The sequence below is a fragment of the Calypte anna genome, chromosome 6 (assembly GCF_003957555.1).
Source record: "Calypte anna isolate BGI_N300 chromosome 6, bCalAnn1_v1.p, whole genome shotgun sequence".
In the NCBI taxonomy this organism is placed as follows: Eukaryota; Metazoa; Chordata; class Aves; order Apodiformes; family Trochilidae; genus Calypte; species Calypte anna.
The window spans coordinates 13,282,584-13,776,684 of NC_044252.1; the positions used below are offsets into that span (position 1 = coordinate 13,282,584).

At 46.0% G+C, this 494,101-nt stretch overlaps 21 protein-coding genes, 1 long non-coding RNA gene and 1 other non-coding gene across 38 annotated transcripts; 14 read left to right on the forward strand and 9 right to left on the reverse strand.

Moving 5' to 3' along the window:
* Positions 1-7,560: 7,560 nt before the first annotated feature.
* Positions 7,561-11,565, forward strand: PCBD1 (pterin-4 alpha-carbinolamine dehydratase 1). The gene is made up of 4 exons (XM_030452998.1): positions 7,561-7,653; positions 10,326-10,457; positions 10,817-10,897; positions 11,388-11,565. Exons 1-4 carry the CDS (start codon positions 7,651-7,653, stop codon positions 11,484-11,486), a joined length of 315 nt encoding a protein of 104 aa, XP_030308858.1. The 5' UTR covers positions 7,561-7,650; the 3' UTR covers positions 11,487-11,565.
* A 1,312-nt stretch (positions 11,566-12,877) lies between these two features.
* SGPL1 (sphingosine-1-phosphate lyase 1) lies at positions 12,878-43,205 on the reverse strand. Of its 4 annotated transcripts, none has more exons than XM_030452996.1 (15): positions 43,083-43,160; positions 35,373-35,538; positions 34,535-34,594; positions 33,385-33,452; positions 31,594-31,741; positions 29,911-29,990; positions 28,333-28,461; positions 21,709-21,797; positions 20,140-20,245; positions 19,567-19,665; positions 18,433-18,582; positions 17,941-18,179; positions 17,196-17,342; positions 16,023-16,143; positions 12,878-15,923 (listed from the first exon to the last, which is right to left on the reverse strand). In XM_030452996.1, exons 1-15 carry the CDS (start codon positions 43,083-43,085, stop codon positions 15,783-15,785), a joined length of 1,746 nt encoding a protein of 581 aa, XP_030308856.1. In that variant the 5' UTR covers positions 43,086-43,160; the 3' UTR covers positions 12,878-15,782. The 4 variants fall into 4 exon arrangements, with proteins under 4 accessions (XP_030308856.1, XP_030308854.1, XP_030308857.1 ...); XM_030452994.1 differs by lacking the exon at positions 43,083-43,160 and adding an exon at positions 42,242-42,418; XM_030452997.1 differs by lacking the exon at positions 34,535-34,594 and having other exon boundaries at positions 43,083-43,205.
* An 18,134-nt stretch (positions 43,206-61,339) lies between these two features.
* On the forward strand, positions 61,340-72,221 carry LOC103531997 (microsomal triglyceride transfer protein). Its single transcript, XM_030453718.1, has 18 exons — positions 61,340-61,670; positions 62,412-62,593; positions 62,764-62,907; positions 63,354-63,461; positions 64,057-64,173; positions 64,931-65,070; positions 65,339-65,492; positions 66,071-66,228; positions 66,812-66,977; positions 67,431-67,538; positions 67,656-67,868; positions 67,971-68,185; positions 68,753-68,850; positions 69,899-70,020; positions 70,458-70,685; positions 70,983-71,107; positions 71,404-71,574; positions 71,857-72,221. The coding sequence occupies exons 1-18, from the start codon at positions 61,604-61,606 to the stop codon at positions 71,999-72,001; spliced, it is 2,661 nt and encodes an 886-aa protein (XP_030309578.1). The 5' UTR covers positions 61,340-61,603; the 3' UTR covers positions 72,002-72,221.
* A 3,180-nt stretch (positions 72,222-75,401) lies between these two features.
* LOC115598518 (steroidogenic acute regulatory protein, mitochondrial-like) lies at positions 75,402-79,064 on the forward strand. The gene is made up of 5 exons (XM_030453197.1): positions 75,402-75,420; positions 75,865-75,957; positions 77,670-77,805; positions 78,313-78,472; positions 79,047-79,064. The coding sequence occupies exons 1-5, from the start codon at positions 75,402-75,404 to the stop codon at positions 79,062-79,064; spliced, it is 426 nt and encodes a 141-aa protein (XP_030309057.1).
* A 2,202-nt stretch (positions 79,065-81,266) lies between these two features.
* On the reverse strand, positions 81,267-112,965 carry ADAMTS14 (ADAM metallopeptidase with thrombospondin type 1 motif 14). The gene is given in 23 exon segments (XM_030453198.1): positions 81,267-81,580; positions 81,965-82,069; positions 82,518-82,647; positions 83,363-83,570; positions 83,671-83,803; positions 85,040-85,205; positions 85,893-86,056; positions 86,560-86,643; positions 86,762-86,885; positions 87,057-87,190; positions 87,583-87,758; positions 87,946-88,094; positions 89,353-89,466; positions 89,586-89,718; positions 90,862-91,005; positions 91,151-91,256; positions 95,774-95,930; positions 97,300-97,383; positions 104,499-104,698; positions 105,394-105,550; positions 112,107-112,513; positions 112,894-112,932; positions 112,935-112,965. Coding segments are annotated over 23 exon segments (3,459 nt in total).
* A 10,784-nt stretch (positions 112,966-123,749) lies between these two features.
* On the reverse strand, positions 123,750-141,361 carry PALD1 (phosphatase domain containing paladin 1). Its single transcript, XM_030453511.1, has 20 exons — positions 141,245-141,361; positions 134,380-134,577; positions 134,163-134,265; positions 133,836-134,015; positions 133,601-133,756; positions 133,328-133,488; positions 133,079-133,154; positions 132,443-132,603; positions 132,258-132,354; positions 132,047-132,151; positions 130,486-130,581; positions 130,134-130,268; positions 129,298-129,414; positions 129,032-129,211; positions 128,472-128,669; positions 128,023-128,163; positions 127,537-127,608; positions 127,290-127,430; positions 125,238-125,393; positions 123,750-124,083 (listed from the first exon to the last, which is right to left on the reverse strand). Exons 2-20 carry the CDS (start codon positions 134,562-134,564, stop codon positions 123,934-123,936), a joined length of 2,610 nt encoding a protein of 869 aa, XP_030309371.1. The 5' UTR covers positions 134,565-134,577; positions 141,245-141,361; the 3' UTR covers positions 123,750-123,933.
* A 3,997-nt stretch (positions 141,362-145,358) lies between these two features.
* EIF4EBP2 (eukaryotic translation initiation factor 4E binding protein 2) lies at positions 145,359-147,777 on the reverse strand. The gene is made up of 3 exons (XM_030453430.1): positions 147,604-147,777; positions 146,890-147,069; positions 145,359-146,800 (listed from the first exon to the last, which is right to left on the reverse strand). Exons 1-3 carry the CDS (start codon positions 147,740-147,742, stop codon positions 146,769-146,771), a joined length of 351 nt encoding a protein of 116 aa, XP_030309290.1. The 5' UTR covers positions 147,743-147,777; the 3' UTR covers positions 145,359-146,768.
* A 136-nt stretch (positions 147,778-147,913) lies between these two features.
* Positions 147,914-147,985, forward strand: TRNAE-UUC. Its single transcript has one exon. It is a non-coding gene; the product is annotated as a tRNA-Glu (tRNA).
* Positions 147,986-148,736: 751 nt separating this feature from the next.
* On the forward strand, positions 148,737-157,030 carry LRRC20 (leucine rich repeat containing 20). The gene is made up of 4 exons (XM_008497705.2): positions 148,737-148,923; positions 150,128-150,277; positions 151,912-152,079; positions 156,472-157,030. Exons 1-4 carry the CDS (start codon positions 148,842-148,844, stop codon positions 156,621-156,623), a joined length of 552 nt encoding a protein of 183 aa, XP_008495927.1. The 5' UTR covers positions 148,737-148,841; the 3' UTR covers positions 156,624-157,030.
* A 2,721-nt stretch (positions 157,031-159,751) lies between these two features.
* Positions 159,752-162,114, forward strand: NPFFR1 (neuropeptide FF receptor 1). Its single transcript, XM_008497667.2, has 3 exons — positions 159,752-160,042; positions 160,859-160,958; positions 161,316-162,114. Exons 1-3 carry the CDS (start codon positions 159,853-159,855, stop codon positions 162,112-162,114), a joined length of 1,089 nt encoding a protein of 362 aa, XP_008495889.1. The 5' UTR covers positions 159,752-159,852.
* Positions 162,115-162,886: 772 nt separating this feature from the next.
* On the forward strand, positions 162,887-172,388 carry PPA1 (inorganic pyrophosphatase 1). Its single transcript, XM_030453492.1, has 11 exons — positions 162,887-162,999; positions 163,190-163,254; positions 165,926-165,979; positions 166,351-166,470; positions 168,064-168,150; positions 168,440-168,566; positions 168,766-168,893; positions 170,066-170,151; positions 170,372-170,441; positions 171,529-171,568; positions 172,074-172,388. Exons 1-11 carry the CDS (start codon positions 162,936-162,938, stop codon positions 172,103-172,105), a joined length of 873 nt encoding a protein of 290 aa, XP_030309352.1. The 5' UTR covers positions 162,887-162,935; the 3' UTR covers positions 172,106-172,388.
* A 250-nt stretch (positions 172,389-172,638) lies between these two features.
* Positions 172,639-176,942, forward strand: SAR1A (secretion associated Ras related GTPase 1A). Of its 2 annotated transcripts, none has more exons than XM_030452853.1 (7): positions 172,639-172,740; positions 173,272-173,346; positions 174,406-174,525; positions 175,031-175,096; positions 175,286-175,389; positions 175,579-175,710; positions 175,938-176,942. In XM_030452853.1, the coding sequence occupies exons 2-7, from the start codon at positions 173,289-173,291 to the stop codon at positions 176,052-176,054; spliced, it is 597 nt and encodes a 198-aa protein (XP_030308713.1). In that variant the 5' UTR covers positions 172,639-172,740; positions 173,272-173,288; the 3' UTR covers positions 176,055-176,942. The 2 variants fall into 2 exon arrangements, with proteins under 2 accessions (XP_030308713.1, XP_030308714.1); XM_030452854.1 differs by lacking the exon at positions 172,639-172,740 and adding an exon at positions 172,889-172,969.
* A 406-nt stretch (positions 176,943-177,348) lies between these two features.
* Positions 177,349-179,374, forward strand: TYSND1 (trypsin domain containing 1). Its single transcript, XM_030452855.1, has 4 exons — positions 177,349-178,359; positions 178,439-178,572; positions 178,660-178,842; positions 178,938-179,374. The coding sequence occupies exons 1-4, from the start codon at positions 177,371-177,373 to the stop codon at positions 179,147-179,149; spliced, it is 1,518 nt and encodes a 505-aa protein (XP_030308715.1). The 5' UTR covers positions 177,349-177,370; the 3' UTR covers positions 179,150-179,374.
* A 526-nt stretch (positions 179,375-179,900) lies between these two features.
* Positions 179,901-185,418, reverse strand: SPOCK2 (SPARC (osteonectin), cwcv and kazal like domains proteoglycan 2). 2 transcript variants are annotated; one of them, XM_030452856.1, is made up of 11 exons: positions 185,105-185,418; positions 182,981-182,989; positions 182,727-182,772; positions 182,313-182,427; positions 182,111-182,213; positions 181,914-182,022; positions 181,713-181,832; positions 181,408-181,626; positions 180,857-180,919; positions 180,610-180,747; positions 179,901-180,494 (listed from the first exon to the last, which is right to left on the reverse strand). In XM_030452856.1, exons 1-11 carry the CDS (start codon positions 185,300-185,302, stop codon positions 180,346-180,348), a joined length of 1,269 nt encoding a protein of 422 aa, XP_030308716.1. In that variant the 5' UTR covers positions 185,303-185,418; the 3' UTR covers positions 179,901-180,345. The 2 variants fall into 2 exon arrangements, with proteins under 2 accessions (XP_030308716.1, XP_030308717.1); XM_030452857.1 differs by lacking the exon at positions 182,981-182,989 and having other exon boundaries at positions 179,911-180,494; positions 185,105-185,392.
* A 981-nt stretch (positions 185,419-186,399) lies between these two features.
* On the reverse strand, positions 186,400-221,258 carry ASCC1 (activating signal cointegrator 1 complex subunit 1). 3 transcript variants are annotated; one of them, XM_030452767.1, is made up of 10 exons: positions 221,203-221,258; positions 219,179-219,303; positions 217,879-217,978; positions 216,850-216,947; positions 215,208-215,386; positions 209,474-209,610; positions 207,216-207,335; positions 203,499-203,623; positions 201,645-201,724; positions 186,400-187,041 (listed from the first exon to the last, which is right to left on the reverse strand). In XM_030452767.1, the coding sequence occupies exons 2-10, from the start codon at positions 219,288-219,290 to the stop codon at positions 186,898-186,900; spliced, it is 1,095 nt and encodes a 364-aa protein (XP_030308627.1). In that variant the 5' UTR covers positions 219,291-219,303; positions 221,203-221,258; the 3' UTR covers positions 186,400-186,897. The 3 variants fall into 3 exon arrangements, with proteins under 3 accessions (XP_030308627.1, XP_030308628.1, XP_030308629.1); XM_030452768.1 differs by lacking the exon at positions 221,203-221,258 and adding an exon at positions 220,624-220,823; XM_030452769.1 differs by lacking the exon at positions 186,400-187,041 and adding an exon at positions 198,915-198,938.
* On the forward strand, positions 220,874-227,819 carry ANAPC16 (anaphase promoting complex subunit 16). Of its 3 annotated transcripts, XM_030452774.1 has the most exons (5): positions 220,974-221,034; positions 221,660-221,842; positions 222,749-222,906; positions 225,540-225,614; positions 227,434-227,819. In XM_030452774.1, the coding sequence occupies exons 3-5, from the start codon at positions 222,765-222,767 to the stop codon at positions 227,547-227,549; spliced, it is 333 nt and encodes a 110-aa protein (XP_030308634.1). In that variant the 5' UTR covers positions 220,974-221,034; positions 221,660-221,842; positions 222,749-222,764; the 3' UTR covers positions 227,550-227,819. The 3 variants fall into 3 exon arrangements, with proteins under 3 accessions (XP_008495891.2, XP_030308634.1, XP_030308633.1); XM_008497669.2 differs by lacking the exon at positions 221,660-221,842 and having other exon boundaries at positions 220,874-221,034; XM_030452773.1 differs by lacking the exon at positions 220,974-221,034 and having other exon boundaries at positions 221,387-221,842.
* Positions 227,820-233,757: 5,938 nt separating this feature from the next.
* Positions 233,758-235,271, forward strand: DDIT4 (DNA damage inducible transcript 4). The gene is made up of 2 exons (XM_030452770.1): positions 233,758-233,884; positions 234,141-235,271. Exons 1-2 carry the CDS (start codon positions 233,788-233,790, stop codon positions 234,614-234,616), a joined length of 573 nt encoding a protein of 190 aa, XP_030308630.1. The 5' UTR covers positions 233,758-233,787; the 3' UTR covers positions 234,617-235,271.
* A 3,351-nt stretch (positions 235,272-238,622) lies between these two features.
* Positions 238,623-257,650, reverse strand: DNAJB12 (DnaJ heat shock protein family (Hsp40) member B12). Of its 3 annotated transcripts, XR_003987720.1 has the most exons (10): positions 257,463-257,650; positions 253,966-254,140; positions 252,488-252,633; positions 249,081-249,266; positions 247,392-247,471; positions 246,179-246,288; positions 243,037-243,209; positions 241,873-242,024; positions 240,472-240,517; positions 238,623-239,187 (listed from the first exon to the last, which is right to left on the reverse strand). XR_003987720.1 is itself a non-coding variant. In XM_030453619.1 (9 exons), exons 1-8 carry the CDS (start codon positions 257,593-257,595, stop codon positions 241,903-241,905), a joined length of 1,125 nt encoding a protein of 374 aa, XP_030309479.1. In that variant the 5' UTR covers positions 257,596-257,650; the 3' UTR covers positions 238,623-240,517; positions 241,879-241,902. The 3 variants fall into 3 exon arrangements, 2 of the variants coding, with proteins under 2 accessions (XP_030309479.1, XP_030309478.1); XM_030453619.1 differs by having other exon boundaries at positions 238,623-240,517; positions 241,879-242,024; XM_030453618.1 differs by having other exon boundaries at positions 238,623-240,517.
* A 332-nt stretch (positions 257,651-257,982) lies between these two features.
* MICU1 (mitochondrial calcium uptake 1) lies at positions 257,983-362,602 on the reverse strand. 3 transcript variants are annotated; one of them, XM_030453615.1, is made up of 14 exons: positions 362,521-362,602; positions 361,056-361,153; positions 348,601-348,762; positions 336,407-336,593; positions 329,623-329,785; positions 319,257-319,300; positions 305,862-305,927; positions 304,527-304,641; positions 295,602-295,684; positions 291,813-292,010; positions 272,194-272,331; positions 267,045-267,153; positions 260,620-260,709; positions 257,983-258,826 (listed from the first exon to the last, which is right to left on the reverse strand). In XM_030453615.1, exons 3-14 carry the CDS (start codon positions 348,759-348,761, stop codon positions 258,666-258,668), a joined length of 1,515 nt encoding a protein of 504 aa, XP_030309475.1. In that variant the 5' UTR covers position 348,762; positions 361,056-361,153; positions 362,521-362,602; the 3' UTR covers positions 257,983-258,665. The 3 variants fall into 3 exon arrangements, with proteins under 3 accessions (XP_030309475.1, XP_030309476.1, XP_030309477.1); XM_030453616.1 differs by lacking the exon at positions 305,862-305,927 and adding an exon at positions 305,557-305,562 and having other exon boundaries at positions 258,629-258,826; XM_030453617.1 differs by lacking the exon at positions 305,862-305,927 and having other exon boundaries at positions 258,629-258,826.
* A 1,198-nt stretch (positions 362,603-363,800) lies between these two features.
* LOC115598548 lies at positions 363,801-366,717 on the forward strand. Its single transcript, XR_003987721.1, has 3 exons — positions 363,801-363,962; positions 364,674-364,842; positions 366,251-366,717. It is a non-coding gene; the product is annotated as an uncharacterized LOC115598548 (long non-coding RNA).
* Positions 366,718-367,647: 930 nt separating this feature from the next.
* MCU (mitochondrial calcium uniporter) lies at positions 367,648-451,627 on the forward strand. 2 transcript variants are annotated; one of them, XM_030453361.1, is made up of 8 exons: positions 367,648-367,839; positions 438,209-438,278; positions 442,269-442,439; positions 443,127-443,231; positions 445,570-445,730; positions 446,191-446,394; positions 448,415-448,531; positions 449,704-451,627. In XM_030453361.1, exons 1-8 carry the CDS (start codon positions 367,720-367,722, stop codon positions 449,713-449,715), a joined length of 960 nt encoding a protein of 319 aa, XP_030309221.1. In that variant the 5' UTR covers positions 367,648-367,719; the 3' UTR covers positions 449,716-451,627. The 2 variants fall into 2 exon arrangements, with proteins under 2 accessions (XP_030309221.1, XP_030309220.1); XM_030453360.1 differs by having other exon boundaries at positions 367,693-367,839; positions 449,700-451,525.
* A 5,288-nt stretch (positions 451,628-456,915) lies between these two features.
* Positions 456,916-479,503, forward strand: OIT3 (oncoprotein induced transcript 3). Its single transcript, XM_008497675.2, has 9 exons — positions 456,916-457,136; positions 460,745-461,119; positions 461,600-461,710; positions 465,539-465,661; positions 468,573-468,695; positions 472,450-472,610; positions 472,697-473,112; positions 477,340-477,439; positions 478,851-479,503. The coding sequence occupies exons 1-9, from the start codon at positions 457,073-457,075 to the stop codon at positions 479,046-479,048; spliced, it is 1,671 nt and encodes a 556-aa protein (XP_008495897.2). The 5' UTR covers positions 456,916-457,072; the 3' UTR covers positions 479,049-479,503.
* Positions 479,504-480,695: 1,192 nt separating this feature from the next.
* Positions 480,696-493,437, reverse strand: PLA2G12B (phospholipase A2 group XIIB). Of its 2 annotated transcripts, none has more exons than XM_030453462.1 (4): positions 493,077-493,437; positions 487,595-487,671; positions 485,968-486,133; positions 480,696-484,028 (listed from the first exon to the last, which is right to left on the reverse strand). In XM_030453462.1, exons 1-4 carry the CDS (start codon positions 493,306-493,308, stop codon positions 483,910-483,912), a joined length of 594 nt encoding a protein of 197 aa, XP_030309322.1. In that variant the 5' UTR covers positions 493,309-493,437; the 3' UTR covers positions 480,696-483,909. The 2 variants fall into 2 exon arrangements, with proteins under 2 accessions (XP_030309322.1, XP_008495898.1); XM_008497676.2 differs by having other exon boundaries at positions 487,583-487,671; positions 493,077-493,435.
* Positions 493,438-494,101: the final 664 nt, after the last annotated feature.

Here is a 494,101-nt window from a genome sequence, read left to right on the forward strand (position 1 = left end):
ATGGCAGACTTGATCACTGGTCGTAGTGATTTGGAAAATAAGGCAGGTGCTTTTTGCACCATGCTTACTGCCAATGAAGATACAGGCACCAGTTAAAGAGGAGGAAGATTCTGGCCTGTTCTCCACTTTAATAAGCTCTAAAATATCTTTTCCTGGGGTACCCAGGAGGGTACACAAAAATGCAGCTGATTTAAGATACCTCTTACTCACATAAGCCACTTAAGGCAGCAGATCAGCTGCAAGCATTAGGCTCAAGGGAAACAGCTTCACTTGCTCAATTGTGCATCAGAAGAGACAGCCAGGTTATCCCAGAGCACGTGGCCAGGCAGGCCTGAAGCAGCAGCACCACAGAATCTGTATTTATTTACACATTGAGCCTCCCTTGTAAAATGCTGATGAATTGTGATCCTTGAGAGAAACCCCCCCTGTGCTGAGTGATGCTGCTGCCAGTGCACAGAGGTTGCTTTTTGATCCTGCCAGCTGAAGCCCTCTGTGCCACTGCAGGCAAGATCACATCTCCCAGCTGCACTGGGACTGCTGAGCTTTTTTACTAACACAACATGCTTGATCCAGGAACAGGATTTTGAGGAGACACTGTTTTGGTCTCCCTGTTCTTCTGCCCTTGGTCACTGGTTCTGATCCTGTCTCAGCTCCACTTCAGCCAACTGTTCCCTCTTCATTTAATTTGCAGGCAATTTGTTTGAAGCCATAGCCACCACGTTGGATTAGAGAGGAAAGCACCAGCAGATGAGGTCTCCTGAGCCTGACTCCCCAATATATCCTTGCCTTGGAAAGCCATCCCATCAACAAACACTGTCTCCCCATCCTGTTCCTCACTACCTCTGTGACCAACATGAGAACCAAGCTCTCACAAGGACCCTCTGAAAGATCATGGTTCAGAGCAGTCTTACAAGACACCCTCTTTCCAGAAAAAGTCAAGTCTCTTTCCCAGCAAAGTCCTTCTGAGCACCACTACAGTGTCACCAACATCTTCACTGTTCACGGGGCCTCAAGCAGAGAGCAGCTCCATCCAGGGAAACCTTTCGTGCCACAGGACATGAGCTCTGAGGTAACAACAAAGGGCAGCTGACACCACCAAGCCACGTGCCCAGGAGTTCACGGCACCAGTAATTCCCCACTTCATGTTAGAAACAGACACCTTACTTTCTCCTTCCTCCCCATCAGCTTCAACACTCTGCCTTTACAAGGCCATAAATCCAGCCTACATCAAGTAGCAATTTCCATTACCAGCTCAGGGTTCTACTCAATCTTCTACAGCACCTCAGAGGGATCTAAGTAGAGGTCCAAGAGCTGAGGCAAACCTTTCCAAGTAACAGGTCAAAAGGTCCCTCCTTTTGAGCCCAGAGCCCCTCTCCAAGATACAGTCATGTCAGGAAGGAGATGGAATTAAACACAACTCCATTTTGCTGGAGCACATCAGCAAACTTCCAGCTCAGGCTGGGAATCAATGACAGTTTGTACAATTTCACCTCTCCCCTTCTTGCCATGCCTGCTGCAAGAACTCTCTATCCTCAGGCTTTGAAGCAAGCTGCTATGTTATTTAATTTGCTACCCCTGATGGCTGAGACACAGTGGCATTTTGGTTTCTTAAAGACTGCTGCATACACAATTTCCCCATTAATTTTTATCCTGCTCAAAACAAATCATAGAATCATAGAATAGGCTGGGTTGGAAGGGACCTCAGAGATCATCGAGTCCAACCCTTGATCAGCTACCGCCACAGTCACTAGACTATGGCACTGAGTGCCATATCGAGTCGCTTTTTAAATGTCTCCCGGGACGAAGAGTCCACCACCTCCCCAGGCAGCCCGTTCCAAATAGTGCAGGCAGCATGGTCCAGTGGTCAGTCCCACTAACATCAAGAACAAGCAAAGCAGATGAATTCAGTGTGTGAGAACCCATACAAACTTATAAGGCTGGGAAAGAATAGAGGTGATCACATGTAAGAGAGTGACATCATTAGAAGAGTAAGTTTAATGCTAACAAAAGGAAAAAAAACAAACCAGCACCACACTTGACAAGAATTTCATACGTGAGTTTCTGCCATCAGTTTCTGCACCAAAAAAAAAAAAAAAAAAAAAAAAAGGAAAATTTGTGAATGTATTGCCTCCACACCACACTCCATGCCTGGACATTGCCCCCTTGCTTCCAGCAGCGTGACACAATTCCCCCAGACTACCACCCTTTGGAGAAGGCCAGAGAAGAAGGCGAGCACCCACTGAGGGCCTCAACAGAGTCCCACAATCTGAATCTGTGAGGGACAAGCACACCCAGCAGGGGACCAGATATCACCAAATCCCTCACCCCTCCCTCTGCTCGCTCAGCCCTGATCTGGAAACAAACCAAAATACTAAGAAACATCTCCCAAAGGCAGATCTGGGAAAATAAATTCACAAGTCTACTGTAGAACAAAGTTCCTGGAGTTGCCATGGGGTGCCTTCTACCAACCTCACCATGTGCCATGACCCATAAGCTGCCTCTCTCTGTCCCCTAGCAAATCAGTGCCTTAGCACATTTTTTCTCCTCTCACATATCACCATCTCCTGTACTTTACAGCCACTGTCTCCTAAAGCAACCTCACATGTTATATAGCTCATTAATCTCTGAGCTACTGTTTTCAACACATTTGGCTTTGAAGCCTGCTGTTTCTAGTTCTGATCAAAGAAGAGTTGTATGCCCAAAAGCTTCTCTTCCTTTTCTAATCCTGCCTTCTAATCCTGCCCAATAAAAGGTCTGTGCAGGCAGACCTTGCCGCTACGTCCCCATCCAGAGCGCAGTCCTACCCCTACCTCAAGGCAGTTTGCTGCAAGAGCAACAACTGGGAAGCTGGAAATAAACCCAAAAAAATATTCCAGGATTTGGAAATAGCAATGGTAACCACAGATCTGTAGCAGTCTGGCTGGAGAGACAACCTCAATGCTTACGTATGCACTGATGCTTTGGTGCACACCAAAGGCTCTGGAGGTGCAACAGGTTGGTCACGAAGGTCCAGATGAAGAGCTGCTTTGCTGAGCCCAGACGCTCTACAGCAAAGCTGGCAACGTCTGCAACCACTTCTGGTTTTAGGGATCAGCTGGGTTTCCCAGAGCCCCAGCCCTGTGCCTCTTGCCAGGGGCTGCGGTTTCCCGGAGCTCTCCCGTTTCCCAGCGTTTTCCTGACCCCTAGTGACCAGACGTGGCTGTACAGCAGCCGCTTCCCATGCAGCACCCAGCTCTCCCCGCATAAACAAACTCACTCTTGAAGAAGGGAAAAATGATTCGTATAGATACTCACCCTTCTCAACCCCTGCACATTGTGCTAGAAAATCCAACCTGCTTTAGCAAAGAAACTCAGATTTGGACTGAAAGTCAGGAAAGAAGCTGAATGCAAGGAGCTTCCCTTAGGCTGGGCTCTGGCTGTGCCCAGGGAACCCAGGCTCTGTGATTAATCCACCAGCAGGCTGGACATGGGATGAGCAAGGGATGAGGAGAAGGCAGGTTTGATGTATCACCTTCTCCCAAGGCAAATGCATCCTGTTGGAAGGAACAAAGTGACCTTAGCAGGACAGCAAACAGCAAGATCTCCCCACCATCCAACAGACTCTGGGGACCTGCAGGACAGGACTGTTGACACAGGAATGCATTAGCTGCAAGGGCCATGGCATCTTGTTTTTGTCATACCCCTTAGTTTCAAGGACACCGAATCAAACCAGGATAATTCTGGCTTAACTTGTTTTCTATACAAGTGGTTATGCCACTTTTATTGCCATTTTTTTCAATATAGCCTTCTCCAAGGGTACCTACATGCTGCCCAACATCAAGGCCCTTCACCTAATGCACTGTGTGAGACCAGAGAAGCTCTCACTTGTACCAGCCCCTGATTTATTCTGTTCATTGTGCTGAGACCAATTCCCAGCCTTCGCCTATTTTGATAAAACAACACTATGAGAGGAAGTATCACAGGAATAATTAACGATTCATCTCTATTTATTGGGCCCTTTTGTCAACTTAAACTTGTCACAACTGCCATAAATCCCCTCCAGTGTTAACAAACTCTGTAATTAAATCTATTGTACCACAAGAGTAATGTTTCAGATTCCAGCAGAGCAGTTAAAGACGAAAGAGGTTGCCGTACCGTGGCTTAAAACACCCTTTGGGGGCTGAGGTTTAGCAGGAGATTGCAACCCTGTCCCAAGCTACTCTGTCAAAAAACATGGACACAAACTCTGAAAATGTATTCCTGGTGAATTCCTGAGTCACTGCAGCTGGTTAATTGTTTCTCTGCTGACTAAACAGTTGTTCCTCCCTGCTCACAACACGAGTTTCAGCCCCATTACAAAAGAAACCTCAATGCCATAAATACATGGACAATTCAACACCCATCAGGTAAAAACTGCGGGTTACTGACAGTCCTCTTGTCCTGGGTCTCCCCATTCAGGGAAAAGAGGTGAAGCATAGCATCATCCCTCCCAAACATTGGGAAGAAGAACAGGTAATGGTGCTAGAAGGGGAAGAGCCAAGCACACCAGTTAAAGGTGAAGCAAGCAAACAGCACAACCAGGATTTTCTAAAGGCCTTCTCAAAGGAGGAGGGACATCCTGACCCTGTTCCCAGCTGGAGCCAGAAGCAGACCTGGGAAATGCAAGAACAAAGCAAGCACAAATGAAGCTTCTTCCAAAGTACAACATAAACCAAACACCCAGCCCTGTAACCGTACCCTGCTTGAGATAAAGACTCCTTCTGCCAGTGCCATCAGCAAACATCCCTCTGCCAAGTCAGCAGCTCTGCTAACAGCCCATCCAATGCAAACTTGCCTTGCAGCAAACAAGACAGCAGAAGTCACTGCTTTCCTTGCTGGTTAATCCCATTTGCCTCCTGTGAGGGCCCAAAATGCAAAATCTGAGTGAATTTACCATGACCTGAATCATGTTAATGCTAAGCCCACAGAGCAGGGCTTCCCTAGGGATGCCAGGAAAAGCACACCTGTAGGAAGACGACATGGAGCACATTTTTAATACTGTTAAGTGAGGAGATAGCACAGGCTATAGGGAAATAAAATTTAAAAATAAAATAGAAGAGGACAAAAAAATAAATAGAAAAATCAGATCACATGGAGAAAAAGAAACCACCAAAAAAACCCCTCACTTGTTGCTGTGTTGTTGTGTCTTAAGCTCCTGCAGGGAGCTTCCTTCTGGAAACAGCAAGGATCGAGGTCTCCACAGATTTTATGTGAGTCCAAGCAGCCCCACGTTGCACTCAGCACTTTCATAAAAGGAAGCTTGTATCGTCCTTCCTTCAAACAGACCATGAAAGTGTTTCAGGGAACGTGAAACGAGGAAGAGAGGGATTCAAAAAGTAAATCCCGAGCTGGGAGATAGTATATGGACACCAGCCAAAACAGCTTTGGGGGTCAGGTGAACTTTATTCAAAAAATATTGACAAAACAGGATTAATAATAGGAATTGAGCCCCTCAAAATACACAGAAGCACTGCATACGTGTGAGTTGAGCTACTGACCTAGGCCAAAAATGCTCAGCTCTATATTAGACAACAAGAGAGGAAAAAATAAAAATAAGAATCTGTTGCCAGTGAACCCGCATGCACCTTGCACGGGTCTGCTCACTGCTCTGAGGAAACACCTTGCCCAACATCACTAGATTAATCGTGAAATGAAAAATCTTAAGAGTTGCATCTCACAAAGAGAAATTAAAGCTGTGCAGAGGGGAAGCTTCATGAATTTAGGGGTTCAGGCATCAGAGTCAGACAGAAGATCCTCCGAGCCACAATTTCACACCACAGACCGAGGAAAATCTCAGCTGCCCTGTTGACACTTCAGCAAAAGCACAGCCCTCTGCAAGAGATCTCTCACACTTATAGCTGGCAGTTAAAGCTTGATTTGTAACCTAAAAGAGAAAATACCATTACAAAAGAGATGGGTAATCAGTAGACACATTATAATTAATCGGTTTTCTCACAGAAATTCTCACCTTTAATGAGCTGACGAGTCTCTCACTGCTCTGTACTGGCAGCACACGGATTAGCAAGGAAAATAGGAAAAGAGGATCGGCTCCCAGCTGTGCTGGCACAAAATCCAACAGAGGCTAAGTGGGGTGCCGTGAGAGATGGGGCATTTGCTTTTTCCCCATCTCCAAATCAACAGAGAGGGACTGACACGTAGCTAAGCTGTATTTGAAGCCCTGACAAGTCCCCATCATCAAAAGAGCCATTCCATTTTCTAGAGAAAACGCAGCTGAGATCACCTGTACATCACTGCTGTCTACAATGCCCATAACTCCAGCTCCTACTTCATCACAATATTATTGTTTCCTTTATCTCCTGCTTGTGCCACTATTTACAGGGGTGCTTATGGTGATCAAACTGCCAGTCCTGCAATTTAAACTTATGGCAAGAAAATATTCTGCTGGCTTTTCCCAACCTTACAAACAATCCCACCTCCCGATTTCATTGCTGCAAACCATACAGCACCGCACCTCTTCTCATCCATATCAAAGCTTCCAGCTTCGTATATCTGCACACATTTATTTTCTTTTCAGGTGCTGCATTGCTCTCTCAGGCTTTTTTCCCTGGACAGATATTCACAGGGTCTCCCAAGACACAAAAGATGCTCGGTTTTCCTTTTCATTACCCTAGCAAGCAAATCTAGAGAGAAAAAAAATAGAAAAGAGAGAGAGAGGAAAAAAAACCCAACACCACACACACACAAAACAAGGAAGAATTTAAGAATTTGCTTCCCTCTAGCTTGCCTGCAAGAGAAACAAATTATCTCTGTGGCACCCATGACCCCCAGCAGTAGAAAACAACATTTACAGAACAGTAAATAAAAGAAAATTGTGTCACAATATATATATTTATAAAATCAGAATCAGTTGCTTCGAGGGTAAAGAAAGCCCTGAGGGTTCAGCAGGGTGCTGAATTTCTGTCTCCTTCGTACATCAGCACAGTGCTAAATCGTTCCCAGCACTGGCAAATCGCCCATGACGTGAGTGGGCTCAGCAGCCGATGAGCTGCAGGACACCGGGGCCTGGACAGAGAAAACAGGGAGCAGCGCAAGGCGTCCGTGTGGACACGGTTCCCTCAGCAACGGGAGGAAAGACCTTAAGAGGGTTTGGAAGCGTCGTGCCACACGCACGAAGACACCCAGCACTCGGTGCACATGCTGCGATATATCCCGGGCTGCTCCCAGACAACGCAGCCCGCAGCTGCAGAGATCAGAGGGCTGGAAAGGCAGAGGGATGTGCAGCCAGGATGACTGTCACATTCATCACACGCGTGGCCAAGAGCACCCAGCAGCGCGGATGTTCAGTGCCCCTCTCCATCCCTCTCGGCCTTTTCCTTGTGCAACATATTCAGAGACCCTAGAGGAAGAGGGGAGGCCGGCTCAGAGCTGGGACCATCACCAGGGGACCTAAGAGGCCCTTTTTGAGCATCCCCCAAGCCCCACGGCCCCGTAGGACCCCGCAGGGGTTGCCGAGTGCCGGGCAGCGCCAGGCAAGGCGCAGGCAGGAGCTCTCCGGGGGTGGACCCGGCCCCCCGGCCCCGCCTCCCGCCGCCCCGCACTGCCCAGCGCGCCACCGGGACACGGCAGGGCACGGCGTGAACCGGGACCGGAGGCCAGGGAGACCCGCGGGCCATGGTAAGTCGCTGCTGGAAAACCCGGCTGTTCCTATGGAGGCGGCGGCAAAGGAGGGGGCTAAGGAAGGTTTCAGCGGCAGCTCCGGCCTCGGAGCTGAGGGAGGAGGAAAGGCAGAAGGGAGCAGAGCCCCGCGCTGTGGTTAATCAGTAACGCGGGAGCTCCTGCGGCTGCTGCGGAATTACCAAAGCCAGCGCTCGCCGGGTTCGGTTCCTCTGCCAGGGGGAAGGAAAGGGGCCCCACGCAAATGCTGTATGACCGCCCCTCCCGCAGCCCACCCCGGTCTGGTTGGAAATGGGATTTTTTTCTGTGGCAGCAGAGGGGACAGGAATGAAAGACCGGGGGCCCAGTGGTGTACCTCAGTTCCAGCCCCACCTGCAGGTCCTGATAACACCAGGACTGTCGCCTTTACCTTCTCCTAAGTTACAAGTCACCCTTAAAAGGGAAAATGTTGAGTTTGGGCAGAGAGGGTTGTTTCCTCTCCAAAAAGTCCAAAGCTGTCCCAGTTTCCCATGCCGGTCCCTTTGCCTTGCTTGCACAATCCAGCTACTTGGTTTCCTGCTGGGGAAAAAAAAAAGAAAAAACCAGTGCCTTGGCAGTTGAGAGCCAGCGAAGCATCACAAAATAATTACATTTCCCTAATGAGAAGAGTGTGTTCTAAAGGAGTAAGTGCACATGAAAGCATTAGCGTGCCAGACTGACAAAAACAGCAGGCCAGCCAATGGATGGAGGAGGAGGAGGAGGAGAGGAATCGGGGTGTCACGGCTCGCAGGGTGCTCTGGGCAGAGCGTTGGCCAACACAAGGCATAGCTGGAGGAGATGGCTTTCCCTAGAGTTGGCCAAACATCAGCCCAGCCTACTGGTTCCAGGCTCTCCAATAGAAGCGGGGCCTGGGAAAAGCCCCAGGGCCCATCTTCCCATTTAGTTCAAAACTTTCAGAAAACTATTAAACTTCATCCCTCCTAAGCAGCCTGATTTCTTGCCCTGCTCCGGGGGGAGCCTGGCTCAGCACCCATCCCCTTGCATCCATAACCCTCTAATCCAGTTCCTTTTTTTTAGAACCGATACACAAGCAGGAGCTTTCACAATCCCTGGTCCAGAAACCTGGCTCAGCATCTAGCCCACTCCCATCCCCCAGGGTGCCCCCTGCCAGAGCCATCCTCCCTCCCCACGTTATCCAGTTGCTAAGCTACCTGTGCCTGGCTTATCGCACCATCGGCACAGAAGGGCAAGGGCCAAGGGTTTATTGTGCTGAGCTGTATTTACTCACCACCTCCCTTCCAAATCCAGAGCTTGGGAAGGGACGGGGTTGATGTTAGCAGACACTCTCCATTTGGTGAGGAGAGACAAAGAAAAAGCAGACAACTTTCTCCAGGTGTAAGAATCACAGCTACACAGACAGGTAGGCACCCACATGGCCCAGCAGCTTATCAGACCCAGTAACGCAGGAATCAGCTGTAATCTTTCCAATTTTCCTCAAAAGAACCGACAAAAACATCAGCTCCCTACCTGCCTCTTTGGTTTTGTACAGCCAGCAAGTAGGTGAACTAGAGGAAAGGATGATTTACCTTCTTTGGTCAGCAGCCCCTTGAGAGGCTTTGCTTGGGCATTGATGCTCAGGGGCAGCATCTTAAACAGCTGAGCAAAGCAGTGGGCTGTGTTTGTTTGGACTCAGCTAACCTTCCATGCTTTGCTCTACAGCATTTTAAGCAAAACAAATTGCAGAGAAATGTTGGGATTTTCATCATTGATCCCCAAAAAATCCTCACCCACTCTAAAGTTCTGATTACCCGATAAGGAAGGAATTTTAATTTCCAGAACATAATCTTACAGATGGAGCAATACCCCTCTGCACCCATTCATGCCTTCCCCACTGAGCCAGAAGATGAGCTGGTTTGGGTAGCCCCTATGCCTAAGAATTCCATTTTAGTCTCATCTTAGCCCATACTCACTCCCTAAAGCCAGAACTGCTGCTGCTCCCCCTCTATTCCTCAAAAAACAAATAGCAACCCTGCCTCAAGAGTGGAAGACAATGCTAAATCACAATCCCTCCCCCTGCCCTCTGGTTATTAACAGACAGAAACAGCCTCTTAAACTCTGTTGTAACACCAGGCAGATTGAAAAGGAGCTGAACTCAAATTCCATGTGACTCATCTCTGATTCACACCACTTCTTTCTCCTCTAAAGCAGGCTCCCAGTGCAGGTGACCTGCACATAAAGCCCTCCTGCTTTGTAAAGGTACTTGGCAAATCTCAAGCAGTTCTCAGTTCTAGAAACCATCACAGAGCTTCAGGGTTGTTTTTTTCCAGAAAATGGATATGTAATGTGTTTGGGAGCTGAGCCTTCCACAGCCATGGTTTCTTAGTACTTTAGGTTATACTCAGTACATGTATGCACTGGAAAAGTGGTCTAGATTGCAGGTCAGAGCACAGAAGTGACAAGCTGGACTTCACCCAACCTAGGCACCTGCACCATGTACACAGGGCAGTGAGCAGAGGACAGCACTGATACCCTCTATCATCAGCATCCCCAGTTCAGGTCCACACACACCCTCTAACCTTCCCACCCAGCCTGTACCTGCCTCCGTGAGCCCATGGGATGCCTCAGTGTTTTGAACATCTGCTCATCCTACCACGCTGAGCTGCTCCTCTTCCTTTTCCCTTCTGCTGGTTCAGGCAGGAAAAGCCCACAGGCTGAGCGCGGAGGAGAGGGAGCAGCTGCTGCCAAACCTGAGAGCCGTGGGGTGGAACGAGGTGGAAGGCAGAGATGCCATCTTCAAGGAATTCCACTTCAAGGACTTCAACCGGGTAGGAGCATCAGTGGTACAGTTTTACAATGAGGGAGACCTGGTTTGCAGAGCAGGGAGTCCTATCTGCAAGGCTCAGCCAAAGAAACCCCTCTGTTTCTCCTGAAATGTAACAGCTGAGAGAGATAACCTGCCCAAGACACCAAAGTGCTCAACCCAGCACATAGTTTCTCTAAAAAAAGGGCTCCCCAAAAAGAAGAAAACCCATAGAGAACCCCAACAAAGCTACAGAACTTCCCAACTTTGCAATTTGATTGAGCTACCTAGAAACGTATGGTGTAAAATTATTAGCAACCGTGTGAAAAAACCTTGCAGGGGAAGCAGTACAGAGCTAACTTTTCCTCTTAATACACTGGGCAGGCCTTCGGCTTCATGACCAGAGTTGCTCTACAGGCAGAAAAACTGGATCACCACCCCGAATGGTTCAATGTGTACAATAAGGTAAGAGGGATGGTGGGAGCAAGCAGAGCTCTTCCAGGGAACACATCCCTTTTGTGAGGCATAAAACAGCAGCAGCAAATGCTGCTCAGATGAGTGGGACTTCTCAGGTACCATTCCCTTGGCACATGACAGACAGCCTACAGCTGTTATCTGCAGATACTTCTCCCCCTCCTTTTATTACCTGTCCAGCTAAGCAGTAGCTATCTGCCCGCTGGCACCAGGATTGCTTTTTCAAGTCAGTAGGAGGAAGGGGAAAAGCTTCTGGACAAAGAGCACCTGAAAAAGGGGCACAGCTGGTTGCTGTAACCAAGGCAGACTGGCCTGTGGCCAGGGCAAGGCAAAATAACAGATCTTACCCACCCCAGGAAACTGTGCTAACAAACCTAGAGAAAGTAATAGTACTACCTGACTCATCAGGTGCAGCACTAGGGGAAAACTGTTCTTGCTCTTTCTGCCAGCAACACTTGGTCAGTCTGTCTGCTTGATTTAGGTTCACATCACCTTGAGCACCCACGAGTGTGGAGGCTTATCAGAGAGAGACATCAACTTGGCAAGCTTCATCGAGCAGGTTGCAGCTTCTCTCTCCTGACCAGACAGACACATGAAGCTGAGGATCAGCTCTCACTGCCACAACCCACCTCTCATTCTGGACAGCTGCACCCAGAGCCTCCTCCCTCTTCCATGCTAGTTCCCACATCCTGACTGCTTAAGGCGATGCCAAACTCCCCTCCACAGCTCAGATGGATGGAGGCATTTTTTGGGCACTGTGCACATACCCATCTCCGATCTTGCTGCTTCTATTCTTACAGCCTTCCACTCTGACACTTCTGTTCTGTGTGTGCTACCAGCCCACAAAGCCTCTGGGGCTTTCAGCAGGTGTTTGCTTTGGTGTTTTGTTGTTTGTTTTTTTTTTTTGCCAGGAGTCATGTTACACAATCGCAACAGTAAATCTTTCCAAAGCCTGACCCCATCCAGCCATGCTTTGATTCCTTCTTAAAACAGGAATATATTCTCTACCTACATTATGGATAGTATGGTTTCTCCCTCCCATCCCAGCAACTGTGATGTGCAATTTGGTGATTGCCATAACTTCTAGCAGTATTATAAGAAGGCATGTGATCCCATCCCTGTTGTAACCTGCCTTTTAACAGGATACCAACTGAAAATGTTTACAATAAAGGTCTTGGTTAACCTGATGTCAGTTTTGGAAGGAGGTCTCATTGTCAATTACACCAACAGGTTTTTCCAAGGCAGGTACTGGCCTGACTGCTGTCAACAAGAAGGTGTTTCTGCCATGGAAAACCTTCTTGACAAAGCAATGCAGAGAAACAGCATGTGCCTTCACCGGCCTGCATGGGCTCTAAAAGAGAGTGAGGTTACCAAAGCCATAGCAATCAGCTAAAAACTGCTTGTGCTAAAATCAGAAGTGTACCATAAACAAGGCACAAGCACAGGGAAGGCACAACAGCAGTACCAGGGCTCCTCACAGTGGAGCAACCTCCCAGAAGAGGCTTCAGGTGGATTTGGTGGGGTAATCATCACTCCAGTAGCACAATGATCCCAGCATTCAGGGAGTCTGCAGCCAAATTGCTGTGTTTTCAGTACAAGAGGAACAATTTGCTGTGAAACCAACAGCAGCTACTTTCAGTAAAACAGCCTGAGAGAAACACTACAAACTCCCAATTCAATTCTTTTGGATTTTTTTTCAACCCGTTTAAGTTGTGTAAAGTATGAAAAGAATATCCATAGTTCCTAAATGACAATTCTCAGCACCCTTGAATATTACTTGCAAGATGTAGCACGAACACCGCCTTTAGGCTTGACAAAATAAAGCAGCCCTCAGGCAGTGTTAACACAATTCATAAACCATTTTCCCTGGCACAGACCAGGCTGTGCTTGTGCAGAGATCAGGAGCAACAGGTCTCCATATTCATTCAGATGAGCACTGAAACAGAAAAATAAGAGTGCAATGAGCCTAGATAGCTGAATGCACCATTTTAATACAAACTAGGCCCACTTTTACCATCTTTTCAGCTATTTCAGCATACAGTTTTACAGTAGCAAATTACACCAATACAGAATACTGCCATCAGATGAACTCGTCCCATTTCTTCATTAAAAAGTCAATGTGCATTTATTGGGCAAGATATTGTGTTGTATGCAATCCTTCCACTCCTCCCTCCCCCAAAAGTCATCAGAAAAGTGCAGATGAAATCCATGGCATGAAGACACACCTCTCTTCTTGGTCCATCCCATTGGATATTCTTCAGTCTAGAACCTAAGAGCACGCAAATCCCTTGGGAGTGCTTTGTACAATCAATCAATTTAATGTCTCACTCAGAAAACACGACAGTCAGAAATCTCAGAGGAACAGTCACAAAGATCCCTCCAAGTATAATGTACCATTCAGTTTCAGATCATAATCCAGTCCATAAAATTCTTCCTGTTTGTTTTCTTAAATAATTATACAGCCTGTTAATCGCACCATTTTTCTAAGACCATTTGGCATGATAAAGGAGATGCAGCTTACATGTTAGGTAACAAGGATAAATAAAGACTATACACCAGTAAAATTCCAGTGGCCTGTTCCTAATCAGAAGATTACATTAACAGTATAGAACAAATACACATAAAATAATTAAACCCACAAATATTACTAGTAAGTGAAGCCCAGAATGGAATACACTGACTTACAAACAACATCTTCAAATGCATCCAAAAATATAAAATGGAGCACTGATCAGTTAGATCCAACTACTTCCTCAGAGGAGAATGAAACCAGGGAAGAGGAGGGAGTTTTTCTCTCCGTAACCCCACCCCAGTCCGCCTCCCCTTTTCTCCTTTTCTTTTAAAGCAGGAACAAAAATAATACCTCCCTTTTTTTTTGTTTTGTTTTAAATCTTGGTTCAAAAGAGAACCATCACATTAGCCAGACACTCAGGACTGTCTTCAGAGTACAGCAAACTCAGAGATCAGTAATGGTCACATTGGCAAGTCGGTAGCAGAATTAGTAGGTCCAATATGAATGCTGCCTGCCAGACCTGGTAACACCATCAAGAAACAATCAGGAAATTCTAATGTGATGCAGAAGGGCTCAGAGACATGCATAAAATCATCGATTTACAGGCAGATGGCCAACATATTTCTATCTCCTGGCACTGAAACTAAACCTGTTAAAAAGCAAGTGTTCTTCCCAGAGTCAGCAGACCCAGGGCTGCTGCCCTGCTTTGTGCAGTGGCTGGGAAGTAACCTTCTCAATGAGGTGTAGCTATCACTTAAGTGTGCCAGTGAGGGACAGCTTCAGGCTACCACAAGCCCACCACGACAGAGAGACAGGGACCTTCAGATGCCCTGCACAAGATTCTGCTGACATGGCACCATGTGTTGAACTCTGCCCAGGAAACTCTCAGTAGCATGCAACAAGCTGGGAGGAAACCCACGGGAAAGCCCTGCAGGAGTAACTCCACAGCTGTTAATTAACTCATATTGATTCCAGCTTGTCGTTAAGGCCACAACTGTTTCCCAGTTACACTCTCTCACTGGAAAAACAGCAGAGAAAAATAGGAAGGGTAAACCAAGATGCCCAAGGCTTGCATACCTCCAACCTGCTACACCTTGCCACCTACCTCGCAGAGCTATACCAGCATTTTTGTAATACTGTGAAGGGATTTGGCTCAATACAACTTCTGTTCTACCTTGCAGGCCAGCACACTTTCTCTAAGGCCAGTCTGCCTTTGAGGTGAGTTTTGTTTTGTTTTTTTCAGTATAGTACCATAAAGAAACAACCGCAGGAAACGCTGCAGTCAACAGCCGAACCCTCAAACCTTCCCTGGCATCCCACAAAAAAAAAAGCCAGAGAAGCATCAAGGCACAATGGTGAATGCCCTTTTGACAATGTGCCTTGAAAGAATCAGTGCAAAGAGCAGATTACTAATATTAGAAAAGTCACCCTTTTATCCTAAAAGACTGTGGTAAAAAAAAAAGGTCAGCGTTGACGCCATGAAGCCCCTGGCCGTGACATGAGCCAGGCCCTGGCTGACTCTACTACAGCATCAGGAGATAGTGCAAAACCTTCAAGTTCTGAACAGTGAAATCACTGGTTTGCACATGAATTGTGCAAGGAGCAACAAGCACTCTAGGTGGCAAATACATGACCTCTGGGAGAGGCAGGGAAGCATAACAGTTACTAAATACCTAGGCTTTTCAGTACCATTCAGTTACTCTCCCTGATTGGTTTCTATTCCTCTTGTTATTCAAACCAAAAGATTCCAGGAAAGGATTTTGTGCTGGGCTTTTTTCCCCATCAGCAGATATTGATTGCAGTCTCACCGAGATCTTCAGAGGGGATTTCAAAAAGAGCACACGACCATCTTTTCTTTGCCAATTTATCAGCTTTGCATTATATAGACAGAAGGCTCCCCAGAACAGCCTGTTAAATGCAGTAGCTTGGAGGAATACTTAAAAGAAAACAAAATAGTCTATTTTTCTACCTTTGACTTCTGGGAAGATTGAAGCTTTGGAACACAACATTAGAACTCAAATGTAACACTTGGCTGGACACCGGCTGAATACCAGGTCTGAGAAGAAACAAGGAATGAAATGACACACAAAATACCTGAGGAATTTGGAGTTGTGGAATGGACATTCAATTCACCATCAATAGTCATGATAAAAATAGGCAAGGGAAAGGAAAAAAAAGCCCCAAAACTAAAGTTGGGCATGAAAATGATGTCAATTTCAGGAAGAGACTTAAGATGGAAGTTTTTGAGCTCAAGCCACCATCAGACCTGCAATTGTAGGAACAAAGGCTTACTGCAATCTCTGCCTCTGGGAAGCCTTCAGAACCACCCCTGTGCAGTTGGCAACTCAAATCATTGCACTTCAGTCAGTGGTGGCCGGGAGAGCCATTCATGTGCTTTTCACTGCAAGGAACATCCGTGCTGTAGAGGCCATCCAAGTATGCCTGAGAAATCTCAGCTACCAAGCTCCTGTCGGGGACGGACTGGGCCATTCCATAGATGGCTCCCTAAGCAGAGAAGAGGAGGTGGTTACATAGGATCCTTAATGCCATCAGAGAAACATGCTGACCCCAAGCACACCAAACACTATATGCTGGCCTCCTCACCATGCCTGTGGTCTTGGCACCAAGGTCCTGCATGATATCCTCAATGCTGTGCTTGACATCTTTCAGGAACTCTTCAGCAACACCGGGCTTTGTGTGCAATTGCGTAATGCAGAGATGGATGCTGGACAGGAAGGGGAGAGAGAAGAGATTAACCATCTCAATTTACATCTCCTTTACAGCTCCACCTTTGCTCAGCAACAAACAGCAACTCAGGCCTTCCCTGTACATGTATCTCTTTGAAACAACATACCAGTAGTAATAGTGGGTAAAGACAATCCACTCCCAACTAAAGGTAATCACTGCAAAATACTTGCTAGAACCAAGCTGCAGAGTTCAGCTCTTCTTTTAAAAAGCAGCTACTCCTTCCTTCCTGACTTCACCATACACAGTTAAATGTCTGTAATTTTCTTACCTCATTCCAGGTACCTCTGGTGAGAAAAACACAGCTGGCTGCAAGCCCGCTAATTCTTGCCATCCTTTTCTTTCCCTTCCACTCTTAGATTAAATAAGCCATCAGCCACCCACAGGGTGGACATTGGCCTTCACCAGGAAGAACAGTGCTAACTCACACAGCTGTTGCTTTCTGCTCTCTAGATTTCAATTAATTGTAACTACAAGTCCAAAATTTTTTCACTGCGGCTACATCAGTGAGCATTTGCTCCTTTTACCCACAGGTAACAACCTACCCACTCAGGGAAACTCTCTGAAAACCACTCACTTTACACTAGGATGGAAAGACCACTGCAAATGATTAGCCCCTTCACTGTTATTTCAATTAGTTTCATCTGCTGTGGGCAGCAAAAAGATTCTAAAAATAAATAAATTTGCAAGCCCTCATCTATCATTATTATCTAACATGAGGCAAAACCCTGGTTATTCATATTTTTCTGCTTGTATTAGCCAGAGGTAAATAGAAATGAAGCCTCAGATATGTTCTCTGTCAGGATCATTAAAATTACCATTGCCTCATCCTCACTGCAGTAATTGCTGTATATCAGCAATCACAAAAGTAATTCTCTGCATACGAAGTCAACATACAATTCATCAGATATGGACAGCACCACTCAGCAAATCAAGAGTTACGTGGCCTGACAACAACCATCTTGCATATCCTGCCTATACACATCACTACACTGGTCTGCTGTGATATCTCCCACTTGACCACAAACACACCTGGAGGGGAACTGTAGGACATTTAAGTTCCATCCTTTTGCAGCTAATAAATTAGATAATCGATAGATGTCAAAAGTATCCGAACCAATGGAGAGGACAGACACCTCAGGTTTTCCAAAAATGAAGATGCTGTCAATTTTTCTCAGCCTTGAAAAGAAAAAGAAGAAAAGTGACTGATCAGGGTTTTGGGAGTCATACATTCTGTCCGTCTGGAGCCTTAAAGGAAAAGCTACAGAAGCAAACAGATGACAGAATACCCCTACCAAAAACTAAAACATGCAACCAGCCCAGGTCATTGGCAAGAGGATTCAAATCATTAGGGGCCCTGAAGTGAACTCATGAAGAAATGGAAAAGAGGGAGGACAAAGCAGCAGAGATTAGGCTTATCAGCTCGCATAGCAACACAAGCACCCCGACCAGAGAGAGTGTAGCACTTCTTTTAGCATCTTCAGTAAGTACTTCCAGGTTCCATCTTAGCCAGAAGAAATTCTCAAAGCAAAGTCAGCTAAATAAAGATGCCTGCACCTCATGTCTCCATGCCCCCAGGCTACCCAGCACAGGGAAGCAACCTGGGCATAAACGAAGTGCCTGCTCCCGTAGCTGTCTGGTGGATCCCCATCCAGCAGGTAACATGCCACACCTTCTCCGGGGGAAAAGAAATCGCAAGAAAAATAGAAGCTGTTTGGAAGGAGGAGTCCAGAATGGAGTTAAAGAGTGTGATCAAAATGCTAAGGTGCCCACATACTCTGATTCGAGGAAACGAGCTGTTTTAATGATCCTCTTGGTAGCCTCCACGTAGCCTGATTCCCCTATGTGCATCAGAGTTGCCCAGCACGCAGCTATGATTCCACCTGGCCTGGAGCCTGCCACACAGGGGGAGGCGTATATGCCCCCTTGCCAGTCGGGTGCTATGAAGAACTGGTAGCTCCTGTACTTCTTGTCGCTGTACAGCACCACTGAGGAGCCCTTGGGAGCGTAGCCGTACTGCAAGGGGCACAGAAAGCATTAAAGAGCAGCAGGAGGACACAGGAATGAGTGCATCCAAACACTTCCTGCATGCAGTCACCAAGATCCCACTCGCCCAGACCTCGGTGTGTTGCACAAAGCATCTGAAGAGGGCAGCCCTTCCACCTGCACCTCAGCGCTCCCACAACACAGCAGAAGCATCTGAAAACACTGATGGCATCAGGAATTGCTCCCCAGAAAGCATTGGGAGAGCTTTCTCCCTCCTTCTTACCTTGTGGGTATCGGCAGAAATGCTGGTCACACCTTTTACACGGAAGTCAAACTGATGCTTCAAAGGAAACCCTGCCTTGTCCATGAAAGCAATAAGAAAACCACCCAGGCAGGCATCAACGTGGAAGGGGATTTTGTACTTCAGTGCAAGCTGTGTGGGAAGAAGAGATTCTGGTGAGTAACATGCAACCAGGTGAGAAAACTCTGCATTTCACAATTAAATGTTTCCTGGACCTTTTCAGACCATTGTGCCACCCTCAAGCTGTTGAGGATAGGAGATCTGGAAGGGTTGGCTACTTGTGGGATGCCTTCTCCTGCCTTCCACATATCTGAAGGAAAAAATTTTCACAGTTTGCTCTATTTGCCAAGGAGATGCAACAACTTGGTTTGAAAGGAGTATCCACAAATCAAGTATAAGGGCATAATCCAAATGAAAAGAAGGTCAGAGGCCACAGCTGGTTACATACAGAATAAATTACTGGAGCACAGAGAGAAAAATCAAGAGGCATGACCAAAAAATAATAATTCAGTGTTTTGACTCCTACTTTATAAGTGCATTCCTCCAACTTCTGCATCAACTTTGCTACAACCAGTAGGCCCAAATCAAATCAAAGTGGACTATTTTGCTGTTATTTCCCCTCATATATCAAACAATGAGCCCTTCTGGTTGGTGGTCTCACAGTGGATGCAGCTGAGCTCCAAGTCACATACTCAGACACAAACCTTCAGTTACAGCAGAAGTGTGTGGCATGGGCTTGAGAGTTCAAAGACAAAGCATGCAAAAAAGTTTCGCTGCTTTGCCTTGCTATGACACACTGCACACACCAGCCCAGGTCTGAAATCCAGTCCCACACAAACAAATTTATGACACTGCCCAGAGGTAACTTCTGGTATTTAAAGCTCATTTTCTCACAGCATTTACAGAATGTAAAAAAACCAGTCCCACATTCCTTCTTACTTCCAAATTGTGTCCTGCTGTTGGTTAACACCCGACTTAAGGGCAGTAATTCCCTCCCAACCAGTCTGCTACTCCCATCAGATTCACTGTCTGGCATCCCCAAACCCCTCTGTTCTTGCACAGAAAGATATGCTGGTTTTACTCCTCCTGCACCCAGAAGTCCCAGGGGCACCCTACCTCTGCCACCTCTTCAATCGGGTCCATAATTCCATGTGGGAACTGGGGAGCAGAACAGACCAGCATGGCTGTGTTCTTCGAGATAGCTCTCCTCATTGCCTGAAGATTTAAAGAGAGAAGATGCTCACATTCCATTTACCAAGTGCCACCCTGCCAAAAAAGATAAAAAGTGAAAACATGCAGTGTCTGGTTTTAAAAACCAACACACAAAAGCCTACAGAAAACAAAGCCATGAGGTACAAGCATCAGCAGACATCAACTGAGTCATTTAACTCATCCACTTGGAAATTCCTGAATGCTTTTGTTTGCTCTTATCTGAAATCCGGGGGCTTTTTTCTGAGATACATAAATTATTTGATTCTAAATCAATCATACAGGACAAAGGGATGATTTACATCCAATTAATTTGAACAAAACTTTATCTGCAATGACAGGCACTCCAGCCATTTTTCCTTATTTCCCCTCACTATCCATTGACTCACTACCTGGACAGGTACATTTCTTACCTACCTACAAGTTATTTTCCCACATTAAATGCTAATTTCCCATAGAGAGTGCTGCCTAAAGTGATACCTGAACATCCACTTCCATAGCCTTGGTCAAGGGTATGTGAATCAGCTTCATCCCAAAGTAGTGTGCTGCCTTGTCAAATGCTGCATGAGCACTCACTGGCACCAACCTAGGAAAGCAACAGATTGCATATGTCAGCACTGGCAGCACCCAAGCCTTACAGGAGGGGAAAAGATGGAAAAAAATTAAACTCTTAGATATTTCAGTGTGATAGGTTAGAAACAGGGCAATTCCATCTTTCAACTAACAAAAAAAAAATCATACAGGCTGAAAAAAAGAAATTGGGGGAAATTGGGGGAAATGGTCTCTGGGACAAATGAGAGGCTGCGTGTTGTTCTGAACAAAGATGATTGACCCTTGATCTTGAACAACCCAGAAAAAAACTATTAAAGTAATTCTATTCCACTGCATGGTCTTCTGTGAACTATTCCCAAGAAATTTAATTTTTTGTTGTAACAGACTATATTATAAAGTCTCCAACCAGCTACCTTCCCTGAGAGGGGCATATGACAATACAAAAGGGAAGCAGCAGCATGAATGCAACAAAAGAACATAATATTTGCTGTCTCCCATCTCTAATGGCAGTGGCTGAACAGCCTTAATTAATCTTGATTTCTGAAGCATTGTATCTTTACCACAGCTTTTACTAGCATGCAAAAAAATTTAAGGCGAGGGAAGGAGGGAAGGGAGAAGAGAACCACAGGAACTCAGCAGAAGATGAACTGCACAGTACTTCATCTCTCTGTTTTAACCCTGTAAGTCATTAACTAGAGAAACATTTTTGATGTGCTGTCTAGAAAAAAAGCACATTAGAGACAGCAGACCCTCTATTAGCAGTGTAATGATTAGCAGAGTTTCTTATTTCAGTTCCAACTAGCCCAGCTTTAGTCCCAGAGTTTTCAGGTTAAGCCCTCTTTGATCTGATTAAATCAAACCCATTAAATACTTCAAAGGGGCTGACAACTTAAGAGGGGCCCAAAGCACGTATGAGCAGGGTCTGCTTAAAGCAGCACACAGGTATTTTCAAAATTCACCTGGATGGCACAGCTACCACAGGCTGCCAGGAACATTCATGCCTCCTCAGCTGCTTAGAGGCTCCTGTGCTTTTGCACTTCTTTTGACCCCACTTTCACAGAATTCATAGAATGGTTTGGGAGGGACCTTTAAAGATCATCTAGTCCCAACCCCATGCTGTGAGCAAGGATACCTCCCACTATACCAGGTTGCTCCAAGCCTCACCCAGCCTGGCCTTTAACATTTTCAGGGAGGGGGCAGCCACAGCTTCTCTAGGCAACCTGGGACTCACCACCCTCACGGCTTAAAATTTCTTCCTAATACCTCATCTAAATCTCTCCTCTTGCAGTTTTAAACCACCTCCCCTCATCCCACAGACCCATGCCCTTGTAGCCCCTTCAGGTATCAGAAGGCCATTTCTCTCCTTCAGACACGAAATGAAAAAGAGGAGGTGGTAATGAGTTATGAAATGAAGGAATATTGGCCTCTAGCAGCCACCTGCACTCAGAAGAATAGTAAGTCCCAAAGTGAAAACGAAACTGTGGAATTATTGCTCACATTTCTGGCTGTTTGATGCCTCTCTCATAAGCCAGGTCCCGGTACGCCTTGCAGGCCATCAGAATGCTCTCAGTCCCCCCAGATGTCATCTGTTGTGAAGAAAAACAGCAAACAAGAAAAACAGCCACTTACATGAATGTTGCAGAAGAGAAAAAACAAAAAAGGGGTGTTGCCCCAGCATCTCTGCCCTGAGATGTTTCAGAGGTAAAAGCAGCAGCCCAGGTTTTCAAGGGCAGCAGCAGAAGCCACTGAAGAGTTCTAAGGTAGCTTTCTGGCACACAGCTTGAAAGTGCACAATTCAATAAATGTTGACTCCTCTATTTAAAGGGAAAGAGAGAAAAGGAAAACAACAAACTCCAACTCAAAAGCTTGACAAAAGGGCATCCATGCTGGACCACCACTAGTTGGCAAACCTGACTGCACCTCACGAAACCACTAGTGCAGACTTAGCTCTTGGATACCTGGGGATCATTTGTCTGGATTACAGATTAATTATGCCACGTATACAGAAACAACAAAGTTGTATTAAGTTAACTGAAGTCCAGCAGGGTTTATTAGGTCTGGAGCAGTGCCATGCAGAGGCAGGGAGCCAGCTCAAGGTTGGCACTGCTCCTGAGCTACAAATCCTTCCCAGAAAGTGCAGCACTGCAAAGCACAGACCTTCCTCCCACCTTCTCTCTGCCGAGGCCAGCCTAGGTCTGGTCAACAGCAGGACAGGGCTTGTAAATCTTCAAGGACTCAAGATATTTTTGACCAGAAGGAATTTATGCATCGCATTCCCCAGTAAGACCCTCAGTGTCCCACAATCCTGAACTGCCCCAGCCCTTTTTAATCTGACCACAAGAGAACCAGGGGACATCAAGAGATGGAAGAGAGGAAGGTACACACAAACTTTTCCATTAAGTTCACTACTGCATACCAGAACTCAGGAGCTGTTGCAAATAAATGAAGGAAACTCCTCAAAGGAAGTTAATTCCTCAAGTGGGAGGACTGTCTCTTGTTGGACAAAAAAAGCATGTGGGTATAAACCTTCCAAAGTAAAATTTTAAGTTAGTAAAATAAGAGGGTGGTTTTTCAAGCAGCCTGCAGGACTGACTGACTGCAACACTGAGTGAGGATGGGAGTACCTGTGACATGCACACAGAAGTGTAGTTTAAAGTAATTAAAAGCTACTTGTAGCACTTATGCAGGACTACTTCTGATCCTAAGAAACACTGAACCAACTGCAACTTACCCCTTTAGCTCTTTCCCCCCATAAAATCCCAAAAACCAAACCACCATAAAAAGGATGCAATCACATTTGCATGCCTTATGACAACTGCTAGTCTGCATTCTGCTTTGCTTTTTTCCCAGCTGATATACCTGCAAACTCCCAAAATGCAAAGGAGCAGTATGACTGCATGACGACTGAACATGAAATACAAAGATAAGGAACAAAGTTCAGACACATAAAACAGACTGCCACATTTGTTACTAACAAGATCCAAGCCAGCAGCTGCTGCCACCACAGGCAGTGTAGAAGTGACTGTCACAGCACAGACACTTTCTGCTTTTTTGGTAGTTTAAAAGCAACAGCTGTCACAGATAAACCCTGAGAGTCTCACACTGGATAAAGAAATCATTACATTTATTGTGAAGCAAATAGATGGTAGCAGGAACACAATGTCCTAAGAATTTTATGGGCTGTGTCATTGACTTCTCAACCTTCATGTGGAAAGATCTGTGAAGCTGTCAGCTATTACCTTGGGGGGGGAACAAAAAAAACACCAAAACAACCAAAAAACAAAACAACCAGCCACTGTAACATAGATTGCTTTCCTGCAGCTGGGTGGGAGAAAAGGAATGGGATTATTGCATATTTGTAACACTGCTTGCAAGATTGCTTATAATATTGCAATGACTGAAAACTTTGCAAGGCACGAGTTGGGGATTCACATTACTGAACACCAGACACTTCATGTCACCAGGACTGCTCCTTGTGGAGCACACAGTCCCTACCTCTACTCTCTCCTAGATAATTTGTTCCACAAGGAGCAGTCTCCATACAGTCTTATTCCCGTTTTGATCTTTCCACCAAAGCACCAACATTTTGTCCTCATATATGGCAAACTTTTCTTCACAATCTGACTTATCACCTGCATGGAAATGCTGAACCACACAGTTTTGGGGAGGTTGAGTCAGCAGTTGCTCAGACACAAGTTGAAGAGCAGCATCCAGGATAAACCTTTATCCACCAAGACTGGCACGCAGATAAACACACAGACAGCTTGTTCAGACAGCTGAAAATCTATGCAAAAAGCTGAATTTCAGCCAGACCATTCCTAAATTGGCATACTGGTAACTACATGAGTCCTCACCACAGAGATGCACCAGAGCAGCTCCATCTCCTGCAGCACCTTTAGCCTGGCACAGCTACCACAGCAAAAACCCTTTTGGTCCAGAAGTTTATACCCGCAGAGGGAGTCTGCTCCCGTTCAGGAAGCTTTGTCAGCACAGCTATCAACAGCAAACTTGTTCTGCTGTAGCCAGGGCTTGAATCACTGTCACAGGATCCAAGTTCCCCACGGCCCACAGCAGGTGGGCAGCAGGCCAGCCTGCAGTGATTCAGCACTGCCAGTGGCTTGCACAAGGGGTTTTTCTCTTGCCTCTAAATCACAAGTCCACAGGCTCAAGCAATGCCCCAGGAAAAGCGGCTGGAAATCCTGCTTCAAGCAGCTTTGTAACCCTGCCCTATCTTTCAAAACCAGGCAAAGCATGAGGAAGAAGGAAGCAAGAAGACTTTTTTTTGTTCCTATTTTATTTTTTATTACCCAAATGGGAGAGGAGAAAGCACTGGGAAAAAATATCCCTCCTGCTTTCTAAATTCAATATACCCCTCCTGTCGCTCGCTCCCGCCTTCAAATCCCAGTGCTCTGGAACCTCAACATTAAAACAGCAATAACAGGTACTGTCCCTATGCTAGGATTTCTTTGGCTGTGCCACTTGCATGTCACTATCAAACTGTCAGACATAAAGAACCACTTTACTTCGTGCTCTCTAAAGTTTTACTTGAATTTTCACCTTAGGAAATGCATTTCTTCAGACCCTGGAGACAAAGCTGACCAAAAGTTTCACTGACCTGGACCACCCCATGAATAAGAAAACAAACTACAATTTATTTCTAAGGTAGCACCTCAGAGTAAAAATACACCACAATCTACTGCATGGTCATAACATAGTGGCAGGCTCACATAAAACCTCTGTAAACCTACAGGTTGTAAATTCCACTATTTGCCTCCCTCAAGGTGACCTGCTCACTACAGATAAAATCCGACAGATCTAAAAAGTTTAAGCCCACCCCCAAGACACATCACTCACATTTCATTGTTAAAAGTGCTACCTCTAATGTGCAGCCAGCTCTGCCACAAAGTTTGAAAGCCCCAGTATTTGGGAGGAAGAGAAAAGCCAGTGTCTACAGGAGGCTAGGTTTGCATCTGCTGATTTTGCCTCTCTCAGCTACAGAAGTGCATAGAAATGCATAGAGACTGACATCAAATACACACACGCTTCACCCACACAGCCCCATACAATTTTCCCCTGTACTTCAAAGCTGCCCTTTCTTTTTCAAAGTTCAGAAAACTACTGGGAAAAAAATAAATCATTGAAGCTTGAATAAAAGTGATGATTTCTTCCCAAATTAGCAGGGAAATCGACAGTGCCAACACTGCAAAATAAATCACCTCATGAACAGGAACATATGCACACATCAGACAAGAACCAACTCCCCCCCTTCCTCCTCTCTGTTGAGCTTTAATTAGTCCTTCCAAATTATTGCAAGAATTTGATTAGAATCTCCTGGGAGCCAAAAAAAAAATATTCCTGTCTCTCTGCTCTTGCATAACATGGTTAAAAGAAAGAACAAAAGCAGTAATTAGTGAGAAATAGAAAGCAATAATCTGCTGCTGAAAATTATTACTTTAAAAACTGCTTTAAAACCTGGAACATCTCTTGGTGCAATGCAAGGCAAACACATGTCTGCACACTGCCCCCCTCCAAGGATATTGTTGGTTTTATGCCCATGTTTAAAATAAGGAGAATTACAGCCCCCAGGTCTCAAATAAAGGCAACTTCGGTAAATAATGCAAGCTGCTCATCTGATTTCATGTTTAGAAATCTAAAAAGACACCAAAAACCTTTTAAGTGGAAGCAAGAGATTGATCTCCTGAGATGCTGCAGAGGAAAATGTCCACATGGCACAGGGCAGAACCATGCAGGGATCCCAAGGTTGCTGGAAGCTTTGGGAACAGATTGAATGTGCTGCTTTTCCCACACCAAGCAGCAGAATCTTAGCTCCATAAAAGGCTGTTCTGCAACATCACGAAAATGAGAGCACAAAGGAAGTGAAATTGCTTCACTGAAAAATACAGAAACTTTTAGCAGTTTTTTCCACATAGCCTAGCCACAGAGACACCCTTCAGAAATACCACCAAGTTGCATCTGTCCTCAAGGGACCATCACCAGGAAGCAACAAAATTGGATTAGGAGTCCCAGCTCCTTTAAATCAAGTTAGTAAAATCATTGGACAGTGACCTGGTACTAAGACACACTGCTTCTCAGAAATGGCAGTGATGAAATTCAGTTAAAAAAAAATTGTTTTGGTTTTCAACACTACAAGAAAGGAAGTAAACCAGAAGTCTCAGTAGGAAAGCCAGCAGCATCTCCTAAAGAGATCAATTTAAATATAAAGACAACCCACTCCATTGCACTCTCTCTGGTTCAGTCACCATCTCTCTGCTTTACAGCCTCAACAGTTACTGACGTGTAACTGCAGCAGTTTGAGTAACCAGCTACAGCAGGGCCTTCCAGAGACAGAAAGCATAGCATGAGTTTGAAAAAAAATGCTCTTTTTAAATAGCTTTGTAACTGTTCAAGCCTCCAGAAATAATTTTGAAATGCCAGGTGTGCTTTGGGGAGAAGAAAATAGGAGAAGTCTTTGAACCCATCTACTTAATGAGCATGTGTCCTCCATAATATCCACCCATGCGGCTCCATCAGTGACTGGCAACTCTGGACACTCTTCACAGTCAGGAAGGGCAACATGGGAGGAAGACAAAAAGTCCACTGGAGAGACTCATTTGGACAAGATAATTACGGGGTTGCAATTAATCTTCTGTTTCCGGCCAATCAACTTTTCAACCCTCCCTCTCTGCCCACAAATGGGAATGTTCCACCACCCAGAGCAGGCTGGATGCTTGGTGTTTGCTCTGCTTCTGCCTGGATATCACAGCACGCTCCTCAGATGGGAAGAAGAAAGGAGCAGAGGGAAAAAAAAGGATTTTCCAGACAGCCTGTGTGGAGGTCTCAGACTGTCCGTGATCACCAATTGTTTTGAATCTCTCCTCTTAGGCAATTCTAAATGTCAGCAAAAGAGCAAACAGAGCCAAGGTTGACATTTTTACAACACAAGCTTTACGTAACAAAAACTGAACATGCACGTTGCAGGCTTCAGCAAGCAAAGTCCTCCAAGCACATGATTGTCACAGAGCTATCTGATTCTTGTACCAATTGATATCTCAACTGTTGATGAGTTTCAACAGCTTTAAACTCAGCCTCTCCCCCACTCCAGGGATAATCACAGCAGTGCTCTCAGCTCTGCAAACCAGATGGATATATGGTGAGGTTAAATGTTTTTTAAAAGCAGAGAGGTATGTGCCTTCTCCATGCTTGAAGGTGGGCACCTCACCTTTTAAATTCTTGTCTCAAGGCTTTCCCAGAGTTCTCTTCAGCCACTGCTGTCCTTCTCCCTCATAGCATATTTACAGACAGCAATACACCCAGAAAAATCTCACCTGGATTCTTCTCACAAATGGAACCAATTCCTCAGAAGTTATTAAGCAGCCTGTTTGTACCATGCACCAATTAAACAAGGAGAGATTTTGGCCTAAGAAAGTCAGGATCTGTACTCAAAAGCTAGAGCAAGAGAAAGGAAAGTACAAAAGTATGGTTTATTCTCAGAGCAATAATTCACCATGCAAGTTCACAACCCTTGCTCTTTGAAATCATCAGTTTAAGGACACAAACCTGACTCTCACTAGGAACTCTTAACAAGGTTTTAAAACTGGTTTCCACCCTAGCACACTAGAAGGCCACATAAGCCTGGGACAGCCTTTCCAGCTGGACACTGGCAATACATGCCATGCCTGTATCACCAATACTTCAAGCCACTTGTTGGTGACCAGCCAGGCAGCCAGCTGGCCTGGTCCTCAATCTGAGCATTCTGGCAAGCTCACAGATTTCCAGTTCAGAGAACTACTCAAAGTGACACTGCTCTGTTCATCATCCCCCACTGACAACCAGCCAGGCTACACTACACTGGTTCTTTTTTTCCAGGTGCTGTCAAGCCTGTATCATTTCAGGGTGTTAAAAAAAAAGACTAAATTTTCTTTTCTAAAGAACTTCCAGAGTTGAATTGTCTCCCATAAAGCTTCACCAATAAGAGCTATTAGCAACCATGTTTTGTACAGGTATATTGGTTAAACCAGAACAGGTTTAACCTCAGCTAGAGAGCAGAAGGTGCTTTTATACTTAAATCCAAGTCAGACATAATCAGAATGTTAATGGGAAACTTGAAGACAGGCTACTTACAGCACCACAAGAGTTGGGGCCCCCATGGAAGAGTGTGCAGACAATCCTCACTACTTCTGCTTCCATCTTCCTCAAACCAGGGAATATATCTGGATGGAGGGGATTACTCCAAGCAAACTCCTCGTACACCTTCAGAACGCAAAGACAGAAAAAGCTGCAAATGACACACAGAATTATCAGTGCAGACTTGGGAACTCAACATATACACTCTGTAGGTGAATTACTTGCATTTACCTACAGACAGGACTGCAGATCTCCTTGGACTTCACTCCTGCTGCAAGTAAATAGCACAATTTGGGAAGCTCTGGCTGAGAGGAGGGGATAAAAAACCTCAAACTTGTATTTCTAGGGCATTCTAGCCTCTGGAATGATTCTATAACATTGCAGTATTTCTTTTTGTAAAGAAAGGTTGAGTTGTTCAGCTACTTTTTTAAAAGAACACAATGTACACCCTAGGATGGTTTTACACTATGAAGGCCACCAAAAAATACACTTTGCAGAACTAATTTTCAAGTTCAATATTGAAGAGGAATTCTGAAGCAGCCAGAAAAGCAAAACTGCCCACCCACACTGCAACAAAAGTGTCCATGGAAACCAGTATTTCATGCTTATTCTGCAACCATGGGCTCATGGGATAAGGCTGGAAGAGGCCAGCTCCAGCCTCCTGCAGTCAAGATCAAAACGCAACTGCGGGGCCATTGAAAGAAATACAGCAGAAAACCCTGCAACTAATCAGTACAAACAGAGAGAGTGTTTCCACAACACCCAATCCAAGCTGAGGCCCCTCTAGGAAGTTTTATGCTTCCCCAGAAGTGGCAAAGAAACATCAATAAGCAGAAGGAAAACAGCAATAGAAGCCAACAGAGTTCATTACAGCTGTTATAAAAGCCTTTCCCAGGAGCAAGGCAAGACTCCCCTTTCTATCAAAGAAAAAAACACTCCTAAAGTAGCTATATCTGAAAAGAGACCTTGGGGCTGTTTATATTATTTTCCAACCTTCTCAAAGGGAAAAGTTCCTGAGTAGGTAAACAGACCTAACAAAGACGCCACTGAAGCACGTAAATGTTCCATTGTTCTAAGATCTGGACTGCCAAAAATAATTTTACAAACTTTTTTGCCTAAACCCAGAGAATTCAGTTTTTCTCAGTGAAGCTGTTCCAGTTCCCTGGTCTCCCAGTAACAGGACAGAGGATGCTTTCACTCCAGCCATACATCTGCCAGGGGGCTTGCTGAAGCTGATCTTTGTCAATTTTATACCTACCATTCTCTGAATCAATCAGTACTGCTTTCCAGTCCACTTGTAAGAGCTTCTAACTCAAAGCAACATCTTACCTGATTGTATCCAAATTATCTCTACATGGGGTTTTCACAGGGATAGCCACTTGGCCAGTTTTACACTGTCCAAAATGCTTTGCCAGTAATTCCCCCTACTCTAGGCTCTGTGGTCATAGTTGGGCAGCCTTAGCTTCAGATCCTCCCTATTTGAAAGGTACTGGAACACTGTTGAGGGCTTTCTGATCACCCTGAAGATGCTAAAGATACCTGCAAAGATGCAAAGTTAGACTGCTTGCACTTTACCTTCACTAGCAGATGCGTGAGTTTCTCTTCACCACTGTACACAGTCCCAGAAACTTTCCCATCCTGCCAATGGATGTCTCCTGAAAGAGAAGGAAGAGCACACTGCTTGCAAATCCAGACATTCACAGAAAACATCTGAAAAAAACATCTAGAAGAGCACAGAGAAGTTCTCCCACTAGCTCTACAGTCAAGTCTTCAGCTTTTGAGATTTCACTGCTGGGGAACAAGTATGATTTTTGTGCCACAGAAATAGCTGTGTGAGACACCAAGTTTCTGGTATCACATATCCTGTGAACCTAGCAAATTGTAAGTCATGACCGAAGAGTCAGCACATCAACATCTAGCTGCAGCAAGCAGTTATATTAATGTGTAATCTACTTAATCCCCACTCAATCTCCCCAAAATAATGTCCAACCAGCTGAGTGGTTAAAGTGGTTTAAGTTAAAGCCACTTTCAAAGAGAACCTATCACCACTGTAAGCTCAGAGGAGATGGAAAGGCCAAGCTTGTATTGCTAAAACCTACCATGCTGGGTGCTTCAGATAAATTCCACCTAAAACAATCTGTCTCTGAAGGTTTAACAAATCTCAGTCAACTCAGTCAACAGTTTAACAAAACTCAGTCATCAAAGTGTGATGGCACTTAACCAAATTAAGCATTTGCCTCCAAAACCACCAGCATTGTATTTCCACTTTTTTGGTTATATCCTCCCTGCCCTTTTAGCCTCCTTCATAATACTCAATGGCATCAGCTTCACAAGGTGAACATAGTAACAATCCAACCCTCATTTCACAAGCTACTTTCAAAGGGGAGTAGAAACATGAAGAAAGTAGGCCGGCATTGGAAAAGAAAAAAAGGAAAGAACCTGGTGAAGGAAGGAAATAATAATTTGAGGGAAAACAGACAAAAGCTACATAAGCAACACATGACAGTAGAAAAGAAGTTAGTTGCTACAGGATACTTGACTGCAAAACTGTTCATTTCTGAATTTGGACCAGATGCACTGTTCTAGCAGAAAATTCAAAGTATTTCTGGAACTTAGGATAGGAACAAGGCAGTTGTGTCTTCCCCTGTGGACAGCAAGTCACCTGAATTTGCACATTACGTGTATTAGGTACATGAATCAGGATGGAGATATTTACAATTAAATTTCAGACACTGGTTGTGCAGTTCAGGCCAGGAGGAGAATATCATGACTTTGCCTTCCTAATATGGCATTTTCAAGTTGCAAACAATTAGGATTTTGACTATAAGAGACGGTCTTGGAACTTCCCTAAAAATCCTGCTCTAAAGTTTTTTATTATGAGTATTCCCTGGGTTTTCACAGAAAACACATTCCTGGTAAAAGCTGAACATCAACTGCTCAGAAATGTAATAAAAATGCATTAAAATAATCATCTCCATATTTCTCTTTCCCTCAGCTCTCCCATCACCAATCTGCAACTCTTGGGGAAGCAATGAAATTTCACTGTAAATACCCAAATACAGCATTAGAAACCAGTATTAGAAACCATTAGTCAATTCCAGAAGGATAACAGACAAAAACTTGCAAGTGAAGGAAAACAGGGAAGAACATTTGAAGAGGAAGCCATGAGCACGGGTCATTAGATCTCATTTAAGAAAGTCTAATGTTACGTCTGCCAAACAGAGCCAGCTCTGCTGCAGCACAGACTGACACTCATACCTTTGGAGCTGTACTCTTTCATCTTCTCCAATACTTCAGGCTGGCTCATGCCTTGTTCTGGCAGCACTTTGATGTAATCCTTTTCATCTTTCAGGAAGGATAAACTGGAAGTGACATCATTCAAGGCTTCATCAATCTTCTTTTGAATCTAAAAAGAAAGGAAAACCCTATAAACAATGGTACTGGCCATATTATATTATTTATAACTGTTAAATGCACACCACCACCACAACATTCAGACAGATTATAACTGGGTACTGATGAGCCCTGAGTGCTTTGAGACCCTTTCCTCAGTGCTTGTGAAAATGAAAGCTCAAGGCAAAAATTATACATTTTTATCCACTGAACCTTTTTAAGGCATCATTTTTAATCTATACAAGTCTTCATTCTATTTTGCACCTCATCTCCTCTGCCATCATACACACAGTTTAGAAATTCATCAAAACAGAGAGAAACAATAAAGAAATCTCCCCTACAGGCACAGTTATGAGATTTCTTTCTTCCCACCCACACCTTACATGCAGGATGCCCAGAGTTCTCACAACACATTCCAAAGTAGAGATTTTTTTTTCCAGGCAACCCAAGTGTTGGGATACTATCAGCTTTAAAGACTTCTGGAGACTGGAATGTCTCAAGTCAAGGGCTCCTGTAAGCAACTGGTATCAGCCTATCAAAGAGCAGAAGCAATACACAGAAATGACACACCAGGAGTCCTCTGGCACTGGAGAGCTTAACAGCACTAGCCCTGAGAAGGTAAGAGTGGACATAATAGGGATTGTGTACAAGGGGCCTGGAAGATTTCTTCTTCCAAAAAGCAGACAAAAAGCATGAGAACAAGTCTTAGACTCAAAGGTTACTTAAGTCAGAAGGAAAAGTTGGGGCACTTAACATGACATAAGGGGAGATGCTGGTCCCCTACAGAGGGCTGGGGGAGAAACTTGTGAACAACTTCCATGTCTGCAGCAAAAGGAAAAAGCTCCTCTGTGCTACTTTCACTTGATAAATTTGCCTATAAGAGGCCTGACAAAAATCAAAATAAGAGGCCCCCAAAATCAATGTGTAGATCTGCCAACACATCAAGCAGAAAGGGCAATCATCAAGTGTGATATCATCATATATCAGGTCAAACAAACCAAGCTGAGCAACTCTCAACCATTAAGTTGTTAATGTGCTAAATCATGCTGACATTTGTAGTTTCAAATTTTTATGGAAAAAAAAGAGCCCCACAACAAAAAAAATCACCCAAACACTTGGGAGACAGCTTGTCTCCTTTAAATGATTACACAAACTTCTGGTAATGCTGTGATATAACACTAACTACTGCTAACATGTATTTGAGCTCTAAGCTAATCATGGTCTGTCATCTGATTAAAAACTTATCTTTATGTGTTGCACAAGAAACACATGGCTATCACACACTTGCTCAAGAATAAGACCTTGTTTCAGAATACCAACTCAAGTTTCATCCTGTCTCATTCTTCCATAAATAAAAAATCTGACAAAGAGGAAACATTAGTGGAAATTCTGTAGCTGCACCTACTGATTCTTGGTTAAAAATAAAAAAAAGTGGCATCTCCATTTTTTGCAATACTATGACAGAAAAGCAAGGTAGAAAATATAATTTTCATTAAACCAGGTGGCAGCAGAAGACCTTCCAGACCTACATCCTTAGATGACTATGATCACAGCCACACAACAGCAAAGATGCACAGAACTGTAAGCTCTCAAGACAGCACTATGCAGGCTGAAGCAAGGATCTGGGATAGTATTATGAGGTGTTCGAATACTTACTATAGCCCCAATAAAAGGCATTTTTCTTAGGAGTTTAAAGAACTGTTTTTTAGTTCGGGACGCTAAACCTGAAAGACAAAAGGCAGAAATCAACTTAATATAACTAAGAAATGAAGATATGGACAGGAACCAACAACACTTCCAATACAGCCCCTTGATACAGGCTCAGTATTTCTGAGGCTAAATATTCCACACTAAAATAACACAACAACATAGTATCAGAGCAAAGTTCAGAAATGGACCAGGATACAGAAACACCTGGCATGCCAAACAGTAGCCACCTGTGGGAACCAATAATTTGACTTTTCTTACATCTAGTGGAATTTGTATGACATGGAATTTTAGAGAGAAGACAAAGACTCTAGGATTTGCTAAATTAACATGAAACATGAAAACACTCAGCAATGTGAAACAGGCTCCCAGACCAAAGGAGGAAATAGTTCAACTGTAACTTGACAAGAATTCACCCCGTGCGTGGCTATTTGATATAGGAAACATATGATGTGACTGGAGGAAACTCAAAAGAGAGGGAGAGAAGAGGGGAGAGCAGAAATTCCACCACAGTCTAAATATTGTAATGAGAGAAGCCACTAATCACAAACACCAGGAAATTCCTGGGGTAGTGCTAAAGGCAGAAATGAAAGCAGGATGACAGAGATGCTTTACAGCCAGCAAAAATTCCTTTTGTGTCCTACAGGCATTTCAATGGAGCACCAGTGGTTACAGGATACTTACACCAAAAAATAACTGCACAGACTTTAAAAACCAACAATTTAATGACTTCGCCACTTTATCTACATTTTCCTCACCACTTCATGTATATTTCACTCCATATTTATTTTGAAAAGCTGCAGAAGGACAGTAATTGCAGTTTGATACCTTTTGTAGCAAATACTCATTATGACTCCTAACAATAACATTTCTATTGCACATTTCAGTGTGCACACTGTTTCATTAATAACTTCCACAGTGAGAGAGGACTGCAAACTCCTGAAAAATTCAGGCAATCTAGTCAGATCCTGCAGCAGTCAATATGTAAAAAATCCTGCACAAAATATTCATACATTAATATTCATTCGTTATTCAATCATAATAATAATACAACAATATTCATTCATTAGCCAAGAAGCTAACACAACCCTGTACTGACCAAAAGCTTCATATTGTTTTGTTTCTTTCATAGATGTTCCCACTGTCCAGCTAATCCTGTCTTTAAATAGAACAAAAGGCTGGTTCAGGAAGAGAGATGCATATTAGTAAACCTCAAGTTAAAAACTCAGCTATTTTTAACAAATTGACACTGGAGTATATAACCCTAAGGCCTGTGGGAACCACAAAGTACCATGTTCTCTGAGAGCAAGGTAGCTAAATGTGACCACCATAGAATCAGAGAAAATTGCAGATTCATCAAAAGAAATCTCACTGTAAAAACTGTCAAGATCGGAAGCTGCTCAAAACAGGAAGATGCTTCAGGAAAAAAAAAAAAATCACACAACAATACAACACACAATTATCTCAAATATTCTGAGGATGAAACATGCCTCCAACACTGAATCAAAACCATATCTCCTCCCTCAGCAGGAAGAGAAATAATCACAAGCAAGAGTTAGGCAGACACTTGTTCATCCATGACTAAGTTCACAAGAACCCAGCTCTCAGATAAATTTCTCCAGCTCTAGAGCAAGAAGAGTGTGTTGTGGCAAGTTAATAGTTTAGCCAAAAGCAAAAAAGGAGTTCAGAGGAAGGGAAGAAGATGCAGGCACATTCCAGGCTGGCCTACCACACCCTCCAAAGGAATGGAGGTGTTTTATTGATCAGACAGACCTTGACCTTAATTTGGCAGAGGGTTTTGTCAATACTGGTTGACAGTAGGCAGCCTGTTTTAACAAACAGCTGTCATCATTCTATCCTCTTCCTCTCCCAGACATAAGAACAACTCTGCCCCCTTACCCCCAAATGTAAGAAAATCCCCCATTTCAAATACTTACTCTCAGACTGGAAGAGAAAGCCATGCAGCCACACACTTAGAAGAGTAGAAGAAAATGTCAGCCCAATCAATTGCCAGGGTTCAAGTCCATCACATTGGGCATTCACAAAGCTTGTTGCTTTCTCCCAGTACATCTGGAGGATTTCTTTGTAGGGAATAAAGGCATCCTGCACACAAACAGCATCAAAAGGTCTATGAGTCTATTGTCTGTAAAAAGGGTGCTTTTCAGTACACAGACTCAATGCTTTCCTTAATTCCTGTAAACAGAACAGGTAGCAGGTGGCTGTCATTCATTTCTAGTCAAGAACTACCAACAAAAATAGGAGAGATTTCAAATATTCAAAGAGAAGAACCAAAGGCAAACAAGTAAGATGTGAAAACTTCACAGACCCAAAATTCATCATCAGATCTCACCATTGCTCCGAGAAGCAATTATGTTAAATCTCATTATTTTTTCTAAGGAATTAGACAAAATAGTTTTTCTATTATTAGGTGACGAATGAGGAGTAAACTACAATACACCCATGAGAGAAGCCACCATTCATTAGGCACCACCAAAACAGGTTTATTAAGTACTCAGAGCTGGATCTTTAAAGATGTAAGTAATCAGCAACTCCTTAAGTTTAAGATCTAATTATCTAATTTCCATACAAAGGGAAGACTTAAGAGACAAACACTGCTGCTGCCAAAAAAAAAAGCACCTCAGAAAACTGTGACTCAGTAACAATTACAATGTCAAACCAGCTGTTCTACTGTCGGGACAGACTTCAAGTACCTAAATCAATATATTCAAAGCAGTCTCTTCAAGAGTCTCAAACGAACAGGGTGGGGAAAATGGATGTACATAAGGGGAAAAGGTCTTCAGCACAGTTTTGTGGAAAGAGGTTTCTAGATATAAGTATCATGCAGGTGACCACACCTTGTTTGGAGCTATAACCAAAAAATAAATACTTTGGTGATTTGTTACACCTTACAGATAAAGGTTTAGGCATTTTACTTCACTTTTTTAAAAGCTCTTTCAATCACTCCCAGAACACTTTTCCCAATCCATTTACCCTTTTAACCTACCATCAAGCCTAGTTTTCCCCCATTTTGCTGGACAGGTTTTTTTGGGGGGGATCCTCAGCACTACAAAGCTTCAACCTCCAAACAAGAGAGAAAGTACCAGGGGCCTTTAAAAAAATTTGTTAATAAACCTGGGAAGGAATACATCCTTGATACTTAGACTGTCAAACTCTTGGTGGATTTAGAACAGCTTGCAAAGATGGCTATAAATAAACCACAAATTTAAAGCTTTTCAGCACCCTTTACAGATCTCACTTATGGGTGAGCAGCATTTAATTATTTTAGGTTACATTTCAGGGTAACATGTCATTTCTTTGCAACTGGACAGGCTACAAACAGCCTAAGATAAGCCAAGTTCTTCCAAATAATCAATGGGAAAAAGCAGGATTCCTTACAAAACAAAACTACTAATGAATATTCACTACTTTGGAAAAGCAGCAAAATGCATAAAATGCAAGAGAGTTTAAAAATATTTAAGCAACCCAAAAATAAAGCTCAAAAATTCCAGCAAAACACCAGTATCAACCCATGGCAGAGGACTAGTGGCGCCCATATCCCAACAGAGGCTGAAGGACACAGACACAGGGAATTAAAAAATAAGTCAGTTTTTCCAAACACAGCAAATACCAGTGGTGAATCTTACATCCTATCACAGGAATAAGCAAACCCTGGGAAAAGCCCTTCTGTCCTCTTTTTTCCAGTGCTCTGGGTCCATAAATTCAGCCCACTCAACTCTGAACTTCAGGTGATCCCAAGCAAGGCAAAATAATTTACATTAAGTTTGCCCCAAGCTGGAAGCACTGATAACATGGTAACTCAATGCTATGTCCAAATGTTAAACAAATAAAATATTATTTTCTTGACATTCATTCTAAGCCATTTCCAAATTTCTTGCCCTTTCCAGCTTTAGAAACCCGAGATCACCCCACAACAAGCACAGTTTGGAGAGGTAAAGTTTTTTCTATATTTCTCACTTTCTCCTTCTTTCATTTATTTCATTCTTACAAGAATTTGAAGGATGAGAGAGATCAATTTAGAAGGATACTAAAAAGAGGAATTAAAAGAAAAACAGAGAAAATTGGCTTGGAAGATGAATTAGCAATGAAACAATTTCTTGGCTCCCTGGCTAATTAAGCACTCAAGTTTTTTAACACACCTCTTTGTCCCAAAGTATGCAGCAAGATGACAGCCCTCTGCTTTCCAAATTACCAACTTAATCCCAGAGAAACCAGAGGGCATTTAGAAGCTCACATTCAAACACTGTTTTTATTACACCCAACAAGGCATGACTGCAACCTCACGGCTGCAGTCCCAGACCACTTTCTTACTTTACAGGGAGGAGGCAATGGTAACAAATATATTCCCCCTACATTCAGTCAAACCATTTGAATCCCTTCCCCAGCAGGCCTGACAGAGCTGCTCACAATAGAGTAACTCAGAATAACCAACAGAGTGTTGTTGGGTTTTTTTTCCTGATCAGCTTCAGCCAAAAGAAACTTCTGTCTTGTGCAGTAAGGGGTATGCTTCCAGCTTTGCAGGATTATGGCATCCATTCACCCCTGCTGTCACAGCTCTCCCAGCTGGGCTAAAGAAAACATGATGGCCTGATTTTAAGCCTACCTACAGAATAGAATTTCATATGAGACAATAACCTACTTATTTTGGAAGACACACCAAAAAAAAAAAAAAAGTCCCTTCACATTATAGGAGAGTATATTAGCTGTTTTTCTCTTCCTTAAGAGAAACTTCCCCCTCACAAGCTTCAGAAGACACAGGGTTATTTTAGAAGTAGTTTAAAAAAAACAACTTACGGATCATGCTAAAAAGCATGGGGGAAAAAATCTCCACTGCAAGATTTGTTTTTAATTCTCAGAGCATTAAGACAGACCCAGGTATCAGATAAAATACTAATTGCTATCATTAGGACTTGCAGTGCTCATTCGTATTGATATTAATGCACTCAGCAACTCAAGCAGTTTACATATTGAATTTTTAGCTACACAGATTAGGAATACATCATTAGTACTTTATTTCTAAAAGCCATTAGCTAGCTGAGCTGGTTCCAGGGATAGCATTTATGCCACTACAAAAGAGAACAAATTAACTGCAGTAATGCTCTTCTGTCCCAGATGATAGAAAAGAGGGGGGAAAAACGCCAACGAGAGCAGATTTTTTAGTTTTGCCAGAACAGCATTTCCTCAGTTGTAAGTTTTAGGACTCTAATAAGCCTAAAAAAGAGAGAGAGAGAAAGAGAAATACAAAGGCAATAAACTAGAGAACCTCACACTTCTGTTAAAACCGCCTCCTGTTTCTGACACTGTAAAGCAGAAGCACCGTTAAAAGCCTACCTGTGGGAATAAAAAAAACAGGTTTTATCAGCAGAATCTTCCTTCCCTCGGGAGAGCATTTAAAGCGGGCCAAAGAATAAAAATAGCTTTTAAGGGCAAATTTATTTCAAGCAATAGAATGAGTTTTAGGCTTACTGCACGAGTAGGAACTGCTACGATCAAACCACATCCTCAGCTTCCACTTGAATCCACACATTTCCCCAAAGGCCCCTCTGACCACTTCCCTGTGCCCAAACCTGAGTGTTTGTGTTTCCCATTTGTCTTTCCTCACTTCAGCAGAGCCAACAAACAAGGCAGCACAGTCGTGTGGTAAATCAAGGCAGAGGGAGTTTGCTCAGAGTGACTGTCCCAGCCAGGTCAGCTCTGATGAGGGTGACACACAGAACACAGGTATTGCCACTGTAATTAAGGCCATGCTCCTATGCAACTAGTTTTTCCTAGGAGTCTTCCTGACTAAAACCGCACAAACCCAGAAACAACACAGCAGGCTTCATTTCTTTATTCTTCTCCTAAGAAGAAAGACTTCAATTAGCCACCTTGTTGCCTGCACAAGCTCTGGCTACAAAGGGCACAACTGCAGCCTCACCCTGTGTATCTCCTGGACTTGCAGCCTTCAGCTTCCCACCGGAGTGCCAAGGAACAGGAGCAATGAATCCCTCCTCAGTCTCAGAGGGTGCTCATCACTCCATGTGCTTCTAGTGTTTTGATTCACACCCCAGAAATGAATGTGCTTCTTCATCCCTCCCTGCCATCCCCAGCGTGACAAGTATCTTAACGTAAGCATCAGGAAGATAATATTTGTTAGTCAGCTGCTAATAATACCTCAAGGTTTAGACTGCAGTGTTTCCCCTCTGCCCCTTCCCAAAGGATGTGGGGGCACAGCAACACCAGATACAGCATCTCTCAGAAATCAAGACCCTCTATACATATGGACCAGGCTATATGAAAGAAAAACACATTCAGGACATGCCCATCTTACCACAGCTCCCTCGTACCACCAGCTGCTTCTGCATTTCATTTATTTCCACACCACCTCCCCCCCCTTTTTTTAACAGAGGGCTGGCAATGGTTGGGGTTTTTTTGCTGTATGTAGTGTATGCAGAGTGAACATATGCATATTAACCCACATATTAGCCCTAACAGTTCAAGGGGAGTGGCTGGATGCTTCTGCACAGAAGCAAACAAGGCAGCAACTCTGAGTAAGGCCTGCAGCATCCTGGCTTCCACTGCAGATAACAAACAAAATTATCAAAACAAGATGGAAAAAGGCAAATTCGAGACTCAAAAAATGAGTAGTTTTTAAAAAGTCCAAAAGACATTAAAAATTAGGTGCCATTTCAAATTTCACTTAACCTAAATCACACACAAGATGTTCTTACCTGTTGCTCCTCCTACTCCCTATAAAAAGCAATTTACAGAAGCTAAGTTTCTGCAAACATCTAGGTACACTCCAGATAGCACAGACCTCAAATCTCTTAAGAGGCAGGATCCACTCAATAGATCCCCTATGCAAACCCATTACAGATCTTCTCGTGGGTCACTGCCTCCAAAGAGGTGCAGTTTCTGCAAGGAAAGGTTCTCTACTGGCATCCACAATGATTAGAATAAAATAAGCACTCAGTTCCCTTTGTGTTGGGAGTCATCTGGACACATTTGCTCTTAGATGCAGATCAGGGTCCTTTCTGCATGCCTTCTGGAGCACAAAATGGACATTTATTTGAAACATTTTGTGAGCAGCTCAGTGGCACGCAGAGGTGCACACAGCATTAAAAGATAAAGTCTTCTTGGGAGCTGTATGAAAGCAGACAATGGCATGGCAATTGTTCTTGGAAAGGGCATCTGTGAACAAAGGCAGCACCAAGACCTGGCACAGCTTCCCAGCAGGGTTATGCAAGCCTCCAACAAAACCCCTAATATCAGCACAAACTGAATGTTGCTATTATACATCACAGGCCTTGTTCTTAGGCAACTTTGACCACAGGATCCTCAAAGTCTATCTTCCCAAAACCCTTCGGCCCCTGGGATACCTGATCACATGCCCTTCCTGATACATGGCATGGACTGAACTTGGATGAGTTAAGAAGGGCAAAGGAAATGGAAACGCACAGAACACAAGGGATTCCCAGTGACTTTCACCTGCAAACCTCTAGGAAACACAAATCTTAAGAATTAAAAGTGTATCACAGTCACCACAGCCAACACAGTTGCAAAGAGACCAACACAGTTGCTACAACATCAGCCCACAGAATCCAGATCTCAGTTAAAGATCATGGTCCAAGGACAGTATGAAAATGTACTTCAAAGCCACTATCATTACACTAACCAGCAAAGGGCCATAGCCTTTTAGCCTGTACACAGAGATTTCAGTGCTAACCAGTCCAGAGGAAAAAAAAAAAAAGGACTGCTAATACTTGAAAGGGAATGTCTTTGACCACCTAAAATGCAGGGAAGGAGAGCAATAGATTTAGGTCAAAAATACCTCACTATTTCAAAAAACAAGAGTGTGAACACATCAGGCTTTCTGGCACAGCCCTCACTGAGCACCAGTCTATAGTGGGACACAACTGGTGAAAGAGGAGATCAGATTGAAACTGTGGCTTTTTATTGACAGAACCCTGTGTCTGCCAGAAGAGACAACACCACCTCAAAATCCTTACAGGAGAGCAGTCATAGCAAGGTTCTGATCACTGCCACACCACTCAAAACACATGCACTCTACAAATGCTGTGATTAGATTTATCTCAACACCACCAGACAGTGGAAATATGCTCTGGAGAAACTAAAAGCAAGGAGCAAGGCATTGTCTCAGATCTTCCCCTTAACTTAGGTTAGCAATTCATCTATAACTTAAAAGGGCAGCAAGAGGATGGAAAACTCCATGTGATTATCAGGTTAGAAGTGTGCAGCCTATAGGAGAAGCAAGACTTTTCCTCATCCAGGCAAGAAAATTCTCACAGCCTCACAACCCTTTTTGCTAAGGGCATGGGAAGGATTGCAGGGTTTAACCACAATACAGGAAAAATAACATGTACCAGTGTTTCTCCAGACAAAGCATCAGTCCCAGTACAAAGGCAACTTCAATAGCTTTCCAGGAGCCAGGAACCCTATGTAAAAGCTGACATCTACTTTAATGAATAAAACAGCAAACCTGCACAGGTTTTCTATACCCAGTATGTAGCAGCATTCCCCACAAAGCCTTGGCACAGAGAGACAAGAACAGCCTGACCACGCAGCATGCTCCCAGCAACCCCAGGCCAGTCTAGACCACACCGTGCACAAGGTGCTCAGTATTTACTCATTTCCAAGAGCTAACATTTGGCAGCCAAAAGCAACTGAAACACAAGCCCTGTAAGCTCTCGGTGCTTGTCCAAGGCTAGGCACACTGACAGCCACAAGGCACGCCACGGGCCCTGCCTCTGACCCCCACACAGGTGGTGACACAGAGGTGGTGACACACCGGCTGGGCATGGCTCGACGCCAAGGTGAGAAGAGGAAGCAGCACTTGAGTGCCTGGGCACTGACAGCCGCTCCCTGCAACCGAGTGGGAAAGGCAGTCGGTCATAAACATGTGTTTTCCTCAGTCATGGTACCAGCCATGATTTCGGGCAATTTCCTGGGGCGGGGGGGGAGAAGACAGCACCCCTTTCAGGTTTGAAGACTCAGCTAATACATGCCATAGCACCGTGTGCCTGTGCCTGTATTGTGTGCCAGCTGTATTTCAAGCAATCCCAGTTGCAACTGAAGAGTTTGATTCTCTAGTAATTCTAGAGAAAAAAAAAAAAAAAAAAGAGAGAGAGAAAAAAAAATAACAAAGAAGTAACAATAGTAAGTAAACAGGGTCTCTACTGGCCAGATAACTTTTAGCAGAACCTCGGGCACCTTCACCAAAACTCAGACCAAACAGAAAGTGCAATTTCCACTCCACCCCACCGAAATAACCCCACAGAGCCCTCAGAAAATACCCTTTCTGACCCTCCCCGGCCTGAAACGAGACACCTGTGGGAGACAAGGGAAGTACTGCACGGCTTAAGGGCACAGCACGGGCCGCCCACAGCCACCGCCGAGGGTCGGGGGGTTCCCGGCAGGAAGCTCCCCATTCCCCGTCCCCCGCCGGCGGCCGAGCTCGGCCAGACAGCCCCTAAGAGGTGACCGAGAGCCCTCGGTCCCCCGCCGGACAAGGCCCCGGCCTCACTGTCTGAGGGCCGGGACAGCGCAGGCCGCGCCGGGACACCCCTATCCCTCACCCTTCCGTCCGCCGGCCGAGCCAGAGCCCCCCAGCCCCACACCTCCCCGCTCACCATCGCTGCTGCTACCGCCTCCCCCTCGGCCTCGCAGGGTCCCCGGCCCGGCCCCCGCTACCGAGATTTCCCGGCACCTCCCCCCGCCGCTCTCTCACCAAAGCGCCCCCTACCGGGCAGCGCGCACCCCCGCCCAGAGGGAGGAGCGGCGGGAAAAGAAAAGGGGGAGCGGCGGCCCCGTCAGACCCGTTTGGTGACCTCCCCCCTTCTCCATTTAGAGGTTGTAGAAATGCCGACTGTTGGTTAAAAGCCTGGGAAAGAAAAAGCCCCCCCCCCCCCAAAAGGAGCTTATAAGCCCGCCCCGACCCTTGCCCGGTGTTGACCCCTCGGAGCTCTCCGCAACGACCAGGAGAACTTCCCCCGAAGAGAGGAGTGCCCGAAAACAGCAGTTTGGGGAGTTCACCAGCAGTTCTGAGAGCTTGAGTCCTAATTAACTGCTACAAAACAGCCCCTTGCTCCAGCAGAACCGTGTTAATACACAGTCACCTTCACTCATGACAAATACCTGGTTAGCACAAAATCAGTAAAAGCCCAGAAGAAGTGTTATTCCTGTTAACCAATTATCACTTTTACAATAGATTATTAGATGCACTATGTTCTTGTGGGGTTTGGGATTTTTGTTGGGTTTTGGTTTTGTTGGGTTTTTTGTTTGGTTTTTTTGAAGAAAGTTTTAGTTCTGTGCAAAATGTAAGGCAGGAGTTACCAGGCAAAGCAACATTAAAGTCTCCTCTGGGTAGACCCGGTGTTACCCCATGGAACAAACATTGGGTGCTGGGCTTCAGGCTCAACAAGTAAATATCATTTAGGGCTGCCTGCCTACAAGCATAGCAATTTTTAGACATCCAGGGCAAACACCACCTGGTAAAGATTCAAAGCATGGGGTCTGGGGTTTTTTTAAGTTGTGTCAAGCAATTTTAAGAAGAAATCACATTATTGAGTTTCAGTTGGACAAGACCTATGACAGCCATCTAGACCAACAGCCTGACCACTTCAGGGCTGATCAAAAGGTAAAGCGTGGTATTGATGTGTCTTCCAAATGCCTCTTAAACACTGCCAGGCTTGGGTTGTATGGTGACCACTCCACATAGACTGTTCCAGTGTTCGACCACCCTCCTTGTAAAGAAACGCTGCCTCACATCCAGTCTAAACCTCCCCTGGTACAGCTTTGAACCATTCCCAACACATCCTGTCTCTGGGAGAAGAGCTTGGCACCTTCCTCTCCACTTCCTCTCCTCAGGGCAAATACCACAGTAATGTTTGGCCCCAAATCAATGCATGAACCTGTGGGGGTCAGCAAACCTGCAATTATTCAATGCTCCTTGTGTTCGTAATAAAAAAGACTCGAGACTCCTTGTTTCAAGCTTCCAGACCTATTAAGAAATTCAGATTCACTAGCCCAAAACTGAAAATTTCTGGTTAGTCACTACAAAACGGATCTTGGTTTTAAAGCATATAAATCCATGCACATTTGCTTGCACAGACTCAGGTATGGCTTTTTATATCACTGCATTAAACCTTCTGGGCTTCTTGTTACAATGTTTTGAAATGGCAATGCAAATATCAGTATTGGTATTTATAGCTAGCATAAATATTTAACTCTATGCTGCTTTAAAAATGGTAACTGTTTGTGTGGGTTGTCTCAGTGCCATCCAAGCTGCCTCCTCGCAGAAGATGGCATCTTACACAAGTCACCAGACAGCAGTTTTATCTAAAGAAAACTGCCCTCGTGGGATTGTTTTTAGAAATACTGATAGATATCAGATGTGCTTTTCAGCAGAAAAAGAAACAAACAGATCTGTTACTAACCCACTATCAGTCTCACGAAGATCTTCTTTGCATGTGCTTGCCACACAAGAAAGCATCTATTTAAGACAATCCCAAAAATGTTATTTTTAAAATATCCTTAAAACAACATTTATGTCTAAGCAGCATTTGGCTCCCAAGGTGGCAAGAGAAAATCTCACTTGTTGTCCTTCAACCCTGAAAAAAAGCCTCTTAGGATTCAGCATTGCAAGCCTTGCTAATCTTTACACCACACACCTTCACATAAAGCCAGGAAGCTGAGAGCTTGGTTTGTTTAATCTGGCTAAGAGCACAGGTAGAGGGGAACAAATATTGTATCTCACTGTAAACCCATGGCTGAGAGGAAGGGACACACAGAGGTGGGAGAGGAGCCATTTGAGGGAGAGGACAATGGTGGCACAAGAACAAATGGGTGTAGGTTGGCCCTGAACCCATTTAGCTGTGAACTGCAAGGGAGTTTGTAGCCATGAGAGTGCAGTGCTAAGGCCTGGACAACAGCCCCAAGCCAGAGTTGACCTATAGATGAATCCTGTCTTTTTTATTAATAACCTTTGCATCAGTGGGCATTGTATTGGGTTATGACAGTAGTTATGCTGCTGTCAGCAGCTAACTTTTGTATCAGGATGCTGATGCCAGCAATTAACAGCCCAAAAATATCATTTGTGCTGACTCAGCGTCTGGAGACAGTATTTTAGGCACCCTACCACCCACTCCCTGGACTCTGGCCAAGTCTCAGTCTTGGTTGGTCAGGGGGTAAAACCAGATAGTTCTGCAGAGCAAAATATGCAAGACATTCTGATTTGCTGTTTTTTTAAGGATAAAAGGCACCCTCTTGCAGTGACTTTGGGTGCCTTACCTATGGGTGGACACACCACGCAGGACTTTCTCATTTTCCAGGAATGTCTCTCCAAACCCTCACTGCAACCAGGGCTCACCAGCGACAGTGGATCCAGATGATGGTAACAAGTATGCAAGTGGTGATGTATCTTTTTCTTAATCACTATCCTTTCTCTTATATAGTAATGATTTGATGCATTACCCTCTATTTTTTCTACTTGCCTGCTTTGAGTGCTTTGTTCTGTATTTTTCTTATTGTGTGGTTTGTTTTATTTGGTTGTAATATTTGGTTATCAACAGTAAAACAAGTCTACTCTTTTCACTCTGATGTCTAAGTTTCACTACCATCCTCAATAGGCAAAACAGAGAGCTGTGAGGTTCTGTAACAGCCTTTCCATTGAGTAGTAACCACTTACAAGCCTAAAAAGCCAGAGCCACTTCTCCAAAGCATGTGTCCAAAAAGGACCAGCCCTTTGTCTGAGCTAAGAACCTATCTTGGAACTGGGACACTTACTCCATGGAGATTAAGTTTTCTATATTAATTTAAAGCAAGGTTTCAATTTTTTCTGGTCCATCACGCAACCCAGCTCCTCCATAGCCCAGAGAGAAATAACTTTTCCAGTAGTCAGATGAAGACAAGAAGAAAGCACCTTGTCTTCTTCTTGCAGGTGGCAGGACTGATGTTGTGGCTGTCCCAAAATGGTTGCTGTGACACAAGGAAAGGAGTTGCCTTTCACAGGAGTAACTGGACATGACTGAAGTTCCTGACCCTCCTTTCAGTACATCTCTGCTGCTGCTGGTCCCAAGAAGGGCTGGGAAGGGGAGACTGGGGCTGAAGAGCAATAACAGTCAGGATGCTTGTGTGGCCTGAGCTGACCTAGAGCATAGTGCAGAATAAGACCAAGAGGATAGGATAGGTTTTCTGGAAGGTGATCTCTGAGCAGCCTCCCAGCAATACCAAGAGGTCCTTTCCACTGTGCCAACCAAAATGCCTCCCAGCATTGCCCATGCTAAAACAGAGCCTTTAAAAGAGGGTGCAAGAGCTATCTTAGAAAAGGGGCTGGAGAGTTAAAAAAAAACAACCCAACAAAACAACAAAAGGAAAAAAAAATCATACAAGGGTGAAAAAAAAAAAAAAAAAAAGAGTACTGTTGATCCTCTCTGCCAGAAGGGCAAGGTTGCTAACATTACACTGGGGGGGGGGGTAATACAGGTTACATATTTATGAGGAAAAAAATGTCATTGAGACCAGTCCAGCAGGACTAAATAGTTAAAGGGCTGATGCAAAAAGTCAAGTCTGAAAGAGTATGAAAAAAAAGGAGAGCATTTTCCTCTTTCCACAAAAGTAATGAAAAGAGCAGATTATAGCAACTTTCTGAATGGAACAAACCCCTCTTTCTTCTCTCAGCCTTAGCTCTGCCAGCTCACTCCTGGAAGCAGCAATAGCAAGTTGGCTGAGAGGAACAAAAGCAGCTGTGATCCAGGAACACGAGCCAGTGCCTCTGGGTTCAGGTGTCAGCAGCACCCTGGCTTCAACATACATTGCTAAGACACCATCCCAAGGCAGAAAGTGTAGATTTAAATGCTTTTGGTGAGGATTTTAAAGGGATATTGCATTATCGATGTAGTTTATGGTAGTAACAGCTCCACCTATTAAACCACAGTTTGCTTATGTCTGGAAATCCAGACAAGAAGGTATGGGCTAACCTTTAAAAGACAAGAAGTAGTAACAGGAATTGAAGTAGATTTAAAGTTCTTGATCTACTACCCATCAGAGAGCTTCTGTTACAGATAGAATTACTTCCTCTGATTCCACAGGACTTAATGATTGTTCATATTTGCCATTTACAAGCAGTTTAATGTTGCCTACCTAAGCGTATCACCAACAGCACATTAAGAAACTAATCAATGGGTAAGCCATTAGCAAACCTCCAGCCCTAATTCTCAGACAGAAAGAAAGGTGCAAATAACCCTGTGCTCCTACAAGAAACATTGCTCCCCACTCCAACAATGGGAATGACAACCTCTGCTCCAGCCAGTCATTGCTTGTAAGAGATGAAAATGAGAAACGCATTGGCTTCCTAGAATAGATCACAATGCACATGTTGTCTCTCACCCCAGACTCATTTCCTTTCCATGCATTCCATCCTGATTAATTAAAGACCACAGTATACAGCCCTGGGAAGCTGGAAGCAGCTGCCAGGAATATTGAAAGCACCAAGTAGCTGTCAAGTCAGCAGATCTGGGCCTCCAAGTGTTCCTCCACCCTGCTGTGCTGGGTAAACTCTGTGCTGCACTGCCAGGAATCCAGAGCATGCAACCCAGGAGCTCACCCAACCCTTCCCCAAAGGGTCCCAGCAGGTTCACATGAGGATTTGAAGTTCACAGCTGCAGAGCAGGAGCATGGAGCTGCTGGTTTGGTATCAAGAGGACATGCTTCTGAAGTACAGAAGCAGGGTTGATAAAACTAGACTCACTTGCATTGCCTGCTAATATCATTTTAGCTGGGGCTTGAGTTGGGATAGAAGTAGCCCACTGATCAGCTTCACTCGTTCACAGGAAGTAAAAAGCCCAAGGAGGAGCTACCCCCATATTGGTTTTACCCATCCTTTCCCCCAGCCCCCATAATCAAAGAACAGAGGCAGTATCATGCTGAACATCCACAGAAGTGTCCCTGAATAGTACAGAGCAGATGTAAGTCTGTAAGCAATTCATCATCGATACAGGTAATCTCAAAAAAACCTGGTGATATAGCTAATTGCAGTTAATTTTAGGTAAATTAGTTAATGTAGTTAAAATTACAATTAATTTTAAGAAAGAATCTGACCACTATTGAGAAACAGCAAGAAGCAGCAGCAAAGCTAGGTAAGTTGAGTGTTCCCCACAAGTGGTTTGTGTGGATCAAGATTCATAATTCCATTCATGACATTAACACAACCCACATCACACTTCTCCTGTCATTTGGTCTGTTTTATAGTGTGGTTCTGTACAAGTCCTGGGACAAGTGAGAGCTCATGCTAAGAAGGAACATTTTTCTCCCCCTATCACAGCTCCCATCAGGTAGATGCCCACAACACATGCAAGCCCTTAGAAATCAGCCCAGTGGTGCCAGGTCACAACTCATCCCATCAGATCCCATTATAACCCCAGATTGCCTCAGGGAAAGCTGCATCAGTGCCCTTGTAAGATTTGTTTGCTGCATTGCAAACACTCACATGGGTGCAATGTGTTGCAGAGGCTGAGCCAGGTATAGTACACCCAGCCTGATTGCTCCATGAATTTTTTTTTTTTTTTTGAAAAGCAATAAGAGAAAAGCCAGAGTCATTAACATCAGACACCATCTACCAGGAGCTGCAACCAGGAAATGTTTAACTCTTCGAATAACCCAGGATGCTGAATAGCAGACTGCAACATCTGTTTTCTGGACAGCCTGAGAGTTTCTTGCAAGTGCTGACCCTATCACTCCCAGACCAGACATTTCTGACAATGTTCATGGCAAGAAAACTTTAGGTTTCCTTTCAAACACCCACAGGGGAGGTGTTGAAGGGTCAGCTGGGAGCCCTGTGAAACCCCATGGCAGCACTCCAGACACATCCTAGTGCTACCCTCTGGTGTTCCCCAGCCTTTCCTGTTAACACTATTCCTCTGGGACTCTGTCCTTGTTCCTGTCCTGGTTTCATATCTTCTTTTGCATCGCTCCCATCTCTATAGGTCTGACAATTGCCCTGCTCAAGACATAGGTTTATTTCCAAAGACACAGAATTTATTAAAGCCCAGTGGCATAAGAGCACAGAGTGGACAAAACGGCATCAGTGTAAGCACTCTGTCTTTCTTGTGCATGTGATTTTACCATCAAGCCCTACCTCTACTGACCCAAGAAAGCCTCTAGACATGCACTGGGGGGCACCAAAAGTTATAAAGGTCGTAGTGCTGCTAACAGACAGGTCCTGGCATTCTCAGATGCCCCAGCACAACATCACCACTCGCTCTACTAAGAATGCTCTGGGTACAGGAATCTGGAAGAGCCCTCACCCAAAACACGGAGCAGTTTGTTTGCATATTTACTTTACTCGTGTCACCCTTTCAAGGCATCACTGGAGCCTGAAACATCCACAGAATCAAAAAGAACTCACCTAGGAATGTCACCTAACAAATCCCTTCTTCTCCCATGGCTTACTGCCCATCCTCTGCTCTGATGGGGAGCAGCTTACAAGCATCCAGAAGCTGGCAGAGCCCAGGTTTTGACCCTGAATTTTCTTCCATGGCTGCAAGACTTCAGATGTCTGGGTTAAGTCATCTGTGAGGTTTTCCAGCACTATGGTTTAAAAATAATGCTCAAGGAATCACATATCACATTTTTCTTTGATTGCACAGCATAGGCTCCATGCAAAGCACATCTGACAAGGCCTGGATGAGATCCTCACACTTTCACTTGTCTTGTAACAGTTGGTGCTTGCACAAGAGCTTTGACAGTTTTTCACCACATTGAGCACCAGGATCCAGGCCAATATGGAGCAATTCCATAAATTATGACATCCTGCTGCATGCTGGCTTCAATCAGCTATTCAAGCAGCACATTAACATCACTCAAGAAAAATCAGGGGGTTTGGTCTTTTTCTCAATATTACATTAGGTGATTCGGTGGGAGCTGCAAAATAAACCAGATTTGTACAACCAAGATGACAATTCCCAGTGCGTTGGCAGTAGTTTTACCACTGGACAGAATTAGCCCAATAAATACCAAAAAACTTGGCTACAAACTTCTTACCTTTTCCATTGGTAGAATAAGTTCAGCCTGGGCTGGAAGGGAACCCAAAGTGTTACCAGACAATCAGACCACAACTGAGACAGCTTCTAACCCCTTTCCATCAGCAGCTGGTGGAATTCTAATAAAACGTTGCCTGCCAATGACTAGGTGGAGGCACTGCTCACTGCCAGGGGCACCTTTCCAACCAGATTTGACTTACTTCAGAACCTACCTCACAGTTCTGACTTCGGGGTGGCTGTAGTAATATTTGCAGTTTCACCTTGCTCTTTCAGAGTTACAGTTGTTTTCCCACTCATTTCTTCAGAGATCCTTGTCAGTGAATAGCTCTCTAGCTTCTCTCTGGAGGCAAAGGAGAAAGAAGCAATAAGCTCATGCTCTTCAACATGGAAAACCCAGCATTTTGCATGGGCAAAGGTTCTCTAAAATGCCATATAGAAGTCCCGTATTTGTTTCTTGGTTGTTTCTGTCAAGAAGACATACTCGGTAACAGGGATATAAAATATTGACTATCCCATATCACACAGCAAATTGAGCCTCAGCATGGTGAATCACCCACAAAGCTGATGGCAAGATGTCAGCTAACTGCCCCACATTTATAACAGTAAGCCTCATCTTGGAACACTATTTTCTGTCATCTTCTACATGTGTTCAAGCATAACAGTTTATTATCTCCAAGCTTCACATAGCTGCGTTCCTATAACACAGATGTAACCACTGTATTTGGTACACAGACACATAACAGCACATAATAGTCACCTTCCCACGTCTAATGACAAGCAAACTACTCTCAACAGCCCCACAGTGAGAATTAGCCCAAGAAGATGGTATAATTGCTTCTTGCTATCTGTGTGGCACAGAAAGCAGAGCTTGGATTTCTCCCACTTCATTGAAGTGCCTGGGGTAGGAGCAGCATTATCTGTCACTGTTAGAGAAGATTCAGCAGTAGGACCTTCCTGACTAAGAATGGGCTGTGTTGCCTTCAGAAGTGCCCCTTGCTCTCCTGCTCACAGCAAAGCAGCTCAGAGGTGACCAAACTGCTAAGCTGATCTTCATACTTTAAGCCCCTCAAAGCAATGGAGGAGGAACTTCTGCCCACATCACACGTTGCAGTCTGCCCAGAGGCACCTGGAGACTCCAAACCCACACACACACAGAAACTGAGGATGCAAATCTAAAATCCCATCTTTGCACATCTCTGCAGTCCTTTAAGGGGGTTCTCTGGTCTGATAAGCCACAGCCTCATTATTGCAGCAAATCCACACAGGCTTCTGGCTAAAAAAATCCTCCTGTACTTGCAGTTCCTCTGCATTAGCATCGCCTCACTTCCAGCAGCCTCTAGGCACAAATGCCTAACACACCAAACATTTCCATTTCTTGCCAGGCTTTCAGTGCCATACAAAGGCCTTTCGAGGTCTATTATCTTTTACTACAGTTTCCTTACCAGTCCTGATTGCTCAGCCTTCATTTGTAAATGCTTTTTCATCTCATCACACCGTAGTAGGTGCATTCGACCAACTCAGTTCATACTGAGAATTGATACACCTGAGAGCTTCACCATCTGGATTTACACCACAATTTCATGAGTCAAGACTTCATCTACAGAACAGTGGGTACCCAGCTCTGGAACAGCATCATCTTGACTGAAAGAGCCTCTAAAGAAAGGTGTCTCTCCTTCTTTTGACCATAGAGGGAGCTGACTTTTCAGTGTTAGCCTCTGGAAAAAAAAAAAAAAAAACACAAAACCACAAAAAAAAAAAAAAAAAAAACCACCTACCGAAAAGCAACACATCAAAACAATCCAAGTCCCAACATACAGCTCAGAAATTTTACTGGTCTCACTCCCCAGCACAATACCCAGACCTCACACAGAGAGGAAGAAGGCAATGTGGATTAAATAATTAATGCCCCTGGATATTGTTTTCCCCCAGCCTACAGGGGATCATAGAGGAAAAAAGCACCTCCTTAAATATGATTGATTGCTCTATGCTGGCAAAACAAGAGAAATGAGGCAGGAATATTCTCCATTGTTCTTCTGGGGTTTTGTCAAACACCAAAGCTCCTGCATTTCAACGAATGATAAATTGCTTTTAAGAAGTGATTTTTATGTCAGAGAGGCATGTTATTATTGATTACTCTAATCTCACACTGGAAAAGAGTCTTCATACCCTACTGTTTTTTAAACCACCCTGAAAGTCTAGAGGTTGCTGTCTAACAAGCTAAGTTGGATCTTCCCTGTCAATCTTATCAACTCTCATTTCATTGTAAAAATTTAAATAAAATGCAGCAAGCTTTGGCCTAACGCAGCACCACTATCACAGCTCTTCCAAAGAGAGAAATGAGATTCTTCAGCTGTACTTGAGGCTTGGCAAGCATCATATGAATTCTAAGCAAGTTCTGGCTTTCACAGAGCTGCATCCAACACCATATTTGATGGGTAACAAGATGTGTCAGAGCCAGGAAAACTTCCACAATTGCTTTTTGTTTGAGGAATACCAGTTTAAATACCAGTAAGAGACCCTCTGGGACCACCCCCTACTTGGTTCTCTGTCCTCACTCTGCAAAACAAGGTGATGCTTTTGTTGACAGCAGAGATGAGGAGCAACTGAAAGGTGACCCCAGCATGAGCTCCTCTGGCCACTTTGGAGTCTGTTCACAGAGCCTGCTCTGGTACCTGCCCAGCAAGACACAATGTCTGGCTTCCCACAATATGGTTAGCAAAGTAATTTAGTAGTTACATCCCAGCATATAAACAGAGACATCACTGATGATACCATGGAAGCTGGAAAAATTAATGGCCAAGTAGGACTTCAATGTGCACTGACAAAAAACCTTGTATGCTTCTGTGAGCAGCATCTCTGTATTAAGTCTCAGATACCAGATGCCATGAAATGACTCCCAGCACTTGCAGAAAGACAACCAGCAAGCAGAGGAGCTCCCAGCATCTCTCACTCAAGTGTAATCTGCTCCCTTGGCATTAATCAGAGTAAGGAGTGACCACCAGAGTGGGGAAAGTTGCATGATTTTCTAAAAATTTTCTAAAATTTGTCATTGTGTCATCAAAAAAAAAACAAAAAAACAAAAAAACCCTAACAAACTCTTCAGCTTGGACAGAACAAGGCTCTTGACTTCCTGAATGTCAAGGGACCTCAGCTCAGGAAACCAACTGATTACAAGAATAAAGCACCTAAATGCTGAAAACTAGCCACTGCATTTGAACAGAAGCAGCAGCAGAATCGAGGCTTTTCTATAGTGTTTCTCACAAAACACCATTAAAATTATATGTTGTGCATATATTATTTTACAAGAAAAGGAGAAATGGTAAAATATCAATTATGCCAGTGATGCTCTGGTCTATTTATGTTCTCTTAAATTCTTTTCACTTGAAGCATCTCTAAAAATCCTGTTGCTTACATTGAACTTAACCAGAACCCTGTCTGCAGACTGGTGATGATCTACCACTCAACCTGCAAGCAAGAAGAGAGTTCATCTCCTCTGCCATTATACAGCTACATCCTAAAATAATGAGTGTCAGCTCATAGCCTTTTTTTGTTTGTTTTGGGGGGCTTTTTGTGTTGTTGTTGTTTTGTTGGGTTTTTTGTTTTAATTTCACTGCATGAAAAGCTGCTGGGGAGGCTCATGCCTTAGGCACCTCGGTGGTATTTCATATCTACACCACACAGCTCTCAATCTGTGCCTTTTCCTCAGTGTTGCTGGGCTCAGCTCAGCCCAGACACATTTCATAAGGGGATCAGCCCTTTATTGACCAAAGGACACATTGTCCATCAGCATCAGGTGGATGCCCACACTTTGCAGTGCAGATTTATCCTCAATGGACCATTTTCCAAAGTAAATCAAGTGCCTTAATTTCACTGAATCCAAGTTGCATAAAATGGCTTTTAAAGCAACCTGTCTTAATACACTACATTTTTAAACAGCTAGTGGGTAACATTTCTTCCCTCCCTGTAAATGTTATTCTTTGACCCTTGGAGAAAAGTATTAAAGCAGCATAGCAAAGATCTTGTTAAGCAGCAGCTTACTAAATCAAGAATTCAAATCAATAGCATAGGCATAGCCTGACTTAAAAACCTATTTTAAAACTAAATTAAAAAGCAGTTGCATTGCCAATTGACAAGATTAGAAAGGTTTCCCTAGCAATTGTTGAGATTACAAACTAATGAACCATGCAGAGAGAAGATGGAGCACAGGAGGCCAGGAAAGGGAAATGTATGTTCATTTGCACTGTTGGTTTTTAACAAATATGGTCACGTCTCAAGGACTTGCAGAAAGCATTGTAAACTTAACAAAGAAAAAGTTTCCTGGATATTTTTCATTTCAGCTAATGCTAAGGAAGCTGAAGTCTTAAACAAGAGCAGCAGGAGGAGATTAAAATAACTGCAAGAGTAGTGGCTTGAACAAAAGGAGTAGGACAGGCTCCTTAAAGCCAGATCTTCATCCATAGCTCCCAGAAGGTAAAAAGCAAGCATACAGCAGAACCCTAACTTGGGAAGCAGTCTCCAGGTCAGCTGGTTATCAAGGGTCTATATAGGGATAGAGCAGAGGTCTGGAAAACAACTTGAGAAGCAGCAAGAGAGGATTGCAGCCAAGAAACCTTCAAATTCCTCCTATAAAGAAGAGAAATGACTTTCCAGGTCAGCTGGGGCTAGGGTTCAAAGCAGTAAGGTGAAATTGCAGCAAGATGAGGCATCTCCATAGCAGTAAAGCCCTGGGACAAATTCTATACAGAAACTGAGAAAACTCCCATCAGCAGAGGTTCTTTACAAAGAGGTCAGACATTCATTCATCACACCAGAGGCAGGCACAGGGAGATGGGCCAGGCAACCTCCTGAAGTTAATCCCAGCCCTGATTCCCCCGAGTCACATAAAATACCAATATGCATTAACACAGTGAAGTCTTCCCTTCAGCTTGTCAGACCCAGGGAGACATAAATCCAGCTCCTACCACCTCACTGTGCTGAGGCTCTCCCATCTATTGAGCCACCCCAAGATGCAGATATGGTGAACAACCAACAACTCAGGGGTTATTTCACATTTCAGGCAGGAGAAGTGGGGAATACATAAAAGAGGGAGGATTTTCTGCTGCCCTGAGGAGTGCATCCTAGCAACCTCCACACAATGAAGCACAAAGCACACAGATAGTGCCATGCAAAGGAAGGGTTTGCAGGCCTCCCAGCAGAGCTGGTGCTGAGCAGCTCTTTTCAGACATCTCATAACAAACTCTGCACTGGTGTGAAGTGTTAGGGGTATAACAAACTCTTTAACTGCTTTTCTCTATGCAGGCAGGACAATCTACATTTTTTTCCTAAAAGAGCAAGCTGGGAAGAGAGAGGCTCTGGCTGTCAGAGCCAACTTATGTATCTTCAAAAAGGCTGGCCTGAGACCAAATATAGGACAGAATCACAAATAGCTTCAAACGTTTTGAAGCCCAATATTAACTACTGCCACCTGAGTGCGTTTGAGTTTCTTTCACTTGCCTCTGAATATCATTTGCTTTTTAAATAAGTAACACAGGCACAGTCAGATACTTTGGTGCCCTTGCTTGCAGAGCAGGCAATGACGGACTCTGCAGGAATAGGTATCACCACCTAAGCTGTTTGTCCTGCAGAACAAAATAAACCTGCACAGGGTTGCTTCTGAAATGTCTTTGCATTTCTATGATGAACCCCAGTGGCAGAGTTTGACCTCAGGTCCATAATATACCTGGCCCAACAAGAAACTATTGCCCAGCAAAGAGCCCAGGATACATCCCACCTACCTCAGAGAGCAGTGCAGGGAGAAGCAGGAGGAGTATGCGGAGGTTTTTGTAACAGTGAGAGGAGCTCCTTGGAGGATCCATAGCCCCATGCAGTGCAGGGGGATGAGCCAGGGTGACCAGGTACAGGCAGTCTCCTCACCAACAAGGTCTGTCTGGAAGCAACCGAGGCAGTGTCCTCATAAAAGGCTCCATCAGCACTCTCCAGCATGGCAGGGGCATGAAGCAGCTTTGGGCCCATCCAGGAACAAGAGATAAGGGACAGACAGGGAAGGCACCAATGCTACAGCCCTGAATGAAGAGAACAGGTAACCTGGAAGCTGAGCTTAAATATGCTCCTGGGCCCATGGGTGTGGGTCAAGGTCCCAGGTGAGGCTCCTTGAGGCTGTTAAGGCTCATTAGTACCCTCAGCTTTGCATTGGACACACGTGGGCCCATGGTTCCTTCCAGCCAGAATGCCTCCTATGACCCCAGCACACCTGGATCTTACCTGCACCTCTCCATCCAGCAGCTGCTGAAAGGAAGGGTCTCTCTGTGTGGAAGTCTCTCATAGCTCTAATAAAGTGCTGCATACCTTCAGAAGAGAGCAGCAGGTCCCAGGGAGCTCCAAAATGCTGAAGAAGATCCTTCTTCAAAGTTTCTCCATGATTTCCCATGGAGGAGTCACCTCCAGTGTGGAGGAGAGAGGCAATGCCTGGTTCAGATTAGAGGTGCAATAGGTCAGGGACTGGGGATGGATAATTTAGCTTCTCCACTAGATACTTGAGCACTGGTCTTTAAAGAATTGTTTTGACCTTTGTAGGATGGCAGCTCAGCTGCTGCAAAAACAAAGAATCCATCAGGTGCTCACCCTGTGGGAGGCCGTAAAAGCAAAAGGAGGGGGGGGGAGGCTACCAGGTTCTCTTCTCCACCTGGTAACTTTTCCTGCCTGTCTGAGCTGAAATGACTCTGAACCACAGGCCTTGTCAGATTTCAGGGGTGTCACTTGTCTCCCCTCTTGGAAAGGGCTCTTTTACTAACAGGTGATGGTCCACTACCTTCTGTTAGCAACAGGGGCCATGTAGACCTGGTTGAGACCTTCTGTGTCACCTGCATGTTTCCCAATCAAGTACAATTACCATGGAAATTAAATGAGGTACACCACCATTAAATTTCACCCTGCCCCTAGCTTGGTTTTCTGCAAGCAACCTGATTAGAAGCATTCCAATTAAATGAAGCAAGGTGGACCAAAATTCAGAGAAGGTCCTGTCCTGCCTGTTCACCACCCCACTCCTCACACCAGCCAGAAGAAGCTGCCCCATCACTTTTTTAAGCCCTTTTTTTTTTTTTTTTTTTTTTTTTTTTTTTTTTAATGGGGGATATGGGGTGTGATTTCAGGAATTCCAAGATATGTTGGGAATCTCCTTGCTAACGGGAGGCTTAAAAGATCACCTTGCTCAGGATGAATTCTGCTCCCCAACCCAGCCTTTGAGCTTTCCCCTCCCAAATGTTGCATCCATGCAATTCCTATCCCTTTCTATGTACAAACCCATAGCCTCTGGAGCACTGCAAGCCCCTCCCCTGCAGTGCTGGAAATCTGCCCTCACCACTAAATGCCAGTGCCTCCAGCAACAAAAGCGAAGGGACCTGACCCAAACTGAGAAGAGGTTTGGCACAACCATTTTCTCCTCCTTGAATCACAAGCCCAGTCCTGCCTCAGCACACAACTGAGCTGACACAGTCCTGACTCAGACACCCTGGAGAAGCACAACAGTGGAGATGAATCAGGATTTGTCACTGTCTGCAGAAGAAAGGCAAGGAGGACCATGGCAAAAGACCATGGAGAAGCTGGAAGGAGAGACCTCTGCAAATGGAGAATGAAGCACGACAGTGCTGTCCTCTCCTGCCAGCAGCTGGATCTTGTGGTAGGGAAAAGAGAGTGATTGGGATGCTGGACAATGGGAGCTGAGGTGGCTGTGGCAGCTTCTGGTACATAGTAGAAAAGATGATTGGCATCAGGTGGGAGGTAAAGCTGTTAGAGGTTATTATATCCCATCATCTACCATTTTTCACAGAGCTAAACAGCATTTCACCTGCTTATCCTGGCACTGCTGAGTGTCTTCCAAGAAAGCCATGCTCCTGGCTTTAAGGTTGCCAGGGGATAGACCATACCCTGATTTCCTCAGCAATTTTCTCCAAAGCAAATCATCCTTGCTGCTCAGGAAATGTGCTGCAGCAGTCACTGACTCCCTCAGAAGAATGACTCTTCCCCTGCAACCTTTGCTCTTTTCCATTGGGTCACCCTCTAGAGATTTACCCCCAGGGCCTGTTATGTTCTCTTGTTATCTCCTACCTCCCCCTTTATCACACCTATCTGAATATTTTAACAGATGGAGTTTTCTTCACTGGATTTCAGGTCTTTTCTAATAATTCCTGAATAATAAGAGAGTGGAGTGTACGTGTAACAAAACATCACATGCAAGAAATGGAAAAGGAACAAAGCCCTTAGGTATGCTTCCCTTCCCTCCTCCCATCCACGCCAAGGTGATCAGCTGCTGGAAAGAGAGCTGGAAACTCCCCAGTCAGCTGAGTTCTGCACTGGGAAATACCCAAGATGAGGCAGTCCCTTTCCCAGTTCAGACTCCTGTACAGTAGCTTCCAGCGGTATTCCAGGTATTCCTCTGGGTAAGGAGTGTTGGGAGTCTCCTTATTCCCACTCAATGTCTTCTATTACAATCTGTGCTTGATAATCCCCTGAAAACACCCACAGGTCAGGGCTGGCAGCCTATAGGCATCAGTGCAACAGTCCCCATTGCCACTGTCCTGGTTTCATCTAGGCAAGTTCAGACTCTGGATGACCACCCTTTGCCAAAGTCCATCCTGATATCACACCTGGGTGGTGAGGTCCTGCCTGGGACACTGGGGCACGGTGACACTGACCCTCTCTGATCTGTTCTCCTGCCCCATGAGTTTCACAGCTGCAGCATCAGGTCCTGCAGCCTGACTCTCCTGTGGCAATTTGCAGAGCATCGAGCACTGGCAACCAGGATTTGACACTGCAATTCCAGCTCTAAAGCTTGCTTACAGGCCATTTCCAAGGGAATCTAGAACAAGGCAGCAACACAGTGCCCAAAGAAGAACGTGAGATGATGGAGAAGTATCCTTGACAGTGCTACATTAATTTAATTTTTAGAAGAGGTTTCTCTGGCTAGCACCAGGAATATAAAACATCTGATTTCATCAGCTTTACTCTTTCACAGCTTATCTCAGGGGCAGAAGCAAGAACTGGATCTGGAGGAAGAGAAACCAGGTGAAAACAGGCATTGAAACTCTCCACAAATCCCAGCCTCCCACCCAGCACTAGCAAACCCAGAGAAGTTTTCTCTCTGGGCAGAGAAGTTGTCACAGTGACTGGCAATGCCACATGTCAGAAAGCAGGATTCATTTCAGAGTTACACATCAAAGTCTGAGAGAGGTATTAAATTCTCTACATAATTGATGGAGTTAAATAAATACCATCAGAGGGAGATTAGTGTCACTGTAAGGCAGTGCCCAAGGGGCACATAGCATCCTCCAAAGACACCTCTCTCTTTTCACTGCCTTTAGAAGGGCCTGGGATGGTTGGTGTAGTGTAGAGATGTGATTTAGGAAACCAGAGATAAATCCCATACCTGGTGACTTTCCCTGCCCATTGCTATTTTGCCATGAAGATAGGATTATAACAGGAGATCAAGAAATGACAGCAAGACACCATAGTCCTGGAAGGACTCAGCAACCAAACCTGCCAAAATTCAGTTTCAGTTTTAAGGGCTTTTCACAAGCTATTTCAGTTTGCCTTTCCTCTCCAGGCTGCAAGCAGTCTGGAACTTTGTTTTGGGGACTTAGGCCCTCAACAGCCACTTTGCTCTTGGAAATACTTAATTTTTCCCCACCGTGGCTAAAGTTTTCTGTGTTCATCTGGACTTCCATCCCATCCCCAGTGTGCTCTGCTCACTCAGTGCACAGTGGCAGAGCAGAAGTCCCCCGTGTCCATGCATCCCAAGAGGAGAAGCTGATACAGGCAGACTCTCCCAGCTAATGGTGTCACACCTTGTGGGGTACATCTTGAGCAGCCAACTCAAGGATAGCACTTAATGATCATCATTGAGAAGGAAATTATTGAATTTAATCACATATGGTCCAACCATAACCTAACTCTACCACCTGTTAACCTAACTGTACCAAGTCCAGTGTTTAAGCCATGTTCCTAAGCACCACATCTGTATGTCTTTTAAACACACCCAGGGATGGTGATTTAACCACCAACCAGCAAGAAAGACAATAATAAAGAAAAAGCTTCCAACAAAATAGGGGGTGTTTTTCCATAAAGATCATCAAAGGACCAAGTATAGGAAACCTGTATCTAGACTTCCCCCAGGTAGCTCCCAGGTGGTGGATCTGCCTTGCTTTCCAAGTAGTGGCCTGAAATCCCAGGCCAGATGCAGAGCTGGGATGTGCCCATGAAAATAAGGTAACATCAAATCCACTGGGCTTTGGTCCCACTACAAAATGCAGATCTCTTCCATAATGACCTTACTGTCTCTTAGACCTCTGTACAAGAAGGGTGAGACATTCTCCCACCCCCACCTCCAAACAGACTTCACAGGACCCTAAGCTACATCATCACATTGTAGGGATTTTGGTCCTTTGCCTTTAGGAAACAATTTAACTCAGCAATCAGAAAGTTCATGCATGGGGAAAAAAAAATGCACAGTGGGTGGTCTGCGTGGGCACAGCCAGGCCCTAAACTCTTTCCCACGCTGATTTTGGGGGGCCATCCCCTTCACAGTCCTGGCCCATCAATGGGCTCTCCCCATCCCCCTCCAGCCTAGCCCTTTAAGTAACTTGAGCCTCTGGGCTGCAGATCCCAGTCTCTAAACTAAAAGGATGGAAAAACCATGTTTCCCCCTTCTCCCTTCAGACTCTTTTCTTGTAAAAACAACTATTTCTTACCCTTTCCCTTCTGGTGGGAAGAGATGGCTCCCCAAGGGACAGAGAAGCTTTCAGAGCATCGCCCTCCCCTATAGCAAGGTAAAATGGCAATTTCTTCCCCCACCCCCCAACCCCAGCTCCGTTTTTTCTGCAGCTTTTCACCCCTCACCCGCTGCTCTTTGGCAAATCCTCAGCTGATTTTCAAACCCTCCCTGGCTGCTGGGGGTTGGTGCAGAAGTTTAATTATTTGCTTTTCCTCCGGTGCGTAAGGCGGGGTAGAGGGAGCAGATTGGGCCCCATCGCCTGACGCTGCAAATCTTGCCCACTTTTGTTGTGGAGCCCCTCTCCCACCCCCTTCCTTCCCCAGCTCCCACCCAGCTCCCAGAGCCCACCATGAATCTCCAGGCAGTTTCAGGATACATTTGCCTGCTTTGCTTTTCCTTCCTAAACACGACAAAAGGTAAGAGGCTTCGGGCTGCATCGGGGCTGGGGACACAACAGTGGTGCCCAGAGGTCCTGAGAGGTGGGATGCTCATCCCAGCACACAAAGAGCCTCCTGGGGCATCCCAGTCAGAGCATCTCCCAAGGCAGGGAAATTTGGTCTGGTTGTGAGGAAAATCAGAGAGCTGAAGCTTGTTAAACTGCATGCAGTGCAGAAATATAAACTTTTCAATCTGCCTCATGGAGGAAAGCCCTGGGGAGGGAGCTGGATTTCAGTTGATTCCTTTCATTTGTTGCTGTAACAAGAAGTAGCAAAACTATAAAACATTTCAGAAGCCCAGCAAATGTGTCAGATTGACAGAACAGCTTCAAATGGCTTAAAAAAAAGAGATTAGAGTGGTTATGTCATGGCAAAAGTGACCCTCCCCCCTACAGTCATATTTTTATATGAACAAGAGAAGAGAATCCAAATAAGTATATAAATATAGATATATAATTCTAATAAATAATTCTAGATATATATATATATATATATATATGGGGCAGCTTTAGCTTAAAACTCTTTGGTTTAATCTTATATATATATATATATATATATATATATATATAAGATATATATATATATATATATATATATAAGATTAAACCAAAGAGTTTTAAGCTAAAGCTGCCCCATCAGCTTGATTTTGCCCTATCACAAAGGGGACAGCAGGACTGAGATGTGTAACCACAGACCTTCAACATGTGCATCTTTCCTCAGGGGACTTGCAGCGACTTTCTTTCCAGCCAGGAACCCTGTATCAGTACCACTATTCCTTGGACATCCAGCTGGACCATATGTCCCTGCCATCCCTGCAGGGAGCCTGGCTGCAGGCTGAGGCCTTGGTCCAGCTTCACCAGCTCTGGAAGGATCAAACTGGGGAAGAATTGCTCCAGATGCAGGTACCCGAGTTGGTAAAGTCATGGCAGGTGGGGACTCCTCACCTCCTCCCCTTTGTAGTCCAAGCCACCGGAAAAGTTAATTCTGTGACCAAAAGACCATCTCCTGCATGTCAAATGTATAATGGGCTTAGAGCTGATGTCTTTGGTCACTGTTTTCTTGTATGTCATAGATCTCTGACCTGAAAGCCCAACAGAAGCCAGAAGAGCAGAAGAGGCAGGATGGGGCTGGAGGTCCCCCTGCAGAGATTGTGCTGAGCCAGGAGGCACAGGCAGAGCTCCAGCAGCCAGTGTTCATCTCCTGGAACAATGGAAAGGTCAGCTGGACATCTGGGCTTGCTCCTTCCCTACAAAGAGCATTCCTGCTTGTATCGCAAATTTTCCCAGCTACAAAGCCCATGTAACTCCTGCCCCACCTCTGCTTTCATAACAGATCACAAGGAATGGGACAGGGTGGAAAATGCAATGTCCAGATGCAGCCCCATCCTCCAAAGGAGCTTCAGGCTCTTGTGTTGAAAGGTCGTAACTATGGGACACAAGCCCCTATCTGACCTTCTTCTCTAAGGTCTGGCAAAACCACAGGCAGAGAAAAAGAAGGGAAATTTTTGTGGGTATGCAGCCACAAAGCTGTTGAGGTGTAGGGTCCTCCTTGTGAAAAAATACTTGGATGTCTATAGGGCATTACTTAGATTGCAGGGGAGACACCTCTCAAGCAGGGACCCCAGCAGCATCCCTGCAGTGACACCACCTCTTGCTTTCGCAGGTCAAAGCCTTCTATGGGAACGAAGCAGAAAGCATTCTGATCTCAAATATGAAGAGAGGCATCCTCAGTCTGCTCCAGCTCCAGCTCCACGCTGGCACCACTGTGGAGGTAGGTGCCAGAGACAGGGACAAATCCTGCCCAAAAAGAAGGAACTGTGCTGCAGCAGCCCCAAAGCACAGCCAAAATACAGGAGAAACCTCATGGGCTTTGCTAATCTAGCTGACCTTGAGCTGTGAGTGAAGATGACTATTGCAATTACAGAAGGTTTAAAATAAAATACCTTGTAGATTATTTTCAGAGATAGGCACTCTTACAAAGTCACCATCTTTCCCTGGACAGTTGGAAAAATAGAGAAAAAACTCTTTCTGCCAAGTGAGATTTGTTTTCCCATCCAGACAGCAAATGGGAGGGAGATACCTCCCCTCTAAGTTCAGCTGATGCTGGAGTGGCCTGTAAATAACCCCAAAACCAAATATGCAGACACAAAGACGATGCTGATGGTGTTAGCCTGACTTTGCAAAACAAATTTCCTGCTCAGGTGGACTTGGAGCTTATCATGCCCTCAAAAGCAACCCACTTTCCAGCTTTTTGATTATTTTTCTACTGATTAATTTGTCCTTTGTGGCTGCTCTCTACACAGATCATTTTATTTGGGCTTGATCAAAGCCAGTCACACTTACCCTGAACCCCACTTGTGTTTCAGGAGGATGTCTCTGGGAGCTGCCAGGTCACGTACACTGTGTCCAACCAGTCCATCATAAAGACAAAAGATCTCCTCAGCTGCACAAAGCCAGAGCCCGGATTCACCTCTGTAAACAAGGCAAGTCCTTTGCCCTCCCTGTGGTGGGCTCAACTTATGTCAAGTATATCAGGGCTCTCCCCACAATCTTCCAGCAGGAGGGCTTTGAGTCCTGCTCCCAACTGGCTCCATCCTTCTGCACCAGCCTGGGGTGGGACTTAGACCCACACCCAAAGAGGGATGCTGGTGCTTGGGAGGGAGCATATGGTTTCCAGGTGGGAAGGATAAGAAAATATGTCCTGGCTCAACCCATCCCCAGCCTTGTCATCACTTGTGACCTGTCAGCAAATCCTTCTGGAGAAGGTGTAGATACAGAAATGTTTTCTGGCTCTCAGTCTCATCAGGTTGAGGCAGCTCTCTGGACCTCTTCTGTATTTGCATGGTTAAAAACCTTTCTATTAAAAAAAGTCACATTATTGTTACTGCTAATGCCATTTGCTGTGAAAAACCCTCACCTCACACAAGGTTCAGCATCCTCTGCTCCCTCTGGTGGCTCTTTCCAGCTGTGGAAAGCTGAGCCTGGGTGACACAACCTGGCCATGAGAGACACAGTCCGCGTGGTGTCCCCACAGCAGCCACTGCGGAGAGCCTGCCCGTGCTGCTACCTGCTCCAGCAGCTGGGCTCTCCTTGCCTGCCTTTTGCAAGAGAAGTGGATGGAGAAGTGGATGACTTTGTGGACTGGGAAGTGCTGTTGCTGCTAATACAGAGGATGAAAATCTGGAGAGAGAAGATGAGGCAAAAAGTTGTGGTTTTTTCTCCTTTCTTTCCTTTTTCAAGATTTTTGGAGTCGAGTGGCAGCCCACCAGCAGAAGCCAGTACATAGTGCAAGACAACCTCCTCCAGTCAGTGCTAGCAGAGGAAAGCCACATGCTGGCTCTAGCCCTAAAGGCCACCACTGGAGTCAAAATCAGTTCCAGGTGAGTGATGTCCCCAGCTCAGGCAGCCCAGCGTGGGTTGAGCATGGATCTCATGGAGCTTAAGTGTTGGCTGTTCTCCTGCTGGCACAGCCTGGTGCAGCAGTGAGGAAGACAGGGTCTAGCTGCCAGGCATGGCGTGGGGAGAATACCAGACACCTTGTGACAGCTTCCCCCTGCTTCTGCAAACTTTCCTGATTTCAGCCAACCTTTAGGCCAGGGAGAGTGTAGACAACTAAGTGCTACCTGATGACTTCTTCTTGCTCCACAGGCAGCAGCTCCAGCTAGTGTCTCCTCTGATGCCCAGCCTGACAGAGGTGACTGGACAAAGCCTGGAGGATGCTCTGGCTGGCATGAAGGGACAACACCATCCCCTGAGCATGGCCAGCCTGCCCTTCAGGAGAGTCTGCACCCACTGCCCATCGGTCAGCGATGTTATTTACCCCCAAAACTCACCATCTGGGTACCTGGGTGGGCAGGAGAAGGCTGCAGGATTCAAGGCTAATCCAAGGGGGTGCAGCTGTTGAGGCAGGACGTGGCCCTGGAGGAGCTGTAGAGCAGCAACCTAACCTGTTGCCACTCCTAAATACCCATGGTAGGAGGACCCCTCTGCCTCCATTCCTCTCCTTTCCAAACACAACTGTGTTTCCATGATGGGAAGGAAGTGACCTGGTGCTCAGCAGGCACACGCAGTTGGGTTAAGATCACCACAGGCCTGAGATCAGGAAGTTATTTCCACTGCAGGTCAGGCTGGCAAGGAGAAATGAGGAGTTATTTCTTCCTCCTTGAATTCCTCCAGCTTTTCACCTGGGAAATCTGGAATTGCAACAACTTCCAGGCACAAGTCCCTAGGGGGGTGGGAGGCTGCAGTAGATGCCTGCAGTCAATCACATGAGCCCTATGGATCACTCCCACTCTGAAATATTTCCCAAATATAAACATTATCCCATGATAATTGGGGTAAAAGAGGCTAATTCCCATCTAACAAACCCCATCTTTGCAGCTGAGAGCCTACCTGAAGGCTTTTAACAGCCCAAGAATCAAAGCAGATGTCTCAAAGGCAGCAACCACGTGGCAGTTCCAGAGGTTTATCCAGATGCTGCGCAGAGCAAAGAAGAGTCATGTTCTGCAGCTGCTGAGGAAAGCACCCGAGGAGATAATGTGAGAACCCCTGAAGCTATCTTACCAAAACTGGCTTGCTATGCATGCAGAGCCCTGGCATATAGGGACATATAGGGTCATTCCTGGCCTGGGCAACTAGGGTTCTGTGGTGCTGGTCCATACACCATCCCTGTTCCAGGCATTCTTCTCAACTAGTGCAAATCTACTCTGCTTTTTCTTAATGCCCATTCTGTACAAACACTTCATGGCTGCTTTTTTTTTGCTTTTTTTTTTTTTCCCTACCTCTGGCCTTCAGAACACAACAAACCATCCAGCAAGGCCTTCTGTCAAATATCATTGGAGGGCTGTTATTTACAGACCATCCACCCGTGGCTGTAGCATCCATCCCTTGTCAGTGTAAGCACTGGGGCCATGTTCCTCTCTGCAGTGGAACACATTGAAGGGATGAGTTCAGAGCTCAACCCAACCTTCTAGGTACTATTTAATTTGAAGCTATCTGAGAGTTAAAGCAAGATGTAAAAAAGGAAAACAGAAAAGGGGATGAAGAGCTGCTGCATAGGGCAGCCTTGTTTCTTCTCCAGCTCTAAAAAGTCATGGCACTGACAGCCTTTCTCCTCTCCAGTCCCTTTGTTGTGGAAGCAGCGGTGGCTGCACAGTCAGTGGGATCCTTGGCAGCTCTCTCAGACTTCCTGGATTTCAGCAAAGAGCCCAAATTCCTGCTGGAAAAATTTCTCTATGCAGCAGCTTTCTCTCCCAGGCCTTCAGGAGAACTTCTCCGCCTGGTGTTAGTAAGTAGACATTCTTCTTCCTCCTTGAAAGCCCTGAGTCCACTATAGATCTTTCCCCTGTTTCAGCCAGGAGGGAACAGCAAGTATGTTTTCCTGAAAAAAAGGAAAATATGTTTCTGCAGAAATATATTTTCCATCTTACGGGATTATTATATGTGCTTGTAATGGGACACTGGCAATGGGAGTAGATGCTCCTCAGAGCAAAAGTACTCAGCAAAAAGTGCTTTATGTCAGTGCATTACAGCTAACAAGTGTTTAATTAAAAGCCACTGTGAAAAAATAGCACTTTATCCAATTAAACCATACATTGCCTCCTTCAAAGCAGGTAAAAACTAGTTTTTCCTTACCTTTTTGAGATAATAAATAAAACCTATTTGCATTTCTCTTCCCCCCCCCCCCCCCCCCCTTTTTTTTTTTTTTTTTTTTCCCTGTTGCTCCTTTCCTGGTGCCCAGGACAAGCTGGATGGAAAGCAGCTGGCCCCAGAGATCTGGGAAACAGGGATAGTTGCTGTGGGCTCTCTGGTGGGCAAGCTGTGCCAGCAGAAGTTGTGCGAGTTGCAGGTGGGTCCTCTTCAAACCCTCATGCTTGGATTTTTTGGAACCCCATCTCCTTTGTGGGTGCCCAAAATATTTCCCCTCCCTCTCCTCATTCTTCTTCTCTTCTACAAACCTGAGCAGGAGGTGGTGCATGGAGTGGAAACCATCCTTGGAGGGCTAAGGAGTGCCAAGGAGGAGTCTGAGGTAGTCATTTACCTGCTGGCCCTGGGGAATGCAGTGCTCCCTGAAACCATCCCCACCCTCCTGGACCATGCTGAAGAGGGTCCCCCCACCATTGCTACTGCAGCCATCTCTGCCCTGAAACGATTCTCCACTCAGCACATCTCCAGCAAGGTAGGAAATGAAGCTGCCAAGGTTTGGTTCTTCCCTTCCCATCCAAAGCCAAGCTATAAGGCTGCAATTGGAGCCACCATTTTAATTTCCCTCCTGCATCAGGTGAAACAAGCTATGAGGAGGATTTTCCACCAGAATAGGAAGAGTTACGAGAAAACGTGTCGCCTGGCTGCTGTGGAAATCCTCCTTGATAATGATCCTTTGCCCATGGACATCATCAACATCCTGCTGGCCTCCAATGAGCTGGAGATGGAAATGGCAACATTTCTGCTGCTAAAGATCCAGACCAGTCTGCGTGTCGACCACCATCCGGCAAGGTATGGCTGGAGGGGAAAGTCACATATTGCTTTTTCTCTCCTCCTCCCCACTCCAGCTGTGGCTTTTGATCCAACTGTGGCCTTTAAAGGGTGCTGAAACCACTTCTTAGAGCCAGCATTGGAAGTCCCAGCTGCAGGAGGAAGAAAACAGCAAGGCTGGTAATGTAGATGATGCCCAACCAGAGAAATCCCAGTGTCCCTCCTCATCCTGCCCTGCTGGAACATGACCCAGGCTCCTGGCTTTGGCAGAGACCTTGGAGCCAAATCTCTGGTTTGCAGGGCAGCACACAACATGTAACTGAGTTAATCTTCCTATTGGCACAAGAGGAATTTTTTTCATAGCTAAACAAAAGCTGCACAACAACATCAGACTGGTTTATCCTAATAAACCAGAGGAAAAATTCAGGGTAACCCACATCTGCTTGATTCCTTTTGTTGCTCACATTTCTTGGGGCAACTGAGAGAAATAGTTTGGAAATTTGTATTTCATCCTTTGCACAGATTTCTGTAGTGACCACTGGCATTTTCCCTCCCAGTGCTGACATACCCTTTCCCTCTTGCTTCCAGGAAAATAATGAAAGACATCTTGAGAGACCCACGGATAAATAATTACAACTTCTTCTCAAAAGCTGGCATCTCCTCCTCTTTCTCAGGACCTCTGACAGGTGACACAAGGGAGGACACTGATCCCATGCTCCCCGTGAATGGCTAAGGAGGTGCTGGAAGGCAAAAGTGGCTTTCAGAAGGGACCTCAGACTTAGAGAAATGCAACAAAATCTGGGTGTGAGGTTTCTGAGCATGTCTCCCAGCACCAGCTGTGGCTGGTTGCCATCACCTGAGATATATATGCACCTTTCTCCAACACCCCTACAGCAGAAGGGCTGGGCTACACACTTCTTCCCCATCCTCTAATTTGAAAGAGGACCTTCAGTTGGAGATGAAACCAGTGGTAGATTGTAACTGGAAGTTTCTGTGCTTTTGCCCAATAAGTCCAGATGTCAAGCTCTGTTCCTTAGGGATTCTTAATAAGCTCTTCAAAGAGGAGAATCCTTATCCTTTGATAAAACTCCTCAAACTTCAGAGAGACTGTGACAACAAAGGCTTGCTAAATATCACCTTAAATCTTCACCCCTTGGCTCTGGTTTCTGTCCCTCTTCAAAGTCTGGCCTCTGAAGCATTTATCTTTATCAGATATTTAATGGCTAACACCTGAGATCTGTGCAGGTCAGCCACCTTGACCATAGGTGGGACAGCACTACAGGAGGTGTTTGGGTTGGAAGGGATCTTTAAAGGCCACCTAGTCCAACCCTCCTGCAGTGAGCAGGGACATCTTCAACCAGATCACATTGCTCAGACTCCTGTCCAACCTGACCTTGAATGTCCTGGTTGGGGTATAAAAACTACTAAGGAGCCACAAGTTACCAAGGAGCTCTCAGGATCCTGCTTTGGGCTGTGTTCAGTGGCCTCCTTCTTGAAACCAGGCTGGACAAGCTCTTTTAAGAAACCTCCCTGTCCTGCCGAGCACCTACTTGGTGGCACCAGGCAGAGGCTTGCTGGGATCTCAACCTTGCACAAAACACGGGAGCTGATTTTTCCTGTCAGCCTTCATCCCCTGCTGCTCTTGAGTCATTCATGGTTCACCACCACTCAAGTGACTCCTTGAGAAAAAGAGACATGCCAGGGCATGCTGACAGGCATCTCTTTGCCTTTCAGTCACCCAGGACCTGACCTCCACTTTTGGGCTGGACTTGCTGTTTTTGGAGGGGGGCTTCCTGAGGAAGAGTGTCTCTGACTTCTCCCTGCTCAGCCATGGCCGATGGCTTCACACAGCTCAGGTGGGTTGCCAGGAGAGCAGCTGGGGGAATGTAGATGGAAGGGGTGGCAGTAACAACCCAACATGTCCCCTCATAGCCTCCTTGCTGTGTGTGACCTCACCTCCCCACCTGGTGTGCCCCATATCCAACACAAATAAGCAGACACAGCTCTTAATTCATCCCCCTCCATCACTGATGTGAAGCCAGACAGACTTGCTCTGCAGAAAGAACCTCCTGCCCCCACCCAAAAAAACCCTTGGGTTGTGTCCCCACTGCCATACAGTCATCAGGAATAATTTGGATGCCCCATCTAGCCCTCTCCACCACTATCCTCCTGCTCCAAAGGGAGCCTGTCCAAGGGTTGAACAAGCATAGAAACTTAAATAGATTTGCAAGGCATGAAATAAACTCCACAGCTTTGGTCCCTGCAGCTTATGTGTCTTCACATTGTGTTTTAGGTCACTCTTGAAGCCCAAGGGATGGAGTCAATGCTGGGAGAAAATGTCTTGGAAGGTGAAGAGGAGCCAGAGCTCATGGCGGGGATGTCTGCCATCTTCTTTGATGTTCAGTTGAGGCCCATCATCTTCTTCCAGGGATATACAGACTTAATGGCCAAGGTTCTGTTAAGTAGTGGAGAACCCACAAGCATGGTCAAAGGGAACCTCCTGCTGATGGACCATCACCAGGTATGGGATGGGGGGACTGGCATGCTGCCATGCCAAGTCCAAATGGATCCCAGTGCATTTTAAGTGTGTTATTCACAGTCTAAGAGTGAGGTGGCATTTCCAGAGGACTCTTAGGGTTGGTAAAAAAATGGAATGTTGGCTTTGCCATGGGACACAGGTGACTCAAATTCCTTCCACACAAGCCCAGCAGTGGGGTTGGGATAGACAGTCCCAGCAGCCACAAGTTACTGCCAGGATCAGCCACTTGGCCAGTAGCAGTGTCTGGTCACAGCAAGTTCTGCTTTCTTCATCTCCCAGGTCATCCCTCTACAGTCTGGCCTCCAAGTGGTCATCAAACTCCAAGGTGGGCTGGGGCTTGACATTTCAGCCAATATGGATGTGAACATTTGGGAGCAGGACTTGAAAACCAGCATCAATGCAAGGTCAGTGGGTAGGAAACTGCTTGGCTCTGAGGATGTGGTGTACCTGGGGGGCTCAGCACTCAGTATGAGATAAGCTCCATCTTAGGCTGGCTTTCCACAGCCCCTGCTCTTCTCCCACTGGGTCCAGACCCTCCTGATGGACACATTGAGTAGGGGTTTGGTTGGCATTAGTTATATATTCCTTTTCCACCACCAGACCTAAAATTAAGATGCTTATGGGGTTGTTTGGTGCCAGGGCATGTTGTCAGCACAAGGCCATTGCTTGGAGACCAGATCCAAGTGCTTCTGTCTCACAGGGGAAGCCTCACCATTGACTTCCAGGCAGAACTAGATGCTCCTTTCCTCCAAGCCACCGTCAGAAGTCAGATGGAGATGGAGACCTCAGTCCATTTTGACACCATGCTGAGATTTTCTGGCAGTCCAGTGCTCATGTGCCTGCAGCTGAAAGAAGAGCAGATTCCATACAGGTAAATCTGGACAGCCAGATACTGTTAAAACAACATGACAGGCTTGAGATAAAGGAGAACTTCTTGGGGAAAGGAGGGAGTTAGTGGTTATACACTTATTGATCATGGTGGATCAAAACCAGTAAAGAGGGGGTGAAGGACACCACAAGTTCATGGTGATGGGCATGAAAGCGTCATGCTTAGACCACCAGGAGAAGCCTTGACGGTGAATATGATGTTCTGGGAGGAGGATGTGGTCCACCACAGCCTCCTTGACCAGCTTGTTGTTTCCTTGCCCTACAGAGAAATCTTCACAGTTTCCAAGTCTGCTGGGAGCCAGAGCAGCACTGCTCGCAGAGGCAGGAAAGGCAACATGCCTGCCAGGGAGTTTGTCTTGCACCAAGCCAACTCCAGAGTCTGCAGCCTCCTGCTGACAGTGGGAAAATAGGGAAACCAGGGAGACTGGACAACTGCCTGCCCCTTGGGAGCTGCCAAGGGCCATTCCCAACTCCTTCACAACCATCTTTTGAAGAGAAAATTTATTCTTTTTTAATGCAACCAGAGAGACATTCATGCCAGAATAATCCTCGGGGAAGGAAGATAAAATGATGCATAACTTGTTGCAAATTATTGTCTGTTCTTTCCGCATTAAATCAAAGATGTCTGCATTGATTTGCATACAAAGACAACTCAGGTCCCTCACAACTTGATGCCATCTTCTTGTGCCTGGGGGGAATTCCCACTCTGCTGCCAGGAACATGGGTGATGCCATATGAGCTGGCAAAGCTGAAGCCAGGGAGGTGAACAGTTTGGATTTCTGTGGGGTCAGATTCACACTCAGAGCAAACTAACAAAAAACAAAACAAAACAAAACCACACAAAAAAAGGAACAAAGAAGAGGAATGGAACACAGAGAGCTTTCCCAAAAACTGGATAACTGAAGGCCAAGTTAGAACAGAGAAGTGAAGAGTGGAGTAAATGGCAAGACATCCTCCCAAAGACCATGGACCACCAGTCTGAATCCCTATTTCAAAATAGGGAGAATTGCATTGAAGATGGAACTGAAAAACATGGGAAAAGAAACTTGAAACCCGGTGGTTGCTGGGGAAGACTGGAAAGAGGTGAAGGAAGCTGAGCAGGGACTGGGTAAAGAAAAAGGAAAGAGACATTGGTGTCTCCAAGGCATTAAATCTTCCTATTACCGTTCTCATGGTGCTTATCCTCAGCAACTTCTTCCTGGTCTTGAATTTTTCTGCTTATTTTCCTCTCCAAGACAGTCAGGGCTGCAAGAAACATCCAAGGTCATAAAGAATCACAAGAGCACCAGCATTTTAGTGTTTGCAAAGAGGGGACTAGAAAGGTGACTGAAGATTATCAGGACTCCCTGCATGTAGCAAATGTCTCTGGAAGGAGAGAAACAACTACTCTGATAGGAGTGACAGAGCTGGATCTGAAGCCAGCAAAGCTCAGCTGGGCAGCCAGGTGATTTCTATCCACGGACACAAGCTGCCGAGGTGTTTGGAAAGTTTTCCCTCCTCTTCATTTTGGTTTTTTTCATTAAATAGTTTGTGGTTCAGTCCATCTTACCAGGCACAAGCAGATGCTGGTTGCTATGGAGAGCAAGAGATATGGTGCTTGAGTGACGTGGTCCTTTCTGCATTTGAGAATTTATCACAGACAGCTTGGGTAAATATTACAAAGCTCTTACTTCAGGTAACCATCCTTCAGCATGGACATTATTCAACCCAAACTGGAAAAGTTAATCAGTAGGGTCACATCTCCAGTCCAACCCCTTCCACCACTGTATAGAAGCCAGCACATCCCAGTTGTGCCTTTTGCTGTAAGCAGGTTCAAAACCTCCCTATTGAGAATCAATTTCTGCCTAGAGCCTCTCATCTTCCTTTTTGATCCCAAGTTTACATATTAATGGAGAAGCCTCTGGCCTTTCTTATCACCTGAACAGCAGTTCCCCTTCTCTTCTAATGGAGGCAGCAGATGGAGATAAGATTGCCTCACTGTGAAAAGGCAGGATTCCAGCAACAAAGAGAGACAGCAGCTTCCCTTTCCTGCTGCTATTTGGGCTCTTTTGGTGACCGCTTATGAAAATTACAATTAGCTTCACGTAAATATTATTCCTTTGCTTTGCATTCTCCTCTTGAAGTTGGATTGTTATCAGCCACAACCACCAAACATTTCTCCAGTGCTGCAAGGAGGCTTGCCAGGAAAAAGCAGTATTATTTTTTCATTCCTTCCTGATAAGAATGTGCCTTTCAAATTTTTTTGCATTTCTTTAAATGAGAAAACATGATTTTTAAGAAAAAGAGGGAGCTTTTTTTAAAAAAAATAAGGAGCCTGACAATGCAGTGCTCCTGCACTGGTTTGGAGGAAGGAATCCTGTCTGGTTTGCCATCTGGAGATACTAACTATGAGTTCTGGGGTTATGTACAGAAATAAATGCCATGTGTTTTTCTATTCCTGTTTGCCTCTTGACTGTTCCAGACACACTGGTAGGAAGACAGAGCTCCTATAACACATGAACTTCCAACAAGAACAGCATGGCCATAATTACTTTCAAATAGTCATGCTCCCAGGGACCTGCTTTCTAGGTCTGTATTTTGGGTGCCCTGGAGGTGTGGAGCTAAATGCCCCAGCAGGGTGACAAGACAGGGATGCAAGGGACCACCTCTTTTCCTGGAAACCCCCAGAGCACTGTTGGGGATGACAACAGCACTGCCAGAGGGTTCCTCAGGGGGCTGAAAACTTCTCCTGCTAACTTCTGCAGAGGGACTGGAGGCCATGCAAGATGTGCTTCAGATCAGGGCTTCCATTGCACCAAGGCTCTGTGGATTACAGAGCAGTCTCACCCAGAGGGAACCTTAAGGACACGGGGAGTACTTGCCCTGGGACTTGCCCTCTGGTTTGAACAGGAGGATCCCTGCATGGCTGGGGAGAGAAGGAGCCCTTCTCACCTTCACTGTTATGCTCAGCTTTCTGTCAGGCTCCTGATAGCAACTCTGGGTCCCACCAGCTCCCCATCCTCACCCTTTCACTGTGAGGGTCTCATTATTTCTCAGTCCCTTTGTCACACAGTCAGAATTTGGGCTGATTCAGAGTGTTTTACACACTGATGAGTTGCTAAAACCTCTTCCTGCATCTACCCCCGTGGCTACCTTTCCCCTGGACCTGCACAAATCTTAATTCCCAGCAAAACCCATGCTGGGTCTGCCAGATGTTTGAGGAGAGCTATTTGGACCCAAAACCTTTCTCAGCCTCCTTTGCTCCTCAAGCAAAGCCAGGAGGCACTCACCTGCCATTCATTACTTTTCCCATTGGTCTCTTTCTCCCCTTCTCCTTCTCTAAAGGTGATTTACAGACAAAGATTTGGCATTCAGCTGAGGTTTGCATTGCACAGTCCAAATCAGAAAATGCCACCTTGGGGTGGGGTGAAGATAATATTGCTGATGGCTGAGCTACAGCAGGCAAGTTTCACCCTACACACACACGGGTGAGGTTTGCTCACCACCTGCAGTAACCTGTGGGTGAGGAGCCATTAATGGTCAGGGAGTATGGAAACCCCAAAAGATTTCACTCCAAGCTTTAGTGAACCACTGAGCAATGGCATTACCCTAAATGAGTGCTGAAGGATGGTGCTCATCCCACCAAAGGAGCCAGGAGCTATGGTTGGAGCTGGAAATGTGTGTCCAGTCCCCTTGGAAATGGTGAGGATATTCCAGTGGGGATTTTACCAGTCTGTATTGCTACTGGAAGTATCAATACTTCCTGCTGAGCCAGTGAACCCTGAAGTCTACCGGGTCCCATCCAAATACTTTTTTCCCAGCTGCGGATGGATGTTCAAGCAGCAAGAAAGTAAAGGGACTTGGGGATGGGAGTAACTGGGGAGAACTGGGATGCCAGGTCTGATTCCTAGGAGAGGTGCCACCGACTAGCCAGCTCCTAGGGGTTTGGAGACAGAACAGCCCAGAACAGAAACCTGGGAACAGTGCTCTTTCCAAAGTGGCTTTACACAGGGAGCTGCAGATCAGCAGTGACCTCCAGTGGCTGCAGCCCAAACCTGGGGGTATGAGAGGCCCAAACCCCTCTGCTGTGGCAGGAGAGGCATTGAGCATTTTTTTTTTAATTCTTTTTTTTTTCTAATTATGAGTATGACAATGTAGCACTGAGTTTCCCGATTTGGGGGGAGAAATCTTGTCTGGTTTCACATCTGAAGATACTATGAGTGCTGGGGTTATGTACAGAAATAAATGCCATTTGTTTTTATGTTTCTCTCTGTTTGCCTCTCAACTGTTCCAGACACACAGTTCAGAAGAGGAGAGAGCTCCTATAGCACAGGCACCTCCAGCAAGAACTGCATGGCCAAAATTACCTTTAAAGTCATGCTCCCAGGTACCTGCTTTCTAGGTCTGTATTTCAGATGCCCCAGAGATGTGGAGGTGCCCAAAGGATGATGCCCCAGGTGTTGCTGGGACGTCTGCAGCAGCAGGTGATGGACCAGAGCTAACCACAGAGACCCCACACAGCTCTGAGCCAGGGGCTAGCACAGCAATGCCAGCCTCCTGCAACATTGGCAACACCTCCAAGATTGCAATCATTGGCAATTTCTGGTATTTTCTTCTCCTCTCTAAGTCATCCTATTCCCAGGACACCTTGTACAGCTCTAAGGATACCACACAGCCACCACTCCCCAAATGGGTGATAAAGCATTATCTGCCTGGCTATTAGAGCTCTCCATAGACACAAAACTAAGGCCAGAAAGTGTGCACAAAAGTGAGGGGAATATATGTGAGAGGATGGCCCATCCCCAGGACCAGCCCTCCATGGCAGCAGCCAAACCACAGCTTTAAATCCATCCAGATCTCATTCCAGCCCACGTTCCTGCAGACGTGGGACATGCTCACAGGCACTTCTCTGGATGCTATTGCAGAAGTCACTCTGGAGCAGAGTGTGAGTAAGCAGTGGAACAGTGAGACTGTGGAGTCTCCTCTGGAGATATTCAAAACCCACCTGGACATGTTCCTGTGTGACCTCCTGTAGGTGACCCGGTTCTGGCAGGGGGTTGGACTCAATGATCTGTGATCTAAGGAGCAGCAGCTTGCAGGTGTTTGCTCTTATAACCTGCCCAGCAATAGAGAAGGGAGGGAGAAAGCTGTAATGCTACAAGGGGGCTCAGCTGTGCAAGCCAGGGCAGCTGTACCAGGAGGTTATCTCTGCAGGAAAATCCAGGAGGAAAAGCTCAGGGTTTGGGCTATTGAATCTGGGAACTGGCAGAGTCCAGCCAACGAGTTTCTAGAGCTGGGATAAAACCCTCCAGCACAGCAAGGCCAAAACCCATGGGAAGAAAGCTGAAGTTTTCCAGTGAAAGTTGTCCTCCTACTACATCACTGAGAAGTAGCAACTAACCACACTTACCTCCATCAGCCTTGGGTGAAAAAGTCATTCCCTCCCAAAGCTTTTCCTACTTACTGCACTACCCTCTGCTGCAGTTACTCTGCTGCATCCAAAAGCCAATCACAGGCACCTCTCTTGCTACTCCAGTCACACTAAAGCCACATTCATAGATTCTCCCTAACACTGCTGCGACAGCCTTGGAGCTGCCAGGGAACAGGGATGTGCAGGGAGCTGCCTGCAATGCTTGCATTGTAGCTGTGGAGCGACTGATTCGCACTCCAGCAAGAAACCGATTGGCCCCAACCACACCTAATCACAAGCCTTGAAGTCCCTCCTATCCTTTATTTAGTCAAGAATCCCTTCTGGCTTCCTTGCCCAAATATTTTGGCAGTTTTAGAAACTGAAGGCACTTGATGCTAGGGGGAACAGAAGCACCCAGCCCCTTGACTACATGCAGGTGGAAAGAGTCTTTCCAGGGTAAAAATCAATTGGGTTTTGTGTTTAACTTTTTAAGAGGAGACACTAAAAATACCAGGGGAAGGACTGAATAGCTTCATGACAAAAGGAATCATGGCCCCACCACCACTGGAATCTGCAGGGGACAATTAGGAGGGAGTGGAGTAGGAAAGAGGAAGACAAAGTGTCATCTGAGGAGTTGCAACAGCAGCTCAGGGCAGAGCTTTGACCATTTCCCTGCCTTGTTCCTGCAGCCACCTGCCTGGATCCCAATGGAGATACCAACCCCAGCCCATTCTCTAGCCTGGACCTCCCCTACATTACCCAGGGGGAAAGGGCCCTGCAGCAAGCCCTGAGCAGGATGCGCATCATCTGGCAGGCAGAAACCATGCTGGTAGAGCCCCACCACCTCTTGCCTTTGCTGCTTCATGCCAGGAAAGCTCTCGGTGGAAAAATGAGTCTGGAGGAAAGATTTTCATCTTTTCTTGGAGGAAAACCAAGGGATGCAGGAGATGCCCCACACAAAATCACACACTGCTGAGCAAGACTGCATTAAGCACGTTCCCAAGCAAATCTGAAAGTTAGACAGCAGGGAAGACTCGGGAGGGGAAAGTCAGATCATTGCATTCCTAGGGAAAGCCAGGAGCTTTTCTGCAGAAATACCCAATGGATTCTGACTTTGTTGTTACTTACCACATTTGCTCACCAAGATGTTTGCTAAATTGTTTAATTTAGCTAGAAAGAAGATTAAAAATAAATAAAGCAATCATGGTGGTATTTAGATATAACAGCTTTTGATTATAAACCAAGCTGAGATTAAAAAAAGGATTGGGATGATTTAATAGCCAGGTAACCCAGTGTATGTTCAATGTTGATGTGGACTTTCTGCTCTTCCAGGACAGTGGGGGGGCCCGTGTCCAGCGCCACTCTCCCTAGGCTGGGCAGGCTGTTTTGGACTGAAGTGGTCCTGGCTGTGCCAATGGCTCAGCTGTACCAGGAGCTGTTTGAGAGGATGGAGCAAATGCCCCAGTGGAACCCAGCCCTCAGCCAGGTGAAGGTAAGGTGGGAAGGATGTTGAGAGATGCCACTGTGGGCTGACCAGCCAAGGCCTGGCATGGCTGCTGTTGCTAGCACCCCAAAAAAATCATATTTACCAGGGTTCTGATGGGTCTTTGCTTTTTTTAAGGGGGGGGGGGGGGGGGGGGGAATAAAAATCATCTCAAAAATTACTCTGTGAAACTGGCTGGTAGAGAGGAGCAGCTGGTTGTAATAAAATAAACAGGTGGTAGCTGGCTGTGTAGAGTCCTTTTCAACTACAACCAGGTTACACTTGTATTTACACACACACACGAGCACCCACACTCATCCCACAAATACATCCCACAAAAACACATTAAGAAGAGATTTTGAAGATTTTGAGGTGGATTTATTTATTTTTACATAATGTTAGAGTTCAAAAACAAACAAAAAAACCAACAAAAAACAAAAAAAAGAACACCAGAACTCAACAAAATTAATAAATATTTAAAGTTAAAAAGCTCTGAATCTTGTATGTACAAAACTTTATACATCGTTGTAACACTGGACAAGGTTCCATCACAGGAATGACTTTGTGCATTTGCCTCACCCAGGAAGATGTAGGGGACTAGATGCACCTCCTCACCCCCCCCTCCTCCCCAGACACAGGACCAAATCCCTGCTGCCCTCACATCTCTACATCCCCACACCACAACTTTCCACACACAGTCTGGAAAGAATTCCACCTGGCCCTTAAGTAAACAGCCCAGGGCTGGGTCCCCAGAAGTTCCACCCCAGGGTGTAAGCAAAGAACCACCACAAAGATACTTAAAGCAATAAAGCCCTAAGGCCCAGGGCAGCACCGACAGGGGGGAGATGAAGGGGAAGGGGGAGGCTGCAGCTGGGAATCTGGAAGGAAGGTGTGAGCATTCACACCTGCACACACGTAAGCTGCACCCTGGAGACACTGCAGCACATTTTTGGGGCAGGGGGAAGGGTTTGGTTTTATTCAATGCCTCTAACTGGGCAGGGGGATGAATCATGGAATCATGTAGAATCATGGAATGGCTTGGGTTGAAAGAGGCCTTAAGGTTTGTTTAGTTTCAACAACTAGAGACCTCCCACTAGACCAGGTTGCTCCATGCCCCATTCAACCTGGCCTTGAACACTTCCAGGGATGGGGGAATCACAGCTTCTCTGGGCAGCCTGGGCCAGTGTCTCATCACCCCTTACCATGATCGATTTCTTCCTAAAGTCTAAAGCTTTAATTCAAGCCCGGAAAAGCAAAGCAAGCTCAGTCCTAATGAAATGGGATCTTTGGCATAAGATAGAAGTTTCGGCACAGCCATGGAGGAGTTCATCCGAGGGGTGAATCCTACCTTGGAAGAACCCCAGCATCTCCTCCATCCTGTGGGGACCAATACCCCTTAGCCCACCCCCTGATACAGACTGGGGAGGCATCACTCTGTCCTGGAGGGAGCTTCCAGCCCCAGGGGTTTTTAACTTTAGTAGATGCTCATCCAGCCTTGCCTCAGAGGTGATCCAGGGCAGGAGGATGCATAAACCACCCACTTAACATCTATTCAGCCCTTTTTGTGCCCTTGGGTAACTCCAGGGGAATGGAGAAGAGAGAGGGCTGCACTTAAAAACACTTAAAAACATCAGAAATGCTCTGGGGCCTCCATTTATTCTGATTCCAGCACATACCATTCCTAACCTCAGCCCCATCAGGCTCGCAGAGGCTTGAAAAATGAGAAGAGATCCTCTGAGATGCCCCCACCTCAGGTTTCTTGAAGCTCTGCCCCAGCACTAACTCAAACAGCAGCTCAAACACTTAAGAGCTTTGCAAACGCCATCCCTAGAGGTGCCAACCTGCTCCTGTGGGATGGCAAGGGAGTGCTCCTCCCCATCAGCCCCTAATAGGAACATACCATTCCCTGCCATCAAACCCTCCAAGGAGCTGGATGCCCCCAGCTGGGGCAGGGGGCTGCACATCACCCCCCAAAGCATAAAAACCACAGCAGCCCCCTCAGGGGCATGGAACCCACATGCAGCCCCAGGCTCCTAAAGTGCTGTGCATATGTTTAGTACTTGGCACAATAATTTTTAATGGCATTAATCACCTCCCTCCTCCCTTGCACCCCCTCCCATGCAGATAAAAAAATCTTTTCTTTGTTACTGCCCCTAAAACCAGTTCCTGCCTTCCCATTCATCCCAGTTTTTCCTAAAACAGGTGTTGATGCTCCATGGTTTTCACACTCCAACTCCCCCCAGACACACTTCCCAAACTCTCCAGCCCACCCCAGGACAGCATTTTGAGCATTTCCCAACATTCTTCCCCCTCCCTCTTCGCCACTGCCCTCCTTCTGCTTGTCCCATAGCTTCCTAGCATCCTCCCCCCAAGCTCCAGGGCTCAGCCACAGAGCCAGGACCATCCTCTCGAGCATATCTTGTGTTGCTGCTTGGGGCAAGGAGAAGGAAAAAGCAACATTAAAGCACCCCCCCAAAAAAAATTTAGCACCTAGGAAGGAAGCAGCCCATCGCAGGGTTACCTGCAGCCAAGCCACTGCCAGTGTTTTTTGGCTCCTTTTCACCTTTTTTTCCGTGGCGCTGTCAAAAAACCCAGGCCACATATGGGAGGGGGAGTAGGGGTAAGAGCTGGGGGAGAGCATGAGAAAAAAAAAGTGGTTTTCCCAGGAATTTCTAGGAGAATCAGGTCATTTCCAAACCTGGCAGCTCCACCCATGAAAACCATCGCTGGAGGTAGGGAGGGGGAGAGGGAGAGGAAAAAGAGGGGAGGGAGGAAAAGGAGGGAGGTGGTGGTCCCGGGGGGGTTACCTGGCTGCCAAGCCCCTGCCTGCCTCGCCAGGGGGTGGCAGCCCCCCAGGGAAAGCAGCACTGCCAGGAAACCCTGTACTGCTGGTGGCTGATCCAGCTGGAGGAGCTGGCGTGGGATCCCCAGGGGTGGTGGGACCAGAAGAGAGAGGCAGAGTGGGGCTGGGAGCAGCAGATCCCAGGGGAAGGCTGGGGGAGGAGGTTTTCTTGCCACAGGATTCACAGCAGAGCTTGTTGTAGCCAGGGATGGAGCAGTAGCGGGCCAGGACCTCCATCTGGCAGAAGATGGACTTGTCCCCCAAGCATGGCTCCCCTGGAGAGGGACAGAGCAGTGTCAGACAGCACAGAGGGTGGCATCAGACTCCAGCCCCTGCAGCCTTCTCCGATGGTCTCAAAGGACCATGGAGTGCTCCCCTCAGACAAAAAGGTGGCAAAAAAAGGTCAAGGTGAGCAAGGTGTGAAAATCCAGGGAATGAATCAAGATCCTCAGCCAGAGGCAGCAGAGGCTTAAAGATCCCAGACTCCACAAGATAGTAACTGAGCAGAGCCATCAGGGATGCAGAGGCAGAAGGTAAAGCTCCCTGAAAATCCCTGCTGAACATGCAACCCACCTCCAGCCCTCCTGCAGTTCCCACTGGGAGCTAGAGAAGCCCTCAGGAGGGTTATTCCCTGCCCTTAGCTGAGCCAGGACACTTACTGGAGGAGATCTTGCTGACAGGGTTTTTGGGTCCATCCTGGGGCACCCGCTGTCCTTTAGGCACACCATGGTCACCAGTGTCAGTGGTAATGCCGGAGAGCTTCCCTGTGGAGAGAGCTTCAGGATGCCCAGCTGCCAGAGGAGCTTGGGTGCACTCAGAATACCTCCAGAGGCTATTTTGGTGGGGGATTTCTTTTGTGTGTTAAAGGATTGCCTTAAAAAAGAGAGCCCTTGGAGAGCACCCAGTTGCCCAAGCACACAAAAAAAACCCTAAGATGAACTCATTCCCAAGATGCCCATTGCCATTATACCCTCAGCTCATTACAGCCCCAAAACGGTCATAAAACCCAAAACCACCTACAGCAAACATCAGGGCCAAGAACACAATATTTTGGGTGGTATTTAACACTTTTTCTGCCACCAGCATCAGGGATGATATTCAACACAACCTCCTTTGCAGGCATCCCCCCTGAAGCTGAGATGGGTTTATAGGGCTGTCATGGTAAGCAGGGACCACACCCCAGATGCCACCACCTCCTCCTCCTCCTCTCACCTGGGCAGACAGCCACGTGGCAGCCCCGGATGGCCTCTGGCTTGTCACCCTCACAGTGCCCATTGCCACTCTCACTACCTTTGCAAACAACCTGGCGCTGCTGGACACCCTCCCCGCAGCTGGACGAGCACTGTGACAGACAGACAGACATCAGTGATGGGGAAGGGGAACCAACACACCCCCACAGCCACCCCAGAGGAGCATTTGAGAGCAAAAACAGCTCCTCTCAGCCCCCTTTTCTCCAGGCTAAGCACCCTTCCTTCCCTCAACCACTCATAACACTTGTGTTCCAGCCCTTTCCCCAGCTCTGTTCCCTTCTCCGGACATGCTCCAGCCCCTCAATGTCCTTCCCAGAACTGACCCCAGGATTTGAGATGTGGCTTCACCATTGCTCAGCCAGCACCCCCTGACCTTTTTCTTTTGGGTACTTTGCAGCCACTCTTCCCCAAGCCTGGAGCATTGCCTGGGGTTGATGTGACCCAAGTACAGGACCTGGCACTTGGCCTTGTTGAACATCATACATCTGCCCTCAACCCATCAATCCAGCCTCTCCAGGACCCTATGCAGAGCCCTGCTACCCTCAAGCAGATCAACACTCCCTCCCAACTTGGTGCTGTCTGCAAAATGACTGAGGGTGCACTCAATCCCTTCATCCAGATCACCAATAAAGAGACCTGGCCCCAACACTGAGCCCTGGGGAACACCACTTGTGACCAGAGATGGATCATTGTCCCTCTCACCCTGATTTCCACCCCGATGAGTCAAGCATCCACCACAAGCTCACCCTCACACTGAGCCACTCCACTCCTCCCTCCAGATCCCTCCTCACCTCCCCCCCAGCTCACCTCAGACCAGGCTCCCGTCCTCCACTGTGCAGGGCAGGGCAGGCGGCTGCAGGGCCTGCGGGTCTCAGGCCGCTGCCCCGGGCAGTATTTGGGGTGCAGGGTACGGTTGGTGCCATTCTGCAGGCGCTGCAGGCACTGCACCCCCCGCACCTGCACCCCCAGCTTCCCGCAGGACCTGCTGCACGCACCCCACTCCTCAGCCACCCAGCTGCCAGAAGGGGAATAAAAGTGTTAGAGGTGATAGGGAGCAATCTGGGTTCCCTTTGTGGAGGAAACGAGGCACCTGGGGCCAGGCAGGAAGGACCCACCTTGGCTGAGAGCACTCCTGGAGGTTACAGCGCCGCCGGATGGGCTTTGGCTTCTTGCTGTTGTCACAGAAGTTCCTGTGGACCATCCGGTTGTCGCTTTTCCGTCGGCAGCCGTACTTGGTGTACTGGATGCCTGAGGGGAAGAGGGTGGATGGTGAAGCGGGGGGTGTGGGTGTCCCACCCAACTCCTCTCCTGCATCCCTACTAGGACATCTGCTCTCAGGTGTCAGCTGGACCCAAGCAGATCCTTCACCCAGGCTTGCAGAGGTGCTGAACACCCCACATGGGTGCTGCACAGCCCCACCTCCAGGGTCCTGGGGTCAGCCAGGCTGCCGTGGCGTGCACACTCTGAAAGGGGCAAAGCACAGAATCATGGAATCATTTTGATTGGAAAAACACTTTAAAATTTTAGAGAGCAACCATTATCCTAACTCTTCTAAGGCCACCACCAAACCTTGTCCCTCAGCACCACATCTACACATCTTTCAAATCCCTCCAGGGATGGTGATTCCACCACTGCCCTGGGAAGCCTGTATCAGGGCCTGACTATCCTTTTGGGGAAAAAAATTTTCTTAATATCCAATCTAAGCCTCCCCTGGCACAACTTGAGGCTGTTTCCTCTCCTTTTATTGCTTGGTACCTGGGAGAAGAGACCAACCCCTCCTTGCTCCAACCTCCTTTGAGGGAGTTGTAGAGGGCAAGAAGGTCTCCCCCTCAGCCCCATTTTCTCCAGGCAGAACACCCACAGCTCCCTCAGCCACTCCTTGTAACTCTTGTGCTCCAGACCCTTTCCCAGCTCTGTTGCCCGTGACATGCTGCAGTCCCTCAATGACCTTCTTGTCATGAGGGGCCCAGAACTGACGCCAGGATTTGGGATGTGGCCTCAACAGTTCAGAGTGCAGGGGGACAATCCCTGCTTTAGTCCTGCTGGCCACACTATTCCTGATACAAGCTAGGATGCTGTTGGCCTTCTTGGGCACCTGGGCACACTGCTTGGCTAAAGCACAAATAATCCTTCCCCCATCCCTCTCCCAAGCTGCTCCCTCAAAAACCTGGGTCAAGAGATCTGAACTTCCTGTGGGAGACACAGCCAAGAGCACTTAGCAAGCTATGGATTTGGCTTCATTTCTCCAGATGAGTGGAATAAAAAGCAGCACATGGCAAGCCCAGCCACAGCGCTGCTGTAATGTGCCAAAATAAGCCCCACTTCCTTCAGAGCGGACTGAAGCAGGGCTAAGGGAGCACCCAAGAGGACACTCCAGGGCGCCAGCATCTCCACCTTTCCAAACCAGAGATGCCCAAATGGCTCAGGCAGTGTTGTCTAACACACCCAAGAACTCTCCCTAGACTGCTAAGAAGGGAAAGCTACCTCCTCCACACGCCTTGGAGCACTGAGACCAGCTCTTGAGGGCCCACTCGTAAGAATCCATCTCCTCGAGCAGAACGTCGTTGTTTCCTATCATGGGCAGCAGATCCTCGTGGATGATGTACCGGTACATCAGGCTGCTCCTTGCCTCCTCCTCCTGAGGGATGACCTGCAGACAGAGAGAGGACAAAAGGAGAGGGGGAAGGAGAGAAAGGAATGATGCTATGGGAGAGTTAAGAGAAAAGAAGGCCATCAAACTGAAAAAAATTGACCTCATGGTATCGTACATACAAGAGTAGGAGAAACAAACCCCAGTGCTACCTCCTACATGATCAGGTGGGCTCTGAACACACAGTCCATCCTTCAGGAATGTACCTCTCCACTTGGGGAGAAAAACACTGCCCAAATATTCCAACTCACACCCTGGGTGACATGTTCCTGAGTTTTTCTCTGAGCTGCAGGACCACAGTCTATGCCCAAAGCCAGCCCTGGCTACAGGAATGGATGGAAGTACACATCTACCCTTCCCAGGTGCCAAGGGAACCCAATCCCTAATTCCCCCCCAACACCAGGATAACTAAAATGAGACACGAAGTCACCAGCAATTGCTTCACGGAGCAAAATGCAGTTGGACTCAAAGGCAAACATCTAAGCCCTATGTCTTTACACCATTCTTGCACACAGCTCTTCCACTTGGCTACTTCATTTCCCTGGGTCTTATGCCTATGCCCTTTATCTACCAAAATCCTTCCATCACCTCCTACACCCCATCTCAAATCACCTTCATTCTCTTGTCCTTCTGGGTGATGGTGGCCCCCAACACCCCCCCCCCCAAGGATGCATCAGTCAGGCTTACCAAAACACTGATGGCCTCATGCAGAGGACCACTGGTTTTCAGGCTCTCCTTGCCATGCTCAATGGTGTATTCCCACTCCAAGCCCATCTCAATGAACACTCGGCTTTTGGCTTCTTTGCCCTTAGCCTTCAGGACGAAGTCACCTGTGGCTTGGTTCTTAACAGCTGGAGGGGAAGGGAGGTGTTTCAATGTGATTTCCTCTGACCAATGCCCTTGAAGGATGGGAATGACCCAATTAAGACTCTTTGGGTGGGAGCTGTTATTGTTCATCCTGGAGAAAGCTCCAGAGAGACCTTGTTGCAGCCTTTCAATCAAGAAGCTTACAAGAAAAACGCAGACAAACATTTTAAGAGGGCCCGTAGTGACAGGAGAAGGGGTGATGATTGTAAACTAAAAGAGGTGAGATGTAGGTTAGACATTAGGAAGAAATTCTTTACGATGAGGGTGGTGAGGCCCTGGCCCAAGTTGCCCAGGGAAGCTGTGGCTGCCCCCTCTCTGGAAGTGTTCACAGCCAGGTTGGATGGGGCTCTGAGCAACGTGATGTCCCTTGCAGCTGACTTTAAAAGGTACCTTCCAACCCAAACCACACTGTGATTCTGTGAATTGTCAGACTAAAGCTGAGGAAGAGGCAGTGGGTGAAGGGAGAGGCAAACTCCAGCACACTCACTGATGCTGTGGGATGCTGGCTCCATCTCTTCTATCTGAAGGTGCCTCGCCCCAGCTGGTATCTCAAACATCTTTAAAACACTGGCTGAAAGGGAGGGAGGAAAGACAGAGAGAAGAGAAAGAGAGGGTTTACTTGACACTTGTCAAGGTGTGAATCCATCTGATCCTGCCCAAAGGCACTATCCCAAACCCCTCCAGCTCACCTGGCTGCTTGGGGGTCTTGGCCAAAGTGCCCTTCACTGTTCGGCAGTGGGAGTTGTCTCCCCCACAGACCCCACACTTGTCATCCTGCTTCAGGGAGCCAACCTCCTTGTCACAGCCGACGTGCTGTCACCCGTGGGGGAGAGAAGACAAGTAGGTGGTCACATCCCATCACCCCACCATCCCCATGGCCCATACAGGATCAGGGAGGGGCAAGGGGGGAGCAGCTCAAGGGGGGATGCCCAAGGTGTGTCCTGGACAGGCACAGGACAGGGACAGCAGGGACCAGCTCCTCACCACACACTCGCCCCGGACACAGATGCTGTAGGGGTCTCGGTAGCTGCAGCGGGTACCGTCGTGAACAACCTGGTTCATGAACACCACAGCCCCCGTCCCCTCAGACTGGCAAATCAGCTCACACTTCTGTGCATCTGCAGCAGAGGAAAAAGCAAAGACAGTTAAAAAAAGGGGGATTGTTGGAAATACATGAGGGTGACTGAAGACAGAAACCCATCTCAGCTTGCAATCCTGAGCAAAAGCTTTATTCTGATCTTTTCTGCCCACCTCTGCTGCGCTTCAAAACAGCAGCAACCAGAACAATATCTGGGTTTCTCTATGTGACACCTGAGGACAAGCACAAGAGGTTCATTTTCAAGACTAGGCTGATTGATGTTGGCTTATTGCAACTCTAGTTTCCATCTCAGGAGCTTTCCACAACCCAGCGTCTGCGCACCTGGCACCATCTCCATCCTAGAGTGATGGCCACAAGCACAGTTTACTCTAAGAGAGAAGGTAATTTGGCTCCAGTGCCCGTGCTGCTCACCATCATGATGCTCGTAGGGCAGCCAGGTGTGCTTGCTGTTCTGGTGGGTGTAGTAGGAGTTGCGCTTGGAGCACTGCTGGGCACGGAAATCCTGGTAGGGCCCTGGGCACTCCTCAACATTGCATACTTGGTACTCATAGGTGGCTCCCGGGCAGTGGTGCCCCCCATATGCTGGGCTGGAAAATAAGAACAATGACTTAAAAGAGCTTTGGGGAGGGGGATGATCTTCAAACACAATGGAGGTGGGCACTGGCACAGGAACAGATGTCCTCATCCCTTCCCCACGGAGAAAGCGACTGTGTGGCTCTTGGCCACTTCAAGTTTAGCCCCGGTTCAGAGGAAGGAAGTGGGGGTCAAACGTACAGGGGACTGTCACAGCTCCGGCTGCGTGAGCGCACACCTCCCCCACAGGTCCTGGAGCACGAGCCAAACTTGGACCAGGAGCTCCAACCACCATCCTGGCTGTAAGGCTGCTCTGATGTCTTCCAGATGCAGTGACCCTTGAAGCACCACTGGAAGAGAGGGAAAAAGAGGGGGAGTAAGCTCCACACCTGCTTTTTCCAAAGCTCTAGGCACCGGCAGCGAGCCCTCCTGCACCCACAGCACTGCAAAACCAGCTCACAGTTCACAAAGCACAGGAGGAAGGTGTTCTTCATCCCCTTGACCATGTCCCTCCCATTGGCAGCAGGACAAGGAATGGTCCCTGAGCATGCAGCAGCAGGACTGCCCTCCAGGCTGGGTGTAGGACAAGCAAGTCCCATCAATTCACAACTGACCCAGACAAGCCAGGCAGGCTCCCAACACCTCTGTGCTTTGGATGTGGTTAGAAGAGCCTGCAGCACCAGAAACATCCTCAAAAACTAAAGCCTGGGGCACGCAAAGAACCCTCTGCAAAACAACTGCCTAGGGTTTTCTTTCCTTAACACCAGATTTTTTGAGCTCCTGAACTGGTTTTCTCTCTCCAGTTAAGAATGGCCTCTCCCTACCCATGTAGATCCTGGGCCAGGCACTGAGCTACACCTAGATGAGCCCTGGAGATGTCTCCCCACTGGCAAAGGGGGAATGAATCAAAACAAAAAGCACAAGTAGCAAGACTTTGGTAAACAAAATCTGGCACGAAGCTGCAGTGTCTTCCCATGGACACCCAGACCTGGAGTTTAACTCCAGCCCTGAGCAAAATCCAGTGGCCCTTTCAGTGGCCAGTATGGAAGATGCAGAGAAGGTTCTCAAAGGGCCTAAAGGAAGGACCTTCCAGTTCAGATGTTGCAGTCCCCTGGAGTCACCCACCAGCACTGCATGCGACCCATCTTCACACATCTCAATAAAGTGCAATTTGAGAAGTTTGCGGCCAGCTGTCACCAGAGCACTGGAGGAGGCAGCACTTTCAGAGGAATTGCTGGGAAATATAAGGAACTTTATCACATGTTGTTGGATACTTTATGCTCATCCCTCCTCCGGTAAAGAGACAGCCATAACCTAGATGGACCAGAAGCACCCACATTCCCATACCGTGCTAACAGAGCCTGAAGTAAAAGCCTGATGACATCATCAAGTTGGATATACAGTGATGTCATTGCTCTTTTGCCAGGTGACAAATCAAATCCTGCCTCTCTGCAGAAGCAGGCACAGAATTAAAACCAAGTCCTTACCTGAGCACAAACCAGGAAAAATAAGGAGCAACTCCAGACCAAAAACGGGCACACACTGCCTGCTGCTCTTGTGGGTGTCACTGTGTCCCAAAGGAGGAGATAGGCAAGGCCAGCCCCTTACCTTGCCTGGAGAGCACTCAGTCCCATCCAAGGGTGGTCCCTTCTTGGTCTTGCAGAAGTAGGGGTTGTCAGGGTGGCTGCACCACAGCTGCTTGCAGGGGTCGAAGGTGCGGAACTGAGAAGCACAGAAGAGCTGGGCTGGGACGGCAGCAGGGACACCCTGATGGGGTGGTGGCTCCTGGCCAGGGGTCCCCACTGGGGCAACGTGGCCACTAGTACCAGGTCCATACTCACCGCTGTGCAGGTTTTGTAGCCCACACCAAAGTCAAAGCGGCACTGCTCATCCATAGAGTAGTTAATGCCTGGCAGCTTGGGCAAAGTGGGCCACTGGTGCTCAAAAGGGTCATCCAGCAGGCAGTCGTAGGAGCTGCAGAGATGCAGGGTGAAGGCAAAGCAGAGTCAGACATGGAGGACTTCCCTCCTTCACCCCTTCCCCCACCTCCAGACCTCTTGCCAGATTCCATTAGGAAGAAGTATCATATATGGAGAAACATGTTCAGTCTGAAGAGTAGGCTCTAGGGAGACCTCAGAGCACCTTCCAGTACATGAAGGGGCTACAGGAAAGCTGGAGAAAAGACTTCTTACAAGGGCATGGCATGATGGGACAAGGGGAACAGTTTCAAACTGAAAGAGTGGAGATTTAGGTTGGATATTTGGTATAAATTCTTTATAGTGAGAGTGTTGAGACATCGGCACAGATGGCCCAGAACAGCTGCGTCTGCCTCATCCCTGACAGTGTTCTAGGCCAGGTTGGATGGCGCTTGGAGGAAACCAGGTCTAGTGGGAGGTGTCCTTGCTCAGGAGGTTGGAACCTTGCAGGGTGGTTGGAACAAGATGATCTTCAAGGTCCCTCCCAAACCAATGGTTTTACTGAGTTTGTACAGCTAGGCTTTGATAGCAAGAGGTGGCTACAGGGGTGACTTCTGTAAGAAGCTGCTAGAAGCTTCCCCCCCACGTCCAACAGAAACAATAACACCAGCTCTAAGTAGTTTTCCTGCTACCCTTCTTGGCCCCAAGGCCCAGAAAGACACTGCCTGTTCGTACATGTTTTTTGTGGGTTTTTTTCAGGCAGCACTCAGTACTTTATAGTCTAAATGCTAAACCACACAGCCTGCCCAAAGCTGGGGTCCACCAGCAGAAATCTTCTGTAAACTATTTCTCTGTTGACATCTCCAGTTTTGATCAGCCTGCTAACTTGTCTCCAGCTTCTGCAGTCCAAAACCAGTTCAGTCTCATGCAAAGAATTAAGCTGTTAGGAGACGAAAAAGAAAAAATAAACTCTCAAGGACCAATTTTTGCTCTTCTGGCTAAAAGAAGCAGCCACAGAATGGTTTGGGTTGGAAGGGACCATTTAGTTCCAACCCCCCTGCATGGCCAGGGACACCTCCCACCAGGCCAAGTTGCTCCAAGCTCCATCCTCGGAATGCTGAACATGGGCAGAGACACCTCCCACTAGACCAGGTTGCCATCTGAAGGGAGAACATCCCACTCCTGGTTCAAATGGACCCACCGGATGTAGCGGTTCAGCTCCTGCTTGCTGCAGCGGGACCAGTGGTACCGGTGGAAGGCAGCCTGGACCAGCGGCGCCATGATGCTCCCCATGCTGGTCTCATCAGCGCAGCGGTTGCCCTGGCCATCATGCTCCATGCCCAACCTGGTGGGAAAGGCCAGCGTGAAGGTAGGTTCCTGGGGGACTGGCACTGGCGGGAAGTCCCTTTTTGCCAATTCAGGTGCACCACCCACACTCGTCCTTCCCTTCCCTCCGAAGGGGGCAGCTGGGTCTGCCCGCTGTGACTTACACGTGGCCGGTCTCGTGGGCAATGACGAAGGCTGAGGAGAAGCCATCTTCGTGGTTGAGCGTGCAGCTGCGCAGAGGGTGGCACATCCCTGTCACTGGTGCGTAGCCTGGGGGGGGAGAGAGAAAGGGAGGGGAGAAGAAGAGAGGAGAGAAAAAACCTTTGAGGGAGGGAGGGGTATTAAATAAATAAATAAATAATTAAATGACAAATCAAACAAAAACCAAAGCCTGGCTTTGTTGCAGCTGGAGAAGAAAACAAAGAGGAGGAGCCTCCTCCCACCCTGAAATGGCCTCTCCCATGTTCCTCTTTATTACAAAGAAATAAAGAAGAAATAGAGAGGAAGGACAGGTACAAGGTCTCCCTCAGAGCCCTGCCAAAACTTTGGACTCCCTCTCCACAGGCTATGGGGGGCCCCAGCCATGCACCCCCCACCCCCAGCCCTCAATCAAGTGCAGCAGCAGTGGGGCAGCCGTCCCCTGCCTGTTCAGCAATCCCTCACCTCCATTTCCACTTATTTTATTTTTTTTCCTCACATTTTTTCTGCCAAATTCAGTTAATTCCTTGGCACTCTTTAGAATTCATCTCCCTTCTTTTTTGGGTTTTTTTTTGTGAAGACTGACCCTTTTTGGCATCAAGGAAAAGGAGGAAGTTAGCTGAATTTTCGAGTGGTCCTGGCCTCACACAGCTGGCCAAGGACATGAGATTAAAGGAAAAAATGTATATGTTTCTCATAGCTCAGCCCTAAATTCAACAGTAATGGACTTTGTGGCCACACAAGTGGATGGGATTAAGGTTGGAAAAGACCTCTAAGATCATCGAGTCCAATCATAAACCCAACATCACTGTGCCCATTAAACCATGACCCTCACCACAACATCTATATGGCTTTTAAATCCTTCCAGGGATGGTGACTCCACCAACACCCTGGGCAACCTATGCCAGGGCCTGGCAGGCTTTTGAATGAAAAAAAGTGTTCCTAATATCCAACATAAAACCCCCCTGGCACAACCTGAGGCCATTTCCTCTCATCCTATCACTAGCAACCTGGGAGGAGATACAGATATCACCCCCAAGCCCTCACTCCAACCTCCTTTCAGGGAGCTGTCTCCCCCTCAGCCTCCTTCTCTCCAGGCTGAACACCCCCAGTTCCCTCAGCCACTCCTCATAACACTTGTGCCCCAGACCCTTCCCCAGCTCTGCTGCCCTTCTCTGGACACACTCCATTCCCTCAATATCCTTCTTGTAGAGGGGGGCCAAAACTGAACAAAGGATTCAAGGCAAAGCTGCGGCAGCTGCACCACTGGGAACCCAGAAGTTACCATCATCTCAGACAGAAGGCAAAAGCAAGTGGGCTTGGGGCAGCTTTTCCCTCAATATTTCTTTTTATCAACTGAGGGGAGACCTTCCCAGGTGTCCATCTGCACTGGAACTTGCAAAGGAACTTCTCCCTTCATAATAATTTAATTTTTCAAACCAAGCCCAGACAGGAGCCTTCGAAGGCCTCACTGCAGCATTTTTTCATGGAAAGTGATGGATGCATTTCTGCCAATGCTCCAAGTGAAGGAGAAGTCCTGTGAACCCAAAATGCTGAATAAAAAACCAAACAAAACAAAGATGATCTGAATTCCCAGTTTTCATTCAATTTTCAAAGAACTGATAATAACCTCAGAGAAACCTCTACAATGACAAGGGTCTCCTCAAAGCAGCTTCAATAAACACATTTGGAGTTTTATTTATGGCGGGAACATTTTCTCTTCTCCACATGCAAGTGAGCAACAAGGCTTACTCCAACAGACAAACTAAAATACCTGTTTTGTCTAGAGTTAAAATGGGACACATTCCCAAAAGAAGAGGCTTGGGATGTCTGGATCGGGGGTGGGACAAAAGAATATGGAAAGATGGGATTTCAGGAAGGCTTTCCACACCTTTGCATCCTCACCACACCAGCATGACACCAGCAAGTCTCTTGCTTCCTCCAGATCACTTTTTTCTCCTTGATGGACTTTTCCCACCTGCTTTCAGCCTCTCTGACCTTCTACATGGGTCAGCAGCCTGCTCAAAGGGCAACCATAGGTTAGGACAGGGCAACAAATGAAAGCTAAGGAAAAGACTCCCCCACCTGGCCCTTCCCTTCCCACCTTCCAGCTTCCCTCCATTCCCAAAGTGACAATTGCATCAGTTTTCTGAAATTTCTCCACCTTGACCATGACTACTCCTGTTCCATCATGAGATGCTGTTGCCAGCACTGGGAAGTTTTGCAAACCAGCCTCTTAAGGACTTGCCTCCAGTTTAACCAGTATGTTGTTCTGGTTTACTGGCCAGGCGACATGACAGAGGCATAGGTATGAGCTATGTTTGGTGGGGATGCAGTGATGGAGCATGGTTGTCTTGCCAGCAGGGAACTAGCCTAGGCTAAAAGCCAGATGGAGGCCTGTCTCAGTTGCTAATTGGGCGCACAACTGTAAGGAGAGATGAGACATCATAGGTTTGACATTTAGGTTCCATTACCAGGTCCCTGTGACTTGAAGGACTTCATCCTCAAAGGCTTCCTTTCACTCATCTTGTTGATATAGGCTGTTTTGGCTGTTAGGAGTTGTGGTCTTAGGGGCAGGACCACCTCTGCTCAGCTTTGAAGTATGTAAGAGCAGGGCAGATGCTTTTGAATCAGCACATACACCCTAGAGTAGTGGCTAAGGAACCATAGAATCCAAGGCTGATTTGAGTTGGAGGAGACCTTAAAAAAAACATCTAGTTCCAACTCCCTTGCCATGGGCAAGAACACCGCCCAGTAGACCAGGTTGCTCCAAGACTTGTCCAACCTGGCCTTGAACAACTCAGGGGTAGAGCAACCACAGCTTCTCTGGGTAACCTGGGCCAGTGTCTCACCACCCTCAAAGCAAAACATTCCCTTTTATAGTCTAACCTAAATCTCTTTTTTCAGCCTGAAACCATTGCCCTCATCCCATCACTCCGTGCTCTTGTAAGGAGTCCCTTCCAAGCTTTCCTGTAGCCCCTTCACCTGAAGTGGAAGGTGCTCTAAGGTCCACTTGGAGCCTTCTCTTCTCCAGGCTGAGAAGAAGCCAGCAGGAATTTGCCATCACCTCAGCAACCTGCTTAGATACACCAGTGAAAATAAGCCATAAGTAAGTACTGGAAGTGCCATGGTCTGGTCCTAGCCCTGAGCTGAAGAGGGATGATAGGGAACTGAAATGATGTCATTTTGAGGAAGAGTGGGGCAGGCGTAGGCCAAGTGTTACTATTCCAGCAGCCCAAAAACAGGTCAGGTCCCAATGGGTGACGCACACCCACACCTTCTGCCATGCAGCACAGCCAGGGAGAAACACGGCAGCCATGGGGACTTTTGCAGAAAGCAAACATCCAATCCAGAGATGTGCAAGAAGCAGAGAGCCAGATCCACAGGGAAAACAGGAAGGCAGTGGAACAAGCATGCCTATAGCAGTGCTACTCCATACATCTCACAGCTCCTTCCCACCAAGGAGTCCAGACAGTTCTACCCCTTCTGTCAACAGGCCAGAAAAGGTCCTCTCACCAACGCACTTAGACACAGTCACTTTGACTGTGAGGGTTTAGAAAAATGAAATAAAACCTGGTATTTCAACCATGCTACCACCTAACTCTAGAGAAGGTGTACAAGGCAGGTCAATGGCTCAGTAAGGAGGCTGTTGGCATTACCCAGGCTTGGCTCTTTGATGACCAGCAGCACATTCAAGAGGGCTTCCAGCTTGATGCCTCCTGTGATTCATCCCCTGAACCTTTCCAGAGAGGTAACAGAGGCAAGGACAGGGCTCCTTCTGCATTTCTCCTTCCTGCCACATGTACCAGTACTCACCCTACAAAGCAGTGTGATGATCAGCATGTTCACAGCATCAAAGAGAGCCTCCTGGTGGGAAATTCAGACCTTGCTGCCAGTGTGGGAAGGAGGAGGTAGCAGGCTCAGGAGAACTGGCAAAATGACTTCTCATGATGCTACCAAAGCACCTGCATTTCTAATGTCACCATGAAATGCCAGAAGCTTTTCCTACATTTTTTTTCCATTTTTAGCTCTAACTTCTCAGACCACATCAGCACCAAGGGGGTAAAATGCTTCTTGCCATCACTCTTTCTGACCTACTCTTTGCCCCCAGGGATTATAAAACAAACACTTCTATGGCATAGAATCATAGGATCATTAAGGTTGGAAAAACAACTTTAAGATCATCAAGTCCAACCATCCAAGAGGGCCAAGAAACCAACCCATGTAAAACCAGATCCTCCAGAGTAGAGATAGGACTGAGCCCATGAAGCATTTTGTGGTATCCCATCTTTTTAATGTTATTTTTAAACTGCTTAGGGCACTTTGAGAAAAAGGGAGGACTGGTGTGTGAACCAGTGTAAGGACTGACTGAAAAAAGATTTTATATTTTTTTTAATCTGTTCAGGTTGATGCTTTGGATTAATTCTTTCTTCTGCTTCATACAAGAAAAAAACCAAACCAAAACAATTTTTTTAACCTTTTTCTTGTCCTTGCTGGCCAAGAAACAGACTGTGTTTGCATGAAATCCTCTCCCCTCGCTGGCTTTGCCTCAGCCAACTGCACATACCTGATTGAGATAAATACAGTACCTTGCATACCTGCAGGACCAAAATCTTGCCTGGTGAGGAACACGGCGTGGTCGTGGTACTCGGCGTGCTCTGGGCTGGAGCGCTGCTGCGAGTGAGCCCAGCGACAGACCTGCTCCAAGCTCCGAGATGGGTTCCCTCGCTCGATCAGGCTGACTGACTGGGTAAAGGATTCAAAATTAAGATATAAATATGGGTTAACCAGTGAGTTAGAAGGAGTTTTGGAGTCAGAATGACTTCTAAGCAGCGCTTCTGCAAAATTAGAAGCGACGAATTCCTGCTTTGTGTCTGCAAAGCATCCTGCACCTTTTTTATATAAAAACAGCAAGGAAATCATTCCAGTCACCATGACCTTCTTTGGTGATACAAGTGCTGGTGAGAGCAGTAGATAAAGGAAAGAGCAGCTGAGAAGCAAAAAGGATCCAGATTGTTGTTGCTCAAGATTAGTATTTTGCAAAATTGTGCTCTAGAAAATAGATGATGCTCTCAGGTATCTGCTGAGCTGCAGCAGTGGGAAGAGAGGTAAGAAATATTGCCCTTCCCCTCGCTCTCAAGTGGAAGCCACTGAGGTTTAATCCTACAAAGCACAAGATGGGAAACCAGAAGCCACATAAGACCTTGCTCAGGAAGCCTTGGATTTCAACAGTGGTGAGCACAGATCTCACCTTGATTCAAACCTATGCTCACCCCTGGGTTTCCAAGAGGAAAGAGGGTTTTTTTCAAGACCTAACATGACTTATTTGTGGCCCACACAGACAGCACCATGCTGAGTCATTAATTGCTAAAACAAATCCATGTAGGATAGGGGCTTGCTGCTCAAAGGAGAGCAAATTACATTCTTTTAAAGAAAATTGTCTGGCTGCCATGCTCAAATGAGCCAAAACAATTAAAAGCAACCTGAGAAACCACATGAAACCTTCCTATGCTTTTTCTGTCCCTGCCCAAGATACTCAAAAGCTGCAGTGACAGCCAGCAAAGCCTTTCAGGGCTGTCGAGCCAAGGCCAGGACATAAGAGATCCAGGTCTGGGCTTCTCACTAATATCCAAACTCTTGCCAATTTCAGAAGCCACCTTTGACCCATTGCCACTTCTGAGGAAACCCAAGAGCCAGCCACTAAAGGCTAATGGCAACGACCTGTTGTCTCCTCAGGGACCCCTCTTTGCCCTGGGGCTGGGCAACTATGGAGCTTTCCAGAACTTCAGGCTCCAGCAACCAGATGGACAAAGATTTAAGTTCAACCCTGCTCAGCACACTTGTCACTTGGGCTTCAACAGCTGACCCAAAAGGCCACACTTTTCCAAACCAGGGTTTACCTAAGTGCTAAATATTATGGTGATGAGACAGTAAGCCACAGTGTGGGCTGTATGCATGCTGGCCTAGGAGAAGCAGCAGCTGCCTGCTGTGCCTGTACAACATTTCAGCCCTGTCCTTCTCCTGCGGGGCAGGGCTTGAGCTGGGAAAATGGCCAAAAGGCAGAAACCAGCTGGAACAGTATCCCCTCCCTGCCACATCCCAGGGCTGTATTTACCTGGCGGTATCCCACCATGATCATCCTGACCAGCACGATGTTGATGTGAACCCCCAGGGACTCATCATGATAAATTTCATCCACCTAAAGAGAGGAGAGAAAGAAAACAGAGAAGTTAAGACCATCACAACTCTCAACACTCCCACACTCAGCATCCTATCCCATTTTCCAAAGTAGCACCAGACCAGGTGCAAAGATCTCCTCTCCTTCCTCCCACCACCAGCTTTTGGTTGTTTTGTTTTGGTTTTTTCCCCTATGTGAAAACCATAAATTCAAAAAGCCAAACTGCAATAAGCCAAATTTCCACAGGATGGGTGGCTCAGATGGTCTATGACATCACCCAGCCCATCAAGAGAGACAAGAAGGGTTGTGTTTCCCCCAGAGGCAGCCTCCACTGCCAAGCATCCCTCAGTGAGCTGTTGCCCCCTTCAGAGTAGGAATTCCTCAGGTGGAAGGAAATGCTTTGGATTCCAGCATCTTTGTGTTGGGTGGAAAGAAAAAAATGGCTTTTGGGGAAGAGGCAAGAGATCATATCAAAGCAAGGGATTACTCAGTTACACCAGTGAGTCAAAGCTGACCTATCACTTCAGAAACCCCAGGAGAAGACAATACAATGAGAAGAGGGAGGGCTTGTGATTCAGTAAGACATGAATCAATGTCAGCTATTAAAAATTACTTAGCAAAGGAAATAATGAACTATAACCTTTCCCTGCTGCATTTCTAAGATGAATAAACAAATTCAGCTCCTAAGTGCTCCTAAGAGAAGAGATACAGATGAGAAAGGTCGCTGTGATCTGAGCCACCAAGAAGGACACAGAGCCATAAGCCCAGGCAAGTGCAGGAGATCCTGCACCAGCCTTCATCCCCTGCACAGCCTATGTGAAAAAACACCCCAAAACCCCCTCATTTTTAGAGAACTTCCTTCTTCCCCAAATGTCTCCAAGATGAGCAGCACCACAAATGGGGTTTCAGCACAGAAGTTAAGGAAATCAAATTAAAACCATTCCTAATGCTGACTAGAATTAACATTTACATTAAAACATACTTTTTCAACTTTGTCCAAGGGAGAAATAATTTACCTTGGCTCTATCATAGCTTTCTGGACTAAAGAAATATTATAAAGATAGATTTATGGAGCTTTTCTCTTTCCTCTCTCTTTTTCTTTCTCTTTTTTTTTTTTTTTTTTTTTTTTTAACTTTAGGGATGGGTGACAGCTGCCCCTTTATTGCTTCCCACATCCAAGCCTGCCGTTTCCCATTTGTAGGCTGCACTCCTGTTTGCAATACACACGTGTCATATAACTGGGTGGAAAAGCCAAGAGGGAGAAATGAAAAACATGCTCTAATTTTTCAGGCTGTATGTCCTGAAGAGCCATAGGGCTGGACCCAGGGTATGGTTCAGGGGAAAAAGGGGGAAAACACTGACTTGGGGTTCTAAATATAAGAAGGACACGGAGCTGTAGAGGTGAGTCCAGAGCAGGCCACAAAATTGATCAGAGGGCTGGAGAACCTCTGCTAGGGAGATAGGCTGAGAGTTGGGGTTGTTCAACCTGGAGAAGAGAAGGCTCTGGGAAGATCTTAGAGCACCTTCCAGTGCCTGAAGGGGCTACAGGAAAGCTGGGGAGGGACTTTTTACAAGGGCATGGAGTGATGGGACAAGGGGAACATGTTCAAACTGAAAGAAGGGAGATTTAGACTGGGTATTAGAACCATGCAGGGTGGTTGGAACTAGATGGATTTTAAGATCTCCTCCAACCCAAACCATCAGTGATTCTACAAGTACTTTTCACAGGCATTGAGAACTAAACTCCTCAGCCCCTTCCTAGCACTGTGCTCACCTTGCTAGGGAAGCAGCAGGATCAAGAACAGCTTCAAAACAGTTCATCAAGACACAAGAAGCTGCTTTACCCCAAGATGGGATTTAATCCCCTAACACTGCCTTTTAAAGCAGTGCTAAATCCCACCCAGCACCGTCCAGCCCCTGAGCTAAAGGGTTAATCCTAAAGCCCTGTTCCATCCAGCGGGATCTGTACCTAACAGATACCAGCGACCTTTATGGTTAATTCAGAAAACAGATGTGAAACCAGACTGCCCAAGGCTATGGACTCTTCTCAACAGCCAGATATAAATAATTGATCGAGGGGGGGTGGGAAATCAAAAGGATTTGCTGCCTGTCAGCCCGTCCTGGAGTTGGTTCAAGCTGGCAGAGGGGATGGATATGGGCCCAGAGAGCAGTTTGCAGCCTGGCACTGCTCCCTCTGCCCTCTGTGGAGTCAATGTCTTCAAAGAAAATCCCTCCAGAAAATACCTTCTCAGCAAAGACCTCCAGTTAAGGCACCCACCTCCACAGACAGATGGGATAAAGATTTTCTTATTCCTCTTGCAGATGCCCAGCCTGCTTAACACAATCACCTGGAGAACAATGCTCTCCTATTTCGTTTAAAAAAGGATTTTTTTGCTCATAAAACAGACCAGGACTTAAGGCTACCTGTGTGCTAAGGGCAAATGAGCAAGAACAACTCCAAAGCCCCCGGCCCTGCCAACACCTCAGGGACAATGCCAAGGAGATTACAAAACAGGAGAGGAGCATTAAAACCCCAAGGCACCCTCTCCAAAACGCTTCGCCAGGGCAGCCTACCCAAATCCCTGAGAGTCTGGCCAGCCCTGAATCCACCACCCCAGACACCAGACCCCGACAGTCAAACCGCACCGGCAACGTCTAGACCTCGCTGTTCTTCAGGGAAAGGAAAACAAAAGAGAGAGACACGAGAAGAATTTGCCAAACCAGCAGAATAGCTGACATTTCAAAACCCCAGATCGCTCGCTCCCAACAGCCAAGTCATCTTTTAAGCTTCTTTGCTTTTATTCCCTCGCTTTTCATGCTGGCAGATTCACCTCAAGCCACTTTGCTGGAGCCGAGGGGGTGGGAACTGTGGAAAAAAAAATCTCCCCCTGACCACTTTATCAGGCTCACTACACCCTCTTACATCCCCTACAGGGACACACACTGCCACAGAAATCTCTTCAAGGGCTGACCCACATCATCTATATCTTCAGTACAGAGAACAGAGCAAAGGGGAGGTCTTCTCTGCAGGGCAAAGCTCTCAATTTTGTCACAGCTGTCAACACAACAGGCTGTGTTGTCCCAAAGATATGGCAATAAACATGTGAGGCTATCTAGGGGGTGGGGAAAAGTACACAGAATCACAGAATCATTTGGGTCAGAAAAGACCTTCCAGATCATCAGGTCAAACCATTAACCCAATTCTACCAAGTTCGTTGTTAAACCATGTCCCTCAGCACCACATCGACACAGCTTTTAAACACCTTCTGGAATGGTGATTAAATACCTCCAGGGACAGTGGTTCACCCATAATCCCAGGTTAAAAATAAAGCCAAAGGTTTGATTTTATCTTTTTTCCCTGATCCTCTCCTCCACAGGGTCTCTCTGTCCCTTGGGAACAGTAATTTGGCGGATGTGCTGGAAAGAAGCAAGTCCCAGCCTGGAGTAGGCTTTGAGTCATGGGGTTTCCCTAGTAACCCAAAACAATAGGAAAACACCAGGTACCTTTGCACCCTGACCCAACCCATGGGCAATATCCTACAAAAACTTCAACGAACCAGTAGATGATACCAGAGTTCCGAGCCAGCCCCAGCCTTGAGAGCACCAGAGGCCAGCAGGGGGAAGTCTGGAGGAGAAAAACAAAACAAAGAGCCCAACTGAATGAGAGAGACTGGAAAGCTAAGCAAGACACAAAATATTTCCTCTCCTCCCTAAGGGGTGCTGGATCCCCTCCTGGTTCCCAGTCCTTCAATCAGGTACCAAGAAAGACAGAGGAATGGCTTCCCCCAGACACCACATTGCCAAATACCCATACCAAGAGCCCAGCAGCAGGGGGGGCAGGTTTTGCTAGGGTGGACATTGTGATGCTCAGTTTGGAGATACAAGATATAGGAGCCATGCATCAAAAGAATGTGTGACCAGCAGCTCAAGGAAGGTGATTCTCCTCCTCTGCTCCACTCTGGTGAAATTTCCCCTGCAGTGTGGGAACCCCCAACACAAGAAGGACATGAAGCTGTTGGGGTGAGTCCAGAGCAGGCCACAAAGATGATCAAAGGGCTGGAGCACCTCTGCTATGCAAATAGGCTGAGAGAGTTGGGGTTGTTCAGCCTGGAGAAAAGAAAGCTCCATGGAGACCTCAGAGCACCTTCCAGTACCTGAAGGGGCTACAGGAAAGCTGGGGAGGGACTTTTCACAAGGGCATGGAATGATGGGATGAGGTGAACAGTTTCAAAACTGAAAGAGGGGATATTTAGGTTAGACATTAGAAAGAAATTCTTTGCGGTGAGGGTGGCGAGACACTGACCCAGGCTGCCCAGAGAAGCTGTGGTTGCCCTGTCCCTGGATGTGTTCAAGGACAGGCTGGATGGGGCTTGGAACAACATGATCTAGAGGGAGGTGTCCCTGCCCATGGCAGGGTATCTTTAAGGGATCTTTAAGGTCCCTCCCAACTCAAACACACCTGTGATTCTATGATTCTATGCCCACATGTACCTTCTCCAGCAAATACAGCAAAGGCATTTGGGCACACCAAACTCCTGATTTTTTATGCTAAGGCCAGCAAGCAACTCAAAACTAAAGTCATAGTCCTATCAACCTTATCATCATCAGACTGCAAGGGAGAAAGCGGAAAGCAGGAATATATTGAAGTCAGGATGCATTCACCAGGCCTGCGATCTATCTAGTGCTGCTGGTCTCAACTTGCTCCCAAAACCCGGTGCATTCCCTGCGCCAAGGAGAGAATAGTGACCTGGGAATGTGGACTGAGGCTGGCAGCCCGTGGGGAAGCTCTTAGGTGCACAAAAGGAGCAGTCATCCTCCCAGCAGCTCTCTGAGATGGATGCAGCACCCGCCGCCTGATGAAAAGCCTGGCAGCCACATTCCTGGCGACACAATAAGGGTTGTTTGGTTTCCTTTTTTAAACAAAGAAAAGTTCTGCCTGACGAATCATTTATCACCAAGCTTCAGCTGACACTGAGCTCCTAATAAAAGGGGCTGTGTCTCAGGGAAAGCCCCAGCACCTGACCTACAGCAGCGCCGAGCTTGAGTATAGGTGAGCATAGCACTACTCCCTCAGCACCCAGTGGGGACCCCAGAAAAGGAGAGGAAAGCATTTTATAAATTCTCCTTGGGATATATCTTGAGAGGAAAACTCCTGTCTTCCATGTCCCTGCTGGCATACTCCAGCCCATCTCATTAAGTCCTTTCCTTGTCAGAGGGCCAGCCAAGCCTCTCCTCCTTCCCCTTGCCTCCAACTAATGGGATTATTGTTCAACTGGGTGGTCCCAGCATAATCCTCCCCAGTACCCTTCTACTCTTCCCCCTACCCTTACACACAGGCCAAAAAGCATTTTTATCTTTTTTTATTATTATTATTTTTTCTGCTGAATTGGGTATTTTAAGGCAACCTGAGCCAGCAAGGAAACGAGGTGGCGCCAAGGGAAGAGGAGGCAGACAGAGCTCATGGCAAAGCTGGAAAGCAAATGTGGGAAAGGAAAGGAAAAGGGAAAAGGGAAAAGGGAAAAGGGAAAAGGGAAAAGGGAAAAGGGAAAAGGGAAAAGGGAAAAGGGAAAAGGGAAAAGGGAAAAGGGAAAAGGGAAAAGGGAAAAGGGAAAAGAAGAGAGTATAGAAGGAAATAACACTTGGAGGAATTATTCATTGCATACATTATCTTAGTGGAGTTTTTTCCCTGCCTTTCTATTGATGCTGCATTTTCCCCCCTTTTATTTAATTCACTAAAGTCTCCAGCGCTGCCTTGATTTGAATAGGCAGTGGTGCTCCCTTCTTCCAGCTCAGCATCCTGTGCATTCACTCCCTGAAAAGTCCTGCCTGCAGACTGGAAACCATGAAATGCGCCTGAAAACCAACCTTTTGATTGGAGCTGACAGTCCCCTAGGCCCTCAAAACCATCCACTGAGGATCAGAAAGGAGAAAATTTTTAAAAATTACATCATCTTCCACCCCCCTATAATATGGGAAGAGTCCTGGGTTGGAATGGAGAACCCTGGGGAGAAACTTGGAGGGAGTGAAGTGATGCCAAGAGCATCCTACCATGAGCATAACCCACTACAGAATCAAATACTAAAATAAAATTATAAAATTTTAAAATTCAGCCATTGCTCTTTAAAACCAACTTCCTCTCTTAATTGAGACTGGCCACATTACATTTGGCCCCCAATCCTACAAATCCTTACCCCCTTATGTTGATATTTTCCCTTCATTATTGGCAATTTGGATCTGAGCCCACCTGCCAGGGCAGAAATGGCCTGAACAAACAAGCCACCAAAAAGCCAAAAGCATCTTTAAAGCTCAGTTATTTCCAAGCTGCTTGAGCCTTTCAAACACTTTCCATCTTATGCAAAGACAGTGCTTAAATAAAAATAAACAAATAGAGGTGAGGATAAACCATGGAAAACAACACAGAACTTGGAGAGCACACCAAAGAGGTCTTTGAACGTGGACCCTATTTGCAGACACTCAGATTCAAGCAGAGCAAACCTCCTGCAAGATGGATAGTTGAATAAATACTGATCCTTCCACATCTCCCAGGACTTGAGAATATGCACATTTTTCTCTTCAAAAGGAAAGAAAAGTGGGGTAGATGGGTTTGTAACTCTCAGACACATCCAACTAGCCCTCAAGGTGGGTTTTCCAAAGAATAAGAAACAACTCGTGAAAATCTATAAAATCTCCCCCCCCCCCCCAACACTTATTCTTCAAAATAAATAACAAATATCAGTCACAAAACAAATAACCAAAAATTTCAAAGTTAATGCCAGCAACCATTCTCTTTCCTAGCGTTTACTGAGATTTTGGCCACGAGGAGATGACCTTGGCCAGGAGAAGCAGAAGCTACTCTTGGACTTGGGTGACAGACAGTGACCAACACACCAGCCAGGGACCAGGGAATGTCACAGAGATTAACACAAAAGGCTCTTCTTTCCATCACTCCAATTACCACAGTTATTAAATCCCAGAGACAGCTGTCCCAGTGACTGAACAGCCCTTCCTGCAGCACATTTCCCCCCCCCTCCTCCCAAACCCCATTTTTTCCAGGATAACAGATTTGCAGCATCAGAAGATCAGTACACCAAGGGCGGGGTGGGAGCCAGAGCCCTCTTGACAAAGCCAAGCCTTACTATGTTCATGAGGGTGAGGACGTAGTTCTGGACATGCTCCTTCCCATGGAATCGTACAACTGAGTCATCCACAGCCAGCAGGACCTCAATGTTGTAGTCGTCCTTCCTGGCGTGGCGTCTCTTGCGCTCTGTGTCACCCCCAAGCCGCTCTGTCATCATCTCCAGGGAGTTGGGAAGATCACCCAACTGCACACCAGGCACTGGGCAGGAAAAGAAACAGCCATTGAGGTGACCTGGCACTGTGGTGATGTCCCCCCCAAAAAAAAAAACCAAACACAAAACACAAACAAACAAACAAAAGACACATCCACACAATGATGGTCCTGTGCTGCCTGTTAGGTAGTGGTGGGACACCTGGGGAGGTGGTGGATAGCTGGGTAGGATGCCTATGAGGTGGGGGCCTACTTCTTGGGAAGCTGAGCATACATTCTAAGCATGCTCCATCCTTCAGAGCTTCTTCCATCCTTCATAAGATCCTCCACCCTCTATCGCATTTGATTGTGCATTTCATAAGGTGATTAAAACAAGACAGCAGCATTTCCACCTCCTAATCGCAGTTGGCAGCTAAGCTGGACCAAGTCTGGCTTCTCCTGATCCCTCTGCTCCTGACTCTGCTTTCTAACCCAAGGCCAATGTATCATCCTTGTGCTGATCCCATACACCTTGGACATTGAGAGAATCACAGAAACACATGTTGGAAGGGACCTCAAGGATCATCTGGTCCAACCTCTCTTGGTAAAAGCAGATTTTAATAACCCATATATAACTCAATAATGGTTGAGTTATTTGGAAGAATTTCCATGTTTCCACCAAAAGCCCAGTGCTTTCCTTTATTCTCACTGATGACCCAACTGGCAGCTACAGCTAGGAAAGACTGGATTTGAGGAGCCCCTACCTTCTGGGTGGAGGTCCTGGTGGGGATCAGCACCATCCTGCCGGATGGCCGACCGGCGGTACACCACGTGGGCCCTCCCGTGCTCCTCCATCTCTTGCTGCCCCCTCTCCAGGGGCTCAATGAAGAACTCATTGCTGTCTGTCCGAATCAGGCCAGCCTGGACTCCACAAAGAAATAAAGGGGGAGAAAATGCGTGGTTTTATCTCCACGCTTGTGTACATACATGCTAAATACACTCATTAAAAAGATTGATGCAGGGCGTGCAAGAGGAAAAAGCATCCCAAATAAACTGAGGATCTTGCTGATATTCAATGACACTGTGGTGGACCCATCATTACCCTTAATTTCTCCTGTAGATGGGAAAAAAAATAATAAAAGGGAGGAAAAAAAAAACCCAAACAACCAAAAAAAAAAAACCACACAAAAACCACACCTGGCCACAATTCAAGTTATGTCTTTATATGGCTTGGAAACTCCACTCCTTCTGACCAGCAATGCGTTTTTCTGCCTAACCCTGTGCATTAGGGAACACAGGGTCTCTCGTGCCCCCATCCCAATCCTCATCCTCACGCTGGTGAGGAAGAAACCAGCAATTTCACTGATGCTACTAATTGTGGTCATGGAGAGAAGGAGAGGAAAAAAAAACCATCATCTTTGCCCCGTGAAGCCCTTGGGAATTAAGGCAAGGGAATCCCTTTGGAGGAAAAGCTGGAAAGCATTAGGACTCCACCTCCCAAAGAAGGAGATGAATAAGAGAGCAAACAGTGCTGGAAACACTGTCCTGGCTACTGACCTCCTCCTAATTAATACCAAGAGCTCCCACTAAATCCCTCCTGACATCAGCCTGAGTGCTTATGCCCCACAGCGTCGATCAGCTGGGACCTCAGGCAAGGAAAATGAGGGTTGGGATTTGGCTTCCATCCCGCAGGCAGTCCCTCCAGCCCGGCATTTTCCATGCCTCCTTCCTCCAGTGCTGCCCATTATTGAATAGCTGCCTGGAAAGCACAGGCAGAACACATGGATCTGTTCTTCTAGCAAAGCCTTCAGCAGCATGTACCTACTGGAGTCCTCATCAGGGCTGGGGGATTTGAGCTGTTTTCATCAAATTAAATAAAATAAAAATATTATATATATATATATATATATTGCACAGAGTGGTACAGAGTCATGAGCTAGGCTATGTACACAGCCAGGCCAAGCTGGAGCTCTTTCAAGCCTGCCTGGGTCATTGGATCCCCCTTCACGTTCACATTCATCGTGGCACCAGCCAACCTGGCTCTGTTAGACTTCATCAAATTTCCTGCTCCACTTGGGTTTTATTAGCTGCTGAACTCCTCTGAAAAGCAGGTTTTGGGCTGATTTTGTTTCACCTCCTTCCTGAGGAATCTAAGTATGAGCAGTTGTGCTAGGATTAACTTGCCTGACACATGTGCTTTCTGCAGGAGACATTCAGATCCCCAGGGCAGGACATCTCCCACTGTCCCCAGGGAACGAGATGAAGCTCATGGCCAGGTTCAATCAAAGAGCCTGGAGCACCAGGCAAGGTGGTGGTGATGAGGCAGAGATCAAGCTAGACAGTCAACCCACAGGTCAGGTCCATTGATGGTTGGACAAGTCTATGATGCTAGAGAAGATTCAAGGAGTTGCTCTTTATTAAAGACACAGAATCCCAGACTGGTTTGGGTTGGAAATGACCTTAAAGCTCACCTGGTTCTAATCTCCCTGCCATGGGCAGGAACACCTCCCACTAGACCAGGCTGCTCCAAGCCCCATCCAGCCTGGCCTTGAACATTTCCACAGACGGGGCAGCCACAACTTCTTCAGGCAACTTAGATCAGTATCTCACCACTGTTAAGTGATCAAAGAAGGTGGGTATCCATTGCTTGACATAAAATCCAGTAGCTACAAAGGGCAGAGCACTGGGCATCAGACACAGGCCTCACTTGGCCTCACTTGGATATCACAAGTATTAATTACCCTGATGATTCCCCAACAGCTAACATGCTTCCAGCTTGCATCCTCTTTCAACCCAGCAGCAGAAGAAACAACTCCTTCCCCAGGAGGAGGTCTGCTGGGACAACCCTACCCCCTCACAGCCCTGCCATGGTGCTTTTCCCTCAAGAGAGGGACCCCAAAGCCGATTTATGGGTTTACAGTGAAAGCCGGGACCTGCTGAGTCAGGAGGAAAGCTGCACCAGGGCAAGGCTGGATTAAAATATCAAAAGAGGCTGGTCCTGAGCCACAACCAGCTTGGGTTTGCATTGCTCTCCAGCTCGTGACTAATTATATATGGCTCAAGAAATAAAGCAGCCTAGACTTTCTGATCCATGCTTTTCTCCCAAAGGCGAGAGGCAACACACCGCTGGCTCTGGCAATGACTGAGGGGCAAAGGGAGGGCCACAAGGACTTGTGTGAACATCTCATCAGAGCAGCCCAAGAAACCAGATAGAAACTACAGTGGTCACCTTGGTTTTTTACAAGAATAAACAAACAAACACGACTGCAAGAGATAAGTATGAACTTGCTTGGGATTGAAAAGAAGCCGCAGGTTGTATTTCAGCATTCTGGGAAAGTATTAAGTGTAAGGAGGCAATAAGAGAGGCCAGGCACAATCTTGGCTTTCCTTGGGCTGCTCAATACCTCCTCAACAATCAATTTGCTACCTGCTTCCCAACCCCAGTTTTATTTGGTTCAATAATACCAAATCAAATGAAATCTGCAGCTATCCTTACTGACTTACCTAACATGAGATGCTGGCTACAGTTCACAGCAAAGGAAATACCCAAAACAGAAAATGGCCCTTTGAAGACAATTTCACTGAAAAGAGGGAAAACACACTCTTTATTTTTAAGGAAAACACCAAACTCACCTTTGTAAGCTCACAGAAGGTGGTCTCTTTTCCTGCATCTACACAGGATGAGAGAGATTAATTGGCCTGGTACCAGTGTCACTAAGGGGGGACACCCTCCAGCACCCTGGTAAGCAACTCCTCCATCACCACTGCATAAAAACTCCCACAGGAATTCAGGAAATTCTGACACTTCAACGTGGCTGAAAGGTGGAAAAATCCATCAAGCTACTCCACTCAGCCAGAGAAGCAAACAGCACTGAGGAGGGGGAAATCCAGCTGTGTGCACAGTACATATTTTTCCTACACGATTCACACTTAAATTAGACAAAAATATCCCTGAAAGCTGGGCTTGAGTGAACAAAGGCATCATTGCCAGCCCCTACTCCTCTTGCATCCAGAGATTGCAAATCCAGGTAGGGCATCAGGGGGAATCACAGACCTGGGCCACCAGCAGCAGCCGGGCAGTGTGCATGGCACCAGGGCACAGTCACTAGTTTGGTGACCTCTTCATCTTCAAGGTCACTTGGATTACAGGGTATAAAGCAGAATTATTAACCACTGAGGCTTTCACTCCATGCTCGTTACTGGGCATGTGGATGAGTACTGCAAACTTGAGTAAGATACAGGACACAAAATCACAGACTGTTTGGGTTGGAAAGGACCATAATGATCAACTAGCCCCAGCCCCCCTTCCTTGGGCTGGGACACTTCCCAGTAGACCAGGTTGCTCCAAGCCCCATCCAACCTGGCCTTGAACACTTCCAGGGATGGGGCAGCCACAGCTTCTCTGAGCAACCTGGGCCTGTATCTCACCACCCGCACAGTGAAGAATTTCTTCCTAACACTCAATCTGAATCTCTGGAGAGAGCTTTGCACTGGTGAAGCTGGAGAATAACATCACCTTTAGCCACATTCACTCCACTCCCACTAAGAGAGAAGTCTTGAGGCATCTCACTCTCCAGCCATTTAAAGCAGCATCTTTTTTCTTTCCCAAAATTAACCCTACAGAGTCCAGGAGCTGCAGGGAAAATCCTTGTAGACAAAGCCATATTTTTTGCACTGGGACATCTTTGTGGGGACTGTATCTCCTTTCATCCTCTATAAATTACAGCTCCCGAGGGTTTTTATGCTCTGCTTATCTGCTGCCATCCATCCAAAGCAGGCCAGGGACAGAAAACGCTGGCTCTGCTGTTTGCAACACATTGGGTATTCGGTGCAAATAACCCCAAAAAGCAGCAGGGAAAAGTCACCCAAGGAAAAAAAATACAGTGCCTCCAGGTGAGAATTCTTCACCCATCTGGGCAACCAGCAAAGCACAGAGGAAGCAAGGTCAACTCACAGATAAAGATCATGGATCTTCACTGACTTCCGCCTTATGCTACTTTACCAGTTAGGAATTTGGTGGCTTGGATCAGCTTTGAAATTATGTTCTGGACAACAGCATCTTCCCACCCTGGCACAAGACACCCTTGCCAAATTAGAAAAAGGCCAGATTTTCACGCATGGATGCTTGCAGCAAACAACCCATGGCTGTGGAAGGTGCCAGGGGTTTGGCATGTGTGAAAAAAATCAGATCACTTCCATAGCTAAATATGGATTTAGAAAAGACTTAATGTGTACCCTCTTTTTTTTCAAGAACTCGAGGGTTGGTTTTTTTCCCCTCATTATTTATAATCTCAGCCTCCATTTATACACAGTGCAATCCCTTTGTGTACACAGCCTTCATCTGCAGCATCCCAGAACACTTCCTCTGGCCAGAAACAAGCAGCTGAGAGCAGTCCTGTGCCTCCCACAAACCCTTACCCCAGGATGCAAAAGCCTGCAAGCCCCTTTTTGAAGTTCCTGGATAACTTTAAGCAGTTCAGGGTACATCCTATCTACAAACAGTGCTCTCCACATTACACTAGTCCCTCTCTGTCACAGTCATAACAACTGCCAACCATGTACATCCCTCCCTTCCAGATGCTTTGCTGCTGCTTCTGCTGGAGCTGCAGTGTGGTCATACATATCATCCCTCTACCCCATCCCCATATGTCTGTTCTGTTTCTTGCTCCATTGGCTAAAACAAGCTCTTTTCACTGCTGTTTTGGGGTCCTCTCATTCTTACAGCTCCTTCTGAGCAGACAGAAGCTGTCAGGCTAACTGAAGCCAGAGCACCATACAAAGATGACACCACCCACAAAAACAAAAACAAAAGCCAAAAAAACCCCAAAGAAAACCCCAAAACAAAACAACAAACAAAAACCAACAAAAAATAACCCAAATACACCAAAAAAAAAAACCAAAAAAACAACACATGAAAGAGAAAAAACAACTTCTGTGTTGGATGGATCACAAAATCCTCTTCATGGAGGGAGGAGCAGAGCCCCAGCTCAAGCTCCATCCTCCTGACCTCTTTCCCCAGCCTGCTATTGCCACATGTGCTTTGCCAGATGATGGGAAATTGCTGCTTAAGGCCAGGGCATTTATTTGTTGGCCAGGGAGCAATAAGTACATTGCAGGAAGAAAAAGGAAAAAAAAGTGTTCCTCTTTTTTTTTACCCTTCTCTGGTTCTCCTGGAGTTCTCCATGAAGAAATAAAACATCTGTGAGACAAAGCTGCAGTAACTACAATGATTCAAGCCCATAAAACTTTGGGAAAGTTAAACTGAAGTCTACTTGAGATGGACCCCAACAGTAAAATAGGGTCTGGAGAAGTGAAAATCCCTAAAACCATAACCACCAGCAGCGACAGGACAAGGACTCAGCTCCTGACAGCTTCTAGCATCCCTTTGCTTACGATGCCAACAGGAATTATATCCACAGTGCAACCCGCATGCTTAAAAAACAAGTTTTCATTCCAGAGGCAGCACTACAAGATGGTTGCTTTATCTATAACAAATATTTTCAAAGCTTTCAAGCCTGCCCAAATTCGCCAGCCATGTCACTGAAAAGTTTCTGCAAATTCAGTTTCATCCAAATCCAAAAAAAGGTGCTTCAAAAGGTGTAGAGTACGTGCTAAAATTCTTGGGGGGGGGAAAAAGAAAAAAAAATCAATTTCTATACTTAGGTGAAATACATGTTTCTAGCTGTGCTGCTCTATCATTTCTTCTCCTACAGTAACACCAGGCACTGTATAAAAAGAAAGGAATGCCAAATTGTTTTCGCTAGCAGCCAAAATTGGCTTAAGGAACTCCCAGAATAAAAAAACAAAAAAAGACATTTAAAAAAACAAAACAAAAAAAAAAGGCGCCAAAATAAGATGTCTATTCCAACTGAGGAGTAATTTAAGTGGTACTAGGAGAAAACAGCAAGCGCTGGCACCTAAATCAAGAATTAAATTGGCTCAAAGGGAATTTGAAGGGCAAAGGGCCAAAGGTATCAAAAAAATGAGGCGATTCTTCAAGCATATCAAAGGTAGGAAAGCCACGGGCAGCCCAGACGCCAGGGATAAGGACGTAACAGAGCCATTAAATTAATTAAAGCGCTGCGGCAGCAAGTCACTGAGGCTGAACTGTGCTCAGCCTGCACGCCAAAAGCCAAAAGGCTCTGAGCACGTCAGCTATTAAAAAAAAAAAAAAAAAAAAAAAATTGTCCAGCCCCAAAAGATACTCAGTGGAGTGAGATGGCACACGAGCCAGGATTTCAGGAGATGCTCAAGCTCACTCTGGTGGGAATCACGGAGAAAAACTTCTGGAGCGATCCCAAGATAAAACTGGGGCGGGCCAGGATGCAGCAGCATGGCTCTGGGTACCTGGTAAAGGCGAGATGTACAGTGAAACCATATAATGCATGGCCAAAAAATGAGGTTTCAGGACACCATAAGCCACCTCTTAAGAGAAAAGCACCCCAAAAAGATGAACAGCACCAACAGCTGAGCTTACCAGTCCGTCGCAGTTGCTGATGGCTACGGCAGCGCCAGGCATGCCGGAGATGTCGCCAGTGAAAAGGCAGTGCTGCTGGAGGGGTTCCCGAAAAAGCACCTCAAAATCTTCCTGCCATTCGGCCACGGCTCCCCGTGGCACCAGCCGCCGGTTGGGCCTGAGCCGGAGGTGCAGCTCCTTCCCGAACACCGTCACGTTGAAGTAAAGCAAAGGGGGCTGGGAGGTCCCACCCGGGAGGCTGCGGGGGACGCGGTGGCGGGACGGGCGAGGGGCTGGGGGGCAGGTGGCTCGGCCGATCCCTACCGCCGCCTCCCCGGACACCACGTGTGAGAGGAACCGACCCCGGCAATCGGCGCTGAAGGGAACGATGACCCCATACTCCTGGAGTTTGCCGGCCAGGAGAAGCTCTGCCGAGACAAGGAAAGGAAGGCAGCGGGCTTGGCCATGGGCACCACCGAGCATCCCGCTCCACGCCTCGGCGTTTCGGTGGCCGAAGCCAAACTCGGGGAACCTTTGGCAAGCCACATAAGCCCAACAACTGTTTTTTTCCCCCTCCCAGGGCTTTGTAGTTTTAAGCGGGCGCCTCAAACGTAGCAGAATAAACTCGGCCTGACGTGCCCCTAGCACGCCAAGCACGCCAACTATTTCTCACCCAGTCTCCAGTTCCCCCAAATTCCCATTGAAAACCGACCCCTCTCTCCCCTTTTCCCCATCCCTCCGGGATCCCAACCCACATACCTCGGAAGCCCCTTCCACCAGGGCATGGAAGGGAGGGGGGGGGACGTACCTGGGGCGCTGCCGGCGGCCAGGCAGCCGTGCAGGGGACGAGGCAGGAGAGGACCAGCCGCAGATAATCCATTTGGGGCCGGCGGGGCCTGCGGGGCGGGCTGCGGGGCGGGCAGCACCCCGCCACCGCCTCCCCCCCGCGCCGCCGCCGCCGCCGGGGCCGGGGCCGGCTCCCGGGGCCGCAGCTGCCGCCTCCGGGGGAGGGAGAGAGGGGGGGAGGCGGTGCTGTGGCCCCCGTGTGCGGCGGGGGGCGGGCCGGGGCAGGGTCTGAGCCGAGAGGTGGGAGTTCGAGGTGCTTTACTGTGTTTTTAAACATTTTTTTCCGCCTATTTTTTTTTAAAGTTACTTTTTCTTATTAAAAAAAAAAAAAAAAGACCTAAAAGTTCTTTTGTTGCTCTTTTCTTGGAGATCTAAAGAAATTTTAAAATAAATAAAAAATAAGAAAGCCTTTTGGGCAGTCGACTACCGCCTGCCTGCCTGCCCGCCCGCTCGCCCTCCCCGCCCCTCGGCCATCCTTGCCCTAACAAAGGCGGGAGGCCACCGGGAGCCGGAGCCCTGCAGCGCTGCCCCTGCCCTCCCTATCTCCGCTCTGTTCCCTTCTTCTCCTCCTCACCCCTTAATGTGCCCCCATCCCCCTACACCCGCCCTGGGCTTCTCTTTCCCCAAAACCCACCCCTGGCCCCCCCACCTCCCCCCTACAAGGTAGAGCCAAAGGGTTTCCCAGCGCACACCTCCTGTGGTGTAGGCAAACATGGTGCCCCCAGCACCAGAGGGACACGGAGCTGTTGGGGGCGAGACCGAGGAAGCCACAAAGATGCTCCGAGGGCAGGAGCACCTCTGCTATGGAACCAGGCTGAAGAGAGTTGGGGTTGTTTATCATGGAGAAGACTCCAGGGAGACCTCAGAGCAACTTCCAGTACCTGAAGGGGCTGCAGGATAGCAGGGGTGTGACTTCTGAGAAGGGCATGGAGCGACAGGACAAGGGTGATCAGTTTCCGAACTGAAAGAGGGGAAATTTAAATGAGATACGAGGAAGAAAATTCATGTTGCCAACTCTCCCAAGGATGACCAGCTCCTTCATTTTCCCAAAAGGCATCACCAAAGCTTGGCACCTGGGAGTCACAGGGTTCCATGCATGCTCTTCATCATCAGGTTCCTCACTGGCACTCTTAAAAAAGCCAAACATATCAGGTAGTCCCCTAACAAACAAAAATGCACCACCATAGTAAAAGGGCTTCTCTCATCACTGGTTTTCACTGCAGAAGACACCCCCTGTATGAATGCTTAAAGCACCAGATAGAAGGATGCTTGACGACCAGAGCATATCCTGCCCCAAATCTCCCCTCCATCAACACATAGGAGTGCCTCCTGGTCCTGTTTGCATTTGCTGGGTCCAGCTGTTGTATGTTCTTCTACATCTCATTCTGGAAAGGACTCCAGGGCCAGGTCTGGGGAGGGGGCCATGTTGCAGCACTGGTAATACCAGTTGTGCTGGTTATGTATGGCTTAGACTTACCTGGACCCTCAGGGGAAGTTCCAGCTACACTCAGAGATCCAAAGCCTGTCCCAAGAGAGAGTGCCTGCCTTGAAGACCTTGTCATCTAAGCCATCTAAACCAGATCACAATGAGAAAGATGAGCAGGGAAAACAACATGACAGACTGCAAACTTCACAGTTCTACCATTAGGATTATTAATTTAGATCTCCTTGGTAGGACCTCAGTTAGAGCTTTTTGTTCCAGTCCAGTACTGGGAGCATCAGGAAGAGGACCAATGCTGGAGAAAAGCCACTTTTGGAAAGCCCTGCTTACCTCCATATCTGAGGGGATGCTGGTGAGTGCTGGAGGAAGGATTCACATGTGGGAAACCCCTCAGAGATGGTCCTGCTGCATTCCGTTCTGGTGAAGTGCTGAGGGAAGGAGCACTCAGTTGTGTTAGGACGCTGCCAAGGCATCACTCTGGAGATGCACATAATGATGAAGAGCTTTGTGAGGTGCTTCAGATGGGTTTTTGGGGAGAAAAGGGGACAAAAGGTCTCTTGGTGATCAAAATCCAACCAGAAAAACTCAATAGATAAGGCACAAGGTACCTCCAGAAAGGGAAATAAATAAGTTTACTTCAACTAGAGAGTTTCAAGTTGGGAAAACAGATTTCATTTCCTGATTTAAGTCTTTGCATGACTCTGTTGCAGAGTGCAATACATAATTAAACACAAGAAGTGATATGTAAGAGATATCTTTGAGTGGAAGAAAAAGAATTTGTGCTCCAAGCATTTTTAGGCAATTTAGGCAGATATGCACCCATTAGAGCATGGAAGCTGGAACAGTCCTTATTTTGACTGAATAGATTTATGATTAAATATGTAATAAAGAGTATTCTTCACTTGCGAAGAACATCCTCACAACACATTGTTTTTTACAGAAAGGGTTGAATTTCTTCATTCACAAGATCCATGAACTCAGCCCAGTCCCTCTAGACCATGAATGTCTTCCTGACATTAATAACAATTTGTGGTGGGAACAAGACCCTTAGGTGGATCTCATCTGCTCCTAGATGCTGAGATGTTAATTTGTCACACTAGCAGGGACATTGGCTCTACCTGTTGGACTCACCTGCCTGAAATATTCAGATGATCAACCCCAAGTGGATTACTGTTATCCCTGCCAACCCACCACCACTGAAAAAGGAAAATTTGTTCTTTCCAGCCTTCTTCCTCCCAGTTCCCATAATGAGAGGACGTGAGGCATTAAGAAGAAAGGCAAACATGGGCTATTTCTTGATATGAAAGCTAAACAGAGATCTGTGACAATTTCATTTTTTTTATATAGTAAATTAATAATGGAGAGGAGAGATGGCAACATCCCAGACACCTCACATACCCCAGGGGGACTTGGCCAAGGCAGCAAGGTGGGGACAGAGCCAGCCCAGCTTTCTTTCCCCACTAGGACATTCCCTCCTGCTCCTCAACACCCCATTTCAGCTGCAGCTGAGGAGAAGCAACCCCAGTAGTGACCCCTGGCCCCATCACCCCCCATTTTGTCCTTGTTTTCCCTTCTCTGCTCGCTTTTTCTTCCCCTTTGCTTCAGCCCCTCCATTCTCCTCTTTATCTCTAGCTCAGCCTTTCCCCTCCTGGCCTTCACCCCTGCCCTGCCCCTTCTCCTTGAGTTTAGGCTTAGCCTTTTCTTTTCCATTTTTTACTTCAAACAGACCTTTTCCTGTTTTCCCCTCCTCAGATGCTATTTCATCTCCAGCTTCCATTTCCTCCATCCATAACAAACTTTGTAACTCTGCTTTCTGCCTTAACATGTTTTTTTCTGCCCTGAGAGGTGCCGATGATATCTTTTGGGGGATTTTCCCTTTTAACAGGTGTCCTCTAAGTTTTTATTTCCAATTGCCAATGTGTATTCTCAAAGAGTGATTTTTATTCAGTGACACCCAAGCTCTGCCCATCCTGACCTGGTACCACCTGCAGCCAGAGACAAAGTGACTTGCTACATACCTCCACTCAGGGTCATCCCTCTGTACCACCTTTAAATGCAGATATTTGCCCCTGAATTCAATAAATACTTAATGTAAATGCTGGGAAAACCATCACATCAGGCTGGGCTTCTTAAAAAAAAAAAAAAAAAAAAAAAAGCCACTAAAAAACTGATTTTGGTTTATTTTTTTGTGCTTTATGGGAACTCATTTTTCACAGCTGTGCAATCCTGCAGGGATTTAGCTCTAATAAAATCATAGCAATCTCCAGTAATTACCTAAACTGGATTTTCTACCTATAATATCATGAGTATAGGAGCCAGGAGCTTGGGATAACAACTGGAGCGAGAAGCCAGAGCTTGATTTCCAGCCATCAGTCACTCCATTTCTTCTTCCCAGTGATTTAAAGCTTCACAATGAGTGGGAAAAGTGGGAGAAAAAAGAAATGACAAAAAAACCCAAAAGAATAAACATTTTTCCAGTGGTTGTAAACGCAGCTGGACTAACATCCTGCGAGAGATGGACCAGCATCCCAGACACAGGTAGGATGGTCAAGGGGGACAGCCAGGGATTTTTCCTGATGCCTACTCCCACCCCAGATGCAACACCCCTCCATGCATTGAGAAGTACAAAGGTTCTTGCTACACAGTGCTTGGGGTTGGGGAGACATCCCAAAGCCCACCATACCAGCACCTGGAGCTTCTAGAGGGGGAGTGTGACTGTACCCATCCCCGCTCCCAAACTAGAGGGAAGGAGCAAACTCAGCAGTGTGGGAGCAAAGCATGACCTCACCTCTCAGCCACGGGGCACTGACATCACTAAACCAGCAAATAATTCCTGCTGCAGCAGTGGGGGGCAGGCAGGGAGAGTCACTGCTCAGCGGAGAAAAACCCCCATGAGAATCTTCCCCTCCCTCCACCACCCCCCTGCCGAAGCAAGATAAAAAACATCCCTTCTTCCCAGATTTCAGCTTTCCAGGAGGATTTTTAGGCATGCTGCTAGAAGACCAACAAGGAGGGTCACAAAGGTGCCATGCTTCTCCAGGAGAAGCCCAAGCTTTGCTTTTGGAGGCAGGGAGCTGTCAGGCAAATCATCTGCAGGATCATTCCTGGCAGATCTCTCCTTAAACCACTCTTCAAGACCTCCAAAGATGGAGGGAACTTCCATCAGCCCCCAGGACATTTTTTCTTCTTATCTTGCAAAGTTTTTCCTCCTGTTTTACCTGAAGGTTTCTGGCATCTGCTGTCTTCTATATTTGGTGCCATTCACACTGCTTTTTCTTGCATGCCTTTCCTGCCATGTCCCTCCACAGCTTTCTCCAATCTCCTGACCCCTCTAGAGCTGGGCTGCTGAGCTCATGTTTCACCCGGAAGAAAATCCAATTAACCTTCCTAATCCCCCACAAAGATCCAGAGATACAACTTAAAGGCTTCTGGACTCTTTCTCCTCTCCAGAAGTGGAAAAGCAAAGCTGTGCCCACCTGCATTGAGCATCTCTTGGCATCCACTGCACCCATGCACCAGCTCAGAGCTGCAACCTTTGCTCAGGGAAAACACAAATGTCAATATCTGATACATCCTGCCACCAAACTCCTCCTATGAACACACCAAAGGTGACAGATGCTGTTAGGAAACCAAGTGGCACTGGCAGCGACTGGCAGCACTCCTCCCCAAGGCTCCAAAACATGCTGGCATTATCACCATTTTCTAAAGTGAGACTTAAGACTAAGTTCTTCATATGGATTTAGCACTCAAGAGGCAAGCAGTACATGTTGCTGTGGATTTTGGGGAGGAGTCATGACCTTTTCCAGTACCCAGAAGGGACAGCCCAGGTCTCTGGGAAGGCTGAGCCAGCCAGGATGGGAAAAACCACAGTGAACTCCTGTGGTGCAAGGTCCCATCATCATCTCATTCCATCACCAGAATACATCTCCAAAGGTTGCCAGCCTCTTTGCTTCCTTGGCAAGGCCAGCATCCCACAGGCATGTGGCAGGAGGCCAAATTATGGCAGGAAAACGGGGATAACACATGAAGGACAATGGCAAGAACCCTCAAGGGAGTGACAAATTCCCATGCAGACAGAAACCCTACACTGAGATGGGGAGGGAGCACAAGCCCTATCCTCCTGATGGCACATTTGCTGGGATCAGAAACTGTCACTCAGCCCCATCCATGGAGAAGCATCTCCCACTATTCCCACCAAGCCACACAGAATAATGGAAGTGTTCTGTACATCAAGTCCAACCATTATCCCAGCACTGCCAAGGCCATCATTAAGTCAGGTTAATCAGCACCATATCTACACAGCTTTTAAACACCTCCAGGGATGGTGACTCCACCACCACCCTGTTCAGTCTGTGCCAGGGCCAGACAAACCTTTTTAGGGAAGAAATTCTTCCTAATATCCAACTATAAATTTTCCCAGGCCTCTTCCTCTCATCCTATTGCTCCACCTCCGAGCATCACTTGCCCCACTCAGGCTCATCCTCACCATGTGTCTTCTTCTTACAGAGCCCTTGATTCCTGCAAGATATTTACCTTGGCAACCTCACAGGGACAAGCCCTGGGGGACATTTCTAGGGGCCAGTACCAACCCCCCCCAGCCCCCTGCCCACCCAGGGAGGAGCAGGCAAGCTTGAAAAATGAAACCGTCAAAGAATAAATGAGCCAGAAAGTGGAAGTTGATGCCTGGCCCTGCCTGATGGGAGATGCTGAGCTGCAAGTTCAGGGATGGTGAAACGAGGTCAGAGAGATTTATATCAACAGCCTTGGGTGGCTTCCAGCCCCCACCGTCTGCAGGGAAGGCTTGGAAAAAAAAGAGGAGGGGAAAAAAAGTTGCTCTCCTTCTAGGAACTTCTCTGCCGAGAGAGCTCCTGCTGACGGGAAAGAGCAAAATAATCCCCAAAAAACCCTGCATTTTCCAATTCTAATGCAACACGGAGCCCAACTGCAGCAGATGTTGAGCTCGGAGGAGTTCAGGCCTTTGGCTCCACCTCAGCTTAAATAAGCCCAGGCAGCCCAGATGTCTGGGTGCAGAGCTCCTCGCCAGGCTGGGAGGAAACCTATTTAATGTTCCCAAAAAATACAGTGCCTACATAGAGACTTAAAGCTGTCCTATGGCTTTGCCATCCAAGAAAAATATATAAATATATATACACACACACACACATATATATATACACACACTCACACAGTAACCTTGGGCTGTTAAAGCCTCCCCATACCATCGAGGCCCAACACAAACCAGGTTATCCGTCCCCTGTCTACATTGACCTCTTTATCAATTTTTAATCACCATCCTGCTAACATTTACTGGAGTGTAAAACTCAAATCTATTTTTTTTTTCCTCTTCCAGCTAGCCACTGAGCATTTCCCAGTCCCATGGGGGCCTTGCTTATCCCTTCAGCTCATGGTTCTGGCATGACCCCTGCTTTCAAGTGAAGCTCATCGAGCCACAGCTCCTCTTTCAGCTTGTGCTGGGGAAAATTAATTTTTCATTTACATGGGGTCAGAAGCACCAAAAAAAAAAAAAAAAAAAAAAAAAGCAGCAATATTTCCAGGGCAAACATGAGAAAGAGACAAAAAAAGCCATTTCAAGCCTGCGGGACCACGGTTTGCTCACACTTTGCTACAAGAAAATGTGTTCTGCATGATGCTCCCAATTTTTGAGGCTTCAGAAACACTCCTGCTGCTGCCTGCGGGGATGCTTTCCCCTCCACACAGGACAGCATTTGTATTGTCCCTCTGCATTTCACCAAATTTTTCTCCCTTCTTCCATTAATTCCTGTCCCCAGACCTGCAAACAACAGGGGGGGCTTGGGCCTGAAACCAGCCCTGCTCAGGGGTCTGATGGGGAGAAAACTGAGGGGGGGGAAAGGAAAGTTTACAGGGCCCAGAGGTCTGGTCTTATGCCTATATGGCTTTTATTTTTAGTATTCCAAGGCCTGGCTCTGCAAAAGCATCTTAATTACTACTATTCAGCTATAAAATGAAACAGATGCTCTCCCTTTACAGAGGTCCAAGGGTTTTGTCAGGGGGTTCTACTGAGGAGGTAAATCGTATAAAGGAAAACATGGAGATAATAATAATAAATAAATAAATAACAAATGAATAAAAGTAAAATAATAAAAGCAATAAAATAATAATTCATTCTTCATCCTCCTACCTCAAAACACCAATTGTTTTCATCAGTGGTTAAGAAATAATCCCCAAAAGCCACTGTCCGTGGGGCACGGGTATATCTGACATTTTATAGAAGCAGCTGGGTGGAAAAAGTAGGAAAATAGGGTGGGGTTTTTTTATTAAAAAAACCCAAGGCAGCCCTGAAGGTCCTGATAGCTTGGGGTGATTATCTGGGGCTGCAGCAGGTTTCCCCTTGCAGTTCCACATGCCAGTGGAATATTGGCTCCTTAGTGTATTTTCCCCTTTTGCTGTACAAAAAAAAACACCAAGACACGTGGACTGAAGCTTTCAAGGATTTCTTCTCACACATAAGAGGAGGGAGAGGGAATAAAGCACCCTGGTGGAGGCAAGAAGACCCTGAACTTCCCCTAGATCAAGCCATGGGGTTTTTACACTGGTTCCAAAAAGGTTTTTCTCTTTTTCTTTTAATGCATTTTCTATTAAAATGTTTTAATAGGGATTAAAAAGACAGCTTTTATCCCTCTATGAGTAGCAACAATTTAGTGCTGCCAATGGTCACAGGTTCATCATGGGTTTTATATATAGAAGTTATATCTATTTAATTATGCCCTTATTGGTGTTCTTTGCAAGGATGAAGATCATGCATGCAGGGCATCGACTGCAGCAAAAATCCTGGGAAAGGTAGAGCAGTGTCCCCCAAACCCTCAGGGATGGGGTGGCAATTAAAAGCATCAATAACAACAAGCTCATCTATTTAAAAAGTCATCTCATTAGCCAGTAGCAGTGCACAAGCTACCAAGGCCACCACTGCCAAAAAGAAGAGGAAAAAAAAATCATTAAATCACTCAGTGCTTTTACAACAAGCTTCCAAACTGGCCAAAAAAAGAGAAAAAAACCACAATCCCTCTTTGATGATGCTCCAGGGAATTTTGGCATGCAGGAGCAAGTGTCCCTCCTTTGCTCCAGGCTCCTGATTGGTGTGTGTGTGGGGAAATGCAACCACTGCTCTGCATGAAGAAATGAGGAGGTTTTTTTAGGGGCTTTTGTTGCCTAACCCCAGTTTGGGTTCCAGGGTTCCAGCTCCTGGGAGGGTTATAAGGGATGGTGTGAATTGGGAACAATTTGCCTTCACTGGGTCCCCTTTTGTACACACTCTACTCATCTCCTAAGAGGGCATTAAGCCTAAGAAAGACAAAAAAAAAAAAAAAAAAAAAGGTGTGATGATACCCAGAGCTGTCAGGATGCCCTGTGTGTCTGTTGGTGTCTTTGCTGTCCCTCATCCCAAGTAAGGGAATGGAGAGCAGGGATGAACACGGAGCACGCACCAGGGATCTGCCTTTCCTGCTCCCAGATCAATCCCTTGGGAAGACAGTGGGGATTTAAATCACCCGAGTCCCCTTGGCTCTATTCCCATGTGAGCCCCAAGCAAGACAATGAGGAGAGCAGAGAACTGGGGGTGTAAGGCAGCTAAGCAAGGGTCAGAAACCTGGAGAAAAGCAGTTTTGGGGGCAAAATCAGTGAAATCACTGAGCAATTCTTCCACAGGCAAAGCCAGCTCTGAAAACCCAGGAGTAATAAGGTGAAATAAATACAGAGGAAAAAGGAACAGAGGCTTGTTTCACTCCCTGAACCTGAAGCTTAACGATTGCCAGTGAAAAGTTCAGCAGCAGCCAATGGAAAATATTATATATTAAAAAAAAAAGTATACACTTATAAAAGACCCTTTGAGTTTCTTCTTGGTGTAAGTATTTTTGCCCACAGCCCACCTTGCTGGTGCCTCCACAGGGTGTAAATACATAGTTATTTTTGGTTTTATATATTAGATAAAAGTTGTATTTGTTATATAGATTATATATTATACATAATTTATAAAAGAATTACAGAATGTATAATATATACTATGACATATACCATGTATCATATATTGTGTATACCACATATTCTATATTTGCATGTATATATTGTATATTAAATACTGTATATTATATAGTCTATATAATATATACATACTATATATATTATATATTGTTATTATATAGTCTATAGATTCTATAGTCTATAGATTCTATGTAATATGATTCTTCAATAAATATAGCATCTATAATTATTCTATATTACATATTATTATATATACCTGTATCGTGCGTGTATATAGTTTCTACATTATATGTTATTATATAATGTATATTAAATAGATTTTATGTCATATATGCAAAATAATTATGCAATAACAAATATCCATTCAATATTGTTAACAAATATCAAAATCAATTTGCACAAAATTCATTTATGGCAGCAACCAGGATGGGAGAATTGCCAGGGATGGGGTCACTCAGCTCCCTGAGGATGCTGTGGCCCAATCCCCACCACTCCACACTGGGACCACCTCTCCCTGGACTCTCCCCTGCCTTGCATTGGGAGCTTCAGCTGGAGCAAACCCCTCCAAAACCCATCCAGAGCCAAGATCCAACCAGGACTCAAGGAGCTAGGATTTCCTAAGCAATTAAAACCTTGCCTAACTAAGTCAGGGCTGTTAGGCAGGACTTGCAAGGGGTGCTGCTGGAGGATGAACCAGAATGCATGATTAAGTAAAAAAGAGCTATTTAAAAGTTGTATTTTTAAATAGCTTTATTCTTCCAGTCTTCCCTCTTTTTCCTTTCCTTAAAAAATAATTAATTAATTAAAATCCCTACATTAATTACTCTTTGCTGAGCAGCTAAATGCCCCCAGCACCCCTTAGGCAGGGAAAAGGGGGTAGGGAGCAGTGGGGACACCCGAGCTCAGGCCTGTGGCTGCCTTTCCCCCAGCTGCATTCATGACTAAAAAAAGGTGGGAAAAACCAAGAGAGATGTCCAAAGCTTAAAAATATCCAGTTCTGCACTGACTGGAATCTCTGGAGTCCTAAATACAGGCTCCAAGGGGTTATGGCTCCAGATATACACACATATACACAGAGCCATAATTGCATATCTCTGCCAATACATGTATGCATATAGATATGTATATAGAGACAGTTTTAGGTATATATGTTTATATTCATATATACACACGCATGTGTATATAAATAGAAATTTTTTTGTGTTGATGCTGCATTGTTCTAGGGAGAAAGTGAGGATGGTCTCGCAAAACATGGCCCGATTCCCTGCAGCCACCAAATCCTGGGGCTGGCATCCCATCCCATCCCCCCCAACCCCCCTGCTCCCTCCCACTGCCAATGAAGCACCTGCTTTTTCATTTACAATATTTTTATTGCATCCAAAAGAACCCCAGAAACTCTCTCCCCCCTCCTAAGGCAGACATGGGGCTCACCCCTCCCACCCCTAGGTTTTGGGTAAACAGTCTTTTTTTTTTTGTCTTTTTTTTTTTTTTTCCTTTTTGTCCTCTGCCTGCCCTCCCCTTCCCCCCAGGAAAGCAGCCCCCACCCTACCCGAAGTCCCCACGGAAGGGGCGGGAGGTGACCCCCTGCACCTGCCAGCGGCCCCGCAGTGTGCAGAGGGATTTGTCCTCCAGGCTCTCCAGCTCTGGGAAGCCCAACTGGTTCAGAACCTCATAGATCCCAGCTACTGCCGCCACCTGAAAGCAGAGGGAGAAATCAAATTTAATACCCCCCCAAGGATGTTTCTGTCATCCCCTCAACTCTCCTCCAGCCCCAGTTTATACATTTCTGAAGCCTCTTCCTTGCTGCTGGGGTCAGTCGTCCCAGGTTTTGTTGCCTTTGGATCCCTTCTGCCAAAAAGCTACAAAGCTTGATCCTTTGACCATGACTGCAAAGTGGGAAGGGGTCAAAGGCTCCTTGGAGCTGCAGGCTGAGGGTACTGCCCCACCTCCAGCAAATGGAGGGGAGGGGAGGGAGGATGTAAACCCATGCGTGGAGGGTGCAGCACTGTTTGGGATGCATGATTTGGGATGCAGCAGCACCCTGGATGCAGCATTCCAACCAGCCCTCAGCTTCACACATCTCCACTGAAAGTCCATCCAGGCCCAGACACTCCCCAAACCCCACCAGGGCAATGCAAACACCAACACAATCAGGATTAGTGCACCAGGGTGGGCGTCTGCCATACCCCACTTCCTAACAGTGAGATGGGTAGGGGGGGGATGGGGACACACAGGCCACTCTCACCTCCTGCCCAGCAGATCAAGGATGCCAGCATCTTGGTGTCCCCAGGTCTCCCACCCCAGTCAAAGCCTGTCTGCTTTTATTATTCTGTCCTTTCACCCCACCATTCCATTTGGCCAGGATATTGTCTTTTTAATCTGCTGCCAAGAGACCTGAGGTGGGTTTGGGTGGAAGCAGAGCCAGCCAAGCTCACCAGGCCAGGCCAAAGAGCCTGGAGCAGGGTTGGCTGGTGGCATCCCACCTCCAGATGCTGCTGTTAGATCAAAATAAAATCCTGGAAAACTCAGGGACCATAAAGGTCATCTTGTCCCAAGCCCACTGCCACAGGCAGGGACACCTCCCACTAGACCAGGCTGCTCCAAGCCCATCCCACCTGTCCTTGCACACTTCCAGAGATAGGGCAGCCACAATCTCCCTGGGCATTTTGTTCCAGCATCCCAAAGAGCTCCCCAGGGAGCTTGCCCAAGAAGATGCAACAGGATCTGGTGTCCCCACAACCATTCAAAAATCCCACAGAAAATAAAAATGGGGGTCTGGTTCCCAGCACCTCGTAAAGATGCGATGGAACAAGTGGTTTTTGGGGTGGGTCAGGCAGGGGAAGCCTCACCTCACGCATCCAGAGGCTGAAGGGCCGCTGCCAGGAGTCCTTCTTCTCCAGATGCAGGTAGGCATTGAAGAGGATCAGGTAGATGTAACGCTCCAGGTACTGCAGGCTCCTCAGCTGCAGCATCCTCCTCTCCTTTTCATCCTTGCCTGATTTCCCCTGGAAAGAGCAAGAAACTGGATGAAACAGTACCCAAATTCAGGAGAGCATCCCAGAGGCAGCTCCTGTGCCTGGTCCTCCTCATCTCATGGGAGAAGCTCAGTGGGGAAGGACCAAGCAAGAGACCTCTTGCTCTATATAAAAGCTATTTATCCTGCTTTCCACCTCATTATCCCCTGAGGATGCAGTCCAGGAGGTAGGATTCATTTTGGGGACAAAAATAAGGAGATCCTTCCAGCCTACTCCCACTGCAACTTATTTTTATATTATTATTATACTTGTTACTTTATAAACACGTGAGCCCTGCAGTGATGCCCCTTCCAGGAATTAATAAATGACAAATATGGGATTAACAGCCAGCATAAGAACCCTAATCCCATAGTCAGTCCTGCCAACCATCCCCAAAAGCAGCAATTCCTGCAGCATCAACCTGCCCTCAGGGCCAAGCCCCACCCTCTTACTCTTTTCTTACTTAAAAAAAAAAATGGTACTTCTAATATATTATTCTAGTACTTATAATGTTATTATATTCTCTTAATTGATTTTTATTATCTTGTCCTCTTATCTATCATTTAATTATCCTATTATTTATTTTTTCTCCTGTTATTTATTACTTTCTTATATTCTATTTTTTTTGTCCCACTCAGGGCTGCAAAGGGGTAGGAAAAAAAACCTTTCCTTTGCTCCTGGCTTGCCTGAACCCTGAAAATCATGTCCCAGAAAGCTCCAAAAACTGCAAAGCAGCATCTACCCCTGTAAACTCCCTGTTGCTCCAAACACTAGCTATAGCTTAATTAAAAGCCCACTAGGGCTAACTATTAAACTCTTCTTCAAGTTGTCCGCCTCTGGAGAAAAAAAAAATTCAAAGAAAAAAAATTGAAAAAAAAAAAAATTAAAGCATTTGCATGTGCATCCCTTCTACCAGGTTGTCCATCTTTCTGGGAAAAAAATTAAAAATTAAAAATTAAAGCATTTACATCCTCCCTAGTCCACCCAATTGCAATGGGATGGATGGAGCAGCTGAGAAGGAAACATAAAATGCTGGTGGCAACAAAAGGCTCTTCCCAGGACAGAGGGTAAGGGGGGAGTGGGTGACTCCCTCCTTATCTCACTTTTCCAAGGAGAAATGGATCCCACCAGCCAGGGAACAACATAGGGCCCAGGAACACCCACGTGGTGAGACAAGGGACAAGGAGGTTGCAGGCACTTTCTTCAGGGTAAGAAAAACCAGGAGCAGCTGGGCCATGCTGGGATCCTTCTGGGAGCAGTGGGTGTTACTGGGTGATTGAATGCTTTGGGTTTGCTCTCCCCAGTTAATGGTTCCCAGCTGTTAATTGGAAACAGGGGTCGACAGCAGCTGCAGGCAAGGCCATGGCTGGTGGGGACAGGGTCGATACCACCCGGTCAGGGACAGTGCCCAGCCCCATCAGCCCTTCTGCAGCCCCAGGAAACAGCTGTGCTACTTTAAAAAAAACACCAAAAAAACCCAAACAAAAAACCAAACCAAACCAAAAAAAAACCACCAAACCAACCAAACAACCAAAAACAAAACAAAAAAACAAACAAAACCCAAACAAAACGAACAAACAAAAAAGAAAACAACAACCCAGACCTATTTTAAAAAAAAAAATCGTTTCTCATGATCTGCACAGAAATTACCCCACAAAACTGTGCCGTGGGATGTGTGGGTATGGATGGGTGCCCCTCATCCCAAGCTGGGAGGAGCCGGAGGAGCCTTTGGTGCTGGGAGCTGAGCAGGACAGACCAGCCCTGCCCTCTGCTGGCTGCACAGCACCCGGGAGGGATGCGGGGGGAGTGCAGGATGGCACCAGATGGGCAGGGTGCTGGGAGGGAAGCCCCGTGGGGATGGGGGGAGGGTAGGGAGGTGCCACTCACCTGCCGGAAGGTGCAGATGATGATTTCTCTGAGGTGGTAGTGCATGGGGGTCATGGTCTCACTGACAGTGTCCAGGGCCATGTCTACTTCCTTCTTCATCCGGTGACCATCAGGCAGGAGCTGGACCACCTTCATCACCACCTGGAGCATGGGTAGAAGCAGCAGGAGGTTCAGCTCCTCACCTAAGCCCAATTGCTCTGTCCATGTCCAGGAGAGGACCCAGCCTCTCCGAGGCCCAAGGACTCACCTCGAACTCCCCTTTGGTGTACTTGGCATCAGGCACACTCACAATTTCCTCTTCGCTCATCTCAGGCATGCCCTGGGGTGGTCAGAGAGGATCAGGACATTAGGATCTTCAATGACCCTGTCCTCACAGCCCATGAACTGAGCAGAATGTGCAGAACCCCAGCCCACCAGGACCCCAGCCATCATCCCCTCTCTATGGGCAAAAAAGCCCAAAATGTTTACTCATATCCCCCAGCAAGGGGTAAGCTACATTCCTCTTGCCTTTAACCCTTCTTTGTGGGGTGGGAGCTCCTGGGAACGGGGTTAAGACTCACCAGGGACACAACCCACACTTCTCCTGGAGCTCCTTGGCATAGCAAGAGGCCAGCAAATAGGTGTCCATCCCCCACAGCCCACCCCGTGGTCCCTTTAACCCTCCCTGTGTGCCACGCCAGCCCTTGGCTCCATCCCAATGATCCCCAGGAGAACCACAGAACCCAGGACCTACATTGAAGTGCCAGAGGGTGAGGACAGCAATCACCATGGCTGTGGTGGTTCTGCCCCGGCCGCTGGAGCAGTTGAAGACGAAGGCTGCCCGTGAGTCTTCAGCCAGGGCGCTCTTCATCGCTTCCAGCAACCGGTCAAAGTCCTGCCAGGAACAAACCCAGGGAGGTTTTATGGGTGCAGCCCACCTCTCTTCACCCATGGGATCCAGCACCCTCCAGGGATCCATCGCAACAGCTTCTCCTCCATCCCCAGCTGGCTGAGGGCACCCAAGATCTGCACACAGCATCTTTTGGAGGACCCTCCCTGCCCCAGCAAGCACCCCAACACTCAGCCTGGGCACACCACTGTAGTCCTGGGGCTGGCTGGCACTGACCACCAAAGTGACATCCACCCCACAGCAGAGGGGAAAGCCAGGGTAGGAGGTAGTGGCACCATCCCATCTCCAGGTACCTGCTCCTTGGGAGCGCAGAAGTCAGGAATGGGGATGCGGCGGTAAGACAGCCCCTGGCAGAGGTTCTTCTGCTGGCTGAATATCTCCTGTGTGGTCAGGCAGCTCTTGAACATCTTCATCTGCTTCTCTGTCTCCAGGTACACCTCCAGCCACTTCTGGCATTTCAGCAGGTCACCCTTCAGGGTAGATTCTAATTTCTGCATGGAGAAACCCTCACTTTAAGAGCTGCTCCTCTTCAATTTGCTCAGGATTTTTAATTTTTCTTTTTTTCAGATGCAGACTGACACCCCTCTCAAGCACCCTGAAGCCAACAAAAAACCCCACACCAGGTCCCAGCCACTGCTTCTGCCCAGGACCATGGTCCCCACTGTGCTTGCTGTGAGCCTCAGGAAACATAACCAAGCTGCAGCCAGGCTCCTTCCCTGCCTGCCTCTCCGAGAAGCCCTGCTGGGAACATCTGGTCTCCCTTCCCAGCCTAGCTTTCAAGGGTGAGGGACTATCAAAGCTAGTAGACGTGACCTAGGAGGGCTCCTGGAAGGGGAGACAGGCAGGTCCTCACCTCCAGCTGCTGGGGTGAAGCAGTGAGCACAGGGATCAGCTCCTCTAAGTGTCCGGGCTCCCGCATTGTGTAGATCTGCTCGTTGCCTTCCAGGACCACCTCTTCCCGGAGGCTGATCCAGACGATGCGGGCGTGCTTCCGCTTGGCATCCGTCAGGTACCGCAGGACACTCCCCAGGGTCTATAAGAAGAAGAGGGGTGGGTGAAGGCTGACTGGAGCAGGCTAGGAGCTACCTGTCCACCCCAGCGGTGCACAGTGGCCCTCACCTTGGAGCTGGGCTGCGCTGTCCCATAGACAGGCATCTTGGGCACCCTTCGGAAGTTGGCCACGCTCATCTCCTTGGCAGTGCTCAGCACATCAGGGCAGAAGCGTTCATCTGCCACCTGCAGTGGAGTAAAGCCCTGGGCAGAGGGTGTCCCCTCGCCCCAGGCATTGCAGCTGTCCCCCTCCCCCCCATCCAGAGATTCTGAAACGGGGTTTCCAGCATTCCACAACCTCTCAGGAAAAGTACCCAAACCCCTCTGACACGAATGAGCTGGGGATCAAAGTTAGACAGCTGCACTCTAAAGGTGGGAGATGTTCTTCTTGTAGTAAGACCACACTAAAGCAGCAGCAAGCCACCAACAGCTCCAGCCTCCTTCATCCCACCATAGCCAAGAAGCACCAAGAAAGCCGAAGCTGCTGCTAGACTAGGAGGTTAGGCAGGGTCTTGGGGTTCTCCAGTATCCCAATATCTGGGGTCTGTGGGGCTGGACACATCCAAGTGCACAGGGGGTCTCTGGCCACATGCTCATCCTTGACAAGGATGCCAGCAGGACACACCTGAAACCCCACTGTGGGCCTGGAGATCCCAAGACAGACCTCAAGATTCAAACATGGACATGAAACCCCAACACAGGACCTGGAGACCCAAACATGGACCTGAAACCCCAGCACAGACCCGGAGATCTCCAATCTTAGGACCTGGCCTACAGCAGGGAAACCTCCCACTTCTCCCACCCCACCGGACCTCTTCCAGGCCGAGCATTCTGGGAAGGTGCCATTTCCAGAGGGTAACAAGGAGCCACCAAGCTCCACCCTTACATGCAGGAGGGGAACTCACCAGCACTCGTGTCCCCTTGGTGATGAGATCCCCGGTGATGCTGAGCTCCGAGGAGTTCATCTCCGCCTGGAGCCGGTAGAGCTCGGGGTGCCGGCACATCCACCTGCTGAAGCTGAGGGCAAAGCCCAGGGGGTACTGCCGGCGGGGGGCCGGACACCCCGTCAGCCTGGGCTTGCACTCCTACCCAGACACAGCTCATAACCCCACCGAAAAAATCCTACATCGATTTGGGAACCTCTGAGGTGGAGATTCCCCCTCCCCCCCCCCATAACGCATATGGAAACCAAAGCAAAATAAATAGCTAAACGGTGTTTTTTTGGGTTGGTAGGTGGGTTGTTTGGGGGTTTTTTACCTGCTCATGAAGGTAGTAGTTAAAGGCAATCAAGTAGAAGTAGCGTTGAAGGCTCTGCAAAGTCCTCTGGAGGAAATACTCTTTGGTGCTGCTGCCCTGAAAGCAACAGTAGGTGAGACCCAAATGAAATGAAGGGGAGAAAACCCCACAAAACCCAATCTGGAGTGAGATTTTTTATGCTTTATATTTTCTATTTTAATGCAACATTTCCAGTTTTCCATATTAAATGATGTTTAAAGATGTAAATTTGCATTTCAGCCAAAAGAAAACCTTCCCTTTAGCCCAAGGACACACTGGGAGCAGTTCCAAGAGGATGAGATGTGTTGTTATCCTGGGCCATACACTGTCCAGATGCTAAAGGGAGACCCAGACCCAAAGGGGCTGGTTAAACACAAGGTCCTACCCCCAACCCAGACTACTTGAGATGACCAGGCAGCTTCACACCTGGGGAGAGGTCACCACACTGGTGATGCCATGGGTGGGATGCAGGAAGGCTTGTGCTCTGGGAAATACACTCTCCCCCTACTCTCTCTCTCCCCCTTCCCAGTCCCAACACATTTTCCTGGCCCCTGGCCATTGTTTAAACCTGTTCTCCCTCTGGGCAGGTTTCAAATAAACACTCCCTGTGGGTAATTTATGACAGTCATGTCCTCTCCCTTCACCCACCCTGCCTGTTCCATTTTCCCAGGGTCAGTGATGACATGGAGCAGCTTTCCTGGGTGCAGAAATGCTGGGAAAAAGCTTGGAGGGAAAACCCCCTGCCCCAGTCCCCGAGCTCCCCCCAGCACACAAGAAAATATCTGCCATCACACATACCCAAATTAACCCTAAAAAGGGAGAAAAATTTGGGGTTTGCCACCAAACATGCCAAAAAAGGCACAGTAAATGTTTTCTCCCCTCTCAGCTAACTCATTTTCCTGGTGCTTTTCTGCTCCAGCCTATTTGCTTTTGGCAATTTTTTAGGTTGCCCCTTACAACCAGGCCCAGATCTCCATGTTCAGCATGGAAACGGGAAAATTAACCTCCAGAAAATCTGGGAGCAGAGCAGCATTTCCATCTGAATGTCATCCATCCATACCTGGTGAGTAGCCTCCCAGGCCCAACATGGGAGACCATGCATGGAAAGCCATCCTGATGATTTTTTTAAAGCAAAGAGGGGAAAAAAATAAACTACAGATAGGAAAGCTTGACCTTGAGGGATTATACTTGCAGGAAAACATCTAAGCCAACAATCCCTCCCGGCTCCCAAGGACTTTCATCAGCCAGGCTGCTATGGATTCTCCTATTTTAGAGCTGATGGAACCATGACATGATATATTATTTGTCCTCAGAAGCAGCAGTGAAGCTCAAACCAGCAAGCTTTCCCCCAAACACCAGCCTGCACTTAAATAATTTGGAAAAAAGAAAAGAAGCTCAGCAACCTTCCAAAGCTTCACATCCCTGGGAAATTTCCAGCTCACGGGAAACTTTGGATTTCCAGAACTGACACTCTTCCCATCCCTGCACAAAAACAGCTCAACACATGACCCCATGCAACTGAGTGAGCCTCTAATGAGCAAACCTGGATCTGATAGTCCTCCCCGATACCTTCCAGCTTCTTCTTGTATTCGTAGATGGCTTCCTTCATGTCATGCATCTCTGAGCAGGAGGCAATGGCACCGTCCACCTTGCCAGGAGCAAGTAGAAAACCACTCAGTGAGCCCAGGTTGAGGGGGACCAACCTATTTACCCTGGCACCCACCCCAAAGGGGGTCTCACTGGAACCTCCTTACCTCCTCAACCATCTGCTGGCCTTTGGGGACCATCTCAATGAAGGTCTGGATGACCCGAAGCCTGTCCCTGGGAGGTGTTTTTGGAAGGTGGGGGAGGCTGGTGGGGGAAAAGAAGAAGATCAAACTGACTCCAGGGGTATGGTCATCCCACCACCACCCACCACCCAGGGACTGCCCCCTCTTACTCAGGCTTCTGGGTAGCTCCTCGGTGGTGATGGTGGTGGTGGTGGAGGAGGAGTGTGCCCATGGCCATGGCCAGGTTGGTCCTACCCACACCAGTCTGGCAGCCAAAGAGCAGTGCTGGGGGGGGTCTGCTGGGGTCCCGCAGAAGGAGGCTGGGGCTCTCCTAGGAGGAAGAGACAGAGGGATGGGGACCACAGGGACGTCCAGGACACAAACTCCAGGAGAACTAGCTCTGCTACTGCAATGGCCAGGATACAGGTGATGGAGATAGAGAGAAGGTGGCACCTCCCCTTTGCTTAGGGGATGGCACAGATAGAGTAGAACAACACAATGGGCCACATGTGCCCTGCATCCCCATGTCCTCCCCAGCTAACATCAGATACTGGCCTGTACACCCCACCAGAGATTCAGATCATTTCTCACAAACCCACTAAGGGAAAAGCCACCTGCACAGGGATGATGGGAGGTGAAGGATGGTCAAGGGGGACAACACAGGCTTCTCTACAGCACTAGGAATGGGATGCAACCATAGACAGCGTCAAGCCAAATGCAGGAGAAGATGGTCTCAGGAAGACACACCCTGAAGAAAACCCCATCCCAAGGTAGCCCTGTGGGCTAGGCACTTCTGTTTGGCTCACCCTGAGGAACTGGATAAAAGCATCAAACTGCTCCTCCAAAGGGGCTCCCTCAGCAGGCAGGGGCAGCCGGTGGTACCTGCCAGGCACAGGGACAGCCATCATTAGCACGACAGAGCCATGGGGGGGAGACTTCGTCCCCACCACAGTGGATGGCACTTGGGTTAAGAAGGTACCAAGGGGAAAGCAGCCCAGCTGGCAAAAGCAAATCCACTGACCATGTGTAAGAAGGAGGAGGAGGAAGGGCATCACCTGTAGGAGGGCAGGAGGAAGATGGGCCTGCGGTAGACCTCCTCTGTCACCTGGATGTCCTCCTCACTCTGCACCCGCACAGCGTGGGGCTCATCCCGCAAGCGTTCGATGTCATTGTAGACGTAGTAGACGTGATCGCTCAGCTGGGCAAAGTCATGGATCTAGTAGGAGATGGAGACCACCATCAACAACCACTAGGCACCCACCACTTCCACCAACGCCTTCATCTCGCCTTGGAGCCAAGGAGAAGGGAACACCCCAGTGCCACCTCACCTCCTTGCGGATGGCCAGCTCCAGCCTCTCTGCCCGTAGCCCCCGCTGCAGGTTCTCATGCAGGTTCTCCTTTCCGCGGGGTGTGTAGGACACGAAGTCCCCCTCCACCCGCAGGAAGACCACAGGCTCCTCCCGGACACAGAAGAAGACACACTCCTGTGAAGAGGGGGAGAGCCTGCCCAAAAGCTCTGCTGTCTTTTTTCCCCCCACCCCGATCTCCACCCTCCCAACCAACCTTGTGTCCCTCTCTCTGCAGCTTCTGCAGCACCAGCTTGAAGCCATTGAGGCTGGGTTGTCCCATCCCGAAGACAGCGTAACCACCCTTGGCTTGTCGGAAATTGGGAGCACCGCAGCTGCCAGCAGTGTTCAAGACATCTAATTTACCATATACATCCCTGACCATGAAATATTTCCCCTGCAAAACAAGGTGGGCAGAGAGAAGACGGGGAAGCCAAGTGGGTTTTTCTCATTGGTCTTCAAAATTAGTCCCCTAGAAAAGACTTGGAGGTCCTCAAAGCCCCAGGTTGCAACCGGTCTGGCACAGGGTGGTGGTGACACTCACCTGCACGAGGTAGTGTTCCAGTGTGGCCTCAGAAATGCGTCCCACTGTGTAGCTGGCCTTCAGTAGGTCATCGTGGATCTGAAACTCCTCCCTGCAATTGTACCTGTGGAAAAAAAGATCTCAAAAAATAACAGCGTAGGTAAAGATGAAAATGCAGCAATATTTAGGGAACAGAGCGCAGAAAAACTGAGGCTGCAAGAGGTTGCCAAGGACCTACGTGATGACAACAGGAGCCACTTTGTTGGTGATGATGGACTTGGCCTTGCTGTTGTGGAGCCCCAGGGTCTGGAAGGAGTGGATGCTGAGGGAACGTTGGTCCTCCATGCCACCAGCACCAGGGGCCCCGCTCTCTGGAGGAGATGCTGAGACTCCCTGCTGCGCCGCACTGGCTGTCGTACCCATCACCCACAGGCGGCTGCAGAAAAGAAAACAGGGATGGAAGTGAGGAGGAGAAATTATTTTTCAGCTGCTTCCCCCCGTGCTGCCAACAGCCTGTTTGAGAAGAAATAGCCTGCAGTGCCAAGAAACCCCCTTGATTGCACTGGACTCATCAGGAGCCTGGAGGCATCAGGATGAGGTTTCTCCCGCTAGTAATGAGCAAGTTCTGAAAGTTGCTTTTAAAGGAGCTGGTTATTCCCACACTGGAGGTGTGGTCACCCCCAGGGCATGTGGGAGACTGCAAAAGCAGACACTCCTCTGTCCCTCATCCACAGGGAGCTCATCCCTGGATGAAAGCAGGAGGCTGGCAGCAGCCAGGAGCATCCTGCCACACTTGAGTGGTCCAGGACAATGCTCCAACTGTCTGCACCAGCCAGGACCGGAGCCCGGGAACCAAATGAAGCGAGAGATGGCAAAGAAAGTTAAAAAAAAAAAAAAAGAAAACTGGGAAAAAAAAAAAAAAAAAAAAAAAAAAAAAAAAAAAAAAAAGAACAAAACAAAAAAACCTGAGGAAAACAAACTAACAACCAACAAACACCTTTCCCCACCCCTGCCCTCATTTCAACCTCCTTTGTGGTGCTTCTGCTGTGTGGGGAATATCCCTGGCAGCATCCCAAGGGGGATGGTACCTGCTTGGCAGCAATGCTTAGCACTGGGAAACCAACCCACAAAAGCTTTTTTTTTTTTTTTTGGCAGCTGCTCTGGCTGCCTCGGGGGCTGCACAGGATCAGGTCCTTGCTGCAATCCCAGGGAATGCGATGCCCCCCAGCAGCTGCAAATGCTTTCAAGGGAGGGGGGAAAAGTCTCCGGAAAATGTGCTATTTCAAGCCAGCGCATTCTTTTTCCCCTCCTCCTCCATGTCTTCCTTCCCTGCTCCACAGAAAACTTGTTGCTCTAAGCATGAATTTTCTGCCCCATTAGGCAGCCTGGTTTCTTTTACACGAAAGAGAAGGGCGGGAAAAAAAACCCCAGCTGTTTCAAGCTATTCCCATTTCTCCAAGTATCCTTCTGCTTTTCTTTCACTTAAACTGTTGTAACAAAAAAACCCCAACAACAGCAACAAAAATTAAAAAAAAAAACAACAAAACACAACAATAACAAAAAAACATAAAAGCCCCCTCTGGCTTTGCTCCAGCATCCCCATGCTGGGGGGTGGGCGCTCACACACCCACCTCAACTCTATCTTTTGTCCTTTCAGCAGTCACCCACCTTCACCTCAAATCCCCCATGGAATTTTTTTTTTTTTTTTGTTTTGTTTTGTTTTGTTTTGTTTTGTGCCCAACAAACCACAGCAACAAATAACAGACATAAGAGACATAAGGCAGATTTGGAAACAATCTTTCAAACCACAAAATGAACAGAGAGAGGAAATCACAGTTCAGTTTCTTTCCCCTCCCCAGGCCAGGCAGGCAAAAGCAAGCATTTAGAAAGTCCCGAAATTCCCCCAAAATGGGTGCGCTGAGCTCTAAAAAGCCACAAGAAGAGGGAAGAGCTGGTGCTACCCATCTGGGAGCAGCTACTGACTGGTGCTGCTGCAACTGATGGCAGCAGGAGGGTTTATACTCTCCCAGTGCCCAATCTGATGCAAAACAGGATGGGTGAGGAAGCAAAAGGCTATCTCAAGAAACCAGATTCAAATATCAGACTTGAAAACCTTACCAAATATCACTGGTGGCTGCGACAAAGAGATGCAACTGAGCCACCATCTCCAGACCAACTGAGGCAGACAGGAGCCCAGGGAGCAGCTCACCTGAAGGGTCTGAATTAGCCTAGACACCAAGTTTTTTTCCCCCAGTAGTTAAGCCCAGTTAGCAGGGGCTTGGGCAGAAAACTTATCCCTAAAATAAGATAATAGATTTATTATTGTACCTGTGTTTTAAAGAATCTCACTGTATCCAACATCTCAGCTGGGCACATTAAAATCTGAATTACTCCCAAAAGAAAAGAGCTGAGCTGATGGGACTTTGCTCTCTAGCAAAGTTAGGATGACTTCTCAGAGAAGTTAGGATGCCTGAAAGCAAACTTTGATTTGACACTGTCATCAGCCATCAGCGAGGCAAGGCACCTTTGAGCAACCCATCCCTTGCATGAAAATATATTTAAGGGGTTCTTTTCTAGGACAGAGAGGGTGCAGAACCAAACCCCCTGCACAACATCCTTGCCTCCTGCCTGCACCTTCTCCCCCAGGCAAGGGACACGGGGACAAATCCCCTGACATACCCTGCCAGCTCATCCAGAGCCTGAACATCAGGACCCTAAAAGCCAAACCCCAAGAGAAATCCCACCTGGGGCTCCTTAACAAAGAGCCCATTTTCTTACCCGGCCACAAAAGGACCAACACCCTGCAAGAGAGCATCCCACCCCAACAAACCTGCATTGTTATTCTCCAGGTGTTTTGCTTAAATTCAAAGCTCCAGCAGCCACCAGTTAATTATTCCTGCTGCCTGACAAGCCAGCAGAGCCTAGGGGTGTGAAACACCAAGATGCTTCCCTTCCACAGACCTTCCCCCAGCCCTGCTGAGCCCAGGGTGGATGGGAAGCACTGAAATGATGCTGGAGCATCTCAAGAAACAGCACAGGGGCTCTCCAGCCTCTCCCACATAAGTCATAACCACGTACCATGCTCAGCCCCCTCACCAAGATGCTCCTCTCCCATGGGGTTATTCCTGCACCCGGGAACCTGGCAAGGACTCAAAGTTGGAGCAAACAATGGACTAAATATAGTGGGGGGTGTGGGGCTGGGGAGTGGACTGCAGCTGCAGGATGCATCTGTCCCAGTCACCACGATGAGGAGGAAACATACACTTGCCTGGCCACCTTGTCATCAGCAGGAAATCAATCAAATAAATCTCCTTCTGTGCATCCCCAGGTTGTATTATAGTTGGTTTTGGATTGTTTGTCTTGTTGTGGTTTTTAAAATAAAATGAAAAGGCATTTGGGAAGTGGCAGCAACCACTGTATTCTCCTAAAGCATCCATCCCTCCCTGGGCAGCCATGGCACCGACCCAGCACGGATGCATCCGTGGGGAAATGAGGGGCACCCGGCACTGCTGACCCAAGCAGGGAGGGAGGAAACCTGGCAGCAGCCAGCAGGAAGCCCTGGAGGGTCATCACCAAACCTGGAGGAAATGCTGGAGCCAAGCACACCCCTCACCCCAGCCTGCTCTTTGGAAAACAAAAAACAAAAAACAAAACCCCAAACAAAAAGAACAGTGAAAATAAAAGAGCAGGAAAACAAAAAAACCCTTCGCTGGTGCAACCTGCGTGTGTCAGGACACATCCCAGAGCACAGGCTGCGTGGGAACTGGGCTCCTGTTGTTCCAAGTGATGCCAGAAGGAAACTCGGCTTATTTAAAAAAGTTGAAATAATATGGAAATGTGAGGAATAACGTATTAAGCCCTGGTTTATTTGAAACGTGTCATTCACTTGCCGAGCTGCATGGCAAAGAAGCAACACGACTCAAAATGCCTTAAAGCAACCCAAACGTTCTTTGCAACTGGGGAGGAAAAGGCTCTGAAAAGCCAACTTTGCAGCAGACTGCTCTGGTTTTACAAGCCTAGACTGTTTTATTATGATTTTTAAACAAGCAAAAGCACCCGCCCTTCATTCTCATGGGGTCCAGGCTCCTCAGAGAGCCAGCACCAACAGCCAACAAGTCCAACTAAATCAGTAGCATTTCCTAGAAAGTAGGGAGGGATTTCCCAATCAGTCGAACGTGGGTGCTGCCCATATTCCCAACTGCCCTGTGCTCCACCACCCTCCACTGCCAAGGAGGAGGGGGAAGTGCCAGCAGGATGCCTTCCCCACATATCCAAGCAGGAACATTGGAATAATGTTTTTTTGGCAGGAAACCCTGGACCACATCCCTGTCCTCTACATGACCCACCCCCTTCTAGCTCCTGGATTTCAAAATCTTAGCCCTGAAGTGGGAAAAAAAGTGCTGGATGGGGAGGAAGAGAGGAAGGGAGATAAAAGCACATCAAGCTCAGAAATGTGGGGTGCTACACTGCTCCCCAGCCACCAATGAGGAGGATGTTGGGAGGCACTGGGATAAGTATGCTCCAAACATGCTTTAAAGGGAATTATTAATCAGCAGCATCAAACCTTCCTGGCTAAGCAAATGTGGGGGGAGTTACAGCATCAAAGTGTCTCAGCAGCAGACCAGGGCTTTTTTTGGCTGATCCTACCTGCACCAGATCCCAGCAGCCCAGGGGCAGGATGACCTCTGGATAAGCAGCTACCACATGCACCCTCTCCCCTCCACAATAAAACCCTTTTCGAGATCCCCTGGTGGGCCCCTTTGCCCATCACATTGTCCCTGGGGTTCTGCCCAGCACAGCCAAGGCCAGGCAGGAGATGCTGAGGCTGCCTGCTGGATGAAGCGAGGGGTTTTGTAGCCGGAAAGAGGAACAAAGCCCTAATTTGCAAGAGCCAGGGCTGCCGGTGGTGCCATCAGGCAACTGCCAGCAGTTTTGAAGTCTGAGAGCATGCTGACTGAAGTTTCTTTTCAACAGCACAAGGACAAAACAAATCTAACACAACCACCCCCCTAAAAAAAAAAATCCAGACACCATATAGGATATAGGCCGGGAGCGACTCCAAAGAGACACTCCAACACGCGCACATCCAAACTCTCTCCACCAAATTTCCACACCCCCCCAAGATACTTCCACTTCCTCCCCACTAGAGGTTTTGCAGCATGATGGCAGCAGGCTGGGGGGTTGCCGGGGTGGAGACCCCCAGGGTCCCACCAGGGCAGCTCAGCACCACGAGGAGCCCAGCCAGGGCGTTTCGGGAAGGCAAGGGCTATGATTTGGTGCTATTCATAGCTAAACCACCGGCTCCCCTCCCGACCAGGGAAGGTTGGCGGGGCATCAGGAACGGCTCCGTTTACACGGGGGCCACTTCTGCAAGCCAGAGCAAGCTACAGACCACAGCTCTCTGAAGACAAGCAGCATCTTAATGCTCACCCACATCCACCATCCATCAGGCACTGGGTGGGTTTGCAGGCAATAGTGTGCTGAGCTCCCTCTCAGTGTGCAGCTCTCCCCCCCACACACACCTCACTCTCAAATAAAGCAAAATCAAGCAAATCCCAAGGGTTTGGGGTTTTTTGCTCACAACAGAGACCTGCCAGTTATTTTTAGGCTCCGTGTCATTTGTGCAAAGACATAATCACTTCCTGCCTTCCAGGAAGGAAATGTCCCACCACCACCACTGCCTGCCTGCATGCCTGCCTGCTCCTTTCTCAGGCAACGCCAGCCCAGAACCCACTGCCTCTTCCCATCCAGGGGGATTAACAACCAGGCTGTGTCCCCTTGTGCCACGTGCAGACTGCAGGGATGAAAGATGGTGCCCACCTCCCCTCTGATGCTGAGCGATGCACCGGGGAATGGTGGAGGAAAGGGTCCGGAAAAGTCCGGCAGCCATAGGAAATGCAGCTTGGAATCAGTTTCTGGAAGCTTTAAGCCCCATGAGCTGCAGGCGGTGGGCAGGAGCGTAGAGGGAGCAGGCAGCCTGTCCTGCTGGGACATCCTCAGCATCCCACAGGACACAACCCACAGGGCTCCACGATGAGCCCCACGCGTACATGCCAGTGGGAAACCCATCTCTGAGCAGTCCCAGGCTTCCTGCTCCTCCTGTACTCCCAAACGCCAAAGAGTCAAAGCCCGGCCATGGGATGCTCCCAGAGCACGGAAAAGGCTGCGGTTACATCTGATCCTCTTCCTCCTCCTCCGTCTGCGTCCTCCAGCAGGGAGCCATCCCGCAGCTCTGCGTTTCACAGCCTGCTCCCCAGATGGGTTTTGGGGGTGGAAGTGGGGGGTAAAGGAGGCAGGCAAGGGATGCAAACACCCAAACTCACTTTGGGGCAACCCAGCACCTGCAGACAGCCGTGCTGAGCACCCTGCCTGGCTTCAGCCTCCGGCGGGGCTGGCTTTCAGGCAGCAAGAGGGAGAGGAAAAAAAGCCTTTCTTTTTTTTTTTTTTTTTTTTTTTTTTTTTAAATAAGAAACGGGACTGCAAAGGCACGGGAGCTGGACGGGGCGGGGGAGGGGGGGAGGACGAGGACGACAGACACACAGCGGGGAGGATGCTGGGCCTCCAACCGACTTCTCCATCGTTCTTTTAGGGGTCTAAGGGACAGCCCGGGCTGTGGAGAAACCCTCCTTGCAGAGGTTTGAGCACTTCACACCCACACGGTGAGGTTTGTGGTCCTGGGGCAACATAAAGCTTCTTCCCACCCATCCCCTCCCCCATCCCTTTCACACGCTGGGAAATGAAGCCCCGACCCCCTTCCCCAGGATGGGAAATGAATCTCTCAACCCGAGGAAGGGACGGCGGCGGGGGGGGGGTGGGGGGGGGTGGAAGCCGGCCCTGAGGCTGGGGGTGAGTGCCCAGTATCAGGAGGGGGGCAGCCGGTGCCGAGGCGGGGGACTCCCAGTACCGGGGGGAGGGATGCCCGTACCCGGAGTGGGGGATGCGAGAGACGAGGGGGGCGAAGAGGTGGCCGGTTCGGGTTCGGATGTTTGGTCCTAAGGGCGGAGGAGTCAATGCTCAGCCCCAGGGGGATGCCCTAAGTGGGGGGTGCCCGGTCCCGCGGAAGGAGGGATGGGGGGGGGGGGGGGGGGGGGGGGAAGCGATACCTGCGGCGGCTTCGGGCTCAGCTCCCGCGCCTGGCTGGCCGCGCCGTCGGGAGCCCCATGGGGGCGGCGGGACCAGGGTTGGGGGAGCGCAGCCCCGCGGCCGCCCCGACCGCCGGAGCTTCGGCGGGGGGAGAAGGGGGAGGAGGAGGAAGAGGAGGAGGCGGAGGAGGAGGAGGGACACCGCTGCCGCTCGGCCCCACGACCGCCCCACCGCTGCCCAGCACCGCCCCCTTCCCTGGGACACCCTCCCCGGCCCGCCCCGCTGCCTTGGCCCCAAAGCACAGCCCTCTGCGGGACTACGCGGCATACTCCCCAAAACAGCCCGGAGAGACTCAATACTCAGCATCCTTTCCCCCCCAGCTGCAGCACCCACCCCCGTAAGGGACCCCCTGGCACACAGCAGCCCGAGCCCCTCAGGGACCCCACAGCCTCCCACACCGCAGCCCAGAGCCCCCTGGGAGCCACATGGCATCCAGCACACAGCCCCCCCTCGGGGACCACGCGGTATGCCCCAGATACAGCCCCTACCCCGCAGGGCCCCTTGGCACAAAGCACCCTCCAGCTACACCAATCCTTCACGACCCTTCCCGGTTTCAACCCCCCGGGGACAGAGGGGATCGGCAGATGCCACCACCCCAGCCAGGCTTAGAAGGATGAGGTCAGTGTGGGGAGCAGGGAGGCACTGCCTGCACCTCCCAAGGACAAAATGCCCATTTCCTGCCCAGAAATGTTATGGGGGTGTTGGGGGATGTGTGCAAAGGGGGTCAGGGTGAGGGATGCTGCTGGATCCAGACCAGGACCGCTATGAAATGGCTCCAGTGACCTGAGAGCAAACCATCTCCTGAGTCTCCACACTTGGTCTCACCATCTTGCAGGAGGCTCTTGGGTGAAAGAGAGGGTGTAGACCTGGAGGCATCATCTAAAACATCAACATGGCTCCAAGCCTCCAAGTCTCAGAGCAATCCCTCTTTGCTTGGGCCACTCAGACACTCAGGGAAATGAGGCTGTTCCCTATCCCAGCACTTTCAGGCACGTTGGTGGGTTCCTGCAACAGTTCTGCCAGGATCACCATCAAGATCTGCTCCTCTTCTGCTGGTTTCCATCAGAGCATGGAACAAAGCAGTGATTTGACGTTAGGATCTCCTCATTGCCAATAAGGGTTGTGTTTATTCTGCTGCAGAGAGATGTGATTTTAACTAATCCATAAAACCCCGATTCTTTCAGCTTCTTGCTGCTTCCCCTATTGCAGCTGAGTTGACCTTGGAACCCTCAGAGAGCCTTATCTAAGCAGAACTCCCTCTTGGAGAAACCCATCTAGGAATACACAATCTAGAAGTCCACCTCAAAGGACTCCATCTAGGAGAACCCCATTTAAGAGAACCCCAACCCCACTTCCCCCACAAGATGCCCATCACCCCAGTATGACCTCCTTGCTCACAGGAAGTTCCATCCCCAGCTGCCATGCTGCTCCAGGTTTTTTGGACACCAAGAGGATGAAGGAAAAAAATTGAAAAATGGCAGGAACAGGTTTGCCAGTACCGGGAAGGAGGGACAGGAATGTAAACGGAGCCTTGAGGCAGTCCGAAAATGGTAACAGCTGGAAAGCAGGGCTGGAAAATTTCTGAAGCAGGATCCTAGATACTATCCAGGCTCTGGGCCTTCAACTGCAAAAAAATACCCTCTGGTCTGCTCAGTTTTATAGGTGACCACCAGTGGGCAGACCCCAACAGAGTCGCCCACACAGAGAGGAGCAGCTACTCCAGTGTAAAACTCAAATCCAGAGCCATAAATCCAATCCATGGTGCTTTTGTAAACCAGGATTAGGGGAAAAAAAAAAAAAAATTTGCTTTGAAAACTGCCATCTTGCCCCAAAGCTTGGCATTGCATGGGCAAAGCCAAGCTCAGATGCAGGGAAGTTCTCAAATGCCTCCTTAGCATTAATTTTAAATTTTTAATCCTCCTTCTGTCTTCCATACACACACTTCAAAACTTGCTAACATTTAAGAATTTAAAAAATTTGAATTAAAAAAAGAGCAACCCACCATGCAACCATATTCCTCCATAGCTAGAAGGAAAAATGTTGTATTTTTATTTTACTATTTTTACAGAAGCTTTGCTTTCTCTTCCCAAGCAGCAACACAGCTTTCCTCCAGATTTTTTTTTTTAACCCCTTTAGGCACACCCCTTAGTAGGAATTTCAGGCAAGAAACAACCCCTGGAGCCAGAATTCAGGAAGGAACCACAGAAGGGAGGGGACAACACGCTGGTGCCTGCTTGCACGGAGGGGTTTCCTCACTGTTTTCTCTGCCCTTCCTCCTCCATGCCATTTTTTTACCCCGTCAGGCTGGAAAAAAGCAAAAGCATAATAATAAAGGAATAAAATACTCACAATTGAATAATAATAACAACAGCCACCATGGAAGGTCAGGGCAGGACCGTGTGGGCATGCAAGAGGCCCCCCCAAAACCTGGGCTCCCACCACACCACCCTCCTGGCTTCATCCCTTGGGAATGCAGCGAGGCACCGAGGCATTTCCCACACGGGGGTCAGCATTCCCCAGGGAGGTGCTTTAGGGGAAGCAAGTTGCTGGTAGGTTTGAAGGACACCCACAAACATGGGGGATGTGGCAGCTGCAACTGGAGGGAGGAGACACTCTGCTCCCATCCACCCCCCAGCACCCTTCCAGAGGGGTGGAGGGAAAGGCTTTTTCTGCACAGACACTCCCCTGGTACAGAAGATGGAATAAAAAAAAAGGCTGATTTGGTTTAAAACTTAACCAATAGTAAAATAGCTATATAGTAAAGTGACAATTGTCCTGTAGAAGGACAATTTGTGACAACGTGGTATGGGGGGGGACCCCAGGAGTGGCTTCTGGGGGTGACTGAATGGGGTGGGGGATACCTCCAGGTTGGTGTAGAAAGGCATTTAGCAACAGCATGTGTAATTGCTGGTGGTCTGTGATTTAAACTCAGCTTAAGTTCAGGGTTTATTTGCACATTTGGAGTCTGGAGATAACTTTTTCTGGATTTGCACCCAGGAAAAGTGCTGGGACAACTGCCAACATGCAGCACTTTTGCACATGGGAAACCTTTTTATGGTAAAATCTGATTAATCTGCAGAGGAAATTTTGCAACTGAGCCCCCTCCACACCCCTTAACCCTTGGTCATGACCCTCCCCAGCCCTTTGTAACACTGAGTTCTGCCCACCCAGAGGTGAGGGCTCACCCCAAATTTGCTGCCCTAGGCTTCTATTCCCCTGGGCTTTGTTTTTTTTTTTTTTTGAAAACTTGAAAAACAAATCACCTAAAGAATTTAAGAGGGGGAAAAAAAAAGAATGCTAGGCAGCATTTGCTCCAAGGGAAAATTCACCCTCTGTACCCTGAGTCACAGCGAGAAGAATCTTCCAGCACCATTTAATAGAACCAAGATCTTTATTGATCTCACTCTAACAGCAACCACTGGCAAGAGCTTTTTCTCCTCTCAAACACCTGCTTGAAGAGACAGTAAAAAAAACCCAAAACTTCTTTACCCTGACTAGCAGAGGAGCTGCCGTGGCCAGGCTGGGCACTCCCACCCTGCTCTTCAGCCCCAAGACCGGCTCTAAAATTAGAGAACCAGGAGAAAACAGCTGGGATGGGCAACAGAGAAGAAAGATGTTCAAGAAAGGGTACATTTAGAAAAAAAAGAAACAAAAAAGAGTGGTTTCCCTCCAGCTCCTGTCCTCAAGTTAATTCATCCTCGGATATTTTCTATTATTTTTTTGTTTTTTTGCTTGGAGCACCGGGCACCAGTCCCTGCATCCACACAGAATGTCTTTGCCTCCTGCCTCAGCTGCTCCTTTGCCGAGGACCTATGAGACCTCCAGCGATCTCAGCTTTAAGGAAAATATATTCATTTATATATAATATATATATATTTGTGTGTCTTATCACCACCAACCCACACGCATATACATAGTTCTACTTGCACTCACTCACTCGTGCACCTATGACGGCCAGCGAGAAGTTTGCATTGCATCCCACTGAGAGCCACCCATGGGAGAGACATCCCACTACCTTGGTTTGTGTTTCAGGTTTTGGTTTTGGTTTTTTTTTTTTAGGTTTGGATTTTTGTCTTTTCATTTTCTCCCCCCCCTCAAAAAAATAAGTGGCAACCTCCTCCCAGAAAATCAGCTGGAAGATGAGAGCTTGCAACCAGCCACTGTGCCGACCTGCACCAAACACACCCTCAAGCAGTAAATTATGGGATGGAAAGTGCAGAAAAAACTTGGCAGCATGGATACCGGCACCAATTGTCCTCGTCCCCACCGTGCAGAGCCACCGTGCCCAGGTCCTGGGTACGTGGACAAGGAAAGGAGGGAGGATGGATGGAGCAGGCACTCAGGTGGGGCTGAGAAAATGGCACTTGAGAAGGTTGCGAAGCTGTCAATAGCTCCCAACAGGCGGTAAAAATAAAAATAAAGGGGGGGGTAGGACACGGCACTGCCGTGGCACCCCCCCAGCACATACCCCCTCACACCAAGAGAGGAGAAAAAATAAATCCTATCTCTGAGGGGAGGTTTAGGATGCAGGATGGCCGTGGAGGAGAGCACCAGCATCCTGCAATGGGAGTGCCCCCAGTTCAGCTGCAGTGCTCCCAGACACAGCATCTCATCCCCTCCCTGGGAGCCTGGCTATTCCTGAGACATCCAAGGGCAGCAAGGGATTTTGCACCTGTATTATTCACATTTTTAAGGGGAGTAAGGGTTAAAAAAGAAAAAAAAGGCACTTTTCCAGAGGCACTTGTCCCCAGCCTGAAAAAAGAAGCATCACCAGTAAAGTGCCTCTTTTTTAGTACCAAAAATAAAATAAGAGTATTTTTTTGTTGTAACATATGGCTACGTGGCCCTGAGTCCTTAGGAACACAGCCCCCAGTCAAAGGGCCAAGATGGAAAAAATTTGGGTACAAGAGAGATGCAGGTTCCTGGAGCACCAAAGGGGAGGAACTGCCCGCACTGTCCTCCACTGAATGCCAGCAGGTCCCAGGGGAATCCCAAAAACCCTCCCCCTGCCCTGGGTTGGCAGCAGGTGCTGGGTTTTAGGAGCAATGCTTTCCCCCTTCTCCTGAGAGGCTGCCCAAATTTCCCGGGAGAAGGGACACAGATGTAACGCAGCTCTAGATCAGGAGGATGGGAGGTTTGAGGTACCGGGAGGATGGATGTGGGGTTTTCTTGTTGGGGGGACGTGAGGCAGCATAAGAGGCAAAGGGATGTTTTAAAAAGAAGCCCGGTGTAGATGAGGCTGTCAGCAGGTGGATGAAGGAGGAACAGGGAAGGATCCGGAAGGGATGATCCAGACAGCACATGGTGGGACCGGTCACCCTGGCAAAGGGGTCACCCCAAAAAAGAAGGGGGGAGGAGGAGGCAGGCAGGGAGAAAGACACATTCAGGGACTGCCGCCACCTCCACCTCGCCAGGATGGATCCTGCCGAGCTGAATGGGATGTGCACAGGTCTGGGGAGTTGCTGCCTCTTCCGTGGTTCCCGCTCAAATATCCATCTCGAATTGAGCGTCCTCCCCTGGAGAGAGGTAAGGGGAGAAACGTTAATCCCCCCTTCAAATTTTGTACTCTCCCCCCAACTCACCCTGGGTCGGGGGGGTCCCTTACCTATGGATGACTTCCCCTCCGTGTGGTTCAGACTGTTGGTGTCCGCTCTGGGCTCCTCGGTGGCCGCTGAGCCGGGGCTGGTGACACCAGGAATATTGGGGAGGTGACAAGGCGGAGTCTGGGCCATGGGGGAGTTGCGGCGATCTAGCAGGAACTTACGGTCGTAGATGATCCGGGTGCCTGAAAAAACGGGATATGGGGAAGGGACGGGGATTACCTAGGCACGGCGGGCGGTCACTCAGAGCTGGACAAACACCCCCGCGGCACCTGGGAGCCGGCGGCCACCACCCCCTGCCCCGGGGCAGGGAGCAGAGGCTCGGCCAACACATGGCAGGAGTGGGAATGCAGGCCCGGGCATGCCAGGGACCCGACGGACCGAAATGTCCCCTGTGTGCCCCTCTCTCTTTGCCGAGGGATGCTCCGAGCCCGGCGTATCAAAGCGGGGGTGCCGATTCCCCTCACCCCGCGGTGCGGGGCGGCAGGCGGGACGAGGGCACGGAGGCCCCCGCTCCTGCCCCCGCCAAAAGCATTGCACACCCTGCTCCAAACGCTTGTGTAAAGACAACGTGCGGCAGGCGCGAATATGTGCACGATATATACGTATATGCACGACAGGGCGCGATATAAAGGCGGCGTGTCGGTCGGGAGCGCTCCCCCGTCGCCGCCGCCCCGCCAGGCCCCACCCGTTCCCCCCTCCCCCGGCCCCTGGCTCACCCCCCGGGGTGGTGGAGAAGAGGGTCCCGCCGGGGGTGGTGCAGTAGTCCGCGGGAAGTTGCGCCGCGTCGCTGAGGGCCACGGTGCGGGTGGGGATGTCCCGGCTCTGGCTGGGCTGGCGGCCGCCGGCGGACGACATGGCCCCCGCTATTGTCCCCGCGGAGGCGGCGCGGGCGGCACCGCCCCCAGACCCCCCCGTCCCTGCCCCCCCCTCCCGCTGCCATCGTGTCCCGGCCCCGCCCCGCAGCCGCCGTCCCAACGCCGCCGGCAGGGGGCAGGCGCGGGGGCGGGCGGAGTCGCTCGCGGGCCGTCCCACGTGGTCTAGCGGTAAGGATTCCTGGCTTTCACCCAGGCGGCCCGGGTTCGACTCCCGGCGTGGGAAGAGGAGCTTTTGGGTTGGGTACCTGGAGGGCAAGGTGTGAGCCCGTGCTGTCGAAAAACCTTTTTGGATCACCCGAGCGGGTCAACGTCACCAGGAAAGGGGACGAGATGATCAAAGCCATCAAGAAAGGGAGTGCATCCCTCATATCCCAACTCTACCAATGTGAAAGGTTGGGGATCCCACACTCCAGGGGCTAGTCCGTCCTCAGATTGCCAGGAAAGAAGCTGCAGCCCCATATTCACTGATCGGGAAAGCTGGGAACCCTGTGCCCTGAGGGCCATCCCAGCCCCAGTTCACTGGGAAAGGCGACGTGTTCCCATATCCCCATACCAGGAAAGGGGGTTCATCTCCACAACCCAAATGCACCAACACAAAAAGATGGAAATTCCATAGTGGAAAGGTTACATTATCCCCAGGACACCAAGAAACGGAACACATTGCTATATCCAAAGTACCAGCCTGAAAAGCTGGGAATCCTGTCCTCCAAAGATCACTGGGAAAGGAGATGCATCCCTATATCCCAAACCAGGAATGGGGGTGTATCCCCATATCCCAAATATACCAATGCAAAAAATTAGGAATACCACATTCCAAGGGCTATACCACCCCCAGATCACTGGGAAAGGGAGTGCCTCCCCATATCCCAAACATACCATCCCGGAACATTAGGAATCTCATACCCTGAGGTCCATGCCAGCCCCAGCCCAGCCTCCCTCTTTCCCTCCCTCCCCTGGGAATGCTGATCCCGCCAGTTATTTTTAGCATCCCACTCCTGAGAGGCCGGAGCTGCTGGTTTCTCCCTCCAGCCGTGGATCCCCCCAGCCCAAGTGCATTTCCAGCGGGACCAGCAGCCCGCATGCAGAAGAGGATGGGTGAGGCGGTGGCCCGGGTGGCCAGGAAGGTGAATCACACCGTGGAGAACAAAACAGATTCCCTGGGTAAGCCCTGGCGCTCCGGGTCAGCTCCCACTTGGGGCCCAGAGAAGGATCAGGTATCTGGGAGCAGGGATATTTTTGCTGCCGTGGCCTAAAAAAAGCCACCAGCCCCCACTCTGGCTGCTCGCCTGGGACGGCTGCACCCCTGGAGAAGGGAAAAGTCACCCCCCAAGTGACCCCTCAGCACCCCCAAGATTTGAGCGGGACCACAGCGATGGCACATGACCCTATGGGATATGCCCCAGGGATAAAGTTCTTCCTTGTAAGCAATGGCAGGAGCATGCCCCGGGAAAACTCTGTTCTTCCCTCACCAGCAGTGGAGGAGACATCCATGCACGACTCAACCTTCTCCAGGGGTTTAGGGACATAGGGAAGGGGAATTGCTGAAGCTGGGATGCTATTATATGTAAGCTGAGGGCTTGCAGGAGGAGAAGACAGTCTAGGGGTAAAAGCAACGTGATTTGGGGTTGAAGGCACCTAGGGAAAACAACCTTGGAGTGACAGATGGGAACTACTGGGGCCTGGGGAGGTGATTGTCCACTGTGCACCCCAAATCCTGGGGTCAGCTCTGATCCTCTCATGACAAGAAGGACATTGAGAGGCTCGAGCATGTCCAGAGAAAGGCAACAGAGCTGGAGAAGGGTCTGGAGCACAAGTGTTATGAGGAGCAGCTGAGGGAAGTGGGGTGTTCAGCCTGGAGAGAAGGAGGCTGAGGGGAGACATTCTTGCCCTGTCCAACTCCTTGAAAGGAGGTTGGAGGGAGTGGGGGGCAATATTGATCTCTTCTCCTAAGTAACAAGTGATAGGACACGAAGAAATGCCCTCACATTATGCTGAAGAAGGTTTAGAACAATTTCTTCATGGAAATGGTTGTCAGTCCCTGGCACAGGCTGTCCATAGCAGTAGTGGAGTCACCATCCCTGGAGGTGTTTCAAAGCCATGTAGATGTGGTGCTGAAGGACACTCTTAGTGGTGGCTTTGGCAGTGCTGGGTTAGTGGTTGGACTCAGTGATGTTAAAGGTCTTTTCCAACCAAAACAATTCTATGATTCCAAGGATCCTTGCAGTGGGGAGTAATATGGGTGCATCCATGGGTGACAGCACCCAGACAGACAAATTGAGTATTAAGGGATGGAAAACAAGGCAGCAAGGATTGCTTCACCCCACTCAGGGCATACTGTAAAGTATCTGGGTCTCTCTGTGGGCAGATCTGGCCAACTGCAAGCTGATGACCTTCCCTGTTGGCATCTACAAGGCCATGAGGAGTGTCACTGAGGGCATCTGCCGCATCTCCCTGGCAAACAATGAGCTCAAGTCCCTCAGCAGCCGATTTGTCACCACCTTCAGCCAGCTGAGAGGTAAGGGACAACTCCATCACAACAGCTGCTTCCAGACCCCTAGGACTCAGCAAAAAGCCCTGGGGAGTTTTACCATCACCATTTTTCTCCTCTGCATTCACACCTTATGCCAACCACTTAGTTCAGACCCCCCAAAAAATCCATCTTTCTTTATCTTTTACATCCCTTGCAAGAAGAGGGCACTGGTTTTGCTCTCCCTCACCCTTCCAACCTCATGCCCTGCCACCTCCAGCCATCCTCAGTGGTGGCCAGACTGCTGCAGTGTCACCCATCATCTGCAAGGACTGGGCTGGGAAGACAGAGATGTGTGCATGATGATGTGTGGCAGAGACATGACATTTCAGGCTGCAAAAGTCCTGTTGCTTGTTAATTAGCCTCCTTCACCCAACATCAATGATAATTGCTCACCCTCCCCCACTCACTGCAGGAGATGGGGACAGTCATCAGAGCATGGCTAGTGCCATGGGGACACATCCCTGCAGAGCCCAGCAGAAGTGCCTAGGAGCTACTCTGCTAAAACATGGTCCTGTGAGCATCAAGAGCATCTGGCACTGTGGTTATGAACCCCAGGGACTGCACCTGGGCTTTGCCTGCCTGCAGCAGTGTCCAGGACTCTGGCATGCTCTGGTTTTAAGAGCAAGTATTTTGCTCATACCATGTGCTGAACAAGTGTCATGGTGGGGGGTGCCAGGAGAGGATTCCCAGGTTGTGCTGGAGCTGGAGCAACATCCCTGGAAACTCCCCTAGGCTGGAGAAGAAAAGCACATTGAGCAAGGGAAATCAATTTTCATCTACTAGACAGCACAATATGCCCTGAGGGAATAAAAAAATAAATTAAAAATCCTTGTTTCCTAGCAAGGGCTTTGAACAACTCACTCTCGTGATGAACATGCCAGGCCTCAGCAGGGCTGTTCCAGGGAAGACACATCCCAAGGCTGGGGACAGCCTTGTGCCAGGCTGAATAAGCCAGGACCTATAAATACCAGGTAATAGCAGGGGCATGGCAGCTTGCAGGCATATTTATAGAGCAGAAAGCCCTGTATTGCTGGAGAAGGGTGCTGGGATAACAGGATTTGAGAGCCTGTTCCTGTGCTGCTCCTGGCCTAGCAGGACCTCATTTCTGGGGGGCAAATGCTAAACTTCATAGAATAGATATTTTTCGCATATAAATCCATTTCTTCCACCACTCTGTTCATACCTCAGAAGGAGTTCAGGCATGGGAAGACAGAACATCAGCCTTAAGCCATGAGAAGCACCCCTCATGGGGTGGGAGTTGAATTGCACTGACTTAACAAAGAAACATTGCTTATTTCTGCAGCCCCTGCTTGTGAAATGCTGCACAGGTTTCATTATGAAAGGCTGAGGAAACCAAGAAACACATAACTTCTAAAAGCAGTATTCAGAGAAGACAAAAATATGATGGCAAACCAGGGAGATGAGCAAAACCACCCCCATTTTTGGCACTGGAAATCCAATGTTAGGCCTGACAGCCCATGGGGGACAGAGACTATAAAATACATTATGTATTAATTACTTTCCCATCTTCACACATCCCTTCCCCCAAAAAAAAACCCACAAAAAAAACCCAAAACCCAAAAAGCCCAGAAGAACCCTCTCTCTTTCCCAAACCACAGAGCTCAACCTGTCAGGCAACTACCTGCACCGCCTGCCTGAGGAGGTCACCTCCCTCCTGCACCTCCGGGCCATCAACCTCTCCCGCAACAGATTCCGGCGTTTCCCCGAGCCCCTGGCTGCTGTCACCACCTTGGAGACCATTGATCTGGAAGAGAACGAGATTGCAGGTGAGAAGGAGGTTTTCCAGATGGATGTACAGATGAACATCACTCTGGGGCCATCGCAGTTCCCAGGGGTGAGGCTGATCCGCATCCCTGGGCAGGGAGGGATGCTGGCTGGAAGCTTGGCGTGGGCTTCAGGGTACCAAGGGATAGCTTTGTGAGCCAGAAGGGAGCACAAGGGCACAGGAGTGCAGGAGACATACCAATTAGGCAGAACCTCATTAGCCACTTGCTTCGGCTGATGCTCGCCACACTGGACTGCCACATTTCTTGGTGTGAAGCTGTTGCAGACATAGGGAGAAAATCAAGCCCAATTCAAGCAACTCCATTCCCCATGCTGGGATACAGCTCTCAAAGGCAGCTCCAGCTGTGATTCAAAATCACCAGACATAATAAAAAATCTAGTTCTGACAGCAGAACCCAGCCCCAAGGATGCTCGGTTGTGCTGTTTGCTGTCAGGTAAAGAAAAGTCACAGGCCCACCTGAATGCTTCCCAGAGCAAATGGGAGCCACAACACTACAAAAAAAAAAACCACACTTTAAAAAAGCAAAATTAATGCCACTCATCCCCCAACCCTGGAGAGGTTGAGGAAAATCTTTTATGCACAAAGCTGAAGCCTTTGGAGCCCCCAGAAGCTGAGCAAAAGGGGCAGCTGCTGCAGGTTGATAAAAGGGAATATATTTAGTAGACAGCTTTCAAAGCCCCCAGGCTGGAGCATCCCACAGCCCAGATGGATCCCCAGGGAAGCTAATATCAAGTGCACTCAATTTTCCTGTTTTATCTGAGGTTACTTTAGCTGCTGCTTCCCGCAACATGAGTTTTATGAACAGCATCAGCTGCTCCCTGGACATGCCTGCAGGAACATCAGACCCTAACTAAGCCAGGAAAAGATGAGGGGTTTTCATATTTTTTTTTTTCCACCTTTTTTTTCCCTCTCCCACCTTCATTCCCTCCATCACTTCTTGAGCTTCACTGGCCAGCTTTGACCAGCCTTGATGCAGGAGCTGAGGCCTCCAAACTTCTTGTTTCCTTTGTGTTTTGTGCTTATGAAAGGAATACAGCTTTCCGTTGCATTTTTTGCTGCCTAAATGCAGGGCGGAAAGGATGCATCAAGGGTTGTATCCAGTTGGATTAATCCTGGGGGAGAGGGCAGCTAGAAAACCTGGCTGTGGGGCTTGGTCACCTCCCACCAGCTTCTGATATCAGACACAGGAAGTCACAGGGCAGGAATTAACAATTTCAAGACAGAATGTTCCAGGGGCTTATCTTGGAAACTAGAAGGATGCTGTCTGTCTGCAGAGCCAGGTAGGATTAGCCTATTTTATGCATTTTCTGGACAGAGAAGAGGTGGAAATTACAAAGCCAGGAGGGTTGAAGACAATTTTTGCCAGGGAAATAAAATTTTGGGTAACCGAATCACTCCTGGGTACCTTCCCCCCATATGCCCTTGGCTCATTTGCACAATGGCCTCCCGGGGAGCAGAGCATCCTGAGAGCTGCAGCTCAAATCCTTCAGATCCAAGGAAAAACATCTCCTCCCCAGTTTCGCCTTCTGGGATCATGGTGAAATCTCCTAGACTGCCCTCAAGCCTTCAAGGCTGACCTTGGACAGAGACTGAGCTCCCTAGAAGCATGTAGCTGGACTGTGGGACAAGACTTGGCGACAATTATCTTCACATGAATTTGCATTTTTATATGCTAATACACTTCAATATATTATTTATAAGCTCATATTTTTAAATACTTTTTCATCCCACACCAGCCTGGCACAACAGTGGAAGGAGAGTTAAGAAGAGCCTCCCAGCTTGAATTTAACTGGTACAAATGTTGTTCTTCCTTATCAGCCATGTAGGATTTGAGCCCTTCACACTCACTTCACTCCAGGAGAGTCTAGGCCAGGCTGTAGGAGATGACATCTTTTTCTCCTTTTGGATGTATGTACAATTCACCCACCACAGCCCCCACTTTGGCATGAGGGTCTGATGAGGAACAGCCAGCACATCTGGAAGCTCATCCAGGAGCAGTCCCTACACACCTTCAGCCAGTCCAGCATAAGAAGGAGCTGCCCTGCTTCTGCAACAGCTGTATTTAGCTGCCTTTTTATAAACTGGGAGCCAAGTTGCACCTCTTAACCCTGTAAAACAGTGAGGACCCTGCTCCAAACAAAATATCATCAAGCAAGAGAAGGATGCTCCACAGACTGTGGGTGGGAGATGGAGTTTGGAGACACAGTGGGGTTTGTTCAAGCAGCAGGAAGATTGGGTTTTTGATGCTGCAGCAGCCACGTACCTTTCCTAGCTCATCTCTGCCCTCTCAGGGATGCTGGAGGAGCCGAAAGCAGGGCTGAAAAGCTGATTAAAAACATTTGTTGAAAGGGGGCTGAGTCACCCAGTATTGAACTGGAGATGGGAGGTGATGTTTGCCAGCTGAAAGGAAACAGGAGTAAAAGGAGATGAAATAATGCCTGGCTGGCGTCTGTGGGCTGTGAAAGGTGACATTTAGTACCAGGAACTGCCCTTTTCATCTCAATGAGCTCTTAAACTTGGAGTGTAATTATATATATATTAACAGCAGTGTTTTTAACTCTTTCATTGATAACCAAGGTCATACCCAGTAGGTCCATGGGGACTTTGGTGCCTGAAGCTTCAGGTTCTTTTTCTCATTTTCCCTGATTGATGATCTAACACAGAGATGCTGAGACAGACAGCAAGGGGGATGTTGGTGACCACCAGCAGGACTGGGCAAGTTGCTGCTCTGGTGACCTGTGGCTGATTTTCTCTTCCTGAGCATCCAAAAGGGCCACTCTGAATTTGGGATAATGGCATAGAAAATGGATCTTCAGTAAAAGCCAGCAAGTGGGGTCCCATCTGCAGGCTCGGAGGAGGCTGGCAGGAGCTGGTGGCCACCAAAGGATGCAAGTGGTGCTGGTACGTGGCCAGGAAGTGTCTCAGCTGATCTGAGCAGGGTCCTTCTGCTGCAAATTTGCAGCTGTGCAGTGTCTGCAAGCCCCTCGGGGCTGTTAGGGATTGTCACCCAGCTCCTCAGCCACCTCAGCCACCCTCTCATATCCATCTCTTCAGATGCTACCTTGGTAGTCCTTTCATCTGAAGGACTGAGGTTTCACCTGAGGTTTCCCACTCCCTTATCATCATAGTCAAATCTGAGAAAAATACTGTTTCCTTTAACTGTGAAAAAGCCTCTTTCCACCCCTTTTTCTCTTGCTTAACTGGCAAAGCCAGTATGAATAATTCAGGCTTAAGGGGAGCTGGCAAGTGATGTTTTGTATTGCTTAAAGAGGCATTTGTGGCTCCCACAGCAGGACCACATAGCCGTAGGGTGCATTGTACACCCTGCCTGATCCTTCATGCTGGAGGGCAGTCACTGTGCTTCACCCTGAATTAAGCTGCAGAGCTGGGTTGTTGCCACTTTGAGCCAGGCTTGGTAATAAAATACCTTCCTTAACTCCCTAGATTTTAGCCAAGCAGGGGGGATTGTCACTCTTCATTATCTTAGGAGATCATTGGAGAGGAAGATGTCTTAAAAAAGCAAATTTTTGTGCATCAATGTGGGGGGAAATGCAAAACAATTCAGTGGTGAGATCCACCATAAAGAGAGGGTATATATCCATGTAAAGCTCAGCCTGATGAAGAATGAGCTGCTAATATGTTTGTTACAGATAATAACACTGCTTACTGGAGGAGAAAGGGAAAAAAATAATCATCAAAGTGTATGTGTCCTTTGCAGCACAAAATAAGTTTCATGGTTTAAAAATCACATAATAACCTGCCCAGCTCTAATTACAACACCACAGTTCTGCTCCAGGTGTTGGCAGAAAAAATTGGAACTGCAGATATAAAAGGGCCTTGCCATTTTGATGGCCAAACTAAAAAGCAATTGTTCTTGTTAAACTCAGGCAGATGAGATTTTCAAGCCTCAAATACTGTGATGTGTAGCAAAACACTAAATCTGTCATATTTTAATGGTCTTAATGGTTAGGTGTTAGTACCAGTCTCATTCATCCTCTCTCAGTGGATTTGAATTGGGCCCATCCAGAGACCTGTAGGTAAAGGCATCCAACCCTTTCCAATGGAAAACACCCAAGTTAATGGAATTACAGACCAGGAGGGTGCTCCATGAGCTGAGAGCCATTTTGCAGCCTGGCCAACAAGGCTGAAGAGCACATGCTCTTTCCCATTAACCTGACAAGAGCTCCTGGACATCACAACACTGGGAACAAGATACAGGAATAAACCTTTGAGGATCAGCTGGGGACTCCAGCAGGGTTTGAGTTTTTAGGACTGGGGAAACTGGAGGGCAGTGTCATGGTATTAGCAGTTGGGAATTCCTGGCAGGCATCATCAGGATGGATGCTCACCCCTGGGTGCTCTCTCTTTGCAGAGGTGCCAGCAGAGCAGTTGGCTTCCATGACATCCCTGAGGAGCCTCAACCTGCGGGCAAACCCTGTGGGCCCAGAGCTGCGGCTGCTGGTCCGGCCCCTTGTCCCCTTCGACCTGCTGCTGTCACCAGAGGAGCCCACCCACAAAGCCTGAGGCTATCTTGGGATGTCCAGGCAAGGTGTCCCGAGGGAAGACTGCCTGCACGAGTGGTTTGGCTTAGGGCAGTCCCTGCTATGCTGCTATTTGTGTCCCAAACCTGCAGCGAAGCTGCCAGTCCTTCTTTCTTCCTCAATAAAAAGAAAGGAGCGGGGCTCCTCCACATAGGGATGGCTCTGCCAGCACCTCAGCTGAGGAATCTCCCACTCTGAGTTTTGGGAATGTGCAGTTTAGGTAAAATTGAAGTGACTCGGATGTTTGGCTCCATTCCTCCCCCCTGGCCAGTGATGGTGAGGAGCCAGGGCCAGGATGGTGGGGGGACATCCCTGCAGTTTTTTCCTCCCTGGAGTTGCTGATATGGCAGCATGCCAAGTGCCTGATTAAATGTTTTCTTGTTACAAAGAGGGTGGTTTTGGTTTCTGCTTCCATTTGAATTACCAGTCGTCTCCTTGAAGAAGTCCCTTTGCACATCCCAGCAGCTGCTTACTGCAGCTCAGGCTGAAGCCTTTGACTGGATTCTGCCCAGACCTGAGCCATATTTTCCTGGATTTTTCCAGGGAAATTCTTAGCATTTTTTGCACCGTGGAAGTCGAAATGCCCCCATGCCAGTGGGTGCCCACAGGCTGCTCACCCCATGAGTGTCCCCAGAAGCATGCACCCACCTCCTGGTTGCTGTGGATCTTCAAAATTTCTACCTTGTCTCCTGGGAAGAAATTGCTTGTGGGGCTCAGGATATGGCCCAGAGAGAGCAGCTCCTGAGAGGCAAGGAGGCCACTGTCACCACTGCCACCTCACCGGTGTCCCTTAAAAGCTCTCTGCCTGCAAAAAAACAACCAACCGAACAAATAAAAACAAAAAAACCTTTAGGGAGAAATCACAGCCTTTTCTCTCAAAATGGTTTTTAAAGTATCTCCTGTGTTTACTCCTTTGTGTTTTTAAGGAACAAATAATTCCCAAAAGTATGGTCTGGGTGGGGTCAGCCAGGAATGGTTAATACTGGAAATGCATGACTTGCCATAGCCAAACTTTAGTAAAATTTAAACCCTGGTAAGTAGGGGTCTGGGGGTGCTGACAATGATGGAGGAGCAGTAGCAGAGCAGTTTTGGTCTGGAAGCAGCACACTGAAAGATCGTGCTGCTTTTCCCCACCATGACTGTCAGGGAGGCCCTCTTCACTCCCAACTACACACCCCCCCCCCCCCCCCGTAGGGACAGGCAGGAGCGCTGCTGGAGGCACCGGAGGAGAGGGGTGGTGAGGTACACACAGCCCCCCACCCTGTCTCCTTGCCCCCTGCGGGACTGCTCCCCCTGCCCTGCTTTAGCAGGTGTGATGTGTGTGTGGTACCCCGGTATCCATGGCGACATGAGGCTGTCCCCCCGCAGTCCCCCCGCCCGTCTTTTCTCCCCCCTCCCTCCTCCGTCCAATCTCCGCTGCAGCCAGCGAGCAGCCGCAACCGGCAGCGGTGGCACCGGCACCACGCTCCCGGCACCGGGGCTCAGACCCGGGCAGGGTGACCACGGGAGGGATGGGGACACCCTCTCCCCAGTGGCAGACACCTCCCACTGCCCACATGCCGACGATTCAGCCCCCAGAGCCTGGTCGGGCTGGAGGAGGTGAGTACCAAGACCTGATTTATTTATTTATTTTATTGACAAAAAAGGGATCCAGACCCCCATTTCATCAGCCCAGCCTTTCGCTGCAGTGGTTTCCTGCGAGGATGCTGGTGGGTGCCATCACCCCCTCCCTGTCCCCAGTTCTATCCATCCATCCATCCATCCATCCACCCCAGCCCCTCATCTTCCACTTCTTTTTTGAGCCCACCTGTGATTCCTCATCTGATTCTTCACCAAGGCATTGCAGCCTGAAGAGATAAAGTCCATCAAAGTTTCAGCTTCAGGCAATGTCATTACAATCCTTGCCATCATTTCTGCTACTGAAACTAACCCATGCAGTTGCTCCCAATGCTGGAGAATTGTCTCTCAGCAGCCCTGCCTCCTTCCTTCTCCTTTCTCCAGCACTCCAAAGCTTTTCCAAAGCTTTGCTGAAAACATGCTGGCCAAATCCAGGGCCTCCCCATGTGCCAGGGGAAGACGGTGGTCCAGGTGGCTAGAAAAAGCATCGTGGCTGGTGAGCAGAACACCAGCATGGGCACAGGAACCAGGGGGACACTAAAGCTGCCCATCAGGCAGCAGCTGAGTGGGACTTGACTTACTGAGCCTAAAAGAAAAAAAAAAAAAAAAAAAAAAAAAAAGCGCCTTTTTCTACTTTAAAATTTCAGCCAGGCATTGCTGGGAGTAAGTCCTGTCACAGCTGCACCTGGCTGTGTTGGGCAGGGAACCCTGAGGGTGGGGAATGCTGTCTGGAGCTGCTGCCACTCCATCAGGTGACAGAATATCATCCCTCCATCAGAAGGTGCTGGTCCCAGAGAACAGCCATAATTAAGTATAATTATCACTTTGTGTGCAAGGGAAGGGCAAGGTCTGCTCTGTCCCAGCTCATGTGCCTCAGGTATTCCAACTTCACCAGGAAGATTTTAGGGAATATCAAGGTGCAACCCTCAGAAGAGCAAGGAGATGGAGCAGCAGGACAGTCTGAAGCAGGGATGTACCCAGGGACCACATGGATACAGCTCCCACATGGATGGAGCATTGTGGTGTCAGTGCACGGATTTTTCTTCCTTGCACCATCCCTAAAAATACCTCATAAGAAGGGCTGCCTTAATTCCTCATCAAATTAATTATATAAGTAGCAAGGATATAAAATAACATTGGTATAAAATAACAATGGTATAAACCAACAATGGTATAAATTAACAATAATCTATAACAGTAATATAAAATAATAATAAAATTAATTATATAAATTAATAATGAGATAAAATAACAATGGTCTAAAATGATAATTTTATAAAATAATAATTCAGCTGAGGTGCTGCAGTACCTGCATAACCCAGAGAGCAGAAGGCTTGCTGGGGCACTGAGATCTTCCCAGCAGGACACATTCCAGCCAGGCTGGGCACTGATAAAAAAATGAAAACCCATCCCCAAGGGCATTGAGAAATGAAGAGAATAATCACTTTATCCTCTCCCAGCTTAATTTTCCTGCTTTCCCTTCTCCAGGCCCTTCCAACAGCAGCTGGCCCAACTCTACTGCAAGACAGAGCCACCTCCTGAGGGAGAACTACACCTTCTCAGCATACTACCAGCACTCCTCCCCAGTGGCTGCCATGTTCATTCTGGCATACACCTTCATCTTCCTCATGTGCATGGTTGGCAATATCTTGGTGTGCTTCATCGTGATGAAGAACCGCCAGATGAGGACAGTCACCAACATGTTCATCCTCAACCTGGCCATCAGCGACCTGCTAGTGGGCATCTTCTGCATGCCAACCACCTTGGTGGACAACCTCATAACAGGTGAGCAGGCTAGTGTGGGGTCAAATGCAAGTGGGGGAGAGAAGGTGGTGGGGAGCATCACCCACTTCCTGCTCCCCAGGCACACAGGGCCTCCAGGTGGCTGGTTGCTGAGGATGAGGGCAAGTGGTGGCCACTCAGCTACAACTGATGAAAGGTGTAATTTTATTTAGACTTATTATTTTAGTGGGGAGAAGTCATTTTTCTTGGAGATTTTGGACATTTTTTTTTTTTTTTTGCCAAATAAGTATGACCTTAGTGCTGCATGTATATATCTATTTAAAGTTGAGCCAACCTTTGTGGAGCAGCACTGATAAAACCCATCTTCTTGCATCGATCTCCCTGCACTGACTCCGCTCTGTCCTTTGACCTTTCCAAAGATAATCCACAGCATGCAGTATGGTTGCTGGCACATAACGTGATGTGGGGCAGAGTCAGTATTTATTTATTTCTTTATTACGGGGCATGATTTACTTATTGTAAATGCCTTAGGGCTGGGGTCAAGAAACAAGACCAAAGCACTTCTGATGGAGGATCACAAGGTCTGTCCCCATGATAACAGCTCAAGCCCTATGTTAGGATAGGAGGAATTACAATTACAGTATTCCTTGAATTTCTAAGAAGTGTACTATGCATTCTTTTTACCAACATTTGAGGGGGGGGGGGCTAAAGTCCATTTCTACATCAGCCAAGAATGTAGCATCCCCTTAGGAACAGAATTTAGCATCCTTCAGCTTTGATAGGGTGGACAGGTCACCTAGAGAGAGCTACTGATGGACCCAGCCCAACCATTGGCACCTCCATGGTGTCCCCTCACAGGTTGGCCTTTTGACAACGCCATGTGCAAAATGAGTGGCCTGGTGCAGGGCATGTCCGTCTCCGCCTCCGTTTTCACACTGGTGGCCATCGCCGTGGAGAGGTATGTTGGCATGGGGATGTGGGGACATGAGGACCAAGCCAGCCCCAGCATGTTCAGGTGTTCTGTCTAGTTCCCATCACAGGAAAGCTCCTAGGAATGTCAAGGAGCATGTCCCAGCTCTCCAGGAAGACTACAAAACTGTCCATGGGGCATCTCAGCAAGGTGTCCTTCCCCACCTTGGGCTGAAAACACCAAAGCTGGAGAGATCCCAACCTATCTCTGACATGAAAAGCCTTAAGCCTTATGTAAAGAGCAACCCACTTTACCCTCTCTCCCTGCTCCCTGGTCCTGGCCACCCTCCCTTCCAAGCACCTTCTCACCAGCTGCCCAAAGCTATCACCCTCTGCCCTCCCACAGGTTTCGCTACATTGTCCACCCCTTCCGGCAGAAGCTGACACTGAGGGAAGCCCTGGTGGCCATCGCCATCATCTGGCTGCTAGCCCTGCTCATCATGTGCCCTGCTGCCATCACCCTGACTGTCACCAGAGAGGAGTACCACTTCATGGTGGACACCTACAACAACTCCTACCCCCTCTACTCCTGTTGGGAGGCCTGGCCTGAGACAGGGATGAGGAGAATCTACACCACCATCCTCTTCTCCCACATCTATGTGGCCCCCCTTGCCCTCATCGTTGTCATGTATGCCCGCATCGCCTTCAAGCTCTTCAAGTCAGCAGCACCTGCCCGTGAGCAAGAGGAGCCAGAAGGAAGGAGGGTCTCCCGGAGGAAGGCCAAGGTCATCAATATGCTCATCATCATTGCCCTCTTCTTTACCCTCTCCTGGCTTCCTCTCTGGACACTGATGTTGCTGACAGACTACGGGCAGCTAAGCGAGGGCCAGCTCCACCTGGTCATCGTCTATGTCTTTCCCTTTGCCCACTGGTTGGCCTTCTTCAACAGCAGCGCCAACCCCATCATCTATGGCTACTTCAATGAGAACTTCCGAAGGGGCTTCCAGGAGGCCTTCAGGGCCCCTTTCTGCTTGCCCTGCTGCCATCGCCACCACCACCATGGGCCCTGGAGCAATGGTCGTGGGATTCTCTTCAGCACCCGCAACCGCGTCTTCACCCAGGCACGGCCCAGTGACTCGCTGCCTGCCTCCGAGTTGGTCCTGTTGGCATCACGCCACACCGGTGTCCCTGCATGGGATGGCTGAGAAGCTGTGGCCATCGGGCACTTCTGGACCAAGGGACTGTGGGGTGGGGAATGGGGATTCACCAAATAATGGGCCTCAAGTCACAATAATAAAGGTGTGTGCTGCTGCTGTCATCTCCCTGCTTCGGCTCCTCCCCTTCGCCCAGCGGTGCCATCCTGGATGAGGGGCAGCAGGGACCACCAACCCAGCCCTCAGCAACATGGGACGCTGTGCCCTGGCTGGGACTGGTTAAAGGGGGTGTTGGCAGGGCACCCAGTCCCAGCCAGGGCACAGGGTAACTCCACATTGTGCTCCACCATGCCACACCATGCTGTCCTGTCTGTGGTGGCCAAGCCACGCCGTGCTGAACCATACCAAGCTGCTGTGGCCATGCGGGACCAAGTCATGCTGTGCTGGGTGATGGCACCCCATACTGCCACGGCCACACTGAGCCACACCGTGCTGTGCCGGACCAAGCCATGCCACTCTGGATGAAGTCACGCCAGAGTGCTGTGGCCATGACGGACCACAGCGTGTGCTGCGCCGTGCTCCGTCAGACTGCCGTGGCCGCGCTGCGCCCAACCATGCCACGCCACGCCATGCCGGCCACGCAGGACCAAGTCACCTCATGCTGCGTTGGACATGGCAGGCCGTGCCATGCTGCTGTGCCCACGCCGTACCATCCCACAGCCCCGCGGCACCCAACCCCTCCGTCACCCTCGGCCCCACGCCACGCGGCGGGACACGCACTGCGCCTGCGGGAGGAAGTGCGGGGGGTGGGGAGGTGCGTGAGGAGGGGGCGTGTCGCCTGGCGCAGGCGCAGTGCGGGCGGCTGCGGCACCATGGCCGGGTACAGCGTGGAGGAGCGCGCCGCGCCTCACAGCCTGGAGTACCGGCTCTTCTTCAGTGAGTGCCCCCCCTGCCTTCCCGCAGCCCCCCGCCTCCTCCCAGCACCCGGGAGAGCGACGGGACGGGACGGGCTGGGCTGCTTTTCTGGGGGTGCCGCGGCCTGAGGTGTGCACCCCCCTATACACACACACCTCATCTGGGGCCGTCCCTGACTCTCCCCCCCACCCTTTGCCCCTTTGCCTTGCAGAGGACTCCGCCGGGCGGTACATCTCCCCGTTCCACGATATCCCCATCTACGCAGACGCCAGCAAGGTAAGATACCCTCTCCCCGGCTGCTGTCCCTTCCTTCCCTGGAAGTGTTCAAGGCCAGGTGGGATGGGGCTTGGAGCAACCTGGGCTAGTGGGAGGTGTCATAACTCACGGAGGGGGTTAGGACTAAGGGGTCTTTAAGGTCCCTTCCAACCCAAACCGTTGTGTGAAGCTCTGGGCCCTGGGGTGAGTGTTTTGTCAGTGCTTCCCGGGGAGTGCAGCCCTGAAACACCCCATGGAAGCTCCCAGTTCCTTACACTGCACCCTGATGGAAACATCACCAGGTCTTGCCCTTTTCTTGCAGTCTTGGGCTCAGGTAGAGCAATGTTAGAGAAGGGATATTCATGCCTGAAACACAGTGCTTGTCTTGAACCTGGCAAAGCCTTTTGGCTTAAAAGAAGCAGTTTTCAGTTTAGATAAATATCTACATCCACTCCTGAGGAGGCGTAGGCTTTGTGCTGTGTGATGTTTCAGGCTTGGGTTTTGACTACAGTGAGGCCAGTTTGTGCCCTGCTTGCCCAGGGCCAGTTTGTGCCTGCAGTATAATCACTAGCTGAACAGGAGATGGGGATGCTAAATTCTTGCTTGTAGCAGCTCCTGGGGGACCTCCTGCCTTACTAAAAGTGCAGCTGGGAAACCTGTCACATGAGGTGATGTGGGGCTTTTACACCCTTCTGGCAGCCAGTGATTAGACTAATTCATGTCTTCTGAATCACTGTCTGGAATGATCCAGCTCTAGGAAAGAAGATGCAGAATTGGGAGATGAACTTCTGAAAAGTACCTGGTGTAGCTTTGGGATGTGGGTGTTGTCAGAAAACATGCTGGGAAGTCTGAGGTGCTTTTTGCCTTCTCAGAAGGGAACAGGCAGATTAGAATCATCAAGGACAGCAGTGGAGCATTTTCTGTGGCTGACTGGGAAAGCAGTTTTCAAAGGCAGGTATCTGAAAGGTAACTTGGACAAGGTAAATCCAGATATACTGCACTCTGCAGGCACTGGCAGAACAAGAGAGGAAAGAGAAGAGAGGGTGAGTAAAGGGGGGAGGAGAGTTTCCACAGACTGGTAATGATTAACAAGGGAAATGGGACTTGTGTTTTTTGCCATCATCTTCATGCCAAGTCGTTAAGAGGAGCAAGTATCACTGAAGGCCACAGTCCCTGACCTTACACAGTCATGCTGCTCACATCAGACCACTTCGAGCTGCTAGAGAGCCTCTCCACAGAGCTTTTACTCGTTGTTTAGGAGGTTCATCACCAGGTATGATAGGGAGCCCACTCTGGAGCAAAAGCTTGTCCTTACTCTGTCTGGGCTCCTTGATCTTTATCCTTAGACTGCTAACTAAGACACTGAGAAGATTACAGGCTGGTTGGTTGGTTGGTTTTTTTTTCAGTCTAGGTCTGGGTTGTATTGACCTTATCTGTACCTGCTTGTCTTTACGTTGCAAAGGAATGACCTTGTGCTCGTCACTGGGTGTCTTAGACCAAGGCAGAGCTGTCAGTTGGACAGTGGGGAAGCCACAGATTTAAAAAAGATACAACCCAAGTCATCTTTCCTTGCCTGCAAAGCCACAGACACCCTGCCTACCCAGTTACAATTGCCCCATTCCCGTCTTCGAGTTAGTTATAAAAAAGAATAGTATATGCCTTTTACTTTTAAATTGCAAATGAGTGGTGACCCCCTGCAATTAGGGGCATGCAATAAACTTCTGTTGGGGAAGGATATGGGCAGAGCTGTGATGTAACAGCACTCACTGCACAGTATCAGTCTAATTATGGCACAATACAGGTGCGAGGGACTTTGCAATGCTAATACTGCTTAGTGTGGGGATTAGACACCTAATTGATGCTAGGGAGCAAGGTCTGATTTCTCCTTAAAAGCTATAATCTCTTCAAACAGCAAACGTTAAGGTGCAAACATGGTAAAGCTTGTTTTCCTCAAGAGGAGGCACTGACATTGAACTCTCAAGAGCCCTCTCATCCCAGCTGGAGTCAACAGGAGATGTTTTGAAGTGTTGCCTGTAAACTAGATACTGCAAGATGTGGTGCTCTGTTTCTCCCCCATGTCTTTATCTTTGCACTGTGCTGCTTACAAGGTCTGCCAGCTGGAAGGGAGGAAGCTTGTGTAACTGTCTTTGCTTCAAGACATTCTAGAATATTTGGGAGTGATGTCTGTTGCTCCGGGTAGTACATAGGTACCCATGTTACAGAGTAGGTGGCTTACTCTGTAAGCCTTGTCCCTTCTAAATTACCGGGGTAGCTCCTGCTGCAGCATTAAACACTCTGTATTTAAGGAGTATGCCTAAAGCCTCACTTTGTTGTGCCCAAGGTAGTTTGTATGCAGCTGTCTTTGAGTGATTTAAGCCTGCTGTTCCATAAGCTGGGAACAGGGTGGAGATGTTTGTAGGTGCCAGCTGATGGAGAATGCTAGAGTAACCTCTGTCTGACTTGTGTTGGTGAATTTCCCAGGTTTCAGCTTTGAGTGATGATATGGGATTGAGGGGACTCTGGGCTTTCTATCTGCTGTGTCAAAACTAGTGCTGGGAAGAAACAACCAAACAGAAAAAAGTTAGGGTTTGCATGCAAACTGGCTGGTGTTCATAATTACTTAGATGAGTTCCCCGGTTTGAAGTGTGATCTTGAAATATCTTGCCACTCACTGATCTTTTGCTTTTTTCAGAATGTGTTCAACATGGTTGTGGAAGTACCTCGATGGACAAATGCAAAAATGGAGGTAAACTGTGTTACAGTTATCCTACCTAAAGTGCTGGAGATGATTAGTCTATTGATTTTTGGCTTTGTTGATTTTCTCCTTCTCAGTTCCACCTCCATAATCAGAATGGTTTCTGACTTCTCCTGTAAGCCCTTGCTTGACACTAGAGGTCCAGTTTGGAGGCTGAGACTTACATGAGTTGGAATAACGTAGTATTCCTCTGTGGCTTCTGATTAAACCAAGCACCTTGCAGCTCTTAGCCCCACATGGTTCTGACATTCTTAAGTCTGCTGAGAATGAAGTCCCAGGGGATGGCAATGCAATAGGAAATGGAGTTGTCCAATATCTGCTGCAGGCACTGAGGTCAGAGATTTCTGTAACTTTTCTTCCAGATTGCAACAAAGGATCCCTTAAACCCAATTAAGCAAGATGTGAAGAAAGGAAAACTGCGCTATGTAGCCAACGTGTTTCCCCACAAGGGTTACATCTGGAATTATGGTGCTATCCCACAGGTACTGGGACTTGTCTTGGTGGCTTGTCCTTTCTGGTGGGAAGGAGGGAGGACCCTGTGTGTGCGTGTGTGACTCCCACTGTGCTAATGAGTGAAAGGTCATCTGAGGGTCTGATGCAGAACGCAGCATTTGCAGCTGCAGGTATCATCTGCTAAAGAAGAGAACCTGTCAAAAAAGCAGGGGTGCTTGTAGGTAGAAATACCCAGAGATAGCTAGTGCTGTCTAATACCCAGAGATAGGTAGGTAATGCTCTAAACAAGCTATCCGAGGATGAGCAGCTGCTGTTAGGGAGGTACCTGTCTCAGTCCTCTCTTTGGCCACTTGCCAGTTTGGTTGGATGGTAGCTGGCAGGTCCTTGTCCTTGGGTGGCACAAGGAACTGGGCAGCTGGTAGTGCTGATGTTCCAGACTGATGAAGCATAAAGAGCTAAACAGAACCTTTGTATACGGCCCCCAGGTGGAATCTTTGCAGTGAATTGGCTGATTGCTTTAGACTTTGCATGTGGACAAGGGAAATCTGAACAGATCTGAAGGCTGTATCTTTTCTGTTTCTGCCCTGCATATTGTTTGGAGCCTAGAACACACAGCTAGTCTATAGTATTGACCTGTTGGATGACAGTACATAACCAGTTCTCAATATTGGATTGAGAAGGCACTCAGAAGTCCAGAGACAGGCATGAGGCAGGTCTCTGTGGCTGCACAGACACGTTTCCTCTGGCACAGCTGACAAGGGGGGACTGACAGGCAGTGACACCTGGACACATGCTCTGAACTGCCTGGTGACCAGTGTCATCTTGAAGAGAAGCCTGATCATGGTAGTGGAGAGTCCTTCAGCATCATCCAGGTTTCAGTTCTTCTCCCCAAATGCTCTGGATGTATCACAAGGTCTTGACTGTACTAGTGATGTCCTGGCATGCAGAGATTTGGGAGGAGCATTCCTTCTCTTTATATCTCAGCAACCTCAGAGGTAGATGCTCCTTAGGATGTGGGTGAGCACGGTGTCCTTTTGCTCCTGATTGAAGATGTGCATTTAGTTCTGGAGGTGTAGCTCAAGTGGTTTCTGGAGCCTTGTCTTTCAACTTATCCTCACCACTTCATATGACAACAGCTAGAACAGGGTATGGGACTCCACATTCTTGTCGCTGCTGTAGCATAACAGCCAGTCTTTAATTGTTTAATTAAAAGGAAACTATACACCCTGTCTATCTTCCATCTCTGCTGGGCTGCTATCTGGAGTTCAGGAAACTTCTGTTAAGAGATTAATAGGGAGGGGAAGAGGCAGGAAGCCAAAGCACAGAGTGTTCTTTATAGATGTGAACTTCAACTTTATGCAGCTGTGGAACAGAGGAGGAAATCTGGACAGTTGTTGAAAAAAGGTCTGTCAGTGGGAGGAAACAGCTTAAGATAAGACCTTATAACTTGGATTCACACTGCCTTTGTGGGCATGTGTAAAGTAGTAGCCCAATCACTAGACCTGGAAGTAAGTGTTAAGCAGGCCATCATCAGTATCTTCATGACCAGAAAATAAACCTGTTTTTTTGTTTCATCTTGGAATGTGAGAGTTCTTGTTCCTATGTGTGGGGTTTTTTTTCAGACTTGGGAAGACCCAGGTCACAAAGATGAAAACACTGGCTGCTGTGGGGATAACGATCCAATTGATGTGTGTGAAATTGGAAGCAAGGTAATGCATTCTACAGGGAAAATGTCTTTTGGAACGTGTAATTAATGTCTCTGAAGTCAATTATCCAGAGACATTAGTCAATTCCTCCCTCCTCTACCTTAACAATGGGAAGAATCCCTCTGCTGCCTCTGGGGCTGGCAGATGAAATCTTACAGCTTACTAACTGCTGATGAGTGACAGCTAATTTCATGGTACCCAGCTGCTTGCTGAACTCTGGCAGCTTGCACACTGTCCTGTCAGGCATCCCTTGGATGCATCACTGCAGACAACAAGATCTTTGTCTTTGCAGGTCTGCTCTCGAGGAGAAGTCATCCAAGTGAAGGTGCTGGGCACACTGGCCCTGATTGATGAGGGAGAGACAGACTGGAAGGTAATTGCTATCAACGTTGAAGACCCTGAAGCAGACAACTATAATAGTAAGTAAGCAGGCTTAGCACTTCCCTTTCTCTGTTGAGAACCTGCAGGAAGCTTTCACGTCAGGGCACAAGCTTGTTCCTTCTCTCATTGAACTGTCTGAAATGTTGCTGTGGCTACTCCAGGAGGGGCTGAAAAAGGGCTAGTAGCTACGGAATTTGTTACTCTTACCTGGCTAACAAACCTTTTCTCCCTGGCCAGATATTGATGATGTCAGAAGGATGAAGCCTGGATACTTAGAAGCTACAGTGGACTGGTTCAGAAGATACAAAGTACCTGATGGAAAGCCAGAAAACCAGTTTGCTTTTAATGGCCAATTTAAAGACAAGGTAGGATCTTCATTATTGTAAGCATGCAAAGGCCTGATGTCCAAAACCAAAGCTTGAGCAGCAAGGGAAGACAGATGAGAAGCTGCTGAGAGAATGGGTTTCTATGAGGCTGCTGAGAGCTGAGTGCTTCTTACTGCAGTTTTTCCAGCCTACCATTCTGCTTGTTTCCAGTATCACAGGGAGAAAAAGCATAGGATTATCAGCCAGTGGCTGTTGCATATTATCAGTTTTTCTTCTAGATGACGTTCACGAGGGATCACTTCAGGGCTGGGAGCCTCCATGTCAGAGCCAGGTTGGAAGACAGCCAAGTGTATTTGCTCCTGCTCTGGAGCAAAGGCTGCTTTGACATCACCCTTTGCCTCCCTTGCTCACTGGCTCTGTTCCACTGCAGCATGTTGCAAGTTCAGTGCTCAGGAGTTAACATGTTTCTTTCTTCAGGCATAAAGTGTTCCCCCACACCCCTTGAGTAAGGCCCTGCCCTGGCAGCCTTATTCCTGCTCTGGGTGGGGTCAGATAATTTGGTGCTGCTGAATGGGAAAAATCCTGCCTCTGTGCCCTGCTTCCTGCCAGTCCTGCTGTGTGCCACCAGTGGGATACAGAGGGGACTGGAATCTCAATGCTCCAGAGCTGGCGCAGGGAAGGAGAAACCCTGCAGAGCCTGGTGTGGGAAGGGAAAGGTCAGGCAGGTGAAAATGGAAGTCTTGTGGGAGTGGAGTTGTCCCTTCAGCTGTAGCATGGCACTGGGCTGGGACATCTCCCTGCCCCTTGAGATGGGTGAAACCAGAATTGAGGCCAAGGCAGAAAGTAGGGACAAAGAACCTCTCACATGTTCCCTGGAGTGTTTTACTTGGCTCTGTGTGATAGTTATTGCTGGTGTTCCTGCTAACAAAGAAGAATTGTGTGTGCTTCCTTCCCCAGCTGACAGGTTGATGCTTGAGCATATACTACTTTTTATTATTATTATTATAAGAAAAAAAATTGTGATATGCTTGGAAGCAGATTAATTTTAAAACAGTTGCAAAGCTAGATTAGGTGCATGTCTCCTCCTGTTGAAAGAATTGCCTGCAGTGAAAGAAAGCTTGAAAATAGGTCGTAATCAACTTCCTCCAGGGATAAATTGGTGGCCTGATGCTTACGTGTAACATAACTTTTGTTCTCATCTTCAACTTCAGGATTTTGCTGTGAACATCATCAAAAGCACTCATGAGCACTGGAAAGCTTTAATAGCAAAGAAGACTGACGGAGGGGAGATCAACTGGTGGGTTAATACTTGTGGGTACAGTGCTGGTCCCTTCCCCTAAACAAGTAACCCTGCAGCTTCCTTCCCCATGCAGTGCTACACTGAGCTGCTGGCCCACTCCACACATCTTCCACTTCAACTTGGCAACTAATGATGATTTTTAACATTCCATTATTTAATACTCCTGAGGGAGAAACTTGGCTTTGACATGTTCTCACCAGCAGCTTTTCTCTTCTAGCACAAATCTGACGGTGTCCAACAGCCCTTTCTGCTGCAGCCAGGAGTGTGCAAAAGCAACTGTGGATGCAGTAAGTACAAACCTGAGCATCCTGTTCCCAACATCCTCATCAGGCAAACCAGTACAGTCTGTGTGCTACCCTAAACTTAGTGTGGGAATTGTGCATTGTCTGCTTAGAATTTCTGGATGACTGAACACAGCACCTGTTTCTGGTTAAATAAGATGGATATGGAGCTAGCCAGACATTCCTACAGAGGTTTCTCCTTGCCTTGAGTCACCTGAGAGATGGAATCCAAAACAGAGTTTGCACAAAAGGCTAAACTTCTCAACTGTAGCTTGGCTGTCAGTTCTTCAGGAAGTGCTTAAATTTCTGGCCTTCCATGAGCTTTGCAGCACAGGTCACCTTTTGGGAAGAGGTGGTCTCATTCCTGAGAGCCTTGCAACCAAGCATCTGGCATCCTTTGCAGTGAAAACCTTGAAGTTCCCAAGGTTTTGCACAATTTCAGGAATAAACTGAAAGTGCTTATAGGAGCAGGGCAGGAAAATCCAATGGCAAATGTTGCCTCAGTGTATGGAAATGGAGCTGGGAGCCAGAGTCTGTCACTTTGGAGAGGCTTTAAACCATTCTCTTCTTTTTTTACATCCTCTGGTGGTGTACAAATTAGTTTAAGTTCTTGAAGGTGCAGCCCTCACAGAGAATATGTCACCAGCCAGGGACACTTGTCCATCTTTAGTTGTTAAATATCAAGTGAAAGCTCATCAGAGTTTTCTAGGAGCCCTTTGTACTTTTGTTCTGCCATCACACCACAGGTTTAAAAAAAGCTGACTGCTTGCAGCTGTAGGGATGCTGGAGCAGTAACTGCATGTGGTGAGGAGCAGATGGCTCTGCAGCCCCTGCTTAGAGCAGAGCACCTCTGGCATGTAGGACATCCAGGGAATAAGGCAGCTGTGGGAACAAGCAGGCTCATGCTGTATGTCAGCTCACTTATTCCCTCACAGCTGACCAGCAGTGACTGCCACAGACCAATTCACACTCCTAGACCTTAAACTCTGCCCAGCAGAGACCTGTGCAGCATTACGTGGTATCTGGTGAGCTTCAGCAAGAAGGTCAACCTCCATCAGCAGCTGCTGTCTGCTAATACACTTTCTCCTTTCAGGCACCACCATGTAAAGCTGCCAACCCAATCCCACCCGAAGGTGAGTCTCAAAACTTATGTTTTATATTCCAATGCAGAGTGGAATCCTTGCTCAGCTGTCCTCTTCCTGCTGCATGAGGCAGCCGTGCCCACCTTGCACAGGAACTCTGGCCATTGCTGTAGCAGGGCAGAAGGGGGAGGTGGGTTATTGTTTCCCACCTCATCACGGGTCATCAGCCCATGAGGAAATGGATCTCTTCTGTGTAGACACAGTGGCTGGAGGTACAATGACTTCACCTCCCTGAGTCAGCTGAGCCAGAGGGAAGCCAAGCAGGCTCTGCCTTGCTGTCCTCACCTGAACTGAATCACCTGCAGAGGGGGTGAGGGTGACTTCTTCAGGAAAACAAACACACACCAACAGGGCTGTGCCAGAACCTGTTGGCCGTGTGGTGCAGTTGTTGATGGGTGTGGGAGGAAGCCTCTGTGCCAGGGGTGATGCACACAGTGCCCTGTGACTACTGAGCAAGTGGAGGGTGAGCAGAGGACTAACCTCTCTTTTTTTTCAGTTGACAAGTGGTTCTACTACGAGAAGAATTAAGGCCTGAGGATGGGTGGTGAGACAGCTGTGTCCTTCCCCCTGAGGAGTAGAGCAGAAAAATCATTTCAGTGTCAGCAGAAGACATCGTACCTTTCCCGATTAGAATTATGTGTCTAGCAGTGACGTGTTGGCTGCACTGAGGTCTTGTGGAGCCTAGAAGACATAATTTATCAAACCAAGCCACCCTGCTTGTGTGTGGTTGTACGGTGTAAAGTGTGAGGGAAGGTTGCTCACTTGGTACGTGTATGGATGCTAGAAATAAAAACTACTGAAGCCGAGGTCAGGGGTCTCCTCCATCCCTCCCGTGCCCCGGAGCCCAGGAGCCGGGGGGGGCCCAGCAGCCCCAGTGCCGGTGTCTCCTCTCTCCAGGACTCGGGGCGGCCTCGAACCCGCTTGCTGCGGACCCGCTGGGTGGGTGGGGGTGGGACTCGAACCCGGGTTCGGGCGGTGCCTGCGAGCCTGGGCCCGGGGCTCGGTCCCGTGACGTCAGCGTGACGTCAGACGCTCTGCTGACGTGGAGAGCCAGCGCGGCGAAACGGCAGTGGGCGGCCCGCTGGGGGTGACGTGTTTCCGGCGGGGAGCTGGCGGCGGCCGAGGAGGGGAGGAGGTGGCGCGGCGGCCCGGGGCAGCCGGGGGTGAGCGGCGGCGGCGGCGGCGGCGGCGGCGGGGGGAGAGAGGGGCGGGCACCGGTGGGGAGAGCCGGCGGGGCGGCGGGGAGCGGGCCGGCCGCGGGGCGGTGGCGAGGGGTGACACGCAGGCAGGGGGGCGGGGCGGGGGCTAGGCCGGAGCGCGCCGCCCGCCCTTCAGGCCGCGGGCCTCCCCACACCCCTCCGCTGCCCGCCGGACCCTCTGACCGCTTCCCCGGTATCCCCACGCCGACCCCCCTGCCCTCCGATACCCCTCACCAAGTCCCTCCTCGCCGGTCTCCCGATCCCTCTCATGAGCCCTTCCTCGACCCGCCCCGCATCACCCCATTACCCCCCCTTACCCGTTCCCTCTCGCCGCCCCCTGCTTCCCCCTCACCGCGCCCTGGCCTCCTTCCCCTGGTCCTACTCACCCCGGGTGGGGGGGTCACTCCTCTTTGCTCCCGCCTGGCTGCGGTCGGGGGCCGTGCAGCCGGGTTCCATCGATCAGTGCTGCCCTTAACCCCGATTTTGTCCCAGCAGGCAATTAATCTTAAGCGATGTCGTTCATTTTCGAATGGATCTACAACAGCTTCAGCAGCGTGCTGCAGTTCCTAGGTAATACCACCTTATCGGGGTTCAGAAGGTCACATCACAGTTGGCTGTCAAAGCTCATCTCTTTGGGGTGTGCCTGGCTCTGGCTAGTACAAAGTTTGGCAAGAGTGCTGCAAATCAATAAAGGCACTTTTTTTTTTTTTTTTTTTTTTTTTCTTTAAATCTAGGGTGAGAAACTTTGAAAATATTTTTGGAGGTATTTGGCTCTGCTCAGTCTTCCTCTTGCTGTTTAGAAGCACAAGAGCAGATGCTGGGGGCCTGTTTAGCCCAGTGCCATGCCCTGGCACCACCTAGCCAGGGTGGGAATGAACCCACCCTCCTCCTCCTGGTATCCAAGCTCACCAGAGCTCGCCTGGCTTGATTCTCCACAAATTATCCCTTCCCACACCAAGCTACCCATGGTGGCATGCCTGGGGGAGCTGCTGGCTGCTTACAGCCATCCCCAGCACCATCCATTAACTATGCTGAAGGATTTCAGAGGAGGTGATGGTCAGAACATTGCCCAGTCTCAGATGAGCTGGGTGGCTGGGCTGGCAGTCTCACCAGAGGTCCATGCTAGAGAATGGGGTGCTCTCTGGAATGCCTCACCAGGGTAGGGAGGGATGATAAAGTTGGAAACCTAAAGGAAGTTTCCTGAGGCACATGCATGCCTGTGGAAAAAAAATAATTTTTTTTTTCTAACAGAAATTACGTGGGTTCTCACACTCTGCACTTTTTCCTCAGCAGCTCACTCCTGTGTTTTGTGGGTCTGTTCTTTTCACTTTAAATACCCCTTTTGGGTGACAGAGTGAAACGTACTCTGTTGCATATGAGCAATGCTGTTTTGCACACTCTTCTGATGAGACATGCCTGGCAAAAAAAAAAAAACAACAAAAAACCCACTTCTTGTAGAACTAGAAGCCTAGAAAATGTCCGTTGTTGCAGACATTACCTTTTTTCCCTGCTGGAAGTACCAGGAACGCACAGGTGGCAGCATAGCTCTGGGAGAGGGATTCCTGTATCAGCCTTCCTGCCGAGATCAGCCTGCTGGAGTTTTTCTTCACTGTTTGTTTTCCTTCCAAGGTTTGTACAAGAAATCTGGAAAACTCGTGTTCCTGGGCTTGGATAACGCTGGCAAAACCACTCTGCTGCACATGCTCAAAGACGACAGGCTGGGTCAGCACGTCCCCACGCTACATCCCAGTAAGTCTGGTGGTGACTCAGCCCACAGGGTGGGGGTTTTCCTCTTTAATTTTGGGGACATGATGTTGGAAGAAGCCTCAGTCATAGCTCTCCATTGGGGTGACAGCTTTGAACAGCCTTATTGCTACAGCTGAGAGTGCAGCTGCACTTTGGTCACCCGAGCTGAGAGGGATTTGCATTTTCCTCTCAAACACAAAACAGAGAGTGTCTGAGGATGTGTCTCTCTTGGGGTGGGAGGGGGTTCCTCATGAAAAATGTAATGAAGTATATAGTAGATTAATAAACTTGTCCTTAAGTGGGGAGAGAGGAGAAATTATTTTCTCCTCCAGATTTTGTGAAATAACTCTGTTTCAGTTGCTGTATTCTGTGGGAAGTTCAGGGGACTGTGGAATTCTACAGGATGTCATCCCACACACTCCTCATTTTAGTCCCCAGTGAATTCTCAATTCTCTCCATGCCAGCTTCTTTCTTTCCCTGCCACATAGCCTCTATTTTTACCTTTCAGCATCAGAGGAGCTGACGATTGCTGGAATGACCTTTACGACTTTTGATCTGGGTGGACATGAGCAAGGTAACGAAGCTGCTGAGCGGGAGGCACCAAATGAGGTTAATTAATTCAGAACCCTGGTATTTTGGAAAAAACCCCACGCTTTCTGGTTGAGAGAATAGTACCAGAGAGGGTGGCTCCTTTTTGGGTTTACCTTCCCTGTTGGTTCTGTTAGCATTTTCACAGATTGATGTTTGCTGCTTGTGTCTGCAGCTCGACGGGTCTGGAAGAACTACCTGCCAGCCATCAATGGGATTGTCTTCCTGGTGGACTGCGCCGATCACTCACGTCTTATGGAATCCAAAGTGGAGCTTAACGTAAGCTTACTTTTTTTTTTTTTTTTTTTTTCCAACACCTCTGAATATCTAAATTATAATCCACAGTAATTTTCTGTGTGTGTACAGCACATTTTGAGAATCCTGTGCTTTGGATTTGTGCTTCCAATTCACGTTTTACACCAGCAATGCCGTGCCCACTGGCTTAGCTCTTCTTCGTCTCGCACGCAGGCGCTAATGACAGATGAAACAATATGCAACGTGCCAATCCTTATCTTGGGCAACAAGATCGACAGACCAGAGGCCATCAGTGAGGAGAAACTGCGGGAGATCTTTGGGCTCTACGGACAGACCACGGGAAAGGTAGGGGAGGCATCTGAATCTTGGATCATTCCATGTGTTTCCTTGCAGAATGAGGGTCCACCCGGAAACTAGTTGAGGAGTTAATGTGAACTTGTCCCCAGTATTGACCAAGGTTTTCTGTCAGTGTTTCTTTCTAGCAAGGGGTCCATTGTGCAGCGGGAAGCTCCCTGGGGTTTCCCTGTAGGGTGACCTGGTTGTGGTTCTGACTTCCCTTTGGGTTTCCCCAGGGAAATGTGCCATTGAAGGACCTAAATGCACGTCCCATGGAGGTGTTCATGTGCAGCGTGCTGAAGAGGCAAGGCTACGGTGAAGGCTTCCGCTGGCTATCGCAGTACATTGACTGACACAAGGGTTTCACTCCTCTGGACTGATCTGTTCACAGCTTCCTATGGACTTTTCTATCAGAACACGGAAAGCTTTCCGACCGCCTGCCGGCATCAACCAAGAGACTCCTGGTTTTTTTGGCTGCCCTTTCACACAGTGGTGACACAACTCTTTTCCATGAGACGGGGAGGCGGCGTTGTCCTGCAAGTGGGGACGAGCTGTCCCTTTCCGTTTGGTTACAGCAGGGCTGGTGTGATGGGGGAAGGAAAACACTGTAACAGCTGAAAAAGAGAGCACGTCTCACCACTGTGGTTAATTGACTCAAAAGAAAATAAGAAAGGAAAAGCAATTATATTTTTTAAAGAAAGTGTTAATGTAAACAGCGTCCCTTCTAACTTTTTAGTTTAACGTTCATCTTGTTTAGTCCAGAGTCTGGTTAGGGTTTTTTTAAAAAGCATATTTAACAATATTTAGATATTTCACAATTACTGAACCGAGGTTATCATGACATTAGAACTCCTCAATAAACAGAGCATTTGGGCTGAACTGAGCTGTAGGGTCGCTGTGCTGCGCCAACGCTGACTGACAGCAAGGAAGGGGCCATGGGGACCCATCCGTGCCATCCCAGCTGCTTCCACCAACGGGGATTTTCGGCATTGGAGAGGAGCGAGTGCCTGCCAGCACACCGGGTGCGGGATGATCGGCACTCAGTTGAGGGTTGTGCCATTATGGTGACAACCGTGAAGCTGTTTTGGTGGTTGTAGCATGGAAGTGTTTGCAGCATATCATGAGGTTAGTGATGTAAGACTAAACAGGTTCCTTTTATACTCGATGGATTTGATTTTTTTTTTTTCTGTCTGAAGCCTCATTGCTGTCTTGCGCTCAATAAAGACGTGTCTTTCTCCTCCAAAGGCCTGGCGATCCTCACTCCCCAGAGCACCCATTTGCTGGCGGGGTTGAGGTTGGGGGGGGGAAAGAAAACCCAAAGTACGAGGGGAAAGAAAGAACTGTCAGGGAGCAACCATCTCCCTCAGGCAGGCCCCATCCCTCTCTCAGCGTTTCACCTGGAACCATCCGCTCGGAGCCGGCCCCGCACCACCTTTAACCCGGTGCAGCAGGACGTCTTTACAGCCAGGTGATGCAATTTCGGGGTCGATACCGACACGGGGTATCGCGACAGAGCCCTCCCTGTCGCCGCCCGCGGGGCCGCTTTAGCCACGTCGCGCGCCCCACCCCACCAATGGGAACGCCGCCAGCCGCCGCACAGCCAATCGGCGGCGGGGGGGCGTGGCCGGCAAGCGGCGGGGCGGTCCCGTCCTCTCCCGCCCCCGCCGCCATGGCGGAGGAGCGGGGCTGCTGCGCCGTCAGCGTCTCCGGCACCGAACCGGCCGGCGGCTCCTGGAGCTGCAGCGGGGTGGTGCTGAGCCGCGAGCCCGGGCTGGTGCTGTGCCAAGGTGCTGTCTTCTCTCCCTTCCTGCTGGGTGGGCCCGACGCCTGGGCGCAGCGCCGTGCCTTGCTGCCCGACGCCCTCCAGCCTTGCCTGCGCCTTAGCGTCCTGCAGTCCCCGGCCCTGGGCCTCGACGCCAGCGGCTTGCGGCGGCATGAGGCCCGGCTCCTGGCCCTGGTGCCCTGCGGCGCCTTCCAGCAGGCACTGGCGCAGGTCTTCAGCCGAGCGGAGCAGTGGCGATTCGGCGGGGAGGCGGACGAGGAGGACCATCGGGCCCTGCACTGGTTCGCCTGGCTGCGGGTGCCCGGCCTTGACACTCCCCGGGGCGGCTGGGTGGCCCGAGCCAGCGCCAGCAGCCTGCGCAAGGGCGAGGTGCTGCTGGCCTGCGGTTCTCCCTTCGGTGCCCTCTGTCCCGATCTCTTCCTCAACACCCTGAGCAAAGGGGTGGTCAGCAACCTGGCCGGGGAGGAGAACGCCCTCATCCTGACAGACGCCCGCTGCCTACCCGGCACCGAGGGCGGCGGAGCCTTCCTGCCCTCGCCTGACGGACAATGCTTGGTGGCCATCATCGCCGCCTCCTTCTGCTGGAAGGGAGCCGAGTGGGTCGGACTCACCCTGCTCTGCTCCCTCAGTGCCATCCTGCACAGCAGCGCCAGCGTCCTGGACAAGTCCGGGGTGGTGGTGCCGCTGGTGCCGGGGCGGCTCGCTGCGGTGCAGGCCGGGGGCAGGCAGGACCCTCAGGGCTGGGTGGCTCTGGTGGAGTGCGGGGCGGCGTGGGGCTCGGGGGTGCTTCTGGCGCCCCGTCTGCTCCTGACCTGCCGGCACGTGGTGGAGGCGGGCGGCCCGCTCCGTGTCACACCAGGGCCCGGCCCTGGCCGGTGAGTGCGGATGTGTCCCCCACCTTGTGCCCCCACCCTGTGCCTGCCCGCCCTGACATCTTGTGTGCCGTGTCCCCAGGGCTGCCACTGTCCTTGAGGGACGCGTGGTGTTTGCCACTGAGGAATCGTCCCCCTTTGATGTCGCGGTGGTGGAGCTGGAGGAGAGTGTGCCAGCGTTCACCCCCCCGTGCTCCGCGGACACCTTCCTCCCAGGTAAGGGGCCGAGGGGACACGCAGGGTGCTGGGGTGGGGGAGCCACCCCCTTTGCACCCACCTCCTGCATCCTGCTCCCCATCCCAGGAGAGGAGGTGAGCGTGGTGGGCTTCGGGGCACTGGGGCGGGCGTGCGGCCCCTCGGTGACGGCGGGGGTGCTCTCGGCTGTGGTGGCAGTGGACGGGCGGCCTGTCATGCTGCAGACAACATGCGCCGTCCACGGGGGCTCCAGCGGTGGCCCTCTCATCTCCCGCAGCGGACGCCTCCTGGGTAAGCGGGGGGAGGGACAGCTCTTGCGGGGAGTGTCCCGTGGGTGTGCCCGGGCTGGACAGGGTGACACACGGCACTGCTCCTCTCCCCACCAGGGATCGTGGCCAGCAACACCCGGGACACAGGCGCGGGAGCCACATACCCCCACCTCAACTTCTGCATTCCCATTTCCATCCTGCAGCTCCCCATCGCGTCCTATCGCCGCACCGGCGACCCTGATGCTTTTGCCGGACTCAACCGGGCAGGGGAGGGGGTGCGGGCGGCATGGCGGCTGCAGCGGCAGCCGGGACCCCCGAGCAAGCTCTGACCACCCCGCTCCTGGGGAGGGGCTTGTGCCGGGGTCGGAGCTGTCACATTCCCTTTTTGGCCCTGCTGGTCTCAGAGCCAAGTATCTGGGTCCCCACAGGGGTTACCCAGTCCTGGGGTAGGGGAGGATGGAATGTGGTGCCTTTGCCAGCTGCTGGCAACCCCAAATCTGGGAGTTTTGGGGGTTAACTGTCTTTTCTCCTTGGAGCCATAAACGCTGTGAGTGGAAGCCCTGGTGTCTGTGGTGCCAAGCGGCTGGGGTGGTGGGGGAGTGGAGATCCTGACTGGGGCGTGGGTTGGACTTTGTGGGAATCCTGTAAGGGACGTTCCAGGCCAGGGGGTTGGGGAAGGGAGGGGTGGTGGTCTAATGGGTTGGGGTCTGAGATGGGGAGGAATGGCAGTTCTGGGTCCTGCTGTGGCTCAGGGACCTGAGGAGGGGAAGAGAAGGGTTGAATGCATTAGTTTGGGGCTGGGGTCCTGGAGGGGGTCAGAGGCTGGGATGACATTTGGGGCTGGGACTGTGAAGGGAAGGTCAGTTCCAGCCCCCCTCCTGCTAAGCGTGGGGACCAACCCCAGGGGCACTGGCACGGGGCACTCCTCACCCCCAAATCTCTCCTGAGGGGCAGCAGCGGGGCACCACCAGGCCCCCACAGAGGGATACACACACACCCCAGCAACAAGTGCAGGGTGGGTAGGTGGGGCACAGGGGGTTTTGGGGCTGAGGGGGGAGGAATGGGCGGGCAAATGTTTGACACAGCACGGGGTATTTATTTCACAGCCGCTACACAACGCTGGGGCCTGGTGGGGTCTGCACAAGCACAGCACGGGGGAGGTGGGGTGGGGATACGCAGGGAGGGGCAGCTTATCTATGGGGGGTTTTTTGTTTATTTTCCTTCTTTTTTCCCACTTTTATTAGTGCCATTTGCCCAGTTAGAGCCCCCACAGCAGCACACTGGGGTCTACAAGGCTCTACCGAAAAAATAACCCAGAAAGCTCACATTGGCACAAGCACGGCCCCCCACCCTGCTTGCCCCCACCCTCCCCAGGTGAGCACCCCCACACCCCGTCCCACACGGGGCAGGGAGGGGGTGGGATGCACCCGTTCCATGCCACACTGGCAGCAGGGAGGGGGGTCATGGCGACCCCTGGCTGGGGGGCTGCTGCCTGGCCGTGCTCCCCATGAGCGCTGCTGCTCCTCTACCAGATGTATCCACCATCGTCGCCCTCGCCCGCCTCGCCCTCCTCTTCCTCGCCTTCCTCGCCCACCTCCTCCGGCTCCTTCTCCTCCTCATCCTCCCAGCCCACGCTGCTCCCAAAGTCACCCGAAAACCCCGTTGTTGCCTCCTCTGTGGGGGTGAAGGGCACAGGCTGGTGGTCGGATCCTGGGGCTGTGGCTGCCTCAGCACCACCAGCAGGACGGGAGGATGCCCCTGGATTCCCTCCCCCCTCCCCGTTGCTCACCGCAGTCAGGGGTGCCATGAAGGCGGGTGCCGGTCAGCTCAGCACCGTGGGCGTCCACGCACCAGCACTCCCCACCGCCCGGTTCACACTGTGCCCGCCGGTAGTACCCATCCTCGTCACAGCTGGGGATGAAGGTGCCTGCAGGGAAGATGTCACCCCCCCAGAGCAGTGCAAGAGCCCCCCCGAAACTGTGGAGACCCCCTCCCCCCCGTGCCAGGGGACAGTGACCCCAGGACCCCCCACTCACCTGGCTTTTTTTTGGCGGCTTCTTGGATCTGAATCTTCTCCAGCTCCCTGAGACAGGGCGGCTCTGCAGGCCCCCCGCCAGACACCACTCTTAGTGAGGGCAGGCAGCCCCTGGCCTCACCACATATACATCCCCTCCTAGACCCTGCAGTGTGCATCCCCCACAACCCATGGTGTGCACCCCCATTGCATGTATCCCCCATGCAGCCCTTGCCCCCTCAGGCTCTGCAGTGTGCAGCCCCCACAGCATGCACCCTCCCCCTGACCCTGCAGCATCCTTACCCCCCCAACCCATGGTATCTTTCCCCCTGACCCTACAATGTGCACACACACCTCTCCCCCAGATCCCATGTGGTGCATTCCACGGCATGCATCTTCCCCCAAAATGATCTGCAGACTCCAGACCCCATCGTCTACATCCCCCCCATGCCCCATCCACACCGCATGGATTCCCCATGACATCATGGCGTGCATCACCCCGACATCATGGCGTGCATCACCCCGACATCATGGCGTGCATCCCCACCTCTACCCCATCCCACTGCCACTCACTTTCCCTCCAGAAGCAGAAGCACCACTCAGGCGCAGAGACGCGGCCGTCCCTGGAGGTGTCACAGGAGTTGAAGAAGGCGCGGATGCAAACCTCATACTTGTCCAGGTTGATGGCAGCCAGCTCGGCCGCCTCCAGGAACAGGTCTCCACTCGTGTCCAGTCGGGTGAACATCCACCCCACTGCCTCCTTGCAGCTGGCCGCCACGCTCCTCTCCAGAGCTGCGGGGGTGACATGTGGCCCATGGCTGCCCAGCCCCACGGGGACAGGGCCCCGCATCCCCTCCCCATAAAGCAGGGACATGTACCAGTGGCAGGGCTGGCGGGGAGGCTGCCAGAGCCATTCTGCTTGGCGTTCTCCTGCAGGAGCTGGAACCAGTCACGCAGGCGGTCGCCCAGGTCAGCCAGGTCCTGCCCGGTACACAGCTCTGGGGATCCCGGGGGAGTGGTGGGGGTGTCAGGTGGGGCCGGGCTCAGGGACCCCCCCCGGTGCCTCCTGTCCTGCTCACCTTGTTTGCCATCACCAGCAGGGACGTGTGGGGTGGGGCAAGGGCACTGCCCCTCACACCGCACCGTCAGCTGCTTGCTGGCCAGGCATGCCTGCTGCTCCAGCTTGCACTGCGGGGTGGCAGCAAGGCATTAGCAGGGTGGGGGGTACATACAGCCAAGTGTCCCCCTCCCCGTGGCAAGGTGCCACCATCCTTACTGCCGAGCTGTAGGTGTGGCCGTCGGAGCCGCAGACGGCAGAGAGCGGGGCGGCGTGGCAGGGCTTGCAGCCCCCGTGGCCCTTGGCACTCAGAGGCTTGATCCTGTGTGGGGCAAAAGGAGCAGGGGGATGGTGCTGAGCCCCCGGCTCGGTGTGTCCCCCCGGTGCCTTCAGCTCGTGCCTGGCCGTGTCACCATCCTACCTGTGCTCCAGTTTCTTCCGGCTGATGCACATGGCGCGCTGGTAGCCCTGCGCCACACACACCTTGTGCCGGCTGCACTTCACCTTCTGGCAGGGGTCCTTGGTGGTGTCCAGGGCTGGGGGCAGAGAGGGGCTGGGGCAGAGGAGGCCTGCAGCAACCCCTGAGGAGGCCCCGGGTGTGCAGCAGGGACCCCCAGCAGCGCTGGCCACTGGCCGGCCCAGTACAAAGCACCATTCAGGCTGCAGCTGGGCACCTGCCTCAGCCCCAGCTGCCGCTTCCCGGCACGCACCGGCTCTGCCAGCACTCCCAGCCAGAAGGGAAAAGCTGGGGCGGTGTGGGCAGAAAGCATCCTCCCCTCTGCACCAGCTGTCACTGAGATCTGTGTGACCCATCCCAAACACATCCCAGTGGTACCTTCATCCCCGGGCTGGCTGTCCTCCCAGCTCTTAATGTAGTCATCCTGCAAAGAGGGGACAGCCTGGATGAGCACGAGTGGCAGGAGAGGTGACAAGAAGCCAGTCATGCCAGCACCAGCCCAGCCAGGCTCCCCCTGTACACATGTGCATCACACACACTCCAGGGAAAAGCCCCCTCATGCCAGGAATGGAGCAAGCAGGGATGTGGAGCAGCCTCCCCCCAAAGAACCCCAACAGCCCCTTGATGCTCACCTCCACCTCCTGGCAGCATGGCAGTGGCACAACGCAGCCCACACCAAAAAGAGAAAGAGAAGAGTGCAAGAGCCTGACATCAGCCCCAGGGCAGCCCAGATCCCCCAGCCCAGAGTGACGGGCATCTGGAACAAGCCAGGAACCCTGACCTTCTGAGCTGCCCAGTGCTCCCACCACCAACCCCAGCTGCCACCACCAAGATGCTCCCTCACTCAGGCTCTGGACCTGAAATCCCAGTGAGACTTTATGCAGAATAAAGCCTTTCCCCATTGCCCCTTGTACAGCCAGAAGCAGGGAGTGGGGAAGAAAATTGGGATGGAGGGGAGATGAGGCCACAGGGAGCCTGATGAGGCTCTGCCAGGATCCCCATGGGTTGATGATCCTCGTGCTGCCACCCTGGTGTTTCAACAGCCATCCCACAGGGAGCAGGCCAGGATGGATGTGGCCGTCTGGGGAGGCAGAGCTGCTCCCCTGGCACCCCAAAAGCATCCTCTGTCTGGGGAGAGCCATGGGGCCCCCAGCCCTCCTGGTGGGTAGCATCACTTGTCCCTTGGGATGCTCAGGGGTGGGTTCGGAGATACTAAGGCAGGAGCATCGCTAGTGGGCGGGCACAGTTATTTGGGACGGCAGCTGTAAGTCGGGGTACAGAAGGCAGCTCTGGAGGGGATGTCTCTGTCTCCCGCACGGCGCCGTTCGCACCGCAATCGATAGCCCGCGTTCCAGTGCCGTGATTAGTAACACTGCGGCGGCCGGGGGCTCCCTGCGGCGCGGCTTTCGGCACAGCCGCCGGCCTCCTGCCTGCCGCACGCTGGGTCGCTCTCCCCCAGCGGAGCTGCTGGGCCGAAAACCCCACAAATCCATCGGATTTGCTCATTAATCCGTGCTAACCGCCGGCAGGGCCGCAGCTCCCCCGGCCCGACAGCCCTGGTGGCACAGCAGGACGGACCCCCCGCTTGCTGCTAGCGCCCAGGGATGGGGGTCTCAGCCTCAACCGCCACCCCCCGCCCCCTGGGGATGCTCAGAGTGGCGGGGGGGGCACATCCGCACGTGCTGTCCCCTGGGAATCCGCAGCTGACCGAGGTCCCCCGTGCGTAGCGCTGGCCTTGGCCAGACGGGGTGTTGGTGGCAGGGGTCTCCGAGAAGACGTTTACCCTGTCCTTTGCATCCTCGAACCCGCTCTGTCTCCCTCACCGCTGTATCTGGGGAGCGGAGGGGGGGCGGTGCCCCCCGCCCTGCCCACAGCAGGACACATCTCCCGGCGGCACATCCTTGCCGCCAAGGTGAACCCCAGAGAGCGTTTGAACAAAGACCGGAGGGGATGGCTCGGAGAGAGCCGCCCCCCTCCCCGCTCCTGCTGCAGGTTCCCCGGACAGACCCCCCCCCAAGGTGGGGATGTAGCACCGTGCCTCAACCCTAGGGACGCGAGGTAGGGGTGACGTGGGGCTGCCCAATGAGCCTGGAAAAAAAAAACCCGACTGCCCCATCAAATTAAGGATCGGAACTAAACGCCACCGGTGCCGCTATTAAGGGCTGCATCAAAACGAGGGGGCAGTGGATGTGCCAGGTCACTTGCAGCAGCCTCCGCGTCCTCATCCTCGCCCTCGTGTGTCGTACCCCCGCCCCGTCCCCAGGGACCACCACCTCGTCGAGCCCCGGTTGCGGCAGCCTGCAGGGCTCAGGGGAGGTGTCTGTGCCCCGACCTCCGCTGAGCTGTCACCGAGGTGCTGAGGCCACCGTGCAGCACCCCCCGCTGCCCGCAAAGGGCAGGAAGGGCCTGCCTGTGCCCCTGCCCGAGCCCCGGTGCGGTGCCTGGGTAGGGGGCCCGGGATGAGGTTGGCCTCGGCGTCAAGCCCATACCAGGGTAGCCTTGGCATCAGTCACGCCAGCTTTAGCGATGGGCACGGCGGCCTTGCCGCTGCCGAAGCCGCGGAGCATCCCCCGGGTACCGGCACTGCTGCGGGATGCGGGCAGCACCGAGCATCCCCGGCAGCATGCGACGGAGCCGGGGCCGGGTCGTGCTGCGGCAGCCGCAGCGACGGGGCGGGGAGAGGGCTCTCGGTGCCCGGCGGCGCGTCCCGTCGTCCCCCCCACACCTACCCCACCCCTCCACCGGCGGGGACTCACGTCTCGGAAGCGGTTCCAATGCTTGATCCTGCCGCCGTACTGGGAGATGGAGGAGAGCCACTGCTCGTCCTCCATGAAATTGCCGGGGCTCTCTCCCGCCGCGGCGGGCCCGGGGCCGGCGGCGGGGCCGGCGGCGGCGGCGGGCAGGAGCAGGGCCATCAGGGCCATCAGGACGCGGCGCCCGCCGCAGCCCCGCATGCTGCCGCAGCGCCGAGGGGAGCGGGGCGGAGAGGTGCGGAGCGGTGCAGATCGGCGGGAGCGGGGCCGGTGCGGTGCGCACAGGGAGGCGCCGGCGGCGAGTGCGGCCGCGGGGCGGCACCGGGCGGCACCGGCGGGAGGGCCGGGGCGGGGCCTCCGCCGCGCCCGCCGCACCTGCGCGCCGGCACCGGGGCGGAGGAGCCGCGGGCACCGCACGGCACGGCGGTAGCTCCGCTCTCTGCCGTGTCCCCGTCCCGCATCTCCCATCTCGCACCCTCCACCCCTGCCACACCCCCCTCTCACTTCCCCCCCGTCCTGCATTCTCAGTCCCTACTGTGTCCCCATTCCACACCCCTGGTTCCTGCCCCCTTCCCAGCCTGCATTCCCCATCCTACTTTCCCTGTCCCCTGATCCTGTCTCTCCTGCCCTTGCTGTGCAGCGTCCCTGCCACGTTCCCAACCTTGCAGCCCTCTCCCTCCCCCCTTACCCAAATCCCTATCCCATATCCCTCTTCCCCATTTTTCACCCCATCTCCTTCCCCTTTCACCCATTCCCTGAGATGGCAGGGTGGTGGCCACAGGGACACCTGTGTTGGAAGCAACGCACCCTGGAGCAGCTGCAGCTGGCAAGGTTATTTGCATGAGGGTCAGGGGACTTACCAGAGCGTGGTGACACAGCCAGGGAGGAAAAGGGATAAAACCTCTTTAAAAAATGATCACTGGTACAAACAGGTGCTGTTGGAGCAGCACTCTCCATCTTGACAACAGCGTGATCCCATGTTCATGGCAGCAACCAGAAACGAGCAGCAGCTGCCACCACTGCCAGTTTGTGGCAAACCAACTAAAACCCAACATTTTCCATTTTTCAAAGCTCTCATCCTCAGGTGAGTTGAAAGCCTGTATCACTATTTTTACCAAAGGGGAAGATCTATGAAGAACATCAGTCATCTTCAGCCCTCAGAAGAATTCCCAATGGTACCAAAGACTTTAGATCTTCTTTTCATGGTGAAACCATCTACAAGGTGAGTGATTTTTGACACGCACCAGAACGGTCACTGGAAAGAGTTCTTGCTGTAAATACTTTCTTATTAACATAGCCATGTGCTGGAAGTTTAATTACAGAAACTATCAGTGCAACAGGAGATAAACACTTTGTGCTTTTGAAGGGAATTATTTGGAGATCAACATCACACAGGCATGCTGCTGGAGATCCAAGCAATGCCTGACCTCAGTAGCACTAAACCATGCACTGCGGAGCTCTCCTGGGTTTTAAAATACTTATTTTAAGAACAAATTTCCTTCTTCTGAAATAAAGCCATGCTTAAACATTGGTGATGCCCCAAAAGCCACCTGCATCCGTTTTTCTAGTTTGCTTCAAGAACAAACAGGAATCAGACAGCAAACAGGCAACTTTGAAACATTTTAGGGAAAAGAGGTGGAAGGACCCTGGTTCCCCTCAAAGGGAGGGCAGGCGATCTGCGTAGGAAAAGCTGCAGGGAAGTGCCATGCTTCCCACCTGCCACCTGCTTTCGAGGAGTCGTGAGGCATCCTTGCTTGGAGTTCCCATCCAAAATCCATATCCTCCAAATCCCCATGTTACCGATGAGCAGACCTGATGCTGCTTCCGGAGAAGGTCAGCTGCCCTGACGTCGCATAGTAGCCAGAGGCATCCGAGGAGAACCTCTGGGAGAGGCACACTGAATCCAGCTGCACCTCTCCAAAGTAGAAGTTATTGAAGAGCTGAAAGAGAGGAGAAAAACTATGAGGGGCACCTAGAGAAACACAACCTGCTGGTGGTCCACGGACCTGTCTGCTCACAGTCTTGTTGTGCCTTTGGCCAAACTATTATTTCTATTATTTTCATCCCTTGAGACTGCACTTAGGCTTTAAAGCAAACAGGGTGTGAAACAGTCACCCCAGCGGCTCAAACCCTCCCTGCCTCCCTTTCTGACTGCCTCTCATTTTGGGAGCAGAGGGAGGATCTTTACCCCCCAGAGGCCACCACCTCTTGAGGTCACAGGCTCTGCAGGAGCACCGACTGAGGCTGGGGTGTTTATACTGATCCACACCACAGTCTGTAGGACTTAGAGCTACGGCTCAGAAATTCAAACTAGCAGGCTAGGGGCGCAAGGCTCTTCATCCCAGCACTGACCCTGCTTTGTTCAACAAATCCTTCTTTGTTCAGCAAAGACCCGAGTGCAAATTAATGACAGCAAGCCAACACTGGCACCCAGGGGGCGGGTCTCTGCTGATTAATCCAATCTACAAAGCAGACCAAAAAATATGACATCAGAATTTCTTATAGAGAAGTTCAGCAATATTGGTGGAAAGGCATGGTGGCCAAGTGCAAAGTGCTGCTCCCGCTCCATTAAGACAGAGGAGATTGCTCTACCTGGAAACATCAGCCCTGCTTTAGGAAAAGCTTTTCAGTGGAGATGCTAATTTCAAAACTCGGCTTAACGGGAGCGTTGTGCTTCACCCGGGGCCTGAGCACTGACATCTCCCCACCCACCGAGTTCTCCAAAATGCCCCTTCCATGTTCCTGCTGGTGTTGGCTCAACAGTCACACACACAGATCATTAATGGCCAGCAAAAGCTCTGGCATCAATTACCACCCGTCGTTGTCCTGATTCTGCCACACAACCAATGATCAACCCCCCAAAACCTCATTAGCATCTGAACAACTGCACTTCTCCTCCAAAAAGGCATCCCGCTCTGCCTGGCACCAGTTTGGGCAGCACTGCCCTTTTGTTGGTTCTCCCAAGAGCCTTCTACTTGGCAAATACCCTTTTTGGCAAGGGGACCAGGCAGGCTTCTTTCAGGACAATTCCTGGTCTGGCTGCCATTCCTCCACAAATGAAAAATGCCTTAGGAAGGTGATTCCCTGCCCATCCTCAGGGCAGGCCACGGGAGCACCACCGAGGTATCAAGGCCACTGAGCAGGCACTGTGATGAATCCAGCCCCCACTCCAGGCTGTCAGCTCACCCAGACAACTCTCTGCTCAGGATTTGGCTGAGGCCAGCAATTCCCCATTGGCACAGGACAGTCAGCACGACATCTCTGAAGAGCAGGGGTATTTCTACATGCAAAGACACCTCTTAGTGATGCAAAGCCCCCACTTGGGTTTGAAATGACTACAGCTGCAGTCAGATGTGCTGCAGAGCTCTTGCTGCCAGCAGCCCACCTGGCAGCGGACACCTCCTCCTCCCCAGGGCTGCCTGCATGGAAACATGGACAGCAGAATCTCAAAAAGGTTCTGCAATAAACATTGGGGTTAGCTCAAATGCCTCGAAGAACTGGGCTTCTCTGCACCAGCCCATTCAGTCACAGCATGACCACCTAGGAGGGTGGGTGGGAAGCCTCTGGCTCACCCACAGCTCATCCTGCCTTTGGGGTGAAGCTTAGAATCATAGAATCACAGCCTGGCTTGGGTTGGAAGAGTCCTTAAAGACCACCTAGTTCCAACCCCCTGCCATGGGCAGTGACAGAGGTGTCCTTAAGGCTTGTCTCTTCAGACCCTGACACAAGGCCCAGATTAATTTGGTCCTAATCACTCGGTTCCATATTAAACCCCAACTTGCTGCCAGTCTTCCAAGCAGGTACTCACAGAAGCCAGGCACCCCACCATGAGAGTCACACAGGTCCTCTGCCCCTTCAAGGGACACCACATGTGCAGCTCCAGGAGGCCACTACCTTAAAGCAGGACACCCTGCTGGGAAGACATTGTACCAAGCAAGCATCTCAAACAAGGAGAGAAGAAAAATTACTACATCCACACAAACTCCATTTTATACAATTAAAGATTTATACAATTAAAGATTAAGTACGTTCCGAAAAGCCTGAGTAGTTCATGTTAAGAGGACTTAGGATAAAATATCTCATTAATAAGAGATGGTAGTAAAAGGGGTTGGTCTCCTTTCTTTCCTTGTTTCAGCTGATCTGAGGAGGAAAGATGATTTCCTGCTCTCTGGGGCTTGCAGCCAGAGTGCCCGCTCAGCCCAAACCTGAACACTTGCTGCTGTCAACATGATCATTCCTATCAGCACTCCTTCTCTTCACAGAGCACCCAGGAAAAACACAAATCATTGCTCTCCATTCCCAGCGGAGGGAGCAGGTGGTGGGCTGGTAAGCAAGGAGATGCTAGGATTTGAAAAGGTGTTTTTTTAAGAGGGAGTGGGCATGAGATGCATTTATTGCTGTAGAATAAAGTCTTTGCAAACCCGAAGAAAACAAATGAAACGCTGGGATGCGCCAGTCCCATCAGCAGCCCTGGAAGTTATCATAGAATCATAGAATCATTAAGCTTGGAAAAGACCCCTAAGATCATCAAGCCCAACCATCAACACACCACTACCATGTCCTGAAGTGCCATATCCACACATTTTTTAAATGCTTCCAGGGATGGTCACTCCACCACTGCCCTGGGCAGCTTCTTAACACCCAATCTAAACTTCCCCAAGCACAGCTTGAGGCCATTTCCTCTCATCCTCTCACTGGTTACTTGGGAGGAGATACAGACATCCCCACCACCACCCTTTACTACAACCTTCTTTCAGGGAATTGTAGAGAGTGAGAAGGTCTCCCCTCAGCCTCTTCTTCTTCAGACTAAACAATCCCAATTCCCTCAGCTGCTTCCTGTAGGTCTCGTCCTCCAGACCCATCACCAGCTTTGTTGCTCTGAAATCAAACCTTGACACAAAACAGCAAAAGGAAGAGTCTTTCAAATACTTCTTTAATTATCTGCACACTTCAGCCTGTTTTTCTTAACAAATATGTGTACTTCAAAGCAAAAAGCAGCAAAATTAGTTAATGAGACAAATCCTCCCCCCAGTCCCTCTTGCCTCACACAGCCTCAGGCATACTGGGCCAGAAAGTAAACGAGAAAGTCCCAGGAGACACTGCCCAGGTCAAGGCCCCTCCATTTGTACACTGCTGAAAGTGTAGCAAACCCTTGTACCAAAGCACTTTGGATTCCCTTGGCTTTTTTAAGACCTACCACCCCCGGTGTGTCCAAGCCTCCATGTCTTTCCCAGGGAGAATGCTGCTAGAACTATTGATTTTTGGTAATGTAGCTGTACTTTGTGAAAGCAAACATGCTACAAGATTTAGAGGACAACCATAGGCATTTTTTTTTCTGCTGTCCTTTCAAGCTAGTTTCTCACAGATGTTTCTTCACCCCCTGAGGCTTCCCATGACAGAAGGCACTGGACACAGCCAGGATCACAGCCCTGCCACCGTACGGCTGAGATCCGCCTTGGGCAGAGGGGAGGGCTGCCCTCAAACATTTTCTGAGACCCTCAGAACACCAAGAGCTGGCTTTCTGTCACAAAAGCATCCTGCACTCAGGTCCTTGGGGGATTGGGAAGAGATTTCAGAAGGCCAAGCCTTACTTTTGACTTTCACTTCCATTTATCTTGGGGAGAAGCCAAGCAGCACCGAGAAAGATATTTTTATCTCCCTCTCTCCCCAGCCACCACGGAAATGCTCTGGATTTGGAGGAGGTCTGTAGCACAGATGATGAAATGCTTGCTGTAAATGCATTTTAGCATTTTTTTTTATTCTGGAGAGAAGATACCTGGAGGTTATTAGGCTCCACATGCCAATGCTAATAACCCTACACCATGCCTACTCCCCCTCCTGTCCTTTCCTGTGGATGCCAAGGGCCCACTTTTCCTCAGAAAAGGCCACAGGGAGCAGGAGGAGGCACAGGTCAGGGGCAGCCAGGAGGGAGCCCAGGGAGGGGCAAAGAACGTAACTGCCCACACAATTTCCAAAAGCTGTATTATTTAATTAGAGTGGGCTGTGAGGCTCAGCAAAAGCAGTGATTCTATGAGCCCAAACACAACAAAAGATTTAAGTCCTTGCTGTCTAAAGAATAAATAAGAGGTTGGGATTTTTGGTTTTTTTTTAATATTATGGATTAAAATTAAACGGATGGAGGTAAAGGTCAGCTTACCAAGCCAACACCATGCACGTCGTGCACAGTACTAACTCCCATCAAGGGAACAGCACTTCCCAGACTAAGTGCCCTCTGCCTCCCTGCTGCCTTCCCAAATTAAATTTCAAATGACTAAGGAAAGATCATCGTTAACTTTTAACCTCAGACCCAGCACCTCAAAGGAAACATGCCAGAGCTGTGCCCTGCCTTTCAAACCACAGCAAAAGGCTCAGAAAGTGCCCAGAGAGGACACCTGGAAGGACATGGCATTTCCCACAGGGAAGAGGCAGGTGCCCAGAGAGCTACAGAGCATCTTCTGGGGAGCAGCACCCCAAGACCTGCAGGGGACAGTGGGGACTGCAGCCACTTCGTCTTCCCCCAAAGCCAGAAGCCCCCGAGGGAAGGAGGGTACCAGTGCCAGGATACCCCATATTCCACGTCAGCCTGCAGACTACTGTGTAGGCCCCCGTGAGCCAGCACTCCTCCCTTTCCCTAATGGGGGACTGGATCCAAGGACATAATGGCACAGGCAGCAAGGAAAGGCCTTGTGGTAGCTTCCAGAAAGCTTTTCTCCATGTCTCCCCAGAGCCACTTATTCTGAGCCAGTAAGAGCCGGCAGCACACCTGGTGTTTCTAACACCCCAATTTCTCTCATTTAAAACCACTGTGTTCCAGTGTTGGAAATCCTCCTTCCTCCAGGTCCTTTCACCTCTATTATCCACAAATTACACAGCAGGGCTCCCTAGGGGGGTGACAATCCTTTTCTGAAGGGACACAGAAGCTGACGAATCACACATCAAACCTCTCGCTCCTTGAAGGAGCCAAAAATACCTCAACTTCAGACCCAAAAATACCTCAACTTCAGACCCAAAAATACTTCAACTTCAGACCCAAAACTACAACAACAGATCAAATTCTGGATCCTTCTTTTTTGTACTTTTTCCTCCCTTTTTTACCTAAGCCAGTAAAGCAGGTTTCACCCAAGTGCCACAGAAACAAAAGCAAAGGAGGACAATTGAAGCAGTTAAAACATGTTTGAATGCTGCTGTGCTCCCCAGCAGGGGTATTTGTCAAGCAGCCATCCTTAGGGGCATGTTTCCTGCAGATGACCCCCCTGGAATGAGACAGCACCTTTGTGTTCAAACCTGGAAACAACAGTAATAAATCACAGTGCTAATCCACCACGTCAGGGACAGCGGTGACACGTTTCAGCTCTGGTTATGAAGAGCAAAGATGCCAACACAAACTGGTGCTTTTAAACCACCTGTCACGGGATCAATGAGCATGGGAAATATTAATGGATTTGCCTGGAGCAGAACTGGGCAGTGGGAAGACAGAATAAGTCCAGACAAGGGAAGCGAGTAAGAGGTATTTAAAACTTCCTTCACGTAATCTCCAGCTTGCACTCAGGCTGCCTGGCCTGGATTCTGCTGCTACCATCAGGATTATTGATCAGTTTTGAAAGCCTTACGTTGCCCACGACAGTCAGCCAAAAAACAGGACACATCCTGATTTAATAACAAGTCTGAGCAGCTCTGCTCAGTCCTCAGAAATGCCGAGGGAATAACAATTCACCACAATGCCTCACGATTAAAAACTACCACCAAAGAGCAACATTATCACAGGATAAAATGCATACACACACAACATCCCACTTTGTTGTGAACTCCTGCTGCAGAAAGCAGTGCCTCAGGGTAGGGGTATTATAGATTAACAGTGCAAAACTGTCCCCGGTGAATCAGCGCTGCGGGTGAGCAGAGGCATGTAATGTCATTAGCCTGTGACCAATCAGCCTAAGAAACTCAGCTGCCCTCAGCAGGGATCCCAAGGGGGGGTGGTGGTGTCTCATTTTCCGTATCTGGAGTAAGCACTGGAATTAGCGACTTCTGAAATACAGGAAGGAAGATGCTGGCAGCTCCAGGAACCTGCAGCCAGGGATGAGCTCACTGTCGTTCCCACTGCCCAGTACACACTGAGGATGGAATACCAGCAATCCCTTCTCCTCTGTTTTGCCCAGGTTGAAGGTGTTACTTCCCCAAAGGATTCCTTCCAGGAAGGCACAGGGAGCGGCTGAGCACTTGTTCTCTGCCTCAGTGGGAGCCCACACGTAGGAGGATGGCTTTGGGCATGCAACCCAGCGCTGTGGCCCTGCAAGACTGCAGCAGGAACCAGGGTCCAGCAGCACAGAAAGAGTTCAACACAGGAGATTAAACTCAAGCTTCAGAGAAGCCGTGGGCTCTACAGCTCCATCTACTCTGCATGCAGTGACAACAGGCACCAGCTCACCTGGTGGCAGCCACCACCCCCAGCATGTCCTGATGGGGAGCAGCAGTGAATGACGGAACAATCTCGGAAAGCCAGGAGGGCCAGGAGGTTGCCTTCTATAGGAAATCAGAGTGCTACAGTGCTGTCAGCCCCTCTGGGGAGAGAAAGAAGCAAACAAAATCCCAGGTCTCTGTTGACAAGCATGGAGAAAAATTAAGTGGTGTTTCTGAAGAGGTGCATCAGCAGAGAGCAATGAAACCTGTTTGGTTTCAGACTTTTGTCACTGTCCTCAGGATAATCCCAGTGGTACACAGAGCAGAAGCAGATCCCAACACTCCAGATCCTTCTTGCACTGTCCTAAACTACAAGCAAAGGGAAGGACCCAGACAGGATCAGACCCCGGGCTGTGACTTGCCTAAATTCAGCTATTTTTCCATCTCATAAGGGATGATACATTTGAATTAATGTCCCACTGTCTGGGAGGGAAAACACTGCAGAAGAGGAGAGAACTCTTCCAAATCATCTGGCTGAAGAACAACTGCAGTACCCATGCCAGCAACAGCAGGGAAGGTGCCCAGCTCTGGCAAGCTGCTGTGTTACAGAGCTGGTACCAGCACTAAGCAAAAAGGATCAACAGAGGAAAAGCTCCTGGTGGCAAAAAACCACAGATGTATTACAGATTTAAAATAAAGATTTAGAAATGTGAAAGGAACACTTGGAAACATTGATGGACTCTAAGAGTCCACTGAACTCCAGCAAATTCTGTCCATCTGCTGTTTCCTCCACAACAGGGAATGGCAGGAGCTGCCCCAGTTCCCAGGGTTTAGTCCATGCTGGCAGAGGTCCTGCTTCCTTGTCCTGAGAAATGCACCAAACTCCTTCCCTTTTGCGACCTAAGCTTCCCTAAACTATAGCAGACAAACCCCAAACCAAATCCCCTGGCAGCTCCCAGAAGATGAGACACAACTGGGAAGTGTGTCAAGATCCGGGGAGTTTGTTCAATTAATGAACTTTTTTTTCCTTCTAATTTTAACTTTCAAAATATGTTTTCAGAAACAGTTTGGTGCCAAGAAATAAATATCTGACTCCCTTGTTATTCACTCTGGACACCACTCTGCCAATGATTATCTGTCAGAGGTTTAATTGTGCTTGGAAGGGTGCCAGCAGTAATGCAGGAGAAGCACAGGGAATGCAGGTAGACAGGCACTCACCCAGAGAGCTGTCCCTTCCCAGCATTCCCTACCTTCTCTCCAAATTACCCACTGCTTGCTCTTCATTGCTTTTTAAAGGACCACTGGCCAGGCATCCCACACCTTCCATCACAGCACAAGTGTTACAGGAGTAAGATGCCTATCTGGAAAAGTACCAACAACAGAAGAGCAAGAAGCATGTATGGAGCTCAAAGAGAAAGGTCCTAGGCTTGTACTGTGGGAGGTTTCTTTTTGATATTTTTATTTTACTGAGCTGAATAAATACCATGTAAATGCTGAAAAGCTTTTGGTATGTTCACAAAGGCCGTCACATGGGAGTTTTACATATATTTCATGTAGTAACCACAACGGGACAAACTGAAGAAAGGTCCAAAGGAGGTCATGGGCTCCACTGTCCTCTTCTTTCCTAAGGCAGGAGCAGCTGCCTGTTGGTAGATCCTGGATCAGCATCTCTGCTCCCTCAAAAGAACCGGGGCCCCCATTTTTCCTGCTCCTCCAGGACAGTGCTTCATTCTCCTTTCCATCACAAAGATCTTCTTAACACCTACTTTGAACCTCTTGTTGCAATTTAAGCCCATTATTTCTCACCCTACCACCAGGGCATGGTGGGCAGTATTCACCACTGGCAAAAGCTTCCACATGCTTAAGGAGTTTTGTCTTTCTTCTTCCCTTTAATGGCCTCCAAACATCTCCAAGTCACTCAGCCTTAGCTTACAGATGATGTTTTCTGCACTCTGATCATCTTATTGTTGCCTTCTGGGCTCTTTGCACCCATCTACAGTGCCTAAAACTGGACAAGTACCTCAGCCAGGGGCTGAGGGGTAAGCTTAATCCAAGGTTTACTTTACAGACACAGGCCTCTTATATTCACAGACCAACTCAGCTGGCTTGCACTCCAGAGAAGTCCCCCACAACCCAAAACCTGATCCACAGAGCTGGTACTGAGGCAGTTCTCCATCCTCTACCAATGTCACTGTTCCTTTCTGGACCTGCTTTTGTTCACAGCAGCCCATTTGCTTCTTGCCCAGTTTCTCAAGAACCATTTGGAGCTCTGTTCCCTCCCACTACTGTGTGCAATTCTCCTGCCTCTCCCCAGCTGGGTTTCATCTGCAGAGCTAAGAGAAGCACATTTCACGTTGCCCCTAATGCCCTCCTGACCACCACTGGTGGGAACAGGACAAGGTTTCCAGCTGATCCTTCTCCTCCAACTGCTGCCACACAAAACCTCAGCTCTCCCTAAATCTGGAGCAAAGCCATCTCGACTGCCAGAGGGTGATGCAGCAGTGAGGAGGGTGACATTCAGCATTATCCAAAATTAATCTGCCAGGCCTGACTTTTTGCAAAAAAAACTATTTGAGGACAGGTGCAGGCCTTCGTTCAGCTAAGATCCTCTGCCTCCAGGGTCCCCCCCTCTTTCATGAGCCATATCCAGCAGTGCTCCTGCCACAGCCATGATGCAAAACCTTTGCTTTCACTCTGGGTTTTGGGTCCATTTATTCCCCTGCTACAAATCCATGAAAATTCATGCACTTGAGGAAATCAAACCCTAGTTGCTATGGTGAAAGACATTCTGCAAACTAAGAAACAAATACAAGTGGCACATTTGGAGGTTACTGGATTTTTGCACATCTTTCAGGCAAGAAAAAAACACCAAAACAACCTCCATCACATTAAAGGCTCTGCTAACTTCTTGGACCCTGTCACACCTCAAATATGAGGGATTTACAGCACAACTTGTTTAAGGAAATTAATAACCAAGCACTAAATTTCTCCAGAGAAGCCTCCTCCCCGTTGCAAATGCAGCAACAGTTTGTAAGTGCCAGGCTTCAGCTTTGCTGCAGAGGTGCCAGGAAGTTTGAGATGCATCCAGGAACACTAGAACAAGGAGATCCCACCAATGTGACCTACTCGCTCCACTCACCAAGCCACCAAAAGTAGCACAGCCCAGCTATGGAGCCAGGAAATTAATTTGGACAGACCTGGGAAATTATCCAGCAGAAGGGTCACGGCATCTTTGAGGTGAAACTGTCTACTTTTGCTAATCAGTGTGTTGGGTTTGTTGTCTTTTTGCACTTAATGTGCTGGATCACTGTCATATTAAGGTGCTGCTGTAATTCAAACCCTGCCAGCTCCACTGAGAAATACTGTCCTCGTAAGATCAAAGAGGTGACGCTGTCTCAGCTGGCTGGTGGCAGAACAGAAATCCTGAGGAAATGTGGAGGTGGGATGGCTGCTGAGTGGGAGTCAGAGGCCCCAAAAGGGCTGGAAGGGACTGCAACAGTGCTCAGAAGGGGCAAGGGGATTCAGAAACTTTTCAACCCTCTCAACACATCCTCCCTTTTACAGAACTCACAGTTCCTGCCACAATGAAGTCAGAGAGACTCTTCTTTTGCAGAGGCTTCTCCTCTTTATGGTAAGGTCACCAAACAGATCTCTGGCATATAGGGTAAAATTTGCATGAACCTTCTGTGTTTCCTGCATCACCTTCTCTGTGCAGCATCTCAGCCTTCTCTCAATACCTCCAACACTACCTCGTCACACAGCTCTAAGGCCCAAACACTCCAACAAAAATACTCTCCCTCTATTGTCTACTCTGATTTTTTAAATGCCACTTCAGATTCGTTTCACCAAATGCAAATAACATGAGTAAGTCTTTTTATTTCCTGAAGAATATAATTCATAGGAAAGCATTTTCATGGCAACCCCAATTTAATCTTTTTACCCAAGATCATACAGACGTTGATCTCCAGTCTCATCTGCTCAGCTGTCACATCCTCCCAGCCCACTGCTGCTCTAATTGCACGCTGCTGAGCCCCCTCCATGCTTTCAGTGTCCCTCGGCACTGGCAGCATCAGAACAGAAGGCAAAAATCCTCTCCTCTACAAAGTGGCATTGCAGCCTTTCATTGCTGCTTTTGATTCTTCTGTAAAGCCAAGGGAAGGAAAGCGCTGGCATATTTCTGATACAGTGATGCTGCACCACAAGATCTTATTCAAACTCTTCTCAGCATTTTTCTCAGCATCCCAGTGCATATTTTGGTATTTTAAATTCATCTACTAGATGAGTTGGTGATGGTGGCTGTACACAGGGGCAGGTATTCATTTTTTTAGTACTTGGTGGGGCTGGGGTATTTTGAGGGGCTAAGGGGTTTATCCAGGTCTAGATTTTTCCTTTTTCATTGAGTGTCTCTAAATGGCACTATATAAAATATCTTAAGGTGAACTTACTGCACACCACTATCCTCACCCAGCAAGAGAAAAACAGTAATGGAGAACTGGACCAGATTTTCTAGCTCTCCACTAGCCCTGGTGGGTCAGTGAGCAAAGGTGCTTTCCCCCTGCTTCAACTGAAAGCAGCTGTGCTACTATCATTTAACACCCTGTATGAAGGCTTCAAAAGAGAAGGAGCCTCATGGAATTATGCCTAGTCTGACCCAGAAGCCTTCCCAGAGCATCCTGGCTGCTCTGCTCCTGTTCCTGGACCAGAGGACAGTAGCATGTGTCACTGCCTTAACTGATCCAGTTCCCAGTCTTGCAGCCCAGTTGAATGTCTCCCCTAATGCCCTGAGATGTACAGCTTTCCAATGCTGTACCTCAGTAGCTCAATATTTAATCTTGTAAGCTGTTAATGCACAGATCTGGGCTAAGCAGTAGGGTTAATCTTTTTCTGTCCTCAAGATTTGCTTCCCTCTTGTTTGAATGGGGTACTCCTCAGATCTCAAGTCAAAAATCGTTCCATTTTAACCCAGTGAGAGTCCAGGTGGGTCTCCTCCTACTGGAAGCCTTCCATTCCTTTAAAAATTGCATTAGAAAATTTTGGCCAGGCAGTACTTTCACATTTCTTTGCATTTTTATTTATTCACCACAGTATTTTTTTTTTTCCCTAAACAAAACAAATAAAAGGCCGGAGGCAGCCAAGCCTCATCTCCGGAGATTCAGGCAGCTGCCCCAGCTACCTCTGTGCCAGGGCTGTGCTGCTGGGCCAGCTGCAATGCAGGGCATGTAGCCACGGCCCGGGTTAACACAGGAGGGGGCCAGGCAGGGGGACTGCCAAGCCAGCATCTCCCCAAGGCCCCCCCCCCCGGCCCAACCCTGCTCTGATGGGGAAGGAGATGCTGCTGCCTTTCAGCTGTGAATTGCTCTCCAAGAGATGATGTGCTTGGTTACCCACTGGAACAAGAGTTGAGCGTGTGACTTGGATGTTCAGCTAGCCACTAGCCACCCTAGAATAAATATATATTGCTCCACATGAAGCAGTTCACAGAGCACCTGCAGCTTCTTGGGCATAGACAAGCATGATGGTAAGCATTTAGTGGTTTTTTTCACTGGAGACCAAATCCCTCAGCTGTTGGGGCACACACTCCCTTTGGCTCTCAGCACCAGCTAGGCCAGGGAGCCTTTTCCATGGATATTCTTCAGGATGGAAGGAATTTAAACTCCCAAACACAACTCATCCTACAGGATCTATTTTCTGAGCAGTGTGGGAAGGTACCGGCCTGCACAACCATTTATTGGCACAAACAGGAGCATATGTTTAACTCGGTGGAACCGTAGAACAAAGGATTATTAAATAAAATTCTGATTAGCTCTGCTGAAAGCACAATACCAGCTGGAGCCTGGGGTACCACGGGCACGCGATCAGCAAACATGTGCTGCCAGCACAGCTGCACACACACACACACACACACACACACACCAGCTCTGACCACTGGGGAACCTCTGACCACAGGGGAGCCTCAGCAGGACCAGTGAGTCTCCATCATGTCCAGGTCCTGCCTTCCAGTAGGAAAAGCCTTTGGCCTGGTCATAGCTGCCCAACAGCAGAAAGAGCAACACAACCAGGAGCTTTCTGATGTGATGCCCACCTACCAGCAGCTGTGATTTGTCAGCTTTCCAAGTGGGAATGCTGCCACCTAACACGGCTCTGGCAGAGTCTCATATTCATTAAGAGCCCATCATTTAGATCCTATAGCAAAAGTTAACGAAGCCACTTTGTGAGAGGGCAGCCTCTCTGTGCAGAAGATAAATAATGTATATAAAAGGGGGCTGGGAGGGAACTGGCGCATCCTTGCAAGGTCATGCTAGAATGCATCAGTGGCTGGCTGAGGCTGGGCTCCTCTGGAAGAAGCCTGGAGCTATTTATGACTCATGTAATTAATTAATGCCAACGGGTGTTCTGCTGCAGGCACGTGGGAGACCAAAGGGAAATACGAAGTGAGCAGGTTAGGAAATATAGTGGAGGTGGAGGAGAAGGATGACATTTCTTGCGGCAAGACATGCTCTGAAGTAATTATCAGCAGTCCAAACAGCCAGCAGCTCTTTTTGGCTACATCAGTACAAAATCAATTAAGAGATTTAAAAAATGCATCAGCTTATATTTCAGAGAGCAGCAAGAAGTAGCCATTTGAGACAGGTTTCTGAGCACCGCACACCACCAGACCCACAGATGCTGAGACCACACAGTGCAGCCCACCAATAGCGTGACCAGTAGAGGGAGCATTGTTAATGCCTTCCAAATCAGACAGGAGTTTGGATGAGGAGCATTTAAAAATGTTTTTTGGTTTGATTTTAGGTCTCTTTAAAATCTGAGGACAAGCTAAACAGAAGCAAGAGAAATGACCAAAGTGCAACGTGAAACATGGGCCTTGAAAGCAGGGTCCCTGTGGCACTCAGGGCTCCCAACATCACCACCTTCCCTTTCTGGAGCCAGCTCTTGGCCCCTGGCAGCTAACTGAAGCTCCCAGATCACATTAGGAAAGGGACCACTTCTGTGGCTCTCCTGCTTCAGTTTGCAATGCTGCAGTCTCACCCAGACCACTCAACACGTGGCGATGCTGAGTCATGACACTATGCTTGCACAGACCGCTTGAGGACAATGAGAGCTTAACCTAATTTTGTCCCTTTGTTTGTCCTCTGTGCAGAGATCAATCAGTTCCACTCCCTGCTCCCTGCCTTCACATCCCCCTCCATCCAGCGCCTAATATATTCTTAAAGCAAAACTGGAAGCCCAAATAAAGTGCTCCCTTTCCCTCCTCTGGCATCCTGTAGTCCTTCTGGGCTGTCCAACTCCCACCCAGCCTGCAGCCTCTCCCATTTCTCTTTGTTGCCAGAATATTTTCTATTGATTTATCTACTGAAGTGTTGTTCCATCTCCCTCTTATTATAGCTGCCTGAAACAAATCCCTTCACACAACAAGGATTGCAAATTTGCTTACAACCCACTGTTGCTTTCCATTTATACTTCCATTTCTGTGCTCACCTCTGGACACTGGCAGTGGCCAAGTGCCACAGCATTGTTGTGACAATGCCATCTGGGTGAGCAGCAGAGGTAACCTGCAGCTTCAAGCCTGAGAGGCTGCAGGATGCTCCTCTCTGAGCCTTTCCCACCTCCATGGGCTGGGGGATCTTGCTTCCTAGCCCCTGGTTGCTGCCAAAGCTCAGAGATCTAGTGGGATTTCCTACTGCTATCTGCTATTTTTTCTGGAGCAAAACCATGCACATCAATAGCTGAGATTTAAAAAAAAAAAAAAAAAAGAAGAAAACATAGTTGGGTTTAGCTTCATAAATATATAGATGAGCGAGTAAAACACAGGCAACAAAGTCCTCCTTTCTGGTGGGCTGAGGATCGACAGGAGCTTGAGTCTCCAGGGTAAAACAGGAGCGAAGTAAACGACAACACAAACACCCACTTAGCATTTGTGCTACATGCTCCTGATCTGAGCCTCACCAGCTTTAAGAATGCTTCTGTTAAATACTGTAATGCTCCCAATTACAAGTGATTTGGATTGTTTATTTTCTAAACAGATTTCCCCCTCCCCCAGGAAATCCGATAAGCCTAAGACAAAAGCAGTTCTGAAGAGGTGTTTCAACCTCTTTTGGCTATATGATATCCACAGCTGGCTGCATTTCCCTAATTGTTTCATACTGACCTTGAGGATATTTCGGCTGTTAAACGACTCCCGTTCCTTGAAAGATGATTTACCAGTCATGGGATTGTTTCGCTCTTCAGCTGTAAGAAGAAAAGCCACCACCAGAATGAGCTTCAGATGGGAGAACTGTGTGTGCTGTACTTCGCCCCCCACTCTCTCCCTCCCCAGTCAGCTGCCAGCTAATAAACCATCTTTGCCCAGTCCTTAGTGCAAAAAAAACAACAACTCACTTCCACTTGGATTTTAAAGAGAACACAGCTGAATATGCAGGAATTGGTGCCTCTACTGGGATCACCTGGAGGAAAGACCCTCATTCAGAGCTACTGATGGAGTAATTCTGTAGGGCTGATGGCTCAGTGCTGATTTTAATCCCACATCCTGCCAGGGTGAAAGTCAGCACTGTGAGTGCTCGCACCACCTGGAACAGCACCAAGCACCAGGCACATGGTGTGCAAGCACAATGCCAGGCATGATCCTGACTGCACCTGCACGAACCTCTGCTGCCTGCTCCGGGAAGCACATCCATGTGGTGGGTGTGTTTCTGCAGGGTGGACACACAGCCACACACACAGACACTGAGAACAGCAACCTAGGCCTGCAGCAACTGCCAAATGCCCACGTCTTAGATCCATTTCCCCAGAGCATGTCTGGATTTTTATATAATCCCTAAGTACATGATCTGTTCTTTCTACAGGACCTCTGCCTCCCTCAGTGAACATATTCAATATTTCTTTTTCATCTCCAGCATTAACTATGAATGCCCACTCACATCTGGCATGCTATTCAAATCCTGTGGCGAATACAAAGCAGCTTCTGTGGCTGTCTCCACAATGCTCTCAACGTTGTGTCTGAAAGCCTCACGGGCTTGTTCACAATATAAGCTCCCAACGGCAGAGACTCACATTTTCACCAGTTTTCAGGGCTCAATTTGAGAGCTAAGCCCCATCTTTTAAGAGTTTCTACCCACCTGAATGTGCTTATCTAACTCCAGTAGCAGTCACCCCCAAAGTCTGCCACTGTGTGTGCAGCAAAGTGTAACACAAACCATCTACTGTCCAGACAAGAGGCTCACAGAGGCAGCAACTGGAGAATATGTGACATAACCTCTCGGCCTTGCCCAGAAGCCACTGTGCCAGGGAAAGCTACAAAAAGCTGTAGTGATAACGATGTTGCAAACTCCGCACCAGAGCACTGTTTGCACAGAGAGAGCAGGGCTGTAGCATGCTGCCCCTTCCTGAGCACAATGCATCTGAGGCAGCTTTACAAAGTCATGCAGTAAGAATGATGCTCCAGACTGCCAGCACGATAATTTGGCAGAGACAGCAGTCATTGTGCACTCAGTAATAGCTCACACTCAGCCTTGTCGCTGTCTGAGTGACACCGAAATCACGTTCCTAAATCCATAGGCAATCTTTAACTTGACCACAGAGGCTCATGTACTCAAGTTTGTTTCAAAGTCACCATAATGACCTATATTATATATTTCAAGTTGTTACTGAATTTCAGTTACGGCTGACTAGCCCCAGACCTCACATGGTACTTGAATGCTCTCCTCCTAGGCCCTCATCTTATGGGTGCTACTGGGTGAGAGTGTTCATGATGCCAGGACAAAGCATCTTAGAAAAGATCCAGAAAATGCTCAAAGCACACCTGACTTCTCCAGTTCTGCTTTTTTTTTTTTTGTTTTCTTCTGGGTTTTATGTAATGACATCCTCCCACAACCTTGTAGGTATTTTTGAGAGTAAGAAAAATCACAAAATTAGAAAAAAATAAACATAAAAGCCAACAAAAGCTTTTCTTGTTCAGAGTTACGTCTTTTAAATGCATTTATCAGTAAAGATGAGAGATACACACCACTTGGATCTTTCCTGAAGAGTGTGTTCATGACTGTAGCATGCAGTTTCACCCGATCCCATTCTTTCAGCATCAGGCCAGAGGCCACGAACCTTTCCACCAGCTGATCAGCGATCACCTGCAACCTGGGAAGGCAAAAGAGGAAAAACACAATAGTGTAAACTGATCAGAAAGCCCTGCATTGTCAGCTTTCCTTGTTGCAGCCAGGGAGGGCAGCATCTGTGAAATGATACCTCTGCATGCTCACAGGGAGCAGGAGCTGCTCTCTGATGGCAAGTGAACAGAGCCATCAGGATGCAGCTCTAACACAAAAAGTTCTGGCTGTTTCACAAAGCTTCCTCCATGATCAGTTCTGTTGCACATATTTCACAAAGAAGAGCAGATTTAGCAGAGCTCGTTCACAGTGACAGATGTTATTTGGACTTGAAGGATGCCTCCTTCTACTGCCAGGAAACACACTGTGACTCTCCCTACAAACGGATAAATTCCACAGACCCCCAGGGTGGGCCTGGGGACCCTGACTCTTGGAAGACCCACTCTGCTCAGGGACTGTGACCTGCAGACTGCATCAGGCTGGAGCTTGGACCCTCTCTGTCCCAAATAAGCAGCTGTGCTTAATTCCTGGGAGAGACCAGAACATGGTGACAGACTCAGACAGCATATCCTGGCAAATGCTCCAGCGTCAGAGCTTCTGAGGAAGCAGAATCACAGGATTTAGTGACACCTTCTTGTGCAGCCTTAGTTAGGGAGAAAATCAGTGGTGTCTGCTGGGATCTGCAGGCAGACCTGTGCTAGGATAGGCAGCAGGAGCAGGCAGGTGATCAGAGCAGCAAGCTCATGTATCCTTACATTTAAAGAGATGAAGAAACTTGCAGGCTGCTGCTGTCTCTCACAAAATTTCTGCAGTGCCTGAGCCTTCCCCAAAGCAGCAAGATGTGCTAGAACATGATCTTCCCATTCCCCAAAACAAAGCAAGATGGTATTACCCTATGCAGGAGAATTTGGGCTTCTGTCATGGCATCCAAGGGATAGACAGCTTTCTGCTCCAGCAGGTCCCATCACTTGGGCAGCTCAGCTGCAGTGGGAGAGGCACAGTGTGGCCTCTCTGAGGAGCCCAGTGCTGCCATGCTCCAGATGCCAGCTCCTACCTTACCGCTGGTTTTATACTGCTCCTCCTGGTCTGACAGCCCCTGTGTGGCAATTTCAAGACTCTCAAACTACCAATTGCCATGGTTTTCTACCACTTTCTGGCTTTAGACCAGTGATTTTTAAAATTAGCAATGACAAAGATTAAATGAATATCATTACAGACAATACTAAAACAAATTAGCAGAGAATAGCTCAAGTAAAAATGGTGCTTTATTACATTATAAAGTTAATAAAGGAAATAAAACAAATTAGAATGAATTATAATGGGAATTATTTGCCATGTGGGAGGCATCACAACATGATCCCTCTCTCAGTCTTAGCCATTATATGTGCAGAAGGGTTTGCCAATCTCTAATTCTGTCTGCAGTTATGCAAGCAAAGTCAGGGTAAATCAAATCTCCTGCTTTATAGATTAAGCTGATGAAGATCATCCAGAGATCAGGAAGGAACTCCACCCCTCAGCCATGCCAGGAACTACAACGAGCTAGCAAGATGTCTTGCATGAGACAGGAAGGCACACACCTCTCTTCATTGTAAACTGCAGCACAAGACGTGGCTGCTGCTCTCTAGTATTGGCCATGCCACTGAGTAACTCTGCTTTCCAGCTGCTTTCCCCATCTCCCTGAGCAAAGCAGAGCAGGCAAGAGGTGCATGGAGATGCTCAGCAATGACCCGTCTAGCAGACCAGAAAATGAAGCTGAGTTTTCTGGAGGGATTACCATTTGTCCTTTCTTTATAATCACCATTTGTCCAACACTGTGTCTGCTGGAATTTCAAAGGAGGCAAAAGCAGCTTTCACTGCCATCCATCAACACAAAAGCACCTTTTTTCCCTCTGCAAAGCTAAATGTTTCCTGGGTGCTTGCTAACAGCTATGGAACTGTATTAGGAGAAGTGCCAAAATTAATTTGCAGGTGAGGGCAAGAGTGGCCTGGGCCAAGGATAAAAACTTAAAATCACTTAGCCCCCTCTGAGCACGTTTCTAAGCAAAAAAATGTGTTGTGGGAGAGAAGTCTGGGGGCCTCCAGGTCCCATGCAAAGCAGGAGATCTGTGTCTGGCCAAAACCTCAGCTAATGGATCTTTCTGAAGGCCAGAGCAAACATCAGCCCTTTCTTGGGGGATGGGAGCAGAGGGAGATTGTTTTCACTTTCAAGGCAAGGTGGCTTTGAAGACCACATTTCTCTGCCCTGCCAGACCTGCACCAGAGCTCAGTGACTCAGGAGAAAAGAGGTCTATGATTCAACTCTCAGAGCTGATGCTTTGGGTGCTTTCTACAACAAACTGACTGAAGGGCATTTGGGTGACCCAGTGTCTGCCTCCATTTCACATTTCCAAGTGCTTCTGCTTTGTTTCTCCCTGCACTTCTATTTGCTGGCTGATCTCTAGCTTGTCCTGGCTCTCTACCCACCCCATTTGTTTCATCTCACCTCTTCCAGGGTAGGGCAGACTTAAAAGTGGGAAGAGCCAAGAAGAGGAAAAGATTTCAATCCCTACTGCTTGCCAGAAATTCCTACATTTTCCTTTTCCCACCCATTTTCTTATCCCACTTCCTATCTACTACTTCAACACAGCCTCCAAAGTGCAGTTTTAAGCAGGTCCCCCCTTTGTCTCCTCAGCCCTCAGGAAAAGGAGGTGCCAGAACATGTTCTTTATTCCCCGAGCTCACAGCCTCCCTCCTCCAGCTGCACTGCCACGTGCTCCCCTGCTAGCTCCTGCTGTCCTCTAGCAACCGGAACAGACACAAAGGAGCAGCACTGCCAGAAAAGGAGAAGGCTGAAGCTCCGGTGGTTACTCCCCTTCCCCCTTCCGCACCACTTCACAACTGGCAACATGCAGTACAACAGTTCCTGTGTTTCCACAGTCTTCTAGAAAGCACTACGAGAAAAGATGGTGCTACCACTGATGAGCTACTGACCAAAAATGAAACTGAGGTTGTCCAGACATCACCACATCCCAGGCAGCTCTGTTTGTAGAGCTAAAGCCATCAGTCCCCGTGGCAAACAGCACAAATGCACACACTGACACCAACAGAGCTTTGAGACTCCACAGCAGCAGCTCAGCAGACACATTCCACACCCAGTGCCTGTCCTGGGCTGCTTACAGCCATAGAAACCAACTCCGTAACCAAGTCACGCTTGTCTGAGGACCTCCTGGTGTAACTGGGTTGTAAGGATAATAAAGTGCTGCAGAATATGCCAGGCTGTCTAGATTAATCTGGATTGCAGGTTGGGAGCTCAGCAGCAGAGGCCAAGTCATCCTGCCTTCTAAGTCATCTCAGGAGTATCTCCTTGGCCATCTTCTCACTGTGTGAGCCATGACACCATTATTCAATCTGACAGAATGCTACAGAAACAAATGACATCTTTCAGCTGCACCACCAGTGACTGATTTAAAGAGCAAACACATCACTGCCTGAACCAGGTTAAGAAGCAAGAATGACTTCATTTTTCTGACTGCTGACCCAAAGACTGCTAGCAGTACCCACCAGCACCAGACGAGTGTTTCTCTGGCACAGCACAGCCACAGCACAGTGAGGAGGACTCAGAGAAAGGAGTCTGGGGAACTCACCTGTCTGAGCCATCCTTCATGTGGACTTTGGCATAAAGGACGTCAGTCATGGCAGGGTCATCGTTCATGTACTCCACTCCTGCCACCTCCACAGTCAGGGGCTTGCCTCCAGTAATTTGGCTGAAATGTGAGAAATCTCTCATTTTAAAAAGGAAACCACACCTGCTTTTGAAATACAATGCATAGTGCTCCTCAGGCACACACTAAATATTTGGTTTTACTAAGGGACTTATATAAAATACATTTTTTGCTATAAACACAAATTTGAGGTTGAGTGGGACTTGAATGTTATACAGACCTTAGAGGGTAGCCAACTCCTCAGAGGAGTTCTTCTTTTCCCCTTGTCTTTCAGGCTGTTTGCACTGAAAAAACCCACAGAAAAGTCTCCCTAGCTTCTAAAGCTTGAAAGGCTACAGCTGCTATTGTGTCATCATCTCAGGAGATACTGTAAAAATATTTAAATTCATACCTCCTGTGTTTTAGACACAAATCAAGTCAACTTGTCAGTGTTCACAGGCCATCTGAATGTGGAGATCTCCATTTACATGTCACAAAAAAAAAAATCCATAGAAGCTCCTGCCTCCCCCGTGAAGGGAATCATCATGACAAAAGGTCTCTGGCTCATTAATTTTCACTGGGAAAAGCCCTGGATGTTCATTTCAATATCCACTTACAAATGCTGGAAGTAAATAGAGATGCTTTAAAATCAGCTTCAGCTAACTCTGTCAGGAAGGTGAAACCCAAAAAGTGTGCAGAATATAATACACACTCCCACATCTGCAAACACCCTGTTAAGTGTATCTGCTTCCAAACACACCATCTCCTTGCCTTCACCCCCAGAACATCCTGAAGAGGCAGGGCAAAGCTCCTTGAGACTAAGTGCTGCTGTCTCACTTAAATCTGAGGTCTTGTGGAAAGCAGAGGGAGTGTTGGGGCCAGCAGAAGCCATGAGCATGACTTAACAATGTGATCATGGGTGACTTTGCTCTAACCTTGCTTGCTTTGGCTCAGCTTTGCCCAAGGGACAGCCTTGGAGATTCTCAGCAAAGCTTCCCAGGTAAAATAAAAGAGCATTATTTCCCATTCCAGTATGTTTACTGGGAGGAAAAAAGCACAAGTGCACTGTCATGCATGTCACAGCCAGAGCACTTAAGGCCACATATTCGAAAAAGAGTGAAAAAAAGCACATCTACCTTCACACAGCACTGCCTGCATTTAGATAAGTAAATGACACTAATGAAGGTTCAGGTGGGTGGAAGGGAGCCAAAATTAATTTTCAAAGTATGTTTATTTGGGTGTGGCAGAGGAAATAATCTGAATGTTACATTCAAGTGTTGATTTCCCCTCCACTAAAGGAAATGGAGTGAAGATTTTCTCTGCTTCAGTTCAATCCCCTTGTGAGGAAGCTGCCACTTTCCAAATGCTGTGAGCAGAGCCATCCCCTGGAAACACACTTTGCATCTCTGTTCAACAGCTGAACAACTGAAGCCATCATTTAAAGGCAGATATATAGATTTTTGGCCATGCAGTATTTCCCACAGAGATCAGCTGGCAGAGCATGGCTAATTCTTCATGAGTTGAGGCAATAAATAAATTAATTTTTTTAAAAATCAGGGCTCTGGGCTCTATGTGCAAAGGCTTTGCAGAAATAAATAAATAAACTGATCCCCTAGGCCATCTCCGATTTCTAATCCAAACAGAGATAAACTAATTACAGAGTCATTCAACCACACTTACAGCTACAGCCCTGACATCTGCAGCTCAGCATTAACAGGCAGCAAGAAAGGCCTGGTCCTGGAGAAGCACTGAAAGTTTCAGGTTGATCACTTCTGTGTACACAGCTCCTCATACTGAGGAATGCATGTCAAGGACACCTCAGCATCTGCTCTGAGGCAGGAAGGAAGCAGCATGCCAGGAGGCAGTGTGAGAAAGGAGCTCGTCCCTCCCCCTGCAGCAGGCAGGGGACAACAGCAAAAACTGTTCACATAAAAATAACAGGGGAGGCCATGGGAGGAAAAGAAATTAGTAGAGCAGGCTGTCTGGGAATGCTGAGGGGCTGAGCTGTGACATGCTGGTAGGCTGTGACTGATGGGTGATTTCTACTGTTCCCGTTTGAAACTTTTCAGCCTTTTTCTAAATTTCTGGAGTTGAGAAAGGCTGTTGACCTGCTTTTCTCTTCGCTGTCCCCTCTCACAGACAGCTTACTGCTTTTCCCCCACTCATGCCCTTGGTTATGACGCCCCTTTTTTATCACTTACTCCACAAAGTCCTCTTTGCAGTGCTGTAGGAGGTCACACGCTTTCCGGATCTCTTGCTCGTTCAGAAGCACCAGTGTTCCAAGAGTCAGGTGAAGCTTTGCAGGGTTCTGGAAGAGGCTGCTGCTGATCCCATCATCCTACAAATCAGTCCATCACATATAGGTGTCTAATGCACACACACATACTGCCCTCCATCAGACGGTTAAATGCTACAGAAAGCAGGTACCAAGTTCCTGGCATCAAGTCTTTCCTCTTTTCATCCCTGAAGGGGTTGGTAGTGACTTCTCGTTGAAAGGAGAAAAACAATTTCAGAGGCTTTGCAAGCAGGCAGGGCACAGCCCCCACCACAGGCAGGCTGCTCACTGTCTGCCTTCCCATCTGAGCTGTGGAACAGCAGCCTGGAAGCTCTAACTCAGGACCCAGGCACAGCAGCACACACTCGTTTGAGGAGACTTCCAGAGCTGTCAAAGCTGCAGCTGCCATCAGCAATGAATTCAATGCAAGTCAGCACAGATTTAAAACTCGATTTTTTGTGCAATAAAGCTGGAACCAGCTGTAGTGACAAGCTCTAAATGGTCTCTAAATCCTGTCTAAACACAGGTTGCACTTCACAACACAAGCACAGCTAATACCAACTCTGATAATTACATTTTTCTTGTTCCCATGTGCCCTATAGTTTACTGAGATGAATTAAGTTTAAATTCCCTTTATAAGAGTTACGTGTTGTTGCTTGGGAAGAACTGTTCCCAGGTGGAGCAGTGGTTACAGTCAGATTTCAAAAACATGCTCTTTTGTTCTAGGATATATATAAAAATACCTCGAGGATGGTTAACACACCCATATTAAACCAATTATTTCCACTTAGTGGCCATTTCCCCATCAGTGCATTAAATAACCTCCACTTTTAACTCCAGAAGAAGCCAACACCACTTGCCAGGCCACTGAAGCCTTTCTTTGCCTGAAAACAAGACCACTGACAGAGAATGGCAGCTCGGAAGTTTCTAGCTGTGCCTTCAGAGTTTGAAATAAAACCTTTCAGATGGTTAAACGCTGCAGTACCTCAGCCCGTCAAGAGTTTAATGCCACGTGTCCCACTCAGCATTTGTCATGTCTAATGACAACATCCATCCTCTTCTTTACAGCCATGCTTATGGGCATGAGCCAGCCTGCACGGTGGCCAAGGGCTTGCTCCAGTAGCTGTGGGCTAGCAAAGCGTGGTGGTCCCCAGAAGAGAGAGAGCACAAACATACCTTCCACTGCAGCTTATTTATTGCTGACTGAACCCCCTAAGTGTGCCATGCTCATAGAGGCAAAGCAGACTGCAGCCTGAAGTAAGGATGGACTAACTACATCAGGAACATCAGGAGCAGAGGGAAGAGGAATGGCTCCATCTCACTTCTCCCCTCTCTGCTGTAAAAGCCTTTCGGCTTCCTTTGATTCATACTGCTGTTAACATGCATGACAGGACATGATTTCCCTGCCTCAGACTTTTTTCTCCAATGGTATCCATGGCCAGAGGATATTTGGCCCATCACAAAGCAACAGAAACTGGGAGAAAGTTGGATTTATCCTTGATGTGGACAATGAGTTGATGCCACTCCCACAGTGTGCACAGATGATGTAGAGTAACAAGAAAGTAGTTCACAGGTCAGAAAGCAAAAGCCTTACCCTCTTTTTCTGCCCCAGCACAATTTGTGCTGTTAAACACCAACCTGTCCCCAAAGCAGCATTTTCCCCTGAGATTTCCAACACCTGAGTGTGGGCTAAAGTTTGACAAAGCAATGAATGGCACATCACCTCCACAAGCCATGCCACCGCTGCCGGGGAGATTAGCAGGGAAGAGCCAGGCACAGGGAACAGGCTAAGACCTAGATAATCTTCCTGGTTTACTCCTTAGTATTTCAGACAGCATCTGAAAACCCTGCTTACACCCATACTTTTTTGCAGGCCAGCAGATCCCACTTCTCCCACGCATGAAACAGATGCACGTCAGAGGTAGCTCTCCCTGGAACAGGAAATGTTTCTGCGGGTGGTTTAGCAGCCCTTCATGGCTGGATGCTCTTGGCTGAGATGCAAAAAAAAAAAAATAATCTTGAACCCACTTACTCTGGTCCCAGGTGATGATATGCTACCAGCAACTGCTGCATCACCTCACAGGAAGCTGCCCTGTCCAGTGCTATGACTGCTCTGCAACCTGACCAGCCTGACCAGGCAACAGCAATGCAGAACCTGGAAATACGTGTTCATATCTTTCGAACACCTAATGAAAGCCCTGAAGGTAGGCTGCAACCATAACAGCAGGAGTGAGGAGTGAGATTCAGCATCAGAGATGGGCAGAGGAATCCACTGGGGTATCAGCCATACTCTCCTGGTGCCTCTGTCTATTTCAGCTTATGCCTCTCCCTGACACGGCCTTATCATCATCAAAAAATCAACTAATATCCAATCAGCCTTAAATTTTTTTTTCTTCCTCCCTCCTGCTACTTGGACTTTTACCTTTGCTCTCATCCTTCAGAAGAACACAGAAAAGGTTTTATCTGGAGTCTTCACCTCTCTCTACAAAGCCTGGGCACATAGGTCCTCCAAAGCTCAGGCCCTGTAGTAGGGAAGCCACAGATCATGTAACACACTTCAGGTCTTCTGCATGACAAAGCAAAGGCTCACACTCCTTACCTCTTCCTTTCTGGCTACGTTCTACCTACTGTCTTCAAAACTTCCAATATTTGCAGACAGCCTTATGATTTTTTTTTCTTAACAGCAGGATAATGCACGCCAGCTCTGTGCCCTCTTCCACCCTGATCCACAAACAAAGGAGTGAGACAGAAAAACAGCAGTTCCTCAGAACTCTCTGAAGAGCTGCAGGCTGAAAAACCCCTCCCCCATTTTCTGCTCCTTCCATTCTGAGATATAACATTTCATTAGCAATGTTTGATATTTACAGGTTGCTGTATATTCCAGCAATTATATTTCTTTTCCATGCTGCATCTGCAGCCTGTTAAGACTGCAAGCACGCAGCACTTGCACAGCCCTGAAAGACCCAAATGTGATTTTTCATGGCAATATTACTGCGAAATCTCTTCTCTTTCCACCTGCATACTCAGACACTTCAGTCCTCCTCACTCTGACACCTACACGACCGTGCAAGGAGACTTCCAAGGTCACACAGTCATCTGGCCCTCCCACTGCACCACATCAGGAATGAGCCTGTCCAGGTGAGCAACCTCCCTGTATTTATAGTAAATTAACCCAAACAGGGCCTCCCTTCAGCCCTGTTTCATTGCCCTGATGACCCAAGAGTGTGAACAACACCCAAAGTGTCCCACATTTCAACACAAGGTTCATCTTCTAAAAGGTCTTCATGACACATACACACAAAAAAAGTTAGAAAGCATATATCCATCAACATAACCCTATGCTATAAAATATAAATGAATAGTTGTCATGGTAACTGCTTCAGAGAGAAACACAGTCCCTCGCAAATGTTCAATGGCCAGAAGAAATCCTCACACACACACCTGCTCCTTTCCCTTCCTTACCATTATTGCTGAGCTTCACTCAAAGACCAGAGTCCACCTAATTCTACGTTTCACACCAGCAAATTTCAACAGGAAGCAAAGTGCCTTGTTTCTATCGCTGAAACCTATTCCAGTTTCTCCAAGTATCCTGAGAAATCCTGTTACTTTGGACGAATCTGTGAGCACCCTAATTGCCCTGCAAGGCAGCATTTCGAATTACTGTTTTTCATTAGTGATGTGCTTTGTAGCAGACCCTGCTGTGAGATAAAGTGGTGTTAGAGTGGCATTACTGGCTGGTGGAGTGATGGAGAGACACACGGGGCTGCAACACACTCCTCCAACTAACAGACACCAATATATCTTAGAAGCCTTTTTGCTAATACCAGGAGAAGAAAGGCAGAAAAACAAAGCACTGTGTATTCCTGGGCTACCACATGCAAACCCCCAGGTACCTGCCACTGACTGAATTACACATTTCAAACTAAAAATGGCAACTCTGGAGCTGATGTAAGCAGTACTGGGAACCTTTCGGGCCCTCCAGGGGGTACTGAGCAGTGTTACCATGACCTATGGAGGGCTGCAGAGATGTGACTGAAGCAGCAAGCAGGAAAAGTGAGTCCTCTACAAGAGGAAGTCCTGTGTAAGGACAGAGTGTTGCAGGAATAAAAAACACAGGATGAGAACACAGCCAGCAGCATTTACTGCAAAGATGGATAAAAGGTGACATCGTTGAGATGAGACACTGAAAGCATCTGCCTCTAACTGTGGTGTGTCCCTACACAAGGACGGGAACTAAAAACCAACAGAGGGAGCCAGACCACCACTGATAACAGCCCATGGTCCAGCACTCTCCATCCAGCCTCCATCTCAAGCTAATGTTTGTATGCCCCTGGATTCAGGGCTTTTTTTAGTAAAGGTGAGCCTTAATAAGGTACCTGCTGCTGGCTAATGGGGACAGACAATGGAGGCAGTGATATCCCCTCCTAGCCCTAAGAGGCTCATGGCATTGCTAATCCCTGGATCTGCTGGTCCATTTCAGTTGCATTTAACATCAGGTGGAAACCTGAGTGATAGAAAACTCCTATCATCAAAATAGGCTGCTGGGTGGAGACAAGGGACATGTATCAGAACTGCCAAGAAAGACAAGACTGCAAAGCCAGATCAGTTCTGCTCACAGAGACAACTGACATGCAAGTGACCAGGAACACTCAAGCAAGAACTCTGATTTCCCCAAACTGCAGATCATTCACATCCACAGCATGAAGATGTAGAAAACTAAATTTCTTCAGCTGTCCCATCTACAAGATTGTATTTTCCCCTTTAAAAGGCACAAGCAGAAGTGATGGACATGAAGGTAATAGCATCAGTCCACAAAACCCTGCTATGTGTATGCAATCAAGAGGAACTCTTATCTTTTGCCTAGAGATGTCCTCCCAGTACCCAGAGGACATGGCACTTTAATAACACCACTCCCTCTCCTCAGCCCAGCCCTCTGAGCTGACACACCACTTCTGCCAAACTAGAAGCACACTGAAATAAACCCAGAAACACACAGCTTTCACTTCATTCTGTTCCTCATTTCCCAGTGCCTAACCATTTCCTGCTGCTCAGCGTCAGGTCTGAAGGTAGGGAGGAGAAACTGTCAGCACAGAGTTTGATGGGGATGAAGGGAAGTGATTACATCTGCAGGACAGTGTGAGCTACCAAGGCATTTCTTGCTCAGCTCCAGTTATGACACCCATCTCCCTTCACTGTCAGTAACCAAAAGAAAAGTGAAATGGAAGCAGCAGCAGCACACTCGTGAACCCCTACCTGATTTCATAGTTATGTGGAAATTGTATAAAATGTAAAAAGGTCCACTCTATTATTTAGTGGCTTTCCAGCTAATATAAAAAAAACCAAACAAACCCACCAAAAAAACCCAACCCTCTTTCAAATTTTAAATATCCTCCCCCCTAGGAAAATCTCTAAGGAGAACAAAATATTTTACTAACAATTTACTAAGTAAGGTCTTCCACTTTCTAGAAGATTTCACCATAGCACTCAAGAATTTCACAGCATATCTGCCAACTTAAGTAAAAGGCCTGTTAAAAATACATTCCTAAGAAACAGAATAGAATAAGGTCTTTGAGGTAAACACCAAAAAGCTACCTTGACAAATGAAATGGCACTCTGCCAACGAGCTGCTGCTTGGCTTTAATTCTCACGTGGGTCCTTACCTTTGAGCATTTCTCTAACACTTCCTCCTTGAACTGCAGGAACTTCTCCTGGATGGTGGGCTGGTTGAGGGCAAAGGACAGGAAGTGTGTGAAGGGCTGCTTCTTACGGAAGCTCTCCAGGAGAACATCGATCCGCGTGCGGGCAGAGATGACGCCGCTGCGATGCTGCCCTGTGATCACTGCAAGGAAAGGAAACTGCATCTGTCTGGTTCCCCTGGAGCTACTGATGCCCACACAAAAAAAAAAACCCTAACTGAACTGATCATAATTTTACATTATATTTACCCATGCACTTTTAAAATATCAATATTGGGGGACACTGTGAAGGTAAGAATACTCCACCCAGATGATGTCGGGAGGTAATAAGAAAAACCTGCACAGCAGCACCTCTGCAGTGTTGGCTCTGGGCTCACTAAAGAAGCAACAGGAACTGAAACCCCCAACTGTGCGTGGAGAAATCTCCACTCAACTTAAAATGCCTGACATGACTATGCTTTCCTCTGTAAAGACAGAGGATGCCATCAAAAGTACCCTTCTGCTCTCAAGTCAGCCAGCTCTGAGTGCCTACAAAACAATAACTAAGAGTTTATCACTTCAGTGGCTCTTCAGATTTCTGGAGCACTATTTCAAGTTTCCATAAAGACAGTAAAAGTGAAAAAGAAAAGAAAACCTCTCAGAGATCAAGACAGCCTATATCATTTGTTCGTGCACTTCAAGGCACCAAGCAGAGAACACTTGAGCTTGAAAGGGAAGAACTGCCAGAAGCAAAAATTTTCTTGGCTTCCTATTATTACATGTTTTCAATATCTCTCAGCCTTCCTGATAGTCCTTCACAGCTCTCAGGAAGGAGTCAAGACCCACTTCTTGAGAAGTGCTGCCATGTCTCTCTGCAGCACCACGGGTGGATGTCCCCATCACTCACTCACTCACTCACTCACTCACTAACTCGCTCACTCACTCACTCACTCCTTACAGCTCTGTTACAAACATTAACTGTACACCCTGCTAATTATCACCAATTATCCATAAGAGGCACACTGGAGATCCACTCAAGCAGAAACCTGTGCAGGACAGCCCTTAGGAGCAATGCCTCTTTTCTTTTTAAGTCACTGGAAGTGATGAGAAGGAGCATATGGCATACAAAAGCCTGCTCTATTGGGATCAAGTAACACCAGAAAGGCAGCAATATCATCAAAAGGCTTCTCATATTAAAGCAGATATTGAAGTTTATTTCATGCATAAACATACAACAAAGTACCTCTTTTCTGGATGTATATTACAGTTTCTTATTAATGTAAATGGCAGTACATAAAACAAAGCATACTCAGGTCCAAATCTGTGATTCTCAAACCAGTCATTTAAGGACCAGAAGTGCTTTCAGAGAGACTATTCATAGCCTTAAAATACACTTTTTTGAGTTTTACTCCAAAAAACCCTTATACCACGTTATAAGGACTTACAGATAGGGGAAATAAACTCTGGAGAAAAGTGAAGTGATTTTTTCAAGGCCATAAAGTGAATCAATGCCACGTCAGGGGCAGGAATTAAAGGGAAAACACTTCCTGTCCCCACCACCACCTCTCAAATCGTGCCTGTGCATGAGCCAATGACAGAAGACCAATTTTATGCATGTTAAACTTACCAATTTCTCCTTCAATTCCAGGCTTGGGAATGCTGATGGAGGTTCGAGTCTCTGTTTCTAGCCTCTTCTTGGTTTCCCCTTTCTTCCCAATGATGTACCTGAAGGCAGAAAAGTGCCAGAGAGTCCCCCCCACAGTGCTGCTGGGCTGCTCCCCATCATGCAGCTCCAGCCAGCAGATGAGCCCTGCCACAGTGAGCCAGGCTCTGAGCTGGCTCCAGACTCAAGATATCCATGTCAGAGGGATGCACACACTCAGCTCCTTGGGCAGAACCAGGTCCAGGCACAGAGGCTTCTCCCAGGACTGTGCATGTGACCAGCCCAGGACCATGGGATGATGCTGAGCTGTGGCTCACAACTGCCTAAAGCTAAAATAAGTCAGGGGCTCCATTACAGCTCTGCCACTGCTTGCTCGTCAGTTGGGTTCTCTTTTTTCCCCCTCCTTTTCTGCTTTTTGTTTTTCCCACAGTAGCCATTTGCCAGCATCCAAATACAAAACCAGAACACTTTTCCTTCCCAGTATTTCAGTAAAAAATACTGAAATTACTGAAAATACCAGAATACTGAAATTTTTATTCAATCAATAAAACTGTCAAAAACATCCAGATAAAGCTTTGAACACTACAGGCTCCCCAGCAAACACCAGACTGGAGTCAATAGTCAGTTCCATGGTCAACAGTGTGTTTCCTCTCCAGGCTTTAACAAACTCTCCCTGCCAGGCTGCTCCCCCAAGTTCTTCCTCCCCTTCTACCACCCTCTCTGGAGCTTTCATGTTCAAGGGGAGAGATGCTCAAAAACTCCCCTGCCAGCAAGAAAGCACCACCTGCTGTCACTGTCACAGGGAAGTCAAGCACAGCACAACTGCACCAAGAAAGCACTGCCAATTTTCCCCTCCCAAATGCTAAAATCCACAACCACAAAACAGAATATGTTTCCGAGATCCAGCACTTAATCTGACCTCAAAAGATATATATTCTGCACTCAACTGCTTCCCAGCAGTGACTCAAATAAACCAGAAACATGCAGGCTCACTTGTATAATGGGCTGGGAACCTCCACTCTGCACTGGAAGCCTCTCTCAGTCTCTTCCACCACAAAGGCATCACAGGGTTCATCTGCACAGTCAGTGGGGCCTACATGAAAAAAACACCAGACCTTGTAAAAACCCTGTAGAGTCTGGCACTGCTTTATGTAGGACAAGAGTCTGACAGATACCATCTCCCAAGGTTAAATAAAGGAAGAAATGGACTCCTCTCTGTTGCAGCTCACTGCTTTTTATCTCACCCTACTACCAGCTCTGGAAAATACAATGACTGTTTCTATATGTGCTGAGATGGGGGGTGTAGGAAAGGTGTAGCTACAGCCCAGGTTACAGCTGGAAGTGGTGCAATGACCCACTGGGAATGGTCTCTTCTCCTGGCAGGGTGGAATCCCTTTCAGTGACCTAGGCAGGAATCTAGAGTCACAAAAGAATACCAATAAAAGCTGAGGATAGTTTTGGTTCAAAGGTTCCAGCAGAGCTTTGTATGAAACAGAACTTCTCACACCTTTGGCATGGAGGAAGAGCTGCACCTTCCACCCAGGGGCAGTCCAGTCAGGTCTGTGAGGACCAAACATGACCTCCAGAAAGCCATGTCATGGTTTCTACCTCCTCTCCAACACATGCAGGGATTAATTTAGGTGCCAAGCAGCTTGTTAAAGCTGTTGAACCAACTGAAAGGCAGGGTGGAACAGAGAAACAGGGCACGATGGCCACAACCTTTTCCACTTGAGAAATAACAGCTGAGCTTTTCTGTGCTCACAACTCATGCAGAACTACAACAAACATATGGACAAGATAAAATAAAACACATCAGAGCAGGAAGAATTTTGTGCCAAAAATAGGGAATGTCTTCCAAAAGCCACATTGTAAGAGGCCAGTTCTTCAAGGGACAAGCTTGCAAGGACAGAAGATCTTTAGTGAGCAGCTTCTATTCTTGCTTTATCTGCAAATAATCACCAAAAAGAAAAGCACTTCAGGAACGTGGGGGAAACAGAACTGTGGAGCTCACTTTTATTCCCTCTTTACTGGAGATCTCTCACAGCCAGTAAACAACTGAGAGTCATTTAGTTCATGTGACCTAAACTACACGAGGTCACAGGGATTCCATTCACTTGCTGGTCAGCGAGATCCTCAAGGACCAACACAAAGAATCTTCCTCCCTCTTGAACACCTCACTGCACTGCACAGGCAGGTCCTGCAGCACATGGAGACACCAGAGAGACCACCAAGAGCTCCCTCGTGTTGATGCCTTCACCTGTAGCACAGTCCTGCCTGGAGCAGCTCTCCTTACCTGCACAGAACTCCTCCTCCTCCTCCTCATGCTGGTTGTCCTGCTCCCGGATGAGATTCTTCCTGTACACTCGTCCCCCAATCCTTATCAGGGTGGGCCTCAGGACATCCATCCCACTCCTCCTCCTAAGGCAAAACAAGAGGCAGCTTTGTTAACTCAGGACAAGGAAAGGCAAATCCTGAGGTTTCCTCCTGGATAACGGGTGAGAGGCATCAGGGGAGCTCTGAGGGGCTCAGCAAAGAGCAAAGTCTGTACCTCCAAAAGAGCAGCAACTCCTCCTGCATGCAGGGGAGATCTCAGAAAGGAAATACTTTCTCAAGCCTTACATCACACATTTGAAGACTCATTTTAGGAGAAATTACAAGTACTCTTTGTCACCTTGTGAAGTACAACCAAGTAAAGCTGGGGAATTGAAGCAGTATTAGATATTTAATGAAGCATCATGGGGTTTGCCCGTGCAGTCAGCAACTGATCACCACTTTCCCTAATACTCACAGGTTTTCCCTAAAACTCAGGGCAGCCTCAGTCAGTGTGCTGTTCCAGCACCATACACAGCTCTCTGCAGTCTCACCTTGTTATTCTCCACTGCTTCAGAACAAAGAGACTTCAGCCTCTCACAAGGAATCCCCTACAAGACTGACCTCTCTCAAAACACCAGCCACCCTCCACTCTTCCCTCAAAGGCCTAAGGAGCTTGCCAAAAGCAAACCCAGTTCCCTAGATCTGCTGGGGAGGTGGGTGGGGAAGGGAAACAAAGTGCTCTGAGGGATGGTGTGAGTGGTTACACCTCCTGCCCTCCAGCTCAGAGCTCCCTGGGAAGCTGCAGGTGTATGCACATAAGTCTTGCAGGACCCTGAATTATTCCAAACTAAATAAGAAACACAGAGCATCAGGTTAAACTTTTTACAGTGAAAAGCATTTTATGGCATAAAAAGAAAGAACTGGCAGTCACCTGACAGACTTCACACCTTCAGTATTTAAATTTCTGTGTTCAATGATACTGTTAATGTTGGGTATCTCAGATTATCTTAATGTTGTTAACACAAAAATTTGTTACTCAGAAGATGTCTCCACAAAAAGCAAACAAAAGACATCTTTGTGAAGCTTCCCTGTCTGGTACAACAAAAACCACGAGGAAAAATGAAAAGCTTGCCTCTGAAAATTAATCTTTCCTGGGTGAATTTCATGGAGTGACATAAGGTTCTGATGGTTACTGCACTTCACCTCAATTGAAGCCCTCTGAAATTACTTCAAACCACCTCAACTTACGTTTAAATAAAACAGAAAGGCATTCCTGTTGTAGTTCAGGGAAGTGCAGATGTGCACTATGCACAGGGGAAATAATGAAAAAAACCCCAAACTGCTGTTGGGGCTTTGTTTGTTTCCACTCAGCCTTTTTTCTTTTTTAAATTGCAAAGCTGGTGTCACGATTTCTTGATACAGGACCTTTACACACTCGGTAGCAGCAGCACAAGAAATGCGTGACAGGGAGTCCGGCCTCTACCCGAAGAGCGCTGAGGTGAAACTGCGAGGCCCGCATCGCGATGCAGGATTAGGCCCAGGCTCCCGCGGGAGACGCTGGCCTCACCTTCACTGCCACCGGCCGCGCCGAGGGCCGAACCCTGTCCCGTAAGACACCGCTGTGTTTACAGCCCTGAGGAAGGCCCCGGGAGCGGCGAGCACCCCTCGGTCCCACCCGCGGCCCTGCCAGGCCCGGCAGAGCGCAGCCGTTGCCATGGGTAACCGCGGCCCCGCCGGAAGTTGGAAGAAGCCGAAGCCGCAGCCGCGAGCCCGGCCCAGCATGCACCGCGAGCGCGATCACGCGCGCCGCCTGCGCCAAGCCGTCCGCGAGACCAGGTAAGGGCCGGAGGGGCCGGAGCGGGGATGGGAGCGGGGAGGGGATCGCGGATGGGATGGGAGGGGAGCGGGGCGGGGCGGAGCGGGAGGGGAAGGGACACTCGGCGGAGCGGGAGCGGAGGAACCGGGGGAAAGAGGCTGGCGCCGGGGGGGGAAGGCCTCACTTACCGGGAAGCAGCTGGCTACGGAAGCCGGGGAGGAGCCATGGCAGGAGGGGCGGGGCCTGGGGCGGACAGAGCTGCGCATGCGCCTTGGTGCTCTCGAGGCAGCGGCCGTAGCGGGGGGTTATGAGGGCCAGGGGCACCGTTGCGCATGCGCAGTGCAGCAGCCGCTCCCCAGCTCGGGGTGGCGGTGCCGCCCGTCCCGGTGTTACGGGACCCGGCCTGGATGGTCGCCCCCTCCCTCTGTGCTTGCCTCAGCCTCTTTCAAAAGGCATCCTGCGTCTCTAGCTGCGTTGCCGCTGGGCTTGCGAGCCCCGGCCGGCACCATTTCAGCGTAAACCCTTCACGTCTCTTCCCCCAGGGGCGGGCGGGAGGCGCCGGGCACGTCCCGGTTCGTTGGGGGAGGTGCTGGTGCTGGTGCCGGTGCCATATCCAGGGTTTTATCCAGGCATTTCCCCTCACAGGCCGTAAGCCCCAGCCTGCTGTGAGCTGCAGCGCTGTTTTGTATCGTATCACAGTAAACAACCCTGAGCTTAACAGAGACAACTAACTGAACAAATCCTGGTGATTTGTTTTTGCCTTTTAAAACCCCATTTTCTCTGTTAAAGCCTTGGGTGCTTTCTAAAGGCCTAGCCTCAAGAATCTGGGTAAGTGTATCAAATAGGTAAAGTAATAGAAATTAATCACATGTGCGGGATAACTGGGAAATGCTTTATAAGTGGTTTGGAGGGAGCAGCAAGTGCTGTTGATTACAAGTTAAAAGGTTTTACTATCAGAGAGGTATGTGACGAGTTTTAAGTACTCCATCATGACAAACATACAGCAAATACCTCTTAAAGCCATGGCTGAGAAGAGGGTATGCAAGAGGCAACCAGGATTGTGGTATATAGACAGATGGACACTCAGCCATCATTTATTTAGGTCAAATTCAATGTTTTAAAAGCAAAAGCCCATCTGGAGTGATGCAGAGAGCAGTTGCTGTGAACACAGCGTGGCTTCAGCAGGATGCATTGCTGGAACTGGCAGTCCTGCAGGCTTCCAGGTTTTATGAGGCAGTAGGTCTTTTTCCATGTTTGTGCTCCTGGAAACAAGGCAAAGAAAAGGAAAAAAAAAAAAAAAATCTTTTTATGACCCTGGGGCGTGGGAAGAGTGCCAGGCAGCTGAAGGCCAGGGAATTCAGGCCAGTGGCCTGTGCCAGGTTATTTTTACACACGCTCCAGCTGAATTCCCAGGCCCCCTTGTCCAAGGGGTCAGACAGGGGTTACCTTCAGGTTCTGGGTGCCACCATGTGGTGTGACAGCTACATGCACCTGTCCCTCCCTGGGTGCTGGCAGCATCTCCCGTGTGAGCAGGGCAGCCCCGAGCCACCCAGCACTGCGAGGCCGAGAGGCCGTGGAGCAGGGGCGGCAGCTGAGAGCTGTGCTTGGTGGCTCTTCCTGCACCTCACCACCTTCCTCTGCCGTCAGATCCACGCATGGTTGCTGGCTTCGTGCCCTGGGAAACTCCCGAGACAACCTTCCTAATTCAGCTTTACTTCTTTTTTCTTCTTCCAGGCTGGGACGGGGTGAAATGGCAGCTTCTTCCTCATCCTCTTCAGCCGGCGGAGTCAGCGGCAGCTCTGTAACGGGGTCAGGGTTCAGTGTTTCAGACCTGGCACCCCCCCGAAAAGCCCTCTTCACATACCCCAAAGGAGCCGGGGAGATGCTGGAAGGTGATTGCTCCTGCACTTTTCCTTCCCTGCTCCTCCTGCTGTGCTGGCAGCCCCTGCAAGGGAGCTGCTGAGAGTGGCACCCAGCTGTGTTTTCAGACTTCAGCTGACAAAAGCTGGAGGGAGAAAAGAAGTGCCACAGTTCAGATACATCCCAAGGAGCCCCAGCTCTCCCACCATTTGTCCACAAGGAAGAGATTTTTCTGGCCATCACCTGTTTTTTAGCTCTATGAGAACACTTCAGACAAGGAGGGGATCTACTTGAAAGGGGTCATGATGGTGTTAATTGCTTATTGTTAGCTAATCCTTTGATGTCGGGCAGGAATTACTGTACAGATAGCTGAGGCAGGAGTATTTTTCTTGGCAAAACACATTCTGGGATTGGATTTGACTATCTTAGAACAGGAGGCAGCTTGTATCCCTGCTGGCCAGGAAATACAAGGCTTGCTTTTGCCCTTTACTGAAGTTAAAACCTCGCTGCAAAGGTCTCTGAGAGGATAAATCAGAACTAGACCTCTCTGTTAATCCTTCAGCCCTGAGCACGTTCTCCTTTTGGGCTCACTCTTGAGCATTTCTCCTGGGCCCCCTGGAGAGGGTCAGGGCTCTGATCCAGCACTGCATCTTGGTCAGTGTTGCCTGCAGGAGGACCCGGGCACATCGCTGCTGTCACCACTGCACGTCCCTGCGCTGGGTGGGGGAGGAAGTGCAGATCCTCCAGAGGACAGGGTTAAGCCAAGGTTTTTCTGTCTGCCTGCTCCTCTTAAACTTTCTGTGGCACCACACTGCTCATTTGACATGAGCCTGAAGTTCACTGGGGGAGCCCTGCAGCTCCAGTGGAGGCAGACAGGGCAGCACAGGGCAGCTGGGGACTGATCACTACTGCGTTCAAGGACTGTTTTTATTACACACCAGAGCCCATATGCCAGTCTATTGAAGTAATTATGACTAAAGGCTTGCTCATAGAACTTAACGAGGCCTCCAAACAAATTAAAATAATGAAACATTTTGTGTTAACAACAAGACAGACAACTGTTTCTCCCGAGAGAAGGGAGGAGCAAGGACAGCCAGGCTGGAGAGTCAGAGCTGGAGAGGGAAGGGTTTGTTTGGAAACAGTGTGGGGCAGCACCAACACAGCATTTAGCATCTTGCAAAAGGATGCTCTGATGCATGGCAAAACTCAAAATCTTCCCTCCTACATGGGGTTCAACTTGGGATGAGATTTTCCAGGCATCTTGTTTCTACCCTTAAGTCTTTGAAATTGCTTCTCTTCCTTGTCTTTACAGCATGGAGCTTTTACTTGACTTTGCTCCGGGCTGACCTGGCTATCTGTAACACAAAAGTTTGTCTTTCCTGGGTCACAGGAACAACTAAACACTGTCCCTGTCACATGAAGTTTTAGGTTAGCATTTAAATTTCTGAGATAAAAGGTGATAACCCATTCTTCTATCAGGCAAGTGCTAGTGAGGTGGCTGTACACCAGTTTCCTCTTCAAAACTTCCCACTAACTGATGGATTTTTATTGTTATTTTAACTATATTACTTGTTTTTAAATAAACCCTCAGGTTTTGAGGACTTTAATTTTTTAGAGAAAGGAGTATAATAGTGGCTGGAGAGCAGCCAGGCAGAAAGGGACCTGGGAGTCTGGATTGACAGGAAGCTGAACATGAGCCAACAGTGTGCCCAGGTAGCCAAGAAGGCCAATGGCATCCTGGCCTGGATCAGGAACAGTGTGGGCAGCAGGTCCAGGAAAGGGATTCTTCCTCTGTACTCAGCCCTGGTGAGGCCACACCTCGAGTACTGTGTCCAGTTCTGGGCCCCTCAGTTCAGGAAGGAGATTGAGGTGCTGGAGCAGGTCCGGAGAAGAGCAAGGAGGCTGTGAAGCGATCCAGCACAAGTCCTGTGAGGAAGGGCTGAGGGAGCTGGGGGTGTTCAGGCTGGAGAAGAGGAGGCTCAGAGGAGACCTCATCACTCTCTACAGCTCCCTGAAAGGAGGTTGGAGCCGGGGGGGGTTGGTCTCTTCTCCCAGGCAGCCATCAGTAAGACAAGAGGGCATGGACTTAAGCTCTGCCAGGGGAGGTTTGGGTTGAATATTGGGGAGAAATTCTTTACAGAGAGGGTGATCAGGCATTGGAATGGGCTGTCCAGGGAGGTGCTGGATTCTCTGTCCCTGGAGGTTTTAAAGGAGAGACTGAATGTGGCACTCAGTGCCATAGTCTGGGAACCACAGCAGAAGTGGGGTAAGATGATCTCAGAGGTCCTTTCCAACCTGGCTGATTCTGTGATTCTGTAATCTGTGCACACAGATAAATCCAGATGGATGTAATAATACTGCCTTAGCTTACCTTCTATTTAAAATGGACTAAAATTGCTTGGCAAGGCAATGTGACTGGGTATCAGCTGGGATGTCTCCCAGGTAGCATGGCCATTCCTGGTGGCACTGGGAGCCAGCTGAAGCCCTACTCAAGATTTGAGCACACAGTTCAAAAACCCAAGTGCTGGGTGCAGGGGTGAGTGTCAGAATGAGACATGTGGAGAAACCCACACCTCAACTGTAAAAATACAAGGTCAGTGACACTCAGTTAAGGCTGCTCAGTCTTAAAACTCAGATTAAACCCCCTTCATTTTTCTGTTTACAGATGGCTCTGAAAGATTCCTTTGTGAGTCTGTCTTCAGCTATCAGGTGGCTTCTACATTAAAGCAAGTGAAACATGGTAAGCACTGCGTGTTGAAGGGGGAAGATGGCAGGGCAGCACAGAGAAAAAGCTGACATGTTCCCGGGTGCCAACCACAATAAAAAAAAGAGGTGCCTTTTAAGTTGGCGAATTCACGCTAAGTCAGGCCACCATCAGAGTCCTATTGCAAGCCCTATGCAAAGCACCAGGAACCCACACAGCCTGGGTGGGAACAGACTGCACCTTCTGAAGCTTGTTTTTCCATCCCTGTGTGCTGTGCGCTGCCCTCACCAGAGGTGAGGCCAGGAGAGGAGGTTACAGGCAGGAAACGCCCACGCTCTGATCTTGGCCCAGCAATGACTGGCTCTCTGGCCTCAAGCAGAGACACTTGATTCCACCTTTGTTTCTCTGCTGAGCCCTGGTGACACTGGCAGGGTCAAGCCAAGTCTCCAGAGGTGCTCAGGAGATGGACATGCAGGTGCGTGGCACAGAGTGCTGACTGCTCCCTGCCTCCCCAGGAAAGAGCCTTGCATCTTGTTTGAACTTCTGCTTCCCTCCCGGGGCCTTCCCCTGCCTCCCAGGTGCCTGGAGCTGAACAATGGGCTTGACTGCACAGTAGCTTGTGTGTGCTCTCCAGACACTGGGCAGAGCTCAGCACCAGATCCTTTCTGCTGCTTGAGGGTCACATCCTTTCTGGTCCCCACCTCTCGTCAGCTAGAATGGCTGCTTCCATGTGTTGTCTCAGACCAGAGAGGTTTCCTGTTGTCAGTCAGTGAGGGTTGGCAGGAGGAGGTCTGGGGGCATGCAGCAGCTTGCAGGGCTGTTATCCTCTATTTCTGAACCGAAAAGCAAAGCTGAATTTCAGAACCATTGTTTCCACAGCTAGTGGGACTGGAGCAGCCAGTGTTTGCTGCACGGATTGGCACCCTGATCAGCAACAGATGTTTAAGCTGGTTTATGGAGCACAAGTTACCTCCCTGTAAGAAAGGGAGAAAGCTGGAAAAAAAAAATTGAGGTCGTCAGTTTTTGGCTTGTTTGTTTAACAGTTCCCAAAAGCACTCCGTTGCAGGAGGTGGAGTGAGAACAGTCCCTCTCTTTAAAAGCACCCACTGCTCCAGTCAGCATAAATCTTGCACGTTTTATGTCCCACCTCTTGCAGTAAATCAGCTCATACTGGGTTTTAAGAAGCAGCTGCACTGTTGAACTTCTGGTGGAGCCAAGGGCTGTTCCCATCTCTCTACCACCCCAGCTAGTTTAATTGAAAAAGGAGCCTGCCTGCCCAACACACCACTTTTCAGTAAAGCTGAGGGGAACAAGTAGTCCTGGGAGTCCCCAGGGAGGCCACCCATCTCTCAGAGGAAACCTTGGTGTCCTTAGCCTGCTCAGATCACAAGAGCCTTTCTGCTCCAGCCAGGTCCTTGAAGGACCTTTGTGAAAATCAAGCTCAAGCTGCGCCCAGCAGTACCGTGGGCTGACCGAGCTCGCTCTGAATTTCTCTGTTCTTCTGCACTATAAATATTTATGCTAAAGAAATGAGTTTCATCCTGTTTTCACCCCCTTACATTAATCAGCCTCATGCTTCCCTGTTAGGACTTGAATTTACACAGCACGGGCAGGGATGGGTAAATACTCATTCAGCACTGGATGAGGTGGAAAAGCCTGTCCCTGCTTTCTCCTGAGATCTGGTGAGGTCTTGCCATTTGCACAGGGCATCGTGTGGAGTGGGCTTATATTCAAATCAGCACAGTGGGTTTTATTCTACTCTGTTCCCTGTTGACAGCTGGGAATTTGCATGTAATTGAAAGGTTTAATTGCGCTGTCATTGCAAACCACACAGTTACCTTTGAACTTCTCACAGATCAACAAGTCACACGGATGGAAAAACTAGCTGGTCTGGTGGAAGAGCTGGAGGCAGACGAGTGGAGGTACAAGCCCATCGAGCAGCTCCTGGGATTCACTCCCTCCTCAGGCTGAGCATGTCTGGATTGCTGCTGTCAGGGAGCAGAAGAAAAACATTTCTGGCCTGGTTTCAAAACATCCCCCCCATTTATCAGGATGCTGACAGCTGTACCTGCAGGAGTGGGCCTTTTTGGGTATTTTGTTGTTTTTTTCCTAAGTAAAGCTGCCAGTAAGTGGAAATGACAGGATTTTTAAAATCACCTGTGGCGTTACAGTTGGCAGGGCTGGGTTTCTGTAAGGTAGGATCAGTTTTACAGAACTCTGAGAATCACCTTTTTGTGAGGTGGGAAGTGGGAAGGTGGGAAGGTGGGAAGACTTAAGAGTGTGGTGATGGGGAGAGCAGCCCAGTAACTCAGCCTGGCCTGTCTGGCACATTGCTGGAGGACTGGGCAGTGGGAGAACAGAGGCACAATGATCTGCCAAAAATTCTTGTCAGCCCTGACACCTGTTTTGAGGGATGAACAGAATGAGGACTGTCCCCAGTCAGTTTGTGGGGTCATAGGGTGACCCTTTCTCCAGGGGTACCTTGTGTATTGCTGAAGTTGTTTTCTCTCCGTTGCTGTTCCTCTTGTGTCACCACAGCAAGTGCTGGTAGAGCACTGTTCTCTAATGCAGAAGCTTTATCATTAATATCCTGAAACTTTTTTTCCTCTTTGCTATGTATTAGATTGCTCCATGATAATAAAATTTGTCTTTGAAACATTTTATCTTTGCACAGCTTGGTGTGAGGAGGTCTGAGGAAAGAAAAGAAACAGCTGCTCAGTCTGTAACAGGAGGTTTAATGAGATTAGAGGCAGCTTGGCTGTTAATGATGGTCAACTTCAGTTCAGTTTCACAAAACCCTCCAAGAGGAACGAAACCACACTTGTTTTATGCTCAAAAGTAGATTGGATTAAATCAGATTTTAATCCTGTTTTAACTCTGCCAGCAGAAAACCCTTCTTTAAATCCATCCATTTTAATTATCTTGGTTTTCTAGGAAACTGGATTGCTATTTTCTGCCCTACCATTTTAATGTGTTCCTGTTGCATTGCTCAGAGCCTCAACGCCCTGGTTTTGCTACCCAGTAGGACGATTAGCTCTGCACAGTTATACAACTTGTGGCTCCAGACCCCTATTTCTTCCATTTTGAACATCTTATTTATGAGGTGATTTTATTTTTACTCACTGTTTCAGTTCAGCCACATCTGGATCGAAACAGATTAATTTGAATTCATCTCCATCTCAGTTACATCACCATCAGTTTGCTTTCTCTAAAACTAAAAGGTATGTAGACACCTTCTGCATTTGTTTCTAACTAGTACCAGAGTCAGCTTTTTGTGATCCAGAGCCACAAGCCACCCAAAAGCCAGCCCTAGTCTGCAGATGCAGCCCCAGTTCCAGCTCCATGCCCCTGGAAATTTACCATACCATTTCTGAAACAGTGTTAGGGGTGTTCTCACCTAAGACTCAGCTGTGTCCCACACTGCCTCCTCTGGCCCAGAAAGTCTCCCCCACTCCTGGAGAGCTGCCAGCCCCGGCTTTGTGGAGCCTCCTGCACAGCAACCGAGTCCTTGGCCGCTATCACAATGGTGGTTGGTGTTAAACCCCCCTCCCAGATGGGGTGATTCTGAGAATAAGGGAGCATTTCAATCCTCAACTTTTTTTGTTGGTTTAGATCATCATATTTTTAACCTGGTGTACTCCAGTTTGACGAAACTTGCCAAAAATACCCCCATATCAAGAAGTTTCAGAATGGCTCTGTGCAGGGCAGCAGCACTCCCTGACTACCCCTCTCACTCGCCCCCCTGTCCCACCCACTCGCCAGCCCTACAGTGGGGCCACAACGCCACTGCCTGCAGTAGCAGCCTTTCCCTTTTGCTGCTCCAAGTGAAACTTTCCACTCCAGGAGCCCTCTGGGGAGCGCTGGGGGATGGGCGCCTGCGGCTTTCCCAGTGGGATACAGAGCACGAGCATCCCCACAGCTCCCCGCAAGCCCGAGGGTCCAAAACACTGCGGGGCTGAGATTTCCCCGGGTAACACGTACCCCTCCCCCGCTCCCCTGTCATGTGCCTTGTTTTCCAGGAGCAGGGAATAGCCCGGGCCGTGCTGTACATGGCTTGCTTCTATGTGTGCCCAGCACCAAAATAGACACATGTGCGAGACCCATGGAGAGGAAGTGAAAAGTTCAGCCCGTACAGTACTACGAATGCAAAAACATGTTGTTGGCCGCTCCCTCCTCCAGCTCAGTAAACACTTTATGTAAGGAGCAAACCAGAGGGTGAAACAAAAAAAAAACAAAAAAACACATCTTCTCAACACAGCTTTTAACTCTGGAAACTCCCCAGCTGTCCCGTTTGTGCTCTGTGGGGCAGAGCAGGATTCCTCCTGCGGGGTTTGAAGCACCGTACCCCCCCATCCCAGGGGGGGCTCTGCAGCAACGCTGGGGGCTTGGGCGCTGTTGGGAGGCTGCAGCTGGGAGGGAAGGGACAGGGGGAAGGGAGCCTGTCAGCCGGGAGCAAAAGTTGACGCAGGGAGGGGAGGGAAAATAAGAAGTTAAAAAAAAAAAAAAAAAAGCTGAACAAAGAGTCCTGTTCAGGGCTGCTGGTTGGTTTTCCTGTGGGTGCTTGCGGCAGAACGTTATGTACCGGCACAGGCCCCGCTCGCACCTCCCCTCCCTGGCTCTTCGCCCTGCTGGCTGTCTCCCCAGCACCGGGGATGGTGCCAAGGCATGCACTTACCATGCTGCCCAGCCAAAACACCCGGTGAGGGAAGGCCTCTCCCGCCACCGAGGATGCAGGGCAGCACCCTGGCGGCCTCCCAAAAACACCGGCTCCCAGCTTTTCTTCAGCGGGGCAAACGCATCCGTGGGGAGATGGATTTCACATCCCCTCCCTTCAAATGGCAAGATGCCAGCCCGGCATTTGGCATCCCATCTGCCAAAACCTGTCCACAATCATCCTTAGATGCATGTTCCTCGTTTCTCTGCCCGACTCCCTGCCTGCAGCTGCTTGTCCTGGGGGCAAAAGACGGGCCCCGAAGTTTGGCTGCAGTGCAGACCGGCCCGACCGGCGGCACGTCGGGACCTGCCATGGTGTCCCAGACAGCTCACAGCCCTCAGCTCCTGTGCTAGAGCTGGCCACAGGCTTGGAGTGTGGGGTCACCCCTCATGTCCCCATCACCCCCGGCCACGGGGCCAGAGGGGGTGCAAAGGACATCCACGACACCCCAAAAAGCACAGCCTGCGTCTAGCCCTTCTGTTACATTCTTCATGAGATTACTTGGCCACAGAGGATCACACCATCTTCTGTGCCAACCCTGGCCGGCGATCATGTTTTGAGATGACATGTAAATCTACCTAAAAGTGGCTTTTGGGGCCACAGACACACTGGGAAGTAATGAAAGGACAGGGACTGTGCCGTGCGCCACAGCAGCCACCCCATGGGGCAAGGAATTTCTCCCCCCGGCACACACGGGGCAGGGCTTGCAGGGACGTGCGCTGAAGCACTCACCAAGCCCCCCGTAATACATCTCCTCCCTTCCTCCTCCTCCTCCCCAGCCCCATCCCCCCTCCGCAGCTCTGCAAAACCGCTGAGCTCAGCAAATCCCAGGCAGGGGCCCAGCCAGGACCCTCCCCAACGCCAGCCGCCCCCGCCAGCTCCTGCTTAACCCTTTGCAAAGCCGGTGGAGGCTGGAAATCGGAGGGATCAAGCAAATCCCATCAGGGGGTGTCCCACGAGGTGCAGCTGGCCAGGAACAGGCTGTCCAGAACATTTCATCCATCATCCAGAGCCACCGCTCTGCTCTCCTCAGAAAGGATGGTGGTTCAGAGGGACAGACACGCTGCTCAGCCACAAAAATCAGGCTGGATTTACACCACAGCATTACCCAGGGAGGGGAAGCACAGGCACAACTAAGTCTGTAGTTAAAATTAGGCTTTCTAGTCCCAAACCGTTTCCAGAGGCTCTGCTGCAGCAGAGCAGCCTGGAGGCCGCGGTTGCCCTTAGGAAGGAAAACAAGCTCCCAGCCCCACACCATAGGATTATCTTATTTCAGGGAACAAAAATGATATTTCACTTTAAATCTTGCCGCCCCACCAGAGGCTGCTTGCTCCTCTGCCTACCAGGCGATGTTATGGCAAAGAAAGAAAAATATTTATGCTCAGCTTCAGGATTGAAGCTTATTTTTAGCAAGGTGCCTCCCCTGTGGTCTTTTACCTCTTTTTCATTTATTTGCCCGTTTCCCCCTGTTTTGACCCCAAAGCCAACAGTTCCTCATCTGTTTTCAGCTTCACCCAGCAAACATTTGTAGCAATGACTTGGTGGTTGTGGGGAATAAAAAACCCCACAAGCTAAATTTTGTTAAAAACAGAATACCAAGCATCATCCAAATGTTTCTGAGCCCGTGTACGTATAGAATTTGCTGTATTACCCAGACAGCACACAAATATCAAGAGTATATTTTTAATAAATAGAGTTGAGGTCTGTTCATTTTTTTTGTCCTGAAAAGCAGATCAATGGCCCTGTGTGCCACGGGTGCAAGCCAGGGCTTGTTCTCAGCTCTCCACATATCCCCACCACTTCCTGGGTTGCCAGCCACCCCCCAGCTTGGACCTCTACTCCCAAAACAGTGAGATTCAAGCCCCCCTTCTCCTTCATTCTCTGAAAAACAACTTCCTGACTGCCATGACTGCTTGTGGGGTGTCTGTACCCTCTGCACCCACTGCCCCACAGCTCTTGGGTGGGATAATTTATCCCTGTCCCCTCCATGGTGGAGGTGACTGGCAATGCTGGCATAGGGGGCCTGTCCCCCTCTCTCCCTGCTGGCGTCTGCCCTCTGATGTGTTTACACCACCAGGCTGTTATCAATCTCTGCTCAGGAAGGACAGTACCCAAGATAGCTCCCAGAACTCTTCAGAGTGTGCTCAGCTCCTCCGATAAAGCCACAGGCAGAGCGGTGGGAGGACAAACAAAGCTCTTTATCACCAATTAATTGGGCCTTCGGCTCCCCACACTCCTCAGGTTCTGGCTTCAGAAAGGTCACGTACACAGGGACAGGCACACATGGACCCACGGGGGGACACACTTCCAGATCTGAGAGCTCAGACGAGGACGGTGTCTTGCTCCTGTTTCCTGGGACCACTGGGTGAGGCAGATGGGGGTTACCAGAAGCCTGGCACTAGACAAAACGCCCCTGTCCCAGGCTGGCCATGGCCCAGTTTTTAACGTATTTCACTTCAACAGCCTCAGTTTTCTTAAGAAACCCAGACAATGCTGGCTAATGGGACACTGGCACCCTGATCATCCACTGCAACTTGGGCTTTGGGTTTGGCTTAAAAAACAAAGCTGAGCAGCAGCAAACCTGAGTCACCCACGTCCCATACCTGGGCTGCCCCCAGCCGCTCCCAGCAGGATCAGGCCCTGCCAGTGCTCACCACACAAACACTGCCTGAAAGACCAAGGTTATCAGTGGGTACGTTAAGAACAAGATGTAATAAAAATGCTCACAGCTCTGTCACCTGCTGTCTGGTTTTGTGCCAGCGAGGCCCATTTCACCACACAGAGATGAGTGGGGCAACAACGGGGAGAGGGCACAAAGTGACCTCAGCACGTCCCCCATGCTGCTACTGTCTCCACCAGGATGCGTCTGAGGCCAAATGGCAAGGCCTGAACGGCAAGGCCCTGGGAGGGCCTGCAGTGAGGCCCACGCCCAAGCCAGGCCCTGAGGGGCTCCCCAGGGTGAGACCTTGGACCTGAGTGGGCGAGGCCCAGGTCCTGAGTTGAGGACAAGGGTTGGGGCCCGTGTCCTGAGGGGCGTATGCAGACCTGAGGTGGTGCCCGAGATGTGACCCTGGCCCCGGGGAGGCAGGGGCGATGCCCAGTCCTGAGCTGCTGGCAGGCGGCCGGGGAAGCCCAGCGGGAGGGGCTGAGGCCCAACCGGGCCCTCCTGATGCAACACCCGGCGCCTTTTGCAGGGACCGGTCCGGATGGTGGCCGAGCCGAGCGCAGGCGAGAGGTGCCGAGAGGAGCCGAGGGGTGCCGAGGGGTGCCGAGGGGTATCTAGGGGTATCGAGGGGTGCCGAGCCGGGAGAGCGGGGCAGTGGGCGGGGCCTCCTGCTGTCGCCGGGCAGGAGAGACGCCGCGGACGTGCCCCGCGTTCCCATTGGTGAGTTCTGGCCTGAGGGGCGTGGCCTTCCGCAGCGCCTCTATATAAGACGGTGAGCTGAGAGGAGTTGGGTCAGAGCAGGCGGCGGAGGCGGTGCTGGTGTCTGTGTTATGCCGGGGCTGTTGGAGATGCTGGCGGGCAGCGAGCGGGGCCGCCTGGAAACGTCCGACTGCGAGTCACTGGGCAGCGCCTCCGGCTCGGAGGGAGGTGAGTCTGGATCCCGGGTGTTCCTGAGCGATCCTTCTCTGAATGACCCGAGGTCCGTCTCAGAGGCGAGGGTGGTCCTTGAGGCACTGGGAGGTGGCTGCTGGCCCCTGGGGGGGGGGTGGGTGGGGTGTTCCGCCCTAAGCCCCTGTGCCCCAGTTACACCTCCAAACCCCTGAGCTCCGTGTCCCCTCCATACCCATGGGTCCCACCCCTCCCTATGCCCCCAGTGCTGACTGGTCTCTTGTCTTCTCTGCAGAAGCTGAGTTTGCCGAGGGGGTCTCCCTGCCAGACCTGGACCTGCTGCACGACCCCGAGGATGAGCTGCTGTGCGCCAACGTGATGGATGTGGTGCAGGCAACGCTGGGCAGAGCCCCCCTGGGTGCCAAGCGCTGCTCCCGGCTCCTCATGCCCCCCCAGCTCCTGGCACAGGTGAGGACGGAGCTGCTGCGCCTGGCCTGCAGTGAGCCCTGTGGGCTGCGTGGGGCCCTCCTCGACCTCTGTGTGGAGCACGGCAAGGCCTGCTACGACGTGGGGCACATCACTGTGGACCCTGCCGTAGTGCCCACCTTCCAGCTCACCCTGGTGCTTCGGCTGGATTCCCGCCTCTGGCCCAAGATCCAGGGACTCTTCACCTCAGGGCCGGTGTTCACACCGCTGAAGCTGAGCACGGGCTTCAGGGTCATCAAGAAGAAGCTCTACAGCTCGGAGCAGCTGTTGATCGAGGAGTGCTGATGGGCCGGGCCGGAGAAGCGCTTGACCCAAGTGCTTTGGAAGAGGCAGTTATAGCACGGCCGCTGCCAGCAGCCACTGTAGTTTAGAATTAGGCTGGAGTAGGGCTGTAGGTGGAAGCAGTTTGGGCAGACGGAGGTCCCTGAGGGGCACCTCTCTGTGCTGGGGTGTCCCTGATGCAGACTGGACTGGGACCCAGGCAGGTCGCTTCACACTGTTGACAAATGTGGGATGATCGGCGGCGACTGCGCTCCTGGATGCAGCAGCGGGGCTGCTGATGGTCTCCTGTTGGCTGATTAATTGTGGAATTTTTCGTAACAAGGATTGTAATCAATGGGGTTTCTGGGGGGTGGGGGTGGGTAGGAATGAGTGAGGGCTGGGTGGTAGGTCTGGATCAAAGACAAACCCCACCTGGGCAGCTCTGTGCTGGCTCCCAGTGAGGCAAGAGGGGGGATGATTCAAAATTGCATCATGTCTTTGATCACAAGAGGAGAGAGTGGTGGGAGAGGGCAGGACCCCTCACTGGGACACGCTGTGGGCGCTTCATTGGTTACAGTTTACACTCATACACTTGATGTTCAAGTACAAGACTTCCTATGCAATCATGTCAGGGTGGTATTTTTTACTTTTCTAATAAAAGCTGTCTTAATTGTGATAACCTACTGTCTCCCTGGCGTCACTTGGGGCTGGAGAGGGATGATGCAATTGCTGCCAGCTGGTCTGCAATCCCTGTTGGCATCCCGGGGAAGCCTTTCCCTGGCAGGGCAGCCTCTGGTGGGAGCTGAAGCTTTTGGAATGGGGGGCAATCCCACTCATAATTGCAGGCCATGGGACTGTGAGTCAGGGGGAGTGAGTCAGATCCCTGACCCTGGGGAGGAGCACCTGGGCACCCTGGCAAAGGGCTGCTCCTTCTCTCCTATGGCAGCCCTTGGGACCCTCAGGGAGGATTTTGAGTAGAAAACTGAAAGAATTGGCTAAAACCATGAGGAAGGGAGGCAGAGGGTCACACCTGCCAGGAGAGAGCATTCCCCAGCTCCAAGCATGCTGGGCAAAAATGAGACCAATTACCCAAGCCTGCAATTAGCCACTCAGAGAAAAGGCTTTCACTCAAGTGTAATTAAAGCACTTGGCAAAGGAAGAACCTGGCGGAAGGTGGGGAGGATAAAACCTGCCTGAAAAAAACACATTTCCATTCAAGTGTTTATTCTGGCTCAGTCTTCTGTTGGTTTTCTCCCCCCCTCTGGACAGCCAGTGACTCTGAAAATTTTCCCCAAAAAAATCTTTGTGAAAAGGACAACCAAGAATATTTGAAACAAAGGTTGCTCTTTCATGTAAAAACCCCCTAGGAGCAACCAGAGCAACGAGCAGCTTTGGACAGATACAGCTAGAAATGCATCTTTACAAACCATTATTGTGCAAAAGGGTGGAAATGATGAAAATTTAGGGGACGGGGATGTTTCTCAGGTGGTCACATGCCCCACACCCCTGCATGTCAGGGGCATCCCTGGGCTGGGCTCAGGTGACAGTGGGGTTGTCCTGGGGCAACACCATGTCAAACCACCGAGGGGGCTGGAAAGGAAACTCCAAGCCTGAAGTTTTTTGGTAAAATTGTAGAAGGAGCAGGTTTTGGCACTGATGGCATGAGAGAGAAACAGACCATTGCTCCCCAGCCATGGTGAGGGATTTATGGTGTGGTGACAGCAGTGACACCAGCAGCTCAGCTTGGGCCGTGCAGTCATCCCCTGCTGAGGCATAGAGTGTCTTGAAGCTCTCTATATATATCCATACACACACTTATTTTTCTATATTGAGCTTCTAAACACAGAGGGGATGCCCCCCATGCTGTGGCCCCTTTGCCAGCCTGTCTGACAGTGGATGAGGGACTCGGCATCACATTTAAAAAAAATAAATTATTATTACAAGGAAGAGTTGCAGAATCACAGAACCACAGAATGGTTTGGGTTAGAAGAGTCCTTTAAAGACCATCTGGTCCCATCCTCCCCCTGCAGGGACACCTCCCACTCACCCCAGGGTGCTCAAGACTCCATCCAACCTGGCCTTGAACGCTTCCAGGGAGGGGGCAGCCACAGCTTCTCTGGGTAACCTGTTCCAGTGTCTCACCACCTGTGAATAATTTCTTCCTACTGTCTAACCTAAATCTCTTCTCTTTCAGCTTGAAACCATCCCTTCCCTTCTCCATCCCTTCATGCCCTTGTCAGAAGATTCTCCCCAGCTTTGCCATAGCCCCTCCAAGTACTGGAAGGTGCTCTAAGAACTCCCCAGAGCTTTTCTCTTCTCCAGGCTGAACAACCCCAACTCTTGCATAGCAGAGCTGCTCCAGCCCTCCAATCACCAGAAAATGCCAAGAAAACAACAATAAAACAAAAATAAGAAACCCCAAACCAAACCAAAACCCCAACACCAAAACTTACAAAAGCAAACACTGAGTGACAGGACAGCCTCTTTGCTGGGGGAGGTGCATGGCAGAACCCTCCCTGTGGGTTGGTGTGCTCCTGGAATGCCCCAGCTACCAGAGATGGCAGGTGAAGCTTTGCTGCTATTTATAGCAAAATGGCCTTTCTGTGACAAATCAGGAGGTTGGTCATGGTCCCTGGGGTTTGGCAGCTCCCTGGAGGGTGCCACTGAAGCTAAATACAGCCTCTCCTGGGGTGTGTGGGGTGGGAGGCAGAGAGATATTTTTGGGACCCAGGAGGTGGTGATAGGGCACTGGCCTGGCTCTCCGAGATGCCATCATGGTGTCAGGGAAACAGAGATTTTGGGGCACCAGCAGTAATATTTTTTCTTAATTCCAGGGTAACACTAAACCCTCATATCTTACTGATCAAAATGATAGATAGTAACAAGGACTCCTTTTCCCTCCTTCCCTGCTCGAGAAGGATGCTCATGGAGCACTTGCCTTCCCCTGCTGCCTCTCTGCCTTTGGCAGCCACTCCAATTAAACACTCAGGCTAACGAGCTGCTGGTTTGGAAAGGAGTTAATATGCAGCCCAAATTACCTGCACCTTTGGTGAGCAGGCTGAGACCAGCATGCAGAAATGCAGAGCATCTTCCATTGCTTCAGGCAGGGAATGACCTGAAATTGAGCAAAACCACCCCAACACCCAAGGTGTGGATGCACCTGATGGCAGAAAATAGTAATAATACATGTAAAAAAATTATGGAGTGAGGTCCCTACCAGTGGCACTGGGGGATTTTGCCGACTGGCAGTGCTGATTGCGAGGTCAGTGGGGCTGACTCACCCACCACTGCTGCTGGGAACACAGCACCGAGGGGAAATGGAAGGGACATGACCCTTGGTGCCTCAGAGAAGGGGAAAAAAAAAAAAAGGGAAAAAGGGGAAAAAAACCCACTCCAAAACCTCTGGCCCTTTGGTGCATGAGGAGGAACTGAAGTGGGGTCCAGCCTGCCCCAGGTGCTGTGGGAAAAGCCTTTTGCTATCTTGGAGTGAGATGTGCAAAAAGAACCACTCAGATTTGGGATCATGGATCTCAGATCTGACCCTGAGGCCAGGTGGTTCCCCCCATTTTGGGCCAGCAGCCAGTGGTTTCTGAGTCACCACCATCAGGAAGCACATCCAAGCCAGCATTTCCACCCAGGACAAAGGCAGCCTGAGCCTTCCTGCCCACCACCCTCCCCGGTGGGGTCCTGTCCAAAGGGCACCTCAGAACACCAGGTTGCTGCTGCTGGGATGGTGGCATTCTAGGACCAGTTTGAAGCAAAGGTGTCCTGCTGAGTGTCTTGCTGTCACCTTGCCAGGACTCACAGCTAATTCTGGAGACACCACCTCCTCTCCATCCTCCTCTGCCTGTCCTTCACTCTCTTGCCCCAGGAAGGCTCCAGCAACACCAGAGCCCTCAGTGGCTGGGGCTGCTGGCACAGTGAAGACACCGAATTCCACTCAGTGAGTGGCTGTGAGGAGGGCAGCCTGAAGGAGCTGCAAAAGCGAGGAGGCTGGTAGCAAGGATCTGCAGGACATCACCACAGCTGGAGCCTTTCACATTATAAACATTTATTTATAGATGTACAATTGTATAATTAATTCTAAACTGGAGAGATACAGCCTCTGTGAGCATCCATGAGGATCTACGCCTTCTCGGTCGTTATTATCCTTGGGTATCTACTTGATAAAATAAAAATAATCAAAAGGTTTTTGGCGGGCAGGCTCTGGGCAAGGAATGCCATTCTGCAACATCCAGCACCTTCTGCTAACATGACTTTTGTTTAATCCCCTCCCTGTGATCTCTTCATATCCACTCAATTCCTTCCAAAGGTGGAGGAATCATTGGAAAAAAAAAGAAAAAAAAAAAAAAGGAAAACTTCCTTAAAATCAGGTCCTGGTGGCTGTGGGATAATAAGGCTTGCAGTTAGCAGGAGGGCTGATGTATTGCAAAATAAATAAATAGCTGAAGACAGAGCACATGGATTCCTAATCACAAAGAAGTAAAACCCTCTCACCTCTTCCACATCACCCAGGAGCTGCTGCACTTTTCATTTTTCCCTCTGAGTGTGTCAGAAGATGGTTCTCAGTGGGAATGTCTTTAGACAAAAATCAACTGTAGAGTACCAAAAAAAGAAAAAAAAATAATCCAGTTAATTCCATGAGAAAGCTCTGCTCATGTCAGCTTTGTTTCAAAGAGCTGGCTCATCACCTCAAGCGCCTTCCCACCAGTCCTGCCCAACCATGACTGACTGAGAGATGAGCTGCAGAGCTCAGAGGAGGCCGAGGTCAGGTGCACCCTTCCATCTCCCCCAGAAACACTTCTTTCAACAGAAGCAATAGAAAGCTCTGTTTCTTATGAATAAGCAGTTATTTTACAGGTCTTCTCTAGGAAACACTAGAGATTGGGTGTCAAGTGCATGGCCATGTTGCAAATGGGTGTGCTGGTGGGTGAGGAACCCCAAGTGTAGGACGCACACAAAAAAAGCCCCAACAAAGGGAGACAGCTGGTGACAAGCCCTCTTTACAAAGTGACCACCGAATGCTGATTACAAGGCAAAATTAAAGCAGACTCAGCGAAAAAAAGAAGTTACGTGCACAAATAACCCCAACGATTGATGAGCAAAAAAGCATCCATGAAAATCCTTCCTGTCACTGAGGGCAATGCTGGGCTCAGCTGACCCCCTGCAGCTTCTGCTGACGCTGCAAAACCACAACGCAAATCTGGACAGTTTTCCAGATTTGTTACCCCCTACGGATTTGGAATTTCTTTTATTAAAAGCCGAGTGGCAGTATGGATATCCCAAGCTGCAGGACACCGCTGTCCTTCAGAAAGCAAAATGCAGTAACTGCAAAGTGAGTTTTGTTTTAGTGTGTCAGGCAGGAAAGTGCTGCAGAGCAAGACACCCCGGGAAGAGATTTCCGGTTTCCCTGTTTACCAAACTGGGCAGAAAACAAAATAATTTAATCATCCAACCCCTGCATAGTTTAAAAGTACAACATATATACAGCTATAAATTAATTCTAAATAGATTATATTTCCTTTTTTTTTTTTTTTTTTTAAGAGTTTTGTTTTATCACCAAATCGTCCAATTCCTCTCTCTGCTGGCAGTGACCAGTGCAGTTGCAAAGTTTCATGGCCTCTGCAGTTAGTTTATGTTATTTTACACTCTATTGTTCTCGGGGTTGTGGGATCCCAGGAGCAAGGAGGCTGTCACACGCTAGCGGCATTGGAAGGGAAGGAGGAAGACGGGCAGCTGGATTTTCCTGTCCTTATCACTGCCTGAGACGCAGGTCAAATGGTGGAGACAGGCAGAGAGAAGAAAGAGGGCGGTTGTGCGTTGCTAATTCTCCAATTTTAAAGATAAGGTTTGATTCTTTTAAATATCAAGTCTGTCACCTCGGCTCAGTGCACTTCACCAAAAGTCTTCAGGCATTTCAAGAGTCTGGGAATGAAAGCAGCAGTGGTGTCAGTCTCCAGACAATCACAAGTCACTGTTACCTCCCCCTTCCTTCCCTCCCCACCCTGTTACAGGCAGCAGCTTTTTCAGTCGTGCTATTTCCAACTGCAGCGGGGCCCTCTGCCCAAGAGCAGCTCTTTTCAGACCATGGGGACAGAGAGGGAATGAAAAAAAAGCAGAGGATTAATGTGGGTCTGTCACAGAAGAAGAGACGCAGTTATCAAAACAAGAGAGCTGGAGTATCAAGATAAGAATGGTTCTAAAACCCTGAGGATTTGCTTTAAAGGCCAAATTTTCAGACGTGCTTTTGCCCAGGAAAATAAAAAAACCAACAAACACTCCTGTTAAACAGCCGTACTGATGTCTACAAATCAAGCAGCTAGATAACCAGTGTCACCACTAAGTCTCTGACACCCTACATGGTGTCCATACAACTAACACTTGGTGCAAGTTTCACCTCCCATTTATTTTGTACAGAAACCCTGTTGTCAAATAATTTTGTAGCAGGAGGGATCAGTAATTTTTACAGCCATTCCAGCAGTATTTGGTAGGTGAAATCAGCCCAGGTAATTGAGCAGAAAAAGGACTCCAAACTCTGTGACAACTTTTTTCATTATTTTTATCCAGTTCTGCCACAGCCCAGCACACCCAGTATTCATGGGTTGCTATTTGGGCTCTCCTTGATTCAAGCCCTCCAACCCCCTGACTCTTCCAGACTCCCCCTTCAAGCTGTTTTTACTTTGATTTAACAAAGTAGGTTACTTCTATGACCTGCTGTGAGCTCTGGCCATTTGCTTTGTTCTCCTTGAGTATCCTGGGAAGGCAATGGGTCAAGGAACATCTGTGTGGTAGGAATCCATTCTCTGTATCATAGTGCATCAAGTGCTAGGGGATAACAGTTTTTTCAGTAAAGCAGACAAGAAAGCCACCAAAAAAAGGCTGAAAGGTGGTGGCTGGCTGCCATGGCCTGTAAAACACTTCCAACCAGCTGAGACGTGCACGGCTGCTGCACGGAATGTGCAGCTGACAAGACCTCAGCGAAGTCGCCAACACGCCTGGGGCTTCTCCTCTGTTCCTAGAGACCCAACACCACCAGTGCCAGAGAAAATAGGGTGCTGGGAGAGAGCCAGAGGTGCTGGCAAGCCAACTAAACAAAATCAGTTTCTCAATTAATTAGTGTATGCTTGAGGGAGAGGGATGTTTTCTCCCCCCATCCCCGTGAAATGTGTGCATCCAGAGGAGGCTCATGGAAGTCTGTGTCCCTAACTGAGATTTAAGTGAGCATGAAAAGCACTATCATGCCCTACTCCACTGCTGGGGAAAGCATCGCCAGCTCGTACTTAGACCTCTGTGGAGTGTGCCTGTGGTGACTATCCGTGCAGAGAGGCTTGAACATCTGACAGTCTGCTACAGCTGGGGGTGCCCATCTTCTGTGCTCGCTGGTACAGATCCGAGTCTCCGAAGTAGCGTGCCCGGTACAACAAACCTTCCTCTGCAAAGGGAAAACCCAGTGTTACAGATGTGATGTGGAAGGAGACCCCACTGACAGGACACCTCCCACCACGGGCTTTGCTTGGGAACTGGAGGCACCTCAAGCTCTTCAAGGCTCGCTGAAGCACGGGATGACGCTGCAGAAATGCCCCGTGTCCTTTAGGACAGGATGGGCGTAACATCTGCTGGCAGCTCATCCATCCCTGAAAAGCCTTGGGAACCTGGTGGGACCTGCCCCTACTCCCCGGAGGCACATAAGGCAGCCCACACAAAGGCTACCCCAGAGCACGGGGAAGAAGAACCACAGAGGCTTCACAGTTCAGTGCACTGGCCTCATATGGTACCGCCAGAGGCTCTAACAGCTCCTCCTGCATCCCAGCCCCTCAAATCCCACCCCAGCCACTGCTCCAAGAGCTGGGATCATCACCTGCTGGGAACTGGTGCACAGAGAATTCAGGTCACCCCTGGGACTTGGCAAATGCTTTGCTGCCCTTGCTACACTCCTTTCTGGTTCAGTGGCCAGATTGTCCCCCATGCTGCCAGGCTGGGCAGCTGTCCCCTCCTGGCCCTGTGTGCAATGCCAGTGCTGCCACCACAGCCTTCTGAGCAGGGACAAGATGCCAGATGGGACATCATGGGCTTTCAGACACAGTCTTCCAACAACTAAAATATTACACAGAGCTATTGGGGCAGGTGCTCCTGAAAATGAGATGGCTGCAACCTTCCTCCTCCACTGGAAAGCAGAGATATCCTACCAACACAGCAGGGAACCTGCAGGGCACACAACTGCTGTCTGACCAGTTCTACAGCAGCACTGAAAAGCAAACCAAAACAAAAAACCTCACGTACAGGATTTGTCACAAAGTCACTTACAGAACAAAAAAGCCAACAACATAGGAAATGTGCTCGCACCGTGGTAAAATACAACTTTAGCATAATCCAGTAAAAGACCCTTCTGAAGCTGACCTCATGCAGAAGCCAAGACACTCTGCTCCTGACCCCACACTACTCACTCTGCTGCTTCTCTTTCCAGCAGTTATTTCGAAGGTTTGCAATGTAGTCATCCTCCACACTCCTTTCCACGTTTTTTAGGTTCGTGCCCGTGTATTCATCTGCAAAGTTCTCAGATACGTAGTATATGACTTTCAAGTGCTCTGTCATCCTCCTGTGTATGTGACCCACAGACCTAGTTGAGGAAGAAGAGTCAGAACAGTGTAGGACACGCTTCAAGGGCAGAACAAAAAACTCCCAGCTCTTCTATAGCGCACAACATACCACAATACCAAACTGCTGCAAAGAGACATCACTCCTCTGCAGCCACAGACTTTAAGGAAAAAGCATTTCTGGTGGAAATGAAACACCAACATAGAGAGAGAAAACCTGCCAGGCCTCTAGCTAGGTGGGCAGAGCTCTAAGCACAGGTATAACTCTGAGGAAGATTGCCCAAGGCCTAAACCCACTTAATATAAAGTGCTCATTAGAATTTTCAGCACTAATTAAATCTCTGCAATTTCTTTGCTGATGACACCATCATCTGCTTTTGGCGGTGAGCCCCAAGGATGGTTACAGAGCTCAGAAGCTGATGCTTGTGCCATGCAGGGCGAGAGCAGCCAGTGAGGCAGGAAGGGAGCCTGGCAGTGCTGAGGTGAGGGCAGAGTGGGGGCTGGCTGCCACAGCCCCCCAGCTACCCCCGCCTTTGCTCAGCTCAGCTGAGGTATCTGCTAACCCCCAGAGTCTCAGCTTCCTCCACCACACCACACGCTGTGACCAATGTCGCTGCGGCAAGAACAAAATTAGAGCCGCCTGACACTCGAGCCCACGCTGGCGAGCACAGAGGGGACTCTCTAAAAGGAAACCTCATCTTACCCTCTTCCCCCTGGGTTTGCATTTCAGACACAGCTCTGCACTTCTTTTCTCCAACACTTGAGCAAACCTAGGGATACTCACTAGGGTGTGTTTGGAAGCTGTAATGCAGGACCTGTGCCCAAATGCTGGATTCATCAGGAAAGGCTCCACCTGGAGATGTGCCCAAAGTTCCCCACAATAAATATCAGCTGGCTGCTGCATTAAAAGCCAGACTGATTCTGAAACCAGGTATAAACATTAACTCATCCAGCTCGCCCTTCAGTCTGTCACTGGGGTTTATAGGAGTGATTCAAAGACTCCTGTATGCTTCAACAAGGTCCAGCATGAGGGTATGAGTGGTGGGTACTGAGACAGAGTGAACATGACCCAAAAACTCTTGGCATTTTTCAAGCAGTGCCTGCTGGCAGAGATGCATTCTGGAGGAAGCTCAGCTCACTATTTTACTTGCTAAGACAAGAGTCCTGAACTCTCCAAAAGATCATATTCACCTTCTGTGTACAGATGAGCTACAGAGACTACCAAGTGTGCCCTCAAAGAGGAGTATTCAGTGGCATACTTGAATTTAAAACATGAAAATAAGGACAGGACCTGGTGCAAGAAATCTGACACCTGAAGTCAGACATGGGATCAACTCAAAAAAATTCAATGAGATATTACTGAAGAGCAGCGTGGCACAGACAGGCCCACCCACAACTAGGCAGGTGTATGGCAGAAAGCCAGTTTTTGGAAGAAACTTACAAAGGCAACAGAGTGACAAATGGTTCTTCAAGACTACTGCCCTTCTCAGTGACAGCTTCACTCTCAAGAAGTGGCACTGAAACCTCCGTGTGGAATTAAGACCCCACCAGGGTCAAAAGCTTCTTGCCTCCCGCTCGTCAGGTTCCAGCTTTCTTCCAAACACCAGCCAAGCCCGGGATTCCTGACACGAGGCAGCAGGAAGGGACTGGCTGTCTGCACAAGTGAGTGAGCAGCACCACCTGCTGGCACCGGCACCGGCACCACACACCTTCTGCTCCAAGCTCATTTTTTGTTTAAAGTGCCTTTGTCACTCAGGAAGGATGATGGAGGACTGGATCAGCTCATTTGCTGCTCTTGTCCAAATCCAAACTTGGGTATCAGTTCGCTTGCTGCCACCCATACAGAGACAGGGAACTGAGGAGCAAAGAAACTCCTAGGGCTCAGGGAAGGCTTTCCTGACAGCTGACAAGGCTGGAAGCAAATCCCTGCCCACTTAAAAGCTACCTGCTGCTAAATGTCTGCTTGCCCCACAAAGTGCCTCTTTATCAATATGAAGAAAATTGGTATACTTATATAATACTTCATTTTATAGTCTAATACCCACTTGTCCTAATACCCACTGCAGAAATCACAGCTTGATACTCTTTAGCCTTCCATAACAACCCTGAACTGTGCCCTCTCCAAACCCATTTCATTTTCTGGTACCAGATATTAATGTCTTTACCTTGGACCTGAAAGCTCAGCTGGGCTTTATAACAGTAAGTAACATCAACAGCAAACATCACTTATGAAACCAACAGGGCCCACTCGTCATAACCAAATACACATAGGGAACTTCCACTGAAAATACATGCAGCTATTGTCAAGCAGCCAGAAATTGAGCCTGTTTTCCCATTCCTTGTTGGCACTGCCAAGTGAGTAAGGATGAAGGCTCATTTTCCTTGGCACCCAAGTGAGCAGATCAGGGCATTTTCACAGGATCTAGAATGACAGTTTCACTTTCGCATAATAAATGTCTGGCCACAGTCTTTCATGGCAACATTAGAATTCAAAAATAGTATTTTTTTTCTCTGTGAGCGCCTTTTACTCCTTCTCTTTCTCTGTTGCTTTGTACTCAAAATAAACTGCGTTTTTCATGAAGACCCAATCTGGCTTTTGTTTATCACACCCCAATTTAACTCTACTCCTCAATTTTTCCTGCACATGGGACCTGCATGCTGGGCTCATGCCTCTCAAAGTTATGTTGCCTGCCCCTTCCCAGGAGAGACACACCCAGCTGTGACTTCAGGCTGCAGAAGGTCCCTTAGACAAGAGAGCATCCTCCAACCTTCCACATCAAGACTTCTTTCTGAAACCAGGAGGCCTTCACTGATGTGTGAGACATCTGGCAGCAAGAGCAGTGCTGATGTGATGAGATAAAGCAGGAAAAAACCCAACCAAACAAAAGGCAGAAAAAAGCAGAGAGCCAAGATCCCTACCCAGTCATGCCACCCTGCCCTCCAGAACCCAACCCCTCCCCAGCTCAGTAAGTTTTAGTTAACAGGTACTAACGGCCTCTGGCTCAAACTGTAGGGTGGGCTGGAAACCATCATCTGGCTGAGAGCAGACACAATGATCAGGATGAGGATAGGCATCAGCTGGACAAACAGCCCAAGGCCACCCTGAGGGAACAGAAACACAAGTGGAATGCCACCCATACACGTGTAGGCAAGGATCCTCTAGCATTGCTCTCCCTCCCTCCCAGCCCCCACATAACCTCCATGCTCCTGTTTGGCTCAGGAGGAACCCAGCAGCCCACAGTTCCCCTGCAGAAACAGCACTTTGATTCTGAAGATCCAAACCTACTGCCCCTTCTCCAGATGTGACAAAGGGCTGAAGGGACTGGAAGGGGGAACCTTGTGAGTGAATTTCAATAGCCTCATGGCCTTATTTTGTTTTTCTAGAGCATATGTGGCTTCCTTTCTGCTTGTGATAGTGAGCAGAGCTGGTTGTATGGAAAGCCACCTCCACACTTCAGCATCAGTGGAAAGTAATTCCCTTTATACCTCCACCTCCTGAGCTCCATCCAGTTCCAGAAGAGTACACTTTCCCCTTTAAGCTTGACAAAAAATATTCAGGAAGTTCTTGTTTGTTTTTAAAACAATATAATTGTCTATCCCCAGAAAACAGTAATTTTCAATACCTAGCCCTGGGCTCTTAATACTAAATCTCTCACTCTCACTTCTCTAGATCAGAGGGTTTGGAGTGCCCAAGATATGCTTAGATTTTTTTTATGGGAAATCATAAAAATAGCTCATGCTATGGAAGCATCTTCCTTGGTTAATTAAGCATCACAGATTACAAACACCCCATCTTCAAGACTGGAATAAAAGGGAGAATGAGTTAATGTTGGGAGGAGCCACGAGCATCCGTATTATCTGAAAAGTGGATTTACCTTTCAAAATTACAGAATTAAATCCAAAAAGGCAACACTCATTTTGTGGTAAGGCCAGGTCCATTTTACTGCTGCAATCTTAATTCAAGGCTGCACCATTTCAAGTGTCTGCCCTCTTGGATGACAGCTATGAGAGCCCTCAAGAGAACAACTGCCATTAAATAAATCCCAACTTGGTGGAAATTCTGAAGGCAGCTCCCTCCCTATGGCTCCAGCTCTCAGCCCAGGGGAAGTGTGGAAACAAGCAGGACTGTTTCACAAGACAGCCACACAATTCACATCTTGGAAAAACTTTTAGACTCCCAGTCCCCCAGCCTGTTCTCCACTTACATCACCCTGATGTTCCCTCCTGTCCTGCCGCTGATGGTAGGTGTAGCGCATTCTGCCGTTGCTGTAGACGTGAACGTTACCTACAGGCAAAAGAAAACTCTGACACAAAAGTAATCCAAGTACATCCAAAAGTAATCCAAGTACATAACGTGGTGCTGGCTGGCCAGGAAAGAACCACAAAAGGTGTCCATGTTCCATGTCAGCCTTACCAATAAAAAACACAATAGGAAAAAGTAGTCCAGGTGCTGACAACAGGGAATTTAGTGATTTTAGAGAGACTGAGAGAAGAATTCACACAAAACAGAATTCTTTCATCACCTGAAGCCAACAAGAGGTATATGAGCCAGAGATGGAAAAGAAGTGTTCCTGAGGTGTGCTGAGCAGATACATCTCTGAAGGCAAATGGGTGGTAGGCATGAAGATCCACCCATAGGATTTTGCAGAAGCATATGAAAATTCAGGTTGGAAGTGACCTCAGGAGGTCCAACCTCCTGCTCAAAGCAAGGTCAGCTATGTAGGGAGAATACCTTGTACAGGCCTCCTTGTTTTTAACTGAATTTACTTTAGATTAAAACCAATTACAGAAAGAATGATTCTTTTAGTTCTTCCACCCTAAAAGCAGAGCTCTTCCATGTCTTGCTTTGAATGTCAAAACTACAACTGAAAAGGGAGACCAGCTGAGAAAGGGAAACCATGTGAATTTTCTTGGAACAGCAAGGAAAGGAAAAAAAGACTGAGCTAAAATAGCAACCTGCTGTTCTTCCTGAAGCAGCTTCACCTCTCTGACAGGCTGAGCACAAATGCTGCAAATGGCTTCAAGATGCCTTTGCAAGTACTTGGCGATACTGTGTTAATTCTTACACAGCAGATGAGAAAAAAGCTACCAGAGTAAATGTTCTCAATTAAAAGCAAATTATTTTTTCCAAGTTGGTCCACAGAGGTCAAATAACCACTGCCTCCGCTGCCAGGGAAATGTAACTAGAACTAATATAAGGAAGTTTTCTAAAATACCCTTATCCTTATATTAAACATGTGTCTTTTTAATCAGAATTGATCGAGTGAAGGGACAGTCACTCAGTTCTTTCCTGCTACCTAAACTATACTCAGCATTGTAGATAGAGAGGATGAAGATTTAATTTTCAATTAAAGAGGTTTTAATTATACTCTAGAAATAGCACTTGCCTCATTTTCACAGGACACAGTAGAAAGAAGGAAGTGGGCATCAGCCACAGAGAAACTGCTTCAGCTGCATGGCAGAGCAGATACAGGTTAAGAACAAGGCCCAGGGATTACCATGGTTTGTTCTGGTGAGATGATTTAACTTCTTAAATGACCAGGTAGAAAAGCTTTCTTCAAAATAGGATTATTTTTACAACTAGCCTCAAAACAAGTCACTTTTTTGTTCTAATATTCAGCTCAACCTAATAACAGCTAATGTTGCCAGCATGCAAACAAATAGCTGAGGATGGGAATAAGTCCAGCTCTGATTGTGTTACCTGCTGGATGCTGAGTTCTCTGAGTACTCATCTGAACAATTCAAAGAACTCTAGCTGTTTAGGTCACGTGTGAAGGAGAACTCTCTCTCCTCAAACTCAGCAATCCTTGCACGGCCAAACAAATTACTACTATACTGCTGCTCTGACAAAAGGAACAGGTCCCATTCAAGAGATTAAGATTTGATGTGCTTACTAGAGGGAAAACCACCACCAAAAAACATGTTGAAGAGGTCCTCGGGAGAGATGTCTGCCTCAAACCCCCGGTGGAAGTCCGAGTGACTGTGTCCATGCCGAGCAGCGTTGAGTTTCTCATCTCCAAACTGGTCGTACTGCTTCCTCTTCTCTGGGTTGCTCAATACTGCATACGCATTACCGATGGCTGAAATATTGGCAATAAGGAAGCAATTAGCTTCTTTCTTCTCCAGATAATACCCTTAGCCCTGCAAACTGCCAGGACTTGCCTTTTTCATTACACAAATGAGATCCTCAACTACCCATGTCTTCTGAACAGGCTACTTCATCGGTGCTGCACTTGTACCTGGCACACTTCTCTGGCAAACACAGCCAGAAGGAAGCCACACCAAAAGACTCAGTGGAAAAGGGCCATAATTAAACCAAGCAAAGAAGTTATGATATGGCTGGTATTAACTTGGTTTATGTCCCTAGAGAAACCTTCTCAGGTGAATAAAGCTGCAAATTCTGAAGGAAATAATAGTTGTAGAGCAGCTATATGTTTCATTAACTTGTTATTTCTTTTGAATAACTAATGCCCAGATCCTTCAGCCATAAACAGCTGCATAGGACAGCACAATTTTAGCTGACAAATTTAATTCAAAGTGGCACGAAGGGAATTCAGTGTCATCACCTAAAACCAAAACCACAAAGAATTTAAATTTGGACTAGATCACTGAAAGACACTTGAAAACCTCCCACAGAAGCTAGGAAGCAAAAACTGGCTAGAGGTTGTGTCTCTCAGCAATGAATTTCAAAACTTCCAGGTGCCAGAAGTAAGGTGCATATTTACAAGAGCTATTAAGCAGTGCCTGTGATGGTGGAAATGTACTGCAATTAAACCCCAGCCAGTTCCTCCGGTCATTCTCCTTCCAACCTCAGCCCTTCTACCAGAACGTCTGCCTGTACATTTATTTTTGTACTTCTGCCTCCACATGTTCCAGCTGACCACTTCCCCTCTGGATCAACCTGCCCAAAAGCCTCCCTGCGTGACTGCAGAGCCTGTCTTCTCTCCTCCCTGTGTTGCAAGGAGGCAAACACCCATGGCAGTCCTTGCCTGGAGTGTAAAAGGCAGGGGCAGGAGGTACCTGCCCTTTGCAGGAGATTCAGATCCAACACTTTCTCACAGACAGATGGAGGTGTACGGTTTCATCTTGGACTAGAAATTTGGAGTGTGGAGGATGTAATGTCAATACACTTGTTCTCCTCCTTGGTTATAATTAGTGCACACAGAGTTTCTACAGCCAGGCAAGGAAGCCAGATGACAAGGACTGACTCTCAGCATATTAGCTTATTCTTTCAAACTATGCAGTTCAGCAACCAAAATGGTACAGTTCAATGTTTTGTTTATTATCTGGCTTTCTGCTGTCAAAGCCCAAGAAACAACTCATTTCAAGTCAAGATTTTAACTTAAAATTAGCCAGGTTCAACTTGTTTTCCAACATCAGCCAAAGGCAGTGATGCACATTTGCCACAAGACAGACTGTAGCCAACTAGAACGACAGACTGAGACAAGGTCTCAGGAAAAAGACATAAGGCTTTATCATCTGTCACTGGGAAGATGAATGCCAAGATTTCAGCTAATCCATCAATGTAAGAAAAAATTAACTAAAATCCTCACAGCGTTGCACATTTCCCCTTCCCCCTCTGGAACCAAACAGATGGACTCCAGCGAACCCTGCAAACTAGGAGCTCAGTTCAGGGGCTGAAAGACAGGGAAGCCAACGAGGCAAGGCTTGGAGGAGAGATAACCTGACAGCAGATAGTTCTGCATCAGAGGATAAAGGGCACCTTGCTTAACACATGACTCCTGGCACGTAACTCTCATCAAAGCCTTTGGCAAACATTGTTATTTCAAATTACAGGTGAAGAAACCTGCCTTTCGCCACTGAGCAGGGATTGAAGGATCAGCTGTCAAGCAGTGGCTTACTGCACATGCAGCACAGAGAGAGCCCTGCAGATGCTCACTCTTTAATCTGACCCCCAAGCTAAAAAAGGTTCTCCCAAGTAGCTGGGGGTCAGCTCATTGTTTGCTAACAGCAACATGCTTATCAGTTACGGATTTAAGTCTCAAAAGACTTGAGCAAACCTTACATAAGATTTTTACTGCTGTATTCATGTCTACCAGAAGCTCACCCAAATACTGGATCAATACACTCACACCAGGCCAGCCTTGCTCCCAGCCCCACCAGAAATCCCATTAATTTAACTCCTGAGATGGCCAGAATCAGACCACGCAATTTAAATGGCTTAACACTGCAGAAACAGTGTAGCAACAAGTTCTGCCTTTAGCTCAACAATCATGAAGTTCCACAGCTTGCAAAGGAAAACAGAGTTCTATTTTCCGAGCAGTAGCATTTCCATTGGAAAATTACTCCTGTTTTAAGGTATCTTCCCAGGAAACACCCCTGCTGCATTTGTAGGGACAGCCTGGAGAACTGGGCTTTTCACAGTAGCACTGAAGCTTCTAGGGACCTTTTCTGAGTTCTGGATGGCTTCAGTTACAGAATCACACAATGCTATCAGTTGGAAGGGACCCTCTGGAGATCACCTAGTCCAAACCCCCTGTCAGAGCACAATCCCCTAGAGTAGGTTGCACAGGGTGGTGTCCAGGCAAGTTTTCAATGTCTCCAGAGACAAAACCTCCAACACTTCTCTGAGCAGCCTGTTCCACCCTCAAAGTAAGAAAATCCTCTTCATGTTTAGATGGAACTTCACAGGCTCAAATTTGTGCTTATTACCTCTTGTCCTGTCACTGGGAACCACTGAAAAAGACTGGCACCATTCTCCTGACCCTCACCTTCTAAATATTTATGAACATTGGTAAGATCCCCCCTCAAGTCTTCTCTTCTCCAGACTCAAAAGACCTAAGTCCTTCCTTGTAAGAGAAATATTCTAGTCCCCTTATCATCTTCATAGCCCTTTGGTGTACCCTGTCCAGCAGTTTCCTGTCCTTCTTGAACTGGGGAGCCCAGAACTAGACATGGTGCAGTTCTGCCACAGACGCACTCATATGGGTGAGCAGCCTTTCACAATGCTGAGTGCTTGCTGAGAAACCTGCAGGCTTACTACCTGACCAAAATGCTCAATGAGGGGAAGAGTCCAAACACCAGCTCTTGAAGAACAGTTTCCTACCATTGGGCCTGCCCAGCAATGTTTCTCTTGAGAAGAAACCATGAAAACAACTGCTGCCTCTGGTGTAGCACCATTTACTGGGTGCCTATGGGCTGTGTCAGTAGACAGGGGTGCACTCCAGAGCTCCATTTCACTCTGCCTGATTTGTGAGGTTGTTTTTGGGAGCCCTTTCGAGCCCAACTCAGCACCATCACCTGCGTTGAGGGCAAATCACAAATTGGAAATGTTCTTTACCTTTAAATGCCTCTGTAGCCCCTGGTGCATGGTTCTTATCTGGGTGGAATTTCAGTGCAAGTTTCCGGTAAGCCTTTTTCAGGTCCTCATCAGAAGCTTCTCTGTTTACTCCCAGAATTTCATAGTAATCTTTACATTGCTTTACCCTGCCAGGAGAGAGGGGAGAAAACATGGACAGTTAGTTTCAGCTGTGAAAACCACTTGGTACTGAATACCTCAACTCTGCAACTTCTCATGCATCAGTTTCCATTGATGTCATTCAGAGAACTCCAGTTTACTCAGCTCTAATTCCTTGGAGCATGACCCAATTTTCTTTCACAGACTCATTCCCACTGTGCCTCCATTACTAGCACATAAACACTCCCACAGAACAAGTCCAGCCAGTAAAAGTAGAAGATCCTCTCCTCGGGCAATAATATCAACCACTGAAGAATGAGATTGGCAAACAAGCTTCAGATTCATCATGCTAATATTCTGGAGATTACTTGGGAAGGAGGACAAACAGCAGGCTGGGATGTGAAGGATAGCTGGGCTATTGGCTTTTTTCCCCTCCTCCTCAGAAAATTAATCTAAATTCTTGAGGAAGACAGAAGGAGCTGCTCAGGTGTGAGCAGTCCAGCCCAGCTCATTCTGGGTACACCAGTAGCCCAGGGGTGGATTCTCCTTCTCACATGACTTCCATGAGAAGTCAGGTTGGGTTTTTGGAGAAGTGGATAATGTAACAAGATTGTCATAACTTCATGAGCCAGAGTAGTGCTTGTGCAATTCAGACCATGCCCATAAAATTAAACAAAGTTTACCAAGTGACTGTGCCTGCAGTCTTTTAACTTCCTGTATTTGCAGATGGTAGACAGGAATAAGGAAAAGCTTGGAACACAGTTTGGAAAAGAAGTGACTGGAGAAACATACCCTGAGATTTTCAAACAGGAGCTTCAGAAGTGTATTGTGCTAACAGAGTGAAGTGTCCTGCAGTGGATTTCTACATTATAAGCCTCTAAGAGAGATTATAAGCAAAATATTATCAGGAGAGAGGTACAAGGATGTCTCCTGTCACCTGCTGCTGGAGCAAAGCCACCAGCAGGAAGGCTGCCTACTGCAACCTATGAGCCACGATTTCCACCTTGAGGATCTCCAGACCATACAGGATTTTTCACAGTGTTACTGAATAACTCTAAGGCAAACATTAATGTGACAACTATGAGATGAGTGTGTCACAAATGCTAGGAAGAGGCCTATGTACCTACAGTTCTCACCCCAGTCCTGCCTTTGGGGAGAAATCTCATCCCTTGTAGACTCAACCCAGCTGCTTCCCCAGGCTGCTGTAGCTATAACTCCTCCTAGGTATGATTGGCAACTAAAACCCATTCCAGACATTTCAAAGCTAAAGCTTCTAAAACACTTGTTAGTGTTTTAAACAGACTGGTATGACATGCTAAGCTTAAACTGCAAGTTGAAGCCACAGACAGCTATGCACACACCTTTTCACTGCATCCACCTGGTCCTGAGTGTAGCCCTTGGGAGCCTCCCCACCAGCCTCTCCGTTGGCTGATGAGAAGTCTCCACTCATTTTTTTGAAGTGGGGGTTTGTAGACTCCTTGGATTGGGACTGGCTGCTGGATGACTGTTCATTCTTGTTGAGTGATTCAAGCAGAGCTGAAACAAAAAGATGAAAAGAAAAAAGCCAAAAGTTAAGAGACCACCAAGCTCAACTCAACCTTCCCACTATCCCATGAAGAGAACCCACTTTACCTTTGTCATTGCTGAGACCTTCCACCCTTTGTCAGGAAGGCTCCCACCTTTTTACCCAACCTTTCCTCTCCTGCTGCTACTGCTTCTCACCCAGATGTGAGAGCTACTGCTGAGGCACTGCCTGCTTCTCCCAACGCATACAGCCCCCACCAAAACCTCAGGTCTACCCAGCCAGACTGCCTGTGATCACCAAAGCAGCACATTTTTGCCTCCTCCTTTTTTTTCTCTCTCTCTCCATAACAGTGAAGCATTTCAGTGTTTGTGCTCTAGCAGATAATAAAGTGTATTATTCTCCTTTACCTTGAGAGTCTCCTATGCCACAATGCCATATCTTTAGAGAGCTTGGAAAATAATACCATGAGATGCCACAACACGGGGACAATGCCCTTCAGGAGACAGAAAACCACAGGACTGATTGCTGGCAGCACGGGGGAACACCCGAGTCAGAAGGATGTTCTGTTCTCCTGTGCTGTCTTACCTATGAATCTGATGGGTGCTGAAGAAACTGTGGGAACCACCTTCCCTCTCAAGTACCAAATGTGAATTGCACAGACTCAGTTTCCCTTTCCTTATGTGGGGGGCACGTGTGTATTGGGGAAACTGCTGCAGACCATGGCCTCCCCTTTGTGAGGCTCAGACACTGTCCTCTGTCCCCTTCAGCCAAGAAGGGACGAACACTCAGACCTGACCTAACCACCCAGCAGACAAGCACTGTGAAACTGAGTGAGACTCCTCCAAGCAAAGAAACATCTTTCTATCATGCATCTCCCTGGCAGTTGGATATCACCACCTTCTAAAACTATTTTTGGCTTTTTTTCCAACCAAGGTGATCTCTCCATGCTTGAAGCTTCTAAAATTTGAACATACTGCAACCCCATTAGAAAGGCACCCGTAACATGATTAAAACCAGCCCATGGTATTTACAAAGGCATCAGCAATTTGACAAGCTTGCAGTCCTTTACCCAGAGCCTGGAACTGAGGAGGATGTTCCATCTCCTCTGCACATCACAGACCTTGCACTATGGGGGAACTGTGTTCTTTACGCAAGTGCAAACAAGGCTTGCAGACCACGAGGTGAGGCAAGATATCCTATCTGCCCCTCAGAGCTGGTGGGGGCAAGAAAAAAACACTCTGTAATCTGACAGCCAATACAGGCAATTGTTACAGGGTGAAGGATCAGAATGACAGCAGGGCTAGAGAGCTGTAACTCGCTGAGCTGGGGGGCTCGGTGGGTTTTGGCTTTCAGAAAAAGAAAATCTTTTCTTACTCATATTTACACCACTAGAGAGTTCACAAAATTACAGCCTTTGCTTTTATTCCTTTCAAACTTGAAGCAAACCACCGGGCACTTTTAAACCTCATCTAATGAGGTCCCTCCACCCACCCCACTTTTGCTGTTCTGGGCTCTTTTCCCTACAGCTTGCCAAGAGATTTTTGGTGGAATGGTTTCTCAAACCAACCACAGAAATCCATGCCTGGCTATAGCTCCATCCTGCTTTGCTCTACAGCCCCAGTGCTATTGCTTCTGCATCCCAAAACTATTCTGGTCTTACGTGCAGTTCCAGCAGAAACCAACCTCATAAACTACTGAAACAGAGACTGCTGAACTAGTTTTCAGCTCTGCAAACTCCCCTCCCCATCAAGCAAGTGCTGGGAATCACTTTTCCTTGCTTATTAGCCAATATTTGTTTGACTTCTGTTGATTTTTCCGAACTCCCACGTAAAGGTGAGCAGGAGGACTTTGCCTATCCTAGCATGCCTGGCTGAAGGTGATGATTTGTGCTGAAATCTCCTTGCAAAACCCTTGGCTGATCCTATGACGACACCTGTAAGACCCAGCCAGGGTCAGAGTCTGCAACAAGCAGCTGCACAAGGTCCACATCGATGACTGTTGCCAAACCGAGCGTAACTCCGGAGCTGAGGAGATTTCCTGCGGGTACACGAACCACGTAAAGACTCATGGACCATGATACAGCTGCAGGACCTTTAACAATGTTTCCCAACTAAAGACACTACGTGCATGAGCCAGCAACCGGCAGGACATCAAGGGGAGGGTTGGTCCTTGGATGGCAGCTCAGACCTGAAACTTGCACCCGCAGCTTGTTTGGGTCTGGCGGCAAATTAGTAAACTGATGTAAACATCCATCTGCCCTGCTGCCCCCCATCCATCTGCCCTGCTGCCCCCCATCCATCTGCCCTGCTGCCCCCCATCCATCTGCCCTGCTGCCCCCCTTTCTTCCTGTCTCTCTCATGCTCCGGTTCCCTAACAGAGCACATGCTACCTTCTATTCTGACTGTCCTAGCCCACATCACTAGGGCAAACCCAACTGTTTTACATTGCAAACTGGTGCTCGCTGTCACCCAGGCCTAATTTTCAGGCAGGGCTCCTGAGGAAGAGCAACCCTTGTCAGGATGGGCTTTTCCCTGTGCTTTTTTTCTCCAAAAGTCCCTTTCCTACCCAGCAATTTCACTGAAGTACAGGCTGTGACCGGGAAGGAGAACACGCCACGGGTATGGCAGGCTGATATGCTGTGTTTAAGGGAATAGTCAATTAAATTTATGAGCTTTATAACCAGTGCTAGCCTGTGGTGTGCAGACGTAGTAGGACAGGCAGTCCTCAATTCCTCCCAGGAGGAACAGCATCATAGAATCGATTTGGTTTGGAACAGACCTTTCAGATCATCGACTTCCAAGCTGCAGAACCCAATCTCGGCAAGGTATGCCAAGCCCCTTCTCTCCCCCCGGCGGTCTCCTCGCCCCTACGCTCCCGGGGGCAGCCGTGACCGCAGCCCACCCGCCGGTCAGGCCCAAAGAAGCGGCGAGAGTCCAGGGAGGACCAGACCCCCCCATACCCCGCCCTCCTGTCCGACAGAAACCCCCCCTCACAGCCCCCCGGGTGGGACGGAACGGGCCCGCGAATGGCGGAGGGGCCGCAGCAGAGGTAACGCGCACCACCGGCAGCAGCTCCCACCAGGTCTGCAGCCTCCTCAGAGGCCTTCAGGCCCACGGGAGCTGCCCCTCCTCCCCGGGGGCGGCGGGGGACACGGAAGGCCGAGCCAGTGCCGGGGCAGCCCCTCGGGCGGACTCACCTTCCCGGCCAGCCCCGCGCGGGCCCCTCACAGGGCGCAGGCGCAGCGGCAGCGCAGGCCCCGCTCCCCTGGGCCGCCACCCCCCCCACCCCTCCTCCTCCTTCCCGGATCCCTCGGCCTGCCCTCTCCTGGCTCACCGCGGACCCGCGACGAGGGGTAGAGGCGCTGCGCCTTCTCCAGGAAGCGGCGGGCCTTGTCGGGCTGGTTGGCCTTGACGGCGGCCAGCGCGATGCCGATGCACCGCTCCGCCTCGTCCCTGTTCGACTCCATGGCGGCGGCGGCCGGGCCGGGGGGGAGGAGGGGGAAGAGGGAGGGGCTAGGCGCGTCCTGATGGCGTCACTGGGAGGGGCCGAGCCGCGAAGGGGGGTGAATGGGGGGTGCATGGGGGGGTAGAGCGGCTTTAGGGGGGAGGGGGCTGAGGGGAGAGGGGGGGACACGGGGCACGGGCCGTGCATCGGCCTCGCTTCTCACAGCAGAGGCCCCGTGATCCGTCCCACAGGGGATGCAACAGGCGTCACTTCATGCCAAAGAGGGAAGGAACTTCCTCGCGTTATTCTCTTCCCCCTTCCAAACCGCCTCGGCCCCCCCCCGTCCCGTCCCGCCCCCCACCCCTGGTGACAGCCTGGAGCAAGCACAAGAGACAAACCACCAGCCACGTCGTTGAGCACAAAACCTTTACACACCGCTTTACAGAAAGGACAGCGCTGGGCACAGAAGCCCTGTCGGCCCCTTCCCATTACAGAACAGCAATTTCCCATTTAAAAAAACAAGGGGAGAGCGCAGGGAGCAGGATGGATGGCAGAGCCCCAGCTGCTCTTACACCCATCTCAGTGTGTGCGCTCCTCTCCTGCACCTCCCACACCCAGGGGCAGCACAGGGCACTTGGCTGACCCAAATCCCGGAGTGCTCTCACCACCCAGCTGCTCCAGGCTCTGCACCTCCATTCCACTGGTGCCATCCATCCAGGAACCCCATGGCTTCTTTATCAGGAGCAACGGAAGAATTAAAATAAACGCCATGCTGTTTTATAACAACACGAAATAGAAGTGCTTTGGGTGTATTGCTCGATGCCCAGGCCTGCAGGCAGGGCGAATTGTGAAGCAGAGGTGGCAGCAGTAAGAAAAGTCCTTATCTGTTTCCTGAGAGAGGGGAATATTAAGGGGCTGGCAGCAAGCAGAAGCTGGAAATAAAACAGCCTTCAGATTCTAACTCTGATTTACAAAAATCTCCTGTTATGAAGAGTCTGGGCTCACCAGAACCCAGGGCCACCCCACCAGAGGTCGCAGCAGCGGTGCTGGCAGGGCTGAGGAAGGGAATCCAGGCTCTCCTCCCCAGCCCTGCTACTGCTTGGGTGAGGAGAAGTCCCAGGCTGTCTCCTGGGCACATTTCCACATTGCCCGCATCAGCCGAGTGAAGCCCATGTCCTTGGGCTTCTCCAAGCCTCTCATAAGGCGCTGCTTCATTATGGCCACAAACTCCTTGTTGCTCAGCTCACCGTTCCCTGCAAGAAGAAGTAAATATTAGAAACCCTAAAATCTACCACCAGCCTCCTGCCCACATAAAATAACTGTGAAGGTCATCAGCCACATGTGTCATTCATGCAGGGACTGAAATAAAAGCTTGGCTTCAACCTCCCCAGAGATCCTGCTGAGTAAGGGCTGCCAAACCACAGCATGGAAATCCCCAACACCAGGCACGCTGCCTTGCTTTGCCTGGCACTGCCACATCTTCCAGGACCTGAAGCATTTGAGCTTGAAGACAGAAAATACAAATGCAAAGCAAATGCCCAGACACCTGCAGGAGATTCCTCACTTTAAATGATTTAGGAATTTCATTATAGTACTCTAGTGAGGTTAATGAGAGTGATATTGAAAATAAGATTAGGCTGAATTGGGGCACATTCTATTCTGTAGTTGCTTAGCCACCAATAAATTAAAACCTCCAAGATTTTTACTGAGGGTGCTGGTTGGTTGTAGGGGGACAGCAGCAGTCCATGGTGTGACCAACAGTCTGATACCTGTCTGCTGAGGTGCTGATGCCTTCTGCCACAACACTGCACGTCCCCCATTGCCCACTTTGCTCCCCTGCTTATGGCACACAGCTGAAAACACCTATTTCAGCTTCTGGAGAGCAGCACAGGAAAGAAACCCACCTCTGAACACAGAAGAAATGTGAGGGACATCAGCCCTGAAGAAACAAGCCTGCCAGAGCCATCAGCTGCCCAGCTCAAAGGAGAGACAATCTCCCTGGCTGCTATGGGGGACCACATCATTGTATTTCGTGAATGAGTTTCTTCATTTGAGAGCTTGTTTTGTTGTTTGTTTTTTTTTTTCCTGCTTTACATCTGAGTGCAAATCTGGGCAGTGAAATTCCAGCAAACTATCAAGGGGCAAGTAAAATTCCTTCTGGTGCTCTGGGTGTTTGATGCATGCATGGTAATGGCTGTAAACATTAGCAGAGAGAGAACACACACACAAAAAGAGGTCTGTGCCTGATTCCTTCCTTACAGGGACTCATCTGACACCCAGTCTTTCCCCCCAAAATGTTTGTTATAAAAGTATTTAGCAGTTTCTCCTATCAGAAGGTGCAAAAGGAGAGTGTTTGTCAATGCTTCAGTTTACTCTAATCACCCTGATCATCTGGACTGAGGATTGCATCAGAAAGTGGCAATGAAGTTCAGAGGAAAATTTTACAAGAGATGCCATCTTAGAGAGGTGCAAAGAAGCAGGTGGGGCTGAAACCATGAGGGACAACAAGGAATAAAAGAATATTCATATTTACATCAGAAAGCAACAAGCTATTTATGCATCACTGCTGCTGTTGACAGCTGCCAGATTCCTGTGACTGCTGGGCACCAGCATGGCCTCTGATTTTGGCTCGACAGTTTTGGGCAAATGCAGAATTTTGCTACTTTCCAAGTCCTGAGTTGCTGCCAATGTCCTTTGTGTGGTAAAGATTCCACTAATTCTCATTAAATCAGCCTGAGACTACCTCAGTGTGGTAGCACATCAAGCTACCCCTAAGCATTCACATACTCTGCATGCCAGCAAAAAACCAACCAACAATCTTCCCAGCAGGGTACAGAGCTGCCAGTAATCAATTAAGCTGATATTTGTCCCAGGACTTTGGAGATAACAAAGTAGAAGATTGGCTCATTTTCAACACTAAAGTACAACAGCTCAATAAAATAGAGTAAAAAGTACCATGGTTGGTATTTTGTCCCTGTATTTCTTCCCCTGGCATGATTCTCACCCAGCCTGGCTGGGAGGAGGGGGTGAGGTTGGGGTCACTCACCATCGCAGTCAAAGAGCGCAAACACCACATCACACACGTGGTCAGAGAGCTCCACCTTGGCCACCGTCCTGGCCACTTGCTGCATTGTCACTGCAAGGGAGGGAGAGCACAGGATTAGATCTGCCATCCCCTGCAAATGCAGAGGAGCAGAAGACTCTTGTTCCTCCATGGAAAAAAAAAGGTGTCATGTTCTAAGAGGTCTGAGATAAACTTTGTTCCCATCCCGCTCAACCCATCCTTCAAAAACTTCAGCTTCCTACAGCAACACTGCATGGTGTATGGAGATGCTGCTGGGGAGCACCAACATGCTGATATCTGTGTGTTGAAGCCAAGCTAAACATCAGAAACACAGAGATGAAATGGTTTGCCCTCTCCTTTGGTTAAAAGAATCAGAAGAAGTGTTAGCACTACAGCAAACACTGGGTGGGAAATCTCTCCAGGCTTGATCAACAAGGCAGCTCCTTCTGATGGTGTTGCAAAAATTATACTCTGTGATCCAACTGTTGCAACAGGCTGGGAATAATAAAACCTGCTTTTCCTGTTAAGCAACCCAGGGAAAATAACTGTAGAATGAAGCTCATCCACGTTGTCCCTGCAACAGGCTCTGCAGTGAGCAGACAAGGTTTGCCTCACAGTAACATGAAGAGTGCTAAAGAGTTGTTTAACTTTGCCCCCAGACTGGCAGCTGAGCTCATCAGCAAAGAAGGGGGCTGGAGTTTTATTCACATGTGTAGAGAAGAGCAATCCACAGGGCTATCAATCTGGCAGGGTTATGCAATAGATTTTGCTGATGAGCATTTAGCTGCAGAGCTCCCCTGCAGCAAGGCAAAAGAAGGAAGAGGCACAACACAAAATAAGATTGAAACAAACAAAAAAGAAAGCCTCTGCTTTCATCCACAGCATCCTTCTGGGTTCCTGCACTCTGGTCTCTTTGCAGAACTAATGGCCCTACAGAAATTTTCAAGAATTGTGTGTCAGAAAGGAAAAAAACCAAGAACCCAATCGATACCATCAGCAGATTAACTAGAAACCACCTAAAATGTTTCTATTTTTTTTGTTTTTTAATGAATGTTCAGACTATTGGTTCCTTCCACTTATATGTCCCTGAGAGAGGTTTGGGGGCTTCAGGGAGGAATCGACAGCTACCATCATCAGATCCTTTTCCCTTATAAATCTCTTCTTTTAATAATTTAATAATGCAGATGAAAACTGAAATTAGAGAGGTGGATTTAAATACCTAAGATGCTCAAGTAATACCTGCTCTTTCCCTGTTATTACTCTTTCTGAGTTCAAATCCTTTCCTACATGAGATAAGGTAGCTAGAGTCTGCAGTTATTACTCTATACTTCAATTCTGTCACCATAAGCTGGGATATGGCTGCTGCTTCTGTGTGTCTCCTACTAGCAGCCAGGGACTGCTCTGGGGAGAGCAGAGGCAATGCACTCATTAAAAAAACCTTGAATTAATTCTGTTCCCCAGCCTTACACCTGAACCTTGCCAACCAAGCTTTGGAGAGACCTCACAGCTCTCCCAGCCAGGCTGCATAATACATGATGCCAAAGCTCTCAAGAAAACCTGGACTGCAAAGGAAATGGGAATTCACATTTTAAGCACAGGGACAGCCACCACCTCCGCACATCTCTTTCCTTTCAGCTCTCATCTTCCAAATACACACAAATTAGCCAGCAAGAGGCAACACCATCCAACAAATGAACTGTAACACGAGTGAGTGGATGCTTTAGATGGCAGCAGCCCTTCACAAAGGGCTCTGACCATTTAATTAGCTCACACTGACATCAGCTGCTCGCAGCTTAAATGACAAAGCTGCCTCCAGCTTTCCCCCTTGATCACCCCCCAGCGTCACCCATACCCCTAACCAGAGGAGAGGGTGACTATAAATTGCACAGGTATGATGCAGCTGTCTTGGATTAAATGCCATGAACACAAAGTGGCAGCAAATGCCCAAGCCAAATGGTGGGCAGCATCATGTACTCTAACTCCTCACTGCCCCATGTGCTGATGGGGGACTTCAGTAATGTGTGTAAAGCTCACGGAAAAGACAAGGTTTAGGTAAAATAATTTATCTAAACTTAGTTCTCATCTTATTTTTTCTCCTTAAGCACTGTAAGCCATCTCTCACCCAAGACTCAGACATTCAGACAGCAAAAGCAAACCTGTACTTCTTCAGGCAGCAACACCAAATTTTATTTAAATCCTTTTAAATGTAAATCTTCTTTAAAGGTGATCAAGCTTTGATACCATCCTTTCCTTCTGGTGTACCAGGTACCCTAATGAAGAAGTTACTTGCTATAGCTTTATTTGGGAAAAAAACCCTAGTATTATTTCTTTAGTTATAAGTCATGTTTTTCTGCTGAGTTTTCAGCCCCCTCCTTCCATCTTTACGGGATGTTGCATCCTCTTCAGTGTGTGCTTATTTATCTATCACAGCTGCAGCTTCACCAGCTGTAACTTGCCCTTACAGCTGCTGGTTACATCTTCCTCTCTCATTAAGCCAACCATGCCAGTGTCATCTCCACCACACTGTTCTTACTCAATGCTGAAATTCTGCAAGAATGTTATTTCACAGGGGCTGCATGACTCTGATGTGCTCAGTAACAGCCTTGGTGATTTTTATGGAGTCACGAGGAAGGGGAAAGTGTCTTTGCTTTCCACTTCAATGCACGTGCTCCAGACTACAAGGTATCTCAGTGAGGCAAATAAAATGGAAGCAAACCTCCCAAAGTAATTTCTTTACCATTTTGGAATGCAAAACAGGTGTTGTCTGGGGAATCATCTCCTAAAATAAAGCTTGTCTGGATATGGGGCTTTGCAACATCTGCATCCATCTTTCCCTGGGAAAGTGTCCTGGAGTTTATACCACAGAAAATGAGTTCCTCATTTCTCTCTTGAAAACCTACATGGCTTTTAAAATTTCAAGTGTTAGCTCTCCTTTAATGAGCCATCTGAGTAATTTTATGCAAGCTTAGTGTCTGCCACATTACTATCTTTTCTTTTTTTCCACTCTAATTCCCAGAACTGCACTGTAAGTAATGCCTCACCAAGTGCTTACAAAGAGGGCTTTTCTATGGGTGAGATCCTACCCAGATAGCAAACATCCCTTTTGTCCTATGTCCTGAGATTATTTGCATTTTTGGCTAAAATAATGGGCAACTGGGCTGCTGCCTTCGTTTCCTGACCACCAACCAGGGTGATGGGAACAGGGTCCCTGCCCTGGGGGGTCCCAGTCTGTGGAGGCAGGACACAGGTATTTTGGTCTCCCAGAAATTGGGATGTATAAGGTTGACACACACATTTCATTCGAAGCATCCCAGTTGGAAAGGTTGGGTGTCATCTCTGACAATACATGGGAGCATGAGGGAAGGTGATAGGGATCACACTGCTGGGAAACAAACAGAGCTACCAGACCAAAGGGAGAGCCTGGACACTGTTTATGTAATATTTGAAGCCATAAATAAGAAAGAAGATTTCAACACAGTTTCTAAACTAGAAGATACTCAGCATCTTCCAGGGGCTCCTGATCTATGGAAAGTTTGTCCTCAAGGCTACCAAGGCTTACCATTTCTTAAAGCTTTATGGAGAGGCATCCTCTGCTGTGATGGAACTTTGCCCAACAACTCCTTGCATCAGCACTCAGCAAGCACTGTACTGTAAAGGTGAATGTACTAAAATCCAAAGGGCAGGAGAGCTCCACACTCCTCCTGTGTGAGTACATGGACTTCCACAGTCCCTGTCCATCAGGATGCACACATACACACACATCAGTACATTGGTGTGAAGGCAGCAAAGGTGATGATGACCTGTGATGCTGAAGTGCCTCTGCAGGACACCACAATTCATAGTTCAACTCTTGGTCTCACACATTATGGCAAATACTCATCCAGGCTTTCCTACAGACACACAGAGGCTGTGGCATCGCCATCCTTGGACATACCCAAACCCTGGCTGGAGGTGGCCCTAGGTGAGCAGCTGTTGGACTAGAGGGTCCCTAGAGATTCCTGCCACTCTCACCTACCCTACATAAGTCTTCCCCAGACAACTACCAGTCTTGCCTACATGCTGTTACTCCAGAGGAGCAAGGTGAGCTGTGCCTCCATGGGGGACTGACTTCACCCAGCTCCCAAGGGAGGTTAAAGCAAGAAGCAATTCCGCACATACTGCCCCTCCAATCTCATTCTCTACCTCTTATCTAATTCCCTGCCAAGTCTGCAGCCACTCTGAACTCCTTTATTCAAATAAAACCATCTTCCTTTAACCCCTCCTGGGCTTCAACCCTACCCTGAGCCACTGGAGCAAGCTGAGCCATCTCCCCTTGCTTTGGTGTATCACTAGAGAAGGGCATCTGCACTGTGCCCTGGAACACAAAGGAGTCAGACTGTGGCTCTCTGCTGGCACCAGCAGAATGGCTGCCTGCAAAGTCTGGCTGCAGACAGTGCCAAAAAAAAAGTGCCATTCACATCCTCCTCTCAAAAGGGGAATAAGGGAGAAACTCGACACCGCTCCTGCTGCCAGCTGTAATCAGGCTGGAAAAGTTTTCCAATAATGCTTATGATTTAAGAGAACAATGGCCATTATGTTTCTGCTGAAATGAAAGATGCACTAACAAATAATCTGTGTTATTCTATGCATCATTAAAATACATACTTATGATCATTTTTAGAAGAAGAGATTTGATTCAACCCAGGTTTCCAAGCTACATCTGTTTGGCACCATCCATTTTTTTCCTCTTCAATTTTAAACGGCCCTTCTAAAATTATAAAAGTATTTGCTGCATTAGGTTGGCAGCAATTTATTAAATACACAAACTATCCCCTCCCTCCTCCCTATACAGTGAGTGATTTTTTCATGCTTGTTAGTTTTTAATAAGCAACCTTGTGAAAACTTGACTTTTGGAACAGTACACCCCATTTATTGCTTATTCCACAGCCAGGCAATTGCCAATTTTCTGTAGTATCCTCAGTAAATCAGACTTGCTGGGCTATTACCTCCTCGTGGGAAGCTGCAGAAAGGGCTCTGTGCAGCAAACACACTTCTGTACTTCATATTTTTACTTTTAAATGGAACAAAATCCTATCAGATTCTTTTAACTTTAATTCTGAAGGGTGATCTAAGACAAAGAGTACATATGATTTCCCCACACACAAATGTAACATGTTTTAGTCCCTTTGTCATTTCATTTAATTTTGCAGCTGCCTAAATATATCATCTCTAACTTTCTTGTAGACAAGAGGTTCCATTTAGTCTAAAAAACTTTGAGTTGGCCATGGTTTTTTTATTTTATTTTTAATATTGCCATTGTGAGTGTCTTAAAAAACAACTCTTACGAGATCTAGAAAAGAAAACCAATTGTGACAGAACCTGGCAGCAGAGAGATGGTATTTTTGTCTTTAAATGTATGATATTTTAAATTTTTTTTTCTTTTTTTTTAAATCAGTGTGTCAGATCTGACAATATACCTGATATGGACTTAGCTCAGAAAAGGAAACGTGATGAGATGAAGGAGGATATGGCTTGGTCTAATAAATAAAACACATGGTTATCAAGCTCCCCAGGAAACACCAGCTCTGAGGTTTCTTCAGCCAGCTTCTCCAGCCACACACAGCCTCTGGACTGTGGGTTATCTAAAGAGAGCCCGCTCTGAACAGACTTTAATGCTCAGTCTGGAATCTCAGTGGGGTTCCAGCATTACCCTTTCCTTCTCTCCAGCATATGTGAGAGCTCTAAAGGTGCTTGCCAGTACTCAATTTCAGATCAGAGAGTTAACCCTGGTCATACTGCTATTGCTATTATTCCCAGGCAAAGCCTATTTTTAAGTAAAGTTGAGAATTAGTAAGAGTTGAACAGTACCCACTGCTGGTTAGTGTCTCTGCTGTGTCAATCAGAGATGTCTAAAGAAGATACACTTGGCAAGAATGCTTCTTATAATACTGCTTGTCTTTGCCAACAGTAATTTTTCAAGTACTTTGTAAAAGGGGAAAAAATGTTGCTTCAGAAGATGAGGATGAAGAAGAGACATTGCTGTGCCTGGGGCCTGGTACCAAAGCCTGTGATACACTCACTAGAGTCATCTTGCCTCTGCATGCATCAGGCCTGAACAGTCCTGCTGAAGATATCACCATGATATCACCACTGACTAACCTGAAACCATGAAATTACTGCTTCCTAATCTATTCAGGTAAGACTTTTCAGCCTTTCCCCCCTCTAAGTCTAAACTAGGGAAGTATAAAACCTGAAATCATTCTTTATCTATGGATGTAGAAAGTTAAACCATTCATTAAAGGGAGGAATTGTGATTTTGATACACTTTAACCAGCCTGAGCTTGTTCGACATCTTCCCAACTCCAAAGACACAGCATGAGTTGAGCTCCCTCATACTTTCAGCATGTCTGTCTCTCAAGTTTTAATACCTTTATCCAGGGAAGCTCCAGCCATGTGGTAGAAGCTCAAAGCTGTGTCCACGTCATTTATGTTCTTCAGAAAAGTGAAGAAGTTCTCCACCTCTTCAAATGTCAGTCCCTAGGACAGAAAAAGACAGTCTTATGGTGATGGGAAAAGGAGATTGTGACACTACCTAGATTACAAGGACAAAGCAACTCATCAGCCCAAAGCTGTAGCCAGAGAGAAATTAATCTAAGTGCTCAAAACAGCCCCACCTTGGCACTCAAGGACATAGTTTGTGACCTGTACTTTTGTAAAATGCCTCTGCTTCCCTTCTGACCCCACCTGGCTCCCATTTGGCTCTTGATCTGTAGCCTGCCCTTGTCCAGAAGAGCAGACACACCATGAGACTGGTTGGGATGCAGGCAGACTGCTTCAGGTAGCTCCATTTATATATTTTTTTTAAGCCTGCACACTTGCAACAACAATAATGAAATAGTTCACATGCTCCAAGGTCTCTCCCAAGAGATTCAAGGATCCCTGGGGGATCCACATCTTATCTGGTGACACAGGAGGTGATATAGGAAACCACAGGCACATATGGATGTTCCCCAGTTGGCAGGATGGCTGTGGGGCTGGACTGCTTTCTGCTCTGCTCACTGGCACAATCCCCTGGAGCTCATGTGCTGGGTCAGTGCCTATAGCCACACACCCAGAGAGTCACAGAAAGGTATCCTGAGATCCTCAGTCCTACCAGGGGAGGCAGTAAGCAATCTGCTCCTCTCTGCATTGATCTGACCAGTGAGGAGCACATCAGGAGAGCAGCTGCAAATGAGTGCAACTCTGTGACCTTCAGCCGATGACACTCCACAGCACAACACAGATCCACAGAATTGTTCCAGTTGGAAAAGACCTTCAAGATCATCAAGTTCAACCATTAATCCAACAGCCCATTTTATTGATCTGTTTAGCACAACCACATCAGTGCTGGGATGAGAGCTGCAAACTCCCCCAACCACAGCCACAGCTCAAAGCCAACAGGAGAGGTAAATCACCTCCATGGTAATAACCACTCAGTCTTCCTCTCTGGAAGAGATAAATCAGCTTGTCAAGTGGAGTTCATGTTCAGGCTCCTCCTATTCTGTCTAGTATGACAGAATGATATAGCAAGATACTAAAAATCTGAACTGCATAACACAGAATGGTTCCAAGGTCTGGATGGAAGAACTCACATTCAGCTGATACTGCCAACTATAAATTTATACAACTTGCTGTAACCCTGCTGAAACTCTTCACAACAACTTTTAGTTAGAGAAGAAGCCACCTATCTTTTTTTTTTAAACAAACCCACATATCTTACAATCTTCTCATATAAATGTGGTGACTCTAGAATTCTAAGCAGAATAATTATGAAAAATGTGCAGCCTGTTTCTGTCTTCACTGTAACCTGAGCAAGCAGCAATGCACAGTGTGCAACTCTCTTGGCATTGGATTCGTGAATCCAGACCAAAAAGAGGTAGCAAAATGCACAAATGGACAGCAGATCAAAAAAAACCACAAACAAACCCCATTTACCATACAGGGATCTTTAAACATACATCTACTCTGCTTCCCAAGTGGTATGCTAAATGATGTACAGCAGAATTAAATAAAATAATGTCCTAGCAAAAAAATGATTAAAAAAATCAGATACATCTGCAGGAAGTACTACAAAGATTCCTCTGTTTTGTACAACAGATCTAGAGGAGAAAAACCTTTGCAATTCAGATACCCATCTGGATACCTCCCTGCTATGTGTTTCCTGATGGTCACGCTCCTGGCTGGGAGAAGAGTTCTGAATATGTGGAAAGCTGCAGGAACCAGAAGACATGTGGCCACCTGCAGTCCAGCAGAAGACACTGTGCCATGGTTTTGACTTTCTCTGCTTGGAACACCTGGCCTGGAGCTGTGCCAGGGGAGGTTTAGATTGGATCTCAGACAGCACTTCATCACAGAAATGAGGATATCAGACATATATCAGACATGGATATCAGATAGCACTTCCTCACAGGGTGATCAGGCATTGGAATGGACTGCCCAGGGAAGTGGTGGAGTCAGTACCCCTGGAGGTGTTTAAGGAAAGGCTGGATGTGGCACTTAGTGCCATGGTCCAGCCAGTGTGGTACAATTAGGCCCTAGGCTGGACTTGATTATCTCAGAGGTCTTTTCCAGCCTCAGTAATTCTGTGATCTGAGGTTTGCAGCAGTGGCTGCAAGGCATCCTGGCAGCTATTTCAAGCAAAGAGCCCAAATTTCACATTTTCCTGAAATTTTCCACCATGAGATGGCAGATGTTAAGGCTGTCTGTGCAAAACAGCCCCTTGTTTAGTACCAACCCTGAAGTTGCTAGGGAAGGTTTAGATGCTTGCATATGTAAATTTGTGGTCCTTTCACTAGCTGAAAAAGCAAAACCAATGATGTACAGGGCTATCCTACAAATCTGGGCTTTCACGTGGACAGAGGACCTGTATTTGTGTAGCAAAAAAGGACACACAATTATTTTACTCCTGCTTTCTTTGGAAAGCAACAGCAAGTCAAAGCCCCTATTCCTTTTGGCATCAAGGGAGTTACAGCAGGTTAGTAAACTCTGCAGATGATGATCCTGTGCTGCTACAGAAGTAGGGTAGTAAAATGAGAAAAGAAGGGGTTTGGGGGAAAATTCTTACAAAACACATTTACACTGTAAACCTCTCTGACCTACCAAGTGTTCAGTGACTGGGAAGCACTGCAGGATAAATTGAATGGCTGGGTGGCTTTAAGGTCTGTGAGGTGTGGAAAGCAAAGGGGAAGCAGCAGACAGTGCCGGCTCTGCTCCCTTTTTTATCCAGACAGAATAACAGAGCCTGAGCAAAGCAGCTGTGTGCTCTGCAGATGTCTGGGTTACAAACACCAAGCAAGAATTAATTTGCTCAGGAAACAAAATGGGAAATAAATTCCCACTTTGAAGTGGTAAAATGCTTTCTGGCTTAGTACTCTGTTCATTTACAAAGAAAACTTCGCAAGTGCATCCCTGAATAAGTTATCCAGAAGGCTCAAAAGGGGGTTAACATGATTCTGGTCAGGACAGGCCTGTTTTTAAGAAGATGGGGAAATTTAAGCTACGTAAAAACACTGAGAGATGAATCAGGGTGATCCAATAAAAATACATAAGAATACTTTAGATACAAAGGGCTGCACACAAATCCTCAAGGGATGTGGTCTTCTAAAATACCTCAGGGGAAAAAAGAACCCCATAAACTTTCATTAAAAGGTTCTCTTGAATAAAAGACAGTGCAAAGTAAGGCACCAGGCTGGATTCTCCATGTGCTAAAACCTGCTAAAGTGGAGGGCTTCAGTCCTCAATATCTCTAGTTCTGCATAAGCATTAATTTTGAGCTGCCTCAGCTGCAAGAAACAGGCTGATCTGCCTCCAAATGCTGTGGCATCCTGAATCCTTTACATCTCCTAAAATAATTAAATATCTTGAACTTGTTAACACAGTTGATCCTAATTTTGGGATTTGGGGTGTTTTATTCCCCATGGTCTAAGAAATCATGAGGGTTTCCACAAATTCCATTTCTTGCAAATGTCATTGTTTTGTCCTATCCCCTGGTTTTTCTTCTTGAAAGTACTGGGGATAAAGAAAGGAAATGGCTTGTTCTGAATCAGGTTATCTGTAAATGGAAACACAATCTGGGTGATATGGCAATGAATGATAAGGTACAAAAAAAAAAAAAGTTCTTCCTCTGCCACGGATGTCAAGGTCTTGGTGTACACACGAAAGGCAGAAAACACCCACTGCAAGTAATCTTCCAAAAACCTTCCTAATTTCTCATATACCCAGCTACTGTTCAATAATATATATATGCACATATAGATGTGTATTAAAAAAACCCCACAACAAATCACAGCAAAAGAACAGATAGCTAATAACAGAGCTGGTATTTTCTGTTAGACACACACCACAGTAAAGTATTTCTTCCATGAGAAATCAAATGATGGCTGTTAAAATTCAGGGGGATTGAGAAAGCTGACTCTGCAATGCCTTGCCCGAAGAACAAATGAAGTGACACAACCTTAGAAACATCAATGATCTCATTATAGCTGGTGACCAACAGCTTGAGAAGTGAGATTTCCAAATATTAACATGCAATGTGTCTCAGCTCTAATGCTGACACCATCTACTGATAACAGCCTTTTTTCTGAGTCTTTTTTCGTACAAAACAGAAGGGAATCTGCAAAAAACATCTTTCTAGCATCCTACAGCTAGGAGAAGCTGCAGCTCCTCATGAAACTCTGAGCATGGCATTTTGACTCTTTTATGGTTTCCTCTAGTTTTTAAGTTTCTGACACTACTTGCAGTTAATAGAGAGATATTAGCCTATGTGCTCTGCTGCTTCAGCACACCAAATTCTCCTCCAGCATCAGCAAAAGAGGGAGAAAATGGGCAAAAAAAAAAAAAAATACAGTGAAGCAGCTTTATGTGAATTGAAGGGTCCCGAACATCACAGGAGTCCAGTTAAAGGCTCCAAAAAGGGACAAGAAACTAGACACTGGGAAATACTTGTGTTTTATAACATGATTTGCATCTAAACCAGCTAAGAAATAAATGCTAGTTCTCATTTGATGAATTGCTTCTTTATAACCTAGTTAGTAAAAGAACAATTCATCTTTAAAGAAGCAGATGTGAAAATCTAATACTGAAGCAATTTGGCAGCCCATACTTGCCTTACCTGCTAAAGCATGTCCTTTTGGTACAGATATCTTATTCCAAGGTCTCTCACTCAATTAACAAGTGTAGGATCTGCAAATTTATTCCTCTCTAAAACATCAGTAATTCAAATTACTTTCACATCAAATCATAACTAAACAATAAACTGCCCAGTAGCAACAGCTACTTAATTCAAGGTCAAGCCAGGAACTAGGAACAGGTCTTCAATGTTTCTTCTGGTTTAATCCAGATCCAGAGTGTGGTTAAGCAAATTTACATTTTGAAAATGACAGCATCCATCTTAATGGGCACGCTGCCCCGGACACTGACCACTGCATTCTCAACCCTTCCATCTTCCTGCTGCTGGTGAAGTATTTGCCATTTGCAAAGTCAGTGCATCTGCCCACACTGTTTAACAGGGTGTGGGTGCTTCCCGAATTTGCCACTGACCTCTCCATCTTGGAAGTGCTTCTTGAGCTGCTTCAGCATGACCGTGAGCTTCTTGGACTGCACCCCACTGTAGGCCAGCAGCATGCTGCCGAACTGCCGCTCCGTGATCCGCCCATCCACTGGGTCGTGCCGCTCAAACTGGGAGAGGGGAAGAGAAATAAAAAGGGAGATTAAAGCCAGGCTGCACAGCAGAAAGCTCCATCCAGGGGTAGGATGGGAAAAGGCAGTGTAATAAAAAATTAACATTGAAGGAGAACTCCTAATGCATTCAAACATTCGCTTCCCCCGAGACCGTCTCTATAATAACATTTTCCCTATGTGCTAGACCTTGGAAAACCTCTCAAGAAATCTTTGTGTCTCACTCTCCTAGGTTTATCTTGAAGTGTTTGTAGAGTTGGGCTGGAAAAGGCAGGATAATTACTTAAACTTGAAACCAAGCTAGTGTCCACAGGTCTTCAAAGGGGTGAAAAGCATGAACAAATACTAAGGTGTTTTTCACAGGCACCTCCAGCTTGGATGTCTCAATAAGCATCCAAAGAATTTGGCTACTGAGTGACAAAACGGATCAAAAAAAAGCAAAAAAAACAAAAACAAAAACAAAACAAAAACAAAAACAAAAAAAAAAAAAAAAAAGCACAAGACTGAGCCAACATACAAGTATGTGAAGTATGTGCTTCAAAAAAAAAAAAAAAAGTATTTGCAGTGAGGCTGCTGTGGTTCTGCAGAACCTCCCACAAGCCTTTCAGCAAAGAAAGGTCTCCACTAGCCATCTATCCAGCACTGCTTCATGTTCTCCTAGCATTTGCTGCAGTGGAGAAGGAAAGAGGAGTTCTCCTGACTTGGGAAGGTAGTGGGTTTGGGCACCATGTCTGTGCTAGATAAATAATGCAGATTTCATTTTTTCCCTTTCCTCACCCTCACCTCTTTGTAGTTCTAGAAACACTAACATTAATTCCACAGATCTCAGCATTCAGAATCCCTAATTTGATGCCCTTCAGATTTATCAGAAAACATATGACCTAGAGGACAGTTCTTAACAAGCCAGAAGATGACATTTAACAGCAAAATTAATTTTAAAACTCCTACAGCACAACTCAGTACCACTGGCTTGTCATCCTGTTGCTCACTGAAGTAACCATTTCTGCCCCAGTCATTCTTCTGGGCTTAACTAGAGAGCTAATACAAAAGCTGGAGAGATGAAGGTGGGGAGACAAAAGCTGGCAGATCCATCAGCCTTGCTTTCCAACCCTGTGCAGGCAGAGCTCCAGACACATGCTTTTAATATACACACTCTGTATAATTTCTGTACTAATGCCAAGTTGGGGGCAAATACTTTAGTTATTACATGTCAGCCAGGTTCTGCTCTTTTCCCAGAGGGACAGCAGGTGATTCCTACTGCATTTGAAACACACAAAGTCCTCAGGGCTGGAAGTGTTTGGATGATCTACTCAGGCCAGGGGCACCTCCCAGCCAGCCCATTTCTGCTCCTCAGTACCTTGTGCTTTTGCTTGGGTGGCCCATGCAATATTTGGGAAAAAAGATGCCACTTTTTACTGGAATCTAATATAGACCTGGGGGTTTCCTCACAACACAAAACACTGGCCTTGTGTGCTAGGGAAAGGAGAAGAGAAGGTCATTTGCTGAGAAAGTACATGTTCTTCATTAGAAACCTGAGGCAGCCCTTTCTGCCACATTTGAAGAATGCAAGGGAGTTCTTCAGTCCCCAAGAGACACGAATCAGTCCTGTTTCAAAAGCAGAACTGATGCTTTCTTTTGCTGTAACACTCCTATTTTCAGCCCAAAAGACACTAATCAGTATTTTTCTTCCAACCACCTTCAAATATCCTGAGTATTAGTGGAGTGTGACATCTCATCTTTTATTAAAGGGTAACAAATGAATCTGAATATCTCAAATCAGCCTTGTAAGAGATGAATATGCTTAGAAAAATTCTTGAGTCTGCATCTAAGAGGCCATCAATCCTCGTCTCCCCACCCTGCACGACGTGGTCATTGTGTAGCTCCACAGGGTGGCACAACCAGCACAGCTCCCTGAAGTCTTGCAGATGGGGAATTAAAAAGGGCCAACTTTTGAGGTTTTTTTTAACTAGGCATCCAGATAGTGCTCAGATTTGCATTACTGAATGCAAAAAAGGACCAGAAAAAAAAATTAAAATGCTTTTAATCTTAATTTTCCCCTGACGTGGCTTCCACAAAGCCTTGTGGTGCCAGCTTCAAGGTAAGAAAGTGGGATTATTCTCCAAATGCCATGTTGAAGAAGTTTTAAAGGGAGCACAATGATGAAACACATCATTTCAGCCCAGTTTTCCTCTTTCTTTTCCATTTTCAGATGTGACCCCAAGATGTTAGAAGCAATTGTAGAGGGGTTTCAGCAAGTTCTTTGGCTCCCCTTGCTAAGACTTTTCCAAATAAAAGATGATGAAACACACCTACAGCCTGAGGATTTTGTAGCCATGAAGCTGGGAGAAAGGCAAATAAGATGCTTTAAAAGCAGCATCACTTGTAAAATTCAATGCAAACTAATTTTCTGTAGCTCATATGTTACTATTTAAAGCTGATAAACTCAGTGATCTTATTTAGTGGCACCTATTACTAAACATTTCCAGATAGAGAATAAGCATTATTCCTCCTCTGATTCACCTTCTTGGCTTCTGGTCCTTGGGCTTAGGGATTTCCTTGGTGGGAAGCTGCAGCTCGACAGTTAAATCTGAATTTTTTTCCCAAGAGGTACCTGATGCCACCTGGCACCTGCTAATTCTTTTACAGAATGAAAATGAAGCAGAGTGGCCCAAAAGTTCCCAGGCAGGTACTACTGGCATGCTTTCAACCATCACTGACACAAGAAGAGGGTGGACAGAGGGGAAAATAAAATTCAACAAGTGCTATTTCATCAGCTGTCATAAACACAAGCCAAGGCAGGCAGGGAAAGCCCTTCTGGAGGCAAACCTTCCCACAGTGTCTGTTAAAAATAGCTCTTGATATTCAGGGATGAGGATCTCACCAGCTCCAAGCAGCAGTGGCAAAATATGGAGCACAATGAACACACTGATGCTTTCTGGCATCTTGCAGAATTTATTGACACCAAAATGGAGCAAACAGAGCACCCATCCTCCTGCCAGAGCCTTGGTCTTGATCACAGCCGTAGCAAGAGCCTTGCCTGCAGCAGACCCACTGCATGAGACAGAAGAGCTTTAGACTTCAAATTCATCACTCAGCTGGGTGATTGTGTGAAAGGATAAAACAAAGCTAAAACATATCTAAGATGAAGGAGCTGAAATAATTTTATACAAATCTCCTGAAAGCACAACATCATCTTGGGACCCTATGAGTAAACCAACTCATTCCCCCTCCCTGTAGGCTCCAGAACTAGTTCCAACTTTTTATTTTCGTGGGTGGTCATCAGGTGCAGTGACAAGTCAAAACACCACACAAATGTTATTCACAAGAAATCAAAAAGCATGAAAACCATGAAAATTAATACTTCTTATTCTAGGCTTATCTCACTTTAAAATCAGCACCCTGAACAATAAGCCAAAACACTCAGAGATGCCCAAAGTCAGTCCCTGGCAGTCCAGCATTATGCTCTTCCATACACAGGCACACAGGGATGTTGATTGCAAAGGACAGCCTGGAAAATTTTCAAGATTAAATATAATCAAAGTTTCCAAATTCAAATATAATTGTCACTGAACTAAGAAAAAGCAACAGAATCACAGTGATGGGTAAAGAAAGCTCAAAACTTGCCTCCAAGCTAGTGTCAGATACATTTGAATGAATTACTGAAGGGATGAGGGGGGGAAATATAATTTAAAAATTATGCAGAAAGAGAAAAAATTTGGTGAGAGAATTCTAGAATTCTGCCTGTTTTTTTTCTGATATATTAGCTGTTTTGTTTATTCACAAAGAAACTTGGCTTCAAGTGATTTGTGAGTAAAAAAATTATTTGTCCCACCTCCTTGTCTGGGAGCAGAGGTACCACATCTGCACTCTCTTGCCTTCTTCAGTGTTTTCTGGCCAACCAAACACAGCTCACCCATCCTCTCTACTGGAAAAATGAAGGAGGGTGCAAAGTCTACACTAATTTATCTTTTTTTTTCAGTACTCAACACACAGTCTATGAACAGTGTTGAATGTTAAAATCCCCCAGGTATTTGAGAAGGCAGCAAAACCAGTGTCCTTTCCCAGGTAATCACAATCCTTTGCATTCATGTATGTGACATTGCTGTGCAGGTTATTTTTCTGGTCACTCACAGGTCAAAAAAACCCCAAAACTCACAAGACACAATGCAGGGTAGAGCACGCTGAGACATATTCCATTCAAACAAGTTCTGTGACAGCCTTCTTCCCTTCCATCTTTCTTGAAGGAAAAGCATAGAATCATCATCATCATGGTTGGAAAGAAGAGGTCAACACCCGCCTCACTACAGCCTCCTTCCAGGTATCTGTAGAGAGTGATAAGGTCTCCTCTCAGCCTCCTCTTCTCCAGGCCAAACAGCCCCAACTCCTTCAACCTCTCCTCATAGGACCTGCTCTCCAGACCCCTAACCAGCCTTAGCTGCTCTTCTCTGCACCCTCTCCAGCACACCTCAATATCCTTCCCATCCTGCAGTGCCCAAAACTGCATACAACACACTCCAGGTGCAGCCTCACAAAGGCTGAGTACAACATCTCCTCCCTGCCCCTGCTTTCACACTGCTCCTGATATGGCCCAGGCACCAGCTGGGACAGAGCAGCTCCTGTGTGTGACACTCACCATCTGGGAAACTGAGGAGGGAACAGGGGGGCCCTACCCTGTTCTGAACTGCACCTCCAAAATCAAGGCACTCAACACAGTCAGAGTCCAACACCTCCGGAGCAGCTTCCCTTCACAGCCACTTGGTGCCAGCAGCGGATCCTGCATCCAGCAGCGGATCCTGCATTCACACACCAGCCAAGGACTTAGCAAGCAATGAAACCTAACAAGCTCTGGTGTTCTCCCTGCAAGAGAGGACACCTGATATATAAAGAAATTAGCCCAAAATGTAACAGGCAGTATTTAGGTGTTCATTAAAAGTCAACATGACATGCAACAAAATCAAAGGGTAAGAAGGCAGAAGAAATGGGACATAACACTTAAACTCTCCCACTGCCAACCTGACCCAGCTTTGCTAGCCCAGCCCATATACCCCATTAAAATACTTTCTACAATCACTTAAAAGACTACCCCTAATCTTAAATACATGTTACATTCTCCCACTTCCCTCAAAAGAGAGCTCCATCAGACAGGATGAACATCTTCCTGTTCCTCTCTAAGCTGAAATAAGCTTCCTTCTAGCTTAACTTTCCATCTGAATAAATGACCCAACTCCACTCTTCAATGCATGGAGGAAGAGCTTCATCACATGAGGAAAGCAGAAGGCAAGTAAACAGTTATCTCTGCTTCCACATCCCCTTAACTGCACAACTTTACAGAAAGGCAACACAAGGACCCACCAGGAAACAGACCCATAAACCCCGTTTCCAGTCTTCACTGTTTTCCCCCCACTAACTCAATCCACCCTCTCCTGTGGGAAATCAAATGCCAGCTTCTGAGAAGCATCCAGCCTGAACCAATTCAGAAGCATCACCACAAGAAACACCTTTATTCAAAAATTCATTGGAACTTCTTAAATACAGGCACTGGCTTCCTTTAAACTCTTTCTGCCACCACCAGCTGCAAGGCTCATTGCTGGGAAATGAAGCAGCTCTGATGGATAAGGAATCATTGGGCATGGGCAGGAGATCCTCCTCTGGATCCTCCTTATACCATAGACATGGGGCATTACAAATGCTGCCATGGTCTCAGACCACCCACTTTGTAAATGTGGACCTTTCCAACCTGAGAAATACGGGAAACCAGGAAATGTCACTTAAACCAAAGGTTTAGGTTACAAACAGCATTGTGTCTCTATGAGCACAGACCTGCAGAGCAGGGAACAGTGTATTGCCATTGCTGCCACCAGACTGACCTGTCCCCAGGAGAGCAACACCAGCTCTGCAACTGCCTGGAGAGAGATGCCACAGGACACCAGACCCTCAGGCAAGGGCTGTACAACCACAAATGGATTTAAAATATTCACACTTGAAACTCGGGGTTTCTTCTTTCCTGACCTAGTATTGCATTTTTGATCTGTCCACTGAATGGTGGCTTATTTTGTTTTGCTTGCTTTCTTTGCTGAAGAAGATTATTCAAGTGATGGTCAGATCAGAGTTTTAAAAGGGATATTAAACACAAATACCATGACACACAGTACTCCTGTACAAGAATCAGCATCTTCCACTTCTTAGATTTTTATTTTTTCACTGTACTTATCTTCTGTAAATTCAATGTAGATATTTTTGAAACTCCAAACTAAGTACAACCAGGCACCTGGCAATATAATTTCCTCCCTCTTGAAACACTTATATTAGCAAAATACCTATCTATATTTGAACAGGTTCTAAATTTCTAGAAGGGCTTAATCTAGAAACCAATCAAACTATGTATTCCCTAAAATCCCAAAGCAAGCATCTAAAAAAATAAATGTGGGCACCACAAGGCAATGAAAAAATTAAATCAACAACGACTTTTGGATGGAGAGAAAAGCATTGAGGGATGATTTTTGAGCTTATTTATGCTGACAAAACAAAGAGCAGGAGCAGAAATATTGCCAATACTAATTTGGTTATGTTTAGGGGTACTTGAAAAAAGTGACCTGTTCTGAGAACCACAGTGTGTATAATAAGGAATTCAAAAGAGTCTGAGAAAGAATGATTTGTAGGGTAATATTCAGATCCACAATATGACCCTCTAAAGTGGTATTTGCTCAAAGCTTTATTTGACAGGCTGTAATACATTATTTATCTGCAAACTACTGCAGCACTGGCTGTGTTTACTCTTGGGGAGAAGCAGGCTGCCAGGATCTCTTGTCAAGTTGCACACAGAACTATGACAGGGGAAGAAGAAAAAAAAGGGGAAAACTGTACATCTTCCTAAACCCCAGCAACCTCCTTTGTCCAAAAAAAAAAAAAAAAAAAAAAAAAAAGGAGTAAAACAACTGGGGGCAAGGTGAAACGCTCCAGATACAGCCTGATATACTGCATTGGCAGCATGCAAACAGCTGCTGAATCACAGAAGCAGCCAGGTTGGAAAGGACCTCTGAGATCATCAAGTCCAACCCTTGATCCACTACCACTGTGGTTACCAGACCATGGCACTGAGTGCCACATTCAGTCTCTTCTTAAAAATCTCCAGGGACAGAGAATCCACCACCTCCCTGGGCAGACCATTCCAATGCCTGATCACCCTCTCTGGAAAGAATTTCTTCCCAATATCCCACCCCTGGCTCCAACCTCCTTTCAGGGAGTTGTAGAGACTGATGAGGTCTCCCCTGAGCCTCCTCTTCTCCAAACCAAACACCCCCAGCTCCCTCAGCCCTTCCTCACAGGACTTGTGCTGGATCCCTTCACAGCCTCCTTGCTCTTCTCTGGACCCGCTCCAGCACCTCAATCTCCTTCCTGAACTGAGGGGCCCAGAACTGGACACAGAACTCAAGCTGTGGCCTCACCAGGGCTGAGTACAGAGGAAGAATCCCTTCCCTGGACCTGCTGGCCATGCTGTTCCTGATCCAGGCCAGGATGCCATTGGCCTTCTTGGCCACCTGGGCACACTGCTGGCTCATGTTCAGCTTCCTGTCAATCCAGACTCCCAGGTCCCTTTCTGCCTGGCTGCTCTCAGCCACTCTGTGCCCAGCCCGGAGCTCCCCATGGGGTTGTTGTGGCCAAAGTGCAGGACCCAGCACTTGGCCGTGTTGAACCTCATCCCATTGGAATCAGCCCAACTCTCCAGTCTGTCCAGGGCCCTCTGCAGAGCCCTCCTGCCTTCCAGCTGATCCACACTCTCCTCCCCCCCAGCTTAGTGTTGGCTGCGAATTTGCTAATGGTGGACTCAATCCCCTCATCTGAATCATCGGTGAAGATATTAAACAGAACTGGGCCCAGCACTAATCCCTGGGGGACACCACTGGTGAGCGGCACCAATTGGATGCAGCTCAGCAGGTTGCTGACTGTTCCCTGCAGGATTACAGGGGGGCTATTCAGCTTCTTATTCTTATTTCTCTCTACAAGCCCCAAAAGCAGCTGTCCTCAGGACAACTCTTTCAAGAGTCTTACTCTTGAAAACTGAGGTAAAGGTGTTAAATAAATACCTCAACCTTTTCCTCATCTTTGGTGACTATGTTTCACCCCATGTCCAACAAAGAATGGAGAATTTCCCTGCCCCTCCTTTTGCTATTGATGTTATCTATAGAAGGACTTTTTGTTCTCCCTAATAGAAGTGGCAAGATTAAGTTCAAATTGTGTCTAATTTTTTTTCTACATGACCCAACTATATTCCTAAACTCTTACTGAGTAGCCAGCCCCTTTTACCATAATTTGTAAACTCTTTTTTACCCTAATTTTCTCCAAAATCAGCCACACCAGTCGTCTTCCCCACAGGTTTGCCTTTGGGCACACAGGGACATTCTGCTCCTGTGCATTCAGGACTTGCTTCTTGAAGTTTGCCCATCCCTCCTGGACCCCTTTGTTTTCAGGGCTTGTTACCCAGAGTACACTCCGAATCAGTCCTCTGAAAAATCTGCCCTCTGGAAGTTCAGCATAGAGGTTTTATTGATAGCCCTCCTTGCATCCCCAAGTACTGAAAACTCTTATTTCATGGTCACTGTGCCCCAGATGGCCTCTGACCACTGCATCTCCCACCAGCCCCTCTCTGTGAACAGAAGGTCTAGCAGGGCCCCATCCCTGGTAGGCTCATTTACCAGCTGGAGCAGGAAATTAACCTCTATATGCTGTATGAATCTCCTAGGCTGCCTCTTCTCTGCTGTGTGGAGTTTCCAGCAGACATCCAGCTGATTAAAGTCACCCATGAGAGCAAGGGTTGGAGATTTTAAGATATCTGCTTGTAGAACAGTTCATCACTCTCATCATCCTGGTTGGGTGCTCTGTAACAGACTCCCACCAGGATATCAGCCTTGTTGGCCTTCCCACTGATTTTGACTCACAGGGTCTCAACCTTATTGTGACTGACCTTGAGTTCTACAGAGTCAAGAGACTCTCTAACACACAGAGCCACCCCTCCACCTCTCCTGCCTTGTCTGTCCCTTCTGAAGAGCTTGTAGCCATCCATGGCAGCACTCCAGCCATGCGTGTCATCCCACCATGTTTCCATGATGGTGACATCAGAGCTTTCCTGCTGCACAGTGATTTCCAGCTCCTCTTGTTTGTCACCCACACTGTGTGCATTGGTGTACGTGCACTTCAGTTGGGCTGCTGATTTCACTCTTAACTTGGGCTTTCCACCATTGGGCTCATCTCTGGAGAGCCTGGTTTCAACCTTCTCCCCTTTCAAACCCAGTTCAAAGCCCTCCTGATCAGCCCTGCCGACTCACTGCTGTAGTCCTTTTGCCCCTGCTAGACAGATGAAGCCCATCTGAACTGAGCAGACCAGGTACCATGGAATTTGCCCCATGGTCAAAAACCAAAATTCTGCCCATGGCACCAATCCTTCAGCCACCTATTGATAAGATGGGGTTTCCCATTCCTCGCTCATCTCTGCTACTGTAGGAACTGAGGCAAACACCACCTGTGCTCCTGTCCCATTGTCTAATTGACCCAGCACCTTGAAATCCTTTTTAATCACCCTGGTACTTCTTCCATTAATGCCATCACTGTCAAACTGGAAAACCAGCAGTGGATAATGATCTGAGGGCTGAATTAACTCAGGGAGTCTTCTACTGATATCCCTCACCCGGACCCTGGGAAGGCATCAGACCTCCCTGTGGGATGGGTCCAGTTGGTACATAGGGCCTTCAGTTCCCCTCAGAAGGGAGTCACCAACTACAACTGCCCTTCTTTGTTTCTTTATAGCTGTGGTTGTAATCCATCTGGTAGATGGGGTGCAACCAGGATACCCTGGCAGATCTTCCTCTTGACTCTCCTCTACCCAGTTCTCTGGGCCCAGGGCCCCATACCTGTTCTTTAAGAGCAGCTGGGAGGGTGATGGGAGTCAGGAGGAGATTCCTTTACCTCTCCGGCCAGGGACCTGTTTTCATTCCCTCCTATCTACCTGGTTTTGCTCCACCTGCCTGATGGATCACCATCTCTGGATGAACTTCTTTTGGGAGTGAAAGGGTGTGACTGCACCAGTCAGTTTCCCTTTCACTTTCCCTAATGTTTTGTAGCCTCTCTACCTCTCCCTTTTCCTTTCCTGGATGGAACCAACAAAGGTCAGCTACATTATTTGTCAAAAACAAGTTGAAGAAACAGCTCTTAAGGCTACCAGAGCTACCAACAGTGGGAGAAAGGCAAATGGGAAGGTTGTAGAGGAGGAAATGCCAAGCCCAGCCTGAACCATTGTGGAGAGGCAGCTCTGGGCATCAGCCTGAAGTGCTGGGCAGCACAAACTCAGGCTGTCCAAGGAACTTGGAACCAGATAACTCATGTAGAGGAGCAAACCAGGACCACGAAGATCCACCTGAGATACCTGGAGCAGGCCAAGAGGCTGCTTGCTGCAGCTCCCACTCTGGGTGCTGCAAGGCTGAGCTGGCATGCAGCCTTCTGCTGGTGGCTGTCCCTGCTCCACCAGAGACAGGCAAACAGCACTGCCAAGCCCTCAGCTTTGGAAACCACTCCTGAGCCTTATAAAACTTGCCAGAGCATCTGAACTACCTAATTACTCATTAATTCCCACCACTGCCTCATTCCAAGGACTTAAGGGAAGATTGTACAGCTGGATCAGGTCAAGAAAAATGCTCCCAATGCTACTAGTAGCAGCTTGCTTCTCCTTCTAATCTTAAAAAAAAAAAAGTTCTTTTCATACAAGAAAAATCCAATCTTCTGAACACTTTCTGTCTGCTGTCCAAGAGAAGCTTAAGTGAATTAGTTGCAGGCAGGTTAAAAATGTCCATCTCTCAGCAGCTGTGCAATCCCAGCAGAGGAGGTGTTTGATAGCTGCTTTTGAGGTTTTATTGACCTTGGTGTGCCACTGCTGCCTGCAAAGAGAAAAAAATTTGCTTCCAATCACCAGCAACTTGTTATGCTTTAATGAGCAATTAAAAATGGTTATGTAAATATGGCTGTAGCTGAAATTCAACCTCATGAATCCAAATAACTTCTTCCCAGCTCTAGAAAGATCTGTATTTCACAATTTCTTGAGATGGAGCAACTAAATGAAGAAAATGTAAAGGAGAGGAATCAGTAATCCCAAAGGGAAAGGACATGTCTGATAAAGGGAAGCACTTGCCTCAATGCCAGGATGGAGATGGGGAAGAGATGAGCTACCATTTCCCACTGCTGCTTTCCTAACCCACCTCTGTTACCCCCTTTCCTGTCCTTGACAACACTCCTGGTACCTTGGCATGAGGAATGGAGCAGCTTTTCCATCCTACATGTTCATTGAATGAAAAAAGAGCAAACTTCTGGAGCAGGACAAGTTCCCAGCCCTCCTGCAGGGATACTCCCAGGATGGTGGAGCCACAAGTACTGCAGCCAAACTGTTACTCAGGAAAACAAAACTAAAAATCTCCATGGAATCGATATACACAATTTCACTAAGAAATACAGCTCTCTTGCTGCCCATTGTGAATTTCTGCTGTTTCTCCTTCACCTTGGTACTCAATTTGCCAGGAAGTTTGATTCAGCATAACAGGGAAAAGAGAGTGCCTGCATCCTGCTCCCGCACCCTTAATCCACCAACAGAAGGCAAGTCAGGATGTGAAGCCCAGACAGAAATTAATCAGGGTGCATACAGCTCTGTCTTCAGATCTTGAAAGGGGAAAATGAACAAAAGAATTAACAAATTTGTGTTCATATAGCTGAAGGATAAGGCAGAAGTCAGATACTTGCTACAAAAATTGCTCATGGAAACTCCCCAAGAAGCAGTTTCAGCTTGCTGTTGTTGTGCAGGACTTTATTTGTATTTATTTTGGGTCACACTGAAGAAGCTTGCTGACATTCTCACCCAAGGAAGCACAGCAAGTCTGCTGGATGACAAACATGTCCATTTTTTTTCTGTGATTAATAAAGGGCACTGCCCATGCTTCTGCAGTCACGGTACTTCAGGGTCCAGGGGAAGATGGAAAACACCTTGTCTTAGATGTCAGCTTTGATTTTTATCAGCTAACTGGGACATTGCAAATGCCTCAGCAATGGTTCCTCAGAAACAAAACAAAGCTTCCCCCAGCCTCTGGCCATCAACTTCTGGCTCTACCTGGCTCTTGGTTAACTGACTTGTGTGCACATAAACAAAAGCATCTGTGCCAATGGCTTATCCCTACTACCTGATGCACTCAGTGATACAAGAGGCCCCCACTTCTCCTGGCAATGAAATTAATCAAAATGCCACTCCTGAGATTTTATTTGCAGGGGTCCTACAAAAGGTTCTGCTCAGCATGCTGCACTGCAGGAGCTCAGGAGAGGATTTACACACAGTTCATAAGCCAAAGGAGCCTGCTGTTACACAGCAAAATTCTCTACTGCTACTAACGATGCAATAAATAGACAATCCAATGAAATCCTCAAATGGCTTTCCCTGCACAGCTGCTGCATCACAGAATGGTTTGGGTTGGAAAGGACCTTAAAGATCATCCAGTTCCAAGCCCCCTGCCATGGGCAGACACCTCCCACTAGACCAGGTTGCTCCAAGCCCCATCCAACCTGGCCTTGAATACTTCCAGGGATGGGGCAGCCAGCTTCTCAGGGCAACCTGGGTCAGGGTCTCACCACCTTCACACCAAAGAATTTCTTTGTAATGTTTAAACTATATCTCCCCTCTTCCATTTTAAAACCATTACCCCTCATCCTACTACTCCAGGCCTTTGTATCAAATCCCTCCCCAGATTTCCTTTAGGCCCCCTTCAGGTACTGGAAGGCCACAGTGAAGTCACCTGGTTCAAACACAAGTAAAGCAGCAGCATATGCCATAGTGGGTGTTTTCTCACCAGGTACCATGATGTTTGTTTCTATCAATCCATGGAGCACCCATCACAAATAAAGAAGATGGCAAAGCTTCTCCTGTGCATGCAAGTGATCTTCCAGCAATGCTTAAAAGCAGCAGCAGCACCTCAGTGAACCTGTAATGTCACACCCATGCCTGCTTCACAGGCACTCTTCTGGACCACTTTCTATTTTGGACCACAGGACTTTCTCAGCTTGACACTGAGTACCTCCTTGCTGTCACTGCCCTTGGTGTGAAGGTGCCACTCATAGCTCTGCAGCCACTCACTTGTCACTGCTTAAGGCAGAGACCCAAGTTAGAGCTAAGACACAATTTAAGAGGCTGCTTGAGTGTTTTTACTTGATCTCAATCCAACAGCTATGTTGAAGATGACCATGCAGACAGCCAGACATGGTCTCCCCATGCTCACTCAGCTCACAGGCTGAGTACAGACTTGACCGAAGCAGATCACAAGGGCTGGTGTGTCTGTAACTTCTTTAAGCACAGCAGCTAATACCCCCAGAATGTATCACCAAGCATTTCACAGCTGACACAGAGGCCTGATGTACTTGTATCATCCTCACCCCTCCATAGCCACCCCCCCAAGCTGATACCTGACTCTCTCTCCATCTTTCAAATTAAGGCACTGGAAGGGTTTGATTTCTCTGGCACGGACAATTTTCCCACTTGCTTTTGCAGCATGTACTGCCAATGAATTAGTTGAGTGTTCATGGCACCTTCTGACAGAGGCATGAAGCGGAGTTTTCAGTACCATGACAGTGAACCCCCCAGCCACCCACTGGCACTCTCCCTTCCTGAAAAGGGACTGAAATTCAACCTCTTGTAAACTAAACTTTCCCCAGCACAGGATGAAGCCTTCCATTACCTGCTCTGCTGTTACTGACTGAGGAAAATTACCTGTCTCAGTCTTCTTTATAGTGGACCCTCATGCTTACAGTTTTATCTCCTTTCTGTCTTTCCTTAAGCTGCCTATGCCATGGCCTCATAACTTATTCCAGTTTTCCAGATTTCTTTTCCATAGTAACATCCAATTCTGAATTCTTATAGCTGATACTACACAAAAACTGAATGCCAGCTTTTACCAAAACTCTAATGGAGACAGTGTGGTCAACCTGAAAGCTTCACAGGACCCTTTCCATTCACATAACAAGGCCAAAGCAGGCTGGCAGAGGCTCTGAATGCCATCAGAACCATGATGAGCTGCCCACACCATTTCAACTGTTCACCTAGAAACTACCAGCTTACATATGTATATGCTATGCTGTGACTCCTTACATACAGAGTCCCCTGACATAGAACTACTCATGGTGTCCAGATGATCCCATTTTTAACCAGAAATATCACAAAATTCTATCATCCACAGGGTGGATAGCCACTTCCATGGCTACCCATCACAAAGTTACAGTTATCAGCCTTATTCCTATTCCCTAAAACTTCTAACACATTAAATGCAGAAGAGGGAGTTTAAAGGTTTGCAGATAACTCCTCTCTCCTTGGCACTAGAATCATCATGGCCTGGTCCACCCATGACTCTAGTAAGGACTTCCAGGGGGAAAAAGCCTCTATTATCAAGATCCCCTTCCCTTCCAGAGCTGTTGTTTGAAGTTTATTGGCCATTAATCCACCCTGAAGCTTGAGTCAGGAAATGACAAATGTGACACAGACCCAGATAGAGACAGATACAATCTCCAAGACATCCCCTCCACTGACCCCTTAGTTCTCAATCTGCCTCTGACAGCTGAATTGAGCAGAAGGAAGCTCAGGCTGAACTTAGTGTGTAATACCACAAAGGGACAACTGGGTAGCAGAGGATTATTGCAGGACATATCCATCCCCTTGGGGAACAGATCTCCCAGCTTCACAGCCCCCACCCTGCAGCCACACAGGGAGTCCATAAGCCCACACGTGGTCTGTTGTTCTCCTAGGAAAGCAGCTCCTAGGCAACACAGCAGAACACAAACAGAAAAGCCACACTGCTCAGGGTTCTTTGCCGGCTGCCTACAGAGCAATTGCTTTTTAATTGTATGTTCAGCTTCTTAATTTTTCTCTTCCTGCTTTAATTCTGTGCTTTACCTCTTCCCTCTCCCAGCAGCTGTTGCTTGCCCTTCATCACCCTCAGGGCTTGGACTGCCTCTCTCCAGCTTCTCATCACCCAGCATCCCAGGTCACTCAGACCATTCCTTAGCACTTTATCACATTGGCAATGCCACAGTGACAGACACCTCAGTCAAGCAGTGCAACCACATCAGCAAAGCACTGACAAAGAACTCAAGCGATTTTTTTGTACCTTCCACTAATTGCCCCTTTTAAGAGACAACTTCACAAGTGCTGGTTTGCCTTTTCAGATATAACGCCCATGCCAAGGAATAAAATCCATTACATGACACAGAGAAGGAAGAATTAGTTATATCCCCCTCATCATTGCTCCCATGGTGGCCAGGCCAGCAGTGATGCTGACATGAGGTACAGGACAACTTTTTGAGACATCACAGCTAACAATGACAGAGTGCCATAAGGGTGACTGAAAAGAAAAATGTCTGATATAAGCCAAATAGCAAATTCACCTCCAAAAAGTTACAAAGCTCAGCCAATCTGACACTGGTAGGCTTCATTTTTTGTGCCAGGCACAGCAATTTAAGTTACTCTTTTCTTTCACCTAAATCACTACAGCTGAGACAAACATATGCAACTCATTACTGCAAAATATACTGCCACCTTTAACAAATCACTGCAAACCTGTATCAGCCTGCAAGCCTGTAGAAGAACAAGGCAGAATGCAAAAATATTTGCATAAACTGGTAACAGCATTGTAATTTTTAATCCTTGGTACAAGATGATTTAGATACCAACTAGCCCAGCAGGAGGACTCAAAACAGAAAGGCATCTACAAATTCAAATTATTACCCTAAAACGTGGTTAGAAAGAATTAGAAATGACTTTTGGAACCGGAATATTTATTAAGACAGGGCTGAAATCAGAGAAAATCTAGGACTTTCTAATGATATGTGCAGAAGGAAGAGCATCCATCACTGCTTCATCATAAAAACTAAACAAATCAGCAATCATAATTGGCATTGGTCATGAAAATAGAAATTTCCAGGATAAAGAAGTTACTCTGTCACTACCTGTCACATAAAATAAGTGGTTTTTTGGGTGGCAGCAATGATATCTGATCCCTGTGTCATATTCTCAGAGAGTCTCATTTTACAGCTCTTTGCTCCAGTGCTTAGAAGACCTTTTGCTTGGGAGGGACCACTACTGGAGCATCCTTGATCCTTGAGCCACAAAGATCCCTGCATTTAAGATACAGATCTGCACGAGGATCTGACTCTTCAACCTATCTGCCAAGCTCCTTCATGGGAAGCTGCATCCCATCACCTCAAAACATAGATCGCAGATCAAAGCAGACTGAGACACAGGGCAGCTCCAAGCCATGCAGCACAACCTTGCCTCTCCACAGCTGTGGCATCTCCTGGTGGAGTTCCACAGATGGATTAGCACCAGCTTCACCAGTTCAGCTGAGAACAAAAGCTCTGCATGAGTAACTGTCAGGCAAACAACACAGAATCACAGAATGGTTTGGGTTGGAAGGGACCTTAAAGACCACATAGTTCCAGTCCCCCTGGCGTGGGTTGAGACACCTCCCACTAGAGCAGGTTGCTCCCAAGCCCCAACCAGCCTGGCCTTCAACATTTCCAGGGATGGAACAGCCACAGCTTCTCAGAGCAACCTGGGTCAGAGTTTCACCACCTTCACACCAAAGAATTTCTTTGTAATGTCTAAAACATCCTACAGAAATCTCAGTGGAGGTGATTTAGAAAAAGAAACCACCTTTACTAAGGTTTTATGCCATAGGCATATACCTCACTACTAGCAAAGAGGCCTGGGGAAATAGAACAAGACTAAATATGGAGATAAAATCACTGCTCTTGGCAGGTTTTGGGCTGCCTTTCAGGGGTGACACATATGTGGAGAACAAAGGCCTAACACATCTTTTCTACATGCACTTCCAAAATAATAGAAAAATTCAGGGTGGAAAAGTCTCATGGGCTGCCTGGGACTCCTCTTGGTCCACCAAGGGTGTGGGAGTATCTAGGACAGATGCTAACAAGCAGAAACAGCATAAATGATGATGTCAAATCCTATCCATCTTAACTCACAGAGTACTTTCACTTGAGAAAAATGCCCTGTTCAAGCCAAATACCACCTGTCCTAACAGAGCACAGCACAGTTGCACAGCCTGTCCAGACAAATTTGTCATCATTGTCACGCTAAGTGAATAGAAGACAGGAAATCTTTCCTCAGGCCCTAATGCAGCAAGAAAACTGAGGACTTTGCCAGGAGCTTACTCCAATCAGTGGGCTAGCTGCTCTGGCTCTGTTTTAGCTAAGCTGGGCCACTCTTCAATGCAAGGAGGTGTCTATGGCCTCCTCAAAGTAGCCAAACCACAAAAAGTCACAGTAAGCCATGAAAAGTTTCTCCCATCCCTCTGGCTGTGGTTACCTTTTTCATCCTCCCCTTCCCACAACTGAGCTGTTTATTGAGTTTACATAAAATGATGGAAAATGTGCTTTCATTGAAAAAGTAAGAAGAAAACACCAGACCATGGTTATTTAAACAAGCTGTCAGCACTTCAGCAATAAGCAACAAGGAATGTTCAGGTTTTTTTCTGATCTAATTCCTCTGAGAAATTTTCTGCTTGATCCTAACAAGAAACATGCATGACTATTTTGGTAAAATAAAAATGAATCAAGATCAGTGCTCGAAAGCACTAGAAGTGTGTTCAGGTGGTAACTCCTGTTGTACCTTCACAGGCAGCTGAAGAAACCAACTCTCGGGTGTTTTAACTGCAGATATGCCCGGATTATGTGTCAAAGGGTAAACAGTTTTAAAAAAGGTCTTAAAGCAGATTTCTTTTGGAAGAGAGAAAACAAGCAACTCAATTTGCGAACAGAGGCATGTCACTCAGGAGCTCCACTAGCCCTGAGAGATGTTCTTCAGACCTGCTCACATATATTTTCCCATTTTTGGAGTTCAGACACTGAATATGAATAAAAAACTGATTCTCAAGTTAACATCCCAGCTTCAGCCCAGATCCTAATTTTCCTAAGGCAGTGAAAGATCAGGAAATGAGCATTCAAGAGTTCACCTGAGCTCCTGGCAGATCTGTCACCAGCTCTTTTCTGCTCCTTCCTGTCCACTGGTGAGACTGGTTGTGTTAAGAGAAGTATCCAGATATGATCTGCACAGGCAGTTGAGCCTGAGGCTGAAAAAGGACCACTGTACTCACAGGCTCAGAACCCACTCACATGAAGCACAGGAAGCCACTAAAACCCACCTACACGAGCCACCCAATGCCATGTAGTAGAGTATTTTCTAGTACCACTTCTCACTCTCTTCTGATTTGCACAGGTCAAGGTAAACACTTGAGGAATGTCTCTCCTCTGAATAACCACATTGTAAAAGTAGCTGAGTTGATTGGAGCACTCCCTGGAAAAGGAGCAGTGCAAACCCACTAGACACGTGTGTAAAAAGCTGCTTAGGCGTGAACAAACACATCAGCTGCAAAGCAAGGAGAGAAGGTTGGAGACCATGCCAAAAGGGATAAAAGTAGAAGAGGAGAGAGGCCATGTTACATAACACTGAGGACAGAAATAGGCCTGGAATGCCTAAATCAATGAGAACTATGAACAGAAAAAAATGGGTGCTTCACTAACAGTTTGGCAGAACAGAACTGTTCCCTCTGCACAGGTCAGTATTTCCATTAAAACGAGCATCAAAAGTGCAGTTCTGTGCTAGGGGTGCTGTCAGGAATTCTGAAACGTGTTTGTGATATTCATTAAATTACCAAGACATCAGTATCTTGAACTGTCCCCAGTAAATAACTTTTTAGAAAGGCAACCTACATTTACCAGAAAGACATAAAACTGACTGAAATCACTAAAAAACTAAATGAATATTGGGAGCTGCTGTTAACTGCTGGTAACACAAAGGACATTCAATTGAAAGGTAAGTCTCAGAATATATGGACATTTAATGTTAAGCCAGGAGTGAATAATGAAGGTCACACTTTTTTAGCAGGATTCACACAAAGCTTAAACCCTTTCACAGCCAAAACATTCAGCAGAGGGAGGCAAACTAGAAGATGGGGACAAAAGCGCAGATAAAGCGCTTTGGGATGAGTATGAACCCCAGGTTCCTCGAGGCAGAGCTTGCTTCCTAAGAATGAGCCAAACCTTCCTTGGGAAAGTAGCAAGAGACTGCTGTGCACCTCTTTTGTCCTTTTCTAAAGCATCTTCTAATCACCTCCATAAGTGCTGGAAAGATAAGCAACGTGTGGAGGAACACACACTGTGGACATGCTGACTGTTGCTGTAACTCCACTGGAGCAGCTACTGACATAAGCTGAAGATGTTCCTAGGGAGTGCTACAAGACCAAAATGCTCAAAAATTCAACAGGTTTGATCCATGAGTGCTGTGAGCTACAGCTGTATTAATTCCCCCCCCGGCCCCTCCCATACTCTTGGCTCTTCCTCCAGAATCTGTCCGTGCTGCACTGCCCTCCCCATCACACACAAAAACCCCCTCAAACCTCAAGCTTCAGAATATCGTGCTGCAGTTTGCGCTGGAAGTCGAGGAAGTGGGAGATGGTCAGCTTGCCCTTAAGATCTGCCCCAAAGAAGAAGGTTGTCAGGGCTGAGTTGAAGCCAGTTTTCAGGGTGTTCCCCGTTGTAGAGCGGTCTCTGTGCCTCATGCCCATACTGGTTTGGGAGCGAATGATGCTCTGAACCTAAAACAAGAGGGAAGATGTTAGCATCATGGGGACTCACTGGGCAAGTATCAGTACAGTGTACTCCAGGCTCAGACACGTCATTTTCTATTATTACTTTTTTTTCCTAAAATAATTCTTGAAAGACATGACAAATCCCAAATTTGGCTGAATTTAGGCTTTGGGTTTTTTATTGTCCTCCTTAAAGACAGAAGAGTATAAAAATGCTTAAGGTGAGTTCTAAGAAACAATTCACCCAGTCTGCAGATGAGCATTTTAGAGCTGATCCTATGGCTGGTCAGCAGGGAGCAGCTTGTTCCCAGCCAAGTCAAGGGAGGAAAGAAAGCTGAGACAACCACAGGGAATTAAAAAGCCTGAATGTTTTGGAGCTCCCACTCCTACTTTGCTGCCCATCCTTGTTAGTTCCCACCAAGCCTAGTTAGCTCACGCTGCATTTCCTTCCTGTTTGTCCACAAAACCAGGGGTTCTCCACCCAAGGGCACTCCCTCCTTGCTGCCTTGAAGCTGCTCTGTCCCTTGGGCTGAGCTGCAGGCAGAGGCTGCCCCTCCCAGGGCAAAGTGTTCTCCAAATGTCCTGCAGGGATGAAGGCAGCCAAGTGTGAAAGCACAGATTATAACTGCACCACACATCAATGTTTTTAACAAATGACACAGGCAAACAGCACCTTCCTTCTCCAAGTTCTCAGAAGCACGCTAAACCCTCTCAAAGACACAGCTCAAATTGAGCAAATGCTACAGGACAAGACAAGGATGTGCAAGAGAACTTCCCCATCCTCTGTGGTGTGGCAAAAGGTTGAACATGAAGCACCTGACTGTGGAGATCCATCTTGACAATTTGGGACCTCTGCAAGGCAAGGCTGACCAAAGACAGTGATGAGGCAAGGACTATCACCTGAGAAGCTAATAAGGAATTTGGAGAACATTTACTCTGAACAAAAGGATTATGTATTCTATTAGCTTTTGGCCCTAACCAGGATGTTTGAATAATGACTTAATGGACATCTAGAAAACACTGTATCTTGTAAATGAATACTGTATTTTGTAAGCAATGTCTGTAGTTAGCAAAATCAAATAACTGCCTTTCAATGTGATCGTTGTTTATTTTATCTTGCTTTTAACACTCAACCTTATTATAGTGTCATGTTTTCTCCACATTATAAAAAGAACACTGATTGATGGTTAAAGTCAGCCACATTACCACAAGTATGTGGCTCGCCCAGCCTCACCTATTTATCAACTTCACTGCATTTGCAGCATGCAACAGCCTGAAAATCCAACAGTTAATTATTTTAAGGGTTCTGTGCTAATTTATCAGGACAACCAAGCCAAATGCATGCTCACCTCCTCTCTCCATCCCCAAGCACCTCACTACACTTTACTAAGTGACTACTGCTAGAATATGAAAAGCCAGGGTTATTCTCAGTGTAGTAGCTGCTTTCTTCCAACAAGGCAGAGGATTCATATTAAGGACAATGAATGTAAAAAAGAAGGGGAAAAACAAAACACCCAATGTGCTGCCTAGGGAGCACAAAGCTGGTTGGAGAAGACCTTTAAGATCATGGAGTCAAACCATTAACCTAACTACCCAGTCCAGTGCTTAAACCATGTCCCTCAGCACCACACCTAAATGTCTTTTAAATACCTCTGGGGGTGGTGATTCAGCCACCTTCCTGGGCAGCCTGTTCCAGTGTTTAATTACCCTTTCAGTGAAGAAGTTTCTTCCAAATCTCCCCTGGTGCAACTTTTTATCTAAATCCCCGCTGGTGCAACTTCAAGACCATTTCCTCTTGTCCTGAAACACTGCTGCCTCAGACAAAGGTTGAAAGGGAGGAAGGAAAACAGCTGCCAAGAGCTCCAGCTATCAAAAGGGTGCCAGAACCTCATTATCAAGGTATATGGCAGGTTCTGTGTTTTCCTAACACAAGAGTGAGTGCTGGAACAACCCCAAAGGGGATGTTCCAGAGGAGAACACCATGTGTTGCTGCCGGGCTCACCTTGCTTGGAAACAATGTCTCTGAACCACAGACTACTGACTATCCTTCCACTACAAAGAAAACCAAGTCAAGCCAGAAGAAAAGTAGTACAAAAAAAGTTTGGCTTTTTTTTTTTTTTTTCCTCTGGAACATCCACTTTGATGGAAGGATTTTTTTTTTCACTGTAAATAGCAACTCCATATTTTGCATTGTGCTTCACTTTAACTGCAAACTCTCTGTGTACATTTTGGAGAAAAATATTTATAAACTGTGTTGAAGCAAGTTTATGACCAACTTGGAAACCTGCCTCAGGTTCTGCAGAAGTGAGTGTTTACCACACTGCAGGCTGCTTGACAGAGCATCTTTTTCCCAGGTGTTATTTACAAAGCATCCTACACTTCTCTCCCCATTTAGAACAAATATCAGACAGTTTGAAAAAGCCATCTGGGGGCAACTGGAGCCAAAATTATTCTTCTGGTCCCTATATTGGGTAATCCTTTTTATACCCAGAGGAGCAGGCAACCACTGCAAGAAGCTGTCCTTCCCTCCACAGCTCATCGATCACTCAGGAATGGAAGCACAGAGATGCTTCACTGTCTTTTGTATGGATTTCAGACTGAAGTGTTTGTGATTGGTTTCATCTTTTACACCAGAGGAAAAAAAAACAGTTAATGGCTTGAAGAGAAATAATGAGTAACACCACTTGAAAGTTTACTACTTTTCAACTTACTTTTTAATTAAAGTAACAATTTACATGCTGAAGAATGAAATGTTTAAGGTGACAAGGATGCAGGCATCAAACAATATAGTGCTATGCACAAATAATAAGTACCAGCTAGGAAAAAATTCTGAGGGTCTTCAGTGAGACCTGAAGACATTGAATACTATCTTCTTAGGTAGTCAAAGCCTGTGGAATATTAGCTAAATTGCCACAAGTGATTCTCTTCCTTGATCAATACTCTTAAGGTTTGCCAGACATGAATGAGGATAGACCTGCTGCTGACTGCCTCCCAACATGTGAGAAGGGAGTAAGACTTATTCCCATGTGCTCACAGCCAGTGGGAACAGGATGTGGATTCTATGATAATCCTTTACATCATCTTCTTTTCCCATTCTCCCCAAAATGATGTTGCTCTTTCAAGCTGATGACACCTCCAGTAGCCTATTCCTCCAAGAGAGCCAGTTCCAGCTGCCCCTGCCCTGTCAGATTCTAGAGGTCTGCAAACCCTCCCAACATTCCTGCTCTTACCAAGGCATTTCAAGAAGGAGTGAAAAAGAGTATTTATCACATAAATATGCTTTTCCTCTAAATTTGATTCTAAGATGTAGCAAATTGGTTATAGTCATATCTCCAAAGACACTGCCAGCTGCCTCTCACTTTCAAAAACAGCTCCTTCATTCTCTGGAAAATCAACGTTCCCCAAAATAGTTTTATGCTAACCAGGAATTTTATTCCTTTATATAGGGGCAGTGATGCATATAGAAAGCCTAAGGAAAAGATGTCCTTTTTCTCAAGGATTTTTATACAACTTAACACATGTAAAACTCCCCTTTGGCCACCAGATGACTTACGACTCAGATGCCCTGGTATTAAGAGGTTAACCTGTAGTTCAACTTGCCTGCTCAAACTCTTCCATGTCCACCTCTCCGTCACCATTCAAATCAAACATCTTAAAGGCAATTTCAAAATTCCTCTGAGGAGCTACAAAAAACAAACACACAATAAAAAATAAAAGACCAGTTAACAAAGATATAAAAGCTCAGTAAAAAAAGGCACAAGTTCAAAATTACTCTACCCAGAAGCAATTTTTCATGATTCTCAGTTGAGGAAAAAATGCAGCTCTTGGGAACCTCTAGCTATGAGCTTCACAGTGCTCCTTTTACCAAAGGTCTTGCCAAGGAGGTTGGGCAGAGGAGATGTTTCTTGAAGTTTTGTTCCACTTAGAGACAGAAAAAGCACAAAACCAAGACACTATTTGGTATTTCTAATGACAATCGACAGAAAATTACACTGTAGCAAGAGCTCCAGCCTGCTCCATGGGGTTTGGCCAGAGGGTGATCCTTTGGCACTGCAGAACACTCTCCCTGCTTTGGGAAGAGCTGGTGGGTGAGGACCTGACTTGGACTTTGGGTAATTCTCACCCAGACTTGGCTCCTGTCTCACTGTGCAAATTGAAACAAATCATTATCAACTCCCTCTCAGTTCATTTATGACACTGAGATAACACATGAGCTTCAGCTCACCAGAGACACCCGAGACAGCGTGGTACCTCATTTTTCATTGCATTTAGTCTACGTTGTCACGGTTCATTTAGCCAGAACTCTGCAAAAGCATTCCTTCATAGCCACCTATCACAACAAAACCAGGCTCCTTCCCATGCATCCTACAGAATTTCAGCATTTTTGGCTCTGGAACCCATCACTCTTTAAAGCTGCAGCACAGTGCCATGATATTTTTCCAAATTAATCCGAGAAATTATCTTGCTCTATTACTTTCAAGTACAAACCACTTTTTTTCAAGGGCTGTAAGTAGTGCTTAGGATTTCATCTTAGATGATAAATTAAAACTCAGACCCCTTTTTTTGTACTTAAAATGGGTCTTCCCCACCAAAATCTGGCAGTAGGATGTGGATCCTTGGTGAGGCGCTTGTGCCCCTTCAACTTCATCTGTTGCAATCAACTTTTAATATTTCTCATGGCTGCAAGCTTCTGCAACAGTGTCCTGCAGTAAGGCATCTCCCAGATGGGTGTGAAAGGGGGAGAGCAAAGAGGAATCATAGGAAAAGAAATTTATATGGAATTAACTGAACTGGATTTTGTACATTTGCAACTTCAATTTAGGGCCAGGAGACTTGTACATCACATTTTCCCTTTGCTATAATAAAATGCAGCACTTTATGGCTAGAAGATTCAGCAAACATGTTGATGAAATCACCTTTTTCCAATCACTTTGTGCCTTAAACAGATGTATAACAACATTAAACTTGATGGCAGGAACAGTCTGTCACTATTTGCCTGATATATACAGCACAGGCACTCCTGCCATTATCATCTCTGGACTTCCAGTTTCCTCATAATTCAGCCTTTCAATTACAAACACCACATGCATAAGTGATGTCTCCTATAGGCATGGCACTGCCCAGCAGCACCCACAGCCCAGCAGCAGAAGTGATGCCTCCACCCAGCTTCTCCACCCCATCTGTAGGATGGGAACGTCTCTGCTCTCCATCCCTCAGGTGATGTGCTCAACTGGACATGCTGTCCCCAACCCCAGCTTCATCATCTCTTCTAAAGATGTAATCTAATTAAAGGGATTTACACAAAAAGCCTCCTCTGTATCCATCCACCATTTCCAGCAATTAATTCCCTATTTCCTTCAGAGCAACAATGTCAAACAACGTCCAATAACCTTTCTAATATTTAAGTAACACCTCCACATTCATTTACTTTAACTGCATGAACTGCATGAAAGCCTGAATGCAGTTTCTCCTTATTAGCCCTCAAAAGCTAGAGAAAGAGTTTTTTCCTCTATGAAGAAATAGGGGACTATAACAAGCTCTGGTTTAGTTACAAAATACTAGAAAAAGAGCAACATATTCAACTCATCTTCCTTCCTCCATTTCCCCTGCAAGGTTACAATGATACATATTCTGAGACTGGAAAAATTTGTTACCTCTTGTCAGAACTGGTGTTTGGGTTTATTTTTTCCCTTTAATGCAAAATATAACACCATGTCCCATTTGTGCAAAGGGTGAACAAATAAAGCAAGGTACCTAATTTACCTTTGCAAAGGATGGGTCCTTCCTTTCCCTATTCTAAATACATATTTTCTAGAGCTTATCAAAGTCCCAGAGAAGACTCCCTCACAAAATTAAAGTCAACAGTTCAGCATCAAAAATCTGCAGGGTTTGTATTTTCTAAGGACAACAAAGGAAAGTTTCAGAATCCACAAATTTAATGACTTCATTCCTCTAATCTATAAGCAACACAGCTCATTTCTTCCTTTGATCTGCATATCAAACTCTAATCACTTGTAGTGACACAAATCCAACACATGTGAATCTGAGCCAGGGAAAGCAGAGGGCACTGAAGATAATTAGCTCATTCTGCTCCTGCTCAGGTAGTGAGATGCATGTCCCTGATGCCCAGGCAGCCTGAATTTATTGGTCCCAAGTGAGATGATTTCTGCCTCTGCTCTTGGGCATGATGTTTCTGATGAGGATTTACTGGGGAAGAGCCCTTCAGATGGCAGCTACCTCCCCCCCATTACTCGTGATTACATCAGCCTGCACAACCTCTATTTTTCTTCTTCCTCTTGTACTTACATCTTTCAGAAACTTGCAGACCATAAAAGCAGCAGATAGTGGTTTGCTCAGCTATCTCAGCCTTCCCCTCCGCACCCTTTATTCTGGCCCCCAATTTTACCATTCAGCTGCAGTCTCTCCAACTTTCCCCACTGCCTCCTTAATTAAGATGCTTCAAAATGAGTGCAATATTACTCCTGCAATGGTTACAAAAAACACTTAAAGTAGTTTTTTGCTTTTAATACGGCACAATGCCCGTATTTACTCAGGAAAAGCACTTCTGGAGCTCCCCAAGCTTTGACTTTGTAAGCTATCTCATCACCCTTTTTAACATTATTGAGAATCAAGAATTTTTCATTGCAATTAATTTCCCTTGGGCAACGAGTCTGGAAGTGGGTGGAGCAGCCTCAGTTTCTTTTTTAACTTCATTTCTAGCCTTGGGATGTTCAAGAGGATCCAAGAACTTTCAAACGGTTTCTCCAAATCATTAACACAAATTAAAATATGGTACTGGAGCCCAGATCAACCCCAGTTCATGAGTTACCTGCTCCCTGCTTTGAGATGTATGCAAATATACACAGAAAGCTTAGGCTGAAGTTATTCTGCAGAGCCACAGCTCTACACACCAAGTTGCTTTTTTCAACTAACCTAGGAGTAAGTTGAAAGGGAAATTAAGAGTTTTCTCATCTTGTTTTTCAAATCAAATATTTGGGAAGAGAAAGGCAATAAGAAAACCAAAAGCTGCCCACAGTAGCATTACAAAGACAAGCAGCCTCCACCAGACAGATGAGGAACAGCAGCACTAATTACACTGAAAAACCCACCCAGTCCTCAGGGAACCTCTGAGGCATTAGATGGGTTGATCAGGCATCTCCTAGCCAATTATATAACTTTTAACTATTTTGAATTATTCAATGGACAAATTTGCAGCACTCAATTTCTCTTTATTGCTATTTATTTTGACCAGAAGCAATGCATGCTGGAAGACAACAAACACTCACTGATGAGAAAGGCCACATTTTATTATTTTTATGCTTGTTTTATCTTCTTTCCCCCAAACTCAATGCTCCGTGCTTGGAGATACCTCTCACCAGGACTTTCCCTCTGGCTTCTGTTGCAATTCATGCAGTACATGGCTACAGTCACAGTAATTGTCTGTGGATCATCCACCTCCAGTGGAAGTACCACATCTTAGAAAAACTATTTTCAGCATGCTTTGGGAAGCAAACATTGTTGCCTCCAGATGTAGCTGGAAATTTCTTTGTCTGAATTTAAATATAAAGCAGCTCAGTACTTCAGTATCCATCCTGAAGTCTTTTAACCCCCTAACCAACTCCAGTGTGAGACAGAAGATCATGAACTCAGCTGGGGAGTTCCTTGAAGAAAAACTAGTCATTAGGAGTTAAATCTATGATTGCTTCTTCCCCATCTATCCCAAAATTAAAAAAAAAATAAATAGATGTATAAAGGCCACAGCACCTTGAAGGTGAAAAAAAAAATTCATAATCAATCCATAATTAAACATGTAAGCTTATTTTAGATGTTAATCAACTCTAATTGCTAACAGACACAGTAAGAGGTGCCCAACAGCAAGAAAGGGTTAACCAATACAGTTGACAGGTAAAATCCCAAATAAACTGTCATCTTGTACAGAAATACAGGGATCAGATACATGCACACAGCAACAGCTAAAGGATCTGGCACATGAACAGATGCCCTAATCCACCCTTTGGAAAGCTGTACCATAAGAAGATGCCACCTTCAGGTACAGAAATTCACACCAAGTATGCAGTACACTTCTCCATGGCATGATGTTCTCATTTTTAACCTTTCATTTAATCAATTAAGGAAAAAAAACTATTAAAAACTTTATCACTGTTTCCCTTTCCAATTTTGCTTGTTAAAAACACTGCAATTTTGATATCAAACTCTGTTTTGGTTTTAATGTCAATCACAAACCTCAGTTTGAGAGATGTGAGCAAATGTGATGGCACCTTCACCTGGGGTACAACTCTTACCTTTCAAAAAGTTCTGATTATTCACCCCATGACTCACCAACACACTGCAAACACCTGCAGGTTCTGGGATATTCCTATGAGAGACACAAAATTACTCTATTTTCTAATTCTATAGAAATAATAGTAAGTTTCTGCAACTTCTCAATCAAGCTAACAAGTGTTGCATGCAGAGCAATCCTTCTCCACTGCAAATTTGTTGTCCTCTGTGATCCATCCCATCATGCAAATATAAGGGATGGAGAGATGAAGAGAAAGACCAAGCAAGACTGCAGGGGGAGAGGCTGGTGGAATATCCCATGCTCTAATGCTCTTTTTTTCCCAAACCAGAGTGGTCAAGCTCTCCTTGGGGAGATACCAAACAGCTACTTGTGAGAAATCCTTCCCATTTCTGTCCTTCAGCCTGGCTACTGGCCCATGGCTGAAGTGGGATGTTGAGTCAGAGTCTTTGGACTGACACAGGGCAACCAGGGTTATGTTCAGAAGATAGTGAATCCCTTGGGAGGGGATCTCTAGCACTGTGGCACTTGGTGCTGCTTTGCAGGATCAAACCCTGTGGGTTAGATACCAGATCTCATTTGTGGCAGTGAAGGAGACTGAACATGTTCATGTCAGCCAGCAACACGTATTCAAAACAGCCCCAGTGCAAACACGTGGCCTGTGTGGGAGCACCCTGAGCCACCTCCATTGCAGTGACCTGCCCAGGGCTCAACATCTGACTAGACAATAACTTCCAGAACTAGACAACTTGGGATTTGTTTCCTACATGGGGGAAAAAAAGGAAGAAAAAAACAAAAGAGTGAAACTGTCCTAGTAAAAGGCCTCTTGAGGGCCAGCACCCATAAGGGATGGCAGCACACTTTGCTGCAGAAAGAACCCAAAGGAGCTGCAGGTCTGCAAGAAAGTGATTGCTTTGGCTTGAGCCAATGCTTTCAGGCTTTTAGCCCTCCTTTCAGGGGGAGTAAATCCAGACATGGAAATAATCCAACTACAGAAACAACACAATTTTTAATGTAAAACTCCCTTCAGTGCCTGTTACTCAGACATTAGCATGTCTGGACAATGGAGCACATTTACTGTGACACTGCAGGTGCTGATGACGAAAAAGCTCTTTCTCCATCCTTCACCTCTTTTCAAGTCCAAAAGCAAAAGCCTCTTTGGTTAGGGACACAATGTCATTGCTTTCCTACAACATTTGAAAGACCCAGGGGAAATCCCATCAGCATTTTTCATTTGCTCATCTTGCTATTTCTTCTCCAAAACATGGTCAGCAGCTGAAGTGACAGTACCCTCAGGACCACTCAGCTCGTGTTGCCTTTAATAGAAGGCTGACTTTCTGAAGTAGTTAAATGCTATTTTCTTGGTTGTTTTGAAAATACATCTTCACAGAAACATAGCAACTGCTAAGTACAGACAGTGCTAGAGCAAGAAATCTCTTGTAAATAAAATATGGTAACAAACTTCATTTACTGTGCAATATGCAAACAGCTCTCTGGGAGCAACATGAGGATGAAGCCTTTCAGCTCCTTCTCCTCTTTGTCCTTGGCAGCTGCCACACCATCCACATGTTAGAGAACACAACTAAAGCGAGCTTCAGCTGAAGCTGCAAAGAGAAACAAAATGAAAAGCTTTGAGAAGCACTCTGAAAGCCCAGCAGTGCTTTTGGTAGAGCCAGAGAGATGGGCAGGGGCCCTGTCAGCAGGCTTGCTGGGCTCAGCCCTCCCAAGCAGCACAGTAACACAAAGCCCTTTGGGTTTCTTGTGTGCAGAAGTCAGCAGTGACTGGTTTGGAGTTCAAAAAGCCAGCCCAGACTACAATTGATCTGAGCACAGCAGAGAAACATCTCTCCCTCCTGCCTCCCACCCTCAGACCCCATCTCACACTCCCTTTGTGATTTGGATTCAGCTTTAGTGCTCAATACACATTTTCTTTTCTCAATATTTAGTGGCTTTAAGCTGTCTGATGTAACCTACAGCTCACTTTTCTCCACACACTTTCTGAATGTTTGGGCTATTTAAACAGCACAGTGAGAAACCAATATCGAACTGTCGGGTTTATGATGTACTTTCCTCACTCTATTTATTTCCCAGGGAAAGAAAAATAATCAGGAATAACTGGATTTCTGCAAGGTAGCATTTAGTAGTAGGAGAGTAAACCAATGTGGTGTAACAGTGAATTTTCTTTGTAGCCACAGGGCAAGGTTTGTTTGGGAGTTTTATTTTTACAAAAGCAAATGCTTAAAAATGAAATGAAAACTCTTCCTCTGGGAAATCACCATTTGACAGTAGCTCCTGAGACATTCCTCCATCTTCAATTATCATTCAGCAAACTCCTAAAACACCTAGAAATCCCAGAACACTTTTTCCTTCTCTCTTTTTGAATTTCTCCTTTTTCAGTGCTTCTTCCTTGCTCACCTTTCACATTGTTCCTCAAAGCACAAATCCAATTCTGTCTCCTCTTGTTACTCTGATTCCCCAGTAGCTGCAAATACATTTAAAAACCCAAGATGAAGGGGAGGAAAAAAAATGTTCCTCCCACACAGCCCTCCAAAACAAGGCTGGCTGCTACTCTAAAACAAGATGGTCTCTTTTCTTTTATTCTCACAACAAAGATATTAAACTAAAGCAAGAACAACCTCTCTTGATGCTGCCTGTGGAAGTACATGAAATTTATTTTGCACCCTGAGTATTTGATTAGGGTTGTTCACCCCTGGCACAGCCGTAAAGCCAAGGGCATGAGTGTTTTCTGCTCCACATTCAGTAACATGATATGATCAGCTCGTGAGTTCATCGTCATCTGCAGAGACTCAGATTAAATCCCTTGCTACACAAGTGAAAATACCTTAGATAATTTTGGCACAGGTCAGACTGAGGTAAGAAAGGGAAACTAACAGGCTTCAGAGTCAGTTCTGAGACTCAGTCAAATGAAAATGCAGGTTAAAAATCTTAAGAAAAATTCCTTGGCTTGAACTAGCTTCATCTCTCTCTGTGTTTGTTTTCACAACATGAAGGTCACATACAGGTCTTCCCCCACTACGTCCAGTCTGACAGCAAACAAGACCTTGAACATTGCTTCTCCCCTGTAACAGATCCTCTGAGATGCCATGCTCAGGAAATGAAGAGTTCTCTCTTTCATTCGTCTGTGCCACAGCTGCAGGAACACGGAGGGGGAAATCCAGCACCTGCCACTTTTACCAGACCTCAGGGAATTACCCAGCAGACTCCCAGGTCACAGAGCAGGGAGCAATGGGGAGCTACATGAAAATGGGAAGTGCCCAAGCTTTTCAATTCCTGTTATCAGGTCATCATGAAACAGATATGTAAACAATTAGATAGCCAAGTTTTCTCTGTCATTTTAAAGTCTGAAAATAACACATCTCAAGTTCATTTGGACAGTGGCATATTCCCCATTACCCCCTGTTTTCTAATAGGGATGAAAAATAACTGCAGCTTCTCTTGACTTTCCTGTTTGTAATGACCTCTTTCAATCCCTCCAAGTAACCACAGAAGCTCTGCAAAGGAGATTTGGAGCTTACTTTCCCCATGAAGTCAGTCTAGAAACATCATTTGACATTACCAAAGGCTTCAGTTTCACCGTTCCTTGCCAACAAAGCAAACTTTTACATGCCAGCAATTCAAGTGCAGAAGACTTTGCTGGAACAGTTTAGCAGACCACAAAAATATCACAAATGCAAGTCAAGTGCATCAGGGTGAAAAGACAGATGGTATCTAATGATACTTGTTAAAATGTAAACAGCATAACTTTTCTCCTCCTTGGATTACCTCACATTCAAGCCTGAGTTTATGCACATGAAAATACAGCTGTGGAACAGAGTTTGAGCAGGCTTGGAACCAGTGAAGAGCTGGAAAGCAATATTCATGCAAACACAAGAATATCATATGAACACAAGTCAAGAACACATCTCCATTTACAGCCTTGAACAGCAAGTCAAATGGCTCATTAAAAAAACCAAACCAACCCCCCCCCCTCTACGTTTTAACATGCAAAATAAATCTTCAGAAGTCATTGATCTTCATATCTTTCTGAACCATTTGAAGCTAAGCCTAAATCAGATGAAGCAACAGCAATTACTCAGCTCGAGTTTCAAGCAATCAGAAATACCTTTTAGGGAAATGTATGTAGACAATAACAAATTCATTGCTTGTAAACCTTCAAAACTTAAAAAAGCAGTAATTGCAGAGAAAAAACCCCACGCTATACTTACTGGAAAGGACTGTTGTAAGGAAGATGTAGTCGGAAAAAGAAATGAGTCCACATTCTCCAAGTGCATAAAATATGCTGTCCTCATCAGCAAACTTCTCTCGCTCTTGGGATAACTTCTATGTTTTTCACCCAACCCACACGCCAGAAAGAGAATATAAAGCAACTGATTAAACAGAGACACAAAAGGCTTTATTTCTGTCCTTACCACCAACAAGCCATTCCACATACACACACTGCATTCAGTCAGTGGACCTTTTTCAGCCTTCAAGTCTGCCAGAAATGCTCTGCAAAGATCAGGGCTCCCTCATCTCAAATGAGGGGTAGGAAATGGCACAATATTAATTAGTCAGCTTAGCCTAATTGAAATTCAGATCAAAAACTATGTCCATTTTGCTTAAAAATGTCTGAATATTTGAGAGATTAGTGTTACAAAAAGATTTTTTTTTTTAGTATAGGATTCAAAAGGAAAATTACTGTGTTTCACTAATAGCTTTTAGCTATACTCTACTATAGCAGTAGCCAAGAAAGAAATATATCACATTAATATCAAGTATGATCAAAGTTATCAAAAGTGTTTTGTTATCAGAATCACACAATTCAGGAGTATGTCTAGCAAGCTCACCCGGAGGACCAATACCAATCTCCATTTCCCTCTTGCTACAATTCTTTTTCAACCTCTTATTTAATAGAAAACATCACATCTTATCTGCTCGTATCCCTTACTAAGCTAAAAATCTGGAGTCCCTTTGATCCACAGAGCCTTCACAGACTGAAAAAGATCCCTATACCTGTTAGGAAACCCACACTGGTGACCCATTTTAAGAACACAGCAGGAGGAGGCACACACACACGCATGAAAGAAAATTAAATTAATATAAAGTAGAGTAGGGGCAGATAAGGTTATCCCACAGAAACCAGGTCATGCAAGCACAGAAGCATGGTGAAAGCAAGGCTGAATTTAGTTTTAGGAAAAAACACCACCAAACACCACCACACGAGGGTCCAGTTTCACAACTGTTCCCCACAGTTACCTCTGTCTAGCGGAGATCCCACCATACACAAGATAAAGGAAAGAAAATTCATTAACTGACAATAAAACAAGCAGACAAAACATAACAACATCAAGTTGAACAGTTAGACTTGCAAAGAGCAAGGAAGTTTTGAAGCAACTGGGTTGTTGCTTTAACTGGGAGCTGCTAAGAAGCCTGAGCAGACACCCCAGCAAGAGTTAGCACAGAGCCTCTCTGGGTTGGACCCACTACTCTCTGCAGCTGATGGCTCTCATCCACCTCAGGGGTTTGGGTTGATTTTTTTTTTTGAGAGAGAGAGAACTCACCATTGTATGTGACTGCAGAGTGGGGATGAGACCAGATAACAATTTAGATGAAAATTTAACCTGTATCTGGCTTGGAAACCGCAAGAAAAGAGACAAAAATAATCATATAGATCACAGAAAAAATACAGTTTCCAGGGGAAAGAATTTCAGCTCTAATGATCAAATAAGACTCTTCCCAGTAGCTCTGCCTTTGTGACCTGGACAGCATCAGGAATTTAATGAGGCAAATCACAAATAAGAGACAACACACTAATGACATTCATTTCACGCAAGGTAACAGTTACTGATCCTTACAGGATGCAAATATCATTTACTGCAACAAAAGTTTGTGCATCCCCTTCCCACTGAGATGGGCGCAAAGCAAAATTACACTGACATTTATGGTTAGATGAACAATGTCAGGTTTTCCTTTAATCTGAAGGTAGGATTTGTGGAGAAAGCAGTTTTCTGTGGTCACTGCCAGTGATGTTGCCAGCAGCATCTCGCTGGCTCATGTGATTTATTGCCTCTTCCTCGATTGTCTTCTGTGGCGTTTATCATAAATTAGCTATTAGCAGCCTATTTCACCCACTCAAATGTTCTGATGAAAAAGTTCCAGAGGTTGATTTATTAATTTTTATGGGTTTCTTTTCTGCACTTAAAATTCATGGTCAGTATCGTGCAGCTCAAAATATTCCTCACCAGCTACAAACCACATCCACAGAACAACAATAAAAAGAGATATTAATTGCTCTCTGAAATACAAAGTTTTAGACAGATGGGAGGGAGAAGCATACACTCATCTGCATCTTACTTTGAGCAAAAAAGGTTAAAAAAAAAATAATTTATTTTAAACCTGTCAGAAACCTGAGAAAGGGGAAGATAATGCTGTGACTGTGGTGCTGCTGTGGTAGCCTGTCTGTGGCTAGAGAGGAAAGGGAATTTCCCCCACTGCTAGCAGTAGTAGAAAATAACAACTGACCTGATCAATAAGATTTTTCGGGCTCTCAGCACTAGGTGGATAGAACTTAAAAATTAAAAATATATATAACTCTCCCATTTATTTTCTTCTGGCTCACCGGGAAGCTGAGTGTTTCATTGCTTTTCACAAAGTACATGGAAAGCTTGTTCAGTACAGGAAAGGCTGAAAGCGTCCTTGTCAGAGGCTGTTTCCCTCCATTAAACATTGTATTCTACAGAATTATATTATAAACCCCAGGAAGAAAGAATAAAAGAATAAAATAAAAAACCCTACCCACTTTAAAAAGCACAACATGAACTGTTGACATCCCTCAAAGTTCAAGATGAAGAAATCCCAAGTCAGTTCTCACTGGCACCTAAACCAACCATCTATAGACCTCGAGCTTCTTTTCCACATCTTACTTTCTTTTCTGTACCATCCCCCTTCCAGACAGAAAGGAAATGCATGGGATCACAAAAATTAAAGAAAAAACCCTTTCCAAGCCTCCATCATATTTTAGAGGCATGCCATCTTCACTAATGATTTATCCACACAATTTCAGGACAACTTTCACAATCTTGCACCCTTTTGTATCTGAACACAAAGTAATTCTTCCTTCAAGTCCTCAGACAAAGGTGTTCCATTTATGATTTTTTTCTATATTAAATCGACTCCCAAACCAGAGTAATTGATTCAGATCATTCAGCACACCCAAAAAAAATCCAAATCTGAGCAAGCCATAAGAAGAGGTTCACAATTATGATGTCTTGTTCTAATCACACAGTATTCATATTAAACAATGAGCAAAGATCCAAATCAACATCTAAAAAGAAAAAGAAACCCACATCCCTCACCACTTCAGACAGCAAGCCCAACAAAGAGCACCAGAACAGGGGCTGAACATATCAATAACAGCCATCAACCTCCTCCCAAAAACCCAAAACCAAGTTACATGCCATATGCAGGCAACTTCCCAGACTTGTGTCATGGGCTGGCTGCAAGCAAGAAAAGCACCCAAAGATGTAACAAAAATTTCATATATTCTACCCCAAAACTGATCATTGGCTGGAGCCTCCCATGAGCCAACTATATGGTACAGCTCCCAGATACAAAGGATTTAGGAAAAAAAAAACCCAACTAATTTCCCTCAACTCCTTGCCAAATATTACCTTTATTTTGGATTTTAAAATTATTTTCCCAGGGCTGAGTGAAGAGTGAAACATATTAATATTTATTTATGCAAATCTGGAAAAAAAAAAGTATTGTTGCACATTAAGGAATGCCTCCTCTGCAGAGGCAGAGACAGACACAAGATGTAGTGCTGGTGTTTGCTCTGCATTCCTAATTCATGTTTAGAAAAGCACCAGCAGCTAAATCCTTGCAGCTCCACTTCATTTTGCATTTCAGAAACTACTTAACAAGGGGCATTTATTCTGGCACTTTGGGAAGAACACATCCTTGGTAAGTCACTTAAAAGTCGACAGTTTGTGTGAGGAGAAAACTCAATTTTAGCACATTCATTCACAACATCTTCTTTAGGTTTCAACATCACCTTTGTACTTATTCACCCAAAACTTCAGAAATTTATCAGCCTTTTTGAGTGCTTGACAGAGACTTATGCTTTCAAAAAATGACAACAAAAGAAATACCAAAGTGCATGCAAGATGAGTATTTATCCAGAACTAGAAACTAATTTTGAAAATTAGGAACTTTAGATGAACCGTAGCCATCTTTAACAAATGCCACCACCCTCCATTTGTTCCTTTTAAAAATAAATATTTTAAGGGTACCAATATTGTGTAAGCAAATACAAAACCATGAACATTTCAGTGAAGTCACCTTGGTGCAAAGCAATTCTCTTTCAGTCCCAACTGACCACCTTCAGTAATGCAAACCATTTAAAAACAACTATAAATGTTGGGGTTTTTTTTTATGGTTAGCTGTAGGCATATAGGAAAAGCAGTTAAAATGCTGCATTTTCTGTATTAGAAAGAAACACTCTCTTTTCCTCAGCAGGAGTTTCCATAAAGTCTACTACAAGTTGGCCTAGCATAGTCAATTTCTTCCTTTGTTAATGAGTTTTCTTGCTTTTTAAGGTAAAGATGATGCTCCGTATTGCAATTTTGAGATACCTGTCTTTTTTCAAATGAAAAAGAACAGGAAAAACACCCTCAATAGTTCTTGTGCACATAACATTAAGAAGTATGCACAGACCTCCTCACACATGGCTTTGATACCCTGGGCTAAACTCCCTTGACTATTTTTATAAATAAAAAGCTTTCCCATTCCTCTAAGGAAACAGAAACAAATATTTTGTAAAATTTGCTGGACATCCCATGTAATTAAGGCATTTAAAACGCTCTTTAGTACCTATCACATGCACTGTTTAACATATTTAAAAATATTAACCAGCATCTGCCATCTCATTAGCACTATGCAGGACTAGTTAAGAACTGGGGAAATAAACACCACGACACTTGCCAACTGATGTGTTTGCAGCAGATGCTCTGTATCAGCCTATCACACACAACAGATAAGGGAAACCCTAAAAAATGCCGGGGAAAACAGCAGGTAATGCCACCTGCTATGGGAACTAAAAATATTGATGCTTTGAACTCTCTCTTCCCCAGAATGCTGAGCTGGAGACTCTGAAATAATGAAGACTTTTAATTTTTGCTCTTTTTTTGGGAAGACAACCTTTAAAGAACCTAAAGCATGTATTTAGAGATTTCACAATACAACTCGTGTCAGGACCTCACTGCCTACATTAAGAAAATTGAAACAAATAAATACAAAGGCTTTCAGGGGCAGATTTAAAAATGGAGACTTTCAGCTGAGATGAAAAAAACATTTGGGGAAAAAGGTAGGGGAGGTAGTTCTGCACTGTGAAAAAACAACAATAAAAAGGACTTGAGGAAGAACTGCAGGATGTAGAGTTGTCCTGGTTTGAGCCAGGATAGAAAATTAGCTCTATCTTGAAATTTTGCTTTCAGCTAAGTCTCTTGTAAGTAGCTGTACTTGCAGAAACTAACAGCAAGTTTCTCAGTCAGTCTCTGTTTCTGGGACTGATAACACTCGATGTTTGTAGTTACAACTAGAGAATGGTGTGCAGAATCAAGAACGCTGCTTGGTTCTGAGGAACATCTTACGCTCCAGAAAGAGAAAAGGAGTGAAGAGGTCACACCTGCAACCCTCCTTTAGGGAGTAGCAGACAAGATAAATGACCAAAATTGACCAGAGTATTCCATACCATACTCATCATACTCAGTATAAATTTGAGGGATAATGAGGGTCAAACCCCTTCACCCTTCTTCACCTGTCCCTATTTGCTTCAGCATCCTGGGAGGATTCCATCCATTCCTCTGCCTGTGGTCCTGATCCATGCCAGCCTGAATCTGTGTGTTCCTGCCTCCAGCTCCCGACTGCTGCTGACCCCAGGAGTCCAGCCTGGACTTTCCCAGGGCTGCCCTGCAGCCTCAGTGGTGATGTGAGAGTTACTGGGGGGAGGGATGTGGTATCATTTTTTCTGTATATTTGTATATGTTTAATAATTTTTTCCTTTTTATCACTACTGTTTCATTAAAGCTGGGTAGTTTATTTTCCAGCCCATAAGTCTCTTTCCCTTATTCTCTCTCCTTTCTGTATCAGGCACAGGAGGGGGATTAATAGAGAGCATCTGGCATTTGAATCATTGCCAGCACAGTGTCAAATTGTGACAACAGTTTTTAAAGCTGCCTTTATAATGTGGATGTAAAATAAGTAATTTTAGACACACCACCAGGGAGTATTTTAATATCCCCTTTCATATACCACTAAACAGAAATAAAGTGCTTATGGCTATGACGGAGACAGTACAAGGACTTTCTGGAACTGATAAACCACTTGTGGTAGAAAGATTCATAGTATCATTCCTAGAGACCCTAGACAATTTACCAGGAATTCTTCATACTAATGCAGGCAAATACAAACAGATTCTGCATAGCAAATCGTGGTGGGCGAGTATTAGCAGAGGAAAATGATTAAAATTTACCATGGGCAGATAAACATTACAACTTGTGACCTTTCAAGACCATATTTTAATAAAGAGGTTTTTTTAAACCTTGGATATGGGTGTTACTTTATCAGTATTTTATCAATACACATGAGGGACAAAAATTCAGAGCTGGAGATGGATGAAGTTGTTCTGCATACTTTCTCCCTCTGAATTTAACTTTGGACACATACAGAGAATCAACAACTATGCAGCAATGATTACTATAGGTGGCCTTCTGAGACTGGAAAGAGAAATCTGCATTCCCTCCTTCCAGCAAGGCTGGAAATATTCATCACCTTGAAAACAAATAGCCCCTGAAATGCAAGGCCAGCATTCTGTATGACCAAGAAATGACATAGGCTTTCCCAGCCCTTGGCAGGCAGCAGACCCACTCATGCAAGGAAGGAACCCCTGCTGGAAAAGCAAATAGGAAATGCCTGGGAAAAGGGACAGTTTACACTTCTGCTCCCCTCTGCCACACTGGCTCAGTCTTCCATAGGACAATAAAATCACAATCTGTAGGACCACTGCAGCATTTGTTATGGAAATTTGCTGGAGGAGGATTAAAATGAGATCCTTGATGTCCCAAATCACGCTTCTAAAATGAGTTGACTTTGGACACCTTTGAGTTTAAATGGCTGTTTAGATCTCCACATGGAAATGGGGATACTGCTCTCCCTCATCTCAGCCCACTTTACCAAGATTACCTCATTATGTTGCTAATGCATGCTGCTTATTTTGTCAGAAATTCCAGCACGAAAGTATATAATTCTATACAATTCTGTACATAAAGCAATATTAAACATTGGCTCAGATGATGAGGCTGAGGCCATACACTCAGCACTAACCACTCACCGAATGAGAAGGGATTGGTTGAAAAGCCAAGTAATCATGTAACTAGAGATTATCATCACAAGCCTAAATGGTTTAAGGAACTGAATTAAGATATGACTAAAAATCTTGCCATTCTCTTCCACTCTCTCCTTCACCTGCTTCTCCCATCCAGACCTCTCTCCTTCTGTAGTAAGCGAGGTCAAGATTTCCTAAAACATGCCCTTCCACACTGCTCAATCCATCCTCCTTCCCTCTCCCCTTCTCCTACTACCTCCATGTTGTTACCCAAGGACAGAGCTTTCAGAGTAGTTTTATACCCCCTGAGTATTGAACACCTGAGTATTCTAACACCAACAAAACTGCCAAAAAAATTAAAGCAAAAATTATCCCATACCCCAGCTGATGACTGGACTGCATGCATCCCCAATGTGCACTTTGTTTTCACGTTGCTTATTTTTTGCCAAGTTCCCCATAGGGTTTCATTAAGATAGAGGGCAAAATGAAAGTGTTCAGAGTACCTCTCCCTCTTTCCTTACTAATACTGAATGAATGGCTCTCTGCTTTCTAGTTCCAATTCCTAGAAACCATCTTATCGACTACAGCATCTGAATACCTTCTTCCTAAAGTATTACTTAATCTAGTTCACCCTACATAGCTCTCTAGGGTGAAAAATTCAAGCAAGTTTGCAAAAATAACTTTCCCCCAATTTACACACATTCAAATACACAATGTTTCCCAAAGCATTTGGCCAGAGACATTCCTGTCCTTTCTCACAGAATAAAACTGTCTTTGTGGCCTCAAGTGGAAAATGCCATTTCCCAACAGAGCCAGCTCTATCATAGCCTCATTGGGCTGCAAAGTCAGAAGCCTCACTGTAAAAATAGGAGGGCAAGAAAATACATATTTGAGCTTCGCTCAAAGATGTTCCTGATAATAAAGCCACATATTCATGGTAACTCTAAGGACTGTCCTCTTAATTAACAAGTTAATTTGGGTATTCTGGAAGAAATGCTTTAGGCTGAGGATCAAGGAGAGGATCCAAGATTATTTACTCAAGGAGCAGGGAGAAGGGGTGAGCATACACTGTCCCTTTTACATGAAAAGTGCACATTATGAGGTCCGAAGCACAAACTAATCAAAGCACATGCTGTCTCTTTGTACCTGCCAGAAATCCTGGTGGAAAGGGAGAGGGTTAGAAAAAGGAAGAAAATGAGAGTATGCTTGGTTACACCAAAGAAACAAACCATAATTAAAGACAGAAGTATCAGAGATATTAGTAGCTTGAAGAAACATCTGCTAGGTTCCTAGAAACATTAACAAAAGAGGACATAAAGCACCCAGAGCATTTTAGTAGCATCTGTCAAATGAGTCCTGTGAAAACGAGCAGTACAAGAAAGTAACAGCAAGTACAGCTCTGTCAAAACTGAAACACACCACATGTTTAGTGGAGGAGGTAGGAAAGGATGAAGTGTGTTCTGTACGTAGACATATAGCAATCCAGGTGTCCACAGGCATGAATGTGTACCATGTATTTATCTGTGTTAGAAGCAATTAAGTATTTTTTTTAATTAATTTTTTTTAATAAACAAGACAACAGAAGAATTTGCAGTTCAGTGTCTGCACAAGTCCCCCAAAACAGGAAAAAGCAGTGAGGAACAAAAAAATAATTCAAAACTGCTAACCAAAGCAGATGGGGGAGGGACAAGATTGGCTGGGAGGGGAAAGCTATCCAGAAAAGAAATCAACAATGATTGCCAGTCATGTCAACAAAGAAAATCAAGAAGAGAAAAATCATGTCAGCTCAGCTTTTCTGATTGTCTACAGTAAACTGCATCTCTGCTTGCTTCCACAAAGGGCCACAGGCAAGAATTAACTCCCACCAGTTCATTACAATGCTTTTGGGGATGGCAGAGGAACTTTGGTATATAAGGTCATTACCTGTGTAAGAAGATGTCTTCTGGTTATTATGTAAATACCAACTTCACTGTGATCAGATGGCAAAGAAATTAAAAGGAAATGTGAAATTGGACAGTGATGTTTTACATAGATAATGGCAGGGCCTCATACAGTTACAGGGCTTCTCACCTGTCATCATTGCATCTAAGCTAGAAAAGTACTGGGAATCGTTCTCAGTTAACAGGCTCAGTAAAACACACGCACTTCACACTGGTGTTGACTGAATTGTTTGTTGGTAAGGTATCATTTAGAGTCCCACCCTCTTCAGTGGGGGTTTCAGAGGCACTCAACCATCACAGGAGCTCAGAGATCTGCCCCAGTGTTTGGTTCCTGAATGACAGCAGGACTTAGAGCTTGCCTCATTTGATAGAAAATTGGGCCTACAGCAGCTTATGCCACTCTGATGGAAGTCTCCCACTCCAGACTTAGCTCACAGACAAATCAAAGGATGCCAGAAATTCAGGGTAATTCATAAAGCCTCCTTCTCCCTCCTTTTACAAACCTGACAGCAAGATTCTTTCATCAACCAGAACAGGATGGTCCACCTACCATGGGTATCTTTCCTGACTTTGCTTTTTCAGGTTCCTCTGCTCCTATATGAAACATGCTCTTCATCTGACAACAAACACTCCTCTGGAGCTGACTCCTACCAATTCTTCTGTAGTGGACACACATTCCCAGTTACAAGGCCTTGGCAGGTAAGTCCAGTTTAAGCTAATCATTGTACTGGTCCATAATACTAGCAGTATTTCAGGTATTCTACTGGCCATTACAGGAACCACCTGAAGTATTTTTCATTCCTTCAATTTCTTATTACTGCTCTGCATTATTCTACAGCATCCCCAAGCATCTACAGATGCAAATATAAATGCTGTCAGGAAATACTTAATGCATGAATTTAATTTAACCTTTATAATTATTGCAGCAATGGTTGCAAGAGGGTAAGCTGTTGCTGGTAGCTTGAAGGCTTTTGTTCATATTAAGCAGTAGAAAGAAATTTTCCTCACAGAACAAAAAGAGCAAGTCAAATGTATTCAACTAATAAGCCATTTAGGGTGGGTTTTTTCCCTCTTAATAGACTCAAGATCTCTTAAAAATATTACCTCTCACCTTCAGGGTGACCACTCAGCTGCACAAAGATCTATTTTGTGCATCCACCACATCCATTTTCTGCCTCTGCTCATCCCTTTCCCCCCAGCTCAAACTGTTGCAGGACAAACCTCTCTTAGGGCACAGCGCTCCAAGGTCCAACCAGGTGTTCCAGCAGAAACTCACGAATAGTGCTCTGAGCCTATAACCCTCAGGGTTGACCAGCCTAGATCGGTGCTGTTGCTCCAAGAGCAACTGACCCCTCTGCTGGCTTGCTCAGGAGTGAGCTGAGCCTGAAAGTTTGAGCCTCACCTTTTATTGGCCCCCTAATCCTGCTCATGCGCAGTGGGGGCCCGCCCTAATCAGGCACAGGTGGGCTTAACACAAGCTCATGCCCACTACCTGGCAATTAGTGGCACCTGGTTGCCTCATTTCACTACATCAAACCCTTCAGCTGTAAGATGGGAAGCCTGGAGCTGCCAGCACTGGCTCATCAGGAGGGGGACTGCATCAAAGGACCTGGTGCCAGGCTCTGACTTTGCTCTGTGCAGGGTGGGTACACATCTGATGCTTTAGAGTAACTACACTGCTAACAGCACTGCTTTTAATTTGAGAAATTAAACTTGTCAAATGTTAATGCATAAGCAAAAAAAACCAACCCAAAACCCATTGAGTAAATAGGGCACAAAAAAAAGAAAATTTTAAACAAAATCTGTGTAACAACTTATGTAACTTTGATGAAGCTATTATCTTGCTATGCAAGATGCAATCAGTGAGTGATGAAGCAGCATGGTATGAAAAGCAGATGTGCAAAGAACACCTCCACATCACTCTCAAAAGCACCCTTTCTTTAGCCCCCAACGAAAAAGAGAAAAAAATGTATGTATATATTAAATTAAAAAGGATCTCACTCCTCCTAACTAGAGATGCTTTCAAGGAAAAGAGAAGGGACAACATGAGATATTTCTCCTAGAGATGGGTTAAAAAAGTATTTGCTTTCCCATCACCAAAATGCAAGAGGAAACAGTGACAGTGCAAATAGAGTGGATGCACAATTGTGGTCTGGACACCTTCATGCCACAGCACCCTGAGCTGCCTTTGTTCAGGCTCAACATGAACACTTCAGAATGTCTGTACACTGCTTTTTTTTCCTACTCTGAATGAACAGTAATCAATACCTCTTTTCCTCTTCCCACAGCTTGCTTCCCTGGGGAACAAACCATCACACTTAGGCAAAAATGGAGCCAGGAACTGAGCTGGCTCCCTGCACACTCAGCCCAGCAGCAGGTCACAGAAAAAAATGGAGTTCATGTTGGCAAACAGATCTGACCAAGGGGTTTTTGCTGGATGAATGTCTCCAGGGTTTTTGGTCTTGCAATGAGTGAGGAAAAAGTATTTAGGCTCAAATTACAGGAAGCTTCCTGTTAATAAGTTAATAACATTTACCTCCCTCTTCATCAACTCTATAAATTGCCACTAGAAAGAAGGAGGGACAGGACAAGGGTAAAGAAAAAAAAAGCAGGTATTGTCTTCTCACCATAGCATTCAATCACAGACACAGCAACTGCTTCAGAAACCCAACATGACAACAACACAGAGCTATGTCACTGCACAAAATCTTTCAGCAGGACCAGTCCTGGTCACTGCAAGACAGCCAATTAGTTGTTTTGATGGTAGTTTTATGTTAAATAAAATTGGCTCTGTAAAATGAGCAGTTGAGACATCTGTTTACCAATGCTGTAGCATTTCAATCTCAAACTTAGATGCTAAATTCATGCACTTGAAACACTGTCCAATAATATGTAATTAAAACATAACTGACTGCATAGCTGGTTCTATTCTTTTAAATTAATCTCTTAATAAATTATCACTTACATGCAACCCTGGGTATCATCATTGCTTGGAATTAAAATTCTTTTCTACTCTTCTAGCCTGCAGACTGTCAGTATTCTCCAGTACCAGTTTGCTTGTACCCGACTGCTCAAAAACTCTTTTCACCTTAAAAATGAAAAGGAAATTTCCAGAGAAGAAGCCCACTGCTTTTTAAGCATGCGACTGTAGCACAAGTGCCATTACCTCTGTGTGACATTTGTAAGGATGCTCAGGGGAATGACGGACCTCTTACCCTTCTGCCTGAGCTCATCAGCCCTGCCAACGCACAAAGAAAACCAGTCCTTTCTGGCCAACAGCAGAAAATTGTCTCCAGGTAAAGGATGCTTTCATAACCCACAAGGAAGATGGAGATAGGCCAGGAGGAAGAAAGTTTTGTCCCCTTGGGTGCTACTATGCAACTGAAACTCAAATTATTAAGGTCAGTTCTGCAGCATCTCAGTTGGTGCCTGTCTGAGTAAATACAGTGTTGTTTCTTAAACTGAAGCACAAAGCAAGCAATAAAAGGAGAGCAGGACACTATCAGACAGATCAATCTACTGTCAGCTTCTTGTGTTACCAAGGGAACCCACCAAGGCCATCTTATATTCTCCTCAAATTACCCTCTAACCTGGACATTACCACTACTACCCTAACAGCCACAGCCACATTTAGCCATTCCCAAGGTGTCTTTAAACAGACAGCCAAGCAAACAAGAAGCTGTATTTTTTCATTTTCAACAGAGCAAAATGATTGTGGGTTGTTATTAAGCTGTGGAAAAAAATAGGTCCCAAGAGAAGATAACAAAAAAGTAAGTCCACTGCAGTACCCTAGTGCATCTGCTGCTTCACTTTCAGACTACCCAAGCCACAGCACAGAGACATCCAGGTGCAGCACTGACATCTCTAAGTAATATAAAAAGCAGTTTCACTCTGCTACAGGTCAGAGCAAAAGGCAGGCAGTGCATAGAGCAAGGCCATCTGTTCTCCACCCCTTAGCCAGAATAGATGTTCAGCACCAGAATGGCAATGCCCTACGAGCATGGATGAGGATGCACAGCCAAGCACAGTTACCTCAAACACTAAGTGGGTTTTCAACGCCTGGTAACTGTCTCTGTCACATCTGAACCTGGTGCAACTCAACCTCTTGGTGCCGAGAGGCAGAGGAAGGGAAAGTTTAGTTCAGCAAAGGCATTGCCTTTGGATCATTGATCCAATGTGATAGGAACCAACTGCGGAGTGCTCAGGAACAGAGGAAGAATAAGTAAAAACAGTGTGAGATTGAACATTTCTTCTCCACAAAAAAACCCTCAGCTTGTTTATGTAAAGCCTAAGGGATGAGCATGATAACTTGACAAGATAAAATGATGAAAGTGAGCAGATGCAAAGTAGACTGCCATAAACCAGAAGGAGAAACAATTGATATTTTGCAAAGAATATGTGTACTACTTTTTTTTTTTCTTTAATCATGAAAAAAAGACATTGGCTCTGTGGCAGGATGAGACAAAAACAAGTGTTCATAACATGCTTCTTAGTTTTATGCATCAAAACCAGCTGCCAAAATACTACCTTCCAATTGCCTGTTTTCAAGAAAAATCTCACTCTGCTGCCTGGGTAACTCGAACACTTGTACACTGCTAATGACAGAACCCCAGGTCTTCTGCCTTTATCTTTTCCTACTGAATACAAAGCAAGACTGGGAACTGCACATGTTGAGCCCACACTATGTATAAAGCCTTAAATGAATTTTTTTTTCAGTATTGAGACTTTCTGGAAACACTTGACACTATGTCAGGTACATCACTCAGCAATGAAGGGAACACAGATCCTGACTTCCCTTTGGAAAAACAGCAGCTTTATTTTGAGATGATGCAGATGAAATTAAAGTAGAGCTAAGAGCTCTAAAAGCTAGAGTACCATTATGTGCCCATGGCGATAGGTGGAAAATTGACTAACCTGCTGTTATCTGCATCAAGAAGTCCAAATGAGCTGCTAGTCCTAGGGCCAGAGCTGCCTTTGCTGTACACCTCCACACCAGTGGGATTTACGGTGTGGTTAATTAGGTCACTGATCTCCATAAAAGCAGGTAGGATGCTACCTGGCTCCTCTTAGACAAGCAGACAAAATTAGATCAGAACATGCTGAACATTTTACCAACACATATCCTGACAGCACAAACATCCAGCACAGTTGTGTATTGCTGTAGGAAGGATCTAAAGTTCAAAAGGGGAACAGAGGAAGGCTGTTTGATATGGGGGAAAACACATGCTTGGGATGCAGATGTAAACACAGGAGCATCTCCTTCCTTTAGGAATCAGGAGATAAGCCTAGAAGGGAAAGGTCAAGTGAGATTCTCCTGAAATGAGAAACTTTTGGGGCTTTCATACAGTTATAAAGCAGCAGCAAGGAAATGTGATTACAACCTATAATTTCCTGGCCTCACAGTATATAAAAGGAGGTAATATTCTGTCTGCCAACATTAAAATAAAACTCTTTAAAAAGAATAAATCTGTCATTACAGAAAAAGCATTGCAGTACTACTGAACAACAAAAACCTCAGAAGATAATATTTCAAATACTTCATTTAACTTACACTGACATGTGGGTAATAACTGAAGGACTCTAGGTTAAAAATGCCATTGAATAATATATACTTCACAATCTAATGTGCTCACCTTTCCATCATAGCGTTTCACTATAAACTGATCCAGGCCCAGATCTGAAAGAGAAAAAAAAAGATACTTTAAAAAGAAAAAAGTCTTAACTGTAAAAGTAAGCATTCCTTGGGTTTTCTGTTTGAGTGGGGATTAGAAAAAAAAATGCACAGATATCAGTAGAAAGTATAAGGAAAAAAGGATTTTTTTTATATGGCTTAATCAATTTTGTACTCAGTATTTTGATCCTGAAAGACAACTAACTCATGACATCAGAGAAGAAAAATTCCTTCCAGCAGAGACAGCAGGAGCACAGCTCCCAGCACTTCTCAAGAGCCTGAAATATCCTCCCCAAAGTAAAAGATTTCTGTACTATTACCAAGCAAATGTTTTGCCCAGGATGCCCCATGTCAATGCACACTCATAAAACAATTACTGCTTTTAATAACACCTTTTGAATGAGTCACAAGTGTGAAAATAAAGAACTGTTCCCATAATTAGTTGGGATATTCCCAAATCATTCCTAAACTTGCTCATCTGTTAGTATTTTTATTTATATTAGTTAACTTATGTTTTAGTACTTCCATTTACACTAGTAAATTCAATCTCATACCATCACAAAACATTTTTTTTTTCTTGAAGAGGTGAAAAAAAATCCCAACATTTTAAAAGTCAAGACACAAAGCTCTTTGATCTAATCCTTGATGCCCATCAGGCTATAGGAACACAGATGAATGCATGTACAATCAAGATGACAAAAATATTCAGGAAGATTTATTATCAGAGCTTTGTAATCCGAAGTCAGGAATATGAACCTTGAGGGATTATTAAACAGAACTCTAACCAAGCCCTTCCAGCAACTGGGGAGAGCACAGGCTGATTCTCAGTTCTCTGAAGAATGGAAACTGTCAGCAGAGCTATATCGAATGCATCTACTGGCCCTGTTTATTATGCTGATCACATCTTCATTTCAATTTGATTTAGAAAAAAAATAATGAAAAACCAAAATAAAGCCTCTCCCATGTCTGCTGTGTCACTTGAGATGGAGGATAATAAAACCCTTCCCGTTTACTGGCAATGTTTATAATGGTTATGGTTCAGAAAATGGAGTTATTCATCACTGTAGGGTGACCTTCTTGACCTCTCTGAACCAAGACCTCTCTGGAGCTAAAACTCCACCATCATCAATTTCACAGGTCAGGGCAATTATCAGAGGGCTTTCTGGGTTTGTGAATATTCAAACCAGAATGCACCTTCTCAATGTTTTGTGCCCCTGGCAACAGACCAAAAATTGCATATTCATAAACATTTTCAGACTTAAATCTTCTTCTGAATTTTGTTCTCCTCAAAGTTGTGAATATGAATGCAGAATAGTAAGTATTGTCAAATACAGAACCAGGCTTCTTTAGTAATGTCTGTGTGTTACCAGAGACATTTTATCTGGTTCAGAGCTCAGCCCTGACCATCCATCTGGATGCCAGCCACTAAAATGAGCTTAAGTTTATGTTTGTGTCTCATAATAAAGTCATTTCTCAAGCACACCTTGTGCTCCCTGACATAACCCTGCCAGCCAATTATTATACATGTGCTCATGGAAAGCTCAAAAAGGACATAGGTCAAAAATAGAAAGTGAAAGTATGTCTTAATGCCCCTCTCCCCCCCAGCAGCTGGACACTACTATTGGAAAAAGCAAACAGGGTTCAAAACCAGCCAAAATGAAAGAATCTTCATGTAAATGGCAAGAAAATATTAAATAACAAGTGTTTTCTTTTGTATAGAAATATTACCTCTATTAAAGTATAGATAATAGATACAGTATACCATGAGTAATGATATCTATGTGTGTATGTACACACAGAAATGCTATTAAAACAGCCAAAAAAGGCAGTATCTACAGTAACAGAACCAGCACTGAAAATTTCATGCTCTCCACAGAGATGTGCAAATGAGGTGATGGGAGTTAGGACTGGAAGAGACTAAAAAGCACTAGAGTTAACAGCAATAAATTACAATAATCATGGAGTCAGTGGAAGAAAAACACACTGGTGAAATCAGGAGTCTTTAATACAGGGTAGCTTGCCTCCAGACTGGGGTTTGGTTCAGCCTCATTCATCTAAGAAGGGAAATGTTTGTTTCCATGTTTCCTCAATTGCTATGGCAGGGGATGAAAAGACACAAGGGAAAAAACCAAACATCTGGGCAACCTGATTCCTGTGAGACACAGAGCAATGGTCTTGGACTTGCATACAGCTTGCCTGTAACTGCACCCAAAACCTCATGCCAGGTGTAGAAGCCACCAGGTATGTCCTCAAGCTTAAGAGCTCACTTCCTTCAAGCACCAAGATAAGTGGACTGCCTTCAGTAAAAAACTGGTGGTAAGAGGGCAGCATGGATCAACAAGGAACTTTTGAAGAAAGTCTCGTGGAAGAAAGAAATTCGCAGCTCACAGAAGAAGGGACTGGTCACTTGGGAGAACTATTGGGATGGTGTCAGAGCATGTAGGAAGGCAACAAGAAAGGCCAAAGCCCTCTTAGAACTCAAACTAACAGAGGAAATAAAAAGAAAACAAGAAGAGCTTCTTCAAATAGATCAGTAGCAAAAGGAAGAATGGGGAAAATGTGGGCCCAGTGCTGAACGGGGCAGGAGCCCTGATAACAGAGGATGCAGAGAAGGCAGAGTTGCTGAATGCTGCCTTTGCTTCAGTCTTTACTCCCAAGACCAGTAAACTCCAGAGCCTGGGCATAGGAGAAACAGCCTGGACAAGGGAAGACTCACCACTGTTCAATGAAGACTGGGTTAGAGATCAGTTATGCAAACACAATATACACAAGTCCATGGGGCACTCAAGAGCGTTGGAAGAGCTGGGTGATGTTATCACCCTACCACTCTCCATCATTTTTGAAAGATCATGGAAAGAACAAGAGAGGTACCTGAGGGCTGGAGGAAAGCCAATGTCACTCCAGTCTTCAAAAAGAGCAAGAAGGAAGATCCAGGCAATTACAGACCAGTCAGCCTCACCTTCATCCCTGGAAAAATGATGGAGTGTCTCATTCTGGAGGTCATCTCTGACCACATGGAAGAGAAGAAGGTTACTGGGAAAAGTCAGCATGAACTTACCAAGGGGAAACCATGCTTGACTAATCTGATAGCCTTCTGTGATGTTGTGACTTAAAGGGTAGATGCAGAGAGACCAGTGGATGTAGTCTGCCTTGACCTTAGCAAAGCTTTTGACACTGTCTCCCATAACAACCTTGTTATCAAGCCCAGGAAATACAGGACAGAAGAATGGACAGTGAGATGGATTAAGAACTGGTTACACAATAGAGCCCAAAGAGTGGTGATTAATGGCACAGAGTCCAGCTGGAGACCTGTGACTGCTGGAGTCCCCCTAGGTATCAGATCTTACATCTGGGAAAGTGTAACACCAAGTACCAGTATAGGTTGGGGACTGAGCTCTTGGAAAGCAGGGAAGGGGAAAGGGACCTGGGGGAGCTGGTGGATGGGGGGGGATGACCATGAGCCAACAATGTGACCTTGTGGCCAAGAAGGCCAATGGCATCCTGAGGTGCATTAGAAGGGGGTAGGTAGTAGGTCAACAGAGGTTCTCCTCCCCCTCTACTGTGCCCTGGTGAGGCCACATATGGAATATTGTGTCCAGTTCTGGGCCCCTCAGTTCCAGAAGGACAGGGAACTGCTTGAAAGAGTCCAGTGCAGAGAGATGATTATGAGGAAAGGCTGAGGGAGCTGGGTCTCTTGAGCTTGGAGGAGAATGAGGAGTGACCTCATTTATGTTCATAAATACTTAAAGCAAGAGAGCCAGGAGGATGGTGCCAGACCCTTCTCAATTATGCCTAATGAGAGGACAAGAGGCAGCAGATATAAGCTTGAGGTTTCATATAAACACGAGGAGAAATTTTTTCACTGTGAGGGTGACAGGGCACTGGCACAAGCTGCCCAGGCAGGTTGAGGAGTCTCCTTCTCTGGAGACATTCAAAACCCACCTGGACATGTTCCTATGTGACATTCTGTAGGTGACTCTGCTCTGGCAGGGGGATTGGACTCAGTGATCTTTCAAGGTCCCTTCCAACCCCTAACTTTCTGTGATTCTGTGAATTGTATCTGATGAGAAGTAAACACAGTCTGGGTTTATGAATGTCTGGGAGACTGGGGAGAGACATTTATATGACAATGAAGCATAAAAATTTATCACTTCTGCTGCTGCCTTTTTTCATAACACCCCATCAGCACACCCCACAAGAGAGCGTTTCCACAAACACAAACAGAGGGTGAGCATAAAACACTGATGTAAAACACTTTCTCCCAGCCATGCACACCATATCCCCTCTCCACTCTGCTGCATTAACTAAGCTGCACATTAGAGCTCTCTATAAAATTCCCCTCCAATAGCTCCTGAAAGAATAAGCTAATTCAAAACCTAAAAAGGGGCATTTATATGTTCAAGGCAAGCAGAATTACTTGATACCTTTTTCTTCTTCCAATACATTTTATTTTCTTTTTTATGGACTTAGTTACATGTTTTTTCTCAAGTCTTTCATCTTAAAAACCGACAAAAGGAAAACAAGAAATAAGAAGTTGCCTGATGCCTGCGTTGTTCTTTCTTTATATTCTATTAAAAAAAAACAAAATGTTTTTTCTCCAATACTTTATAATAGGAACTCAGCATTTGTGTAGGCTGAGAAGCTAATGGAAACATAGTCCAAATGAAGACAATCATATCTGGAGAAGGAGAGAATGTTAGTGTTTACATCTCTGTTACTCAAAAGGCAATGTGCTAAGCTAAAGCTGCCACAGGATCATCTATAAACAACTCATAAACACTCATTAAACAAATATCCCCTCGCTGGGCTATTGGTGTCAAGCTGCAGGAACACAAGGTAACAGGCATGTTTAGTGGTAAAAAAAGAGCTTTTCCACCTTTCACTGAAAAACAGAGGCTGAAATACCATTGCCTAGAAATGGATTAAAGGATTTCCCCAAAGAGAGATGAATGAAATACAGAAATTGTTTCAGGAGGATACCTGGCTGTTTTCACAAAGCCTCCCTGGTGCTGAAAGGCACCATGACATTCACCACAGCTACTCCAAATTTCACTGTGACCACCCAGAGCCACTGGGCTTCAGTGCTTGCTTCTGCTCAAACAAACCCAGAGCTTTCACCACAACCTTCCCCAGAATACTTTTATTTGCACAAAGCACAGCACAACACCTCACCTTTCCCTACACATCTGGATTAACAAAGCCCCTTTGGTCACCGAGCCGAGGGTTCTGCACCAGCCACTCACCTTCAGGAGCACCAATAAAGACCTGCAACCATTTCCTAATTTGTCTGCCACAGGTAGTTTACTTTTAATTCACTAAATACCACCACATTTTACTAGTACAAATTCTGATACTACCTAAAGTACCACCAGAAGAACCAAAAGAAACAGTGGCAGCACTGAGGAGTAGCTAAGCAAGTGGCAACACGGTGTTATTTCAGATTAGATTGAAGCCTGTCAACAACCAATACTAAGAATAAAGGTCCCTGCTCTTGCTCACGTGATGGTATTTTTATGGCACTCTAGAAATAAAAATGTTTCAAAATAAATAAAAATGACTTACACTCTGTGACTGCCACAGCAGGGAAAAGATAATGTTCAAAGGGAGAACATATTCTCCCTGTTCACTCCTTTGATTTTGGGCTATAAAGAGTGTTTTAATGGAGAAGCAACTACTTATATAAAGAAAAAAAAAACCACCACAGAATACACTATTACTCTTCTCCAGCTCCAGTAAAATTTAAATGCTTATATTTCAATTAATGACAATATACATGTCACTGATTCATTCAAAGCTAGCTAATTACCACATTTGATAAGTATCTAACCAATTACCAATCTCTTCATTTTATCTTGTTAAAAAAAGTAAAAATAAAAAAAAAATCCATGACCAGCAGATTATGGATTGCAGCTTAAAAAAACTTTTAATGAATGACCACCCAGAAGAGCAATTTTATTATGCCAAGAACAGAGTAGAGTTCAATTAGAAACCATCACAATTTCCTCTGGGATGCTACCAGTTTTCCACTGTCATGGAAAAACATTTTCAGGTCCCTCTGGTATTTATATCCTTGATAGATTTTTTCACATTATTTAAGTTACATTTACTCATCATCTGCTTTTCCTTTCCCCTCACTTGAAATATAATACTGATTATTTTTCTGGCAAGAAGGTGAGCAAAAGGGCTAATTACCCAAATGGAAGTAGAGCCTGCTAACCATGCATGAAACATCCAACATTATGAGAGGACAAAATGCCAGACCAAGTTTTCCCCTCCAGAGCTATAACACAACTTCTGGGTTTTTTATTAATATTTTCCCCCAAATTTAAAATGTAATCCACACAGTGAGATCCCTGAAATTTCTCAGGGGCAATACTCTGAGGTTTGTGTAAAAGTCCAGAACTATTTCGTTTGAGAAACTACTTTCCTCCCATCAATCTCCCTCTCCTCCAACAAGAAGTCAGCCTCTCCAGGAGATGTGCATTCCTAACACAGCATATGAGCCACACCAGCCCCTCCTCTGTACTGGAAATTCTAATTATCCATTACTTCCATGACTATCACACAAGCATGAACATGAACACACCTCTTGCTTGCTCCTCCTTGGCTAGGTTTCTGGGGTCTCACATCAGACATGACAGGCTCAAAGATGACCCCTGCTTAGGAATGACATTTTTACAGGAAAAAACCCACAGCTATTCACACTCCTTGGTCTGGAATATAACCAAGTTATCTTCCCTTCTTACATTCTTTCCCTGAAGATCTCTCCAACAAATGTATTTAAACGAGGGCACAGAAATAAGTCCCCATCAACACATAAGAAAGCAAGTTCAGCATCTCTACTTCCTTCTGGGTCTCAAATATCCCAGCTGAACATTTTATGCAAGTTTTGGGATCTGGAAAAGCCTGGGGAATCCTCCTCCTCTCCCCACCAGACTGGGTAAGCACTCGTCACAGCTCATGATCTGGTTCTAGGAAGCTCAGATCTGTATTTTACAAACTGAATTTAACAAATAATCGCTAGATCATTGCAGCAATCCAGAAGCCAGCTGTGGGCAGCTGCTCATGAAATCCAGGAATGAAAAACACAGCTCTTTGTTAGTCCAGTTTTGATGTTCCCAATACTTTTCCCAGGAAAACAGTCAATACAGTACAGACCCAGAGAACTTTGTGATATTGAAAAAACTCAGAGCAGAAATGAAGCAGAATTGGGCAGGCCACCACCAAGCTGGTCCAAGTACTTGAAAATGCTCATGCAGGCCAACAGCTCCTTAAGACTACAGAGGACTTGCCAGCAATGACCTGCATTTATCAGGCACAGTTATAGCTCCTGAGAAGTAGCAGAGCTTTATATGCCCTTTTCAGCAAGAGCCTGGCCATCTTCAAAGAGCTGCAGCATCCAAAACATCTGAAATATTTTGCAAACCTTCACCCTTCCCACCATTTTTCAGTTGGTTTGGAGCTGGAGTACCAAGCAAGTGCCAGGTATGAAGCAATCATCCCTGCCTGAGAGCCAAGACATATAATGGGTATATCATGAGAGGAAGTGGTTGGAAAAAAACAACACAGGACTGCAGGGAGCAGATACCACTCCCCTCACTTCTGGTGGTGCATGGACTTTCCAGAGAGTATATAAAGAAACTATTCCTTTTTTTCAAGCAGCTTCCAAGTTTATTGCCATTCTTTGCCTTATTCCGACAGAGAGTTGCAAGCTCAGCCAGAGTGTGTCACACTGTAAGCTCAGCTTCAGGAAAGCTATGGCAGAAAGATTTACTGCAGTAAAGAAAGCAATCTATAATTCACTGGCATTCGCTTTCCCTGAGCTAGCAAAATGCTATACAGAATTAAGTTGATGCTTTATTGACAATAAATCAAACTTTCCCCTACGTAATCCATAAAAATGAAGCAGGCCTATGACATCTTGCAGTAGATTAGCAGTTTAAAAGTAAATACAACATGGAATCAGATACCTCATTACTCCATATCACTTATATTTCACTGTATTTTTCTCTTCATAAAATAGCAGGCATATACATAAGTTCCTTCCTGAAATTACAACAGGCAGCTTCAGCATGCAGAGCACCTCCTGCCCTCATGTCTCAGACTGCCTATGCAGGACAATATTGATCCACAGGACCTCAAGGCAACTGCTTCACTGCAAAAACCTCTCAATAAACACCACTGATGGGAAACCTTGGGGTCGGTGAGACTGCAGAAACTAACCTGTAATTCAGTCCAAGCATGAACCTATCCAGCTAGGATGGTTACAGTGGGCTACAACCTGAAGATTTCCGAGGAATGCTCCAGGCTACGTCACCTGAAGGAGCACCCTGGGATGAAGGACGGGTGCTCCAGTCCCACCAAAGGGCACACCCAAGTTGTGACTAAGGGAGAAAGCAGCCCTGGCATTTCCCTACTAATCTATGATCTAGATTATCCCTATGAATCAAAAATACCAAACAGATGCATAGTACGGAAATAATCCAGCCAGCAGGTAGCAGCCTTTGTCTTGAAGTTCTTGTTTTAAAATCAGACCTATTTTTCCATTGTGGCTGGCTTGACTTTACTGTAGCATTAAGGTTTTCACTCTTCTACTGTTCATTAGATATTAAAAAGCCATTTGCTGTGATTGACATGATGTACAGTGCTGGTAAGGAACAACCATCCTAGCAGCAGCTTCCTCAGAAGCAAATTCATGATGGTATCTGTCCTCAAAACAGATGTTTAAACCAGCAAGCTATAACATGCCCATGATCCTGCTTTGCCTGCTGATGGGTGGCCAAACTCACTTTCCATCTCATTCCACTTTCCAAGAGCATCTTTAAGTATCACTAAGGCAATTTTCTTACATTATAGGCTACTTTGTGTCACCAACTGGCAGGATCTGCAGGCACTTCAAAACTGTGACAGATTTCATTGGACCATTTAAACAACTCACAGAGCCAGAATAATGATAGTTGCAGTGGAAAGTTAGTGGCTAAGACTGATGAATTATTTCCCAATAGTCACCCTCTCTTGTTTCCAAAGCAGGTGTTTTCTGAGCACTGTTCCACCTTTTTTCTGTGCACACCTTAAAAAACACCAAGCACACAGACTGCATGGAAGGAGTAAAAGAGAATCAGATGCCTTGAAATCAAACATAGGATGCTTTCTGCTTTTAAGATGGCTGACAAAAAAATTTACTTGCATGGGAAGATGCACTCAGCAATACACTGCTGCTTTTCAGACTACCAAACCATGGAAGTCATATGAAAAGGACAGCCATTGCCAGGGCTTGATCAAAATTTAAATATCAAATGCCCAGCATGTTTTTAACACTAATGCCAGGATTATTTTTCTTCCCTCCTTCCACACATTGGATATTGTTGTTTTGGAAACACAAGTGTAGCTGGTATTTATTTAGCAACTGTTGTGTAAAATGTCAAAACAGTTTCACAGTTTGTTTATAAACCCCATCCTCCAAAAGTTAACATTTGGGGGCTGAGGTTCTTCATTAATGCCTGCAGAGAAGACTTTTAATTTTACAAAAGCCTGTTTCATTCTTTGAGATACACTGTGGGAGACTAAGAAATCTGATTTCCCCATCTCATCCAAACCATGAATTTCCTCCAAAATAGAAGATAGGCAAAATCCTCCTGATACCCCACAAAAAACAGCCTTTTACCAAACACTCAAGGACACAGCTTTTTAGACTAGGAAAAAAGTGTCTGCTCACCCATACCTGCTGTATGCCTAACCCCTACAGGTACAGTCAGTCAATCCACAAAGATTTTGAAGCCAGCAGTGATGAACCCCACCTGGCCAGCAGCATTACAGCTCAGCAAGGCACATGGGGCTGCACGGAACTTTTTATTGCCAAGATTTTCCTTGCCATAACAACTTCATTTTGAAAGTTTGTGAACAGTTCTAAAAATGTTTCAGTTGAAGGTAATCTTTACCCAGTCTGTATGCAAGTCATCTCATCTGGTCTTCAAAGGCTTATACCAACAAGACTGACAATGTTGCAGCAGCACTTCAGGGAACATGAAGGGCTAATCCTGGATTTGGAGCATGGAGATGGAATGTGCAGCTTCAGGAGGCACTTCCTAGCCCTACCAATCCCAGGTTCAAAGCTCTCAAGCAGCCTACTGTGACCAACATTTGTGAACCTGAAAGGCCACTGTTATTTGGCAGCACCTCTTTTGTGCCACACCTTTCAACTAAATAAGAAGGATACTTGACAACATAACTGTTTGAAAGAGAATTTAAAGATCAGGCAAGCAGAAACTGGAGAGTTTATTCCCCTTTGCTGTAATAGTTTCTCCAGTAACTACACACACATCACTTACTTTCTGGTTGCTTTTCATTAGGTGTTATTGATCTCACAAAATCTTGTGGTGTCATAAAAACCTCTGATTCACCGTGCTCGTTTATGACTTTCAAGGTGGCAAAGTATCTGAAGATTTTGTCTGGCGTGGAGTAAGCTCTGATCCTGTTCTCATATTCCATCACCTGGAAATGAAATTTAACTAGAATTAGAGTTGCATGGTTCCTGCCCCAACACCTACATTAGCACTTTAGTCCTCTGAAGGTTTTGCCACATGACAACAAAGTTGTGTGCAGCAATGCAAAAGAAGCTTCGAAAGAAATAACACTGAAAGGGTCAAAATCCTTCCTGTCTTCAGCCTTTGAGCAGCCAGGAAAATTGGAAATATCAACTCCTCATGTCCCAGAAGAACAAATCGACAATAAAGACTTTTAGCATAAGCTTTGACTCTTTGTGAAGGCAGAGAAAAACAAATTAACAAAATCCCTGAAGGTGCTTTTGGAGGTGAACATAGAAAAGCACTAGTATCAAATCTGTGAATCTAAAGCACATTTTAACCACAGTGTTGAAGGATCTGATTTATGATTAATAAATGAAGTAAAATAAAAGCCTCGGAGAGCTGGGATAGACCTTTACTTTCAAGTCAAGTCTGGAAAAAAACTATTGGAACCACAGCTGGTTGCTCAGTCACCCAACCACATTTTTCCTTTTTTATCACACTGGCAAAATTCTGCAGAACCTGACTCAGTCCTCTTCTCTCAGCAACCTGCCACTTGCTAACTCTGCCAGTAGCAACTATTTTGTACCTACAATTGTTTTCCCCAATACACTGCTAAAATTAGACAAAGTGACCAGGAAACTTTTATAAACAAAAAAATCACAACATAAGGCCACAAAAGGCAGGGGAAAGACACTAAGACTTACATTTCATTATGAATTAGAGCAGAAAACTTTCCTTGTTAGCTCAGCTTTTTTTTCTTGCATTATAAACCAAACAATCCTTAACAGCCAATGATGTACTTGAAACCTTCAGTACTTCTGGCCAAGGGCCACAAAAGAGTAAAAAAAAAAAAAATAATCCACAAACAACAACAACAAAAAAACCACACAAAAAAAAGACAAATCCAAATGAACCAACAATCAACAATCTGCTAGAAGAGATCAAGCAAGTTGAAGGGTAATGACATGGCATCTGTAGATCATTTACAGCTTTGGTCCTGTTTCAGCCTTGTCCTTCAATGTAAACAACCTCTCCATCCTGATTATAAAAAAGAAAACACCCTCTCTAACTTTTTATATGTCTAGGATAAAACATGCCAAAGACTTTTAATCTCCCAGTCCAGGCTTGGGTGAAGTAGCTGGGCAAAGCAGAGCCTCTCTCTATTTTTGGTCCAGCTCAGCTCTCTGGCAAATGAGACCAGGGGACAAGCAACTCGTGACAGAAGGTCCCACTGATACGGCCTTAACACTATCTAAAGCATTCTCCCTATTCTTCCTCACATCACCACTGATTTTTTTACAACCAAGCAAATCAGGAAGACAGAAATGTCCTTGCATCAACTAATACACCCATCTCCCTCCTCCCTGTAACCGCCTGCATAGGTGAAAAATTTTGTCACTACTCTTTTTTACTAGTCTTTGAACCTAGAATCAAACTTCATCCCATTTTTATTGCATCAGTCCACAAGGTAGTCCAAGGATAAGGGCACTGTATCAAAAGCAGTTGTTTTATTTCAAAGTTACAAGTCACCATCTGCCAGCGAAGGCACAGTGAAGGACCACACACACTTTCCCAGCTCCTCCCAGAGCTTTTGACTTGTGATTGCAGGCCTGTACCTCACTCCTTCCTGTAGCACAACCTGATCTCATTATGAGTAACACCCCACCCAACTTTATCAGTGGGTTAAAACCATAGTTAAGTACTTCTACCCCCAAGCAATACAACTAACACCTGCTCCTTCCATTCATGACACCCTTTCAACACAGCCTGCTTTCTAGCTAACTCACTTGTCTGCCAGACTCTCAACTTTACCCAAGCCCGTGCTTTTTCAAGCCCGTGGAATAATTTATTGCAAAGCACCAAATGCTTTCTTCAACCCAGCTAGGTAAGCTGCACCTCTTTTGCTCAACAACTCACCTGCTGCACTAGTGATACCAGTTGTGGCATTTTTGCCAGCAAAACCATGTTCCAACCCATTTGACTTCACATCTGCAATAAATCTTTCCCCTGGATCTGTTTTAAGATCTTACCAAGACACTACTGACAGTTCTGTTGCTGTCAGAACTTTCCTTCTCATTTTTAGAGTAGAGCTGCTCCTCATACGTCATCTTTACCAAGACTCCTCCTTATCAGTCCAGCAATTTCATTGACAACTTTTTTATCCCAAGCTGAGGGTGATCCTCAAGGACTCTGCTTTGTTGGTATTAAGCAGTTTACATTTTGCTTTGAATTAGGGCACAGCACTTTCCAGCACCCCATCAGACCCATGCCAGACAGTCAAGTCCAACAGAATAATCACTAGACACAGAAGTGACTCATTAATTTACTATGTAGCCCTTCCCTGAATGATTTGCCATCCCATCTTCCATCCATGCACACTGCAAAATGAAAAGCTTCCTTGGATGACTGTCAGACACTCGAGAGGATGCAGGTCTAGAGCAGGGATGGTTGCTCTATTGTTCAAAACCCACGTACAGCTCCCAAAGAGACATGATAGGTCTCACAAAAGCCTGACCACAACTAAAAAGAGATCTTGTGTCTTAGTGTGCAGTACAACAACCCTGCACAGATCTGCAGACCCAGAGTTTTGTCCCCATGCAGTCTGTGGTGTCATGAGAAATAGTAAAGTTATTTGGGGCTTCTCCTCCAACAAATGAAGCTGAACATCCTTGCCAAGACAGGACTTAAAAGTGCAGGGTTTGTATTAGATCTCAGAGCATTATCCAACGGCAAAATAGTAAACTAAAAAATAGTAAACTAAGGATTTTTAATGACCATCATCTTCTGACAGTTTGCCACATCTGGATGAAGAGAGCTGAGACACCTCCCTGAAAAGCTCAACACAGCCCCTCTAAGCCTGCTGCACTATAAGGAATGGGTGTTACCTGTTAAACCATTTTAGTTCAAATTCAGAAAGAAACATGATTAGGCACAGCTCCTCAAAGCTTTGTGGGAAACTACAGTTAAGTGTTAATTGTTTGCAACACTCTGAGTTCCAGCATTTAGCCATGACATACACAAACCCCACTATTTCCTGGACAAATACATTCCTGAAATATCATGAGAAACAACACTCTTAAATAACTCACAGTATAGATCAAAAAGTAGAGGCTAAAATGCTTGCTTTGTATTTCACAGGCTGTTTTCACCATAACTGAAATCACACTTCATCCTCAAACTTCCCTCTGAGAAAGAAAGCAACAATTCTTCCCTTTTGCCTGCAGCTGAACTCACAATTACCTAATTTTTGCTAACATGACCTAATCAACTGGCAAAAACTAATCTGCTACAACCCACCTGCTTCTGAACTTCAGGATGGGTTTGGACATGAAGCCAGACTAAGAGGGAACAGCCAAGACCCCACAAAAAAGAATAGCTTGAGACTGGGAGCTAAACACAAAGTGGGCAATAACATGGACACCCTCATCTCACTGTACAAATACAGAGAGAAAAAAAAGCACAAGTGCCTTTGGATGCACACCCCACCACTGGTGAGCCTTTATTAAGCTACTTTGAAACAACCTGGACTTCAAATCCTAACAGACAAGTCTGTCCTCCCACAACCTCCAAACTATGAAATACTCCAAAATACTTTCCTGGCAAAGCATGCGTGCAGACGGCTGCCTTCCCCTGGTATGCACCAGTTCCTGAGGCACTGGACAAAAGCCAAAAACAAGCATCCTGCACCCAAAACTGCAGCCTCATGTAGACAAGGACTTCCAGAAAGATACTATGTGGTCAAAAGGGAAGATTTTCTTTTTGGTGTATATTACTAGAGTTAGGTACTGGAGGGGAAAGATTGAGTAATCCCTGTTCTAGAAAAATCAAGCTTCTGTTGAGACAGTGCCTATGCTAAACCTTGGGTTAAAAGGAAAAAAATTTAAATCCTGTGCAGACAGGAACGTATAGCTTTAAATCTGCATCTTGATTCACTTCCAAATCATCACTGGGGCTTCTCTGACCATGCAGCAGGATGGGTTCAGCCCCACCACACGTATCTTAGCACAGTAAATTAATTAGGATTAATTGTCTTTGCATTTCCTACTGTAATGCACACTAAAATAAAATTTCAGCACAACTAGCACTACTAAGGCAGCACACCTGCAGGCCCAGCAAACACTGCAAGCCAACCTTGATACAGAACTCCTAGTGCTGTCTGCAAACTCTTTCAGCAAATTAATGAACACCCACACCACATATTACCACTCGTTACCCTTCAAACTCCAAAAGCACTCAAACAATCCTTCCCTTTTCTTCTTGATAGAGTCAGGACCTCCACATTGCATAGGCTTTAAGGCAACACATGCCCTGGAGCAAGCCAAACAATCCCTGCCCCAGCAGATGCCAAGTGATTTGTATTTCAACTTCCTCTTACAAATCACTACCCAAAACAGCAATGTCATGCCTAATTTATTATTTCACCACTAATCATCAACTTCATTAAAAGCAACATTGAAATAATGAACAAGTGTTAAACACTTTCAATTAAGGAAAACCCCACACAATTTTCCATTAATTATGGGAAGAGCTGGAAAGGAATTTTACTGTGGGTTTTGTTGTTTGCTTTTTAAAAATCATATAGAGGAGGCAGGAATTCCCTAGGTGTTACACAGCTGATGAGGAGAGCAACACACCCTGGGTGAAGCCCTGATTGTGAGTCAGGAGCCAGGGCACACCTTCCTCTGTCATCTGAGCTGGAAACACTCAGACCTCCCGAGCTGACTCACCAGGGCAACTGCTGATCAAACACCAAGGCCACAACAGAGCTGCTCCAACATAAACAGGAACCTGTCACCTGGGAGAATACTTGTAACATTCTGCATTAAATGGAGCAGAAGCAACATTGGTATTCAGGTCACAGAGGGTACACTTCACCTTCAGGACAGAGAGAAAAGTGCTTGTTTAGGAAAAAAAATTGTGAGGTCTGTTTTAAACAGTGCTCTCCCTGATGAAATTGCTGCTCCTGAGTCAAGCACAGTAGAAGGAAGGAAGGTTGTGGAATGAGAAGCAATCCAGGCTGCACATTGCTCCCAGACCTCCTGGGCATCCTCCATTCTTGGCTTGCATCTTATTTGAAAAACGTGGTCACATTCCTCCCTACCTAGTATGGGAAAGAAAAAGAGCTACTCAGTGTAGGCACGTCTCCCAACAACTGGAATAAAAGTCCTCACCTACTAAAAAGCACTCTCTGGCTTCCCTTACATGCCAGCCAAGTATGACTAAAACGAATCATTACATTTTCTGTAACTGCTCATGTTCTTTTTTAAAAATCAGTGTGGATAAATGAAGGTGGATTGTTTCTTTGCAACCTGCCTCCATCTGCTGACACTGAATAAAATAACCCACCATTCTTGAGTAGTTCTGGCAAGAGTCAAAGTTTTGCTGAAACTGTCAGAGTACCCAACAACATACTTGTTGCCAAGAAAATCAGCAGAAGCCAAGAACCCATATTCCTGGACAATTCTGAATACAACATAACTTTATTGAGCTGCCACTAGAATGTCAAAACAGGGAGTCTGGAGCCCCAGTACTACAAGGCACTTGAAATTTCAAATTGTGTAATCTACTATAACCAAGAAATATGATTCAGCAATTTCAAACAAATGCACTCTTAATTTTTAATGAAGAGCTGTTCAGCCACTATATACAGCCACCTACAGTTAAACAGCTAATTATACGCAGCCTCCAGGATACAGACTTAAAAATAATTACCAGAAGCAAATCATACAGAAAGGAATTGTGACAAGCATATACTCCCATTCTTCTCTTCAGCACTGCAAAGATATTAAATCAAACACAATGCAATAAAACCAACACTGAGACAGGTTTAAAAAATAAAATACTGCTGCCTGCCAACACTCAGTTACAGGACTCTCCATCAGACCAAATCATACATCTTGTACTAACAGTGGTTACAGACAGTACCAAGCCAGTTGTCACAGTTCTGAGGAGCCAAAAACTCTGAGGATTGCCCAGCAGTGAAGGTGGGTCACAAGCTGACAATGCAGTTTATTAGCCAAGCTTTCCTTCTCTCGAGAACGTGTCTGATATGAAAACTAAATAAGCATCAAGAGAGATATTTACAAAGAATAAATACAGGAAAAATTGAAGTTCCTATGACCCTCCCCTTCCACACTCATGCTCTTTCTTTGTTCACAGGCAAAGGATGGCTTCACAGACACATGTGCTGGATGCCCTTACATGGTTTTAAAGTTTTTGCCCTAATTCCCTACTTCTCATGCACCATCCTAACAGCCAAAGGCAGAAGCAGTCATGATTTATGAGCAAGCCACTTCTCAGACATCCAACTGGAGATGAGATGGGAAAAGATGTTTCAGTTACAGGGGATCAATGTACTGTGCTTTCCAAATAAGCAAGTTTCAGCCTGAAGAAACTCCTGGTAGCATGCCAAGAAAGCAAGGTCGCAAAACAGTAAGGTGCCTTAGAAAATAAAGATGAGTACAGAGCAAAAGCCAGACCCTATACATGTGCTGTAACACACAATCTGAATCACATGTTCTGCAAGCTTTCCCCCTTTTTTCCATGCAGTGCAAGAGCTGCATGTGGCACATGCCCCTGTTTGTACCTTACGGTCCCTGAACCCAGAGCGCTGCTTCTTCTTCTTCCCTTCTGGCTGAGCCTCCTCATCCCCCGATGCAACAGCCCTTCTGCCCCCAGTGCTGCTGCTCTCCTCCTCCTCCTCGTGCTTTGTCTTCTCCCTCGGCTCTGTCCTTGGATTGTGCTTTACAGAGGAAGAGTCCTCTGCATAGGCCCTGTACAAAGGAAAATAAAACACCAATTTAGGAAATTGTTGAGGGGTGCTAAGGCTACAAAGGTGGCCCTGCAAGGCTCTCCCTGATTGAAACACAAGTTACAGTTCAGCGCGGAGGAAGCAAAGTGATCAGTCTCCCTGGAACATTGTGTGCTTTTCCCTACTGTAATTTAATTTCTACACCTTCATCCCAAACCCATGAACACAGTAAGTCTTCCCTGTTCAAGAACACCAGAGCAAATCACTCAGTGAATTAGCACACCCTGTCCCAAAAAAAACCGCTAGATTGGGAAGGACGTGCCATACCTCTTCTGGTGCTAAATTCCACTCCTGCTCCCCTTCCCCAAGATTTATATAAGAAATGGAAATGTGTTTTGCCATCAGCACTGCAGGGTTAGGAATAGCCTCTGTTTCAGCTCAACTGACATATTTTCTATCTCCAGCAGGTGACAGGCTGTTTTATTTCCCTTTTCTACCAATGACTCTCCTAAACGCCAGCACTACAGGATCTGTGACAACAAAAACAGGAGCTGTTTATCAAGCTGGAAATACAACTCTGGCAGAACAAAAGACTCTCTTTCCCTTGCTGCTCAGATACAAACATCCTCAGTGACCCTGTTTATAGACCAAGACTAAATACTCAAAATCGCTCAATCTAAGCCATGAGGACCTCACCAAATGCCAATAGGGTGGTTAAATAAAAAGCAGGATAAATCCATCAGCCAAATCATTATATGGCTTTCCTGTGCTTTCGTAGTTAAGCAGTTTATCACCAGACAGAGTTCAGACCACATTAACATCAGTGAAATTATAATCTCTATGGATATGCTAAACATGTCACAAGCAACAAAGCAGAGAGTTTGACAAAATTACTTCTCCCTCTAAAGGACTTAAACAGCTCAGACAAACATCCCAGCCTGCCTGCAACTTAAGCAAAGCCACCTTTCTTTTCCCTTTCAGACAATTTATTTTGGATTAATCACAGGGTACAGGGCTGGCACCCAGTTAGGTGCCACTCCTTGGCCAGCAAGCTTCAGCTGAAGGCTGGTACTTTGGTACTCCCTGGAACTATGGAGATTGTCAAAAAAAAGCTGTCTTGGGAGAAAAACAAACAAGATTTTTGAAGCCTCCTAAGCTCTAAGCAAAAGACTATGCATACTTCATTTTACCAGTGCCCTGGAAAACGCATATGTGTTATGTACAAACACCAGAGTAGAATCTGTGCCTCCCTCCCCAGCAATACATGGCTCTCTGGCAATCTCAGCACAATCTTCCAAGAAGAAACAAGGGTAAGTGCCCCTTCAATTAATTTAAATGTATCAAAATAAAAGACAACTCACTCCTTACCAGTCAAGACAGTTTTCTACAGCAATATAGATGTTTAAACACGTTTGTGGTTTCCCCCCTCTAATTTATCCAGGTAATTAACTCAGCTTTCCAGTAACATCACCATGCCAACATAAAAGCCAAGTGAGCTATGAGAATAAAAGTAGAGTTTGTAGTCTACTTCTCAAGCAAGGTTTTAAACAGCACCTACCATGCCTCACTTCTAAACCACAGTCCAAATTACTCACTGAATTAACCACTGAAGGATCTTCTCTCTACATACACTTTCTACTCTGTAGATTTCACATCCTGCACAACCATCCTCTGTTGAAATTTTTGGCTTCCATCAACTGCAGCTTCACACAAAGGAGTCTTTCAATGCAGATGTCCAAGAACTCCTGGAAAAAACCCATACTCCAGAAATAACCATCCTGCTGGACTGCCATCAGCAAGTGACAACTACCCATCTCCATTTCTGATGAAACTGACTTTCCAATAGCTGACTACATCTTCTGCACAAGAGGGAAACAAAAATACAAAGACTTCCCTCACTGTGTGCCAAGACCAGCTGCCAGCCTCACTCCATGGAGTGTGTCCACTCCAGTTCCTAGCTACCATGGTTCAAACTTTCCCAGTCTCTTCAGTTTTGGTTCCTCACCACCCCCCCACTCCCCTCCCAACCCTCCAGTGAACTGAATTTGAGGCAAAGATCACATTTCCCACCTACTTACTTTTATTTTAATCCTTGGGGAAAGCCAACAATCAAGTGTAAGATTAGGTTCAGCATCTCCAAAGAAAACCCCCTAACTACCCCCGAGGTCTTAGCACTAAACTCTCACGGCGCAAATTGTTCTTTGAGAAAGCCAAATGCATGCAACTATTCACCCCCCAAGAATCCCAGGACCCACACCAGGCACTGGCACAATCCTCCACAGTGGCAGGTCGTCCAACCAGAGAAATCACAATCACTCACTTTAAAGTATTTTTCTTTTTTGAGTGAGAGAAGCAAAACAGTGTGCTGAAATAACAAAGCTTTGTGCCAGAGATAATAGTGCTCAGTTATTCTAATCCTGCAGGCAGCAGCAAAGTACTTAGCTATCAGATGCTATTTAGTCTCAAAAAGAAATGCAGGACGTCTAACAAGAAGTTGGACACTCAGTAGTCAGCAAAGACATTGCCACCAAAGAAGAAGCAAGAGAGAGGCATCCTGCCTGACAAATGTGTTCTCCAGTTGATTAGAGATGCTCTCCCAGTCTGTAAACATCTGGAGACATTCAAGGGAGGTCCAAAAGCCTCTGAAAACTTCAGGCTTTCTGAAATACAAAAGTAAATTCTCTTCCTAAAATGAGGCAACCTCCAGGTTTGGGAGTACTTTCAGTGAGGACCTCTGTCTCATCCTCAGCTCAATTATATCCAGCAAATAAATTAGCTGGAACTTGAGCAAGAAATTGATCAGAAATCATTGAGGTCCACAGCCCAATTTTTCAGGCTTTTCCCTCATCTCTCATGGTACTTTACACTTATGTAAATTACCACAGTGATTCTGTGGCAAGAACTGCAATGAATGCACCAAAATTAAGACAGATTCTAGAGAAACAATTAGATTGAGGAGTCAGCTCTGGATACCAGCCATAGCCTAAAATAGGTCCAAGAACATAAGGAGACAGCAGTTCATTCCATGAGATGTGCACATCCTTCCTTCCAGATATCAGCAAGAACATCCTCACAGAAAGTACCTTCAGCTACTGATGGTGTGCTCCAAGGAAGAGCTGGATCCGAAAGCAGCAGGAATGGTTAAGGGTCCTGAACACACCAGGAAACTGACCTTAAATAAGTCAGACTGCTGTAAGACAGGCAGACAAAAAGGCAAGATAACTGTAATATATACAAAACAGCTGCTGCAGGAGTGTTCAGCAGGGGCAGGACATGTGCTTAAGACCATCATAAGGGAAGAGACTTAGACACCAGAGAAAGAAGCAGCAGCCTGTCCATCCACACATAGAGATACACAGAAAGTGGTTAATGTTAAGGACAGGGGAACATTGGAACCAGCTGCCAGGGAAGATTTATTCCATTCCTGCTCTCTACATCACCAACCAATGGCTAAAAATAGGCAAGACAGCTGCCTGTTAGGACTAGTGTGGAGGCACTCAGCCCTGCCTTGGCAGCAGAAGTGCTGATTTCTCACACTCCCTCACACTCCCCTCTGCTGCAGTCCAGTTTAGACACCAGCATGTCGGCACAGATGGACAGGCCTGAGTGTGAGGACCTCTGCCTGGAGTACCTTGAAGGAGACTGCTCTGAAGATAAACCTGAATGCTTTTAGGTCTGTCTCACCAGATGACTTGGATCATGTGGGATAACATTCCACTTCTTTAGAGATGATTCCCTGGTAGTCTGCAGAGGAGAACAATTGCTTCATGAATGCCATAAACCCCCATGATACATGCAGGAAGCACCCTACTGCCATTACCATTAATATCTTTGTAAACTATAAATATATTTATTTCGTAATACAGAAGATGCTGCTCCCGGGCACACAAACTTAATAAATAATAAATAGAACAGTAAGACTGGCAGAGATGGTGGTAAACATAAGGTAGGAGGACCACCACATGAACCCAGAAAGATCACAGCTGGAAACCTTTTTCTCCATCCCTCATGCCCCTCAGAAGACAGAAGTTTGCTGCTGTCACTCACCACCATTTCTGTTCAAGAAAAAAAAAATAAATCTTAGGTTGGAAGAATAAGGGAGGAAAAAAAAAAGTCACTGATGCCACATGCTTTTTAAGGTGCCCTCAAACACAGAGCAGTTTTTCCTTTCTCCTCTTTTATCACTGTTATTTACAATACTTGAGGGTTTGTAGGAGCTTGGCATTATCAGTTTGAAATTATGAGCCAAAACAACAAATACAAGTAAGTCTGACTTAGACTGACAACTACCAGCTCCTGAGGCTTATTTTATTGGGTATTCAAAACTTATACGCAAGGGTGAGAGGGATGCCAGAACTGCTAAAAAAAGGCAACTGAAAAAAACCTCAGCTTTATCTGCAACCTCTGCAGAAATAAGGAAACAGAAAATATGTGAAGATAAAGTTGAATATCTGATATAAACTGAAAGCCAGACACTACAGAAAATTGGTAGGGGACACTGAATCATGCAAAGAGGAGGCAGCATTGACCAAGACAATGATCTTTTTATTGTCCAAGTAATCAAAACCAATGGGAAGTGTGTAATAAATTTAGATTTTTGTTTACTGTGATATTGGAAGTGACAGAACTATATGTTTCCAAGTGAACACTTACTCTTGTTTATACTGTTTGGTCGCAAAGGTCTATGTAATACAGCAACACTACAGATACCTATATTTTACTGGAGTCTTTATAAAGCTTTCTGCAGAAGTCTGAGGTTTATTTTTAATAAGAGCTGGCAGACTCTATGCCCAACTGATGTTGACATTCAGTTAGCCTTAACTGATTGCTATTAATATTTAAAAAGAGTAAAACAGGGCAATAGGTGTTATCACAAACCTGCTATTAGCCAAAGACTGATGCTGAATGGAGGAAACTAGATAATCTACATTTTGCAATTAAAGAAGGATGAAGAATCTCATAACAGTCCAAGAGGGCTTATGGAAAATAAATCATATGCTAAATAGATGTAATTTCTTGATAAGATTATCAGTGTTGCTAATAATTGCAGTAGTGTTCACTTAATAAATGCAAGGTCTTATGCTTTATTATTCCTCTTGCCACTAAATAATATTGTGATTAATAAGCCAGAGCAACACAAAAATCAACATGGAACATTCAATGGATTAAATATACGTTAGTAACATGCTTCAAAATACAAGCACTTGATCATCAATGACTAGTTGAGCTTCTCCCAGTCCCTAATAAGGATAAGCTCCTGGCCCTATGCCACCTCTTTTATTAACAAGCTGGAGTACAAAGTCCTAGGCTCCCCTGCCATAAATCAGTAAAGATTCTGTGAAGACTGGAAATTACAGTCTTGCTTGGTCAGTAAACTGAGTACAAGAACACCCATCAAGACAAGAGACTTCTTACATGACTAATGGTGTCCACATTAGTCTTTAATGCCTGGGAAAGCCACTTTGTGCTTTATTGGATCATTGGCTGATTATAACACCCAAATCATTGGAGTCTTAAAGACAAATGCAAACTTTCTATGTACAAGTGCAGGAATCTCAACTCAAGTATAAACATTGAATAAAACTCCTGTTTGGTACCACTGCAGTCTCCTAGGCTGCTGTGCTCAGGCTCTTCAGCTTTTGAGCATCCTTTTTTCTCTAAATCTGAACACAAGTTCATTAATACAAATCATAATCTTTTCCATCTAGTTTAACTAGCCTGTTTCTATAAGGAAGCACTGTGAACAACTTTTAAGACAGAGCAGCTGCAGCACCCAGCCCCCTGGATGGGAAGGAACATGAATTCTCATGAGCAATGTTCCCTTTTCCCAGACCATCAGCAATAACACAAACCATCAAGTGAAATTTTGTTGTGCAGGCTCAGTCCTGCAAGCCACTAAGAAATGGGTGAGCCCAGACAAAAGCACAGAGCAAAGCAGATGTTTCTACACCAGAGCTTTTTACAGGCTCCTAACAAGCAGCATTTCTCTATCTGAACATGAAACTTGATCCATCTTCATTTTGATTAAGGACATGAGAACACAAGAGTGCAAATGAAGAGCTAAAACAAATGGTGCTGCCAGAGGACTGAAGTTATGTAAAATTCTCTTCAAGCAGAGAGAAAGAGCAGGTCAATGAAGAAGAAGAAAGGAAGAGGGCTTCAAGCATCCCATTACCAACTCCCACTGCTGGAACATGCGAGATGAAGTTGTTTGAATGCAGGGAACATCTTTTTGCTTCAGGCACCCAAAGGAGTGTGAAATCTTTAATCTTATGGGAACAGGTATATGAGCTACCCTATATACCCCTTGTGAGGGAAATGAGATACCCCCAGATTTCTTAATTCCCATGAAACCTGGTCTTTAGCTAAAGCAGACAGCGGGAAAAGGTCATGGGAGGTCAGTCACAAACCAGGTTAACACAGGACAGCTTTTTGCTTGCCACCCTGGGATGTGTTCACACAACATCTTCTAAGAACCTGGTCTCATGATTTGGTGACAAAAGCCACAATTAATTCAGCTGCAAGTTGAGGAGGGAGCAGTTCCCTGCTATGTCTATACTAACGCCAATTAAAATCTGTTCTGCTCTAACACAAAATATAGGGTATTTAACAGTATTATTTCCTTCCCAGACAGTGTCTCATGCAATCCCTCAGCAGTTTTGGCAGACTGAAAACATTTGGGCTGCATCAAGTTAAACAAAGCCTCCTCAACCTCACAAGCCTTTTGTTCTCTTCAGCTGTCCCCACAAGCAGCAATAACATATGATCCCATACATGGTCTAGATGCCAAAAAACCCCCAAAAAACACATACGTTCCACTATCAAGTCTCAGCAAGAGAGAAACTGTAGAAGCTTCCTAAGTACAAAGCAATAGGAAAAAAAGCCAAGGTTAAGCTAGCTTTTGTTTTAGAGCATTAATTAACATTATGCCCATCCCTAGTTTTCCCCCTTGGTTTCTTCCAAGGGATCCAACCTTAAACACATCCCAGAAGGCAGCTAGGCCATTGGGTGATGAAGGACACTGAGCATCATAAGAAAGCACCAGCTGTGACAAAACTAGGACCTAAAAGGATGACACTACATGGGCACTTTACTTCCAAATCAGGAACTAATCAAAACAAAGCAACATTTACAGTTTCTGCGCTTCCTCTATTGAGCCAGAAAATTATTCCCCTTGCTTCTAAATGATGTGAGTCCTCGGAGAGATGTTGCTTTCCAGGTAAGTAATGGAGGCTGGGCAATGTGCTCTTGAGGATGTGAGCAAGGTGAGCAGGTATTTTTAGTTTTTCGGTGCAAAGAGGAAGAAGCAGATGTGAACTTGGCCACCAGAGGGCAGACGTATTTTCAAAAAAGTTTAAAAATTGCCCTTTCCAGCGGTAATAAAGATCCAGGGTTCAAACGACACTTACGCTCTTAGGAAACCAAGAATTCAAAGCGTAGTCTCCATAAAGTCCTGGCAAACTGATATAATTGGGCAAGCTGCTCTGCACAAACCTCAGCTCTGATTTGCTATGCAACATTTAAATGACATATTACGAACGTTCACTGATTAAACTCTAGGGCTTTGCAGGCTTGGGGGCAATCCTTGTGCTTCACGCTCTGCAAGTCAGAGCTCTGCTGAGCTCGCTTCCCACCAGGGCAGTTCAGATGTTTTCCTAATGGACTCCAAGTTTTGACTTTAGCACATTCTCTGGCATTAGATGCTCATTGGAGCCAAATAACATGGAGCCAAAAGCCACCTGAAAGGACAAAGTGCTCTTTCAAGACACTGTGCATCGATCAATATATCTTCAAGCTTTGGTAGAGAACCTTCAGCACAGCACTCCCAAGGATAGTCAGTCACCTCTCACAAAGAATCATGAAAGTGGAGCAGACCTCTCAAAATAAAAATAACCTGATGTCAATAATACCTAATTTTTTTCACCTTTTCTCCTACATCAAGTTAAGAAGTACCTGACACATCTGTAACTATAAAACAGACTTCTCCTCTCATGACTGATATTTATGTGCCTTCTTTTGTTTTACTAGAACAAAGAGTTTCACAGTCTCGGTTTCAGATGGCATAAGATATTTCCAGCAATTCTGCCATTAAAAATTTATTCTAAGCAAACCACTCTAAAGCCCCTAAGAGACTGATGCAAAAAAAGTAACATATTCTCACACAGAGTTAGCTAACAGCTGATCTAGGCATCAAAACTAATTCCAGAAGTGCTGATGGAGCAAAGCCAAACACAAAAAGCAAAGAAAGTCAGCAAGGCAAGGAAGACAAAGGGTCTTCCCTACAGAAGATCTTCCAGTAAAGCAACTGGACACCTGACACGAGCTGACAAAAGAAGAAGAGGGTGGAGGAAGAGAGGAAGAAATGGTAGAGATGGAATGAAATTGGCAGAAGTGTCAGCCAGCACCAAAACAGCCCAGCTCTCTGGTGAGGAGCAGAGACTAAAAAAGAAGAGCTTGTAACAGAATGAGAATATACTGCCAGGGCTGTGAGATGGGTATCTAAGGATTAATTAATTAATTAAGCTTAATGGCTTCAACTTAAGCACAGAATGTGGCAAAAGGCAGAAGAGCCAGATGGCCAAGAGGATGCAGTAAAGTACCATCTTAGGCACAAACGATCTTCTTGTTGAGTAATGTCCAGAGCAACACAGGTGTGTTACAAAAGGATAAGAAATAAAGTATAAACAAATAAATCCAGTACATCAGGAGGAGCAGTGCTTGAAGGGGTCCTTCTGTGCTGCCCAAAGTTCCATTTGCTCTCTTACTTAATTCAATACTAGGCTGATTGAGTGACAAGCTTCAGCACTGAAATGCCACAGATTCATCCAGGCAGGTTTGTGATATGAAGAATGTATCTGTGGGCATTTAACAACACTCGAAACGGGTATTTGCAACTACAAATACAGAATACAAATTACATTCTTTTATAAGTATTAAGCTTGCTGCAAACTGTGAGTTAACTACTTCTCATTTAAATGCCTCATTTAGATTAGCCAGTGAATGCACTAAGATTTATTTCAGTTAAATAATTCAGCTTATTATACCAATGCCCAGATACTTAATTGCTTCTGTTGCCAGCTAGAAGTAGTCAGAGTTTAAGTTATTCCTTAGAAAGTGTAAACTTCACTACTCTTCTAAGCTCAGTTATTTGCATTGCTGAAGTATTCCTCACCACAACAGAAAAGAGCAGCATCAGCTACTCCTGTCCTATAATTATTTAAATGAGATATATTCCATCAAAAACAGGCAGTGGGACCTCCTGGAGGGCAGTGAAGGCAATGGGAACAGCAGTCACCTGCAACACTGATGGCTATGCAGCAGGCTCCATGCTGATGCAGCTCAAATGTGAAGATTCCACCAACCCAACAACACATGAATCCCTTTTATTAAGTTTCACCGCCATCAGAAATACAAGACATCTGTTTTGAAATATAAAGTTTGGAGCTTTTTTTAAGAAAAAGAAAGAGAGATTCAGTGCTGCTCCCCACATGGCAGTAGAGAAGAGTTGGGGCATTTAACATAAGGCTTTATGCAGATGACAAAAAGAAATACAAGTCAAATATTCTTTTCCTTTTATTACTGCTCTTCCACTAACACTGTTTTATAATTATTTAAATGAGATATATTCCATAAAAAACAGCCAGTGGGACCTCCTGGAGGGCAGAGAAGGCAGTAAGAACAGCACAGATTAAGATTAAGCAGATCAGCATGCACACATTTCTTGTTAGAGTCATCTGCCATGGAAGGGACAGTAATTTGAAGAGACCCATACTTAGGACCTGGTTTCCCTCAGAGACTAACTGTGGAGCACAGAAGAATTTCATAACCCAAGAAAAACATGGTTGCTTCACTAACCAGAGATAAACAAATCTCACAGATCATCCCTGTGATGAACTGCACCAACAGAACTGGTTATGCAAAGGGCCTCCCAAAACTACTTCCTATTTAAGCATCACTGCAACACTTAAATCAGTTACTACTAAGTGTAAATACTCAGATGCACAGGGACATTATTCTATAATTAAATTTGCAATGAACTCCTGGCTTCTCCAATCCCTGTGCCATGGCTACATGTTTTACATATTTACCTTTTATAATTAATTCATTACACTTACAGCTACACACTGTAATAAATCAGGATGTAACTACCTGATCAGCCCAGGATGTAAGTATAAATGTGCTGGATTCACCTACACTTATTCTTAAGCTCTACTACTCACCCAATATATATATACAAATTATCAAAGACAATGTAAATTTACAGCTCCTCATCCCTCATTTAAACACAAAGTTAAAATGCCTAATTGAAAGCCTGTTTAAACTCTTACAGGTGTCAGTATGGAACATTTTATACTACAAATATACCAGTTTTGCCACTACTCTTATTTAAAAGCTGCGTGGCAAGTAATAATTAAATGAGCAGCAGGAGCCTGGATATACTTCTATTTTACAGTTACAGACATTGTGATTCTATTTCACAGCTCATATAAGAAAGGAATACTTCAAAGTCTGTTCAATTCTATTTAGTGCTCTACAGATTTATAAAAGACAAAGGAGACAGAGCATGGAAAGAAAAAAAAACCACAGCACAATTCAATCCCTTCAGATTGGTAAGGACTGGGGAGATCACAGACCACACTACTCTAGAGAGACTGCCCCTCTTATCTGGTTTCTGTGAGTGCCCTAAACTGAGCAAGGTCAATCCTAGCCATAGCAGCCAGAGGCCTCCAAGGAACAGCCAAGTACTCCAGGAGCCAAAAATCTGTCTCTGAAATCACCCCTGACCTAGCACTCTGCATACCATTAGCAGCTCTTTGCTGAAGCATGTTCCTCCTGATAAAAGGCAAAGCGACAATTTGGCTCTTTTTAAAAGCCAGGATGAACCTTCTGCAGAAGGTGAATATAAACTCCATGTCTTTGAGACAGCTTTACATAGGATGTGATGTCCTACCTACCTTACCATCATCCTGAGGATGTTTTAAGTGTTAAAAAAAAAAAAACAAACAACTGCCCACTGCCCTGCCTGAAAAGTGGTGTTATCCTGGTCATCCCTGCAGTGTCTTCAGGTCCTGTGGATAAAGAGGCACTATATAAGTGCAGATTATTAGCAAAATGCAGCATAAGATGATGCTGTACTGGATCACTGTGTTCTTCCTTGGACTAAGCAACTCCTTTTAGCAGATACAAGGTTTGACAGCTCTCAGAAAAGCCAGAACAATTACCATCATCTTTCTCCCACTGCATTAAAACTAAAGCCTTCTAGACAGAAGACAGGTAAGCAGAGAGCTACCGTAATATTGGAATGAAAGTAAGACCGGCTTTCAACAAAGGCTTTATTTTCAGACCTAACTATAGCCATGGAGCTACACAACTTCTGCTATGCTGGTCTCATGTTTTGAGGGAAGATACGGGAGCCTTTGATTTACTACAAACATTGGACAAATTCAGTGTTCAGAGAGGGTCACCTCAGGCAAGCACAAATATCTCCTTCCTCCTCACAATTATGGACACAAACTTAGAGCCTCACGGACTCTGGCCCTTAAAAATCACTTAAGTTATCACTGAAAGATGGACTGTCCCCCTTTTGCTCCCAGCTCCATTTCATATATGAAGCAGCCAGCAGAACACAGAAAAAGAGTAGCATCCCCTGTCTGAGCATGCTGTCCCTAGCAGCCCTCCCATGTTTTCACCCAGCTTGGTGGACTCAAACACTTTGTGCAGTATCACCACACCATGTTGCATCACCACACAGAGGGAAGCTGGTAGCAAACCCCACCAAGGGCAAACAGCCCATGAGAGGATGGCTACAAAGGAAAACTCTTCAGCCCCAAACTTTTTGCTTTTCTGACTACTCACAGCAGCAAATAAGCTCTACAGGGAGTCACCAACAGTCACTCCTTCCGTGCAGCAGAAGCAGGACAGGCAATAATGGTTTACAAAGTCTCCCAAAGATCTTAAGCCCATCTGCAGGTACTTACCGTGACAGTATGAGGTCTCAGGCAAGAAATAGAGAGAAAAAAAAGTATTACCTCTGCCAAAGGAATCTGGCACTTGCTGTGGCTGCAGTCGTCCCTATGAAAGCTGCCACCATGAGCCTGTGCCTGGTCCTGGGGTTCTGTGCTGTCCCATGGTAACGCCGTGCAGCAGCAGCCAGCCCGGCTGCCACAGGAAGAAAGCGAAGTCGAAACATCCTGTCAAAAAAGAACAACACCTTAGTAAAGCAACAACCATTTCCAGACAGGGATTCTCACACTGACTCTCAAGCCAGAGAGTTGCTCCCATCTTTTTCGAAGTAGGAAAAGCTACAGAAAATAACTGTCACTGTTCTAAAATAGCCACGTGACCTGTCTAATAAATAGCAAATTATTAGTATTAAGCATTGGCATAAACCTACCGGACACACCTTTCTGTCACATCCCATCTACTCACTCAGCTGCTCTTTCCAAATTCCTCTCCAGCCTCTCAACAGGAAATATTTTAAGAGGAAGTACTTGCCCTCTCCTGCTCAAGTGCCAGGGCATGGAAGATGCAGATAGATCTTACAAGCAACTACAGCAATGAAGAGCCACTTGGTAAGAGGGAAAGATGCAGATGGATTTTAAAAGGCAAATTAAACCAAATCAACAATCTAACCAAACAAAAACCCAACCCAGGCATTTTCAGCTTCCTTAAGAAAACCTTACTATTCTCAAATCACCTTTTTTTTTTTTTTTTTTTTTAGCTAGCCTGAAGCAAAACCATTTATATTCAACTGTAACTACAATGCAAGTTTCAAAGCATCAAAACTCATAAAATACAATCCATACCCTGGTACAGAGATAAATGAGACACCACAGCTACAAATCTAAACGTTATTGCAATGGAGAAATTGCAACCACAAAAATGTCAACTTGTCACACACCAGCTACAGGAGGCAAAGCAGTTTCTGCTAGCTCATGAAACTGAAGGTGAAGGGTAAATTGCTGCCTTTGAGAAGACTAAGTGCTGCATCTTTTAGTGAAATACAGGTTTTATTTCTAAATGATGCAAATCCATTTTTCCAATCATAGGGTCAGCCTTAAAAAAAGATATTGGGAACAGAATGGAAAAAGAAGTCCCAAAGCCAGCAAAAACACTGGAAGTAGAGAGCTTGGGAGAAGCACCCCAAGTTTTACCTTTTGTCCCCCATTTTTCCTATACTATTCAAGTATTCCCAGTGGGGAAATAACCAAAGAACACAAAAATAAAGTCATATCTCAAATTGGTTTTATTTGCTTTTACAACAGAAGGCACCACCATGCAGTTCTGTTAAAATTACAACAGAGAATCTTGGGATCTATCTTACACATGCAGTGTGTTACCCCTTTCAGCTATAGTGTTATAATTACAGCTGGCTTCCAACAATTAAAGCAGCACACAAGCTCCAGATTTCAAAGTGTGAACCAGTGATGTGAATTTAAGATGGGGATGAGAGGACAGGGAAGGGAAGACTCAAGCGAAATATTCAGCAGACAATTTTGAGTACCAGAGCTCAATACCTTTTCAGGCAAGAGGTGGTAGAGATGTGTCTGAAGACTTCACAGCACAATCACAAAATATGTGGAAAGAAAGAAAAACACAGATAATCTAGATAAAGCATAGAAAAGCCCTTCCTAGTCTCAGGCAGATCTACCCTCCCACCAAATTTGGTGTCTTCTGCAAACTTACTGACACTCTATAGCCTCATTGAGATCATTGATAAAGATATTGAACAGGAATGGACCCAATACTGAGCCCTTGGGAACAATACTTGAGACTGCCCTCCAACTGGATCGAACTCCATTCATCACCACTATTTGGGTCTGGCCCCACAATCAGAGTTTGGTCCAGCAGAGTGTATGCCTGTCCAAGCCTTGGGCAGCCAGATTTTCCAAGATGATGTTGTGTGGAACACCATAAAAGGCTTTACTGAAGTCCAGATAGGCTGAAGACCACAGCCTTTCCCTCATCCAATAGCTGGGTCACCTTGTTGTAGGAGAAGATCAGGTTCATCAAGCAGGACCTTCTTTTCATTAGGCCTATGCTGACTGGGCCTGATTGCCTGGTTGTCCTGCATGTGCCACAGGATGGTAATCAAGATGACCTGCTCCATGACCTTCCCTGGCACTGAGGTCTGAGTGTCAGGTTTGCAGCTCCTGGATCCTCCTTCAGGCCCTTCTTGAAGATGGGTGTCACATTTGCCAACCTCCAGTCCACTGGGACCTCCCTGGTTAGCCAGGACCACTGACAGATTATAGAGAGTGAGCACATCCACCAAATCCCTTCAGCATTCTAGGGTCTGACCCATCCTGCCCCATAGAGTTATGGACATCTAAATGATGCAGCAAGTCACTAATCACCTCCTCGTGGATTATGAAGGTCTTACTCTGTTCCACATTCCTGTTCTCCAGCTCAGTGGGCTGGGTGCCCAAGGAACAACTACTCCTAGTGTTAAAGACTGCAGCAAAGGAGGCATTAAGCACCTCAGCCTTTTACTCATCCTTGGTTATTATGTTTCCCCCTTCATCCAAAAAATTATGAAGATTGTCCATAGCCTTCCTTTTATTGTTAATATATTTATAGAAATACTTTTTATTTTTCATTGCAGTGGTCAAGTGGAGTTCTACTTGGGCTTTGGCCCTTCACACTTTCTCCCTTCACAGCTTCACTACATCTTTGTAGCTCTAAGTTGCCTGCCCCCTTCCAAGTCCAAAACCTTTCCTTTTGTTCCTGAGTTCCAGCCAAAGCCCTCTATTCAGCCAGGCTGCTCTTCTTCCCTCTCAGCTTGTCTTTTGTGACATGGGGATGGCCTGCTCCTCTGCCTTTAAGACTTCCTCCTTGCAGGATGCTGGGCCTTACTGGGCTCCTCTGCCCTTCAGTACTGTGTCCCAAGAGACACTCTCAACCCTGCTCTGTAACAGGTCAAAATCTTCCCCCTAGAAGTACAAGGTGGCAGTTCTGCTGCCTCTCCTCCTTGCTTCTCTAAGAATCAAAAACTCTTATCATTATGTGATCATTCTGCTCAAGACAGTCTCCAATGTTTACATTTCCCACGAGACCTCCTCCATTAACAAACAGCAGGTCCAGCAAGGCATTTCCCCTGGTTGAGTTCCTCACCAGATGGGTCAGGAAGTTACCTTCCACACACTGCAGGATCCTCCAGGACTGTTCCCTCTCTACTGTGTTGTATTTCCAGCAGACATCTGAGAGGTGAAGCCCCCAACAACAAGGGTTAGTGATCAGGAGACCTCTCCCAGATGCTTATAGGGTATTTTAATTTGCCTCTTCCTTCTGGTTTGATGGTCTATAACAAACTCCCCCCATGGTGTCAGCTTTATCACCTTCCTCTTGATTCTTACCCATAAACACTCAACACTGACATCAACATTATTAACTTCCAGGCATTCATATCTATCCCTAACATAGAGGGCCCACCCCACCACCACTCATTCCTTGCCTATCCCTTCTGAAAAGCTGGCAGCCACCAACTGCTGTACTGTAGTTGTGCACATCACCCCACCACATTTCTGTGATGGCAACTTTATCACAGTTTTCTTCCTGTACAATGGTCTTCAGCTCTTCCTGTTTGTTGCCCATGTTGCACGCATTGGTGCACTTCAGCTGGGCTTATGATCCTGCCACTTTTGGGGGGGAGAAGAAGCCCTAATCCCCACCAGACCACACTCAGACACTTTCATAGTTGCTAACCTATCACTAACCCTCATGTCTTTGCTGCTGCATGGATCACCACCCCCCACCTCCACTGAGAGAACAGACTTTAAGACTTCGCTAGCACACTTATCCACAAACACTGGCACATTGCTCTCAGGCTTCCCTCTAGTAAGTCTGGTTTCATCCCCATTCCTCTTTAAATCCAGTTTAAAGCTCTTTCAATGACCCCTGCTAAGTCTTGTCCCAGGATCCTTCTTCCCCATCTGTTCCCAGCAGGCCTGGTGTTCTGTAAATCATCCTAAGATCAAAGAGCCCAAATTCCTGCTGGTAACACCAGTCTCAGAGCCAGGAGTTGATCTGCTGTCTCCTCCTAGTTATCCCTTCATCAATCCCTGCAGCTGGTGGGATAGAGGAGAGCAATACTTGTGCTCCTGATCCCTTCACCAGCCATCCCAGGGCCCTGCAGTCTCTCTCCATTGCCGTTGGGCTTCTTACTGCTACCTCATCACTGCCTACCTGAAGTATCAGTAATGGGGCAGTAATCTGAACTAGCGTAGGGAATTTTCTCTGTAGATCCTGAATCCTGTCCCCAGGGAGGCTGCTGATGTCCCTAAGAAGTGGCTCTGACCTGCAATTAGGCCTTCCACTCCCCTTAGAAGCAGTCACTATGGCAAGGACCCCTCTCTTTTCCCTAACTGAGGCTGTTTTGATGTGAGGCTCAGTCTGACTTCACCTCACTTACCTGGGCTGCCCATCCTAAAGCAGCAGCTTTATCTACATAAGATGTAATTGATAAGGGAAGTGTTTCCAGTACCATTTTATCAGTTAAAATGAAAATCAAGCTCCACAGTGCTTATATTTATGAGCTTGATGAGATTTTTACAACATTTCAGATTGCTGGTTTTAGTACTGCATAAATGTTTCTTCTGCCCTAGTCCCAAGAAACACTAAATTATCTGCTTTGTCCAAATGATCTCCCTCCTTAGTGGTGCTGGGACATTTACCCACACTGTCTGAGAACTGAAACTGAGAGCTGAAAGCAGGGACCATAAAAGAAAAATTAATATCCTTATCTCAGAACAAAAAAATAAACCAGACACTTTGGAAGCTAAATTTTCCATGCTTTTCATCTGCAGTTTTACAGGCTGCTGTATTTTTATTTTTTAAAATCTAAAGCACCATAATATTTGGTGTATTTTGTTAAAAGCTCCAGACATTTAAATCAAGCTCACTCAAGAAAATCAGTGCTCCCTTTTTAAAAGATTAAAAAGCAGCATTTTGCCTTAACTGCAGCAATGAAAAATTTGATTTGCAGTACGATAAGCAATAAAACTGAGATAACATCTAAAACTCCCAAGAACTGATGTGATTACTGATTACAGTAAGAAATAACCTTAATTATTGCATGATGCAATACAATAAATGATTAATTTTTTTACCGGATACAACAAAGTAGCTCAAAGAAAAGAACAACAACTCCAAAATACTATGTACCAAACACACAAGTTGTCATGATATTCATGATATTCTGCTACTGTAAATCCCAGTTGTTTTTAAGAGAAAAGCCAGTCTTAAATTCTTCTACAGTTCTTCTACAGCTCTACAGTTACTTTCAGAGATGGAATTAATATCCACAGACGAAATAAATTCCATGAAAGAGTGACATATTTGCTTTTATTTATACTATAAGACATGGGTATGATTTTTTTTTAAGCAGAAGAGTCAACCAACAGACTCCAAGATATAAAAACAGAAGTTTTGTTGATGGCATGCTCCACCATTAAATATGAACTGCTCCACCAAAACCCAATCCTGCAGAGCTCAAACATTCAAAAAACTAAAAAACCCAATGAAAAAATCCACGTCACTACAAATCCCCACCAAGAGATCTGACAGCCCACTCTGACTCTCCCCACTTTAGCACATTTTCACAGAATTACAGAATCATTCTGGTTGGAAAAGACCTCTAAGACCATTGAGTCCAATCATAACCTAATAATCATAACCATAATTCTACCAACCATTAATGTAACTCTACCCAGTCCAGTGCTTAAACCATGTCCCTCAGCATGACATCTACATGGCTTTTAAACACCCCCAGGGATGGTGACTCAGCCACCTCCCTGGGCAGCCAGTGCCATGCCAGTGTTTAATTCCTCTTTGCATCTCAGCTCCCTGGCTGAAGGTGTGGTTCTGCCCCAGCTGCTACAGGAGCTTTCACAGCCACCGGGGAAGTGCCCATGGCCCTACTCTATGGGTACTGCAGCTGCTAAGATGGAACAGCATCAAGCTTCACATTTCTGTAATTAGCATTGAATGTGTTATCACCTTTGGTGTCCAGGAAACCCACAAACCCATTGGGAAAGCACCATGTCTGATCAAAGAAACAACAGGCACCATTCAAAGAGAGGTCATCCAGATCACTTTAAAACAAGAAATACAGAATTATTTTGACAGCTAAATACACTTTGGCTTGATGTGGGTATTTTATTTCCCCAATGACTCTCTGTCCACTAACCTGCTTTGCAAAGAAATTCAGTGGGGCTCTCCACTTCTTCCCACTGCCATGCTAAGCATCAGCCAGCCCTTGATTTTTTCAGTGCATGTAAGTAAAACTTGACAGATCAACTCTCTTGCATTCCTTTTCAGACACCTAACAGAAAGACTAAAAAGATTTGTTCCCATATTTTCAGCACCCTAGATTAGATGAGGGTTTCAAGATCAAAAGCACTAGGTAACCCAGCCCAGAGAAAGGAACTTTTCAGCACTTGGATACCTCAGATCAGTGAACATTTTGCACTCTTTTTTGGCAATCCAGATTAGCCTCAGTTCTTATGATGAAACACACTTAAAGCAGCTTTTTAGTATCAAAGGTGCCATCAGTGGCATAAGCATGAAAGAGGGAGAATAGCAACTGACTAAGCTGATTGGTGCTTAATTTTTAATCAGAGAAAGGTTCACAGGCACTTTTTATTTGACCAATTTTATTAGGATGTGGTAGGCTTGCACATAAATCCAGAATGTCAATTGTAAATTTAAATGAAAAATTTTATTATGTAGTAAGATCTTCTCAAAAATTATTTGTGTTTATGAGGCATTTTTCTGGCATACTGACCTCTGCAATGACTGGCAGAGACGGAGTTACTAAGAACTGAAAGAACTTTCTGGAACAACATGATTATTATCAAGCAAAGAGTGACATTGCCAGAGCACACCAAGACATCCTAAATCTCCTGTCTCCATCTTCTCAAGAGGCTTATTGGGAAGAGGGGAAGGAAAAACTGCAATTGGGAGAAAAAGTATGAAAACTAAATCCAACAAGAAGGAAGTCATGATGAAAAGGAATCAGAAGTTTCATCATTAACACTAATACTGAAATACTTAAAATAACCTGAGATACATAAAACAGGGGGGAAACCTGCCTCCACCAAAACGAAGTTACTAGTTTTGACTTCTCCTCCTCCCCCCAGTTCTTCATACTATTTACAAACTGGTGCCAGTGAGAGACTTGTACAGAAGTAATTCACCCAAAGGGTGCTCAGAGGTGGATTCCTGCTACCCAGACATCTGGATCCACTCCTTCCCCCATCCCAGAAAGACCAAAATGCTCCTGCTCTTTTCCCCTCCTGTAACTCCAAAGTAGCTAGTGCCATTTTCAGACAAATGATTACTCATATTACTGAAGTTATTCGCTTACTTAGATGTATAAATCAGTTTCAGGAGTGAAAATTGTATTTAGCAGCAAGAAATTACTGCTCAGGTATGAGACTGAGGTACTATTTGACCACATTAATTTTGCTAGAGAGGGGAACCACATTTATTTTGACTCACAGTTCAACTTGACAGAGAGTCTAAGGTGCATCAATCAGTAACACACCGTGAGGGCTTTGGCAGAAACCTAATCCACAGCCTGGCAATTTCTTTTTAACTCTCATTGCAGTAAGGGCTCCCCTCTTCCTAAAATCCTCAGCTCTGGAAACACACACTTCTCAAATCTGTAACCACACCCAACCATCACTTACCCTCCTCTTGGGGACTATTCATGCTGCCCCTCAAACAGCCAGGATTCAGCATTAACCTTCATTCTGTTCTGCACACAGCTGCTATTAAAGCCATACTACTGCATTTCATAGCATATTTAAAAATTCAGTCTCACACTGCACCACCAACATGTTCTGGTGGCCTGCAGTCACCTTGTCATTAATGCAGTTAATTAAGTATAACAATTAACCAGGACGACGTCCATTAAGACTCCATTATTAATGCTATGCTCATCTCACAAGTTGCTTTATTCTGCCAATCTGATCATTAAGCCCACTAAGTGAAACTAAAACAGCAATGCAACTAACACTTTTATGCACAGATGTTGTTCTCAATGCATACATCCTTACTATCAGCTATATTTAATTAAGGAAAATGTAAGTATTGCTCTTTACTACCCATCGCTCTGCTCCCTCTACTATTTTTAAGCTCCACATACCCACACCTGGGCTCTCACTGCTAGAAAACAAAGTCTGCTAGGAACTGCAGATCATCCTGAGACAGAAATTACGGCAAAGGATAAGAAAACATCTCTCCTTGGGCTGTGCAAGTCACCCACACTGATTCCTACCACGCCTGCCACAGGAGCTTTGCTTTCAACATGAGCAAACTGGCCAGACAAGAGTCATGAACCACAAAAATGGCTGCACAGAGCCTAGATTAAAACTGACAAGACTGAAAATAATTGTACTGATTTTCTGTGCTACATACAGCAGTTGATGCATTTGTGAAGGAGACTTCTGATTTAGCTTTACCAAAGCATTATTAGTTAAGTGCAATGGGTTTATAAATAAAGGTAAGTCAGTAGTTACCTTGGTCTTCCCTTGAAGGGCAGGCCAGTGTTTCCTCACCTAGGAAAGACTTTTGTCTATATGCCTTTGAACATCTAAAGTCTACTTAGGACAAAGACTTGGGTGCCAACTAAACTGTCAGAAGAAACATCACGTGGCAAATTTAACAGCAACCCCAAACCTAACCTGCTATCTGAGGACTTGGGGGTTGATGCAGTCATCACAAACTGCAGCTTTTAAGAAAACGGAAAAATAAGTGTAGCCAACAAGAAACTGGTTACACCTGTTGCAGCAAGGATAAAATATTTTCTTGCTATTTCAGCCAGTCGGTATTCAGCAACGCACAGGGAGTTTTTAATGAGCAACTCTCACCTTTCACAGAAAGGAATGCTAAGTTCTGCATTTTCATGGTTAAAGTTTTCCTTTCCCTTCCTCACCCAAAATGCAGACTCTTTGTTGGGCTTTTCTACCTAGAAAACATTACAGTAAGCCTCAGCACTGACCAGCTCCCATGTAGCATCCCCATAAAAGCCAGAGATAACTAGTAGAGCTGTAAAAACAAAAACCAAACAAAAAAACCACATCCCATATGAAAAATAAAGAACTACTTCTACCTTGACTGGTCCAACTTGAAATTTTCTTTTTCCAGTCACTATTCCCAAATAATTGGGCTGTCTCTGCAAACCAGCCACACAAGCAGGCACACCAGAGAACAGGCGTTTTCACAGGAGGGAAAAAAAATTACCAAAGGTTTGTCAGAGAACTGCCAGCAGAGGAGCTGAAAGTTGCCTGTACCACTTCGGCAAGAAGGAAGATTTGTAAACTGGGAACTTGAATTTTAATATCACCATACAATAATTCCCCCCTTTCTATGCTGTCTTTTAAACAGAAACATCCCCTAACCCAGGCACAGACCTGCTTCCTTAGCAAATGCCACCCCTGCCCAAAGTGCCAAACTTTGATGGCACATATATGAAAAAAATTTAAATAAAAAACTTACAGAAACAAAAAAAATTAAGTTACAGCATCTGTGTTTCATCTACCAGACAGCAATTTCTTGGGAACTGAGATGAGGCCAGGTTCCCCTCAATAAAGGAAGACAGTCTGAATTCCAATGGTTGCTTTTCCAGCAACACACCACTGGATTAGCTTCAACTTCAGAGAGAAAAAAAATACAGATAAGCGTGGGTAGTGCCTTGAACTTTCAATACATGACCTGAGAGCATCACTTTCATCAAGAAAATGCCAGCAACAAACAACTGACTCCATCCAAGGTGGCTAGGCAGACAACACATGTGATGCTTTAGAGCTAAAACCCAACAAGCAGAGGATGAGATAGATGAATCACAACGCCTGACCACTGGCACCTACCACACAGGGTCACAGGTCTCTCATTTCAAGCACAGGTTACCTGCAGTTTCACACAGGTCAAACCATCATCTTTCTTGCTATCTGTATGAGGAGCTTTAGTTTCATTTCAAAGAGCCATAAACTCTAAGCAGTAACAGAAGAACCAAAGGGTTTGAGCTTGAGAGACCCTAGACACTTTAAAAACCCGAAGCTTCACCCAAGAGAAGCCAGCTATTTTCTATGCAAAAAAAACCAATCAGAAAACCATTACTTTAAACCACTCATTTGATTTCTGGCAGGTAGGTGAGAGGTGACAAGTTGTGACAAGCTGCAAGAACAGAAAGGAAAACATGTAATGAATCAAAGTTGGTTTATGCCAAGCATTTAAGGCCACACATTCACTGCTATTGTAAACTAGCACAAGTATCTGGCCTTCCCCAGCTGCACATTCCCACACACTCAAATGCAAAACTGGGAATTCAAAATTTCCAATTACAAGGATCAGGACTTCAATCCACTTTTCCTTCTCTTGCCCCACCATCCACAGCAGTGGACCCCAGACAAAAGGGTCTTTTCACACAGAGGTACTGTGATGGTGGAACTGTAATGATAAGCTGCTTGGGAGATTAAATCCAGAATGCAAAAGAAAATTTCACAGTAGGTTACTTCGGGGAAAACAACAGCCACAGCACTCACAAACAAGATAAGAGACAACATTAACTCAGAATTTACTAGCCAAGGACTTTTCAGTACTTGCTACAGAAGCTCCAGTAAAACAATGCATGATCTGAACTGTCAAGTTGTCTATTTTTTCTGTTTTATAGTAGCTTAAATGTTTCAGTAAGGGGCAAGCCTGACAAAGACTTTCAGGTGGTATCTGCTTAGGCAGACAAAGTGCATTTCAACTCAGACTTTACTATGAGCCCTTGCAGTTCTTACTAAAAGTGTCACACACACCACTTTAAGGAAATATACAGCCACCCTCCTCATTAAGAGCTCATCACATCACTTGCAATGCACTTTTCTCAAACATGTTCTGCTTTAAAAAATAAGTCAAAATATTCTTCTCAAAGCCATACAACCTGGGCTACAATACACTCAGTAACTCCAGGTAACTATTTACTACTGAGTTATTTCAAACAGCATTAACACATCCAAAGTGACATCTACACCAAAACAGTTTTTCACTAACACCCCTGCAATGTCTCAGCACCTGAAAAACTAACAAATGAGGGTTTTCTACTGTGCTACACAAACATCCTCAGCCTGCACTGCACAGTACTAAAATACTGCTCCCCAGTAAGGCCATTAGAAACTTTCAAAGAGAGTAAAACCAGTGTTTTTCTATCCCACCTCAGGTAACTTCAAGGAACTTTACTGCAGCAAAAGGAACAGGATGCAGCACTGTGTCTTGATAATCAATCAGATTGCTACTGGACTTATTTTGCTCAAGAAATGAAAAAACCAGTTGTTTCCACATTCTAGATCTAAAACATAGTTGATAAGTTCCTCAAACATCACCTGAAAAACATAATGCTTGTAGGATACTGCTTCAAAGCCCTTCTGAGGCTCCAAAGGATTTGCAAGTCTTGCAGTTTGTCTTGTAAAACTGTCCAAGGACTATGGTACAATCTCTCTTCTAAGAGCATTATTGGAAGCTTATCAGCCCAAGAGGCACAACAGGGACCTATACACAGAAGTTACACAAGGACTACAATTAAGGTACCAGGAGCTCTTAGAGCCCCCAGTAGGCAGCCACCAATGATTTAAGCAAGACACACTCTTCTTTTTACTCCAGGACATGAAATTTCAACTTCTTTAGTTCAGAAAGCATAAAGAATGCCACAAAAGTTTCTGCAGGAAACGGGTCCTTTGGAGAACAAGCCATTTCCACAAGTAAACAAAGAACAGGGGTTACAAGAGCTTAAGATACATTGCTGAATACACACATTATGCCCTAACATGCCAATGAATACCAGAAATTTTAAAAGGATAGTTATAAGCCATGGGACCCTCCATGCTCTCTTCTGGCAGCAGCTAAAGAAGCTGCTGCCTGAAACTCATGTCCACAACCCCCTCCAAAGTCCCAGAGAAGTGGGCAGTGATGATGCCTCATCCCCATGTGCCGGCCAAGAAACCCTTTGCTGCTCCAGGTGGGCAAGAATGGTTTAAGCATCTTTAATTAGCTTTTGCTAGGTTTTTTTAGAGATTCCTCCCTATATTCCAGTAAGTTTTTACAGGGTGCATAGAAAGAGTGAGTTGCATTAGGATTTTGGGTTGGGGTTCTTTTTTATATATTATGGAATTGGCACAACTGAGGCTGGGTTGATGGGAAGCTCCATACAGCAGCTTTCTTCCACAGCTTGCTCCCATGACTGCTTTCCTCCTCCCTCCAAATCACTTGGAGCAGCATGAGACTCCCAACAGAAAAGCCAGCACAACTTTTCACCTTTTCCTACAGCTTTAGGAAAAATTCTGGGTAGATGCTTAAGAGCAAAAATAATTCCAAACAGAGCTGGTTTAAGGGTAAGTATTAGCCAGGTGATTAATTCAGCAGAGTTAAAATGACCTGAGAGCAGGGCCACAGCTTGCTGCAAGCTGCATACCCCAGCAGGCAGCAACACCATCCTTACCTGTAGCACAGGTGTATATGCTCCCAGGTTGCCAGTCAGGCTGTCATGAAGAACACTGTGAATTATTTCTCAGCAACTGCAGGGCTGTGTTCTCAAAACTAGAAATAAACATAGTAAAGACTGTAACTTTTTGCTCACAGTAATGTGCTGTGCACTGTCCCCCTTCTCTGCATCCTCGTGCTCACACGTATCACCCTCAGTACTCATGCCTCAGACTGTCTGGCAAATAAAGCCAGGAACAAAAAAATAGCCATACAGCTGATTTAAAAAAAAAATAAATCTATACAGGTTTTTACCTTAACTGAAGTCCAAGCTGACACTCAAGTTTCTAGAAGAGAAAGTCACATAAAATCCTGCCGTGTTTCACCTGCTCATCCCTGGTCAGTAGCTCAACTAAACAGACACCAATTTACCACCCATTCCAAGCAACTCATTAAATTAAAGGCAAGCAGGGCACACATAAATCATGTTATGATAAAGATCAGCCTCGTCTACACTCTTAGCAGTTTATTAGCGTAAATTCACCTTAAAGGTTTCCCCAAAGACAAACTGAACAAACAGTTTGGCCATTCAGTGAAGTTCAAGCTGTTTAACAAAACACTACTAAGAAAAACTGCTTTGACATTAGCTGTGACACAGAGCCCTGATGATGTCGTGAGGGACTGCCAACAGCAGCAACAAAAGGAAGCCAGACCCAGGGAGCAGGGGACTCAGCTCCTTTCACTGCATCAGAGTTCCTCAAAACCACTCTTTGCCGGCCACACTAGTCCCGGTTCACCGAGGGAAGGGTCACTGCTTCTCCAGTGGCTTCCCTAGCAGAAAAACCCTGAAGACTGCGATGGAAGCACAGATCACAAGGTCTGTTTCATAGGGGAAAAGATTATATTGTGACTGCACGGCCCCAGCGGACGGAGAATCCGTAACATGGCACTGTGAGCCCCGAGCCACGGGACAGTCTGGGTTTCCCGGGAAGCGGCTCTCCCTCAGCCCCTGGGCCTTCCCAGCCCATTGGGTCCCCACTCTGCTCCGGTGCCCCGGCCGCCCTCCCAACCCCTGGGCCTGAGCCTCCCTCTCAGCTCCCGGGGTCCCTCCTAAGCCCCTGGGCCCGGGACTACCCCTCAGATGGCCTGAGGGTGAGCACCCGCCCACACGCACACAGCCGGGGCGCGGGGAAGGGAAGGAAATAGCAGAGCCGAGCCGGGCCGAGCCGAGCCGAGCCGAGCCGGGCCGAGCCGAGCCGAGCCGAGCCGGGCCGGGCCGGGCCGGGCCGAGCCGAGCCGGGCCGGGCCGGGCCGAGCCGAGCCGGGCCGGGCCGAGCCGAGCCGAGCCGAGCCGAGCCGAGCCGGGCCGGGCCGGGCCGGGCCGAGCCGAGCCGAGCCGAGCCGAGCCGAGCCGAGCCGAGCCGAGCCGAGCTCCGCCGCGGAGGAACGGGCAGGCCCGGCCGCCCCTCCCCCGCCCCGCTCACCTCAGCCCGAACGTCGGCCCCGCCAGAGCCCGCGCAGACCCCACCCGGCGCCGCGCTTCCGGGGGCGAGGCCCGTGAGGGGCGTGGTTGGAGGGCGTGGCCTGGTAGGGGCGGGGCGCCCGGGCTCTGTTGGGGGTCGGGGTCTGGGTCTGGGTCTGGGTCTGGGTCTGGGTCTGGGTCTGGGTCTGGTCTGGGGTGGTGGGAGCGCTCGTGGGTGTCCTTGTAAGGGCCGTGTGTAGGGTCTGGGGGTCCTGTGTGGATAAAAGCTCCCCCGCACCATACAGTGAGTGTTTCTGCACGCCCTGAGGCAGGCGCTGAGGGGCTTGTGTGTAGAGGCTCTGGGGCTTATACAGAGCTGGAAAGAAAAGAAAGGAAAAGGGAAAGGAAAAGAAGGAAAATTACATGTGCAGCAAGTTTCCGCGTGGAAACACTCCCCAAAGTGGTTTCACCTGCTTCCAATGGGTATGAAGATGCCTGGATCCCATTCTGTGTTCCCTGAACCCAGCGCCGAACTGGTGCTGGCACCAGAGAAGGGCGGGAGTGCAGAGGTAGAAGAAATGCTGCGGTGGAGCTGGGGCTGATTTAGACACCAAAACTCCCTGAGCAGCTCGAGTTGCTGCTTCAACCCCAACGCTGAAAGCACCTTAAATTTCTTACTTAGGGTGTTTTACCTGGGGGTGCTTCCCAGAGATGCAAAGTGCTGTAAACCTTCCCATGCAGGATCTGTGGAGAGGAAAGTGGCACCAAGGGCATCACACCAGCCCAGAAACACCATGATTTCAATCAATCTTCTGCACCAATAAGATTCAACCATCGGGAAAGCACTTGCCTGAGCGCCTCACCCGAAAGGTTTGGGGTTTTTTTTTTGGGGTAGCAAGGGAGTGGGGAAGGAAATTAAACACTCCAAAAAGAAATCTGGTCAGGTGTCACTGAGATCTGGGGAATAACTGTTGCTCCCCCAGGACAGGGGGTTGCTTGGAAATCCCCATCCCAGAGAGTTATTACAGTCCCAAATTGTATACTTGGAGGCTGGATCTTGAACTGAGAAAGGCACCCAGCAAACCCAAGGGAGGGATGTTATTTTTTTCCAGGGTTGTGGGTAGCTGCAGTGGCTCCTGGGACTGTGCCGGGTGGCTCAGGAATGGGATGGCAGTGGGAAGGGAAAATGAGAAAGGCACCCTTGGGTCATGTGCATCTTGGCATCTAGATCAGAAGGAGGATTTGCTGCTGAGGAGGCTAATTTTAGGTATTTTAATTTTAGTTGCTTCCAGATGCCTCTTAGGTTGGCTCTCTTCAGACTTTAATGAACTCCCATTAAAAAATACATTTTCCAGAGGCATAAATAGATGGGGATTGCTCTTCAGGAACCCGGGAGACAGCTGAAACCTGCCACCACCCTCCTGCAATGAAAACCATGCAGAGATTTTTAGGAAGAACATTTTGGTGAGTTTTAAGGTGATGCCAGAGACTCGGAGGGTGTTGCTGTGGGGCTGGGGTGAAGCAGGACATGGAAGTCTGGTCACCTCTGTTGGAGATGGCAGACCCTGAGAGGAGAGCAAATGCTGGTGTGTTCAGATAACTCAAGGTTTATTGTCAAGGTCCTGTGATGGGAAAGGGACCATCATACTGCCCAGCTCAGGGGCATTTCCCCATTGTATCTTTTCAGTCCAGGAGCAGGCATCGTGCTGCTCAGCATAAGGAAAATTGCTGGTGCCATTCCTTTATCAGCAGGTAGACTCTGGCCCCCAAATCTCACAGCTGGTTGCATTATCTGAGTTACTCTGAAAGCATCAACTTTTCTTCTAAATAAAAGGAGATAAGATGCACTTGAACCCAGTATCCTGAATTTCCTCATCCGCCCATGCCCAATGCACCCACAGGATTTTGCACATGGGTCGACCTCTGTATGTGGGATTTTGCAAGTATCAAAGCACCAGGAGTCTCCAGGCATAAAATAGGGTAAATCCTAAATTTAAATATCACAAGGAAAGCAATGAGCCTGAGGACTAGGGCACCATTTTGGGTTTTTTGTTCCTAGCTTTATTTAGTCTTAGCACTAAGGGGCTTGCTCAGGTCTGAGCCGAAGTGTTGGGTTTGCCTATGGCTCATTGCACACTCACTTTCCTTTAAATCAGAAATCAGTTTTATTTGCAGGAGGACAGCATCCATGCTTCTGCCAGCAGTGTCGGGATGGTTGATGGGGATTTGAGGCTTTTAGTTTTCCACTTCAGCCTTTCCCACAGCAATAATATTAATTGCAAATGCTGGTGTGCTTTTCCCCATCAGTTTATCTCAGAAGCAGCTTTCCAATATTCAGATGGCTGTAAGTACAGGCACTGGGAGAAAGCTTTGTCAGATAAATTATTTTTTTTTGCTAATTTTTCCAAGAGTGAAAGATGCTTCTAGCAGGGTACTGGGAACTACTTGACCTAAAAAGATGAGATTTGGTTTTGGTGCTCATATCCTCCTCCCTTTTGCCCCTTGCTCCCTTGAGAAGTTGTTCCCTGTTGACTCATTTAATTGCATGGGGTATTGATCTCAGGGCTCACATTTAATTTCCATTTTTCTGTGTTGCAATGAGCGCCTGAATGTTCAGCACAGGTTTGCTAATGAATTATTGGTCTTTGACCAAAGCATGTGGACCACCCAAATATTTTCAAGTGTTTCTTGGAAATGTTTAATGCCTAAAATATTAGTCCAGGTGAGCTCTTCCAGCTCCACTTTAAATAAAAAAAAAAATATATATATAAATATATAATCCAAATAGCAGAAGAAGAAGGAAATAAGAAAAAGTGGTTGGGGCAGACCTGGCAGCCCAGGGTCTGCTGGACCAGCCCGTTCCTCTGTCCCTGCCCTCTCCTGGAGAAGCCCCATGGAGAGGGAACCATGGGTTCATCCCAAACACTGTTCCCTAGCCAAAAAAACCACCCAGCATTAAGTTGGGTAGTTTATGGAGTGAAGAGGTGGTTCTACAGACTTCCTCCCTTTCCTGCTTTTCTAATCTCCCTTTTCCATCTCCTCTGGGCTGCATTACCCCAGTTTTGCCATTTTGAGGCTTTTAATCCCATTGTGTGGGGATGCTGCAAACCAGACTGGGAAGAGGCTGGTGTCCCCAGAGAGGTGCCCTGTCTGTGGTGCATGAGGCAGCTTTTTGTCTGAGATGCTCCCAAGGGGCTGTGATGCTCAAAATCCTTATTTTAAAGCCTTTCCCTGTCTGATGTCAATTTTCACTGTGGAAGGAGAGAGAAATACAATGGACAGGGGTTGAGGAAAAGTTTGATCTGCTCTGAGCAGTGGATCTCGGAGCAGTTGCTGCCTTGATCTTGCAAGAAAAAGCAAACAATTATTGAAGAGCTAAAGGTGCCAAGCTGGAAAGGCTGTAGGTGAATCCATCCAGAAGGACAAAGCTGAGATGCAGTGGCATCAAACATGTTTTTCTGGCTGACAAAGGAAAGGAAAACCCATTCCTTCAGGAAAACTCAGCCAGAAATGGGGGTTGATGTGCAGGGTTGCTCAGGGACAAGCTGTATGGCTCCAAAATGATGTTGCTTGGGGAAAAGCTGAGAACAAGCCTTCAGCATCCAAACAGACATGAAGCAGGACTTGGGAGAACTGGAGGGAGGTGGGGATGGAAAGAGGAGCATCGCTGGTGTCCTGCCATGATGTGGGTGATGGCTGAAGCACATCTGTATCACCCTATCACCTGTTTTTTCTCCCCTCTGTATTTTCAGAAGGTCTTGGTGGCAACCAGGGATGGTGAATAACAGATGGGGTCTCCCAGCCTGCACGTTCCTGATTATTTTTGCTAACTCCAGCCTCATCACCATTCTGGCACCATTAAATTCCAGTGAGCATCCTCCTCACCTCCATGAGGAAGGTGCATTCCCATCATTTCATGCAGCAAGGACTCAGGTTCAACTTAAAAAAACAAACAAAAAAAAAAGCCAAAACCAGAACAACCCCCCCAAAAAACTCTACAGTATCCCAGCTACTTTATGCCAAGACACTTCATTTCAGGCCCAGCTGTATCAGTATTGCTGCACAAGGGAACTGCTTGTGCAATAATATTTTTTAAAACTCCACTTTCTAATGACAAATTCTGGGGCCACCTTCAGGTTGTTTCCCTTCCAGGCTGTTCCTTCCTAGGAATTAAAAAGGAGCTGCTGCCCATATTGTAACAAGTCTCATGTCTGCAGGACTGAAGGGAAAAGCGTTTGCCAAGAAAAGTCATGCAAGTAAATCACCTTTCAAGAAAAAACTGAGCACATATTGCTTATTTAGAACAGGTGCTGTGAACTCTATGCTGGTGGCCCAGCCTACCATGTATGTATGTATATATATATATATATTTTACTGTTGTTGGGGTTTTTTGACCACCCACTTTCTATACCACTCATCAAACTGCTGCAGAGGTGGAACGCCAGTTTGGCCTGGTACCCCAAATCCCTGCATCCCTTTCCAACGCTGCATTCCCAGGGCCACGCTGGTGCTTCTACAGCCTTCCTTGCCTCCCCCTGTCTCCCTGCACCCACTCCCCGGTGCATCTTCACACCTCTGCACCCCCTCTCCCCGCACCCCCTGCCCTATTGCATCCCCTCGCTGCTGCACCCTATCTCCTTACACACCCTCCGTGCCGCACCCCATCCCCCTGGTGAATCCCCTTCCCTATCGTCCCCCCTCCCTGTTACACCCCATCTCCCTTACCACACACACACCCTGCAGCATCCCATCTCCCCGCACCCCACCGCATCCCTCCCTACCGCACCCCCCGGCCCCGCATCGCCCCGCCCCTAGCTCCGCCCTGGCCACGCCCCCGCGTCATGACCACGCCTCCTGCTTTCTGGCCCCGCCCCTCAGCCCCGCCCCTCGGAGCCCCTGCCGAGGAGTTTCCCTGCCCTCCAGCCCGACCGCGACCCCGCCCACCGCGGGCAGGGGAGGGCGGGCAGCAGCCAATCACCTGTCCGGACAGGGCAGCTGCGAGGCGCTGATTGGCCCTTCCGCGCTGCCTTGACGAGCCCCGGGCCGGCAGAGGGAGCGCTCCCATTGGCCGCCGCCTCCGGCCGGCCCCGCCCCGCCGCTCCCTGGCGTTCCCCACCCTCGCCTGTACTCCCCCCGCGGGCCCCCCCCCCCCTTCCCCGTTCGGGCGGCAGCAGCAACCGCCGCCGCCGCCGCTGCAGCGTGAGGCGGCTCCAGCGGCGCGATGGCGGCCACGGCGGGCAGATCGCTGCCGCTCTTCCTCTGCCGCCGCCCCGCCGCGCTGACGGCGGCCGGTTGCTTCCCGGGGTTGGGGCGGCGCCGCCAGCAGCAGCGACACCGGACGGTGAGTGAGGCGGGAGCCGTGCCCTTCAGGCGGGGGCCGGCTCTGAGGCGGGCGCGGTGCCGGACCGTGCTGGGGCGGAGAGGAAGGGGAGCGAGTAGCCACCGCTCCCTAGTGCCCTTCGTTCCCCGGGAGGCAGCGGCCCCCGGCCCGGCCCCGGCAGCTGCGCGTTATTCTTAGCGCCGCCGCTGAGCGAAACTTGAGCGGGGCGGAGCGGCGGCAGCAGCAGCAGCCGCCGCAGTCGAGCCCCCGGCCCCGCTCGGGCGGCGGGCAACTCCCGGGCTCTCTGGCCCGGCCGCTCCGCTCCAGGAACAGCCGACCCACCCCTGCGTCGTACCGGCTCTTTGACCCCCCCGCACCCTTCCCCTCCCCGCTGTCTCGCGTCCCGGCTCCCATACCGGGGGGTCGGGCGCGGCCCCCGAGTGGCCGCCAGGTGGCGCGCGGGCCCAGGAGAGCGGGGCGGGGGACGGCGGCGGCAGCCCCGGCGTGGGGGGGGCATGAGGGGCAGCCCCGTCCCGGGGCACGGGCAGGAGAGGGCGAGCGCAGGCCCCCAGCCCATCTTCCTCTTTGATTTTTATTTTATTCTAAAATTTCTTTTTGCCGCCTACCTCTCAAGGTCAGCCGGGGAGAGCTACCGGGGGGCTCCCCGCATCGGCTCCCAGGCGGTGTCAGCCAGGTTGGTGTTGCTTGAGAGGGAGAAGTGTGATTAAAAAAGCCCCATTTTGTTTCCGCCCACCTCCCGCATCATCAGCATCATCATCCCCGGCGTGCTTTGACGGGTTTTGGGCAGAAAAGAGAAGGCACACGCGGCGCTTACTACGTGTCTCAGGGCGGAAAATAACTGTGAAAGCGGCAGGTTGTGCCTGTGAAGCTCGAGAGATTTGCTAAAAATACCAGAAGTTTTGTTTTCTTTTCCTTTTAAACTCAAGGAACAGTTTGTAACCGTGGGATATTTTTTGAGCTTTTTTTTTTTTGGCCACAATCTGTTTTATTGCTGCCTTAAAAAAATGGTAATAATTAAAATAAAGCAGGTATGCACCTGCCGCTCACTTGTTGTCTCGCTGAAGCGACCAGTCGCAAAACGACCTCAAGCCACCGGAACCGATGATGGAGCAGGGCTCTGAGCTGCCTTGGAACAGCAGCTACAACGCTGGGTCCCTGGGGTGCTATTTATAAAGATCAGCCAAGCGTTTGTGCCTTGTATTTTCAGGATACCGGCAGTTCCTCTGCCAGGGGTGCTGTGTTTTCACGGCGGTTGGATGCCGGGGGCGGTGCCGGTACCGAGTGTCTCGGTTGCACCAGTCCCGTGTTTGCAGTGCAGTGGTCGCTCACACGTGTGAGGTGCGACTTTGGCATCATTGCCATCAGACTTAGTAAACAACAGCCTGAGGAGCGAGGCTGCTGGTACCCTGCATGCTGGTCAGGTGTGGAACAGCGTTTTCAGGTTTTGTAGCTATCATTTAAATTGTCTTTCTTATCAGGCTATGCCAGAAAGCAAAAAGTGATCTATTAAATATAAACTGATCTTTGTGATTAATTTAACAGAGACTCACAGTTATCCTTGATTCAACTTACTCAGCTAACTGTAGCAGCAAATGTGAAAGAAGATTAAAAAGAAACATTAAAAAATAGCCCGAATATCTTCTGTTTGTCTGGGATACTTGTATGCAGATGTGTCTGAAATGTGGGCACATTCAAGTGCACATTAAAATCCTGCTCTTAAAACTGTCCTCTCCAGGTGCTCAGGGAGGAAAAAGGATTTCTTTTGTCCCATGGAGTGATGATTAGAAAGTTCCTCTGCCATTAGTACCAATTGTGTTATACTATTTAGATTTTTTTGGCAGCTTGGCTGTTGGCCGTTTGTGGAGTTGCAGGGATTAGTTTGGGGGGTTTTGTTATTCTTCTTGATCTCCTCACAGAAAAAGTGAGTTAGCCTTTCCACCTCTCTGTGTGAGAAACTGTGTGTGAGAAACTCTCTGGACTGGTGGGAGAGAGCAGAGACCTGAATATCCTAGAATAAATGATCTCCAAGGAGAAGTTACAGGAACTGGAGCTTTTCATAATGAAAAGCTTTCTTGGGAAAGCTGTTCAGGCTTCATTATTGGAAGTGGTTGGGGCAGCCTTGCATCCATCAAGGAGCTGATCTGCATGATCAGCAAGGAGCATGATGAGGAGCTGATCCTGCTCTGTGATGGGACTGAACCACATGAACTTCCCGAGTTAATAGATATCAAAAAATAGGTAGGAAGTGTTTATATAATACAGGTGTAATTCATAGAGTGATTATATTAGGTATGTCTGTACAGTATTTTTTTTTTTTATAATAAATTCTACTCTCAATTCTCAGGATGGCTGGTTGCTAGCAGAGATGATGGATAAAATGGACTTTCTTGAAATAGGACAGAAATGCTAAATGGTCTTATGGATGAGTTCTTCCAAAAGGGATGTAAAATATGCTAGAAGAGACTGAACCAATTCACCAGACTGCTTTAAAACAAACAAACCAACCAACCACTGCAGATAGGTAAAGGGTAAAGAATGAGACTGTGATAACATCAAACAGTAGAATGAGCAAGGAAGTCTGAACTCTTGAGTAAATGCTTAGTTTATGAAGATTCAGATGGGAATATAGTAATATTGGGAATATTTACTGATACTTGTGGGTTTCTCCTCTGCAAGTCATGGTGTTGTGCCTCCCAGGGTGACAGGAAGGGGTAATGAGAGAACCAGTTGGCATAACCATGTAGAAAGCAGAGCTGGAGCATCCATAGTGTTGGAAGAATATGATGGAGCTGAATAAATGGACCTCTAGCAGAAGTACCTGAGTTTGCATCTTTTTCCACTCTCCCAGTCTCAAAGAATGGAGAAGCTTTGTAGAAGGGGAGAGGGTCAGCAAGGACATTTGCAGAGGAGAAACTGCGGGAGTTGGCTGGAGGAATGTAATGTCAGTGGTAGTGGGTGGATGGCTACAGCTTTGGAAAGTAGTGTGGCTGAATAGCTCATGGAGCAAAACATCAGTAGTATTGGTGTTAGTTTTTAAACTGGTACTCCAAGTGCTTCTCCATTGGAAGGGAGCAGTGGAGCCAAGGTCTTGGTGGGTGACTAGGTGGCATTTCTCAGTTTTATGGTGTTTGCTAGGTTATAAACTGGTGGGAAGCAGAGTAGCCATAAATGATACTCCTTACAATAATAAAGGTCCTTGTTCTGTGGTAATTCTGGTGCTTAATACAAAAATTGCTGCTATTTTCTTGTACTTTAATAAAATGCTCTGCTTTTGTATGTTAAATGCTTATCATCAAGGCTTTCTTCCTACAAAGATGAGTCTCTAGTTTTTTGCATATCTTACTGCAGATGGCCAGTGGTTATGTTGGGTCCATGTGTAATCAGCTGGTTCAGGTCTGGAAACAATCCCTGTAGGAAATCAAGGGTTCGGCTGCATGTGGTGTTCCTGTGGTGGTTAATCCTGGCAGTTCTGGTTACATCAGGGATAATGACTCCTAGTGACACCTTCTAAGCCTAAAAAAGAAAAACCTAACTGAACGGCAGCTGAATTCTGAGTAGGAATTGGGCAACATGCAGGTTTCTGTCTCTGCTCCAGGTGAGGACCAGGGTTACTTGTGTTACTTCATCTGGGGTAAGTTTTTGGTGCAGGTAACTCTCTATTAAGGGTGCAGTAGACAGCATATCCCACAAAATAGAGAGGACTCTGTGCCAAGAAAAGGTGTTCTGAGATGCCTTGGGAGGAAGATAGACAGGACAGTGTGGTGAAGCTGTCCTTTACTTGGGATAGATACAATGCGTATTTGGTGATGCTGGTTTTTTTTTTTTCTTTTTTTTCCCCCCCGTTGCTGTGGCTAAAACTGTTGCAGCATCAACTTCCAGAGAAGCTGTTGCTCAGCAATGTGCTAATAATTTCCATGGTGGGCTCCTGTAACAGCCTCAAGCCCTTTCTGTGGTAGGCTACAGTTTATTGCCCTACTGTTGCCCATCTCTTGTAAGGAATTTATTTAACAGATGAAGCTTTGGGCACAAAACTCAGGTGGCAGCAGTGACAGCAGTGGTGAGACTTCAAAGAATGTTTTGTTGTGAGGTCTGTAATTTTGCTGGGGATGGAAACTGTGTGGCTGCTTTACTTAACTGGACTTCTCTTTTCCTGACCTTGCATACCGCTGGTTGTAATTTTCAAATGAATGATTAAAAAGGCAAAGAACTGGTGACTGGTGCTTTGAAGGCACATGAAACAATTATTCTCTCTGGATCTTTGGCTGTACTTGTTCCCTACCCTGTTTCCCATTTGAATCTGCCCTGAGCTAATGGTAGGGCAACAGAATAGCAGTGCTGAGCAGATGATGTTGTACTTTTGAGCTTTTTTGTTGTTGTTGTTAGATTTTTAGGATTTTTTTTTGCCATGAACAAAGCTTTAGAGAGAAATGACCAGCAAGCATTTGGGTTTTTTTCTATGTAAGTGGCTGAAACATTTCCTTGATGGTGTTAATTCTTACAGAGCAAAATAGGTTTTGAAGGGAGGCTGATGTAAAAGAAAAAAAACATTTCATAGTTTTCCATGTGCTTGTTCATTCAGTAAACAGGATAAAGCATTACTGTGTACTGTCTGTAGAACACCTTCCCAGTGATCCTTTTATGTGAAAAAGGAGTACTGTAGAGGGGTAGGTGTTGGGTTTTGCTTGGTTGGTGTTTTTTTGGGGTGTTTTTTTTCTACAAGTACTTGATAATACTACTTTTTAGTATTTATAACTTGGCCTATGGGAATAATCAAGACTTTATATGTAGGGTCTGTGATGGAAAAGGAAGTTAGTCATGGTAAAACTGATCCAGTCACTAGTACAAAAATTTCAGGATGAATCTCTTTTCCTATGGGAATGTTTCTCAGTATGGGTCTAATTCTCCTTACCTGAGTCAAACCTGGAAAAGAAGAAAACCTAAAACCTCTGTTGTTTTTCATTTTCTGAAGCTGTTTTTAGATGAATCTGCAAGATGAAACTTTCTGTGTGATTAGGTCCCACCCAATCTTGAGGGTTAAACATAACTTTTATGATTTCATTTCAGATTTGTGCTATGAGTCACTCCTATGCTGGTCTGGAAAATAGCATACACATTACACAAATCTGTTATTCCAATTAATTTGTATGTCTATGGAAGTGTAGAAATGGTTTTAGATTTCATGTGGCTTTGTTTCTTTTTTTAAAATTTGTTTGTTTATTATAGTGTCAGCCGGTGGTCCCTCTTCCTGAGATCCCAATCTCTTCTTTTTGCTCCCATGGCCTCAGGTAGCTCTTTGTAGGATGAAGAATTGTCCTTGACAGTTTTGCTGGATGGAACTGTGCTCTGCTCACCAGGGAAATAATTCTGATCTCTGAAATGCTCTCTGGGTGAGAGACCACCTGGATACTGCTGCTGTGCTGCTCATAATTCAGTACTTGCTTTTGGAGGGAGATCTGGAGGGATCTGACTTTGACTGTTTTGTCCTTGAGTACTTAGGGGTGAAAAGAAAATGCCTTGTCCCTTTTTGGTTAAAGTTTTTCCAAAGGGTTTTTTTCCTGCTATTAAGGTCTCAATTGGTCATCAGGACAAGATGTCATTTTAATGAAGATGAAAATACGCAGGACTTGGATGTGACATGGAATTTTTTTCCAGTAGGACAAACCCATAGACTATCACTTATGTCTCGTGTAAAATAAAAAGCATGTCTGCTGTCTTTTTCTGCATTGTTGGCAGCTGTTGAGGAATTGGGAAATGTAGAACAACTTGCATAAGCAGGGGAAGAAAAAACCACAGTGAACAAGCTTGTTTCAGCAGTTTGCTTTCGTTGGCTTCCCTGGGAGGAATGGACTGCCATGCAGTGAGGAAACTCCAATCTCTGAAAGTGCTTATTGGAATAATTAAAACTTGATTTTGCCTTGGGTACCTTATGAAGATTGCTGGTGGGCAAGCACTGCAAAATACTGTGGATAATTGTCAGTTTTGTGTTCTGTCCTGCAGCCTGCTTGGAGTACAATGATTCATTCTGGAGTCATAGTCTCAGAAATTTTAGAACTTTTAAGAAAAGCTTTGTGGAATGTTTTGCTGTTTTGAGAGGATTTTGGAATAATGCTATGGAAACAATTTCACTTACTTTTACATCATGTGGGTCCCAAGATATGCACATAGCTTGTGGCTCCTTCATAGACTCAAAGTGGTGTGAGGTTGTAGAAGTGAGGAAGAACAGTTGGGGGATAAAAGTTGTAAGCCTTGGCTTTGTAATGTACATTGGAGCAGGATCTGTTCCTCTGTATGTGTGGAGTTAGGTGAGGGCATCTCTGCTGGTGGCTTTAACTTCAGTTAAACCATACGGGGGGGTTTAAGGAGGAATGCAAAATAATAGGATTCTATGGATGAGTGGGCATACAATTTGAGGTGGAGAAGCTCACACAGTAGTTCATTAATGAAGTAACCATAGGGTTGGTTACCATAGGTAACCAACCATAAGCTTGGTTTGCTGTTAGCAAACAGCATCATTTCCTTCCAGATTGTGAGGGGAGTTTCCAGCTCATCCTCTGATTTCCTAGGTTGGCTGCTGGAAAAGAGTTTGAAGTTACTCCACATTCCTCCTTGCTGTTTTACCTTGAAAAGCACTCAGTGTAGGCAAAGCTTTCCTTGTTTTATTTTGTTATGAAGAACGTCAGGTTTCCTGAAGCTGCATAGTGAGTTTATTTGGATGAGCTGATGTCAATTATTGCTGTACCTTGGAGCTGCTAAGGAAAAATGTGTTCTCAAAATGTAGTAATAGAGCTGGCTTTTTTTGGCATTTGAGATTTGTAAGTTTTGGAAATGGCTGGAAAAGCAACTTTAAGAACTGTTTGGTTAGAGCCTGACATATGGTCCTTGTCAAGTCATAGCTTTGTCAGTGGTTTGTAAAAGCTACAGCTTCCCATGAGCAGAAGGCTCTCCCTTGGCATGAGGGCTTGTTCCCTGGCTGCTGAAATGGGAATTGTTGGTATCTCCTGAACTGTGGCTGCTTATTCCCTGTCAGCTGCTCTTCTGCCTGGCTCCTCTCATCTGGGCATCTACCTGTCACTTGACTTATGTGCTCTAGACCCCTGTGTTAAGGCACAGTGATAATTGCCTGAAACCTTCATTTTCTTTTGCCAAAAGTCACTTCTGGTGATACTGTGTTCTTTTTGATTTGCAGAATCTGTAGAATTAATAGCAAATCGCTGTTCATTGCAGGTTGTGAAATTTAATTATATCAAAAGTATGTCCTGAAATGAAAATTTGTTGTGACAGATTATTGTAAAAGGAAATAGAGTTACTCTCTCCACTTAAACCATTTTAAAAAAAATATATCTTCATAATTTACCCATGTAATTTTTCTTAGATGTTTGGACTTAAATGATTGTGAGTTCTCTGCCTGGCAAAGTAACTCCAGAAGTGACAGTTCTAAGTATGGCTCTGGCAAATGAAGATTCTGGGAAATAATGAGCTGTCCAAGATCTCACTGTAGTGTCAGAGGAATTTTTTTGAGTTGTGAATTAGAAAGCAATAGCTGGGCTCTGGATGACATTTTGATATAGAACTTTTCCTGTGGGATTACTTTATTGTACTTGATGCTCACCTCTGAAAACAATTTAATATACCATGTCCCATTCATGTTGTCTTGTTCTAGACAAAGCTCAGACACAGTCGATAAGTAATGCAATAGTAACCTTTTTAAAGCAATTTAAATTAATTGGGAACCTGTCTGAAACATGGCAGAGATTGTTGTGTGTGGAATAGGCTGTGAGGAAGACTGGCAGAGAAAGTAATTCCTCCCTGAAATAACAGGGCACTGAAAAAGTGCAGAGATTTCCTAGGGAGGAAAAAAACCATGATTCCTTTTTTGGAAGGAAAATGCTGTTATGTTATTGTGTGACTTGGGAAATCCTCTTGACTTCCTGCAGAGGGGAAAGGAGGACTTGGAATTGTTGGATGATGGAGCCTGGTGTGTGCATGATGCACAACAGTGTCTGCTGCATAAAGAGCTCCCGAGGGAGACTGCTGCTTCCTGCAAGGCTCTTTGCATCATCAAGGGACTTGTTTCTAAGGCAGTGATAACAAGAATTTCATAATCTAAATAATTAGTGAATTTGATAATTACACTAGTATGGCACTGTGTGGTTTCCTCTATGTGCAGGGATATTGTGTGTGAGAGGAGAGTAGGATCCTTTATTTGTGGATACGGGATTCAAGAGAACCCACTCAAGTCTCTGTTTTAGGAAAGACAAGTTGTACTACGAGCAGTGTATCTTGCCAGTAATGAAACAAGCTCTAAATACTCCCCTCTGAATTGTAGGAGTATGTTAAAGAAAGTTCTCTTCCTGTTGCAAGTTCCAGATAAGCCACTCTGGTACTTCATGAGGTGCCTGGAAAACTGACAATGGAGCATTCTTTGGGTTTCATTCAGGCTACAGTCCATGCTGTGTACCACACAGAAAGGCTGGGGAAGTGGAGGGCATGTTGTTTCAGACTATTTCCAGGCAAGTGAAGACTTAGAGTAAGTGTTAGTGAGTATCCAGGTTCCATTTTGGCTGCAGCATCACGTAGGATTAAACTTCTTGGCTTCCTTGCAGCCTGCGTAGTGCAAAATACCAAGTTGGTTAATTGGAGGTAGTTTTGCTGCTTTGAGGCAGCAACTTTTTCCTGAAAAGCTTTTTCATGAATAGAGCGTTTTTCATAATTTAAAAGGATTACTACTAGAGTTTCTTGTGCTCCTCATAAGCATATTTTTTTGGTTTGTTCTGCTGTTTTTGTTGTGTCTTGTTTTGTCTGGGTTTTGTTTTACACCTGGTAAAGTGATGTTGAAGGGATAAACCATTATAGGTGTTGAAATGTCCATTCCTAGTTGCTTGGCAGGGTGATTGGAGTCTGAGTGCTAAGTAACGGGAAGCTGATGGTCCAAACCAGAGCTTTGGTTTGAAGCCAAAAAGCCACAGATTTCTCCAACCACAGAGTACAGTGATTGTGTCCAAGACTAGTTTTATTTTAAGAATAATTTTGTTGAAGGATAAAGAACGTGGCTCAGATTTGCACACATACCCATTAAAAAGAAATGACAATTTTGAATCAGCTAGGCACTCGTGTGTAGGAGTGATCATTTCCATATTTCCTTTTGGCATTTAATGCTCAAGAGAGTAGTTTTAGACAAACACCTTCACAAAGTAGTCTGCTTCCTTATTTAGGTAGAGTAGGGCAGGATGTGAGACTATGCAGATACAATCTTTGAATTGCCAAGGATGCTCTAAGAAAGGACTCTAAGAAAATCATTAATACCCCAGGGGCGCTTGGGGAATGAATTGTTTGGTAAAGAGCTTTTTTGAACAGGTGTTGTTTTTTATCTTCCTGCAAAGGTGGGTTGTTTGTTTTCTGCTCCTGTATGCTATTTAGTCTTTCTCTACATAGGAGCCCCTTTTCTTGTGCTAAGTGTCTGCTTGTAATAATAGCATCATGCTTTTTCCACCTGCAGTCAGTGATGCTTGCATTATATCTGTTGCAGAACGTGCTTCTCTCTCCTGTCCCAAGCAGGCTGGCAACACACAGCTCCTTTCTCCTGAGGAATTGTTGGTTATTGTGGTCAGTTAGGTATAATTAATTTCTTAGTTTGTCCTTTGAAGAGAGGTGGGTGTGTAATTGACTCATCTTAAACACTTATCCACGTTTTTGCTTTCATTTAGGAGGTTTGGCAACACTTGTAAAGCCAAATTGCTATGATTAGCCTGACATTTCATGTAATACAGTGCACCACAGAGAGCTGTTTGTTCTTGAAATTACGCTGTTGAAGCACCATGGTACTTTTCAAGGCAGTATTTAAATAATTTGTGTGGATTTTTACACTAGATGGAACCTGCATTGCCATGCAGGTGACAAGCATATCTTCATGTTCACTCTGTGTTCAAATGAGTTTGTAGAGAGGTTTGATGGCAGCACAGGGTTTGTCTCCTTCAGGATGTGATTTTTTTCCAGCCACACATCAGATGGTTCAAGTGATGCTTCAGGAAGGGTTCTGACTCATGAACACTTCGAAGTTTTCTTACAGTTTTGGGAATATAAAAATACAAGGCTTGCAGGCACATGGAGGAAGCTGAATTGCTATCGTAGTGCTGTGAGATGCCCTGGAGTACACAGGGACCCTGCTGTATGGGTGAGTCCACACACACACACATAAAAAGTTCTGGTCATTTTCTGGTAATTTTTTTAATGCACTCCAGCTCTGTGTACTCTTCCTCCTTCAAGTTTTCTCTAAAGAAAGCAAAGCAAAATCAATCAATAAATAAAGCTTTCAGTCTTTTATTGCCATACTTTCCAAGTTCAGGATGCTTTCTGTTTTCATACTTGCAGATGGTATACAATGAATTTACAGTTGGATGCAGTGATCTAAGAGGTCTTTTCCACCTGTGACAATTCTGTGAATCTTGTTTTTAGGTTAGGCTGATTTAGTTCTCAAAAGAATTTTCTTTTTTCTTGCTTTATAAGCATGAGTTAGTTTTAAACACTTCCACATGAATTATTTTGGCCACAATTTGCAAAAAGTCCTGTCTGAAACCCTTCATTTAGAGATAGTTATAATTACCAACTAGAGACCAGCTTGCTTTGCCAGCACTGGAAATAAGATGCATGAAACATTAGATAAAATGCTGATTCTGACAACTTATTTAATGAGTTGTGTTTACAGCATCAGCTCTCCACCTCTGGCTTTATATCTGCACTGGGATCGAGCTTGACTTTAATATCAGTTGTCAGTCATGGTTAACACTGAGTGACGAGGCTTTTCCGATCATCTGCAACCTATCCTGCCTCTTCATTGTATAAATGTACAGCTCAGCTTTCAGCTTTTCTGTCTGAAGAAACACAGCTAGTCAAAATAGAAGACAATATGTATTTTGGTTGGTTTTACTGTATCTTCTTTTCTACTGCAATGGTGTTTTGTGGAGTCCTCAGCTTCTGTTCAGGTTGTTTGAGATGTATGAAGACTGGTGCATAAACATGAGGTAGGCACTGGAAATCTGTGTGACTTGTTGGTAGAGAAATTGTGATGTATTGTATACTACCTAAATGTAAAATCCTTCCAGCTCTCACCATGAAAAATACATATTTCATTGCAGAAATGGAAAATATTACACATGCTGAAAGGACATTGAAAGTATAACAACTTCATCTTTTTGAAATCTGTTAAGGAAGCTCAAGTTGAACAATATTGAAAGTCAACTTGATAGCTTGCTGGTCTGTCTAATAAATCTCCCTGACTCACTGGGAATTTTTTGTTGCCTTCTCTTGGTTTCTTTGAAAGCATTTTTTTGGCAGAGAACTGGTTTACAAGGCATCCCTCATGAAGCTGGAGCTGTTGTACTCTACAAAACCTCATCAGTTCTGTGGTTACAGTTATGGCATGCTCAAATTTGTATGGCTTTCCTGTGGGAAAATTTAATATTTGGGTTGGAAGACAGCTCTGATCACCCTTTAGAGGTGTGGGGAGGCAGCTGTAACTCTCTTCACGCTGTCTCTCTGGCCACTGCAGGCAGAGAGGCCCCCGAGGAAGCAATTTCTGCAGTTCCTGTGCTGGCGGATGATTTACCTTTATGAATCCTTCCTTGTCTGAGTGCAAAAAGAGCTTTTCAGAGAAGGCTGAGGCTGCTGTGGGGATTCTCTCAGGGCTTTTTGTAAGTAAATATTTAGTTTCTAAGAATCTCTGCCCTTTGAATGGTGACCTTTGAATCATGACTGAAGTAAATGGCATGCTTCTTGGACCTCTTGAAGGATATTTGACCTGTGATGTTAAACAGGCTATTTGTTCCAAGTTTAAAACTGCCTTTGGGATTGTGGAGTAGTTTGTGTTACAAATGTGTGCTGGAAAGAAGGAAGTTTGCCATAAATCGGGCTGGTGGAGGTGAGCATCCATGACAAAGGGAGTATGGAAACAAGCTGACACCAGACTGCTTTGGTACCTTGTTTCTTCAGTCAGTTCTCTTGGCTTGCCAGGGAATAAGCAGAAATAGGTGGTTAATTGTAGCCACTAAGTGAAACAAATGTAAATAGCCTTAAGTTTACTAGATACAGATATATAGTACATAATATACCACTATTTTTTTCACAGTTTCTATTGGCAGTGATTTTCCTTGAACCGATGGCATGTCTGCTTCTGCAGCATGGCAATAAAAAAATAATCACTTCTTCCAATACAGTCTTGGCATCACTGTGCTATAGGAGGTCTCTCTGGGGTTGAATCTGTCTGTGTGGCTGCAATAGCACAGGAGTTGGAGCTGGAGGTGTATGTGGCAGGGTTCTGCTGGGGTGGTTGCTGCTACAGAAAGTGTGCAATTTATGTGCCCCTCAGACAAGTGCCCAAAGCTTGCAGGGTGGAGCTGCTTACTAGCTGGGGAAGCTGTCCTTCTTTTCCAGCATTTACAAGGAAGGGAGTTCCAAAATTCATAGAATCACAGAACACCAACCCTTCTGTTGTGCCCTCTCTTTTTTGACTAAAGGGGATGTGTTCTGTGCCTCTTGCAGCTGTGCTCAGTGCTCAGATCAAAACCATCTGGGTAGAAATGGCAGGTGGACATTGGTAGGTTTAGAGCAATGAGTCTCACTGGGCCCAGAGGCCCTTCTGTGGGGTTTGGAGGGGCTTGGAACCTGTTGGGTTCATGAGGAACAGCCATGAGGAGCAAGGGTGGAAAAGACCCTGGCTCTGGTGAGGTTGGGATGTGGCAGAGCAAAAAGTCTGCAAGAACAACATCTGTAATGAACAGATATCTAGTAATATTAACTGAAGAATCTTGTCCATGTGAACCATGTGAGGTTTTGTGGAAGGAAAAACTTTGCATCTTCCTTTCTTCTTTGCATTTGATTGATGCTTCCAAATTTGTCGTGGGAAATATTATCTATATTTCTATATCTATCTTCCAGAAGTACAAAGTTCTCCATTGAGAAACAGGTAAACACATGTTGTTCAGTATTCTTGTTTGAAAACACCCAGTATCTGATCTGAAATTATAAATTCCTCTCTTGTTTACAACGTTAATTTTGGTTTTGGTTTTCAAGCTAACAAATAGGTCAGTGTTAGAAATTCTGCAGTCACCTCTTCAACAAAGTTGTGTAGGCATGATTATCTGGATTTTCCGAGAGACAGAAGGCTGAATAAATGTTGCTAGAAAATGTCTTGAGTAATTCCTTATTAAGAATTTGAAGTTGTTTTTCTCATGATAAAATTCAAGCCAACTAAATAACTTGAATTTGTGCCTTGTTTTCTTTGTGCCTTTGTGTGGGGCCTTAAAGTATGCTGCATCCAGGGAGGAAGATCAAAGAAGTGCTTCTGCTGCAGGATTAGGTATTAGTAGAAGTCTAAGTCTAGTTCCTCCATGAGCTTGCCTTATACTGAACATACATTTTCTATAGAAGAATAAATGAATTGACATACATTGAGTTTTCTTAAGAAGAACTGACGAGGAGCCTTCCCTATTGTTGGAACTAGTGGCATTGTTGCCTGTTTTAGCATTGCTTAGTAAAATTAAGTTCTTTGCAATATTTCCGTGTGGAGTTTCTTGCAAACTTCTGACCAAGCAATTCCAAAAAAGGTTTAAAAACTGCAAGAGTGACCCACTGGGACTGGGCTAACGAGTGTTGGTGACTTACTGCAGCTGTCTGTGCTCTTACTTCTCAGGTGATTGAAGGGAGAAATGTAGATATTCCCTCTTCAAAACAGGCTCATGAAATCTGGTTTCACATTTCTTCTTTTCTGCCAAGCAGAGTGTGGGTGCTGTGGCTGTTGAGCAGGGGGAGCAGCATGGAAATGATGTTAAGAGACTTCAGTAGCAGTGTGACCACTTGAACGTTAGAGAATATGAGTACTGAAGTAAAATGTACAGACAGATTATTAAAAGTTTAAAAGGTGTTGGGATGGTGGTATTTAAAGGTGGGGTGGTATTTAAAAGCTACCGTAGCTGGTGACTTAGCTGAAAGGCTAATGTTCTGATAGGCAAAGAAATTATTAACTAATCACATAGGTTAAATTGTTCTTGAAAATAGGTTTTTAGTTGAGAGGATCTCTTCAGGTTGGCAGCTCTAACCTGCTCAGAGCACAGCTGCATCCCATGCTATGTGAGTTTGCTTAAAACCTTGTCTGGTCTTGCTCTGAGAAATCTACAGGGAGGGAAATTCAGCTGCTTTTTTGGGTTGCCTTTTACTGATGCTGCACAGTTCTCATGGTATTTTTTTCAACCTTTTGTTGAGCCAATGACAATTCTGTTAAAACAGTTTGGTTTTGAGATTTTGCTATGCAGCCTTCAAGGCTTTATCTTGCCTGTAGTTCTTCTTTAGGTAGCAGGAGACTCCCTGGATCATGTAGCAGTCTCTTCTCCAAGCTGAACAACTTCTAGCTTCTTCTTATATATTCCTCTAACATAGTGTCATATATCTGGTGCTGTAGACCCCTGACCACCTGGTGGACCTTCTCCTAGACTCTTATTGCTTTGACTTCTCTGTTGTACTGTGGATGTGCACAACTGAACTGTACAATGCCAGGTATGACCTCCCGAGACAACTAACCCACAGGTAAAGGGAAGGAGTTTTGCTTAAATAAATACATCACAACATATGTTAATAAACAAATTTGGATTTGAGCCTCCTGAGCTGCTTACTTGCCTATTTGTCTGGCCTACTGAGATGCCCATGGTGATAGCCTTGCCCTTCAGTATATCAGCCTTTCCTTCTACCTGATGTGGTCTTCAAATGTGCTGAGAGTGAATCTTCTGCCTTCAGCCAGGTCAATGAGGAAGGTACTGCTCTTGTCACAGACCTACCTGGCTTACACGTGGACTCACAACTTTAAACTAAAGAAATCCCAATATACAGCTCTGCTTTTGCTTTTCTGTCTCTTACTGCAATGCCACTGAACTGAATCTTCAATTGTCTTCATCTGCCTGTGTTCTAGGACTGGATATTCCGCCAGTTAAAATATAATGTAGCTTTTTAATTTGGCTGTACTGTTCTTTCCATACCTTAATTAAATTCTTGTCTGACTAATGAGGTTCTAAACCACTTCCCTTCTGCCCCCCACTTTACTCTTTCTCTACTGCTATCTTTTTATTAATCTCTTCAGTATTTCACCATTTGGATCTTCGTGCTTTTGTCTACCAGCTTGAAAGTAAAAACATTAAAGTCTTGGATAGTGAAGTTTCTTAGAAGTATATTAAGAGGTGTTGAGTATCTTTATTGATTCAAGTGTCCATCTCTGTGAACTTCTGAGACTTTTAACGTAACATATAAAAGGCAAAAAGAAAATCCGTGTGCCAGTCTTAAAGTTTCATCAAAGTGAACTTTTGAAGTGATTTGAGAATAATTTGAAAAATTGCACCACTGGAAGCCCAGTAGCTGTTGTCTATGTTGAATATAGCCTGCTGTTTATCGGGAAGTATGACTGAAAAATAGTTTGGGAAAAACTGGGTGAGGTTTTTACAAAAGTTACATTTATATTTGTTTATTGTTAGCAATGGCTGATGAATTTTTATGTAGGAGTATAGAAAGGGCTATGAATTATTATGGTTAAGATGTGATTTCATAGGTTTTCATTATCTGTCAGTGAGGGAAATTTCTGTAGCATTTCTGAATGAGGTACATCAGACAATCCTTTAATGTCATCATATGCCTCTGATTTTTCTGGTGAGAGCTTAAGTGCATAAGATAATGTCTAAGCCTAATAAAGCTTGTTTATCATTGAATTGTGTTTTATAGCTCTGAGCTGGTTTTGGGTGATCAAAGCAGTAAAACATGTAGAATAAGAAAGTCTCCTATGGTGTCGTATTTTGAGACCCACTGAAGTCAACCATTCACAAGAAGGTTAATACAGCCACTGAGTCAGCACTTATTAATGCTGTGATTGAATCTTTTAATCCCATTTTCTTGTGAATGTAGCCATGTGTAGAGGTTCCTGGCAAGCTTAAAGCTCAGGACGAGATGGTGAATGCTTGCTACTCAGGAACCAGTGGGTGCAGTGGTCAGAGCTGTAATACTTGGTGGTTACTGTTGTTGTAGAAATGAGTATACAGTGAATAACTGCATTCATTTAGAAACCACTTGCTTCATCTTGAGTGTATGCTTCCCTGTCTTGCTGGGGAACTGACAGGGCATTCAGCCACGTGCAAGCTTTTATTTCAAGTCTTCATTCCTAGCTGTTGTATTTTTACAGGTAGTTGGGCAGATTTAGGGGAATTGTTATCATAATTGTTTTTCTCCAGGTTACAGTACTGCCAGGGATGGCTGTTAAGTTTCTGAATGCAGAAAGATGTGGCAGTATGTTCCTCTCGAGGGCTGTGAAAACCCCATGGTTTTTTTCTAATACAGACAGACTACTGCTTCACAACCAAATGAAAGGAATTCATCAAGCTTTTTCTGAGCTAGGAGTGTTTGCTGAGTTACAGCATGGTAGGTCTTGGCAGCTGAGTTACCTTCCTAATGTGTGACCTGATATATGATTTAAACCATATTTTATGTCCACGTTTTTTATGACAGGTAAACCTGGATTTCTCTAGGTCAGTTATAACTGTGTGACTCTTGCTTACCTTCCTATGGTTTTAGTCTGGACACAGCTGCATACTGTGTAGTAACACTGCTTCCTTAGAAGAGTGTTGCACACATCAGTGAGAGCCAGTTTGGCAATATGCACTTTCTTGGGGTGGTTTGTTTTTTTTCTCTGTTTGAAGATATGCAGTAGACTGAAGGGTGAGAAGGTGGGAATGAGGGAGGTCTTTTTTAGCTTCAGTGCCTCTGCTGGGGTCTGTGAACAGCAAGAGCTGTGAAGAGCAAGAGGCCTGGTGCTGCAGGATGAATTTACATATTTGGCATTATTTGATGTATATTTATCTGGCAAACTTGTAGAACCTTCAAATACTACAAAGATTAACTCGGTATGCCCTATATACATCCTCTAGTACTGCCTTATAGCAGCCTTCACTGTTGTGGCAGCTCTTCCTTGCGTATCACAAATAGTTAAAGCACAAGGAGTTTGCTGACATTGTGTTGATAGCCTGAAATTGTAAGTTGAGCCTCTATTTATGTATCAGTTGTGTATTTTGGATAATTATGATTCTCTTAGTATGTTCTATGCTATGTATCTGAGCAGAAACATGCAAAACCATTCACAGGAGTCTGAGGAAACAGAAATCATCAGTATGAGCCTTCAACCTATCTTTTCTAACTAGTTCAAATGATAGTGATGGAATTAATGAATTTCAGGTGGCAGTCTGTCTATGGCTTGTGTCCATTCCCATCTTAGATTTAAAGAAATACCTTCAAATATCTGGTGGGCTTAATGATTTCATTTCCTGTAAGGTAGATTTATTACTTGAAGGTTCACAGACTATATAGATAGTAAATAACTTGGCTGATAATCTGTAGCAGGTCAAGTATTTGGGACAGCTATTCAGTGAGCTAGTTTTGAATTATTAAAAAAAAAAATTAAAAAATAAGCATGCTTGAGAGAAAAGTTTGTTTTCAGCCTTGCTTTTGTGGTAGATTTTGGCAGTAGATGGGAATATGAAAGCATGTACCCGTCCCGTTCAAAGTACAACTTTTGACTTTTGAGGTGACAAACACAACAATGGCTTTAGAGGGAAATTTTTTAACAGGAAGCAGAGTGGCTTTTTACTAAGTTCAGCAGGTTCCTCTAAGCTCCCCTAAATTAATTTCCTCCTACAAGGCTCAATTTGCAAGAGCCTAATCTGTAATTTCCTATGCAAAGGATGGGTTTGGCATTGCTGTGAGATTTCAATGTTAAATGAATTCATGAACTCAGCACCTATGGTCTGGAAAACAGCTTCTAAATACCTGTTGTATGAGCTGATGGAACTAACCTCACTCAATGCCAAACTCATCTTCAGATAAACATCTGGAGGAAGGTGGTGGCAAATACTTGTGGTTGTGCACTCATTATGAACACACCAGAGTAAATTATTCTTTGGGATGAGAGGACTGGTAGTATCTGTAGGTCTTGCAAATCCTGGTCAGGATGTTAGTTCCTGGAAGGCATTGTCTGGTTGTGGTTTTTTGTTTTTGTTTTTTGTTTTTTCCCCTTGCCCCTGAAAGCATGTATAAAAATGAATGTAATAGAAATTGATTTCTTAGTAATTGTTTAATGAGGATAAGATAAGATTTAGGTAGTAGTAGCAGTGGTTACAGGTGTGCCTGAGCAACTCCCCCCGGCTGCTTGCTGGGCTGGGATAAAGAGACAGGTTGTATCCTGCCTTACCCAACTACAGCTCTATTCTTATGCAAATTTACCAAAAGCAAACAGACACTTTATCAATGGGTAGAGAGGTTTGTCAGCATGTAAATTCTTGAGGCTGTTTAGACCTGTGTGGGTTTGGGTTTTATTGGTTTATTGGGTTGGTGTTAGCTCTTGGTGTGTCCCCCTTGTGTACTTGGGACAGATGGTGGGATTGCTGGTATTGATGATTTGAGTGGAAAGAAGCTTTTTATAGGCTCTTGTCTCTGGCTTTTGTTGGCCATTCTAGAAGAGTCTATAACAGCTACAGTAGAGGGGCTCCTGAAATACAAGATGACGAAAAAAGTAGTTTGCTCATGGGCTGGGTAAGAGTTTTGGTGCAATTTAAGTAATACTTGACCATTATTTCTGCTTTTCACTGCCACTATTCAGTTTTCTCCCCTATAATTTATTTAATCTTTTTGATAAGTTCTACTTGGAGGCTTGCCTTCCTCAGATGTGAGGATCATGACTTGACCAGAACTTCTTTGAACTCTTAGCACAGAGCTTAGTTTGCAAACCCTGGCAAGTGAAGCATGTGAATCTGACTCTGCTCAAACAAGTCTTTCCCTTGCAAATGCAAAGTCAGATGATGTTTGACACAGGGTATATGTGGAATAAGAATTCTGCAGCTTCATGATTTATGGAAGGACAAAATATTATTTAGAGCTTAAAAAGTCATGAATCAGGGTGAGCAAAGCTATGAATGCCTTGGCTGTAATAGAGTTTGACCTGCTAAGCAGATGCTTCTGGTTGGGTTATTTGCCTGCTGATTTGTCACTGTATTTTCCCAGAATTTTTGTTTTCCTTCCCTCCTCAGATGTCTCCATGTTTTTGGAAGTGGTTAGTAGTGAGGTGGTATGTCTGCGGATGTTGTGTTGGGAGAAAAACACTGGAAGTAACCGAGTCGTTGGGCAGAGCAGAGACAAGCTGTTAGTTCGGGTGCTCTGAGAGGTATCCTCAAGAAGCAGACAGCCCTTGTTTGCTGGAGAGCACTTAGAGAGCTGATGAAGCAGCTGGGAGAAGCACAGGACTTGTGCTGCAAATTACAGCCTAATTCAAGCTTAGAAGGGTTCTGCAGTAGCCAGAAGAGTTGCGTGGGAGATGATTTTTTGCAGCACCTTTGGAACAGGAAAGCTCTTTGTGCTTTATGGGCTTTCCTAAATTTTCACGTGGACTAAATGGTAAGGCTATAGCTGCCAGCTGGAAAGTGGTTTTCTTCTTTTGACGTTTTTTTATTGCTAGAATCATGGGGGTTTGTTACTGTGCTGGGGCGTTGGGGAGGCTGAACAGAAGAACAGATGTGCATTGCAATAAAGGGCTGTGGCAGGATCACATGAAGCCAGTTTACACTCCAGTGGGAACAGATGGATCCAGATTTGTCTTCTGAGTAATGACCTCACCTAAGAAGCAGTAAAGTTACACTGACAGGTAATATTACCTAGTACCTGGTAGTACTACCATGTGAACCACAGCTTATTGCTCCCCCTCTCTTTTGTTTGTTGATGGATCAGACTCCTGACAAATTTTTGCCTTTTGCTGTAGATAGAATCATAGAATCATAGAATTGGCTGGGTTGGAAGGGACCTCAGAGATCATTGAGTCCAACTCCAGATCCATCTGCCTTTTTGGTTTCTAAAGTAGAAATCTCAGGATTTCTGTTGTCTCTCCCCAGGCTTCCTGCAGTGGCCGTAAATAAAAGGCCTGGCACATCCAAGAACACTGCAGATGCTTGCATCCTTAAGGATCCTGTTGACATTAACCTTGTAGATCAGCTCCTCTCTCTCTCCCTCCTCCTCTGCTTCCAGTGCTCCTAAAGGCTCCTAAATTGAGGTGTTCAGGTTTGGGGAGAGTAAAGGCATGTGTTATTTGTAAATATATTTTTGAGAGACAGAAATGAAGTCTCTTGCAGCATTAGGTTACCATACATAAAAAAATACCTTCCTAAATCATAATATTTTCTGACTGGCCTCTACAATTGAAGCTTGGTACTGAAGTGCAGAAGTTAATGCAAAACACCTTCATATTATAGATAATTTTAAAATGTTTAACTTTGTTTTCAAAGAAAAGCCTGTGGAGAATGGATGTCCTCTGTGAATCCCTGTGGCTATAACAACCATGTTACTTTTGGAAAAAATGATATAATTTAATCCTGCTTAATGCCTCATCTCTGAAATAACAGGTGACAAAGGAAACGCAAATTACTGCGATTCTCATTTTAGTGAGATAGGGTATGTCCAATGTAACAAATGTTGACAAGTAAAATGAATTATTACATGCCTTGCTCTAGTATTTGGTAGAACTTAACATAATGCTGCACAAAAATGTAATAGAAATCTAGACAAGCTTGTCAGACTGAGTATGGGGGGTTTTTTGTTACCTAGATTTGACTCTTCAGGAGTTCTGTGTCCTTTTCCCATTAAGTGTTTAAAACCACAGCAAAAGTGTTCTTGGTTTAAAGTGAAAGCTGCAGCCACTTTTTAGCTGGTTTGTGGTCCTTCATTGTCTTTTCAGAAGTCTGTCAATATCCAGCATGCTTCTCCTACTCGCCCTCACAGTTTCTAGCCCTGCATTTGGTAGGAGACTTCAGTGGCATTTGGACAGGGGTTTGTCTCCAAGCTGTGGTGACTGTGTCTGTGTGATGCTGCCTGCTTTAGTGATGGCTTTGCTCTGTCCTTCCTGCTTGACTGTTGGCTTCCTTAGCTTTCTATTGAAGTTGAAGGAACAAGGTTATCTTTTGTTGGCTTTTTTTTTTCCCCAGGAAAAAAGCAGGTGAGATGTGAGAAGTATGGATGATCTTGTTTCTTAGCAGTACCTCAGTTTGCCTTACAAACCATCTTGGACTGCATTGCTCAAGGAGGCTGTTTTGCTTGATGAAATGTCACTCTAGTGAAATGACATTTTTGTGATCAAGTTGTACATACTGTGATGTTGCTACTGCTTCATGGGCAAATTGGAGTGGTGGTTGTCTGTAATCCAGCAGTGGGCTGCTGTTCACCCTTCCCCCCCTACTACAGGGTGAGTAATGTTGTCACTCACATTCTGTGGGTATCACAGAGTGGTTCTGGTTGGAAAAGACCTTTAAGATAATCGTGTCTGACCGTAACCTAACTGACAACCATTAACCCAGCCAAGTCAAGTGCTTAAACCCTGTCTTTCAGAACCACATCTCCACATCTTTTAGACACCTTCAGGGATGGTGATTCTATCACCTCCTTGGACAGACTATTCCAGTGCTTAATTGCACTTTCTGTGAAGGAGTTTCTTCTAATATCTAATCTAAACCTGCCCTGGTGCAACTTCAGACCATGTATTCCTGCTAGCTTGTGTTAAAAGCCTGTGAAAACATAGCATGAGGTTTCATTTTTCCTCAGTGTTTCTTAGAGGAACCCTTTGCTGGATAGCTGGGGTACATGATGGCTGACATGGGAGCTGTGAGCCCTTTGGAATGAGGGGAATGCTGTTTCCTTTTCCCATTACAAGGACTTTCCAGGATGCACAAGTGGCTGCTGCACATAACTGCTTGAGCACATCGGGTGTTTTCATAGTGCTTCCACTCTTCTGTTACCCAGTTTACTCCTTAGTGGTTTGGGAACCAGAACTGGTATGCAATAAATACACCAAGTCTTTGATTCATGTGTTTCTCATAAAGCTGGAGAGACATCAAAATATTGGGAACACTGTCTAGAGTTTGTTGCCAAAAGCATCATTCCTCTTAGCACTCTTTGTAGCCTGTGTATGCTGGTTGTTAGCCACATAGAGGGGTGGGGAGGGCCCATCTTGCCTGTTGTGGGCATGAGGCTCTAGGAGAAAGGAAAGATGAGGTGCAGACATACATCCTGAGTGGCACAGATAGGTGAAGAGTTGAAGCTCCCCACCAAACTGTTGAGGAACTGTGCGGACTGGTTAACTTTGTGATAAGCTTTCCCATTGATATAGTGCTCTGTCTGCACTAATGTCACTTCTTAGAAGTGACACTTCTTTATCATGTATCCATTATAAATACTCAGGAAGTGTGTGTGCTGAGTCCATGTATCTGGAGGTCAAAGTTCTGCTTCTGAAGTACAGCAGAGACCCCTCATCTTGCTGCTGCTTGCTGATCTCACAGGAACTGTGTGAATCTCCAGCTGGGATCTCCTTTGGCATAGAACTTGTTCTAATAAAAACTGCCTGTATCTAAATAAAAACAAAAGCTCTGCTGAATTCCCTTGGTATCTCAGATATGAAGCTTGAAAGTTAGCATGCCCAGGGTCTCCCAGATCTTTCAGTTCTGGCTTCCATTCATTCAACACATTCGTAGTGATTGGTGCTACAATTACCACTCTGTATAAAATGTTTTGTGTGGTTTGAATCCATATAAGGATCTTGCTGTCAAAACTGTAGGGATCATTGAAGACTTTTTTTTTCTGAAGGAGAGCTCCCATAAGAATGCTTTTGAGATGATGTAAGTGGTTATTTTTGTAATACTGGCATGAGAGCTACTTGCTCTGGATTCCTCCTTTGCCTTTATAGTGGGGCCATAACTAGTTCTGATTCTAGAAACAAAAAACAGCCTCCCCCTCAAATTACTCATTAGAGACTGCTTGGAAAAACAATGATATCTCTAAATAGATTGGACAGGAAGCCTTATTTGAGTCCCCATGTTGAAAAGAAAAATGTTTCTTATTGAAATTTTGCTTGAAGTTTGCCCCAGCAATGATATCAGTGTGTGGACCAGTGAGATGTCACTGTCATTGGCCACATCTAGCAGTTAAGTCAACTGTAGTAGTTTAGATACTCCTTGTTAAGAAATCTCTTTGAAACATTTTTATGCATTTATTTAAAAATATGCAAGTCCTTCCTCTTACAGCCTAACAGTGTTTTTGTAAAAGCAGTTATGTTTAGGCACGGTTGAGCTTCACTGTATTTTGGTATTTTGTGTTTTTATCTTAGTCATACTGCTTTTGGTAGATAAAAGCTGTGGTCTACATCCGCTTCTTATATCCTTAGATAAGGACAAATACTCTTCTGTTCAGGGTCTGCTAGATGCATTTCAGCCATTATGCTCAGTGGTAATGCTGGACTAAGACATGAAAAGAGCTTCAGGGATTTCTGAGGTCCCCTCTGGCTGTGCTGTGGTTCATGCCCTCCTGTGTCCTTGGTGGCTCTTGCCTGGATCAACTGTAGTTGATGTGTTACAAAATTGTAGGTACAGAAGAGAATGTCATATTGGTTGTCATGGCCCTAAATCCTCTCAGCACTTTATATTTTTCTAGGCAGTTGGTAGGACTAGACCAATAAAGTTGAGACAAAGGAAAAATAGGCTTACTATACTAAAATGGACTTTTCAGCTGCTGTAGTAGCTTCTGAGATGTAGCCACTTGATGCCAAATAATTACATGCTCTCAGCTGTCAAGAAGCTGCTTCATTCCCTCTAGCAGAATATAGAATTAATTTCCTGCAATTGTCTGCTCAGCCCTACCTGAATATCCTGTTTGGGAGTTTTTTGAGCTGTCAAAAAGTTGAAGTCAAGGCCAGTGACAAACTTCTGCTTTATGAACAATTTGAGTTGAGAATTTTCTGCCCCAGTCATGGTGGCATTCTGAAGTCCTGGAGCTCACTTGGCAAAAAGGGACTTGTGAAGGTCTCTTGTACCCTGAATTTCTGCTGTGGATCTCCTGTTCCCCTGCTAGATCTCAGCTGGACCTTGCATCCTTCCTCTTGGTGTTAGGCCAGCAGCCTCTCTCCATGCACAGGGCAACCTCTGATGCATAGTGGTGTCTTGCATGCATCTCTGAAAGCAGTGCTGAAGTTCCATGGGTGTGGAGCCTTTCCTTTAAGCAAGCAAAGTTTCAAAGTATCTGATATATATCATAGTCATAGCATGGTTTGGGTTAGAAGAGACCTTAAAGACCATTTAGTTCCAACCCCCCTACCATGGGCAGGGACACCTCCCACTAGACCAGGTTGCTCTAATGTCTACCCAACGTGGCCTTGAACACTGCCAGGGATGGGGCAGCCACAGCTTCTCTGGGCAGCCAGGGCCAGTGTCTCACCACCCTCACAGCAAGGTTTTTCTTCCCAATGACTAACCTAAATTTCACCTCTTGCTGTGTAAAAACATTCCCCCAGTCCCATCAGTCCAGACCTGTGTAAAAAGTCTCTCTGTAGACCCCCTCATGTAGCGAAAGGTTGTTACAAGATACACTTATTAATTATTTTATTTTATACTTTATTTTACATTTTACATTTTTTTTGTATTTGAGTTTTTTTCCCTCCAGTGTCTGGCAAGCGTTCTGCCCAGCTCAGCCTTCCAGGAAGCACCAGCTTGAGCTGCAGGATAGAAATGTCACTAACTGGAGTTGTGACATCTCCACTTCAGCGTGCATGCAATGGCTGTGTCTGAATCAGGGATCGAAGCTCTTGTCCTTTTAAAGGCTGTGTTTGTGTTCCTGGCAAAGGGATTCCCCCCGTGACGGGAGGCTGGTGCTGCAGGCAGTTACTGATTGCCACAGCTCACTAGTTTGAAACCAATGTAACTCTGCCTCCTGGAGTGGAAGATCTTCACAACCTTGCCAACTGTCAGCCCTAACCCCACCCCAACAGAATTAGCCTTAAAACAGGAATGTGAGGGCATTGATAAGACTCTTGTCATCCCCCTGCATTCAGAAAAAATACTGTACACATCCCAGACTATAAAGGTAAGTGTGAAAGGATGGAGCTGCCAAAACAAATGCACTTCAGCAGGAGATCTAGAGGGATGGTTAAGTGTTCATGCTTTACCTGTAGGTGTAATTTGTTAGGTAATTGGGAACTGCACCTACTTAAAGAAGAAAACAAGAACCTTCATGTCATGTTAACTGAGTGTATTAATCCCCCCCTTCGACTGCGAGATGATTTGTCTGAGAGTGTGCTGGCATGGAAGGTATATGAGTATCATTAGGAGCTCTGACATATCCAGTCATCCTTGATTTGTAGTAATTAATTTCCTTTACTTTGAGGTAACAGTGAAGCAGAAGAGAAGACAGGCAGTGGGAGAGCTGGGGCTTGATAAAATAGCGTAGATGTGTTCAGTGTTGTCTGGAGACATTTGAGTTTGAAGTAATCTTCAACTTGTTGCACTTTCTTCCCATTGTAGCCTCAGGGTTGCTATGCTTGGAAATGAATGCAGTGCCTCTTCCACAAAGCCTCAGAAGCACTCGGATGATTAAGAAAAGAAATATTAGAAAACCTGCCTGAACATACTTTTACCTTCCCTAGGGACAAATTAACCTTAACATAAACTTGCAGTAAAGGGAATTATTTTTTTTTTCTGAGCTGATAACCATGGTGACAAAGGTGCTTATGAGTTCACAGCCTTCATTTCAAAATGGGAAGCTTAGATATCTATGTGTGTAATTACACACACAGAAGGCATTCCAAATGGTAATTTCCCTGGGATCTAGGGCGCTTCTTGTAAAACAGGAAAGCCTAGGGGAAAAAAAAGGGAGAAACCTGTCAGTTGCAGTGGTATCCGGTTCAGAGGAAACAACATGATTAGTGGTTCAGGTATATCCAAAGGGTTTTTAAAATCTTGCTTTATCTTCTTCACTGAGCAGAAAGTTCGGGCTTTCTCTTTCAGCAGTGTATAAAGTGTCCCTCTGCTATTGTAGGTATGGCTAATTTTGCAATTTGAGCTTTTATTTCCTTCAGGGAAAACCTCTTGGAGAGGAGATTTGGTTTAGTTACGCAGCATCCAGTTCCTATTGTACATAGCAATGAGTTTTTCATGGCTTGTGACAGCTGGTTCTCTAAGTATGTGTCTCTAACGAGCTGCATCATGAAAGGTAATTTTTTAATTAATTTTGAGGATTAAAATGTGGTGTCAGAACATGAATTTAAGTCTCTGGAATTTCCAATGTTACTAAGCCTGAGTTTATTCTTCAGTTAAGATGCTCTAAACCAAAATGACCCTAATTGGGTTGAGCTTTTGTGCTTGTATTCCCAAGCAGAAAAGCCGTGGTTGTTACTTTTTTTCCCCAATAATCCTAATATGGCTGTCAGGGGTTTTGCTTGATGGAATATACTTGTCATAGGGTTGTGGAGCTAAATGCTGGCTTACTCTGTGAATTTGGAACTGTGTCTTTTTATAGAGACACTGCTTTGTCTATTAGAAGCTTGATTGATGGCTGAGCTTTGAATCAGAGACATCTGTGTATAATTTTTCTTGCTGTAGGGAGGCACTTGTTAGATATTATGAATAGGCAGTAGTTCAGAACATCTATTAGTTGGTAAGGCACACCTTAGTAAGCCTCCTCCCTCTGGCATTGTGCAAGTTACACCCACCTACCCTTGACCCCTTTATCCCTTTTGTGGGGGAGTGTGAGGGGTGGAGTTCATGGGGCTTTATACTCGAGGAAGTTGGATGTCTGGTCTGTGTTGACTTTTGGCACTAGTTATATTTTAAGAAACTTTACTGAGGAAATAAAGTCTGACTCAATCCACTAATTTGTGTTCTTGCTTAGGCCCCTAATGAAGCAGCAATAAACAAATAATACACAGCTGTGATACTGCCCCGCTGCTTTCTTTCCTTCTGGTTCTCAATTTCTTTGGTTTTTTGGTTAACGATATGTTAGTAATGGCTTCCACTTCATTTCTTCTTCATTTTCTCCTGGGCTGGTGCTGAAGTGGCTTATTCCATGTAAATTACTATAGAAGTTATTGATGTATACATGTGCTCAGGTAGGAGGATGGAAGCCAAAGCCAGTTTCATCTCATAGTAATAGTTACTTAGAAAACCCTGTAGGACTGTTCACATGGGAATATCTTGGCAAGTGGAAACACTCTTGTTAGTAACTACAAACTGCACGGTTATTGAAATGATAACTACCTCTAAAACTTTTTAATATTTACTGTAACAGCAGGAACAGAAATCTCTCATTGTTTGAGCTGTGCTAGCATGCCTTAGTTCTAATAGTAATATTTATTGTTTCTGTACAGCTGTGCCAAATAATTACTGCCTTGAAATAAATCTTGGTTTCCTCTCTCCATACAGCAACAAGAGTTGTCTTGGCTGTACTGGGGATTAGTCATCTTCAAGGATTGAGCCTGGTTTGTTTAGCTCTTATGTGGTCTCTTTGTAAGCAAAAGCTTGCCAAGGAGTGTGTTTTTCAGCAGGTGAATAAGTAGGATGAAATTAAACTTGCTCGCCAATTGCTGTGATGGGTTCCTTTGAGGACCTGTCTGTCCTTTTAGTGTTGCTTCTCTGGAGAAGAGCTGAAGTTCTGGGAAGAGGCTGCTGTGGGTGATATGCTGTTCTCTCAGTTCCAGTCATTAATATCCTTCTGTCTCAGTTGTAACTCTCCCTGACCTGTGTTCTTATGGCCTTTGTGTTGGATGCAATGATAGTGATGCCTTCATTCCCTTCCCAGGTCATCACTATTTCCCCAGTGTCATCCCTTCTATTTTTTGTTGGTGTTCTAACCTAGTCTAAACTCAGTGAAAAATCCTAATCTTGTTCTGCTTCTTCCTTTCTAAACAGGATGGAGACATCTGTACAACCTAATGACTGCCAGGTTATTAGTTAATATCCTGTTACATCAGGTCTAAGTTCTTGTGTATCATCAGCTTGTGTAGAACAGAGCTCCTGTCAACATTTAAAACCAGATACATTTCTAGTTCCATGCCAGTCCTGAATCAAAATAAATGGTTCTGCTGAGGAAAGGTTTTATGGATTAAAATAAGGACAGTATTTCTAGTGGAACTTCTACTGTAAGAGTTGTCATGAGTTTTGGCATCTTAGAAGTTGGAGTCCGTTCTGTGGCACTGCTCTGATTTGAAGTGATGAAGGATCCTTGAGTGCTGTCTGAGGGGAGAGTTGACACCTCAATGCTACCCTGGTATCAACAGCATCTCTGATCTCTAAAGGACTGAGGAACTGAGACTTTGAACTCCCTCGGGACTGCATCTTCCACTGGCTGCCTTGGGAGCCTTGGTGTCATACCTCATGTCAGGGTGTTTCCAGGAACACGTAGAAATACTCTGATTACATCTTTGTATTTTCCTCTTGGCAGATTTGAACATTGAAGGGCACATTAAGGCACACAGGGTCAGAGCCATGTCAGCAGTGGCAGGCAGGCTCCCATGGGCTCCTGCCCAGGAGGTTTGCAGGGCAGCCCAGGCTGTTCTCTCCTTGCTTTATCAAAGCAACATTGCTTGGGCTCCATGGCATGAGTGCAGGTTTGGGCAGTCAGTGATTTGGGAGTAGCCCTGACCCCTCTCTCCCCTCTTACTTTAGCTTTGAATGTTACACTTACTGTGCTAGGCTGTGTATTCCTGTTCAGACTGTAACCACTGCATTTTTAGTCAAACTTCACGATTTTGTAAATCCTGGCTTAAAGTCATCCAGCAAAAGATGCAGGCAGAAGAGTTGAGTGCAAGGGATTTTGTTGTTTAGATAATGTGTCTATAAAAAGATCTGTCTTCTGATGAATAATGCACTGTTCTGGCAGGAGTTTGAGAGGCTTACCGTGGCTCTGGGGGGGACATGGATTGTGTAAGTAGTAGCAGATAGTCTTACTGGGTCACTGCCCCTCACCTGTTGCTGCATCAGCAGATTTGAACAAAAATTAAGATACTGTGGCATTACTAAATGTTCAGTGGTTAATTTTGAGCAGTGCTTTGTTAAAAAAAGCATGTAGCTTTCTGGTTCTGTGAAAAATTTCTGCAAAAGTTTAAAACAACAAATGTTTCTATCCAAAATTGAGGCACAATACTATAGGAACCAAATGTTTCACTTGCATAAACAGAATGTCTACCAACTGGCTCCATGTTTACATATAATAAAAAAAAAGGTGGTACAAGTTTTCAGCATACCATGAGGCTTTGATTGCTTTGAAGAACTACCAGTAAATAGTACTCTGAAAGCCATGATGTAGAATTCTGAGGAACAAATAATAGTATACTGCGAGTTAATATTCTGCTAAAGGTCTGTTATGACATTTAGCTGTATAGGGAGTTGAGACTTTAATGTATGTAGTTCCTTTCCATGCTATGATTGAAATGCTTTCAGCATATCACTTATCTTGTCTGTAGCGGGAAGAGCCTTTCTTGCTCCTGAGGCTTGACGAGCTGCTGGCCTCTCCATTGCCTCACACAGGAATGAGCTGAGCTTCCCTCTGTGGGTGTGTGTCCCACCTTTATTGGCCCCCTGGTAATAGGGGGCCTGTCCTAATCAGGCACAGGTGGACTCACACCCACTCTTTGGCAACTCGAGGCACCTGGTTTATCTTGTTTCTCTACACTTGTCTCTTGTTTTCAGAGGTGTTTTTTTTAAGAAACCAGCTGGCAAGTAGGAGTGGAATAGGTATAAAAGCCTTCTAGCTTCAGACACTACATCCAAGACTTCCAATTCAGGTTAGCAGCTGCTTGCATTACCTCCAACCTGCAGTTTTGGTTGTCTTTGGCTCCTGAACTGTGATGTGCAGTGAGAAATGCAGGAGAGTCTTAATAGTTGGTATAGTGTCCAGTTGTGTTCTCAGTCAGACTTTCTGTGCTGCTTCTTGCTGATTCATCTACTTCATTGCTGTGAAACAAGCATGCACTGGAAGAATACTCCTGGGAACAAATCTAGATGTAATCTGTTATTCCCAAGAGACAATAAAAAGGCTTTTTTTCTGTGTTGGGGAAGAAAAAAAAATCTCATTAGCTGAGATCTTAGATGCCTGAATAAATTTGTTGCATTAAAACCGCAGGTCAGTTGAGGTACAAAACCTGCCCGAAATGGAGACCTAAATGGCTGGGATCTGAGAGGAAAATGAGAGGACTTATTTTTCATAATGTTGCTGTAAAAAATTGTGGGTTTTGGTAAATTTAATTATTGACATGAGGCTATTTTTAATATTTTAATTTATATGCTACTACTAAGAACAGCTGAGACTATAAAGAACCGTTTAAAAGAAAAAGTGGAGACCTGGGGACTCTAGCATGAAATTAGGAGCAAACCAGTAACCTGAGTAACCATTATTTGAAAAATTCAGGTTATCACTGAATCTTGAGGCTTTACCAGTATTAGATAAAGGTTAACCCAAAGGAAAACTTCTTTCTTGCCACCTCTCTTCGTATGATGTTAGTAACCTTCTGTCTTGTTACCCTCTTCTACTGCTACTGCACACAGCTTGGTGGAAGGAGTGTTTTAGCTGTGCCGTAAGTGCTGCTGAGACAGCTTCATGCAGTCTGGCCTTGGCTCTGTGTGGCTTCAGGATGCCCAGCGAGAAGTCTCTGGTCACTGACATTGTGGTGCTGGAAGTCTGCCTGCTCTCCAGTTTGGCTGTTTCTCCTAGGGCAATGATCAGTGCTAAATATATAGTTAATGAAGAAGAGGTTGACAATAAAAACAGCTGCCTTTCTGTACCAATCTAGCAGCCTGCTTGTCTTGCCCATCAACAGAGCAGTGGCAAGGTGCCTTTCCAGCGGGGGGGGGGTGTCTGATCCCTTGCATGCTGGCTGGGAAGGGGGAAGCAGAGCAAGTGCAAGGTGCTCTTTGGAGGTACCAGGGTTTCAGCTTGTGCACCTGGCAGAGTGCAAGACTAGTGTGGCTTAGGACATAGACTGAACTATTGATTTTGTATGTAAGAGCTGTTAAATTCTCATGCTGACTAATATTTCACTCCAGAAAGCATCCTGCAGTAATCCTCTGTCTCCCCTGAGAATGGGAAGTATTGAGGATAGAAGAGCAGCAGCTGTAATTTGTATGACTTGTATGGCTTGTGACTTCTTCAAAGTCTTATTGTCACCTTTCCTCTGAAAAACTCTTTAGCTTTCTCTTCCTAGGGCCAAAGTTTAGAATTCTCTGCAGCTTTATTAGTGGGCAAAGATTTCTTTCAGACATAAAACTGGGCGTAGTAAAGGACAACGTGCAATCAGCTCTGCAAACAGTGGAACTGGCCTGCTCTGCTTTCCAAAACATAGGCTATAATTTTATTTTTTCCATAGTGACTTACATAGTAAGTTCTCTATGCATGCCATTAGTTATATATACAGGTAATAATGAAAGTAGAGGAAAATTAAGATTTCCTGGGACTCAGTTCTGCAAAGCACGTATGGCTCTTTGTTGGAAGAGCTGTTTTATAGTGTTATCTGTAGTAGGTGAGATACTTACCAAAGTGACCTGGGTTTGAAAATCCTTTCACAGAACTGCATAGGCATTTTGCATTATTTATTGAAGAAAATGCGTAATCAGGCTTGTTTTTCTATTTCTGTCTTAAAGCAACACCACCACCGCAGTAAGGGCAATCTTTCAGAGCCTCAAATGAAAAATGAAATGTTACTGCTCTTTCTGAATCTGGTTTCTGAATTCTAGGTTTTGTTACAGGCAGTTTATTTCTCTAAACCCCAGGGTTCATAAATCACATATGGAAATATTTCTGTCTCTCAAAATATTAGTTTCCTACTTCAGTGGCTGCAGTGAAAATGATGAAAGCACATCACAACTTGAAGATGTGCCAAGTGAGGATGGCACTGGTGCTGCTTGTCATCTGATTCATTGATTCCTTAATTTACAGGGGTGACAGGAACAGCTTACCTGAAGTGAGCTCCATCAAATGTATTTAGAATAAATAAACCTGGTATGTATTTTGTAAGCTGTGTTGGAACTCACTATAGCTCTTAAATGTAGGCTCTTTGAGGCAGGACTTTTTTCCTATATAGCCCAGAATATGATGGATCTCATAACCTGTCCAGGTTGCTGTGACAGGGAACGTCAAAACTTCCTTCTTTATAAGCTGCTTATATAAAAGACAAAGCTGCTGATATAAATGCCTTCTTTATGTTTTCACACATGCTGCTAATCTGGATCATTATTAGCTATAAGCACTTACTATGAAGAATTTTAAAGAATTTGCTCTAAAAGGCTGTCTCTGAAGAAGTATTTTCATATGCAGGATGAGGTGACTAGATGGGAAAACCAGCTTTGCTGAAAAGCCTTGCTGAAGGAGCCTGTCTCAGTAACAGGAGATATAACACAGTATGTTAAAAGAAAAAGAATTATTTGACTGGGCAGGCACTTGCCTAGCACAGAAATTTGGCTTTTAGTATGTTTGACCCTGCAGGAGTTTGTCTTGGACTGTGTTTGGCTTTTCCGTGCTTGAAGAGTGATGGGTGAGTCATTCTGGAAATTGGGAATGCCTTCTGATGGGAATCTTTAAATGGTACTAGAGAGTTTTCAGCTTGGCTTTTAGTATTCATCTGAGCCACCAGAAAGCCAAAGAATATCCCATGGAAAGGACTTGGATGGCTTTCTAAGCTTTAATGAAAAGAAAACTAAAATTGCAGTTTTGCTGACACTGCCTCATAATATGAGACCATGCGAGTGATCAGTCTGAGCTGGAGAAAGAGCTGTTGCTCCCATAATGACAGATCTCGTCTAGGGGCAAACTGGTACATAATGTGTTTTGCAGTTTACTGTCTGTAACAAACACATTGTTGTGCATGCATATGGATCCTCATTTTCCATGACTGGCATGAAGAAGGGAAGAGTGCAGCAAAGGAAGGGAATAATCTTTGGCTGAATGCAAGCTGTGTGAACAGCCTGTGGCTCTTCTCCCGACTATCATAGGGACAACAAAAACAGGGAAACAAGTTCACAAAAAAATATTTTTAATCTGCTTGTCTCATCTAAGATTGAGACTAAAGGCACAATATGCTTAGAGCTGTTGGCAATGAAGTCAAGCACTCTTGAAATGCATCAGTTCAGAACCAGGTGCTACCATGTTGTTGTTTCCAACATCAAGAAAGTCCTTCAGCTCTTGGATTAGGAAAGAGTGAGGCAAATCACCCTGGACAGTTGTACAAATGGGGTGAGGAGAGTGTGACTTCAGCTCCATTTGCTTAACAAAACAGTTCTGGTCTAAGATTTTGCTTCCCAAATATTTGTGATAACAATGCCATCAATAAATTTTGTTTCAGAGATTTTTGTACATAGCTGTTGGAAATAGTGACTCGGTCCTTGCCGCAGGTTTAACTGCACGAATTGACACTGCTTCCTCCCAGAAATAATATCCAAGTAAGATGAGCAATCTAAAATCCCTTGGCTTTAGGGCACATAATGCAATGTGTGGGTGGTGTTATTTTCCATGTATTTAAATAAGCAGTGAGAAAACTGAGTGTTTTTCAGGGTTGAAACACACCTCCTCCAGATGACCAAATTCAAGATCATCTTTTCAAGCTTTCCAGAGGTCACTTGGCACTGGACAGTTTTCCTCTTGGTCTCATAAAAAATGAAAGCTTTCTCTTGCAAGGGGGGAAAGAAGTGGTAACCACAGGGTACTAGGTCTCTTCTGAGGTCCTGCTGATGGACCAGAGTATAATTGTCCTGTTTGTGAGAATGGTAATAATGAGAATGAGTAGATAGTATAAGAATTATTGACTTACTTGTATTTTTTCTTTGTGCTGGTACAAGAACTGAAAACTGTTGCTTTGCCATTGGACCTGAAAGCTAACATTCCTCTGTGCTGGAAAAAATTGCCTGAAAATCTAGGTTTTTGTAGAACTGAAGATGTTGACTGTAGCCAGTATAATGGGCTCGTTTTGTATATTGTGACCCTGCCCTCTATGAATGCATGAAAACAGAATTCTGTTTTCTGAAAGCCATCCCTTCGGTACCATAAAAGGGGAAAAATAAGTTCAGATGCTCTTAATGTGAATGTACAATATTAGTCAAGCATGCTGCTAAAAATTGCCTACCCACATCAAATTCATTCAGAGGACACTTTTATGTTTCCCATTTTATATGGCTTGTTTTATAAATGTCTCGAAAGTCATTGTTTCAGAGCTGCTGCGTGGTGTGTGTGCCTGACCCAAAGTCTGTGGGATGGATCTGCAGAGGAGCAGCTCTCAGGGTGCTTGGAGCAGTTTCCTGTGCAGTGGTGGGGGAAGTGTGGCACCATCTGCAGTGACACAGTTTGCATGCAGCAGATGCTAAATGTGCTTGTGGAGCAGACCTTGTGGAAACCACTCCTGGTACGTGTGCAAGTCCTTTGGAGCACATGAGAAGGATGGGCTGTCTTATCCTAGAAGGATAAAGGCAGTATGCTATGAAAAACTGGATGTATGCAAGAGGAAAGCTGCTGAAATTTGTTTTGTTTTTCTTCCAAACTAGGCTGAGCCTTCAGCTATCAAGCAGATCTTTGGTTTTCTTTCCCCCTCTTGAGTATGTTACAATCTTTTAGCTGCATGTCTGTTCAGGCATCTTGAAGTGAAAGCAAGATGTGTTGCTGGTTACCTTCTTAATGCAAGTCACTAGTACTTAACTTAGCCTTTTCTATAGAGGGCTAGGAATGTTTATAAAGGGATTTGTAAGGTATATTAAAAGTGTTTCATTTATAATGTCTGTGTAAGACAGCTGGTATTAATTTGTGTGAAATGCCTCTGGTTTGCCTTGCATGCCTGTTGGGAAGTCAGACTGAAGAGATCCCTGCAAAAGACAGTTAAATATAGATAGGCTCTCTGCAATGAATGGATATAAACCCTGGTGTTCAGTCAAGCTTTATAGCAATGTTGTCCAGGTTAACCAGAAGGTTTAATTGCTACCCATATGGAGATATATTTGGGCAAATTTCTCTTGTAAATAATTTCAAATAAATTCATGCTTTTGTTTCTCCCTTTTAGCTGTATAGTAAAATGCTGTGTTTTTTTCACAGCTACTGATTGGAGTATTTTGGAACCTTCTATTCCATTTAAAGTCATAGTAAAAAGACACTAGAAATAATGCCTAAAAAAAAGTGAGAAGACTTTGCATCAGAGCTATAGCTGACTTGGGTTTGATTGAAAGAACAGTGGCAGCTCCAGATGACAGTTACTATCTAAGGAGTTGTGAACAAGCTGGCAGTGTGTAATCCATGGAGATATCCCATAGTCATCTTGTTCCTGTTATCCTGATTACCTGACCTTTGATCAAATAGTTCTTTTGGGATTATTTTAAAGACAGAAAAAAATTGGGCATTTTTTTTTCTTTGTGACTGAGTTGTTATGGAGCTAAAAGAACCTTGTGGTTGGGATGGCTGCAGTTGGCACAGGAAGGTGATGAAACTGATATTGTGTGTTTGGGGGGGTCCTGATGACAATCACAATCTCTTCATGAGCAGAAGAGGTATATACACACTGCAGGGTGACCAGGTGGCATATTTAACTATACTTCCTCAGGTAAATGAAGATGGCTCTTGAGTATTCTGGAAATCAGTGTCTGCATTCCCTCTGCACCTTCCATGGAGGTGTTCCTGTTGCATTTTAGATGCTTTCCTGGAGAAGATAAAACAACCTACCATTAGTGAAATGACTCAAGAACCTTTTATTACTCAGCTGGTTCCACAGAAAAATTAGTCCTGGCTGACTTCTATTGTAATAGGACTTTCCCTGTTTATTGGTAGGGCCATATGACATCTCAAACACCAAAGAAATAAGTTGGTAAGAATTCACTGGGACTTGGTTTTCAGAGCCTTCATTGTCAAAGTAGGTGCCTATTGCTGTGAAAAGCATCACTTAGAGTGGCAAACGTGTCTACACCCTCATTTTATTGTAGAAAAAAATAGCTTTAATATTAGAAAGGATGCTTTCATGGATCTTCTGCCTGATGTTAGGTAACTGAGGTTAGTTAAGTCTCACAAGAGGGAATGAGAAATTCAGAGACTGCTTCTTGTCTGGAATATAGATGCCCTGATGGGGTAGTAAAATAGTGCAAGCTTCTGGTACAGCAAAGCTAGGAAACTGTGTGATATCAAAAATAAGGAACAAAGAGATGTTTTTCTGCCTGTTCATCAGATTTTGGAGTCAATCAAAAAAGCCCTGAAGAACTTGCAGAAACCTGCAAGATTGCTAATATAAGGGATGGGGGTTTTTTTTTCAGTCCTTTAGTATGTTTGAAATTTTTCTCCAGTGGTGCTGTTGGTTCAGTTCTGCTCTGTAAGGGAAAATGCTTTTCTTCTGATGCTTGTGAAGCACACTGTGAGGAGCAGCATAGCCTTGAGGGATGTTACCAAGTGCATGAGAGTCCCTGCTCAGGTAGGGTGGGTGTCATGGGGTCTCTGTCTTTTTCTCTGTTGTACTTCTGTCTGTACATCACTGCTGAAAATCTGTAGCGTTAGGATAAAAAGCAGTTCAAATCAGTGGCATGTAATTAGCAACTTGAGAGGCAATTAAAGCAAGAGTGCTGTGGACCTGGAGTAATGAATGTGCTTTTCTCCTTTCCCTGAGACTGAATGGAAAATCCAGTGTTTTTTTCCTGGTGGACTGTGGAAAAAACCTCTGGGAATGGACAAGAACTGATTTAGAGCGGGGTCTGTTAAGTTTAAGAACATTGTGCTGCTGGTTCTGCTGTGTTTGCTAAGCAAAAGGTGTCAGTGTTTGAGGTTGTTTAGTTTAAAACATGGGTTTTTTAAGTGCACATCAAAATTAGCAGTTGAGGAGGCAAGTGATTCTTTAAAACAAATTCTATTTCATAAATGGCCTTGAAGAAACGAGGAAGAAAATATTTTATTAGATGCCATAAGAGGCTGTAGCTTGTATTTCCCGATTTCACACATCCGCAAAATGAGATAAAGTGTCCTGAGGCTCAGGAGTCTCAGGTTTCTTGCTATACCAGTCTTTAACAAGGCAGAGAGGGGCCCTGTTTGCATTCATAGACCATTGAGGAGTGAATATTTTGAAAGCAGCTTCAATAAAACTTTGCATTGCTGGTTGCTATGAGCTTGTGAATATCATTTATTTTTATTTGCACTTACAAGCCCAGCCTCTTCCATAAATGAAAACCATGGTTCACTGCTTTCAAAATGGGAGTGAAATAGTGAAGGCAAGGCCAGGAGCAGAACTCTCTGCTCTTTATGTGCTCTGAAGCTCAGTGGCTGTGCTCTTAGGAACACGCAAGCAAGATGAGGACAGCTTGTAAGCAAAGATATGGAGCTGGGAAGATTTAAAGTGTAGTGTCAGAGATGTTTGCTGCATGTCATGCAACCTTCAGACTAAATCATGTGAGATTTTCCCTCCATTTGCACGACATTAGTATCACTCTGCCATAAATGTTTTATTGCAGGCATGCACCCCCAGCTATGGACCAGCCCACAAGCTGCTATCTTTAGGGGAATCATACAGCAGGGCCTTGGAGAAAGGGTGAAGGCAAGAGTGTGTAAATAAATATCAATAACTCCAGTTATTTATAAAATTACTCAAAATAGATGGAAATTATCTCATCGTGGAGCACATGAATTTTTCTTATTCATTGATACACTGAATATAAATCTTTCACTCTTCATAATGGTAGCACAGCTGACTGAAGATTTTTTTGTGAACAATGATAAGTATTCTACTTTTTTCCTGTCTCTCCAGGTTTGGCTTTGGTTTTTTTTTTCCTTTTTTTTTTTTTTTCCTTTTTTTTTTTTTTTGTGCTGCAATTCTCCCTGGGTATTCAGAAAGCTAAGTATGTAATAGGATGTTGGATAAATGCACCAAGCAGAATATGCCTGAATCTAATAAACAATCAAGCTTAAGTTGTAAAATGGAGTTCCGTGTTTTGTCTGCAGCTTTTCCTCTTGTGTTCTTCAGCTCTCTTTGTCTGTGGTGCTGAGCATCCCTGTAGAAAGATTCTGCTTAGTGCTTGACCGGTAGAAACTGCATTGCAACACAGTTACTTTGCCTACATTTTTCTTGGTAAATTTACATTTAACTGTGGTAAATGATTTAAATCTTAGCATCAGTGCTTGTTGTTCAAGGGGAGAGATGTATTGGATCTAATAAGTTTCTACAGGAGTTTCATGTCTCGTGGACTGTATTTGTTGGCCCATTCCAAATGACTGATCCACTTTCACCCCTTCCCGTCCCATAGCACTCTGCTGTGACTTGAATATGGATGAGAAATTGCATTCTCAGTTTCTTTCCCTTTAACTGCTCAGGTTCCCAACCACAGAGCAGAGAGGGGTTGTCGAGTCTGTGGTTTAAGTACAAACACTCTGGGTACATCTGCAAAAAATGCTTCAGCCCTATGGAATTCAGTGTCTGCTTGCTTGGGCAGGATGTGAAGTTGAGAGGAGCTCCAAGTGAAATCAAAATCTTGACATTAAAAATATTAATCTGCTTCAAAAAATTTTCAGAAAGAGGTGGTGTGCAGTGGTGGGAATTCTTGACTTCTCAGTTTGTTTGCTGAATACTTTGTTATTCTGTCAACATGAGCCCTTACCTATTGTGTATAGTTGGCATCTTCACTTAGTGGAAGCAAATACCGATCTCAGATTTAGTATAATAATAATTAATAATAATGAATTAATTAATTGCAGTGTACAATATGTTACTCCACAGGAAGCCTGCTGTTGATGCCATCCTGTGGACTTCTCTTTCTGTGTTCTGCCTGGAGGTGAGCACTCCAGCTGGGGCAGAACTCTTACCCTGGCTGGGGGATGCTGGTGTAGGGCACTCCTGTGGCTGCTGAAACAGCAGCTGTAGAAAAAGTAATGCTTGTTGGAGAAATGGGTTTCTGAGGGGAGCGTAAATACTCAAGGAAGAGTAAAATCTCCAGGAACTCCTTGTTTAGTGTAAAGTATGTGGTGTGTTCGTTTATTTTTAGTTGAAATCCTTGTGTGTCTCAGAATTTAAGCATTCTGCCCACCCATTGCAATTTCTGAATATAGTAAAAGACATTTAATTCTCAAGCTTGGTTATTTTAATTTTTTGAAGGAAAAGACCTATCTTGGAACAGAAAAACAACCCAGTGTTGTTTCATGTAGTCTTTATAATTAGTTCTGCCATTTAGTGTTAAGTGTGGATAGAGGATGTTACATTGATAGGTGCATCAGAATAAAAAGAATTAATTTCAGCAAATACTGTAGCATATTACAGACTTAATTCTGCAGCAATAGCTCCAGTAGAAGCATTTGGCTGCAGTAAAAGAGCAGAACTATTTCTGCAGGAATAACCTGCAGTATTAATGCAACTCTGTATCATGCTTGCACTTGGTTGAATACATACCCTTCACAGAGAAAAATTGGTCTTTGTTTAGCAAGATGGGTGAGTGCAAAGGGTTTATTGGTTAATATTTTTAGACTGGTTTTGTGAAGGCTATCTATGTGTGAAGAATTTCGGGGGGGTAATCTGTTGGCAGTCTCAAATCACTTGATGGCTTTTACAGCACCATCTCTTCTCTATGCTAACGTTCTGGTATTCTGTGGATTTTCTTCCTTTTGCTCTTAGAGCAATGCAGTTGCTTCTGGGAGCACATTTTCAAACAGAAAATTGATGAGGTAGAAGTGTGAAATCATATGAATATCTCTGGCAGTATTGCGTGCCGTAGTACGCAGGGAACCGGAGGAGCTGCTGACAAAAATCCTGTGATCTGTTCTGGTCCATCCCCCCCTCCCTCCCCGCGGCTGTAAATGCAATGCAGCAATAAGGCTCTGATTTCCCAGCACCAGGGGATCCCCGGCACGCAGGCACTGAGCAGAGCCTTGGAAATGAGACTGCGGAACTGCCTGGATGCTTCGTGTGGGAGTTCCCTGCAGAGAAGGTGATTCCCCACAGCAGCAGCTGCTGGCAGCATCGAGGGGAAGGGAAGAGGTGGAGATTCAGTTTAGCTTAATTTCAAAGCTACCTTTTGTTAGCACCTTTCTGAAATCTATGCAGGAAAAGCATTTTGTTGCCAGGGGGAGCCAGGATTCCTCGTACCACATTGCTCTTTCCCCCACCTTCCCTCTTGGTATGCAAGGAGAGCTGCATCCTCCAGCAAGGGTTACCTCCTGCCTCCCACCTCTGTCTGGTGCTTGGCAAAACCAGCAGTGGGCATGGGAGCTCCCCCTGACCTTCTCCTGACCTTCGGGCTCCTGCGGCAAGGTTGTCGGCTCTGGCAGCTAAAAGCTGAAACTTAATTCCCTGTGTTGGTTCTTTGGGGTGCTCTTTGCCTCTAAAGCAATCTCCCTTTCATACAGTATAAAAAGAGGGGGTTACACTTTCCTTTTAGAGCGTGCTGATGAAAGTGTTGATGCTGGAGTGGGAAAATTTGTCCTAGAAAACCTGCTGCTAACAAGCAGCTTTCCTTTCTTGAAAGAGGGAAATACATTTGTGACAACGAGACTGAAACAGATGGTCTCTGTGTTTGGTTTGATCGGGGAATTCTGAAACATTCTGATTTGAGTGCTCCAGTCCCAGAGAGTTAATTATCCCGGGGGTCTGTGGAGTGAGAAGAGAGGAACTGAATCATGAGGATCTGCTTCCCAGGCAGGGCACGTTCGATGGAAATCTCTTTGTAGTCATTGCAACATTCATGTATTTTGCATTTTGAGAGGCAAACCTTGCTTCAACCAGCCAAGTCACACACCAAGTATTATATGCAGGGCTTTCCCAGAGCAGACATTTTTTGTCATCATCTTGATTTTCAAAGTGATTTAAATAGGAAAAAAAGGTCCCTGCTAATGAGACTATTGCCCATTTGCATGTTAATATCACTGTCTCGACTCCTGTCCTGCTCCTTACTGATGATGTATAGATAATCTTTTTGTAACCCTCTGTTTAGCTAGACTTCACTTCTGTTATCTGCATAAAAATGTGGTTGCATATGATTTCAGACTACCTGAAACACAAACCTGAGTGTCAAACAGAGGTTGCCTTTATCACTTATGCAGATACTAAACTTGAGCAGCAGAATTCTACACTGAAAAAATTGCTCTAGAAATGTCAGAGTAAGTGGGAGAATGTTTTCAAGCTAGCCTTGTTGTACAGAATATATTGAGATTTCAGTTTGCTTTCACCTTTGCATTTTCAGGTGTTCTGAATATCAGCCCAGATCTTGGTGGCTTTGCCAAGCCCTGTTGCTTTCAGACTCCTCACTTGACAGTTCATGTGTAAGCCATCAATATCTCTGGTTTCACACAGCATTTGGTAAAGGCATTGGTGTACCAAAAAAAAAAAAAAATATATTTTATCCAGTTGAGTGAGTTCAGTATGAGAACCAAGCTGTGTATACTGTCAGACCTTTAAATAAAACCAGAAAAATGTGTAGGGAAGCTTCTGGTTGTGTTTTCGGAGAGATGGGGTATAAAAAGCTTATGTTGAAACTTTAGGCATGTGTATAGGGATTTGCAACATGACTTTGTTCAGACTGTTGTACACTTGAGCATACTAGTTTCTCTGAAATATGCTCTGTGTTTCTACACACTATGGCCAAATGTTCTTGACTGAGAGATGCAGGTTAATTAGTAAAATCCCTGCTAGTAAGAATATTTCTACTTGCATCTTTTTTCAGGTCCTTTGTATTTTTCCCTCAAACATGAGGCTATGTGGAGGCTGTTCTGCTCATTTACCATCTCATTTGCCTGAGATATCAGGCAAGGTGACTGCATGTATCATCTCCTGAGCATCATCCCAGAGCCCAGAAGTGCTCTGGGACAGGAGGAGAGTTCATTCCCCTTCCCAAGGAAGAAGGAACTCCTGATGCTGCAGTGAGGCAAAGCTGCTGTTAGTGCATAGACAGTCCTGGGCAGAAGGGAATCCCCTGGAGATCTTGGAGGTGGACTTTTCATGTGTCAGCTGTGTGGGCTTGGTGTGCCCACATGAGCCTCATTGGTGATGAGGGATGTTGCTTGAGCCCAGCAAGAAGGCATGCCCTACATGTGGAGGAGAAGACTGGTCTGTGAAATTTGGTGGTATAAAGCATCAGTATGGTTGCACAGCAGGCATGCAGTGTGGCATTGGTTCTCTGGTAGTTATTGGTGGAACCAAGAAACCCAACACCTACTTGAACTTTAGTTCTCTGCAGCTAGAAATCTAAGGAGGTCCTGTTAGGGACTTTGATGAGCCTTATTTTCCAAACAAGGCACTATAAATGCAGCCAAAACCATGTTCCAAAAATCTATGGTGCTTAGAGCTGCTGGGATGGGGCAAACAGGTAGAGAGTGGTTTTCTGTTCTTTTGCCTTTTGCTCTTAGTTATTTTACCTGTGCTGACTGAAGGGATCCTTTTTTGTGTTGCCAAAAGCTGCAGTACTCTGCCTCATGTCTCCAGTGGATTCTGAGCACATGTGTAGTACCAAAACTGGGTACATGGTAGCAGGCATGTGGTTTGGATGGTTTACAGTATGGCCTCTGTACAAGCTGCACTTACCATTTTGCTTTGGTAAATTGAAAAAAAACCCATTTGTCTTAAACAAGCTTTTTCTTTGAAAAGCAACAGATACTCTATTTTTATAATTTCAGACTTTTCCCTTCTCTTCTACTTAAATGGCTGAATGAGGTTTGTGTGACACAATCTATGTGGTCCCCTTGCCAGGAGGAACCAGGTCAGGTGTCCTGCAGGTCAGATGTACCAAATCCCAGCAAGTGAAAGGTCTGCTCTTCCCAAAGCCAGGCCATTGCCTTACTGCATCCATAGTGTAGTAACTGCTGGACTTGGTTGTTTTCAAAGGGTTTACTTAAAAAAAAGCTGTGACTGGTTTAGGACAGCCTTGCACTGGAGTAAAGGCTGCTAGCTAGAGGTTTGCATTTATTTGTGTTGTGTTTCAGATTGGAGTTTATATTTCTTAACTTGTTTGACTTTAATGGTGTTTCTCAGCTTGTGGCCTGATAGAGGAAATGAGGCAGAAGGAGCATGCCCTTGGCTCATCCTACAAGCAAGACACTTAGAGGCCTACTGAATATGTTCTTAATTTATTTTAATCACAGGCTCAAAACATTTTTCCTCTAGAAATCTGGCTTCCAAAAGCCCATGCCTGAGCCTTATTATCTGGGGGTATCAAATATGCTGGAATGCTCTTTTCCCCAAAGTAAATCCCCCCCAGTGTAAGGTGAATGACACAGAGGGTTGGTTGGTCCATGGGTGGTGTGCTGGCAGGAGCAGCCCTGCTCAGGTGGAAGGATGAGCACAGCCCCTTAGCATGGAGCTTAAAGCCATGGTGACTGCAAATGGATTCCTGTGCTGTAAGCTGAAGGATGGAGAGGTGTGAAATGTGTGCCCTGATCCTTGCTTTCCCCTTGTGGTACCAGAGGGCTTCAAGAAAACCCAAGAAAACCCAGCCTTAGAGACAAGTGTTTGCTTCCAAACAGGAGGACTTATATTTGGTAAATGTTGCAGCTGTTGGTGTGAAATAGCTGTAAATAACAGACATGGGTTGGCAGTGTGGGTACACACTTACTTGACCCTCCATCTGTCAGTGCTTGGATGATGGGTATTTTTTAACAGCACATCCCTCAAAGGTTCATGGTAATCTGGTGTCTCAGTGCACTCCTGCAGACAAAAAGGAGTAGGCATAAGTGATGTTACATGGAGAACCAGCATACGTCTGAACAGTTAACACAATATTTGAGTTGTTAATTTTTCTTAGTTTTATTCAGCTGCCAGCAGATTTATCAGTCTTTCAAATCCTACTTTATTCTTTTCTGAAGTGCCAAGTCTCTGCATCTGGACGTGAAGACCCTCTGCCTTTTCTAGCTGTTGTAAAGCATGTAAATATAATGTTAGTGCAAGGTGAGATGAGCCATGGGAGACAGATGATATGGCAGGACCAATCTTTTCGGTAGAAATTCAGTAGCTATTTCAGGTAACTGTACTGTAGTCTCTGTGACAGACAGATACTTTGCATCTCCTGCGGGCTGAACAGTGGGAAATTGCACTGAAGAGGGAGGGTGTGGGGTTAATTTTGGGTAATTGTAACCCTGAACTTGGGAGGGAGGAGCAAGCTCAAGGTGCTTGCTGTTTCTGTGCTGCTTAATATGGATTTCATTTTGAGTAGATGATTGCAGCACTGTCAAGCCTTCTTCTGCCTAAGGGTAAGTTTAAGTTAGATGCTTGTGAAAAATGCATACAGGCTTCTCAAGAAGATGAATTTGTCTGCAAGCTTGGGTTTATTACAAAGTGATGTTTGGGTTGATGAGAACAAATAAGCTTTTTTGTTTATCTTTATTAGAGGATTGATAAATTGCCTGGATTCCAGAGTGAGTTTAAAGCCCCCAGATTAATAGTGGAGTTTTTACTGAAATTAATGTTTATAGTTCATTAATGCTGCCCCCTCCCTGGAAGTGTTCAAGGCCAGGTTGGATGCAACCTGGTCTAGTGGGAGGTATCCCCCCCCATGGTAGGGGGTTGGAACTAGGTGATCTTTCAAGGTTTCTTTCAAACCAGACCAAACCATTCTTTGATTCTATGAACAAATATTTTCTTTAAATAATGAGAAAATAGTGGTCTGACCCAGCCATGTGGCAACTTCCTTGTGAGGGCTAAAAATTATCTGTGGGCTTCTGTAAAAATAAAGTTAAAAAATTCATCTGAGGAATTAATGTCCTTCCCTAATGGAGAACCAGCATACTTCTGAACAGTTAACACAATATTTGAGGCATTAATTTTTCTTAGTTTTATTCAACTGAAGCCATCCAAGCTTTAGGTGCTATTTCTGGCAACACTTGCGTGGCTTTCACTGGGGAACAAGAATTAATCCAAACAGTTATCTGCCAACGAGTGAGAGGTACAGTGGTTTTAATAAGATTAATCTTACACTAATGCCAGCCTTATTTTCTATTTAGAAGCCCCAGATGTGAGGAGGGATGAGGGGATATTTCTCATCCATCCAGTTACAAATGCCACAACCAGGAAAAACAGTGGTCGAGTGGCAAGGCAGCAAGTTGTAACAATTCTCTTATCTAGCTGAGAACTGTCCTCACAGAAAGAAAATGGTTGCAAACAAGAGGATATAAGAGCACTGTCATGTGCAGGAGTTGGGAAAGCTGCAGCTGAAAGGGTCTGCAGAGCCTGAGACTTCCTTAATTAAGGTAATACAACACATTACACTCCAGTAGTCATGAGGCTTCATCCAAGTAATAAATTAAGGTATGTTATTATAGTAAAGACACTAAGTATTCATGTAATCTGTGTCTCTGGTAGCATTCACTGGTCCAGGAAAACTTCCTCCCTAAAGCTTCCTTGAAGGTAAAATGCTGGATGGACACTGACAACCAGTGTGAGATGGATGGCACATGCTGACAGCCTGTGGGGAACATGCTGGCAAACAGATAGCAGAGATTTGGAGAGGGATGTGGGGTTATGTCAATGACAAAGTTTAGTTGTTTTTAAAATGCATCCCTGAGGGAGAGAGAAAATGTTGATTCCTTGGATTTCCTATTGTCTGAAGTGTTGGGAGTGATGCTGGGTCAAATTTTATCACACAGAACAGCAAGGTAAGCATCTTGGAAATTAATGTGAAGGGTGAAGAGCTGTGGGTTGCAGAAAAAGTGAGCAAGTAAAAATCAAAACGAAGCCGTTATATCAGATGATATAATGAACGTACCAAATAAGGAGTGATTCCCAAAAGCAGAATTTGGCATGGCTGAACAATCTCAGGGTATGAGCTTTTAGTATTTGGAAGGTGCATAAAACTCAGCCATGCAAGATGAGTGCTGCTGGCATTAGCTGCCACCCACCAGCAGCATCAGAAAAGCTTTGTAATTTCTCCTGAAAAATAAAAATTGTCAGCCTGCTGACAGGTGGCTTAGTTCAGGAAATAGAAAGAATGCTTCACTGCAGCAGTTCACATGCAGGCAGCCCTCTGAGCCTTTTGGAGACACTGAGGCACTCTTGTAGTTTGTTTTTTATTATTTTTTTTTCCCTTCAGCTTAGCAGTTGGATTGGTCTTCCAGAATTTAAGATGTTTAAAAAACAAAAACCCCACCAAACAGAACCCTAAGGAATGTCAGCTTGCTTGTAGATGGGATCCAAACAAATTTGTCTTCAGGTGAGTGCCTGAACTGTTATGCTGTAGGGTTCATTCAGTCTCTGCTGTGGGAGCCACCTAGACTGTAAATAGGGTGCTCATGGGACTGGGCAGGATCGTGTCTGTCCTTGTTCCTGGGGTCCTTGCTGTTCTGCTGTAAGGTCAGGTTAATGAATTCTTGTGAGCTGCTGCTGTTTATGACGCTTGCACACTTAGGAATTTCTGGATCTTTTACACTGTTGGTGCAAAAATATTGGATTGATCTCTAGAATAACTCTTGGTTAACTAAGACTTTAAAAAAAAACAACCTCAAGCCTTACCTGTTCAAACGCTTGTGTTTCACAGCCCATTCCCCAAGATCTCTGTACCCACTGACCACTTTAATTACAGTAGTGCTTTCGAAGTGGTGTCTCTTAACAGGATCCAAAACTATTTTAATGGATTTGTCAGCTCAGTGCCAAGCAGAGAGGCAAAGCAGGTTATCTGAGGAGCCTGAGCCCCGTGGGTCAGTGCTGCCTGGGTGAGCAGGGCTGCTGGGCCGGCTCCTTACTTGTCCTTCCCTCAATGCTGCTGGAGCTCAGCCTTTGGGACAGCATCACCTCGGGGCACAGCTCAGGATCAGGGGAGCCTCTGCTCTGTCCTCGACAAACAAAACCAGCAACATGCATTGGTCTGACTGAAATATGAGCCGTGACTCATTCCCCCGAGAAAAATCTTGCTCAAAATCCTAAGGCAGAAATGTGTCTTCTTCTCTGCCTGCTCCTGCTCGCATCCTGCTCTCTGCTAGTAGCAGGGAGAGGGTAGTCTTGAGCCGAAAAAACTTGTTCCAGTTACTGGCCTCACTGGCAGAAAAGGCATTCGCAGAGCTCTGAGTATTTCTGGGATTCCCTGCTCTTTATTTATTTATAGGACTCTGAACTGCTGAAAGCAACCAAAAGGAGAAAGTATTGGGCACAGGGAGGGACTCACAGCTTGCTCAGAGCAGAGCATGAATGGGGGGGTTGGCTTGGAGAGCATGCTTGATGCTATGCAGTTAGCATAACACTCCCTAAATCATTCTTCTAGCATAATTAGTGGTGTGTTTTGCACAGATTTTGTGGATAGATGAAATGTAAAGTCTGATTTAATCATTCTCTTTGGTTTAAATATATCTGAAAGGATATGAACTGCATAGCTTTGCTGAGATAATATGCATAGGACTATGCTGGGAGCAATGATTACACAATGGTAGATGCATCTGAGTGTAGGTAAACCTTATGTGTCTGGGCATGAGTGGCTTTTCAGGAAAATAAAGTAGAAATGGTGAATATATTTAGGATTGACTATTTTAAATGAGTTTTCCTGCTTGACTTACTGAAGCTGGAGATTCTTGAAATTGCTTGGGTTTACAGTCATATATCCCAAAACTAATTTCAGTGTTGCATTTTCACTAAAGAATAGGTAAGCAGATTTTCCCAGGCTTGGTTAAATCCAGTTACATTTTTTTCCCCCCTTGATTAAAAATCAATATAAATAATCTTTCTGCTCTACTGTGTTTATTCTTTAAGAACTGCAGCTTACCTATGACCCAAGCATCAGTTGCTGCTTCCCAAGCTCCTGCAGTGAAGCTTTATCCCTTTTCCCTTCTGTGCTTTTCACACTTGAATGTGTTTTTCCTTTCATCATGGTTGTGCCTTTGAAGCTAACTGCATTCATAGAGATTGGAGTTTTTTCATTTGCCAGGTATATCTCTGCTGCTCTTAAGTACTGGGGGGAAAGACTGGGTCTAAGAAGTAATAATTTGAAAGTTACATTTTTATTAGAGCAAAGATAAGCTTTAGTGAACATGTTTCTTTCCATCCCATTCCCGAATGCAGGCTGAGAGTTACTGTGAAGCTCCTCACTTAGATATTTCAGGAAAAATACCTGAAGTCTTGAGAGTACCACAGTTACATCCTGGGCAGTGCTTAGCAGCATTGGCAGGGATCAACTGGGGATCCAGGGTAGGTTCTGTCTTTGCTTCTGCTCTTTTTTCTTGTGTCACTGACAAATCCCTCCTTGTAGTTCAAATGGGAACTAAGCATATTCTTCCTGAAGTTCAAGTTGCTTGGCTAACGATGCACCAAATCCTCCCCTGATGCAAGCTGTATGGCAGTAACACAGATCTTAACTGGTTTAAGTGATTTACCTTGCCATTATCAGATTCCAGTTCTTTTGTGGTACTTGTCCTCCCTGTAGCCACTGGGTAGTGCAGTGATGAGTTTAAATGAGGTGGGCAAATGCAGGCTACATGATCTGTGATCTCTGTTCTCTGAGCTCTTTTATTCAGCAGCCAACACAGAGTAGGGGTGAGGAGGATCATGCTTTCCCAAAGCAGAACTTGAAGTTATAGCCTCACAAGGAGAATTATTAACGTCAGGTTTCTCCTCAACATAATAGGAGGAGAAATATAAGAAAACATTTCTCTAACACATAACAAATCAACTTGCTAAGCAGCATACTAATTTTAGGAAGGTTTTGTAAGACTGTGCTGGTGAACACAGCAAAATGAAATGACACTGCAGTTGAAGGTTAAGTGAAAGGGTCGTAACTGCTGGGTGAGGGTTATGGACTTGTCAAGAGGAAACTCACTGGGGGAAGTGAGTGGAAAATACCTCTCGGTTCTCAGGACATGTCCATTTTAGCACTGGTTATGGGAAGAGGAGCAGTAAACATAGAGCAATGAAATACATCCTGGTGTTGGCCTGATTTTCAGCAGTGCCAACGCACAGAATGTGGCACACAGGGGCAGCAAATAGCTACTGAAGTCATAGCCACACCAAAAACTGAACTCTTGCCTTTTTTGTTTTGGAGTTGTGTGCTTTTGCTTTTTCTTACAGTAGCTGTTAGAAGCATGACCAGCAGCCTGCCAGTATATCCTATGGATGCTCATCCCTCATCTTGTGCAGGACACAAGTTCTTCTGCAAGTCTTTGCCCAAAACATCTTGTTTGCTGTCATTAGAGAAAGGCTGAAGCTAAGGTTTATAGCTTGCTGCCCTCCCCTACTGTTCTTGGGAAAAACGCAGACTAGTAGGTGAATTCCAAATGCTTAACAGAAAAATTGCTCTAAAGGATTTATTAAATAATAGGGTTGCACAGGTTTTGCTCTCCAATTTAATCAACTATTTTATACCCACTTCAGGCTGCAAGTAATAGACTGAACTGAACGTTTTGTATTTTACCTCTTTTGCATTACTCATAGCCTTTTGTCTCTCATCTTGAGAGATGAATGACCTCTATTTTAAATAGATAGGTGTGAGTTATCCTTTCTTCAGCCTGCCTAATATTTCAGCCATTCACAGGCAGATTTAGAAGATAACTTCTCAAAGACACTTGAGTGTAGAATTGCATTGATCTAGCACCCACTGATGCATCAAAATGGCAGCATCCATTTGAGGGGGAAGCAGACCAAAAAGAACTTTTATTTTCTAAGTTGTCTTTTCCACAAACCAATTTTTTTTTTTTTTTTTATGGCAACATTAGAAAACCAGATCCATTTAATCCTACACTGATGACTCATCTACTCTCTGATACTCCAAGGCTATCTAATACCAAAATTTAGATATAATGCTTTTTGGCAGTACAGCACTTTTAAAAAGTTTGTCCCTGTGGTTTATCCTGCTCTGCACAGTGATCTCTTGACTCCTATGCAATGGCCTGAGGGGCTGTGCTTCAAGGAGTGCCACGTATAGAGGTTAAACAGCAATCACGTAAAACAGAATATATAAATACTAGAGGGTTTAATTTAAATAGTGATGTTCTGGCAACATTCCCCTGTGCAGTGGGTAGTAGAATGGCTACAGAGGGAATAAGGAGCTTGGGGGAATAAAGCAAGAGCTGGTAGCATTGACAATTCACCCTGAGTAAAAAATGGAAGGTTATTTTACAAGAGCAAGACAAAAAGAAAAATTAGGATAGGAGTGTGATAGTATATCTTGATCTCTGTACTTCCAGCTTTCAGAGTTGGGACAATCTGTGCTTAACGTGTGTCAAATCCTTCAGAAGGAGGAGTAAGTTTATTCCCTGGAGGAAGAACACTTTCAGTGTGCAGGTACATTGATAAATTGCATGCTATTTACCTGAATTACCTCTTTTGGTGAAGGTGCTGTCCTACATTAAATCTTTCATTTGCAAGAACTACTGATGAGTAGTTGAAGTGCTGTAGAGAGTAAGGCAGTGGCCTCCTGAGAAGTGAAATAGATAGTTTAGGTTTTACTTTAAATAGGAAGAAAATATATTAAATTTGGAAATTACTCTTGAAAGGCTCCTTATGGAGGAGGATAAGAGGGAGTGTGTGCATTCATACACTTGTGTATGTGTTAGAGAACTGTTTTGCAATGCCAGTTCTGTTATTTCTTGATTTCTGATAAGTCCTTGAAAATAGTTTTGTGATTAATTGAACTGTTTTAATATGCATTACAAAAGAGTGAGCTCATGGATAAACTTGCTTAGAAAGTACTTTTTCAACCATTGGAGCAATAAAGCCACACACTGAAACACTTCAAATTTTCTTCCTGTTCCTGTGCCAAAATTTTTAACTGCATTAAATATCCTTGGATATCTTTATATGAGACAGTGATAGCTTTCCTTATGTCCATGAGCCAAGAAGCTAATGAAGATTATTACACAGTTCAGTGAAATACTTTTCTTGGCCTTGCTGCTGTAAGGAAATGGTTTGGAAGTTTCCCTGGATAGTAATAAAGAGCAGTGAATGTTAGAAGAAGAGGGCACATGAAGATGGTGGATCTTATGCAAGTCTGTCAAGAGCCTTTAACTGTGCACAATGCTGGGGTTTGGTGATTCCCTGTGTGATGTACAGGACTGATAACAACACAGTTGAGATTTCTGGAGACTTGGAATAGTGGAAGGAAGGTTTTGGTTTCCTTCCTCTGGAAAACTGACTTGCAGTTTGAAAATGTTAAAATACTGAATGGCTGGGAAGAGGAAAAGCTTAAGATGACTCAAATAACTGGTCAGGCTGTCAGAATATAGCCTGCTGGAAGGAGAGGTTTCACTTGCTGAGCACATGCAATGTGCTAGTGAAAAAGAAGTGCTGAAGCTGGTTGTTGGTGATTTGCTGTCCCCTCCCAAAGGGTGGGTTCCACGTTCAGCTGTTGCACTTCAGGCCTTCAAGCAGTGTGCTCTGTGCGAGAGGATGGGGGTGACATTTGCACATCTTTTTGTGACCTGTTGAGAAGCCCTGAAATGAGGTGTGGTAAGGGTCAAATTAATATTTTCAGAGCAGTTTTTGTACTTGACATTTAGTAACTGATTCCCGTTTTAGTTCAGTTTTCATCCTTGTTTCTCCTACTCACTTTATACTGTGGAGTCAGGTGATGTAGATTTGCTTCCATCTGCATGCTTCACCACTGTGAGGTTGCTCCTGGAGAGCTCCTCAGCCACCTTTTCTGATGTAGTAGTGTAGAAGATTCTTTTCCATTGTTTTATCTTCCCAACAGCTTTAAAGAAGAAAAGAAGTCAAGAAACCCCAAATTCTCCCAAACCCAAAATTAATTACCTTAGGCTTTTGCTTCAAAACAACTTAATATTAAGTTACACACACACACACACACATATATATATATATATCCCCCTTTCCTCTTCTGTCTTCTTTCTCTTCCAGAAACACAGGGTTGTTTTCCCTATGCAACGTGACTTAAGCTCTTAAGCATATTTCTTCTGCTAGACTAATGACTAGCAGAGGCATGTTCCACTCAAATTTTAAGCCAAAATTTGTAGCCATAAACAAAACTACATATGTTTTCACTTTTGACACTAACCCTGTAAGTTTTGAACAGTCATGCAGTTAGAAAGAGATAGCATTAGCTTTTTTTATTTTTGTCTGTATGGAGGAGTGCATTAAGTGTTGATGGTAGTAGGATCTGTGTATGGTGTCATGATGTGTGTTTTGAAGATGCTGAGGTCAGAGGTGTGGTGAAGGAAGTTGGTAAACAGGGCAAAGACTTCCTGTCCTGTGAGTGGGCAGTGCTAGATGCCTGGTGACAGCTGATGAAACAGCTGCAAATCTAATATATGAGGTTGCCTAATATGTGGCATAGTCCAACCATGTATCACGTTTTGTATTTTAGGTTTGCTCTGAAAAGTTGTTAGGAATAAATTCAGATCACTGTGCTTTATTAGCTAAGTTCAAGCGAGACATACTCACTGCCTTTTGAAGATGATGGGCTTTGTGTTTAAGGACTCAGTCGGGGTTTTGTGATGCAATGGAAATGCTCCGTAAAGATATTTGCTTTCAGCTGGCTTTGGCTTTGGAGGGCTTCTGAAATGTTCAGGGTGACAACAGAGCTGATACTTGTAGGAACCAACCCCCTTCCACAGTGCTGCCTGTACCTGACAGACAAGTGTAGGTGCTTTGAATGTGCTTGTTACTGTTTTATTTTGCATAGAAATTGATTCCTGCTCTGAAAGTCTACTTATCATCCACTTTGTCTGTCACTAGTGGTGCCGTTGTTCAGAACTGCAGTGTGACTACAGTAAAAATATTTATACTAAAACAGTCCTTTTGCTCATCCCTGGATTATTTTTTTGTTTGTTTGGATGTATTAATGTTTATAATTCTTTGGGGATACCTGAGCCTCCTGATTTTTTTTATTCATAAACAAGCACAACAAATTTCTTTGCTTTTTGTAGAGTTACAGTTGCATGGATATCCATAACCTCTCCTAATAGTACTGTTTGATATTTGTTACTCATCTTGTTCTTATTAATAGCCACTAAAGCTGCTACCAGATAATAGCTGCAGAAGTGATGGTGGCAGGAGCTTGAAGCAGTCCCACTCTCCTGCAAAATGTTGTTGTAACCAAACAAATCGTATGTACTGTCAGCAACAGTTTTAAAAGAAGCCTTTTGACTTTCTGTGCTTTCTTCTGCTCATGCAGCTTGTTCCATGGCTGTAGTGGTCATTTTTAAGATGGCCACAGTGGCTCCTACAGAGGCAATCTAACCCCCTGCCTTGTGAAGTGTTGGCAAATTGTGCTTGGCAAAGAGCTGCTGCAATGATCAGCAAAGTGCTGACAGTCTGTGTTGTATTTTAGGATCAGGTCAGTAAAAGAGACCTTTAGAAGCCCATCTGGAATTTGATTTGGATCCCCAGCTCTGCCAGGTTAGCTGCTGCTCTGTAAAGAAGAAGCAGCTGGAACAGTAACTCTGGAACTGTGAACTCTGCCTTTGGGGGGAAAAATAAAAGGGGAAAAAAAGGATTCCCATGATTGGCTTGCAAGAGTTGTTTTTTAGTTGTGCAGTGTGGTAAAATAGTATGAGAAACATTCATCATGCCAATAGTTTAGTGATTTCTGTCATGTGAGATTCTTTTTAAGGGCTGTGGAGTGTCTGCCTGGTCCCTTTATCAGACTGCTCTTTTTCCTTGATGCTGTAGCACATAGGAGAGGGAAAGAAAAAAGGTGCCAGTCACCCAAATGGCTGTTGTGAAATCTACCTTCTGTGAAACTCTGTCAGTAGTTTAAAGCCTCCATCATTACCTCAACCTTCACTACAAACAAGCTCTTTGCTTTTTTTACAGTTTCTGAAGACCAGACAAAGCCAGTTGGTAGGCAGCTAATCAAGGATGCTTGTCTGCTTGAGTGAGCTGATGCTTCCAGCTCTTCTCATGGTTATAAGGAAAATTCATGTCACTCTGCAGTTAGTAAAGGCAGAATGCTGGTCAGCCCTGTTACTGTATGGATCCCTTGCAGGAGTACATCTTCAGGTGTATGTGCTTGGGAAGCTTTGGTTTTCACTGTCAGCCCAGAACTCCATAGGACCATCTTTCTGTGAAATGGAGGTTTGCATGTCTGCTCTTTCTGTGTAGCATTAGACTTAGGTTGCAGTGTATGTAGTGAGAATGAAACCAGATAAAGTGAGTTTTTATACAGAGCAAAATAGATGTGAATCTTCAGGAAGCTCAGCTAAGCAAGTGGGATCTGAATAGAAGAAACCACTTGGAAATGATGTTTTCGGGTCATTTTTTTGTCATGGGCTGGACTGCAAAATTTCCACTGTTGTGGCTCTAAATCCACTGCTACACAATCTGGACTTTTGTAACTGCCTTTGAGTTTTGCACCAACAAGGAAGAAGGACTTGGTGGGTAAGAGGCAAGGTGTGGAGGGAAGAAGTTGTGGAAGCAGCTGTTGAGCAGGTAGTTGGAAGTCAGTAGCCATGGCAGCAGCAGCAGCAGAAGGCTTTGCTGTTACAGGCTTACAGAATGATTCCTCTGGGCAAAATTCTATTTGGACAGAAAATTTTCCTAAAAGGAGAAACCGTCTGTTTTGAACTTGCCTGGTAATGATGACTTTACAGTCAGGTTGGGCACAACAACTTGTTGAATGAGTTCTTACTGTTTTCTTAACTACTTTGTGATCATTGAAGGAATCACCAGGTAGAATAGGTAGAAAAACCTTCCCCTCATAGAACTTAGCCAGCTCTCAAGCAGTTTTTGAAATAAACTACTCACTAGACACTGTACTGTCTGTCTGACTTGTTCATTTGAATTAGTCTGCTTCCAGAGAGGTGTGAGGCACAGGAGCCTTTTTCAAGTATCAGCAAATGACTGAGCATATGCTGTATTTCCTCCTAATGCCATAATCACATAAAGCAGCATTTCACAGTTGGAGCTGATGGGCATGCCACAGAAGTCTCAGACTTTCAGAGCTGTAAAAATGAGTTAGGAAGGGTCTTTTCATAGTTGGTGCTTAGGTACAGAAAACTGATGGCCTTCTGTTCAGCTGTTACAACTCAGGTAAGTGCTGCTAAAGCTGTTTCCAATATCTAGTGGTTGTGTTGTCCTTCACAGACCACCTTGGATGTAGGAAGCCGAGCAGGTTGGACTAAAGTTGTGGCCACTAAAGTCTTGCCTCTGTTGTTAATTATAAAGTGTGTATGTTTCCCCAAGTAATGCTTTAACAGCTGTAACTGTGCTTGTGCAATCCATGGATCAGTGATGGCTCTTTCTCTGGAGGTCCCCCCCCTGCCCTCCCCACTAAAACTGAGCATTGCTCTGTCAGATGGAAAGATGCCATATGTCAGCTAATGATTTGCTTAATAGTGCAGTTAAGCACCAGTGCAATCATCTAGTGACAGAGTTAAAATGATCTCCTAATTACATTGAGAATGAAAAAAATCCTGGCTTGTGGGGAGAAGAGGGAAGCAGGGAAAAGGATTGCATTTAATTGCTGTTCTGATTAGGTTTGGGGCATCAAAGATAGTTCATGTCACCCTCCTAAGGCAAGCCTGACACTTGAGTGTTACCTCTAGCCAGATCAGAATGAGCATTTTAAGCCTCTTGCTGGGCTGAAAATGGTGTGGCAAAGCTTATTGAACTCTATTTCGGTCTATGCAGGCTTTATTTCTGTTTATCTTTCAACCGCTTTTCATTTACAGTCAGGGAAGTCTTCTTGTTTGTATTACTCAGAAATAAGCCAAAAACTAACAAGTGTCCCTCAGAGGTTTTGATTCTTCTGTCCAATTAATTTAAACGGGGGTAGGGGTGGTGAGGCCATCCTTCGAGCACCTCAAAAGGGTGTGAGGTGGATCTCTCCAAAGCTACCGTGGCTTGTTTGGGGCTCAGCACCGTGGGGGGGGGCTGGGAAGGAAAGATCCACAAGGGCTCCTGCAGCTGACACCAACTTCCTGGTAGACAGCAGGGACGGCGGTGCCAGTGGCATCTGTGAGGCGGATGGGTGAAGTAACAGCACCACAGTGTGAAATGGAGTTGGCTTTGCAGGCTCCTGGCTTTCAGCCAGCAGGGACAAGGAGTGCTCCAACATCCTGCTGAGATTTCTGGGCGAGCTTAAACATCATAGGGGCTGCCTCCATCCAGGGAAATTGCATGCAGATCTGACACTTGGCTAAGAGGAGACATTTGAACAGGATGCTTTCCTAGATCCTGCTTCTTTGGTGAAACCAGGTATTTAATTTTTTTTTGCCTGGCAGCTGCAGGATTTCAAAGCAGAAGTTTCAAGTTAGCCGAGTTAATACTAAAAAATGTGTGTAGGGAAGGGTGGTGGTTGTTTAGTGGTCTCAGAGATGATGCTTCTGACTTGCAGAGGTCTTGTTTTGGAAAGCCTTTGGTAATCCAAAGAGTCATGGTGTCAAGCTCATTAAATTTAATGTTCTAAGTTTAGATACATCTCCTGTTTTTACATTAGGCAATGGAGAAGGTGAGAACAACAATTACTGGGCAAACTTACTATATTAATAATATTACTTACTATATTAATAATAAATCTCACCTACCATAAGAGACCACATCTTACTTACAAGTGTTTCCAAATCAATGACTGCTAACAGACAACATTTTAACCTATAAAACTGTTGATTTAGCTTTGTTATGGTGATTAACTAAAAAGCTGAAATACTGTCTTTTGTGATGGAAGTGATGGTAGCAGCCCCCTTATCTAAGAAGGGGCTTGGGGCAGTTTGTAAGGTGATGGTCTCATTTAGGAAGGCAAGAACAGACCAGTGTTGTTCTGATCTTTCCAGTGCAGCTTAACTTCATAAATATCATCTTAGCTGTTGCATCCTGTGTTCATCTTGGTGCCACTGAAAAATTTAATGAATTTAAATTAATTCTGTTGCTCTTTTCTGTAGGAATATTGGAATGATTCTTCCTTGGCTTCTGATGAGAATAAGAAAGTTGTATTGAGAGGGGTGGGGCTGTCACTCATTACCCAACTGTGATTTTGCAATCTTTAGTCAAAGATGCAATCTTTATCTGAAGATATAACTTGGTTTCCAAGATAACAGTAATGTTCTTGAATTGCAGGAGTGCAATATGGAGATGACTGTTTGTTGGGGTTTTTTTAATTGAAATGCACTGTGCCTGTTGTAGGAGATAGCAATGGGAAAGGATTCTTGTTTGCTCTACAACCTCCTTATTGATACAGCACCAAGTTATTCCACACATAAATCATACTTGTCTGCGGACAAAACATCTCTTCTTGTCATCTATATAAGATGTAGTCTGAGTGGATTTGCTGTGTTTAAATATTCCTGAAATAATACTGGTTTTTGGTGCAGTGTTCTGCCAAGACTGTGTCTTCTGTTGTTTTGCTACCTACTGCTTTTCAAGCCATGCTCTGTGCATGTTTTTGGATTCCATCATGGGTGTTTTCCCTCAGAATTTAGTGATCTTTGCCATTGAATCTGGACTTGATGTATTACTGGTTTGTGTCTAAAACAGTGGTCTGATTTCCTGCTGTTTTTTAATTTATTTTTTTTTTAATCTAAGAGCCCTTGTATGGAACTGCCTAGTATTCAGCTGTACAGTCTCTTAATACTCCTTGCAACCAGCTATTTTAATCTTTCTTCATGTTTTCTCAGTGGCTAATGTGTTTTCGCTGCTGCCCTGAGAGAGGTGAAAGTTTGCATGGTACCTGAATCCCTGTGGGGCCACCAGGGAACTTTGGTTCTGCAAATATGGACGCTTCTGTTGGAAATGTTTGGGCCTCATACCTGAACACTTAGCTAGTAGTGCCTTGCCCCTCTCTGGTTTTAAGCTTTACCTATGCTAAAATAAAAATCATTGTCTTAAGAGGAATAAATTTTCAATGTTTTATGAGAATATTTATGGACATGCAAGATTTTAGAAGATAGATGACTGACATATAATGACTGACAGCTGTGACAGTTAATTGTAGTTACAATTTATTTTATTCCAGTTTACCCATCAGTGAAGTAGCATAAGCAGGCAGGAATGAAAGAAACTGATTGTAATAGACTACTAAACCTAACTCATTCTCCCTTTGGGTGTGGATCTTCTAAGTTTGATAAGTGTTTGGAGATGATTGCAAACTGTGCCTCGGTGCAAGCTTGAGACTGCAGAACTGTGAAGCCAGAAGCAGACTCTACAGGCTTTGAAGACAAGGTAGAGTCCTACCAGTATGTCAGCTGTGCAAACTTGCTCTTTCTGTTGTTTGTTCACTGAACAGAGCCTGAATTAAGACTACAGAAAAACTCAGATGGAAACTCTGACCTGGTTTAAGATGATCTCATCATAAAGAGGGAGGTGGCCTTAGTGTATAGGACTTTATATTTTCTCATTAAGGAATGACCCAAAGTGTCTGATGGGATGGGTCTGGTGGAAGTCTTGGTAAATCTTACACTGTTTTTAGCCAGTTCTTGCTTGCACCTGTGAAGTCCCTGTAATGCAAACAGCATGACTCAGTAGAAGGGTAACTTGCCTCCAGTGCTGTGGCTGTTCTGAAACTTGCTTGAAAGGCCCAGGTTGTTGTAGGTAGAATGTTTCATTTCTTGGCTAACCATCTGACACTGAGGCAGGAGGTGAAGTTGTCAAAAGGAGGTGTGTATATATCTGGAAAACTGAGGGGACTTTTACTCAACCTGCATTAGCAGAAGCTGTGGACTTGTGTGAGGTGGACAGTTCTGTGGTGGCAGACCTGGGCTCTCTGGCCTCTTAAGACTATCCCTTTAAAGAGGAAATCTAGGACTCAAAGTTAGAATTTTAATTAGCATTGGATCAAAGGAAAGGTCTCAGTTCCCAAGTCTGTTTACTGTAGTGAAAAATCTTTAAAAAGGTTCTTGGAAAGAGAAGTATGAATAGTATATAATTCTATACAAGCTGAGCTGGCCTCCTGGCTTGGATCAAAAGCATTTTTTCTAAAGTCATTATCCCAATACTTGTCCCTTCTTGGGGGTGGTTTGGGTTTTTTCCATGGAGGCTTTTTTGCTGTTTCATGTGTATTTTCAATTTTCCTGAGAAGAATGATTCAATTTTCATTAGCTGGTGGAGTCTGTCCGTGCAAATACGAACTGTAAAGGTGTTTCTGACAGCTTGTACATTTCAGAGCCAAATTCTAAATTGCCTTCTTCTAGGCCACTGAACACCTATCACAAGATGATCACCCAGTTTAATTGATTTGGAAAAGCTTTAAGGAAGTGTCCTAGCCAAAGATCTCCCATTACTTTCTATTTTAAACCCCTGTCTACCAGAATAATCTCTTTTCCCAGTCCAGTTTATTCTTAAATGGTCTTAATGGCTAGAAAAATGGTCATACTTCTGGTGGACTATTTCTAATGTTTCTCAGTCTCTTCATACAAATTAAACCTCAGTGTTTGTAATGAGAAGAAGTGTGAACTGCAAGCCCTTTGTAGTATGTGTATCTCTGTGTAGTTTACAGACTATAATTTGGCAAGTAATTCAGATCAACTTTTCAGGACTGGCTGCTGAAAACTGATTTGTTTGGTGTTGGATCTTCCTTGTGTCCTCTTCTTTGGATGAAGCTGCAACAGTTTCTTTGGGAAAATGTTTTAAATTATTAGAGGTATAAAGACAATAAATGTTATGTTCTATATTTTCAAAACAAAAGAAAAATACTTGAGCTGAAACAATCTGAAAAATGGCAATTAAATCCCTATTAAAATAATTATTTTGATGTGGGTGATACAGAATTACTAGAAAACAGTATTTTTAAACAGAAAACCAAAACAGAACCAGATGTTTGGCAACTCCTTTCAAAATGCTTATCAAATGTACTGGTAGCAGGTAAGTCAATAAGCACTGAAAATGTGCAGGAAAGTTTTTGGTTTCTTTTTCTTTAAGATTCTTTAACTACTGATTTGACTTGCATGCGTTAGCTTAATTAATCATTATATAAACCAAAGGTGTGTTTGAGCATAGTGCAGATGTCCATAGACTCAGTTTCAACTTCTTTCACTAGGGTAGAGGGGGACGGTCCAGAAAGTGATAGAATAAATTGGAGGTAAGAAGGGCCTGGCCATGGTCTCTGCAGTGGCACCTGATGGGGAGAGCAGCTCTTCCTTAGGGCATTCAGCCTCTCCTCCTACTACAATCAGTTTGAAGGATGTGACTGAAATTGATCTGAGGACAGCACTGGCTGTCAGATAAAATAATAGTTGACTTTAGTTATTATCATTCCCGAAACTTCATTAGCTGTTAGTGCCTCTGTTGTGCTTTCATCCGTTAAAGTGTAATTATGTTGTTTGGCTTAGGTCAGTTTTTAAATATCACTTCCTTCAAGCATCAAGATAGGTGCCTTGAGTAAAAAACTGTGTGGAAGTGGTAAGAGAGCAGCATGAATCAACAAGGAACTTTTGAAGAAAGTCTGGTGGAAGCAGGAAGTTCACAGCTCACAGAAGAAGGGACTGGTCACTTGGGAGAACTCTAGGGATGGTGTCAGAGCATGTAGGAAGGCAACAAGAAAGGCCAGAGCCCTCTTGGAACTCAAACTAGCAGAGAAAATAAAAGGAAACAAGAAGAGCTTCTTCAAATAGATCAGTAGCAAAAGAAAGAATGGGGAAAATGTGGGCCCAGTGCTGAACGAGGCAGGAGCCCTGATAACAGAGGATGCAGAGAAGGCAGAGTTGCTGAATGCTGCCTTTGCTTCAGTCTTTACTCCCAAGACCAGTGAGCTGCAGACCCTGGGCACAGGAGAAAGAGCCTGGACAAGGAAGACTCACCACTGTTCAATGAAGACTGGGTTAGAGATCAGTTATGCAAACACAATATACACAAGTCCATGGGGCACTCGAGCGTTGGAAGAGCTGGGTGATGTTATCACCCTACCACTCTCCATCATTTTTGAAAGATCATGGAAAGAACAGAAGTACTTGAGGGCTGGAGGAAAGCCAATGTCACTCCAGTCTTCAAAGAGGGCAAGAAGAAAGATCCAGGCAATTACAGAGCCTCCAAGATGATTAAGGGAGTGGGAAATCTCCCTCATGAGGAAAGGCTGAGGTCTCTTCAGCTTGGAGAAGAGGAGAATGAGGGGTGACCTCATTAATATTTATAAATACCTAAATGGAGAGAGCCAGGAGGATGGTGCCAGGCTCTTCTCAATTATGGCCAATGATAGGACAAGAGGCAACATATATAAGCTTGAGCATAGGCTTAGAAGCATAGGAAGAATTGTTCACTGTGATGGTGCCAGAGCACTGGCACAGGCTGCCCAGGGAAGTTGTGGAGTCTCCTTCCCTGGAGACATTCAAAACCTACCTGAAGGTGTTCCTACATGACCTCCTACAGGGGACCCTGCTCTGGCAGAGGGACTGGACTCTGATCTTTTGAGGTCCCTTCCAAACCTTAATTTTCTGTGATTTGTAGCACAGTAATTCCATGCAGGAACTGCTGAAATTAATAGCTTTGAGTGAGTGAGTGTTATTTAGAGATGCCATTACAGTTATTTCCTTTATCAGTGGTCAATTAAATAAAAACCTTTTGATCTTTGGAACTCCTTCTTATCCTCCCAGAGATAACTGATGATGAATGCAGGTGTTGGGGTCCCAGACAGACCCCTTTGCTGCCCAGGTGGGGAACTGTGGATTTTGAGGAGCAGTCCCACAGATTATAAATGCCTGTGTCTTCCAGAGGCTCTTCCCTGCAGTGTCTAACCAGGACAGAGTTGTAATGCCACAGTGCTGAAGAGCTTGGGAAATAACTGCCAGGTTTGCATTTCTGAAACTCTGCACAGAATGCTGCAGGTTGTTATGTGGCTGCTTCTGATGTACAGGAGGGGTCAGCCCCAGTTTCCCCATGTCCTCCTCTCACAGAGAGGTCAGGTGAGATGAGTTGAGGAAAGCCTAACTGAGAAACCTTCAAAACTGAGTTTAAGGTGCTATTTAAATGTCAGGTTCAAAATAAGCATTTGTGTGTTCTTGCTGTTGTTCTAACAAGTATGTTAATGACCTGCTTAACTTCTGCTGAGCTGTGTTCTCTAGTTTCTTCTGGCATACCATAGGTGAGTAGTGTGTCCTTTACTCTCTTGGGATGGAAGTGAGAGGCTATCCTGTGAAATAGTCAGGTACAAGGTACATTGCTAACTACAGGATATTAAACATTAACATACAGGGATATTACATTTTAAATAAGTTTTCTTGATATGTGGTCTGGTAGCACAATGAAGCAATGATCTTCAGTGTCTTTAAAATATTAATATATGTTTTATTGGCATTAGTTTCATTGTTTTAATTTTCTTCTGTTGCTCTTGTATGACAATAACTTGCTAGGGAGCAGAAGTGATTTAGAAGTCACAGCTGCACAGTAACAGTCCTAATGGCCAATAGTGTATGGAAGGCAGCCAGCCTTGATCAAATATAAGTTTTTTCCAGGGCTTCATGATAAGGTGTGTGGCATTAGCAAGAGGCTGAATTTTTACTGTCCTAATCACAGCTGATAGTGAGCTGATGCAAACTGACTGTAGAATCATGCCAAGCTCAATGTCCTGAGCTTTGGTGTTTCTTACAGAAGAAACCTGGCCAAAGTTAATTGGCCCCAGTTAACAGCAGCTGTTTATCAAACCTGTGCTTCTTGTCTTAAGACCTGAACTGAATGTAACAGTATCTGTAGAGTTTATTTAGCTCTTCTAGGTGTCAAAATACTTTTAAACTCCCCAGATAAGTGCCTCAGAAAGGATTCAGTCCCAAAGTTACTTCAGTGTCCAAGTTTAACCTGTAAGGTTTATAATCTAGGAGAAGAAACTATTTGTTGTCTTTATGCTCAGATTAAATAGATGTGACTAAAAAAAAAAAAGCAGGGAATTGATGGTGCCGGACTCCTCCAGTACAGGAATGTGCTGGAGTGCTGTGACTTGTAGAATATTGTGCACCTCTGCATTTCAGGGTATACAGCTTCTCTGATGCTGACGCTGGCTCCAAAGTCTGCAAGAGGCTGCTATTTCTTTGCAAGAGCTAAAGCAAGGTTTCCTTGTTCCTGATTTTTTTTACTCAGAAAACCAGTGCGAGTTGGCTGCTCCCCAGCACGCACTGAGACAGAAGGAATTTCCTTGCACTTGTGGAAATCTCACCTCATAACAGCTTCTTGTTTGCTTACTGGGGAGCCTTTGCCATTCTTTATGCGGTATGGCAGTAAGGTGGAGGAAGAGGGGTATGAGCTCAGTTTTTAAACTGGATGTAACAAAGACAAAAGGAATTAATTACCTTAATGGGGTCAGTAAGTGTTAGAGGCAGAAGAACAAAAATCCCAGCAAAACTATAGTAAGTTGCCCTGGGCAAATAGCTGAGGGGAATCCATCTATCCGATTGCTTCTCCCTGCTTATTAGATCTTCATCTGTTAGTTGCTGAGGGAGACAGAATCATGCACCATGAAATCAGTGGGATCAGAACTCACTAAAATCTTGAAATTGCTTTCAACCCTGGTTTCAAAAGCCCCTTTAATTTGAGAAGAGAGGTACCACCCTTTTCAGTACAGAAAGATTCAAGTAATGAGTCTGGAAACTAGGCAAATGAAATTCAGTTCTGCTTTGTCTTTGTGCTCAGGTTTCAAAGCTGATACAGCCTAAAATGTATCACGGTATTTTGTTGTGTTTCTGTGTTTCAAGCCTTCAGAATGCAAGGGAATTAAAATCCTCAGCTTTTTTTTCCAGTAGCCATGAGAGCTGTATTAAAAAAATGAAATTCAAACCATCATATTCCAGTAAAGCCAAAAGTAATCTAGCAGTGATCTGAGCAGTTCCAGCCATGCTTTGGTTTCCTGCTAGAGGTGGGAAGGACTGTGTGAAGTCTGGATGAAAGAGAGGGTACGGTGGTCTGGTATTCTGAGGCTATCATCTGTTTCAAGTAAAATAGGAATAGTGTAATTCTTTGTAAGTTGTTTGCATTTGCAATAAAATCAAGAATATAAACTGACAAAGGTCTGCGTCAGGTTTTTTTTGTTGTTGGGTTTGGTTTGGGTTGTGTGGTTTTTTGGGGGGTGGGGAAGTAGCAAAGGTTGGAAGGTGGCAAAGGAAGTAGCTGCTACAAGCAGTAGAGACTGCTTGACCAACATGCTTAATGTATCTATTGAATTTTCCTTTCATCACCTTCTTTTCCCTCTCTTGCTCCAGAGAGTCTCCATCAAAGTCATCAAAAGCAGTGATGCTCCTATTTACAAGACTCACTGTTGCAACATCTCTAAAGCATCAGTAATTCATGGGAGGAAGGTGCAATGAAGAATGAGAGGTGGCTGCCTTAGCCTTTTTGGTTTTTTTCCTGCAGCAAATGAATCTCCTACCTCTTCTTGGACACTGTGGATTACCTGTTTCTTTTAAGGCAGATGGGCAAAGGAAGCAGGATGAGAAGGGAATATTTATAGCTCACCTCCTGTTTGTGTTCCTTTCCTAGCAGATGTGATGAAGCTCTGTACTAATGCTGAAAGAAGAGAAAATTCAGACAGGAATGAGAAGTGTAGCAAATGAAGACCATTTTTTATCATGTAGGTCATAGGAAGAAATAGAAATATTAACACTTCCCACAGCTTACTGGTATTGCCTTTTTCGTGTCCATCTCCTCATCCTGATTTTAAAACAAAAAAAGAAAAAAACCAAAGAAGAGCACTACAGCTCAGATGGGTTGTTGTTTGCTTGACCTTCATCTGCAGAAGCATTGCCCTATGGAAGCAGCAGATGTAAAATGAAATTTTGGGGGTAAAATTTGACCTTTTGAGTGATGGGTGGACAAAGAGAACAAGAAGTGAGTTCAAGCCTGTGGAATTTAATCAGACAACTGCTTGGGTCCTGTGAGATAAGTCTTACAGTTTTAAAAGGCAGCAGTTTGGACTTGCTGGAAATTGGGGAGAAAATTGTGCTTAGGGGCGTGGGACTTCTTTGCTGCAGTCATGTTGCTGGAGCATGAATCCCAGGTACAGGGGCATTCCCTGACATGTTTCCCTCTCTGGCCAAATGTTTAGGGTTTTGTGTGCCAGCTTGCTGCAGGGCAGCATAGCAGTGTGGTTTCAGTGTTACCCTTGCAAAAACAAGTGCTGTTTTGTTGCAAATGAGTCTCTCAAACAGAAGCAGGGTATGTGTGCCTTGAAAGAAAGCTTTATGTAATATTTATTATGCAATCGTATCCAGAGACCATAGCAAAAATGTTGGAGAAGGTCTTCCATACAGTGTTACTGATGTGTTGATCAAATTCTTGGTTGGTATTCAAGTTCAGAATAACAGAGGTGGGCTTTTTGTTTGTGGTTTTGTTTTCTTTTCCAAAAGGAGCTCCTGAAAGTGTCCAGATGCCTTGGAAGAATGGATGTGGCAAAGATGGGGTTGAGAGATTCTGAGGGAGATCTCTGATGCCAGAATGGCCTGTTTTATCTTTTTGAAGATTTCTGAGGAATCCAGGGGGAGGATGCTGAAGAAGGCATCTAAAATTATCAGGGCTGTGCCTGGCCCCTGGAAGCAGCAAGATCCCTTTTCACTGGTATGATGACTTGATAAGTCATCTCCCTGTCCCCTTGCTGTCCTCAAGCACATGTGAGAGACTGCTGTAGGAGCCCTCCTTGCCTGAGGACCAAAAAGCTCCTGTCTGTGCACAGAGCCCTGCATTGGTTCATATGTGAAGTCCTTCATTTGCAGGCAATTCATTAATTGTTGCTGTATTGGGCAGCAGTGGGGCTGAGGGGGCTGTAAGGAGCAGCTGGGCCCACCCCTCATTGGTTCTGGTTGGTTCCAGACAATTCTGGGGGCCCAGAGTGAGGTAAAACCTGGCCTCTCAGCCCTGCTGGTGGCACCTTGGGAAAACTGAGGTAACAAAGGGGGGAGAAATGCTGGATAAAAGGAGAGGAATGAAGGGGAAAAGTGTAAGGAACAGCCCTGCACTCACTGAGGTGAAAGGGGGCAGGCAGAGATAGACTCTGCCTCCACCTGTGGGAGACCATGGTTGGACAAGGATCCACAGTGCTCTGGCATGGGGTCTCCATGGGGTGTTTCTAGAAGGAACCCCCATCTCCCTGTGCCTCTTAAGGGGGTGAAAAATTAACAGGTGAGGATTTGAAGGGCTTAAGGTTTGGATTGTGGAAAGAGGTATGAGGTGGTGAGAAAGTGTGTTGGTTTCTGTCTGTTTCTTGCTATTTTCTACTTGAATTGTCAATAATCAACTTTCCCCAAATCCAGTCTGTTATGCTTGTGACAGTGATTGAGTGATCTCCCTGGCTCATGAGGTTTCTTATTTTGCTTCTTCCTTCCCTGCCCTGACATCTTGTTAAGGAGGGGGATGAGAGAAGAGTGGCTTGGAAGTTAGCTGGCAGTGGTCAACCCAACAATTTTATCTACTTAAATCCGGGAGAAGTTTAGGTACCAGTGTAAAAATATTAGAGGCTGTGAGAAGTTACTCATCATGGAGCTCGGACAGCAGATTTCTCATCAGAATGGGGTTTCACTTGTCTCCTCTGCTTTGGAAACACAGCTGGTGCAAGAGGAAAAGCAAATGCAGTGACAAAAAGGGACCCTATGTTTTACAGTGAAATTGATGTTTTAGGGAGACTAAAATGTAGCAGACTGAGTACAGGAGTAGTAGTTGGAGGCCTGAAGTAAGGGAAAGATCAATAAATGGAGCTCTTCAGCCTTTTTGAGGTGAGTGGTTTGTGTTACTGTGCTTGCTAGGGGAAGCTCACAGTGATTTTTGTCACTGAGATGGTGGCAAGGACGTATTAGGATAACCATTGCTAGGGTCAGGAAAGGCATCCAGTTTTTTGTGTTGTGAAAATGGGGAAAAAGATGAACATAGCTGATGCTTGTTGGAAAAGGTGAGTGGCTTCATCTCTAATTTCAGGCAGCTTCATTTAAAGGAGGCCCTTCACAAATTGTAAAATAGATCTTGCAGCTGGCAAATACATCTCTCAAAGATTTCACTCATGGTAAGAAATTCTTATGCAGAGAATGCTGTTTCACAGAAGGTCTACAGCATGTCTGTCACTGGTACTCCATGCAGTGAGTTAGCAGCATATTTTACTTGTGTTCTAGATTAAGGTATTCATGGTTTTCATGTTTCAATGTGTTTCTCAGGACAATTTTTATTTTCTGATTTTAATTAGGATTTGGAGACTTGGTACCCCGAAGTTGTTACCGTTTGATAATTACATCAAATACAGAGTATGAGCTCTAACAGATTGCTCCCTCTTTTCACATCAGAGAACACTTGCTGGTAGTTAAAAGGCTGTGGGGTTTTTTCAGTAGGGTTTTGATTGACTTTGTCACTCAGGTAGACTCAAGGATTTCTTGAGATAGTGTCATTTTATCTTTGCATTGTCTTTATAGACCTTGAGACAGCAGAAGGAAGTTCTAGTTTTAGATAAAGGACTTGGATTTTTACTCTCACTCTTTTAATTATTCTGGGAGTGAAGCTGCTGCGTAACATGGAGCCTCTTGACATGCATCTTATTGCAGATAAGACAGGAAACTAAGGATCAAGTAGATGTGAAAATTCCCTCAGCTGTTCTCTTGAGACCTAGGAATTTACTCTGGTGCTTGAAGCTTCTGATTTCAGTGGTCTGGCTCTGGTGCTTTTCACACTCCAAATACCACTTATTTCAGAAGTGGTGGACAAGTCTCTCTCATCTGAAAATTGTGTCTAGTTATTTTGCCCTTCTTTTCTGAAGCAGTGAGCAAGTGATCATAAACCTGGTCAGCAACACTTGAAACAAGTTCCTCTTCTCCAGCCCACCTTCTTTAGTGATGCTCTTCTCCATCCACCAAGCTTCAGCCATTCTGGTATATTTCTGCATAAAGCTGTGGAAGTGCAGACATTGGATAAAGAGTTCAGACATTTCATAGAATCATAGAATTGGCTGGGTTGGAAGGGACCTCAGAGATCATCGAGTCCAACCCTTGAACCACCGTTGCGGTTGCTAGACCATGGCACTGAGTGCCACATCCAGTCTCTTTTTAAATATCTCCAGGGACGGAGAATCCACTACTTCCCTGGGCAGCCCATTCCAATGCCTCTCAATCTCAATTTTAAAACAGCCACCCTTCAAGAATAAAAGTGATGGATGACTCCTTAAGCTCTCACTAACCTTGGATGACAAGAGATGGCATTTAGGTCTCTAAATTTGAGTTCATGTGTTCCTTTTCTATACCCAGCCAGTAGAGGCTATTTTCTTAGATAATAAATTTCTGACAGCAGCCTGTATTGCAAAGAGCAGTTCAGAACTGCAGGAATAACATATGGATAGTTTACTCTTTCTGTAAAATGTAATGGCAGCACACTGCTGTGGGATTAATGAAACACATAGTTGTTTCAGACCTGACCCAAGGTGAAAGAATCATCAAAAACATTAAATCAGGGGACACCTCAGCTTTTTGATGACTCATTTAACATGCCCTGGTTTTCAACTAGTGTTTTGTCTGTGTTTTATGAGGGCAGGAGAATTCTGGAGCCAGGTTATACCTGTCACATGCTCATGGCCTTAAGGTAAAGTTTTTTTCAGTAGCTAGCTAGCAGTATCTTTCCCTTATACACCTATTTTGCAGTGACATGCAGCTGGGTTTAGTGGGTTTGGGGATTTTCTAAAAAACTGCTGCTAAATTTCTTGGCTGCTGTGCAAATCTGGTAGAAAGGCAGGCTTGTGGGGTGCAGTATTTCAAAATTAGGTGATTAATGCCATGTAAAACAGAAAGTTAAGGTGGTGAGAAGTAGATATCCAGAAGTGCCAGCTTTGCCATGGCACTGGATAAAATAAATATGTAAACAGGGATTTTTGGTAGTGCTCTCTGAAAGGAGGGTTTTATAAATTCTGACCACTTTCATTGTATATCGTCTGATGCTATTTTTAGAAGGATTAAAATTGAAATTGATGATTTCAAATAGAAAAAGGTCTTTTTTAAACCTTCCTCTAGAGGTTTCCCCTCCTTAGGTCAAGTTTAGTCCTGAAAACTACCTTATGTGTGGTGCAACTTCTGATCATTGAAGTTTCTGATATTTTTTTATCGTCATGAAATAGTGATGCCAAGACAGTGGAGCTTAATTTATCCAGGGTGTGAGGCTTTATCTATAATTTTCTTGGGTGTTTTCAAGTTTTAAACCTGTTTTTCTTTCAGTGAGCAGTGTGTTCCTCGTTATACAGTAGTGTTGGTCAGTCCAGAAGACTTGCTCTTTTTCAGTCATAATTTGCCCTCCTTTGGTTCCTGAGATACAAGGTTGTTGTTTTTTTTTAAACCTTACTTTTGACAAAAACATGCAACTTCCCTCTTAGGTTCAGTTACATCTGTTTAGTGCCCAGTCCTCTTTTCTTGCTAGCTGCAATGTGACTCAGCTGTGGGAACCTGCAAATGCAATTGCAGAGGGGAAAATTGAAAGTAACTTGACTGATTTTACAACACGAATGAGGGTGAAATGTCAGTGCCCTGACCACCTGGTCCTGCTTTCAGTAAAGAACTGGTGTAGTTGAAACCATTATCTGCTTGCACAAACTTTCCAACAAAAAGTGAACTAGCAGATAAAATAATTTAAAGTAGCTTATTAAAAGCAACCTTGCGAAATACGCAGATCTGGGCAGTTTGGCAGAAAAATAATCAACAGCCTGGGTTTTGTTTCTAAACTTCCATTAGAAATTTATTTTAAAAACAAGCCCTATCTGTGAGATACCTTTATAGAAATGCAGGGTTGGGAGCTGTATTTGAGAACCTACAAACCAACAAAAGATTACAGACTATAGCTATAGGAATGCCCATATTGGACTGCAGCTGTTGAAAAGTCTGAGTGCTAGTCACTGGAAATACATACCAGTACAGACAGATGAGAGCTGGTGGTGTGCCTCATTCTTTTTTAAATAATGGCCTCTTTTGTGCCAAAGTTGTTATCTTGGTGTTAAAGGGGGGTTATATGTAACTTAAGTATAACTTACCCTAGAAGGCAGTCTTTAAATCAGCCTGACTTGAGATTTTAATGAACAAATTAGTCCTGTGTCAAGCTTGCAAAACATACACACCATCCATGCTTTTCTTCTTATTGGACTATTGTTTAATAGCTTAATAGCTGAGTATCACTTTTTTTTCCTTTTGTGTGTGTGTGTGTGTGTGTGTGTGTCTTGAAGTATTTGTTCTGCTATGAATGTTTACTACCTATAAACACAGAGTTTGGTTTCTCTTTTCAAGGACAAGAAAAGAAAAAAAAAGCCCACAAAGGTCAGCACATAAAACAGTCTAAGAGAAGGACTCTCCTAATCTACTCCTGTCTCTTGCTGTCATGATCAAACTTCATTATTTAACCCGTGAAGTCTGATGCTGTTGGGTGATTTCTACTTTCCATGTCTGCAGAGTAATCTAGATGGGTATCTTAGAAATGTTTGACTCAGTGTGGCTTTACAAGTGTTTTACATGAAAGAAGAAAAGACAGGCAGCTGTTCTGTTGCACATTCTTACTTTAAATTGTGTGGGGTGAGGTCTGTAGAGGTGAACTTGGCTGAAAGGGGGACCCCTCCTGGGTGACAGATGGTGAGAGTAGAGGGTTCTGGAGCGGTGATCCCGGTTCGTGGCTGCTCCTGGGATGGGTGGGAGGAGATGCTGACCACAGCTTTGGGGTAGGGGGTGGCAAGAGGGGGAACAGGAGGTGATGCCGGGGTGTGATTCTGCCAGACGAGCGGCGCTGAACACTTGTCCTTTTTGCTGTGTTTGTAATTTCTAGGTGCATCAGAGGCTTTCTCCTTGGCAGAGCGTGAGAGTGGTCTATTGCAGTACATTAGTGCCCTCTGATGGTAAGTATGGACGTGGAGAAACTCGACTCGACTTCACTAACTTAAATCATGTTTCCTGACCTCCTTTTTCAGGGTGAGGGTTTTTTGACTAGGAGCTATGCCAGTTTTGAGCTAAGGATGTGACAGAGAACAAAGTCAGTCAAGAAAAGTTAAGGAAATATTCATCTTCAATAATAACTGTCCTTGGAAAACCGCATAGACTTTATAAAAAAAGGTGTAATAGTATGCAACTGTCCAAAGTTTTTTGCTAGATTTGTTTCTGATGTAGCCATGAGGTATGTGTGATGCCCACTGCTGAGGGTGCTATGTGCCCTGTTAGCTTCATTTACATCAAGAAAGTGCAGTGCAGACCAGCTACTTGCTTGAACAGCTGAAAGTACTGTTTGCTGAAGTGAATGAGTTGTGAAGCCAGGGCAGTATTTTTTTTATCTTTATTGAAATTCTGGGGCAGCTCAGACATTTTTGATAAGGTTGTTGTAATTTGAAGCCAAAGAATGCACTGGTGGAACTTGAGAAGTCTTGATATGCCAGAATGCAAGGAGGAAACAACCAGCTTTGAGATCACTGCCTGCTTAATGCTGGCATGCTGTGCAGAGAGACTGGAGCACTACACTGACTGACACAAGTGGTTAGTGGAGCCTCTCCCCACTAAGGCTTGTTAATAAAGCCTGAAAGCTAATAAAGGGCTCTGTCAGAATTGCTTCCCTTGCCAAGATAATGATTGTGTGTAAACACAAAATGAACATGACTGCTCTGGAGAACTCAAAATACAAACCTGAAGGCTTAAGTAGGTAGAGGCATAGAGGATGAATGTAAGGGTGAGAGGATAATGTGAGTGTGTAGCTACTTGCCTGATTTGATTTTTACCTCTCCTCATACTGTGCTTGAATATTTCTCTTGTTCTTTCTTCCTATACCTTCACCTTTGGCCACATTTTTTCTTACTCTACCTTGCTTTGGTCTAATATGTTGCTTAAGATGTTATGCAAGAACAGAAATCTTTAAAAAAGTATTAATGACCCTTTTCTGGTGCACATATCGGGTAAGTCAAAACTTCGTGGTGCTTTGGTGCAATTTATTCCTCAAAGCAACCTCACACTTAATATAGCATGGAAACCTCTAAAATTCTCCATGGTCTGAGTTAGCAGTGTTCCTGGCCAGGTTGTAGGTTTTTGTAGAAGAGAAATACACTTGTATCCAATTACTTTTTTTAAATTGTATTTAAATGTATTAAATACTATGTATTTAAATACTGATTTAAAATTGAATCAGTGAAGATAAGCCAAAAAGCTCTATAGTTAGTGAAATGCCAAAATGCTTTGTCCACGGAGTAACTTGTAGTTGCCCTCATACAGGCAATCCACAGGGCTGTCAGAGCAGGGGAGTGCAAGGCAGACAGTCATATTGCAGTGTCTTGCTAAAAACTTTTACTGAAGCTGTCTGTTAGGTTTGTGTTACTGATATATCCTGCAGTTTTTCTCTTATCTACCTCTGTACTCTTCCCTCTCTGATGCAGTAAAAATATGACCAGACATTACTTTTGTGGGAGGTGATGAAAGGATCAAGCTACAATTACCACCTTCCCTCACCAGTGAATTGGGCTAGAAAATCACTTCTACAAGCTTTTTGTAAGGAAAACATTAGCCAGCTGTAATTCCCAGATTTACTGAGGTGATCCTCTGAAGGGAAATAACTTGGTTTTCAAGACTTCACCAGAGCTGGAAATCCTGGAGAAAGGTTTTGTGTGTGCTACCAATGCTAATGATTGATCTCTGCAGCCAGGGCCCGTGGTGCTGGGTACTTCCTCCAGAGCTGGCAGCCCTAGAACTCCCCTTTTTATGCTGTGCCAGTGGGAATACACAGAACTGTGTTGCTGCAAACACTGTTGTCTCTTCTGCTCTCCACTAAATTGTCTCACTGCCTGTCTCATTAAGGTAGCATTTTAAAATAATGTTTTTTGTATATTGTGGTTATGTAGGCAGTATGTAAGTTAATGAATGTTGTATATGCTGCTCACAGAACCAATTAATTCAATACTTAAGTGGTTATTTTAAGCTTCTAAACATGTTGATAATTTCTTATTAGTTCAGCTAATGCTAAATTCATTTCTTACCTGTCTCTTGCTATAATACTCAAGTGAAAGAATGCAAAAATCTGATAGCTGGTGATGTAATAGCTGCTGGTAAGGACCTTGAAATTCTGTCTAAATAGCGTGGTACTTTGCTTTATTTTTTTTGTATTAAATAGCTGAGTGTTGTCTCAGTTTTAGGCTTTGAAAAAGTAAAAATTGTCACGTATCTGAGTCTTGAGAATAGGCATTTATAGGCTTCTGAACACTGGGTCCTCTTGGGATGCTTTAGTCACTTTTAGATGTTCATGCTTGGTCACTTCCACCTAGTATTGAAACACAGTGTAAGGATCTCTGTCAGCACCAGATAGTCTCCCCCGAAAGAGAGAAAAAGCCTTTGAATGCTTGATTCAGTTCATGAAGATGTGGCAATAAATTCAAAAAGTCTGAGAGAATTCTTCTGGCTTTGTAAAAATAGTGCACAGGACACATCCTTTCCCAGCATCCATGAGCCTCCCTTTTCAGAAAGTCACGTTGTCCCAGGACAACGTGTCCTGGTGTGTCATGGTCCTCAATGTCCTGGTGTGCAGATGATCCTGTGATAAACAAGTTCCTCATCTGGCAGCAAATCACTGGAAGGGGAGGTATTAAAGGCTGTTGGTGGCAAAACCTGCTGAGCAGTGGCGTGCTGAACAACAGTTCCCCTGGGTAGTTAATTGTTTCTGTTTCTATTTGCATTGACTTCTTTGAGCAACTAGTTTTGTTGTTGGCTGCTTAAACTGACTTGGCATGTCAGTATGTGAGTTAGATGAGTTTCAGTGACAGGATGGTTTGTCCCACTCCAACAGGTGGGAATATCAAGGCAAATGCAGCGTGGGTGGGTCCAACTGTGCACAATCCCCGAGACGTGGCAAATGCTCTGTGCAATAAAAAGGACCTTGGCTTTTTACAGAAGAAAAATACGTAGCAGTCTAAAGCAAATCATGTTTAGGTGTGCAGCTATATCTTAGCAACTACTGCACTAGGAGAAAATGTTGGCTGTTTGTGACTCAGTAGAGGGCTTAGGGAATATGAACTCTTAACTTCTTTTTTCTGTGTATGGATGTCCTGAAGCACACAGTGTGGGCTGTCTTTCTGGCAGGAAAATAATAAGTGGCTTACAGTTGATACAGGTCATTACCATACATATTAGAGAGGTGCACCAGAATTCCTAATGTTCTTGAAAAAGCTCTTGACAGCACTGAAGAAATGGAAAATTTGTTTGTTTGCTTGTTTGTTTTATTTACACCTAAGACCCGCTGTCTAGCTTCTGAAGTACAAAGTATATAGATCCCATGAATTTTGGATTAAATGACCTTGAAGCTCAGAGCGTTGTTCCTACAATCTTCTGTTCCTGACTGCTCTGAAATATTTTTTTGCCTCAGGTCAAAGAGAAGGAAAACAGAACTAAACAAGAATAAAATAGTTTTAAGTAGGTTCTTCCTCAATGTTTCATAATATACACAGCCTGCTTTTGTCTTCTGGGCTATAAATCCTGATAAATTGCATAGTGTTTTATCTTACATAGTCTACAATACTTGGATTCTCAAAAATAATCACAAAATACTGTGCTACCATGTTATGGCTTTTATATATCATGTTGCCTTTAGTATAAACATAGTTGTTATTAGAGTAAATATCTTTTGCTTTTCCACAAAGCACAGGAATGTTCACAGATACTACCAAGTTAATGAGAGTGAAACCCTCTGACATCTTACAGTTTTTCTTTGATGGATACGTCTTGTGATAACAGATGAACCAAAAATTTAAACTGTTTCACGTTCAGCTCATAAACACATTTGCTCTTTTCTCCATGGGACAAATACAGAACTGCTCTGAGAAGATTTGTTAATTTTTAAACTTGTATTTTTGTCTTCCTTGTAGAAGTAACAGTGGTTTACCAAAATGGGTTACCTGTGATTTCTGTGAATCTTCCATCCCGACGTGAACGCTGCCAGTTCACACTTAAACCAATCTCAGACTCTGTTGGTGTCTTCTTACAACAGCTGCGAGCAGAGGATCGAGGGATTGATCGGGTTGCAATCTACTCAGCAGGTACTGTTGTGCACTAGCTAATTGTTATACTTGTTTTCCATCTGTTTTCAACCAGCTTTTTTTGCTCCTTTAGTAAAAGTTTGTTGTGGTGTGAGCTGAAAAAAATAGAAGATACAAACGCCATTCCTAGAGTAAGAATTTTTTTTTTTTTTTGGTTACCATTGCGTAGTTAAATCTGCCAAGGAAATCTGACTGTAGAGTGAAGGAGCAGAAAAACATTCCTCATGTTCAGCTTATAGACATTAATCCTGATGGAGGTGGGTTTTGTTGAATTTCCTACTCTTTAGTAGGAAAGATGCAACCTATCTTAGAGGTTCTCATTGACTTGTAAGGAATTGGATGTAAAAGGTGGTACAAGAGAAGTTATCTTGCTTAGTTATTAAAACCCAGTCATGGTTCACTTAATGTCTTATTTTAAAGGTTTTGCTCAGTTGTATGGGGCTGTGGGGTGAAGGGAACTACTTTTTATAAGGTAACCCAAAATAGCAAATTTAGGAAAGCAGCTGCATACATAACTCAGCTAATATTTGCCATGTAAGGTCTCCCAGATGTAACCATCTGGACAAAGAGTATTGTCTGTGGGGAAGTCTAACAACTGGATTTAGGATGGTTTTGCAACTTGCTTAGCCACTGCACACCTAGGTACTTTTTCTGCTGTTTAATGAATTGTCTGTGTTTGCCTTACAGATGGCACACGTGTCGCCTCCTCCACAGGCATAGATTTGCTTCTGCTGGATGACTTCAAACTGAGCATTAATGATGTCACATATCATGTTAAACCACCAAAGAGAGGTAAAGCAGCCATGTTCTGGTAAACATCAGAAAAGCATTCGGTTCCCTGGTTAGTTGCAGGATGCTTATTAACTTGTTCAAGAACATGAAGTGTTGTTTCTGAAGGAAACTCTGCAGTTTTTAATCATGCCCTTGTCTAATTTAGTGGTATCCAAGTAATTGGAATTGTCAGTGATGGAAAAGCAGGTATTCATTCTGCTTAAAGGCAGTACACCCCATAAAAGGAATAAATGAAGAAATGGGGTTTCTTTCAATTTCTTCTTATTACTGAAAAGTTATTTAATTTAACTCATTATGAATTAGTACCACATACAATGTGGGAATTAGATCGAAACTTACATGATCTAATTTGGAAGAATAAATTGTTCCTTACCTGTCAGTTAACATTGTTTCCTTTTATAAGTAAGGTATGTTGAATATTGCAAATAAACCTTGAAACCTTGTTAGGTAGCAAACAGTGAAATAAATGAGATGGTGGTCTTAAAAGGTTACATTACTTAGAATCAAACAGGAAGGGAAACCAACCTATTTTGAATCAATAAGAAAACCCTTTTTAAATAGTATGCTTTGAATGTGAAAACTTGCAAGGTTTTAAGAGACTCCAAAGCTACTGGGAGAAGCAGGAATTTGGTATTTTCATCTACTATCTACTCTTTCTCCATTTGTCCTTGGTATGTAGGAGACTCTGGAACTGGGGCTGCAGCATTGATGAGATGCTGTTTCTCCCCAGTCTGTGGGTACACTGGCTTCCACTAGAGATGTCTTTTGTTTTTCTTAAAAGCACATTAGCAGAGAACTGTCCATTGAGACTGGAAATCTTAATCACTGGATATCACCCACACACAAAAGTTGTTTTCCACTCTCTCACTCTGCTGCTCTGTTTGTTTTTCACCCGCTTACAAAACACTGTACACCAGAGGATGGAGTAAGGATTTTAGCAAGGTGTTTCTTCCAGTTCTTAGCCCCTGGGAGCAAGTGATGGTATCCAGCTTCCCTGGTCTAGTCTACAATTTTCGATACAACTTAATGAGAGTGAAAACATGGTGTCTGTTTCTGTAGTGGAGAATTTGTTTGATAAGACAATTCATATATCCACTTATCTAATACCTTAGAGAGCAAAGTGTTTGTCAATGAGTCAGTGTAGTTTTGGTTAGCTCTCTTAGATGATATGATCCATTGTGTGCTGGTAGATGAGCTCTGGGATCACCTCAGTTACTTGGAACTGCTGCCTCTGATTCACTTGCCACAGATTTCTGTAGTTAGCTTCTATTAAAATGAATGTACCCATAAATAGGTGCTCTGTTAAACTTTTCAACTATTTTTTGTTTCCATTTTTACAAAATAACTCTGTTTATTTTGAAATGCAAAGGCCAGAACACTGTAATATTAAATACTAAGTACTTTGGATGGTTGCTTCAGTAAGAACATTCTTTTATTTCTTCACAGGGGAACAGGAGCCCTTTATCTCGGAGAGGGATGTGATGTGCTTTCTGTGTGCCTCAGCTCAGGCAACTGAGTCAGTCCTTTCCCTTCAGCTGCTAGTGTTAAAACTTAAACTGTCCAGAGCTTTTATGCATTAGTAAAATTATATTTTGAGAAGATAACGAAAGGTTCAAGGCCAAGGATGCCTAGATATTTTTTAAAACCCTGGTTTATTTATATGGATAATGTCAAGGTTTTTTGCTGTAATTTGAAACTTTTTTCCGTATGGGGTGTTTAATACAATATCACTAGTCACAACTCTTCTACAAACTGACTCCTGTTAGCAGTCCTCTTTTTGCTGAAATGCAGGGATAAAGTCAGTCTTACTGTCTACTTAAATTCTTTGAGGTAGAATTTAATTGCCCTGTAGACAGCACAGCCAGGGGTTGTCCATGGAGTGTTGGGAAACAATTCCTGGCATTGATATTCAAAATTAGTATCTTGAGATTGCACGTTCTGGAACCACTGACCCAAAATCTTCAGTTGCTGTTTCAATCAATAACTATGGTTGCTGATGAGTTGTAGTCTGAATTCCAGCTGTTTCTTGACAGCTAGTGTGATGGTCTTCATTAAGCTTTCTATGTTAATATGGATCAGAAGTAGCTGTTGATACCAGGCAAGCTAATAGGATGTATCTCTTTTCCTTATTCTTACCCCATTTTAGGAATATCTAATAAAAAATCCTGATGTTTTTCTGAAGAAATTGCATTGTCTTAGAGTGTTGGAGCTCTTTCAAAGGCTTCCTTATGGAGAAGATGATTTCATGCATTTCCTGTGCAGATTAATAGCAGTTTCTGAAGCGTGTATAAGAAGTTCTGTGGATAAATGTATATAAAGCAGTCTCTTTTTTACCTAGAGCTCTTAAGCCATGAAAACGCAACAACGCTGAATGATGTCAAGACATTGGTTCAGCAGTTGTACACTGCCCTGTGCATTGAGGAGCACCAGCTGAACAAAGAGAAGGAGCTGATAGGGAGACTAGAGGAACTGAAGGAGCAACTAGCACCACTAGAAAAAGTGAGAAGTTTCTTATTGTATTTTACTTATCCTCCAAATGCAGCCTTAATTAATTTGAAGATTTTAATTAGGTCCCTTGTACATTTCAGATAGTTCTAAGATCACTGAAGCAGGAGATTCCCAATGTGTATACCAAACCATGTCTGTTTCTGAATAAGTATTTTTTTCTTAATTGGACATGAGCTTGGTAGTAAATAAACAGTGGCTAATGCAACAGAACATCTCTGAACATAGGGAAAAAAGCAGCTCTGTGAGATATCCAGAGCATCTCCAAGTACAATATTGCAAGGCGTGAGTGGAAAAAAAATGTGGATTTGTCTGCATGACCTAAATTCAAATTATATGTCTCAAACCACTTAGCATTTTATATAAATGGAAGGTGTTATTTTGGCATTCTCTCTGGATTATGTTTACATAATTATTTTTGAGAATACAAGGCATGTACTTCTGTCTCCTGCAGGTAAGGATGGAACTCAGCAGGAAAGCAGAGAAGAGGACAACTTTGGTGTTGTGGGGAGGCCTGGCCTACATGGCCACTCAGTTTGGGATACTGGCCCGCCTCACCTGGTGGGAATATTCTTGGGACATTATGGAACCAGTTACCTATTTCATCACCTATGGTAGTGCCATGGCAATGTATGCTTATTTCGTAATGACTCGACAGGTAGGACCTGCTGTGCTGTCACAGAAGAATTGTTTTGAGCTCTTCTCCATTAAAAAATAGCAAAATTGTGCCTGCTAGAAGTTTTGTGCCTTCCTTGTCCTGTCAGAACCTAGATACCTTTTGATTTAACTTTTGCTGTCCAGGATGATGGTGCATGGTTGTGGGGGTTTTCTGGTGGTGGTCATTGCTGATTTCCCTCTTCAGGGAAGCACACCTCTGACATGAGGTGCTGGTCTTCTTTAAAGAGACAAAGAAAGGTTCAGGGGTTATATTTTAAATACTTTAGTTTAGATATTTTGTGGATCTGGACTCTCATACACATTAAACAGATCTATTTGAATCCTTGCCCCTTGATGCAATTCCAGATCTGTTGGCTTTCAGTCCTTTAAAAACTAGATGTGTTCCAGTGTTGAGAAATCTCTGCAAAAAGTAGAGCTCCACTTCCCTGGATTCTTGTAGTTGTGACAGACTCTGTGGATATCTAGTGCTTGGTTTGTCTCAACACTCTTATTCAAACTTCATAATCCCACCTAAATAATGGGGGAGGGAGGGCTCGTAGAGCCTCTACTGTCACAAATCCCCAGAAGAGATGATGTGTGTGTTCCAGCATGGTGTCCCAGTGATCTGTCAGCTGCAGCATTTCAGGGGCTGAGGGCACACATGCCCTGTCAGGGCTCCTGGCATAGCCCTTGCCAAGTTCAGTTGAACTCAGATTTTTTGTTTTAATCAAGTCAAATCAACTAGTACATCTTCTGCCAGACTGAGAATCTCAGTGTTTCAGAGGGGTGGCTTGACTCTGGACGTAGCTTTTCTCCATCTGAGACCCCTACTCATTGGATCTATACCAGGCACAGAGGCTGTGTGATGTTCCAGGACAAGGGAGAGAGAACTCCAGCAGGCAGACTTGTGCTTTGAAGAGGTTATGTGGGATTTGATGTGAACAGCTCTGCTGCTGCAAGTTATCTGCATGCTCAAAAAAGCCCTGACATTTTGCAGTAGAGTATCCCTGGCAAAAGTTATGGTATTGGATTCTTGTTCTTGTCTGCATAGCTTGGTTGAGAGATGATAAAGCAATTGCTCATAAGCAACTATTGTTGCTTTAGTTAACCATTGCATGCTTATGACTTTAAGAAAAAGAGAGTAAGGGCCATCTTACAAAGGCTTTCTTCTGATATGTATAGCTGTTTTTTTTTTTTCTCTTTCTCCCCACAAGCTTATCAGTATTGAAGTATTGAAATGTGTTAGGGTTTGTTTTTTTTCCCTCTGCATGGAAGGATTCACACATCAGGTCAGAAGGGAGGTGATGGTAACTTGCTGCTGGGGTATAACGTACTAAGTAGAGAAGCAAAAATCTGACTTCACTGGGTCTGGCTGGGATGGACTTAATGTTCTTCACAGCAGCTGCTGTGGTGATGTGTTTTGGATTTGTGACCAAACCAGTCTTGATAACCAGTATTTTTGCTATTGCTGAACTGTGCTTGCAAAGCATCAAGGTTATCTTTTTCCCTACTCTCCTCCTCTAGGAACAAGCCAGGGATGGGTGAAGTTGAGGTGTTGTGAGGGGACACAGCCAGGACAGATGACCTGAACAGCAGTGTCCCATGTGTCCCATACCATGTCACGTCATGTTCAGCAATAGACTGGGGGCAGTTTCTCCAAAGTAGCTGTTGCTCAGAAACTGGCTGGGCATTAGTCTGCTGGTGGGAGGTGGTGAGTGATTGCTTTTGCATCACTCTTATGGGCTTTTAAAATTATTTTCTTTGGGTTTTGTATTTTTTTCCTTCTTGATCATGATCTTCCATCTGGCTGTGAGGGAGTAAGTGACTGGGCAGAGGTTTAGTTTCTGGCTGGAGTCACCCCACTACACTGAGTGGGCTTAGACAATGCTGCTTCACCTTCTGTCTTTACTGACAGGAATTTGTCACCCTCCCAAAACTCCCCTGATGCATGCTGTGCTAATTGTGTCCTGTGTGTCCTGCTGATGTTTTATTCCTGTGTTCTCTCCTTTTTTTCTTTTTAGGAATATGTTTATCCAGATGCCAGAGACAGACAGTACTTACTATTTTTCCATAAAGGAGCCAAAAAGACACAATTTGATCTAGAGAAATACAATCAGCTCAAGGATGCAATTGCTCAGGTAACAAGAATTTTTCCAGAAATAAGACAAAAATTACTGCTTTCTGGTTCCTAGGTGCTATTAATAGGTGTACCTCAAACAAGAATGGATATATCTTACATTTTCAGCCCATTTTCTTGTCACAGCCCCTGTGCAGCCACTGAATTGGCTTTAATGTGCCCAGGAATAGAACTACTGGATGTGTAAATCAACATGAAACAGTTGTCTGTGTCTATCTGTAGGGGCCTTTTAGAAACTGCTGGCAAAGTTGCTTCAGGCACTTCATGTCTCAGAAGCCTAATTCAAGATTTTCTTTCTTCTCAACTCCTACATGCCAGATGGATTTAGTGAGGAATGAAGACTTGCATCCATTCAGTTCATGTCTTCCTGACATAGCACTGTGCACAGTGCACTGAGTTGCAGTTCTGGAAAATAACATTAAAAAAACTGGTCTGTGTTGTTAAAAGAAGTGGGGAGACATTTCTCATACTCTAGAGACAAGCCCTTTTGGCAGACTTTCCAGGCTGTGGGATCTGTTCAAGGAAATAGTCTGATAGAGATCTTTTCTCATGTTTGAGAGCCTTTCTGGAGAATGATGGCATGAGCAGAAAAAGTAGAGCTGTCACATCCTTTTTCACTGCCCCATGTCATACTCTTTATTGCTAGGCTCTGGAAAATGTAGTGTAGGATATTCAGGGCAAGATGTGTACTTCCTTGCCCTGGAGAAGAACCTGTGCAAGGAATAGAGGCAGGTCAGGGTTAGGCTTTCTTGGTTTCAGGAGAAAACCCAGAAAGACCTTTTGGTTGTGTTAATACAGGTTCCCTTGGGTGTCTTTATTCTCATGGACTCTTTTGTTCTAGAATCAACCATTCCCATTAATTTAGCTGGTTTGTTTGTTTTTGTTGGTTTTTTTTAAAATTTTCATTGAATTTATGGTGATCAAATTTTGCCTACCATATTCCTTTTAAGGGGCTGCATGCAGACTGGGTTAGACAAGTAGAGAGCAAATGTCTTTCAATAAGTGCTGAGAATTGTCTTCCCAACTGTGCCTTCAACTTTGTTTTACTTCTTGAACTCTTCCCTTCTGGACAGGAAAAAGATAGATGGAAAAGCTTCCTATTCTGGAAAGGCAAATGGTGTTGAGGTATATTGAGAGCTTGTTCTTTATAATGTATCTCTTCCTTTTAGGCAGAATTGGACCTGAAGAGGCTTCGAGACCCACTGCAGGTTCACCTGCCCATCCAGCAAATTGATGAAAAGGACTGATCAGCAAAAAAGCTCTGAACCCCGGCAAAAAACCTGTTCATAACTCTTGCCTTTTTAATTAAAAAGCATTGCAGGTGGAAGCTGGGAGGTGGCTGTGGGGGTATGGAGGGGTTTGACCTTTAATCTGAAGGTGGGACATTGTGGAATGTAAGTTCTGAAAAGGGCTTGTCAAATAGTCATATTTAAACACTGAATGGCAACTGTGTACAAATACAGGATTTGGGGGGGTTCAATGAAAAGAATGTAATGCTGGGGTGTAGGAGTATCTTCTTCCAGCTTTGCAGGGTCTGCCTCTTGACAAGACACCAGCAGCCTGCTCAGCTTTTTAAATTTTCGTTTACCTGATTCAGATCTCTCTTTCTCTCTCTCTCTCTCTCAAAAAAAAAAAATGTGGGGAAAAAAAAAAAAGAACAAAGAATCCAAGCCACTCGGAGCTATGACTGGTGACCAGAACTTGTGCTCCACCGCCATTAACACGCACACTTCTGATCAGACCTGGTCTCTTTTATAAAGTTACTACAAGACTGCTTTCTACTGGAAAACCGTGAGCTTCCCCTTCCCAGCCCACCCCATGTTGTCCTACTGACTTCCTCCTTTCCTTATTTGTAGCACAGATTGGTTGTGGTCAAGTGAGAGAAGGAATGAGTTTTCTTCTGGACATTTGATAACTGATATTTTGGATTAATAACTATTTAAACTTTGCGTACCAGTGCCCTTGAGCTTCTTCTAGAAATCAATGGCAGCATTGCATGAGAAGTTTTTTATATTCAGTCTTAAGGGAGGGAGATTCCTCTCTTCCTACCCCAAATCTGATAGCCACCTGGACTATGAAAAGCTTACAGGATTATGAAACTGTTTGCAGAATCATGTCTCCTGCTTTTAAATGAACAGTTTTGGAAAATAGGATAATTAAGCTTGATAGTTGACTGCTTGTGTAATAAGATAAAAGGTCTCATATATGGTCAAAGCATTTTCCTTGCCCAGAGGCTTTTTGTAAGCCTAAGGCTCTTAGAGTGCAAGACAGAGAACTGCTTCAGTTCTCTAGCACTTTCCCCTACTTAAGTAGCTTTAAATGAACTTTGCACCCACGGGTCAAAATTTCTAGGGAGTGGCTAATGACATGTCTTGTGCTTAGCTAAAAGAAATAGAGGAAGGAAAGTCAACCCACTGCCCTCTCTTCTAGCCAAGGCTGGCTGATTTCTAAGCAGATAAAACATCTCTTCATTCAGAGCAGGTCAGTCTGGTTTAGCATCCTGCTGATAAATACTATGGAGGCAGGATGAAGGTGGGAGAAGGGCACAGAGCTTTATATCTGAAAAAATATCAGAAAATCTGGCTGCTTTTTTTTGATGTTTCACTACTGCTCCTCACTGTGTAATGGAAAGAGAACCATATTTTTAAAAAATTGGAATGAAAAAACCCAAATCTATTACAGTATTACCTAGATGCCAGGTGCCTTGCAGATGTGGAAACACAGCTGGGATTGCTGCCTCTTCTCACTCAATGGCATGTTGGACTGAATGGGTGCATGTTTCTAGGTTTTTTTTCCTTCCCTTTTTCCTCTGTCTTTCAATTAATTTACATTGTGTGATTATTTTTTATCTGTTTTATCCTGTTGGTGTGGTGAGTTTTAAAGGGGAAAAAAAATAAACACGATCCTGTAGCTGAATAATTGGTGTTGTTTGGGATGAGGGAGGGAGCATGGAGAAAAGTCCTTCTTTAAAAAAAAAAAAAAACAACAAAAAAACCCACACAAAACCTGAACATGTGTAAAATCCTGTATCATTTATGAAATATGTATAAAAGAGCTATGTACTTCTGGAACAATAAATAACTATTCAATTTTTGAATTGGTGCTCTTGAATAACATTCTTTCCCAGCTGAAAAAAGAATATTGTATGTGTGGCATCTCTCGAATTTCCTCCATTTCTCCATTTCTTTTTGTTTAGGTTGTTCCTTCTTGACCTTACCTCACTGAGGCCGTGGTGATGCAGCTAATGGCTTTCCTGAAGAAGCTTGGATGGAGATCTTGCTGCCATGCCTAGCTGTGTAACACCAGGGATCTCAGGAGCAGTTGAGGTGGTGAGGCAGAAGTAGAGATGTTTGGTCTAACAAAGATCTGCCTTTGTTTGACCAGCATAGTAGCTCCATGTGGACATTGACAAAGTCTAGAGAGTGTTGCAGGAGTGCAAGAGAGTAATATGTATGGGCATATAGTGCCTGGTAACCTAAAATGTAGCAAGTGATGTCAGTGTATTTCTATATTGCATTCAAGTGTTGTTTCAGAGGAAAGCTGAAGTTCCAAGCTTCTGTTACTTTCTTTCTGGATCCTTGAATGGTTGTGGTCTGATTTGTCACGTTGACATGTCATTTGTTCAGTAACCTTGGGAATCAGCAGATTGTACTTTGTCCTAACTGAGATGTTAAGATGAGATAACTTGTGGTAAGATTTTTATCATGTCCATTGACTATTTTGTTGTTGTTGCTGGGGGTTTTTTGTTTGTTTTTTTAAAATCCATAATTTGCCAATTCTTAGACCAGCCAACACTCTTGTGGGTTTTTTTAAGACAGAAAGGAGGGGCTGGAAGCTGTTAATGTGACCTATCTTTAATCACTGTTGCAATTTAGTTAGCAATGCAGACAAACCCTCCAAGCAGCCCTTACTCTGCTGCTGTGTACAAGTGAGCTGCTGCCCTCTCTAGATAAATGGCTTGGAACAGTTGCATAAGAACTCATCCTTTTTAGCATCCAGAAAAACTGAAGACCTTAGCATCTAGCATCACATTCCCAGCAAGAAAATGCTGTGTCCAAATGGTTCCTGCACATGCTTTAATGTTGTTCCAGAGATGATGTATATTCTTACTTTAGATTTTTTTCACACAAGTCTACCCTGAAGTACAGACTGTCTGGTGAGTCTTGTTAGTCTGTACCCTGGAAGATTGCTGTCTCACTTCTCTCAGCACCACCAGTGCACATGTGGTCTCTGCTGGGGGTGGGTGCCATGCCACAAACCCCAGAGCTTCTCCTGGTGTTGCCCTTGAATACTAATGTGAACTCTGATGCTTGGTTGCTTTCCTGATAGACACTGTTGTGTATCAGTACCAACAAACTCTTGCAGTGGTTTCCAGGAGGCAGGCAGGTAACAGGGTTCTGTCCCACTGGCAGCACTTTAAGAGCCAGCAGTGCTGCCTGAATCCTAATGTAACCCTGCATTCTTAGTATCCTGTGAAGGATAAACAGCAGGGTGCATTGCAGTGGTCAGATGCAGCTTTTTCTACTAATTTTGTTACTTATTTGCTATATCTCCCCTATCTTTCTGGAAGAGAGCTCTCAAATAAACACATCAAGTTCAGAATTGCCTGGAGAAATTTATTCAGTTCCCTTTTTGTCATGCTTGCAAGGCTCTATCTTGCCAAACCTCTCCAGGGCAGAGGTGTTCGTGGCTCTGTTTCCCTGGAGAGTGAAGAAGAAACCTTTTTTCTTTTTCTGTGTAACTCTTCTGACATGGCAGGCAGTGATGATGATCAACTTTCTGCTACTTCTGCAAGCTCTTTCATGTTGGCTGTAGGGGGGTTTGCATAAAGCTCTGAAGCTGCTGTTGGCTGTGAGACCTCAAGTGAAGCTACCCAAGTGAAGTTGCCCTTGCTTTCTAAGTCAGTGGAACAACTTCTGATACATGGGTTTTGTGTGAAGTTGTAAATGCAAACTGATTCCCTCTGTGCCACATTGCACAACTTAATTTTCATGTAGGAAGGATCTTGGAGTACTTTTCTACCTATCTCAAGAGATTCCAAGGACTCCTTAAAAAAAAAATAAATTCTATGCTGATATTTCAGGTGTGAAAAGCAAAATATAGAAATGGAAGTAAAATTTCCAGTGTATCTAAGCCCTGAAGTATGGCAGAAGTTGGTCTTATGCTGTATCACTGTGGCCCTGTGAACTTGTCCCTGACTAGTTTTGCAGTTGTGGATATGCAGCCTTAAAGAAGTATTGCCCTATTCCTCCATCTAGAAATGGAGGATCATGGAAAATACATTACTTCTGTAGGACCTGTGGAAAAACACTCTCAGAACACCAAGTTCTGCAACACGGGGCACCGCTGAGAGAAAGGAAGTGACTTCTACTCTTCACTAGGAGTTATGTACTTGTCTGATTTTAACAGGGTCTTGGTGTTACACTTTTTGTGTCAAGTCTGCTCATGTTCACTAAAGTCGTGTTTACTCCCTGATCTCGACAGCCCTTCCCACTTGGCTCTGTGTCCTGGGATAAGTTGTTTACAGCAACAAGGTCTATCTCTAGGTCCTTGACATTGGTGCAATCCATCTCTGCAGCTTGTCAAGGCTCATTGTGAACATACATCCTCCAATCAATCGCCGACAGGGATCCTGTCCTCTGGGTGGAGTTTTGCTCTCTCCCAGTGGCAGGAAGTGCTGATAGCTCCTTTGCCTGCTCCTTCAAGGCGGGCTGCAGAAGTTACTCCTGCACCAAGAGCTGTTCTTCACACACCTCGTTTCCATTCAACGTGAATGTGTCTTGAGAGATGGCTCTGATAAAGACAAGGCCAGCTCCAGCAAACACTAAAGCATCTTCATTCATTAGTCACACACAAGCAGTATGAGGATTTCCTGAAGGCATTGAACAATTTGAGTTCTTTGTGTAAGGATGATAAAGCCCTCCAAATGCCTGAGAAGGGCAAGGACAGTGGTTGCAATGTGCAAAAATAACCCCTGTTCTTGCATAAAGAGGCTTAGACAGCCACAGGTTTGGAAGAGCCCATGTCTTGGTTACCAGAATGAAATACCAAATAGCTCTATTGTAATATTGCCTTCCCTCTTCAGATATTTTAACACATACTGACAATTACTTCTAAGAAATACTAACTTGATCCTGATTCTTCCTTCATGGGAAGTCAGGCTCACTCATCTTTGGAGTGAGGAAGTGGAAGTCAGGAACAAATGATTTACCAGGTTTGTCATGAGAGTGCAGACCCTACAGTATCTGGAGTATTCCACTGGAATTGTATCCTCTCTTCCAGAGGATTTCTTTACAGGAGGGTTTTTTGTTTGGGTTCTCTTCCCCCCTCCCCACTCAGGAATAGTTCCCTCAGCTTGCTGAGGCACAGATTTGCACTGTCCTATTCTAATACAGGCTACAGCTGTTGGGGGGAACTGGAGCTGTGTATGTCATCTGAAATAACTTGCAAAGAAAAGAGAAAATGCTGATTGATAAGTTGCCTCTGGTAGTGCTTCTTCTGGAAGACTGAGATAGTCTTGGTCTTTCCTGTGGAGTCCAAAAAATGTCAGAGGTAGCACACTGAATGTTCTCCAGCTTTAGACCATTTCCTTGAAGTAGATGTTATGGTTACTTAGGATAGTGTCATGTCTGGGAATGCTGGGCCACCTCCTTCTTTAGTCCATTTTGGAGTACTTCATAGAGCCTCTCTGTGATACCTTTGAGACTCCAAACTGCTATGAAGGAGTTCATTTCTCTATGTCATTTGTCACATCTAGCTGTCAAAATATTACTAGTGTCATCCCTAATATACCACCTACAAATATCAAAGCAGTTGGTAATAAAATGGCTCAGAAAAATATGCACACCTCTAACACAAATGCAATTGAAACTTGTCAGTTTTATTTACCCAGAATCATAAGTATGAATCAACCCCTCAATGAAAATGGCAAAATTCCTGTGGCTTGCTGTAGTATTTGCCATTCAATTTTAATTTATCTCCTGGGAATTCACATAATCACCTTTTGAGGGCTATCTGCCTTGCTGGCTTTGCATCATGAATTTGTTCTCTTTTCCTGTTGAAAAAAAAATTTCTGGTACTGCACAACTGTCAGCACAATATAGTCACAAAGATTATGGTTTCTTTAGTGATGGTGGGAGCAATGACAGAAACTTTAAAAATTTCTAGTCATTCACCACTGAAAACACTCCTCTCCTGAGGTGGAGAGAGCAGCATATTGCACTTCACTGCCAGGGGAACACCCAAACAGGGAAAGGCTCTTGAGAACTTTCTGTCCTGTAAACTCTCCACAAAGCAGGGAAATACCCAGACCCATGTCTCATGCACACTCAAGATGAAAATAATGGAGCAGGTTGTTTTTTTCTTGCTGGGATTTGAAGCTAGCACATCAACCTTGATGTTATTCCTTACAGCAGCCTGCTACAGAAATGCAGGGTGGAAAGGAAATGGGGAAATGCAAATGCTTGCTTGATTGTACAGTTACTGTAGGCTTAGCTATACTCTTTGCTGAGGGAGACCTGTGAAGATTTCCTGGAGAAGAGCTGGATGACCAAAACAGTTCCATATCCAGCCAGATGAGAAGGAAGATCCCTCTCTGCTTATCCTTGTCTTCCTTGGTGTCTCTTGCTGCCAGACATGGTGCTTGTTTTGCTTTAGCAGAGAACAGATTTCAATGTGCTGCATCTTGTCTCAAGCCAGAGCATCTGGTTATGACCCGCAGCTCTGCCTAGTTTGTATTTAAGCAGTAAGGCAGAATCTCTCAGTTACTTAGTTCTGCATGGAATTTCTTCAATAATGTTGGGTTTATTGATTGTGGGTTTGTTTTTCTAAAGATGGAGATCATAAGAGTACAGCAGCAACATTTCCGGTTTTTGCCTTGTTTGATCATCTTGCTGCAAGTGCCAGGTTATGTGAACAGGACTGGAAAGGATCTTTTTGTAGCACAGGAACATCTCCCTGTAGGACACCAGTCCTTCACTTTGACTTATGTTGCTATTGTAGCTCTGCTCCAAGCACTCATCGGCAGTTGCTGCTCGGAAGGATCAGTTCTCCTCCTCTGGTCACTATTTCCTGCAGTTAAGGCTCTATAGCCAGATTTCTGCTTGTGGGGAGCCATGAAGTCATATGTGGAAGGAGCAGAGATAACAACAAGCACCCATCTGTTCTTCTTCCCCATCCCTTCGGGATGTCCGGGTGTCCCCTGGTTAGAATTCTTCTCCAGATAAGATAGTGGAGGTGTCACTGCGGGGAAGTCAGACCAGAAAACAATAGCAGGTTGAGTCCCAAAAACAAGATTGATCAGTAAGTACATCTCTGCTGTCAATAAGGGGCAGAGCTGCTCTGAGGAGGTCAAGGCTGGAGCTGTACCCCACATCCCTTCAGCTTCTTCCTCTGATAAACTTCCAGGAGAGCTATCAGACCTAGTTTTCAGAAAGCCTGAGGTCAGAAGCTCCACTGAGAGGAAGGCCACAGGAGCCAGAGTGTGTGCAAGGGCTTTCAAGCCTCTGTTACTTGAGTGGTAGCTGTTTCTCGGCTGAGTGGAATGTTCCAGTACTTGTTTTTCTGTATTTGCTTCATCAACCAGTTGCAGCCAGTGTCTTCAATGGGTGAGTGAAGAGGCATTGCATTCAAGCTTATTTCTATTTGCCATCTTTTGCTATTCTTAAGTGAAAGACTGGAAGATATGAGAAATACCCTTTTTCTTTTAAGATTATGTGAAATTGTTTGTGATTGCAAAGATCTGTCACAGAGCATTAAGGCTCCCATGTTGGGAGAATCTGTACTGCCAAGGCACTGTGGGATTTTCCTCTCCCTTCAGGGGAGAGACTCTAGGAGTAGATATTATGCTACTTTTCCCCCTGCTACTCTGACGAATCTTAACTGAGTTTAGTGTTGTAACACAGTGCTGCTCATTTCATTGCTTAGTTGTGCCCGAGCAGAGACCTTCAGTTACACAGTAGACGCAGCATTAATCTCTCTGCAGAATGGTGGGCTGAGGAATGCTTGCTAAAACCTGATTTGTCATCCAGTATATATGCTAGCATGGCATCTAGAGAACTGATATCAAACTGAAAAGCTTTGCTTCACAGCTAATGCTGTGAATGCTTGAGCAAGTGCTCAAGCCACACAAGAAGTGTGAGGGAGGAAAAAAATGGAGCCAAGAAAAATGAAAAAAGGAGTCAGAGATAGAAGGAGTCAGAGATAGTTATGCCTTGTGCAAAGCTCACATGCTTTTGCTTTATTGTGGAGAAACGATGAGAGGTTGATTGGTTGCTTCTGTATATGTTTGTGAACTTTCCCCTTAAAGACTGAAACCACTTTTCAGGGAACTGCTGCAAAGTCTGCTTGGTACCTGCAGGGAGGTTGGCATGGGGCAGTCCTGGCATTCTGAGGGTGAGCACTGAGGGTCTGCAGTGCTCCACAGAGCCCTCCCTGCTTGTTCTGCCTGCCTGCCTCCCCTTGGCTCCTGCCTGAAACTCTCAGAGAAATGGAAGATGGGAGAGTATGCAACCCCATGCCTCTGAAATGCCTTCTTCCAGCTCCCTGTGAGCACCTACATGTTCCTCTCAGTAACTTGTGCCTTTTAATTATCTTCTGGGTGCGCAGGGGACAATGTGATCTCTCTGCATGAGAGTTTTCAGGCTCTTGAGTACAAAGTTAATTATACTATATGAAAGCTCATGAGAGTGTGTGCATTTTTGGTGCTGCCCAGCTGGGACAATGACAGGGCATTCCTAGCCTCACCTCATTTGGCTTTTAACAACACAAAAACCTTCTTAATCTTAGTGACTCACCCAGCTCACCCTTAGGCAATACCAAATGATCTTATGGAAACCAACTGAGGGAAGCCCAGAGGAAGATATTTTTACCTGTGTGCAAAGGCTGGACTAGTGTTTTCCTGTCTCAAGAAGTCAAGCAAGCTTTTGGGGGATGGAATTTAAGAGTGCTGTTAAATCTCTGTGGTAAGGGGAGGCAAGAAAAGAGGCAAACGAAACCAAGAGCTCATGAGGGGTTTCCTGGTGAATCTCGTAAGAGATTCAGGCTGCTGCTCACCCTTTGCTGCTCAGAACCAAGGGCTGCCTGTGATGGGAGTGAATCTGCTGCACTGTGGACCTCAGGAATTATGGCACCAGAGATCACCTTCATAACCCTGTCTTCTGCTCAGCTTGCAGCTCTGCAGCACGTTTGTGACTACAGCAGCTGCTCCTGCCTTTTGTGGTGCATTTGAGGCCAAACAAAATGTGTCTGTGGCTGAGAAAGTTGTGAGGATACTCATCAAGAGAGATGTTATATTTGTGAGAAGGTACAAGATAGCATGTCAGTCAATGATTTGATAGAGATTGCAGCTAAATAAGTGATTTGAGGTCCATTCTCAGAAGCAGTTTTAATTCCCACTTAAGAGTCAGTGAAGCAAATAAAAAAAAAAAAGAACCAAGGTTTGTCTGCATCCGGAGCACTCTAATAGAAACAGTGTTCCCCCTCTCTACTGCAATACCCTATTAAAAAAAAAAAATATATATATATATATACAAAAAACCCAGAACAATTTTAGAATTTAAAAAAAGAGATGCGGTGTGGAAAGTAGAGGGTATTTCAGTATGAGATGTATTTAATGGGAATTTTTTTTTTATTAGCCTAATTCTAACAAATGGTAATCAATCAATGGTTGATCAGAGGGCTGAATCACAGGGCACCTGGTGATCACAGGGCACCTCCCCTGTGAAGACAGGCTAAAGAATTTGGGGTTGTTCAGCTTGGAGAAAAGAAGGCTCTGAGGTGACCTTACAGCAACCTTCCAGTAGCTGAAGGGAGCCTACAAGAAAGCTGGGGTAGGGCTTTTTACATGGCTGTGCAGTGAGAGGACAAGGGGAAATGCTTTAAAACTTGAAGAGGGGAGATTTAGGTTAGACATTAGGAAGAAATTCTTGAATTTGAGGGTGATGAGACACTGGCACAGGTTGCCCAAGGAAGTTGTGGCTGCCCCCTCCCTGGAAGAGTTCAAGGCCAGGTTGGATGGGGCCTTGAGCAACCTGGTCTAGTGGGAGGTGTCCCTGCCCATGCAAGGGGGTTGGAACTAGATGATCATTATGGTCCCTTCCACCTCCAGCCATTCCATAATTCAATTTTCCTTACTCAAGACAGTATTAGTATTCATTTTGCTTAATAGGGACTAGCTAATCATGGGTAAGTGGTGCTTAATCAGGTATTAAATGTAAGTGAAAATGAAACCTCTGGCCTTTACGGGAGGAAGCTGCCAAATCAGGGTTAGTTAGCAGAAGACTGAAAATATATTTTTTTATATTTTTACAGAATTTTACAGAATGCACAGACTTGAATTATAGCTCTTTCAGCTCACCTTGGCATGAGTGTACTCTAGGAGAACAAAAGCCAGGGTAAATGGAGCAGGGTTTCTTTCTTCTCCCTTGCCTCCCTACGCATACATTCTTGGTTACAGAGACAGCCTGCTGGGCTGTAGATCAACTTCATTGTGACCTGGGAGAGCAGTTCTTATATTTAGTTGTTTAAAACTGTACCCTGAAGTGAGTTAGGAACTGCTAATTATGCTTAGAGATTGCTTCCAGTTATTTAGAGGGATAATAATTAAATGGGAACATTTTTTTCTGTTGTGTATCTTGCAGTTCACGTTTTAATTGGCGCTCTGCCAGGTGATCTACAACTTGAGGTTATGGCATCTCAGTTGTGAGGGCTGACGCAGGCCATGGATGGATTTTCAGAGAGGCTGCATAACCTGTTTAAAGTCTGGCCCTCTTCTCTGTGGTATCTGGGAGAGCTTGCAGTGATTTCAGTAGGGGCTTGCAGGTGCTCAGTTACCATTGGCCACAGCATGGATGTTCTAGGCTTGACCCAGTGTTCTCAAGACAAATAGAAAAATCACTCGCTGGACCTGAGGTTTGCTCTTTCCCTCTCCCCCTCCCCTGTCAATGCTCGACAACAACTCAGACTGTTGCATAATCTTGTAAGAGCTCTGTTAATTTACTTTTTCTTCCAAGATATTTAAGCCGAGCTGTCAGGATTTTCCATAAGGCAATTAGTTAGCTGGTGCCACTGTTTCTCCCTGAGGGGTCTCTATCTATCACAATGATTCTGCTAAGTCGAGAATAGAAAAAGAAATTGTTTTGTGTTCCTTGCAATTATCCATCAGCAACTCGATGTCTAGCAGATGTTCTCTCCTGTCTCTTGCTACATGTCTCAGCCCTGGACCCCTGCTCTGCCTACATCAGCCTGAATGAGCCCTGGAGGAACACTGATCATCAGATAAATGGATCCCATGGGCAGCCAACCTGTGACAGTCAGATCTCCGGGGAGTGGTATCGATTCACTGGCATGGCCGGTGATGCCATGCCGACCTTCTGCATCCCGGAGAACCACTGTGGCACCCACGCTCCCATCTGGCTCAATGGCAGCCACCCACATGAGTCGGATGGCATCGTCCCACGCCAGGCCTGTGCCAGCTTCAATGGGAACTGCTGCCTCTGGAACACCACCATCGACGTCAAGGCCTGTCCCGGCGGGTACTACGTGTACCGCTTGGCCAAACCCAGCGTTTGTTTCCATGCCTACTGTGGGCGTAAGTAGCTGCTGAGGTGGCTTTTCTGGAACCCCTTCACCTCTGTGGTGTGGGATGGAGAGTGAGCATGAGGTGGTGACAGGTTTCTGGCTTCCTCGCTCAGATCCTTGTCAGGTGACACAGTGCAGATGGTGGCCTGCCTGCAGCAGACTTGACTGGACTGCTTCACTCTGTGAATTCTATAGAGCCTTTGTTCAGCTAGCAGAAATCTTCCCTAGCTTACCTGGCCACAGTGATTTAATGCTCTCAGTGGGTCCTGTGGTTTGTCTTGGCATGTTACCAAAGCCAAAATCTGCATCTCTGACTTAAAGTAATTAAACTAGATTGTTTTGTCATCAGCTTCAGTGGTTCAGCTTTCCTAATATGGACTGGGTCTGTAACTGGTGGGCAAGACATAGGGTGTGAAGCTGATGGTACAGACACAGTATTCTTGATGAGTGCTCTGTGGTTCATGCTCACTACAGTCTTGTCGTGCCCTAGATTTTTATGACATCTGTGATGTGGTGGATTGCCAGGACTCCTGCATGGATACTGGTGACTGCATGTGTTCTCCAGGGACGACTCTGGGACCTGATGGACAGACATGTCTTGGTAAGGTTGGAAATAACTCTTGTCAGTTACTGATGCTTTCTTTTCTCTTTGTTTCTCAATCCATTGTTTTACAAAGCATTAAAAGAAAAGGAAAAGTCTTATGAGAGGAGTTTTTCCCCCTTGCTGCCTAGAACAGCTCTTAGATTCTGTAAGTGATTCCTGATCTTCCCTGCAGGGAGAGGTATGACATCCCATGACTGAGTGCATTGTGGTACCTCCAGAGCTATCCATGCACAGATTTGCTTCCTGCATGGTCCAGCTGCTGAGAGCAGCAGCTTGGCTGTCAGTAGGAGAGTCTCGCTGAAAGATCACTGTGCAGCCCTTTAGGTGTTCAGGAATGCCTGTGCAGTCTGTCATTAGACATTTCCTCTCACTGACTCTGTTGAATGCCTCTTCCCTCCAAGAAAATGCTCACTGGCTGGCATAGGGCCATGCTCTAAGCTGCACCATACTTACTGCCCTTCTGGGGCATTGTCCAGGCCTGGAGATTGATGAGAGTCAAAAGACTGTGGGTGACAGCACAGGCTCAGTGGTTCTAGGCAGTGTGACAAGGTGGTAGGCACCTGGTGACAGAACTGGCAGATACCAACATGACCAAGACATGGAGGGCTGTAAGTGGGAGCAGAGTGGGAAACATGGGCTTCAGGGATTTGTGAGGGAACCTCTGGGAACCACTGAGGAGAGGATGGCTGTAGTTGTGCATGGTGCTGGGAGGTGAGCACCTGGGCTGCAAGGTCCTTGGAAGATGCCCTGTGAAGCAGTGCAAGGGTCTGGGGAGCTGCAAAGCCACACCAATGGATAGCAAGAGGTGACATGGAGGAAGGTGTGCTAGTGTTCAGCAGAAGTGGGATCTCATCTTCATCCTTGAGGTTTGATTTGGTGGAGAAGTTGGGAGCAGAGTAGTTCCAGCAGGCTGCATGGCAGATGAGTTCCTTCCATAAGGACTATGGCTGACAAAGCAGGCGTGGGTGGTTTCTTTCTTCACTCTCCTCACGTCTGTGGGCAGCAGGTTAGGGGCCACATTTGTCACAATCTGGGGAGGGAGCAGCCTGGCCCTGCTCCTGATTTACACTTCCTCACACCCGTTCTACAGAACCATTTTGCTTCAGTTGCTTCACATCTTTGCAGCTGAGTGGCAGACTTTAGCTCTCTCAGCTAATTAAAAGCATCTATTGGCTGCTTCTCTGCAAAACTTCCAGGCACAGATGTGCCCTTGACAAGCACCAGCACTCAATAAATGTGTGGCAGGCTCCCAGGAAAGGATTTTCTGCAGCAGGGAGGCACTCAGGATTCCTGAGCCTGCCTGCCCATGCTGGAGCTGCCTTCACCCCCTGCCACGGCCAGGCCAGGCAGGAATTGTGCACTGCTGCTTCTCTTCAGGATAACCAGATGGCACAACACCTCGGCTGTAATAATCACACTGCCTGCAGCCTCTCTCATTGTGTGGCTCTTTCTAAGAACTTGCTGTTGTGCTGAATAGTTGCACTATCACATATTTGAGAGCAACTGTGCCAGCCTTCCAGAGAAACCAAACAAATCTGTGTGAGTCTTTCTATAGAAAATATTCTTCCTTCCCCAGCTCACCTTAAGAGGGGGGCTGAAAATGCTGCAGTCATGCTAAGCAGCTCTGTCTGTGAATGTCCCTGTGTTGGGCTGACTTCTCTTCAATGTCGTATGCTTTCAGTCCCAGAGCAGAACTGCTGATCCTAAGCTATATTTACTTTTGTAAACTTAGGGGCTAGATTAGGTCTTTTACTTTCTGTACAAAAAAAAATGAAATTCACCAATTCTGTACATTGCCTTTGACCTCTAGAATACCTGGATCTATGTTGGACTAAGGCATGGTTAAAATCAGTTCACTCTCCCAGCCCAGGCTCAAGACACCCAGCCTGTGTCCCAGAAGTGGTGGTTGGCATTGGTGTGGAAGAGCAGGGACAGATCTGCATCGTGTTGCAGAGCTCAGATGACAGGCAAGGCCAATCGCTGGGTATCACCCTTGACTTGGCCAAGCTCTAGGATCTTCTAATGGCATCGCTGTACTTTTGACAGTTGCCCTTTTCCTCCTCACCCTCTGTTTTTAAGCACCTTTAATTTTAATTAGAAGGGAGCCTGTCATATGTGTGAAGAGGGCAGTGTCTCTGTCTGTCTCCTTGATGTGATTCCTACCTTCCAAAGCAGAGTACCAGCCATTTCTTTGGCTAAAAATACTCAATTCATGTTGCTTGTGGGAGTAGACTCCACTACCAGCTGCAAGCTGTGGGTACTGTAGATGTGTGGGACCGCTTACACCTAAGAGAGCTCATCTCTGACCTGTCTCTTAACATAGTATTTTTCTTTTTTCTTGTTTTTAAGCTTCTGACATCTTGTAAACGGTAATTTCTAAGCAGTTTTGGTAAAACCCCATGTGAAACTTGATTGATAACCTCAGCATCCTGGCCTGCCTAAGAGAAATGATGAGTGCTGTTGCTCAGCAATAGCAATGACCATGCCTTCCTCTCTTTTTGATTCACTTTTTGCACACAGATATTATATCAGGTTGAAGAATGAGAATCTCAGAGAACAAATTATTAAAAAAAAGGACACAAGGGCAAACAAACATAAAGGAACTTTAGCCTTTAAAAAAGAGAAAAATAGGAGTTTTCAGAGCTTTACCAAGACATTCAAAAGCATCTGCTGTGCTTCTTCCTCAGTATATACTCAGCACCCTGGAGGGCTCTAAACTGGAGCTGAATGCAGCCAAACATGACATGGGTACTACTCACAGGTATATTGCTTTAGGTTATAAAAACCCAGTCCAGACTCATTACAAGGTTATTCTGCAACCTTTATCTGGAGTCCACTCCAGAAAGTGTGGAATGCCAGTTCAGGCATTCCTCTTTCTTCTGAGCTGGAAAGGTAGGAGCCACAGCTCTGTGGAGGGCTGCAGAGGAGCCAAGCAGAGCAGGCAGTGCTGTCAGGGAGCAATGAGGAGCCCAGTCCTCCAAGGGAGCAGCCAAAACTGAGCTCTTGTTTTACCTTTGGTGCTGAGTGTCTGAGCAGCTAATGGTTATGGTGGTTTGTGTTGCACCAGCACCCTGGTGAAGTCTCACCATGATGAACTAACATTTCTGTTCTGCAAGAACATTGGAGCTTTCCAAGACAGGGAGCAGCCAGAGCTGGGGCAAGAAGCCAAAACAATAAAATTTCCCATGACATGGCTTTTCTCAGGGAAGCTTCATGGGGTTCATTAAAACATATTGGTTTGATTTCAGCTGTGTTTGTATGTTTACATCTGATTTTCATTTTCATGTCTTCATTTTGAAATAAGTGTTGAATCACTTAAAATTGCTGTAGCATAGTTGCCCATGTGTATAGCAGTAGCAGGTGTGATACAAAAATAAATAGGGTTTATTTTTCACTGAATCTGGTATTCACCTGGTTTTACCTTGCAGTGAAGTTTTTAACTCCATTTTAATATCTTTGTGCATGGGGGACAGTTTAGGAGGAGATGATAAATGAAAACAAGTACTCCTTAGTGTGTGAAACTGGTTTGGAAGTTTCCCAGCAGGACTGTGTCCATCTGCACTCTGAAATGGCTGCTCTGTGCATGCTGTCTTTACCCCCAGGTCTGCTTTGTTCCTGAGGCAGACACAGCATGGAAAAACTCTCTGCTGCTATCAAGAGATAGTGGTCTTCAGCATTTAGTGGGATTACTCTCCTCTGTTGCCCTGATCCAGGTCAGAGGGGCAAGAAAGCCACCCCAGGGCTGACCAGCCCTCCCACGTAGCAGCCCCGTTTTGCCTGCTGTGTGTTCACCAGGTTCTGACAGTGACTGGGTTTTGTTTGCAGATGAAAATGAATGTGAGCAGAACAACGGAGGCTGCAGTGAATTTTGTGTTAACCTGAAGAACTCTCACCGCTGTGAGTGCGGGATCGGGCGCACCCTGGGAAGCGACGGGAAAACCTGTGAAGGTGAGGAATGGGCTGTCCCAGTCTGCTGGAAACCATACAGATCATTCCCCTTACCTTACAGCAGTGGTACTCCCTTGGCTCCTTGCAGCTGGGATTAAATGTCACTCATATCACTTCTGTGCTTGCCAGTGAGGTTGTTAATGAAATATCCCTCTAACCAAGCAGAGAGGAATCTCCTGGTTGTTCTCCCTGCCTTGTTAAATTCTGATAGGATTTCCTTGTATTTATCTCCACAGGGGGAGAGAAAGCAGTGGATCTGGAAGATTGGTTGTCCAGACAGAGCTAGTTATTGCTGGAGATGCTCGGATTTGGCTCTGGAGATTTGTATAATAGTTGTGTGGGGGTGGAGTTAGCATTGCTGGGTTTTGACAGCCACGCAATAGGTTCAGGGTAATGCAGTGACAGTAGACAGTGAGGATTGCTCAGTCTCCAAGGACTGAGATTGAGGAGAGCTGGTGCTAGGCTGTAAACAGAAGATAGATTTAAGATTAGGGCTGCATTTTGACTGTTTGCTTTTTATTAGTTACTTGTGGGCTATGCCGCATGCAGCTGCTACAGTTACTTCCCAGTGGTGGAACAGCCAGGTTGAAAATTTTGGATGAGTTTGACTGATAACATAGCAGAGGCTTAAAGACCAAATTGTAGGTTTCATCTGTTTTTGAAAGCAATTCACAAACATCTTTGAGCAGAAATATGAAAACGCAGCAAAATTGACTTGTGCCTGATATTTGCTGTGGTCAGCTGTGAAGAACACTGTGGCCCCTCACAGGCAAAGCAGCTGTGTTGTATGTTCACAGATACTGTGGGGACTCAAACAAGAATATTACCTACAGGTGTTGCCTCACTTTTGAGCTGCCCCATTGCCAGAACTGGAAAGGAATACGTCAGCAGCCTGCAAGCAACCTTACATGAGCCATTCTGTGGCAGACACCAGTGGTGCAGGGGACTGCTGTTGTATTTTTGGGATGGACTCCACCTTTTAAGGTTCACATGCAGATGGCTCCAAGCTGCAGTTTTTGTTCCTGATTTCTCTCTCTATGATATCAAAGCATTATCTTGCAGATATGAAAATCACCTCTCTGAGCTCAGTTAATAAAACATCACTCACCCAGGCGATGACAGCTCCCTGGGGAAAGCTCCTGTGCTCCCTAAGTACTTGCTAAGTTGGGTGAGGCCCAAAGTCACCTGCTGGCTTTGTCCCTTTCACATCCAGCACTGAGCTGGGTGTCACCAGCTGGTGGGGTGTCACCAGCTCTGCTCTGTGGCAGTTTTTATTCCTGAGCTCTGCATTCTTCTTACAGGGCTGGGGTACTCTGTTGGAAACTCATTTGTTTCTGCTGCCTCCAAAGCTGGATTTTAGGACCTTTAATACAGGGCTATTTAATGTCTTCCTCTGTAAGAAAGATGGTGTTTTTCACAAGTTTAGCACTGCTGCTGGGGATTTTTACAATCTTGTTAGTGAGTTTTATTTCTAAACAATGTGCCCTCAACTTTGTGAGCCTTAGAGTATGTGATTTACTTGTGAGCCACCTCACAGCTGTTACTAAAAAGAACAAATGCAAGTGATTTAGCTTGATTACATGAGCTAGTGAGGCTGAGTAGCATTAACAGTATCTCAAAATTTCAGTTCTAATGATTTACCCATTACTTTGACTCATGTGGAGTGCTCAGGTTGGTTTTTTCCATTCAATGTGTAAGATTGAGTATGGCATTTCCATTATTTTCTTTACATTTCAGTGAAAACCACACTGTCATTTCTGATGGCAGGCTTAGGGAGAAATATTTTCTATTTATGACTATGTTATATGTACCATTGTTTTACTGAGAACATAGCAGTATTCGTCCCAAAAGGTTAAAGAAATTAAGAAGTTAAGGTTATTATTTTTAAAAAATCATTGTATTCTGTTATTTTCTTTATATTAGAAAGCCCACAACAACTGGGAACAACTCTTCAAATGTTCAAAATGTCTTTGGATGACCTTTCGGGCTCTTTTCTGCAGCTGTAGTGGCTAGGAATTTGTTTTATATGAAAACTCAGATCCTTAGAAGATTGCCTGCCTGAACAGAAAAGGTCTAAGAAAAACCATGACAAATCCCCCAGTTAGCTGTGCTGCTCTCTTTCCTTTGCACTTCAGAATGGGGGAAAATTAGGAGGTGAATCTACCTTACACTGTGAGCTCATATGTCGTTCAGCCCCTGTGATAAAGCATCTCAGGGCAGCCAATCTCTAAGCCTAAAACTCTCAAACTAGTTTTACTAAACTCTCAAAAATTCCTGCTAAACAAAATCCTACAAGCAGAGTTTCATCTTAAACCTATGAAGGGGATGCAAGGATCCACTTCACTCACCTCCAGCACAGCTGGGAAACCCAGAGGCACAGAGCACCAACATCTTTTCTCTGGTGTTCCCTGATGGGAAAAAGAGTTGGCTGCCCCTGGGAACCTTCCCTGCAAATCTCAGGGCTTTAATTGTGCTGATGAATCAGGGAGTGAGTATGGTTCCCCACAGGAGAGGTTTTAGGAGGATTTACCTCCTATTTTTTGAAGTAAGACAACATAAGGAACAACACAAGCATTTAGTTTAAGAGGATGTCTCAGAAGTTAGAAAGGGCCAAGCTGAAGGTTGCCTATTTAGCCATCTTAATTATGCCAGTTATAGTATGTGGTTTAACTTGGTATGATTTCTCACAGAATACCTTGTTAGCTTCATGGTGAAATGACAAACATGGGAAATGGTAGAATTAAAAGTAGTTTTCCAGCTCATTGTCTTTGAAGCAAGCTCTCACCATGCTGTTCCCTTTGAGCTCTGTGTTGGTCATACTGTTTGTCAGCCAGGAGTATTCAGGGGCCTTTGTAGATGCCATGCAACTGCCTGAGGAGCAGGGTGTATGGATTTTTCTTTGTTTTTGCAGAAATTGAAGGCTGTCACAATAACAATGGAGGCTGCAGCCATACCTGTATTGAAGTGGAAGGCACATACCAATGTGAATGTCCAAGGGGACTTGTTCTGTCAGAAGACAACCACACTTGCCAAGGTAGGTCAACAAAATCTCCCTGACAGCCTCTGTCCCCTGGAAGTTAAAACTATGTCTGAAGAGCCTCTGCTTCTTGTTTTTGTTGTGTTTGCATTGTCTGTCCTTTCCAGTTTGGTTAATGAGCTTTGCCATTAATGACAGATGATCTAAAACTGAGAGCCCGGGGACACTGATCTTTTTACCAGGCAGAACAGGGTCCAGCTGGGTGCACCTTGCATCACAGGTGGTTTTGACAGTATTCACTTACAATTAAGATTGCTTAACATCTCCATAGGAATTTGCTAATGGGCTGAACTTGGGACATAGATAAAATGCAATAAAAGGGAGCCTGCCATAGGATGATTCACTTATTTTTTTGATAATACCACAGAGCTAGTGTTACCTTGTGTGCTCAGACCCTCCTGTAGACTGGTGTGTTACAAAGTGCCCAGACATCACTTAGAGAAACTGACCCAGCAGACTTCATGGTGGCCAAGAATTGGTATGGTAGTGTTTGATTAAATTTCAGTTTTTTAAGCTTTTTAGAAATGCAGAATACTGTTTTCAGCAGAGAGCACTGCACACTTGGAATTCAGTAGTGCTTATTGCTCCAGCAGAGCCAGGTGGGGAGGAGGAGCTGGGATTTTCCAAGAGCTGTGATTATACTTGGTGATTGAAGATCTGATTGATGGATTACAGGCCAGAAAAAAGCAATGCTCTTCAATTCCAGCTCCCTGAGACAACCTCAGCAGGGTTAGGAGGCCATGCATATCCCAGCTGCTGTTTCTTCTTCTTCTGAGGCTACTAATGAGAGCAGCAGCACTGCCAGGTGCCAAGATGCGTCTTGGGATAAAGTGAGATTTCTTGTTCTTCTGCATTTCATGGCCCCAGGTAGTGGCCTGCAGTTTTGAGCAGATATGAAAGGTATAATTAATAGTGCAGGGCAGGCACTGTTGTCTGAAGCAATTGGATCTGCTGCCCATCAGCCCTCCTCTGCACTGTCTCTGCATTCAGAATATTAATAATCTTCCACAGAAATTACAGCCTTGGCTGTAATTGGTTTTCACAATGATACCAGCCAACACTTGGGATTTTACAGACCATACTAGAACCCCACCTCTTTCCCAAGTGTGATGGGGGGATGCTTTTGTCCCCTCTCCCATGCTCAAGCCTGGTGTGCAGCTGAGCAGATGACAAGGGTGCATTTTCTCTGTGTTTGTAGCAGTGCTTCAGGGCTCCAGAGACCCCATTCTGCTGAAGTCTGTGCAAAAAGAAAACCCCTGCTCCAGGAAGGGTACTTTGAAAGGCCAAGGAAGGAATCATAGAATCATTCTGGTTGGAAAAGGCCTTTAATATCATCCAACCATTAAGATCATCAAATCATTAACCAAAATTTACCAACCATTAACCTAACTCTGCCAAGTCCAGTGCTTAAACTGTATCTCTCAGCACATCTTTTGAACACCTCCAGGGGTGGTGACTCAGCCACCTCCCTGGGCAGCCTGTGCCAGTGTTTAATAACTCTTTCAGTGAAAAACTTTCTTCTCATATCTAATCTAATCTAAACCTCCACTGGTATAAATTGAGACCATTTCCTCTTGTCCTGTTGGTTGTTACTAGGGAGAAGAGACCAACTGCCACCTTGCTCATCTTTCAGGTAGTTGCAGAGAGTGAGAATGTCTTCCTTCAGCTAAATAGCTTTTTTCCAGGCTAAACAATCTCAGTTCCTATAGATGCTTCTCTAAAGGCTCATTCTTCACACCCTTCACCAGCTTTGCTGCCTCTACCAGCCACAGGCTGAACAAGGAACACAGTGCCAGCAATAGCAGACAGCAGAACAGGTCTTGGACTTGCCAAAGCAGCTTCCCATCAGACTGAGGGTACTTGTAGACATTGGTGCAAAACAGAGTTTGAAGTGTTAACCAGGAGGCTCCCCCAGCACTTACAGATGCTCTAGGATGCAGGAGGGTGAAGGACTGAGCCAGCCCTGCTCAGAGCTGAGCTGTGCTGATGCAATGGTTAACTGGTGGAACCTAAACACTCATCTTGCTATTGATCACTTGTCTATGTACAAATGTCTAGGGTGGTTTGAATTAAATAACTGGTAGCTCAGAGGCAATTAGCATAAGAAGTTTCCGTGGGTGTTTTCCGAAATAGTGAGTGATGAGTTGGCTTGAAGCAAAAATGGATCTGCTCACAGGTTTCATTCACTTCTTTCTGTGCCCAGCTGGTGGACAGCACACAGACAGCTCCTGCAGTGCCAGAGCAGAGGTTAAATGGGCATCATCAAATTTGTCCTGAAGTCTGGAGAATTCTAGTTGGAATCCAAACTCTTTTGCCCTGAATTACACTTTTATAAAAGTATTACATTCTCCTGTTCATCAAGGAGTCACTAAAGCAGTGAAGCTTTAAACCCAAATCCAGCCAATCTGTTCTCCAAAGGATTTTCTTCTCTGCATTGCCCTGTGTTCTCAAAGTCCCTTTGTCTCCTTGTGAGCTTTGCCATTTGACATGCTCAGTTATTCCCACTTGCCTTCTGCTGCAGATGGAGAAAGAGCTGAGGTAATTCTTAGTTCTTTAATTTTCTGTAATAACCCAGCAATGTCATTCGGAGAGCACATTGCTTTGGGCAGACTGCATAAATTTTAGCTTATCACCTTGAAAAGATGAACTTTTTATTAAAAATACTCCCTGCAAGTATGTGGTAGCTGTTACAAATATCTTAGCTGGGGCATGAGAATTTTTTTAAAGGGGTAAAATTTAGCAGTGTGCCTTGTGTCCAAGATCCAGAATCCTTAATTATACAATCACATTGGTTGAAACTAAGGGAAGGAAGATTATATGAATGTCAAGGATTTGAACTGTAATTAAATTTAGGAAAAAGCTTGGGGAACTGGCATGTTTGCAAAATGTTTTATGTGATTTTAAAATATGATAAATGGAAATTCTAGAGGGGATTTTTTTTTCTGGCTGAGAAGAGATCACGATATATCCACCAGTAAGATTGCTCTGTATCTAAGTTAATAGGTAGGTATACACCCGAATAATTATATACAGCAGTTATTTTTTTATTGAAGATTATTCCCTATTTTCTCTTTCATTTTGTCTTATCTTTGCTTTCTCCCACTTCTTACGTAATGGAGTAATGTTTTTTTAAAGTTGACACGGAGATCTGTTTGAAAATTCAAAGACTGGAAGGAGGTAGAATGAGCAAACTAATAGGGTTTGTTTGCCAAAGCTGGATTTATTGCTTATAAAAATGCTATTACTGCATTTTGAGGTGCTTCCATTTTAGCTCAGTATCTGCATGGAATTACTTTTGACATGTTCTGGATTTGATGTAAAACCTGATAAAGGGCATTAAAAATTGTTTTTCCTTTGTTGATGTGAATTTAGTATCTGCATCTGGGAAAGGCTCCTCCCAGGGTGTAGCAGTGCAAGAGGTATCTATCAAACATGGGCTGAGTAGTAAGTATATGTGGAAATCTTGCATAGCCAAGTTTCTGGTGCAAGCATAGTTGGTTGTCCTCATCTTTTGTGGCACTGCTGAGCCAGGAGAATGTGGGGCCCTGGTAGCTTGGGAGGTTCCTGTTTCATAGATGGGAGTATAAGATATGGGTAGTTGGATTTCTGTGGCTGGGTAGTATCATAAATGCAGCATATGACTGCCCTTCCTTTCCCCCAGTAGTAACTGGTGCAGCCCTTACCCACCTCCCTCAGACTGACACTTTCTGAGAGCTTTGTAGCTCTGTTATTCTGGGGACTTTTCTTGTAGTTCCGGTGCTGTGCAAGTCCAGCTCTATTGAAGTGAGCATCCCAAAGGACCTGGTTGGAGGCCTGGACCTTTCCCTTATCAACACTTCCTGCAAAGGAGTATCCAATGGCACCCACGTTAACATCCATTTCTCCCTGAAGTCCTGCGGCACTGTTGTGGACGTACGTATCCCCCCTGCTGCCCCGGCTCCCGGGATTTCTGAGGTTTGGGGACCTCCCTTTCCCTTCAGCTCCTTTCTTTGCTGCAGGTAATAAATGATAAGATTGTTGCTACCAATCTGGTGACTGGTTTGCCAAAGCAGACTCCAGGAAGCAACGGGGACATCATTGTCCGCACCAGCAAGCTGCTGATCCCGGTGACCTGCGAGTTCCCGTGCCGCTACACCATCTCTGAGGGTTATGTGCCCAACCTCAAGAACTCTCCCTTGGAAATCATGAGCCGCAACCAGGGCATCTTTCCCTTCACTCTTGAGATCTTCAAAGACAAAGAGTTTGATGAACCTTACAGGGGTGCTCTTCCTACCCTCAAACTTCGGGACTCTCTGTACTTTGGGATTGAACCCTTGGTACATGTCAGTGGCCTGGAGACACTGGTGGAGAGCTGCTTTGCCACTCCCACTTCAAAAATCGACGAGATCCTGAAGTACTATCTGATTCAAGATGGGTGAGTTCACTGTTCCCTCCTTCGCTGGCTATTAGACAGGAGCTGGCAGTGAGGCTAAGATGCATTGCCCGTGTGACATGGGAAACACTGTCACTGGCTGCTGTGTTCCTTGCCATCACCACCAACCAGATGGAAACAGCTGGCACATCAAAAGCACCTGGGAAAAACAGTGTGAGGTGGAGAAAGAGGTTACCAAGTTCTACCTTTACAGGATGTATGTCTATGTGACTAGCTTTGTAACTAGCTCCTGTAAAAAGATATCCTTCCTGATACCCTCTGTGCCAGCCTGCAGAGTGCCAAGCCAGTCAGCACAACCCCTGGTGGCTGCGTCCCATGGCCACGCACTCACTGCAGCAACTGGAGCAAGTGTCTTCATTCCCTTCACCACTTTATTATAGCATGAGCCTGAAGACTCCATGGCTGGTCCTGGTTGGAACTCCAGGAGCTCCCCTTGCTTTGCTCTCTCTCTGCCTCCCTGAAGTTTCTCGGTGCAGTGGGCTTTAGGGTCTCTCAATTTGACTATAATTTTCTGGGATGTCTGTGATTAGCAATCTTTCCCAGGATGTGCTGGTTGAAAGATCAGGGTGGATCTTGTGGTTCACTGTTAGGCCTCCTCAGGATGGGTTTTGTGGCAGAGGTTTGGGGAGCACTGCTGTGGGCTCTGCTGTGGCTGCTAAAGTGACCCCCGTTTTCAGATACTTGTTTGGGTGCTGGCATGACAGTGCTGCTATGCAACATTGCTATGAAGTGTCTGCATCAAGCAATGCCTGGCAGCTAAATCAGACAATGCTGTGGAAATGTCACAGTTGGGAACCAGTCTGCCATCCTCTAGGGAGCCAAAGTAATATCTAAGGCATACCCAAGTGTCACAGCCAAACAGCTGAGGGACTGTGCTCATGTAAGTCCTCTGTTCTGACTGCCAAACCATCTAATGAGGACAATTATTTCCTCATCTGCCAGGCTAAATCATCCATTGTTACATCTGGTGATGACAAATCCTGTGTGAGTGTCTTGTAACAAAAGGGTCCTGCAGGGTATGGTGCACACAATGTTTTAATTTCCTCCTGACAAACGTTTCAGCTTTAGCTTGCTCTCCCTCCATCCTAGGCTGCAGTTCTTATGTGCATTTCTGACATTTCTGGGACTTATAAGCAGATTTGTAATAGAAAGATTAACTTATTGACTCCCTGGCCCTTTAATTTATCAACTCCTGTGGACCCTTCACGGAGTCAAGTCTCCAAACATTCATTCTTGGATCACCATTAGTGAAAATGACGGGATTCTATGTCAGTAGCCAAACCCTGACCCAAACAGAGAAGGGAGAAGGCAGAAATTCTTGAATTCTCTTGAATTCACCACAGTGCTAGGTGGAGGATTCACTGCTCCAGCAGCCCCTTTGGTACTGTTATCCTGCAGAGGGCATTAAAACTTCATCAAAGTGAAAAGAGGGCTGGACCTGGCTGACTGAAGCCTTATCCAGCCTCCTCTGTTCTCCAGACATCACTGCAGGCCCCAGTGTCCTCAATCAAGCCAGCCATGTGCTCTCTGCTGTTTTTAAATTGGACCAAAGGTTAATGGTGAACTCCTGAGCTAACAGAGGTTCTTTGGCTCTCAGTTTGCTCACAGCAATTTAAAAGTCAAATTAGCTGAATGCAGTGCTGATTTGTCCCTGCTTCAAACAGTTCTGTAATAACCCAGTTTCTTTCCATCAGCCCAGTCCCAAAAGCCCAAGGCAATAAAGATGGGATTTTTAAACCAGTTTGATTAAGTAGGATCACACCTGCAGGAGCTACCTGCACCTTCCAGAGGGAAACACTGTTTAAATTTGAGGCAACACACCTCAGACCGAGGGATGGGAAAAGTCCCTCTCCTTTTTAATTCCCATCTCCAGTTGGCAAGAGGTGGGATCCTTCTTCTGTGGGACACCTCTCCCTGTGCTGATGTGATCAGGATTTTCACAGATACCTCCTTCCTGTCTCTGTAATACTCTGTGCTGCTGGGTAGCCCCACCAGCCAGACCCAAAGCAGCTATCCTGCTTCTGATCTTGTTCCAAAAATAAGTTAAAGGCACTGACCAATTCCATAGGTGATAAACATTGTAGCTTTCCGGGGTATCTGGAGCCAGGTCATGTCACTGAGGGCAAACTGTTGTCACCTAATTTGGTCAGGAACTACAATGTATCTGAGTGTGATGTGGGTAAGGTAGTTCAATTGGAAGGGTCATCTGCTTACTCCTTGGGCTGCCCCTCAGGTGTAGGATGAGGTGCTTATTTTATTCTCCAAGCCCTCCTCTGAACCATGCAGCCCCCCCCATGACACGGTGGCACAGCCACTTTCTGCTCCCCTAATCTGAGCACATTATGCACAGAAAAGGGTTATTTTCTCCCAAATTCTGACCAGAGTCACTCGTTTCCCTTCCATACGTGTGTTCTCTACCCCTTCTCATCTCTCCAAGGTGAGAAGCAGGGCCTGGGGGTTTCCTAGGAAGGTGGGACAACATGGTATGGTCCCACATACAATGCCAAAAGACTTGACCCCATGACTCAGGAGGTTTTGAGCTCTCTTTTTGTCATGTCACAATGTGTCTGTCAAACCTTTCCCTAAGACATACTTAAGGGCATGGTAGGGGCTCCATGTATCCCTGGTCCCTCCCTGGTTCCTGGCTCTAGTCTGGGCTGGTGTCCAAGAAGCATCATGGTCTATATGCTCACAAAAGAGGACATGCCCACGAGTTGACTTTATAGCCCTAAAGCTTGGCCTATTACTTATGAAAAGTCTTTAACTGTCATTCTTTACAATCAGATGCCTTTGGGAATGCTGCTTTTCAAAGCATTTTTATCCTAAACATCTTAGCAACATCTGGTGTTTAGCCTCAAGGGGGACAAATCTATGTCCATTTTTCTAGAGTGTTAATTTATTAGCTCCCCTTGCATGACTTCTTCTGTTTGCCTCCAAAGCAAGTTAACTAGACAAGCACTGCTGACAGGGATATTCATTCAGACTGTGACCTCCACTGACTGAAAAAGCTACCAAAATACAGGGTGGTGAAAACAGTGCCAGGATCAGAGCAATGCTGAGTGCTCCTGTGAACACACACACACAGCTCCATTGCACGTAGCAGAAGGGAGGGATTCCAGGAGGCTGCTGCCCACGGAGCCAGCTAAGCCACACAGCATGGAGATTTCCAAATAGATCTTCTGGTGGAAGCAGAGCTACATATAGACATGGGGTCTGCTGCTGAACATCTCAAATGTCAGCATTTTCTCTCAGTGCCTTACATATTTCTGCTGTACAGATGGAAGCTAAGGGTTACTACAGGAGGAGGACTTTGAGCTGTCACAGTTACCCCATGTCTCTTCCACCATCATTTTTTTTTTAAATATATATATCCTGCAAAGTCCAGATTTCTGGAATTAACTTGGTAGAAAGGACAAGGTGCTTTGTAATATAATATAAAAGCAGCATCTGAGCTTCTCAGAATGCCTAAGGCTTTGCATTAGGCAGCAAGAAATCTCAAGTGACCAGAACTTCTTGTCTTGCTCTTTCTCTGTCGAACTCTAGGTAGGATGCATTAGTTCTAAAGAGACTGCACCTGGCATGGAACTTCTATAAAAGTAGCTTATTGCCTTGCAGTTCTGTGACCTCTCACATAAGTCATCATATTAGTGATGAAGAAATTATGAATTTGAGCTTTTTGACCAAGGAAGTAAAATGTAAATGATATAAAGCAAAGTAGCTCTGGATTTTTGTGCTCTTCATCATCTGTGATATTTTAGTAATGTGAACAAAGGCTTCTTCATTTTAAGCATGACTTATGTGCATATATCTGTGCATACAGAAGGTAAATAATACAAATACACTGTGGATCAGCTCTGTTGGTTGCTGCAGGCTGTTGCACAGGAAGGTGAGATGAGGACACATTTTGCCTGCAGCTCTCTGGCAATGCCTCTGCTGAGAGGACTGGCCCACGTCCTGCCAGCTCTCTGCTGCTGAGCTGTTGAGCTGTTCTTTGTCTGGAGATGCTATTATCATCACTGTTGTTTTTCCCCATCATTCCCAAATTTTCTTCCCTGGCCAAAGAGGAAGTGACATGGACCATAGCTTAGCCTGAGGGAACCAAGCCCTCCTTTCCTTTCTCTGGTTAAATAGGCTGGGATTTTTTTTTTTTCTCTTTCTTTTTCCATCTCTGGGAAACCCATTAAAGCCTGTCCCTCTGCTTTTCCTCAGCTGTGTTTCTGATGACTCAGTGAAACAGTACACTTCAAAGGACCATCTTGCCAAGCATTTCCAGGTTCCTGTGTTCAAGTTTGTGGGCAAAGACAACAAGGTAAGTTCAAAAAGCACCTATTAAGTATTCCATCAGCCCTGATCTGACAGGACAGTCTCAACACAGAGTTTACTAGAGTGTGAAGGGGAGGAATGGCTGGCCCCAGGCTGGTGCTGTTGTACCTGTTCCAGCAGTTGTGTCTTTAGGAGCCTGACACTGGTACTTTAGGCGATAGTTATGAAAAAAACTAAAATTAAATAAAATATGAAGGACAGTTGTGAAACATCAGCTTTGTAGCTGGTTAAAATAATTTTTTTCAGTATAGTCTTAGTAGACCCTTGTATGCTGGTCAAGTGTTCCCAGCTGCTAAACAGAAACCCAAGGAGTCAGACACATTATGCTAAGTCCTATTTTTAAAACAAGACACTCCGTAGATTTTAATCTCTTCAACCTTGTATTGCTTCTAGCTCTTGTCAGTACAGATGCCAGCTTTCCAAATAAAAGGCCACCACAGTGTTTAATTCAATGTGAAACCAGGCTGTTCAGGCTGGTGGCACTGTGGAGCAGAAGCCCTGTAGTGGGAGCACAGTTGCAGGATAATGCGGTTTTCTTAAATAAAACAGCTTTCCTTTTCTGTGCTAGAAGAAACCAGGTCTTTCAGTCACTGTTATGCCCAGACAACGCTTGCTCCAAGAGGCAAAAAGCTGCCTCTGCAGCTCTAGGAGATCTTCAGTAGGGTTAAAACAGAGAAGATCTTTCAAAACTCAGAAATTTCACATAGCTGTTTGATTGCCACCTGTGCCTCCAACCTGCCTCCTCCCAGCCAGGGCAATGGATTTTGCTTCAAGCCTCACCATTGACCAACCATTCACCACTGTTTTCTTCCCTAATTGCTGCTTGTGGGGATCTTGCTTACTCTTCTTGTCACTTAGAGGACAGGGAGCAGTAATCCTGTCACTGTCTGCCATTACTGCGCAGAAAAAAAAAAAAAGGCAGCTGTCTCCCCACCCTTTGTATTCTCCTTCTCTTTTCAAATTAGTGCCCCATCAACCTGAATTTTTCTCCTTTCTCCCTCAGTCTCCTATCTTTATGTTTTCTCAGCTCATATCAGATTCTCTTGCATGATTTCATGAGTCCATCTTGTGAAGCATCAGTGCCTGCCCCTCCCACTCCACATGAGCTCCTCCATGCTTACTGCTGGTGTTTTCACCCCTTTCTCTGGAGGATGGTTTCATGTATTCATATTCTTCATGCTCTGAGATCTCTGCTGGTCCCTCTAGAACACATGCCCTCTCTTGAGTACATCAGAAAACAGACGAAGCAGCCAGTTTGGCTGGGGATGGAGATGGTGGATGAGGATGGAGATAGTGGATGAGGACCTTGTCGATGCAGGGACATCTGTCTGAGAGCTGGCAGCCCTGCCAGTCCAATTCCCAGAGCTGGGTGTTAACTTGGTCTCTTCACCCCGCAGGAGGTGTTCCTGCACTGCCGAATCCTCGTCTGTGGTGCCCTGGACGAGAGCTCCCGCTGTGCCCAGGGCTGCCGGCGGCGGATGCGCAGGGCGGCTGGGGAGGAGGAAGAGGAGGAGGAGGAGGAGGAGGAGGAATCCGGTCACATGGCAAACCACATCCTGACAGGAGGTCCCATCAGAATCGACTTTAATGAATAGCACCCACCCACAGCACCTCTGCCTGAGAGCAGCTCTCGTCAGTGCCTTCTTTCATGGTTGGTTGAGGAATAAGTATTTGCTAAAGCCTCACAGGACTCATTTCCCTCCCTGCACGATGATTATTTGTGAGGGATGTTGGGCCCTCAGGACAGCCCTCTGAATGCATCCTGGACTGCAGAACATTTTGATTTTACCTGCTTTTCTTCCCAACAAGCCTTCCCTTGGAGAGGGACCTTGTTGCTTTGCAGGCCTGAAGCATTACCCAACTTTGTCTTTCCCCACACCCACCTGCAGGCTCCAGAGGACTGTCTGTCCTTGACTACACAAATTATTTGAGCCCTTCTTTTGTCAGACCATGCAAATCGTATCATAGCTGAACATGTTTGCTGTGCAGTTCTGTGAATGATTCTGGATGACTGTTAATAAAAACATGCATAAAAATATGTATCTCACAATGTGTACATTCCTTGGAGGGATAAAACAGTTGTCATCACAGACAATTAAAGCTTAGATCTATCACAGGCAAACTGAAATATTATTTTTACACAATAAAAGGTATCAAATAAAATTCAGGAGATTTTGGTGTCTTTTGGTAGTTGCATGCAGTACTGTTTCAGTGTGTCATTACTCTCTCCCCTTCTCTACCCCCACCAAAAACTTTTATAAGTGCACCTTGACTGTAAGAAGAAGACCATTAAATATCTATTAACATTCCCAAGTAATCCATTACCCTGGTCTAGAGAAGAGGAACACTCATTAAGTATTTGTAGCAATCATTTGTCATGTGGGTGGTTTTTAGGACAGGCTTGTCCCCAGGGAGCATGGTGACAGCAGAGTTGTTTGAATGTCTGTGTTCACTGACAGCTCCTGGTGGGTGAGAGATGGACAGGGTCATTCCTGAGAGGGAGTGCTCTGTGGGGAAGGATTAGAAATGTGGGATGAAAGGAAGGAGTAGGAAAGGCAGGGATGGAGGGTGAAGGGGAAGGATTCGACTGCACCATTGGCTTTGGCACTGCTGTGTCTTCCTGAGGTTTTCTGCAAGAAGCTCAGTTTGGCTCTGTCCTTTGGAGGTGTGTGGGAAGCCCCCTCCCCCAGCAGTCTGCATTTTAGCCATTTTCTACTTCAGCTGGAAGCAGCCAAATAGCTGCTAAGGCTAAAATTTGTTGCTACTCTCAAATCGATGGGGAGCCTGCTCGAAGGGACTGTTTATAGAGGGGAGTCACAAATCACCTCAGCAATATTCCAGCTCACAATTAATTTCTTCTGGTGAACTGAGATTCCGCTGAGGAATGGGCATTTGTTGGTCTGGGAGTTCCATGATTTTTCTAAATGGCTTCATGGCTGCTTTTTAGAGTTGGGAATGTTTGTGCCTGCGTGTGTGTTAGAATAAATGAAAATGTTTCTATGCCAGTAAGTAGGGATAAGTGGAAAGACATTTTTCATGTATTATCTAACCATACGTGAAAGAAAACAAAATGAAAAAGCCTCCTTCTGGCACTGCTGTTTGTCTCCAGGTTTTGCTGATTCACGTCTGCATTAGGACCACACAGACAATTTTCTGCTGTTGCTTCTCTGTTCCGGCAACCCTTGCTAAATATATATTTATTTTTTTTTCCCTTTTTTTCCTTTTTTTTTGATAAAACAGGAGCTGGGAAGTGAAATTAATTAGCTGGTGCCTTCTGGAGAGCCACCTGGTGTTTTTTGTTAGTGTGAAGGATGTGGGGGAGTGGTGGAGGGTAAGGTTCATTTCCTGGCTTGTGTCAGTTATTATTTGGTTCTTCCTGACAAATTCCTATGAAGCAGCCTATCTGCTCTACACCTTTTCAGTTAATTAATCTGTAACAGTAATGAGTAGGAGATACTTGGTGTGGCCATGTGAATGGAACAGTCTGGGAAGGTGTTCAGTTTACCCTGCCTGCAGGACTACTGCCTGCCATGCCCTGTGGCCATTCCTCCTCTCAAGGGGAGGGGCTGCCTCTTGGGCATAAAAAAAATCCAACATTTTTCGAAGTCTTTTAGCTCTCCCCAGTTCTCTCTTACTTCCATCTGTCTTCTTTGTCAGCATTACAGCCTGGACATGAAATCAAAGACCAGACTACTCTGAGAGCTAAGGGGTTTGTTTGTCTGTGTAATTTAATCTGCCATGCCACAGAGTTGGAAGCAAAACACGCTGCACAATCGAGGCCCCATGACCCACCACTGCTCCTGAGGGTCCCACCAGCACTCCTAAGCACAGCTCAAATTCCATACTGAGGCTCTGTTCTGGCTGGTGCCACCTTGTTTTTCCCTTAGGATGTAAATAAACCCCTGAACATTCGATGCCCAGGAGTAAACACCTATTATCTGGTCCTCAAGACCCTACTTTTATGTCCTTGGTGGAAATGGAGATTGCTGCTTGAGGAACCATTACTAGAAGAGGACACGCTGGCCAAATGGGTTGGACATGAGCAAGAATTGCAAATAATCCTGCCAGTACACAAATGGGAAACTTTTGGGTGAGTACAGTGACTTCTGCCTGCTCAGAGCAGGGTGGAGATGAAGGTGACCCAATGTTTGTGCATTGATGTGGAGAGCTCTGTGATCAGCTGCTCCTGTGGCTGTGCACCACTGTGTAGCAAGAGGGACTTGGAACATTTTTTAGTTTGGATGCAGAAGCTTAACTGTACTTCACACCCTGGTTTTCTTGTATGCAGGATTAGCTCTTGGGTTTCTTGAGTCACTGGCACCACTTGAAAGATCTAAAATTCCCCTGTAGAGCCACTCATGGGGTTTTTCAGATTACCACATCTTAACTTTGTAGTGAAAAATGCACTTACTCAGTAGCTGCCCTTCGTGCAGTGGTCTGTAGTGTTTAGGGATGAGTGGTAGTCTGAAAGGATGAAGAAATTAGGGTTTATAATTGTGGTATCTCCAAAGCATCAGTTGTGTGGATAGATTTTGTTCAGAACCCTCCTCTTTTTCTGGTATATTATCATAAATCTGTCACCAGTTGCTTGGCCTGGCTTTAATCTGATATCACCTGAACTGCAAAACACTTTAAGACATTTGCCAGCCAGCTGGATATTAAGTGTAGAAAAGATGGGTACTTTTAAATTGTGTCATTTAATCATAATAGTATGCTCACTTTTCAAACTGGCAACAGGCACCAATTCACCAATGAAATACAAAGTTTGCAGGTGTCTGGAAGGAGGGAATTTTCCTTCCCATTCCTAGCAAAAAGTGTTTCTTGCATGGATAATGAGGTTGTCTGTCCAGCCTCATGCTCTGATAGACCCACACTGTGGGGAACCTTGCCAGTGCAGTGTTCACTCACCAGTGGCATTAGCAGAGTGAGGAAAAGATGTCATTGCACCTGATCAGTGTAAGGCAAGGTCCTCCTTAATGGAAAACATCCCAGTACACACCTCATGTGGTCATTTCCATTTTCCTGGTCTTAATAGCAGTTGTTCCACCCTGTCTTGGGCCTGATGAATGCCACACTGCTGTTCACTGCGAAGCGAAGATGACTGGCAAGAACAGGGCTTAAATAATTTATAGCTCCACACATGCATTTAAACACAAACTAGAAAAAATAGCTAAGACAGACTCTGCATTCTTGTTAAGTCAACCTTGTGTAGCCTTAACTTTTCTGTGGCAGATGGAAGAATATAACCATAAATATGTTTGCAGAAGACGCTGAAGTATTTACATGGCATGGCACACACACCCAGTAGCAACTCCCTTTCAATAAGAAACATGGATAAAAGCTGTCTGCAAATGTTATATGTGGATGAAATTCTGTATACCACTTTAAATTTCAATTTTGCATGCAATGAAAGCTCCCGATAGCAGATGGAAGCATTAACCACATTTTAGAAGGAATGCTGCAGCTGGCAGTGTGCCCCACAGAGGTGGCACATAAGCCCTGCCACCTGACAGATCAGCCTCCAGGATCTTGAATATCCCATCCAAGGCAACCGTGAGCCTCCTGTTTCCCTCAAGCAAAAGATGGAGATTGATACCCAGCCATTTTATGTAAAAAGGGATCTTGAGGGAACAACTTTGTTGAATGACATAGGAGGGAGATAATTAAATAGATGCAGTCTGGATGACACAGCAGAAAGAAATCAGCTGCTTCTCCTGAGACCATGGGAGAGTGCTGTGGGTTATTGCATTTCCCATCTCGGGCACCATGGGCTTTGGTCACCTCCTGCCCAGATACAAACTGTGCCTGTATCACAAACACTTAAAATCCCTCTCATGCTCACCAAATCTCAAATTGTTTCAGGCCCCTCCCCAAGTGTTTAAATAAGCAGTGTTCTCAGTGTGCAATGATAGGATGGAAAATGTCAGGGATGGGTATGAGCAACATACCAAAAGCAAATTACTCCTCTTTTTCTGCCTGTCACTGGTGTTGGAAAAATGTCAATAGTGTCCATGGACTGGATTTTCAGGGGCTGCAGAAACCTACTGCCTTGCACTGCAAATTGGAGAGGTAACAGGCACAGGGAACTGATAAACATGTGTCTGGGGCAAAAAAACAAGTGAAGCCCCTTGTTTATAAGAAGTGCTGCATCCTGCTTGCCTTGCCTGGTCAGTCTGTAGAGAAAATTGGCATCGGATCATTCAGGATGTGAAAAGGGGCTGTCGAGCTGTTGAACCGCATCTGTGGTGGACAGCAGGCACCACTGCCCTGTAGTCACAGGCTGTCTCCCCTTCACCAGCCCTCTGCCCAAAAGCTGTAGTTGATGTGTATTGCTTGGACCGTATGCCCCCATCCCTTGTTCTGCCAGAGGGCTGATGGAAATCCCTGTGCTGAAGTGCTGTGGCTGAGAGGGCACACTTGGCAGCAGGCTCCTGGAGGCCAGGCAGCTGCTCTTCCTCATAGTTCATCTCGTTCTTCTTCACTGCAAATGCAGGCACTTCTTTGGCTGTTCATGAAGGGTCGGCAGCCCAGGGTCCAGACAGCATTGAACACTGTGTCTGCCAGGGATTCACAAGCTGTGATGAAGGAAGAGATCAGGCATGTAAGTAACAGGCATTCTGGAACATCTGGGGGATGGGTGGGAGCACCCCAGCCTGAACCCTGCACTGACTTGTGTGGTTTTTGCAGTCAGAAGTGTGAGCTGTTGTCTATACTATGGATAATGAATGTACTTTTAGAAATCCTTCTGCTTATCTGGGGGCTCTTTTCTCCCTAGGGTGGCACCAACCTTCTCCCTTCCATCTTCCATTCTTGCCTCTCTCGGGTTTTTCTGGTTGATGGATCATCTGGGGCACTGCAGATAGCACTGTTTACCAAGCAGATTTCCCAGAAGACTTCCATAGTACTGCCTTTCCTGGATCCCTCTCCCTGCAGCTGCCTGCAGCCACTGCTAGCCAACCTCTTCTGCTTTTTGGGAGTTAAAATGCCAGCTGCCAGCCTGCATGAAGAATCCTAATGTGTTTGCAACACCAGTGTTGATACAGTCTGCAGAAATGCTAGCCCCTCCTCTTTTCAAAACACAAGCCCCAAGCTGCTTGTCAAGAAATAAATAGGTTAAATATCAGGTCTTGTAGGGTTTCCTGACTGGCACTAACATGGTATGCATCCTGGATTTGGGAAAGCCCTGCCTTTCGAATTGTCTCCTCCTGTCTCAGCATCTCTGAGCACCTTGGTCTGCTCCTGCTGCTTTAGGAGTTCTCTGGGTTGGATGTAGTGAGTCAGTGGGAAACCCCAGACTTGGCTTTACTGGCACTGCTACAGCTGGGATGGTTGTGAAGAGAGTGCAACTGCTCTTCCCTGCCTGCTATCTCTGATTCCCAGTGACTCAGTGGAAAGGATCCCAGATAATAGATTGGATGGCTGTGGAGCAGGAGGACTGTGTGACAGGAGCTGCTCAGAGCAGCCCTGAGGACAGGGAGTGCCAGGCACAGAGCATAAGGCAAGGGGAGGAGAAGAGGATGGCTCAGAGGTTTGTTAGTGCTGTGCTAGCAGCAATCAGGCCAGAGATGCTGGAAGAATCTCACCAGTGCTGTTCTCCCTTTAACCCCTTTAGGGACAGGCTGTTGGCTTCACTGCTGCAGGCAGGAAGGAAAAAGGAGTGATCTCAAAAATTTGCAGGGAAAGATCTGAAGAGATAGGAAGAGTTCAGCTGCATGGAGGACCTCTAGATAAGGTTGACCATGAAAGTTTGGCTGTACTTGGACTGAAGCATTTATGTCTCAGTCCACATCTTTGTATCTCTTGCTGGCCTGGACAGTCTTTCCATCTATCTGTGAGGAGGTAGAAAGTCCTCTGCACCAGTACCAGTGTCCTGCAGCCCCCTCTGTCTGTCCTAATCAGGCTGCACGTTTGGAACACAAATGGCTATTTAACTGCACCCTGCAGCAAGGCTGAACCCAGAGGGGCTGGATGAGATGAGCTGCAAGAAACTCAGCAGCACCACCAGTTTCAGCTGACACATCACCAGAAATTTCTTAGCACCAGGGCTTCTGAGGAATCCAGATCTCCCTGCAATGGCTGGGCCACCACCCATGCTGTGCTGTGTGTCCCTGGTGCCATTGTCATCTCCTATCTGTGAATCAGCTCCCAAAGAGCCCTGTCCTTGGCTCTCCCAGTTTGTTGGCCCTTGGCCACGCACAGGTTTCAGTGTGTGGCTCTGAGAGGCTTTTTGGTCTCCTGTGAAGGTGTTTGAATTCTCGGGGAGGGGATCCAAGTGTTTAAGGAACTGCTTCTAGGGGTTTTTTCTTTACACACGTGTTTTGTGATGTTTTCTAAATGTAACTTTGGGTCTCCAGCCCTCATTGATCCATCTCTGACAAGCACAGGACACATGTGCTGCTGCCTACGGCAGATTTTTTTCCTTTTTTTGCCAAGGAAAGGGGTTTTCCTTCCCACAACCTCCCCTCCCTGGCACTGCTTGTTCCCTTCCCAGGGGATGGGAGCTGGGCACCCTACCTTCCACCTTGGAGACGAACCCAAGGCTGCGCTTGAGGTCGGAGCAGATGGAGTGGAGGCACCATCGGAATTTGGCGTCACAGCGATATTTGTTGGCCCCACAGGTGTCATAGCAGATGTCCAGCTGGTTACAGCACTTGGTCATGGCAGGGATGCCCAAATCTAGCTGGGGAAAGAGAGAGAAGTGTCCCTGGGCTATGTGTTGCCTTCAGACTTGAATAGCTGCAACTTGATGAGGTGTTGCAGAGCCCAGCTGACTCCTTTTCCAGAAGCCACATGCCATGGCCAGGGCAGGAGGGGAACAGCTGCTCTTCCCTCACTGGCTAAAGGAAACGGTGACAGTGGTGCAGGTCCAATGTAGGGCAGACCACATCCCTTTCTCTCTGTAGCAGGGAGTTTACCTCTGCTAGAGAGGTGGGAAACAGCCCTTCCACAACCACGTGCTGGTTCTCATTTCACAGAACTCATCTGAGAGCTTTCTGTCCTTGCCAGTAGTAGCAAAGGCTCCTTTCCTCTCTCTTCCTTTTCCTGCAACCTGGCAGGTCTTGTTTCTTGGCTTTAAGAAATCTCTTATAACTGTTATTAAGGCTTTATTTCTCAGAGAGGCATTTGTGAGGCCAAGGACAAATACAGCTTGGTTAGGGGAGTTCTTGCTTGGAGGTAAACAGCAAGCTTAGCTAATAGTCATGGAGGTGATGGGGCAGAAGCCTGTCTCCTGAAGAGACTGGACTCATTAGGTTGTTATAAATTCTTCCTCTGCTTGGTCTTCCTCATAGAAAATTTAGGAAATTAATTGTTTCATTATTGCACTCAGCACTCACATCTGCCCTCATGGAGAGGAGGCACCACAGAAATGCACACCAGGTTTGCAATGAAAGTTTAAGGAACTAATCTGACATGAGAAATGGGCTGTTTTTCAGAGCAGGAATCTGTCTAATCAGCTCATGGGCATCAGTAATGCATGAGCTAAATAGTAATACCTGCTCTAAGAGCCTCCTGGGAGTGTTTTTCCTGGTGCTTTCAGTATAATATCATTACTTGCCTTTAAAGTAACAAATGGGTGCAGTATTAAACCCCACAGGTTTATTTCGGTTCTTGGCAGAGGTAAGAAGTTTGGAAGGAGATGAAGGGCCAGGTGTGGAGAATGCATTCAGGTCTTGCTGTTTGCACATTATGCTGTGTCACTGAGCTGCCCAGCACTGAACCTGCTCCCTGGCCAGACACAAGGCCTAGATAAAAATATGTTTCTCCACGTTGGTGCTTTACTGTGCCAGCTACCCTCTTTTCTTCTTCTAGTGCTAACCTGCTCAAGAAACTTTCTCTTTTGGTATCTCCTAAAGGAATCAGAGCAACAGAGCAGTCCTTTGTAAATAGGACTCCTCTCTACATGATTCCTGTTTCCCTGCCACCAGCAGCTGGGCTGTGAGTCCCTCTCATGGCCCAGCATGTTCTCCTCACTTGCCACCATCAGGCAGATTTATCCTCTGGCAGTCCCAGGCCAGGCAGTTTGTCCCCTAATGCCAGAGAAGTGATTCCTCCCTCCATGGTGTTGTTAGTTGGTTACTGTGATTAAAGAACTGCATCCTGTGGGAATGGTGAGTGTGGCAGTACATACACTTTCGGGTACCTTGAGCCCCAGAAAATAGGAGCTACAGCCATTGGGTTCTTGGGGTTTGTAGTGAGGTCGCGGCATTGGAGCCTTCCCTGAGAAAGAAAGGAACAATGTTAAGAAAGCTCATCTTCCCACAAGCAGCACCAAAAATCAAGGAGTGACAGGCAACTCCCCTTTGGTCTGCATCCCCAGACACTTCATTCTCCTGCAGGAGGAGTGAAGGACAGACCCTAGAGCTGGCTGAAGCACTGCTCCTGCTCTCAGCTCAGCCCTAGGAAGGTTCTGCAGCCTGGCTTAGCTTGCGTCTCCTCTGGCACAACTCCTGGAGCACTCTGTTGTGTGTGAACTGGGTCCTCAGAGCCTCTCAGATGCTGAAGCTGGTGTGAGCCCAGTCCCTTGGGCTGGGGTTTTGCTGCTGAGCACCCCTCTGTGCTGGAGCCTCTGTGCCTCCCAAATCTCCTAGGAGCTTTTATACGTGCTTCTCCACAGCTCTGCATAGCTGGGATCACCCAGCTGCCTTTTTACTTTCTCCAAGAAACTCTTAGCTAAACTTCCCATCCTCAGTTCATTCCTGCAGTGTTGGTATGGTATGGATCTCCTCAAAATTGTTCTATGCTTTGCATGTCTGATGTGGCTCTGGGCAGGAGGTCATCTTGGTCCCTGTTCTCTGTGCATGGTGATGCACAGGTTTTGCAAGTATTTCCTATTCCTTTATCTCCTCCCTATCTTAGTAGGCTTCTTAATATGCATAGAGAAGCAAGAATTTCCTCTGTGAATAATTATTTACCCAGTGTAGAAGGAGTCCAGCAGACAATCAGCTATCAGCAGCTTCAGCAGCTATTTAATCTACTTTACTTTGATTTGCAGGAGTGCAAACCCTCCTGCCTGCCTGTCAGCTCATGCTGAGGCTTTGTGTGCAGCTGACAGAGCACTCTGGGTGGGACAGTGTGCAGGTGGAAAGGAGATCTGTCTATTCCCTGAGTCGTCCTCTTGCTCTCATCCCTACCTCAACCCCATCTCCATCTAACCTGAGCAGCTCCAGCAGGAGAAGGATGGGCTGCCAGGCTGCTTGTGTGCCTTGACCCCCCCTGTGCAAAGAGCCTGTGCAAAAGTGGGAGAGGATTCTTCCCTGGGGAGTTCATGGAGACCACCCCTCCCAGAGTCGGGTTTCTCTGTAGCATCCCTTAATATATTCAGTGCTTGTTCTCTTTTCTGTCCCAGCTGGGTTTATAAAAGGGAGATTTTAAATGCAGAACGAGGTGTTAAAACAGGATATTTGAACCCTGCTCTGGGAAAACTTCACAAACTGGTTGAGGAGTCTTCTTTTCTGAAGACATTTAAAACCTGCCTGGACGCAGTCGTGTGTAATGTGCTCTGGGTGATCCTGCTTTAGCAGGGGGTTCAGACTAGATGATCTCTAGAGGTTCCTCCCAACTCTGATTCTGTGAAACTCTGTGAATGCTTCAACAAAAACATGTGAGCTGAGCCTTCTGTAGGTCCATCACCTCTAGGGTTAAGTTTCTGCTTCCCTGAGCACCCCTAGAGGACAGAATGGATCATAAAGTAGGCATAAAATAGAATAATTTAGCCCTTCAGGGGCAGGGTTGGGTTCTTTTAAATTCCATTTCCACTGTTCACTTCTTGTCAGCACTGGTAATCATTTAAAATGCTCTTCCCTTTTTTTTCTGTCAGGGTATCTAAGTCCCGGTGGTTAACAGAGCCATAAATCTGCTGTATCCCCAAGAAGATGGCTCAGCCAAATGCCTCCAAAGGTTTTATGTAAGAATGTTCTCAGCACCTTCTAAATTAAAAATTGCCAGAGCAATTTTATTTAAACAACAGATTTGCAACAAGTAAACAACAAACTGAAATTCCATCCAGCTGTGAGCAGCCAATTTTCTCCAACCCTACAGAAATGCACCAAGAACTTCGCTGTTTGCAAGCCAAGATAAAGCTCTCTGGGTGACATTACCTCCAAGTGATGGCATTTTTGTGGGAAGGTATTTCTCACTACAGCATTTACTGTTGTGTTTCTACATTTTTGGCTCTTCCTGAATAGGTCAGATCTGTTTCATGCTCCAGATTTAATTTTCTAGTTCAGAAAGCATTGTTATTTTGATCAGGTAGAGCTGAGTTAACAGTAGAAAAAGAGCACAAGTCACTTGGTGCAGCACACCATCATTACAGGATTATATTTGCACCAAAACATAAGTTAAGAGAGAGGGAATTATATCTATACAGGGTCTGGATCTATAACCTGAGGCTCCCAAGCTAAATAGTGAAAGGGGGACTGCACCCAGGACTTGGTGCAATTCACAGCTGAGTTGCTCTATCAGATGAGAACTGGGACTCAGAATTCAGATATTCCTAAGCTGAGGTTGGAGGCAGAGTTCAAAATCCAAAGTGGATTTTGCAGGATGGGGTGAAAATCTAATCCCTTGTAATACTGACATTAAATTCCTGCAGCATATCACCAATTGATGGGATGAGGTGGGAAGTCAGAGTAGGAATGAGACTGTCTGGGGATATGAAAATAACTGAGTTTCCAGAGAAAACCTCCATTAAGCTGAAGTTATAGCTATTTTAATGTCTTAGAATGTTGTTCTGAAGAAAAAAAATCTCACATGAGAGCTGTGGTGATCAACAAACCAATGAACTGCCTTTTCTAGCCCCCTCCTCTCTTAAAAAAAAAAAAAAAGGCTTAATAATTTGTAAAGTGCACCTTTGTGAACTCTTTCTTAGCTAGGTAAAGTCCAAGACACTTCAGTTTAACCTCTCTCCCACATCTTGTTTTCTAGTTGACCAGAAAACAAAAGCAAAGCAAAAGTCATGGATGTTCCTGGCTCTGCTCAGTGCTCCTGTCACCATTTGTTGCTTGCTCACCCTTACTGGCTGTGATGGGGAGGGGACTTGGTGGGTGGGTTTGGTGGGGCTTTTTTCCAGCTGGGTTTCACCAGGGGCTTGTTTTGATCTGTCTGCTTGCTGCAGGGCATCTCTGGGGGAGAGACCAGAACACAGCACAGCAGGGCCTGCCCAGCAGCACTCTGAAGAACCATGCTGATGTACAGAAGTACAGCATTGCTGAGAAACCCTTTTTTTTGGAAGAAGATACAGTTCAGGGCACTGCCTAGTTGGCACAGCCCTAGAGGTTGGGTTCCTGATGGGGAATGAGTTTCCCTGATGAATTTTCATATCTCTAGGCTGCTGTAGCTATGCTCAGAGACTATAAACCAGCCAGCTGGCTAGAACAGCTTCTGGCAACACAGGAGGAGGTCTCAGGCACTGCAGCACTGGTACAGTGGCAGGGGGAAGTGAATGTACTTATGGGTGAATAGATGATCCTGCAGCTCCTTGCTGCTTTGAGTGGCCCATTGTTATTTCTCTGCCCCAGGCAGTCAGGCTGTGGGCAGATGTGTTTTACCACAGCCTTTTAGAGCTGTCTTAGGGAGCCTGACTTTGAAGGCTCTATTCCCACAGCCTGGATGCTCCTCCTCATCTTAAGCCCCTGAGGCCCAAATGCTGGGCAGAACATTGCAGTGTTGCCTGACCAAACAGCTGAAGGGATTTACTCCCAGTTCAGGCTGTTTACCCTCCCTGAGGTGCCCAGAGATATTTTGTAAGGAGGAGGAGATGTTTGCCAACAAATGCTATGATGTCCTGATTTGAGGGAGTAATCCATCAAATTGTTTTCAGACCTCACTAACCGCTTACAAATCAGGGGAGTCTTACAGCCAGGACAGCCAAGTGCTTTGTGCTTAGCTGAAGATGGATGTAGCAATCACAGGTGAGTCCTGACCTTTATCACAGCAAAATAAGCTATCCCTGGGCTGATAGGAAAGAAAGTAGAAAGCATAATTTTTTGCTTCGTGCCTGGGGAAAAAGTAATCAGGCCCTGATTCAGCAGCAAGATGGTAAAGATGGTTTGTGTTTGTTCTTCTGGGCACAGACGCCTGGTCTCACTGGTTTGGGATCGTCACCTCATCCCCTCACTTGCAGTTTGCAATGTCTGCTAGAAACCAGCATAGCCCCATGGTCCTAGAAGGGTCCAGCAAGACCCTTGGAGGTGTGTGGGCAGTGTTTCAATAGTGTCCTCTGGCCAGTGATTAATGGGTTGTTCAGCAGTGGATGAGAACAGGTCTAACAGTGTGGTGTTTGTTTTCCTTTATAGGTGAAGCCCTTCTTCAGTAAGGCACAGGATGCCCTCAGGGAGCCTCAGGCATTTGCACCACTGTGGCTGTGTGGAGATTCTCTTTCCCCTGCCCAAAACATAGGGCTAGGACCAGGGAAAGCCTCAGCCTTGGGACATGCTCCAGAATGACAGCTGCTCCAGGACTTGGTGACTCTTGAGATTCCCTGAAATGAGCTCTGAATATCAGCATCCCCAAACCTGCCTCAGGTAAGCTGCAGTCCCAGCCACGTTCTGCCCACTTCCCAGGCTTTTCAGTCCCTGTGTTAGGAAGGGCAGTTTCTTGATTCTGCTCTGAATTTGGACCATGCTGTGCACCTAAAAGGGAGCTTATCACATGGTGTGGTGCTGCCACACCATGGGCTTGGGGATGAGCTGCCTGATGGCCAAATGGCCTCATCCTGTGTGCTGGGGCCATGCATGGGGTCACCTCCCCCCAGGATGCTCACGGAGCAGCCATGGTCCTGAGTCCTCAGCTGCTGCAGGGAAACAGCCCTGGCCAGAAGTGCCATGGGGCCCTGGGGCTGAGTTGATGGCCTGAGATCCCGGTCTGTCCATGGGGCTTACTGGTGCCAGGCTTACTGCTCCCTGTTTGTTGTTAGCACTGGGCCTGGGGAGCAGAGCTGGCAGGAGCAGAGGGACAGATATAGATACATATATAAATATATATATATACAGATGTCCCTGAGATGCCACCCTCTTCATCTGGCCCCCAGGACAAACCAAACTCATCCTTTCTGGTGAATTGCTCTAAAGTCCAAGGTGAGCAGCAGCTGCCCAATCCCACCTAGAGTACTACATGTTCCTCCATGACTCATTTACCTTCCTGTTATCTCCCCTCCTCCAACCCAGGTTATCAGCCAACTCACAACTGCTGAATGACACTCTGAAGGTTGCTGAGATTAGGGCCACTGGGAACACTAAAACCCCTTTGCATTCAGGTCTGCAGGAGCTGCTTTTCCTCCCCACCAGGGCCTCCCTGCCTACCCTGGTCCTCTCCAGGACCAGCTGGGCAGCCTGTATGCCCTTCCTGGAAAACCTGTGTCCCCTACTCTTGTTCCCTTGCACACAGCATGGTGGCTGCAAGATCAGGCTGCTCTCAGTGGGCTGAAAGATGAGGGTTCAGTGTCCCTTTACTGGCATTATCAGGGGAGTTGTGACTCTGCAGTGCCTTGTCCCTGCTGAAGAGCGCAGGGAGTCAGGTCATGGGTGGTTGTGGTCTCGGGGATGAAGAGTGCTGCAGGTTTCCACACGAGAGGGAAAGAGGGGAAAGGGCAGGGAAAGGAGCCAGCAGGAGTGAGGTTCACTTACCATAGCGACACCTGTACTGACAAACGCCATTTTTTCCCCCAAACAGTTCCAAGACGGAGTCAAAGTAGCTGTTAACAGTTTCAAAGCTGTCCCGGATGGCCCCGATGCCCCAGTCTGAGTAGGATGCCTCTGCCTGGGGGGCTTGGTGGATGGTGTTCTCCTTTGTTTCCTCGGTGCATTGCCCTAAGCGCAGGGTCAGGCACAGAACCGCTGTCCCGAAAAGCAACCACATGCTGTGGTCCAGATCCAGGCACCAGAGCCCTTATCCAGGCAGATGTGCAGGAGTGGGACGGAGCTGTTGTGTGTAGGAGGCAGGTGAGAACCCCTCTCCCCTGGACTTTAAACACTGCCGAGGGAGCCAGCGTGAGGTCACCAGAACCAGAGTGCAAAGTGCACCCAGGAGGTTTGAAACAAGTTTGTCACTCAGAGAAACACCAGAGTTTGTGTTTGCACAATCCCACTGAAACAGGCTCAGCCCCTGCTGTACCAGGGCTTCAGCTTCCCCAAAACTGACTGACTGCCTCTCCCAGCAGCATGGAGCAGGGGCTGTCAGACCCACTGCCTGCCCCACATCCTCCTCAGCCTCCTGGGAGATGGAAGAGTATCCCTGCCCAAAGTTCCTGCTGCTCAGGCAATGGGAGCAGGCGATCAGCAGCAGACTGAGGAGCACCTTTTGCCTTCTTCCTAGGCCTCCTGGACATATCGTGGAGTTGGATGAGACCTATCTGTGGTGGGGGATCACTCCCAACAAATCCCATGGGAGCCCAGGCTGACACACTCATGCAAAGGCTCAGAACAGGCTGCCTTACACATCCAGAAAAGGGAGGCAGAAAACACTGGGTCCTGATCTGTGGCTGGTTCTGCTCTGCTGCTGGGCCTTGCAGTGGCTGGAGCAGTTTGGGTTATGTCCTGGTTTGGACCAGGATAAAGGTGATTTTCTGTCTTGTACTTTTGCTTTTAGCTAAGTTTCTTGTAAGTAGTTGCACTTGCAGAAATTAACAGCAAGTTTCTCAGACAGTGTGTGC

What these genes read in the sequence shown, in the direction of transcription:
- PCBD1 (XM_030452998.1), top strand. An exon ending in ACTTCAAGGACTTCAACCGG is followed by an intron (nt 10,458 to 10,816) that starts GTAGGAGCATCA and finishes TACACTGGGCAG; the next exon opens with GCCTTCGGCTTCATGACCAG. An exon ending in GGTTCAATGTGTACAATAAG is followed by an intron (nt 10,898 to 11,387) that starts GTAAGAGGGATG and finishes TGCTTGATTTAG; the next exon opens with GTTCACATCACCTTGAGCAC.
- SGPL1 (XM_030452994.1), bottom strand. Translation starts at nt 42,352, where the DNA reads ATGTTTATGACCGACTGCCTTTCCCACTCGGTTGCAGGGAGCGGCTGT. An exon ending in CGTCGAGCCATGCCCAGCCG is followed by an intron (nt 35,539 to 42,241) that starts GTGTGTCACCAC and finishes GTTTGTGTGCAG; the next exon opens with GATGCCTTTATTCCCTACAA. An exon ending in GCCCCAACTCTTGTGGTGCT is followed by an intron (nt 21,798 to 28,332) that starts GTAAGTAGCCTG and finishes TCTTCACAACAG; the next exon opens with ATGACATCTGGGGGGACTGA.
- LOC103531997 (XM_030453718.1), top strand. Translation starts at nt 61,604, where the DNA reads ATGAATCTCCAGGCAGTTTCAGGATACATTTGCCTGCTTTGCTTTTCC. An exon ending in CTCAGCACATCTCCAGCAAG is followed by an intron (nt 67,869 to 67,970) that starts GTAGGAAATGAA and finishes CTCCTGCATCAG; the next exon opens with GTGAAACAAGCTATGAGGAG. An exon ending in GATGGCTTCACACAGCTCAG is followed by an intron (nt 70,021 to 70,457) that starts GTGGGTTGCCAG and finishes ATTGTGTTTTAG; the next exon opens with GTCACTCTTGAAGCCCAAGG.
- LOC115598518 (XM_030453197.1), top strand. An exon ending in CTTTAAAGTCATGCTCCCAG is followed by an intron (nt 75,958 to 77,669) that starts GTACCTGCTTTC and finishes TTGTTCCTGCAG; the next exon opens with CCACCTGCCTGGATCCCAAT. An exon ending in ATCTGGCAGGCAGAAACCAT is followed by an intron (nt 77,806 to 78,312) that starts GCTGGTAGAGCC and finishes CTGCTCTTCCAG; the next exon opens with GACAGTGGGGGGGCCCGTGT.
- PALD1 (XM_030453511.1), bottom strand. Translation starts at nt 134,564, where the DNA reads ATGGGTACGACAGCCAGTGCGGCGCAGCAGGGAGTCTCAGCATCTCCT. An exon ending in GGGAGGACTATCAGATCCAG is followed by an intron (nt 130,582 to 132,046) that starts GTTTGCTCATTA and finishes TGTTGCTTTCAG; the next exon opens with GGCAGCAGCACCAAAGAGTA. An exon ending in ACACCAAAGGGGAGTTCGAG is followed by an intron (nt 127,431 to 127,536) that starts GTGAGTCCTTGG and finishes CCCATGCTCCAG; the next exon opens with GTGGTGATGAAGGTGGTCCA.
- EIF4EBP2 (XM_030453430.1), bottom strand. Translation starts at nt 147,742, where the DNA reads ATGTCGTCCGCCGGCGGCCGCCAGCCCAGCCAGAGCCGGGACATCCCC. An exon ending in CTTCTCCACCACCCCGGGGG is followed by an intron (nt 147,070 to 147,603) that starts GTGAGCCAGGGG and finishes CCGTTTTTTCAG; the next exon opens with GCACCCGGATCATCTACGAC. An exon ending in GGAGGGGAAGTCATCCATAG is followed by an intron (nt 146,801 to 146,889) that starts GTAAGGGACCCC and finishes ACCTCTCTCCAG; the next exon opens with GGGAGGACGCTCAATTCGAG.
- LRRC20 (XM_008497705.2), top strand. Translation starts at nt 148,842, where the DNA reads ATGCAGAAGAGGATGGGTGAGGCGGTGGCCCGGGTGGCCAGGAAGGTG. An exon ending in GAACAAAACAGATTCCCTGG is followed by an intron (nt 148,924 to 150,127) that starts GTAAGCCCTGGC and finishes CTCTGTGGGCAG; the next exon opens with ATCTGGCCAACTGCAAGCTG. An exon ending in CACCTTCAGCCAGCTGAGAG is followed by an intron (nt 150,278 to 151,911) that starts GTAAGGGACAAC and finishes CCCAAACCACAG; the next exon opens with AGCTCAACCTGTCAGGCAAC.
- NPFFR1 (XM_008497667.2), top strand. Translation starts at nt 159,853, where the DNA reads ATGTTCATTCTGGCATACACCTTCATCTTCCTCATGTGCATGGTTGGC. An exon ending in GGTGGACAACCTCATAACAG is followed by an intron (nt 160,043 to 160,858) that starts GTGAGCAGGCTA and finishes GTCCCCTCACAG; the next exon opens with GTTGGCCTTTTGACAACGCC. An exon ending in GTGGCCATCGCCGTGGAGAG is followed by an intron (nt 160,959 to 161,315) that starts GTATGTTGGCAT and finishes GCCCTCCCACAG; the next exon opens with GTTTCGCTACATTGTCCACC.
- PPA1 (XM_030453492.1), top strand. Translation starts at nt 162,936, where the DNA reads ATGGCCGGGTACAGCGTGGAGGAGCGCGCCGCGCCTCACAGCCTGGAG. An exon ending in GGAGTACCGGCTCTTCTTCA is followed by an intron (nt 163,000 to 163,189) that starts GTGAGTGCCCCC and finishes TTTGCCTTGCAG; the next exon opens with AGGACTCCGCCGGGCGGTAC. An exon ending in TGAAGCAGACAACTATAATA is followed by an intron (nt 168,567 to 168,765) that starts GTAAGTAAGCAG and finishes CTCCCTGGCCAG; the next exon opens with ATATTGATGATGTCAGAAGG.
- SAR1A (XM_030452853.1), top strand. Translation starts at nt 173,289, where the DNA reads ATGTCGTTCATTTTCGAATGGATCTACAACAGCTTCAGCAGCGTGCTG. An exon ending in TCTGGGTGGACATGAGCAAG is followed by an intron (nt 175,097 to 175,285) that starts GTAACGAAGCTG and finishes TTGTGTCTGCAG; the next exon opens with CTCGACGGGTCTGGAAGAAC. An exon ending in ACGGACAGACCACGGGAAAG is followed by an intron (nt 175,711 to 175,937) that starts GTAGGGGAGGCA and finishes GGGTTTCCCCAG; the next exon opens with GGAAATGTGCCATTGAAGGA.
- TYSND1 (XM_030452855.1), top strand. Translation starts at nt 177,371, where the DNA reads ATGGCGGAGGAGCGGGGCTGCTGCGCCGTCAGCGTCTCCGGCACCGAA. An exon ending in CGCGGACACCTTCCTCCCAG is followed by an intron (nt 178,573 to 178,659) that starts GTAAGGGGCCGA and finishes TCCCCATCCCAG; the next exon opens with GAGAGGAGGTGAGCGTGGTG. An exon ending in CCGCAGCGGACGCCTCCTGG is followed by an intron (nt 178,843 to 178,937) that starts GTAAGCGGGGGG and finishes TCTCCCCACCAG; the next exon opens with GGATCGTGGCCAGCAACACC.
- SPOCK2 (XM_030452856.1), bottom strand. Translation starts at nt 185,302, where the DNA reads ATGCGGGGCTGCGGCGGGCGCCGCGTCCTGATGGCCCTGATGGCCCTG. An exon ending in GCCACACCTACAGCTCGGCA is followed by an intron (nt 182,023 to 182,110) that starts GTAAGGATGGTG and finishes GCCACCCCGCAG; the next exon opens with TGCAAGCTGGAGCAGCAGGC. An exon ending in CCCCGCCAGCCCTGCCACTG is followed by an intron (nt 181,627 to 181,712) that starts GTACATGTCCCT and finishes TCACCCCCGCAG; the next exon opens with CTCTGGAGAGGAGCGTGGCG.
- ASCC1 (XM_030452767.1), bottom strand. Translation starts at nt 219,290, where the DNA reads ATGGATGTCCTGAGGCCCACCCTGATAAGGATTGGGGGACGAGTGTAC. An exon ending in ATGAAGGATGGCTCAGACAG is followed by an intron (nt 203,624 to 207,215) that starts GTGAGTTCCCCA and finishes TTGCCTTCCCAG; the next exon opens with GTTGCAGGTGATCGCTGATC. An exon ending in CTTCAGGAAAGATCCAAGTG is followed by an intron (nt 201,725 to 203,498) that starts GTGTGTATCTCT and finishes TTCTTCTTACAG; the next exon opens with CTGAAGAGCGAAACAATCCC.
- ANAPC16 (XM_008497669.2), top strand. Translation starts at nt 220,913, where the DNA reads ATGGGTAACCGCGGCCCCGCCGGAAGTTGGAAGAAGCCGAAGCCGCAG. An exon ending in CAAGCCGTCCGCGAGACCAG is followed by an intron (nt 221,035 to 222,748) that starts GTAAGGGCCGGA and finishes TTCTTCTTCCAG; the next exon opens with GCTGGGACGGGGTGAAATGG. An exon ending in ATTAAAGCAAGTGAAACATG is followed by an intron (nt 225,615 to 227,433) that starts GTAAGCACTGCG and finishes AACTTCTCACAG; the next exon opens with ATCAACAAGTCACACGGATG.
- DDIT4 (XM_030452770.1), top strand. Translation starts at nt 233,788, where the DNA reads ATGCCGGGGCTGTTGGAGATGCTGGCGGGCAGCGAGCGGGGCCGCCTG. An exon ending in CGCCTCCGGCTCGGAGGGAG is followed by an intron (nt 233,885 to 234,140) that starts GTGAGTCTGGAT and finishes TCTTCTCTGCAG; the next exon opens with AAGCTGAGTTTGCCGAGGGG.
- DNAJB12 (XM_030453619.1), bottom strand. Translation starts at nt 257,595, where the DNA reads ATGGAGTCGAACAGGGACGAGGCGGAGCGGTGCATCGGCATCGCGCTG. An exon ending in CCCCTCGTCGCGGGTCCGCG is followed by an intron (nt 254,141 to 257,462) that starts GTGAGCCAGGAG and finishes TTTTTGTTTCAG; the next exon opens with CTCTGCTTGAATCACTCAAC. An exon ending in GGCTACAGAGGCATTTAAAG is followed by an intron (nt 249,267 to 252,487) that starts GTAAAGAACATT and finishes CCAATATTTCAG; the next exon opens with CCATCGGTAATGCGTATGCA.
- MICU1 (XM_030453615.1), bottom strand. Translation starts at nt 348,761, where the DNA reads ATGTTTCGACTTCGCTTTCTTCCTGTGGCAGCCGGGCTGGCTGCTGCT. An exon ending in TGAAACGCTATGATGGAAAG is followed by an intron (nt 305,928 to 319,256) that starts GTGAGCACATTA and finishes TTTCCAAGCCAG; the next exon opens with ATACAGGTTAAATTTTCATC. An exon ending in AGCACTTCCAAGATGGAGAG is followed by an intron (nt 267,154 to 272,193) that starts GTCAGTGGCAAA and finishes TTTCTGTCCTAG; the next exon opens with GGACTGACATTTGAAGAGGT.
- MCU (XM_030453360.1), top strand. Translation starts at nt 367,720, where the DNA reads ATGGCGGCCACGGCGGGCAGATCGCTGCCGCTCTTCCTCTGCCGCCGC. An exon ending in AGCAGCAGCGACACCGGACG is followed by an intron (nt 367,840 to 438,208) that starts GTGAGTGAGGCG and finishes TGTAATTTCTAG; the next exon opens with GTGCATCAGAGGCTTTCTCC. An exon ending in ATTTCGTAATGACTCGACAG is followed by an intron (nt 446,395 to 448,414) that starts GTAGGACCTGCT and finishes TTTTCTTTTTAG; the next exon opens with GAATATGTTTATCCAGATGC.
- OIT3 (XM_008497675.2), top strand. Translation starts at nt 457,073, where the DNA reads ATGTTCCAGTACTTGTTTTTCTGTATTTGCTTCATCAACCAGTTGCAG. An exon ending in GCAGCCAGTGTCTTCAATGG is followed by an intron (nt 457,137 to 460,744) that starts GTGAGTGAAGAG and finishes TACATGTCTCAG; the next exon opens with CCCTGGACCCCTGCTCTGCC. An exon ending in TTGTGGGCAAAGACAACAAG is followed by an intron (nt 477,440 to 478,850) that starts GTAAGTTCAAAA and finishes TTCACCCCGCAG; the next exon opens with GAGGTGTTCCTGCACTGCCG.
- PLA2G12B (XM_008497676.2), bottom strand. Translation starts at nt 493,308, where the DNA reads ATGTGGTTGCTTTTCGGGACAGCGGTTCTGTGCCTGACCCTGCGCTTA. An exon ending in TCAGTACAGGTGTCGCTATG is followed by an intron (nt 487,672 to 493,076) that starts GTAAGTGAACCT and finishes TTTCTTTCTCAG; the next exon opens with GGAAGGCTCCAATGCCGCGA. An exon ending in GTTCGTCTCCAAGGTGGAAG is followed by an intron (nt 484,029 to 485,967) that starts GTAGGGTGCCCA and finishes CCTTCATCACAG; the next exon opens with CTTGTGAATCCCTGGCAGAC.